This window comes from Scophthalmus maximus, chromosome 15 (genome assembly GCF_022379125.1).
Source record: "Scophthalmus maximus strain ysfricsl-2021 chromosome 15, ASM2237912v1, whole genome shotgun sequence".
NCBI classification, from domain to species: domain Eukaryota; kingdom Metazoa; phylum Chordata; class Actinopteri; order Pleuronectiformes; family Scophthalmidae; genus Scophthalmus; species Scophthalmus maximus.
The window spans coordinates 7,307,501-7,750,000 of NC_061529.1; the positions used below are offsets into that span (position 1 = coordinate 7,307,501).

The 442,500-nt window shown below is 42.4% G+C and overlaps 29 protein-coding genes, 3 long non-coding RNA genes and 1 other non-coding gene across 64 annotated transcripts in view; 11 read left to right on the forward strand and 22 right to left on the reverse strand.

Moving 5' to 3' along the window:
* hs6st1a (heparan sulfate 6-O-sulfotransferase 1a) overlaps positions 1 to 14,338 on the forward strand; it is a 55,363-nt gene extending 41,025 nt beyond the window's left edge. The window contains exons 2-4 of the mRNA XM_035611401.2: positions 6,277 to 6,499; positions 8,369 to 8,617; positions 10,563 to 14,338. Of these exons, the coding sequence (XP_035467294.1) occupies positions 6,277 to 6,499; positions 8,369 to 8,617; positions 10,563 to 10,880 (790 nt within the window). The 3' untranslated portion in view covers positions 10,881 to 14,338. The remainder of the gene's footprint in view (positions 1 to 6,276; positions 6,500 to 8,368; positions 8,618 to 10,562) is intronic.
* A 774-nt stretch (positions 14,339 to 15,112) lies between these two features.
* LOC118286730 lies at positions 15,113 to 19,314 on the reverse strand. The gene is made up of 3 exons (XR_004785456.2): positions 19,235 to 19,314; positions 15,490 to 15,637; positions 15,113 to 15,403 (listed from the first exon to the last, which is right to left on the reverse strand). It is a non-coding gene; the product is annotated as an uncharacterized LOC118286730 (long non-coding RNA).
* uggt1 (UDP-glucose glycoprotein glucosyltransferase 1) lies at positions 18,849 to 45,392 on the forward strand. Of its 2 annotated transcripts, XR_004785454.2 has the most exons (41): positions 18,849 to 18,938; positions 20,138 to 20,276; positions 20,616 to 20,695; positions 20,971 to 21,101; positions 21,220 to 21,332; positions 21,422 to 21,596; positions 22,448 to 22,544; positions 22,658 to 22,736; positions 22,999 to 23,099; positions 26,869 to 26,968; positions 27,080 to 27,140; positions 28,789 to 28,880; positions 29,251 to 29,401; positions 29,568 to 29,687; positions 29,796 to 29,881; positions 30,247 to 30,382; positions 30,536 to 30,667; positions 31,558 to 31,722; positions 32,683 to 32,803; positions 33,358 to 33,456; positions 34,268 to 34,362; positions 34,797 to 35,003; positions 35,093 to 35,224; positions 35,353 to 35,483; positions 35,567 to 35,662; positions 35,975 to 36,077; positions 36,186 to 36,265; positions 36,535 to 36,724; positions 37,776 to 37,934; positions 38,550 to 38,635; positions 38,808 to 38,892; positions 39,246 to 39,334; positions 39,771 to 39,875; positions 40,024 to 40,108; positions 40,613 to 40,795; positions 41,355 to 41,515; positions 41,681 to 41,795; positions 42,831 to 42,947; positions 44,012 to 44,156; positions 44,278 to 45,181; positions 45,215 to 45,392. XR_004785454.2 is itself a non-coding variant. In XM_035611398.2 (40 exons), exons 1-40 carry the CDS (start codon positions 18,908 to 18,910, stop codon positions 44,295 to 44,297), a joined length of 4,593 nt encoding a protein of 1,530 aa, XP_035467291.1. In that variant the 5' UTR covers positions 18,849 to 18,907; the 3' UTR covers positions 44,298 to 45,392. The 2 variants fall into 2 exon arrangements, 1 of the variants encoding a protein (XP_035467291.1); XM_035611398.2 differs by having other exon boundaries at positions 44,278 to 45,392.
* A 296-nt stretch (positions 45,393 to 45,688) lies between these two features.
* LOC118286728 (transcription factor Sp3) lies at positions 45,689 to 53,170 on the reverse strand. Of its 2 annotated transcripts, none has more exons than XM_035611399.2 (8): positions 52,600 to 53,170; positions 51,801 to 52,031; positions 51,128 to 51,712; positions 50,010 to 50,219; positions 49,711 to 49,915; positions 49,432 to 49,621; positions 48,865 to 49,061; positions 45,689 to 47,939 (listed from the first exon to the last, which is right to left on the reverse strand). In XM_035611399.2, exons 1-8 carry the CDS (start codon positions 52,666 to 52,668, stop codon positions 47,692 to 47,694), a joined length of 1,935 nt encoding a protein of 644 aa, XP_035467292.2. In that variant the 5' UTR covers positions 52,669 to 53,170; the 3' UTR covers positions 45,689 to 47,691. The 2 variants fall into 2 exon arrangements, with proteins under 2 accessions (XP_035467292.2, XP_035467293.2); XM_035611400.2 differs by having other exon boundaries at positions 52,987 to 53,169.
* Positions 53,171 to 54,726: 1,556 nt separating this feature from the next.
* Positions 54,727 to 60,187, reverse strand: LOC118286337 (obg-like ATPase 1). Its single transcript, XM_035610703.2, has 11 exons — positions 60,069 to 60,187; positions 59,660 to 59,757; positions 59,405 to 59,548; positions 59,068 to 59,195; positions 58,352 to 58,527; positions 58,169 to 58,249; positions 57,595 to 57,692; positions 57,343 to 57,486; positions 56,940 to 57,036; positions 56,651 to 56,773; positions 54,727 to 56,186 (listed from the first exon to the last, which is right to left on the reverse strand). The coding sequence occupies exons 2-11, from the start codon at positions 59,755 to 59,757 to the stop codon at positions 56,085 to 56,087; spliced, it is 1,191 nt and encodes a 396-aa protein (XP_035466596.1). The 5' UTR covers positions 60,069 to 60,187; the 3' UTR covers positions 54,727 to 56,084.
* Positions 60,188 to 60,941: 754 nt separating this feature from the next.
* LOC118286469 (transformer-2 protein homolog alpha-like) lies at positions 60,942 to 65,498 on the reverse strand. Its single transcript, XM_035610945.2, has 8 exons — positions 65,308 to 65,498; positions 63,679 to 63,812; positions 63,399 to 63,558; positions 62,770 to 62,958; positions 62,390 to 62,505; positions 62,087 to 62,275; positions 61,822 to 61,892; positions 60,942 to 61,664 (listed from the first exon to the last, which is right to left on the reverse strand). Exons 1-8 carry the CDS (start codon positions 65,338 to 65,340, stop codon positions 61,654 to 61,656), a joined length of 903 nt encoding a protein of 300 aa, XP_035466838.1. The 5' UTR covers positions 65,341 to 65,498; the 3' UTR covers positions 60,942 to 61,653.
* A 401-nt stretch (positions 65,499 to 65,899) lies between these two features.
* Positions 65,900 to 72,121, reverse strand: senp2 (SUMO specific peptidase 2). Of its 2 annotated transcripts, none has more exons than XM_035609802.2 (17): positions 71,789 to 72,121; positions 71,108 to 71,169; positions 70,895 to 71,007; positions 70,368 to 70,434; positions 70,175 to 70,256; positions 69,830 to 69,992; positions 69,485 to 69,591; positions 69,297 to 69,373; positions 68,862 to 68,910; positions 68,707 to 68,779; positions 68,466 to 68,603; positions 68,244 to 68,375; positions 67,680 to 67,904; positions 67,403 to 67,482; positions 67,206 to 67,290; positions 67,023 to 67,118; positions 65,900 to 66,933 (listed from the first exon to the last, which is right to left on the reverse strand). In XM_035609802.2, the coding sequence occupies exons 1-17, from the start codon at positions 71,965 to 71,967 to the stop codon at positions 66,871 to 66,873; spliced, it is 1,791 nt and encodes a 596-aa protein (XP_035465695.2). In that variant the 5' UTR covers positions 71,968 to 72,121; the 3' UTR covers positions 65,900 to 66,870. The 2 variants fall into 2 exon arrangements, with proteins under 2 accessions (XP_035465695.2, XP_035465694.2); XM_035609801.2 differs by having other exon boundaries at positions 68,707 to 68,791.
* Positions 72,122 to 72,776: 655 nt separating this feature from the next.
* pcnt (pericentrin) lies at positions 72,777 to 105,833 on the reverse strand. 6 transcript variants are annotated; one of them, XM_047337565.1, is made up of 60 exons: positions 105,643 to 105,833; positions 104,819 to 104,848; positions 102,382 to 102,558; positions 101,870 to 101,977; positions 100,849 to 100,998; positions 99,825 to 100,735; positions 99,338 to 99,691; positions 98,635 to 98,998; positions 97,983 to 98,393; positions 97,646 to 97,864; positions 97,246 to 97,341; positions 96,958 to 97,101; positions 96,475 to 96,730; positions 96,099 to 96,178; positions 95,661 to 95,958; positions 95,251 to 95,351; positions 94,993 to 95,104; positions 94,635 to 94,761; positions 94,303 to 94,422; positions 94,135 to 94,210; positions 93,837 to 93,941; positions 93,606 to 93,717; positions 93,476 to 93,516; positions 93,260 to 93,391; positions 92,877 to 93,130; positions 92,013 to 92,466; positions 91,637 to 91,834; positions 91,456 to 91,527; positions 91,203 to 91,307; positions 90,524 to 90,676; positions 89,672 to 89,818; positions 88,004 to 88,164; positions 87,479 to 87,651; positions 87,105 to 87,283; positions 86,797 to 86,959; positions 86,350 to 86,592; positions 85,595 to 85,827; positions 85,349 to 85,456; positions 84,578 to 84,598; positions 83,955 to 84,191; positions 83,699 to 83,872; positions 83,339 to 83,491; positions 82,893 to 83,072; positions 81,840 to 82,799; positions 80,771 to 80,941; positions 80,473 to 80,653; positions 79,941 to 80,275; positions 79,728 to 79,830; positions 78,924 to 79,096; positions 78,561 to 78,836; positions 78,220 to 78,377; positions 77,820 to 77,949; positions 76,854 to 77,645; positions 76,505 to 76,720; positions 75,974 to 76,177; positions 75,280 to 75,503; positions 75,101 to 75,189; positions 74,895 to 75,015; positions 74,658 to 74,785; positions 72,777 to 73,237 (listed from the first exon to the last, which is right to left on the reverse strand). In XM_047337565.1, exons 1-60 carry the CDS (start codon positions 105,688 to 105,690, stop codon positions 73,206 to 73,208), a joined length of 12,273 nt encoding a protein of 4,090 aa, XP_047193521.1. In that variant the 5' UTR covers positions 105,691 to 105,833; the 3' UTR covers positions 72,777 to 73,205. The 6 variants fall into 6 exon arrangements, with proteins under 6 accessions (XP_047193521.1, XP_035465693.2, XP_047193518.1 ...); XM_035609800.2 differs by having other exon boundaries at positions 75,110 to 75,189; positions 101,870 to 102,013; XM_047337562.1 differs by having other exon boundaries at positions 101,870 to 102,013.
* A 2,735-nt stretch (positions 105,834 to 108,568) lies between these two features.
* On the reverse strand, positions 108,569 to 108,641 carry trnak-uuu. The gene has a single exon. It is a non-coding gene; the product is annotated as a tRNA-Lys (tRNA).
* A 404-nt stretch (positions 108,642 to 109,045) lies between these two features.
* On the reverse strand, positions 109,046 to 118,297 carry atg9a (ATG9 autophagy related 9 homolog A (S. cerevisiae)). 5 transcript variants are annotated; one of them, XM_035610451.2, is made up of 21 exons: positions 118,139 to 118,297; positions 117,781 to 117,836; positions 117,079 to 117,210; positions 116,566 to 116,717; positions 116,398 to 116,441; positions 116,217 to 116,281; positions 115,915 to 116,064; positions 115,617 to 115,761; positions 115,348 to 115,488; positions 115,141 to 115,261; positions 114,793 to 114,968; positions 114,577 to 114,699; positions 114,167 to 114,354; positions 113,250 to 113,403; positions 112,686 to 112,865; positions 112,307 to 112,519; positions 111,880 to 112,103; positions 111,588 to 111,705; positions 111,221 to 111,479; positions 110,690 to 110,835; positions 109,046 to 110,599 (listed from the first exon to the last, which is right to left on the reverse strand). In XM_035610451.2, exons 4-21 carry the CDS (start codon positions 116,666 to 116,668, stop codon positions 110,591 to 110,593), a joined length of 2,559 nt encoding a protein of 852 aa, XP_035466344.2. In that variant the 5' UTR covers positions 116,669 to 116,717; positions 117,079 to 117,210; positions 117,781 to 117,836; positions 118,139 to 118,297; the 3' UTR covers positions 109,046 to 110,590. The 5 variants fall into 5 exon arrangements, with proteins under 5 accessions (XP_035466344.2, XP_035466343.2, XP_035466341.2 ...); XM_035610450.2 differs by having other exon boundaries at positions 117,079 to 117,269; XM_035610448.2 differs by lacking the exon at positions 117,079 to 117,210 and having other exon boundaries at positions 118,139 to 118,296.
* A 9,500-nt stretch (positions 118,298 to 127,797) lies between these two features.
* On the forward strand, positions 127,798 to 167,617 carry myo10l1 (myosin X, like 1). Of its 5 annotated transcripts, none has more exons than XM_035609999.2 (43): positions 127,798 to 128,275; positions 138,507 to 138,605; positions 148,747 to 148,905; positions 150,086 to 150,273; positions 150,596 to 150,730; positions 151,140 to 151,264; positions 151,441 to 151,454; positions 151,590 to 151,674; positions 151,913 to 152,019; positions 152,360 to 152,489; positions 152,579 to 152,697; positions 152,828 to 152,974; positions 153,114 to 153,214; positions 153,378 to 153,444; positions 153,753 to 153,845; positions 153,971 to 154,039; positions 154,123 to 154,205; positions 154,590 to 154,692; positions 154,804 to 154,884; positions 154,984 to 155,108; positions 155,246 to 155,363; positions 155,485 to 155,591; positions 155,676 to 155,961; positions 156,083 to 156,997; positions 157,138 to 157,261; positions 157,349 to 157,490; positions 158,232 to 158,336; positions 158,430 to 158,525; positions 158,634 to 158,727; positions 158,952 to 159,007; positions 159,396 to 159,538; positions 159,681 to 159,875; positions 160,097 to 160,254; positions 160,352 to 160,472; positions 160,742 to 160,890; positions 161,117 to 161,265; positions 161,356 to 161,563; positions 161,876 to 162,012; positions 162,200 to 162,323; positions 162,739 to 163,092; positions 163,243 to 163,419; positions 163,535 to 163,726; positions 164,269 to 167,617. In XM_035609999.2, exons 1-43 carry the CDS (start codon positions 128,255 to 128,257, stop codon positions 164,371 to 164,373), a joined length of 6,306 nt encoding a protein of 2,101 aa, XP_035465892.2. In that variant the 5' UTR covers positions 127,798 to 128,254; the 3' UTR covers positions 164,374 to 167,617. The 5 variants fall into 5 exon arrangements, with proteins under 5 accessions (XP_035465892.2, XP_035465893.2, XP_035465894.2 ...); XM_035610000.2 differs by having other exon boundaries at positions 127,799 to 128,275; positions 157,349 to 157,487; XM_035610001.2 differs by having other exon boundaries at positions 127,800 to 128,275; positions 156,083 to 156,949.
* A 482-nt stretch (positions 167,618 to 168,099) lies between these two features.
* pttg1ipa (PTTG1 interacting protein a) lies at positions 168,100 to 173,666 on the forward strand. The gene is made up of 7 exons (XM_035610007.2): positions 168,100 to 168,328; positions 169,096 to 169,148; positions 169,455 to 169,563; positions 170,583 to 170,685; positions 171,197 to 171,262; positions 171,949 to 171,995; positions 172,806 to 173,666. The coding sequence occupies exons 1-7, from the start codon at positions 168,241 to 168,243 to the stop codon at positions 172,841 to 172,843; spliced, it is 504 nt and encodes a 167-aa protein (XP_035465900.1). The 5' UTR covers positions 168,100 to 168,240; the 3' UTR covers positions 172,844 to 173,666.
* A 721-nt stretch (positions 173,667 to 174,387) lies between these two features.
* sumo3a (small ubiquitin like modifier 3a) lies at positions 174,388 to 178,937 on the forward strand. The gene is made up of 4 exons (XM_035610008.2): positions 174,388 to 174,545; positions 175,678 to 175,806; positions 175,965 to 176,036; positions 176,226 to 178,937. The coding sequence occupies exons 1-4, from the start codon at positions 174,525 to 174,527 to the stop codon at positions 176,286 to 176,288; spliced, it is 285 nt and encodes a 94-aa protein (XP_035465901.1). The 5' UTR covers positions 174,388 to 174,524; the 3' UTR covers positions 176,289 to 178,937.
* A 1,560-nt stretch (positions 178,938 to 180,497) lies between these two features.
* LOC118285975 (thrombospondin-type laminin G domain and EAR repeat-containing protein-like) lies at positions 180,498 to 189,028 on the forward strand. Its single transcript, XM_035610006.2, has 13 exons — positions 180,498 to 180,874; positions 182,231 to 182,454; positions 182,794 to 183,173; positions 183,606 to 183,696; positions 183,822 to 183,978; positions 184,088 to 184,219; positions 184,310 to 184,380; positions 185,122 to 185,283; positions 185,382 to 185,589; positions 185,693 to 185,925; positions 186,962 to 187,140; positions 187,610 to 187,711; positions 187,984 to 189,028. The coding sequence occupies exons 1-13, from the start codon at positions 180,790 to 180,792 to the stop codon at positions 188,135 to 188,137; spliced, it is 2,178 nt and encodes a 725-aa protein (XP_035465899.2). The 5' UTR covers positions 180,498 to 180,789; the 3' UTR covers positions 188,138 to 189,028.
* A 964-nt stretch (positions 189,029 to 189,992) lies between these two features.
* usp40 (ubiquitin specific peptidase 40) lies at positions 189,993 to 201,615 on the forward strand. 3 transcript variants are annotated; one of them, XM_035610200.2, is made up of 31 exons: positions 189,993 to 190,679; positions 190,775 to 190,842; positions 190,933 to 191,046; positions 191,814 to 191,978; positions 192,100 to 192,246; positions 192,473 to 192,616; positions 192,958 to 193,086; positions 193,339 to 193,455; positions 193,592 to 193,699; positions 193,802 to 194,002; positions 194,405 to 194,543; positions 194,733 to 194,814; positions 194,943 to 195,114; positions 195,202 to 195,286; positions 195,376 to 195,446; positions 195,533 to 195,942; positions 196,029 to 196,188; positions 196,313 to 196,373; positions 196,775 to 196,828; positions 197,056 to 197,144; positions 197,330 to 197,416; positions 197,512 to 197,548; positions 197,701 to 197,765; positions 198,004 to 198,078; positions 198,173 to 198,364; positions 198,768 to 198,886; positions 199,018 to 199,083; positions 199,203 to 199,413; positions 199,663 to 199,758; positions 199,844 to 199,938; positions 200,172 to 201,615. In XM_035610200.2, exons 1-31 carry the CDS (start codon positions 190,478 to 190,480, stop codon positions 200,278 to 200,280), a joined length of 3,870 nt encoding a protein of 1,289 aa, XP_035466093.2. In that variant the 5' UTR covers positions 189,993 to 190,477; the 3' UTR covers positions 200,281 to 201,615. The 3 variants fall into 3 exon arrangements, with proteins under 3 accessions (XP_035466093.2, XP_035466095.2, XP_035466096.2); XM_035610202.2 differs by having other exon boundaries at positions 194,408 to 194,543; XM_035610203.2 differs by lacking the exon at positions 197,330 to 197,416.
* Positions 201,616 to 202,477: 862 nt separating this feature from the next.
* On the forward strand, positions 202,478 to 203,811 carry fabp7a (fatty acid binding protein 7, brain, a). The gene is made up of 4 exons (XM_035610205.2): positions 202,478 to 202,635; positions 202,787 to 202,959; positions 203,088 to 203,189; positions 203,533 to 203,811. The coding sequence occupies exons 1-4, from the start codon at positions 202,563 to 202,565 to the stop codon at positions 203,581 to 203,583; spliced, it is 399 nt and encodes a 132-aa protein (XP_035466098.1). The 5' UTR covers positions 202,478 to 202,562; the 3' UTR covers positions 203,584 to 203,811.
* A 1,775-nt stretch (positions 203,812 to 205,586) lies between these two features.
* si:ch211-266g18.10 (titin) lies at positions 205,587 to 229,252 on the reverse strand. Its single transcript, XM_047337811.1, has 45 exons — positions 228,831 to 229,252; positions 227,557 to 227,760; positions 227,388 to 227,471; positions 227,194 to 227,298; positions 226,942 to 227,097; positions 226,621 to 226,764; positions 226,355 to 226,498; positions 225,839 to 225,982; positions 225,590 to 225,709; positions 225,361 to 225,480; positions 225,216 to 225,260; positions 225,033 to 225,080; positions 224,926 to 224,952; positions 220,478 to 220,537; positions 220,160 to 220,309; positions 218,973 to 219,907; positions 217,834 to 218,792; positions 216,672 to 216,679; positions 214,634 to 216,562; positions 214,353 to 214,448; positions 213,977 to 214,072; positions 213,410 to 213,460; positions 213,088 to 213,153; positions 212,777 to 212,824; positions 212,587 to 212,634; positions 212,269 to 212,310; positions 212,090 to 212,137; positions 211,913 to 211,981; positions 211,756 to 211,800; positions 211,628 to 211,672; positions 211,505 to 211,546; positions 211,349 to 211,417; positions 211,166 to 211,213; positions 210,830 to 210,880; positions 210,678 to 210,719; positions 210,176 to 210,214; positions 209,904 to 209,951; positions 209,758 to 209,817; positions 209,552 to 209,596; positions 209,362 to 209,403; positions 208,657 to 208,692; positions 208,466 to 208,507; positions 208,340 to 208,384; positions 208,197 to 208,232; positions 205,587 to 208,072 (listed from the first exon to the last, which is right to left on the reverse strand). The coding sequence occupies exons 1-45, from the start codon at positions 228,838 to 228,840 to the stop codon at positions 207,987 to 207,989; spliced, it is 6,777 nt and encodes a 2,258-aa protein (XP_047193767.1). The 5' UTR covers positions 228,841 to 229,252; the 3' UTR covers positions 205,587 to 207,986.
* Positions 229,253 to 230,134: 882 nt separating this feature from the next.
* Positions 230,135 to 234,925, reverse strand: LOC118286548. 2 transcript variants are annotated; one of them, XM_035611048.2, is made up of 10 exons: positions 234,525 to 234,925; positions 233,792 to 234,267; positions 233,526 to 233,665; positions 232,231 to 232,354; positions 231,881 to 232,083; positions 231,168 to 231,256; positions 230,997 to 231,065; positions 230,742 to 230,846; positions 230,593 to 230,667; positions 230,135 to 230,476 (listed from the first exon to the last, which is right to left on the reverse strand). In XM_035611048.2, exons 2-10 carry the CDS (start codon positions 234,232 to 234,234, stop codon positions 230,306 to 230,308), a joined length of 1,419 nt encoding a protein of 472 aa, XP_035466941.2. In that variant the 5' UTR covers positions 234,235 to 234,267; positions 234,525 to 234,925; the 3' UTR covers positions 230,135 to 230,305. The 2 variants fall into 2 exon arrangements, with proteins under 2 accessions (XP_035466941.2, XP_047183215.1); XM_047327259.1 differs by having other exon boundaries at positions 234,474 to 234,925.
* Positions 234,926 to 235,037: 112 nt separating this feature from the next.
* fyna (FYN proto-oncogene, Src family tyrosine kinase a) lies at positions 235,038 to 251,961 on the reverse strand. Of its 2 annotated transcripts, none has more exons than XM_035611046.2 (12): positions 251,808 to 251,961; positions 243,801 to 244,057; positions 242,204 to 242,300; positions 241,484 to 241,582; positions 241,143 to 241,246; positions 240,627 to 240,776; positions 240,340 to 240,504; positions 239,746 to 239,925; positions 239,209 to 239,285; positions 238,629 to 238,782; positions 237,150 to 237,281; positions 235,038 to 236,679 (listed from the first exon to the last, which is right to left on the reverse strand). In XM_035611046.2, the coding sequence occupies exons 2-12, from the start codon at positions 244,045 to 244,047 to the stop codon at positions 236,471 to 236,473; spliced, it is 1,614 nt and encodes a 537-aa protein (XP_035466939.1). In that variant the 5' UTR covers positions 244,048 to 244,057; positions 251,808 to 251,961; the 3' UTR covers positions 235,038 to 236,470. The 2 variants fall into 2 exon arrangements, with proteins under 2 accessions (XP_035466939.1, XP_035466940.1); XM_035611047.2 differs by lacking the exon at positions 251,808 to 251,961 and adding an exon at positions 247,478 to 247,656.
* Positions 251,962 to 255,837: 3,876 nt separating this feature from the next.
* marcksb (myristoylated alanine-rich protein kinase C substrate b) lies at positions 255,838 to 258,873 on the forward strand. The gene is made up of 2 exons (XM_035611179.2): positions 255,838 to 256,248; positions 257,287 to 258,873. Exons 1-2 carry the CDS (start codon positions 256,153 to 256,155, stop codon positions 257,896 to 257,898), a joined length of 708 nt encoding a protein of 235 aa, XP_035467072.2. The 5' UTR covers positions 255,838 to 256,152; the 3' UTR covers positions 257,899 to 258,873.
* A 2,812-nt stretch (positions 258,874 to 261,685) lies between these two features.
* On the forward strand, positions 261,686 to 315,000 carry LOC118286478. The gene is made up of 3 exons (XR_007032216.1): positions 261,686 to 261,907; positions 294,908 to 294,997; positions 313,438 to 315,000. It is a non-coding gene; the product is annotated as an uncharacterized LOC118286478 (long non-coding RNA).
* On the reverse strand, positions 262,966 to 267,912 carry col10a1a (collagen, type X, alpha 1a). Its single transcript, XM_035610949.2, has 3 exons — positions 267,759 to 267,912; positions 267,237 to 267,381; positions 262,966 to 265,444 (listed from the first exon to the last, which is right to left on the reverse strand). The coding sequence occupies exons 2-3, from the start codon at positions 267,364 to 267,366 to the stop codon at positions 263,610 to 263,612; spliced, it is 1,965 nt and encodes a 654-aa protein (XP_035466842.1). The 5' UTR covers positions 267,367 to 267,381; positions 267,759 to 267,912; the 3' UTR covers positions 262,966 to 263,609.
* On the reverse strand, positions 285,352 to 290,370 carry si:ch211-266g18.9 (transforming growth factor-beta receptor-associated protein 1). Of its 2 annotated transcripts, XM_035610948.1 has the most exons (12): positions 290,300 to 290,370; positions 289,440 to 289,736; positions 289,055 to 289,249; positions 288,710 to 288,864; positions 288,238 to 288,320; positions 287,799 to 288,146; positions 287,546 to 287,603; positions 287,337 to 287,480; positions 287,015 to 287,149; positions 286,784 to 286,928; positions 286,276 to 286,697; positions 285,352 to 286,160 (listed from the first exon to the last, which is right to left on the reverse strand). In XM_035610948.1, the coding sequence occupies exons 2-12, from the start codon at positions 289,714 to 289,716 to the stop codon at positions 286,014 to 286,016; spliced, it is 2,109 nt and encodes a 702-aa protein (XP_035466841.1). In that variant the 5' UTR covers positions 289,717 to 289,736; positions 290,300 to 290,370; the 3' UTR covers positions 285,352 to 286,013. The 2 variants fall into 2 exon arrangements, with proteins under 2 accessions (XP_035466841.1, XP_035466840.1); XM_035610947.2 differs by having other exon boundaries at positions 289,440 to 290,353.
* On the reverse strand, positions 290,953 to 293,936 carry fhl5 (four and a half LIM domains 5). Of its 2 annotated transcripts, none has more exons than XM_035610954.2 (6): positions 293,732 to 293,936; positions 293,453 to 293,633; positions 293,088 to 293,262; positions 292,315 to 292,484; positions 291,985 to 292,171; positions 290,953 to 291,810 (listed from the first exon to the last, which is right to left on the reverse strand). In XM_035610954.2, the coding sequence occupies exons 2-6, from the start codon at positions 293,612 to 293,614 to the stop codon at positions 291,659 to 291,661; spliced, it is 846 nt and encodes a 281-aa protein (XP_035466847.1). In that variant the 5' UTR covers positions 293,615 to 293,633; positions 293,732 to 293,936; the 3' UTR covers positions 290,953 to 291,658. The 2 variants fall into 2 exon arrangements, with proteins under 2 accessions (XP_035466847.1, XP_035466848.1); XM_035610955.2 differs by having other exon boundaries at positions 293,826 to 293,931.
* fut9a (fucosyltransferase 9a) lies at positions 298,424 to 307,338 on the reverse strand. Of its 3 annotated transcripts, XM_035610951.2 has the most exons (5): positions 307,242 to 307,338; positions 306,764 to 306,887; positions 305,763 to 305,954; positions 303,555 to 303,801; positions 298,424 to 302,329 (listed from the first exon to the last, which is right to left on the reverse strand). In XM_035610951.2, exon 5 carries the CDS (start codon positions 302,319 to 302,321, stop codon positions 301,239 to 301,241), a length of 1,083 nt encoding a protein of 360 aa, XP_035466844.1. In that variant the 5' UTR covers positions 302,322 to 302,329; positions 303,555 to 303,801; positions 305,763 to 305,954; positions 306,764 to 306,887; positions 307,242 to 307,338; the 3' UTR covers positions 298,424 to 301,238. The 3 variants fall into 3 exon arrangements, with proteins under 3 accessions (XP_035466844.1, XP_035466846.1, XP_047193757.1); XM_035610953.2 differs by lacking the exons at positions 306,764 to 306,887; positions 307,242 to 307,338 and adding an exon at positions 306,160 to 306,270; XM_047337801.1 differs by lacking the exons at positions 306,764 to 306,887; positions 307,242 to 307,338 and having other exon boundaries at positions 305,763 to 306,150.
* manea (mannosidase, endo-alpha) lies at positions 308,948 to 313,185 on the reverse strand. The gene is made up of 5 exons (XM_035610950.2): positions 312,956 to 313,185; positions 311,492 to 312,113; positions 310,379 to 310,488; positions 310,138 to 310,214; positions 308,948 to 309,973 (listed from the first exon to the last, which is right to left on the reverse strand). The coding sequence occupies exons 2-5, from the start codon at positions 312,006 to 312,008 to the stop codon at positions 309,340 to 309,342; spliced, it is 1,338 nt and encodes a 445-aa protein (XP_035466843.2). The 5' UTR covers positions 312,009 to 312,113; positions 312,956 to 313,185; the 3' UTR covers positions 308,948 to 309,339.
* Positions 313,709 to 327,260, reverse strand: LOC118286475 (serine/threonine-protein phosphatase PP1-beta catalytic subunit-like). Of its 3 annotated transcripts, none has more exons than XM_047337802.1 (8): positions 327,104 to 327,260; positions 322,860 to 322,991; positions 316,862 to 317,092; positions 316,664 to 316,768; positions 316,498 to 316,569; positions 316,057 to 316,208; positions 315,355 to 315,489; positions 313,709 to 315,256 (listed from the first exon to the last, which is right to left on the reverse strand). In XM_047337802.1, the coding sequence occupies exons 1-8, from the start codon at positions 327,153 to 327,155 to the stop codon at positions 315,152 to 315,154; spliced, it is 984 nt and encodes a 327-aa protein (XP_047193758.1). In that variant the 5' UTR covers positions 327,156 to 327,260; the 3' UTR covers positions 313,709 to 315,151. The 3 variants fall into 3 exon arrangements, with proteins under 3 accessions (XP_047193758.1, XP_047193760.1, XP_047193759.1); XM_047337804.1 differs by lacking the exon at positions 327,104 to 327,260 and adding an exon at positions 325,767 to 325,919; XM_047337803.1 differs by lacking the exon at positions 327,104 to 327,260 and adding an exon at positions 323,239 to 323,258.
* Positions 327,261 to 328,295: 1,035 nt separating this feature from the next.
* On the reverse strand, positions 328,296 to 342,917 carry plb1 (phospholipase B1). The gene is made up of 45 exons (XM_035610946.2): positions 342,781 to 342,917; positions 342,227 to 342,337; positions 340,569 to 340,754; positions 339,538 to 339,593; positions 339,375 to 339,432; positions 339,165 to 339,228; positions 339,000 to 339,034; positions 338,351 to 338,417; positions 338,203 to 338,251; positions 337,709 to 337,774; positions 337,484 to 337,549; positions 337,342 to 337,397; positions 337,121 to 337,193; positions 336,922 to 337,032; positions 336,713 to 336,766; positions 336,218 to 336,286; positions 335,907 to 335,993; positions 335,760 to 335,820; positions 335,606 to 335,664; positions 335,250 to 335,323; positions 335,074 to 335,117; positions 334,867 to 334,975; positions 334,730 to 334,781; positions 334,536 to 334,616; positions 334,069 to 334,134; positions 333,843 to 333,943; positions 333,682 to 333,763; positions 333,063 to 333,167; positions 332,870 to 332,965; positions 332,683 to 332,754; positions 332,486 to 332,563; positions 332,339 to 332,399; positions 332,192 to 332,250; positions 332,032 to 332,099; positions 331,902 to 331,945; positions 331,656 to 331,755; positions 331,519 to 331,570; positions 331,294 to 331,374; positions 330,451 to 330,516; positions 330,219 to 330,313; positions 329,878 to 329,959; positions 329,678 to 329,782; positions 329,484 to 329,579; positions 329,269 to 329,343; positions 328,296 to 329,177 (listed from the first exon to the last, which is right to left on the reverse strand). Exons 3-45 carry the CDS (start codon positions 340,630 to 340,632, stop codon positions 328,908 to 328,910), a joined length of 3,309 nt encoding a protein of 1,102 aa, XP_035466839.2. The 5' UTR covers positions 340,633 to 340,754; positions 342,227 to 342,337; positions 342,781 to 342,917; the 3' UTR covers positions 328,296 to 328,907.
* A 118-nt stretch (positions 342,918 to 343,035) lies between these two features.
* On the forward strand, positions 343,036 to 346,934 carry LOC118286477 (protein yippee-like 5). Of its 2 annotated transcripts, none has more exons than XM_035610956.2 (3): positions 343,036 to 343,190; positions 344,429 to 344,605; positions 344,742 to 346,934. In XM_035610956.2, the coding sequence occupies exons 2-3, from the start codon at positions 344,465 to 344,467 to the stop codon at positions 344,964 to 344,966; spliced, it is 366 nt and encodes a 121-aa protein (XP_035466849.1). In that variant the 5' UTR covers positions 343,036 to 343,190; positions 344,429 to 344,464; the 3' UTR covers positions 344,967 to 346,934. The 2 variants fall into 2 exon arrangements, with proteins under 2 accessions (XP_035466849.1, XP_035466850.1); XM_035610957.2 differs by lacking the exon at positions 343,036 to 343,190 and adding an exon at positions 343,392 to 343,530.
* Positions 346,935 to 349,186: 2,252 nt separating this feature from the next.
* lclat1 (lysocardiolipin acyltransferase 1) lies at positions 349,187 to 359,667 on the reverse strand. 3 transcript variants are annotated; one of them, XM_035610485.2, is made up of 6 exons: positions 359,343 to 359,667; positions 355,349 to 355,516; positions 354,751 to 354,949; positions 354,245 to 354,391; positions 352,488 to 352,604; positions 349,187 to 351,589 (listed from the first exon to the last, which is right to left on the reverse strand). In XM_035610485.2, exons 2-6 carry the CDS (start codon positions 355,514 to 355,516, stop codon positions 351,066 to 351,068), a joined length of 1,155 nt encoding a protein of 384 aa, XP_035466378.1. In that variant the 5' UTR covers positions 359,343 to 359,667; the 3' UTR covers positions 349,187 to 351,065. The 3 variants fall into 3 exon arrangements, with proteins under 3 accessions (XP_035466378.1, XP_035466379.1, XP_035466380.1); XM_035610486.2 differs by lacking the exon at positions 359,343 to 359,667 and adding an exon at positions 358,572 to 359,308; XM_035610487.2 differs by lacking the exon at positions 359,343 to 359,667 and having other exon boundaries at positions 354,751 to 355,065; positions 355,349 to 355,490.
* Positions 359,668 to 365,662: 5,995 nt separating this feature from the next.
* On the reverse strand, positions 365,663 to 375,389 carry lbh (LBH regulator of WNT signaling pathway). Of its 3 annotated transcripts, XM_035610501.2 has the most exons (4): positions 375,165 to 375,389; positions 375,013 to 375,064; positions 370,640 to 370,742; positions 365,663 to 367,553 (listed from the first exon to the last, which is right to left on the reverse strand). In XM_035610501.2, exons 3-4 carry the CDS (start codon positions 370,715 to 370,717, stop codon positions 367,308 to 367,310), a joined length of 324 nt encoding a protein of 107 aa, XP_035466394.2. In that variant the 5' UTR covers positions 370,718 to 370,742; positions 375,013 to 375,064; positions 375,165 to 375,389; the 3' UTR covers positions 365,663 to 367,307. The 3 variants fall into 3 exon arrangements, with proteins under 3 accessions (XP_035466394.2, XP_035466393.2, XP_035466395.2); XM_035610500.2 differs by lacking the exon at positions 375,013 to 375,064 and having other exon boundaries at positions 375,127 to 375,388; XM_035610502.2 differs by lacking the exons at positions 375,013 to 375,064; positions 375,165 to 375,389 and adding an exon at positions 373,546 to 373,683.
* A 22,140-nt stretch (positions 375,390 to 397,529) lies between these two features.
* LOC118286766 lies at positions 397,530 to 404,262 on the reverse strand. The gene is made up of 5 exons (XR_007032210.1): positions 404,030 to 404,262; positions 402,407 to 402,656; positions 401,845 to 401,949; positions 399,345 to 399,419; positions 397,530 to 398,415 (listed from the first exon to the last, which is right to left on the reverse strand). It is a non-coding gene; the product is annotated as an uncharacterized LOC118286766 (long non-coding RNA).
* Positions 404,263 to 420,438: 16,176 nt separating this feature from the next.
* bmp4 (bone morphogenetic protein 4) lies at positions 420,439 to 430,055 on the reverse strand. Its single transcript, XM_035611186.2, has 4 exons — positions 429,768 to 430,055; positions 425,249 to 425,371; positions 424,262 to 424,626; positions 420,439 to 422,140 (listed from the first exon to the last, which is right to left on the reverse strand). Exons 3-4 carry the CDS (start codon positions 424,617 to 424,619, stop codon positions 421,287 to 421,289), a joined length of 1,212 nt encoding a protein of 403 aa, XP_035467079.1. The 5' UTR covers positions 424,620 to 424,626; positions 425,249 to 425,371; positions 429,768 to 430,055; the 3' UTR covers positions 420,439 to 421,286.
* Positions 430,056 to 442,500: the final 12,445 nt, after the last annotated feature.

The following is a 442,500-nucleotide window of genomic DNA, read 5'->3' on the forward strand; positions in this document are numbered from 1 at the left end:
GCTTTGATTTACAGTCTGGTCGGGTTGTCTGAAGCCCGAGGCCTGTCAGCGCCCGACCAGGTCTGATTGTTGATTGCCAGATGCATGCGGCAGATACATCTCCAACCTGACGACTAACTGTTCGAGGGCGGAGTGTGTACGGCCATCGAGTGTCCAAACAGTGTTACGGCAAGCAGGGAACAGGAATGACTCTGTGGAAGTCGGTTGAGATTCAAGTCCTGACGTGTTGTACCTCCTCACTCTCCCTTCTATAAACACACACACACTCACTCACTCACTCACTCGCTCGCTGACATGGCTGATATCATCTGCATTTACAGCCAGCGCATTCCTCGGGACCATTCCTCTGAAAGTAAGAGGGGGAGTGGAGGCACACGGGCCAAGGCATCCAGGGCTTTCCCTGCAACAGGCACACACACACACACAAAGATGTTGTGTACACCCAGGACAGGGTTGGGTCTTTGGTTAGAGTTGATCAACTCTCATTGCAGTTCCCTTTATCGATTCTGTTTTTGTGTTAGTTCTTTATTTTCACTTCATGTCACATTATTCGAGAAAAATAGAACTAGATATGAAGAAAACAGCCGCAGGAACTCTGCTCTCAACTTTCTTTTACCTCATCTTACTCACACAAGCACGGGAGGTTCTTCCCCTTTGAGAACTGGACACTCACCCGATACCTGGCATATAGTGATAAATAAAGCAATTTTATGTACCAAGTAGGGATGCCACAGTGTGGAAAACTTTAATAAACTTGTGACAACGCCGGTTTTATCCATAACACGGGATATTTTACTGTGGAGCGCTTACTCTAACATTATATTTAGCTGCCAGCATCTTCACCCTAGAAGTGTTACCGTCTTCATCGGCAAAAAGTTTGCAGTTTGCCTCATTAATGTTCAGCCAAACATTCGCTTTGACACCAAATCCTCAAAAAGTGGCACAAATAGGTTCTATGTCTATATATATATATATATATATATATATATATATATATATATATATATATATATATACATAAATAGATGGTTTGACAGGTGGTCAAGTTATATAATGGGTGTTTGCCCAAACAGTGGTAACCGTGGCAACCGTTGCACCAAGGACTGTTTTACTATGTCATGACCGTGTGAAAGAGACTGATAGAGTGCAGAGCTTTGTAGTTAATCTCGCTTTTATCCCAACTATTGTTGAGTTTAAAATAAATATGTAGAGGGCTGATTCCCGGCTGTGCTGTTTTTTCTATTTTAGCGTGATCTTTTGATTGTAGTTTTGGCAATTGTTTTAGCAAATTTGTAAAGTAAGTATTGTATTTGTAAAGTGAAATGTGAATTGCGAACAACAAGAATAGACATAAACAGCTGCTGGTGTTAATTCAGTTGCAACAAGATGATATAGAATATATATATATATATATATATCTCACAGGTCATGGATTGGTTGGCAAAGCGCAGCGTCCAGCAGTGATTTCTTTTTGTAAACCTGAGCCAAGAAACACACAGATATCCTGCCACTAACCATTAATTGAGGTTTTTTTCTGTCTTTGCTTTGAGTTTGATTCAGTAATCTGTTTTTGCAAAAAAGTGGTTTAATCCTCACACACTTTTCTATCCGTCTGTGAGTTTAAATTCGTGTGAGCAGCCACAAACACCGCGCTTCTTCAGTCACAAACCATGTCTCTTTACTTCCTCCGTGATGTGATCTTTTTTTCTTTTCTTTTAACCCTTAGGTTGTTTGAATTCAGGTCCATTTTTAGAGGTGGGAAAGAGCCGTGTTATTGAGTGGATCTGGTTTCAACAAACATCCGTGGACTATTAATAAATCATGGCGGCTCTGAGCAGTGGGATGCTGTTGGCGTCACTGTGTTTGTGCGTCTGGGTGTTCAGACGTGCGCGCCGCGTTCATTTGTAAATCATTCTGTGAGCCATAACCTCATATTTAAACAGGGCCCCTTAACTTTTTTAACGCTCTCTTGAAAAAAAATAATGACGTTGTTGGTCTCGTGTGTCGAAGCCACAAACCATCCGTGCTCCTTAAAGGGAACAAAGCAATTGTTATGAAACCTTAACTAAAAATGGCCACGGACACACGAGAAATTCAAACCTATCCCTAATTAATAATTCTCTCTTTTTCTAACCTTGCATTGGCTCACAGTTAACTGCTGCACCTCTCGGGACATTGCACAAGGGTCCTGGTTTGAGTGTTTTAACGAAACAAGGACGCACTGTAATCAGGCACAACTGCAGGGGGGGGGAGAATAAGAATAAGAGATGGTCTGAAAGAAGGAGACGGCCGACACAAAGCCAAAGATTTAAACACAAAGGGAGAAGAGGTTAAACGGGGAAGGTGGAAGGTTCTAGAAGTGGAGATTTGTGACCCAGAGGAAACAGGCAAAGGGCTTATTTTCCCTGGGCTCTCGGAGACATAACAGGCCCAGGCGCTGTGTGTTTCCTCTTGATAACGCTCGGCAAGCACACACGTCGTCACGTTGACTCCCTCACACGCTAGATGTTGGACCGGCGTGGCTGCTGTTGGATCCGACTCTGTTGGGTTTATGGCCAGCGTCAACCCCCCCCCCCCGCCCCCCCCCCCCAAAAAAATGGTGAAGCATTTTAGTCAGCGTTTCCTCGGATAATTCCACAGTCTTGGCAACGGTGGAAAAAGTGTCTCACTCTCACGTACCGACTTCTCACGCGCATGTCAATGCACAGCTGTGCGATGGTAGAGATGGTAGAAAAGGACAGGGGAATGGATCTGTGTTTGTCTTCCTTTTTATTTCCTGTTCCCTTTTACTGAGCCAGGCGACCGCTCATACACATCGCCCTGCACCTACAGACTCAGATTTTGGATTGAGTTATAGTGATCAGGACAAAACGCAGAGAGAGAGAGAGAGAGAGAAAAGACAAAACTGTCCCTTGTTCAGTCCGGATCCCACAGTGGTGCCGACAAAAAGCTCCATCACACCTCTCCCTGCCAAGCGATGGCTTTTTTTATCAGCCTTCTCTGCTCTCCGCCCGCCCGATGGGATGAGTCAATAAGACGAACAAGCACTCGCTGATTGGTCAACATGTTTGATACCTGATGAATGTGGTTTCCAGAGTTTTTTGTTTCTGTTTTTTTTTTTTGCGAGGGTGTTGAGGCTGTATCCTTCCATCTGTGGCAGATATTTTGGGGGGGGGGAAATGTATCGCGCCCGCAACGTGGCGGCCCATCAACCTGCCGCTGCCCGACTGCGCTCAGACGGAGGATGCTGAGCTGGAAAATCTCGACTGTGAGAGACTGCGTATTAGCTTTGAAGTCAGTTTGACGACCGTGTTTCAACTATGAGCAATATCACCTGCATAAAACAAAAAAAAAGGAATCTGCTGTAGCGCGCTGACACATCGGAGGTGGCGAGTGTGTACATGTGCACGAGATAGTGTAGTACTGTGTGTGTGTGTGTGTGTGTGTGTGTGTGTGTGTGTGTGTGTGTGTGTGTGTGTGTGTGTGTGTGTGTGTGTGTGTGTGTGTGTGTGTGTGTGTGTGTGTGTGTGTGTGTGTGTGTGTGTGTGTGTGTTGAAACATCATTACCAAGGGATTGGAGAACACGGCCAGACATCATTAGGCTCTGAGGCGAGAAAGTCTCTGCGGCACCAGCCTTTGCAGTCGGCCTGACCCAGCAGACACGACAAGCAGGCAGCGCCGTTTAAGATCATTCGTTTGCGTCTGAAATGTATGCCCGTGTTTGGATTACTGTTTGTGTGTTGCATCCTGTGTGTGTGTGTGTGTTTGCGCGCATGTTATTTATTTATTTTTTGCCTGGTAATATGCCTGAGCCTTCATTATAGCGGGAGCCATAACTTTGATAAATCACTTGGGCTCAGGGCCCTCACTGCTTTCACAGTATTAGAAAACTAATTGAAATTCTCTTCCGCCCCTTCCTCTCTCTCTCTCTCTCTCTCTGTCTGTCTGTCTTTCTTTCCCTCTCTCCGTTTTCCCTCGTTCTCTCTTCCCGTCTCGGTTGCGAGGGCCAAACAGCACCGTGGTCCTTTTCTGTGGAATGGAAGCCAAGAGGGGGAAAATGTCATCACTGATTTAATAGGCGTAGTCTTACTCTGAAGCACACACACAGCCGGCCGACACACACACACACACACACACACACACACACACACAAACACTGTACTCTGGGGAGTGTTAGGAATCCTGATAATGTCATCATAGGAATCTCCATAATGTTACCCCGCTCTCCTGCAGGCTCCAGTGTGACTGTGCCTCTCCGCTCCTCCTGCTTTTGATTAGATCGGCGCGGGGACGCGCTTTCGGTTTATGTTGATGGGATTTAGAGTTTAGATACTTGTTTCTATGGCCCGTGATCCCCCCGCTGTCCTCGGATTGAGGGTCTGTTTGGTCGGTTGCCTGGGATCTCCCAGCTGCCTCTGGGTTTAGTCGTCTCATTGTCCATGATCCCCCTGCTGCTACTAGATTTGTTTCATTTATAGGGATCGCTCTGCGCTGCAGATGAAATTCAGGGTGTGGTTGCATTTAGTTTGTGCAGGGATCTCCCAGGTGAAATTTTGTTTTTGTGTTGTTTCATTCAGTTGCTGCTGGATGTAGGGTTTGGTTTTGTTATGCATCAGCTGTTGCTAGATTTAGCATTTCAGTTGTTTTATTGTGCAGGATCTCCCTGGTGCCACTGGATTTCAGGGGGGGGGGTTAGTCACTTCTTTTTAATATCTAGACACTGCTACTGTTTGTGCGACACTTGAGGCTTTGTGTCCACACAGCAACCCCTCCTCTCTCCTGGGGTGAGCTTTGTAGTGTGAAACCAAAGGTTTAGCAATGGCAGCAGAGAGAGAGAGAGAGAGTGTGTGTGTGTGTGTGTGTGTGTGTGTGTGCTTGTGTGTGTGTGTGTGTGTGTGTGTGTGTGCTTGTGTGTGTGTGTGTGTGTGTGTGTGTGTGTGTGTGTGTGTGTGTGTGTGTGTGTGTGTGTGTGTCTGTGTGTGTGTGTGTGTGTGTGTGTGTGTGTGTGTGTGTGTGTGTGTGTGTGACGCAACTTGCTTGAACCAGGCAATTTCGTGGAGTCCTGTCAGCACACAAAATTTCTCACTGCAAACATTCCTCTGACGTGATGCAAGCCCAAGAGAGGAGCAGCGTTTGTGCCTGTGTGTGTGTTTTTTCGACCGGCGGCATGTCTGTTGACCAGACATATCCATACCGTCGCTCCCAGACACACTGCAGGCACATAGCCACACACGCACACAGGTTACATGTGTCCGTGTGTGTGTGTGTGTGTGTGTGTGGTTAATGAGGATGTGTTGATTGATTAGACTGCAGTAATTAGCTGGAGTGTGAAGGCCTGGAAAGGTTTCTGCTCTGGTGGGAGTGTCCCCTCTGGAGAGACATTGAACTGTGCTATGCACCATTACATTACACACACACACACGCACAGAGAGTGACACACGCACATCACAGAAACAGTCCCATCCAAATCTCAGATGCGGGATGAGTCATCTCTTGGAAGCAGACCTAATACTTTGTGCGAGTGTGAGGAAAGAGGAAGGATGTGACTGTGTGTGTGTGTTTGTGTGTGTGTGTGTGTGTGTGTGTGTGTGTGTGCGCCAGAGTTTGAGACATAAGGATGTTTGCAGCATGGTGTGTTGTGTGTGTGTTGCAGAGTGAGATGTGCTTGTGCCAGCAGTTTCTTTTCCTGCTGAACACTGACCTGATCCCCTGCCTGACAAAATCAGCTCTGTGCCTCGCCACGCTCATTTGTAGTTTCACTTCTTATCTGCTGCCCGGTTCTTCCTTTGTGCATCACGGTGCTGCCTCCAGTTAAATGCAAATAATATGCTATTAGGGATGACAACAACCTCAGTCTGTCACCTTCTTCCTCCGACTGATGATTTAAAAGGACGTAGAGCCAACATCTGCAGAAAAGTGTTGTACACAGTGCCACCACATGGATAATTGGCGAATTACATCTGATGCAGTGCTTTTCGTTTTTAAAGGATGATCTTTTTTTCTGCTTCTCTCCTTTGAATTGTTTCACTTCTGAACAGTGAAGATATTACTCCCAGACGGAAAACAAAGTAGAAAGAAAAAAAGTCAATAAAATTCATTTTTCAGGCGAAACACTAATACATGAACTTGTTTTCATAGGTTTTGTTTTTCTGTCTCCTGAACGCAGTGTTTTCACGCCATCGATCGACCGAGCCTAAATCGAAGACATTTTTTTGGTGGTACCTAAGGGAATCATTTGTTAATAAATCTTTGTCTTCTCTTGCCTTCCTCCAACAGGAAGTTCTACTACATCACCCTGCTGCGCGACCCCGTGTCCCGATATCTCAGCGAGTGGAGGCATGTGCAGCGGGGAGCCACGTGGAAAACCTCCCTCCACATGTGCGATGGACGGACCCCGACGCCCGAGGAGCTGCCCTCCTGCTACGAGGGCTCCGACTGGTCGGGGTGCACCCTGCAGCAGTTCATGGACTGTCCCTACAACCTGGCCAACAACAGACAGGTAGGGAGAAAAGTCTATACAGACTAGAAGCTCCAGAAAGATGGAATATATTTTTACCCTGAGCTGAAGCCGGTGTAAATACGAGTCCAACCAGTGTCAACCATTCATGTTTGCTCAACAGGCATCTTTTGTTCATTTATGCAAAGAGTCATATTTACCGTAAACACGGAAAAGGCAGATGACATCGGTCTTGACACTGCCACTTATCACTCCCACCCAGCAAACCTGCATCTCTGCCCCTGACATGACATGACATGGCGTCTCTCCTGTCTGGCGGACTGCTTAGTTTTGTTCCCCTAATAAGATTATAGTCCTGATTATTGTCTGCCAGTGCCATTAATCCAATTAATCCAGTCTACTGGAAAACACCAATGCAGGGAATTCCTCTCTGCCGAAAAACTAGGCGAGATTGTTTGGTCAATTTTTTTCTCATGAGAAACCAAAAACACAAAAGGTTAGATATGGATTTCTCTAAAAAGAATAATAATAATAAAAATGGGGAAAGCCACACACTCATAACGCATTTATTTCAGATTATAAAGCGGAGGAACAGATATTGATTTTTTCACCCAAAAAAAAAAGGGTCAAAGAAGAAATTTGAATCGTTTTTTATTAGATTTATTCACTTCAGACATTGCAAGATGTGAAAGGTATAAGATGAGTTGCACACACGCACACACACACACACACACGTATACCTACACACACTCTTCTCCTGCTGGCCATAAACACCTCGGATTCACACCTTCTTTTCTCATGCTATCTCCGTCTCCCACCTAAACGTGTTGGCCAGCTTATCTCATATGAGCCCGGGGCTGTTATTACTCAGGGTGCCCTGACTTATTAATATGTGACACACTCGCACAAAAACGCACACACACACACACACACACACACACGAGGCATTCTAGTGGACCAAGAGGCTGAGGCTTCTTCACACAGTGTTCTCTTGTGAGTGTAAATCAGTGTTTGACACCTGTTCCTGTGCTGTAACACACTCAGTTGCGTAGTGATTTCCTCTTTATGCGACCGAATCAAGTTCTGCAACAGGTGATCAAGGAAGTTGGTGGTTACTGAAGTGAAGGGAATTGAGAAATATATTAAGGTTTAAGCACAAAATCACAACTAATGGTTGTTTTTTTAATCAATTAAATCTTTTAACACTTTTTATTTTCCGTTTTTTGAAGAAGTTATTAATCATTTATTCCATAAAATAAGATAAAACAAAAAGGCAAATGTTTTTAATAATTAACAGTCCTTGAACTCAAACCAAAAATTGTCTTCTTTTCTTTCTTTTTCTGTAATTTTTGTCAGTGCTGTTAGTCTGGTTAACTGAGCTATATTCTATAGTCTATTTTCATGTGGCATGATAAAAAGGTTTTATTAGTTAAACCTAAATAAGGTTGTCTTCAGTTCGTTAAAGAAGGGAGAACCAGTATTTTCACATCACATTTTTTGTATTTATTAACTTAGCTGTAGAGCTGTAATGAGAAAATTAATCTGCAACTATTTTGACAAGCCGTCAGCGGCTTCAATCGTATTTCAAACAAAGATGCCAAACATTTCTTGCGTCCATCTTTTGAATGTGATATGAATAAGGTAATATACTTTTGCCATTCATGACAGTAAATAGAAACGCCTTAAAAATGTGCACAGAATTTGATAAAAACGAGCTGGAAATCACTGTGACACCTAAGTATCATGAAGAGTATTTCTTTCCCAGTGTTTTTTTTTTTTTTTTTTTCGCTTTATCATCTGTTTCTGCCACTAGGGTTTAAAAACAGGTTCCTTGATTTGAAGGATGGATTCTTTAACACAAACATCCACTGGTTTCTCTAACCTTCCCCCCTCCTTCTCCCCCGCCTGCAGGTTCGCATGCTGGCAGACCTGAGCCTCGTCGGCTGCTACAACATGTCCACTGTCCCAGAGAAGAAGAGGGCCCAGCTTCTCCTGGAGTCGGCCAAGAAGAACCTGCGAGACATGGCCTTCTTTGGTCTGACAGAGTACCAGAGGAAAACCCAGTTCCTGTTTGAGCGAACCTTCAGGTTGCGCTTCATCAGGCCCTTCATGCAATACAACAGCACCCGGGCGGCTGGGGTGGACCTGGATAATACCACGGTTAGTTCAGCTTGCACAGTGTGTCTGGTCTCGAAAAACAACAAAAACAGATGATTTGCAGATTCCAGTACACATCCGCATATCTCGGTGCACAATTTGCAGTTTCACCCATTCCTGTGCTCTGATTGGCGGTAGTTGTTGCAGATTCAAATGTAGTTGGAGTCTGGAACATGTCGGTGATGTTCTCAAAGTTATTGTATCTATATGTCTCTTTCTTAAGACTTAACAAGTAAATGTATAATTATATTACACTAGTCCTGTTATGATTAAATAATTTGTAGATAAATAAGAATAAAGTTAGAAAAAAAAATCAAAAACAGGTATTAAATAGAAGGAAAAAAAAATAGAAAACATCAAGACTGAAAAAGCGCAGTGGTTTTATACTGCTGTGAAATGAGTTGGGATGACTGTCGCCATAAAAAAAAAAGCATCTTCAAACATTTTCTTCACATTTTAGTCCAATGTGGGAGTTCTTAGGCTCGCTTCCCACCAAAAGAAGAAGAAAAAAAATTCTTCCAGTAAAAAGCAGACGGGTAATTTATACATCAAAAAACCAGAAGGGAGGAGACAAAATAAAGTATGACCAAGCTGACAGAGGCTGTGAGAAGGTGGACCAATGGTTATTATCACAAAAAAGAGAAAGCATCATGTGGTCGACAGGGTGACCTGTGTGTGGCATTTTCAATAAAAATGAGTTTCTTCAATTGACTCTCAAATGACATACCTGTTTGATAAGTTGATTCAATTATTTTTTTTTTTAAAGGCAAATAAATTACATCAGCAGGTGATGGGGAGAATATTCACTGTCAGCTCGGCTCTGTCTTCTTGTCTTTGTGCTGGCGTGTCCCCCCATGCTGCAGATCAAACATCTCTAATTTCCTAACATCAATGCGGCGCTTGGCGTCCCCGTGTCGTCGCACACATTGCTCACAAATGACATTCGGCACTCCGTCGCAGATTTCAAAGGGATTCTGTTAATTAAACATATTTCCCCCCCTCCATGTTGTAGTCACACGCGGCAGATGAGACGGACCGATGAAGCCAGCTGCGTTGCCCGAGCGAACATCAAACACGTTTCATTTGTCTTTCTCCCACATATTGCCAACATCTCTCTTTCACGTCCCTCTCTCTGTAGAAACCCTTTTAAAACATTTGTACAAATGTCATGTAATGGGCTGTCTTCCACAACAGGAACTTATCTAGAAGGACCAAGAACCTTCCGAGGAACTTAACAATAGTTCCTGCTCTGGGAATAACAGTTTCAGATGTTTTAAGAAGGGGTGGATTTTACACTGCCGATTGTCAGTGGTGGATCAAACACAGTTGTGGCAACAACTTATTCAAATGAGCATGACTCTTAATGGGGTTTTTTTCTGTTACCCAGATGTGATGGAAATGCAAACAGAGCAAAAAGGGGCTTTTAGTTCTTTGTTTAGTTTCCTGAATTAAGTTCAGATCCAGGAACGTTTTGGTTAAAAACAGCTTTTAGTCCCTGGTTAGTTCCACATGAGAAAAAAAAAGAGTCCCTGTCCGGTGCTTGATTAACCATCTGGGCTGTTGATTGGTCAGTTTGTCAGTAAAAGCTCTGGTATGACTTTGCTGTGAATGGGTTAGGGGAACTCTCTTTTTGAAAAAGAGATGGATAAAATGGGAGAGCCAGGTAATTTCGATGGGAGAACAAAGCGGATGAACCCAATAATCCATCAACTGTCTAATCTTCAGGGTGATTCAGAATTTGGTGGATTCACGATACACAAACAAGACATGTGGTTCCTTTGGTTCCATTGATCCTGAAATGACTTGGTTGAAAAATACCCCCCCCCCCCCCTCTTCTCTGGTTCACTATTTGTTCCCATCTTCCATCTGGTCTTCTCTATTCTTCTTATCTCTTAATCTTGATTACAAAAACATTTACAATATCACATCTGCTTCTTCTCCTCACTAGGTCCAGCGCATAGAGGAGTTGAACGAGCTGGACATGGAGCTCTACGACTACGCCAGGGACCTGTTCCAGCAGCGCTACCAGTACACCAGGCAGCAGGAGAGGCGGCAGCAGCGCATCAAGCACCACTTGCAGCAGAGCCACCAGGGCCTGGGTCTGGGCGTCAGCCTGTGGCCCTCCCACAGCCGGCAGAGCGCCGTGTCGATGCTGGAGGACGGCGAAGGGGAGCGGGAGGAGGGCGAGGAGGGGGGGAGAACGGAGGAGGCGGGCAGCAGGCTCCCCACTGAGGACTACATGAACCAGATCATCAACCGCTGGTAGCAGCAGAATGAGAACAAACACACAGACACGCATATCTAATGTGAAATGCATACACATATATGTACACAAACACACACTCACTGACAAACACAGAAAGTGGCACCTGCATCAAAGAGCCCAATGAATGACAAAGACTTAACCAGAGAGTTGGGCCGCAGGAATGAGAGTCCAAGCGGTTGCTACGGAGACCAGGGCTTGGTCGATTGCATCAGCTCATGTTAGTGAGGTTTTCCCAGTTGTTATTAGCACCCGCTTACCCTTTACCCCCCCCGTCTGAGTTTCTCTGTCTCGCTCGTCATCATTACTGACTGAGCAGAGGAGAGATATATTCACGAGTTGCTGACAACTGAGTATCTCATCCATCCCTCCTCCTCCTCCCCCTCGTCCAGCTGTGCTCCTCTCGTTCTCTGTGGCCTGATATGGAGCATGAGAAAAATAAAAATCAAGTCTGTGAATTCCCGCTAACCCTCGCTAAGGACCAGTCCACTTCCTGGTTGCTCCGATTTCAAAAGACAGTGGGAGAGAATATGAAAGTGTGCGAAATCAGCTGAGCTGAACAAAGAAAAATGGTGGGAATACGTGAGAGACTGTACCGCAAAGAAAGAAGTTGGACTGAGTTGTGTAATAAAGCTTTCTGCTTAAAAAGAAGAAAAAAATCAGCCATTTCACCCATGAACACACTTTGCTCATGAAATAGTGACTCATTCTCATTTAGGATGATTTCATTTGTATTTTCCTTTTGTGTTTTTTGCTTTTTTTAAAGCAGAATTGTAATAACACTGAGACCAATATTGCTGCCTAAAGAAAAGTGATTCCTTTATTTTTGTTTTTGTTTTGTTTTATATAAGTCAAAGATAGTGGATTGGATTGACGTACAATGGACCATAGCCATTACTGAAGCCTTGTATCTTGGGGGCAAAAAGACAACAAAAGTGTCCTGTTTCTCTGTTTAAAGGCTCCCGAAGCTCCTGTCGCTTAACAAGTTCATTATTTCACCTCTTCTCTCCCTTTTTTTTCCCACCGCGTCTCAGTCCTGTGGAGATTGACAGCCAATTACAGACCCCAATCTCACATATACTGTAGGTGCGAAGGAATCAAAGGGAGCGAGAGGAGGGAGAGGAGACGGTCGGCTGCAGGTTGTTGCCAGGAACCGTGCTGTGTGAGCGGCGAGCGCTTTGGAAGCCTTGACTCAGACAAATGCTCGAGATGGGACTTGTGGAACTACTGGTCACCATGGCAATGTGAGCCCTTAATGTAGTGGGTGGCATTTTCAGTTTCTTTTTTTTTTTTTCTTTCCCTGCGTTGTTAAAGCGGCAGTGTCAAACAAGCCTCCGTCCCACCTGCTGAACGGGCGCACACGGCGCTGGTGACCTGTAGTTCATCAGCGTGTCCGGTATTTCATCTGGCTTTCCCCTGAGGAACAGACGGGGCGAGGTAGCAGTGCCTCTTTGTACTGGGATCATAGTCAACATAATTATTGACAGGTTATTGTATCTGCATTATACTACAGTAAATTCTCTGACTACTTGTGAGTGTGTGTGATCCGCGTGCGTGCGTGCGTGTGTGTGTGTAAATAGTATGTACAGTATGCCTTCGATTGGCGTATGTGTATGCCTTTGTAAATAGTGTGCCTGACTGAGAGAGGATGTCTAATGAGTTTTGTGAATGACTGGATTCATGACCAATTATCTTGCCATTTCATGGTGGTGGAGGCAACAAAGTCCCTCTGGCGGCCAAGCCAGTTATACTCCCCTCTGCCCTTTCCCTAACCATTTTCTCCCCCCTCCCCCTTCTCTTGTCTCCTCCCCATGACTTGGTAACCAATTTAATCTTTTTTTTTACTATTAATACCTAAAATCTTAACCGACATTAAAACAAATTACGTTACACGTCTTTTTACTCTATGCAGCAGAATGTACAAGCAGGGTTGGGTCGCGATATTCCGGTTAGGAAATCAAACTATCCACACACAGATTCTAAAATTAATAATAATTTCGTGAGACAGCGAAAATGAAACTTTGACTGTTTGTCTGCAATCCATTGTCCTCACTTGGCCAAAGATGGTTTGTTAGGGAACAGACACTCTGTGAACACCGCGCCTTATCTGTGAGTGGACTGTGTGGTCATCATCAGCAGGACCAGCAGAGTGGCAACACTTCTCTACAGAAACAAGCTTGTTAACATCTTGTTGCATTCAGGAGGATCTCTGCGGTTTCTCCTTCAGCTGCCGCCGCTAACAAAAGGTGAATACAGATTAATCTCTAACTAAAGCTGCTTGAAAATACTAAAATCCATACCTGGTTAGATTCAATGCTGCTTTCTGATTCCCCCCCCCCCCCCCCCCTATCAACAAACAAATAATCTGAGCAATAAAAGGAGACAAACCAAAGGGGAAGGTGGAGAATAGTTTTTCAAAGTGTGAAAAGGAAAAGGATATGTCACAGAGCAATTGAATCAAACTGAATTGTCCAGATTTATTGTCCTTCATGAGGCAATTGGCGGATGCATGCAGGCAAACTGCTTCCCTTGTATCGCCATAAACAACATGTTGCATCCTGTTGTTAACAAGTTTTTTTTGTTTTGTTTTTTTAAATAAAAAGGGAGGACAGCAGTTTAACAGCCCACCATCGCTCTCGTTTCATTTCAGCTAATCACCCTGGATGCTCTCTTTTTTATCTACTCTTTTAAAAATAGGGATGATTTATGAAGGGAAGAGAAGAATAAAGGAGGGGATGATGAAAGGTATTGGGACACATCCAGAGTCAATATTCTGCTTTTCTTGTGTAACCTTCAAAGCAATGCAATAGGGATGAAGAAAATGGATATGGAGAGAGAGAGAGAGATGCCCCTTTATTTTTTTCACCCAAACTTCCCCTTCATCATAGTCTTGAAACTGGAGACTTGAAAACACCGCAGCTCCGGGCACTTTGCCCAAAAGCTTGTCGGACTTGTATTAGACCACGTTCGAGCTCCAAAGCAATATCTGACTTTTCATTAGTGACTAACCACAGAAAACAAAAACTGATTCTTTATTTTGAGAGTGTTTTTGTTTTCAGCGCTCCAGTTTCGAGTGACCGTCGGCTTTTGAAGCAGTCCTCAAAGATACCTGAACAGTGTGTGAAAGGAAAAAAAACTCATTTTGCTGAGATTATTCCAGAAATTGATGCTGTAAAGCTATACTCAAAATATTTTATGTCTCATCAATATATATATCTGATGTCTTAACAGCGTTTCCTTCGTGACCATGAAGCAACCCAGGTGTCACAAGCATCGTCATCTTTTTATTTTATTTTTTTATAAAGTGTTAAAGAGGGTGTGATAGACTTGTTTTGTTTTGTTTCTTTTGGATTGGTGTGCAGTCTGTCTCTGGCTCTTTCTGTATGCATAATTCTGGGTTTGTTTCTCATGATTGCAAAAATGAATCATCAAGCCACCAATTAAAATATTTCATTTTTACAGCCCTGACTGTGTTGTGGTCGTCACTGGATATCATTTATAATGTTTACCGCTCCGTAACTCTTATTATCTCTTTTTTTAGATCCATATTACATCTAAGGTACTGAACTTGAAATGCAGCCAGTTCATTTAGGACTCGCTCATTTAGTGATATTATTTCTGACAGCTTTGCCCTCCAGGTTTCTACACTTCACCACACTGCACCATCCACAGGCCAATCTATGACTAGAGGACATTTCTACCACTCGCCCACACTAACCGCAGGACTCTGACCCCCATAAAGCAGCCTGTTCCCCCCTTCTAATGATTGCCTCAGCCCTGTCGACGGTGATCTACGGCCTAATTCAATCTGCAAACACCCTGGACCTGTCCAACACACGTATTTGCACACAAAAAAATACGTGTCTTCCTCTGCTGTGGGAGGTGGCCGTTTGGCAAAAATAGGGGGTTGGTATAAATATCATTCCCCCTGTCCTTGGCTGAGCCAGGGAAAGGAGATGGAGCAGAGTGCAGGCCCTCGCCCCGTCCAATCAACAGTCCGTTGAGCTTCAACTATGACACCAGAGCGGAGCAGAAAATAATTTGCCCGGATGGCGACGACCCGAGGCAAATGGCTGGAGGGCGATCAGAGCGCAACAAGAGCAAGAGTGTAAAAGGGAATGGGGAATCAGAGAGGGTGTTTATGTAAGACCGGCGGAAAGAGAGGATGTTTTTTTTGCGTGATATATGAACAGAGAGTGAGTGAGAGGGAATAAAGGGTGGCAGCTGCAATATGGTGCATTTGACTGAACGCTTATAGGGGTTTTTTAATCCTGCCCATAGTTCTGGGTCACTGTCATTTCAAGTGCAGCTGGACAAAACCAACAATAACGTCTGCGCTACTGCAGAGGGCTGGACAGCTTTTGTACGGCTGAACATATGCATGTGAGTGTCTGAGAGAAAGTGCTCGCTTGCTCGCTCCTGCAGAGGCAATCCGGCTCTGAGTGATTGTGCGGGCTCTGGCTACAATCCATTAATAGGAGGTCAGACTGGCTGCGGCTCCTCGTCGCCGGTCCCATGCTTCTTCCCTGCAAACAAAGGAGCTCTGGCATTATTATCGCTTATTTTCAGCATGGCATTCTGCAGATAAGTTCATACTGAGTGCCTCGCTTACATGCATCGGAGCCGGGCTATTGTAGTTCTGGAGGATTGCCCTGTTGGCACTGGCACTGGTCACGCTGGAGTTTGGTCTTTTGTCTGTGGTTGAGAAATTTCCAGCAGTGGCATGGCTTCATCGTCAGATATACAATGTGGATAAATCTCTATACAGAAACAATTTGCAGAGCTTCAATGCCCTGTTTTTTTATCAAAAAAGAAATAAATTCGGAGGGCAGAGAGAGAGTGCAATCCAGCGTGGGAGTGCAATTCTTTTTTCTTTCAGCAATAAAATAAATATGATTAGATTGGACATCTGGGCCATTATCTGACCTTTTGGCTAATCTCTCAGGTCAAGAACAAATCATCCCTCACGATATTAGAGGATTGAACAGAAGAATCCAACCTCCCAGGCAGACGGGACTCTGCTTCTGTGGCGCTCTCACAGACTTAAACCAGTGGGAATCACTCAACAATCCCATTAAGGTCCAAATGTTGTGTTTATTGTGTGTGTGCGTGTATCTGCGGAGCTGTGGCCCAGGAGCTCATAAAAGTGCTGATCCGCTGCAAACTTATTAAGCTCAACATAAAAGTATGATAAATGTTGATGTGGGAGAAATGCAGCAGGGTACAAACGCTGGGTCAGAGCCAAACATGAGATCTGAGGTCGTAATATGTTCCCTTTATACAAATGAACCCATACAAGGTCTTAACCTTACAATGTAAAGTGCCTTGAGATAATGGATGTGGTGATTTGGTGCTACTCACAAAAAATATGTGGGCTTAATGTAAGATTAATGTATTTCAAATTGCATATAAAATGTCGATCCATTTATATTATATTTAACATAAACTAATAAACTTAATTCGATTGCAACTAAATAGGCTTAAAAACATTAACCTGCTTCTTACGAATTTGAAACAAATTAGATTTATTGATCATAAATGCATAAATCTAGTTATTGTGTATTTAAAACACATTGTGATTATTATAACTATTATATAAATGTCAGTCTTATTTGTTTCACTTATGCTTGACTGACAAATATGCATTGCATTAAGTTTATTAGTTTGTTTAGAATGGATCCAAATGGATTACAATTATGTATGGAATTAAAATGAATAAATCTTACGTATGAATTGAATGGATTTGATTTGAAGTGACCCATGCACACACAAGAGAATTTTAAAAAAATCTTGCAGCACAAAACCGTTTCTGAATAAAAATTTCTCCACTTACTGAATAATTGTAAATAATTGTGTTTATGCACAGTATGTGTGTAAATTTTTACAAAGGCCAAGGTAACCACGTCTGCCCTCCTCTCCATCTGTACTTAAGTTTGGAGCTCATTGTTTGGTGGCCGTAATGTGGTGAATTAGCTTCATATAGGGGACCTCAGCTGACCCCCATTATACAGTCAGGGACACATATAATTAGCGGCAGCTCACGTGAAACGACAAAATGTATTAATATTAATGGAGGTTTAATTGAGGTCATTTTGGTCCCCCGCCGAGGCTTTCAACCTCTAAAATGGCTGACGTGTGAGAGTGTGAGGAGACGGAGGCCACAGCCCCGCGCTCACCATTTCTTATGTGACCCCAGAGAAGATGACAAGCATCACCCATAATTCATCTGAAGATGTCACCTCCTTGACAGATGAACAGGTCCAGTGATGGGCAGCCTCTGTGGGGCCGCGTTTAGTTATACTTGTGGGGACTCTAGTAAGGACATTTTGGCATTTCCACATAGGGATGTAACCGATTTTTGTGTTACATTTGTGTGTGTGTGTGTGTGTGTGTGTGTGTGTGTGAGAGTGTGAGAGAGAGAGAGAGAGACAGAGTGTGTTTGTGTGTGCATGTACATGAGGGAGGTGTCCATGCGTGCACATCAAAGTGAAGGTCAAATCCAACAGGATAATTAATGTCGCTGCTTTTTGTACAATGTTAAATCAAATCCTGTGACTGCTCCCTCTGGAGGATCAGCTGTCCAATTTAATTTTAGAACGCAGAGCGAGTAAATGAAAACGCAAGACCCATGTCTCCACACTCTGGCACAGTGACTCTGAACCTTTCATCTTCTTTTAGTCCAGAACACACAACAGGTAGACGGGGAGGAGCCGGGTACATTTTTATCAATCTGCACCAAAGGGAGAGTCAAAAGATAGAGACTATTTTACAAACTTAAGACTTGTGACACATCAAAATTTGACATTTAAGTTTCTCTACTTTTTCATTAACACTTAACAAATACAGTTAACCAAAGGGACAGCGTTGGCTCATTTTAAATACAGGATTCATTTCCCTTGGCAAACAAGCAGCGCAAGCGGCAAACCTCCATTTCCATGACCTGCTAATACATGTAGTTTTTTCACATCAAGTTCCAAATATATATATGGATCACTGTACAGGTTTACAGACACAAACACCTCCTCCTCTTTTTCCTTTTCATAAGATTCTATCTAGAATATAATACAGCTCAGCTTTAGCTTTTTTAAGATTTGTATTTGAATGATTTTACAACATGATAAAATACGAATTAAAAGCTAATTATTAAAAAAAGCACATAGTGTATATAATAATAATAATAATAATAACAATAATAATAATAATAATAATAATAATAAAAAATTGCATTTGAACATACCTGCCTCGAAATTGCATTATTTTTGAAAGGTGCTATACAAACAAACTTTTATTTACCTTTCTTGCATTTACTGTTTTGTCTCTCACACACAAGAGTTTGTATGAAAGAGTAACTTTTCTGTTTCACAGTTTCAATTTTTACGACTTTTATAGCTGCACGCAGTTGTGTATGTTAGTAAACAGTGATTTTACTCTCCAAGATCACTGAAAGAGCACAATGAACATTGTTCATAGTGTGCTTCTTAAATTCGACTGATACGAATAACTGCTGCTAAATGTGAATTTTATATCAGATATATCCTTTACAATAAAAAACTCACTTTACCACCTCTGTACGGTGGAATGATGATGAAAAGGAATGGCATGATGGATCACCTTATCCTTGTTATTCACACATACATTTTCATATAAAGTAGCTGTGATGTCATAGTTTTATCATTTGCATTTGTCTTAACGAGTTTATTAGTAAGTTAACCATTTTGAAATTAAATATTTTATCTATAAATTAAAAATAAATGAATTAGGAACATTTTAATTGAGTAAAAATAACAATCACATTTAATTATGTTTTTAAGTTTGGGAGGCATGGGTTGTTAGGCAGTAAAGCTAATTCATTAACTAGTCAGTTTTGTCCCATTTCAATTTTTTAATTGTTTTTCTGTATAATGTGATGTGTTCAAGTCGCGTCTCACTGTCGGTAGTTTGAATGCTCGGAGACTTTCAGTCATTTTGAACAGGCGACATTCGTGGTCACCTCGTGCGGCTCACAGGACCCACCCACTACCAAGCGGAACATGGATGCAGGAAGCTACGGAGCCGGCTTCGGTGAGAATAAATCATTCATTTTCCATGTGATGAACATATTAACGACTGCATTTAGCGTTAGTATTTTATAGCTTGTTTAGACGCCGCCACTTTGGCCGAGTGACCTGAAGCAAGTCGAACCAGGAAGTGAAGGAAGAGTTAGCTAGCTAATTAGCTGCGGCTTTTCTAGCTAACGTCAGTTTGCATTTATAGCAGCCTTGAGTTTATAAACTGCTGACGAGCTCTCTCTCTCTTTCTCTCTCTTGGGTGTGTGAATATGATGGACATTAAAGATGTTCAGACCAGTGAAACCGTACCATGCTGTTGAAGTTAGCCTTTAGCTCGTGCTTCTGATGAGGCTTGTCAGTGAATCAATCCGGATGTTCCGAGACTGAGGAGACACGCTGAAGTTTCCCATTGGTCAGATTTCATCGAGCGGTTTGTTTACACATGTATAAAAACATCCCGCCCCTTTTGCGAAATAATGAAGCCATCGTCAAGACTGTGATGTCGTGATTGGGCATTTTTCCCTCACTTGCACTTTTGTATATCATATCTAGTTACAGATTTGATCCATATTTATGATCAAATATGAGGAATTCTTGGGGCAGTAGCGGAGGGAAAAACCTCTTTATACGACCTTGGTACCTCGAATTTTCCATCAACTACTTTAACAACTATCTACAGTCGTGGAGGATGTATATAGTATAGTCTGCGGTGGTGTTGACACGTGTTCCTATAAGTGTAGTTTCCCCACATGTTTATTTCCATTTGCTTATGCTATAACATCGCCTGAAGACGTTAGAACATTCAAGATGAGAAATATTTACATTTCACATCCACATACATTCAATTTGCATTTTGCACCAATATCTACTAGTGTGTAAATATAATATTTCCGTATATTGTTTTTAATAAGTGCTGTCAATTTAGTTCACATGTTGGTAAACTATATCAGCCCCCAAAAATCCATACTGGTCGGGCTCTAATTATTAGATCATAATGATATGATACGGCTAAAAAAAAAACAAATAACTGACAACGGTCACTTGTGGACTGACTGTGCACTGTGCTTTGGATACAACAATCACACCTGTATTTTATGTCCAGCATGTCTCATCCAAGATGCTTATGGTGCCATATATAAACATGGCTGAGCTTTTTCTTCACCTCACTTGCTTCTCCCTCCCACCTAATGTTTTCAACCGCTGTTTTCTCAGACACAGGCTTGAGGATGCGGCTTCTGTGGTTCCTGCTGCTGTCACTGCTCTCTGCGGTGTCTGGAGGTACAGACTCCAAAGCTGTCACCACCACCCTTACAACCAAATGGGCTGATACTCCTTTGCTGCTGGAGGCCAGGTACAACGCTGCACCACTCAGCAGTACAGTAGCGGCCACATTACATTATACATTACATCTGACAATAAATTTCGTGAGCAGATAATGGATAAATCAATGTCCTGCATCATAACTGAGACTGTCCTCTTAGTTAGTTTTTACCTCTGTCTTGCTGATGTGTCTTTGAGCAAGATGCTGAAAAGGCGTTAGATACTTTACTGTTGACTGTAGCAATTTCTTTTTTTCAAGTTTATTATTAATCCAAATGTTTAAAATATTTATGTACAGCATGTGCTATGTGTGTTATATTTTACAAGCATGTCTTTATTAAGCTACCACCATCATCATCTTCTTCCTCAGTGAGTTCATGGCGGAGGAGAGCCAGGATAAGTTCTGGGACTTTGTTGAGGCCAATCAAAACATAGAAGGAGAGCATGATGGTAAGATAACACTGCTTCACCCTCTCAAGACCAGTTTTCACTTTTGGTGTCTGTGCTGTGAGCAGCTGAATTTGTGATGTGTATGCAAACATCTTGGCAACAATTGCAGCGTCAGTGTTTTGGCCAAACACTTACACAAGTAATAGCATGATAGAATAGAGCTACAAACTATATTTTTCTTCTGTTCATTTGTGTCTCTGCCTTTGTTAAATAAGTTGTTAAGATACCAGAAATGTTACACATGACATGTGTGTGTACCTGTTGTCCTCACAAAGACACAGATCAGGCCTACTATGACCTGATAGTGAAGAAAGCCAGTGCCTTGCTTAGCTCCGTCCAGGTGAACATGCTGAAGTTTGCCCTCTCCCTGAGAGCCTACTCTGCAACAGTGAACTCCTTCCAACAGGTACCAGGAAGATGACGTAATTTGTTTTTTAATCTGTCACGTGCAATAGAAGGGGGATCATATTCCTGTAAACATGTTTGCATGTGTTGAATGATCCCACTGTTCTTCAAATTTTTAGATCGCGTCCAATGAATCTCCTCCGTCTGGCTGCTCAGCGTTTGTCAGCATCCAAGGAGTGAAGACTTGTGATGACGTAATCTTCGAAGCACTGCTGGAAACTGCACCGGAGCGGTATTTAAATACACTTACATCAGTAAAATAACCACTGATATTATGATTGACTTCACTCTCGTCACTTTTATATATATATTTATTTTCAGGCCGAAGCCGTATCTGTTCAAAGGCGACCACAAATACCCAGGATCAAACCCAGATGGTCCTGTTGTCATCCTTTATGCTGAGTTTGGAAAACCAGATTTCCAGAGGCTTCACCAAGTCGTATCATCCAAAGTCAGAGAAGGGCTGGTGACCTACGTGCTCCGACATTACGTGGCTGTAGGTGATACAAAAACAGTTCACAGTACACAGTGACACTCCTGCATAAGAAAAAAGCAATTTCACAAACCGTGTTGAGATATTAGCATAATTTGACAAAAAGTGTATTGGATCACAATCGCCTTAACCCGTCTTCACTCCAATAGAGAGAGATACACGTTTGTCCACCACAGAAGTTTGTAGTTGCATTGTGCAGCCCCCAGTGACGAATATACCATTATACCTATTTATGTTGAAAAAGCTGCTTTTTATTAGGTTCCTTTTTTACACCTAGGATGAAAGGGGCTACTCAAATTTCTTCGTTTTTTCTGTAATCATGGTAAATTATTCCCATCATCTGTCTGTTAAGCGTGAAGTCCTGGACACTGGGGAAGTTGGAGAGGGTGTAACATTTAACCCATTTTTTCCTACTCCTAAGCTTGGGGGACACAGTCCCCACTCAGTGTCTTTAGCACGTAGCGACCAACTACTGTCTGTCTGTATCTGAAAGCTTAGTCGAGTTTTTGTGTTGTGATTGAGATTCTTACAGTAGAGAACACAGAAGTTAACAGTACAAGTACACTTTTCTTATAACTTGAAACGTTTCTGCTTAGTTGAATGTTGATTGAAAACACTGTTAAATTTGCCATCAGTGCAGATGTAGTGATATTAAGTCGACAGCTTGATTGCTGTCTAAGTGAATTATCTGCTGCCTGTGCCCTTTGAATACATTTAAACATGCGTTTAAGCCCTCGCTGAATACATCCTCGAGTGGCGTGTCAAGACTCATCCAAGGATACAACACACTCATGTTAGGGATGAGGGTTTGGCTTTCCTCTCATCTTTTTACAATGTTTCCCGTTTGCCTCTAGAATCCCAGTGGAAAGAAAGTGTATCTGTCTGGGTATGGAGTGGAGCTGGCAATTAAAAACCAGGAGTACAAGGCAAAGGACGACACACAAGTCCAGGGTGCGCACGCACACAAGAACACACACTGTCGATACATACACCGATGCCTGTGGTTGTGTAATCCCAGAGGAGTCCTGATGTGAATCACGGGTTAATTGATCGTGTTTTTTCAGGAACTGGGCTGAACGCTACAGTGATCGGGGAGAATGATCCAGTGGATGAGGTCCAGGGATTCCTCTTTGGCAAACTCAAGTGAGTAGGTCTTTGTCAGGCCATGATAAAAAATCAAAGCTTGGATTCGCTCCAGGAACTGCACCACGCTCACACTGGCCAAGATTTTTTTTCCTCCTTTTTTCCCCCCTCTCCAGTTTCTTCCCTCAAAGCATTGGCTGTAACATGTTATCTTTCATAAACTAACCTGAAAATAAACTAATCAATCTTTGAAGCCTTAATTAGTTAAATTTGCTATTTGGGCAGAAGGACTTCAACCGTCTGTCTGTTTTTTTCTTAACAGGACGCTCTACCCGGACATAAAAGAACAGCTAAAAGAGTTGAGGAAACATTTAGTCGAAAGCACCAATGAAATGGCACCTCTGAAAGTCTGGCAAATGCAAGGTGAGTGTCGGTCCAGATTCTCCTTTTTTATTTATATATATTTCCTTCTGTACCATGTTTGGATTTGTTGATACTAACAGGCCACACAGGAAGTGTCTTGTTTATTCATATTTGTAGTACACCACATTACATCAAATTACTTAATAGACTGTTGAAAGCATACTAATACAAATATTTAAAAAGGACAGAGCCAAGATCATGACAGGTTAACAAAAATAAACTGTGAGGCCCACAGACCCATGCACCAAAGCTAAAGACTTCCTCAACTCACTTTTAACACCTGCAGGAATTACTCCTGTCACTTCAATGTGGAGGGAATCGATTTTATGATCTTGTAAATATGCCCTCAGGACGCAGGCTGAGCTCTACCCTGCTTCATAGATACAGTGAATAAAAGATAATTATCCAATGGCATAAATCCCAGATCCTCATCACCATTAAAATGTAATCAATTGTTCCTTGGCCCAAAGCTCTTTCTGTCCTTACAATCTCACAGCAGGTTTTATCTGATACCTTGCTTAACTCAACAACAAGGAAACTAATGAAAAAGGAGCAAAAGCATAATCTCCTTCAACCAGATATAAAGACACAATTTAGTCTAAATGCATTTCTGATTCAAATGTAACTACATGCTTCATTCTTTTCTGTTCTTGCGTGTGTCCGTCTACTACGGGTTTTGTGAAAGCTGTCAATCAAACGCTTTCTGAGTTCCAGTTGCAGTCTTTAGTATTCATTTCCTTTTATAAATCATTTTTCTCTCAAAACTTTATATCAAGGAAAAAAATATTCACACACTTTTTCCCCATGTTGGTGATGCAGGATAAGAGTCAGATAACAGATTGTCAATTTGTAAAACTTCATGTCTACAGCTCTTGGTTGGTTTGTCAAAAGTCAGTGTGAATGGGCACCAGACCAGAAGTATAAGGCAAAAATATATAAATGTTTTTATTTGTATTGGTCCTGATCAAATCAACTAAACTAAATGTGTAAAGACACATTTAAACTGCATTTCAGGTCTGTACAGTATGTGTGTAGCTTTGATTTCTCTTTTTGTGTGAAACTGGGATTAAACATTTTTCCTTTTATCGCTCTCTACATCACACTTGAATCATTCACTGACAGCTTGAGCTTTGAACGTTAGATAATTCCAGTGGGAGAATTTGCATCACCATTGATGTTGATTCCATTGTTTTATTCATGTCATAATTTTTTTTCCCAATCCGTTGATGGTGAAAATAAAAGGAAACAACAAAATACACCCAGAGAGATGCTACACCTGCGCTGCGTGCAGTCTTAAATAGTCAGTATGTACTACATTGTTTAGCATCATGTTATTGATTGAAACAATTATGAAATTATTATAACTTTACAATTATAAAAGGTAAGCAGTTCAGCAAAAATAATGATACATTGATAATTGCCACTGTAAAATGCTTCAGATTTTGGCTACAATGTGCCCACCTAATTTTTTTAAAGTGTTGAGGTACTCAGTTGTGGTTCCCCCTATGGGTCAGGCTGAAAATGCTTTCATAGGCTTATTCCCAACTAAGGCCTCAAGAGATCTTCCAAGATTTATGATCTTGGAAGAGATGTAGCCCAAATTCACTAAGCATGAGATCATTTGGTTGAAGCTCATTTTTAATAGAAATGTGTACCTCAGTACCCCAAGGCTGCAAACCAAAATCCAGAAGGTTGTTTTAATTTTACAATTGGCATTAAGCTCAAACTCTGGTCCTGTGTCATAACCTTGACCTTGTGTAAAAAAGACAATCGATAGAGCAGGTCCTGACCCTAACCCCAACCGACTTGCCAAGTTTAGTCCAATTTGGATAAAAACTCTCTGAGTCATTGCTTTGACAGACAGACAACATTTTTTTTACAATACACCCGCCTGCCCGCGCATAGCGCAGATGCATGTAATATCTTCTTCTCCTGCTTTAACAGTGAGATCAGTCCATCAGTGAGCAGATATTTTTTATGTCTAGATCTGCAATCAATGACTGCGATCGATCAGTGTCCTCTTGATACATCGGAGTCATAATATCAGAGCATTCTCTGCCGCGACATAAAAGCTTTATTGATTAGAGTGACATCATCTGATGAATCACAGACTTAATTGTAAATGCTTTTGAACTCAGACCATTTTTCTACCCCCACACATATCTCGAGCTAACTTGTGTTGGAAATTCCTGGTTTATATTTGCTGAACCCTTTCGCCTGTCAGTTAATCTTTTATCTCACAAGGAACGCTATCAACGGTTGCAATGGTGCCTCTGTATAGACCAACAACCAATTGGTGCAAAGAAAGGTGTGATGTAGCACTGAGCAACAGAAAAAAAATCACTTCACCCGCTGTTGGTTGTTCTTCTGTAAGAGAAAGTATGTCCACTTAATTTATTCCTGACGCAATAGCATATTCAAAGGACCTCTCCGAATCAGTGGCAGCCATCTTGGTTGTCATTGAAAACGTCTTAAAGCACTCCTCTGTCAATCAATTTACCAAAGCTGCCAGCCAGTTTTAGATAAATGGCAGTGATTGGCCAGACCTGCTTTGGGATGGACAGACATTTCTCTGAGCTAGAGGGGTCCAGACCCATCTGTGAGACAGACACGAGCTCGCCGATTGGTCTGGAGTCCAGGCCCAGTTTTTTTTTTATGTGCTTTTTGTAAGACATGAACAAAGGGCCTCATTTCTTTCACTGGATGTGGTCTGGATGCGGAGCGCGAGGCTGCTTTGATTGTGTTAAATAAAGGATGCGAGGGGATGAGAGATTGGGCTTAGCTCCACCGTCAGACTGTCATGTGGGCGTCTGTCTTTATCGTCTACCCCACTGGGGCTCATTATCTCAGTCTGTTTATAAAGACAGGGAGACCTCCAGGGGCTAATAATCACACAGGCTACAACACCATTACAAAGATGCTCACTGCATTGAAATAATCCTCACTATACTCTCCGTTTGCTTGCCAAGAAAAGCTCTGTACGATATGCACTTGTACAATCTTTTGTATAATACGTATATATTTTGGTATATACTCTTAATCCTGCCTTAAATGCTTCAGTGCTCTCACATAGACTTAATGAATTCCTTATATGTGAAGACAAGCATGTTGGCATGAATTTATTTCCTAATTAATACATTAATTGGCTTAACTGATGACTCTGTTTTATTGCCATGCTAGCAACATGGCTCAAGGAATGACATGTCTCTGTTGGTCGGTACGGACCATCCAGCATGAAATTTCCCATCAGATGAATTGCCATGAAATGTAGTACATTAATCCACGGTGCCTAGAGGACGGATCCGTAATGACCTTTTTGATCTCTTGACGTTTCCTTGTCAAGTGCCATCAGCAGGTCCACTTTTGTGATTTATTTATTTTTTTGTGAACTGTCTTCACTGTTGGATGGATTGCTTTGGAATTTGGTGAATCCCCTGACTCTTCATCCAGTGCTCATCAGGTCAAAGTTATAATTTGCCCCATATTTAAATTCATGACCAAAGGCAAATTATGCTCCTGTCCGAATTAGCTGTAGTTTGTACTTTGGCAAGTTGGCGATCATGATAACTATATCTGCCAAAATTGCAATTGTGTTTATTGTTTGTTTATTCACAGTACAGACTGACAAATGCTTTTATTTTGTTTCTCTTTTTTTCTTTTTCACTGCACCCTCTTTGTACGTTTCCTCCACTCCTCTCTGCCTTTGCCGGTTCATCTCGTTCCCAAACTTTTCCTCCCTCCCCATCATCCCACCGTTTTCCTCTCACAGATCTGAGTTTCCAGACAGCAGCTCGCATTCTCGCTGCTCCCGCTGTTGAGGCTCTCAGTGTTATGAGAGACCTCAGTCAGAACTTCCCCACCAAAGCCAGGTAAAGAAAGAAATGCATACATTAGATAGTGTAAGAAGTTTTGGGTTTACACAGATGTTTTGCACTAGTTTTGCAGTTTTACAGTTCAAGTCTATCCTTTTCGCTTCACAGGTCCATCACAAAAACAGTGGTCAGCTCTGAGATCCGTAAAGAGATTGGCGAGAATCAGAAGGTATGTGTTCGTTTGTCCATTCGCGGCTCACACTAAATCCATCAATCCTCTTTATCTCCTCTTTGACTCTATTTTTCTTCCACGATGACGCTGGTCTTACTCAATACAATATTGCTGCTTTTTCTTTTAGCTTTTGTTACTATTTAGAAAAACATATGTATGCAGTGAGGATTACTATTGGGATTTAGCCATTGATTTCTTTTTTTGTTGTTACCATCATTTTTATTTTTTTATTTATTTATTTTTGCCTTTATTAGATTCTGATGGTAGAGAGCTGACAGGAAATGAGTGGGAGAGAGTGAGAGAGAAAGTGTGGATAACATGCAGGTGGACCTTTGTTGGGGAAGTTAGAATCTGAAATCCCTTTAATCACCAGGGTGCACGGTTACTGCCTTTTTGTTTTTTGTGTTTTTGTTTTTCTTCTTTGCAAATGTTAGGGATCACTTCCAAAAATAGAGTTATTATGTCATTATGCTTAGGAAACTATTCTGTATATTTAAATATTCCTATCAGTCTCCTAAAAAAAGCACAAATGTTCCCCTCATCACCTCTTCTTCCTCTCTCATTCCCTTCTCTTTTCGTTGTGTTCTTACCTTCCTGACTGTGTTGTTGAGTTGTCGGGGATAATTTAGGTTTAGCTGTTTACCAATCCAATCCAATAAAGTAGAAAAATAAAGAAAAACACATAACATTATTGCATACAGCCACAACCACAGTCCTTCAGCCCCTTCGCCTCCGCCTTTAGGGAAATATCTCAAAATGAGAACTGCCCTTCCTGTTTTTTGTTTCGCTCCTCTCACCTTTTATTATGTGATAAATCGTAAACAACGTCCGACTTGAAAAGCATTTAGTTTCTGACTGTGCTTGGGTTTGCCCTGCTAATGGAATAGGTAATCACCCCTTATTCTTGTCAAATGTTTTTTCACTCCCCCCCCCCCCCCCCCCCCCCCCCCTTTCTTTCTCCTGCCTCCCCTTTCTCCTCCAGCTGTGCTCACATTATCTTGGTGTCCAGACGGGAGTTTGGGTGGGTGGTGGGGGTGGGCAGCAAACGTCCTAATTACTGAATCGGTGATTCATTCAGCAGGCGCACTGAGTCCTGCAGCGAGGAAGGATTATTGATTGAAGCAGTTTGGACACATGCACTTGCGCGCAGACATTTCCCTCTCTTTCCAACACACTCACAAACCAACACACACACACACACACTGTTTAAGTGGTATGAACAATATTTGTATTAATCATGTCTTGTTGTAATTGCAGCGTCTGGACTATGATTAATCATATGTCTTTGTTTCTCTGTAATGAGATTTGACTGCACCAGAACGACTTTGAGATGCTGATGCTGACGCACAAACACAAACACACACACACACACACACACACACACATTCACATGCTCTTTCTTTAACAATTAAATGTGTTCAGTGTGTGAGCTTTAATCGGAGCTGTCAGCTCTTGTTCGTAGATGTCGACTCGTTACAGTTTTTTGCTGACTATTGCCTCAAGTTTTACAATGTAATTGACGACGTCAACTCTGACGTTACGCGCTGCACATCATGGCCATTTGCTCAGCTGGAGTTGAATGGGGGAGTTTTAGTGTTTAATGTATACTGGATTTTCAGTCATGTTGATGTTAATCTCGCCGTAGTTTTTCAAAGGGACCCTGGGCCTGCAGCCCGGGGATTCAGCCCTGTTCATCAATGGGCTGCACATAGATCTGGACACACAGGACATCTTCAGGTACACACACACACACACACACACACACACACACACACACACACACACACACACACACACACACACACACACACACACACACACACACTGTCATATGTTTGCATATAATGTATTATGATTCAGTTACTAAGCTGTGTTAAATATCATTTGATCTTGTTTGTGTTTCATTTATCTTTACTGTAGTGTGTGATCAAGTGTGATCAATACCTTTCAGCATTTTTTGAATCATCTGCAGATGAATTGCTTATGAAAATGATTCATAGGGGTGATAAGTCACACACAAATTCTCTTAAACCCCTAATACATGACAGAAACACACAAACCCATTCTAGAAGATCAATCACTCACCTCTGTCCCCTCTCACCTGCAGTGTGTTTGAGATGCTGCGCAGTGAAGCGAGGGTGATGGAGGGTCTGCGCTCTCTGCACATCGAGACGCCCTACATCCACGACATCCTGAAGCTCAACGTCCAGCCCTCTGACTCGGACTACGCTGTCGACATCCGCAACCCTGCCATCAGTGTAAGAAATCAAGAAATTCTCAGGCCGATGTGAACTTGAAACTTGACATAGCCTTAGATTCCGTCTTACAGCTTTCAAAAGTAAGTCACTGATCTGTTCTTGGGCTCAGGCTGCCATTTCCTCTTCAATTCCCTCCCTAAATACCCTCTTTTTTTCATTTCTTAAGTGGATTAACAACCTGGAGACGGACCACAGGTACAGCTCGTGGCCCTACAACGTTCAGGAGCTGCTCAGACCAACCTTCCCCGGAGTCATCCGACAGATCCGCAAGAACTTTCACAATCTGGTACGTCCACGCCTGATTAATCAGCCCTTTGTGAATTACAACGGGCCTGAATCTCTTTGAAATATACCAGCATGTATGTGTGTGTGTTTTATGTGTGTGTGTGCGCAGGTGATGATTCTGGAGCCAACTCAGGAGAGTGCTGCTGAGCTGCTGGGTGTTGCAGAGATGTTTTATGCTAACAACATCCCACTTAGGTTGGTGTTTGTGCCGAGTGTTAACTTCTTCAAATAGATTGTTTATGTATTGGATATTGTGTCAAGTTTTAATGAATATTTCCATTCAAAGGCAACATAATGTTTTTTTTTATTGCACCACAGTTGATAAAGGAATATAAAATAGAACCTGTGGTAGCAGTCTGTTGGGAGCGGCCAAGTAGTTAAAAGTTAAAATCCATTGTCATTTTGGAGTTCTGTCAGGCAGGTTAAGGAGACCTTTGACACGTCGCTGGTCAGTTTGTTTGAATACTGATGTAGCAGACGGCGCACAGCCTGCATTTTAGCTCTCCAATACATATGAGAGTTTCTTTTAATAACTTATTGGCCGCCTGCTTGTGTTTTAGGATCGGGTTGGTGTTTGTGGTGTCGGATGAAGATGACATAGACGGCATGCAGGATGCAGGTGTGGCGCTGGTGCGCGCCTACAACTACATCAGTGATGAAGTGGACAGTCAGAGCGCTTTCGAAGCAGTCATTTCGGTGAGTTGACATTTTACCATCACAAATAAGAGCATTGCAATCAGGTCGAGGCTTGATTGTTGTCTAATAAAAAACTGTGTACAGAGGCAGAGAAGTTTTGCTTCGCTAATGTTCCCTATTCTTGTCCTTTCCCATCTCTCTCTTTTCTTTCAGATGTTTAACCAGGTGCCTATTGGTGGACAGCTCAGTGTTGGGGACGTGGTGAAGGTGCTGGAGAAGAGGTTCCCCTACGTGGAGGTCAGCAGCGTCCTGGGAGCCGACTCCACCTATGACAGCAACAGAAAGGTGAGTCTGGTTTGATGTGGTGTCACTGTGCTGGATGCTACAATCATTGCATGGATATCATCATTCATAGACAACATTGGTACATTTCCAATGATAAAGGGACAAGAAAGACAAGATAGTGATGAATGAACAGAATAAATTTATTTTCCGAAAGGGTACAAGGAAGTTTTGGATTCAAAGTGGTTTTAAACGGTGTAGGACACATTGTCCATACTTATTCCAAGTATTTGTAATTTCTAAAGCCATCCAATTGATACAATCATCCTTTTACAGACATGTTTGCCGATATGCACTTTTATTTTACTACAGTATAAACATGCAGAAAAGATGTGCATTATGTTGACATTTTACAGAAAAAACATTTCTTAACTCAAGTTCTGTTAGATTATGTTTGTGTTTTATTTTAATTTATAGTTATGGTTAGTTTATGATTAAAGTGTGGAACATCCTTTGTCATCGAGGTTTGATAATGACATGTTAAGAATCATTGACAATTTTTCTTTCTTTTTTATTTATATATATCTCCATATCAGAAATGTTTTTCTCCCTAATATCGGTTTCGGCAACTCCCCCCAAAAATCCATATCTGTTGGCTTAAGTAGTTTCCTAGCAAAATGCAACTTCTCTTATTCTATAACAATCCTATGAACTGTCAGCAGAGCCATTTGAGAAATGTAATCTGTTTCTCGCTCAGTAAGCAATGAAATAGGATTTTAACTCCGGAGAGCTGATGTATTGTGCACATTGTTTTTCTGTGAACTCTGGCAGATGCATTTTAAACCAATGACGCTGATGGAAATATCAAGCCCACATAAGCTTGAATTACCCTATCCAGGGCCTCAGTTATATTTTTGACACAGTCAAAAACTGGTTATGTCTCCTCTTATCAGGAAAGTCGGGCGTACTATCAGCAGACAGGAGTGGGCCCGTTGCCTGTGGTCATGTACAACGGCATACCGTACCCGCGTGAACAGCTGGACCCGGACGAACTGGAGACGGTCACCATGCAAAAAATCCTGGAGACCACCACCTTATATCAGAGAGCTGTTTACCTGGTCAGTCAGCACACACACACTCACACACGCACACATATACACTTTTACACACACACTTTGATACACAGTCACTCTGAGACAGTGAGCTAAAGTGGGATTTTATTATCAGTATTGTCTCATTACAGTTAAATAAAGAATAGTCAGACTTGAATTTGATGGCTGTTCTTTTTTTCTTCAAAGCAAAATCCATATTTTTTTATTGCAGATGAGTCAAGATGAAAAAATAACTGATTGCATGAATGTCTGTGCAGACACGAGTGTGTATTTGATGAGAAGACAATAAAAAATAGTTTCTTCCATCGTCCATCAAGAAACTGATGATATAGTCTGATAGTGCTTATTTTTAACAACAACATTTTGATTTTAATTTGTGACTGCAGACACGAATAATACCAGTCAGGGTATTTATTTCTGTTGTTTGTGATTTGTTTGTAGAGTTAGATTTAAATTTTTTAAAATTGCCAGAAAAAAAACAGGAAAAGAGCAGAAGAGCTCAAGCTATTTTTTTTCTTCTTTTAAATTTGAGCTAACAGTGGGAAAAGAGTGCACTGTCAAGGATTGTTGTGATGAAATGAATTTTCTTTTTGCAGGATCTTTTTGAGCGGCTCCATCTGTCATTCTCTCCTGGTTTAAAGTTGCTCCAGCACTAAAATGAGCCAAACTCCTTCTTTCAAAGGTGTTTTGTGTGCTGTGTTTAATTTGGTTTTAATACCAGTGTTAGTGCTGAACACACAGTTAGTCATCACTCCTGTGTAATCCAAACGATGATGAAAACTTTTGTCGATACGCAAGCATCAGTAACTACTTTGGAAAAAGCTATTAAATCTTGAAAGGGATGTCTTACCTGTGACTGTGGGGATGAAATGCAGGCAAACATTGACCTCCTGCATCAGTGAGGAATGCCGTCCTCTGGGAATTGTTTTCGTTAATCTGCTAAATCTGTCTTCATGTGACTCGCAGGGTGAACTGGCCACAGATCAGGATGTCGTGGACTTCATCATGAATCAGCCCAACGTTGTTCCTCGCATCAACCCACGAGTGCTGTCCACCAGCAGAACATACCTGGACCTGTCTGACTCCAGTGAGTACACAACCGGGATGTAAAGGAAAAAGAAAATGATTATCTGAAAACAGTTCAAAATATCTCAAATCACTATCTGAAATTGAATGAAATTTTTGTTCTTTTTGGTGGTTTGTCCTCAAAGATGTCTCATTTTGCAGTACAGGATGAAGCTTGACTGATGTGTTATTTTTACCAAGCGATCCTGAACATTTAAGCCTGGCACCTTGAAGACTTGACAGTTTTCCAAAAAAAAACTAACAAGCTGTCGTTAAGGGACCATCTCAAAAGTGACTGAAAAAAGTCCACGGAGCTTTTTTAGATTTTTGTCATTATCTCAGGTGTTTATCCACCAACTCTTACGAGAAAACAACTCTGAAACTCCTTCCCCCCTGCCAGTGTATGCTACGAATCCAAATATAGATATTTTAGTGTCATACAGGGATACATATAGTAGCTTTGTTGATATTAGCTTTACATACATGTACATAGACCTATACATCTCTGCAGTCTTAAATATCCTTAACATGATCTCAAATGAATTCCCTTTTTTTCCTCTTTTATTTTACCTACAGATAACTACTTTACAGATGACTATGCTCGTTTCTCCACTCTGGACATCAAAGAGAAGAGCACCGCTGTAGCCAACAGCATGAATTACATGACTAAGAAAGGTACGAGTGTGTGGCATAGTCTTGTTTTGTGTCATAGCTGCTCATAGAAAAACAAACACCGGGATGTTTGTGGAGTTTTTTTTTGTTGTTGTTTCTAGTGAAGCTAATTTAGTCATGTTCCAGCCTAAACTCTCCTCATGTATTCTCCTTCTGTCCTCTCCTTCTCCTTTTTTCCTCTTCTTATTCATGTGTTTAAAAATAATAATTCCCTGCATCAGGGATGACCACCACCAACAGGCATGGTAATCACCCTTCTTCCTCCATTTGTTATTTCCTCTACTCCTCACTTGCTCACTTTTTTTTCTCTGTTTTGTGTGAACACCGTTGCTGGCAGTGTTTAGATGTGTTTGTGAATCCACCACCGTTCCTCCATCTGTTGCATTTCTCAGAAGACATTCATGACTAATTTTACGCATGCGATGAATGTGTATTAAGGTCTGAAGTATAAAATAAGGTAGTATTTGTAAAATGTTTACAAAACTGCTTTGTGAGTTCTAACATTATTTCTTCCATGTTTCTGAAGGAGAGCATGATCGTTCATTTGGCGTCACTTCTTGTAGCTGCATGGAGAATGACACGCTGAAAGTTTGAAGAAGCAAGATTTATAGTAGAATAACAATATAGTTTTTTTTAAGTATTATTTTTATGTCTTACAGCACTGTATGCTACACATGTAGATTTGTGTCTGATTTACCAAACTTATCTTCCCTTAAGACAATTTGCTTCACCTGCAGAGCATCACCTCAGTAACCTTTCCTGACGGCCTCGTTTCTCCTTCTTGTTCTTCTTCTTTTTCTTCTGTGGTATTCAGACGATGGCTACGTCCGTCCTGTGACCTTCTGGGTGGTGGGAGACTTTGACAAGCCCTCGGGACGACAGCTCCTTTACGATGCCATCAGACACATGGTAAGAGAAACCCTCTCACTCTACCATCTCTTTGTTCAATACAATGATACAACCAGCAGCCTCTTAGCTCAGCATAATGGAAACAGGAGGAAACAGCAAGCCAGTTCTGTCCAAAGGCGACGGAATCTCACAACCAGCAACAGTACAGCTCAATAAATAATACATTATATTTTGTTGGACAGTTACTGCACCTGGCCAAGAAATATCTCACTGTTAAACCCCAACTTGTCATTCTTTACGCTTACACAGTTTTCGTGTGCATTATTCATAGAAAACACATCATACACAGCTTTTAGATGCACAGTAGTTATGACCATATAACATCTGAAAGTAAAAGGCAAACGTGTCGTAAAAGGCAAACGTGTCATTTTCCTTTCTTTTTAAATTTAAGATTAGCTGTTGTGTTATTTTACCTTTCACCTGCTCCTCGATAGAAAACCAGCAACAACGTGCGACTGGGGATGATCAGCAACCCCTCGGACGCTTTGTCCGCCGAGACGAGCCGCGTGGCCCGGGCGGTCTGGGCTGCCATGCAGACCCAGTCTGCCAACAACGCCAAAAACTTCATCACGAAGATGGCCAAAGAAGAGACGGCCACGGCCCTGCAGAAGGGCGTCGACATTGGAGAGTTCGCTGTCGGGGTGAGGGGGGAGATGGACAACTTTCTATTTTTTTTTCTCCTATTTTTCCATTTTATCAACTGCCTACAAGTGAACAATTTTTCCTTCAGGGTATGGATGTGTCGTTGTTTAAGAGTGCGTATGACAGTCCCAAATTCGACTTCCTGCTGTCCCACGCTGCCTACTGCCGAGACGTGCTCAAACTGAAGAAAGGACAGAGAGCAGTTATCAGCAACGGAAGAGTGAGTCACAGTCTTGTTCCTGCACCAACATAGGAGGAAATCTTGCACAAATTAATTTCTGAATATATATGTTCATGTTCCTACAATTACTATAGTTGTAAGCAGTACTCCTGTTTTTTTATTTACAGATCATTGGTCCACTTGAGGAGGAGGAGGTGTTTAACCAGGATGACTTCCTGCTGTTGGAGAGCATCATCCTGAAGACTTCTGGAGAGCGAATCAAAAGCAAAGTCCAACAGTTTGGAATTGAGGAGGACAGGTATTTTAAAATGCTCTTGGGATCCTGACAATATAATATTGAGTGTGTTTAGTTTTGCAAGTTAATGCCGGGTTTTCTCTCAGGGCCAGCGACCTTGTGATGAAGGTTGATGCTCTGCTCTCGTCCCAGCCCAAAGGAGATGCCCGGGTCGAGTATGACTTTGCTGACGACCGCTACAGGTAAAGTTGTAAAACTTGCACATAATTTAGATAAAGCTGGTCTCTTTTTATTTCCTGGGAGAGACTGTGCAGTGAATTTTTTTGTAAAAAGTCAGTTTTCCTCTAGGGGGATTTGGCAAGGCTTGCCGCAGTATTTTTTTATTCTTTAAAAGTGATAGTCCGATATTATGGATAAACCTATTTCAGAGAAATATTTAAGTTTTTTCCCATTAAAATTGATAGGAAATACAACATGAACTGCTAAGGTCAGTGTGTCCTCTGCAGGCAGCAGTGTATATTTGACTTTGTCATTAATTCGTTGATTGTTGGCAGTGCTGTGAAGATCCGTCCTAAAGAGGGAGACGTGTACTTTGACGTCGTTGCCGTCGTGGATCCAGTAACGAGGGACGCACAAAAACTCTCTCCTCTCCTCCTGGTAAGCTGAATGTGTCCTGAATGTGTGAAGTATCTGTCTCTTCCTGTCCAGTCCAGGACTCTGACCTCGTCCACGTGTTTCTCTCTAATGTCCTTCCCCCTTCTCCAGGTCCTGAAGCAGCTGGTGAACGTCAACCTGCGGGTTTTCATGAACTGCCAATCCAAACTGTCAGACATGCCTCTCAAGAGGTGGGGACGCTAACTGTTACAGTATTACAGTGACTGCTCAAAAATATACATACATCCTAGTCCACCCATATGTCCAGTCGATTGTTTTTTCTTCTAATTTAAAAGCCTCCCAGTTTGTTACTTTTTATAAATCTAAAACATTGTTACTCATATAAAGTTTTTCAGTAAAAACTATCAGTGGTAATCATTCACTAAATGGTAGTTGAAGGCAATATAAAACTATTTGCTGTTTGTGTAACAGGTGATGATTACTTTGTGTCTTCTTCCAGTATTTACCGTTACGTGTTGGAGCCGGAAGTGACGTTTCGGAGCGACAGCAGTTTCTCTCCTGGCCCCATGGCCAAGTTCCTGGACATGCCTCAGTCGCCACTCTTCACCCTGAACCTCAACACTCCCGAGAGCTGGATGGTCGAGTCGGTGCACACTCGATACGACCTAGACAACATCTACCTGGAGGAGGTACATAAACAAAAATATGTGTCTGGGTTTGATGATATTTTATTGTTTCTCAATTTCCAGCAGTAAACAGAGTCAGTGTTTGAACACTGCATCCAAGTACTGTCTTACTCCGATTTCCGAGTTATTTCATTGGATTTATCTTTTATTTTATTAGTTTAAAAGTCTATAAAAAATACTAATGTGGAGGAGGGTTAGAAAATAGGGAGGGTATTTTCTGAAGGTAAGGTAGTCTGTTTTTTTCTGACTTTCCTTTGCATTTAACAAGATTAAACAAGTTCTACTATTTTAACTTATATTATTGAACCGGTTGAAGAAAGGATGTTGTTGTTTTATACCATTAATCATTAAACCCACTAGAGGAGTTTTTATATGGTGACACATAAGCACCACACAAACAGTTTGTATACATTACCTTATTATAATCCTGATATTTCATCTATATCTTTATTCATTGTAGCAACTTTTTCTTTCGCTTGTCTTCGCCTCCTCCTCTGTTGTCTCAAGAGGTGTGATCACACTTTGAATTTACTCTTTTTCTTTATGTGTATGTGCAAGGTTTTTGTTTTGTTTAAGCCTCATACAGCCTCAGGGCCACATACAGAGACAAACAACCATTCACTCTCACATTCACACCTACGGTCAATTTAGAGTCTTCAATTTACCTAACCCCATTCTGCATGTTTTCGGACTGTGGGAGGAAACCGGAGAACCCGGAGAGAACCCACACATACACGGGGAGAACATGTAAACTCCACACAGAACGTGCCCTGGTTGGTTTGAACCGGGATTCGAACCCAGAAATTTCTTACTGTGAGGCGAAAGTGCTAAACACTGCACCATCGTGCAGCCCTTGTTTTGTCTTCTTTTATGAAATGATATAGCTTAGTCATTGCATGCTGAGTGAAACTGTATCTGCTGAAGTGTTTTTGTCTGTTGTCTTGACAACTGTAAGTTTACTCGGAAACCATCGTTAATGTGTGAAGCCCTTGGAGATTGATATTTGGCTGCACAGAATAAACACCACATGCCGTGACCCCTGTGGTGTTTACAGGTGGAGAACATTGTAGCAGCAGAGTACGAGCTGGAGCATCTTCTGCTGGAAGGCCATTGCTTTGACGTCAGCTCCGGCCAGCCGCCTCGTGGGCTGCAATTTACCCTGGGAACCGCCTCGGAGCCTGTCATCGTGGACACCATCGTCATGGCAAACCTGGTGCGCAATAGGTTCAAACTCTGATCCTTGCTTTTTCCTGTTTTTCAACCTCAGAGCATAGTAATGCATCCACATTACTATGTTTAAGTTTTGAAACGCATGATCACTGCTGCTACTTTTGCGGATGCCGTCCAAACTAATCAAGACGTTTTCGAGCGCCAATAATGGAGAAGTTTGGAAATGCTGTTTGTCCCGTTTTAGATTTAAAAAATCCTCAGAAACCTTTGGAAACAATGTCCGCATTCACTTCAGTCACGACTCGCCCTCCAGCGGTGAAGGAAAAACGATGGAAACGCGTCAGTAACAGTTCCACCTCGTCGTATGTCCAAGAAAATTAATCCCTGCTTGTAGTTTTCGCCATTGTTGTTCCTCCATCGTAGTTTTTTCTTTGATCAAGGACCAACTGCAGTGTAGACAACCTGCTTCCAGTTGACACTTGCTCACGCCCAGAGTTTGTGAACCGTCCCGTGATATGCTTTTTCAGGTGTGTTAGTCTGGAAGATGATTATTACTGACGCGGAGCTAAAACGCTTGTGTTGGACAGAGATCGTTTTATTTTAAAAACAAAAAGGTGTTAGTATGAATGTAGCCTTAATGTTGTGTTCTGCTCTGCAGGGTTACTTCCAGCTCAAGGCCAACCCCGGCGCCTGGATGCTGAAGCTGAGGAAAGGACGCTCTGACGAAATCTACAAGATTTACAGGTGAGAACTTGTAGAATTGAATAAAATGTGCTACAGAGCCTTCGGCAGGTCCTATTCTTCTTTTTTTTTAACATTCAGCCCGTGCTCTCACTCCTTGATTTAAACATTCGCTGTAAACTTTCTGTTATAATCTTATATTTTTTCCTTATCCCTTAAATCTTCTTTGTTGCAGCCACGACGGCACAGACTCTCCAGCCGACTCAGACGACATTATAGTCGTGCTGAACAACTTCAAGAGCAGGATCATCAAAGTGAAGGTCGGTTCACCTCTGATAAAGTGATGCCTGTCTGGCACGGCGATAGGAATGTGCCCTTCAACACATTCGGCTGATTTTATCTTTCTATCCCCGAATAAATAAAAGCAAATCCAGGAAAGTGAGTGAGCGGCGACATTTGAAGTCTCCTCAATTTCTGAGCTCACACATTTTAACGTCTAGAAGAGACTTCAGTCTCTGGTGTATGGGGAGAATATGGACTCAAGATGGTCACAAATGCGAAAAACTACAGTTACAAATGGGTTCAATGGTTTGTGCGTAACTTTGGTAAAGTAAGACAGCTTTACAAATCTATTGGTTCAGTAATTGATTTTTTAAAATTGCATATTGATCAGGTCCAGAAGAAACCAGACAAGTTCAGTGAGGAACTGCTGAGCGACGCCACCGAGGAGAATGACACTGGCTTCTGGAAATCTCTGACCAGGTACAACTTTAGTTTTAATTCTTCGTGCTCCTGAAATTCATTACTTCAGCAGTTAGTTGACTGACAGTGATGAAATTGTTGGACTCATTTTTCAAACAGAAATAAATGTTGAATACTTTCTCGTTCCGCCTGCTCAAATGTGAGAATTTGTAAAATGTAAAATTGGCTTTCCACCCGTTGGTTACACAAAAGAATCTTTGCAGTTTTCCGACAGTTTGACAATCAATTAATTGAAAAAGTGAATAATTCATCGACAATGAGCATAATTATTTGTTGGACCATTTAATAGTTTTGCATCACCCTTACATAGATACAGAGACGAACATTTCTCTCAAGTCAAAAATGTCTTTTGATTCTAAGTTTCAAAGTGTTTTCTTTTATTTTATTTATCAAATCTTTTTATTTCTAAATGTATGACCTGTCTTCTGTCTTTCAGAGGGCTTACAGGCGGAGGAAAGATGGAGGAGCCAAAGCTGGAGAAAGACGACGTGATCAACATCTTCTCCGTGGCCTCGGGGCATCTGTACGAGCGGTTCCTCAGGTCAGTGTCACAGATGTGACCAGGCGAAGAGAAGGGGATTGTCACATCATACCTACTTCTTATTAGAATTCAGACCCAATCGTTTTCAGTACTTTTGTTCTGTCTTCTGTCTTTATATTTTTTTTTTTTATTCCTTGTCACTTTTCAGGATTATGATGTTGTCAGTTCTGAAGAACACCAAAACTCCCGTCAAGTTCTGGTTCCTCAAGAACTACCTGTCCCCGACTTTCAAGGTAGGTATTCTTCTTTCTTTCTTTTTTCCTTCTTCACTGATATTAACTTTAAAAATCAGCAGGCATCGCATCATTGATTTCTTTAGTTTTTTTCTGATTGCGGCAGCTTTCTCTCTTCAAACATGAGTCCTGAAAAACCAGGTGAAACTTGAAGCAGTGTTGAGATTTTTTTTCTGTGTTAAATATTCTGTTAATTAGACTTTAGACCTCATCCTTCATTGATGGGGTTTTTTTTACCATTGTTTTAGTTCATTACCCTTCACATATCAATGCACACTCCCTGCTGGGAAAGTTCAGGAAAATGTCCAGACTTCAGTGCATGTCTGAAAGCAGCTACACAAATGTAGCACAGTTATCATCAGTATCCTTTAAGTCTTTATTATGTGTGACACCATTGCACATTGACGTAAAGGTCATGATGTGTAAACGCTGACAGCTCTAATTGTGTGTCCGTAGTAAACACACTGACAGCCACGTTTGTGTTTGTGTGTGACCCTCTCGCAGGAGTTCATTCCCCACATGGCAAAGCAGTATGGTTTCCAGTACGAGCTGGTGCAGTACAAGTGGCCTCGCTGGCTACACCAGCAGACGGAGAAGCAGAGGATCATCTGGGGCTACAAGATCCTGTTCCTGGACGTCCTGTTTCCTCTCGCCGTCGACAAGATACTGTTTGTAGACGCCGACCAGGTTCGCTCATCATAACCCAAACGCCACCGTTGAAATATCACAATATGAAGAAACTGGGTGATGTTGATGATTCTATAATGAAGAAACTATATAAATTATGAAAAGTCCCCCAAAAAAGAAGGAAATTACACATTTTATGGAAAATGTAGGAAGGAAAATATATATATTGTTATATATAATGTTAAGTGTTATGACAGAAATCTTTTTTAATTACTCTCTGTCATGTCACATGGCTTTTTGCAATGATCTATTTCTGATATGGACTTTCCGACATTCAGAACTGATTAGTATTTTCAAACAATTAATCTACAGAAAAGAAAATAGCAACTATTTTGATTATCCATGAAGCATTTTTTGAATAGAATTGCCACATTGTCTCAAATTTGAATGTGTTGCTGGTTTTCTTCATGTTCTCTAATAGTAAATTTATAACTTTTTGGTTTTGAACTGACAAAACTAGCAAATTGAAGACAATATCTAAACTTAATAGCCAAACAATTTAAAAACAAGGGTATCTTCAGTTGATCCTCATGTGTTCACGCCTGCTCCTCTCCTGCAGATTGTGCGGACGGACCTGAAGGAGCTGCGTGACTTTGACCTGGAAGGAGCTCCGTACGGTTACACCCCATTCTGCGAGAGTCGGAGGGAGATGGACGGCTATCGCTTCTGGAAGTCCGGCTACTGGGCGAGTCACCTGGCCGGACGCAGATATCACATCAGGTACACACACACACACACACTGTGGTCGCTCAAGTCAGCCCCCTCGTTAATGGCACTTTAAAAGCCCGTTACACTCAAACACACACTCACCGTGACCATCTTTTCCAATCCATTTCTCATACTACAATGCATTTTTTGTTTGTTGCCATCTTCTGTCCCGTGCAGCGCCCTGTACGTGGTCGACCTGAAGAAATTCAGGAAAATCGCAGCAGGAGATCGACTCAGAGGACAATATCAGGGTCTCAGCCAGGACCCCAACAGCCTCTCCAATCTGGACCAGGTCTGTCTTTTCATTGGCTGTCCATATTTGTTTTCTTTTCAAGTGAAGCGAGGATCTGATTCTACAAACTGAGGCTGCAGGCGAATTGTCTCATCTGCTTAGGGAAGGTTCTGAAACTGATCGAAAGGACCTGGAAAGGATCTGAAGCTATTTTCAAATCCTCTTTTATACATGAGATTGTCTGTGAGACACGTTCACGGCTACTAAAAATACTCTTGTTGGAAAATGATTGCAACTTCATCAACACACGCACTCGCTGGCTGTGAATTCTCTGGACAATGATCGGCTCAGTTCACTCGGACGTTACTCTAACCCTGTATGACGTTAACGCCCGGTTATAAGAGATGAGTATTCCATCCCCTTTAGCCCAGGGTGAACTGGACCATCCTTTCTGAGAGTTAAGAAAATAATGTTGTCCCACGATTCCTTGCACGAACATACAACAGCAACAACTTTTATTGACCTATATCAGTAACATCTGCCGACACATAATGAAGCAGCCTAGTGAAAGTGTAGTCAGATTGTCTTTTCTTTATGAATTCACATCTTTCCTTGACGTCATGACTGTTTTCCGTCAAGGTCAATGAAGAACGGTAATGAAAATGACTTCATATTTTTTCCACTTTGACTGCAGCCTAAAACACTTTTTGTTCTGGTCCATTTTGATGTAAAACAGTCGACGTAATTGCCAACCGTTTTTATTTAGACTCATTCATTTCCAGCTTCCTGTAGTTTAATGACAATCTTCACTGCAGTGAAAACTTCCCCAGTTGTGTTCAAGGAAGCTTTGTAATCAGAGATTTAAGAGCTGGTTGTGATTTACATAAAACCCCGACTGTAACTTCATTAACACAAAACTGACAACAACATAAAGGGCAGCGGATTGTGTCGACGCCGAGTTGTTCGTGTTAGTGAAGCAGATGCTTCGTCCCATGCTCGTATGCACATTATTGCAAAAACCCTTCGTGTCATAGTTGTAGTGGGGAAAATAAATAATCCACATCTTTGACGTTGTTGTTGTTTTGTTTTTTTCAGGATCTTCCCAACAACATGATCCACCAGGTTCCCATCAAGTCTCTGCCTCAGGAGTGGCTGTGGTGTGAGACCTGGTGCGACGACAGCACCAAGAGGAGCGCCAAGACCATAGACCTGGTAATAACAGTCTGTGTGTGTAGATGTCAGGGATCGTATCAGGACCAAGTGCTCAAAAATAAATAATGATAATAATAACAGAAGTCACAGAGAGGTTCAGGGAGGAGTGAGTGCGATGTCTCTTAGCAGCCACTGGAGGGCAGAGGAGGGCAAAGGGATGACTGACTTCATAGAGAGTAGTTGAGTAGGGTGGTTGGGTTTGAGTTTACTTATGGTAACATGAGATGGTATAGCACTATCACTCCTGTAATTTGTGTCTAACTGTTCTATATAGTTCTATTTAATTTAATTCCATTATTCAGATTTATTCTATTCTTGTCCCGTACTGAACTCTCTCTGTCTCTGGGCTGCTGTAATACCCAAATTTCCCCCATGGGGATCAATAAATATTATCTTATTATCTTATTAAAGATAACTAGAAGGGTTTAACCCCTGCCAAGGCTTAACACCCGCTTACCCACGCCACTCCCAAGATTTAACGGGTACTTCTCTGGGTCATGCCCCTCCACGAGAATTCTTTGAAATCGCTTCTGTAGTTTTTTTGCGGAATCGTGCAAACTAACAAACTGTAATTTACACAAGAAGAAATGGTAGGGTTGTAACTCAGGCAGATTATTTCCTCTCTCTGAACTGAAACACTGAAATCTGCAATGATCTCTTAAGAAAAAAATGATTTGTATAATTCTGTTTTTGCTTATAAAGCGAACAAAGACCGTGTGTTAGTTCACAGGGTTCGTTGGAGCCACGAACTCTCTGAACTGTCGCTGCTGCAGGATTAAGATACAAAACTTAATTCTTCCCTTTTCACCTGGCTAACAAAACACACGCTTGCATGAAGCAAAAAATATATAAAACTATAAAATACAGATTTCTAAACCTGCATGAATTTCCATCGAGATTGGAGCAGCTCACTCTAAAATGACTTGAGCCTTTAAAATCGACTGATGCACTCGTTCTCATCTCTAACAATACGTCGTTGAGAGGAGCACAACGAGCAATAGGATGATGGAATTCTTTTCGAACAGTTTTTATCTGTTCTTCAAAGTTTTGTTCTCTGTTTTCAGTGTAACAACCCCATGACCAAGGAGCCCAAGCTGCAGGCTGCGGTGAGGATCGTGGCCGAGTGGACGGATTACGACCAAGAGATTAAACGTCTGCAGACCAGAGTGCAGGAGGGAGCGAAACACAGAGCAAAGCAGCAGGACACAGGTACTCGACGCTCAACACACACACACACACACACACACATGCACGCACTTGCGCGCGCCGCTTTCATTGTCAGAACAAAATTCAAAGTGCATACATAATTTTGTCTGTCTCTTGTGGTCAGATGTTCACACAGAGTTGTGAGGACGCAGCAGCGGCTGTGAACCGGACTCTGTTTAAAGAGTCTGCTTCATGAAGAGACGCTCCTCTCGCCCGAGGGACTGACGACGACAGACAGACGGTTAAAATAATGTTGGTTTTTTTCTTTTTATAATGCAAGAAGGGGAATTTTAGTGATCAGGTTTAAGAGGTTTTTCTTGTATGCATGTGTACAAGTGGTGAGAATGTGAATCATAAATATGAACTGTATAGTTTTTCGTGACCCTGTGATAGATGTCAGTTTGTACGTTTGCACTGATCGGGATGTGGCCGTGAGGTGGACTGAACTCCAAACGTCACCGCTGGTGAACTCTCCGACACGACAAACCTCTGGTGGTGGGAAGGATTTCTGCCTCGCTCACTGGGATGAAATATACATTTTGAAGTTGTTACACCTTCCTCTGAATTTTTAAATGGTACAGGTGGATTTATAAGTTTATACTTCTACTTACAGAGACGGTCGGGAAAGAAGGTCTGGGCCAAATGTTTGGAGTCAATACAATTGACTTAAATAAGATTTAATTCAATTAGGAAAATAATCAGAATAACATTCACTACAGTGAACTATGATTCCCTCCTATCCATTGTCAAAAGATTTTGTGGTATATTTTACCATAAATTATGAGTTTGGGCACCAGAGGTGGATCCACGCGTCATATTTAAGATAAGCATCAAGTTGGAAGCAGATGTTGGGAGAACATTTAAAACTCAACATCACTTAAATGTCATGTGAAAGGAAATTCAAAAACACTGGTATTTGGAGTGAAAAATGAAGTTATAATTCTGCAGACATGATTAATAGGCAGTTTCCTGTGGAATTTTAAATGTCACTATGACTCTCAGGGAAATGTTTGAAGCCTGTGCGGGTGGTTGTGACATACAGTACACATCAGAAGAAAAAGGTAACGTTTGTTATCGGGTGGAGTTTGTGAAAGTTTGAGGGAAGAGCAGCCACATGACATGACATTTGAGTTTTGGATGAAAATGTTAGATTTTTTTTGGTTTCTTGGTAAAATCTGTGGATTTGTCATGATTATCATTTTACAGTAAACGTCCCAAATAAAGAAGTGGTCCAGTATATTTTCACAGTTTCGTGTTTTTGTGAAAAACTGGATATAAGTAGGATAAGAAGTGTAATTTTTACTATGAATTATAAAATAAAAAAGGTTTTTTTTAAGTCATGTCGGTACTAGGTATCGTCAAGTATCCAAATATAAATATGTAAATAGAAAAGTGGAATCGGTTCCTCCCTGGCTGAAAGTATTAGATAAATGTTTGATATACTTACATGATGGGTTTTGTCGATGGAGCAGCGCCTTAAAAAAAGAAAAAAAAAAAAAAGATGCTTACCCTCAGCACACGACGTCGGTCACTGGTCAAGGTTTCAGACTTTTATTGTGATCCATTTGAAAAAAATGTTTTACAAAAGGTAACATTCAATTTTTACACCAATTCTTTAAAAAAATCACTTAAAATAAGGTTTTTCGATACATCATCAAATTCAGTTAACTAAAGTAATGGCTTCTATAGACAATGTGAAAATAAGATAATATACACGTAAATGAATGCTACAGACATGATGACAAACAGAGGAAGGGATTACATCAAATAAAATTTATGAAAAAATGAAAAAATAAACATAACAATGGCATGATTGTTTTCCTTTTGAGTGACATCTGGCCAGAAAATTAATTCCACATCATCTGGTATCCAACTGGAATGTTCGATGACAAAAAAAATTATAATAACACACCCTCCAGGGCTCATTGATTCGTTTTTTGCATCCGTCTTCTTCACATGGCAACACCAGTACATGTTCTCCTCCCGTCGCCAACGTGCAGGTGACCGTGGCAACGAGAAGCCCTGCAGGATATTCGGAGGCAACCGCTCGACAACTTCATAATCTGTGATCGCCGTCGCGTGGCTTTGATTCAGACGACACCCACATTGGCGAAGCAACACGAAGAAGAAAAAAATAATAATAACTTGACACACAATGCAAAATTTACAACAAAAATATGCAAAAGGAAAAGAAAAGAGAAAACAAAGACATGTTTACGTGTGGACAAGCACAGCGGACGGCGCGCTCGTGAGGACAGATGAGACATTCTGTTTCACACTGACCGGATGCTAGAAGAAGTTGCCCTTTTTTTATTCAGAGCGGCTTGCATCTGCTCAAGGTGGGAAAACCACATCGGATCAGTATCAGTGGCACGGTCGTCCCTCTCCGACTGTCGGCTGCACCTGCTTCTCTGTTTGAACCATCGGTGTCACCGATTGGGCGACTGCTGCCGCAGAGCTGAAGTTTGACATTTTACGAAAATGTGCTCATTTTCTTTCTTGCTGAGAGGCGGACGAGAAACGGGCTGTACGTGAGAATGCAAATGTTGCAGATCGTGTGAGAAGAAAAACGAAGGATCTCTGGATGATTAGCGTCGAACGAGTGGGAGTTCACCCCAGTCATGTTCATGCGCCATGTTCCGCTGCCATTTTTACGGGAGGATTATGTACCTGGCTATTCTCTGCCGGGAGCAGTAACAATCCTCCGCTATAGTCTGGAGCATAACCCTCCGTAAAACTTCCAATTGTTGTTTTATGTACGAGTTAAACACACAAGATGTTGACTAACGAGCTTTAGAGGTAATGAGAGGTTGATTTTGTCGTCTCTGGACAGAACCAGGCACCAGACTGGTATCGCTCCTCTCATCCGACTCTCGGCAAGAAAGCGAAAAAAGCAGATTACCCGACATGTCAAACTATTTTTCTTTAAAAACAAAAGGCAGTTGCTCCCGGCGGCAGCTGCAGCACCGGCTCAGCTGATGTTTTTTTGCGCTGCTTCAAACAGAGAACTCACTTTTGTGAGACGCGATAATCCCAGAGATGTTTCACTAACTTTCAGTTTCTCTCTCTTCCAACAACTCCTGCTCGTCATTATCTTCTCCGTTTCAAAAACAGTTACATCATCTGCAAAGCTTTAAAAAATAAAAAAAAACACATGCACCTCCAGCATTTTATACAAGAGTATGATACAAAATAAGGCATTTCATTGTGTTAAGTATTCATGTTGTGGGTTTTTTTGAGTGTTTTCTGGGTGTGTGTGTTGTGTGCGCGCGCGTGTGTTTTTACGCTAGTACATAGCAACCACATTTTAATGTTTTTTTTTGCCCGCCTATAAAAAGACTGCAAAAAACAAACATAAAGTCATGATAACTCTTACTTAAAATATATATATTTGTCATATATATTTACGTATATATTCATATGTAAAAAAAAAAAAACAAAGAAAAAAAGAAAAGGTAAGAGGGGTAGAGAAGAGCCCATGAGGTCCCTGTGACAGGCCAGTTCTCCAAAAAGCCGCCTCGCCCCCGTTTCCACCCCCTCATTCCAAAACCTCACCCACAGTGACCAGCTGCAAAGGAATCTCCTGATTGGCTACGAGGTCATGGGCTGTGGCGGTCTGCAGGATGAGCGTGGTTCCGTCGGCCGTGATGACGGCGTCGGTGGTGGGCGGGGACGCGGAGGAGGGAACCCCGCCTTTTTTATTCTGGTGAGTCTTTATGTGCTTGGCCAGGTGGTCGCTCCGCATGAACCTCTTGGAGCACTCGGTGCACACGAACTTCTTCTCTCCTGCGAGATCAACGACACAGAGATGGGCTGTCAGACCTTCACGGGCTCACACGCTCCAGGTTCAGACCGACTGATGAACGAGCCCGATTGGGCCACACAGTTGGACTCAAGTTTATTGGATCTGGCCCAGATGTTGGCCAAAAAGTAACGACAACCTGCCGTCAGAGGCCAAAATCTGTTTCACATAATTTACAGTGACGCCATTACAGAGTTTGCCCACTGGGGGGCGCTGATGAATTTGTCTTTTAAATGTTAAGCAACTAAAAACGTACAACAAGGTGCTCGTAGGGTTAACTTTAAGGCTTTGTAACAACCTTTTAAGGAGCACATACTGTAGAATGAAGTTTACACTTTCCAGACATACTAATGAGAGAGATATGAAAAGACAAAAGGCCGACAATTATAAGTAAATGAAATAACTAAGTGAAACTAGATGTGTAGCGTCTCCCAAAGGCCCATCATGACATACAATTTTTTTATCGTTGTTCCGTCTCTAGCAGGCAAAGAAAATATCTAAGACTTTTTTTCTAAATATTCTGCACTCTCTTCATTTACAAAGTTTCAGTCTTTAAACCATAATTTAGTAACGTTATTAGCTTCATGAAACAGCCAGACATGTCATGTTTTGGCAAATACAGCCAAATGTCTACAAGGACAAATTAAAACCTTTTATCCAATATAGTTTTAGCTGCAAAGTCTTACAACAGCTACATGTCCTGAACATGAAACCATTCCTTTAAAGTTTGTATCATTGAAGAGACGGCAGCAATACAACATGTACAAACTTGTTATCACTTCCAGGATTAAATTCATGTCATGTTTGTTTAAAGCTACTTCTAAGCTTCATTTTCAGATCTTCTTTAATAGCACGATGTAGACACAAAAGAAGAAGAAAGACCAGACTCGTGTGAGCCGCTTGTCTCACCCGTGTGTGTCCTCCGGTGTCTCTGCAGCTCGTCGCTCCTGGTGAACCTCTTCCCGCAGAACATCCAGTTGCAGACGAACGGCCTCTCCCCGCTGTGCCAGCGCAGGTGAGCTCGGAGGTGGGACGTCTTGCCGTAAACCTTCCCGCAGCCGACAATGTGGCAGATGTGCTGCTTCTTCTTTCCCATGCCCGACCCCCTGTGACACGGCAGGGGGGGGGGAAATATGTGGAATGAGCAGAAGATACAAACACCGTGCAATAACCGAGTTGACACAAATGGAAAAGTTAGGAATCTTGAATCCCAATGCTGACAAAGGATTATGCAAAACGTTTGCAGGATCTTTTGTGCAAATAGAAAATATGGCTTTGCGTCGACATCAGGTTGAAACACAGAGATGGAAACTCGTTGCAACGGTTGTACCCATAGTAATAAAGATCTCAAGTCTACTTCTTCTGACCTTTTTTAACCCTTGCATGAAATAGCAAGAGTTTCCCATTTTTTCCTAATAAACAGTCAATCTTTCAAACCGACACCTGGGATCTCTGTGTGTGTTTCATCTTTCCCACCTTCCTCCGGACTCTTTGCAGTTGGGGCAGGTGCAGGCCACCCTGCGGAGCCTCTTGCCCTCGCCGCCCGTCGTGTCCATGTCGTCGTCGCCCATCTGCACGCGCAGGTTGTTCAGGTCGCTGGGGTTCAGCGTGGAGTCTCCGCTCAGCTGCCACTCCTCAGAGTCGGGCTCCTCTTTTATCTGGATGCCTTGAAACGGGGGACGAAAGACGCAGACATTAAAAAAATCTGTCATTATGCGTGTGTGAATGTGATATATGTGTGCAGGTGTCCCGTACCAATTGGACTGTTCGCATCCTCTCCGTGTGTGTACTGAATTCCAGCTTGTGTTACCGAGTTGACTGTGACAGTCTGGAGGTTGGGTAGGCTCACTTGACCTGCCTGGCCCAGAGGGAGGGTCTGAACCGGGGCTAGGGTCAACTGCTGGGCCTGACCCTGGCCCTGGGGCAACTGGAGCCCCTGGAGTGACTGGACACCCTGAACCTAGAGAGATGAATCACATATATTTAGTGAAGGGCCGCAATTTACAGCACACAAACACACATTTCTGTGGGCCACTTTGAAGCACAATTCCTACCTGGAAGGTCTGCCACTGAATCTGTCCCGTAGCCGTCACAGTTTGGGCCTGGATGAGGAAGGTGCCCGGGTTGACCAGCTGCACGCTCTGCAGAGTCTGGCCCCCTCCGGTCAGGTCCTGACCCGCAGCCACCTGGGCTACCTGGGCCTGACCGTCCCCGGACAGGTGCAGGATGGGCTGTGACATAGTGGTGGCGTTAGCGGATGACACCTGCAGGATAAAGGAAATAAATAACACGCAAGAGGCTGTGAAAGTGGCCTTCAGCGTCATGATTTCATATAAGAGGTCCTGGTTTTAGAGTCCGCCTTAATCGAAAACAATAAACAGCAAGTTTGAGAATTTCCCACAGGCAGCAAATGTATTTGTTGCACCACTGCATTCACAAGCTAACATCTGTTCACGTGGGGGTTTTTTCTCCAATCTGTAAACAATATATAAAAAAGATTTTAATGAAAACAAAGAAAACATCCTCCTAGTTGGAGACAAATAAACCCAGACTGGTTGGTAGAATTAGTTCTGGGGGAATCTGGGAGATGCGCATGAGACACCGTGAATGATTCAACAAGCAATAAGTGAGAGATTAAATACGACGACAGCGACAACATTAAAGTAAAGTGGTCTATCGTGGCCTCAAAGCAGCGGTCTCCATCTTTTTAGACTCCTGACCCCTTAAAACAATGTTAACGGTGCAGTTCAGGCCCGTCGTGACTACTGCTGGAAATAATTAGTTTGTTTTTTTAGATACAGCAAGTTGAAATGGCACCCGAGTTTTAACATTACTACCATAACAACATTTTTTTGTTTTGTTATAATCACCACTTTTTTTATTTAACTAAAAAAGCACATTCAGTTGAACAAGAACATTTCAAAACTAAAACTGCATAAAATTGGAAAAATCGAATTAACTAATGAATGAAATAAAACTATTCTGAGCACTTTTTGGATTTCAATTCTATCTGAAACCAATACATTTTGGACAGTACCAAAAAGTATACCCCCTCATAACTTGCAAGAGGACAATTTTCTCTGTTACCTCCTGCCTGGGAATCACTGAGTCACAGCATATAGGCTTCGCAGACATAACACATGATGACATTGTGTTTAAGGCGAGCACTCACCTGGATTTGGTGCAGGTGGTTGTGGGAGTTGAAGTTCTCCGAGGACGAGGGGTCGGACACGCCTGCAGACACGGCGGTCGCCTGGGTCAGAACCCCGGTGCCGTCGATGGTCTCAGGGAGATGGGACGAGATGGACGAGGACGTGGTGGTGGAGGTCGACACGTAGAGCTGTTGGTTGGCGCTGCTCACCGTCACCAGCGACTGTTTGCCGCCGGCGTCCTGGCCGTGACTCTCCAGCGCCTGGCTGCTCATGATCAGCTGGCCTTCGGGCGTCACGCTGGTCGCGATGGGGACCGTCTGCGCCCCCGTGAGCCCTAGTGACTCCAGGTCCACACTGTTTATGGGGACGAACGTGATGTTGCCGGGGAGCCCCACGGTGCTGGCGTATGTGCCCCCCCCAGCCAGCGAGACGCCTTGGATGGACTGCACCTGCCCCGCCTGCGTCAGGAGGTCTGAGGTCGCTGATGTCACGATGCTGCCCTGGCTGCCATCTTGGAGGAGATGGATCTGCCCTGTGCCGTCGTCCATGCCCTGTGTCGAGAATCCCGCAAGGGTCCCGTCTGCATTTTGGATTTGGGGGATGACCTGGGCAAAGGAGTGACACGTTTTGAGACAAATCGGCACCCGAACACACAACTACCGTATTTTTACACGCGTGTCCGTCTCCTTTTACCTGATACTGAATGCCTGACACGCCATTGGCTGCACCCTCATTCCCAGACGCCGTAACGTAAATGGGCTGATTGGGAAGACTCCCGATCGGAAGCATGTACTGCCCGTTGGACGTGACGATCCCCGAGTTTTGAATGTGGACAACGCCGTGGTCTTCCTTCCCGGTCGAGACGGGGGTCAGCACCTCCCAGCGGTCGGGGCCCGTCAGCTGGATGGCTGACATATCTGTCGTCTGGGAGTCAAAGAAAATAATAATTAACGGGGACGGGGACAGATCACACTTCCACGGGAGGACAGCGATTCATCTGGGCTTCAGTTTGGATCACAGGGGGGAAACGGTGGCTGGATGCAGACACTACTCTGCTGATACACGAGAGAGAGTCAAATGGACTGTGGATGATAAAAACAAGCGCAAGCTAGATGCAATCAGCAGCACACAGAGCAGATAACAGGCTCAGAGATGGTCGAGAGCTGCGTGTGGGGGAGGGGTGGCTATTACAACACAATTGCACGCTACAGTTTTGATTATGGAGGCTCTGCCCGCGACAGGAGCACACCCCTGCGTCGTCCGGCCCCAAGGTGCACCGGCGATCGTGCAGCGAGCCGACCCAAGTGACTGGCTCCAGTGTCCTACCCACTATGGGCGGGTTTTACAGGGGTAAAGTGGGTGGCCGTTATTGAGGGGATCACAGGAAGTGTACGGCTTTCACCCCATGCCATCAAAATCTTAAAACGTGTGAACTCGCATGCTCTCAAAAACACGGCGAGCGGCCGCGGGCGAGCGACACAATGTCGGATACCTGTGTTTCCGCGGCGCCGCCGGGCTGCAGGAACTCGCTTTGACTGCTGTCCACGTCCGCGGACGCCATTTCTCCTTGTTTCGGCGGCGGCGGCTCTGGCGCTAGCAGGGGGAGAGGGGGGAACTCGGCGAAACTCTGTAATCGTCAACTCCTGGCGGACAGAAAAGCCCGAAAAACATCCCCACGCTCCGCTGCGAGGGGCGCCGGCTGCCAAATGAAACTTTGCAGCGCGGATTCCGGGGCGATGTCGGCCCCGATCGACTGTTTACTTTGTCAACTCCGTGGCTAGCCCGCTAGCTCGGCTAGCTAACCATATCCAGCTAGTTAGCGGCGGAGCAAAAGATAAAAAAGCCGCGGCTCGTTTCGCCGTTTTCCGGACAAACTCACCGAGTAGTCGCGCGCTTCGATGCGCTAAACGTTTGCGTACCAGTCGCAGCGTGAGCGGGAGGGTTATCTGATCTACCAAACTCCGAACATGATTGTTTTATCAAAGGCGGGCTAGTGTTGATCGGTGAATTCGGGTCGATTTTTTTCTATTTTGATTGACGGTGCGGGAAACACAAAAAGGTGGGACCAAGACGCTCGACCGTGCAATTTGCATCACATTACAGGAAGTCCCGCCCTTCTTCTCTGGGGCGATTGGCCGAGCGTGACGTAGGGCGACGCGTCATTGGCCGAGTGGTGCGTCGATCGCCGTTTTCGGAGGACGTGTGTTTCCTGTTTGTTGTCGAGCGAGACGGGAGAAGGAATGCGGTCGTTGGGTGTCGAAGCGGAGACAAATGGGAAAACGACGGCGATTGTGTCGAAATCTGACACTTTGTTTTATCCTCTGATGCCAATTAAAGTTATTTTTTTATGCCTTGTTAGTTTTTGTTGGTTTACAGATGGGTTTCTTGTCGCCATTACACTTTCTTTTTTTTTAAAGTTCTGGTTACTTATGTTCTTCTAATGGTCTCCATTATACTACAATCCAAAAATATTACAGCCCTGCACCAGGTCCAAACTGTAGCATTACCAAAACATGGAATCAAATAAAAATCCTTGCAAGTCTCTCAATTAATTCACAAGCACCAACCTTGTGTGAACAAATGATATTCTCACCCGTTTTTAGCAGGTTTGCTATGCTTACATATTTGTTATTATATAGAAGTATGAAAAAATTGTCCCACAACAAGCTGGGAAACAATATAATTGACTTCCACGTTAAATGTGTTAAATGCAACAATTAAGATTTAAAATAAATGAACACTCACATCCCCACTCAATGGTCCACTCACTATGTTCTATTGATCACTAATTCATACAATCGACAGTGATAAGCCGATGTGCAAAGACGGTGTAAGACAGAGCAAAGCTCCTACAAGTAGCTTAAGTGGACCCGGAGAGAGGATCTGAGTGGATTTATTTGTCAAGCGCTTTTGTACAGTGCTGTTACCAAAATGATTGTTGATCATCAAAGCAGGAGTACCAAAGTTTAATCAGAAGCCGCTTTACCAACTGAAAAGTTCAAAAAAATAAATTGTTAAAAAAATAAGCAGACTTCACTTTCTGTATGGAGCATTGAGTAATTACAGATCAATACTCTTTTAATTGCAGAGTAACTTAATGCCTTAAAAACATTTTTTAATGTTCATTCATAAACTAAAGGAGACTTTCAGTTAAAGCCGTTGTGTTGCGCAACAAGAAACCTGTTAAGAATGAAAGTTAATGATTGACCTCAGAAAACAGTTGGAAAATAAAACGATTCAAATTTGAAACAACTATGGATCCCCATTTTAAATCCAAAACTAGCTCCTTATATTGCACAGGATTGTTTTTCTGATTAAAATGTAATATCTGCAAGACCATGACAACTGGGCAAACTGCATCTGACAAGAAAGATCCTGTGTTGATTGAAAGGCCAGAAATAGCTTTGAAATATTATATTAACAGGCAGACAGGAGAGGACATGACAATGATGCCCTTTAAAGACTGAGAACGATACCATGTTACATTAATTACAAATTCAAGAAACTATTTCAGTGACACACTTAAGGTTTTATATTCCAGGACTTTACCTTATTTATTTATGTTTAATTATTGTTCTTTATACTTTTAGCCTAAGTACAAATTAGAAATACACAGAGATGACAGAGGTTGTCTCCTTTATTGACATGCATATTGATGAGTGACATTTATTAGGCCTTCGCTCCCTTTGAAATAACACCTTTTAGTTTTTTCCCCATGTACCTGTCTTCTTCCTCAGCAGCTCACAACAGTTCACAAAAGTGGTCCAAGTTTCTAACGTCCACAATTTGGCAAGATGTTTGATGAGGCGATGGGAAACACTCTGGAAAAGAAAGAGATTCACACTGTGGAGGCGGTGAGGAGAGGTGAAGCCAGACGCAGCACAGAACACTCCTGAAGCAGTCCACGTTCACAATGAAGCATTGTCTCATCACGCAGGGTGGAGTTCATAAAGTGAAGAGTCTTTGTTTTTAACAAGCCCAAAGTTAAGTCAATAAAAGCAGTGTGTAACAACATCTTCTGTTCAGGAGTCAGATTAGGCATCACAGGAGATGCCTGCTTTACTCTGTCTAAAATAACAATAACCCTCCTGCTCAGAATACTGCACAGCTCTAGCCTGAAGGTAAGCACTGTGTTGGATTTCATTCTCTCTTTTAAAGTGAATACAATGGCTGTCAAATCATTATTTACATGATATATATCCAATATTAGGACTTTGTTAATAACATGAAGTTAAAAAGACATGAAGAAACTGAGAAAAGTTCACATCTTATTAATTTTAAAGCAATGACCACATCAGAATGGTCCAGTTTTTGTTAACTCAGTTGAGGCACCTGCAGCTGCTGTAGAATACACCAACTCATGCCTGCACTTTAATAAAACACTTATCAAGAGACTTGTTAGGATCTGAGAACTCACCAATTAATCAGCAGTCATCATGGAGGTAAATGTCAATAACGACTGCAAATATAAGATCTCATTACTCAAAGGGGAATTAAACATTCTCTTTAAGATAAATTTGGGTAAATAAAACACAAATCTAACCTCTTAAAGTATATTTGAGTTGTGAGACTTCAATTATCAAAACCCAAGGCCTGCTGCATACAGTGCTTTTATCAATTACAACAGAGAATATCTTAAATTCTGTTACAACGTCCTGATTTCCATTAAAATTAAACAAAAAAAATTCCATTAAAGCTACTTGTATTCTTTCTTGTTCTTCTCTTGTTCAACAATGTTTGATGCGTAGTGCAGTTGGTGCCTTTTAAAAATCTGAAAGTATTGAAATGTTATAATGACAATGATTTTTAAATAGATTCTGGTTCAGACCTCGGTGAGTAAATATCTCTGGCCAGTCAGTGCCAGATAATGATCATCTGATTTCAAGAGAGAAGTGTGAAATCCAGCAGACAGTGAAGCTCTCGGGGGCCTGACTGAACAGTATTCTGAGTTCTCCCTCTGGTGATCATGTTGTCTCATTATTTCTTTTTGGGGGCGTTGGGTGTGTTGAATTTGAAAAAGATAATGTCCCCGTCCTCCACGACGTAGTTCCTGCCCTGTTGCCTGTATTTCCCAGCAGCCTGAGAAAGAGAGGGGAGAATATCAGGGCATTAGGTGCATTCAAAGGTTTAAGTATTTAAAGCTGTTTTCAGACATGAACGCGAGACATTATAAATGTCTGTAAAATTGGGTTCGGACATTTTCCGGAGTTTGACGTTCACATATGAAGAGCACAGCAGGAGATTGTGCGTGTCAGACGCGTTCACGACAGCAGGAACATTTCTGGTAGATTCAGGTGAGGGGGCGGCGCCTGAGTAGAGGGCCCACTCGCTCGCTGTGAAATATTCCAGCTGTATTGTCATTTTGACTCAACCGGAAGTTTTCCCGAAAATGTGTGTTGCAACATTTGTATTCTCACATACAGCTCCTCCAGAAAAGTTAAGTAAAATGTCCGGACTTCAGCGCACGTCTGAAAGCAGCTACAGACAGAAGTTAGGCAGTGAGGCAGTTCTAGCTTTTGATTGGGCTCATTACAAATACTCACCTTGACTGCGACTTCATTGCCCTCCTCTTTGAAGTCAATGTACTTCATCACCTCGGCCATGATGAAGCCTTTCTCAAAGTCAGTGTGGATCTTTCCTGCGGCTTGTGGAGCTTTGGAACCTTTCTGTTGAAGCAAATCAGAGCATTGGAAAGTAACTTTCAATGACACTTCTTAAGAGGACTTTGAAATAAATTTGTTAACCTAGAATCGATGTAGAGTTAATCCATGAGAAGCGAAGGCGATTATGAACTGTGAAGAAGTGCTTTTTTTTGAAAATCATAACACTCACCCTGATGGTCCACGCTCGCACCTCATCTGGTCCCGCTGTGAAGAAGTATTCCAGCTGTAGCGCTGCATAGCCGGTCTTTATTATTTTGGTCAGAACACTTCAAAAAAAATGGAAGAACATGATTAATAATTGACACATACCTGGATTAAAGCCAGGGTTCAGTTATTTTAACAGTACAGACGAGTATTTAATCATCTCTTACTGTGCTTGACAGATTTACCAGTTATGCTTTATTTAGTTATTTTTATATCTATTGATAGAAGCATCAGACAAAACAAGCAATGGGAACACATCCATTCAAACCATTTTGTGATATTTATAGTCGTAATAACTATAACTTGCTGCTCCTAGTCTGAACCTGATCAAATAGATTCTTGCCACATGACGTGTGTGTATGTCTCACCTCTGTGTCTTCACTTCCTCACAGTACTTATTCCTCTCCTCCTCGTCCTCCATGTCCAGCAGTTTGGACTCCAGCGCTCCACTCAGGGGAATGACCAGGGCACCGGGGTCGTGAGCATCTACCCACTCCTTGATTTTTGCCAACCTGCGGGGGGGAGCAGCAGGAGAACATTTCTGAATACTCAACAGCTAAATATATGAGCAGAATGTACGGAACATGTCGAAGGATAATAGTAAAGGAAACTAAACCTACCACTTGTTCTTTTTTCTGATGTAATCCTTCTCGGAGAGATTCACCAGGTAGATCATGGGCTTGGATGTCAGAAACAGGTATTTGTTCAACACCTCAATCTGTGGAGAGAAATCAAAAACTACTTTCAGAAAACCTTTTCAGTTCATTTTTTTTCTGGAAATCCTACTGCTCAGACAAATGTGTATCCTGCCAAAGATTTGATTCTGCTGATGCAGTAATGACAAATGAAAGCACAATTACACCAAACAATAAATGTCATGAGAATCAATAGTTTTGTATGATGTCTATACCAAAATATCTAAATTACAGTGTTTTTAACAGGCGCATTTTAAATTCCCAAATTATTCAAAAAATTAAATGAGCAATTTGAATAACAACCAAATTAATATGAAGGAAAAAAGAAAACTATTTTCTAACACACACACACACACACACACACACACACACACACACACACACACACACACACACACACACACACACACACACACACACACACACACACACACACACACACACACACACACACACACACACACACACACACACACACACACACACACACACAGAGTACCTCTTTTTCATTCCAGTCAGCGTAAAATCTGACTGGTTTCTTCTCTTCCGCCACCCAGTTCTTTATCTTCACCATGATGTCCTGAAGCAAGAAGCAACAGGAAAGTTTGATGACAGATCAGATTATGAAATCCTATTCCCCCCAACAGTACAGCAAGTGCTCTCACCAACACACTTTACTTACATATTCAGGTTTTAGTTTTTTGTCGCTTCCCCTGACTGCAGTTTTCTCCAGTTTGTCGAGGATCGGGTCGATCATTTCCTCGTCTTTTAGTCGCAGCTCCTCATGGATGATCTCAATGTCCCTCACGGGGTCAACATTACCTTCGACGTGGATAATATCCTCGTCGTCAAACGCACCTAAAAACACAAGCATTGACAGATGTAGCAAGTCTGTCACTAATATTTACAGTATATGATATTTCTAGCTTCAGGAAAAGTAGGGCTGGATAGCAGTTATGTTTTAAGTTCACACATAAATACAAAAACTTTGCTTATGTAAACATATGTTTTTACAAATCCCTTTTTTCAAAAATTCACATAACAAGCCAAAGTTGTCACTTTAAAAACCATGTCAACAAACAAGCAGCCACACACAAAAATCTCAATCTTAAACATTTAATTTAAATAACAGAATCCATGATTATTTTATGTAAGAATGAGGATTTGACCAGACATTCAATACCAGCTTTTGATACTTGAAAATTGTAATAGCCTGTGCTGTTGACGTATAGCAGTCGGCAAAGTAATCTATATTCACAGGAAACTGGTGAACTAGATATGTCTGGGCCAAAGGCCTGGAAGTGTAGCCTCGACTATAACTCGCCCACTAACACCTGTCCGCTCTGCTCAGTTGCTGCCACACAGCAGCTGCAGTGGGCAGTGATATTGACAACTCACGGGTCATGTGGAAGATGCCGTCGCAGGCACTGATGTGGGAGAGGAAGGCATTTCCAAGTCCCTGTCCTGCGTGAGCTCCCTTCACCAGACCAGCAATGTCCACGACATTTAGGAAGGCGGGGACCTTACTGTGGAGACACAAAAACAAGGCCAGGACAGGAGGGATTGTCAGTGAGAGGCAGTGACGTGACACAGACCAAACCTTACAGAACACCCTCACTCTAGCTTCCTTCCACCGTGTGATTCTCTCCTTCTTCTACGTTTTTTCCAAGAGTCTTAAACAATGCTGCAAATGACTTGGCATTCAATGCTGCTGATGTTGAGTCACTGCAGGCACCTGGCTGGTTTGTGGTACTGGCAGAGGAAATCATAGCGCTCATCTGGGACAGGTACCCGGCTCTCGTTTGGGTCAATCGTGCAGAATGGGAAGTTCTCGGCTGCAGCCTGGCTTTTGGTCAGCACGTTGAAAAAGGTGGATTTCCTGCCGAGGGGGGAATGAGAGGATAGTTAGGGTGAGCTCTGAGAGAGACGAGCCCAGAGTTTTGTCTGTTGTTTCACGATGTCTACACTTCAAGTGGAGTAAGGTACATACCCGACATTAGGTAATCCCACGATTCCAATTTTCAGAGATGTGCCAAATCGTCCAATCAATGGAGGCTGTTTCGGTGCTTCTCCCTTTTTGGGGGGCATCTACAAGAGTCACAACGAGTCGGTTACACCACGAGCCCCATGTCAAAAACAAACTCCCACCAACAGCCCGAGTCCCTCGCTCCAACAGCAGCCTCGGTCTTTAACCGGCGAGTGGCTCCAGTAAAAACGTGTACAGTCGTATGCTCATTGAAACACACAGCATGCTAACGTTAGCTAGTGGCTAACGGGAGCCACGTCTGTTTCTGCCGTTAGCCAGAATATCCCGCCCGACACAGAGTCCAGTCGACACTTCCCGCTCAACACAAACAGCCCGACAGCTTTGGAATCTGGAGTACATCCTCACTCAGTACCTTTCGGTCGGTCCTTGGTCTGTGGGCGACGAGGGCTTCGTGTTCCTGAGTCGAGCACGCACTCGGCCGCTCCACTGGAAAGACAGGCTGCAGAGCAGAGCGGAAGCGTTTTGACGCGAGGGCTCTCTGATTGGTCGGAGAGAGAGCGCTGAAACGTGACGTCAGAGGTGCACAGTTGAACGTTGAATGCAGACTATTTGAGGTTTTTATTCACTTATTCAGCTTTATTTTCTCTTGTAAAAAAAACAATATTTTCATCTTTGACATTTGTGAATCGACCAAAAATATCTCTACATATTTGTCGTTACTTTGCCGTCTGTCTTCCCGCGGTGCGTCGCTAGGTCTGGCCATTTTATGTGATGCGTTCTATAACATGCATACTGCTGCATATGAAATGTTTGTGCAGTTTCAATATATATCTATATGTTTAAAATGTTTAAACAGATAGAATTTTGTTTTTGTATTTCTTCTAACTTAGTACTTAGTAACATGTGTTACCTTGGTAACAAACCCCATTTTGCCAACTGTCAATCATGGAGGATGTGTGGCAACAAGTGGCACAGGAAAAACTACTGAATGAATTTAACGCAGTATCAGCAAATTCTGGGGGTAAATGTCCTCAGTCCAATGACATCACACTCTCTGTGATCTGACATAAGATCTAAAACATGTTGAGTGAGCAAGAAAGGCTAAAATATCTAGTGAGCTTAGTGAGTAATTTGGCACGTTCCACAGTTAATGTTTCATTTTCCCTCATATTGTAAAGTTAATCAAATGAGAAATAACATAATCATCTGACCCTTATATAAGTGATTTATACAGTATTTATTTCCCCAAAATATTCATAAATGGAATGATGGTGCACACGTCAAGTCAAAGCATTAAATGTTTTATTTCTGTCAAGAAAAAAAATACAAACTCCAGAGAGTTTGATAGGACTTCACGGTACAATACCTGGAGCAAAATTGCCTCTTAATCATTGGGACAATGCGACCATTAGATGATACTACAGTGTTATAGACAACAGAGCTACTAACCCAAATACATTTTTTTTTATTGCTTATGTACAACCCCCCCCCCCCCAAAAAAAGAACATTCCACCAAAAAGAAACAAAGAAACCAGCAAAAAACAAACAGCAAAATAAGAAAGTGTATATAACTTTCACAGAAAATCATTCTAATGTAAAATAAAGTCAGTCGAGCATATCAATCATTCACAACAGGCTGTGCTTTGGATTTATGTTAGCAATTTGGTTTTATCCAAAGTATGAGTTCACATTTTTTGATGAAAGTGAGAAGTTATCAACATTTGATGCAGAACTGGAGCCTTGCCCATTTACAAGCTTACTGATTTTTTGCCACATCAATTTTTTGGCAAAACACCTTTTCATGATTCTTTAAAGATAAAATTATCTTTAATGTTTTGGTGGTGACAGACAGCATTTTCAGACAATTTCATTGTCAGTTTCAACCTTTAATACATAATTCCAATAACAAACCTGATCCAAAAAAAAAACTAAACAAAAAGAAACAAGCAATTCAAACATTATCAATGAATGTGTTGTTGACTCTTCTAATGCTGCTCTCAATAGTGACCTGGGGAAAAAAAGGACAAAGAATATGAATATGTGAAATAAATTGCAAACTGTTTCAATGACAATGACAAGATTACACAAAAATCTGAATTTTTAGATGAATTGCAAATCAATAAATAAGTTCTAAGCTGAATGATAGAAACATGGTTTAAACATACGTGGTGAGTAGGACCGGGACCGGGATCGAGAGCGGTAGCCCCTGCTGTAATAAGGAGATGGAGATCTGCGTCTGTAGAGAAAAAGAAAACCACATCTTATCACATTAACCTCAGGCCTTTAATCAGGCATCTGGCTACATTAATATCATCCACTTTCAATCTTAAGACTAATCAGTAAATAACTTTTTTAAAATAGTTAATAGTTGCAGTCCGATCAATAAACATCAAGTGAAATACTTGGTCAAAAAGGCCACAAGGAACTTACCTGTATGATCTGTACTCTCGGTCATCATAACGATCATAGTCACGATCATAACCTCTGTCATAGCCTCTGTCGTAGCCCCTGTCATAGTCCCTTGAGACACGCCTTGATGAACCACCACTGCTGCTACTGCCACCGCCGCCGCCGCCGCCACCACCACCTCCGCTTCCGCTTCCGCTGCCGCCTCCGCCGCTATAAAGCACACAATATAGTTTACTGGCAGCCTGGAAGACATCACACACAGCAGCTTCCAGACATCCAAAAATCAAAATATAAAGAGCTGGTGGTTTAGAAAGAAACACTCACTACGTGGGACGGCCCATGTAGATTCCAGGGGTGGGGGTATGGGCTCGTTTAGTAATGGAGAAATCAACTCGGATCCTGCGTCCGTCAAGCTCCATGCCGTTAGCGCGTTCCTTTGCCTGAAACAAAATCAGAAGTAGACTTTTCATCTAGTAAGAAAATTGAATAGTTTGCACCTCTTTTATACAGGAGACTTATACATTTATTCAACTACCACTAAACTAATTTACATGATGGTTGTCACCATGAGCAGAGACTCTAGTTTGGACTGTAGCTACACAAGTTTCCATATCATTACATGTTTATCAAAGCAAGATACATTTCACTTCATATCACGTCTCTCCTGTGACTAAACAGATATATCCCCATCTTATTCTCCACACCTCCTTGGAGTCCTCGCTGTTTTCAAAGTAGACAAAGGCAAAGCCTCTCGACCGACGAGACTGCTGGTCATACACGATGTTGACGTCACTCAAAGGGCCATATTTAGAGAAAACCTCTCGCAGATCCCTCTCAGTGGTGTAGAGGCTCAGTCCAAACACGCCCAGACAGTTGTTGGGGTCTGGGTTGGCCTGCGAGAGAAAATAGTAAGCAAATGACTTTCCACATCACTGCTACTAAAGTCTGCTCTTCTGGATATAGTAGTAGCACCTGGATATCTGAAAGGAAATATGAAAAAAGATGTTCATACATACATGAGCATTGTGTCTTTCATATTTCATACAAGTGTACAAGTAGCACAATTTATAGGGTGGGGTGCTCTTAAGTGCTATTAAAATGTTACAGGTGATAGTTGAGAAAATTTTACTATTTGGTGATTTGCCAGATTATGTTTGGAATCAATATAGGTGTAACATTTCTGAAATGTTCATTTCTGAACATTTCTGATTTGAGAAGATTTTTACAAATAATCTTCTCAAATCAAGAAACTACAAAATAACTAGTTTGTCCAAGAAGATTTTCTCAGTTCCAGTACATTCTTTACGAACAACAAGGCCCACAGGAACCTTACCCTGTTGCCAATGTGTCTGCGTCGGTTTGACATGGGGGATCGGCTATGACTCCGACGGCGGCGGTACTCCCCACTACGAGATCGGCTCCTTGAACGGCGTCGGTGCGAGCGGGATCGAGAGCGGGAGTAGTGCCTGCGTGAGCTTCTGTGGGACCGGGACCTACAGATGGACATCGACGTCACTTTTACTTTCATTATACACAGGAAAGTAACTGTTTTAGAAATATATTTCAAGAATCCACGAGTCACAACTAACTTTGAAAACTGATGCCCGTCTCACCTAGACTTGGATCTTGATCCTGAATGAGATCTGGACCTGGAATGGCGGGAGCCATCTTTGGAGTGTGCTGGCGAGTGGCTGGTGGATTTTGCAGATCCCCGAGGGGATGCACTCCTCGAGCCGGGACGAGAGTCCTGGACAGACCAGACATCCAAGTCAGAAACACTCTAAAAGCCGAGGGTTCGTCAAAAATCAAGAATTAAGGAGAAAGAAGGCGAGTGTGCGCTCGCCCTCTACATGACTCTTTCAGAAAGGAGTTCACCATATATAGGCATATAACAGATTTGACACTAAATAATTTAGAATTTGATTACGTAGTCAAACATTGCAACAAGTATTCAAAGTTCAAATTTAAAACAATTTAGCTGGAAATTATGATTGCACACAAAATAAACCTTACACATATGGAAGGATTGACGAGTGATATTTGTGATAGAGAAAGGAAATAGTGCATGCTTTAGAGAAAGAAAAGGATGAAATAGAGGAATAATAGAGCAGATTGTTAGGAAGTTACTCATACCCTGGTAAACTTCTGATCTTAACTTCATTACTTCTTTAACTTCATTACTTCAAAACAACCCTTCATTTCTTCTTTCTTCTCTTTGACATTATGACTTCTTTTCTCCTCCTCTTCCCCCATTTACCATCTGCCATTACAACACTAGTAGTGGGGACAGATCTTGATCGCTTCTGCTCAGCATCCAACACATTAGCATGCATCAACACCATCAGCTTCAAACAACAACAACTTCACATCTGACACGTCTTGCGGCTTTTTCTTTCTTCCAACCTCAACCTTAACAAAGAACAAACAAGGGTGATAAGGCATGTTGGCTTCTGTTGAAAACCAAAAAGTACAAAGAAAACAATAGCAAATACGAGGACAACAACATCGATTAGCTGAATACATGTTTGTCTGTTAGCTCGCTATGGCATTAAAGAGCTGCAACATTTAGTCGATTAATCGATTAGTCAATGGACAGAAAAATAACTATGTATATGACTTGATTCAATAAAACCTTCTGTGACTTTAAACTTCTTAATTTAGAATTTTAGCTTTTTGAGCTTTTTTCAAAAAATGATTGAAACCGAAATCACTTTTTTGACCAAACGAATAACCGATTAATCGAAAAATAACACAATTTCATTGATGGTAAAAATAGAAGTTGCAGCCCTGATGGTTTTCGTTCTTCTTAAACAGCCATTCACAAAACACAAAAACTGGACGTTGATCTGCATATTGACTAGTACTTATATTTTGGTTATATTTGGTAATATATTTCAATACTTGATGCTAATAACAATTGAGCAGCTAATACGCGGTATAGTAGTAAGTGGGGTGACGTCTGCTGCGATGCTCTCTAGGCCCCGTAGCTAGTTAGCTTAGCAAACATTACAATAACATTACGGCACCGTTACGCTACTTAGAGTAAACTGTAAATCGTATCAGTTATGATAACTCACACAAAACTCTACTGTTACTCTCACTAAGAACATAAGTCGCTCAGGTCTGAGGTCGCTTTAAAAAAAACAAAAACTACTTCCATTAGCAGAACTGCGGACATAGCCAAGCTAGCTAGGTAACGTTAGCTAACTAGCTTAACGTCTTTTATGAACAGTTTTTCTCACCTGCTCCCTGAACTCTTTCTCGTTGTCACTCATATTTACGTTGTTAAAACAAACAGATGTCTAACAACGTACGTGGTTCCCTAGCTTTAACGATTGATTTCAACGTAATACTACCGAATTTACCGGTAAAGCAAACCGGACAGAAAAGTGAGTTCTGCAACTGACAGCGCTCGTTGTCCTGTTCCGGTTTGATTTTCAGATTAAAAGCGCAAAATGACTAAATATTAAAAGTGAAAATAAAATGATTTAACAATAATTAAGGGCAGTAATTACGATTGAATGTAATAGGTCTCAGTATATTTAAATCTTAGTTTTGGGACTACAGATGTAGCATGTCCTTTTGCTACAATAGTTTAAATGTTAAGAGTAGAGATGTTAACAAAGCCTGTTACCTAGCTCTAGTCACAAGACTTTTGTTTTGATGATGAATATTAATCTTATTCATTAATCAAATCCAAAAAAAAAGCTGTTACACGCTAATTTTCCATTGCCATAATCTCTCCAGCAGACTTCAGAGTCTACATGTGTATTATAATATTGATTCATACCACTTAGCTACAGATGACTGCATAAGTCGCTTCAAACACCCAAGTCCAATTTAAAAAAATACTTTATTACAGGGGAAAAAGAAAAGTCACATTTTCATAGCATGAAGTCAAACATGCATGTGTACAGTAGCTTGTTATGCAGTATACTATACTGTAAGTCAATGAAATAGCCCTAAGTAGCCTATTGCATTATGATCATGATTTACAGATCTAACAGCGCCTTGTGTAAAATATGAGCAACCAACTATTAATGCTCCACTCATCGAGGAAGATCAAACTATATACACACACACTCCATAAAGACTTTCTCATTCAGTCAAGTCATAAATAATAGCAAAACTTACATATTGCAAACACTCAACCATGCATTTTATGTCTGAAAAGGAGGTATTTTATTTTTCTATCTTGTCAGATATTGAATTTCACAACCTCATGTATTCATTTGCCATCCACTGTGTCAATCATAATTGGAAGAGAACAGCCAAATAACACTTAAACATCACTGACTGCAGCAATTTAAATAATGGATTTTGAGACCTGCTCCTCAGAAGTGACTTGGAATCATGTTTGACTCGGTAATTTACAAAAAACAAACAAACAAACAAACAAAAGAAGCATGCTCTGTGTTGAGCTCAGTGTCAGAGGGCTGAAGGCACTTCAGGCAGTACTTCAAAACAATCCAAAAGCCAATAGAAAAAGCCATTCAGTCAGTAGTGCCAAAGCTTGTACAATACATACATTCCTAACATCCTAATACTGCCTCCAATTATAACTCAGAGATTACAAAACATTATCATGTCCCTGACAGGAAAAGGGACATGAGCGAATCTTAAGACTAGCGTTTGATTTCTACAGACCAGAACAGACAAGACTGGGTTAGATTTCTGTCCACTTCTTTGGCCCACTTATTACTTTTTTCCCCCCGTCTCCATGTAGTTACTGTACACAGATGTTACTCCTGCTCTGAAAGTCTCTGTTGTTAGGCGGTTAATGGACAGGTGATTGTTGCGATACTCTATAGCAGCTTCCGATTGAGGATTTCCCAAATCATTAACTTCCTGAAGAGAGGCATGTGGCACTGTAGAGAAAGAGATGGGTGATATTTTCAGATTTAAAAAAATAAAATAAAACAAAAACAATGTTATTAGGTGAATATACAATATATACCTGTTTGAAGGTTAGAGGCCTTCCTTTTGCGATATAGTCAGCATATTTACAAGCAAAAACACCACAGTCACTGCCATTTTTCTGCTGGGGAATATCCTACAAGGCAAACACAAGGTAAACTCATTCATCTCACAGGGAAGGACACATTGTTCAAGTGTCAGGTCATTAATTCTTGTTACTTACAGCGGCCCTCAAGCTTCCAATAGTCCATTTGGCACTGTCGAGGTCTCTGCCTTTCTTTGTTTTATGCTCTTCTCTGAGATAGAGTCTGGAAAATGAGCACAATGATGCTGTTCATTATGTAATAACACAGGGGGAAAACATGGAAAAATCATTTTGCTTTGGCCAGACAACCAAATCTTAAAAGCACGAGGACTCACAGTAATTGACTACAGATGTCATCATGTCTCTGGCCCATCGAGTCATATGACTTCAGTGTCTTCGAATTAAAATCAATGACCTGGAATGAGAGTAAGAGGGGGGAAAAAGATAAAATATAAAGTGAAACTAACCCTGTCCCCTTCTACGACGTTTTGCAGAGGAACATTAAAGCGACCGAATAATTATTTTTTTGCAGCCCTGAAATCAACTTAAATGAGAAATAAGACAGAGGGAAGTGTGATGCATCTACAGTCACTGACTGTCATTCTGACTTACAGCCATCGCCCAGTGGACACCCAGATGGAGTGGGACCAGGATGAGGTCGTAGAGGAAGAGGTCGATAGCTTTGGTCCAGCGCTTAACAGCAGCGTGTCCTCCAGCCTGCCCGCCCGCTCCCCCCCGAAGCTTGGGGAAGAAGAAGGTGCTAAACGAGTAGACTTTTAATCCTGCTGCTTCGCCAGAACATCGCTCCATGACCAGTGACAGGTAGAAGTTCATCACCTTGACCGAGGCAACAGAAGAAGACAAATGCATTTTTTTAAATACATTTTAAAAACAGACATTGGTCACATATCAACACATCCTGCTGCTCTTTAGTATTTCACTAAGAAACCGTTCACACTGTTCTGATCATCACAGTTGCATTAACCAACATCAATTCTTCCTAAAACAGAATTTAGAATGTCCATTGAATCTTTCCTTTCCCCACATGTCTTTATGTCCCCAAAGTTGAGTGTATTGCAAATAAATTATTATTAATAATAATAATAATAAAAAGAAAATCTAAACTGGCATTCCAGACGTACTACTTCTTCCTAAACCTTTCTTACTGCACCTTACCTCGTCGTTAAGCCAGCCTCCTTCCTGCAGTGTGGCCAGGTCTCTTTGTGTAATGCGGAGTTTGAACGCCGCACTGAGAACAAGGTTAGGATCACTCTGAGCCAAAGCGCCGCACACCTCTGCTGCCATTTCCTGCATAAAAACAAGAACCATATGAAGTGACATAAACTGTATGTAAACACAGTGAGACTACATCTAATGCTCTGAAACGTTAAATCTCACTTTTGTCAGCTTAGGTATGTCCTCATCGCTGTGCCTTGTGTGTGCAGAGTGTGCGTCGGGCCGGCTGACAGTCTCTCTGTCCACGAGATTGAGGCGAGTCGCTACTTCTGTCGAGAGGTCCAGCTCTGCAGCATGTTTCTGAAACAAACACGACATGACAAAATTACATTAGTGTTCCCATCCATAATGATAACTTAATGAGACTTCGACATGTTGGTGGAGAGCAAAAAAAAAAGGCTACCTTTGCATTCCGAACAGGCTCGGTGTTCTCGAAGCCGCCACTGAATGACTTGCTGAAAGTCATGCCAGCCCACCTGGAGATCACACTAACGGTAAGAGAAATACAACTTATCAACATGCACAACACAAACACGTATGAAGACACACTACACTGACCTGTCTTTGGTAGCAGATGCATTCCTCCATGTAAACATGCTCGGGGCAGCTGCGCAAGACACAAACGTCAATCCGACAGGGCAGATTTCACTGAAACATTCTTACTGATGAGAACACACACTGAATCAGCTGACTGTAATGTGAAAAGGGATGTTTAGTTATGAACTGGTGGGAATATGAGACTGTACAGCTTTTATGTTTCTTATGTGATATCAAAGTAATATATTCTGATTTTTTTCGACTGCTCTGACAGAAACAGGGATTTATAAAATGTGATAGCATTTTAAATTGACAATGACAGTATAATTCATTTAATGAAAATAATTGTTTGTGTGGCCGTCTTAGACCAAAGCTTCACTGAAAACTACCCACAACAAATTATTTTTAAAAAGCTATAATCTTAAGAGGTGAATAATGTCTGTCGAGGTATTTTACCTGTGTATCCCGTCTTTCTGGGCACTGACTCAAATGTTTTCCCTGAAGCAGCAGGTTTGTGATCACTCTGTGACTCACTGGGAGCAAAAGGAGGAAGGTATAAGAAAGCACGACTCTGTTTATGTCCAAGGGTTTATCTCGGTGAGATTTCCCCAAAAAACTCCACATGACTAACGAGTTATACTCACTCTTGTGGTTTTGTTTGGTTGAAAGGCAGTGGTTGACTTTTGCTGTATTTTTCTGTCACCATTTCCAGTAGGCGTCTGTAGTGCTCCTTATTATTCTGCTTTATGGCCTAGAGGCAAAACACAAACACATAACTAATGCAGCCAAATGGTGAACAGCCTTAAAGCATGATTACTGAAGTGGTTCTCTCGATAAATTTAACTCAAAACTGCACCCTGAAAGCAAGGGTAATTTATTTAATAACAGCAATTTATGAAAGATGAAGGCAGTTTACTATACTCCATAGACCAGAGGCTTAGTATTTTTATACTAAACAAAGCATTAAGCCAATTAATTAATTATTTTACCTCTTCCACGGTGAGATTGGGCTTGTAGCAGCGGTTGTGACCAAAGCCATTGCAGGTTGGGTCAGAGTTAGCGGTTCCAGCCCTCAGAGTTGACCTCGAGGGCAGCAGCTGAAGGGAGCCTCTCCTCTCCCTGTCAGGGAGACCAGCAGAGAGTGCCGTCCCACTGGATTCAAAAATGTTACATATATTAGAAAGGGACCATCTCCAAAAGGTGACATCATTAATCAATAAGACGGCTCAACAAATATGATTAAAAAAAATGAAATGCTGCAACAGCAGCGATGCAACTATACATTGGTGATGTGGAGTAGGAGTGAAGACAATATTAAAAACTGCACCACCTGCCTGTGTTTCCTCATTAAAGGAGGTGAGGAGCTCTGAAAGGGATTCTTGCCACCCCTCTCATTCACTCCACCGACTGGTTTATCTGTGGAATAGAGACAAAATGACGATGGGGATTATAAACAGGAACAAGTACAAATGAGGCAAACTGAGATAAAAACAGCATTTTCCTGCAGTAGAAGCTCCCCACACTTACCCATTCTCCACTCAGTACTGTTCAGCCATGAAGTGTGGAGCTCATCTATCCCCATCAATGTGACAGGCTGAATTCACAGAGGAAATACAGGGACCATAAAGATAGAGAACACAATATAACACCAGCGCATCAAACATAATTTGGCGTTACTTCCTGATATTCAAACTCTACACCCTACTGGGTTTGTCTTGAAATGCAGTTCATCCGTGTTATCAGAATGTCTCTCCAATGCAATATGCTTTGATTAAGCATATTGTGATAGCATTTTTCTTTCCCGTTCACGCTGCTGAACAGAAAAAAGACAACAATGTCTATTTAACATCTTGCCTCTCGTATAATCTTTAATACTAGGTTGTTTGATGTAGGCAAATTAACTATAGTCACGTTTTTGTAGATTTTCTTTTTGAATATGCAAACTACAAAAGGTGAGTAGGTGCATCTTTAAAGTAAACTAGGTAGTACTGAGCTAGACCATTAAACTGTTTGTCATATTTTTTCTGTTCAGTACAGTTCGATTGAGCACAAACCTGTGTCTGTTCATAACGTCTAGGCTTCTCACACCTGGTTGTCAGCGGGCTGCGCAGCCTGAGCAGACCTGCTACCCCGGCCACAGTCTTTTTCACAAAGCTGATGACTACATCTGAAGCAGAGGACAACACAAATGAACAACCTTCTTTCATTTGCCTATTTTTTTTTTTTTTTGCATAAATATCAAGGTGTTGTATTTTTAGTAAACAAACCTCGCCTGCGTCTCTTCACCTCTATAGGGTCACTCTGGCAAACACTGCCTGCAACATCAACACTGTAATGGTAAAATACACAAATTGATATACGTGACTGACAATATCTCAATAATATTGTCTCAGTGTTGTGATCTCAACAATGTGACCACAGATTTATTCAATTCATAATGCAGAGTGTAGTTTTTAATTCAGTTTTACTTGTAGTTTAAGTGATTATTTATATCAATCAGTTGATCGCACATTAACCACAGTTATATATCAGGTACAGTTACTGGTCACTTTTCAGATTAAGATTCAACAGAAAACAAGTGATCCCTCTCCCACACGTGACGCATCGGTGCAGGTTGATAGACTCAAAAGTTTGAAGAAGCACTTCTACATCAATAATATAAAGTACAACATACAGCGCAACTATCAGTGTCTACAAACATCATATGAGCGGACTAATGTTAATTAGAGTTAATATGGACTATTAAGTGAGAGTAAGTTGTTTGATGCTCAGCAGTTTAGCAATCAATGTTAATTAAAACCTGTCGCTATGACGGTATATATTTTTTAAGCTAGCAGTTTGCCAATAGCGCACCGACTTCACCACACTAGCAGTCAATGTTTGCGATAATTCAGCACCACGTTAATTCATAGATAATACAAAAACGATCGTTTTCATCGACAACCGACCTCTGGTAGTTCCGTTTAGCCGGTCTGCCGTGACTCTCCTGTCGCTGTGCTCCAGCTATCACGTCGGGTCGCGTGGACACCGCCGCGCCAACGTTCCCTTTCCCGGGCCACTCGGTGGGGTTTTGCCCCGCAGCGGGCTCAAACAGCGACGAGATTCCGTCAACTATCCATCCATACATCCCAGACAAATACGAGAAAATGGTAACGAGGTCTTCTACGTGGGCCAGGACTATTTCACCGCGGAGAAGAGGCCAAATAGCGATGTGCGACACTCACACACCGCCCGCCGTTACCTTAGCTTAGCGTCGCCGTGCTGATTGCTGGAGCGCGGAGGATGTGCGTCACACGGCATTGATGTTTCACGCGGTGCGAACGTTTTGAGCGTCGACGGAAGGTCGCGTGGGCGGGGTGCGAAAGTACGGCCGGACGGTGACACGAGCGGCTATTGCAGAGCCTGTAAACGAACGAACCCCCTGAGCAAGACGGTAGAGAGCGTCAGTGGCAGATCAGAATATCATTGGCTGCTGCGGAGCTGCTCAGAGTATCAGTAAGTGGTTATGTAACAATGGTCAAGATTTGTCAGAAAAATACTGAGAAAAGAGTGTAGAACCATAGTGGAAATAACTCTTTAAAATCAGTCAATTTGTCATGTATGAAGGCAAAAATTATGTTAAAATACTAAGAAAACAAACAATATTGTGGACTGAAAAAGTAAATGTGAACTGTAATGAGTATCCCACGTTTTGTTGGTCTACTGTTTATGCTATATTATCCAATAGGACGTTTGCATGGTTATTGCATACTACCCGTTTGCAGGATATGATCTTGAAATAAATTGAATGCAGAATCATTAATCCTAAATCAAAGGTTGAATAAATAAAGAGAACATGACAAACTTCCGTCTTGAAATACTTTCAATCGTGCAAAGATGTAAGATACCCCAGGATTTACAGAAATTCTGAGCAAACATGAGATACACTCCAGTCTGTTTGGTTTGTAATCACACATTTAAAATATTTATTAACTTTTTGGTAGAAACATAGGTTATACAAAAACACATATGGTTCACATTTTTGCAATAATGTACTGTACCCTTCCTCTCGAGCTATGTTGATCATGGATTTCCAGTGTAAAACCAGTCTTATTTACATAGCAACAACAATATATAAAACGTTAGTACAAAAATAACTAACAGCAATATTTGAAACAAAAGCCTTTGTTCTTGCAACATCTCAAGAGCTACCTTCAAAATACCCATGTTCGGTGAATACAAAAGTTCCAATAGAAAATGTAAAAAATAATTTATGTAAAAATCACACATTTCATATCCTTTCTACATATTTCTACAGATGTGTAAGGCATGGACAGTTTTGTAACGGCATGTAGATAGGAGACATTCATTCTTTCAGTGGACGGATTACTTTTGGTTGGACTGGAGAACCGATGAACCTAAAAGACACAACACACAAACAAAAAAAATATCAGAAAAGGCAACAAACAACCTTTATTCCAAGATTAAACTTGCATAAATAGCAACCAAGCCATCATACCAATAAAAACAACAACACCCCAGGTGATGTTCTGACTGGCATTCCTTTGAGTAAACATGAATCTTGACTCAAAATGGACGATAACTTAAATTGTTTATCGAGATTATGGATTTTCTTAAAAATAAATTGTTTAACAATTTAATGTCATGAAATAGTGTCATCCCCTGACACACATGGCGCATGTGACTCTCGTTCCAATTGTTGCATCTTTGATGGATGAATTCATAAAAAATACAGTATACATTTAAGAAAAATTACAATGGATACATTTCACAATTTTGAAATAATAAAGTGCACTATACAATACAGTGAATATGGAGTGATGGCAAACACAGAAAACTTTTGTGTTTGGCACATTCATGTGCTGATTGAAAGCTCTAACATTTGATCATCCAACAAACAGCAACAGCTTTTTAATACAAGAAACAACAAAGTTATCATAAATCTTTTGTCATTTGCGTGAATACTTTTTTCTTAATCTAATTTCTGCTTCTGAATACAGCAGCCCAATTAAATCTCAGTTGTTTCCCAACCACGAAGTCAAAGCACAACAACAAAAACCAAGACATTACTAATGATAATTTCATGTCAACCAACCTTGTAAAGAAAAAAAAAGAAAAATTTCAAAATGTAATGACACACTGGTATGAATTATATAAGGGTCAGACACCAGCAGGACAGACCAGAGTGCTATCATCTCTAACATCTAGTGCACTCTGCTGTACCAGTACCAGTACCAGTTCTGAGAGGAGCTTTGTGCCGCTTGATTGTTTGGTGGAGTGAGTACGTTACACTCACACTCACCTGGACCATTCAGGTAAAGTGGCGACAAGCAGCTCAGGTACAGCCACGTCCTGTTCTCCTGCAGCCAGCGCTGCCGATAACCAAGCATATTAGGGGAACAGGCGGACTGTATCCTCCTTTCCTCTTTAGGGGGCACAGCTAAATGAGTCTTGCTTACTAGGGTTGGGAGATGATAGAGCACAGAGGTTTTGTGGGATCCCAGGAAGCGTCAGGTTGCCCATCACAACATCATAATCATCCTAGAATCAATTGTACCGTCTTGTGCTGAACTCGTCCAGGAGAGAGAGTGACCAAAGAAAGAGGCATGCATCTTAAAAGCTATATAATACACCCAGTGTCCTGTGTTCACAACATACTTTCTATTAATCAGGTGCTCTGAACCCAGGAAGTTCTTTTCTTAATAATGTGGGATAAAAGATACTGTGATATTATTAGGAGACCATCACCCGTGATTTTATTTATTTATCTTCCACCTCGGTCCATTCAATTCGCGTGATTCACCCAATGCTTCTCACCTTGCCTGGCTCCCACCAGCCGTTGCTGGACTTTCTCAAGATGGTGGATGTATTCCGTCAGGGATCGCTCTGGATCCTGAGACATTTCCCCCGAATGCCCCGAGGCCAGAGTGGTGCCGGAGTACGACCTGAAGAAAGAAAAGATCACATTAAAAGTGAAAATTACTCTAATTTGACTGACAAGTAACTTGAATATTTCTGTTGGAGTCTCAATCTTTGCTGAAGAGTGGTCCAAACCTGTTGTGCAACCTGAAGGGCGATTTGCTGGGTGGGACGAGAGCTGACACTGTATCTCTGTTCGGGGGCGAGTCATAATTTGATCTTGGCTGTTGCTGCCTTAAAACTTCAGCTTTAGGCCCTGGAATAGATGTTTAGATTTTTTAAAAACCACCCACTCACACTAACACAGTCAAGTGATGCATGTTATGTTGAACTGGGCTCACCGAACTCACCTGGAGCATGCCCATTGACAGTCCCAGATACAGATAATCTTCTAATCGCTCTCTGCCATTTCCTGGTCAGGAACCTCATTCTGAAAAAGACAGTGTGGAGTATGTTTTACCGAAACACAAGGCTCAGACAACTCAAACAACTTTTACATGCTTGTACAAGTAAAACACACCTCAAGACTGCGATGACGACTCGAACAACAGCCCTGAATCTTCCGAGAGGTCTGCGGGAGGAGAGTGGGGGCGAGGGCCGTGCCCCCATATTAGCGATGACACACAGTGTGTACTGCTCACACTGCTGGAAATCCCCCAACAGCAGCAGCAGGTAACGCTTCTGGTACACCAGAGCCTTCCTGAAGCTCTCGGCGCGAAGGTAGCGTTCATACAGACGCTGCACCTGCAAACCAGTGAACAGATGTGGTACAGTACGTCAGTGTGTTAAATAACTAGTTTTTTGGATAGTGACACTGGCCACTGCAGCTTTTCAATACCACTTTCACAGTTAAGCTAACAAAAGTACCGCTTAAGTAAATGCAAAACTGCTTAATTAAAGAACCCACTTTATATTACTACTTAAAGCCAAGCATCACCACTCAAAACAATGAGTTTAAAGTCAGGTTTTCATTAGGACTAATATTACAATAATCAGTATTATATAATTTTAATCTATATTGATTTATAAACAAGACATTAAATCAGGTCAAATCTTTTGATGTAGACTAAAAAAAGCATCTACAGTAAGGAAAACTACTAGAGTAATTCATCTTTCATCTACCAGCCTATCAATCTGAAAGTCTTTCCAAAAATGCCAATGGAATTGTTTATATCATAATAAATTTGTGTGTGTGCGTGCATTTTTCTTCTGACCTTGCTGTTGCTGGTCACATCGTTGATGGGTCTGTTCTCAATTTCTGTCATGACCTTGGCGAGCTCATTCTCTGTCCGGCGCAGCTGTCGCTCCAGGAAGTTGAGTCGGTGTTTGAGAGTGGCTCTCTCCTGACTCAATGATGTCACACGCTCCGTCAGCTCCGAGTTCTCACTCAACAACTTCTCCAGCAGGCCGGACGACATCTACGGTGATAGGAGTACATTTATTTTTGCAACATTTAGCCAGAGCATGAGTGCAAGAGTAAGTTAAGTTTACATTTCAACATTACCAGCATTTTATGCATTTAACAGCAATTAAGTGACAAAGAGGGTGAAGCTCAAAAATGGCGAAGATTAAATTTTATATATATATATATATATATATATATATATATATATATATATATATATATATATATATGTATATATTATATTTACAAAATAGTTTGTAGTATTATTAGGACGCTTGCAATATCATTGTTTGAATATTCTGCTCCTTCAATGTTCATGTAATAATCACCACTTATGTACCTGCTGGTTTTGTTGTGAGCTTCCTGCCTGGACGCCGTCAGTCTGGACGTTACTTTGGAGATGTTGTGTAGATGCAGCCTTGTGCTGCTGCCCTGGGCTCCATCCAGAAAGCCTCTGAGCAGCCATCTCTCTCTCCTCTTTCTCAAGCTCTGCCAGCGTGTGCTGCAGCTCCTGCATGCGCTGCTGATCCTGCTGCCTCAGCAGTTCCAACTCACACTAAAGTGAGAAATGTTCATCAGGTGCATTTCTGTGTCTCCAAAATTATTCTGAATACTGTATATCTGAGCATTTGAATTGTGAAAGAAGTGAGAACAGTAGAGAAAGAGAAAGAACTTTGACGAAATCTTACCAGTTTGTTATTGGTCCTCTCCTGTCGTCTCTCTCGCTCCATCTGCTCTTGCTGCCCCTTCCTTCTCTCCCTCTCCCACTGCTCCTCCCTTTCCCTCTCTTTTTCCTTCAGCAGTCGGAGTTTCTCCTTCAGCTCTGCGAGTTCCGCCCCTTGGCGTCTGGACCTCTCTCGCTCCGCCTCTAACGCGTGGCTGGCTTCCTGTCTCTGTTCCTTCAAGGTCTCCATCGCAACACGATGTCGAGCGGTGGCCTCCTGGTCCCTCTGCAGCTCCTCCCTTCTCGTTCTCTCCTCCTCTTCCCATTTCCTTCTGCTCTGCAGAAACTCAGCCCTCAGTTTGTCCATCGCAGTTGCCAGCTCCTCCCCCTGCCTTCGCTCCTGCTCTAGCTGTGCACGCATGTCAGAGATAAACTTCCTGTCTCTGGCTGCATCAGCCTCGTGTCTGCGGCTGAGCTCATCCACCTGCCTGGAGGATCGGTCTCTCTCTTCATCCAGCTTCCTGTGAGCATCTGCAAGTTTAGAGCGACTCTCATCCAGGCGGGATTCTGCTTCAGTCAGGATCTCCTTGAGACAGGTCTTTTCTTTCAAGTTGAGATCTTGCTGTTGGGCAGAACGCTGACGTTCTTCTTCCAGCTGCTTCTGGGTGTCGTCAACCCGTTTCTCCAGCAGCTCATGGCGAGACTGTTCAATCTGAAGCTCCCGTCGGAGGTTGCTGCAGGTCACATTTTCCTGCTCTACCTGACCCTTCAGGGCCATGACCTCTGACCTCTGCTGCTCAGAAGATACTTGCATAGCCTGGAGAGGGGAGGGGGGGGGGGGGGGGGGGGGGGGGGGGGTTCATATTTCAGAGTTTAAAACAGAAAGTCGAAGCACACTTTGGAGTCTTCACAGTGTGAGCTTGAAAACAAACCCTGCACTGCATAACATGTACATTCAATACAGTATACAATGTTTAAGTCCACATCTTACTTCTCTCCTTTCCTCGTCCTCTCTGTCTTTACGGAAACTCAGAGATCTCTCCTGCTCCAGTTGTTCTTGAAGCTCCTGGATTCTCGTTTGCTCCCCCTTCAAAGCTTCCTCACCTTCTTCTACAGCGAGTCTGGAGAGGCAAAAATTACAAAGTTACTTTTCACCACTTTTCATGAAAGTATTACATGAAAGCATGTTTGTGTGTCTGTGACAGAAATATGGTAAAAATAGCAAAATTTCATCCCAACCCAACCAATGCCTAAAACAAACAACTGAGGAACCAAGATTTACTAAATGGAGTTGTAAGAAAATATAATACAAGATTTATTGATGACTTCAAAATTGAAAAACGCTTGTGTCTGATATATAATGGAGAATATGTGCTTGTGTCGTGTTATACCTGAGTGATTTTATCTTGTTATTTTGCTCTCGCTGAGTGTCGTGAGCACATTTCAATCGTTTCTGAGTCTCCTCCAACTCCGCTTTTAGTTGGGATTGAACCTGTTCATCAATCTGTAACTGATCTCGGTGCCATTCGTGTTCACCTCTGGATTCAGTCTGAGGGGAAGGAAAATGGAAGATCAGCACAGATATCCAAATGAAATTATTTAATGAGGAATGTGAAAGAACATGCAATTTAAGCAACAATAAGAAAAACACCTCAACTTCACTGTAATTTACAACTAACCTTTTCCTCAGTAGATGATTTTAAAGTCTTTATTTAAAACTACAGAAACTCACTTGTGTGCGGCTCTGTGCCATTCGACATAGCAGCTCTCGGAGCGCGACCACAGTCTCCTGCAGTGCCCTCTTCTCCTGCTGCCAGCTCATGGGGGGGTTAGACGATGATTTGTCCTGGTGGTCAATTAAGGTGGAACCATCTCCACAATGATGCTGCATCTGACTCAATGAGAAGGCTTTTAAGTCTGAGGCATGAGGCTGGGTGGAGGAAGTGGCACGTCGTTGGGACAAGGTGAGAATTCTGCAGCTTTCTTGATACACTTTCTTCAACAGACCCTGCAGAAAGATGGGGAAAGAAACTGAGTAAAAATCAAGACTTTTTGTTAAAAAGTAGAATTTCTGCCAAGTGTCAATGAAGCCCACCTGAAGCTCAGGTGACAACAGGTCATCGCTGTAGCTCATACTGCCTGCAGCGCTATCTGTGTTAACTGTCGGGTTCATTCCTCTGTAGCGAAGGTACTCAACAAACTGAGCATCCAGTCTTTCAGTCTGTTCAAGCTCGACTCTCAGCCTCGCACCCAACTCTGAACTCACGTCTGAATCACAAAAGGAGAATGGAGGCGTTTAATATTTTTCTAACCATCAACAAATTTCATAAAAAGACCAGAACGAATAATTGACACTACTAACAAGCATTGTCTGTGTAAAGCAGAAGCACGATAAAGCATGTTTTTTTGTCCCAAAACTAATAAAAACACTGAGTTACCACTGCACGGAATGACATGCTCACTGTAGTTTATTTTGAGCCAATCCCACATACACCATACATTTTCTCGAGTTTGAGTAACGTCAGCTAAAAATGTCTTAGTTGATGTTGAACTGTATATTTATGACCAGTTTTACAGATATATCTTGAGCCACACAGATGGGTTAATGAAGTCAGAAATTATTAGTCAGAGTTAACTATATTCTCTGCTTTACCTTTCTGCAAAACCTTTTACAACAGCAACCGTACAAAACACAACAGACATGCAGATACATCTAGAAGTGCTAAGGGGGAACTGGACTTGCTTTATATTCTTTGGGACATTTCATATCCATTCCAAAAGGCTTTTTTTCATTTCCAAACAAGTCTTGTTACCACCTACATTAACCATGACCGGGATGACTTAAAATCTTCACAGATAACTGTCATACAGGTGTCAGGCTTGCTGTGCAAGTACTCACTGCTTCCATATCCATCACTGGCCCACTCTGGTGCTGATAAGGAGGAAGTCGATCCAAGTGGAGACGGAGGGGCTGTTAGGTCGAGTTCTTCCAGCTCTCGCACCTAAGAACAGAAGGATTACAAATATTCAACTACATCCGAAACAGATTCAAACCAAGAGGCTTCTTACAAAACCTCAAAGTATCATGTATGAAACTTGTCAGACCACATACTCTGTCAGCATCCAGAGAGTCAAGCATGGAGAAGTTGTCAGAGACCGACGCTGAGCCTGGGGAGCGGGTACTCCGCGTGGCTGGATCTGGCGTGATGGTCCGAGATTGGGGAGGCTCCATCACAACCCGGGGAGAGGTCTTGATGCGGGGCAGATCCAGGCCTGTGCTGTTCAGTGTGCTGAGCTCAGACAGACGAGAGCCCAGAACAGAGGCGTGGAAACGTTCTGGGATTCTGTCCTCAGAGCATTCAAGTCTCCTCAACACCTCCGGAGAGCTCAGGGAGACTTCGTCACGAGAGAAAATCACAATGTCCTCAAAAGCTCTCTGAGAAATTTCTGATGAAGAAATAAAAAAGAAAAACAATGTCATTATGAGACCATGTTTTTGTTGCTATTGTCATAGGTAAAAAATAATTTAACCATTTATGTCTCAGCATGATCAAACTTCACCATTATATAATAACAGTGCCAAATTAGCTCATAGGTAAACAGTAGAGTACACAGAATGTTTAAAGACTTTAAAGAAGTTTCACCTTTCTGTTGCTGATGATTTGGCGTGTCCTGCTGTTGAGAGAGCTGTTGGAGTTGCTGTAGTTCTCTCTGCTGATAGGCCAGTTCCTCTTCCTGCACAGCCAGGTCCTCCTGTAAACTTCGGAGCTCTGCCTTCAGCCGCTGGTTATCATTCTCCAGCTCAACAAGGGCTTGGTCTTTCGTCTGACAGACAGAAGGAGACGTTAAAATCCAACTTAGATCATAATGCTCAGTTCAAAAAGAATAACTCAGAAAGGTATGTGATCGGTACTTTGTATTGTTACAGTTATATGTTCCCACCTGCCCTTCCTCGTCTAGTTTCTCAGCCCTCTCTGCACTGGTGCTCAGACCCCGTTTCACTGCGGTCAGCTCCGTCCCCAGGGCCTGATGCTCTGCCCTCAGTCTGACGAGCTCATCCTCTTTCTGTCTCAAGGCAGCGTCTGCTTTAGCCAGGGTCACCTCAGCATTTGTCTGACAAATAGAGAAATGTCCATTTAGTGTCACTTTCCTCAATGGGCATATGCATTCACATGCAATGTTTTTGTATAATCATACTCTTTTTCAGTTAAAAAAAAACAACGTTTTTTTATGAGATCAATGGAATTCAGTGTTTTGCATTGTAACAGCATTTCACTGAGCACTATATGACATATGCATCAACAAATTACACTTTTCCAGTATGCTGCAACCATTATGGCTACATTTGCCAAAAGCAGCTGTGCACCAGTACAAACAAAGCTCGACAGAATGCAAAGACATGCAGCAGCATCACAACTAATGTATTTCATCAGCCTCCACAGTTTCCATTAAAAAGACCACAACTTGTGCTTACCGCACCCTGCTAAGACAGAGCGTAACGGAAGATTGAAAATAAAATCCGCCAGCTTTAAAAACAACAAGCGAAGAAAGATTTTCCTCCTCCTTCCTCATTTTTTAGGTCACTTCCTCCGTGTAAGAGTCTGCCGTCTCTGTGCTGTAACACGTCATTACGCTGTTAACTATAACCAGATGTGGTCTTGCCTGCAGTCGCTAGTACAGCTGTATGCTAGCAAAAAAGAAAAAAAAGAAAAAAAAAAGGCGGTATCAAGATATTTCCTGTCTGGACCTGGAGCCTGTTGAAGCAGGTTTACAGAGCTCTCTGGATGACTCGATAGCACAGACCCATTAAAACATGGAACATGGGTTTCTTCCCAGGCATAATTAAAAATTGAGATAAAAATGTAAAAGCACAAACAGAAAACTACGACCTGCTGCACTGTGTATACAAACCAAATATGAAAAAATAGTAAATAAATCACACATTGGGTTTTAATCATTTTATACTGTTAATACCTTGATTAAAAGACAAATGTGCAATAGCGACACTCACCAGCACCTCCTTTTGAGCCTCTTCTTGACCGGTTTCCTTTTCATTGAGTTGAGCTGTCAGGTCCTGGATGAGGCCTCTCATTGAAGTCACTTCCTGCCTGAGCCTTTCACTTTCCTCCTGGAGTTGCCTCTCCTTCCTCCTGAGAGCTTCACATTCGGCTGAAAGCTCTCCCTTCACAGTCTCAAGCGTTTTAATCTTTGACCTTTCGGCAGCAACCAGTTTCCCCATGTCGACCACCTCGGCTCTTACCTCCTGGATTTGTCTCTCCAGTGTAAGACTGCTTTCTCTGAGGACCTCGTTTTCCATTTTCATCTCCTCCTCTTTAGTCTTTAGAGTCTCAATCTCGCTCGCCCACTCCTGTTCTTTCATTTGGAGTTCAGTAACCAGGGTGTTAAGGTGGGCTTTCTCCTCATGCAGGGAGCCCACCTCTACCTGGGCTTTCACTTCTTCCAATTCAGCTTCCTTGAGGATGAGGAGACCTTGAAGCTCATCTGCCTTTTCTTTCTCAGCTTTCAACCTCTTCCCCAAGTCCTCCCCATGTCCTCTGTACTCTTCCTCCTGGGTGAGCAGTAATCGCTCCAGTCCCTCTCTCTCTGCCACCGCCGTCTCCAGCTGACTCTGAATGGCCTTGAGACGAGATTGAAGGGAACGAGTGGAGGCAGAATGAGTCAGACTGAGCTCCTGCTTCAGGCTGCTCGGCCCTCCCCTCCTCTCCTGCTCCTGGATGGTGTAGTGATGAGGTTCTGGGCTGGGAGCCGGTGAGGGATTGATGCTGTCACCATCCTGAGAGTCACTAACTTCATGCAGGTTGGGGCCCAGTGTCGCCAGTTCCGCCTGCAGCGTGCTGATGACCTCATGAAGGCGCTCCTCTTCTTCCTCTTTGTCCTGACGCACTCTCATGACTTCAGACTGAAGATGTTCCACCTGTGAGCGCAGATCCTCAAGCTCAACCTCCAAATCCTTTTTGTCCGCAAGATAAGAAATAAGAAGGTTAAATTTTTTCATGTATAGTCTCACACTGACCACACATTCTATGTGTGTTCTTATACAGACCTCGTTGTCCCGGGTGTTGTCCAGCTCCTGTTCAAGCCTTTGGATCTCATTGTTGAGGTGGTCGATCTCCTGGTTTTTCTCCTCGAGTAGAGCTGAGGGGAGGGTATCTTCATCTGCTTCCTCCATCTCATCTTGTTCCTCATTCTCCTCCTTAAGTATAGTGAGGGCAGACACAGTCTCCTACAAACAGAGTTTTACATGCCAAAATTATTAAAAATCCCACTTAATTAAGTACACAGTAGGGGTTTAAAGACTGACCAATGCAATTCCGAAAATGAGAGTCAGATTCTATGAGTCAAAAATTCAGCATAAATTATATAAACAGATTTAGGCATCTTAGGTAATATTATTAAAGTTTGATTTTCATCATTAAAAAGTATAAAAATAAAGCTCAGAGATACACACCACTGATAGATTTGGAAAACAATTAACAAAGTATGTCTTACCTTCAATGCACCAATCTGATCTTGGAGTTCGCCAACATGAGCTGCGTTCTGAGTGGCAAGTAGCTCCAGCTGCAGTGTAAGATGTTTCAGTCCGACCTCTTTGATGTTCAACTCTCTCTGCACATTCTCTATTTGGCCAATCATAACTTCCACCTGAAAGACATAGCATTATTTATTCAATTCAAAGTTCTACAATTGCAACATAGTTTTCTGTAGTGGGTTAGAAATACTGAGTCTTCAGAGATATCTCATCCTAGTGGTGGAATTAAAAAAAGGTGGCACTGCAGCGAAAGGTGCTAGTTAAAAATCACAAAATCATCTTGGCTACATTACACCAGCTTTGTGTTAAATCTTACAGACCTCTTGCTCTTTGTTCTGTAGGCTCTGCTGAGCCGTGTCCAGGGCATCCCTAAGGTCCTGGGTGGGGTCACGCGTGTTGTCATGGTAACAGTGTCTCGTCTCATCCAGTTTGGACTGCAGAGCAGAGATCTGAAGCCTGTTGGACAGCTGCTGCTGCTCCAGGGCCTGCTTGTCCTGGCAGGAGGAAGAGGAGAAGATGAGCGAGGGTTCACACTTACAAATTATATTCAAACTGAAAATGTGCATCTGTTCTTACTTGTGTGAGCTCCTGTTCTCTCATCTTTGCTCTGTGAACCTCTTGTTCAAGTTGACTGATAGATCGATTAATCTCGGCGCTATTGAGCAGTGCTTGCTCTAGCTCTCGGATTCGCCCAGCTAGCTTGTCTATCTCCTCGTTGCGTTCAGCAATATCACGCTGGGCCTGCTGATTGGCTGCGTGCAGAGAGGCATGATCCTCCGTCTTATCTTTGATGACAGCTTGTAGACTTTCCACCTGCAAAGACATACAGGGGACCGAATTTTTGATTAAAAGTTTCTAAACGTTTAAGTAGAACACAATCATTTCATGATTTCATTTGCAAATGTAAAACATTTGTTTGATTTGTAGCTAAATAAGCCATTCTGTATCTGCAGCCACTGGTACCAAACATCAAAGTTAAGCCATTCCAGAAAGCAGTGACATGGAGGTGAAGCACAGATGAAGAGCAAAACAGAAGCAAATGGAAAATTAAATGGGAATGATTGACAAACCTAAGTCAAATGCACAAAGCACTAGAATTAACATATGATGATGATTGCGCTGAAATGAAGATGTACAAGACAAACCATGCACAAGAGTCAGAGGAGCTAAGAGAAGTAGGCTACAGTTAGATTTCATACCTGCAGAGTCAAGTCCTCAAACTACAGCAATCCGTTTGGCACAAGGATAAACACAAGGTAAAGTCAGGCTCAGGTTAGCAAACAAACAACACATTCATCACGTCAACCTCGGTAAGTAGTTCTATCAATTCCTCAGTTAGTTCATTTATCATCAAGCCAGCAAAATATTAGACAAATTCATCACATCAAACTCACTCAAAATGCTGCGCTCTTTTACCTAGAGGAGGTAGGTAAGATCCCTTTTTCTTTTGTGATTCAGGCAAGTGAGGAAACTGATTTACTTGGTTTTTGTTTATTATTTTGGCATTTTCTACCCCAATTAATTAACAAATCTTTTCCGTTTGGACTGCAATCTGCTTTTTTATACATATTCACACACAAGCAATAATACCAATGTCAAGGTGACACTCAGCCCTATCTGTGCCTTCCGTACACAATTCTATTACATCGCGGGGTGGCCTTGTTGGAGAGGGTCAAAATCCCACAGATGTCTGCCATCTGCCTGAAAGGATAAACTGCTTGACTCAGGCAAAAACCACCATTTAAATCAAGTAGTCCGTCAGCTACAGCTGCAAACCGCACAGCAGCCCAGCGGAGACGAAGAGAAAGGCAAAGCAGCACAGTCTGGAAATGGATTTCAACATTTGGTTTTGGAATCCATAGTTAATCATTCTGTGCAGATCTACTAGCTCTGTGTAGGAAATACTACGTGACTGAATCACAGAGTTAATGCTGGACATGTAAACTTCATATCATGTTCATGGGCCTCACCCTGTGTCCTTTGTTATCCACACGGACTGTTTGTCTGAGTTGTGCCTCCAGCCTGCGGATCTCCTGTTGGAACTCGTCTCTCTCATGTTCACGCTCCACAGCTTGCTCCTGTATGCATAGGAAGGAATAATATGCAAGACATTGCTTAATGTTGTGGACACTAACAGGAGAAATAGTCTGAAGCACTCTCAAATGACACAAAGAAAATGTTTAATTCCTCAGATAAAGATGAGACGAAAAAGGCACCTCTATAAACTGCCGGTCATGTTTCAGCTGTTTCTCAAGTGCTTTGACCCGCTGGTTGAGGTCTTCAGTGTGGGTCTTGTGGTGCAGCTCTGTCTCCAGACCCTTTGTTTCCTGCTCTTCCAAATCCCTCTCCAGGGCCCTGAGGCGTTGAGACAGAGATCTGTGGTCCCTCTCAGCCTGCCGCTGCAGGTCCAGACGATCCTGGCTCAAACGCTCTGTTTCTGCTAGCAGAGCTTTAAAAACAAGAGAGAAACGTTAGAGAAATTGTTTCGATGCACATACACAAACATGCAAAATAATTTTAGAGGCAGGAATGGCAGTAAAAGAGGAGTTAAATCATAAATACTGTGCATTTCCTCCTGAAAAGGCAAGGAATGCATTCTCCTTAGCAACTTTGATATTTACCCATTATTTACCCCGCATTGTTAAATAGGTCAAAAGACAACAAATAACACAGCACTCATAGAGCCTTTGCTACAAGCTACTGGCGATTGCAGAGTTACAAAACACCACAACCTCACACAGCACTGCAAACATACAGCATATTCAACCCCCAACCCCCCATCACACACATACTCCACTCTGACCCACAAACCTGCGTCAGGATCTAAATTCAGCCCATGGCCTACGGAGAGAGGATTCATCTGAGCACAGACATTACATAAGTGTATGGTCAATCTGACTAAAGAGGTCGTGAAACACTATACAGACACTAGACAGAAGCACACGATTTCATGAGTGCTTCTTCCGCTCACCTTTCTCCGTCTCCCCAAGACCAGCAGAGAGATGCTCCTTTTGCCGGAGGAGAGTTGTGTGCTCCTCACTGAGCTCCTGATGCTTCAGTCGGAGGCTGTCCAGCTCTCGAGTGAGGCTCTCCATCCGGTGCAGCTTCACCTTTTGATCCTCCAACTCCTCCACGAGTCTCTCCTCTTGTGCCTCCCTCTGCTGCAGACACTCCTCTAGGACCACTTTCTCTGCCATGTAGCCCTCTAGGAGCCCTACAAAATATGAAACAGACAGAATGAGGATAGGTGTGAAGGGGAAAAAAATGTATGCTCAACATCATTAATAAAGGAATTATGTTCAAACATCAATCCATCTGATGAAATTGGAGTATAGGAAGGAGAGAGAGGTGTGTTAATGGTGGATTTACTACTGTAACTTGGCAAGTGAAGCAAAACCAATGAGGATGCCGTGCTCACCCTCTGACTTGTGGAGCTCCAGCTGGAGTTGACTCTTCAGCTCCGCCGCCTGGTCAAGCTGCTCCAATAAGAGCTTGTGCTGCTTTAAGAGCTGGGCGGAGTCTTCTCTGCCCTGAGAGAACTTTTCCCCCAGAGAAAGGTGGACATCATGAGTCTGCTCCAGCTGGAGAAAAGCGAGAAACCCACAGTTAATAGACAGCTAATGTTTCTTTCAAACTGAAAAAAAGAAGGATATTTGAAAGAGGGTTTTTGCGTGCATGGTTGAGAAAATCATGAAGTGTTCATCAGTGGATCTACACATGATTTACCTGTGAGTTGGCCTGGTTGAGCAGCTCCAAGAGTGTGCCTATAGTTTGTCGCAGTTTGCTGCAGGCACTCAGAGCAGCTTCTTCTCCTCCAGGACTGATCTGAGTATCTGAAACCAGCAGGCTCTCACAGAGTAGCTGAGTTAGCTCCGCGTCCTCTGCTGACAAGTCTGAAACTGTACCTACAGAGAAAGTTAAAAAAAAGAAAAACAGGACAAAACAGTGTAAATTAATTCTTCTTTTTTAAGTCTTTGAAGAAACTGTTTAATTTGCATCTGTAACTCTAACAAAGCCTGAGCCTAATTAACCATTGTTCACTGTGAGATCAAAGTGTAAGAAGTCCTGTAACTTCAGAGCGGCCCAGACACAAAACGTACCTGACTCGTCTGCATCTTTGACCCCAACTGAGCTCCTCTGATGAGAAGCCTGCTGAGATGTCACGGTTCTGGCACTTATCTTTTGTCCTATCAATTCTTCTGTTGCAACGGTGCTGCGAACCATCTCGATCAGCACCTTGCTCAGCTTTTCATTGGCCTTGTGCAGTTTTCGTCTGAAAGAACAAATGTGACACGTCAGACAAGTACATGACTTTTCTGGAAGATTAGATCTCAAATTTCCCAGGTACATGAAAAGAAATATAAAAAGAAAAAAAACAAAACAATCAACTACCTCTGTTTGTTATGACGGTAAATTTATCTTGGTTGGTTCTTGCTCATTTTCATTTTCATGGAAATTCGATTTTATTACACAAAGTGCACTGACTTCAGGATGATAGAGCTTGTTTAATTCTCTAGTTCAGTGTTACATGCTGGATATATGCCAAAGTCCAGAGCTGTTATTTAAAAGTGCGAACCATGTGACAAATTGAAGTCATGCACACAACATAGACATAGGACCTGTACCTTTCCTCTTTGGCACTCTGCAAGTCATCAGTGAGCATCTTTAGGAGGTTTCCTCCCTCCTGACTTTCTCGCTCCCTTCGTTGGAGGAGGGTGTCCAGGGTCTCCATCTCGGCACGCTTGCCTTCTAACTCTCCCTGCAGACAGCCAACCTCAGCCCGCAGCTGGAAAAAAAATGGAAAGAGTGAGCTTGTTAATTCTACAAACACCAACCTATTGACGGCCCCTCTCCCACCTGTGCCCTGACTTGTTTAGAAACATACAAATCTATGCAACTAAATCCCAGAAGAAAGAGAAGTAAAAGACTAAAATCAGACACGACGACAGGTTCAAATCTGAGTGACAACCCTGAAGAGCCTTAGTGACAATAGAAATAACAAAACCACATGAAGAGCTTGACAAAAGCATCAGGTATGTTCTGGGGGAAACAAAACCAGATGTTAACAGTCAGAGACATCCACTTTACCCAGAGAGGTCAATGAGCACCATCCAGTACCATCATCCAAAATACATTCAATATACTGCAAGAAACCAGTCTAGCTAATACATACACACTTTAACAATACCATCAGGCATCCTAGGCAGATTACTCTGCTTCAACTCCAAGTCAGAGCAGTAGTGATGGTAAAAAGCCAACGTTCAGATTCACCGCTGCACTTTCTGTAGAGTTTTCTTCCACCTCTGCTAATGTTTCTTACCTTTCCTTCCTCAAGCGGCCCATTGTCTCCCTCTCCTTTCACCATGTCTTCCCTCTCTTTTTCCCCCCTCTCCCTCCCTTCAAACACGTCTTATGCAGCCACCTGCCTCAACAAAACAATGTTGTTGCCCTGGCAACAGCCCCCTCCCAGACTCTCTTAAGCTTCTCTTTGCTAACCTCATGGGCTGTGTGTGTGTGTGTGTGTGTGTGTGTGTGTGTGTGTGTTAGCTAATATATCATTATAGAAAGCGAAGCCCGATATGGTGCCATGGAAACAAATACACATAAATCAGACAAAAAAATATTTCAAAGTAAAGGTAGACTTTAAAGAGTAGATCATGTGATTGTTAGTAAACAAGACCAAATAAATGACAAAAAAAAAGTTCTAACATGAATCAAAACTGCACAACAGAATTATCCTAACCTTTTATCTGACCAGCAGTCCAAAATCCAGAAATATTCAGTTTACTTACTCAGATGAAGAAAACCTGCAAATCCCAAATCTTTAGAAGTTAAAAATTTGGGAATCTCATTAATCAACTAACTGTTTAATCTTCATCGTCTGCTTTAACCAAGGGTGTGTGGGTTCACGACACACACATATCTACGACAGATTCGCATGGTTATATTTTGATATCATGATATTGTTAATAAGATGAAATACAATATGACAGAAAGAGATCAGTCTAGCCTATGGGCGCCAAACTTCAGCTCCAATATTGTTCTCTCTCTGTTATCTTCCATTTTCTACTGATGTTTACTTTCCACACGATTGTCCTCTGAACCTGAATATCCATAATACAACACATTTTCTTTCGCAGGCCTGTATAATCTTGCCACAAGCAAAGTGAAGCTGCAGGTGTCATCCTATTTGATATTTTCTTTTGCATTAGGAACATAAAAAAACCAACCTGGAAAATCTGTGAAAATATAATGTTAGGTAGTCATTTTATGTATAAGTGTGTATTAAGTACCTGTGCCACCACAGCATCCAGCTGCTGCAACTGGATGGTAAGTTGGCTCATTTTTCCAGTATAGCTCAGCTCCTTCTTCTCTTGTTCAGATGTGAAGCTCCGCCTCAGGTCTTTAAGCTCCGCCTCCTTCTGCTCCACAAACTCCGTCTTCAAAGAAAGCAACGATGCGGGTTCATGAATTAATAGACGAAAATCTTTTTAAGAAAACTGCAGAATACTGAAGGTGTAGAAGATCTCTGGTCATGTCTCACTGGCTTATATCTGACTACTGGCTCAGATGGTCAAAAGCTAAATGTCTGAAATTGAAAAAAAAAAAAAATACCTTCAGCCTTAAAACCTTCTACATCAGAGGATAAAAAGCTTAGATCCATCCCATTTAACCAGTGTTCAGATGGCAGCAACACAAACACACGCAACACCCAGCAGCACACGGATTCAGAGAACAGAGAGACAGACGGACAAAGACTTCTACATACAGTATATGATGGTGGGATTATGTGGAAACTGGGTTTGAATAAAGCTCCAGTGGGACAGAGTCCAAGAGAAAGATCTATCCTTTGGAGTGAACTGGTGCAGCTGGAGCTTAGAGGGGGCAGAGCCACAACACACACACACACACACACTACAGCTCTCCATAATCCAGAGCTATTATGTAATGATGTTTCAAACAAGCACTCTGAATCAAATAAATACACAACTCCAAATAAATAAATATCGCATTTTGAAAAATTCTGATATTTTTCCACAAATTGATTCACTCCTTATAAAAAGGTGTTTAATTTCAATTATCCTTTTCAAAATGATGCCACAAAACATAATTTGACCGTCTTTCTCGATCATCTACTCTTTTACCTTCAGTTGATTAATCCTGTCCTGCAGCTTCTCCTCTGATTGGACTTTGAGGAGCTCCACCTCTTCTGTGAAGTGCTGACGTTGCCTTGACGACTCTTCTTCAAGCTCCCGGCGGCATGCCTCCAATTCGCGGGCAGAGATGCCCCTCAACTCCTGCAGCACGACACGCATGCGTTTAATACCAGAATAAGCAAATTGGTCACAAGTGCTTCTTAAAAAAAAATCCAGATAAATACTCTGTGCCTCCAAACAAATACGCTATTATAAAGGATGAGCAATGACTCTGTGTTATCCCGCCTCTAATGGGCTGTAAGAGCAACAGAAGCAAGAGACAAGAACTCTAGTGACAACCATTAAAAACAACTAGGCTAGGCAGAGCTTGAGATGTCCATTCACAAGGTAAAAGACACACACGCAAACGCAGGCCTCTCTATAGTTAAGGACACTGATTGACATAATGCATTCCCTAGCTCCTTACCCTTACCTTAACCATCACAACTAAATGCCTAACCCAACCGTAACCCACTTCTAACCCTAAAACCAAGTCTTAACCCTCAAACAGCCATTTGAAATTGTGAGGACCGGCCAAAATTTCCTCACAACGATGGTTTTGAACCAACTTCTCACAACTATAGAAAGACAAGTACACTCATGATACTAAATCATGCATTACACACACCTGTAGCTGGAGTTGGTGCTTTTCGACTAGTTGCCGTTTCTCAGCACTGTAGTTGTGTGAAAGCTCCTGGAGAGCAGTGCTGTGTTGTTGTTCAAGCTCTAAAACCTGAGAAAATCACACAGGATTTTGAGACGCATCATTAAAAAATCTACTCAGGAAATGGGACAAAAAAATTCAATAGAATCTCTCTAGAAGTTTCTTTTGTGTAAATCTTCAACACACTATGATGCAATTTGCAAAATTAGGTAAGTACCTGCTTCTTAAGGGTCTCCAGTGCTTCGCAGTGTTCAGTATCCAAGGCCTCTTTTTGAGCAGCCAGTTCAATCTGTGCGGGGGAAAAAAGACGTTAACAGTTACCTGTATTTTTGTAATCCAGCTGATTAACAGTATACCAGAAGTTAGCCAAACATCCACCACCCATTTTAATCTCTCACCTTGTGAACATGGCTGAGCTCCGCTGCCATGGCACTAAACTTCTCCACGTGCACCTGAGCCAGTTCTTTCCTCACTTCCTCCCGGATGGACAGTTGTTCTGCAGCATGGCGCTCGATTATCTGCCGACTGTCTGACCTGTGGTGATTCAGATCTTGACAGTGCCTCTCGTCAAGCTGTACCATTTCATCACGCAGTGTCTGAGATTAAAAAGACAGAAGCCTTGTTGAGAATCACTCAACAAAGACAGTTAAGGATTTTTATGTTTCATTTGGCTTTTAAAAACTTTTCAATTGCCCTTTTTAAACCTTTCCAGACATTTTCCAGACAGAGTTTGACAGTGACATCAAATGTTACTTTCTATGAGCGCCTCCTTACTTGCACTTCCTTAAGGTATGTGGCCTCCAAAGTGTCCATATTACCCAGCATCCTCTTTTCCAATAAATCCCTTTCTTCCTGGTGGTTACGAGTCAACTCAGCTTCTAAGGCTTCCAGCCGAACCTGATTGGTCTCCTGAAGCATGTCCTCCAAACTTTTAAGGTCTGCCTTTTGTTTTGAATTGAGGGCCGCTTCCAAGGCAACAATCTCTGCACTGTGTTTGGATTCAAGTTCAGCGACCATAGCTGCAAGTTGATCTCTGTGACTGTCACAGAGTGAATCTAGCTGTGCTTTGTGTTTGGCATCGAGTGTGTCCATCTCTTGGGTGTGTTTGTTCACTAGTGCTGCCCTCTCATGTTCCAGCTCAGTTTGATGTTTGTTCTTTAGCTCTGTCAGAGAGATTTCATACTTCTGGATCAAACACTGCTCCAACACTTCTTTTTCCTCCTGGAACCTGAACACAGACAAAAGATTGTTTAAAACAAAGAAAAACCAATGGTCATCAAGATTAAACTAACTGGATGTGTTTTTGTTGTCAGTGTCCAGCGACTTGTGGTACAGCATAGAATTGTGCTTTCAAACCATGACACCAGTACTGTCACTGGAATTTTCGGTTTGTGCAAAACTTAATAAGATTTAAGTCTATTTTGCTATACCTGCTTGTTAGCAGTGATATATCACTGAAGCAATTTGTCAATCAACAGGTTTCTCAAATATGTTATTCACTATTTTTTTTCTTTCTATTGTAAAGTGATGTATTTTAAGTTTTGTAAAACCAAAAGGTGTGAGGCCTAAACCTCGACAAACCCCTCGACCTCCAGCAGTAATCAGGCCTTTAGGGTCTTAGTGTCAGATGGATCTCACCTCTCTTGAGTTTGACGCAGCCGCTCTTCACTCTGCTCCTGGAGACGAGCAGTGAGCTCCTTGATTTCTGCCGCCATGCAGCTCTTTGCCCAAGTCCTTTCCTTCTCAGTTTCCCTGTCGAGATCTGACCTCAGGACTGATAATTCAGCTTCATGATTCTGTTGGAGCTCTTCTCTCAGCCTCTGCATACGCTCCCTTTCTTCTTTAAGAGCTTCCTCAAGACAAATGAGCTCCCCAGCAAACTCCTGTTTCAACTGGAGGAGTTGGAGAGAACATATTGAGTGGCATGGTTTGAGATTTCCATATTGTATCATTTTACAGGTTTTTGTATATCGGTATATTCCGCTCCCTTCTATTATGCAGTCTTCGCTAAGTGTATGCACCTTTTGTGTTTTCCGAGTTTCTGCATCATGCTGTTCACTCAAGGCAGACAGCCGGTTCTCCATGGTGTGAATGAGAGTCATCCTTGTTTGCAGGTCCTCAGTGTGACACCACAGCCTCTGTTCGACCTCCACCTAATCAAAATCCCCATTGCGTTATAAAATCAATAAACTCTGTATATAATTTGTTCTATAGATGATCTGAATTTCTTTTCTCACCTCAACCTGCCTTTCAGCCTCCAAACGCACTCTGGTAAGCTCTGCAACAAAAAGGTTGGTGTTCAGCATCATCTCCCAACAAAACTGCAAATATTTTTATCTAATGAACATGTTTGTTTGTGTGAAGTACCTCGTAAGTGACTGTCAGACAATTTGGCTTTGAGTTGCTCCATCTCAAGGGCGTGCCGAGCCTTCATCTCCTGCAGCTCCTCGTAGTAGTGATCTGTGAGGTCTGAGCGCACCTAACGCACAAGTAATAATATAAAAGCAAGTAAATGAGACAGTAAGGGTTCTGTGTGTCTAATATAGTTTTCATGGAGACAGAGGCATCAAATATTGAAGGACTGAGTTTGTGGCTAACCTGCTGCACCTCTTCATTAAAGGAAAGAGCCAAGGAGGATTGTAGGCTGGCAAGCTCCACTGAGTGTTTCTCCTCCAGCTGAAGGTTCAAACTGTCCAGCAATTCCTGGATGAGACAGAAGGTAATACCTTAAAATACAGAATAATGAAGCTTAAATATGCAGAAACCCTCACTCCAAATGTTGTGAAATGCGAGCTGGAGACATGCAAAAACATTTGGAAAACTGGAAACTGGTGGCAGAAGATCTTTAAAATACCATATACTATTAATTTATTATGAAATATGTTTGCGCTTTTACCTTGTGTTTCTCAACTTTGAAGCTGGTATCAAAAAGAACATCCTTTTCCTCCTCAGCTTCATCTTGAGAAATGGAACTGATGGAGACCAAAGCACCAACATTATTTCCAGAACTTTATGTGAGATTGCAGTACATGTTTCTGGTCTCGATGTAGATCGACCGACATACCTTTCATTTGTGGTTTTAAGCACAGACTCCTCCAAAGCACTTTCTACCAGCCTTAACTGAAGAAGAGCAATTTCTTCTCTGTAGCTCTCTTCTGTTACCCGCAGTCGATGCTCAAAGTACCTAAAGGAAGATGGAGGTAAAGAATGTGCCATTTAATTGGGGTCAAGAAATTAAATTAAATAAATGAAAAAGCTGACATAACTAACAATTTTGTAAATGTGCAAACCACATCTGGGATAAAGGATCTGTTTCTACACATTTTAAACATTAGCCAATGTAGGTGAAGAATTCTGAAAGAATAAAAGCATAGAGTGTGTATGAGTGTCACATACCTCCTTAGACTTTCCAGCTCAGCCTCATTTTGCTCTTTGATTCCTCGTTTTTGTTCATTGAACTCCGTCTTTAAGCGTTCAATGTCTTCAACACGAGACGAGCGAGCGAGCAGCTGCTCCTTCAGCTCTGCAAGACGACAGAACAAATGAGCACAGTATATGGTCGAACAGATGCAACTGATATCTGCGTGTAAAGTTAATCAAGTTTCCTCTTCCTGCAGATCATATCACATCACAGACAACAGCCTTTGTTAATAAATAAGGTTTTCTACACCCTACTCGGGACGTTATGAATATCTTAATTGTCAGTATTCAAGTAACTACAGAAGGTGATGTCATGCCATCTCATGAATCTCACCTCCCAACTCTTGGCGACTAGTCCTCATGCTCTCCAGTTGAGTCCACAGCTGACCTACTTCGCGTTCTGAGTTCTTCTTCAGCAAAGTCTTCTCCTCCTGAAGGCGCAAAACCTGATTGACAGAGTATTTTTTAATTGTTTTATTGTCTGATAATAAAATTAATGAATGTCTATATGATAGAAAAATAAATATTCAAAATAAATGAAGATTGCTTCATAAAAGAGGGAACTAGGGGACAACTTGTTCAGTGCAGTCACCTCATGCTGCAGTTGCTGTTCCTTCTCCTCTAGGTGTAGTACTTGCTGCTCTTTCTCCTGCAGCACTGCCTTATGACTTGAAACCAATTCCTCCAGGGAACCTGATAAACATTCAAAACGCAGAAAGTAGAGTATTGACAACTTTTAGAATAGTTTTTTTCAAAATACATAGAATGTAAAACTTAAAGAGAAATGTTTTAAATTTAAATAACCATAAATTGCAAAGCTACATTTATAGACAGAAATTAGATATTTTTAAAAAAACGAATGGCCCCCATCAGCCAGTCAGCATGATAACATTAACCAATTAATACTTTTGAGGTAGAATATAAAAATGTAAATGTAAATGAAATGTTTCTAAACTGATAGTTCAGAGGATTCCACAGCCTTAATAGATGGTTGCAACTCACTTGCAGCAGCATCTCTGTCAGCCCAGGCTTGTTTCAGCTCCTCCTCTAGTTTTTGGTTCTCCTCCTCACTGGAGAGCTGGAGTTCCTCCAGCCTGGCCTTTGACTCCTGTAGCTCTGACTGGGTCTGCGACAGAGCTAATTGGGCTTCAGATAGGGCTTTGTTGATGTGGGTAAGGGAGGCCTGAGCGCTGGCGAGTTCCGTCTGTGTGGCAGTGAGGCTACTCTCAGTCTCTGAAAGAGATGTCAGGAGGTTTGAGCGGGTGCTCTCAGCCTCTTTCTCCCATTGTAACCTTAGAGCCTAAAAAGGAAAATGGAAGGAAAAGAGAGCATGATGATCTGAAATATATTATTTGAAAAGGAAATAAAAACTTTGTTGATTTTTCAAATCACAAAACTGTTGTGATCAAACAGATGTGAACATTTTTTATAAAGTCTGACCTGTAACTCTGTAGTCTGCTTTTCTTGCACTGAGGTTCTTTCCTGAGCAACACGAGTCTCCCACTGCTTCTTCAACTCATCTGCGCACGGCACACACACACACACACACACACACACACACACACACACACACACACACACACACACACACACACACACACACACACACACACACACACACACACACACACACACACACACACACACACACACACACACACACACACACACACACACACACACACACACACACACGGATTTGAAGGTTACATATGTCATGCATGACATGCATAACGGTGCACATGTTGAGGCAAATATGAAAGAGATGTCTGACTAAAGAAAGAAGAAGAAGAAAAGCACTCTAGTCTGGACTCACCCATGTCTCGTTGGTGCAGCTCGCGCAGTCTCTCCAGCTGCTCCTGGTCCTGCTGTTTGAGTTGATCCAGTTCCAATCGATGCAGGACCTGCAGGGATGCACTCTCCTGAGCAAATGTCTCCCTCAGGGAGGCCTGGACCTTGGTTAGAGTAGACTCTTGCTCCTGCTGCAGGTTCACCTGGGAGCACTCCAGCTGTGACATGTGGACATTGGTCAGGCTCTGACCCAAGGCCTCAAGCTCAATTATCTTTTGGGCCTAAAGGAAATAAAAACAGAAACGGTATGGTTTTTCATGTGTTACACTGACATTTTAAGCATTTAAGCTGACACCATATTCCTCCATAGCTATTTATAACTGGTTGAAAAAAAGAATAAGATCACATTTCAAAAACGTCAAAATGTCAAATGTCAAAATACCGGTAATAGTGTGTGTGTGTGTGTGTGTGTGTGTGTGTGTGTGTGTGTGTGTGTGTGTGTATGTACCTGTGCATGCTGCAGTTCTGCCTGGTGAGCAGCCTCCAAGCTCTCCCTCAGCTCCAGAGACAGCTCTGTATTCAGTTGACTAAGCTCCTCACTGTGTTTGACAGTCAGCTCTGACAACTCCCTCTCATGCTCACGCTCAGTCACCTGGGGGGGGGGGGGGGGCAGAATGGGAAACAAGAAGATGACGAATATATAAAATGGCAGAAAAAAAAACCTCCTGATTTAACAATGATAAACCATTTAATCTCTTTAAAGACACACAACAGCAAAACCTTCAATCTCTGATACCTGTTTGATTAAACCGATCTGTCTCTTTTGTTCTTCCTCCATACTGGCCTGCTGCTTCAACAGCTCTTTCTCCAGGTGAGCGTTCAACTCGGAAATCTATGCAGATAAACAAAGGAAACGACAAGGCTAGAGGGCTGCACATTCCCCATCTTTTATCTAAATGATATATTAGATAAAAGATACTTGGAACTGAATGCGGATCTGCAGTTAGTGTAGCAGCTTACGGGAAAAACAATAAAAAGAATTGACCAAAAACAGACCACTGTGTGTCAGGCTTTGCTAACTAACAAGAAGTCACAAATGTGTCCTGGGAGTTTCAAATAGATATAAATATTTACATTCCCATCACGGATCTGTAAGAGCGATTGCTGTTAGTGTTTGTGCGGTTTGTAAATATCACCTCTTGTTGGTGTTTCTCCACCAGGTCTTTTATCTCCTGTTGGTGAGATGTCTTGAGCTTCTCTCTGACCTCCTCCACAACCTGGACCTGCTTCTCCAGGAACGCCTTGACCTCCTCTTCCCTCTGCCTCCTCTGCTCCTCCATGAGATGTTTCACATCAAGGAGCTTTTTGTTCTTCTCCTGCCTCTCTTCCTCCCATTTCTCCTTCTCTTCAGACAACTGTTATAAAAAATTTTTTTAGATCACATTTAATCAATGGAGAGTAGTATTTCAGATTAACAGATTTGCTTTCATGAAACTGAGCAAAATAAATCAGCTGCACATGAACCTAACTTACCTCGACATCCTTGGCTTTTAGCAGGTTCTCAAACTGTTCGAGTTCCTCCTCTAAGACTTGCTCCATATTTTTAATCCGCTCTTCCATCTCTTCTTCTTTTCTCTTGTGTTCCTCACTCTCGTGCACTGACCGACCTTGGGCCTCCTCAAGGTTGGCCAGGTTTTGTCTCAGACAGAAGATATGAGATTCCAGATCATTCTTCTCTCTCTCAGCACTGTCCAGACTGATGAAGCTCTTGTCCAGATCTTCCTGCAGCCTCTCCACCTCTGCTTGGACATCCAGAAACTGTGCACGTGTCGTTTCAAGCTCCTTTAATGTTTCCTCCAGCTCCAACTTCGCTTGACTTAATAAGGCAGCTTTAAGCTTTGTTTTTGTCTCCTCTAGCTCGGATACGAGACGGTCACAATGTGCCTTGAGGAAGAAAGAGAAATTCCTTTAGCTTTCTGTACATAATATTCATTTAAATTCATTCACTCCTCAATTTGAAGTCATTTTGTACAAACATATTATAGTATAATTTTGGTATACATATAATAAAACTATTTCCACTCATCCAAATCTAGTTAGGTAAAAAAAAAACCTGCACAAAGAGACTGGCATGTTTATATTCTTATTGAGCTGTTAACGCAACCCACTTATTACATTGGAATACCTGTAGTGTTTCCAGCTGGTTGTCATCTCTGAGGTCTAGGCTCTGTTTGGAGTCCGCACTCTGCTTCATCTCCTGCAGAGAGGATACGAGTCCACCCTCCTTCTCAAGCTCCCCAAACAGTTTATCTTCCTCCGCTGACAGAAAGGAATCAGAGATGAGCTGTGGAGTTTCAGCAGCTTCCTTTCCCGGCAACGAGGCTTCATTCGCTTTTTCTCCCCCTTCCCTTAAGGCACAGAGTTTGTTCTTCAGGTTGTCTTGTTCATGGACTTCCAAGTTCATCTCCTCCTCAAATTGTCTCCTCTTCTCCTTTTCCTCGTCAAGTTCCCAGAGAGCCTGTCGGAGCTCGTCTGTTACCTGAGCCCACCTGAACAGACAAGAGTTTTAAAATGTTAAGCTGATTCAACGTAGTTCATTTCGGGTGAAATAAATACATTTTTCAAGACATTTTTAAAAGTATATACATTTAACCATATTAAATAAATCCAAGTGTTTATTTGAATTTGCAAATTTAATGTAGAACCAACATTAGGTATATTATTTGGCTGTGACACCTCAGTCCGATTATGTGAAAGGTGTGGCAGTTCATTTTGAAAAAAAAATGCACACAAAGAGCACATCATATGTATATAATATAGTAAATAAAACATACAAAGAAAAAGAAATGCAAAAGATCTGGAATCTATCAACTAATCAAATTCATTACCTGCTTCTGGCCTCCTCCAGCTCTTCAGCACTCTTGATGACTTCCTCTCTCAGCACATTCAAGTCCCGGTCTTTGAGAGCCAGCTCCTCACGGAGCTCCCCACACTGCTGATTGAGCAGCTCCTTCTCCAGGTCCGTCTCCTGAAGCTGCTGCTCGGACAGTTTACTCATGTCCAGATCTCCAGAACTGGAGTTGTGAAGCCAAGGAGACTGACACTGAGGATTTGAATCATCAGCCGCAGGGACGTAGCACTGCGGGCTGGAGTCGCTATGGAGGTTGTCGTTTTCGTCGAGGGGGCGGTTTGAAATTGACAACAGAGGCTCTTCTCCCAACACTTCACTGTTGAGCTCAAAGCTATGGACAGAGGAAGAGACACATTAGGGTAGTTGACCAACTAAAATATTAGGCATGCAAGATTAAATTAGAAGCCCCCCCCCCCCCCCCCCCCCAACACCCACAGACAAATTACAATATAAAGTCTTCTAACCTGTGGTCTGCAGAGATGTCCAGCTGACTGCAGTGTTCAAAGCTTTCATTGACTAATGACGACTGAGAGTGTTCAAAGGGAACTGAAAACAAGTATCTCTCCATCATAATGTCCCTGTGTATTGATACATTCATACTGTCTTGATTAGGTCCACTTTCCAGATTGGCGTCATCTATGCCAACACTTTCATCACAGCTAAAACTGCACTTTGCTTGGTTCTGTCGATTCTTAGAGGCTTTGAGTCCCATGACCTCCTCTTCTCTAAACTTCAGTTCCTTCTCCCTCTCCTCCAATAGCTGCTTGACTTTCTCCACCTCCTCCCTATGCTCATCTTGGAGCCTCTGCATCTCTTCTTCCTGTGCCCGTCTCTCCTCCTCAAGGCTCTGGAGACGTAAGGCAGAGGTGGCTGCCTCTTCACTTAATCTCCTCTCTGCATCTTCTTCCTCCTGAAGCCTTTTCCTCAGCTCCAGCACTTCTCGGTTTAGTTTCTCCTTCTCCTCTTTGCACTGCTGCATCTCAAGGCACTGGGACTGAACTTGGCTCAACTGGGTCTGGAGATCATGCAGCTGTGCCTCCTTTTCTTTTCTATCCTCTTCCCTGCCTTTCTTCTCCTTCTCTAGTAAAGAGAGCACATGTTGGTGTTTCTCCAGCTCCTCTGCCAGTTCAGCACAAATGCGTTGGGTGTTTTCTCTTTCTTTTTCCAGCTCAACCTTCAGTTTGTGCAGAACAGTGTCCGTTTCAGTGTCACTGAATTGAGAGGCAGGTCCTTCACTTCCTGACCCCTCTGATGGTTCCTCCTTTTGATTGAGGTCTACCTCTTTAGAGCAGTGGCCATGTTGAAGCTGCTGCTGATGAGTGTTAAGGACTTCAGCCTCTGACTGACTTTTGATTCGCAGAAACTCTGCACTGGTCTGTAAGATAATTCAGATAATATTGAAGTTTCAGTTGATGTCCATATGAAGAGTGAAGTGCATATTTTTAGCAAATAATAGTCCTGATATCTTGCCGCAGATTTGGCACTAACCTGTTGGAGCTGTCTCTGTAGTGCCTGAATCTGTCCAGTGAGTGACTGGGCCTCCAGTTGTACCTGGTCTCTGCTGGCCAGGGCCTCCTGCAGGTTGGAGCTGAGCCTGGCAATGATGTCATTACGCTTCTCCACAGCCTCCTGTAATTGCTGCAAGTATAAATCAACATTATATTCGCAGACATACACATAGACATACTTCCCTACGGCAGAGTGTAGGACACTTTAAGAGTATGGAATGAAGTTCTACCTTTAATCAGTCCTAAGATTAATTAATAAAAAATATACTAATTAAAACATTATTTCCTGAGCCAGAGATCAGACTTGAACCACCAACTTCCTCAACATTAATAGATTTTCCAAATGCCTTGTTGAAATAAAACACATAATGATTTGCCTGCAGTATCACAAAGGCACTATATAATTGTTTATGTTTAACCATATTGCTCAACACAGACCTCCATTTTGTAGATGAACTAGGCTGCATTTTCAGATGAGTGCAGACATGCAGCCATGCAGAAGGGGAAACCTTTACATTTGCCAGTGGGTTGGTGGTGACACAGACACAAATTCACAAACCCTCATAACCATACTCGCAGCAATACCATACTAAGACTTCCATTTTCGTCTTGGTGGGTAAACAAAGCATGAAGACAAATCTCCCCGTATGACCAAAAACAGCCAAATGCGCAGCCACATGCTGCAAACAGGAACACTTAATCGTTTACAGGGCTCAGAGTTTCCACTGTGTGAATTTGGAGTCCATGATTTGAATGCCAAGAATGCATTCAAGATCAAACCCATCTTCCCCTTTGCTAGTCCTACTTAGTCTTTAACGGCAACTTCAAAATAAAAACAAAAGCAACTAAAATCCCTTAAAACTTTTGGTCTCAAAGAACTTAAACACTAAATTCTGTTTTAATCATATGTTAAAACATGCACTAAGAAAAAAAAAAGATATATCCTAAAAACACAAGAATTATATCTACAATGTGAATGTTAAATTATTGACTGTATCTACCTTGAGCTGCTCTTTGCCAGTAAGTGCAAGTAGCTCCTCATCTCTCAACTCTTCCACAGGGGACAGGCTTTGCCTCAGGGTGGGGGGCTGATCCATGTGTCGCCGTTTCTGCTGAACCAAAGATTTCTCAAGTTTTTTGGATTCCTAAAGAATTAAAAATAGTTTCAGAATCAAGCATCATTGTACTTTCATTCTATATGTGAGAAATGTCAGGGCAATTCGTGTGCCACAAATATTTATACTTAGATCTAATATTGTGGGTGAACTTTCCCTTTAAAAAGGCAGTAAATAATGCCACAGTTAATCCTGGCCAGGTTGCTATGGCAACACACCCTTCAGGCAACAAGATGGTTAGTGACCCATTTTTCTAATGTATGTTTACGGAGCAGGGAGCATGGACCGCTTGTTTAAATTAAGACAAATTATGGAGGTCGGGTTGTGTGACCCATGAATAAATCCGTGAAGTGAAGCCATGCAGTCGAGCAATTTTGTGTGTGTGATGTGTCTTGTACCTCATGGTTGGTCTTGCTGTTCAGGTCTCTTTCATTGGCCGATGGAGGTGCTGATTCTACGTGGCGGTTTTGCGCTGAGCTGTCATTCGCCGGGACAGTCGAGCCCTTCCTCTTCTGCGTCTTTTTCGCCGCCCCCGAACTGTCGCCTTTCGCCCGCTTCTGTCTGAAGCTAGCAAGCTGCGCAGGAAGGACAGCGAGAGGTAGATGGACACATAGGTCAGGACCACTGAGCACCACCACACTATTAGCATAGTGAAGCTCAGGGGCCAAAGGTGAGAGAGTACTAGAGTCCAGATTTATGTCTTCATTTGAAAAATAAAAAGTAATCAAAACATCATTATGAAATGATTAACTTAAATACAAAAAACGTGCATATAAGCTGTCGATAGTCCCAACTGTAGGAACGACCAAAGATTTGAAGCCCTTATTTTGATGAGTCAGGGTTTTGCAAAAAAAGGACAGTGCCCAGTGAAGCAAGAATAAATCCCACAGTCACACACGAAAATAGACTATCATAACCCGACAAGTTCAGAATGAGGTGATGGAGCTAAGTATTCTTGAATCTCCAGATAGCAATCTGAAGCCCAGGAGAAATACAGGTTTTAGTGACACACATTCACATCTCTGCAGACCAGAAACTGAGGAATGTTAAAGATCTGAATAAATAAATCCAAAGTACATCTCAGTCACTTGGCATTGTTCCGCTTGTAGGAAAGTCAAAATCAGAGAGAAGCAGACTGGTGGACAGGAGCCTTTTGAAACAACACAAAGTCTTCTCCGAAGTAACAAAAGGACAAAAATATCAAGAATCTAAGCCTGAGAAGAATCATTAACAGAGAAAAACATCATCCCCCAATCCAGCCAGGATATCCAGTTTAAATTCCAGAGGGACTGATTTTGGTACAAATCCACATCAGGCCGTCTCTCTCTCTCGCAGCCTGTCACACTCTTCTTTAAGCAGCTTAAAACAGATTAAAGCGTTCACATTGTGACAGAGACCCTCATGAAGTCCTCCATCAAAGACTGACAATCGATCAGCAACTCCCTTTTCTTTGCTGCCGTTCAGACATGTCAATTCTTCCTTATTAGGTCAGCGGCTTTAATGTCCAGTTGCAGGTCTTCCGGTTTGTAGGCCATAGCACATTTGACCCAACCCCTCACCCGAAAACTCACTGCCACAACCAACGTACAGAGCAGAGGGATCCACAAACTCTGGATAGAGGATGGTATGTGTCTAGACCAAGGAGAGAGGGTGGAGACTGGGAGATGTACTCACATGGAGAGGAGGAGACAGAGCTCAGATTGGGGCGAGCAGCATCTGAGTGTGCATGCTCAATTCAATTTGAGATTGCGTGTCCTTGGGAGAGCTACTTGTTGCCTTGTGATGAGTCACATACATGACAACCATTTGGAATGCATGTTTGCACCCATGTTTATTGCATGTCACATGCCAGATTGAAGGTTTTGCTTTAGGGTCATGCAATGCAGCCACCACCCATGCTACCATCTTCTTTATTTGACTACTTTAACCAGGTTAAAAAATTAAACAATCATTCCCTCAGCCCCACCACAATCAAATCTCTTCCAACCTCACCTTATTTATCTGCTTTCTTACTCCCTATTACTAAAACCCAGCCCTTTGTGTCCTTCCATCACTCTTTTCACCGCCTCCGCCTGCCACAACACTCATCACATCTTATAAAGACACATCGGCCAGATGAGCTGTGTTTAGCCCAAGGCCACTTTTGCACTATGGAGAGTCAGACAAAGCAGCTGGCTGCAGCTTACAGCAGCCAAATCAGATGTTACTGGACTGAATGCTGGCATTGTGTTTAACAATGTCGGCACCAAGACAGGGTCAGGAGATGCTACTGTGGACAATGGGAGAGTACATTTCTGCTTTTCTGTAAACAAGTTTCATACATACAGTATGTTCTATGCTTTCAATGTGGAAGAGAAATCAGAGCTTTTTGGTTTCACCCAATACAATGAAGGGCCACTGACAGACAGCACTGCATTACCATAGCAACACCAGTCATGCAGATTCATGTGCAACATCCAATCTAGCCAGATCTCATGGGCTCACTGCACCACCTGATGGCCAACAACCAGCATCACAGTGTGTGTGTGTTTGTGTGTTTGTGTGTGTGTGTGTGTGTGTGTGTGTGTGTGTGTGTGTGTGTGTGTATGTATGTAAGGTGTGCAGCTATCTTAGACATTCAAAATATCAAAAAAGGTATTACAAACTTGCTTTTTCTGGTTTACAAACTCGACAGCAATTTCACCATAGTGCCAAAGAGCAGAAGAAAGCCCTGATTGCCCACTCGAGAGAAACGAAGGAAAAGAAGGGTGAAATCACAAACCCAATAAAGTTCATAAACCAACAATCCCATGACAAAGTCAAATGTCTCTACCAGTCACCAGTTTCTGTACTTACCGACTGGTGTCGTGGCATGTTGGCGGATTTCTGTCATAAGGAACATCAGGGCTTCAGTTGTGTTATTTCCTTCGTGTCATTCATCATAGTTAAACCTCTTACCTCATATTTTTAATGCATTCCTCCATTAGGTGGATTAGAAATACAACATCTTCCAAATGCAATTCAATTAGCTACATATGACCTAGTTTCAAACAGCTGCTTGTTTCGGCAGCACCACAACAATAAATTTCACAGATGTAAGAAAATTAAAAGTTAGTTTTTTTTACTATGCACATTTGATTGCTTGTGGAAGATACGAAAATATGAATATTGTGCTGCACAATATATTCCTGAGATGCAACACTAGAGAGTTACTCCAATCGTGTGCCACATTATAATAAATCATACAGCTCATATAAGCTTTATATTTTTCAAATATTCACATTTATATTTTTACAGGTTAGAAATAATTCCCCCTCGTCTTTGTAGGTGCCCATTTCTTCCCCTGGCGGACGAGTGTATACGAAGTGATTCGTTTCTTTAGCATTTAGTCCATAAATGTTATTGTTGTCGTTACCTACGTGCAACCTCGGCTAATGTTTAAACACGCGGGCATGTGCGCGCCAAACGCATGAAGTTATGATCGCCTGTAATTAAACGGGTAACTGGAATCAGAGCTACGACAGGCAAAACAAACGCACACACAGTTGGAGGGGGTCGTAGTTAGTTGAGTTAGCAGTGGACGAATGCAAAGCTATGACAAAAGAGTTAGCTAACTGCTAGCATTAAGTGTGTGTGTGTGTGTGTGTGTGTGTGTGTTGACTGTTGTGTTGGAGACAAACCTTAGCTCTCCCTGCTTCTAGTTTCCTCTGCCGTTCATCTTCATCCATCTCTTGGTTTAAACAAAACCATCGAGGGTTTGGGACAGACGTCTTCACTCAACTGAGAAGCACAACTTCTAGCATAAGTTAGCTAATACAAAAAAAAAATCTCCGAGATGCCTAGAACACAACTGTCAACAGATAATATTCAATATGGCCGCCAAGACGTTTCGACTCCGCCCTTATCGAGTCTGCTTGAATGAACGGACCAATCCAATCGTAACAGTCCAACGTCTTCAGCCAATAGCGTAGGCGACGGTTAAACATATTCACGCGTCACTAATAAACCGCCTCATATGTTGGACGTCACTCAAAACCAGAACCTAGCTGACCAATGAAATGACTGTATCATGTCGCCAATGTTTGATTTACAGCTCTTGTAGCCAATCAGGGCGGGCCAAAGTAAAAACACACCTCAGTTCACTTCTTGCACTGGAATGCACTGATTCCTTCACTTGCGGAGGAGTTTCTACGGCAACGGAACAACCTACCGTACTGTACAAAAGCGAGGTTGCAAACTAATTCCATGACCATTATTTATCAAATTTCTTTACACAAAGTACACTAAACAGAAAAGAAAAAAACACTTGCTCATATCACTTTTATACAGTTTTTCAGTGTACTTGATAAGTAAGTGGTTCTGAGCATCTTGAAGAATTTAGAAGCTGTTGCATGAGAATCCAAAATTTTTAATATCATAAAATATCTTGATACACTTCTCATTTAAGCAAGGAAAATGAATAATGCTGTACAAAACTGGGTCAACAGATTATTGTCTGTGTTATTTGTAGGTCACGTTTGGTTATCTATATATATCTGAAATAAATTGGCACAGAATATATATATATATACGATGGGCATTTCTATTTGTTTCCAGTGTAAGTGACTGAACCTCCTTACACACTAAGGTATGGCATTTAGGTTCTCGTAGATTTACCATTTCTTAAACAAAAATTCAACTGAAAAATTTGTCAACATAATTTAATTTTGTAAGATTCACACACACTCTCTCTTAGCATAGAAACCAAGCACCAGTGGTAACAGGTGTGTCGCATGGCAACCGCTGTGTGGCTTCAGTCTAACACAAAGACAAACACAAAGTTTGCATGACTCCAAATGCCAGTATTTCAGGTAAAGAATTAAAAGTATGTACTGCCATGTCTGTTTGTTTGTGTCAAATATTTCAACTGTTTATTGTCATAGCAGTAACACATGTTACAATAACAGTTTATTCCTTTTTTGAAATCTTGTAGGATGGCATAGTTGATCAGATGATACAACTCAAACTCAAGCTACTGGAGAAGGTATGTGAGCGAGAAGATTTTATAAAAAGGCTTCCACTCTCTACAAAACTGTCCCACGTTTATTTCCAGGAGAGTTACGGGGGAAATCCCATTTTTGTAAGGCCAGATGTCAGACCAAGGGGAGGTGCTGTCCATCATCGTCATCACTATGGTCCTACCCCTGCAGCAACATAACTGCCTCCTGTCAGCTACCCTGCGTGGTTACCAGGTGTGTCACCTGTCCCAGGAGGACAAGCAGGGGGTACACCATGTGACAGCACCTATTACACTCCCACCACTCAATACGTAAGGTTCCCTCACAGAACTTTAAATGATTTTATACACACTTTGAGAAATGTTTATAATTGTTTGTTTTTTTTACTGAGAAACCCATTTGTCTGTGTCTTTACAGGACTCATGTTTCTCTTTGAAGGTCCCCTGATTATTTTAACTCGTTACGGGTATTGGAGAAGAAAGCCCTGGCTCCAATACACAGGTCAAACATTGGAAAAATAACACAGAAAAGCACTAGAAAAATCAGAAAATTATCCATTGTTTTGAACAGGTACTTGAACCCTTGGCCCTCAGATTGAAAGGCTGAAGCTGTACTGCCTCCACCTGCAAGGGAACATTAGTAGAAAAATTAAGAATAAGAAAGGAAAGAGAGAAATTCCGTGAAAATTAACTATGATCCAAAGGTCGCCAGATCAAACCCCAACTGGAACATGTCTGTGATCTGCCCTGAATTTATTACAAAATATACCCACACATTGTAATTCTCATTCACACACACACACACACACACGTAACAAAGCCAAAAATAAATTAAATAATAATATAAAATTGATGTAATAAGTAAACAATAAATAACAAAACAACAAAAAATATAAAACAAATAGATTTTTTAAAATAAATATACGAAAATTTTAAATAAAACTGGCGCTGAAAAAGACGAACGGTCATAACTCGCTAATGTAACATGCAATGTTAACATACAATACAGCGATGACAGAATGAATGAATTGTGGATTTAAAAACAAAAATAATGTTAACCTCTTTGTTATAGTCATTTGTCTGTGAAATAAACATGTTTTAGCTACAAAACTAAATAAGACTAAATAAAATTACATCAGCAACGTCTTGCCTCTCAGAGTGGCAGAGTACGTCAAAATTACAGTTGCCAACTCGGACTGCTTCTGCGGCTGCACGGAATTTTGGAGATGGGCCATACTGATTGGCTGTCAAAAGATGGAGAATGGACTAGCGGATTGGCTGGTCAAAAGATGGAGAGCGGGCTTACCGATTGGCTGGTCAAAAGATTGGACTGCTCCATAAAATATGGAAACAGACCTTATTTATTGGCTGTCAAAAGATGGAAATGATGAGATGTGATTCGACAACCTTTGACAAAAGGAATAATAACTTAAACAAAAACATGTCGCAGTTAATCTAAAAGAAACAACTTATAGTGATATAAAAACTCTAGTTCATGTGTAGCGTTTACAGTTGCAGGAAAAATAAACGAAGTACAATTTTTTTTTTAAATGTTTCTGAGGAGAAGGAGAAAATGGTGTCCCAAGGAAAAAAGGAAAAAAAAAAATCTCCGCCCGAACAGGGACTTGAACCCTGGACCCTCAGATTAAAAGTCTGATGCTCTACCGACTGAGCTATCCGGGCTCTGAAAGTGTACTACATGCTAGTTTCATTAAAAGGCTGGATTCTGACTGGTTTTGTTTTACTGTACTATACTTCGCAGAACAGTTTTGTGGCTACACGAGGCAGCCGTATGTACACTTGCGAGTTAGCTACTAACAGCATAGCTGCTAACAGCAAACAGGCTAGTTGCTAAGGCTGCTAACAGCTTCAGCATAGCTGCTAACAGCAAACAGGCTAGTTGCTAAGGCTGCTAACAGCTAACGTGTTAGCCTTTAGTCCTTTGTGACGTCCCCGTTACGACCTTACGCAAATGTAAAATTAACCGTTAGGCTAAAGCGACTTTACGGTGCATTAACAGTCATCAGTCGATCCGTCAGTAACTACCTATCATCATTTGGTCTCTGTCGACATTTGGGATTTCAGACTTCACACTTCACTTGTCTTTAATGGATGAAATTACAGCTGTACAAAATGGTATTTTACAGGTTCTATAAAACAAAAACAAAGAAAAGTAAACGTCTTTACGGCATTGGCTCACTACATGAGTCCAGCAGTGTCATAATGCTTCTTTATTCTGATCCAGACATACAACAGAAAAAAACACACCCTCTTCACAGCTGTCAATCATCATGGCACATCCCTTTTGATAAATTAAACGATTAAAAATATATATATATATAGGAAAACGTACAAACGGCCCCAGTTAAGAGACTCCCTCCACATTGACACATTATTAAAGTGCATTATTCTTTTAAAGAACTGCTGCTTGTTGAGGGGAACAGAGGGAAGTCATGCTGTGAGTGAGCAGGATGAGGAGGTTGTCCAGTAATCTTCAGTATTCTGGCTGTGGGGCGATCTAGTCAGAAACTCTCCAGAAGAAGGGTTGATGATAGTCATGCACTTGTGCTTGGGGGCTTCTTGTATGGCACACAAGACAATATTCCATGCTTAAAACACGCCTCGTTTGCCTACCACACCCTTTACCTCGTGTCTTTTGAAAAACAGCACAAATAAACACTAAAACAAGTACACAAACCAGATTAAAATGTGCTCACATACAGCATCTCTGGTTATACATGGCAAAATTCTGGCCTTACAATTATGTTACTGAGATTTAGATAATGAGAGTTCAGTATTCTGTATGGTTGCTGTGAATTTACCTGATAATATTTATTTACACAGTGCAGTGTGAGCACTAAATTTGGGCTTCTTTGTACAATCTACGTTTAAAACGAGCGCCTATCTGTGCAAACAGAGCCAAACTTCAGGAAAGGGGTTTAGAACATTTTTGAAAGATTCACTGAAACTTTGTAATGCAATGAATGCAGAGTTAAATTAAAGAGGCAGCGATGCATGCTGAAATTCAGAGCACAGGGAAGGATGCACAACATCTTTCTGAACACATTCTGAGTACTGTTATTGTTGCAGAGCCCCAAAAAAATCTTCAAAATGTTCATCTGATTTGAAAAAGTGCACAATTTGGATTATTGTGATCACATTTTGGTCAAATTATTTTGTATTTTTCAATGTTGGCAGAATATTTGTTACTTCGCAGCAACACAAGCACTTTCAGTATGTAATCTTTAGACGTTATATAAAAGTGTAGTGTAATCTGACTAGTGGTGAATAGCGGTTGTAAATAACTTGATCCTGTAGGTCCTCTTCTGAAGCACATATGCAGAGATTTACACCATTTGCCTGTTTAAAAGCATGTGGAGAGTCATATTGTAAGTCATGGATGTCATAAGCGCACTGTGTCTTTTAATGGCCCATGGCAGTATCAATCTTAACTTGTCCAGATGGTTTCAATACTCAAGTATTTGTCGAGATCATGGCACATCTTTCAGATTTCCATCTTCATCTTTGTCCAATCAGATGGTCAAACCTGGAGGAAGGTTCGGCCAAGGGAGAGGTTGTGTGTCTGGTTACCTATGGAGGGTGGGGCAATGGTACCTATTCACAAGGCTTTTTTACGTAACCTAAAGTGGGAAAGAGTATAAAAAGATGTTTTACTTGCAGTGTGCATGGGCAGATTGCATCCTAACCAATCACACGCAAAGAGAATTCACCTTTTGTATTTGAGGAGGCATTTCATCCTCTGAGCTCTCTTCCGGTACTGGATCATGGTGTCGCGATGCTGCCTGGCCGTCCTCTGCCCACCCTCCCATAGGGACACGGGCCGACCTCACTACCTTCCCCCCTGCGCCAAAAGAATCTGGAAAAACAGAACGTTTGGTTGTTTAACAAGTTACACTGATCTATATAGCACCTGCAAAGCTGTTTTCTCAGTCGGTCTACAAATAATTTAAGACTCTTATAAGCCCAATTAGTTATTACATTAAGCCAGTGTGAGATAAACTGAGAAAGATGTGAGCAACGCAGCTTGTAATACAATATTTATTATCCTAAACTGATCCTGAATCTATTTTTAAATCATAGAAATGATGGTGCTACAAGAGCAGAACCTGTGACAGTATCAGAAAAGTAAGGCCTTTATGTAATAGTCTTTTAAAGAGATAATATAAGTGCAAAATTAAAATCCAAAGTTTAAATGCTCATTTATTAACTGCCAATTTAAATGCATTTGGAGCAAGAGATACCTGTGGTCGGTCCACTATATCTCTGATGGCTGCTTCCCCCCTCCTGGCCAATGGTTTTACTGCGGCTGGCTGAAGCTGAAGTGGGAATGGCACTAGGACTGGCAACTGTGGTGGGGAAGGTATGTGAGCGGGGGAAGTTTCTAGAATGAGGGTTGGGTTGGCTCCTCACTTCTTCGGGGAGGCTATCGCTGCTTTCATCACTCTCCTGCCTGTGCCAGGTGTGACGAGACAACTCTCCGCGGGACTGCTGTTTATGAAGCTATAAGGACCAAAAAAAGATAAAGATACTGTAGCCAAGACGGAGAAGATCTTTAAGATATTCATGATCAAAAACCCACCACTCGCATGTGAGCATGTACATACTTACCTCATGCATGTAAAGTGCGTGGATGCTCATCTCAGTGGAGGCATATTCTGATAGTATCAAACTGGTGAGTTGACCCTCCCATGCACTGCTGCCTGAGCTCACAGTTCGGGCATCAGTCCTACAGGAGGAGAGAGAGAAAAAGTTAGGATATAAAGAGAAAGATAAGAAGATGATGAAAAATAACGTAAAATGGTAAAGGACGATAGCGTCTCTTTGAATATTCAGTCTTGGACAGAAATATTTCGCCAGAAAACAAAGTAAATCAAGGCATATTTCTGAAGTAGTTTCTTACCCAGAGCCTGCCATTGCCTTGCTCATGGTTGAAGTCTTGTTATGAGCTACACTTAAACTACCTCGCAAGTGCAGACTGCTGCTGATTGGGGAAAGGGAGCGCAAGGCAGACGCTCCATCGCTTACGCCAGCTGCTGCGTGATTGGCCAAATAGCTATCCCTCCCAAAATGAACAGAGGCCAGGGCAGAAGGGCCTGTCAAGAGGTTTGCAACGAGGCTCCTCGGCTATGAGAGAGAGAGAGAGAGAGAGAGAGAGCGGTTGAGACAGAGATGCGCTTCCTCCTAAAATGTAAATTATTCCATTAAAAAAAGGAACATTTTCTTTTAAGCAGCTTGACAGAGGCAGAGAATAAGTGGGAGGGACCAGAGTAAATCCAGTTTAGCCTCTGAAGATACTAGGAAATGTAACTGTAGGCTTATCTCCATACCTCCGACTCTGACAGTGAGAGTTGATGTGCGTCTGCAGGGAACCCGGTGGCCTCTCTGTGAACTCTTTCTTTCAACTGGCTGATGAAGTGAGTTGTTTCTTGAGGAGGCTGCCATTGAGGGTTGGTAATGGCAAAGTGCATCAGCGATAACTCAGTTTTTCCGTCCTCTGCCTGTTGATATATAGATGCCTCTGTCTTCCCCTCCGACATCCACTAGAGAGGGAGAAAAGCGTAAAACCCTTTCTCAGTCACTCATATTTTACTTTTAAATTAATGAATCTAATGCATGACACACACAGTTTATACACAAGCACTTTAAATGTGTCTACAACTGTGTCTTTATGTGTGTATGACTGCACATAATATGGCGGCCCCTCACTGCAGGGTGTCCATGCTGCCTGATGTCCATCTGGGCAAAGGAGCAGGTGTCTCCCACCCCGATCACCTCCACTGTGAAATTCCTGAAGAAATCAATGATCTCCAGAGACTTTCTCCGCAGACAGAAGATAAGAATGATGGGAGTCACCACTGGACTGAGCAACTCCTCTAGAATAAAAACCTGGGCACAAACAGATGGGGGACAGTTAATGTCACAGTCTGCTTTGAGATACTCTATGAATGCAAATAACAGTGTGGAAGTAAAGCTTGAGAGAAATATAAGCTGTGTGTACCCAAGACAATATTCTCTGGGAAAATACCAGTTACATAGGAATTGATGTTCAGAGAGGTTTTGTCAATATAGCTATAGGCTTATAGCACAAGCATGGAAACTGTGCCATGCTGTATAGCATACAGCCATCATTAGTGTAAGTAATTACACCTCATGTTTTCATGTTGTGATATATTAAAATTTCCATCTTGAAAAATGTTGACAATATCAAGTCAATTCAAATGTAATAATTCTGAGTCTTGATCTCTTTCCCAGTTCACTATTTGTACTCACTGCTTTGTACTGGAAGAGCTGTGAGAACTGGTCCCGGGTCTCATATCTATGTGCATTGCCCTGCCAGTGGTCAGGCATGTAGTGGATATGAGCCAGAATGACCCGCAACAGCTGCTCAGGACAAAACACCATGTGCTTATCAGGAATAAATGACCTGAAGAAAGAGAGACAGTGGTGAATTAGAACTTGGCCTTTCAATGTAAGACCTTGAGTTGAAGGACATTGGATAACAGGCTTTCACTGCCCAGACAAAACTCGCTCATAGGCAAAAAATAATTGGGTTGCTTAGTTCAAAATCAAAAATCAAAGCAAAAGATTTTTCTTTCTCTAAAATGAATGAATATATAATATCTGGCGTAGTTACAAAGACTGAAAAAGTCATATTAAAGAACACTTTTCTTAGCTAGAATCTTTAAAAAACTAATAACAAAGTATCCAATATATTTCCCAATCTAAGGAATTCTGTGAGCCTTGAATGGTTATATGTATGAAACAGAATTATAAAGTTACAACTCTGTTGTTGCCCAATATTTAAAAATGTCAATTCAAAGTTAACACAGATTTCAAGAAGTCCAGAGCTACTTAAGGAAGAAAACCCTCTTATACTCATCCGTTGCACAACAGAGTAATCTGCCAAAGAGCATTAAAGAGTCTGAATCTGAGTAGCTTTTAAAGTGCAATAATGGAATGTCTGATATGAAGATTTGTCTTTTATTTATGTTGTATTTTTGTATCTTATGTTAGCAATTTAATATAAGCTTTCATGCACTGATATATTATCCTGACTAATCATTGAAACAATTCATCTGTATATTTCTAAAATGCCTTGTTTGAATCAAATCATTAAAATCGATTAAGTTCATTTAAATATATATAGAGAACCGCAGACAGATTAACCGGATAACACTAATCCCAACCTGCAGACTGTGATACACACTCCCAGCAGGGTGACTGACGAGAGAACATGTTCCACAGCGAGAACATCCTCGTCGTAGATGGTCAGGGCGATGAGAACAGCCAGGAGAGATCCAGCGAAAAAAGCTACATTTTTGGCCACCACAGTCAGCAGTGGTGAAAGGAAACAGTTCATGTACTTGGACGCAGCCTGGATGAAATGGAAAGAGGAAGAGAAAAAGGAGGAAACAGACTCAATTAGCAATACTATTAGCACTGGATAAGAAGCACCAGTATAAGCTTTTAGAAATTATGTCATAAGATTGTCTGCAAGTCAACAAGTCAGCCTCAGTGTCAAATTTAGCACAATAGCTTGTAGAACAAGCAACTTCAGAGAATCGACTGTCCGCGAGAGATGAACTGGTGCACTGACCTTGTAGCCTTTGCTGAGGCGCGACATGAGCTCGTGGTCCAGCTCATTGAAGTGACGCAGGTAACAGCGACCGTAGAGAGACCAGCATCTCGCTCCCAGAGATCCAGGCTCTCGCTTGATCACCTAATACACACACACACACACAAACTATTATCTAGGGCACCAAATACAATAGGAGTTTTTTTAAGGGTATGCATCTTCATCTGGAGCAATTACCTCAGTGTAACTAAAGAAGGCGTAGAGAATCTGCCACACCAGAATGACCGGACACAGCAGCAGATTGGCGATGCCAATCCAAAGGATACGAGAAGCAAGCCTGTCAGCCAGCTCCAGCCTATTGCCTCCTCTCTTATACTCTGGTTTTAGGCTCCACTCGTTCTCAAACAGAGAGCCTACAGAAAAACAACAGCAACAAAAAATATTGTGTGTGTGTACATATATTTATATAATGTATAGCCAAAAAAAGAGAAATATTGCATGAGTGCATGAGTGTAATTTAACTTTGCATAGAAATGTGGACATTTACAGTACAAATATAATGAATCATAGTGAACATACACACACCTGGCCCCCAAAAGAAAATGAGCTCAAAATTGTACTTGAGACCCCGAGTGTAGAAAACACAGTCCCCAAATACAGGAAGTCGAAATCTCACAGGAAGGAGTGACTTATTCACCATGGCAACCTAGAGAGGTGAAGGAAACAGCTTTGGTTTGAGGTCACAATGTTTTCTTATATTTGCAAGTAACCTAATTTCACAACTGAACAAACCATGTAGTTTTTAAAGCGGAGGATGCGGTGGTAAATGTCAAGCTCTGTAAGTTCCTTTTTGTGAATACAGATCTGGTGTTCCTTCTGGATCTCCACTATCCGGGCCTGCACCTCCTGCCATGTTGCGTAGGGGAGCTCTGACTGAGGATAAAAGGCAAAGTGAAGGCTTGAGGCTCCAATAAGTTATTTCTATGAGACTATTATAAATTTTACTAGAAACATTTAATGCCAACAGAACAAATCACACAAAATAATTTGTCTTGTCTCACCATGTTCATCTTGAGGGCGTTGATATAGAAGGATCGGATCTCCCAGTAACAGCAGACGTTGTAGATGAATTTGACCAGCCGATGTAGCCAGAACACCCCAGAGATGATCAGCACAAAGATCACAAATGCATTATTGTCTTGGATACTAGAGGAGAAAATATTTAGTTTTATTAGTAAATGTAAACATACAGGATGTATTCAACAGCGTTGAACCCTGAAAATTACACTTGCCGATTTTCTGCATAAAGGTACAGTACATATACTTAAGTACAATTGTTATGAAGAATGTCACACTCACCGTGCACTGCAGACGTTCACTGGGAGGAAGGCATCCGGCAAGGTAACTTTAGAGGAATCGGTGTGATTTACAAACTTGTTGGCAAAGAGGATGTCATAATCTACACAGTTAGCGAGGAACACTGTGAAGCCGACCACAAACAGCAATTGACTGCAAGGGAAAAGAAAGTGGGAGAGAGGAGAGACAGGAACAAATAGGAAAAATTAAAACATATATTAGGGAATAATAAACTCTGATGATTGATGATCATTGATGTCATATACTAGTCTGTCTAAAATATGTATGATGGACAGGATACATACACCAGTTCGAAAAACTCTCCCAGCAGCATGCAGGTGAATCCATTCTTCTGATGCAGATTATAAACGTAGAGAAAGTTAAGGACAACTATGGTTTGGTTTATTTGTGTTAAGACGTTCACGGAGCCAAATTCCGAAAAGTACAATTCACAGAACAAAGCAAGCAAGGAATGTTAAAGGATATTCTTTGGAAAAACAGGTCCAGGTTTTCTATGTGGTGCCACTGGGCTGCAAAAGATGAATTCATCATTAGTAATGGTGTTCTTGTGAGGCATCACTGTCTGCATAAAGGACTGGTAGTACAGTAGGTCAATGATCGGTTCCGTGATCTGTGTTTGTGTGCGTGACATACATTTGGCTCCTTCAGGCACATGCATCAGCAGGTTCGCCTCTCCCGGGGGAGAGTCGCTGTAGGACGCCTCCAGGCGCTGGTACTCTGTGTCAAAGTGTGCCATAGTGACAGCAGCCTCAGCTTCACAAAGTAGCCGAACCCACTGCTACAGCCTGGAGAACAGAGAAAAGCAGGGGAAGATGAGAGGAAGGTAAGAGTGTTCCAAAGGGAAAGGAAGATAGGAAGTTATGTATGGAGAAAATCAGACAGCTTTACACATGACATGTCGGTGGGAGAGTAGTCAATCGTCAGCTTAATGTCACACTTACACATGCTCAATCATAATAGATGTGTAGTTTAGCATAGAGCCAAAGTTGAGGCCTTACCTTGTCAACATTAGCCTCGATCTTCTACTATTATTTTTACATTGATCTCTCAGGGAAAAATACAGTCTTCCCGAGGAGAGATCAGAGGTCAGGACCAGTGACAAGAGCAATAACCTTATACCTGGACTATTGGTGCTTTCTGGTTTACCTCGGAACTCGGACTCCGGGAGTCGCGTTGGTGATTTTTTCCGACATCCCGAGTCGGAATTCCGACTCGCAGGTGCGTTCCATTTGCAATTTCCGACTCGGAGGTCGCAATTCCCAGGTTCCGAGATCATACCTGAACGACAAAGCCGACTTCTGAGTTCCGAGGTAAACTGGATCGCAGCATAATGTTTACTGAGGAGGTTGGAAAATAGAAGACCTGGTCAAAGGGCACTTTCCTTATCGAATATTGAAGAGCACTTCAACATGCAACACAGGCTCCACACAGGAAGCATAAAGGAAAATGAAATATGTCTATAAACATGTGTCCAAAGAGCATGGTTGATTTCTGCATGGACACATGAAAGTGAAATGTGATGGGTATCTGTAAAATACCATATGACGCATGAGCTGTAGCCCCAATGTGTCAAACAGAAGCTAGCTAATATGATGGAACAGAAACAGTAATTATCATGCTTTGAAGTACTAACACATACAGTACTAAATATTAGCCCATAGCAGCAATGGAATGCAAAGACAAAATCTTCGCAAAGTATTCCTCGTGGAGGCAGGACATTATACTTGGTCGTGTGCAGAGGACGAGCAGCTGAGGGGAGATACGACAGGTGAACAATGCTACGCGCAGGGAGGGACACGTCTCAAAGATATGGATCACAGCTTGTGTCGGCTGAGGAAATGTGCTTACCTCCATTGCAGGGCAACACGTCCTCTCCAGTCCTGCTGTTCACTCAACATTCCCAGCTGGAGAAGAGAAAGAAAGAAAAGAAAGAAAAAAGGAGGGAAGAGAGGTGTCTTCAGTCTGATCTAGGAACCACAGCAGACGAGGCGTCGTGCCACATCTCTGCTCGGTGGCAACGTACAGTACGGCACGAAGGCTAAATCCACGCAATGTTTATTAAAAAAAAAAAAATGGCTGACTTCAGATGGGTAGAACTATCGATTTGCGGTGACAACAAGCGAGGGCCGGTCCACGGTGTTGTTGCCGAGGCTCTGACAGCTCGGGCCTGCCTTCATTATACTGTCCCCTCCCCAAAACTCCTTACCGTCTGGTGTCTCCTCGTCCTCCGGTGTGTCAGATTGTTAACAGTTGGATTCCTTAGGGGGGGTGGGGGGGGGGGTTCTTTCTTTCCTGTTAACCGTTTTGTTTTCGTTTCCTCTCGGCTCACGCTCACGCACAAGCCAGTTTCGTTTTCGAAACCAGCTAGCAGTGCGTCCGTCGTCTTGCCACCAGCTGAGTGACGGGGACGCTTATCCAATCAGGAGACGGGTTCTCCGACAAGCAGGCTCAGCAAGCCAATCACATTCGTTGTGAGAGGCGGGCCCCTAAGGATCGTTCCGCGATGATGTGAGACGTCAAAATAACACGCCCTGTGTGACCCTCCATGACGAGCTCCTCACCGTGGACTCTGTTGTTCTTTTGTTAAATGGGCGTTTACTACCACCGCATGGTCGTTAACAGTAGCACCACAAGCCTCGTCAGATGCTGCTGCATGCACACTTTAAATTCACATTCATTTATTTAATATTTCCTGTTATTACACAGCTGTTATTTTTGTGTGTCATTGTATTTCATGAAACAGAATGGAAAATTAGCCATTATAATACTACTTCTGATCAAGTCTACTATATGATGGTATGTAATCCCCAATATCTAACTTAGTCAATCTCGAAAATAAGTGACGGGGTTGCTGTGCAATATTATCATCATCATCATCTGCATGCAAAGTCAGCAAATTTCACATACGGTATATGAACAATGAAATTTCCAGCAATAAATGAACAAAAATCTAAATATGACACATTCTTTTCTCATTTCTGGAATATTTCCTGAGGACATTTTGAAATTACATGGACATTTTCGACCCTTACAGTATAAGAAAGGTAACTCAAGTATATATAATGTATGTGCAGTTTTATTTGCACGTTAGATTCTGAAATTTGATTTTGATGAGCATTCAGGAGCAGATGATGTGCAGGATCTGACTCCACAGCACAAAAGTGATGCTTTGTAAAGCCAAGCTCACCTTCTGTCACTCGCCACCATGATGAATATTCATATGATTGTTAAACCTCTGGAGTGACAGCTGGGCTTTTGTTCACTGTGTCACTGCATTAGTTACACTGTTAACACCAATCACTGTGTGGAGGCCGTGTGTGTGTGTGTGTGTGTGTGTGTGTGTGTGTGTGTGTGTTTATGTGTGTAGATACATTTGTGTATTCAATTTAATAATGACAATTTCATTAACCAGTCTCCCATGCGAAAATCTAATTATTGGGAATTAGGATTTAATTCAAGTTTTCACAGACAGACACAGGAATAGACAGACACAACAGTAACACCCCCCCCCCCACACACACACACACAGATACACACACTCACAAATAATTGTCATTACTTTTTAACTCATCTTTGTTTTACACATCTGCAATAAACCATTTCTGACAGTATGTTTGTTTGTGTGTGTGTGTGTGTGTGTGTGTGTGTGTGTGTGTGTGTGTGTGTGTGTGTGCGTGCGTGCATGTGTGTGTGTAAAAAAAAGGGCAGGGGTGTATTGAGTCAGTCTGTGTAATCCAGTTATTATAGTGATCTGTGTAATTTAATCTGTTCTGATTAGGATTAGGCTTCATTCAATTTAATCCAGCAGAAAAAGTCTGTCACAACGAAGCTCACTGGTTGATAGTAACAACATACTGTATGATTCAGAGGTTCTGACCATAAAAATTTGTATCTAATGAACATGTTGATGTCACTACTTATTGATAGGCCATAATTTCATTTTAATTCATTTCATAATATTGAATTTTAATGTCAAGAAACATTTGAGGGTATAAATGCCGATGTTGCAGATGGAAGAAGTCATTTTTTTCTGTTAAAACATTTTTGCCCTTTTCCTTGATCCCGATGAATGACATGCAAACAACAAGAGTCTTAACTTGATTATTTTAGCATTAACTTAGGGATTAAGATTCTACATGTAGCACTGGCATAAAGCGTAATCTAAGTGTAAACATGAAATCTAAAATATAGTTGTTTACTTTAACCTATTCTTTTTCACTGCTAAAATGTTTTTTTAGGTGAATTATATTGAGTTTATTTATAAACTCAATTAACACATTTGTATTAAATGCCAATAGTACCACTGTACCTGTAAATTACTACCTGTGTTATTGTAAAATATAATAATCCTGGCTCAATGTAAGTGTGTGTATATCTCTAAGCATGTGTGCTCTGCTGCAGGCTATAGCTGGCTGATTAAATTACCCCACTGTCTGTTGGGAATTAGGGGGCTGCATTGACAGCTAATTTGGTCCAAAGATGTGCTGTCATGCTGCCATACAACCCATGGGTGGTGCTGGGGTGAACAGAGGGGGGTGCTCTGGGTGGTTGACTGGATGGGGGTAGGGAAAAGGGAAACAGGATGAAGTCATCTCCCTAGAGCAACATAATTAGATCAAATCCTTTCCCGTGCTTGCACCCATGTGCACCCAACGCAACAGGAATGATATCTCCATGCACACATACTTGTGTGTACACATTACACTCTGAAACCTCCCTTTAAAATTCCCGCTGGAACCCCTGGGGCAGTTCTCCAACAGCCCTACCTGTCCCAGTTGATGTTACACCTCCTATCCTGAGCAGATACATATGTTTAGTGGATTTTATCCACCGCTATCATTATTAGTTAGCTATTGTGAATTATAGCAAATCCTGATTTAATTATAATATAGTTAAAGAGCCATTGCAAGACATTTAGGAATACTAAGGTCTGAGTGTTCTGTAAATTATAGGTTTTTAAAAAAACTGCTGTTGTGCAGAATAGAGACAGTAATAAACTCCATGGTCTGTTGATAGGAATTATAACTTGAAATTTTGAAGTTTCTTTTTTTCCATTAAAAAAAAGGCATGGTCAGTATTTTTTCCAAAATGACCCTCTTTATTCTATGAAACGTCATTTCATTTTTTAATCCGAGGCCACAAACTGTATGTGGTGCATGAGTCATACAGATCAGGTGACATCATGTATGTCACTCACTGAGATTGTGAGTGTTTGGTGAGTAGTAGGCATGAATGCATGAATCACTGTGTCGGTCTCCCGGGAATGAACTCTGACACCAGACGGTATGGATTGTACACCAGATGCACCAGTGGCTCTTGAGTCTTCGCATTCAAAATTTCTAATTTCCATCTTTGTAACACAGAGATGCCATTTTTGGTTAAATAGTAATGGAATCCAAATATGCTGCGACCATGTTCGCTTTGTCTTTTTGTCCTTCTTCTCTCCTCACTTAGCTTATTAATAATAATGTGCAGCCTTGCCGTCCAGACTTGCAAATGCCCTTCAGACACACTCACCAGACAGAGACTGTATTGGTCAATGTCAGCAAAGTAGATGGTGGCATGTGGGAACACCCAACGATATTTACAGAAGCTCATTTTAAAGTTTGACATTTTGGGAAGTGTGCTTATTTGCTTCCTTACCAGGAGTCTGGTACATCTGAAGTGACAGCCAGACGCCTATTGGTTGGTACAAAGAATGGGAATCAGGGGGAAACAGCTTGTCTGGCTCTGTCCAAGGGTATAAAAAACAGGGGGCAGATTTTGTTACCTTTGGACTTAGATGTTTTCCCCCTGTTTCCAGTATTGAAGCTAAGCTAACAACCTGGTGGCTGTAGCTTTGTATTAAAACTAAAGATGCAAGAGTGGTACAAATCTTCTCATCAAACTCTGGCCAAGAAAGTGAATTAGCATATTTCCAAATATGTGAACCATTCTGTTATGAATACCTGCAATCCTCCTGGAGATTTGATCTGATGGCATTGCTAAATCACCTTATGACCATACCATAAATATATATATATAACACTAGTTCACTGAGAGCCAACATCTGTATTCCGGCTGTACTCACATGTCCATGGTTAGACTATAGGAGAATTTAATATGAAAGCAAAGGAAAATCTAAACCTAGGTTTCATATATAATTTGGGTTTATATCTGGGATTATAGTGGGTGACCGATGGTGCAAATCTACTGCTGTGGACAGGAGTGTTTTCCCTCTACTGGCAGGTAGTTTAATGTGACAAGTAATTCAAAATAAATGTAATTAGAGAGTGGAAGTAACCCTATCTGCCCATTATTAAATCTCGTCAAATGTGTGTGTCTGTAATGCAGGTCACTAATGAAATGGAATGAATGGATCAAAATGTCAACAGTGCCCGTGGTTGAGATCTCGCGGTCAAACTGGTGGTGGCCAATCAGTGGTGGCCAATCAGGGGCAGCTGCGTTAAACGTAGTCGCAGTCAGATGACTCCAGGTAAGTGACAGAGAAGTTTGTTTTTACAGCCACATGTCACCGGAAAACTCCCGAACTTGAGGTGTAATGAACTTGTAGATGTTCACCAAGTCTCTGATAAACTCCAGTTGAATGCCGAATTGGTGAGTCACGGCGGAAGCCACTAAATGTTTGTATGAACTTGATGCTAGTTGCTGCGCCGCGGACTGCTAATGATATCCGGGTAGCATGTGACGTTAGCTGTTGCTATGTTACCCGAGGTCTTCTGTACGTTACCCTCTGTCGTGTTTATTGAGTGAGCTGTTGTTCATCACACGGCCGCAAGGGTCGAGTCATTTCCTGGTGTTTATAGTGTTTGAATATGTGAAGGCTGCTCATGTGTTTGGTGACTTGTTAAGCTAGCAATTTTTTGTAGTTTTTTTTATACAGTTCATATACAGAATATTTGGCATTAAGATCTTCATATCAACCCTTACAAAACACCAAAGGCACATAAGGACACACTAAACAAGAGTGTCATAAAAGAAATAATATGCAAAATAAATAGATGATAAAATAATAACATAAATGATAATGATAAATAGATTTCCCATAAGCACATACACTATCTGCTTACTATGCAAGTGCAGAGCTGAACACAGTACTCCACTTCAATGAAAGTATTACATTTAGTCTCATGGGTAATTTCTGTCACATTTAAAAGGTATGTAATGCTAAACTAACAGTGTTTCATATTAACAATATATAAATTTATCTTTAAAGTTTATTATTGTCTCATACAAGAGAAGTTTATAGTTGTTAAAAGATTGTTCTGGCCTTATTTGCTTAAACAGGCCAGGTTGTTTGTCTAAGACGGAAGTGATTGAAAGAACTGATGGCGAGCTGTTCCCACTGATGAGCGCAGAGGATCTGAAGATCCTACTCCGCAACGATCATCATATCCCTGCTGGTGCGGTAGGAAAAACTGCAGCATACACACACTTTGCCCGGCATATCCCTTCCCTAATGACTTTGACTTGGGCCCACATGGCTTGTTGGACAAATAGACAAATACTAGACTTTCCCTCTGCGGGAAAAAGAAACTAAAGATCAAGAACTGAAGATAAACTGTGTGTAGTGACAGGGTCCGATTGTATAGTTCACATTGCTGTTTTTTGGGGGTTTGCTGCAGGTCTAAATGATGGTTGATTGGTTAATCTGTTAAGGTGATTTTGGTGATTTATTTGTGAAAAAGGTAAATAACTTCATTCAAGAGAATTCATATATCCCGATTCATCTTGGAGATCGATTTACTAAGTAACAAAGTGCACTTGAATCTAGAATATAAATCCTCTGGTTTGAGAATGCCAAATCAAGCATTGTGTGAGGTTGAAATTTAAATGGCCACATTGAATGTTTATTTATTTTGGTTTTCTTTGGTTTATATTTTTCTAATTATCTTTGCTTTACAACCAGTCTCCTGAGTCTTCCTTGAATGTTGTCATTAGGTATCCAGAATCTTCTGAAAAATCTAGTCCACACTTATAACCATCATACTTTCTGCAAATACATATAGTTAGGAGATGTTACATGTCTGTCATTGTAAGCTGTATGAACCATAATTTAGATTGATGAAAATGTGGTTTCAATAAAGCTGTGGCAGTTATTGTAATAACAGCTACTTCTTGTAATCTCAAAAGGGTGAGATTGTGTTGATTTAATGCAGAACACGTACATGCAAAAATGTTTTAATATAACAATGGTGAAGGATATTTGTGCTAAAACAAGGTTTGCTTTGAATAATTCTTGCATTACTACACTTTAAATGTTCATAGATTCCACACTTAACATAGCAGCAAATTGGTTAAACAATGCATCATTGTCTCTCTGTGCCATTTAGAAAAAAAGAGAGCTTGTTCACAACCAAATTTGACCCCCAGGCCTTGTTTTGGATTGTCCCATTTTAACCAGTAAACCAGTACAAAGTAAGGCTGACGATCAATGAGGGCATGTCCCACTGAGTTTCTCTGCACCTCTTTGATTCGCCGAATCCTCTCAGACAGCCATAAACAGATGTGTCTGCAGTGAGAGAGTCAGGTCACAGAAAGAAGAGGAGTGTCTGACACAGAAAGAGGGTAATAAATGAAGAGAGATTTATGGACGGTCCGTTTGTAAAACTGATTGGCTGTGACATTGTGAGTGATGCCAATTAGCCCATGCAACTTATGACATGTGCACCCATACACACTCACACACCAGTTAGACAAAATGATATGCCATGTGATTAACCGCATGTTAGTCATGTATGCACAGACACTAACATGTAACAAGACTTTGCTTCACGGATGGATGAGCTGAGCTCTTCAGTAATCTGTCTGCATTTTCACCCACAGAACCAGAGGACTTATTGATGACCTGTCCACAGCACACACTTCTCTCTGATTTACACACACGCACACACGGTATATGCAGAGTAACAGTAATAGGAGAGGGAGACATCAAGGAGAAACACTGTGATCAGATGAGTAAGCAGAGTTCTGCTCCTGACTTGCAGGGGACAAGACCATCTATCCCACAATTCACCGCTGACGGTCACTTAGTCCTGGTGTTACCATGGTAATGAAAATTTAATGGCCCAGAGACTTTCTAATGCATGTGAATTTCAATGTGTGTGTGGCTTTCCGTGATCGTGTGTGTTCCTGCGCTCATGTGCATGTTAAATGAGATGACTGTTGGGTCGATGGGTTTTAGCCATGTAATAACGAACAGCAGCAGTGCCCCCTCCCCACACCAACCCCCACCGCCCTAGCCCACCTCGTCTCTACACTCCCAGGACATTTCTGTGCAAATCTGTAGCTGTTGCATTTTGGTCTATTGACTTCTGTGCAGACCTAGATCCAAAATACGTTAAGAGCATATTTGTTCTTTGCACACTGGAGTACCAGTCGGGAGGGGTTTAGTGCAGACAGTGTGAGCTATAATAGGATGTTTAGCCAACATTTAATTTTGAAAAACCACTAAAACATTTCTTTGATGTTAGTGTACATTTCAACCAGGGGTTTGATTAAGATTATTTCATTGATTGTTTATTCTATAAAAATTTATTATAGAAAATATTAAAAATAGTATCTTATTTATATATTTAACTTTAAAATCTTCTACAGTCAGAACACCAATGTCAATTTTTTTTCCTCCAAATCAGGGCTTCATTAAACTTTAAAAGAATCACTTCTGAGAAAACAGCAGAGATCATTTGAGAATTCATTATGATTTGTAAGCAGCGCTGCATGCAGATAATCAACTAGAGAAATAACCTCTGTTAGTTCTGTCAACAAACAGGTTGTGGTACCTGACTGCATCGGCACATGATAACATTATCAGGGTTTTTTTCAGGATTTTGGATAAAATAAAGTTTTAAGTGATCTCATTGCATGTGAATATTTATGTCCATGACCCCTCCAGTGTAAGGCCAGACAATATTTCTTACAGTTTAACAGTGAGCGTGGGTGTATGCTGTGGTGTTTGAGCCTCAAGTTCATCACACAAGGTCTCTTTTCCCCTCGAGCCGCTTCATATTAAAGATTATAAAAGATCAGGTCTCATTTCCTGAGTGTTTGTGTATGTGCACGTGTGTGTCCATGCATAACCCCTGCAGACACACACATGCACATCTAACAAAAGGGGGGGCCCGTTGTTGGGTCTAGCCTTTGGAGTGTCTCCCTGATGAAGATGGAGGGCACGGCTAAATAATACTTCCACACATGCATACAGGAGGCCCCCTCTATACCTCCAGGGCTCCAGAGGGAACAGGCTGTGCGTCACAATACTTTACCCCAGAGGGGCCCAGCCTGCTGGGCTGCTGATAGCTGCACCTGGCCCCTGCAGCCTGCTCTTCTGAAGAGGAGAAAAAAAGCCACGCACGGGCCACATCCCATAAACCAGCTGTCTATCCATTTCTTCCTCATTCATAAAAACTGGTGTCACTAGGGACACTGTGTTATCCCTCCTTGGTTTTGGGGTGTTTTTCCCCCCTGTGGTGTTGTTCTGGTCCTGTGTATATGTGGGTGGGAGTGTTGTGAGATATCATTTTTCACACTGCAGAGGCTCTGACTAACCCTGTAAACCAAGCCGCCTCCTCCTAATGCAACGAGGGGGAGGCTTTTTGGGAAAGATCATACAGAAATATTAACTCTCCTCCCTCACTCTTTCTCTTTGTGGTCTGGTTTTGGAGACGCACGAGAGTGAATGGTGCTGACAGCTCTTGCCTCATGGCTAATTTAGACATCATTTCAATGAGTGTTAGGGGATTTCTTCCTCGACTTTTTTACATATTCATAGCAACTCAAGCCAGCCATTATTATTTCATCTTACCAAAAAAATGTCTTCATATGCAAAAGTAGGTAAGTAGGAAAAAAATGTACACGAGAAATAACTACATCTTTTTGATTAGTCAATAGCTTTAATATTCGTTAACAAATCTATGACAAATGCTTTAAAGATCAGTTATAAGTATGAAAATAAAACTTTCAGGTCATTTTCATGAAACATAAAATCATTAATATAGTTTAATATACTTTTTTTTTATTGCTACTGTCACCAAGTGTTAGATCTTGGGGGGATGTTGGGAATCTGCAAATAATACTATGAAGATGAAAACTGCCCTGAGACAGTTTCTGTTATGATTTGGCACTATTTTGATCAAACTGACTTGACTATGGATCAGGTTATGATCCTGATGCTCCGCTACTCAAAGTATCAGTGGTTAGTTAACTAACCCATCACACAAGTGTTTAATTTAAGAACTAAGAGGGAACATTGTGCACCAAGGATTGGGATAAAAAAGTAGAAGTAAATTATTATCCATCCATTAATTACAACGTTGTAGAAAGTGGCACATAAATGCTTCCTTGTGTGAAAATGTTACACTGGCTTGACTTTGAGTTTTTGATTTTAGAGCAGTGGGGATGTTATATATAGAAACCGAAAGATGTAAGTGCCCTTGAGCCAGATGATAAATCCCTCTTAAAGCAGCTGGATTTGCCAAGTGAACTGTCTTACTTTCTTTATTTTTCATTGGTATAAATCCTTTTTGTCCTCTTTTGTTTGACAGAGATCACTGCTGTATAAACACTGACACGATGCTGCTGCTGGACACTGTGGACCATTTCAGGATCAACACCTGTAATTGGGCCAAGTGGGACAGATGGTCATTCATCTCTTCCCCAAAACATGGACTACCTGGTAACACTCCTGACTGCAGGAAGAAAAGAAAAAATCCAGATGTCCATCAGTCCCAGCCACAGCAAACCAACCTTCAAACCGACCATATTTGTGTGTGTGTGTGTGTGTGTGTGTGTGTGTGTTATTAAGGCTGTGTCTGCACCGCCCCGTTGGTATGTGAGGTGGACGGCGTCAAGCTCGTTCTGCCCCCGGACTGGTCCTCTCTCTCAACCCCACGCACTGCACTCGCAGCCCATGCAACGCACGCACGCACGCACGCACACACACACACACACACTTGAACACTGAAACGAGGCAGACCTGGGAAACCGGCGCGCTTCAATTAGCACTCCTCCAGCGGCTCCCCGGCGTGGACACTTTTAATATTTCATCACAGCCCAGCCTGGATTTCCCCCCCCCCCATGTGGCTCCTTTGCGCAAAGAGCCCGAGCGCTGCGGAGGTGCGTGTTCGAGCCGCCGAGCTTCTCCGGGGGACGAACGTGGACGCTTGGTGAATGGGAAGCGCCGACGCGGAGACATCGCCACCTTCCCCCCATCTTGACGGGCACGCTCGCCCTTCCGTCGGCGAGATTTGCGCACACGACACCGGAGCCGGTGTGCGCACTGTGCGGGGCCGGGCGCGCGTCGTCTGGGAGGAGTAGGCGAAGGATGGACGCGTTTTTCACGGAGGTAAGCCACGGGGAATGTGTGTCACTGTTGTTGCGCTAAACATTAATGACAGATTACGCGTTGACAGCCTCGGTTTGCGCCGATGCACGACCTAAACTACGGGGTTTTTATCTCTTTGATCCACATCCTCCGGCTCGGTTGGGGCAGGTGTTGCTCTGCGCCTGTCGACTGGAACCGTGTACCTGGCCGCCCCCTTGCTGCAAAAACCACCAGGAACAGGCCCGTCTCACTACGTGGTCACCCGTGTATCGATTGGAAATAAACGAAGCCCTTGTTATTTTATTATCGCTGCACAGCATCGGGGCCTGTGTTGCCACCGGCTTGGTGAATTCATGCAGAGCAGAATCGAGCGCATAAATTGGCCAAACGAGAGCTGACACGGTCCTTTGCATCCATAAGGCTCGCTCTCGGATTAAAGTCAATCTGTTAACGGAGGCTAGAGACCGTGTTCCCATTCAGCTCTCTGGACTCTGCGGTGTGCTGTGAACGGGATGGAGCGGGGAGGTGTGGGTGGGTATGGGCCGGTACTCGTCTGCGGGAATTGAGGAGGGGGTGGAGGTGCAGGAGGGAGGCTATCTAGAAAGTCCAAGGCGGATCAGAAGCAGGATGAAGGCTATTTGTGCATGTGTGGATGGGGTAGTTGAGACAGGAGGGATTTAAGTGGCTAACAACTGGTATCATGATGGAATATGAATTAAATCAGAGGTTATTAATTCGCCCTTCTGTCCATTCTTCCACTGCCTGCTGGGGAAAGAAACCCATTTAGCATCATTGCACTTATTGGACAAACAATTCTCATTCAAGACAGATGTCAATCTAGATCCAGAGTCACGTCCAAGGCTCTTCTAATATTTCTATATTTCCCTTCCTATACCTTGATTCCTTTGTCACGCACTCCAGCAACACGTGCACACAAACTCAAACAATCTCATGAAACGCCGTCTTGTCCACCGATTTTGATGCCAATATCCGTCCACTACAAGCTGCTTATCCTCCTCCGTCTTTATAGTTAATCTGATATGGGTTTTAATGGCTCTCACCATTGGGAGTGATGTCATGCCATTTTTTGGTGATTGGTTGTGTTGGAGTATGTGAGGGCCACGGTGAGCGCCGGTGTCGATACAAGGCCCTGCTGGGGAATACAGCATTGATAATAACAATTAAAACAGGTAAATGACTGCATGACTTAACTATGACAACCCTTATCATCATACAGCAACAGCGAAATGCTACAACCATATCTCCTGCTCCATTTCCCATCAGTCTGTGTGCAATAAATTGATCATACCATTGATTCTCAGACCACCACATAACCAACCCCGCAGCCCTACACAGCACAGCCTCTGAAAGCTATTGCGAGACTTGAAAATGGAGTGACTTATTGAGTTACATGTTCAGGCTCGCAGTCCTGATGCCCAGAAATATGACTTCATGCAGTATGGGCATTGAGTAATCCATCCTCTAGGGAGATGTCTGTCCAACATCCACTTAGTTTCATTCCTCCGCTGTCCTGATCACTCCATACCCCTCAATCTTACATCCCCGCAGCATTCCTCCATTTGTCGCTCTATCTTTCCTTTAAACCAGAGAGTGAACAGCTGACCCCTCTCCCTGTCTCTCTCTCAACCCAGGCAGAAAACATGATAGCTGGCCGGCCAGCCAAGCATGAAATGTCAGGTGGCATTACACTACTGTGTAATCCCCTCATTTTTGAAAATGGTTGGTTGTAGAATATGGTCGTTGTAGAGACATTGAGTGATCTAAATAAAAACAAAACTCAATCCTTTTCTGGTTATGGTAGTTGAAAAAAAAACAACATTCATTACCAACAACAAAGTGTTTGAATAGGATGCTGAATTATTGTATGACATTTTCTTTTCAAACCTCAAACTTGGCAAAGAAGTGATCCATAAGAAGATTGCAGTATTTAATCTCTTTAATCTCTTTCTGATCAAATGTAATCTATTGGGGGGGGGAACTAAATATAAAGCTTTAGTACCACCATACAGTACGTATACCTTGACTGGGTTGTATCAGTTATTCTTAGGGGCCTACTTCACACTAGTTCACAGTGCCCCAGATCGGAGCCAAATCGCCATTTGATTGGCAGTCGTGAACTCTTCATACACGCGATTCAAGAGGCTCGCCAACACGTCGCCGCCCCAGACTAGATTTCTAGCAGGCTTAATATCTAGACAAGTCAATGACAATTCAGTCTAAATGAGTTATATGTTAACAAACTAATGCTAGCTTTGTCACTTGGTTCAGTTGGCTAAGTACAGTGGTCCAAAAGGCTGAGACCACTTGGGAAAGTGGTCTCCATACTGTAGTCACAACTGGAAGTTACAGTACTGGGTGTAAATATTCAGCAACAAATAATCTCTGCATTAAAAATAGTTCTATGCAATCTGTTTTAATTTTGTGATCTCCACTTGATTAACATTTTCAGCTTGAGAACAGGTGGTGCCACTGACCCATGGCTTAAATCATGACTTAATTTTACTGCTCAAAATGCCCCCCCCCCCCCCCTACATTGTTAGCTGTATTTAGAACCACATTTCGTGAATTATCCAAACACAGTACTGCACTGTAATTACTTTTAAGCACTTCTAGAATTCAATTAAAGTAAACAGAGCAGACAATAAAATGGGTGAGAAGTCCTACACCTGCACAGACAATGTGCAATGTGGATTGTGCGATATGATTGTGAGATCGAAACCACAAGAGCTAATTAATAGACCTTGCATTGATTTGTTTTCTGCATAGAATAGATTGCACAGTGTAGTAGTAGTGTTGTGTCTTTATTCCTTCTTTCTTTTCTTTTTCTCCTCATACCTTAAGGAGGATCTCTTTTAGAAGCTACATGAATCTGGAAACTACTAACCTTCTAGATTCTGTGTTCAGATGACGGCAGCGTAGTGTAATGTCTGTGTGTGTGTGTGTGTGTGTGTTTGTGGGGGGGAAAGTAGATGACATTTGGTCTCAGTGGTGAGATTTTGTGTTTGTTTTGGTGTTGCTGATAAGTTTGGACAGGAGTACAGGTGATAACCAGGAGACAGACAGGTGTGAATTTTAGAGAGAACAGCTTTGACGAAACAGTGACACATTATCTCAAACCTGCTGTCATCGTTGTTGTATCATATCAACCTGTATATATTAGTCCAGTCTTTGCCCAGCTTTCTCCTCTTTTTCCTCTTCTTCGCTCAGACACTCATCGGCTGTAAATTATCATTTACAACTGCATTTTGTTGAGTGGCGACTACACACCATATTAAGAACATAGTTACAGTAAAAAGCAGTGAAGTTGCTTTTTCAAGCAGTGAACTTGAGCTACATTAAAATATTAATCATCTGGATGCATTCTGTATGGCTGCTTGCATATAAGCTGTAAAACATTCATGCAAACACAGCAACGTCAAAGCTTCTTACATGTTTGTAATTTTTGTTTTGCAGCTTAAACAGCAGTAGGAACATGCAGTTGTTTCTTTTGCGCAATGGATGTTGACATATAAAGCTTTGGGGTAAAAATAGCAGAGCCATGTCCATAGATTGTCGTCCAAATTATGCAGGATTTTGTATGAAGTGCATACTGCGGGAAGCTTTTTCAGCAGAGGGAAGGTAACAGTCATTGGAGATGTGTGACCTATATTCCAAACACATTTGTTCTGCTCAGGAGCTGCATCAGCTTTGCTTCTCTCTCTCTCTTCTCTTTTCCCTTCCCTCTGATGCTCTCTCTCCCTGCGGCCACTCTCTTGGTGCTCAGCGCTGTTCTCCACCGATGTCTCTCTCCTCCTCCTGGCATTTTTCCAGCTCTGTCTTTCCTCTACTTCACATCTCCTCCCTTTCCTCCTGTCTCACTCTCCTAGTTGTTCTGCATTCGTAAATTTGAGACTTAAGCTCCGCCTCAGTGAAAATATATTGAAGCTATTCTACTGTGAGTGTGAATGAAACAACATCTCCAGGAATCCTATGCTTCTCTTAGTGCAGCTATGAGGGAGCTGGGAAATATGACCAAACATATTTATTTTGACAACAGTAAACAACAATGAGTGCCAATCAAATCATCCAAGATGAGATGATGTCTTTTTTTCCATCAGCAGTCTAAAACTCCAAAGTATTCAGTCATACAAAGCACAACAAATGAATATTGTAACAACTGAAAAGATTTTTAGGGCATTTTTGCAACGAAATAACTTCAAATATAGTTTTTAATTAATTAAATTTTTTTCAAACATCTAAAACACCCACCTTTTCCCACCTTGTGTGCTGACAAGTAAGTTTTTTTCATATACTCCATATTTCTATAAATACAAATTTACAAATCACAAATGTGGCTCACATCTTGGCTCAAAAATCTACGATATCCAACAACCGACAAAAAACATGTAAAACAAACCAATACATACATACATGAAAATACATGACTGCATATCCCAAAATCCTCAGCACCTGAACACTGTCTCCCAGCATCCACCTCTGCTTCGAGGAGAGAGGCTGTTTCCATGGCGCCCTGTTTCTACACTGTTGCCAGGGTGCCAGGGGGTGGGGGTGTGTGACTGTAGTTTAATCCAAGATGAGAGAGAATTTGATAATTAGCAGACTTCTCAAAACTGGCCTTTAAAAGAGGATTTGCGCTGTAGAAACACTAACTGGCAAACACACATACGCACACATAAAATAACATTAAAAGCTGCTTCGATCTGCTACATTTATCCCTGCTCGTAATGTGGTGGCCGTCTCTGATCTGGTTTACTTTGGATAAATCATTCATGTGTTTGTTTTGGAATTCAGGGCAGGTTAAGAGGTTATCCGTCTAAAGCCTCAGATATTCCAGAACAACGGTGACGCTGCCAAACAGCGAACACGCTACACAGACTCATAGCCCTTCTGTATCTACAGTAACTGTGAGTGTGAGAGCTCTGGCCCGATGGCATCTCTGTGTGTGGGTTTGTGTGCTACATTAGTCAAATGTTCTCGCAAGGATAGAAAGAAGAGGCCATTTTGTTGGTTTTGAAAGGCTTTAAAAAGGAGCCATTTTATTTGTTAATTGTTAGTTTAAGTCATGACACTTCATGAGGTTTAAAATAAAAACATGTAATTCTTTTATAATGTTGCTTGTGGACAGCTAGGGGTGTAATCTATGATCATTTATTTGTTGATAATTGTTGATTGATTATTTTCTCATTTAACAGATTGATGGCTTTGCAAAAAAGACCAATTCCCAGAATCTAAGTTGATGTCTTCAAATGTTTTGTTTTGTCTGACCAACAGTTAAAAACCAAAAGATGTTCAGTTTACCATCATAAAAAAACATAAAATACTCACAATGACAGGGTGAACCTCGAAAATATTTGACAATTTTGCTTGTAAATCTTCTAAAGCTTAGGAATGGTGTTCCATCTTTGATTAAAAGATAATTATACTGAATACTTGAGCTAAAATCCATCTGTTTTTGATTTCAGCTGTAATCTCTTTCACTGACAGATGTGACTCATATTGTCAGGTGATCCCCCCATGTGCGCACACACACACACACACACACACACACACACACACACACACACACACGTCTGTACACAAACATGTGTTGTTGCTCCACTTCCAGCGGCCATAATCTTTTGAAAGCTTTTAATTTTATTATCACCTTTAATGGAATATTACTACAAAGGCAGGGCTGCACTAGAGAATAAAGACCAGAGAGCTAAATCGTAGTAATAAAAATTCCATCGTCTGCCATTTCCACCACGGGGATAGACACTGGGAGAACACTATTTGTTTTGTTGTTTTCACGCAGTTCCTTTTTGGCGTAAATTGAGTTGTAATTTTTCCACTAAAAAACGCGTCCAAGAGTGTAACATGGTCAATGCAAGTCTAATACGTGACCATCAGTCTCATAATAACAAGTTTAAGCCAACGATTTGTCAATTGCCACTTTAGGTATGGTGATGATAGGGCAAATTTTCACACAGAAGACATTTATAGAATTGCACTTTAACACTGTTCGCATGAATTACTTTTGTCTTTGTGTTTTGTGAATCTTAGTTTCAGGTGCTGTTTTAACTTTGGGATTCAGGTAACTGTTATCAATGAGTTTGGTGAATCTCACAGCCAGAGGTGGACAAACAGACACACACACACACACACACACACACACACACACACACACACACACACACACACACACACACACACACACACACACACACACACACATTCAAAGTCATCCCTAAATACACCCTTGACCTTTGGTCTCAAGAGGCCCTACTGTGTCCACCCGCCTCCATGCTGGTCATTAGTTATATTCCATTAGCTGGTGACCAGTCAGCTGTTTTTGTCATCATTTATTTAGCCGTGTCACGTTTGTGTCAGTCTGAGTCTTCCTCAAACTCCTATACTTTTAACTACTGGAACTTTTTTTTTGAGTATTTGTATGGAAATCAGATAACAAAGACTTAAAATATGTATTTTTTTGTAACATGGTGTATTGCTTTCAAATTGTTGTTTTTTTAATCTGCAGTTTGAAGTAACGTGTGTGTATGTGCCCGCAGACACTGACCAAATGTTTGCGACAAGGTTTTCACCAGTGTTAATCCAGGCGTGAGTGTCTCTCAGAGGCAGGGGTCCTTTATCAGAGACTGTCTCCAGGGCGAGGCCTCAATCAAATGGCACGGGCGTCCATGTGATCACCCGAGCATAAACAAAGCCTTTATCAGACTTCTCAGGCGTCCGGGGCCAAATACTCTGGGGATGCTCTTTTGTGTGTTCAGTGATGAAAGATTATTTGATGTTCAGGATTTTCTTAATACTTTTATGATTAACCATTTCCCTGGTATAATCAACCTCACTGCTTTATATGCTGCATAGAGATCTTGAAAGAGAAATATATTTTTGAGTTTATTATTATAAGAGTACACACATCATTTAATCATATGATTAAAATGTGTGCACACACTACCATGTATACTGTGCATTTGGAAAATATTCATACATCACACAATCATTGTCCTCATGTTCTACATCCTGATGCTAAAAATCCTGTTATATTTGAGATAAAATACTGAATTGGTTCTTTCTATTTTGAAATAAATGGTTATGGTAAGCATGATTCTGCAATTGTATCACCTCGCATTTCTCCTGAAACTGATGAATCTGACGTTTCCACAACAGCTGCCAGGTCTTTTCAGTTTAAATGAGTGGTGCTTTCACCCTGTCAGGTGGAGGGTTGACACATGTCTGAGAGAAGTTAAAGCTATAAACCATTTAATGTACTTTAAAACTCACTTGTAATGAAATATACTTAGATTAGACAACTAACAAACGGACAACTGCACTTGAAGCATGAATAAATGACTAATCTCAGCAAATAGCGTTTCTTTACCTGGATGTTTTGGTTTCCTTTTCCTGTTGGTTAGAGAGCGGGGTGTGAGATGGGAGGTCAGAGGTCGTGTTTGAGGGTAAAGTGACAATTGAGGAGAGTTGAGGTTTAATGGAGCTTGACAAAAAGATGATAGACGGAGCTGGAGGTCGGGGGATTGGACTGTCGTCCGGTTTGGATTTCATAGAGAACTGAAAGAGTGAGAGACGATAACTTTTCACACACTTTACAGAAACAGACCCAGAGTTTGTTGTCATGCATGGCCATTGCTGCCTCTCTGGGCCAGTAATAGATGGGGGGGAGGGGAGGAAGACGCCAAGAGGAGGGGAACAAGGGTGTTGGTGGGTGTGGGTTGTAATGCTGGCAGGTAGTTTATCACCTTCTGTCTCCCGTTTGCTGTTTTTGCCCCAGAGATTGCACATTGCTCAGGCAAAGTACATCGATCTGGGACTGGAGACCCATTTATTAAAAGGGGAGACAAGACAGAAACACGCAAGTACATTATACTCTGGTTTATGGAGAGCATATGGAGAAACTGCATAGAGAAAGAAGAGTTTTTATATGTTATGTGTTAAGGTGCCACGAGTGTGCTTCAGGGCCAGAGCTTAAGAACCAGTATTAGAGTTTTAAGTGGGGTCAGAGGTGGCCTTGTCAGTTAAAACAGGATGTAGTGAAGTACTGGTGAACTGTGTGAGCATAGAGACTTAGGCCTAAAGGGAGGTCATCAGGTCAAGTCACACTATCATCACCATTGTTAGGGTTCCGTGTGATGGAATTTGACAGGCCGATGAGTTTGAGTTAAGGAACGAGACAGGCAGAGAGAGAGAGGAGCGATGAGCGGGCTATATATAGAGAGTTGCTGAGGAGAGAACAACAGAGAGAGAGAGCAGAGGAGGCTCTTTAATTTTTCAGTTGACAGAGTGATTCTAGATGTTTGATGCTTGTTCATGCAAAGTAAAGAGGGAATTAGCATTAAATGCAACATGCAGTGAATTGCAGAGCTCAGACTCTGAGACTTTAAGTCTTCAGTAAAACAATGTTATTTGAAGCATTAAAACACAATAACACAATAATAATGTGCTCTAATTTGTTGACACTTTTTTGGGAATGCATATGGAGTGGATATGTCAGTTAATATAACATTACTTAAAATGATGTAAGTGAATGTTAGATTGTCCTTGAGTTTTAGTTATATATTTTTCTGTTTTTTTAATTCTGACAGTTGCTTTGCATTTGTTTATCAGTTATTTCAGCAAGTCTTCTGTTTGCTTATGTGTTAGACAGTTAAGACACTGTTATGTCTTCCTGTTAGGTACTTCCAAAGTCCTCAACAAATCCTTTGAAATATATTTTATCATATGTTTAAAATGGAAAAAGAAAGAAAAAAGAAAATAAGTACTATATTCCAAAGGCATTCAGACATTCCCTCCCCTAAAACTTACCTTGGGATATATCCAACAGATTATGGTATACTGTGTGTGTGTGTGTGTGTGTGTGTGGTTGTGTGTGTGTGTGTGTGTGTGTGTGTGTGTGTGTGTGTGTGTGTGTGTGTGTGTGTGTGTGTGTGTGTGTGTGTGTGTGTGTGTGTGTGTGTGTGTGTGTCTGTGTGTGTGCGCGCGCGCGCGTGCGCGCGTGTTCTGCCTGGTTAACTCCATATCCTGGGGTACAACTCTGGTTTTTCTATTATCATCTTTGTGTTTGTGTCAGTATGAGTGCAAGAAAAAAGGCAGAAAGAGACCAAATAAGAGAGAAAAGGAGTAAAAAAAAGAACAAGATAAAGGTTGTGAGGCGATGCTTGGGGGTGTGGGACCATCTGTTGCTAAAACCAATCATTTCTATCCCTCCCCTGCTGCACAGTTCATTCAGTTGCACACATCTGGTGTCCTTTCAGGCTTCTCCTCAGCCAGCACATTTAAATAGTTATGTCAGGAAACTTTCTTCTTCCAAACAAGATCGTTAACTCATTGTCAATATTTCAGTACTTCTCCAATATACGAGCGCTTGAATTAAAACTTTAACCTGACAGACACAGGTGAATGAAATAGTATTGGAGCTGCAGTTGTATTCTTTATTGTTTAATCAATCATGCTGGACTGTAAAATGTCAGAAAATGGTGAAAGAAGCCCATCAAAGCCCCAGGTGACGTCTTCACACGTCTTGCCCTGTTGACTGCCTCTTATTCTTCTTCTACATTGGTTTCATTCTATGTTCTTTCTTCTCTCCCTTCACGGTTATGCTGTGCCCCTTTTTAGGGGTTGGAGGTCAGAGGTCAGTGTTTGTGTGAAAGAGGGTTTTGTCTGTGTGAAAAGGTCCAGGAAGAGCACACTTCCTCTGACCCTGAAACAACCCGCCAAACCCCACCCCACCTTACTCCCCCCAAAACATATCTTCACCTCTTTACCTTAAAATTCGATGATTTACATAATGGGGACATGCCTTTTAGTCCCCATATGAAACCAAGTCCTTATTATGTGAATGTGTAAGCAGGTTTAGGTCCCCACAACAGGAGTAATATAAACACACACATTTCGAGCACTGTTGCTTCCCCTTGATAGACAATCCAGATGTTACAGTCTTTGACACCCGTTAAACACATCTGTGTCATCTGTCTGTGCACCCATGCACACTCATACAGCAAAGCACTGGAGGAACTGTACAGTAGTTGACTGTTACATGTATTAGGTGATGGTTACTAATGGTACTAATACAAGTATTCTAATACTTAGCAGTACATAAAACTGAGGACCTCCACTTTGGTCACCAGAGGGTTCATGACTTAATGTAACCAGATGCTTTATTTTTGTACACATTGCAATGCATAACTTCACCTAACCTGTTTGTGTCTGTGTGATCCAGGGGGCCCGTGTTTGGGTCCGGGAGAAGGAGCAGTTTGTTCCCGCCACTGTAAACTCCTGTGGGGATGGAACCCTTGTGCTCACAACCGACTATGGAGAGGTAAGGAATGTACACAAACACACTCGCACTGCCAACGTCATCTTTTAATGCAGCACATTTACCAAGTTCTAATACTGCTATTACTGCATGAAGGGAAATGGGGCAACATATATGGTCAGATATCTTAAAAAAAACTTTTTTGAAAAAGTTTTGGTTGCATTTTATTATAGAGTTGACTCTAGAGAGATGGCAGGAAACAGTGGAAGAGGAAGAGATGGAAGGCCCCGCAGCTGGATTTGAAAATTTTGTTGTGTATGGTCTTAAACCCCAAGGCTATAAGGGTGTGCAAACTAAAAATTGAATACAAATTGTTTGTCGCATACAGAGAGGTTTGTGTTTAGTGTGATGAGCCAAACTTTAAAAGTTTGCAGAATGCCATTACTTTTTTTTATTTGAGGTGATGAACTGTTTATTTAGCAAAGTCTAAATGGATCAGACAAATGCAAATGTTCTTCAAACTGAAAACACATTTAATTAGTTTAAACCTGACAAGAGAAGAAAACAGCCAAAGTTGCAGCAGTTTCTTATGGTAGGTCCTCTGGCCTGTGCAGCTGTATACACCTCAAGGTCAGAGTGAAGGTGAAGCAGCTGTGCAGGTTCATCTTCTCTGTGGGAGCCAAGTTACATTTCGACATTTTTAGTTTAAATAAGTGCAGTCTATATCTTGTTTAGTGCTTCATGATGATTTCAGAACAATGTTTGGTAAAGGCAGCAATATTTAAGTTTCTGCTAAAAAGGTGAGCGTGTTACTGTCGCTTTAAGATAAATTGCTCTCAGCATGGCTTTGAAGTTGATTCGTTCAGTTAACGCTCCGGCAGCGGCTGAGCCGCGCGGTTTTCTTACCTTAGTACACTTTTACTGATGACTTGGCTTTGGATACTCCTGTAAGAAGTTTTTCCGATTACAATTCGTGTACGCGAGTTATTTCAAGGCAACTGATGAGACTCAACTCCCAACATGGACACAAAGGATTTGAAAACACAAAGAAGAACGACGTACAACAAACCCAAGGTACCGTGGTTGTGAGTAAAGTTGATCTCAGGTCAGGTGCTAATAAGCTGACAAGGGTCAGATATCTTCGTGTGCAGTTTCTCGCTGCAGCCATGCTACTGCCTGGACAGTAAGTGACAGAGTTATTTTACATGAAGCCAGTTACCTTATCAAAAATGGAGCACGGAAATGAAGATACAGATACAGTTGTGGCAACTAAGGCGATGGGAGTTTCAGTTACAACGCGCCATTAGCTCACGGAAAGCTAAGCTTGCTCAGCTAACAGGCTAAATGAATCAGATACGTCAACTAATGGACGACGGTGGTGATAACAGCCTAACGCTAATTCCGACCAAATCAGTGGAGTTTGAAGAATTCTGTGAATTAAAGACCAGTGTTAAAGGGACATTTCAACAACTTTCTGAGGAAGATATGTTCAAGGATCAAACTAACTGGTTCGAAACCAAGGCTGATTTAAAGCTTTAAAGATTTCGCAAAGAAGGCTATGGTTTGGATAGCTCAGCTAAGCATTGTAGAAGCTACAAAATTCAACGAAGAGGCGAAGCAATCAGACAGTGTTTCCAGTGCCTTCCACCTTAACATGTTGGTCTTGCTTTAACAAAAATTAGGATCTTGGACGAGTTTGAAGGGCTTCGTATCTCATCCAAAGCATGATGGAATGAACTCTTACTTGGGTTCCAAGCATCCCTCACTCACAGACAGGCAAGTGATGCAGAGCAGTCATTGCAACTACTCAGCCACAAGAAGCAATACCAGAGACCAACACTTTACAAGGTGTTGCTGAAATGCTTACGAAGCAGCAGAGACATGCATCTCTGCCTTCTCAGAACATTCCCGTGTTCAAGGGAGACCCACAAGAATATCGGCTGTTCATCAGGGCATTCGAACATGGAGTAGACTGGAACAAGACAGAGAGCAACCAAAGACCGCATCTCACAGCTTTGCCATCAGAGACATTGGGTTGGTCGTCGATGACTCGGCACCACTCAACTCCTGGGTCATATGAAAGTGTGGCTTTGAAGTTAGTTAGTTCAGTTGAGGCTCAAGCAGCGGTTTTCTTACCGTAGTACACTTTTCTGATAAGGAACTCTTGGTTTTGGATACTCATGTAAGAACTCAAGATTTACAAACTGTGGAATAAATATTTTTGTGTCATGTGGAAGTTTTTCCTATTACAATTTGTGCACAAAAGTTAATCCAAGGCAACTAATCATTCTCCATGCATTGATCAATTCAAAAACTGCTGTTCATGATGCTCCACTTCCCTGTGCCCAGTTCCTTCTCCTCCTTGTCCTCCTCATACATATGCAAAATTCATCTCTGACATACATTCAGCCTCCAGAGGAGAGCGGGAATAGATGTAGAGCATTATGGAGAGCACAAACGCACGTGCTTGTTTCAGGATGTCAAATGTCAGCAATGTCGCCTGTAGTTGCTCTAAAATGGCAAAGCCAGACACCCATCCTGACCCCAAACCCTTTAACACCGCACCCCCAGCCAAAATAATGGAATTGAATGTTTAAATCTCATAATGAGTATGTGTGCGCGACTGCGCATGCATGTGCTTATCTAATCTGTATCAGAGCAAGGACACACATTGCTCTTTGGATTAAACATTTTTTTTATGTGTTTCACACAAACACACACACACACACACACACACACATGCGCTCCAGTTGGCAGCATTTAGATGGAGCTAATAATAGACTTGGCTCTTATTGCCCGAATTCAAGAGTCTCCATTTATTCCCCCAAAGAACATCCTCATCTATCCTCCTCTCACAGCTGTACAAAGAAGTCATGTTCCGTGGGCTTTTCGAAACATAAAAGGACAAACGCTGCTCTAAAAGCATTGTCCTGTGATGCAGCTTTAGCTCGGGGTTCCTTTTCGGGGACACGTGCAGCAGGGACAGACAGGCATTTCTCAAAAATAGAGGATTGGTTATGGGAGCAGGCATTCTCTTTGCTATGGATTATGAATGGCCATAACTTTCCCAGCCCCCATCTAGCTCCCCCTACCTCCCTCAGCCCTCCATCTCTGCTAGCTGTTGGTGTTTAAATGTAAGCTTTGCAGGAGGTGGTGAATATTTGAATGGAAAATCAGCAGGATAGGGGGCTTTACCCTGGTCTGACCCTTGCGAACAGACCCAGGACGAGGAACCGCATCTCCCCCTATTGATCTGCCACGTTTCCCCCTGATCTTGGTCAAAACTATTGTTTTTTATTTCAGTGACCACAGCTCAGTGACTCACTGAAGCATTTTGAATAACACAGCTAAAAATGACAAAGTAGGATATATAAAACAAGAATTATTCTTTTCTATCTCAGTTTCTCATTATTGCTTCTCTGTCACTCCGGTTCTTTAATCTACAGACCCTGACCCAGTTGGCCACATTACCAATTCTGTATTACAAACGCTGTTGCTGCAAACTTATCATGTTAAATCAGCACAACTCACAACTACCAAGGGTATATACAACCCAGTCATTCATGCTTGACTTTACCTTGCTTTTTCACAATTGGGTTTTCATTTAACAATATTTGAATACTGAGTAACTGCAGTATTACTAATATAGAACCGATCCTTTAAGTTTAAAATTATAGGCCGTGGCAGTTTAGGGCACTTCTGTTTGATTTAGTGTTCCGATGTGAGTTGTTTGACGTCGTGTTGGTGTGTCCCAACCTTCAAGCCAACAAAACCTCTAAAAGTCACTTTCTACCATTGTCATTCCAGAGATGTCAGATGTGTGTTGCTTACTTGATTGGATGGGAACCTTGAATTGCTTCAAAACAGATCTCCCAACTTTTATGACCCCTCTGGTTCTGCTATTTATGCCAGTTTGGTTGACAGTGGCAGCAGGACAGACACATCTGACACAGTGAAACTGGTAATATTCATTTAATTTTCTTGTATCTGCAGCATTGTTTTTTTAACAGTCACTACCTGGAGCTCACGACCATAAATGAGGGTTGGAGAGTTAAATTGCCTGGTAAATCAAGATCTAAACCAATCCCCTTGGATTGGTAAAATCCCAGATCATGCACAAATATATCATCCATGATCCAAGGTCTTACTTTTCCCCTTATATCTGTATAACTTGCTGTGTAGAAAAATACGATTAGATTAGATCAGATTAGATGAAACTTTAATGAACCTGTGGTGAAACTAGGTCAACAAAGAACTGCTTATAGATAGAAACAGAACAAACAGATTGTATGGAGGATAATACAGTGAAGGAACATGAATGAAAACTAGAAGTAGCCTTGATAAAACAGACCACCTGCTAGCTCATGAGAGGTTTTTGCAATATTCCTAATTTATGGATGTAATTAATTTCGATGATGTTAGATTTAAGCCAGGAATTAATATATGCTTAAAAAAGTGTATGATCTCGTCGGGTTTACTGATAATTTCTCTTGTTGCAGCAGGATTGTGATGTGGCCTGTATGAAATTACAGCTGTAACAATAACTCATATATCACACATAATAGTTCACTGAATATTACATTTTTCTAATCGAGTATTTATATCCAGACATGTTCTGGCTGTTCTATGTCTGACAGAGCTCTTCCTGGTCTGGTTGCTGTGGATTCAGTCACAGCGTCAGTCATTTTTTTTCATAGGTTATACATTTATTGTGATGTTTTAATGTATACCTCCATTGGACACATGTTCATCCACATAGGAACGTAACGGAATATACAGTGTGTAGACAACGCATGAAGTCCACTGCGCGCGCACACACACACACACACACACACACACACACACACACACACACACACACACACACGCTCAAACATGGACGCATACACACTCGGAGGTGACGTTTGCGATGAGTTATGGACAATGTGTGTTACTTGACCTGGATTTCAGTAGCTAGCGTGAAAGCCGCAGTGAGAGCTCACGCGAGCACAGAACATGCTGCAGGGATGCCTCTACCCCTTCTGTGCATGCAAAAAAATGACTACGTACTTGGACACTGACACACACACTCGAATGCGCCTAATGAATTGTGCCGAAATGTTTTGCCGGATTCGACAACGAGACAAGCTTATGTTGCAGTGTGATCTCCTGACCCACATTCCCCTTCACAGTTTCAAATTTCTAACCCTCTGAGGACCTTGTAGTTACTCATCTCCGTATCATATAATGAGATTAACTGGACTCTTTCAAACTGGCACACAAAAACACAGAGACACACAAACATCCACTATACTGTCACACACACAATATCTGTCTCTGTCTGTTGCTTTCTGTCCGTCTCTCATCTTCCCTGTCTCTTTGCTATGTCCCTCGTCGCCAGTGATCCCTCTTGGGGTGGCATGAGTGTGATTTGCAAAGTCCTTCAGGATCATGGCGTATGAAATGTGTTATTCACTCTGGTGCTGAAGGGTGCTGTGGGGCAGAGAAGGTGTAGACAGAGTTAAAGCTTGTTGTTGACCTCTTTTTCTCAACCCAACTCTGTGATAAAAGAAACAGTAGAGCAGGGGCAGGAAAAGAGGTATATGTTGCACAGGTCTGGAGCCAGTTTTAACTGAGCCTAAGCTCAACCCTAACCCTATTTCCACGGATGTTAGTGTGCTGGTTGGTCTCTCCACCATTTTGGAAAGAGTGGATTGGACAGATTGACATAGTCCCAAGATGAGGAATCCTACCGACTTTGTTGATCTGCTGACTTTCAGGTAGCTACATCATCAGGTTGAACATTTAATTTGTAATTTATGACCATAATAGTGAGCATATTAAACTTTTTTTAAATTTTTTTCAAACTTTAGCATTATTGTAGTGAGCATGTCAGCACCTACCTACAGCCTGTACAAACAACGTTTGCCTGTTTAATGGCTTTGCACCAGGCAGATTTTTCCAAAGGATTTTACTCAGCCTCTTAATTGATCGTGGGTATGTTTTGGGTTTAACGTGCAATAAACCAATCAGAGTGCCAACTCCCATTACCTTTAAAAGCCTGGCACGCTTAAACCTTAGCCTTTGCTATTACAAGGGCATTTTTGCCAGGTAGTAAAGGGGACATTTCTTCTCAGGGAAAATTGATATATGCTCGTGCACATAGTTAGTACATGAGCAGACAGTATGCATGTGGCATGTAGAGTGTAGGTTCATATTTCTATGATTTCAATGAATACTCTGTTAAATATTTTGATTTTAGGTTGTCACATGTATTTATGATTTTTATAATACCTCATCTCCTTGTAGAATCTTGCACACAAGTAGATCAATAACTTAGACCCCGTATCCAATCCAGGAGAGCAAATTTTCCCTATATGCATCACAGCACTGTGGTTTTTAGCCCAACACTGTTGGCTGCAGCTGCTCCATTGGCCTCAAATATGCTCTGATCTGAAGGGACACATTGCAAAGGAATACATCCTCATTGTTCCCCAATCCTAATCTTAACCATGGAGGTCTGCAGGATCAAATCCAAGGTCAGGTGCTCAAAGTGCCGTGTGTTACTGTATCTTGTACTAGTGAATATAAGACTGCAGAATATGTAGGTCACTGTGCCCACAGCTCTTTTGCTCTCACTCTCTCTCTCTCTCTCTCTCTCTCTCTCCATCTTTATCTCTCTCGCCTGCTCTCCTCACTCTGCAGCTAATCTGTGAAGTCAGATGAAGAGGCTTTACAGGAAGGCCAGTGCATACACTGTATGTGTCTGTGTGTGTACTATATGTATGTGTGTTGAAATGAGTAAGGCAGGTTAAGAATGCTGTAATTGTGCTGGTGGAGAGAAGCATCAGAAAACGTGATAAGAAGATGAAACAGAAGAAGTGTCTGTCTGAGAGAGTGATTATTGTCAAGACATCCCGTTACTGTAAACGACCAAATCCCAAAAACCCATACCGCAATAAATCTACTTGAAGAGATCTGAGCTAAATTCTATTGTCAGGATGCTAAAATGCTCAAAATGACATTGCTACCATGGATATTAGATATAATGTTTACCATGTCGACCATCTTAATTAAGAATGTAAGCATAAGCTTGAGTGTCAAAGGTATTGAAGTTCATTCTGAAGGGACATGAGGGGGATGTCTGAACCATATTTCATGTCAATCCATCAAATACTCATCGAAACATTTCGAACCACAAATGTGAACCTCATGGTGGCGCTAGAGGAAAAGGTCTTATGGTTACCAAACTCATTAGGAAACACTGGGTTGAATCCACGACTGTCTGTACAGAAATGGTGCGACAAACTACTTTCCCAACTTTTTTAGGAAATGACTTTAAAGCGAACGAAGCTCAATCTGTGACCCACTTTTAAAGATTGACATCCTCTCGCACACTTCATGTCCTGAAGAGAAACACTACTGCAGACAAATCAGAGTTTGTTAACCGTGCTCTACTTCTGTATTATCTCATTCTGTCTCTCTCTCTCACTCTCAGTCCACTGTATGTCAGGCTCTCTCACTTTCTCTCACTAACTCCATGTCGTTCCTCTGTTCTCCGCACTCCAATAATGAATTATTGAATATGAAGAATTCCAGTTTAGATTCTCTTCATAGTCAAATTTATGTGTCATATTTGTGTGTTAATGTGCACTTAGAAGCCGTGCACAAAATATGTGTTATAACTCACCAGAAGCCAATGAAAAGAGAAGACAAAAACCTTTTTTTTCTACCTTTAGCTCCATTTTATTTCACTCACTGACATACTTTCTCTTCTCACAGCGTCTTTTCCTCTGAATTATTTGTTTTTGGGGTTTCCTGAATTATTTTTTGCTTCATCTGCTGTTGAGAAGCCTTTATATTTGAAAGCAGCTTTGGCATTAGAAGCTATTTTAAAACCCAGACAGTAGAACCACACATTTTTATTTGCTTTCATGTTGCAGTGAAAATGTCCAGGCCTTTTTCAGAGAGAACATCTCTGGATGAATAGTATTTAGGAGGGACACTCAACATGTTTTGTGTCATGTATAAATCAGTTTACTTGGCATACATTGTATTCAGCCTCTGCGCTCGTGTGTGTGGGTGTGTGTGTAGGTGTGTGTGTGGGTGTAATTCATCTGAATCTGTGTGAGAGAGCACTCTGGGAACCATGTGCATTAAAAGGATCAGGGGGAAAAAACAGGATGAGGGGATTAATTGGAAATACAGTGTGGAGGTTAAAGCAAATGGCAATGAAAGTAAAGAAAGAAAAAAGAAGAAAAAGAAAGTTGTGGGAGGTTGAAATACAGTGCGGGGAAGGTAGAAGAGAGGGGAGTAAATTAATGAAGAGTTGGATGGAAGGGATCGAGAGAACAGAGAGAAAAGAGAAGCAAATGACAGAGAGGGGGAAGGGATGAAGGACAGCAGTGAACAGAGAGATGAAAGAATGTTTGAGACATGAAGAAAAGCAGAGTTGAAAAAGAAAAATCAAGACAGAGAGCGAGATTGGGAGAGAGAGGGATGTAATAGGGTGAGTTATTAAAAGGGAGAGGGCTGAGAGAAGCTAATGGACTCTGATATGATTTGAGAGACTTGCCGTCGTCTCTCTTTCTCACAGATACTGGAATACACCCAACTGTACTTGTAATAAAGTCAATATCAAATCGCCTCTGCATGTGTAGCCATGAGGTATTAGAGCTTATTTACTAAAAACAGCTGCCTGTGGTAAAAAATGACACCATGAGATTTAATGAAAATGAATCAGAACAGTAACATAGCAGGACAGACAACCCAAAACACTGAACTGAAAGATGCTGAAACACAGAGCTGAAGGGAACATCAGAATTAGTGATATATATCTGTGGTTTTAAGATAAGAGATGAACAGCATATTGGACAAATTATTATCCTGTCCTCATCTTCTCTTGTAAAATCATGGCAAATACTTAATTTAAGAAAGACCTATAGTAAAGGGCGGCTGTGACTCAGGAGGTTGTTCACTTACCCGAAAGTTGGCAGTTCAATCCCAGCTTCCTCTAGTCCGCATGCCTTGGGCAGGACACTTAACCCTAAATTGCCTCTGACGGCTCTTTCTGCTGTGTTTGAATGTGTACGAACGTGACAGAAAAAAGTGCAGTGAATAGCAGTGCTGTATGAATGCGTGTGAAGGTGTGTATGTGACTTGTCTTGTAAAGTGCTTTGAGTGGTCAATAAGATATATAAATACAGTCCATTTAACTATATTATTGTCTGGTCTTATTTTGTCCAGATTTGTTCTGCCACATGTTTTTTTTTCTGTTGGAAATGTAAAAAAAAACCCAGAAATAAATATATCAGTATATTCTGTCAAATATAGCACACGGGTTTCAATGTAGAGTCGATAAACAACATTTTATATGCAGACAGTTGGTAATGATAGAAACGATAATAGCGCTCTAAGTTGTTTTTTTTCGCCCTGGGACCTCTGTCTGCACGCAGCAGCTCTGTGCAGTAGTAGTCAGTGTTACTGGAGTGAAATAGATTTATTAAAGAACCGGATGTGTGAGCGCCCGCAGCGTGCCCCTCTGCCACTCTCAACAGACTTCCAACACATCTGTTACAGCAACACACACACACACGCACACACGCACACACACACACACACACCCACACACACAGGCGCTGAAACTGAGATGACACACTGACAAACCAGTATTGCAAAGGACGTGTTTTTTCGTCTTAGCAAAATAGATTTTGCTTGAATAAATAAACAACTTTTGTGCTGTAACACAATCTCAATTATCTCCTGTCATCTCTTTTCTTCGAAGTCTTTTTTTCTTTTTCTTCTTCTCCTCCGTACCCTCACATCCAGGTTCCCCACCCGTCTTGTCCCAGACTACTCTCTAGTTGCCATGGCGATTTAATGACATAGATGAGTTGGAAGTCTGGGGAGAAGCTCTGTATTCTCATCATGTGGATTTTCTTCATGTTGCAAAACACTGTCGTCCTCCTCACCCCAAATAGTGCTAACATGAGCTAACTGGTTGCAGATCTGCAGCTTAGTATTTACCGGACAGTTTTATCCATCGTTTGACCCAAAATGACAACCTACTCCCTTAGACTAAAGTCGACTAATATTATCCTGTAATATGCTGTCCACTCTTATTGTCTTTGGAGTTTTTTAGAAATAACCACGTATCTGTATATGAAATAATATTTATATAAAGTGTTTGTACGTGACTGTATATGTTTGTCTTGTTGTGTCCCAGGTGTTGTACTTGCAGCAGGCCGAGGTTACCAGGGAGCAGGTGTACGCTATGCACCAGTCCAGCATCGATGGAGTGGAGGACATGTCAGCGCTGGCCGAGCTGCACGAGGCCGCCATCATGCACAACTTGTACCAGCGCTACAAGAAGGATAACATCTATGTAAGTGAACCATATATGTCAGTGTTACAGTTGTGCAGCAGTTTATTGTTAAAATATGCAAACTGAACTACAATTTAAAATTTCATATAAGAGATTATCAAATACTACTTAAATGACTTATCCCAGTTGTTTACAGATGATGACATTTCTGTGAAAAAATCTTTGACTTCATGTTGTTGTGGTTCCCAGTTTTCAATGTACAATTGTACAGTTTTCCATGTAGATTTTAGCAGTGTAGATGAACTGCATGACAACGCACTAAAAAACAGGAATAAGTACATAATTCCTGTTTGTGTACAGGCATACGTACAGTATGCGGTATAAATGTGATATATTATAGCACCAAAATGATCTGCAGTCCCTCTCAGAACCCATAATTGACTCATAATCACTAGAGAAATGAACTGCTGTAGGAATTTGTTCGTGTTTATCTGTCTGCAATGAATGGAAGCATTAGCTGATGCCCACAAAAGTCCTCAACCATGACCACAAATAACTAGAAAAGACAATTATCTTTGCACTTGTAAAAATCAATATTGAGAAGAACAAACAAAACGTGTAGATTTTGATGGCGGTTATGATGGAAGTCAGGCAGTTGAAAAGCCATGGAAACCTGAGGATTACAAGACGACAGACCAATAACAGCCTCCCTGGGCGTGACCCAATCTAGATGATGAAATATTGTTCATAGACTGATTTCCCATAAGCTGATCATGAGAATTTTATCCTTCTGTGTCACAGTGTGTTCATGCATTCATATACTGTATGGTGTCCACAATTATGTGATGCACAGACAGGGTAATATGACACGATGGAGGGGATGCTGACCTCAGCTCTGCAGAGCATTTTTTTTCCCATTTCTAGATAGAAAAAGGTGATTGTTACAGCAAAAATAATTCAAAATGGAAATCTGCTCTTCCTCCCCCATCTTCTTATTCATTTGATCTCCGCTCTCTAATAAATATCTGTCACTCGATTTGTTGTTTTTCTCTTATCCTCCAATCCAGATTAATATAGACACAAGACTGCTTTAATATTTGACACGTGTTTCAGAGTTTGAAACTGGGTACATGTTTTATATCTGAATATTTGAAACTGACATCTGAGAGAAATAATCTGATATACAATTAAAGGCTAAAAAAAGTCAGAATCTGAATTGTCGCATCTTGTCTGGTTTCAGACTAACATCGGCAGCATCCTGGCTGCCGTCAACCCCTACAAGCAGATTCCAGGTCTGTATGACCCAGAGAGGGTGGACCTTTACTCCAAGCACCATATAGGGGAGCTGCCACCACACATCTTTGCCGTGGCCAATGAATGCTACAGCTGCATCTGGAAACGCCACGACAGCCAGTGTGTCCTCATCAGGTGAGGTCATACTGGTAATATAGTATTAAAGCTATTAATTCAATTATAATGCTAACTGATTAGTTCGAGTAGTAGAGTCGGACGGACATCTTATCGTGCTTTCAATTTTCACTCAGTCTTTGTCTCACTTGGTATCCTGATTGAGATAGACTGGGGGAGAATGAACGTATCCAACCTCAATATCAATTACACAGCCGGACCTGATTAGATGAGATATAGAAATGTCAGAGAAGGTCACAGTAAATTTAATTAAAATTGTGTGTGTGTGTGTGTGTGCGTGCGTGCGTGCGTGCGTGCGTGCGTGCGTGCGTGTGTTCTCCAGTGGTGAATCAGGCGCTGGGAAGACGGAGAGCACTAAACTGTTGCTGCAGTTCCTGTCGGTGATGAGCCAGAAATCAGCCGGGACTCCTCAATCAGAGAAAACCACACGTGTGGAGCAGGCCATCGTACAGAGCAGGTACATGAAGTGAAGAAGACACACGTTGGGACAAGACCAGGTCATAGCTTGAGTCTCGAATAAGTTTACTTCAGGTCTCAAGTCAGGTCAAGTCTTTAGGGAGTCAAAGCCCCAAGTCTCAAGTCTGCAGCTCTGAAAACTGCCCCTGCGCAAGCCCACAAACTGTGGCAGAGCTGAGAACGCATTGTTTGTACTGGAATGTGTTTAATAATATTGATATGAAGCAGAGAATTTCCGAAAAAGAGCATGTCACGAGTCAAATTTTTTCTAGATAAGAAATGATAAATGCAGCTGTTGAGGGACCATCCTCTGCTGCACGTGGTTTGTTTCCTATATTCTAAATGTCAAGCACAGATGAATGCAGAAATAACAAATTACACTAACTTCAGGTTTTTTGTTTTCCCTGCAGTCCCATCATGGAAGCGTTCGGTAACGCAAAGACTGTTTACAACAACAACTCCAGTCGCTTTGGGAAGTTCATCCAGCTTCACTTCTCTGAGTGTGGCAACATCCAGGGAGGCTGCGTCATCGACTGTATCCTTCATTTTATTCAAAATAAAATAAGACGTGTTGTATTATCTTTCTTCTTAGATGTTTAGTATATTCTGCTAAATGGACAGAGGCCCCAGTGTATTAGGAGATTATATATAAAGACCAGTGACAAGGTGGTTCAGCTTTCATTATTGTGTCCTTGACTTTCTTCCCTTCAGATTTACTGGAAAAGGTAACTACTTCTGGATCTGTGTCTAAGGCTGCAGCCTTGTCAAGTTTAAACACATAACTACTAACCTGTCTGTCATGCATAGTGAATCATAATGAAATGATAATTAAGGCTTTGCTGCATTGATTTTTGCTGTAGAACCGTGTGGTGCGACAAAACCCTGGAGAACGGAACTACCACATCTTCTACGCTCTGTTGGCGGGAGCTAACAAAGAGCATAAAGGTAGGAACAACGTAGACATTTTTCCAATGAAACCTCAATATGATTTATGAATCAAATTGGCATTTTGAAGATAAACGTAAACTAAAGGAAATGCACTTAGCCAGGATAACACAGATAACAATCTAATCAACGGAGGAGTCTTTGTATAATTTCACTTTTTTTTTAATATAAAAGGAAGTTAAAGATAAAATTGTGCATCTCTCCCACTATCACACTGACACTAAATTTTCTCCACTAGGCCTCTACTTCCTGGAGGACCCTGCGGAATCTTTTCACTACCTCAGCCAATCAGGATGTCTGAAGGACAAGAGCCTGAATGACAAAGAACTGTTTAACAGCGTTATGGTCAGTTTGTCTACATTACTCAAATATTCTTCAAACTGGAGTACCAAAAATAAACATTTGTCACAGAACATTTCTCTGGAGGCAAAAATGGTCTCAAACTCTGCAAGGGAGGTTGTTTTTCCTTTTCTTAGACTTTGTTCTGCAAGCGTTCTTGAAGATATACTGACAATAAAAGTTGGAAGTATTTAGCTTTGGTCCTTGAGGTTTACAGTAAATGTTGACATGTTTTTATCAAACATCTGTACGGTAATACTCCCTGTCATTGAGTATTAATGTTTATAATCCAAGCGCCTCATCTCCTGGCAGTGCCTTATCTCTGTCGTGTGCTTCTCTTGTGTAGGAGGCGCTGAAGGTGTTAGAGTTCACAGAGGAGGAGATCAGAGACATGTTCAAACTGCTGTCAGGAGTCCTACAGCTGGGAAACATAGAGTTCATGACTGCAGGAGGAGCCCAGATCACCACTAAGCAAGGTCAGTGACTGCGTCATGTAAAGTCACTAAACAAAAATAAAACCGAGATGGATAAGACAAGTATAACACAACTTTGTGTATGTTTCCAGTGATCAGTAATGTCAGTGAGCTGCTGGGCCTGGACGCCTTCCAGCTGTCTGAAGTCCTGACTCAGCGATCCATAATACTCAGAGGAGAGGAAATATGCTCCCCACTCACTATAGAGCAGGTATATACTGTATATGCACATATAGTTGCACACACGTGTGCACATTTATCCTCCCTCTATAGATGGATCTCTGCCTCTTCCTGACACCTATCCTAACAATCCCTCGGGGCTTTCCTTCTCATCGTTGCAGGCTGTGGATTCCCGGGACTCTGTTGCCATGGCATTATACTCCCAGTGCTTTTCTTGGATCATCCTCAAAATCAATCAGAAAATCAAAGGGAAGGAAAACTTCAAATCCATCGGCATCCTCGACATCTTCGGCTTTGAGAACTTTGAGGTCAGAACTCTGAGCTTTCATTTGAGATCCAGGCGAATCTTCTGCGTGTTTTACTATGAGTGCAGGGGCCTCACTCATCAACATGGACTTGTTATGCGGACCAGATCTGTATGTAAGATGTTTTCCATCTGTCTTCCAGGTGAATCGGTTTGAGCAGTTTAACATCAACTATGCCAACGAGAAGCTTCAGGAGTACTTCAATAAGCACATCTTCTCTCTGGAGCAGCTAGAGTACAACAGGTGCACTTCTACATCTACTTTTATATAGATATTAAGATTATTCATATAGATCTTGTAGTTGCAGAGATAGGCCTGTACTCTTCTCATTTCGACATGCGATAAAGGGCCTAGGTATGTGCAGCAAATGTTTTCATGCATGATTGTTTGGGTTTGTTCTCCACAGGGAGGGTGTTCAGTGGGATGCCATAGACTGGATGGACAATGCAGAGTGTCTTGACCTTATAGAGAAGGTAAGAAATTGCTTTTGCATATCGTGTACAGTAGTAATGAGAGAAGGTGCCGTGTTTTTTAAAATCTTCCAAATCCCTCCTGGACATGTGACCCAGAATAACATACCATGTTGCAGTGCTCAACTTAACAGGCTTTTCTGATATAGAGCTGGGATGAAGTGGGTTTAAAAAAGTGCTGCCTATAGCTTCCTCAGTTGCATTCAAGAAACTGATCTAAAAATCTAATTGGACTGACGTTTTATCTTTAGTGGTGCTGATTTCATAAAGATGACACAATAACACAGCGCTTTTTCCTCCATCTCTCTTAGAAACTGGGCTTGTTGGCACTAGTGAACGAAGAGAGTCGATTCCCCAAAGGAACAGACTTCACTCTGCTGGAGAAGCTGCACAGCAGACACTCGGTGTGTTACTTTCACATTTGCTCATGCACTTCATATCAACTCACAACAACGTTCAGCTGCAGTGCTCCTGTTAAACGTCACATTATATATATGTATATTTTGTGGTCTTTTCTTGTTTGCTGCAGACAAACCCTTACTATGTCAAGCCCAGACTCGCTGATCATCAGTTTGGTATTAAACATTATGCAGGGGAGGTGAGTTATATGCAAGTATAAGTCGACACATGGAATATGTTGTTGTGTGTCTTTGAAATTTATGCTGAACCTGTTTCTGTCAGGTGTTGTATGATGTCAAAGGAATCCTGGGGAAGAACAGAGACACCTTCAGAGACGACATCCTCAACATGCTCAAGGACAGCAGGTCGGACATTCAGAAACACTAGATGATTAGTAAATCGGGACTGTAAGAGGTCAGAGATTGACTGAACTAATAACTTCATTTAAGTCACTTCATTTAAAAAATGCTTTTGAAAGTTAAATACATTTTAAGATTATCCAGTTTTATCCTTTGAAATTGTGAAAACTAATTCAATATTGTCTTCACCTGATAGTTATATAATGTGATTCATATAAAGAGTATAGGCAAAGAGTAATTACAACTCAAAAAATGTCTTTATTTTTTTTATCCAGGGACAAAAGTCAAGCTATAGTTGATTTCTAGGAGTTTTGAACACCGGTTGTTTTGATCAACATAATTTTCTTGGACATAACTTATCATACGTACAAACTTTCTGTTGCTTAACAGACTGGACTTCATCTACGACCTGTTTGAGAAGGTCGGCAGCAGGAACAACGAGGAGAAGATGGGAACAGCCAGACGCAAACCTACTGTGAGCTCCCAGTTCAGGGTGAGTGATAAATGCAATTTACATACACTGATACTAAAAGACGTGGAAGCACTTGTAAATACTTAATGGAGGAGAGTGCTAACACTTCCTCTCTTCTCTTTCTCTCCTCAGGACTCCCTCCATGCTCTAATGGCAACTCTGAGTGTTTCCAACCCTTTCTTCATTCGTTGCATTAAACCCAACATGGAGAAGGTCATTCTGCTTCTGTCTCACACCGGTTCTTAAGCTCACATTAACTGTCTCAGAGCATGATTGCATCTTAAGCTTCTTTTTTTTTAATTCTACATGCAGAATCCAAATGTGTTTAGCCCGGAGGTCGTCCTGAACCAGCTCAGGTATTCTGGGATGCTGGAGACTGTGAAGATTCGTCGTGCGGGGTTCCCCGTCCGCAGAACTTTCAAAGACTTTTTCTCTCGGTACATATCTTGAAATATGAATTTCATCGTAATCTCACTTTGATATTTGTGACTCATTTAATTTGTTAGCTTTTGAGGAATTGCCTGTTGTTATTTCTCTGCAATCTTTCTTCTCTTTGTCTTTTTCTGCCTGACAGGTATAAGATCATTATGAAAGAAAAAGTACCAGCAGCTGGAGATGATAAAAAAAGGAGTACAGACCTTCTTCTTAAATACGACAAGACCAAGAAAGAGTGGCAGTTAGGCAAGACCAAGGTAACATTTTGGTAGCCTTTGGCAACACCTCTTCCAGACTCCAGGAACCATTGATAGCACACACCAGAAAAGTTTTCTGTACATCTGACCATTATATCTGACACTTTACCTTTACCTGTAGGTGTTTATGAAAGAGGCTCTGGAGCAGCGTTTAGAGAAAGACAGGGATGAAGTCCGCAGCCAAGCTGCTATGCTAATCCGAGCCCACCTTCTCACTTTCTCTGCCAAGTATGTAGCAAATTAAACATTTAAAAAACAAAGTTGATGCTCTTGCGATGCTGCAACTTATTTGTTTGACTATTTTGTCCTCAGGAAGTACTTCAAGCGTGTACGTGCTGGTGTCGTCACCCTCCAGAAACACTTCCGAAAGCACATCCAACGCAGGCGTTACGTGAAGCAGCGTAAGGCAGTTCTGGTGCTGCAGAAGCACAGACGAGGTCAGGTGGCGCGTTCCCGTGTTCGTAAACTCAGAGAGGAGATTGACAAGAAGAGTGAGGTAGAGCAAAGGGATAAAGAGGAAGTAGATAAGAAATCACTTGGTGAAGGGCAGCAGGAGGAAGAGAGCGAAGGAGCTGAGGCGAAAGCAACGTCAGCAGAGGCAAGTGTTAAATCTTCAGCCCAGTGCAGTTTTTTTCATATTCTTTCTTTCTTTTAGGATTCCTCTGATTTTCAGAACATTTGATGCTTAATAACCCTTGCCTCTCTCTTCTCCGCTCCAGGAGGAGGCCCGGCAGATGGAGGAGATCCTGCAGTTGGAGAGGGAGATCGAGCGCTTGCAGAAGAAAAGAGAAGATGAGGTCTCGCAGCTGTGCGAGTCGTCCAAACAGGAGCTGCAGCTGCGCCGGGACGCTGAGCTCAAGCGGATGAAGAAGGAGGCGTCTCGCAAGGCCACAGAGCTTATCGACCTCCTGAGCTTTGGAGGCGTGGATCCTGAGCTGGTAGCAGCGGGAGGTAAGCCTGCTGCCAAGGTGAAATCTCCCAAAGGGGCAAGTGCATCTAGAGGTGCCTCCAAAGAGGAGGAGGTAGATGAGGGCTTCCATGCTGAGGAGGAGTGCATCCCTCTCCCAGACTTTCCTCCTCCTGCTGAGACGGATGCTCCTTTGGATCAGGACATATTTGTTCACCTCCCTCCTCCCCCACCCGCCTTTGCTGAGGGGACAGTGCCTCCCGCACCACCTCCTCCACCTCCTCTGGCCACAGACGGTGTACCTGCCACTGGAATTCCTCCCCCTCCTCCCCTCCCTCCACCTGGAGATGACTCAGGTGTCCTTTCACCTCCTCCACTGCCACCACCCCCACCTCCTTCAGGAGAGGAGGAGAAGAAGGAGGCAGCCAAGGGGGAGCCGGAGAGGAAGGTGAGCATGGTGGAGAGCCTGGGGGACGGCGAGGAGCCGATCTACAGCATGCCGGCCGACACCGAATCAGATTATGACCAGGAGGAGGAGGAAGGCTCCGTCACTGCCGGAGACGACGGCTCCGTGTCCGGGAGCAACCGCGGGAGCGCTGCAGTGGCGGACGAGGAGCACCCGAGGAAGTCGACCTGCACCAACGCCAGCATCGAGTCCTACAGAGGCAGCTCCGACTCTGTGAGGACACACACTCACACGCATCCCCACACGCGTGCACGCAGACATGTATGAGCGGCTCTGCAGAGAAGATTTATGTTTTTTAAACTTTTTACACAGTATTGTGATAAAAAGAAAATGTAACACTATTTTGTCATTATTTATCATATAAAATGATAATGAATCAATATTGTTGTCTGCTGTTCCAGTATGCAGACAGTGACGATGAGCATGATGGGATGATGGACACGGATGAAGAAGTGACAAACGGCAGAGTGACTTTGCTTAACGGAAATGGACCACCATATTTCCATGGCTACCTCTACATGAAAGGTGAGAATGTAACATATGCGGTTTCGGTGCTTTTATTCTGAAATAAAAAACCTTTTAAATTTGACCTTTCGTGTCCTCGTCCCTCAGCTGGGCTGATGATCCCGTGGAGGAGGCGTTGGTGCGTGTTAAAAGACGAAACCTTCATGTGGTTCCGGTCCAAACAAGAGTCTCTGAAGTCCGGCTGGCTCTACAAGAAAGGAGGAGGCCTCTCCACTCTCTCACGGAGGTTGTTGTAGTTGTTACTGAGTGAAGCCTGCATGCTTACAAACATGAAACCTCATCTCTGCTGGAAGTGAAGACCTGACCCTAACCCTAACATGTTGATAAATTTAACAGTTTAAGTAGTGGTTGCATGTTGGAAAGACATTTTCAGTGGCTTAAATTGCATCGGTTTATTAAATGTGAATGAGCAGGTGAATACAGTATATCTTGGATTCACTTTTCAAAGTATTTGGGGTATTTGTCTAACTTGAAGCTTTAAACCCTCTGCAGAACTGGAAAACTACAATGCTCCTCTCAAGCTGATGTACTATGACTTTCTTTATATTTTACTTTGTGTTATTTGATGATCTATTTTTGAGAAGTTGATCTCTTGTCATTTAAAATGTTTTTAGAGTAAAAATTTGTGAGCTACTTATTAGGTAAGAAGACGCTTTTGAATGTAATCTTTTACGAGTTAAAAGAATGAGAGGACGAAACTCAGCAGGGATTGTTTTGAGTGATAGAAAAGAAAAGTGTAACATCAAATAAAAGCTGATTACTATAAGTACAGTATACTGCACTAATATAGATATTGTGAAGAGTTACTATCGCCCTAAGAAACATGTTTCTAATGTCAGGTATCAATTCAAATAGAAACTGAGTTCAACATGGGCACATATCATTTATGGTCCAGTCAAACAAACCTTTCTAATGTCTAGAGTGTGTTATCTTGGCCTTTATTTTTTACTGTGTCTCATTTTTACCTCAGAAACTGGAAGATGCGCTGGTTTGTACTGAGGGACAACAAGCTGATGTACTACGAGAACGACAGCGAGGAGAAGCTGAAGGGAACCATCGACATCCGGGCTGCAAAGTAAGATTCAGAGAAAACATACTCGTCATTTGTGCCACTTCTTTGTTTTCTGCAAAAACAGCTCCATTGTCAATCGTGCTCGTGTGTGCGCAGGGAGATCATGGACAATCACGAAAAGGAGAACGCTCTGAACATCGTGACAGATGAGAGGACCTATCAGGTGTTCGCGGAGTCACCAGAGGATGCAAGGTGCCGCTGAGACTTAAGTCACTTTGTAGAAAACAGCAACACGTTGCTGCTTAGTACTTAGCATATCTGAGTAGACTGATGTATGACAACCTCTGTCTCTCTGTGCAGTGGGTGGTTCAATGTCCTCAGGAAAGTGCGTGTGTGCACTCCTGAGCAGCTGATGGAGATGTCCCATGAACAGGCCAACCCCAAAAATGCTGTGGTCAGTTTCTAAGCATGTGATACTGATAACTTTTTATGTGTTTTTAAGTTATCCCTCCGTTACTCCTCTGTTATTCAATATCCCATGAGGGATTTATTTTATAGCTTTTACTGTAAAGTAACTGTAATGAAAAAGATTGCAAAATGTAATGAGTTTGGTCACTTTGTGATTGCTAACATGAAGTAATAGTGCTGGCGTTAAATTCTTTTTCACTCCACCTTCAGGGGACTCTTGACGTTGGCCTGATTGACTCTGTTTGTGCATCAGACAACCCAGATCGGTGAGTTGGATCGCTAGAGTTAAAGTGAGAGGGCGGCTTACAAATAGTTCTGCTGATGCTTTGATGTTCTCCAAGCAAAAATTTAAAATATGTATTGTAGAAAAGACTGCTTAGTCTGAATACACAGTAATTAAATACAAAATAAAACATTTTAAACTCTGGATTCACTGAGAATCGTCTGCGGAGTGTCATAGAACTAGTTTCTACTCATTGATTACTACTTACTTAAACATACTCCTACTCTTTTTGTTCCTTTTTAATAGATTTGAACACATGAAACGGAACTGTTGCCTTTTAGTTTCTCATAACGGGAAAGTTAATTATGCCAATGCTGTATCCAACTTATTCGTAAACCCAGTAAAAAGTTTATCACCTTGACCTCTTGCAGGCCCAACTCTTTTGTCATCATTACTGCCAATCGCGTGATCCACTGCAACAGTGACACACCAGAGGAGATGCATCACTGGATCAGTCTGCTGCAGAAGCCCAAAGGAGACGCCAGGATCGACGGGCAGGAGTTCCTTGTCAGAGGTGATCCTCTCGTCACCATATGATAAAAATAGAGAGATGATACTGAATTATTGCCTAACCCAGCTGTCACTGTTATAATTATGTGATTTGCAACCTTGCTTGTTTCTCTGCCTCTTCCTTCTCTGCTCTCATCATCGTTCAGGTTGGCTGCAAAAGGAGATGAAGACGAACGCCAAGAGCACCTCGCTGAAGCTGAAGAAGCGCTGGTTCGTTTTGACCCACAACTCGCTGGATTACTACAAGAGCTCAGAGCGAAACTCCTCCAAGATGGGAACTCTGGTCCTGAACTCCCTCTGCTCCATCATTCAGCCGGATGAGCGAGTGCACAGGGAGACAGGTGAGGATTAAGAGAAAAGGAAAAAGAGACAGAGGGGGCATGTTTAATCAGGGATTAGACATAGGAGAAGAGCGAGTTCATGTGAAATTATATTCATGAAAAATGTACCAGTAACTGGATTTCATTCAACTGAATTACAGAGAATGTATCTCATGCCCTCAGTGTACATATTTTAATTGTATCTATATGTAATAAATGCTGATTGAGTCCTGTTTTTGCAGGTTACTGGAACATCATAGTGTACGGGAGGAAGCATTCGTACCGCCTCTACACCAAGATGCTGAACGAGGCCATGAGGTGGACGGCTGCTATACAGGGAGTCGTCGACAGTAAGACCCCCATAGAAACTCCAACTCTGCAGCTCATCAGAGACATCAAGGTAAAACACACAAACACAAAACAGCCACAGCAAGAGAACGTGTAAAGTTCCTTCACAGAAACTGAAAGTTTAATTTCATCTCGTCGTGTCTCCTCAGGAAAACAGTGTGAACCCAGACATAGTCGAGCAGATGTACAGGAGGAACCCCATCCTTAGATACACCCAGCATCCTCTTCACTCCCCTCTGCTGCCGCTCCCTTACGGAGAGGTCACCAGCTGTAAGTAAAAGTCCAACTCTGCAACGCACACCCTGAAAACAACCTTCTTCTTCTTCGCTCTCCTTTTCATCCTGCTTCCCCTCTTCTTATTCTTTCACACATAAGCTGCGTCTCGAATTCAGGGGCCACATCCTCCAAACCTCTAAACCTCTCACGTTGGAACAACAACAACAACAATCTTTTGTGCATGTTTATGTCACTGTTATCGTTGTCATCCTTTAATCAATGACTTTATTCACCTTTCCTCCGGTTCGTGTTTCCCTGTGCAGTACACAGGCAGCAGGGCTATGCCAGTCTGCAGGATGAGGCGGTGCGTGTGTTCAACTCACTGCAGGAGATGGAGACTCTGGCAGACACGGTGCCCATCATTCAGGGCATCCTGCAGACCTGCCAGGACCTGCGCCCTCTCAGGGATGAGGTATGAGCGTCATGAATATACAACGTGTTTTATAAAAAGAAGAGAGCAACAACGAGATTCCATGAATGCTTTTCATGCTGGAAACTATGACATAAGGGTGTACTAAAAGTGGCACATATTCATATAGTATTGCAGAAATATTTTTTTTCCTGGCAGTACCTGCAAATATCTGCTACAAAGGTTGTGTAAAGCTCGAGATTTCATGGATCTCGTCCGTATTTTTTAGGTATATTGTCAGGTGATCAAGCAGACCAATCATGTGCCTCAGCCTAACAGCCCAGCCAATCGGGCACACTGGCACCTGCTCACCTGCATGAGCTGCACCTTCTTACCCAGTCGAGTCATCCTCAGATACCTCCGATTCCACCTCAAGAGGTCAGTGTGTGTCTGCAGTGTGTGCAGTGCTTCTCTGATGTGTCATGGAATAAATTTGTCATAAATGTGTGTGTGTGTGGTCTGATTCAGGGTACGCGAGCGCTACTCTGGCACAGACATCGAGCGCTACGCCAGCTTCATCGGGGAATCCCTGAAGAAGACCAAGACTCGTGAGTTTGTTCCCTCTCAGGAGGAGATCGCCGCCCTGCTGGTGAGACAGGAGATGAGCACCACCGTCTACTGCCATGGAGGAGGCTCCTGCAAGATCTCCATCAATTCTCACACCACAGCTGGAGAGGTGCACATTAAACAACACACACACATATACACTGACATGTCATCTTCTCCAACCTATAAACCCCTTTCAGAGCGCAACTCCTCAGTGTGTAGCGGGTAATATTCTTCTAAAACATTAGCTATACATTCATTTATTCTGAAGGGAACCACCACTACTTGCAGTGTGTCCTAACTTTTAGGTTGTTTTTTCCTTTTGTCCCCTTTTACCATGAAACAATCATATTACAAGTAAAGCGTATGAAGGTTAATGGGGTCAAGAGAGTGTATATAAATTGCATGACAGTCAACGTGCGTTTCAACGTTGCTGCTGCAGGTTGTGGAGAAGCTGATCAGAGGCCTGGCCATGGAGGAGAGCAAGAACCTGTTTTCTCTGTTTGAACACAACGCCTGCACTGACCGGGCTCTGGAGAGCAGAGTGATCGTGGCAGATGTCCTGGCCAAGTTTGAAAGGTATCTCATTTTGTCTCTAGGATCAGCAGTTACCTGTTTTAGTTGTGTGGCAGATCAGCGTACGAAGAGTTCATACAGAAACCATCAGTAATGTAAAAGTAGTTTCAATTATTTTCCATGGCTTTGTGGCCTTATCATTGAACATACCACTCTCGATTTTCTGATTCAACTTTTGATTGTTTTCCAGATTGGCAGGTAGTGAAGAAGAGGAGGAGGAAGGAGAGTGGAAACTCTACTTCAAACTCTACTGCTTCTTGGATGTGGAGAGCATGCCCAAAGAGGGAGTAGAGTTTGCTTTCATGTTTGAACAGGTGAGACTCCAAAAATCGGGGAAATAATAAAAATGAAAGATAATTGCACCAATAATTAACAGTTGAACTACTTTCTAAAATCCATTTAAAGTAATTTTAATCAAATAAGAACATAGTGAGAGGGAAAATAGATTAGAGAACAGATATATAATTGATTAGACTGCATTTCTGACTTTGACAGAACTTTTATCAACTAATAACATTGTTATTTTTTTTTTAAATAAATACAAAAGGATTGTGTTTATCAAAAAGTCTCCCCTGTCAATTACTGTAGGAAATGGCCTCTTTACCTTACTGTAAGTTAATTAAGTTGTACAGAAGACTATATGTAATCACCCTCACCTAAATGAAACATGATTCCACTTATTCCATCTGTTAAAAATCTAATATGTGTTGCCATATCTATCTCTGTCAGGCTCATGAGTCTCTGATAAGCGGTCACTTCCCGGCCTCAGAGGAGACTTTGCAGCACCTGGCGGCTTTACGTCTCCAGTATCTCCATGTCGACGGGGCAGGCCGGGCCGGGTGGAGTCTGGGAAGTGTTTATCCAATTGGACGTCTCCGCAATCGCATCCTCCACTCCACCAAGCCGGGCGTGGGGGCTGGGGGTGGAGCTGGAGGGGGCGGAGGAGGAGGAGCAGGAGACGGTAAGGGCTTGGTGGGTGGACAAGGAGGCGTCGGCACCGGGGCAGAGAAACGAAAGACCCCCAGCTTCCTGGATGGAACCCTGAGGAGGAGCTTCAAGACGGGGTCACTGAAGAAGCAGAAGGTTTGTGACCCCATTACTCAAAAAGACAACTTGCATTCTAATTTTGAGAATCAAACCGACGTATTTTTGTTGAATGAATAGAGTGCAATAACTCTCTGAATGATGATGAACAGAACATTCCTCTTGACCGACTGACCTGTGTCCTTTCAGGTGGAGGAGGAGCAGATGTTGGAGATGTGGGTGAAGGAGGAGACGTCTGCCACTCGGACCAGTGTCCTGGAGAAGTGGACCCGGCTGCAGGGAATGCCCCAGCACCAGGCAATGCTGAAATACATGAGCATCATTAAGGAGTGGCCCGGATACGGGTCGACTCTGTTTGACGTGGAGGTGAGAGAAGAAGAAGAAGATTAAGGGGGGCGATGAAACAACATTTAATATGTTCAAATATACCTTCAAATCTGACAAGCCTTTCTTACCTTTGCCAACTCTCTTGTCTCTACAGTGTAAAGAGGGCGGTTTCCCTCATGACCTGTGGCTCAGCGTGAGCGCTGACAACATGTCCGTTTATAAACGAGGTGAACCCAAACCTCTGGAGACCTTCCAGTACGAGCACATCACCTTCTTCGGGGCTTCTCAGCCCTGCACCTACAAAATTATCGTGGATGAGAGGGAGATGTTCTTCGAGACTCCATTGGTGAGACCTCATTATTATTATTTTTTCTTTCGTTGGTTTTGCAATAGAACGATTATTTTCTCAATTGCCTGATCTATAAAACATTGGCAGCCAGTAAAAATTAGAGATTTTGTAAATATTAAAAAAAGACCAAGTACACTGTGAATCTATAATCAAAGTATTAAACAAAGAATTTTCTGTTGATTGAATAATTGATTGTCTAATCTCTTTAGTTATGTTTATTTTGGCTGCTCTTCTTATTTGTGTTTATTTCATCTTGTGTTCCTGTTTGTAATTGCACCTGATTCAATTTGAAAAGTCTCGAAAATCATGAGGATAAATCCTTTTCACCTTTTCAAATTGAATCAGGTGCAAGTGACCATGGAACTTTCAAGTCAGTCCATCCCACGGTTGTAAAGGGATTTAAGTTTGGACCACAGTGGTTGACTGACCGACAGAATGTTGTTGTCATATTTATATTTCCGCACTTGAATCGCACGTCAATGCAGATGTGTATTAATGTTCAGCACAAACTGAGTCACCTATATACTTTTACTCTTTAGGTCGGAGAGATCACCAAGATCATGAGAGCCTACATTAACATGGTGGTGAAGAAACGTTGCAGCATCATGTCAGTGACCAGCGTCACCAGTTCCTGGGTCAGGTGATCAGCACCAACCAGTCGAGAGCCCTCGGTTTGTCCAGTGGCAAACAGATGCCGTGGCCGCCTGCGGTGGTTGGTTGTTTTTTTTAACAGAGGCAGTCGCACCAGCCACCTAATCCTTGAGGTTGAATCGAGATTGGTGGGTGAGCGTCGGAAGCAACACGGGGGGAAAAGTGGACACGGAGGCCAAGCGCACACTCTCCTGGCCTGGGTTTCACTTGGGATGAGGGATCCATTAGAAAAATGAGCATGACAAATAAAACGACCTGTATTTTGGGTTTCAAATACACAACCCCTTCCACCTGTTTTAGTCCTGCATGTAGGTGTTCAAGCACAGTCCAAACTTCTCTCTGCTCCCCGGACAAACAAAACTCTGTAATTTACAAGCACAACTCCTCCGCCTCAGTCTGTCCCAGGTGGCTCCCTTCCCCCCCCCCCCCCCCAGTGCACTGCCAGACAGAAGGAAGTCACAATTTTCTCAGTTAAACTTCTTTATCACTCCTCCTCCCGACTCTCTCTCTCTCTTTCTCTTCGCGTGTCCTCACTTCCTGTTGCATCCTTATTTGCTATTGGTATTACGTTGCGATGCTGAATTCTCGTTCCTGCTTGCTTTCTCTCTGTTGTTCTCTCTCCTCTGGCTTTTACCTGTGACACCGTCTGGATTACATCCGTTTTGTGACTGAGAAAAAGGACTCTGATGATGATGAAGGGAGAATAAGCTCCATGCCCCGGGGAAAATGTTAACTCGCTGACTCGTTGGTGCCACCATGTGGCCACAAGAAGAAAACACAGCCGAGGCTCTCCGCTCATGTTAAAGTTGACACTAAAGGGTCTGTGCATGGTTCGCTACCTTGTGTGGTCGATAAAGAGAGAACAATATCAACCAAAATACTACGAGACAAAACATTTCCCTATCTATATCTACATATATTACACACTGTGTAAATCGACTGTATATTCACACACATGTAAACATAAGCTGAGTGGACATGTATCGTTTTGTACTGTATATCACACAATATAAGAGTTATTATTGAATTTTCAGTGGCCACGTCACTGTACAGTATATAGATGCCATACTAAATGCAATGTGACACCTCTCGTGCAAATTACATGCAAGTGGACGGTGTTAATGATGAAAAGTGTATGTCTGAATTTGATGCCAATGCTGTACATCATTCACTGGCTGTGCCATTAATGTGACTCACAGAGACGCTATGACGAAAAACACAGACTACGGTGGGACTGGCCATGATGGTGGTCGTGTTTTTACAGTGTTTTGATGAATTTAACCGTGTGTTGTCTGGGCATCAATCCGAGCCATAACGTATTGTATATCTGTGTCTGCTCATTCACACTCTCACCTTTTTCTTTATCTAAAAGATCAGTGACTTAAACAATAACGCATAAAAGGCTCCAGATTGTTTCCAACAATGTGACTTTTGTTACTGATAAATCTCTCATTACTGTACTGTATGCCCCCTGTTATCAAACCACCCTGAAGTGCTGTGTGTGTGTGTGTTGCGCGTGCGTGTGCCTGAGAGAGTGAGTGTATTAATGGTTTTATCCACAAATGGGGTGGGAAAATAAGAAAGTGAGAAATAAGAAAAGAGAAGTCATTTTACTGAGTGTATTTATGGGAAATAAGACGTATTTACATGACCAACCTTTGCAAAGAACGGTGTCGTGGTGTGATTTTAAGGGGGAAAGCATGGGATTTTAAGGGAGGGTTAGGGGTTATTTAATTCTTATTGTACTGTATGTGTTGCAAGGTGTGTTTGGGAGGATATTGTATTAAAAAATATATATATAATGGATTTTTCTTTCAGTCTTGGTAACAAAAAGGAACAGATAGGACACTGTGAGGAAAGGGGCTTGGAAATTGCACTGGGAATTCTGAGAGTCATCACTGTTTTTGTGTGTGTGTGTGTGTGTGTGTGTGTGTGTGTGTGTGTGTGTGTGTGTGTGTGTGTGTGTGTGTGTGTGTGTGTGTGTGTGTGTGTGTGTGTGTGTGTGTGTGTGTGTGTGTGTGTGTGTGTGTTTGGACTGAAAGTGAAGTCACTGCTCTGTCAACATCACCTGACAATGTGGCACTGCAGGTAAACGACAGCGTCCCTCACGTGTGACACCTCCAGAGGCCGGGAGTGTTCCCCCATATCAACAATCCCGTTGGAAAAACATAGATAACACGGAAATAAGTCAAAATGTCTAGACAAAATTGGTTGAGCTAAAGTATGTAAACTATATTTTCTATGTCAATGATTTAAATCATCTCCCTAAGGACTTGAAGTGAAGTTGAACTTCTTAAGTCGTATGTATATCTGCAGTGCCCCACACAGGGCTTTATCTAGGACTTTAGAAATACTGAGGTCATGAGTCTGAGACCTTCCAGCTCTAAAAAAAAAAGTGTATTTTAAGAAAGTCATATTTCTGAGTATTTCTATGCCTTTATAAGACAGAGTTGTTTTGGTCGAGATATGGAAAAGTGCCATCCACTTCCAGGTCATGGCACTCTAAACCCAGAGGCCCTCAAGGCAACTCATGAACTCAGTGTTGTTGGGGAAATACTGAATTATTGGAGAAAGAAAGAAAGAAAATAAGTAACACTACTACATTTGTTAAAATGCCCAAAATAGAAAAAACATACTGGACATGACCTCAGTGTTTTTATTTGTGCCCATGGCCCTGACTATACACACTCAGACAACCCACTGGGATCCTGCCTGTAGCGTTAGAATAAAGCAGAACTCACTCCGAGGTTCCAGTTTGAACTTTGGGTCATTTTTAGTTTCGGCTAAAATGAGTGCCAAACTAGGAGAAAGTGAAGTTTATAAGCCATAATAATTAATGAGGAACCTGGAGCTGACTGTTGTTCTTCTTCTACACCCATGTGGTTCTGTCTGTCACTGATATTACACTGAGCAGGAGAAGTTGCCCTGCAGTTGTGATAAGTGTGTTTGCTAAAGTGATCTGAGGTTGAAATTGAAGTCAAAGTAAGTTTGAAGTATCTGATCACGAATCTGTGTCCAAGGGCAACTTGATCACAAAGGGTCCTGTTATCAGCCGCAGGCGGCCAGAGTGGGGCCCGTTCTTACGTCATAGAATTTATCATCATTACATAGTGAAACATTGTGCTTGTTTAAAAAGAAAAAAAAGAGAAAGAGAGAGATATGTGTTGTTCTTTTTTTTTTATTTGTAACTGGCTTTACAAGATTATGCTTTAATAAATTATTGGAAATTGTCCTCTATTCAATGCTTTTGTGAATTCATTTTTGACACGTGGAAATGTACTATATGTAATAAGTAGTGTAATTGATTGGTGTGCAACTGGCAACATGTACCTTACCTGAGTATTTCAATCTTAAAGCTGCTTGTCCACACACACACACACACACACACAAAATATTTGTAAATAAATGATGTAATTGAAAATTATACACTTATCTCGAGCACAAGATAAAACATGGCTCTGGACTTCAGGGGCTGTTTTGTTGAGGGACAAATTTCAGCTTTTCCCCACAAGGCCTAAAGCTGTTGGATACACGTAGAGGAGAACAAACTACAATATATGAAAGACGTTCTTTTTGGGAGTCAAGCATCTGAACACTTCTTTAACCAGAGGCAACCAGACACACACACACACACACACACGCGCCCTCGTGCGCGCGCCTCCCCCTCCCTGTGTGTCTGGTGCGTAATGGGTGTGCGTCAGGAGCGCTCGTTCCTTGTCGGTAAGGTGACTCCTCCAGTTGCACAGCCGGTGCTGCAGGAACAGTTCCTGCTCCCTTGCGCTCACGGGGCCTCCTAAAGTCTGACGTGACGTGAATTCTGGCATGTCCCATTCGGAATAATCCGTAGTCCAAGGGGTCGGATGATGGATTCGCGGATTGTGCTGCCCGCTCTCCTGCTGGTCTTGGGTTTGGCGACGGGCTTCGCTCAGTCTCCTGCTACTGGCAAAGGTAGGAGTTGAAATCAGTGACTTCGTGGTAAAAAAAAAAAACCCACAAAAAAACCCCTAAACATTTTCTAACATGAATTGTGATCGATTTTTGCTGCGTGCTTTGTTTTTATTAAGTCATGAACAAACAGGCAAACAAGAATCTTCCCACGACTTTCCTTTTGGACAGCATTCATGTTGAGTCATGGGAGCAGAGTGACTCTTCCTTTAATTGTATTTACCGTCTAAAGACCATACATCTCTGAACGATGGAGATCATCTTTGGTAAAGGCTGTTTCTGCTCAGTTAAGTCTCATAATATTTGCGTGTCGTTGAAACCTCTGAGCAGGAACAATGAGTTTCTCTTCAGTCCCCCTCCCTCAGGACCTCAAACTTTCAGTAGCTACAAACAAATTCACCACAAAAGAATGAAGGCCTGTTTGGTTACACCTCCGTGTTACATGTACACACTGAGACCAAAACCCCAGCTGTTGTCCTGTGTAGTCTTCTGACTGCGGTCCGAAGCCTGTGTTGTTGACTGTGTTCTGTCTCCATGGAAAATGTCCCCGGAGGATTAGCAGGAGTTACACAAACCACAGTGGGGAGAAAACCCCCCAAGGCCTCGTTGGTTTTTTTCTTCTTCTGCTAATCTCTCTTCTTATTAATCAAAAGCCATTTGTACTTCGCCTTGTGAAGGATAATGTGTGTACACGTCACGCGGACCGTGTGAACGCCTCTTGGTGGACGATTTTGTGTGTGAACTAAATGACTTTTCATTTTGTCCCACAGCGTGTGAGACAAAGAACGGGACAAGCTGTGAGGAATGTCTGAAAAATGTGACGGTAAGTCGTGAGAGAAGTCCTTTTTGCTTCCGCTGGGCGAGCGAGTGTGTTTGTGTCCCAGGTGGAGAACTCCGACAAGTGGCTCCTCCTCCGCCATTACACTTGTTCGACTGGTTTGAGGAGTTAACTGATCTGTCAACCATCCCCACCCTCTTCTTCTTCCTCCTCCTCCCCCTCCATTTTCTGCTTTGTGTCTGCCCGCCCTCCACTGTGTCCCACAGTTGCCCTGAATACCTCCAGGAATCGTCGTTTGTGTTTAATATGAGGGCTCATTATGTCTTTTGGTCTTTTTGTCCTTCCTCGCAGTGCCTGTGGTGTAGCAAAACCAAGATGTGTATCACGTATCCAGTGAATACCATCCTCCCGCCCCACGCTCTCTGCCCACTGAATGAGGCTCGCTGGGGACTCTGCTGGAGTATGATGGAGCACACGCACTCTTACATACATACACACACACATTTAGAATCATTTCAATTTGATTTGTTTTATTTGTACATGAAAAGGACAAGTATTATAACATACGTACATTAAATTAAGCACAATCTCACGTTTATCAACCTAAAGGCCTACTGAACATTTTAAGTCAACAAATGCGTGCAGGAGACAAAGGAAACCGAAAGTTTTTCTCCTTTAACTTGTCCTTTAACTAGAATAGCACTCAATCGCGCGCATACTTCTGCCAAGGGAAATTGGTGAAAATGTTAAAAAAAAAATCGGGATTGTCCGGATCCAGGGATACATGTAATGGTCCTTTCTTGGCCCTAAAACTAATCAAGTCAATTTGAAGTGATATTAAATTGACAAAACTTTCTTACATCGGTGTGAGGGCTAAAGATGTAGATTACCATTACATCTGAGTTGCTTCTTGTTCTCCATGGAAATATGATGCTCCTGTTTTCCCATTGAAAAATCAAGGCTTGTGTTTTTTTAATCATATTTGCACACCAACAAAAAAATCTGACCCCCTGGAACAAATGTTATTGTGGGGGAATATTTCCTATTTGGTCCCGAAGCATTGGGTGTCTTGCTTAAGATATGAATCTCTATTTAAAAAAAATTAAATATATAAATATATATATATATATATATATATATATATATATATATATATATATTGAAAAAAACTATTTGTGTTATTCCAAAGTAATTGATTTAATCCTCTACTAACTAAACTAATTAACTGGCTCCTCAAATGTATTGATTCACTCTGTGTAAACCTTTGTCAAACCTCACAGTTCCATTAAGAACCAATGAACACAGATTATCTCTAAATCTGTCAAAATAAGACAAAAATAAATCAGTCTCTGAAAGAAGGGAAGGGATTTCAAAATAAGAGCCAAAGAAAAGTACTGCATTGTCATTTTTTTTTTGTTCTATTGTGAAGGCAGCTGCAGGATTCTGAACGTAATCTTGTGTTTCTGTCTCCATCTGTAGTGAACTTCCAGATCCTGATCATCACCTTGTCAGTGTTTGGCGCCATCCTCATCATAGCCTTCATGATCTGCTTGTTCTGCTGCTGCAAGTGTGAGAACTTTGGGTAAGTGTGCAGCGAGCAGCGGTCCAACTTAATCTGGCTGAACAGGAAGGTCATCCTCCACAACTTGATGCCGAGGGAATAATGCTTCTGCACTTCTGGTTTAATTTAACAACCAGAACAAGACACAGCTCCCAGTTACATGGGAAGACAAAAATGGGTATAGTTATAGGTTAGAAATGGTTAAAGGTAGGCTAACAACTTGCTCTATGAAAACTTTGTCATTCAGTCATGCGTCTTTCTTCGTATGTGTCCTTGTGGTCTCTGTCTGGAGCTAAATTCAATACAAGGTGAAGTGATGGGATTATGATCAGTGTGCGTCATGTGGGGAAAAGTTCACGCTAATTGTGAGCAAATAATAAAACCAAAACCAAATCCTGATCCTTTCTTTTGGCTCTGCAGCGGTTACCTTAAGGTGTCAGTGTAATTACAGCAACACACAAACTCGCGCTGTGTATTTTATTCATGACCTGACTAACCATGAGCAAACTCTGAACTTGTGTTTGTGTGTCAGATCCCAAAGGTTTGAGGCCAAAATGCAGAGACAAGGTGATAAGATGAAAACGAAGCAGGAGGAAAGGTGAGGAGCATTGTTCTGTCACACTCACTGTGTAAGACCATGTCAAGGCTTTGTTCCTGTTTTTTTCTTTTGTGAGAGTATTTGATACACACAAGTACCTATGTCTATAGTTTGCCTCTTGTTTTCTTTACTTAAATGTTTTTCTCCATCTCCACAAGTAACGCAGAATGTCTTAAACTTACTTCACAATACATATAGTCCAATATTAATCTTTCCATGCACACAAACCCTTGACTTTGTTTGAATCTTTTCCCAACAGCACAGACGGCTGCTACATTTGTCAACTGTAACTGGCTTCCTGTGAATATTGCTACGTGATAATTAGTTTGCTCAATGGCAAATTGCCCAACAATTACAAATATTGCCTTTTAGGGATTAATGATTATCTTTATCTTAGAGTACATTTATCATTCCCTCCCGGGTAGCCTATTAAAAGTCTTAATAGTTGTGCTGATGGTTTACAATCTACAGTGCAACTGACACGCCAGCTTTCCCTGTTGCATTGTTGGCCCCGATCCATATCAGTTTCCATCATAGCACAACACAAAGGCAACAGGGACGAGGGAAAAATGCACACGTCACACTGTTATCAGCCCAGACTGGAGTGTTTTTAGAGTCTGAAAAAAAACAACAAAACATATCAGTAGTCTGTCCACAGCTCATAAGAGAATGTTTTGTCTTCACAGGAGGACAGAGATGACGCAGAGACACGACGAAATCAGGAAGAAATATGGTGAGCTCTCGCACTTGCACCTGTTCTTTATCTCCTCTCTCTCTCTCTCTTTTTTTAAACACAGATGCAAATACTTACATAGTAGAGATACATGATTATCTGTCCCTTCATGTGAAATGATTTACATTTGATGGGAGAATTAATCAGAATCTACAAAAGAAGATCAAGCTATTTAGTAATTTTTGTCTCGCTACAAGTGAAAGAAATTATTAAAGGAACAATTGAACAATTTGGGAAATGGGTCTTTAGCAGAGACAAGAGATCATTTAACATTTGGTTGAATTTTTAAAAAGAAGTGATGCATCTCACACACAGGGACACTACTCTCTTCAAATTGACTTGTAGACTTTTGTTCCCCTTATATAACATAATTAAAAATGGTTAGAGCCCGACCAATTTATCGGTTAGCAAATAGTATTGGTCGATATGAGCTTTTCACAGGCGTTTATGTTTGCTCATATGCACCAATATGAATAAACAGTGCAGAAAAGATGTGCATTTATGTTTTACATTTCATTTTACATGTATGTTTATTATCTATATTTTTAAGTTCTATATATTTTGTTGTATTTGTGTTTTTGTTTTTCGGCCTATGTATATATATATGTATATATATATATGTATATATATGTATATATATATATATCGTAATTGAAAATGTTTTTCTGCCTAATATTGGTATCGGCATTGGTCCCCAAAAAATTATCATCAAACATCAGTAAAGAAAATGAATATGGAATTAGTAAATCAGAAAAAGAAAAAGTGTATTAGATCAATGAATGACCAAACTGATTATTGATGTTTCTCTAGGTCTAAGTGGACAAAACCCATACTCCAAATTTGCATGAGATTATCAGACGCCGTGAAGCTCCAGTTGTTCCCCGATGGCTCCCATCACAGACTGCAGCAGACTGTCTTGTTGTTGTGAATGAAGAAATGACCCGAGGATTATTGTAAATTATAATTAACTTCATGTCAGAAAAGTGACAGTAGTTGTGTATAGACGGCCTCTGGTGTCATTCGGTCGATGAACATGAATGTTATATTCACTGTGATGATCCGAGAGGCTGTAACCAACAGATGTCGCAGCAGGGTTCTACCGGACTTGTGCAGTGTATCCTGTGGCTCCTATAGCTTCAGTCCACTCATACTATTTATTAGTTTGAGTTTAATTGTACAGTGTGGAAAGAGTCCTGTTTGGTAGCTGAACCATTCTTTCCTTTTGCTTAAGAAAATCTGTTAAATCTGTAAATGTTAAAATATCACGTTGTTTAATGTTGCTCTGAGTTGCTGCTGAGTTTAGAAATATATTTTTTTTTTTTACGTGGTGTAATTTTTTCATTTTCTTCTTTCAAAACGACTCAATACTCTGAAATGTACATGTTGGTGTTACCACTGTATGACCCACTCATAACAATGATTTAAAAAAAAAAGTTAATTCAATGACACCATTAAATCTTCAATTAAATTAATAAAGCAATCATTAACTTAATTTGGATGTGTTTATCCTTACCTGGGGTTGAAATCAGCCTAATTCTACTTTTACCTGTATTTCATGTAAGGACACTGTAAAGACTTAACTAGGCCCAGATAATTAATTCTGCCAGTGACATTTGTCGTTTGTGCTTGGGCTGCATTATGTTTGAATAAAATCATAGATTTTACCTTTTATATTTCGTGTATTGTTCTAGTCAGTTTGGACATATTTCAATATTGTTCAACATATATTCTGATGCAAAACATTATGTTTGTCTTTAGGTTTGGATCATTACATCACTGCAGCTGTCAGAGCTTAACAGTGGTAATGTTTGATTTACCTTTTGTCCCAACCTATTACACAGGGTTGTCTGATTACTCCTTTTGTAAGTAGCACAAATGCAGACTTTATATATTCCAGATGATTTGTTGGGGAGTGTGAGGATATTGGCAGATCATACTGCATTTTTGAGCAATTGCTCACAATTTATAAAAAACAGTCTCATGGTGTTATTGACATGCCTAAAACTCAATTTGAAAAATAGCTTGAAACAAACTTTTTTAGATATTACTATTTCTTTTATCTTACATTTACATCTCCTCGAATCAAACCCCTCTGAAGTATTTGTTTGTGACTATGTTAAAACAATACTCACTTTATGGTATGTGCTATAAACACATTACTAAAACGTTTCTGCTCCAACTGCACTCTTCAGATTCTTGCAGTCATTATACAAGTTAACGTTTCGGACAAATATATGCACAAATTATGTATATGAAGTGATTATTCAGAGGTACTGATACAGTGTGTATTACCTTCGGGTCCCCAGTTCGCGTGATCGAGTATTTTGCAAGGCTGCGCGCTCCCGCGTCCGCGCCCCCGCGATTCACAAGTCACGTGGTCCGCCGGGATCCAATTGTTTATTTGCGACAGCGGTCCCAGGCGCGCACCCGTCAGCGGAGGAGACGAGAGGACAGAGGGCGGCAGAAAGACCAATAAAACCCCCAATTAACCGATTATTCTGGAAAACCGGCGAACGAAATCCAGCCGAGATGTCAGAGGAAAAGCCAAAGGTAAGAGGATCGAGTCTCGACGAGCCGTGGATTCGCGGCGATGGCTCGGGTCGAGCTCCTGCCCGACCGCCTCTCCGATGTGCAATCTAAAAATGGCCTGGTTTGCACGTTTCTCCGAATCGGCGCAGTGTTTGTTTCGCAAATGAATGGGCACATCGACACTGTGCGCGTTGATGCGCTCGCATCGCGCACAGTGTCGATGGAACCCGGGGGACGGTGTTTTGTGCCGCTGACGAGGGTCTCGTCGATCGCAGGTAGAAAATGTCAATTACACCATGATTGCCATTTGCGGATTTTTTTTTTTGTCTCTGTCGAAACGGGACCACGCTATGTCCGCAACGCAGCAAAATGCCGCAAACTGCAGCAGCAGCAGTAGCAGCAGCAGCAGCAGCTACAAAAAGGCGCTAACGGAGGGTGACGCACTGGTTTAAAAAAAACAAAACAAACGCAGCCTGGTTGTTTCTAACGTGTCCGCGGCTCCTTTGGTCGCCGTGCAACAAAAACAAAAAGCAGCTAGCAGCTTTAGCCGGCAGCTACACTCCGGGCTCGGCGCTCGGAAGCATGCTAACGTTAGCATCCGTGTGTGGCCGGCGAGCAGCACGCTGTCGCCCGCCGGCAGCAGTCCGCCGGGCGCCGGGCTCTTTTAGTTAAGAGACGTGTTAGTACGATAGTGCTGCAGGGTCGCTTCCACCACACGGCGTGGTGTCACTTCATTGACATTACTTCTTGCAGAACAGCGGCGGACTGTGCTCGGCGTGCAACGCGCCAGTGACCTCGGTGTACTGCGGTGTGCCTCTCTCTCTCTCTCTCTCTCTCTCTCTCCCCCTCTCTCTCTCTCTCTCTCCCCCTCTCTCTCTCTCTCTCTCTCTCTCTCTCTCCCCCTCTCTCTCTCTCTCTCTCTCTCTCTCTCTCCCCCTCTCTCTCTCTCTCCCTCTCTCCCTCTCTCTCTCTCTCTCTCTCCCCCTCTCTCTCTCTCTCTCTCTCTCTCCCCCTCTCTCTCTCTCTCTCCCTCTCTCTCTCTCTCTCTCTCCCCCTCTCTCTCTCTCTCTCTCTCTCTCTCTCTCTCTCTCTCTCTCTCTCTCTCTCTCTCTCTCTCCGTGACTCCTTGTTGATCATCTTTGTCTTTCTGCAGGAGGGAGTCAAGACCGAGAACGACCACATCAACCTCAAGGTGGCGGGGCAAGATGGGTCGGTGGTCCAGTTCAAAATCAAAAGACACACACCCCTCAGCAAACTAATGAAGGCGTACTGCGAACGACAGGTGAGCGGGGCGGCTTCTCAATGACCCTCCTCTTCAGCAACGTGTCATTATATTGGATTTACAGAAATTGAGCCACGGAGCGTCTCCATCTTGCTGTTCCTGTGTTTAACGTCTGGCCTCCATCTCTGCTGTCTTCCCCCCCCCACACACACACACAGGGTCTCTCAATAAGGCAGATCAGGTTCAGGTTTGATGGCCAGCCCATCAATGAGACGGATACACCTGCACAGGTAAGACACTAGTCTCTGATCAACATTAAATCCTGAGAATCTCACTGGGACCATCTGTTTACATGAGAACTCGGGCATTCTGTGTCTTAATAGCCCTAAATCATTGTCTTATTATTTCAATCTCTGCATCATACCGGTTCTATTTCATATCCACTAACTTGAGCCGCTGTCTCCCTCTGCTCCCCTCAGCTGGAGATGGAAGATGAAGACACCATAGATGTTTTCCAGCAGCAGACGGGCGGGCGCTGCTAAGCCACACCCCATTTCTTTGACGGCCACCCTCAGACCACGCCCTCAGCCACCACCACTGCCCCTCTGCTCCTCATTGCTCCTCTCAGCCTATTATTATTATTATTATTATTATTATTATTATTATTTCTTCAGTTTCAAGATGTCTGTCATGTTTTTTTTGTCAGGTGTGTGTGTGTGTGTGTGTGGGGAGGGGGGGGGGGCGTCGTCAGCTGTTTCTGTACCGTCTCAGCCAGGACTGAACTTTTGTGCGTGTCAACAGTCGCTCTGCTGGCCATTCAGGACAACATTTCCCGTCTGGCACCGCAGGCTGTGATCGGACCCACGGTGTGTCACAGCGGCGCCTGCTTTGTCAGTGCTTCTCGCTCACTCTCCAGTGAAAGCGTAGTATCCAGTAGTTTGTCACGGTTTTCATCCAGCGGGGTCGAATGCGGGGGCTCTGCGAGTTTTGTCCAGGGGTCACATGTCAATGATGGCATGAAAACATTTTTTCGAAGTCTGGAGGCACTATCTGAACTTAATACACACCCGCCTTCCATTTCACTTCGCTCTCTTGTGTTTTTTTTGTCTGAAATGTGACTCCTGCTCATCTCGTCATAAAATGTATTTTAATTCTCTCCGCCTTTTAGGTGCTTTTGCAAAAGTATTCTGCAATGTTTTTTTCTATTTTTGATTTTTTCTTTTAAGAATTTACTAGGGGGCTTGCTGATCATTTTTTTTTCTTTCTGTACATAAGTATCAGAGCGGATGTTAGATTTTTGTGGGGCTTGGACCAATTCTCCAAAGACCGAACTTCTATTTCATATTTGCTGTATACTTGGATCACTATGGAAACAAACTGCAAGGTTAAACTGTCAGATTTTAAGGGAGTTTGTATTTCATCAGTGTAATTTGCTTTTTCTTTGACTGCTACTAATTTAGAAAGATTCCCTGGCCGTATCCGCGGTACAGACTATTACTCAGTCATCCAGAGAAATGTCGGCGTAATGCTTTTGGGGTCAGCTGTCTCATCTCTGTATTGTCCTTGCGAATGTAGGCAGATGGGACAACTGATTCTACATGTGCTTTGAAGAGGATTGGCCTCCAGTTTGAGCAAGAATATCCTGCAAAAGTCAGTATGTCTTCGTCTTGCAATTTGAAGAACCTTTCATCTGCTTTGTCGACTGTTGAGATCTTGTTTTCTGATTTGCACAAGACAGACGTTGCAGGCCAATTGTATTAAACAACTCTGACTGCAGTTTTGAATATTTTGCAGTTAGGAGAAAGATGCATGCTGTTTGTCTCATATCTGGAGGGCAGGGAGGTCAACCTATGGAGTTTGGGAGATAAGTGTTCTGTACCCACAGGGCCCAGTTCTTTGTACATGGATAACTTAAGTTGGTTCGATTTGATTGTTCGTGGTCTGGTATGAGCTTGGAGTCGGGATTAAAAAGGACATTTAGACCGTGAGCTTAGAACCCGCGAAGTGCAAGTTTCCTCAGAGTTGGTTGGATCATTATTACAATCAATTTTATTTTATTATCGATGTTTTTTTTCTTTTTTGACATAAGGCTGCACCTCTCTTTACAGCCACTGAGTGATCAGTATTGTTACGGCTGAAGAGGTTTAAAGTTCCAGTGTATAAGGATTTAGGGGGGCTCTGTTGGCAGAAAGGGAATATAATATCTACAATGTTTTTCGTCAGGGAAAATGGGATTCTCAAAATAAGCCATTTATTTCTGTCAGGTGTGGCTCCTCTTCCATAAGTTTTCACAGGAGCCCAGAAAGGACAAAACCAAACACTGATTCGAGGGAACTTCTCATGTTCTTACATGAAGGACACCTTAGGTTTGCATACATGCTTGGTTAGGGAGGATAAGGGAGGCACATTTTACTCAGTTGAAATCTGCATCGGTAGAAGCCACTAAATCCTACACAGTGAACCTTTACCTATTCACACAATCAAAAGTACAACAAAATAAAACCAGTGCAATCTAGAAAAAACAAAAAATCAAATGTTTGGTGTGGTTTGAACCAGGGCAAAGGACCATTTTAAGTTTGATAATGTTGTGAACCATTGTTCTGTAGAGATTTGCAATATAGATTTAATTCTTGTCTTGAGGCAGAAGTGTTGAAGGTGACTTAACGGGTCTTGGGAATTCCCCATTTGCTGAAGTGTAGTTAGTTGTAGTTCAGCAAAACTAGAAAGGTGCTGTAATTTTAAAAAAAGTAATTAAAACTAGTCTACATAATGTTTTATAACCGTTTTCGAACCTATGTATAGAGTCAAATTGTTGAAACTGTCTGCTGCTTCACTTCGCTCCGCCTCATTTGTCAACACTGCGTGGTACAGAGACCCCTGCAGTGACTCCTGTAGACACGCCTCTGCACAAGCCAATCACAAGTAATGATAATGTTTTTCCGCTTCCCTCACAAAATAAGAGCACAGCTATCAAGACAAACAAATCAGCCTTCCACTTGCATCTGAAGAACCAAGTTAGCTGGACACAAAAAACAGACAAACTCATTTTGAGCCGGTTAACATGAGAGCTAAACTTCAATGTACAAAGAACGGGGTCCAGGCTGTTGTCATGTTATTTGTTTCTCTACTGATTTGTACATTATTTGTGGTCTTTTACTACTGTAAACAATAAATATAGTTTGTTACTCAGATTTGCTGTCACAAGCTTGGTTATTTTGTATCTTATTCTAAAATGTCTTAAATGTTGGGATGTTTTCAGGATGGTAACACAGTGTCAACCAATCCCACATAATCAATGACTTAAGCTTGTAAATATTTTGTCGCCTGTGAAAACACCCACTCACTGCATTACGTGTTGTTGGTGTGTGGCTCATTATGCTGATGATGGTTTCAATTTCCGTTGGGACCATGCTTTCCAAAAATGTATGCACCAGTACTATGGATGGAAACATCACATACTATAACACTATATTAGCATAAAGAACAGCTAGGTGGCGCCACTGAGCCGTGATAATATCAGGTCTCTGATATGGTTTTATTATATCATTACAATTCTACTCATTACGCATATATAACGAAAAGCTTCAAACCCACATGAAGGAAGGATGTGTAGAAACACAAAAATCTGAATGAGACATACTTTGTTGATCCACAGGAGAAATTGGGTTTTGTCACGGCCGCTCCAAAAAATGATAGAAATATATGCAGACCTAAACTTATAATAAATAGAAATATGTACGTAAAAATTGCATAAAACTAAGAATTAGAAACATTTGGAGCATGAATGGGAAAAAACACAACATAACTAATTTATATATTGGCGCTGACACTAAAAAGTGTTTAAACTTCATATAGAGACAAATGATCACTAAATTGTATGGAGCAGGTTCATATTAAAGATGTTGATCTACCAAACATATCAAAGTCTGATAATTATCTTTAAACTGTATTTACATCCAGCGTATCCCGTATCACATGAGGCCCGATGAAGAACTTAGATGTGATCTGAATCGCTGCTGAATAGTTGCATTCAGAGCCTCTGGCACAGCGATGAGATAAGTCGCTGCTGGTGACTCAAACCAGGAATAAGGAAAATCGTGTGCACGAGCGGCTGATTAAATTTTCTGCATTGAAACAGGTCCATCTGAGATTTTAAATCAACACCCACTCACTCTCATGCCTGAAAGGAAGAAAGATTGATGACTGGATAGAGGAAAAATAAGGGCTGGGCAGAATTGGTATCTTATAGCCCGATCTAGGTGCAGTCTATGATGCATTTGCCTTGTAAATGTGCCGGTCGGTGGATGAGAGGATTCCGAGAGATCTGACACCAGCTGATGTGACGGTGTTTCTCAAAACACAGAGCGATTATTTAAGGAGTGCCTAGTAACCACCAAAACAAGGTCAAATATACTTGTTGTTCGAACCATTGAATTGTGTGTGTGTGTGTATGTGTGTAACCATAGACAATTATAACTGTGAGCTAGAGACTATATTTACTGTAAAAAACACAAGTCAATTTTCAAACACGTTCCTGTGACTGACTTACCTAAATCCAAGCAGACTTGAGTAATACTATTATTTGCAAATACTTTTTGGCTGTGGCACTGGGGAAGCTCAACCCTCTGGCAGGTCTGTGACATCAGAGGCGGTTGTGGGAGGATGAGTGACGGGCTGTTTGCAGATTTGCATGGCTCCGGTGTTTAAAAGGAGCTGCAGGTGCAGGATTCTCCACACTGATGAAATGATCTCTCTTCCAGCACTGGAGCTCTATTTCTGCTACTTAGGTGCACGGGAGTCTTAGGTCGCAGGAATAACTTTGATGATTTTGAGCAGCATTTTATCTTCCAGACATTTTTCTTTGGCAAGATCCGACAATACTCGTTGGGATCAATATGGAAAATACACAATTGTCCGGTGTGTATTGTCCCTTTAGATAGATATAAAAAGGGAAGAGAAAAACAAAAACAAAAGAGAAATACCTTTAACATGGAGACAGTCGCACCAACTGGCAATTGAACCAAACAAGTTATTTCTTTTGTGATGTCACCGCTGATATTTCTGCAGCTCCTTCTCCTGGGGTCAAGGGTCATCAACAGCACCACAGACACATGGAGACACTGTACAGGTATGGTACCATTTTATCGTCAATTTCATCTCTTTGCTTTCTATTACCTCAGCACATTTCAAAACATTTGATGCTCAGTTAATGGTTTTTCGGACGAGTGGTTTACGGTTTCATCTACAAACCTGGGAAACCCCTCCAGCTAAAATTCTTTTGGATAATTCCAACTGTCTGTATCTGCTTACAGTACTTTGGGAGTGTTTGTGTGTGCAGTATTGCGTGCAATATTAACTTAAATGAACATCCACAAACAAGTACAGACAGTGGATGTGGTTAGGATTCCACAGCAATTCTATACACATCAGAATATCAGGACGAGCAGTTGGCCTCTTTATCCGATGTCACATCAATGTAGGAGTAATTCTCCTCCATTATTCTTGTTGCCTTTGTCTTTCTTTTAATACCAACCCTTTCCTAAAGCCTGTAAAGCTCCACCGCCTCCCAGGGCTATTTCTATCACGCATGTGTGGAATGAGTATTCAGATTCTTTACTCATGTAAAACTACTTGATACTACAGTGTAAAATATTCCATTAAGATTAAAAACACTTCATTTAAATTCCCTCATTGAAAATATTACTGAAGTAGAAGTATGTAAATGTAAGCAAGAAAATGGACTTCAAGAAGTAAAAGCATGATTTATAAATGTATGAATTATATTGATAAATTCGTATACAAATCAATTTTTAAAATGCTTTCTATTCTGTTTCTATTCATCCAGCCCCCCTAAAAATGAATTAAAATGATAAGGAACAACAGCAAATTTGAAAACCTGAAGGCATGAAATGTTTGGTATATTTGCCAGAAAAATTAGATGCCAGTTAATGTTTGTCTCTCAGTCTACTTCTTGTTGGTTTACTTTATAACAATAGCTTATTACTTTATAACATTTACATATGTTTGGTCAGCAAAAAACTGAATTCATTGAGAAAAAAGTAAACAGTAGGTTATTTTGTTCTGACATGTAATCGAGTTTAAGTTTGAAGTAGCATTCAATGAAAACACTAAAGCTATAGTAACTGAAAATTGTACACTAAATGAGCATTTAGACACATTCCACAACTGCCTAGGAGGGATTTTCCCTTCTGCAGTTATTTAGTATGACTTATTTTAGAAACCTTGATGACTACTACTACTACTTAGTGTTTGTAAAGAGCATTGTACTACTTAAAATATATCTTCTGTGATTCTTTGCTGTCCTATTAATCATCTCAGGACCCTCAAATTTATTTTTGCGACCTCTTTAGGGGGTCCTGACCCCCAGGTTAGGGACCACTGATTTATGGCAGAGCAACCTGCATGAATAGGTTTAAGCAGTAAAACAGTCCTCCTGACCTCTTTATTTTCTTATTGTTTGCAGATTTGCTCCCTCTGGATCTCCTGTCTTTTGTCCTGGAGAGGGACACCTCCAAACTCGTGCCCGGGGTGCACATGAGGCAGGCAGGAGGGGTGAGGGGTGTACATTTCACCAGCCCCCATGCCTCCATGAGCTTTCCCTCCTCCCAGTTGCTGGTGAATTGTGACCTTTTCCCGAAAGAGTTCTCCATTGTTTTGACTCTAAAAGTCTCTCGCATTGCACAAAAGGTGAGCAACCGGCACTAATGCTCAGATCCTTTACTGAAGAAAAAGGACAGATACCACAAGTAAAGGGACTGCATTCAAGAACATTACCTAAAGTACAGGAATAATATGAACTAAATGTACTGAAATGTAGTTAAGTGGATGCTTGAGAAATGCAAGTACGGTACAATTATAGTTTTCAGCTGACAATAATGTTCGTTATTGACTATTACTGTTTTTCGTTTATTGATTTCATCATAAAATTGATAATGTTTTTTGTATTAAAAAATAACCAAAATAATGAATTGATTATCAAATAGTTGAATACAGTATGGCTGAATATCTTTCCTATTTGTCCTATAGAGAAATGAATACATCTTTTCCCTGATGATGCCAAATACAGAAGAGGACAGGGCAGCGGACGAGAAAGAGAATGATAAAGGAGACACTTTGCAAAGTAATAAAAAGAGGAGTATCAGGGAAGAGCGACAAGATGGAGATAATAAGAAGAAGACGAAGAAGGAAAAGCAATTCAAAAGTAATGAGGAACGTGGACGGATCGTCTTGGGACTGAGGTTCTCGAGAAAATGCCTGCACTTCCATTTTAAAGGTCACGGAGGGGTCAACGAGCACTGGGTGTTTCGAGGCACCCGACTGGCTGACAACCAGTGGCACACTCTGGTTTTAACCATTGCTGGTCAACATGTGAGGCTCTCAGTGGACTGCAACTCACCTCTAGAAATGTAAGTCCATCTTTTTTTTGTGTTCCTCCTGAGGGATTCTGTCTGTTTTCTGTTGACTGTGTGGGTATACCGCCTGCCTACCACCGTCCTCTCTTCCTGTTCCCTCTCAATCCCCTTGAGGAATAGTAGATCCTTCACCACAATACAATGGCACCGCTCCAAATCTGCTCACACCCTGCGGCCATATCATATTGGCCTGACAGTGTGTGATGGATGGCTTTAAGTGGAAACTCCCTCTGGCGCACAAAAGGGAGGAATATCAGCACCCATACAGTGCTATCATGATACAGTTCATGCCTCATATTTTCCTGTCTACTCAAAACAGAAAAACAGAGGAGGCTGATTTAACTACACAGACTTTCTGTTCATTTACAAAAGCAAAACAACTTACTTCATCCATTAAGAATAATTATATCCTTTTATGGCAAACAGCGTTCCCACCAGGCCTTTCCCCTCAGACCTCAACATTCAGGGATCCAGATTCCACATTGGCAGTCGGGGAAGATGGAAAGGCCTGTTTTCAGTAAGACTTGTATTTCCTCATTACTGACTTTTGCTGAATTAGTGAATTTGCTTTTAAATACACCTAAGATACATGATTAATACGTTTTCCTAATCCTTTCCTTCCAATCTGCTGCCCATGTACAGGGTTTGCTACGACAGCTGGTTTTGGTACCAGGTTCAGATGCCACCCATCAGATCTGCCCCTCTTCCGACCCCCAACTAGCAACTCTGTCAGTACCACCACTTTTCTCAGACCTGCCTGTCACGGGTCGGGAGCATGATAGCCACCTGACTTCCTATGGTAACTTGCAGTTTAACAAGGCATTTAGAAGATTTATATGCTCAGCCTATCACTTATCTCTCCTCTTTAACTGTCTTCTTGACTTTGTGTTGTGGTCGTGCACGCTCAGAGACAGAGGAGCGAGTGTCGGTGGGGTTGGAGCGTTCATGCTCAGAGCTGCTACAAGGCCAGTTGTGGTTCAATCCACTCAAGAAAGGCCTCTACCTCTGTGACGGTACAGCGTGGGTCACTGTGCTCGAAGGTGAGGATCAGGCATCAACAGTCATGAGCAATTTTCTTCTCGGCTTACATTGAAAACTGATTCAATTCCCACCTCTCTCTGTGTGCACAGATCACAAAAGGCTAGACTATGTACTGGAACACCAGGTTCTAACTACCAGCTCAGAGACGCACGATGTAGAGGTATTTATCAATTTAAATTAAAAAATTAATATTTTCTGCATGTTTGTTGTGTCTATACTATGGCTGGAATCCTTACTGTACTCATCATTAAGGAAACCAATAGCACAAGAGTAGAAAAATGTCTTTCACTTGAGGAGTGTTTTTCAAGACCATAGGTTGGGGTTTTAGGGAATGGTGGAGAATAAGAAAAAACTAAATCAGATGTACGTAGATATTTTTGCCTTTTTGACCTCTCTCAATTTTTTTTCTCGTGAAATATAAGATAGTCATGTATCCTTGTGAAAATAGGTCACAAGCAGAACTTGCTTTGTTTTCAAAGGTCACACTATAACTGTTGTTCTCGCTGCACACCTTTATTTAGGACTTAACATGTATTTTGTTCCTTTGGTTCAATGTGATACAAACATTTCTAAGCCCTTGTACTGAAGCACTGAACATATTTCAGTTATTTGTATTAGAACATATTTGAATGGTGCAAAAAAGGTGTTTGAAAATGGCTTCTCATCCTGCTTGGTCGGACATTTTATTGTGGATTGCTTTGGACAAAATATCTGCCAAATGAATGTAATGCAGTGTAAATGATATGTGAGTTAATAGCTTGTGTAGTTATTCCTGAAATTCACCTGGGCAATCATGGCTTTGGTTGATGCTCTTCTTGCAGTCCCACTATGGGTCTATATCTTAATCTTGTCCAGTCATGATTTTCTCCATCCTTCCATGCAATATTGCCATCAACTTCAGGTTTTCCGGGTACCTGGCATTGGTCTGATGGCTGCCATGGCTCACCGCTCCAAGGCGTCTGGCTCTGCTGTGTATCTGTGGACCCACTCAGGATTCAAACTCTACCAGAATATCTCCACGCATGAAGCCCTAGCTTGGAGACACTTCAACATAGGAAAGAAAGTATGACAAGGAGGAAGTGAAAATTGTTAGGGATTTCACACTTTAGTCTCAATATAAGCTTTGAACCCATATTTCCTCTGTTTTGTTGTTTGATCTAGATATTTCTGGTGGTGTCTAACTCTGGGGGAGGGCCATACAATGGCTTAAACAAAGAGTCGGAGACAGAATTTTCTGTTATTTACAAATGGAGCAAGAAAAGTAAACAGTTTGTGCGGTTCCAGTCTCTGCAGACCTACTGCGCCCGAGACTGGGAGGCATTTACCATTAATCAACAAGTCTATCTAGCTGTGGCTAATCATAGACAAGGTAAAAACTAAAAATTCAATCAAATGACTTCAAGTTAAGGTCCAGAATTCTTGCATTACATCTGTTGAAAATTATGAATTTATCTTTCTGGTTTGTCTTTCAGGTAATAATAATCACACTATAGACAGTGTGATATACAAGTGGAACAGGTTAGCAAAGTCCTTTGAGGTTTACCAGAAGCTGCTGACCTCAGGGGCCTACGACTGGGAGTTCTTCACCGTCGGACCGTACCATTTCCTTGTGGTCGCAAATGCTTTTGATGGAGTGACCACTTCTGTAGACTCTGTCATCTATGTGTGGGTCAATGGACGCTTCCAGGTGTTCCAGATAATTAAGGTACGTTGTGGATGTAACTGAATTTTTCTTATTATTTAAGATACAAGAGTGGATTTAATATTACCACACAATGGTTTGGAACTATATCACAATACAGGGTAAACTTGGAAGATGTCCAAGCATCAGTGTAAATCTAGGTGAATAGCACTTTGATGTAACATTTCTCAGCAGTATCTTTGCGATCAGTTCGAAAAAACATCTCTCTTGTGTGTAAACACCGACGGAAGGGAACACAAACAGGGTGAGATAAATGGGAAAAGAGATAGGGAGCAAGTAATGGGTGTGTGCAAGCATTTAAGGGCCAAAGATAGAGTGTGTGGTTTGCCATGGTTTGCTTCAGCAACAGCAATGCTTTGATATGTACTGTAACTGATTGTGAATCATACATTTAAAACTGGCCACATTTGAGTAGAGAGCGTTGACACATTGATAGTCACACGAGAAACCATAAGGAGATGTATGATTTAGGGGAACTCCACAGCTGCATGTGAGGGTTCACAAGAACGCCCCGGGGCAAGGGAAAATTAATCACCTGAAATCATCAAATGAGAGAGAAAACATAATTTTGACACCTTTTAAACATGTTAACCGCGTGGCTGCATGTATGAAATGGTCGGTTCACCCACCTCTTACATTCAGACAAGACTGGAATATCTCAACACCTATTGAAGGGATTGCCATGATTTTTTTAAAGAGACCAGCATGGACATTTGTGGTTTTGAATGAAACACCTTGAGGACTGTTGGATGGATTGCCATGACTTCTTGTTTAGACATCAATGTTCTCCACAGGTTGAGTAATAATAACTTAAATCCTCTGTTGCCACCAGAAGCCTCACATTTGTGCTTTTGATTCAAATGATTCAACAACTTGTGGGTGGGCTGCCATGATTTGGATTTGGTACAAACATTCCTATCCCCCAACGATAAATTACTCAAGCTACTTACATTATGTCTTCACTTGTCTTCTGCTCTCATGTCACTGTTCAGACCTCCACCACACCAACAGTATGTTTTTTTTCCCACTTCCAAACTAGACATTTTGTGCCACAGACTGGGAAATGTTTCAGATTGGCAGCAGAGTCTTCTTGGTTGTTGCCAATGGACACAGACTGCAGGGTACCGAACCAAGTCGATATGCCATCAACTCCACTATCTACGAACTGGACATGACTGGACAGCTCTTTGTCCGCTTCCAGGATATTGTCACCTATAGGTACTTGCAAGCATTATACATATATACTATAGACTGTAAATAGAGATGCATGACATGTCTCTTCCTCCCACTGTACAAAAATAAAGCCAAAATACCCTGGATAAAGGTGCTGGTGACATAAGTAGTATATTGAGGTCCTGTTGATACACATGCTCGACCAATCGCATATCTGATAATGTTTCACCCCATTTTTTATAACATAACAAATTTGAACCACACTTAACAGAAAAATGGACACTTTCACAGTGCTACCTAAGAGCTACCTAAAACGACAGAAACCATCTTTGGAAAAAATGTGTTTGACGTGTTCTGGGTTTATGACCTATACTGCAACCACCAGGGGGCAATCGAGACGTTTTGGCTTCAATTTTATGAGCTGTCAAGTTTACATTCGGCCTATGATATATACACACATCGACTATAGGGAGACTTCCTGTGTAATAATGCATTGCCTTTTCTGTCACTCCAGTGCAGTGGACTGGGAATTCTTCAGCCTCGGGGAAGAACATTTTCTAATAGTGGCTAACTCCTATAATGGAGAATCCTACTCCCTCAACAGCATTCTCTACAGGTAGTCAACTTGTCAACAATACCCCTCCCACTGTTAAATAATTCACCCGTAATGACTGGCCTCTAACTTTGCACTGGAATCATCTCGAGGACATATGCTGAAGTAATGTAGATTTATTTTCTTCCTGTGAGCCAGACAAGTGAAAGCACACCAGCACTTTTGACATGAGATGATTCACAAGGAACTAGGAAATGGCCCAAGGCATTGAACAATTGTTAAGCAGATGCAAATACACCTTTCGATTTGATTCATCTTCTCTCCTTTGTTTTTAGATGGCAAGGATATGAAGGCTTCATTCCTGTACATTGGCTCCCAACCATTGGATGCAGTGACTGGGAGTTTTTCAGCTCAAAAGGAGAATCTTATCTGATCTACTCTAGTGGCAAAGCACCTCTCTCCAAGGTGTTCAAGCTAAAAACCTATTAGTGTGTGTGTGTGTGTGTGTGTGTACAAATAATTTGCAATAATGTTTGAAATGTGTGTGCATACTGTCCACTATTTCCAGCTCAACCTTGAATACATGCTGTACAATCAGGACGATGACAACAATTAGGTCCTTCAGTAATGTTTCTGAGTGTTTTCTTGTGCGTTTTAACAAGCTGAGGAGGATTTATATTAAACAACTACAGAGTAACTGTATATGGTGGGTTTTGAAGAATGATTCTGATATCTCATAGAATAAATGCCTTTAGATTGTTTTAGGCAAGAATCATTTAAATCAATTTCACATATGATTGAGTATTTTGATATCCTTGCAATGTGGGGAGGGGTCATTTAGACCATCATTTGAGGAGATGACATTTTCAGAAAATAAAGAATTTAGAGAAGAAACGTAGACTAATTAGGAACATTCAGATTTTTTTTCAGCAGTGGCTATACTCAGAAAACTATTTCAGGGATTTTAGGGGAATTTGGTATAATGACCAGTTAATAAATAAATATAATACAGTTACCCTCAACCAGTGCTAGGCTAACAACTAATGTACCTCATTTTAACAAATATAGCGTGCACCAGATTTCTAAGTGAGCATGTCTATTTTGTATGTGTTTTCTAACAGAAACGAATACAACTCAAGAAAATCTTTCATAGCTTTCTGTAAATGCATCTTATGAAAAATAATGTTAAAAATACATGTGTGTGTATGAGTGTGTGTACAAGTAGAATTAAATTATTGAGATGTCAATAAACAAGTTTTAATATGCAAGACAAGAGTTGTTTTTGCAATAGGCTCAGGGTGGAAACAATAATGGGCATCCAACATACCCTGCAGTGCACAAGTTTTCATTCCAAGATATTTCGTGGCTAATCGGATACCTTGTCTGATTGGTATGCAGTGCTACAGTCATGGCTCTGGGCACATAACTGACAACCTCTATTAAAAAACTGGCATCTATAAATCAAGTTTGGTGCAATCAAACTAGCAATCTCCATGATCGTTACGTAATCTGCACCTGGAATTGTGGGAAGTGCAGTTTTTTTTTTACATCTACGATTTAAATAGCTCGCAGAGGGAATTGTAGTTAACATTAAAAAAATGCTGAGTTGTTCAGTAAATTACAAGATGAATTTTGAGCATGTGTGATGCTAATGCACCAAAAAGTTGTTTTTGCCAACTGCCAATAAACATCAGAAGAAGAAGAAGAAGAATTGATATGATTTTACCAAATTGACAAAATTTCAATGTCATGTTTTCATTATGATGAGGTGATGTGACGAGAATGACCTTTATGTTCTCCCATGTGTTAAAGGGATAGTTCAGTGATTTTGAAGTGGGGTTGTATGAGTTACTTATGCATAGTTAATATGTTACCTTAAGGAGATGTTGATCAGCCATGTCATTTAACGGAGGTTGTCAGTCACAGTCCCACTGTTGCAGAGAGGACCACCGAAAAACGTCTTTTTCGGCAAATTTTTCAATGCATACCAAAAAAAAAAATTCCGTTTAATTGTACGTTAAAGGACGTATTTTTCACTGCCTCGGTTTTCCGCCAGGTAGCCGTTTAAGTTTGCACTTTTTGGAACAGCTGATTTTTTTCAGTGGTCCCCTCTGGAGCAGTGGGTCTGTGATTTACGCTACTTCCACTTCTCCTCCAAACTCCGTTAAATGACATCACTGATCACCATCTCCATAAGGTGACATACTAACTATGCACAAGTAACTCATACAACCCCACTTCAAAATCACTGAACTGTCCCTTTAACGTCAATAAGGAAGAAGCGGGGGGGGGGGGGGGGGGGGGGGGGGGAAGAGCTGCGATACTACAAGTACCACAATGCATCGGGGCATTCTCTAGCAGGAAGAAACATGGCTGCCCACTGTTCGCCGACGATATTGTTATTTACGTTTCGTTTCTTACCGGTAACGAGACTGACGGAGGACAAACGAGACGCTCTCACACGCAATGTTGATTTATTATTAATTTGAATCAGTCTTCGGAGTGTCGGTTGGAGGAGTCGCGCAGAAAAAGATCGTAACGTTACCGACAGCCTTCCTTTTTTCTTCTTCTTCTTCTCTCTCCCACATTTTTGGCTGAGCCGTCAAACTGCTCACCCTTGATTCGCCGGTTCGTTAGCTAGTAACCGCGAGTCCAACGTGTTCGACATCCAGTCACAGTCGCTATGTTTGGCCCCGTGAAGTCTTCCTGTTTCAGAGTCAGCCCGGCCATTGTCAACAGAGAGCTCGGCAAGACCAAGATGAGATAGCGAGAGGCCACTTCACGAGTCCCCGGAGACGAACGGGAGTCAAACGCAGCGACTCACGCGGCATGTTCGGGAATCTGTTCGAGGAGGAGGAGGAGGAGGAGGAGGGCTTCGCTTCCACCCCTTCCAAGGGGAACGTTGCGAAAGCGGCAGGCGAGCCGCCTCCGGCCCGAGGGAGAAGCAATCTGTGCGGCATCAGGAACCAGGGGGGGACGTGCTACCTGAACTCTCTGCTCCAGACGCTGCTGTTCACCCCGGAGTTCAGAGGTGAGCGCCGGGGGCCGAGAGACCCGCCCAGTGGGCCGCTTACAATCCTTTATTGTCGTCTGCTGAGGCGCTGTGTGGTGTCTTGCTTTTCGCAGAGGAGCTCTTCGCCTTGGGGCCAGGGGAACTGGGATGCCTGGAAGACAAAGAGGCACCGGGGGCCAAGGTGAGACTTGCGAGAGGTGTTCCTGGAGGTGCGAGCACAGGCGTGATGCGTGTGTTTGTGAGGTTACGTCTGCTCCCTTGTGGCCCCCAGGTCCGGGTGATCCCGCTGGAGCTCCAGAGGCTGTTCGCCCGTCTGCTGTTGGCGGACCAGCAGAGCGCCTCCACCGCCGACCTCACGGAGAGCTTTGGCTGGAACAGCAGCGAGGTCTGTTGTTGTTGTCGTCGTTGTTGTCCGTGAGAAGGAGAAACCAGAGGGCTCAGGTTGCACTTCTCATTTCCGTGCGTTCATTTACCCTCAAGTCCAATCTGGAAGTGACACGCTGCAATTCAGAAATCTGAAATTCCAGACTTACTATTTAGTTGTCAGACATTGTTTTGTCTGGAGGCCTTTCAGCTGCAGGAAGAGGGAGACCGAACCAAAACGTTGAATTGGAAGAGGCATTGACACGTTTGTCTGTACATACAGCGATGTGATTAAACTTGAACCGGGGCCCTGAAACCATCAGAGTAAAAAGTGTAACTTGAGCCCTCAGCGGAGGGAGGCGAGAGTGACTATGCACATAATGGATTAAAATGTTCAAATATTGCTCCATGTTCGTGATGGGCGTAAAAGTAAAGAGTGACGAGTGACGTGTCCCACTACCTTTCTACAAACCAATTCTATAGAGGTTATTGAAATATATATATATAGAAAGTTCATACTGATGGAGTGACATATACTCAATAAAATCCAGTTTTTTTATTTTGGGTGAAAAATTAGCTGCTTACAGATGGAAAAACAACAACCAACTAGTGCTACTATAGAAAACATAAATCTGCAACGTAGGTTTTGTGTTCAGTGGTGCAAGTCTCGCATAATTTCCTGTTGAAAGCAGGTATAATCACCAGAAATTCTGAAAAGTGTTGTTTTGTACTGTATCGTACACAGAAAATGTCTTTCTGTCCCTGATTTGATTATTTATTCTCTTTCAGGGGACAAATCAACATGATGTGCAGGAGCTGAACAGAATTCTGTTCAGTGCTCTGGAGCACTCTCTTGTGGGAACCACTGGTAGTACATTTATTCACCGGCTGTACCATGGGACAATTGTCAACAGCATTGTCTGCAAGGAGTGTGGAAACGTCAGCCAGAGACAGGTTTGTCCATATGTGCAGGGATTCTTACAGGAAATATTGTAGTATAATAAATCTCACCACTAAAACAGAGCTTTCTAACCAACCGAGCTGTGGTGTAAATGTTTGTTTGCGTCTTCTGCAGGAGGACTTTCTGGACCTGACGGTGTGTGTTTGCGGCGTGTCCAGCCTGGAGGAGGGTTTGTGGAACATGTTTGTGGAGGAGGAGTTGTTTGAGGGCAACAACCTGTACTGCTGTGCACAGTGCGACAGGCTGGTCACTGCTGCCAAGGTCAGTTACAGCTTTCAGACTGTTAACACGATAATAAAGGTTATAACACAGCAAATAGATACATATGTATTTCTTAATTTCTGCTTTCGAATAAGCCTTATGCCAATACTGATCAAATAAAACATTAAAAACGGTCATGTAAAGAACTCAAAAATATAGATGCATGAATATTGTTTTTCACGGTTTCTCACCTCCATTTCTTTACTCATATCTTGCTTTTATTCAGTCTGCTAAGATGAAGAAGCTCCCTCCATTCATGACCATGTCTTTGCTGAGATTCAGCTTTGACTTTGCCAAATGTGAGCGGTACAAGGAGACTGGACGGTACGGCTTCCCCTTCACCATCAACCTACGGCCATTTTGTGAGCAGGTACCTGAGAGGGTTTCACACTCTGACCACACTTTTGTTTAGATTAGGCACATTCAAACTTATCGTATCTTAATCACCTCTTGTCAAGGAGGTTATGATTTCACCCATGTCTGGTGAAAGGCGGAGGGATAGGGCATGGGGAAGGACCCTTTTTTGAATATCCTTGCAGGATAAGGCATTATTCCACATTTGTTCACTTTCTCTGGGAATTTTTTATGGGTGTCTGTGTAAAATAAAAAGACATATATTCACATTTTCTCTACGCTGCACAGATGCAGGCAAGCAAATGTGCATTTAAGGCAACACAAAGAAATTAATTATTATCTGTTTTCCTCTTACAGACTAATGGAGAAGACTCTGATTACACCTATGACCTCTTCTCTGTGATCATCCATAAGGGAGGCTGTTACGGTGGCCACTACCACGCTTATATCAGGGACATTGACCAGCTCGGCCAATGGGAGCCGCCGGTGAGAAAAGTAAAAAGAGTAAACAGGAGCATAAAAATAAATCAACAGTCATTAGTTGTACTTGCTTTTCAGAAAGTGAGAGGCCAGTAGTGATCTAATGACTAATTTCTTATTCCCCATGAAATCACCATTAAAATATCTAATTGCCGATGAGGATATTGGCAGATTTTTTGTGGGAGACTTACTATTAAGAACTGCAAGCTTTTGAAGGTGTGCATTAGGAACGGCAGCATCTCTGTGTGACGTTTACAGGAGGATGACTGCAAACCTAAAACTCAGAGAAAGGTCAAGGAGGAGGTCAAGGAAGCGTGTGAGACAAAACTACAAGAAGACAACCCTTTGTCTGTCCTTACTGCTATAATTGCCCAGGTACTGCAACAACAATTCTAAGATGCTCTTATTCTAAATTTTATCTTGTCTTTCACACTTTTTTTTTCTATAGAGTCAGTGATGGAGCAAAGATGAATTTATTATTATTATGTGCTTTTAATTTCCTGTTTACTAGGAGTCATCAAAGAGTGTCTTGATAGATCAGCTGGGCCAGAAACTCATGGATAAGATTGGTTCGTCCTGGAGCAAAAAGTTCAGAAAGCACTATGGTCCCATAGGAAAGGTATTTTTGGTTTCTTTGCTGATGATCATTGGTGTAATATTTGTTCCTTATATCTTCTGAATACAAACCCCTTTTTTCTTTTGTTTTTCTCTCCTGATGTAGTTCCTGCAGTCCCACAACGACGTGTTCATGTTGGTTTCTAATGGTACCAGAGTAGCACTGAAGGCAAACCCGCCCAGCCCAGTGACTGACCTACCTTGTCCAGCAGAACATACCAATAACTCTGATCCGTCAACAACTTCGGGCCCAGGAGCTGCTAAACAACAACCGGGAGCGGACCAGAGGCCAGAACCTGAACCAGAGGTAAAAGAGCAAGTCACACTTTTGCATGAATCTAATGGTCCCGCATTGTAGAAAGATCCATTACCTGAGGTTGGCCTGGCTGTGTGTCACTCAGAAACAGTCAGCCAATAAGAGGAGAGGCTCAGAGACACACACACACACACACAAACACACACACACACACACACACACACACACACACACACACACACACACACACACAAATGCCCTGTTCTCGCTATAGCTTAAGTAGACTACAAATAAATATTTTTATGGTTATTAAAACTAAACTTCAAATAAAACACTGGAAAAGTGAAAAATCCAATTCATCCAGTCTGAGTTGTTTTTTTGTCAAGGTTCCTCGTGGAGATCTTGTGAATCCTCTGATGGCTGTTTCTCACGATGTTTGTTCCTGTCTATCAGCAGGGTAGCCACTGGTTTGACCTCAATGACTCCACAGTGTCCTCCATCAGGGAGTCGGACATAGAGAAGCAGTTCCAGGGCAAAGAGAGCGCATACATGCTGTTCTACAGAAAAACACAGCTGCACAGGCCCAGTGAAGGTAACAGAAACCATGCTTGTCATTTGCAGTGGCCAGATGATATCTGCCCAGTTGGGTTAAGTGGGTTCATGCTGAAGAAAGGGACCATTAATCATTTTGATAACCTATGCAATATCATGGAAATTGAAGATTAAGGACTAAATGTGTAACGTTTACTCACAATATATATATATTTTTTTATGTTTTCAGCTCTGAACAATCCACAATATAAAGTTCCTTCTTACCTCGTCCAGATGGCTCAGGAGGAGAACATCAAAGTGCAAGAGATGCGGTACAGAAACAGCCACAAGTTCACATTTTAGAGTATTATAACAGTACAATGGTGTAAAACTGGTTCTAACAGTTCTATTAATGTAAAGCTATGTGAAAATTGATTTGTTACATGAATCTCTGTTACAGCGAGAAGTTTGAAGCCACCAATAACATGGTGGAACTGCGTCTGCACCTGGCACCCTGTTATAGACTAGAAAATGGAGCCCTGCAACCAGCCAACAGAGAAGACGGCGGACGCACCAGCCTCAGTTTCGACCGTAGAAAGACTGTCGGAGACCTGCGATTAGCTATTTATCAGGTAACTTCATTCCCCAAAATCAAGTTTAGGATCATAAAAAGAACAGCAGAAAGAGGCCGTGTTTGTATATGTGTATTGTCTGTTCAGATGCAGGAACTCTGGGAAGGGGATATGGCTTTGACTGTGGCCAAGAGTCTTCCAGCAGGTCTACACCTCTATAATACTCTTACAGGTGAGACATTTAGCAAAATATGTCAAGAGGACATTGTAATCTCTGTAACATCTCTCTTACACCATTCTGGATGTGTTTTGTCTTTTCAGATGACAATGTCTCCCTGTACAGTGCAGGCATCCACACAAACTATGACTTGTTTGTGTGGAACGGCAGAGAGGTGAAGAAAAACCTAGTCCATCACAAACATGCTCCAATCTCAAGATCCACACTAACTCACGTTTATGCTCGTTTTAATCTCTTCAGGTGTGCGGTGCGACTTTGCTTATTGGAGCCGAGTGGGAGCCGGTGCTGCTGACTGTAGTCCGTCCGTTTTTGGGCGAAGATGTTGAGCAGGAGAAGGGGAATAGGGTAGAATGTGAGGAGACCAGAGGTGGTTTTGAAGACGGAAGACCAGGACTTAAAAGGGAGGCGAGAGGGTTTGCAGGTGGTGCGACACTCGGGGAGGTGAAGGAGGCACTGGGGGAGCCTAAGGAGAGTCTTCTGTGCCAGGAGCATAGGGGAGGACAGAGAGGAGAGCAGGGAGCGGGAGAGGGAGGAGGGGCGAGCGGATGGAGGGTTTTCCCGCCCGATGACATGCAGCGGACGCTCAAGGAGCTGTCGCTGAAAGACGGAGACGCGCTGCTAGTGCTGGAGCCCCAATCGTTCGACAGCAGGTAAAATCATCTGCAATTTGTGTGTGTGTGTGTGCCGTTTCCTTTTATATGTGTATTTTTACAGTCATGTCCTCAACCTTGTGTAGTTTGTTTACCCTAAATGGAGATGTCGTCACCGTGACTACGCCCTCTGACTGCCGCTGGCTCCAGGTGGAGTTTCAACCACATGGAGGAGGAGGAGGAGGAGGTGAAGGGGAGGAAGAGGAGGAAAGGAGGAAAATTAAGGTTCCAGCCACAGGAAATATGGTTAGTAATTTCTGTGCTTTGCTCCGTCGTGTTGCATCTTCTTACTCTTTCTATCTATTCCAGCGTCACATTGTTCTTTCTGAAAAAAAATCCCTGAGTGCTGTTTAATGTGTGTCTAATCCAGCTGCTGTGTGAGGTGAAACAGAGGGCCGTAGACGAGCTGGGGCTACAGGAGAAACCCCCAGGCAAGACGCTCGCTATTAAACATGAACTGCACATGTCTGCAAGGGATTCCCTGACAATTTCCCCCCTCCATTACTAGTCAGAGTCCGGTATTTGTTTACACAATTGAGCAGCGTATGAATGTACGTCAAAGCAGGTTTTACGTCAGGCACATCAAAGGTTCTTAGACTAATCCAATGTATGTACATATTATATAAGATGTGTTTGAATTAATGTATATGCCTGCTGACAACTGAATATCACTGAATTAACTTAACATAAAATAAAATGAGGAAAAACTCTTAAGACATCTTTAAGAGTTTCTGCTCATTCTTTTGTTATATCTTAAACAGATATTTTTAAAAAAAGGGGCTTTGTATGTTTACGTCCTCAATTGCGCTGTTGTTTCTGTCTCACTGACCAGGTGCACAGTTCTGTCTGAGACAGGTGGACTGCACAGGGAAACTCCTTCCTCCAGGTACTCTGTCATTTGTTACCCTGGGGCCGCAGATTTCTATCAGCTGGAAATCCCCTTCATTTTATCACAAATATTAAAGATACACATTTCTTTACTCTGTCCCCCTTGTTAAATTTTTAGAAGGTTCTATCCCCTGCTTGTAATTTTTTTCTTCTCATCATCTGTGTTTGAAGTCGTAGCAAACATTTACTGAATGGCACTTGCCGCACTCTGGTTTTACCTGACAGTGTGTGAGGAGTTGAGTGTTCGAGATGCGGGCGTGCGACTCATGACCACACTGACTCTCTGTCCGGGAAATGCCCCCAAGGCATCACAGGTGTGTCTTTTTATTTTGAGATCCTCAATAAATCCTTTGAGTTCGCGCAGCTGCACAGGCAAAGGTTACAGAGCCTTCAGGTACCAGTGCAGTCTCTTATATTACAGTTTAAAACAAATCAAGAAGAGTTACGAGGTATTTAAGTACCTGGTTGATGTTTGGAGACGTTTCTCTCTCTCTCGCAGCTTTTTTTGCACTTCTCTGTGGGCGCAGCGCCCTCTGCTGGCATGGAGATGGACATAATTGTGGAGGAGACTTGTACAGTCAAAGACGTGAGGGGAAAAAAATCAACTCTGCAACTTTCACACTGTGCTTACATTACCCTTGTGCTATTTGATTAATAATCATTTTATTTTTTTATTGGCAGTGTCTAAAGGCGATGCTCGATGCTGTTGGACTTGATGGTAAACCTACAGTTTTTTTTTCTGTTGACTCAGCTTTTTCTGCATTTAGAATTTCTGCTTTTGTGAGACATTAATCAAACAGGTATTTTACTTGTGCTTTTTGCTGTCTTCATTATCTTGTTGGTTAATGTCAGTTCAATGTGTGCATGAAGGTACCTGTTGGCACTTGAGGAGGCTCGACTGGTGTGAAGAGGTTGGAGAGCCACTTATGGATGAAGTGAGTGGATGACTGTACTTTAAACAATATTTGTATATATAAAAGATATGTATTTTAATAGGAAACATATACATGCATGCATCAGACCTCTTACACAATAAAAGTATATAGGTCTGGAAGTCTAAAATGTTTTGGGTTTAGATGGCATACTGGTATATTTCAAATTTTATTTTAATTCCTCCCTTGTGTTTCCATCAATACTTCAGTCCACGTGTTAACAATGGCAATTTATTCCCAGGATGCTTCTCTGTCAGAGCTGAAGATAAGCAGCGGAGAGACATTAGTCGTCACAGAAGGACAACTTCCTCCAAAGGTACTTACACTTTTTACATTTTTGGCTGGAGATTTTTTTATATGATATAACTGTACCTTGCTCTTCAACCTTTGATGTCTTCTCTTTCTGTCAGGGTTTCCTTATGTTAACCATGTGGCTGTATCCAGACCCCAAATACATGGAAGCTGATTTTAAGGAGGTTTTGACTGCAGGTGAAACGCAGAATCATTGGCCTCCTCTGTGCGCCGGCAACGCGGTGGAGCTGAGAAGTGTAGGACAGGTGGAAATATCAGACGAGGCCACGCTGGAGGAGCTCAAGACTCAGGTGAAATATGAAGATAATGTGCAGACCTGCTTTTCAAAGTGAAACTCCCAAATTAATCCTCTAGGAGTGTAGTTGTTTTTTCAATTTCTTTGGAGCTAGAGAGCTGATGCATTCACCATTGTATCATTTAGGCAAGTTAATTCAACAGCTGCCAATTTGGACGGAGTGGAATAGGAACAAATTTTCCCAAATTTCTACTGCTCATTTTATCAGTGTTTGATAGGACATCCAGAATGTACTGCAGTCTAAGAAGTGCTCTTATTTAAATATAACTATCACCACACAAAGATTTTTATTCTTCTTTTATTTGAGAACATGTGTAATGATGAGGCCTGTGATTTTTGGTGCTTTTTCCTGAAAGATTTTCCTCTAGCTGCACTTCATTGTTTTACCTCTTTATCAGGTATTGGCGCTGCCTGCCCTCCAGAGTGTGTGTGTGCCAACAACTGCGTTCATGCGCCTCTGGCAGCTGGAGGGAGGGAGACTGGCACGAATCCTCAGAGGACAACAACTGACGCTCAGGTATGACCAGTTTTTCTAGTCACATTCACATTCACATTCACTCACATGCTTTTGTTCACACCAGGATAGATACAGAAAGGTTGAGTCAGTACTTGGTCCAGATTTCTCTCTTTTATTTTCCTCCTGATCAGGAAATTGAAGCTAACCTGTGGCACAGACCTTTGTGTGCAACAGCTGCTGAAAGAGGAAGATCTAGGGTAAGGTTCACAGTGTAACTTATTTCTGATAATCCAAAACAGGAAGTAATATCCCACCAGGCTTCCACTTACTTGTGTAATTATATTTGCTTGCCTTATTTCCTCCTCCTCCTCCCAAGGCCCAAGGAGGTGTTACTAAACGTTAAGATGGGAGTACCAGGGGAGAGGAGTTACTACCCTCCAGAGGAGCTGGTTTGGGTTGCATCCCGGGATTCTTCACCTCGCTCTCTACGCACATGTCTGGCTTCGCACTACGGCCTCTCCCCCGACTCTCTGCTGTTGGCCAAGCACCAGCCGGACAAACACATCTGGGAAGAAATATCCAACTGGGTGAGATTAAGGATGGAAGGGAACCAGTTTTAGGTTTATTTGTAGGTGTATATTGCGCTATTTTGCTCAATAGAAAGGTTGTTTGAGGAAATGGTTAAGTATCAGAGAGCTTAGGAAGATCATTAACATAACAATAGATTTGACCTTGATCGTTCAGTTCTTCGTTTCACCAGGATTTTGTGGGGTTCTTATAATTTCATGAGAAAAGAAATTACCGCACGTCTCAGTCCATGTTCATTTGACTTTCAGAACCAGCAGGTTTCCAAAAAGAAAAAGAAGAAGAGAACAGAATCCCTACTGGGAGCACCGTTCCACCTCAAAGATGGCGACACAATCGGCATCAAGGTATTGGTAAAACCCCGTTTTGTTTGTAAAAGAGTTGTTTTTTGCGTTTGACACATCTCAAATTGTTCTTGATATTTCTCTTCAGAATCTTTTGATTGACAACAACAGGGCCTTTTTCACGCTGGAGGATGAGCAGGGCCAGCAGAGGCTCCGAGAGCAGGCAGAGCAACGCAGGAAAGGGTGGGACGTCTTTACTTTGCCAGATGCAGCAGCTGGGAAAATTTTATAATTATATATATTTGTGATTTCTGTCTTTACGGATGTTGTTGCTTGAGCTGTCTGCAGGGAAATGAATTCTCAAGCTCTTCTATGGAATTAATTTTTTGGCAGCCAACTCAGTGATTCCTTCCTGTGAAAACTCTCCTTCTTATTTTTTATGTAACTTGTTATTTTATCCTCTTTCTTATCTTTAGCGAAAAGGCTGCAGGATCTGATGGTGCGGGGCGACAGACGAAGGCTGGACAGAACAAAACTAGGAAACCAGAGGTGGCACTGTCCATTAATGTCGGGGTTTTCAGATAGCACCCTGCTCCCATAGGTGCATGGACAATTCAGGACTACCTGTAGAATGACACTACATGCACACATACACAGATGCCACATTGCATTTAGGACAATCCACTTGACAGAAGTCTTTGCCATTTTTTTTCTTCTTCACAAAATCAAACCCTGAATTCCTTTAGAAATTGACTGTAATTTGCATAATTTCTATGCAATATTATTTTTTCTTTTTTTAAAAATTAGATGCCTTTAGACTTCCTGTCTAAAAGAGTACAACTACCAAACATGCCCTTCGTTTGATTAAAATTTATCTTTATATATACTTCTGAGGGAGATTTGAAGACACCCTGACCTTTAAGATTTTTTGCTGCATTGATAAATATCTAACTTGAAAACTTACACAAATAATAAGCATATGAATATAAGTATATATACAAGAATACATATCAATACATTTAATCATTTTTGTTCCTTTTGCAATTACAAACCTGTAATGAAATATTGTACTAAAGCTCGTGGAAATACTGTTGCGGTTAAACTGCAGCATTCGGGTTCAGTTCATACTTGCAGCCACCAGCCAGGGGCTTTTACATGTGGTCTGTTGTGCAGTACAACAAGTAACTGCAGTAAGAGAATCAACCATCTAAGTTCTGATGTTCTTTACGAAGTTGTACAATACTGTAAGGGACAATTTTTTTTTTATAATAAACGTGAACACCAACATTTTTGTGGATCACAGGCTTATTTTAGGTTGATAAGGGAGAGGAGAGAGGGGCCTTAACATGGAGAAGCATCAGTGCCTCTGTCCTCCCTACCTCACTCTCTGCCTCTCTCACTCTACCTCTGCTGCCCGTTCACTGACTGACCGGCTTCACGTTCACCTCATTGGGTAATTTTACATTCAAAGGAATAAATGGTTGGAGCAAAAACGTTGTTATAAAAAAACCCATTTATGATTCCAGATGAATTTGTTTTTCACTTATGTAAGTAGTTAATTAAAAGTCCCTGGTTTACTTCATGAGTTTTCATTTAGGAAAATGTTAAATGTCTCATTTGCATGCACTATATGTGTTTTTCAGGGAAGTAATTCAAATTCTTCAGAATTTTTATTTGAAGGAAGTGACAAAATAATAGTGTTTTGATTTTGAGCTGCGATGTTTTTTTTTTGAAGTATGTGATTTTGCTCTAAAATTATTTTCTTTGTTCTGCCTTATGTATTAATTTGGCATTGATAAGTGCCAAGAATTTGGAAATAGAAATTGTTTTTTGGTTTTGTTTGAAGGTGTGTAAAATACACAACATACGACACTCAACAACAGTGTATTTTTTCATTTAAATAAAATCATATATCATTTACTAGTGTTATGGATTACATATATGGTGTTATTGATCTGCTGAGATATGACAGTGGACATCTGTTTGTATCTGATGAAAGTATTTTATCAACAATAAAGGTATACAGTAGTAGCTGTCAGTCACTCTAACTTCATTTTCTCAACAACCAAAAACAGCCGTTGTTTCCAGAAGATGAATCCTTCAGATTTCGCTGGTCCCTCTGACTTTTCCTCATTTGCATCACCATGATGTGGACATTGTGATTTTTAATGGAATATCTCAGCAACCGTTGGATGGCTTGACATCAAAGTTAGTTCACACATGAATGTCTTCCTAAGGAAGAATTAAATGTGTAAAAACGGAATTGTACTAATTACTCAGCCAAACTTGTACTGTATCTTTTCATCACAAACCCTTCAGTCTGTGATTGTGATAGCCATGAATCAATGTGATGAATTATAAATATGAACAAATGAAAGAACCAATCGTTTTGTTCTTAAAAAAGGGACAGGAGGTCATAGTTTCTGTTGTGCCATATAGTCTGGTTTATACTTTGCCCCGTTTTTCAGAATTAATGATTGATTGATTGATTTTTTTTAAATAAAAATTCTCTATTTCTCTGATCAACAGCCCGAGTTTATTATCTCGATAAAAGGGTAGTTAAAAAATGTTTTCTTCCTGAAAACCGTTATCATAATTCTTAAACAATAAATTTGTTGATTCAGAAAACAGGGCAATTCTCTCTCTCTCTCTCTCTCTCTCTCTCTCTCTCTCTCTCTCTCTCTCTCTCTAGTAAATGGCTTTACGCTTCCGCCCACCCAGCGATCGCGCCATCCAATCAGCTTCCGCCCTTGCTGCTGACGTCACGGCCCTCTGTCGCCGTATTAAATTTGGCCGCAGGACGCGCTGCGGGTTTTTCCCCGCACTGAGATCCGAGAGACTGAACTGGTCCTGAAACATCTGCAGACATGGTTGATGCTTTCTGCGCAACATGGAAACTGGTCGACAGCCAGAACTTCGATGACTACATGAAGGCGCTGGGTGAGCCAGTTTTAACTGGGCAACTTATTATTTAGTTATGAAATTATAGATAGAAGTTGCTGATTGTTTTTTTTTTGTTTTTTTTGCTCAAGTATCATAATTTTAAATACAGAAAATCAGTTGAATATATACATATATATTTATTTTACAGGTGTTGGTTTTGCCACAAGACAAGTGGGCAATGTCACCAAACCAACAGTGGAGATCAGCCAAGATGGGGACAAAGTAGTGGTGAAAACCCTGAGCACCTTCAGAAACACAGAGATCTCCTCCAAACTGGGAGAGGAGTTCGATGAGACCACACCCGATGACCGCCACGTCAAAGTAAGTGGAGTCACTCTGAACATAAACCCACGGAGTGTAAGACACCTGTGTGTGTAGCCGATAAGACTTTACCCTGAGATGTGATCGCGGATGAAGGCTTCTTCTCCTCGTCTTGTGTCTGATTGCAGTCCACCTTCACCATGGACGGAGACAACCTTGTTCAAGTGCAGAAGTGGGACGGGAAAGAGACCACATTTGTCCGAGAAATCAAGGATGGGAAGATGGTGATGGTGAGTTTCAATGAAAGGCACATAACTTGATAAAGTATGATATGACATTAACAAATGAAGAGAAGTGTTTTGTAACTGTGGCTGCATTTATCAGTTCATGGAGTTTCCAACTGCCTTTATGCAGCTCTATGAATCGCCTTGTCCTGCACTATTGCGCTGCACAAAATAAAGATAAGATAAGATGTACCTCAATTGTCTTTCCTCTGTGGTGGTGCAATTACTGATATATAACTCAAATGGATAGGCAAAAACATGAGCGTGATTTCTAGACATTATATTAAATCTACCACTAACTGTTTTCCTGTCATCAAGTCTTTTGCTTTTTCGCCTCTCTGTCTCACAGACCTTGACCTTCGAGGGAGTCCAGGCCGTCCGCACGTACGAGAAAGCCTAAACTTCAGCATCCACTAGGAAGAGCAAATCATCTCCTTTATTGTTTTGTTTAGTTGTATGCAGTGATTTGCACTTCACTTGTTGTTTTAACATGTGATAGATATTCGGGGGGAATCTTTTATAAGACCTTTTGTAAGAAATTCAGACTGTGAAGGAACTGAACTGTTTTCATTATGTGCATCAAATGTGAAAAATGGAGAAAAAATTTAATAAAAACTGCTTGACTACATCTTTTAAATGTCTCAGACATTTTCAGTTTGGTGTTTTTAAAATCAGACCAGAGCACCATCAGCACCACTTCATCTCAACAGAGAACTCTTTGGCACACAGGGCGTCTTTCTCTCTTGTGACTTTGAATGTCCTGCCTTTCTTTTCAAATATGTCGACCGAAGTTGTGGGAACAGTGCGGCCCCTGTCATGGGCGCAGTTGCAGGTGACAGCTGCAGGGTGATGTTGCTGGGCCAGAGCCGGCCGCGCAGCAGCAGCGGCAGCAAGTGTAACCGTTGAACCCATGGGATCGGGCCTGTCCTGTAGTAACCCCCAGATGGTCAGAGACGGCTGAGAGCTGGAGCGGTGGGGGTGGTGATGTCACTCGCCATCGGGATAATCCGGTTAAAGTTGTGGTGTCATTACGTACAGGCATCATTCGATGCTGTGCACCAACCGTGACTGAGTGATGCCGCTGGCATGGCCGACAGAGAGAGAGGACGCTGTGCAGGACGTGGACAGTTTGTGACAATCCAATATTCAACGGTCAATACAGTTCAAGGATTAAAAATAAAGTCTGCCAGTAAACCTTTGTCCAACCGCCAATCTTTACATCTTCACAGTGCTTTAAAGATCACATTCAATCTAAAGTTTCCTCATCCATCCCATGTTTCCCCACATCTTAAGCAGATAAAGTCTGCGCTGTGAGCCGTCTGCAGCCTAATGAACACAGTCACTACAAATGGCTTTTCTTCCCGTTTCATCTCACAGGCTGCCAGGTTTTTGGCCACCTCTGAATGGCCCGCGGCACAAAGAAACAGTTGTAACTGGAGTGGAACTCATTTAGCGGTTGCCCTCTGAATTGATTTCAATCAAAATCTGTCTTTATGCTCCACGCCAGACGCCACCTCCACTCTCAAATCCTTCGCATAAGTATTTGGGACGTATGAAAACAGTGAAATGACGAGATCAGGTGAGTTATAATGTCACAAAATTCCCAGCAGCACAAGCACAGAAAAAGGGGGAGCTCATCACATTCAATGACACAGTTAAGTGCAGCTTCTTCTGTGCTCAGTGCTCTTCCCAGGGGAGCAGCCGTGCAGGAGTTCCCTCTTTAGTGAGGAATCTGTGTCAGTGGTGTAAGCTGACCTGGAGTAACCCCTCTCAGGCCTCATTAGGGAAATGCAGTGTGAAGACTTGTACCATGTATAGTATATCCTCTCCATTGTCTTACACCTACATGTTTATTGTATTCAAACTCACACCTTACATACACATTTCAGGGCTGTATCTGCCATTGAGGTCAGGGAGGTCATTCATGTGCGAGGTCGAATCTCTGCAAAGCCTTGAGTGTTTAATGTCATGAACAGCAGCGGATAAGTTGTTATAATTACACATGGTACATTTCTAAGGGTGGATCTGGATTATTTTCTTTTTAAGTTGAATTATACTGCAATTTCTTCTGTTTGTAGGCAATTTTAAATAGCGGGCAGTGTAGAGAGGGGAAATTCAGATCTCACATTTTGGGGCAATAACTAGGCCACATCCTCTACCAAGATTGATAAAGCTGGTCATCAAAAGCATCAAAAGACCTGCTCATACAACCATACATACAAAAGGGTATAAAATTGATGGAGCTGAAAATAACATAAATAATATAAATATGATTGTAATTAATCTTAACATCTGAAGTCGGGGAGTACAACTTGCAACACTATTATATTCAGATTAATGGATTTTGGTAAGAGATTAATATATCTCCCTGCAGAGACAAGAAGACGAGATATACAAAAGACAAAAGATTTGCATTGCTATGTTTTAATGTTAAATTGCTATTATTGACAGGCACAATGAGAGTTTAACTGTAAACTGACACATAATACAATTTGAACTGCAGGTAAAGAGCAGTTTCAGTAGCACTAGTTCAGGGATAAAACACAATTCCTCCATTAATTTAGCTATTTACAATGAGATGACTAATTCATTACAGTTATGTAGTTGTAATTATATATATGTGTAATTATATGATGTTTGCAACACTGATACAAATGAACTGGTATCAAATATCCTGATTCACAAGTTCAAGTATGTCATGTTGCCATTCTCAAGGTTCTGGTTGGGGAAAAAATATAACAAGCATTTGAAAGCATAAAATTAAAGATGCACGCACACACACACACACACACACACACACACACACACGCACATTTCATTCAAGGACTATCAGACAAACATACATTTCTTTCATCACTAAGAAAATCCAATATTTATGTATTGCACATGTTCTGTCTTTCGATACAAAACAGTTTTCCCTTGAAATCCAAACGTCTTTTTTGTGATATTAGCAATAACGTCCTCTTTACTAACATCCAATAACTCATGAAGATTTTTCGAGGACAGGACGATGTTTTGTCATTTTGGGAACAAAACAAAACTTACAACAAAAGCCATGGTGGAGCATCACCATAAAACTCCAGCTGTCACATGACAGTTACTGGAGCCTGAGCTCACTGTGAGCTGCACCATCCATGGTCTAATAAAGAGTGTATGGTGGACTCAGATTAGAATAGGACCAACAAGCTTTACTAACTGTCTTCCATGCAGCATATGGAGCAAAATGTAAAGAGCCATATGTACAGTAAACGACTGCTGGTACAAGCTGACTGAGCAGTAATGTACCAGTTGACAACCGCGATCGCCTCTGCAACAACTTAGATTTGGATCACGCGAGGATCAGATACAATCATGTCGGCGTTTCAACATTAGGCTTAACTCCAACATAATCACGTTAACGCCAACGTCATCTCTCAGAGATTTTGAATACATGACTTGGCTTCGAATTCAAGACCAATCATCAGTATTCAAACTCAATCTGACACCTGGTAGCCCTGCCTGTACGTGTCAAGTACAGGATGTCAATATAATATAAATCCTGTTTATATTCTGCATTTAAGCACAGTAAATATGTCATCATCATGAGATATGCATCAATATTATTCTATGTATGCCAGCTTTCAAAAACTTTTGCAAAGTTAACCTGGAAATATTGTCTTTGACTTTTCTGCCACTTTCTCGAAGCTGCACAAAATGTTTCCACAATATGTCAAGTTCCTACGTTGTGCACACTGACCAAGGTCAGTGCGTTTTTGGTCTATCAAGGTCATTCCAGAATGAATCTGATACTTGAACTTCATTCTGAGAGCGCAGGCAATGCAACGCTTCATATGAGGGGCTGGCGCAGACGTCTGGATGGTTCAAGGTTAATAAGACTTTAAATGTCAACATGTCAGGTAGTGTTTCGTCAGTAAGATTGGGAGCTCTCTTATACAGTGCATAGTCATTCCTTTTGACACAAAACAAAACAAAAAAACATTGGAACTGTATCTCTGAAAAGGCAAAGATGATTAATTTCAATTCCAATTTCCTTTCATCAATGATCTTATTCCTTTTTTTGTGCCCAGAAGGGAAGGAAAAGAGGAAAATGTGTGAGTAATAAATCCCTTAAATTAAAGAATGATGGAATCATGTGCAAATGCCCAGTTGTTGATTTAAGGGATTAAAATGCAGGGTTTTTCGAAATCACATGTAATTAAATGAAAAAAGAAACTAAACCTATAACCATGAATGTACTGTACAAACCACTTTTCAAGTAAACACGGGCTGAAAAAGGAACTGAACCCCTGTCAGCCTTGGATTAGTGATTGTGGTCATGTTTGTGCCCTGTTGACAGCACAGTTTAACTCCAAAAAAAATTGCAAAATCGTGCAGGAGTACAGATGTTCTTTTGCACAGACGCATTACAATAAATTAGTGTAAATGTAATAAAGGTATTTGCGTATGTCACTTTGAGGATCCAACTGAGTGATCCACAGAAGCTAATACGTGACATAAAAGATTCCTATGAAATCTGCCTCTCAAAAGAATTAAACACACACCAAAAAAAAAAAAAAAAATCAGAAAGAAATGGAAAAAGGAATGACAGTGGTAGCATGTATTTGGTACGAGAGCTCAACCAAATCTGGAAATAAAATAATAAATAATGGTCCATCACCCGTCATCCTCTGCGGTCCAGGCTTCTCTCCTGAAGACCAACAGTGAACTGCAGCTGCGTCTCGGCAGCACCGGGTGTGATGTGACCTTGTCATTATCGGGGAATTGACCGCGTCGTCACTCAAAAACCACCGACCGGAGTCAGACTCAAATGTGCATCGGCGAGAAGGCGTAGAACGGAAACTGGGCCTCGTCCTCGTCCACAAAGAAACACTGGAAGTAGGGCAGCTCGTCTGTGGAGGGAGTCACGGGACAGGTCAGTGCGTCACGTTCACCGCTTTCCTCTGGCCTCCAGAGACAACACTGAGCAATTTGACACTTGTGTGATATTTTGGATATGAGAGGGGGAATTTGTACCTTCCATTAGAAAGCTGTCTGATACAGCAGGCGCCGCTGTGAAGAGGAGATCATGATGTTAACCAAAACACAATGCAGTGATATATATATATATATATATATATATATATATACTATTAGACAACAACACGTTTATACAGCACCTTTAACTTTCTCTTCTTTGGCTGCTTTCTTCTCAACAGATCTTTCTAGAATAAAAATAAGGATTTTGTGAGTAAACAAAGTAAATAAAAAGATTAATTTTGAAGTCTCAACTAAAAACAAGATACCTTTCTTTGCAGGCGCCTGAATCTCTTTAAGAACTCTGTCCTCTGCAGAGCAACAAAATATTAATAACCATTCAACATTCAGACAATTTCGTCACAGTGTTTAATCACAGGCTGCTGAAGCCATGGTCATGAATTTCACACAGACATCTTTTGATGTGATCTTGACCTTAATATTCAAAGATGATCTGTACCTGTACCTTTAGATGCCTTCTTGTCAACTGTTTTTTCTACAAAAAAGGGAAAGAAAATCAGTACAGTATAAGTATATAAGTAGTAGATGTACCGTAAACTGTTTGTCTGGTCACAGAGTACTGGAGCCTCCCCTAGTACAAATTTCAGATACTTTCACTTTTTACTTTTACATTTGTTTTTTTTTGCTGACGAGGAATACATTGTACTTTTTGATGATTTGAAAATATGATGAGTTGTTATTGATTAAAGAACCCAACAGAAGGTAAAATAGTTGGCTCTAATGTTTCATAATTAATGCCCCATTTCATGCTTATGAGCAGGTAAAACATATACATGTTTAGCCTCAGGATATGTAACATGCATGATGGCGAGTCTCCGCCCTCTGTTGTCGACGCTTCAGAAGGTAAGAAGTGAGTTGTAAAAAAAAAAGAAAAGGTCTAAACAAGCATACAGTCTTCCTAAGGAAAATTGTTCATCTACGAAGCTGCTGCGGAGAAATTCCACTCTTTTTTACTGTGCATTACATTCTCCTCGGGAATTAATTGTTGATCTCACAGGCAAAACGCGTGTTTCCCTGCCGAGCAATCCAATCAGAGCAAGTCGCAAAAATGCAGCGTCCTACATTTTGCGACTAGCTCACTGTAATCACAGTCCAGCGTTAGTGTTATGAATCACTGCTGCTACTGACACGACCACTAATGTACCTTTCTTCACACGGACGGGTTTGACCGTTTCCTTCAACACCGCTGTGCCATCAGGAAGAAAATGCATTTTATAGAAGTTACAATTATACATGGTGTATAATAACAGCATATTAAAAGGACAATGCACCACTAACACAATGTATTTTGTCACTGAATACGACAATGTGAGAAGTGGAGTTTTTTTTTGTACCTTTTTTAACAGCTGGTTTGACTTTCTCCTCTTGTACTTTGGGCTCTGAGTAAATGAGAATATAAATATTATAGCTTGGTCACGGTGGCTTTAGTAATACTTCTGTAACATGTACTTATCATCTAATTATATATCATTAGATGAGATCCATTATCTAAGGCCCAACCCAGACAATCATCAGCAGGCAGAGAGCAGTGGCAGGCTACCTTTCTTCTTTACGAGGGATTCCTCTTGTTCCCTTCCTGCTCCAGCCGCTGTTTTAGCAGCTAATTCAAATACAACAACAATGGCACAATCACAATCCTAAAGTTAGTACAAAAGTTTTCTTTGACTTTTTTGTCATTTGATTTACCTGTCTTCTCGTGAACTGGTTTAGGCTGCTCCTTTATAACTTCTGGTTCTATGAGACAAGATGAAAATTATTTCAGTTATTATGTTATCAGTTTTTATCTACATTATCATTTTGGTAGAAGGGGAAGAATAAATGTCATAATGACGTGACTGTGATGTGTTATTTAGATGACAAACGTGTACAGAAGTCTCATGGGTCTTAAACGTTTTAATTTGAAATATGGAAAATGTATTTTATAATAATAGAGACAGAATATTAGAAATAATTGGCACCTTTCTGGGAGGGTTTTGCCTTTTCTTTCACAACAGCTTCTACATGAAAGGAAAAAAGATGAAATGTCACAATAAATTTCACCTCTCCTTCCAAGTCCTTGGGATTCAGGTCTTTTTTCTTTAAGGTATAGGGTTTTAAATTTTGTCTTAAGCACAAAAGCAAATCAAAAAAGTTTAACAATGATAAATGACAAAACTGAAAATGAGAAAAGGACATTTTCACCTGACACCAGTGAAAAGACAAACTTTGGATATTCACAAAAAAACAACTTTTACTAAATTTAGATGTTTTAAATAAACCAGTTATGATATTTTGGAACCAGTTCTTTTCAGCTGGGTCATTATCATGTGGCAGTGAAGCGTATCATCAGCAGCCACATGTCAGTACAATATTTGACAATCATTTTGATTATAATTGGACACGACTGGATTAACACCGCTACAGTGCTAGTTTCTGTAATACTACAAAAAAGCAACACAAACACACAAATCTGCTGTTTACCTTTTTTCTTCTCAGCAGTTTTTGGTTTTGGCTTGGTAACAGCTGCAACAATAATAAATCATTTATTTAGCTTTAATGTAAATGATCTTGTCAACTCCAATGTATTTAGTGAGGTGATCAACTACTGTACTAACAAGCACACAGAAACAAACCTTTTTTGGGAGTCACTTGTTCGACCTTCTTCTCCTTTAGAACTTCAGCTTCTAAAGTGAATATTAATAATAATAATAATAATAATAATAATAATAATAATAATAATAATAACAAAAGCAAAATGGTAACAGTGTGCATGTTATTCCAGTTGTAATTGATGTGATTTATTCCTACGAAATGGTGCACTGCTTCAATCAAATATCAGGAAATGTAACCTCAGTAAAAGTGTATGATAACATACACTTCAATACATGCAATAAATATATACAGGGAAATGAATTAATAATAATATACTAAACATGAAAGCTGCTATATTGGACAATCACTGTAATTACCTTTTTTTGTTGCTGATGGTTTAACTTTTTCTTTTGGAGTTACAGGCACTAAGACAGAGCGGGAAAAAAAGGTTGTTAATCAGTTTTTATATCATTTCATATTTGAAACTCACACATCTTGGGCATACTGGTGGGAATATAAAAACGATTTCTACTAAAGGTCTTGCAAACAAAAGGATGTACCTTTCCTCAGTGGCACCACCTTGAGCTTGTCCTTTGAAAGAGATATATTTTTGTGTGGCACTTCCGCCTCTGTAAAAATAAATCATCGATTTTTATGAAAATCAATATCTTGATTATGTAATCATGAATATAAAAACTCATAAGTGCAAATTTTACCTTTGACTAAAGGTACTGATTTTGTCTTGAGAGGAACAGCTTCTATTAAAGAGATTTTAGATTTGTTTATTCCAAATTACAAACAAGACACTGAACCTATGAACCTACATCATTCAGTCATACCTCGCTTTGTTACAACTGGTTTGGGCTTCGGTTTTGAAACCTCAGCTGCAAAACAAAAACATATATTGTTCTGTACGCAAACCCGAAAAAAAGTATATTTTGATTTTTAAATATTTGACGTGCTGTACCTGTCTTCGCAGAAACTTTGATGCTCTCCTTTGGTACCTTAACTCCTAAATACAAAAAGAGAACAAAAATTCTTGTATGGTAAGGATCTTCAAGTCATGTAACTTCGATGTGAAAGAATCTGAAACCCCCCGAAAATTTCAAATGTGAGAAATTCACCTTTCTTCATAGGCACTATTTTGACTCTCTCTTTTACCAGGGTTGCATTTCTGGGGGTGTCTTCTTGTTCTATAAATAAAAATTTGGGATTAAAATACAAACAAATACATGTAATTGCTGTTCAAGATGTAATTAGTTTAATATTTTTGTCTATTTTAGGACTTGCATCAGTTTTACCTTTTTTCAAGATGACTGATTTGGCCTTTTCTTTTGGAGCAGCAACCTCTGTGATTCAAAAGCACTATGTTACAATAACATAGTTTTGCTTCTTTTTATAACAATTAATCATTTTACAGTTTGGTGACCAGCATATCACGAAGAAGTTGTAGCTTGACAAATAATAATAAGATTGTTACCTTTCTTCACAGGTGCTGCTTTGGCCTTTTCCTTTGGAACTTCTGTGTCACAAAACAGGACACCAAGTTAGTCCCAGCGTTGCAGTATGATCAGTTACCTCTATAGATTTTACATTAACAATTGGTAACCTGGTCATACTGCTTTTTGATCTAAAATAAATCATCTGTTTTGTGCAAATCAAGTGCCTCGAAGTTCTTTGAGTTAGTGTCTCCATGTTTCAGATTATGATGAATTTATTATGTTATTCCTAAGAAAAGTATTCTCAAACACATTAAATTAAATAGTTTGTATTGTACAGTAAAGACACAACATTTTACCCTTCTTTGAAGGAACCCGTTTAGTCTTTTCTTGGATGATTTCAGCCTCTAAAAACAGAAAAGAAAACAGTGAGTAACATGGACACAGAGATTTGTCCTGTTTAACAAATTTAACATCAGAATTCGTCTAAAGTTTGATTTTCATTTTGCATCATTCATGAAGGTATTTTTGAAAAAGAATCAACCCTACCTTTCTTTGCAGGGGATGTTTTTTCCTTTTCCTTCGCTGCATCAATATCTGTGGATTAACGCACGTCATCTTTATGTTTACAATCACACCTCATCAAGCTACTGTACAATACCTTAATAGTTGTTGATGTTACCTTGAAAAGTTATCATCACTATTAGCAAATCTATATTTTAATATGAGTGTATAATATGAGAGTAATGATTGTGGTATGAGATGTTGATTTAAGGATTCCTTAGTGTCTCAGTCATTCTGTATATCGCTCGCTCAAACCAAATGGGTCTGACTGCAGCACATGTGAATGTTTGAATTACCTGGTTTAACAGGTTTAGTTTTGATTTTTTGCTTTGGTTCCTTCTTGGGCTCCTTGGAAGCTGCCACTGGTGAAAAAAATTATGACACAAACAAACCCTCTTGAATTTCAAGGTGCAAGTAAATCACAAATAATTATGTGACACTTCCTAATGTGTATCACATTTTTCCGTCAGCAGATTACAAATTCTGCATAATATCTAACTAGAATATGACTAAATGTAATACATAAATTAGCTAATTTAAGGCACAGGAGAAATTAGGTTATAGAGCATATGAAAATAATGTATAGAATTGAGATGGAAAATTATGTTTATACAGTACCTTTCCTTGCAGGAACTGCTTTGGCTTTCAGCTTAGGAACTTCAGGAACCTCTGTTATTGGAGACAATTATAGAATTGAAATATGATTCATTACATCCTCTTTGCACATGCATCTATTCTGTAATTGTGACAACACTGCATCCCTGAAGACATCCACAACAAGTTTATATGCTTTCCAAAACAATTGGTTGTGGGGTGGTGCAAATTATTCTGTCACATACAGCATGGAAATAAAGCTATCACACATTGTGCCGCTTAATTGAATGATCTATTCCCCGTCCAAAAATGGCATGCCAGGACCTTGAAATGAGACACCAGCCTTTTGGCTAAGATAACTGTCTGCATTTCATGATAAGCCTTATAACAGCTTTATGATCGCAAGCTGAGGCATGCTCTCTAACCAACACATACTCCAGATGGTGGATATTAGCTCTACATCTACTCAGACTTCAAGCAACAATTTGATGTGTATTTGAGGTCAGAATTGTTGTTTTGTTTATGATCCTACACACAGTAGCTTAAAGGTAATGCACACTATGGTTGCACACTAAGTGGCCTGTTAGTTACCTGTTTGTGTGACATTTATATGTTCCCTTTTCAGGATAGGAACTATCGGCCTTCTAACAGCTCTCAGCACCTTTACAGGCTTTTTGGCTTCTTCAGCTGCAGAGAAGAGCATTAAGAGACAATTTACAGTCACACTTTCATGCTTGGGTGATGATGTGGTCATTTTATTCTCAGAATTTTACCTTGAATATTGCATATTGGAATATTGGATATTGAATCTTGGATGGAATCTTGGCAACCTTCCATTCCTATGAGCTATTGCAGTGGTCAAATATCAAATTACTCCATTCTTTGTCATTTACTAATTTGATGACCAATGCATGACTTCAAAAGGCCATGAATACAAAGTGACTGAAGCTTTTACATATTGTCTCACCTGCTTTTGTTGCATTAAGATGTTCCTTCTTCAGGACAGATGCAACCTCTTTCTTGACCACTTTGATTCTACTCAAAACCATTTTTGGTCCAGCGTCTGAAATAAAAAGGCAAAGGCGATCTATTATATGCTGATGTTCACCATGTGTGCATGAGGGTGTGGGTATTTCACTGTGAAGCCTCTCAGACTCTTACTCTTGTGGATTGTTTGAGTAAGAGTCTGTGAATCGTTACTTTGGGTAATTCCTACACCATTGTATTGCTGGCCTAGACAGTGTGTACCTGTCTCTGTGTCTCTCTTCTTGACAAGTTCTTTGGGAGTCTTCTTGGTTCCTTTCTCTTTAGAAGGCTTTGTTGGTTGAGTTTCTTCCTCTGAGATCTTCTTTGGTTCCTTTACTTTTTCAGTTATCTTCTTGGCTGCTTTCTTTTCTTCAGAAGGCTTCTCCTCTTCTTGTTTCTTCAGGAGCGTCTTATCTTTTGCAGGCTTCTTTGGCTCTTTGTCTTCCTTTCTGGGCAGTTTTGTTGGTTCCGTTTCTCCGTCAGAAGGTTCCTCTGGTTCTTGTTTTTCTTCAGAGGGCTTCTCTGGTTCTGCCTTTTGTTTGGAAGGTCGATCTCGTCTTTCCTCCTCTTTGACCTCTTGAGAAGGTTTGGTTGATAGTTTCACCTCTTTGAGTATCTTTTCTGGTTTTTCTTTAGCAGGCTTTACCACTTCTTCCTCTTCTTTGGGAGGCTGTTGAACTTCTTTGGCCTCTTTAGGTGGCTTTTCTTGTCCCTTCTTTTCTTTCAAAGGCTGCCCTTGTTGTGTTTCTTCTTTTGGCAGTATTTCTTCTTTCTCTTCCTTGAGATGCTTTTTGACCTTGTTTACCACTTTAGGCTTTTTTGGTTCTTTCTCTTCTTTTTCTAGTTCACTCTGTTTTTTGGGAGGTTTTTCCTCTGTAGAAGGTATTTGAGGTTGTTCCTCTTCTTTCAGGGCTTTCTTCACTTCTTTTACCCTCTTGATAGGTTCCTTGAATTCTTTGTCTTCCAAATGAGGTTTCTTCATTTCAATCTCCTTTTTAGAGGGCTTCTTTACTTCTTTGTCCTCAACAAAAGGTATTTGGACTTCTGTCTCTTCCTTGTCTTCCACCTCTTTCTTTAAAGGCCTCTCCACTTCTTTGTCTTCCACTGAAGGTGTCGTCTCTTCTTTCTTTACCTTTGAATGCTTTCCCGATTTCTTCTCCTTAGATGACTTCTTAACCTCTTTTTCTTCTTTCTGTTTTGTAGATGTCTTAATTTGTTTTGCCTCCTTAAATGGTTTCATTTCTTCAGGCATATTTACTTCCTGAAGTTTTTTAGCTTCTATCTCTACTTTGTCTTCTTCAGGTTGCTTTGATTCTTTCTCTTCCTCAGATGGTTTCAAATCTAACTCTTCTTTGGGTGGTTTCTTCTCTGTTTTCAAAGGTTTCTTTACTTTTTTCTCTTCTTTGGTGGGTTTGCTTATCTCTTTTTCATCTTTAAGTGGTTTCTTCACCTCTTTCTCTTCTTTAGATGGTTTCTTGATTTCTTTCTCACTTTGGGGTGTTTTTGTGACGTCCTTTTCTTCTTTAGATTGTTTCTTTCGCTCTTCCTCTTCTTTGTGAGGCTTCTCCAGCTTTCTCTGTTCTTGAGGTGGCTTCTTCACAACTTTTTCTTCTTTAAGTGGCTTTTTCACCACTTTCTCTTCTTTAGGTGGCTTCTTTTCCTCTTTTTCCTCTTTGGGAGAATTATCCATCTCCTTTTCTTCTTCAGATGGCTTCTTTTCCCCCTTTTCCCCTTTGAGAGGCTTCTCAAACTCTTTATCTTCTTTAGGTGGCTTCTTTACCTCTTTCTCTTCTTTGGGCAGCTTCTTCACCTCTTTTTCCTCTTTGAGTGGCTTCTTCACCTCGTGATCTTCTTTGGATGGCTTCTTCACCTCTTTTTCTTCTTTGAGAGGCTTCTTCACCTCTTTATCTTCTTTGGATGGCTTCTTCACCTCTTTTTCCTCTTTGAGTGGCTTCTTCACCTTGTGATCTTCTTTGGATGGCTTCTTCACCTCTTTTTCTTCTTTGAGAGGCTTCTTCACCACTTGATCTTCTTTAGATGGCTTCTTCACCTCTTTATCTTCTTTGGATGGCTTCTTCACCTCTTTTTCTTCTTTGAGAGGCTTCTTCACCTCTTTGTCTTCTTTAGATGGCTTCTTCACCTCTTTATCTTCTTTGGATTGCTTCTTCACCTCTTTTTCTTCTTTGAGAGGCTTCTTCACCTCTTGATCTTCTTTGGATGGCTTCTTCACCTCTTTATCTTCTTTAGATGGCTTCTTCACCTCTTTTTCTTCTTTGAGAGGCTTCTTTACCTCTTTATCTTCTTTGAGAGGCTTCTTCACCTCTTGATCTTCTTTGGATGGCTTCTTCACCTCTTTATCTTCTTTAGATGGCTTCTTCACATCTTTATCTTCTTTGGATGGCTTCTTCACCTCTTTTTCTTCTTTGAGAGGCTTCTTCACCTCTTTTTCTTCTTTGAGAGGCTTCTTCACCTCTTGATCTTCTTTGGATGGCTTCTTCACCTCTTTATCTTCTTTAGATGGCTTCTTCACATCTTTTTCCTCTTTGGGAGGCTTTGTCACCTCTTTCTCCTCTTTAGGAGGCTTCTTCACCTCTTTCTCTTCTTTAGATGGCTTCTTCACCTCTTTTTCTTCTTTGAGAGGCTTCTTCACCTCTTTATCTTCTTTGGATGGCTTCTTCACCTCTTTTTCCTCTTTGGGAGGCTTTGTCACCTCTTTCTCCTCTTTAGGAGGCTTCTTCACCTCTTTCTCTTCTTTGGATGGCTTCTTCACCTCTTTATCTTCTTTAGATGGCTTCTTCACATCTTTTTCCTCTTTGGGAGGCTTTGTCACCTCTTTTTCCTCTTTAGGAGGCTTCTTCACCTCTTTCTCTTCTTTAGATTGCTTCTTCACCTCTTTTTCTTCTTTGAGAGGCTTCTTCACCTCTTTATCTTCTTTGGATGGCTTCTTCACCTCTTTTTCCTCTTTGGGAGGCTTTGTCACCTCTTTCTCCTCTTTAGGAGGCTTCTTCACCTCTTTTTCTTCTTTGAGAGGCTTCTTCACCTCTTTATCTTCTTTGGATGGCTTCTTCACCTCTTTTTCCTCTTTGAGTGGCTTCTTCACCTCTTTTTCCTCTTTGGGAGGATTCTTCACCTCTTTATCTTCTTTGGATGGCTTCTTCACCTCTTTTTCCTCTTTGGGAGGCTTTGTCACCTCTTTCTCCTCTTTAGGAGGCTTCTTCACCTCTTTCTCTTCTTGAGATGGCTTCTTCACCTCTTTTTCCTCTTTGAGTGGCTTCTTCACCTCTTTTTCTTCTTTGAGAGGCTTCTTCACCTCTTTATCTTCTTTGGATGGCTTCTTCACCTCTTTTTCTTCTTTGAGAGGCTTCTTCACCTCTTTATCTTCTTTAGATGGCTTCTTCACCTCTTTTTCTTCTTTGAGAGGCTTCTTCACCTCTTTATCTTCTTTAGATGGCTTCTTCACCTCTTTCTCTTCTTTGGGAGGCTTCTTCACCTCTTTCTCTTCTTTGGGAGAATAAGGCTCTTCTTTCTCTTCTTTAGATGTCTTATTTGCCTCTTTCACTTCTTTGAGAGGCTTCTTTGCCTCTTTCGACTCTTTAGGAGGCTTCTCCAACTCTTTCTCTTTTTTAGGTAGCTTCTTCACCACTTTTTCTTCTGTAGATGGCTCCTTCACCTCTTTTTTTTCTTTAGGTGGCTTCTTCGCCTCTTTCTCTTCTTTGGGAGGCTTCTCCAGCTTTTTATCTTCGTGAGTAGGCTTCTTTACAACTTTTTCTTCTTCATATGGCTTCTTTGCTTCTTTCTCTCCTGTAGGTGGCTTCTTTGCCTCCCTTTCTTCTTTGGGAGGTTTATGCACCTCTTTCTCTTCTTTCGGAGGCTTCTCCAACACCTTTTTATCTTTAGATGTCCTTTTCACCCCTTTCACTTCTTTGAGAGGCTTCTTCACCTCTTTCTCTTCTTTAGGAGGCTTCTCAAACTTCTTTTCTTTTTTGGGTGGCTTCTTTGCCTCTTTCTCTTCTTCAGATGGCTTCTTTTCCCCTTTGAGAGGCTTCTCCAACTCTTTTTCTTCTTTAGATGGCTTCTTTACCTCTTTCTCTTCTTTGGGCAGCTTCTTCAGCTCTTTTTCCTCTTTGAGTGGCTTTTTCACCTCTTTCACTTCTTTAGATGGCTTCTTCACCTCTTTATTATCTTTGGGAGGCTTCTTCACCTCTTTCTCTTCTTTGGGAGGCTTCTTCACCTCTTTCTCTTCTTTAGATGTCTCATTTGCCTCTTTCCCTTCTTTGGGAGGCATCTTCACCTCTTTTTCTTCTTTAGATGGTTTCTTCACCTCTTTCTCTTCTTTAGATGTCTTATTTGCCTCTTTCACTTCTTTGAGAGGCTTCTTCACCTCTTTCTCTTCTTTGGGAGGCTTCTTCACCTCTTTCTCTTCTTCAGATGTCTTATTTGCCTCTTTCTCTTCTTTGGGAGGCATCTTCACCTCTTTTTCTTCTTTAGATGGTTTCTTCACCTCTTTCTCTTCTTTAGATGTCTTATTTGCCTCTTTCACTTCTTTGAGAGGCTTCTTCACCACTTTTTCTTCTGTAGATGGCTCCTTCACCTCTTTTTTTTCTTTAGTTGGTTCCTTTGCATCCCTTTCTTCTTTGAGAGGCTTCTTCACCTGTTTTTCTTCTTTAGATGTCTTCTTCACCTCTTTTTCTTCTTCAGATGGCTTCTTTGCCTCCCTTTCTTCTTTGGGAGGTTTATCCAACTCTTTCTCTTCTTTAGATGTCTTCTTCACCTCTTTCTCTTCTTCAGATGGTTTCTTGATTTTTCTCTGCTCTTTAAGTGGTTTCTTTATTTCTTCATCTTTTGTGGGTGATTCCTTGACTTCTTGTTCTTCCTTAGATGGTTTCTTGAATTTGGTTTCTTCTTTGTGTAGTATCTTGACTTCTTTCTCCATTTTAGGTGGTTGCTCAACTTCTTTCTTTTCTGAGGGCGATATCAACACCTCTATCTCCTCTTTGAGAAGTTTCTTGACTTCTTCCACTTCTTTTGGTAGTTTCTTTACTTCTTTCTCTTCTTTAGATGGTTTCCTTACTACTATGTCTTCTTTAGTGTGTTTTTTAATTTCCTTTTCCTCTTTAGGTGATTTCTTGATTTCCTTTTCTTTTACATGTAATTTATGGGATTCCCTCTCTTCTTGGAGTGGTTTCTTGCTATCTTTCTCTTGTTTAGGTGGTTTCTTTACTTCTCTCTCTTCTTTAGAGGGTTTCTTATCTTCCCTCCCCTCTTTAGATGGTTTCTTCAGTTCCATCTTTTCTTTCAAAGGTTTCTTTGATTCTTTCTCCTCTTTAAGTGGTTTCCTGACTTCTTTCTGTTGAAGGGCTCTTGTCAGCTCTGTCTTTTCTTGTGAAGGTTTCTTCACTTTCTCATCTTTAGATGGTTTCTTAACTTCCTTCTCTTTCTTAGGCAGTTTATTGACTTCCATTTCATCTTTGGGAAGCTTCTTCTCTACATCTTTTTCTAAAAGCAAACAATCAAGTGTCAGTTTTCATGTACTGTAAGTGTCTGAAACAGACTTAAAGGTAGAAAAGTCTTTAAGCTGAAGTTTTTCAGTGACCATTATTAGCACTTTGCACTGCATACAGTACTGTTACACAGTATTGTGTTGCAGGCATATGTCATAGTTTGTACGCTAGTTTGTCAAAAGTTTAAATCATTCATACACACTCATTTATACATACTTTAAATAATTTCATTATCAAGTTTGATTACCTTTGGGCTTTTGTGGTTTCTTCTCAGTGGTTTTTGCCTCAGGTTTAACCTCCTTTGGCTTTTCTTCTTTTAGTTTCATGTGGACGGTTTCCTCAAGTTTGGCTTCCTTCTCTTTTTTCTCCTCCTTCTCAGTTTCTGTGGCTTTGCGGTCTGTAAGCAGCAATGAATCTTTATCAGCAAAACTACCAGGCATGTGCAAAGAACACATTCTTGTTTTAAATATACCATATCCCCACATTTTTTTAAAAAAACATTACAAGAAAATTTTATTTGGGGAGGAAGCAATGTGTACAAAGTGCAACGTTTCAAGAATATTACCTTTAATAATGGCCTCTTTAACCCCTTTTAGTGCATGTCTTTCCTTTGCTTCTTTGAGAACTAAAGTAAACCATTCAGACATGTGTACAAAAAAAACTGTTAATTAATCAGACCTGCAATTTTATCATCATGGCCAACAATCATGCTTGCATAAGCACTAGAAGCACAAACACACCACAAGAAAGACAATGTCAAATTGTTGAAACAATCCAACAAGTTTTTCTCATCTAGACTGCAGGGACGTAACAAAAAAAAAAAAAAAGGTAATATCATGTAGTTATCCAGCAGGGGACATAGGACAGTACATCAGTATGTTGATTAATCTTTTCATCCATAGACTCAACTTTTTTTTCTCTCTCTCAGCCTATTAGCTCCATCTAGCTGCTCTACAGCTGTATGAATAGCTCACTGCATTTAGAAGGCAATGACTATTTGGTTTGAAGGAGGAACACCAAAGTACACATTTCCACTTCAGGAAATAGACATGATAGTCATCAAAAAGAAAAAGTTGAAAAAAGCTGGGACAGTATTTCTGAGCTGCTGTAATGGGATTCTTGCTGTTGCTCCAATTTAGCTAGATTAGCTAATTTCCCCCATGTTTCCAGATTGTGCTAAACTAGTAGTAATAGTCCTGTTGGTTTAAAACGCTGCTTGATGATTAACACAGCTAACAACATTTACAAACACAATGTTAGCAACAACAAAAAAGCAATGAAATGAAAATGTGAAAAAGATTTCATCAATCATTGGAACAATTTATGGAACATCTGTTATAGGCCCAATCACCATTCAGAAACATTTTCATCACCTGATAATGACGACATGATGACATGTATGTGATGATAATGGCAAGAGTACCTTTGTCAAGTTTGTGGAGTGGCTCTTCTTCTTTGCGAGCAGCTCTGGAGCCGACTCTTCTGATCCTCACAAAGGGAACAGGAATTTTCCTCTTTCGCTTAGGTTCAGTGTTCCTGCTCACACTGTTGTTGTTGTTTTCATCATGATCGTCAATGACGTCAGAGTAGTCGTCTTGGTCATAGCCGGGTAGTAAAGTTGTCGTTTCTTCTTCATCTTCATGATCAGTATGAGGTACAACACTGACATTACTGAGCTTTTCAGCCGACAGAGTCTTAGCTTCTTTGTCCACATCTTCATCATCCACCTCAATCCCAGCTTCTATTTCATCATGTTTTTCTCCTTCCTCCTCTGAAGCTTCATCGCCTTTTATTTGTGGCCCTTCGTCGTCAAACAGCTCTTCAACATCGGTGTCAGTTATTTCATCTCTTACTTCATCCAGATGAAGATCTTTATCTTCACTCTGTTGTTCTGTTTTTGCCTCCTCCTCCTCATCCACCAACAAATCATCTTTAGTTTTGGTCGCCTCCTCCCCCTCCTCCCCTACCTTCCCAACTTCTAACAAAACATCAGTTTTTGAAGCCTCCCCCTCTTCTTCCAAATCTTCAGTTTTGGCCTCCTCCTCATTCTCTTCTTCCAAAACTTCAGGTTTGCCATCCTCCTCCTCTTCTTCCAAAACTTCAGTTGTGGCCTCCTCCCCCTCTTCTTCCAAAACTTCCGTTATGGCCTCCTTCTCCTCCTCTTCTTCCAAAACTTCAGTTATGGCCTCCTCCTCCTCCTCATCTTCTTCCAAAACTTCAGATGTTGCCTCCTCCTCATCTTCCTCCTCTTCTTCCAAAACTTCAGTTGTGGCCTCCTCCTCCTCCCCCTCTTCTTCCAAAACTTCCGTTATGGCCTCCTTCTCCTCTTCTTCTTCCAAAACTTCAGATGTTGCCTCCTCCTCATCCTCCTCCTCTTCTTCCAAAACTTCAGTTATGGCCTCCTCCTCCTCCTCTTCTTCTTCCAAAACTTCAGTTGTGGCCTCCTCCTCCTCCTCCTCTTCCAAAACTTCAGTTGTGGCCTCCTCCTCCTCCTCCTCTTCCAAAACTTCAGTTATGGCCTCCTCCTCCTCCTCTTCTTCTTCCAAAACTTCAGTTGTGGCCTCCTCCTCCTCCTCCTCTTCCAAAACTTCAGTTGTGGCCTCCTCCTCCTCCTCTTCTTCTTCCAAAACTTCAGTTGTGGCCTCCTCCTCCTCCTCCTCTTCCAAAACTTCAGTTATGGCCTCCTCATCCTCCTCTTCTTCCAAAACTTCAGTTGTGGCCTCCTCCTCCTCCTCCTCTTCCAAAACTTCAGTTATGGCCTCCTCATCCTCCTCTTCTTCCAAAACTTCAGTTGTGGCCTCCTCCTCCTCTTCTTCTTCCAAAACTTCAGATTCAGCCTCCTCCTCCTCCTCTTCTTCCAAAACTTCAGTTGTGGCCTCCTCCTCCTCCTCTTCTTCCAAAACTTCAGATGCGGCCTCCTCCTCCTCATCTTCTTCCAAAACTTCAGTTGTGGACTCCTCTTCTTTTTCGTCTTCCAAATCTTCAGTTTTGGCCTCCTTCTCCTCCTCCTCTTCCTCCAAATCTTCAGTTTTGGCCTCCTCCTCCATCTCCTCCTCTTCATCCAATTCTACCTCATCTGTTTTTGGTTCCTCCTGCTCCTCCTCCTCTTCTGTGTCATCAATCTCTGTCTCGATGTCTCCCTCCTCTTGTTCTCCTTCATCTTCCTCTGCTTTTAATTCCTCCTCCTCTTCTACACCACCACCCTTCTCCTCTACTTTCTCCTCCTCCTCCTGTGCATCCTTCATCTCCTTTGCCTCTCCCCTTTTCTCTTCCTCCTTGCCATCATAATCAAGGACTGCCGCATCTTCCAGAAGTGGTTCATGTTCTGCTTCTTCAATGCTGACACGTTTTGCTAGTAATGTGACATTGACAAATTTAGTGCTGATGCCTGTTATCGATCTTGAATATGATTAATGAATGTGACTATTAAAGAAAAACCATGGGAAATACCATCATTCTCATCTTCCTCTTGCACTTCTGTTTCACTGGCAGCTTCAGAGGGAGCCTCCTCCTCCTCCTCATCAGACTTTGAGTCTTCACTTAACTCTGCAGCAGGAGCAGCTTCATCTTTGGCAGCGTGCATTATCTCTGCAACTGTATCATCAAACGTGTCATCTCTCTTATCTGAGATTCCTATCTTTGGCATCTCACATTGAGATGCTGATCCAAACTTATTTCAAAGGTACAAAAGGAGTTTGATGGGGTGAAATGGCATCACTGAAAATGACCATTCATACTGTAACATCATACAGTATACGCCACATGCTGAAGTTAATGATTATGCTATTGTTAAAATTAGCTTAAAGGGTTAACCTTTCTATATTTTTCTTACTTTCAACAAATCCATGAAAAGACCAAACAGCAGCGGTGTATTTGTTGACTATTTTGGTATTAATTGTCGCATCAATTTTATTTATATCGGCAAAAATTACAATTTACTTATTGTAATAGATTCTGGAATCGGAAGTGCAAAATTTTTTTTTACTTCAATGTGGAGATACACATTTGGCACTCTAGTTCTATTGGCAGCAGGATGATATATGTGGGATTGGCTTAAAATAAACTAAAGTGCCCATGTTCATAGTGAAGGAAGATTTCACCAAAAGTGTGGCTTTTTGATGTGTTTACTGAAAAGGGAAACCGTATATCAGGCTTTGGCTAAAACAGACAATCATTACATTTTTTGTTTGAGTTCTTTCATGGAATTTCTTGACCTTTACCAAAATACTGAATGTTTTTCTTATCAATTGCCCCAGTGAAAACATTACTATCCAAAATGACGACCGTCAATAATATTCTCATTGCTAACCTCTCAGATGTGACATGATTCCATGCAAAGGTTAAATTTAAATATTCAACACAAAACCACATGTCATCCAGTACAAACAATGTAGATGATCTCGATACATACACATATCACGGATGTTTAAATTGTTACAGATGTCAGTCGTTCAGTTGTACAGAAGATGCATTGGACAATGCAGGGGAAGGCAACAGAGGAATGCAACTCCAAAGACATTAGCAATATTACACATTCTTTCCACTCTTTTTTTAAACAAAGGACACAAAACATGATGATAGGAACAAACACAACTTAATGGCAAAACACATTACTTCAGTTCCATGAATTGACACATCCAACTAATGGTCAGTGAGACAGCAAGATGGAGAGATTCATTCAGACACTGGATTCATAACGACTTGTGGCATACAGACATTTATTGTTATAAAAATGTACAGTGGTTATGATGCGTATTTTCTCATGCCATATTACCATCGGCAAATTGAGTTCAAATGGAGGATGCTGTGTTAAACTGAGCACGTAAAGCAGACTTGAAACCAGGTCATGTAAAGTTGTAAGAAAAAACGAAATCAATGTGAGCATGCATGAAAGACCAAACTTTACGATGGAGCAAAAAAAAAACACTTGACAAGTCTTTGCAAATTATCTGCTGCCAACATACATTCTACTTGTCCAAAAATACTCAACAACACATAGTGATATTTTCTTACCTTTTTCCAATGGTGGCAGAAATTCCCCTAAATTGCAAAAAAGACAATTAGATTTTTTTTTAAAGAACGATGTAATATTTCAATAATTCAATGATGTCAGTACTTACCTTTTTTTCTCACCAATGTTATATCAGCTGGAGAAGCTGCAGTTTTATCTAAGCAAAGAGAATGAGAAACACAGACATGTTGTGCAACCTTGAAGTAAATCTTAACGGTAAATGAGTGTTAATAAGAGTAACATGCTATAATTATGCTTCTAGATTTATTAAAACGGGAATAAAAAGAGACACCTTCTTCAGTTACTACATTTACAACTGGCCTGGCAACAGGTTCACCTAGAACAAAAGAGGAAAATATGTATGAGAGTGTGAATTCTGTAAAATATATATATTTTCCTATTCTATAGTATTGGAGCATTTGAGCCAGAAAGCATACCTTGATCACCAACAAGCATGCTTGACATGTAAGCCAAGAACAAATCTTTCTTGTCTGAGAACTCCAACACAGCATCTTCAACAACTTTCATGGGGTCGATGGACACTTCAGGCATGATCCCTGAAAAATCAACACACTTTGGTATCCGTCCCTTGATTTTATAAAAAATGGTAACCATATCAGATGGAGCTGAAATGTAAATTATATGTCATCACATGCTAAAACAGACCTTGATCACCGACCAGCAATGTGGAGAAGTAGCTCACAAGCATGTTTATCTGTTCTGTGGCGATTTCTGCTGTTCTCTTCAGAGCCGACATGGGACTGAAACCCACAGCATGCTGGACGTCTGACCGACAGAGAGGTCAAAACAGTTAAGCTCGTGGAGTTTGTGAAAACGGCAAACAGCATGCCACAGCAGGGTGAACAGTGTAATGGGTCACAGATGGCAAAGGTTAAAAACCATCTCAGGTACTACCTTTTAATGTGTCCAGTATTACATCCAAGATTGCACAAAGCACATTCTGGATATATGTTGTGACTCCACCCACAAAGTCATTGGTAACACTGAAGACATTTCTGCAGAGGACCACCGGGTCAATAAGGTCAATGTCGGTGGTTCCTGAGAAGAACAGAACACATGCAGGCCAATGTTTCAGTGAGTTACTTGATTCTATAAACATATTATTTTATAGACATATTAGGAAAAAATGAGTAAAGCTTTCGGTCTAACTCATTTTGATAACTCATTTTCACAACCAAAACAAACCTTTTGTGTTGCAGAAAGCTGATTAAATTAGAATTTTAGCAACCAGTTAAGACCAATGTACACTATCATGCACTAATAACAAAAACAAGCTAAGGGTTATTTGGTAATAATGCTGATTTAGTTCTGGATTTCTAATATGGTTTTCAATATATGTAGGCTATTAAATAATACAAATATGATAATATGACATGTAAACAACACAAAGGTTGAAATATGCCTTAGTACCTTTTATCAAATCCAGTGTAGTGTCTAAGATGGCACAGAGCGTGTCCTGGATGTAGCCCGTGATTCCACCCACAGTGTCATTGGCCACGCTGAAGACATTTCTGCCAATTAACACAGGATCCATGAAGCTGATGTCAGTGGTTCCTGAGAAAAACAAATAAAATACAAATAAATACTGAAGACAGATATGTAAAATGAATGCTGTGTTCTGTAAAATGTTACTCTTTGTACAGATTAGACAGATGTTAAATAAGGAGGGTAAATACCTTTCACCACATCCAGAATTGTGTCCAAAATGGCACTGAGCACATTCTGAATGTAGGCCTCCACTCCACACATGAAGTCAATGATACCACCGAAGGCACCTCTGCCTGTGACCACAGGGTCAATGTCGCGAAGGTCAATTTTTCCTGATTAAAACAACAAAGAGAGTTGTTAATGAAAATTGAGAAAAAAAAATTATTAGCACTTCAACTAGGAAGTAAAAGCCAGGAAATATTGTTTTTCTTAAAGATTAGTCTTTTCGCACAAAGGAACATTTTTATGTTATTTAATTTAAATAGGGTTTGAAAGTATTGAATACATACCTTTATTTATATCCAGTAAAGTATCCAATAAGGTGTCCACAACAGCACACAGCGAGCCTCTGAAGGAGCCCACCACTCCACACATGAAGTCATTGGTTGAATGGAAAGCTCGTCTACCAATGACCACGGGGTCAACGTAGCTGAGATAGAAGTTTCCTGTGGTTTGGAGGGAGATGGTTTTATCATATCTATCTGAAAAGGTTCTTTTCCCTAAAGTGTGCATCATTTTTGAGTAAGAGTACGTTGTCATACCTTCATCGTCTGAATAATACCGAACAAATCCATCTTTTGCTTCTGATATTTCCTCTGCTACATACAAGGCAGTAGACATGGGGTCACTTAGATCGGGGGCACATTCTGCAGGCCCAGAAAAGAGAGTTACGTGTTACTGTGTTTGCTTTTATACGTAAAAAAGTTGTGCACTGCGCACTATTTCTCTTCTGTACCTTGAAATTTATTGAGCAGACTGGATACTTCATCGACAGCGTCGTTGACAGCTTGCACAGGGTCCGTAATGATTTGCTGAATGTCTGAGAACACACACAAACTGATAACCCTGCATATCTGATGGAAACTAAAAAAAAGGAGATATTTTTCAGCGTATTTGCGACCTACCTGGGACTGTCTTGTACTCCACAATGTCAAACATCACCACTCCCACAACCACCCAGGACAGCAGAGCAGCCAGTGCAAACAACAGCTCCACAGACACTTTCACCTTCCTGAGGACCCCCAGACCCATCGACTTGAGAAAGCTCGTCTGAGGGGCCGCGGCTCCATTGGAGCCACTGGCTGAAGTGGAGGAGGCAGATTTGCTGCCTGTATGTGAAAAAACAGAGACACACATTGAGCTCTCAATATCATCAAAGCTTTTGTCTTGGTCAAACTATTGTTGATGCACATGATATGTATATTCAGCCCAGTTCTCTATTTTAATTTCATAGTTCAAACTAAAAACAAAACAATAAAGTGAAATAAAGTACAGTAAGTAGCATGTAGGTTGATGCATTGATTATTGCATAAGTTCATTGGAAAATTGCAGCAGGGACAATATATCGCCAGATATTGGCTTATTGCAAATATATCCCAATCAATGTATATGATATCACAGAAATGCCAAGCATATGCGTCAAAATTTCAGTGTATCACTCACAGTGTACTTACAAGTTTTTTCTCTATATCATTCTATATCAGTAATTTATTGACTAGCATCCTATTTTGGTGAATTGAAAATACACGTATGCTCGTTTTCTAATTCTGTTTCCTTTTCTTCAAAGGAATTATGTGGATCAGACAAAATTGATAAAGAGTGTTGCATCCAAATTAATTTATCTGAGATTTCAACATCTTGTAAGACTGCAGATGGATATAAAAAAAATAAACATCAATTAGCTTCAACAGCATAATGTTACCTGTAGTGAAATGTTAATATTGTTGCATCAATATTGACAATCTGATCATGTCATGATAATGATAATTTATCAGTTCACAGGGGACATTGCAGTACTTATACCTAAGATGTATGATTATATTCGTATTCTGTTCTTTCACATAAGTACAATTGTGAATAGAATATTTTTTTAACACTGTTGTACTGGTGCTTTTACTTCAGTAAAGAATCTGAGTAGCTCTTCTACCACAGCTGAAAACCCAGAGGTCAGCCCCAGCAGCAGTCGTGTCTGTCACAAGACAGCAATGCTAATGCTCTGGCTACATGATATCCTGTATTTATAGCAACCAACTTTCAACACATCTTCCTAAGAGGACGCAGCCTATCAAAACATTGCCATTTACTTATTCCAGATCGACCATATATTATTAAGGCTTTCGATGCAATAGCAAGTAAGTGAAGTGAATTTCAATGCTAAAAACAGGTGTAACAGTCTTACCTTCAGCCATGGTGATATGGAGGTTATTTCAGGTATGATACTTTGAGTTGGGGGCAACGCCTCCTCATTCAGAACTGACTGACAAAAATCACCGCTTCAGTATAAATCCGATCAGCATCCACTTGTCCGTAAAATAAACAACAACAAAGAACAAAACAAGAAAATTACTCCATTCCCACTCTGTGATCACAGCCTTGTTTCCTGATCCATGTAAATCCAACAAATTCACAGGTCGACCCTCTCGAAGAAAAACAAATAAATTGAAAAACCAAATATGAAAAATCCAAAGTTTACAGGTGTCGGGGAATTTGGAGCTGCCAGTGTGGCAGCATTGCGGAGGGGGGTCTGGGCATGGTGGGGCAAAGGAAACCAACGCAGGGGAGGAAAGAGCCAAGCCAAGCACAGGGCTGGGTAGGAGGAGGGGGGAGCCCACAGAATATCCCACCCTGTGTTATTTGGGCCTCACATGGGTATAGGTCAGGGAAGAGCACGGGGAGGCTTCAGGGTAACTGTATCCCTTCAGAAGGGAGGTTATTCTTAGCTTGAGCTCTGCGCACACCAGCCGCTCTGGCAGGCCTTTTTTGGCGGTTAGAGGGGTGTGTGCAGGATCAGCTGGCAGAAATGTGCACCCCCTACTGGTGGGGGCAGGCACTTTAATCACGCTCACCAATCTGGAATGACGCAGGTGGCCAAAATGAGGAATGGGGCGACAACACAAATGAAAAAATCGTGCACACATGCTATGATTATAGCAGCGGAGGCCCCATCTTCCTGCAGTTACTAGTGCTTGCGTGGGTGAATTATTTCTGTTCGGTTTGTCGCCACCCATCACCTTAACTGAATGTTCTTATGTTAGATTCGGACATGTTGCAACTTCAAAATAATCTTGTGTCCAAAATTATAAAGTACTTCACCAGTGAACCTAAAGGAAAGGTCCCGCGTGGGGCATGAAAACAGCACCATCTTGTGCTCCTTTGTAACCCTGCAACATCTTCAACTGTCAGGCAGTACTATAGTCCTAGAGTCTAAATATGTATGCAATATACTCCTGAAATAGTTTACAGTGTAAAAAAAGGCCTAAATAAATAACTACAGTGATGTTAGCAGATCTGTCAGTGTGGCGAAATATGAAGAGTGTAGAGGTTACAATTCATCCACGGGGAAACATGAACCATCTTTAATGACAATCCATCCAAGTTGTTGGGACGTGTCAGTTACAAGTGCACAAAGGTTCCCAGACTGATGCTAAAGTCGCAGCCTACTTAAAAATGACTGAAACACTTGTAAAAGAACGATACATAAGATGCAGTATAACCCAAAACACAATCTTTATTGACTTGTACTGGATCAATGTTGAAGATTATAAAAATACACAATCCTAATCATAAATACACAATAACTCAGAACATATTCAGACAGAAGCAGAAACATCAAACACATACAGTATACTGGCGCATAAACACAGGTACAGAACTTCACGGTGTAGCCGCGGCACTTGGGGCCACAGGCCTGATGATGAGGGTGAGCTCCACCGGTACAGGAGGAGGAACATATCTCTCCTCCCTCAGCAGTCGCAGTAACAAATCCTCCGTGTCCTGCGGCCAGCGGTAAGCATGTGTGTTCTGAAGCCAACCTGGGACGTGCTTCTGTAAAAAGTGCATGTATATTCATGAAATATATATAATCATTTCAGAGGAGCAGATGGCGAAAAAAATATTTTTTGAGGGTAAAAATAATTTTATTTATCCAGCAGAAGTCTGACCTGGGAGGCATTGAGGAAGAGGACTGGAATGAATCTGTAATTCAGGCTGCCTTGCTGGATGAATTCATTCTGCATCTGGCAAGATCGGATTTTTAGACGTAAGAAGATAAGCTCTACTCGGAATAGCGGCTAATTTAACACTGTCTCACCATGGAGTGAATATATTTAGTGTGAAGACCATGGCTGTCCACCATGGATCCCTCGATGTCCGCCTTATACTTTGGACTGATGGCGATGATAATCAGGATTGATGGCTGTTAAAAACACACAAGAGATAACTGGATTACGAATGTTCCAACAATTTAAGTAACATTTGTTTGAGTTTGTCTGCGAAAGGTTGTCTGCAAAAGCTATTTTTGCAGACAATTTGACAACAATGGTTCTGCTAAAATCAGTTCACTTACATCTTTTAGGTAACTGTCCTTCCACTTGTTGATGTCCATGCTTCCAATGGGGTTTTCAAATAGGTCAATCTGTGCAATTGAAGTGAAATGTTGATTGTTAAAAAAAGATTCAGACATTTCTGAACTGGACTTTTTTTAATCAGACTTTTGAGTGAAGAGATTTCAGCTTACAGCTGGTCGAAAGCCTTGCTTTGTGAGGAGGTCCACAAAAGGAACCATCTCTGAGCACACGTCCGAAGAATAGGTTATAAAAATGTCTCCTGAGAAGGGAAGAGATCATTGAACAAAAAAATGATGTCAGAATTAAGTAATTTTTAGTTGGTAGCATTAAGTAAATAACAATGATGATTTGATAAAATACAAGAGCCCTGAAATAAGTTGGGTTTCTGTTAAATAAATGGGTTTCTATTTTTCTGGTTAGTATTATTATCATTTTCACTTTTGTATTCTGTCCTGAGGGAATAATGATTAATGACTGCCGTCAGCACATTTTAAATCAATTTGCCAGCAAAAGAAATGTGTAAACAACAGTGTTTATCCTTAAATTAGAATTTATTTTTGTTTATTTTACCAAGCCCCTAAACAGGCCTGGCAGGTTTGCACGGAGACATAAATCAACGACACACCCTTCTTGCCCTACTTAGGATGTTTTTATGAAAACGTACAGACTGAGGCACTGTGCTCATGCCGAATTTCCCCACGTTTCCTTTTTGCTTCCTCTGGTAACCCAATGAAAGAAAAGACTGAATTGCTGTTTTCTACATTGCGCTAACGACATTCATTTTTCACTAATATAGAAAGAAGAAGTCCAAATGGGCCACACATGCAAAAAAAAACTAAACCACGAGCATGGTCAGTTTACGTGATGGAATAAAGTGACTCACGGCACTCATCGGGCAGACTGACGGTTCTTCTTCCCTCATGTGGATGTGACACTGATGCCTCCGCTCCGGCCGAGCTCAGGTTCATCACGGTGACCTGGGACACTCCCTCCACGGGCGGCACGGAGAACTGCGGCACATTAACTGACACTCTTGGCTGTGTCACGCTGCCACTCACACAATTATCATGACGTTGGAGCCTGAAGCTGCAAGACAGATACATCGATTTCTGTTACGTGATGCAGACGCGTGATTGGCCTGTGTTGCAAGCACCTGGCTCAGTGCTTAAACAAAACAAAGAAAACATGTTTTGGTTTCAGCATTTGCAATCCAAAAATTGGTTTTGTTTTTACCACGTTTGAGGGTCACCCCAGGTGTGGTGGCATGGCTGAGGTGGGTATCTGTTGAGTGGGCTGATGTTGGTTTGCCCTTCTCCTGCAGAGGGGTAATATCTGACATCCATAGTATGATGAAGGCCTGTAAATATATTGTTCAAACAAGTTGGTGGTCAGAAATGTGTTTACTCATAAAAAAAAAACCAAAGAGGTTGTTTTGGAGCAAACCAAATGCCCCCAAAACGTTGTGCAAGTTCCCACGTGAGAATGGGATGGTTAAAAACACAGCTGTTTCTATGGCATCTTTTCTTGTTTGCACTGGATCTAACACAAGCTACCAGTATGCCACTAAGAGTGAAATTCACAATACAAAACAAAATCCAGAAAACCTGTTTTTATAAAGACGTTTATTGACCACAGCATCCTGTTGCACAGGCCGAGGACATTAGTTGGGATACCTGGTGCAGTTTAGGATTGGTTTTCATCCTACTTCTTGAAAAGGTTCTGTGTTTCTGTGAACAATTACGTCTCTTAATTTCCCTTTGTTAAGTATGGTGTGCCCCAGGGGCTGGTCCTGGGACCAGTTTTATTCTCATTATACGTGCGATTTAAGTTTTTAGCAGCACATCACAAAGCTTTCATGATGTTGTTTTTATAAATAAAATGTTTAAAATAATTGTCATAATCTTTCTTAACTCCCAAAGACACAACTGTACACATATCTTCATCTCACGTCACCTGGAAAAACGTAACAGCCGTCTGTTGACCGACTACAGACTGCTCAGAACTCAGTTGCGTGGCTTTTAACCGCTAGCCTCTGGCTCCTGGTCTGTTTTAGAGTCGATTCTAAATATTTACTGATTACTGTTAAGGCTCTCCGAGGTCGCTGTTCAAGCTTGCCTCTGACCTTTTAGCAGCATATTATGCACCAACACACCATACTTTCGTCCATTCCAGTGGCCCGGTTGAAAACCAAAGGGGACTGGGATTTCAAGACGTACTTTTATCGGAAAAGCCCTGTGATGATTTTAACTGATGATTTTATGGCCCTTCTGTTTTTTGTGCACGCTACCATTGTAACGCACTTCGTAATGGGGATTTTGAAAAGTGCTCTATAATTAAAGCTTATTACTGTAATTGCAGGCCTGCAGGGAATATCTTTCACCCAACTGCTTTTTCCCTATGAACAATAAATTAAATAAATACAATAAGTGAGTGTGGCTCTTTTTCAAAACGAAAATTAAGTCTACTACTTTTTACTAATAGAAACATGCAAAACATTAAACATACAAACTGAATCTTTTTTTCCTCACCATAGTTGTGCACGTTGTGGTGAGGAGGTGGAAAGGGACTCTGATGTGAGTGTTGCCACTCGTCATCAGATCTCAGTGGCAACGGAAGCTCAAGCTCTTCTTCATCACTCTGCGGCTGAGAACTGTATTCAAACTCCCCTCTGAGTGTCAAAAAGAAAAAAGCCATCTAATATTTAGTTCAATTTTATGCTCGAGGCAAATCCAAATTATGCTCTAATCTTTGAATTTCGTAACACCATTGTTTAAGACAGTTTCTTGTCAGTTACCCGGTTGTGTCTCTGTTTGCAGGCTCCGCTGTCCCACGCTGGTTTGGTCCACAGTCCCAGCAGCTGCACTCTCCTTCCGTGTCACTCCGCCCGGTGTCTGCAGGATACGGGCCAAAGCTTCCACGAGGTTCATGATGGATATTTATCCTGGCAAAGGTTGCTCCTGCTGTATCTTCGGGCTGTTTGTGGTCCATCGGCTCTGGATGCCGCACCGCAGGAGCTGGCCAGCTCCTCGACTCTTGCTTCACTTGTCCACCTCTGTATTGGCTTTGGCAAAAATAATCCGCGTCCATGCAGCAGCTCGGTGTGACTGTTTCACGATGTGGTTCAGCGTAAAGAAATTGGTTTAGGGTGATTTCAGGGCTCGAACGTCGGAGGGAATTTTTGGATTCATCTGCAGCGGAGAACACTTTCATTTCTGATTCCTTTTCAGATTTCTTCATCTTAGCCAGGCAACGTCAGCATACCCTGCAGTCCTGCATGTAACAGACAGAAGCAGGAAGCACTTTTACTTTTACACTCATGCCAGTGAATTACAACAAAACATGCAGTTCTAGGCAGGTTGGCAGTATGATTAAGATATAGTTGGACTAAAACATCTCTCATGTACTATTGTCAAGTAACAATTTCACATGCATGCAGCGATTAATATACAGCACATGAAGCATATTCTTGTACCTACCAGTAGGCCGTGTGGGGTTAGTCTGAAACAGAGCGAGTCACAATGACCTACCTGTTCTCTGCTGGATTCTTTACACTCCTGTCAGTGCAGAGGCGCGTGTGTGTGTGTGTGTGTGTGTGTGTGTGTCTGTTAAAGCCTGCTATATGCAAATTCTCCCATGCGTCAGCTCCATCCAATCAGAGCAAAGAATGTGGTGTTTGTGTTCCTCAGCCAAAGCGGCCAGGAAAGTTGAGCTCAGTCTCAGTATTTATGATTTAGATGATCAGATGCACCGCAGAAATGGCTTCCTAGCCTCTAGGCCTCTAACTGCACGATGGCCACCGACAAAGGGATTTGCATATATTCCGAATTCAGTCATGTTTGTCTTCGTGTCAAGTCCAGACTGAAGGAAAACCAGAAAAACTCAAATCACTCTCACAGACACCACTGTCATTTCAGCCGCATGTATTCACACAGTGCTGGAAAAAGGAAATGTGCCCTATGGTGCAGAATGTTCTGTGGAGAAAGGGAAGCTTTCAAAACCAGCTACTGAAAAGTGTCAATTGTGTCCCAGTCAAAGGCTGATGATGGCAAGATTGTTTATTTCAAAACCAGCTGTGTACAAGTAACAGACAGAGACAATAAATAATGCAGAGACCAAAAACATTTTGTGTTCTACTGAATAAGGGTAAATATGTGATACAAAATCTTGTTGTCGCTCACTTTTCCACTCATGAAAAGCAACAAACATACACAGAAATGGCGTATTGTCCTGGGATGCTCCTTCTCACTCAAGGAGAGAAGTTTGATACTTAAATCTGCAGATTGCTCGATCTACATAATCATGTCTTCTTAAGGACACGGGAGGCTGGCCGAAAATGCTGAGCAAAATAAAACTGTAAAAGTATAATGTTTGGTCTCGTAAACAGCATGGAATTTCCAGGAACACGTTATGTAGGGACAAACACAGGTAACCATCCTTCATTCCCGTCATGTATGTGGCAGTTTGCTTGTTTTGTTTGGCTGCCGAAAGCGAGAAGACAAAGCAGAATTCTTGCACAGCCTGCTGCCATAAAATAAGGAAACATAACTTTTTAAAACATTGTCAGTATAATCAGCAGTCAGCCGAACAATGGTTGCAGTTGGAGAGGAAGTTCGCCCCCGTGGATTAAGCTGAACTAAAAGTTACTTTAAGCCGATCTAAAAAAATCTTCTGGCTGAAGCTGAAAAGCGATGGATGCACTTGGTATCAGTGCAGATGCCGCACAAGTTTGGTTGCAAGAGTCCATGATGCACTAAGTTAGTGTTCAGAAAGCATGAAGGCATTCCCTTACGTTATAAGAGATATTACTAAACATGAAAAGGCAAGAACAGGTGTTATAAGTACATCTAAGTTCCTTGAGAAGAGGAGAGCAGTATCGTCATATTAACCTCGTAAAAAAGGTCAGTGGACTCCCAGAAAAAAATTCTGAGATATCTCGGTCCATGAAGTCTAACTGTTAGCATTCCTACAATTATTATGTCACGATTTGTTAACAACTGTGAGCCTCACGTTTCTCCACGAGCCGTAAATCTGAAATAACTTTAACCTTGGATTAAAAAACAAAACCCACATATTTCCAAAATATCAAAAGTAATATAAAATGAAACCAAAAAAAAAAAAAGATAAGTAAACAAGCATTTTATATTTACACTACATACAACTTCCACAACTTATATGGTTCATCCATGGCAGTCATTTTTAACTCTCCGGTCATCTGAAACGCCCCCTCCCACCCCCCCCAAAAAACATCCACTGAAGTGATAGTCATTTTGCTGACAGAGCAGCAGTCCGTCCCTTTGTATGTGTGTGTGTGTGTGTGTGAGTGTGTGTGTGTATGTGTGTGAAGCTTGGAAGTCAAGAAGTCAGTCGATGAGCTTTTAAGATCATTAGCGCCACAGGATGGGAGAGAATGTGTGGAGTCTGGCTCCCTCTGGTGGAAAGCCAGTACAATGACATGACATGAGGGCGGTGGTGCTCAGAGATTATCCCCTGGCTGGTACTGGGGCTCAGTGGCAGTGAAGTAGTCCTCCAAAAAGGCCTGCAGGTACTCAAAGGTCGGCCTCTCCTCCGGGTCCTTCTTCCAGCACTGCACCATCAGCTCGTGCAGGGACGAGGGACAGTCCTGCGGGCACGGCATCCGATAGCCTCGCTCCACCTGCTCCAGCACCTCGCGGTTGTTCATGCCTGGAGAGAGGAACACAGAAAAAAATGCAGCTGAACTGAAAATTCAGCTTTCCAAACTCAGCCTTGGGCCTTTAAAAGACGCTTGAACCAGCACATGTACACGAATAAGAGGGTCATTTCCCACCCATGCTATGGGTTTCAAATAATCCTAAATTGTCAAAAAATGTAGCTCTTTCGACTCTTCTGCAACTCACGCCCTGACACTTAAATGCCTTGAATACAATTTGGGGAGCAGATGAACACAGCCATCATTTCACGTGTTGACACAGTCAGCTGGGAACAATTCTCTGCATAATGTACAATGTCATATGAATAATGCAACACGCTGCTCTCTGTTTTGTAGCATGCTGAACCACGGCCGTTGTCTCGGAAGACTCGAGCGCTCTCACACACGCTGCATTACTCAAACGCGAGCGATCAACCGGAAACGAGGTTGGGATTATGTAATCCACCGATGTGAACACTCTCACCTGGATAGGGCACTCTGCCCTTGGTCACCAGCTCTGTCAGCAGGATGCCAAACGACCACACGTCTGACTTGATGGTGAATTTCCCGTAAAGAGCAGCCTCGGGCGCAGTCCACTTTATGGGAAACTTGGCACCTGAAAGACATTCCGAGACGACACTTTACATTTTGTGGTTACGTCACTGTTGGGACTTCAGCGGAAAGACAAGAGAGAATGAAAGCAACGACCTTTATCGAAACCTAAGGAGTAAGTAGGTCAGCGTTGTCCGTAAGGATTTATTCCTTCAGCTGTGATTTTATTAGAACATGATAACATCCCACCAGGAGGGAGAAAGGGGAAATATATTACATTATCTCTCTCCGTCTCAGTTTGCATTTGGAACAGGCCAAACAAGTAAACATTTAAAACTCTACAAACAAATGAGTGAGTGAACATGTTGACAGAGTGACTAACGGAGTCTGGAAGTCCTCCTGGCTGCACGTCTGCCAACACAGACTCAGGAGAACAAGTGATTCAGAGTAGGACCACTGCTTTCCAACAAGATACACAGTGACAGATTGATTTTCGGGTTTAACACGGGCTCCGTCTTCGAGCCTCAACTGTGCCCTTATTAAATGTGATATTTTGTTGTTTGTGCCACAGTGAAGCCACATGCACTTCTGTTTTCCACTGGTGTCACCACGACATTTTTCTGTTATTTTACTGTACTTATTCTGACAATTAGTGTGTGTGTGTGGGGGGAGTGTAAAATGTGTCTTGGAATAGACTAAATGGAACAAGTCATCTGCCAGCCCGCCAACTTTTTCCTCTGACGATGAGGGTTTTTAGAAGAGGATGTGGTTGGGGTCCAAGAGAATACTACAGAAAGCTTAGACGACAGATGAAGCACATTCACATTCTCTATTATTCCAACAATATGCTATAAAGGGGAAAAAATGTGGACCAATGTATTAAAAAGTCCTTTCTCTTTAAAGTGTGGCTGCTGGTTTCTGCAGCTTTTTCAAACTTCAACCTGGCTATGCGATTGGTGTTTGGTTTGTTTATTTGTTTGTTGGCAAGATACTCAGAGAGTTATGAATTTTCTTCACCATTGCAAGATAAAGGGTGCAACTTGACATTTTGAGTCATATCTTCACAAATATATAATTATAATTATATTTTGGGTGTGACAGCATACAGGTGGGGGATTGCTCAGCCTTGGCGGACGTCTGCGCTCTCCGTGTGTGTGCGTGTGATGCTACAGTGACTTTCTGTTTACACAGTTGATTGTTTTTCATTGGACTACACCTGTGTGGTGTTTCCTAGCAACCGGTTTTTACACATTAGAGTTCACAAGCTGAAACAGTTTTAATGGTCTGGACTGATTTAGCAAAAATCAATCATTTGAAAACTAAGAAGTATTTGCTAATAACAGGAATTCAAAACAAAATCCTAGTGATGGATTTACAAGAAGCTGGTGCATCCCAAGTAGAACGAGCCTACCTTGTCTCGCTGTGTATTCGTTGTCCTCGATGAGTCTGGCCAAACCAAAGTCAGCGATCTTACACACCAGACTCTCTCCCACTAGGATGTTGGCAGAGCGCAGGTCTCGGTGGATGTAGTTCATCCTCTCAATATATGCCATTCCTGCTGCCACCTGGGAAGCAAAATAGTTTTTTTGTCACTGTGTTTTATGCCGATTAAATCTGTGCTGAGCAAGAAGATTTACTTTAGTTTAAATCCATTGTATCAGCTTTGCTGAAAACCCATAGATTTGCAAAATAAACTCCAGTGTCAGGTACAATTACTTATCGACCAGCAGGAAGTGATGAATCGGCTTTGGAATAAGATACAAACTGCAGCGATCGAGTGCTCCGGTCAAAATTGAGATAACCTGTTGTCCATTTGGTCTTGGTATAAAGCTTTCACAGACCAGCCAGAAAGCAAAACAATAATGTGCTACATGGAGTTTATATTTCTGCCATTTTGGTTTGCTAAGGTGAGAAGTTGCCCTAATGAAACTGTGGACTCACTGGAGACGGCTGGCTAAGATTAAAGAGGATTTCTGATCATTTTCCTGTACCTGAGCGGCCATGTCCACTAGATTTGGCAGCTTGAGCGCTCGTCCTTCTCCGTCTTTAAGGAAATCAAGCAAACTCCCTAAAAAAGAAAAAAAATAAGAAAACAAAAAAAGGGAAACAGATGAAAAGGATAGAAGCAGTTTTTTTCAGCTGCAAGAGCTCGACTCAGATTTGGATCAAAAACTGAAGCAACATGTTGTTGTTTAATGTGACATCAATTCTGGGACTTCTGCCACACGTTACAATTGGCTCAGGTTTGTATTTGTTAGCTATTGCTGTGGTAGCCAAGGACCAGTGTTTTTGAGCTAAATCTCTCCTGTAAAAACCACACCTAGTGTTTGTGATATTGCAATAAATTGTGTTTTCTACAGTAAAGTAATGCGAACAAGGGACTGAGCAGCATGCTACGAAATAGGACACATACTGTACTGTCCATGCAGATGAATCAATTATGTACACACTGTGTAGGTGTGTGCACGTATTCATATGTAATATTCATAGTGTCTTTTTTAAGCGTCACTATAAAAAACATCTTCTACCTTTGCTCATGTACTCGGTGACGATATAGATGGGCTCCTCGGACACCACGGCGTAGAGCTGCACCAGTTTGTCGTGTCGGAGCTTCTTCATGATCTGAGCCTCCTCCAGGAAGGACTCGGGCGACATGGTGCCGGGCTTCAGAGTCTTCACAGCCACCTTGGTGGTGCCGTTCCACGTGCCTGACAAGAAAAAACACACAATGCCATTAAAATTATGAGGGAAATGGACGGACATGAAAGTAAAGTAAAATGAGTCTCTGAATTCTACTGAAGTTATCAGTTACGTTGTTAGTTTAAATAATGACATTACAGTTTCCATATCTACTAAGTTCTAACTGGTCTAAAGGTGGAATTCAAATCATGAATCCAATCAGAAATCATGGAAAGTTCAAAAGTCTCGATTCCAGTCAAAATGATAACTGAGATCACACAGAGTCTTGAATGAAACACTTCTCCCTGCGGGTAACATTAGATGGGTGTTAGTTTTGAATGACCCAACACATGAAGTATGTTTTGCAACACTGCTCACAGCTGTAGAATTCGTCCATTTGTGCCAAAAAACTTGACCCCAAAAATAAATGAGAGGCTACACACCCATCCAGACTTCTCCAAACTGGCCATTTCCGAGACGTTTGATGAGCTGCAGGGACTCTCGCGGGATCTCCCACACGTCTTTGGTTTTGACGGACAGGTCGGTCAAACGAGGCATGCCTTTGTGGCACGGCACGATCAGGCGGCAGCACAGCCCCGCAGCCCTGGCTGGATCAAACATGTAGTTTGAATTTTTAATTATATCAAAAGAATTATTAAACAACATTATTCTTTTAAGAGAGAGGCAGCAGACATACAGTAGGTCTGTCAAGTCACAACTGTGGTCTCACCAGAGTAGTGCTGTACGAGCTGCTGCAGCGTCTCAAACTGGGCCCTGGTGGTGATGTAGTAGCCTCCACTGTCCAGCTTGCGAATCTTGTAGTGTTTGACGTGATCTCCCTTGATGTCGTCCCAGTCCTGGATGGAGAGGGAGTAGGCCCCTGGCACAGAAACGATAAATGAAACATAAGTGACAGAGGAAAATATCTGATAGCACTAAACCCAGTTGGTTTTCATAAGGGATTAGGGAACATGTGATGTGTGTCATAGCTTTTTTTTTCATTGAATATATATAAATATATATAGCACGATGTGCAAAGGATTTAGGGCAACGAATATGGAACATCTGAAAAACTAATGACATGATGCTAAATTGAATTTTAGGTTTGTGATGTCTGAGGATTTCATTGTGAGTTCTTCAATAAATAAACTGCCTCTAATTTGCACTTTCCTAAATCTTTATTTATTCACACGTCTGTCTGTTTAAAAGCATTGGGCGTGTTAGATGGAGCTCGGTCAGAGAGTACCTTTGGTGGTTTCGCTCTCACGGATGAGGAAAGTGCCTCTGGCGTTGCCGTTGGAGAGCAGTTGCCTCTCTGCGTCCTTTCGACCTAATTTACCAAAATACCAGCTGCCGGGAGAAAAAAAGAATATGGGTTCAAACTATGAATCACAATATTTGGTTTGAGCAATTTTCTTTCTTTATTCCAAACTCTTTCTTGCTGTACGTGCCACTATGCCACATTTAACAAAAAAGGCCGTGAGATGAGCTCTCAAATATTTATGATGTGGTTCTCTGCTGTTGAAGCTGCCGCGTCCCTGAGACTGTGTGCGAGCGTGTGCTTATGTTAAACAAAGTTTTACTCACTCCTCAGCTTGGATCGAGTCCACCGGAGCTACGTAATTGCTGGGGATGTAACCAGTTCCACCTGTAGTGAGAGAACGAGCCTCCCACCAGTCTCCCTCGCTGAGGAGGAGGAGGACAGAGAGAGACGCGGAATGGAGGTTGAAGTTGGAATAAACAGAGACAGATTGAGATGAACACTTTGTGCACAAATAAACATTCAAATCTAGTGGATGCACATGTCTATTGGCAGAAAAAACAAATTTTTAAAAATGGCATTTGTTTTTTTATGAAAGCACAGGCATCCCGTCTAAAATTCTGAATTACAATCCTGACATTTAGTTTCTTCATCAAACTGAATACACAGGATTCCACGTTTCAACAGGGTTAGAATGAAGCACTTGTTAACCGACCGTTAACTGTCTTTTTGTGGCCGAAATGTACGTATCCTTTTGTTTTTCTTTGTCTAAATTGTTCTATTTCATCTTGCAAATGGAGCCGCGGACGTGACGCGAGACACATTTCAGACAGCTAACATTAAATCTGTGAGAAATCCATCACATTTTAAACATAACAACCTGCGTAGACCAGGTCAAGTCAATAACACATTACAGAATCAGTTCTCTCCGTCTGTGCCCGTGGAAAACAACGTTTCCTTTCAAACGCAGCATTCAGACATCCACGACAGAGACGAAAAACAGACCGCCACCCTCAATGGTGTCACGCAGATATTTTCACACTTACGTGCTGTTGAGGATCTGGAACCTCTCCCCCTTTCTGAAGCTGAGGTCATCCTCGGTCCGGGCCTCGTAGTCATACAGAGCCACGAACAGAGTCACCCCTTGAAAACAAAACGTTACATGTTGTGGTTAGTGTTCGCAGAGATGAACTGTTTGGATTTGGATTCTCATTGTGGTTTTATAGTTGCTTGTGGTCTGTTCATCTGTCGAGCACATGGGCTGCTCGTTATGTACGTCTTCATCTATTCTTTACGCCCCATCTGCTGCTTTATTTTAGAAGATTCAAAGCCTCACAGTTTATGATATTAATGTTTTCCATATACTGTATGGACTTTCACATACAAGATTAAGTTAAGACGGAGAAATCTGTATTATATATTGCAAGCTTATCATGCAAATAACTAAATCTCCTTGCTTTGTATGCAAAAGCCAGAGAACTGACTACTCTATCAGACAAAGCCTCCTCTCTGAATGGTGAGTGAACAGTTAACGCTGCTATGGTCTAGATTATGGGGCAATCAAATTCATCTGATGTGATCTGGAACAGCCCTGGAGTCTCCCCGTATCTCCTAATAAGCCTGAAACTCTAAAATGATTTCATTTTCTGATTTGATCTGAATCGTCCCTGGACAGTCTTGAGGCCCGGCACATTTGCCCCGTTAACGCACTGACCACAGAAACACACTTCCCAGCGACCGGCAGTGCCCCGTGTCGCTGAGGCAGACGAGCTTCAGTCTTCACAGAGGGGTCGGGTGAGGTCTCTGCTCAACTTCTGTCCCAGTTGACTTTTATTTGAGAGGCATTTTTTAAAATTAGCTCCTCCGTGACTCTTTGTGCTGCCCTCCTGGAGTAATTTCTTATTCATATATACTGGTGATGCTGACTCCGCAGTTGCAGAGTGTTTATCTGTGCTGGGATTAACCTTCGGAAAAAAAAAAAATAGGCCCAAAGTTGTTGACATCAAAGCAGGAGATGCTGTTAATTTATACATCGCACATCGTATGCATCTTTAAAACCTGAGGTGAGAGGCTATAAAGCACATCACTCCAACCCCAGAAGCCTGTTTCACTATTCAGCACAATGTCTGATCTTTCCGGTCGTCAGATGTGCCTCGCAGAGCACCGGAGATAATTTAGGTCACTCCGTTTTCCATTAACTCGCAGCCAGTGGACATTTATCTTGTGCAGAAAGATGAAATTTATCGCAGCGCCACAATGTCCGCACACATCAGAGATGAATCACTTTTTTTTACTTTGGAATACACAAAAAACAAAAACCTACACAAACACGCCGGCAATTTCAGCTTCTATGGGGTTTATTTACGATCATCCAATAAGAATATTTAAAATTTGAAATGAGAACACTCCACTAGAAAAACATACAGGTCGGTTTTGGATAGGAGCCAGTCAGCCTTCAGAAATCTTTACAACTTTGACCTTTCATTCGTCTTTTAATTGCTTCGTTTGTAATTTGACCCCCTACTTAATGACAGCTACATAATTCACAGTTAGTGTCGCCTTGTCTTAAAAGCCCAGCTTGACATTTTAAGGAAATGCACTTCCTTGCCAAGAGTCAGACGAGAAGATGGATTTCAACCTCACCTGTTCCTCCCCGGGAGCGCAGCGTCCCAGACTGCGAGGATGTGTGGACTCCTCCGAACACAGTCACCCCCTGCGGGGCGGCGCTGTGGAAGTTGTTGTAGTTGGGGATGGTGTTGACCCCGAAGCTGGGGTAGTGCTGCGGCGTGGGGTCGGCTCCATAGCGGTATCCCGAGTTGTGCGAGAGGCTGGTCTCCCGGTCGTCAGTGAGTTTTGCTGCTTCTTTATCCTTACATTGGACACAGCCCATCCTCTCCTCTCTGTGGGTGAGGGGAGAACGGAGAGACCGGGAGATGGAATTAGTGCGTGGGCAGAGTAATAGCTCAAAAGCCGTCTCCATTGGGGAAATTATGATTCAATATTCCATTATTACAAAGCTTCCTCTGAGAGCAACTGTGCCTTCAGAAAAATCTTTCAATTAGCCCCGAAATTAAACATGATACTTTAAAGTCCATTACTAATTAACCAGGGGAACAGGATGGGACAGAGCAGCAGAGTAGGGCTAACGTGATCACTGATGTAAATATGTGTACACACTGGTGTTGGCGTGAGATACTCGCTGAGAATAGCCACCCACGAAAGCATTTAACGGCACTAATTATCATAGTTTACTTCTCCCTCTTGCTGCATGACCACACTTTACACCCAGCAATTGCATTTACAAGTTGGCATGCGCTCTATTTTTGTTTGCTTTACCAGGAGCCACACAGCCATCTATACATCCACAGCAGTGGGAGCAAAAAACTAAGAAAAACACATAACTGCGAACTGCCCTTTGGCTTTACAGAGTCTCATGAGGGGAGGGGGGGACTGACAGAGCATCACTAGGGCAAAGCCGAACCAGTTTCTGTTGGGAGTGAGGCCGCCTGTCTTGAGAAGAGCCTTACTCGAAGACATTTCGGCTCACCGCGCCCCCATTTGAGCCCTGGAAGCTCACGAAGCCGGGTACAACTGGGCTGGGAAGAGGCCGCTGACGGCACCGGGGTCTTTCAGCGGCATTACTGGCCAGCTGACTTCTTCGGAAACAGCTAATTGGAAACACACTTGTTTACAGAAGTGGAGCTCGGAGGCAAACGCCGGCGCTGCAGCAGATGGCGGAAGAGAGGGAGAGACTAATGCACCGCTCCTGACCCCAGCTAAAGACCCAGCTACACCCACGATATCGGTACAGTTGGTCGACTCACAGGTGGTGCCTCTTTCCTGCCAAGGGTAATGAATGCAACGGGATGAATTATCGTCCTCTGAGAAATGTGTTTGCCAATGTGACGGACTAAAACATTAGATAAAGTGGAATAACCAATAAATAATTTGCAACATCACACACAGGATAGTTGTAAAGGGAACAGAATCAGCCAGAAGATACGTCTCATTGCATTTAGAGCTCACACATCTAGTCAGTTCATGACATAGTCATTCTGTAGAAAGAATAAAGATTTAATGCCTTCATCATCACTAATAATTTAAGTCACTTTTTAAGCAAAAATAGCGAAAAAATCTGTCTTGTTTTCTAAGCAAACTTAATTTGGTTGAGGTTTTTCTTTTTTGAATGTTTGCCGACATTATAGACCAAAAGATTAATCGAGAAAGTGATTGATGAAATGGCAATAATAGATGAAGCCCTGGCGTGATTCACTTAATACTTGAAAAATAATAATGATCGCGTTTTTGGAAATCTTTTCTCAGGAAACCACAGTTTGCAGCTGGAGTCAGAGGCAGGTCTTGAAGGCCACTGGAGCTTAACGGTTACGAGGAAAGCTCCACACAGTGAATGACTGAATTCCTTCAGGACGCTTTTACATTTACAAGCGAGAAAAATGCTTACATCAAGTGTAAACAGATGTGTCACTTGTTGCACACTGCAAAACGACACGAGCACTGCACCGGGGGCACAGACAAAGTCAAGTACAGCGTGTTGTCGAAGACAAAGATCTTCTATTAAACCAACTACTGCACGACTGCTCCGACACGCATTAATGTTGTGACACCAGCTCTTTGTCTACCCCTTTGCTAATGACAGTTATGACTAAGAATGACAGAAAATATGAGCAGGAAATGTCATAATTCTTCATAACGTCTTCATTTGTGGACTTGATGCAGGGTTTAGACATTTTAAAGTACCTAAAGACAAGTTGTGGAAAAGGAAGACACAAAGCATTAGACTATTCGAGTATCACTTCAAATCTGAACATCTGCGCTATGTCGCCATTATCTTATCCATATTGTCATTGAGATATTTGTAGGTAAAATAAAAGTCACTAATGTGTTAACTGAAGCCAGCACGTACACAGGAGGTGTTATGGAATCTAAAAGATGAAACACAAGCCCATCAAACACAGAGTTAACATCCTGTGCACATGGTTTTCATTTTCACCAGGCCCATATACAGTGTTTACTCCTCACCTACCTAACTGACTGGAAGACGGGAGCCGCCGCAGAGAGAGGGAGACAACTGTAATTCATTTCTGCCAATAAAAGCCCATAAAATACCAGAAGAAGAAGCAAGCGAGCCCAGTGGCAGCATTACAGTATGAGACCCAACCCAAGCTGAGACTGTAACACAAGAAGGAAAGCTTCTCTAAAAACATCTGTGACATCACATCTGTGACATCTCCCATCTGCGAGTATTTACAGCCTCCTCTGTATAACAGGTATATCTACAGGAAAAATCCATGCATGTTTAACCTTCAACAACAAGCCTCTACACACCTGCAGAAATGCCACAGTTATACTCTGATACTGTAAACTCGACGGATGAACCATTTATTGATTAGACAGGAAAACTTTGCTACAACAATTTTGATAAATTTCATTTTTTTCTCTGTCGGTTGGCACTAAAAGGCACCATGCATATTATTCTTATTAAGGATATTGTGACAGGCATTTACACTAGAGTATCTCTAGATTAATAATTTTCAAAAAAATCTATCAATTAATTGATGAGGAGAATGGATTCAACTTTCCAGAGTTACTGACAGCAATTTAAAAAAAAAAAACAGGCAGCATGAGTCTAAAACAAAACACATGCAAATATTAACCAAACTGACGGGGACACCACACTGATTCTGTTTTATGTGTGTGGATTCTCTCTTTCAGTGCAGGGATTGAAATAGCATTGCCTCTGCCTCCTGGAGGGATCAGAATATATGAGGGGATATCTCATGGCATTGTGCTGCCTGTGGGGATTATAAAAATCTTCCTGCTCTTGAAGTTAAAAGTCCAGGGACTACCATAGCTTTAGTATCAGTTATGTACTGCATCTGCAGCACAGAATCAAAAAGGTCGTCTCATTTGTTTAAAAACATCTGTTCCCTTTGTTGTTCCCCGGGTTGTTTTTTGTGTGCAGTGTTTACTAGGCGACGCTGTGACCATAGACTTTATATAAAAATTGCTGCAGTCATTGGGTGCAGAAAGTGAAGCCAATGCAGAGGTGCCTGTATTCGCTCGAATGACCAGCAGGGGGCGACTCACTGGTTGCAAAGGGAAGTCAGTTTCTGTAGCTTTTATGAGAAAATAACTCCACTTCACACGATCTATAACGTCAGTAAACACTTTCCTGAGGAGTTTATGATCTCAATCTCTAGATCCAGGTCTTTTTTTCAATACAGCATTTGTAAATGATGGTCCCACTGACAGTAAAACAGACGATAAAGCACCGTATGTATGTATTGGGGCGTGAATACCGTGTAATTGACAGCTGGTACCGTCCAATAGGTGCAGGTCGCAGGTGGAGATGCACGTGCAGTGGGACAAGCTCTCGGTCAGGCCCATGCTGTTTTCAAAACAGAACACACAGTTCGCAAACCGATGGGTGGTGATTTCACGGTGGGTTTCGACTTGGTTGCGACTGAAGTTCCTGCATAGGTGCAATAAAAAGCATCTTTGCAGATCAAGTGCATTTTGACAGCAACCGGCAGCTTAACCACATTTTGAATATGCACCTGCTCTGTCCCTCCTCCTAACCTGTAGCAGCCCCCCCCCCCCCCCTTTTTTTTTAAAGCAGATGAAGGCATCATTGCTGCGGGGGCTCGTTTCATTCCATGGCACAGCCTGCATATCACATGGCTACATCAGACTGTGACAACGCTCATCACGCTATTTTCAGGCCCAGATGAACAGGCTGCCTCCAAGAGAGCGACGTCCAATGTGGACAGGATCGGAGCGCCGCAATGTGTTGTAACGGTTAATAGCACGAGGCAGAGATGAGGGGAAAGCGAGGGTGGACTCAACTTTCTCACACACACACACACACACACACACACACACACACACACACACACACACACACACACACACACACACACACACACACACACACACACACACACACACACACACACACACACACACACACACACAGATGGGCCAAGCTATCAGCTTGAAACTCCTCATCTGGATTGGCTCAAAATGCAGCCTTGTTATTAGACTTTGATGTCTGGCCAAATCTGTTGAATATGATTTGTCCATGCTGCAGCAGGATTCGTTCACACATCAGGAAGTGAAGGCTGGAGAGAGACTAAGAAGGAGCCAATATCATCTGAACAAACGGCAACAGGACGGGGTTACAGCAACCTCATTAGTCTCAACTGCTGGGCTGAACTGGAAGTTAATTCAGTGAAATGATGCTTCTATCGATGCTGTACGGGCACAAGTGTTAATCATCTATACTAACACACACACACACACAGAGGGAGAGAGAGAGACACGCACACCACACACAGCTCGGAGGCATAATGAGATACTCGTCCATTTGTAGTGAAGCTAACTAACTAAATTGAAAGGACAGACATGTCAGGGTCACACAGCGTAACTGATGGATTATACAGGAGACAGTTAATGAGGCCTGAGAAACACACACACATTTGCTGTCTGGAAAAAAAAACGGGTTGTGTCTATGTCGACGAATCGACACATCTTTGTTTTTGGATTGTTGATTGACAAAATCTGAATACATCACTTGAACCTCTAGGAAATAATGATGGTATATTTATTACATATTTTAAACACTATATACATTATAAACAACTGATTGCTCATTGAAAAAGAAATCACATATTTGTAATCTAAATAATTAACATAATTACTAGCTGTTATGTGTCTAATAAATAGTCATGTATATGTCTTGTATTGGATATAGTGTTTGTTGAAAGTTGTTTCTAAAATTTTATATTAAATTTCTTATTTTTGTTTTTTTTGCCAGATCTCAAGTTTCTTTCATAAATGATGAAGAAAAACAGAAAATCCTCAAATAACTCAAGAAGCTAAAACAGGTTGTTGTTGATCGTATCTGCTCTGACGGAAAACACAACTTTCCTGGTAACCAGCCGACCTGATTTTATTTCTGTTCTTTATTAGTGATGCAAAAATCATAGTTTAAAAAAAAAGGGAAATTGCAGCACTGAGTCTGTGAGAATGTATTCGATATTACAGCTCATCATCATTATTTAACCCCAGTGAACTTAGAGAATACAATCATTTAGCAATACAAGACAATACAGGCCAGTTTAACTTCACACTCAGATCATTGACATGCCACAGTACAAGGTCACACCACCCACGGCCATCCCACTGAAGTCCAACATGTAATGAGCTCATTCAACCACAAAATAAAACCTGTTGTGCATCAAAGAAAAGACCCAGTGAGGAGCGTTTTCGGGTTTCTGTCCCATTCCGATTCATACGAAACTCACTGTTGCGTTCACCAGACAACTCGGACAGTCTCCCTCCTTACGGCTGCCATTCTCTGAATACTTACAATATTTGCTTGTGTCGGACAACTGAGTTCATTCAGTGAATCAACAGCGAGACAATGGCCACATTTCACTCGGCTGCAAGATTATCTGCACAATGAGACGCAGTGTCGAGGCTTTTCAAAGCCAGTTATGAAACCACACAGCTGATCTTCATACAGAATGTATGTGTGGGTTTCAGCCCTGCCTCGGTGTCACAGTATTCACAGTTAAGTCAGTTGAGTCATGTTGTTAAATCACTGAGTCCATTGTAAACGTCCATTCAGTCAGCTAGATTTGTGCCTCGGTCCTGGACATTCTCCAAATGGCACAAAAGGGCAAATTAGAGTAACCTGAACTAACTTTTTCCTTTTTTTCCCCCCGCCCAGAAACAGGAGCAAAACCTCGCTGCTTATGCCGGTCAGTCTGCACTGGGGGATTTTAATTATTCTTTCCAAATCTGGTGCCAATGGAGGGCAATGGTCAGTGCAAGAATCCGCTGGAAATAATGATGCTGCGGTCCTACAGAAATGTAGGTTGGAAGATTTCTGGTAGAAGTGAACAACACTGGGGTTGAGCAAAATGACGCACGAGCCATACATAGAGCCGCAGCACTTAGTTGATTATTGGATTAATTGTCAATTGACAGAAAATCTAATCCAACACCTATTTTATGAATCGTTTTGTGCAAAATGTGAGCATTTGCTGCTTTTCGCTTTTCAATATCATGAACTAATTATGACATCTGAGAAGGTCAACTTACTCTGGAAAGGTTTTATTTTGAGAATATTAGTCAAGTAAACAATAGGCAGACAAATCCATAATGAAAACAGAGATGCAACTAATGACCATTTTCACAGTTGATGAATCTATAAAGGTTTTTCTTTTTTCAATTAATTCTCAAGTTTACAAAACAGCACAAAACAAACCAGATCTTGAAGTGTGTTAGACCAACAGTCCAAAAACCAAAAGATGTTCAAGTTTACAATAATGTGAAAGATGAGGAAAAGCAGCCAATCATCACATTTAAGAAATGAGGCAATGAAATGTGCCTCCGAAATGTCAAAAACAATAATGAATACCAGTAGTTGCCAATTCATTTTGTGTCAGTTGATTATTCTACCAATCTGGGACTCTTCTGGGTGACATTTGTTCAGTGACACACAGAAAGACAAGCAAAACAAAACTCTTACTGAGACGAATATTGCACCTCTGTGATGACACATTTCAATAGAACCTCTGACATGTGGCAGCTTCTGTGCCAGCATGATGACAGGAGAGTATATACTGTGAGACACACACACACACACACACACACACACACACACACACACACACACAGGCCCTGAGGGGGGAAACGTACAATGGGTCCATGAACCATGATATGCGAGGCCTTTCATTCGAATGTTAGACATATCACGCACAGCGATTGTGTAGTAGACATTCATGGAGCAGAGACAAGGGCTGCAGGGCCCTGGTGTGTGTGTGTGTGTGTGTGTGTGTGTGTGTGTGTGTGTGTGTGTGTGTGTGTGTGTGTGTAAACCAACACACAACTGCTGCCTTAACTTACTGCACATGTATACAAACTGAGGTGAGCTGCCAGCCAGCCACACACACACACACACACACACACACACACACACACACACACACACACACACACACACAGTGTACAACAAGATGGATGGCTGCACCTCCAGAGACATCAGATAACCAGATCAGGACACCGCTTTAATTTGATATTTAACAGTGTGGCGATGCGATTTACTCGGACTGTGACAATTATTTTGGAGGGTAAATCAATAGGAGATTGTCTGCAGGCCGTGTATTATTATTAGTGTGTGTGTGTGTGTGTGTGTGTGTGTGTGTGTGTGTGTGTGAGTGTGTGTGTGTGTGTGTGGCCTCAGTGGTCAGCCCCGTTCTGCAGCGGGTCCATCCCTGCTGCTGCTGCCCCTCTATAATCACAGCACCGCACACAATTGCGAGACCATTACCACTCTCTCTGTATCCCCCTCCTCCTCATCCTCCTCTTCCTCCTCTTCCTCTGAGTGGCTCACAGTCAAAACAGAGGCAGCTGCTGCGTGTGCACGAACGTCCACAGTGAGAAGTGGCTTGAACGCAGCGACCCCATCGTGTGTCGTTCATCTGCTCGACTCTCCCGAGAGGAATTCATCTCGCAGCGTAGAACGGGGGACGAGGCGGGTGCACCGATTGAAATTCAACACGGGGGGACCGACACACACACACACACACACACACACACACACACAGAAGCGTTACTCACCGCAGAAAAATCCGATTACTCCATCGGGGTTCGCAGAGAGAGAGACGTGTTTCTACTTTGTGTCAGTGTGTGTTTTCTTCCTCGCGGAGACTCTGCCGCTGAGAGAGCTCCTGTCGCCGCCGCGCGTACAGATGATGACGACGGCGCCTGCTGGCGACCAGCTAGCGATGGCAACGACAACAACACTTCCGGTCAGCCACTTCACAATAAAGGTCTCATTTCTCTCCTTAAAAAGAATTGGTGTATGAAAACAAGGGTTTTAATTTAATAAGTACTTTTAACTTTATTTAAGGTAGTGATTCCAGTAAGCCCAATGTATAATTTGAAAAGATAATAACTATGTGACAATTTTTCATCGTGCACATATTCTTTTATTATTGTAAATAGTGTGAATTTTTTATTTCATTTAATTTAATTTTATCTTATTTTATTCTATTTTATTTTATTTTGTTCTATATTCTTTTTCTAATTCTGTGTATATATGTTGACTGCTACCTGCACCTTAATAACACCCCAAAAAAATCCTTGTATGTGACCTGTTACCTACCTGGCAATAAAACTGATTCTGATTCTGATTCTGATTCTTATATATTTTTAAATTTTTATACATTCAATTTTTTATTGCACAGTTGTTTCACTTATTGGTCTTGAACTTTAAGTTTCTGTCTTTATCTTTTTTGCTTTTTTTATTTGCTTTATCCTTCCCCTTGTTTTTTCTATTTACTATGTTTGTTATGCACCGAAGTTATTTCCTTGTATGTGAGAAGAACCTACTTGGCAATAAACATTCAACAATTCAGATTTTATTTTTGACCTGAGAACCCGTTGACGTTTCCGGTTTACCTCTGGTAGTTTTGACGCAGATGTTGTTGCGTACGGGCTGATGCGGATCCACATCGACCAACGAGGAATGATTGACACCGTTTACCGCCAATCAGAAATTACAATGTATAGTAGGACACCGCCTCCTCTTTGGAGTGACTGAAAAAAACACACACACACACACAAAACACACAAAACAGGACAGGTGGGCAAATTGTCTGTAGAGTTTACTTTCCTTTGTCGTTTTATTCTTTTAAATTGTCGTTTTATTTTTATAAACAGGAGCTTTTAGTCTCTATTTAACATCTGAGCTTTTGTTCCAGCTACAATCAACAGCAGGTGATTCCCCCTTTTTTGCCCAAAGGGCGGATGAGAAGTGGAATCACCTGCTGAGGTTTTATTTGTACAGTTAAACACATCATACTTCATATGAATAATAGCAGAGTCAAGTTGCTCAGTATGGGATGAAATTCTGTTTTTAGGTGTTAACTCTCAGTGGAAGCAACAACAGCATCAGCTAAATTCAACAAGCCGATCATCCAGATTTTACATACGTTATTTTTTGATAATATTTTTTTACAAGCGCTGCTCAGCTTTGTGTTATCGAATCACTATGTTGACCTCTGACCTCCAGTCACGTAATAATCCTCCAGTTTTGTGGATGTTAATGATATTGAAAATCACCGTCAGTCAAATACACTACAATAAGGATAATTTGCTGTATACATTACAATAGTTTGGCAGATGCTTTTGTCCAAAATTATCAACGTATTTCCTGTACACATCCATGGGAGAAAATGTGGAGTCGAGCCCTTTGACATGTGGACAGGGGGGAGTCAGGAATCGATAAACCAACCCCTGTGTTACCTATAAGACAGCCACTCCATGACTTATATCATATCAGACCAGGACACAGTGTTCCATCAATGAAATTTCAGAAAAAACGTTTTTTTTCCCCTCTGACAAACAGGCCAAACCCCCAAGATTTTTAATTTAACATCATGTCAGATGGTAATAAGGGGCAAATTCTCACACTTGAGAAGCTGGAACCATGAACTGCTTGTCATCTTTACCTGACAAAGAACTGTCTAGAATTTTCAACAATAAATCAGTCAGTCGATTAATTGACTAATTCTCTAGATTAGACCCATATGTTTTTTCAACACAGCGTTGTCCTAATGTGAATTTAATGAGGGAACATTTATTGACTTTTGAAATGTTCTAGTCAAATCTGCAAACCTGTTCAAAAACTACATAACATGTTTGTGGCTAGTCTGGAGACCTTCATATTAGTAGATCAACAAAATCAAGACAGGATTTTCAAAGGTAAGTTTCCTTTGTAAAAATCTTATTGTAACTTGTCTTTACATAGTGATTATTTCCTGTGTAAACTCTAAGCTAACATTTTTTACCATGTGGTAGTGATGAACATTTACATAAATTGACATAGCAACTGTTTGGTACAAGCTCATAATAAATACATTTTAAAAAATCCTGTGGGGTCAATTAAAAAAAACTTTCTGGGTGGAGAAGGGGGTTTCTAGCCTTTTTAGAAGTTAAAGCACACACACACACACACACACACACACATACGGACACACACGTAAAGGAGTAGCAGACACAAACACACACGTAAAGGAGTAGCACACACACACGCACGCACACACACACACACGTAAAGGAGTAGCAGACACACACGCACGCACACACACGCACACACATGTAAAGGAGTAGCAGAGACACACACACACACACACACACACACACGTAAAGGAGTAGCAGACACACACACACACACGTAAAGGAGTAGCAGACACACACACACACATGTAAAGGAGTAGCAGAGAAACACACACACACACACACACACACACACGTAAAGGAGTAGCAGACACACACACACACACACGTAAAGGAGTAGCAGACACACACAGCACCTTGCTGACAGGTGAAGTGTTTACATCTAAATGTCTGGGGTGCACCGGGCTCTTTGAAAACATTTCACGCCCTGCTGGCTTTGTCCTCAAGTTTACTTATTCACGGCAGCTCAACACAACAATCGCAGCTTTGCATGTAATCAGAATATCACAACAATGAGCATGGCCTAGTTATGAGGGGGAAGAGAGGGGTGGGTGAAAGAAGCCGCCCTAATCCTCAAACTGCTGTCTGCGCTGCTCAGTTCTGAACGCACTCTCACCCTACTTCTTCACCCGACCAGGAGTCATGATGGCTGAGCCGCCGACTTGCAACCTCCCCTTTCTTGGGGCCATTTTGGACTGGTAACCATGGAGATGTGGGTCATGCAGTGATGTCGGGGAGAGAGCGAGAGAGAGGAGACTTGTGGCTGGTGGTGGAGTCGGAGCACTGCAGGCTGCTGGAGGAGGGAGCAGCAGCAGAGCACCATAAACTCTCATTATATCTGGGTCACCGGGATGCTCCAGCTGCAACAAGCAGACAAGACGCTATTATGCAAGAAGAGGGATGAGGGAAGTTGTGGGCGCATGGGGGCCGATCGTTACAGGGGACGTCTGTTCAGCGAGCGGGGCAGACACATGTCAGGAGGCTGCATGGCGATCCAACATGAGACCAGCTGAGCTCTGCTTTGTAAGCTCAGCTGTCCAAGAACATGGTGTTGTTTTGGTGCTGGCATATACAGTATTAACACCAACACTTTGGTCCATGTTGTATATCATTACATAAACAAAATTAAATTGATTTGTAGGTGGAACTTACTGTATTAAAGGGTGGTGAACATTTTTAACAAAGTTAATTCTAAGACGATAAACAGAACGTCAGCTTCACGTAAAAACAAATAATGGCCATTTTTTTTATTGTAAAAAATAATATATTTTCTAAACTTGATGTCTACCTCAGCACAGGAGGAGCAATTTTTTTTCTGGATTGAATATTTCTGCATTGTTCCCTCTTGAATATTAGGGTCAAATTAAATCTCAATTTTAAAGATCTATTAATTTTCAGCTAAAGACAAAAACATCAACAAGAACTTTCTGTTTCAACGTAGCGCTGATATAAAACAAGTTGTAGGCCATGTTGTGTCTCTCCCATTGTCCATGACCACCACCCACCCATCCGACCCCCCCTCCGCCCCGCCCGCCCCCACTCGTTGGACTGCGGACTTGTGATTGGCGGAGACGCGGTGGCTGTGTCGTCATAGCCCCAGTGCCCATTCATCAGCGGACTTGGGCGTTGTACTCCGCATCTCATTTGCGGCGGGGCCAATTTCTCCATTTACAAACTCCGCTCGGGGGGGAAGAAAAAAAAAAAAAATTTGAGTAGGAATTCGCGTTTTTCCTTTTGCACCTTCGCCACATTTTCGCCGTTTGCACGCGCTCGCACTCTCCCTCTGCGGTCACTGCGCTGGTCCTTTCGTTCTTCCTCTGCGGCAGAAAGGAAGGTGTCGGCGACTGACTTGAACTGCATTTTTCCGGGGGGGAAGAGCGGAAGCTTGCGGTCTTTGTTCATTCATTCGATCGGTTGGGGCTCCCTTTGTTGGACCGAGAGCATGGGAGCACAAATCTCCAAAAGCGCCGGGAAAGAGGAGGCTGCGGTGGAAACGCCCGCAGAAGGCGCGGCGGTTGCAGCCAAGGCGAACGGACAGGTAAGAAGAAAAAGGAGATTTGAATGATCTGAAATCTTCGGGGCCCACGCGGAATTTCAGTGTGGGATGTGTGGAGTCAATGGCGCTGCTCCCCGTTAGCGCATCCCCACGCTCACCGGCGTTCAGGGAAAGTGGCCACATGTAGGATCCATTTTCACCGGCGAGGGCTTTGTCTCAGTTTCGGCTTTTGCGCCACGACACATTTCTTTCTGACACAATTCCCCCCCCCCCCCCCTAGAATAATTAAAATGCGTCTATCTGTTGCATGTAATATTTCATTTTTATTTATCTTTTTTGATCCGCATAACAAATGTGTATGACAAACTGATTCAAATAGATTTATTTTTTTTAAATTTCTTATATATATTCCACTGCTGTTTTCATGAGGCTTTTGCACACGGATGCTTAAATTCGTCTGGTTGAAATCTGTGCAGAGGGGGTTTTGTGGCCGCTCTCACTGAGGCATGGCCATTTTTTTTTTAAACGATACCACGCCTTTGTTGCCGGGTTCAAGAAAGAAGCCACGTTTTTGAACACGCACAACCGTCAAAATCAACCGTTTCTGATCAGAACAAATAACAGGTTACTAGAACAATCTATAATTTAAGATAAAATTCATTGGTTGACTAAATGGGGCATTAAAAGAAGTGTGTTTGTGGGGGGGGGGGGGGGGGGGGGGAAATCCCCAAATTCGCATCTTGTTTCCACCGTCTCCCCATTGAACGCCACCCACTGGATCCAGGCGGTACTGCAGACTCACAGAATAGCCTACTGCTGAAAGCCACAGATCTGTCGTCACACTCCTGGTAACAGATGTTGCTGCAGTTTTAGGGTCATTTTCCTATTGGATGCTGTGAGTCGGTGCATTTAATTAAATACGAGCACGCCAGATGTCGCAGGTGTAAGTCTTGAGTCCACATGTTCATGCACACCAGTGTTTGATCTCAAAATCAAAGCATCCAACTCCCTTTTTTTTTTTACATTAATGGCATGTTGATGTGGTTGTTCAGGAATTAAATGTGTATCGTTCATTTCCAGGAGAATGGCCACGCCAAGACCAATGGGGACGCCTCTCCCGCTGCGGAGGAGGCCAACAAAGCCGATGTTCAGGCCAACGGCAGCACTCCTACCGAGGAGGCGCCAAAAGAAGAAGGCGAGAAAGTAGAGGCTGCGGAGGCCAACGGAGAGAAGGAGCCGGCGGCCACTAATGGAGAAGCTTCTGCCAAGCCGGAGGAAGGCACTCCATCCACCAGCGAGGATGGCAAGCAGAAGAAGAAGCGTTTCTCCTTCAAGAAACCCTCCTTCAAGCTCAGCGGCTTCTCTTTCAAGAAGACCAAGAAGGAGTCCGAGGAGGCAGCCGAGGAAGGAGCAGCCGCAGAAGCAGCAGCAGCAGAAGAACCAGCCGAGGAGGAGAAGGCGGCATCAGAGGAGGCGGCTGCTGCTGAGGAGACCAAGCCAGCTGAGGCTGCTGAGGAGGGAGCCAAGGAGGCTGCAGCTGAGGAGCCAAAGGCCGAGGAGGAAGTGAAGGCAGAAGGAGCTGAAGCACCACCAGCAGCAGCAGCAGCGGGAGGAGAGGAGAAACCAGCTGAAGCTTCACCCACTGAGCCGGAAGCAGCAGCCAGTCCAGAGGCCCCTGCCGCCGCTGAGTAATCCTGCTGAACCAGACACCGGAATGAAGGAGACGACGGAGCCCGTCTGAAGGAATGCGAGGACTTGTCTAAAACCAGGGATTTTTTGTTTCTTTTTTTTTTGTCAGTGTTTTGTTTACTATTCTGCAACCATCCCATCCATAATGACTGCAATGTCCGTGGCAGTGATGGACAGGAGGAGGTGTACTGGCGAGTGTGCTGCTTCTTCACTGCTCATTGGTGCTTGCATTTGTGACGTGGATGTAAGTGTGTGTGTGTGAGTGTGCGAATGTGAGTGTGAATGTTTTTCTACATGAAACCATGACTGTGTTGACACGTTGCTGAATTTGACATATTTAATCTTAAGTATTTGGTGCTGGGCAATTGGATGTAGCAGCTAAAGCTGTGTCTGCAAGATGTGACACGTTGTGATCTTTTAAAAGGGAAAAAAGTCCTAAACCAAGTCTTACATGTTGTCTTTGCAGTGCACAGTTGTTTACAACTCTTTAAGCTCGACGCTCCTGTGGACACAACCATTCCTGAATGAACTAGATTTAGTAAACTGTCAAAAACGATATAGTTGCTCATCACTTTTCCATTAGATTCCACCATTTCAAAACTCTGTAGTAATGCACGTTGTATAGACTTTGATATTACTGGTTTTATGACTGAGATGTACCTAAATGACTGAAGTTTTTAACAGATTACCCCATTGTAAATGAAGTTTTCTTGTTTTTCACCATTTGTAAGATTGAATAAAATTGGGAGATGTTTTAAGCAGATTTTGCATCAAGCTGTGATGACTACAACACCACTTAAAATCTACACAAAAAAAAGAAGCACAAAAACAAAGGGTCAGGGGCGCAATCTTTGAAACGGCATCTTTTTTTGTACATAATGAGGCTTCACTTTATTCAATGTGGAATGTAACATTGCCTCCAAAGTGTTCAGTTTGTTTTTCTGTGAGCACTGAAAGAATAAAGGACTGAAGTGTGAATCTGAGCTCATTTATTTATAGTGTGGCGCAAATCAAACGTTCCTCACCAGAACTCCTGTAGCTTGAGTGGGTGGGAGAATTCAAGCTGGTGCTCTTGTGATTGAGATGAGACATAAGTGCAACCATGCATTCTTTGCTTTCCAGCGCCCCCGTGTGGTGTCCTGCTGCATTGAGTTGGGATCTCCTATTGAGATGCTGAGTTGTCACACTTACTGAGCATGGATTTGATGTGAGACTACCAGGATGTTTAATTAACTGAATTTCCTTAATGATAATGAAACACATGCCAATAGTCTGTATAGAAAATATGTAAGTAGGTATTTTAATAAGTAGTGTGATTACATTGTCACAAAAAATGTCCTTTGAATCAGACCTTAACTGATCAAATCAAAGCAAGGTAGCAAAATAGCATGTGAACTACCCATTTGAGGTCTTCTTCACCACCTCGTAAAATGTCACAAACATATTTTTCCTCTAAACCAGCCTAATTTGCAGTGACGCAAACTGAGATGTTTGCTGCCTTGCAGCATTTTTCTTTTTACCAAATGACTCAGCCAGCAACATAATTATGTGATGAGAATTGGGGTTTGAGTCGTGCTTGATTCAATCACACAGCTGCTGTTTTTTTGCACCGTAAATGATAGTGTTTGAAATGAATGTTTTTTATGGTGTGTTGAGTTGTATCTATGGCAAACAGCCGCAGGTCTGATGAAACTGTTGCCTGCGCCCACCATCGCCATGTTGGGATTCCTTCCATGAAACCACCAGAATCTTTTTAGGTGTAGAAGAGATTGCAGCAAACTTGCTTGAAACCGCTGCAGTATACCCATGCTCATTTTAAACCCATCTATTTCCTCTGCACTCAGTTTAAACCTGTGTACTGCAGCTCTGGCCGCCGCAAGAAGGGTGTGTTTTTGACATAATTTTTTCTATTTGTGACTCATGGTCTTCACAACCATTTTGGTCAGGTTGTTGAGGGCTTCAACTCCCATTGTGGCCCTCAAATGCGGCTCACAGCCGTGACATATCCCATCATGCCACACACTGCTCTGCAGCTTCCTCAGGGTGTCGTCGTCGTACCAGTTTGCTCCTCAATCTCTTTTTGGAAATATGGACACACAAGAGCGCAGGTTTATATATATATATACAGTCAAGTGAGCCTTCTAAATAACAAAAATATATCAAAGTGAAAATTTCTCAAGTGCAGCGGATAGTTTAGGAGTGTGGCTTGTGGAGTTGACCAGAGGCAGCTCTCAGTCTGTGTTCCCATCGTCCCACCTTGTGTGCCAACCACATCTCTGAATGGCAGTCCCCTCAGATGGCAATTCCCAGTGGTTTCCGTCAACCAGTTTCCACTCTGTTTTGTCGCTCTGGCCCCTCACCTAACCACCATCTCCCTCTCTCTCTCAGGGAAGATCAAACAGCTGCCGCCCTGCGAGAGGACCATCCCTGTCCCTCATCCCACATGCTAACTATTTTCAGCGCACCCACACTCAGACTTGCACGGTAGAGTAGCATTTGTAAACTTTGGCTGCTAAGCAGACAACCAGTAGCCATCATGTGGGGGAAATGATTTATATTTCATGATCCTCATCCAACTCAGTTCAATCCTGGAACTGTATTTCCCGAGGTTCTCTTTTTACCAACTGGGCAAACTGGGAAGATCCATGTCAATTGCTCATTAGTTTGTTAAATAATTTAAACCATTTAAGTGTTTTGTCAATTTAGGTTGTTCCTGCATTATGAGCTGATTTTTACATCCTTTAAGTGGTCAGAGCTTTATTCTTTTTGTTAGGTTTTGTTAGGTTCACACGAGCTATGTTTAAAATAAATCTGTCAAATCTGTTGGGCCACTATGTGTCTGCTTCACAGCCTTTCTCAAGTAAATATAATTAATCCATAATTATTTGTCGGTAGTTGCTTTGCAGAATAAGATTGAAAACCTATGAAAACGTGCTATGAAATTCAATAACATAATAATATATTTTCAATCTTCTATAGTGCTTATTCTTTGAGGGTCATGGGTGAGCTTGAACCAATCCCAGCTGACATTGGGTGAGAGGTAGGGTACAGGTTTATACCACAGGGCCAACATACAGAGACAAACAACCATTCTCACTAATGTAATGATATAATCATCTGAAATGCCATTCTGCATGATGAGCAATTTGACTTTTGATGTTTCAGTACATCGAGCTGTCAATATTCACTTTGAATTAATAGAACATCGCAACTTTTTATCTTTACAAATTTATTTAACAGGAACTGAATTCTACCATTTGCACAAACTCATGAGAATATATTATTCATATAATCTTGCCTACCTTTGTGGTTGTAGGGTTATTATGCCTGCATCCATTCATACTGGTTGACAATGATCTTATCTATTTGCTTTTCTTTACCATTTTTGCAGAAACTGTATCAAATTAGTCTGGAGATCATGGGTAATTTCCCTCTTCCTTGGTGGAATCTTGGATCCAGAGCTGTACAGGAAAGCTAACAGGTGTATTAACTATTTTGTGCAGTGTGCAAAATAATGGGCAGCCTGTGAGACCACAATCTTGAAGAATCAAGTATAGATGTTAACCAGTCGGAGTAAATGAAGATGGAACACAACATAAATGAAAGATTTCATGTCCACCTAAAAAAAAATTAATTGCATGTAATAATACACATGAAGCCCATTCCTCTTGAAATCCATAGAACAACATCTGAACATAATCTGTGCCAAATTTCATGCTGATAAGTGAATCAGGGCAAAGTTACAGGCTTTAGTAGGGACACGGTCAGACGGACTCAGCTGTTTTATCTGAGGTTTCTTACTGCAAAACTCATTTAATGTCCCCTCCATGTCTCTGGGGCGAACCCACTGTGAGCCTTTCCCCCCCCGACCCCATTTGACATGCGACTTCCGCATTTGCAGTAGGACGGACCCGGCGGATTAACATCTTGAAACGACGAGCGCTCTTTGTGCTAAGCTAACGGAATCGGATTTATGGATCAAAACACAACTTTTCCTGCAAATGCTTCGACGGTAAGACATCATTTGTGTATGTGGCTGTGTTGATACGAACATTGGTCCGCGGCTGGTGAGCTGAATGTTTGTCTGAGAGTTAAAGAGGAAGGATAGCGTTGGAATCTGCAGAGGCTGGGCGTTAGCATGATATGTAGCTTGTGTTGTTAGCATGTTGGTAGCAGCAGCTATCAAGTCTGACATCGGTGATATGTTATCACGTAAAGTTGTTGTGTTTATGCGATATGCTGACTCGGTTGCTTGGTGCTTTGATTGTGTTTCCTGTCAGTGAAGAGGGTTGACACTGGCGTTTAGTCGCCCTGTTCTGTGCAGATGCTGTGTGGCTTCATAGCTTCCTGTTTAGCATGTAGCATATGTGATTCCAAATATAATTTCTATGTCACTTCTTGATACAAACATTTTTTTGTGCTATTCTTCGGCTGCTTATTGGATGACAGTTGGTTGGAGAGTTATAATAAACAAATAGAACCAGTGAACTCTGAGCTTTGATATGTAGCTTGTGTTGTTAGCTTGGAATATCACGACTGTCCTATGTGGACATATCGGACATGTGCAATATTCGTGGTTCATGCCATATGCTGATTTAGTTGCTTGTTGTTTTAATTCATTTTTTAATTCATTTAATTTCATAAAGGTTTAAATGGTTGATATTGAGGTGTAAGCCGAGTTTCTAACCATTCTGTGAATATGCTGTATGGCTTATTTTGCTTCATGTTGAGAAAAATGATGAGTGATTTGGTCCAACTGTGTCGGAACCAAGGGCCGATCAGGTCCCTATGGAGCAGGTTAAACTAAAAGCAAATTAGGACAATTCAAAACTTTAATTTGAATAACTTAATATTAAAGTTCTTATTTCATTGTATGGACAAAACTGATTAAAGTTGTTGATAGACAGAAACACAAGTGCATCACTTAATACATTTTTTGTATATTTATGTTGTATGTTATGTTAGTAGTATTTATGTTGTATGTTATGTTAGTAGTATTTATGTTGTATGTTATGTTAGTAATTTGTCTTTTCCTGTTTCCCATTTAAAAAGAGCTCTGGAGACAAAAGATTTGTTAAGACATCTTTTATTTTGATCATTATGCTTTACATGACATAATGCATGTTCAGGGATATAACGATGTTGCTGTTAAACAATTGGTGTTTGTATGACAGTATCAGTGACTTAATTCATTATAATGGTCAATTTGACCATTACCATTTCACAATATTCAAGTCACATACGAGGATGACAGTTTCAACATGTTGCACAGAAAGTATTTGTGTACTTTTAATAAGATTATTGGTCTTCCGAACAAAAAACAAGGTTGTACAATAACAAACGGAAAAAACTGACAAACACTAAATTAAGACTCACCAGTTGAATCAATATAAAAGAAACAGAGTGGAAAAGAAAAAGTCAGGAGACAACACAGTTGTAACACCTTAATTTCACATGCTGTCTCCCTTACAAAAGCTCACTGGTAACTTTGTGGATTGCTTCCCCCATCCCTGATCTCCTCTTTTCATAAATTAGTTTTCCTTCTTCTAAGCACCTATTTCTTGCATTTTCAAGTCGTGATGCTACTGTTCCTCAAAGAATTGTGAACTGCCTGTCTGTTTGGCTGAGGAAAAATGAACAGGGAGTTTACTTTAGTTTGAGAAATAGATTGCAAATTTAGTTGGCTGGCTTTTGGGAACTATTGTATCAACCTATCACGTTGAAGCAATGAGGAACCCAGAGAAAGAGCAGTGGACATTTTCGGCAGCAAAGACGCCATTTGCCTCATCATCAGGGATCTGGAGGTAAACTGTGTCCTGCTCATCAAGCAGGAGGACAGCACTACCGGACATCTGGTCCAGGAAGCCTTTGTTGTACTCATCATAAGTGAACATAACAGGCTGGCCATTCTTGTACAGAGCAACCAGGGCATGAGCTCCATTGACATGGATGCTATAGGAAAAATAGTAAACTCCGGGAATCTGGCAAGTGAAAATGCCAGTCTCAGAGTCATAGTGATTCTCAGCATTGTATACTATCTGGTCAAACTTAATGGGTGTGCCAGAAGCAGGGTAGGGGGTGGCCAGAGATGCAGTGAAAGCAGACATGGGAGACTTGACCATGACCTCACCATATCCTTTGCCCTTCTCAAACATAACCTCACCAGGAGGACCTGGGGGACCAGGAGGGCCAGATGGACCCGCTTCTCCATCAGAACCATCAGCACCAGGCAGACCAGGTGGACCCTGAGGTCCGGGGATACCCTTGGCAGACAAACCAGAAGGACCAGGAGCACCAGGGAGACCTGGGTGTCCCTTAAGGCCGGGGGCACCAGCAGGACCTTGAGGACCAGCAGGGCCTGTGGCACCTGAAGCACCATCAGAACCAGAGGCACCTGGCTCACCTGCACGGCCAGGATGACCTTTGGGACCAGCAGGGCCTGGAATACCGGGGGCACCTGGGGTACCTGGGGCACCTAAATCACCTTTGTTACCTGTTGCTCCAGTGGCTCCTCTAGGTCCCGGAGGACCAGCAGCACCTGGGTAACCCTGCTTACCCTGGAAACCCTGTGCTCCCTGATCTCCCTTGTTTCCCTTAGATCCCTGAGCTCCAGTTGCACCTGTGTCACCTTTAGGGCCAACAGCACCAGGTTCACCCTGGAAACCTCTCTCACCCTGAGCTCCAGTAGGACCAGTAGCGCCTGTTGCACCGGTAGCACCAGTGTATCCTGTATGGCCTTGCTCACCCTTTGAACCTGTGGCACCTGTGCTACCTGTAGCTCCCCTCTCTCCCTTCTCTCCATTTGCACCTGGCTTTCCATATCCGGGGACTCCAGGGGCACCAGTGGCACCAGCAGGTCCCTGGTGGCCTTTAGGGCCAATTGGGCCAGGCATACCTGGTGCACCATTCTCACCTGATTTACCTGGCATACCTACACCTGGGGCACCAGTGTGTCCCTTAGGTCCCTGTGGTCCCATGGGACCAGTGGCGCCATCCCTACCTGAGCTACCTGGCTTTCCTGACTCTCCAGGTGCACCTGTCTTTCCTGGCTTTCCAACTCCTGCAGCACCTGGTGAGCCTGGTGAGCCCATAGGTCCTTCAGGTCCTGTCTCACCCTGAGGTCCAGGAGCGCCCACCCCTCTATCACCCTTAGCACCAGGCAGTCCAGGAATACCTGGGTGTCCTTTCAGACCAGGCTCTCCTCTAGGTCCCATTGCTCCAGGAAGACCTGAAGGTCCAGGCTTTCCAGGAGCAGAGAGGCCAGCGGGTCCAGGGCTTCCATGAGAACCTGGAGCTCCCCTGGGTCCCTGAGGGCCAGTGGCTCCAGTGTCTCCCCTCTCACCAGGTTGTCCATGGTTGCCAGGTTTGCCAGGTCCACCAGGGGATCCGGGCTTTCCAGCAATAGAGCGGCCAGGGGCTCCGGGAGGTCCAGCAGGTCCTTGGGGTCCAGGCAGACCTTCGGCACTCTCACCTGGGGGACCAGGAGGGCCAGCTGGTCCCTCAGGGCCGGGCTCACCTGGCTCACCAGGCTCACCAGCCACTGACACAACTGTGAAGAGTGAAAGAGTGAGCAATAAGTACCACCAAAAAACAAAAACAAACAAAAAACAAACAAAGGTACAACAATACAAACAAACAACAAAACCCCTGACACAATGTGAAAGCACTTTTTAGATGTGTTGCATTTTATTGCTTCTGTAAATTACACCTATATGTAGGTAGCATAAACTCTTATATTGTCTATGTTTTTCAGAATCTATTGTTTAGTTTTGTCAGTATTCTTGTGTTGCCTCTTAAAAAATGTTTGCAGTACAATATAATTTAATTATTGGTCCTAATTCAATGACATCTGATGCCTAATTAGAGGCGGGGCAAGTTTTATTCCCACAAACAAATCCTGGACCTGACTACATGGAGCTGACTCACTGGTGCAACTTGTTGAAATACATTTTTGTAATCCTAAACTTCCAAGCTCCTCATATTAGATGTAGAAATTTGTCTCTGTTGCCTCTTTGAGATATTTATATTTGCATTAAATGGTTATTTTACTATTAAGGTATTTATTTAATTGAAAAAAATATATAATTGTTTAGCTTCTGGTCAAATAGCTTCAAGAGGCCATTGGGGCTTGTTTGTGAAACAGTCTGTCTAAATGAGAGGGAGTCTTTTTAGTTTGTTGCCTTAATGTGGTCACATATGTTGGAGTGTAAAAGGCTCACTCCTTGGCTAACTGTGGCTGTGTTTGGGTAAAACCAAACAGATGTTTCTACTTCTGTGTTAAGCAGGCACACCCAAACAAACCACACTGCTGGGTGACTGGACTGTAATTGACAGTGTCAAACTAAAAATAATTCACTGACAGTAACTTTCTCAAATGAAAATAGCAGTTAGTTTTTTTTTACATAAAAAAAGCAACTTTTCATATTCAGTAATGTATTTTAGCCACCACTCAAGACAAAATCACAATTAAAATATTTTAAATATAGTGAATGAATTTTTGCAGGACTCTGCATATACTTGAAATATAGATATTGTTCTTGTTTACATGCAGAATCCTTTTAAAGCAAAGTTAATCTATCTTAGAAATTAGAAAAAGTAAAAGCTAGGTTTGATAAAGAAAGTGCACTAAATACAAATGTAGTCTTTTACATTATGCTCCTTAAACTATTGAGTTACAATCATCTATTCCAGCCCAGCAACATCAATATTTGGTACCAGATTTTGATAAGACGGTTATGAAAAATAAATATCGAAATAGTGTCTATACTGATAACACTTTTGATCGCAAAATAAAAATAGTCTAAAATCATTTCATTAAAATGTTGCTAATGTGCTTGCCCTAGCTGAACAAAGGGACAAAGAAAATCTCTGTCAAAAGAAGTAGTGAGAGAAATGCTATATTATAAATACATATTGTGGGTTTTAAAATCCTAGAATTTCCAACAGAAGATACCTGCAAATGTCTGCAATGAGTAAATATGTTATGTGTTATTCCTTACCCAGATCTAAATGCACTGTGATTGGAGAAGCATGCAAACTGTTACAGCCAATCAGAGCACAAGAAGGTTTCAGAACAAGGGAGAGTTGAATTTTCAAAGTAAAGTGCAACTGGCTGTGGCTTTATCCTTCTGGCTACTTATGCTGGCCACTACAAAGATGTGTATTCCCTCTGTTGAGACTCAGAGGTAAGGTAAGACTGACACGGAATTTTGCCCAAGGAAAAATAAGTCTTTAGAGAGATAAATCTGACTTTGCAGGCTTTGTTTGTGAAGACAACTTGGGTAGAAATGCAAGCATTATAAAAAGGAGACTGTAGAGTGCAGCGAGTTGAGTTTTCTTACCCTGGCTCTTCACAGAGTATGGCTGATATTGAGGGGCGGCCTTCATCACCTTCTTCACAACATACCGCTCCCCATGGGCGGCTGTCAGGGTCACCACGAGGAGGAGGATGCTTGCTACTCGTATGTCCATCTTGTGAGGTCAAACCTGCAGGGGGAAAAAAGAGGGCAGTCAGCACAAGCAGTCTCTAGGTACAAAGTGTCAGCAAGCTTTAGTTCTCTCTCTTTAAAATAAATACGTTACAGGGCTTAAAAAGTTTCTCATCTAACTGTTTGACATTTTTACAGAAATTCAATAAGCAACAAACTAGAGTAACAGGTGTAACAAACTTGTGGATTTAGTTAAAGCACTCTGGATCCTTCAAGACTATCTGAATCAACCCAAGAAGCTCCAAGCACAACAAAATTTGCCTCCATTCCCCAGCCTGCCATAGGAACCACTGTTGGCCTAGACCAAGCTGAGATGTTGACTAGACTCCTCCAGAGATAGTGCTGTGCAGAGAGGAAGAGAAAACACACACATACCAGCGTCCAAAGGCGGGAAAAACAATCTCTTCAGCACCAGTGAGCTGGTACTGCTGTATATCCTTAGGGTAGGAGCACAACTGAGGATATGCTGCCTCCCAGTACAATGATGTGGGTATTTATACCATATCTACCCCTCGCCTCATTGAAAAAAAAAAAGAGCCCCCACCGTGCAAGTACCTCCCTCCTCAGTGCTAGGCTGTAATTAGCAGACAGATCTGCCCAAAGTGGGCATGACACATCAGGATGCCTCCATGTCTTGAATATCCAGACGCATGATTACCACTTATTTCAGTCTTCTTCTGAACTTGAAAATAATAATGTTTCAAGCAAAAATAGATATATAAATGCACAAACTGATGACAAGTTTTCATTTTTCATCCTTGTTCCACTTCTATTTACAGTATTTAACTTTAAACTGTATATGCTCAGAGCATGTTTACATTAGTGGATGTTTATGAGACCTCCTGTATAAATTTAAAAATGTCTGAAAATAGTCAAAGACACATTTAAAGAAAAACAACACCCAATTCGCAGTGGTACCTGTGCTGCTTCACAAAGCTTGCATTGAGGATGAACAGCACCAGTCTCCAAATTTACATCTTGTCCAGCCAGCTGTCCTGACTGTCTGTCCATGCCTGCCATGATAAGGTAATCAGGGGGAAATGGTGGGGAAAGTTTCCCCCAGAGTATCATGAATGCAAAGAAAAATGGAGATTTTAAGATGTCTTAGTTACTTCATTTAAAGGATTGACACATTTTGTTTGTCCATATATTATGTCGTGTACATTTTTGGGTATTATTTGGTCAGATTGTCACTGTGGCAGATATAAAGTGGAGTGATTTCAGTCTCTATTTCAGGATGAATACTTTTTTCAAATCAAATTTGTGTAATTTTATAAGCGTTTCACCCTCAAAACAACTAATAAAACTATATAAGGCTCCACTGGAAAAGACATTGGGGCTTGTTTCTGTGCAGCCTTGTGAATGCAACCTAGTGTGCAACAGCCCTCATGTGCACTACCCATGTTTGGACACCAGAGAGCAGGTTTTACTGTTGTACCGCACCTCTCCATGGAGCAAGTAGGCTGCTGCTGCTGCTGCTGCTGCTGCTGTGCAGAACGGGCTATGCCCCTGTGGTCACTTGATATTTTTGGCCCCCTAAGTGTATATGCATCACCAGAGGTTTCAGGCCTATTTCTACAATTACCTTGGTTTCTGTCGTGGTGTTGTATTCCCTCAATCAGCTCTATCCTCCAGTATTATCCCCCTCATCCTCACCCTCCAACTTGCCCTACTTACTTTGAGATCCCCCAACTGTAATTTCTCAATTTCAGGCCGGCCACATAGGAAATGCATACACCCAAATAATCACATGTTCTCAAACACGCGAGCGGCCATAAACGATGTGTAGGGTACTCTGTGTCCCATCCCACTCCTGAACATGGGACTGTTTATGGCACATGGTCTTCCTGTTATTTTATATATATATATATATATATATATATATATATATATATATATATATATATATATATATATATATATATATATATGTATATACCATGAATCCCACTGACAAACGTGTGTATATTTGCAGAAATGATGGCGATGAGTTGCACAATTGAGGCCTTCATCACGTTTCTATACGAGGCATCTTTTCTACGCCTGACTGTGACAGGCATCTTTCACCAGGGGTATAATTAAAGATTCTACAGCATGGACCTTCTTTGAAACCCCCCCTTTTTTTTCTGTGTAAATTAGATCAAATTATCTGTCATTTTCCAAAGTGCTACCTTCTCTGACTTATACCACTTCATCATGTTTGGCAACCATTGTTTAAGTTGGCTCGTCCTGTCAAATAAATCTAAATGTAATTTGTGATCTTAATTTTCTAAATGTTTTGAATTCTGTTCATAGACAGGAGTGATGGCCCACCTCAGAGGTGAAGAGTGACTACCTGAGGCAGTGCAATGATAGAGGCCTGTCACATTACATGCACATGTGATTTATGTAACTCAGGCAGGGGAAGAATCACGTTCGAGCATTATCATAAGTCATATTTCTTTCATTTTGATTGCACATGTTTGCTCTCGCGTCATCGGCTGAGAGAAATCACGTTTTCCTGAAGTATGCAGCAGCTGAAGCTTCTTGTTTTGATCAATTACTGGTGAACACCACACCACATAATGCTGGTCCCACCAGTTTATATTATTTTAAAATCTCTTTATGCCTGTGCTCCAAGAGGAGGCCCGAGCCATTTCTCTTTTAGTCGGATTTAGATGAAATGACAAAGCAAGAGAGGGTGGAGTTAGGATTTTATATGTTTATAGATTCAGATAATTTCAGTTTATTTATGTTTTTCAAAAATATGGAGAAACCACTGCAAAAGACGGTCTCTATTTTAGTTTTTAGTGATTCATCTCTTTGTGCATAAAAAACTAACAACAACCTGCATCTGTAAAGAGGATTGAAACATCCAAGCATGAGCCTTGGAACCAGAGTGTACTTTGGCTTGAGGAAGACTTGAATTAACAGTGTAATTTGGATGTTGTTTATAACCTTGCAGCATATTTTCTGTTTTCTAAACATGCCGCTGCACTCATTTGAAAAGGACTCTGTCCTTGTGCTCATACTGGCAGAAGTGAAGGCTGTGAAAGTGCATGGCAGGGCCGTCCCTGCTCTGCTCTGCTCATCACAGCACCGCAGATGCTTGATGTGGTCGCCAGGGCTTATTAACCATTAGGAATTAGGTTAACAGCCTTCAAACTGAAGGCGGCGACGTCGCTCTGCTCCTATATTGACGAGAGCGACTCACTGTAAAACTGACACGTGCTTTCAGTTCCATGTCATTTCACATACTCGATACAGTATGTGACATAAAAGGCTCTGGCTGCTTTTAACAAAAGTAAGAAAATGGCTAATTGTGATCGTGACACACCCAAAGTCGCACATGAAAGCTGAGATAAGCCTCTTGTGATCACTTCGATTTGAGATTTTCTTTTGATGCCTGTTGATAATAGTCAATGTGTAGAATAATATTTCAATGTAAATGTGTTGTCCTCCTTAGGAGAACATTGATAAGAAAGACAAAAACAAGCATGCGAATCTATGACGGGGCAAAATTTCTTTGTCTGATCGTCCGGCAGAGGACAAAAGCTGGCACTGTGAGGTCCGGCTTGTTGCTCAGGCCTCCATCCATTTCTAACTACAGCCTGTCGAGTTCACTGAATTCCCCTGAAGGCACTGCTGGACAGTTTTCCTGGCAATGTTGGCGATGTTTGTGCTCGTTTTCTACAATGATAACAGAGTTCGAGGAAAGGTTTTAGCATTTTGTCTGTTTTCGTTCACTCCGCCGGCCAGGAATTGATGTTTCTGGTTTCTTCGCCATGCTGACTGAGGCTCAACCAACACCCAGGAGGAGAACATAATTGGTGGTTGATGTAAGGGGGACTCGACCGAGCACGTGAGTTAAGCAACGGCTAAAGATACACCATCACGGCTGGGATACAAATTTAATGTTTCAATAAACTCCGAGGACCACTAAGAGCTACTTTAAACTTTATGAATGGCTGACTTGACTGGGGCCCGTCTGAGTGATTGGTGGGGAAATTACAGAGTCCTGAAAACAAACACGGACCCGAATGGAGCCGGAAGTGTAAAAGTAACTGTAAAATGGTGGTGCTGGTAGCCTTCTTTGAAACCCCCCAAAAAAGGCAGGAAATTGGGGTTATGGATGAGAAGAGTAAAAATGAGAAAGTTAAAGCTGGCGATCTTTCAAATACTCTCAGGTGTGAATCATATAGCTGTATGAATGTGGAGCGGTGTGTTCACAGGCAATCGTTCCTGAGCTTCGGCAAACAGACAGACCTGAGTGTAATGTCCAGAATTTTACTTTAGGGTGTTTTATTGTGTCAACTCATGAAATGTACTATGTAATTAAGTTGATAAGTTGGAAATAGTTGGACGCTTGCAGCCATGGGCTGCTTGTGATGTTATCACCAGTCTGCAGGAGGAAGCCGCTGTCAGACTCACTCCTGAAAGCGAGAACTTGCTTATTGCCAGTCAACCAGGTCAAGTGCTACTTTATCTGATTTGATTGTTTCTGCCTCCATAGTTCAATCTGCCGTACGTTTATTTCTGGAAAATGTCTGACTCAGCCGCTGCTCTTAGGCGTTTTTCTTCGTCCTTGTTTAACCGAGGAAATCAGAGTTGCAGAGTTGCAGCAGCTAGAAACTAATTAAACGAAAAGACCTCAGCCAGACAGTTTATGAGGTGCGACGAAACAGCACTTGTTTTCGTGCACACAACATACTACAAAGGTAAAAAGGTCAGAATAAAATATAGATTTTTTTCCTGTTTTGTCCTGAAGCAAGGAAACAATCTTTACTTCTTATTCATTATAACTTTCCACTACTCTCTGGTTCATCTTGCTTGGTTCCTCTTCAAAGTTAAGTTCAATTTTAAAAAGAAAATCCCAGTCAAACAGCAGACAGACGTCTTGATGTATCTGCTTATTGTGGGATCATTTAAAGATATCAAAGTCAAATTAAACCACCTGAATGGGATTTGGCAGCTTAAGTGTAGGTGGTGGCGTTCTGTATTTAAGGATAATGACTAATCCGCTACATCAAGCTTGCAAAAATGTTAGGTTTCACTGTCTGTATCAGGCAGCGTCAGCCATTTCACAACAAATGCTGGAATAAAAAAAAAAACAACACTGTCAGCTTGAAGTCTTTGTGAAAGACGGGAGGGTGAAAACGCTCAGCTGCGTTACTGCGGAGTAAAGTGCATCAGTGCAGCGGTGGATTCATATTTGATTTGTCAGTTTATAATTGCATTTGACTTTAATGTGTCAGGGGGAAATAAAACTCTCTGTGCCTGAAAAATACAGAGTGACAGCCCAGAAACAATGTTTGTACGACACCTCACTTGCTGGAGCAGATAGTTAGCACTGCACCATAATGACTTTGCGGACGAGACGAGACAATTGTTGCTGCTGTACACTATATTTGGTCTGTCTCAAAGTAAGTGTTGGAGCTAAACTGTTAGTTAGTGTCCGCACAATTCACATTTTCTCTGCTGGTGCTGTTCATATATAAAGACATGACCACAGGAAGTAAGCTGGAGTTTAACATACAGTATGTCCAAAACAATGCCAGGGTCGAGGCTCAACGCTGTGTGGTTTCGAGGTATGTTTTGCTGGCTGACGGACGCTGTGTGGGCTGTTACTGTGACCAGAGCCAGAAACAGTACCATACCTTAACTGCTCTTAAATGGGAACTTTTCCACATTATATATTATACACAAACAAAATCATCCTGTCCCCCTCTCTAGAAATAATATTTAATAACTTAAAAAAAAGCTTTTCTTCTTGTTGTTTGATTCTGGATGTCTTCACCGTGTGGAGAGAGAGTATGACACTGCATGATGATGTGGACCTCGTCATTCGTCATCTGAAGTGGTAACATTTCAATGTGCTCAGTTAAAACTTTAGTTTTAAGGAGTAAATGTACGTAGTAAGTATGATTTGTGATAAAGTTTGGAGACAATCATGGATCAATATGCAAGTTATTCATGTGCGATGTGGAAGCTTGCAGCCTCCATTGCACAAATACTGAGATTGGACTTTTCTCTGTCATTAGAAAATGCATTCTATTTTTTCTGGATAAATGTTTTTGATGTCTTCAAACATTTGGAGGGGTTATTTAGGTTTAACACTGATATCCTTCTGGGTTGTAAAGTCAACCATCCATCCATTATCTATACTTCTTATTCTGTGAGGGATGCGGAGTGGGTATCGGAGCCAATCCCAGCTGACATTGGACGAGAGACATGGTACACAACTGGACAGGTTGCCATTCTGTGAAAGGGATGATATATATAGAGAGAGATAAACAATCATCCATGCTTACATTTATTCCTACGGGCAATTTAGAATCACCAATCATTGTGCATGTCCTTGGAATGTAGGAGGACTCAGAAACGAGACTCTGGTGTCCTGGCAGGTTGGATCCTTCTTGCTGTGAGGCAACAGTGCTAACCACCACACCACCGTGCAGCCCCTCTGTAAAATCACATTTTCTTAATAGTTTACCTGCATTGTTTATATCCGTATTTACTTGCTTGCAGTCTTCATAGTATTCGTAGTGGTCAAAAACTCCAAACCGGTGTCTTATTAAGCCTTTTGTGGTTATGTTTAGGCTCTTACAGAAAATAGATGTTGGCCTGGTTTCATACAGACAAAGTTCACAGTGACTTCAGATACAACATACATGAGACATGATCTTTTCCTAAACTTAAGCAAAGTTCTATCCAAAGACAGGGTGGACTGCAAAAAACATCATCTACATTAGGAGATACTTTTGAATAAGTTATAGGCATAAACAGACACATGGAACCATATCTCTATGCAAACTTGGTCATGGTATAATCCGTCTGGCAGCTCCGAGTCGGTGCACCTTACCATAGTCTGACCATAAAACCAACACTCCAGGATTCCTTTGGCTTGCTGTCTAAAAGTATTAGGGAAAAAAAGAAGAAAACTCAGTGCAGATGTTTTGGATGTTTGTTATTGGTCATCCACAGACACAAGAACATCCCTGAATAAATCAAGACGAGAACACAAAGTTTCATTCCGTACAGTTTGCAATCTGGTAGCTGGCTCCTCATTGTGTTTGTTTAAAGAAAATACTTCATGTTTGTAGGATATTTTGAAGAGATGGTCTATACTGGATGCCAAAACATTGGTGTTTGTCGACAGTCTTGCATGGCCTGTGATAGTGAAAACGGAAATCTGTCTGACACAGCATTGGTCCGGGGTATTTCTTGGCTTGACTGCATCTTTTGAACACCCGACATAAAGGAAACCATAGAGCATTGGACGTCGAACTTTCAGGTCAGACGATATTGTCTCTGAAAACCAGACAATAAAAAATCTGAAGTCAAAGTATAAAAACAAAAAAAACTTGCACTTGCTAAATTTATCTTTGCCGTGTTTGGTGGACATTTACTCCGAAATGTAACAGCACACAGTTTTGTGTTATTCTTCAAAAGGAAAAGTCATGGCTGAGCAAATCCGTAAAGGAGCTATTAGACCTGCATTTATATGAAATGAGCCATTAACCCCCATCCCTTTTTTAGCTAGTTTCAGTTCAGGATGATGTACTAGAAATGCGCACCCTTGTAATTCTATAGCTTCTTACCTGATAAAAAGCTTTTTGTGGAAAAGTTAAGGCTGGGGCGTTTAATGAGCTAAATCATGGCTGGGTTTTGTTAAATGAGGTATGTGAGGCAGCAGCATTACATAGATTAAAACTATGGAAATGTAATTTTATAAATTAAATTCTGAGCTTGGGGGGGGGGGGGGGGGGGTCTTAGTGATGAATTGCTTTCATACAACTAAATAAAGATACCTGCATAGCCTCTTTCTTCCTTTGTGCAAAATTCAAGGGTTCTCTTAGAGCTGATCAACATAAAATGACAGAAATAATAAATGCTTCCAGGAGGTCCGCGAGGGCCAATGTTGCAGAGCAGAACAAAGAGTTTGTTATTTCGATGAGCCAACAGTTTCTCCGTGGAGCGCCTGTTTTACTGTGAGGGCTTGTCCCGTCCCGAGGCAGAGCCAAGTGGTCTTAAACACAGAAAGCGTGTGAGTCATTGTGCTCTGTAATTTGGGCACACTGCAGCTGTCTTAAGTGACCACGGCTGTAGACCTGTTAACCGGCCCGATCCACATGTAAAACTTTCCCCTCCGTCTAACATAATAATTATAGTGTCACTTCCCAGGGAGCTCTCCCTCAATTGCAGCATGTACAGGTTTAACTGCAATGACAGCTTGCTGGAAGATCTTTCTAGGACAGGCCTGATGACTATTTTGGGTCTCTGACCCTATTTCCCGACAAAGATCCCCTGTTAATCTCTTCTTTAATTCCTGTACCAAGTCTTTTTTTTTCTCTGGATAATGCAGTTACCGTAAATACCATTTTTTGAAGGTTATGGGCTTTGCTTTTAAGGCACATCTAAAGCCTGTAAATACACGTCTTTCTCTCTGGAGCTGGACATTTGCGTCTGGATGGCACAAGGTGAACTGCTGGTTCTGCTGAATGGCACATGCACTGACTTTGAAGGGCTTCCAATTGGTGTTTTTCTCAGATATATAAAGGTCTGTATTTTAAACAAAATCTCCAAATGTGGAAGTTTGAGGTCTTGTGGTAAAGGAAGAGAGAATTACTGTGCTAATACTGGTGCACTTATTCTCCTGCAGTGTTTACATTGGTCTAGTCACATTCTGGTCAGTTTGCGAACATCTCGCGGTTGAATTAAAAACCCGTGGTTGTAGCCGCCGCTTGAATCCCATCTTATGCCAGACAGACAGGTGGACTGAAACCATGTCTGGAAACTTCTGTAGCATATTTAATGGCAGTAGCTGTCTCAAGTGGCCGTCTAATAAAGGGACAGACATTTGATCAAACATGTATCCCGACGATGGAAAAAGGCCTCACTCAGACTGAGCTGCTGTGTGCATCTCAATCACCGAGCCAAACCAGCCTTTTCCAAGAGGCTTCGGTTGTGGCAGGGAATACAAAAATGTTTAAACCCATCTTTTTGTATTTCAGCAAATCTTTGTTAATAGCTGTTGCTACATTGCCAGTGTCAGCATTAACAACTGGCAACTCAACAATACAATAGAAACGTTGCAAGATCTCGCCAATAGCTTTCTCCAGCAGTCGAAAAACAATGCCAACTCTTGCTGCAGCTTCTATTCCTGTCCCTTCTTTGCTGCTACTTGAAGCATGTCAACCAGCTAGCCCCGGCCTGGCTGGCCCATCTCGCCACTTTCCAATAGCGAGTCATTGTAGCGTCCAGTCTGCCCTGAAGAAGAGCTGCTCAGAGGGCGTATTACAACTTCTGATCCGGTAAATACAAAGATGGCTGAAGCTGTTGGCAAGTGAGAGACATCCCCACTGAAGAGACTAGTTAGATATAGCAACTTTAGTCCACAGTTTCAGCAGACATGCGGGGAGGTGTGTAGCGGCTTGCATTGCCTCGGGGCTAACGTGGAGAGTTTTCAAAGTGGCTTAAAACCTGCAAGAATTGAATGTGGGTGGAAGAACAGAAGGGAGCATACATGCCTTAAATTGATATTGTGAACGTGTTCGCGAAAAATGTCAACAATAGCCTTCTTTAGTTTGCATTGAGTTGGGTTTCTGGCCACGATTGATGAAGCTAAGTCCGAAATTCACTTTTCCACTGTGTTCGCCGGCCGGTTGCCAACTGTATCAGTCTAGTTGGTGGTGCAGGTGGCATGCACTGGACTTTAAGAGATTTTTTTTTTCTCTCTTAAAAAGCTTCCTGTCGGGTCCAAAACAGCAATGGTTAGTGGTGGGAATTAACCAGAAACAGAAAAGCTGCCAGCCTTTAAACATCAAGCGCAAATACAGTTAAAATTCTCTGTAGAGGTGATGATCTGGGTCAGGTAAGGGAAGGCTACACTCGAGCACGCACTGGAAAATCAGCCAAACCAGGGTTCAAACCAAGATTGTCTCTGCTGCACCGCGCTGCCGACTTGTCACATTACACATAGCAATTTCAGTGTCAATATAAGAATATATATTATAGAGGCCCTAATTATTCTCCATGAACATTGGTCGTTTGATGTTTGAGTCATAACAACTATCACTCAGAATCCATGAATACATTTCTGGTGTCATTATGCCATTACAGTGATTACTGGCTGAAGAACAAAGGCCAGAGGTCACAGCAGGTTGAGGTGTGTGGAACGGTGCCGAAAATGCACACCACTGTACACCATCTCTGACGTTGATTAAGACAGTATTAAATACCTTTTTTTGCTTCATTCAATACCTTTTAGTTGACCCAAGCTTAAGGTCACACACATGCAAAATGCTTGAAGTATAGTTCATTTCCAATGACAGAGGATTTTCCCTCCTCTCCTCCTGTTGCTCTGTCGTTAAGCCAGTGTAAATTGCATCCATTTGCCGTTCTCTTGACGGATCTGAAATGGGAGATTTAAAACCTAAATGAGATTAGTTTCATGTTTGGACTCTTATTTTAAAGCCCGTCGCTATCACCTCATACACAGAGTGTGAAGCGCCTCAGCTGATTGCAGATCCCATCTATACCTCAAGTGGTTTGCTTCATTGGAATTAAACTAATTATATTCCACGCCTGTACAGCTACTGTGAGCTATACTTTCACCCGCCATTATCTCTGTAAGGTTTCGTGACTGTGAAACACCCTCTCCAAATTAAAGGTCGGAAATGTGCCAAAACCTGACATTATAAGCTGGGGAGCTTTTTTTGGTGGGGGAGCCTGTGCAAGTTTGGCTTAACATAAGCTTCAGCCTGTTTAAAATCAGACTTCTTCTCCGGTTTGCACAGAGAGCCGGAGAGCTGAGGCAAGCTCCTCCAGACGACTTAAACTCTCTGCTCTGTGATGAAATGCAGCAATAAACTGCAAATGTCAGTAATCACCTGGGGATAAGAAAAAAGTCTGGTATGCACAGACGCACTTTGTCAAACTCGTATTCAACAGACAGCTGCGAGATATTTTTCTGACTTTGCAAACCACAAACTTCATGGATAATTAATCATGATATTTATCACGCAATTGAGGCTTTTCACTAAAACGTGGGTCATTTATTCATTTATTCATAATTATAATTGAGAAATGTGTTTTATTTTGATTTGATTCTACTATGGATAAAATCATCGGTGTAAGTGCCCGGTACATAAAGCAGCTCCAAATTACTGTACCCTCCAACAAGTCCGATACACAAAATGATTTGGACACAGTCATCCTGTTGTAATAGAGAATTTTTGCTGACAAAAGACAGACAAATGGAGCTTTTTTTACTTCAGTATTTACTACTTCAGTAGTTCAGTATTTTGTTTGATACTGTAACTTTCACTAAAGTTTAATTGAATATAAGGATTCCAAGGATTTCAGAATATCTACAGCAATTTTAGCATCAAATGTCCTTCCCCCCAGGTTTTTATGGGCCTTAAGAACATGCTCTCTCTGGTTTACTCATAATAGTAGCCATTGCCATGGTTTTTGCTGCAACATTAAGCACCATGGCAAACATACATAATGCTATGTTATAGAGCTCACACTGAGTTGGTTTTGATGTGGAAGACAATTGAAAAGAAAAAGAGCTTTATTTAGGACGCTGTGATTCACTGTGCCGTCACCACAATGATGACTGCTCTTTGATTTATTGTCTGGACCCACATTGTTCGAGCGTGGACTGAAAGCTGACTGAACATACACGTATCAGTCAGCAAGTGATCCAAAAATCAAAGATAGCAAAGACTGGACCAAAGGGAAGAAGTATTCAGATCAGGGTAATCAAGTTAAATCTGGAGAGTCCCCAGATGACGCAGGTATATGTTTATTCATTTATTTTTACTTTTGTCAGATCTTTTGTTTATCTTTGAGCTTCAAAATGAAGCTTTGCGATAGTTCATGCAGGACACGTTAGTCATACGCCCCAGCTGTAATCGTCTGACGGCCCGCTGATTGAACGATTTCCACTAGTCACACACCAACCACAGCCCATCCTCACACAAGGTGGTTCATTTAAATATGACTCCCTGCTTTGGGCCCACTTTGGGATTTCTGCATTACGCTCACTGTCTTGGCCTAGCATTATTAATACAGGAAGCATTATCAGAGCGGAGCCATCAGCGCCAAGTATAACTCTATTTCCATTTGTTGCAATAAATGGTTAAATCTATGACCAGAATGTTCCTGACTGAACTGTGATGAAACCATCTGATAACATTTTAGAGGAAACCTCTGTTTTTTTTATTGCTATTTTTAAAAGATGATCATCTGTTAGTTTTATTTCAATACTTATCAGACTTGGTACTCTTCTTCCTCAAAAGGTTCATACAACGTTTTCACATGTTCAGCACTACTGCCAGAGTCCCGTCTCCTCTTCGAATGTGATACTTAAATGCACGTATAGTCTTTACTGTCCACAGCTGTTGCCAAGGCAACAGATAAAATGAGAAGGGAAAGGTCATTGAAAGTTTTGTCAGAAAAAAAACAAAACGTGAAGATTTTGTTTGAAAAAACATCTTGTACTCTGGTTATTGTTATCTGCACAGATTTTTTTTAGATGTTGATGCTCAGGCACTCCTGAAATACCCTCAAGTATGGGTATGTGTTGGTTCATGAAACCACAAAATGCAGAGATGTCGTGCAGCTACACGTCAGCTGAGCATGCTTCCATTCTTCTGCGCGCCATCGTAGTTATAGTTCACGTGTGACTTAATGAAAGCCTTGGAATATTCTTCGTTCGGTGTTTCCAGAGATGTTCGATCTGTAGAAATAGAATTGTAATTCTATGCTAAAACACAATATACCTCTAATTTGACTGGGTTTATGATAGTTTTTGATAGTTCATGATAGTTCATGGGGACCTTTTCAGCTCTAAGTACACATTACTGGAGATTTCTGCTGCCGTTGCTTGTGCTCAGAGGTTGAGAGAGTTAGAATTTGATTCCATACCCCCGTGGACCTTTATTGTGTGGGTTACAGTTACGTTCAGACCTAGATAGCAGAGGGAGGGCGTTTCAGACTCCAGTGGTTGATATCAGGGGACATATTTAACTCCTGGCCTATCTGTTGTGGTGAAGGGTGTGTTCATCTGTGGGGAGGATTGGCGCTAAATGTCTAATTATGAGTGATCCTACGTTCTCAACTTTCCCAGGGTACAGTAACAGTAACATGCGGCACACGCTCTGTAATCAGTGACGTAAAACACCACATGAGAAAGTCTCCCAGATAGAGCTCAGAAACTAACTGGGACCCTGTGGTGCAGAGCGCTCATCCCTTCGGTCTCTTCAGAGTTTTTATTGTTTGTTTCACACGGGACAGACACAAATATGTTTCGTCACCTGCAGCTTGCTAAAAAGACCCTTCTTTCAATTTGTCAGTAACGCGATGCTGTGAATTAAGATACATTTAAATCGGGCCCACTTTTCAATAAGACATAAATGTTTAGCTGCTTAAAACAAATTCCTAATGAACAGGGATGTTACCAAATTTGTGCGTTTGGATATTGTGCTGCTAAAAACTGATCACCGTGTAGATGATGGAGTTTATTCACACAAAAAGGTGTGTAACAACAAAGGAATTAAACTGCCAGATTGTGGTTGCACTCAACATTTAAATTACTGAGCAGGTCTGTTTCTGTTCCAAGAAACCTTAATGGTCCAGGGATGAAAGCTGCTAGACCCGGAAATGAGACACAGGCCTCCAGATTAGAAGGAAAAAACGAGAAAAAAAAACAGGTGGAAAACCACGGCTAGACCCTTTGGGCTGAATGTTAAACTCTCCACCTGAAATTCATTTCTAACGAGCACCATAAACACGAGGCAGGCCCCAAAAAATCCTTACACTTTCCAAAAAAAAATGAACTCTCATTCTTCATCTAAAATTGAGTCATTAGTCGTATCATTATGCTAATGCCGCTTAAGTTGTTTAGAAATACATCTATTTATGGCGGGGGCTTCTGGTCGGAGAAAGAAGCAAAGTTTCTGTGATTGATAATTCTGTGAGATGTCCGGCAAGTTCGATGAGCATGTTCAGGGTCTGTATGAAAACGATTTGTGGTGTGAAGTCAGGCTGAACATTATGTTACAGTTTTGTTTCTAATTTAACCAGCTTGCACAGCCTAAACCTTCTGTTACACTTTTTGAAAAGAGGACGACTCTCTCGCTTTAAGCATGAAGGAATATATGACAAGTTGACAATTGTAGCCTGCAACTGTAGCTTGGTAAAAATCACGCCCAGCGTCAATTTCTCTGTAAATATTGCCCTTTTTCGCACTTATCCCCTGGAAATCTCACTTTCTGCAACACGGGAGCTTTAAAGCTGCTCATGATTTATATTTTCCATCATAACAATGTATAAATTAACAATGGGTAAGAGCTGTCACTAGTAGTAACGACACTACAGAGAATTATCAAAATCTGCAACTTCCCTCGGCTTTATGGAGCTTTATAGGGAATCCCAGCTCCTTTAGTGCTTTAGTCGGCTCTTGAAGCATTGGTTTCAGCTACAGTGGGGCAACCTTGTTCAGATCAAAAGCTCCAAGAAAAAACAAAATGTAGGCTACCTGACCAACACAAAAGAGCTGACAGAAGCAGTTAGCAACTAGCCGGTGAAACTGAGTTGGTAGAGATCAAAAACAGAGCTAAAGGTGAAAGTGAACATTTGACTTTTATTCATTAGGTGGCATGAAATTTTACTTCAAATGTGTAAATATGTGTAAATAAGTGACTGTTTACAAATGTTTGGTTTAACATATTAAACTAAAAAGTTATTGTCCACATCTTGTTTTCACTGCCCTCAAGTGACAAACTTGCAGTAGCACAAAGCTTTCATATAGATAATGTAAACTGTAAACAACAATATTTAAGAAAAACCCATCTTGTAACCCCACTTTTTACAGTAAGTGTCACAAAGGACTGCTGAATATGGGGAAAGATGGAAAACATCTCCTTCGCGCCTTTGAAAAAGTCAATTTTTACTAACATCAGCAAAAGTAATAGCCTCCCTTTTCTGACCACCTTCTCCCACCTAAGGTCTTTCATACACTCCCTGAGCACTACTTGTAATGATAGAAGTTACTTAAAGGGAAAATTAATTGTCTGGAGGCGAGTAAATTGTTGATATTTATTCTGAAAGTAGCAGTTATGTGCAAAATTAAAACAAAATCTCTTTCAAAATATCCGGTCAAACTGTTTTGAGCACTGAAAGTGGTGAACAGTGGACAATAACTGCGGACGTGATGTGACTCCCTATACCATTCAGTATGACGTATATAACTCATGCTTCCGTGGATCAGGGCAGGGTGGGTGTCTGTGGTCACTGTCTCTGCCCTCTGTGTCTCCTGTGGGCCACCCTATGCATTTTTCCCAGTGGCATTCTGCCAGACCCCAAGGTAGCAAGTCATCAAAATGAGGGTGTTGCTTTGGGAGTTAAAAAAAGATGTGCTTTCATCTTCCTCTTTGGCTATTTACCCCCATACTTGTTCGGCTCTATCTACAGAATTACTATTGCTGGGGGAAAGTGGGAATTAAAGTTCAATCATTTAGGTTTTCTACAAACTTACTATTATTGCTACCAAAAGGGTTGCAAATTAAGATTCTGCTTGTCTTCACCGACCACTAAAAGACTGAAAAATGCGTCATGAGGGACATGATACAGTAATTTGTGGCTTTGACTATAAATATGATGCACGATGCACAGAGAAGCATTGTGTATTCATCGTTCTCACAGGCTTTTTTTAGTGAGGTACCTGCTGCAATTTTCATAATCTACAGGCAGGATTTTCAACTTGGTTCGCATAGAGTTGTCGCCAAAGAGTGGAAAACATATGCTATAAAACTTTAAGATATTAAAAGTAATTGGCATAAAGGTACTAAATATTAAACAATTTTACACTTGTGGTCCAATACTGTCTCTCTCATGCAAAATCAAAAATGTTCCCCTTTTAATATCTCATTGTCGTATTCTCGTTCTCTTTAAACTAATGTAGAATGAATAAAGGTGTTGACCATCTCCTGTGCCATAAAAGGAGCTTTTCCATTTGATGAAGGTGTAAGAAATGACGATTAAGCATGACTATTACACCATACTGTACAGTAAATATTCCATGTTTCATGGTTATATGGGATATTAGTGTACAAATATACAGCATATTCATTTTGTTTGCCGAAAACATTTTTCACAGACAAAGAAATGTACAGTATTCTTAGTTATTGTTCGCAGTGACCTTTTTTAAGGTCAGTTAGAGCCCAGTGATGATAAAACTCACAGATATAGAACATATATAAATCCACAGTATTAAATCATGTTTTACGGCTGTGGTTGCTGAGACTGCAATGAAGTTGTCATAAAATTAAGAAACGTTTTCTATGTTTTTTTTTATATGTAAAGTGATAAAATGTTGAGTGCATTTTTTTGGAGCTGTTCAAGAGGGACCCAAAACAGAAAACTAACTAATTTCTATAACATCCTATAAGCAAAAAGGCCCCATGCATCTCACAACTGCTTCATTCACACCCCACGCAAAAGCTATGCTAACATGTAAACAATTACATCCTACAGTCCAGACAGCCGACATTTTTTCCTCAAATTTAGAGGAGCACAGGAAGAAAATGTTCCTTTTTTCCCCTCCGAGCACTGACTCTGTGGTGACCAGGATATTTATAATGGGAGACCAATGTCTGGATATCCACCATACTTCCCTCCAACTGTTGACTTTTGCATCCAATCCGTTCCCCTCATGTGTAAAATGACCATCTGGTCATCACCCCGGGGCGCCCTGTTGTGATCCACAGTCCAAGCCTATACTCATGCACTAGACTACAGTCTGCAAGAGTGCTTCATTCAACAGCGACTGCTGATTTCAACTCATTATACTAAATGAGAGAAGCATCTTAATGTTTCGGGTGGAAAGAGTAGAAAAAACAACAAATTTAAATGCACCAAATTTATTTTTAATAAGAAGGTGTATTTGCACTTGTGTCTGCTTATTTTTACCTTTTGGTTACTTAAGGCCGTTGGTCAACATCAAAGATGAGAAAAACATTTTTTGAGGCGCAGCACAACCTCAAGTGTTCAAAACAACATTAATGTTCCCCCGAGGATGTCCGAGAGAGGAAAGGAGTGGACATGATCTCGGCCCCCAGGTCCACCCAGTGGTCACCGGTCATCAGGCACGGCCCCCAGCGCTCAGCCAGTCACGGAGCAGCTGCCCCTCACAGTCAGTCCATATAGACTGTGAGAGGCTCCCTTCTTATCTCCCAACATGTAAAAATGAGTTATTACCTCATGCTTTTTGCCTCACACTTGTTTATCCAGGAGTGCTCACGATGAAATTGAATGGGAATGCAGATTGTCAAAAATTACAAGGAGCCAGTATGGAGGAGTGTACATGGCAATTGTCCTCCGACCACATAAAAGAAAAAACGTTGATTTTATGTTTTCTTGCATATGTTTCTGTTTATTTATATGAATCGGCTTAAATTTAAACACTCAAAGCGAGGAAAATCATCAAAATGAGAGTTCAAAAGGCTTCACAACACCCACACTGTGAAACGTTAACACAACTCTCATTTGCCTTTCGACCCTCAGTGAGAACAATGAGAAACTCTTACAAGCTCATTAGGCGGAAAATCTTGGCAAGCACACGTCCTTCCAGCATGTTCATAATTCACTATTTATCTACATTGCAATTAGACTCTCAACCCGGGCCAAAAACCTATAAGCAGTCCAGCCAAGTCACAGTTCCAGCCCCCTTAGGCGTCTCCTCAACCCAAAATGCATCAGTATAAAAAAGTTGGGGTTAGCCTTAGTCTGTTACTTCTGACAGACATAATAAAATATATCTTGACTCCAGTGTCTTCTGACTAATTGATATGTGTTTAAGTTTATTTACTCCACACTGTACATGTAGACACACTGGAGTTTGTGTGTGATTATTTGGAAAACGTCCTAAGCTTCCTAATGATATGAGGATGATCTTGGTAGAAAAAAGAATTGCCTCCGATTTCATGTTCCATACAAAGAAAATGTGATTTATTAATTTAACAGCATTTGTTAAAAACTCTGCACCTCTTTGACCTTTTAAACCTGCTTTTGGTCATAAATGAACATCAATGCACAGGCTGAATATAAAAAGTATCTTACGTGCAGCATGTTGACTTTCTATTTCCAGCTCTATGCAGACAAATATACACAGTCAGTGGAAACCATGATGGTGGGGATGCATATATACAGCAGTGGAGGACAGCCAAAATCCCTCTGGTCATCAGGGTGACCACAGGTGGTTTCCATGTAAAACACCACTGTCTGATCAGTGAATATATGTCCCTGAGTGTCCTCCACTATCCAATTTATAGCTATTGCTGTCCACAGTGTCTCTAGGAAAAGGCTCAGACATGCCGCCCTGAAAATGTGCAATGCTTGCTCTTTCGCGTTTTTGAAACCAGTTATTTACACTATGTTTTTTCTTTTTTTCTAATTAGGGAATGTGTCTGGTCCAAGGTCCGTGAACTGAATCCTTGTAGAGTTTGCCTAGGCGACACAGTCTAATCTAGATAAATCATCGGGTAGGAAGCAGACACTTATCCGGAAATTAATGTGATTCTCAAGGGTGCAGAGGACCACATAATGTGCCTAAACAGGCAACAGACTGGTCAATCAGTGTCTTTATGATGCTAAGAAAAAGCCAGTGCAGCCGGTGTGCATCAGCTCACCGTGCAGGTTGCCGGCAAACTGTGGCTCTGCAAGGACTCTCTGACAAACCTTACACTTCTGCTCCTTGTCCAGTCGGAACTTTGCTTTTGAGGCCTGCATCTGCAGAGGAGAGGGTAAAAGGGCAACAAGGTTGAGAAAGACCAAGACAAGAATACACACAATGTTCGCTACAGTAAAAAATATATATAAAAGCGGAATATGTCATTAAACTCACCCAAGTGACCTTGTGCTGCATGAGCTCCGCCTGGGCCAGCGCCCTCTGCAGCTTCACCATCCGCCTCTGGTGGAGGGTTGACCTGACGGATTTAACTAAGAACTGGGAGATTAGCTGAACAGACCAGGAGTTGGGCAGGAGCTGGAGGACATTCTCCACTGCGAAGAACTGGGAATTGTTGTTGAGCAGATCCACCGCGGTGCTGGTGTGATCCTCGGAGCCCAGGTAGATTTGGAGCAGGGAGAGCAGCAGGGCCTCCCTGAACTGAGTGTCGTGGCCCTGGGCAGCCCTGCAGCAGTAGGCCTCTGCAGCCTGGAGGTCTCGCTCCTGGTGAACCAGCACCTGCAGAGCCTGCGTGTGTTCCCCGCTCTTACCGAGCAGAATGGCTTTCTCCATGTGCAGGGTTGTTGACTTGACGCTCTCTGTTGTGAGAATTATATCATATAATTTTTGGGGAATTTGTGGATGATAGCACACATTTACGTCCTTGTAATTCCTCCACACACACCATACGCAGAGGAGACGTCATAGAATTTGGATTCCCATAACAGATGTTGCAACTTCCCTCTGGTCTGCCTCAAATCTGCTTCCTCTTCCTCTCGCAGCGTCTGAGTAACATATGCCAAGGCCAGACGGTTGTGATGTCTCTCCTCCTGAGGACAGATTACACCAATCACGTCTCCGTGCATTTAATAAAAGAGTAAGGACATTAGAATTGGGTCGCTGCTGCGGTACCCACCTCACTGCTCAAGTCATGGATTAAGAACTCAAGATACAAAATCACTGCCAGTGGATACTTCTCCAAGGGAACAAGGACGTCTTGTGTCTCCAGTCGATCATCTGGTCGACGCATGGTGAAAATCTGTACACCTATCTTTTTCATACAAAAAAAAGCTGTTGGTGATTTGATAATCAATTATTGCACCATAATCAAGGCAGATTGCCTGATATGAGGGAGTGGGTGGCATTTTTCAGTGCATGTGCATTTGTGACACATATTGCATATTGTGCAACTCTGCCCCCTGCAGTCAACATGAGAGCATAAAAAATGCAAAAGCCACCTCTTGGTTTCTTTGCAGAGTCCAATGTGCAAATTTCCACACAGTATCTCTGTGCTCCAGCTGACTGAGAGTCCACACTATGTGTCCATATACATCTGAGCAAGAGGAGTCTTTGTGGAAGCCATCTGCAATCTTCACCCAAGTCTGGAAGAATAGAACACGATAAAACACACATCTTTGACGTTGATTAAAAGTGTAAAGGGAACTACCTCTATTGCATCAATTTGCTTCCCATGGCTTTGGTAGAGGCAACCTAGTGCAAAAAATCTGAAAATACAAAGAGATCAAACAGCAAATGTTCCATCAGAAATTGTACGATCCATGAAAAAAATGTAAACAATGAATTATTTAAGACAATTATGTCAAAACCCTATTCATATGTGTGCACTAAGCACAATACGTCAACTCTAAGTGTGATTACAGGTCATCTACGTACTGTAGCCAGCGATTGTTTGTTTTCACCTGTTGTGTTGCTCCAGAACAGGAACACAGTGATCCAACCTGCACCCATTGGGAAACGTCACAAGCTGCTGCAGATTTTCAGTGTCGCCCAGTTCTGCGTGCAGCCACAGGAGGGCGCAGTCCACCTCCGCGCTGCACTTGCACTCTTGCTCCGTCCCCCTGATTGCTGTGAGAAAATCTCCCAGGAAGGCCAGGTAGTGATGAAATGTGTCTCTGTCCTCCTGCCAGAGCACCTGCAGATCCCTGCCCTTGTTCACTTGATCGAGCTGGGACTGAAAGTCCTCGCTGAGGCACGGCCGCACGTCCGGGTAGAGGAGGAGGATTTCTCTGGGGTCCAGCTCACCTTTACTGTCCAAGTGTTCAAGAGCATGGGTTTGTGTTAGACAAAAAAAAAATATTGGTAATTCGGAGTGCCGTGTTAGGGAGGTTTCACGCTCACATGAATAGATCTCTGGCCTCGGAAAAACCCTCCTGGTAAAAATGAACAAATCCAGCCAGGCAAGTGACGGCCTTCTGCAGCTCCTGTCAGGAGAAAGACACATTCTCTCTCAAAATAACATTGGCACCATATTTAATGCGTTAATATATGAGCTGAAATTATTGAGGCAGAAGTCTAGTGCGTTACTCCAGAAATTGTTAACAGTATAAAACAATGATATTGGCAGAGACAAACTGGCAGACTGCAGGAAATGAGGGAAAAGCTGAATTGAGAGGGGAAAATGGTTTAAAATACTACTTGGTTTTACCAGTGTTACCTGCTAATTAGCAAATGCTAGCATTGGAAATAAATTCATCTATTTCATCTAGCAGTCCCCTGAAATGTAGTTGTGTCCCCTTCAAGAAAAACAGACATGGATTACAAAGCAGGGACATGCTTGCGTCATTCTGTGTGTCTACAAATTGCACTTCACCTTGTATGAGTCAAGTGGACGTTGGCTTTGAACTCCATCCAGCAGCAGTAATGCCTCCTCGACTCTCTCGTGTCCTACAAGTGCCTGGATCTGCTCTTCGACCGGCACCGGACGCAGGCTGAAAATGTCTCTCTCTGTGAACACTAAGGCGCCATCTGAGGAGGAGATTGGTTTCTTCGTTTTCACAAAACACTCAGTGTGTAGGAACAGTACGTGCAACAATGATCGAATGGATCAGTGAAAACTGAGGCACGGCTACATCTTTTAAAGCAAAACCTCAGCTTGACAGGCTCTCGGCCTACAATCTGCCAGGATGAGGTGATGAGTTGACATTGCCTGGTTTACCTGATGCGGAGACCAGACCCGTCGCTCCATGGAGACTCACAGTCTGTTTGCACTGCTGATCCAACATGCTGTAGACAGAGAGCACTTGGGGCTGCAGGGTTAGGATGTAAGGGAAACATACCCTGGCTGCCAGCACCTCCAGAGGCCACTGGAGGGGAGGGCGCTCGCATATCCCTGTCTTCATAACAAACATGCCTGCGGGAGGAGGGCGAGGAAATGAAATCTTGGCAAAACAAATATCCTCTGGCTAAATGAATATATAGGGGACTGATATGAGCGGATTAACTGGCTGCTTTGGAAAGGAAGCATATAATGACACATGGAGATGTTTGTACTCGACAGCCTGGAGGACAACATGTACCATAAACATTTTGGCAGCGCTTACCCAAAGATTCGGGCCCATTCAGGAGGAATTCCCCTGGCCCGGCTGAGGTGACAAAGACACGCTGCCTGTTGTGATTGTGAGGAAAAAGCTCCTCGCTGCTCCCGGTCTCAAGATTGCATAGGAGATACCTGTCACAGGTAGCCACACACAGACTGGTGCCATCCACTGCCAAGGCCACAGGATCCTGAGGTAGAGGGACTTCCTTTACAACCTCCCACCTGTCCACTCCCACCACGTGGATGTGGATCACTCTCCTGCGGCTGGAGGAAGTCACCATCTCCACACATTCGGCCTGAGCTGTGAGCAATGAGTCGCACACCTCAAACAAAGACACATGCTGGATTTTCTTCAAAGCAGGAGTCGGCTCTAAGGAGAACATGTTGAGGGCAGTAACGCTCCGATCCCACAGGACCAGCAGGTGGTTGAAAAGTGGGACTGCCCTCAGTTGGATGACTGGGTTGCTTGAGCCTAGTTTTCTGGATCTACCGTCCTTGGCTCTGCTCTGGCCAGGATTCAGGTCTCCATGTGTGCTGCTTGGTAGGATGAGGTGCTGGACTGTTGCATGTTTGGACCCAATATACACATTTCGATCAAAGCACTCAAGGCACTGGATGGTGGATTTGTCCTTTTCTTTTGGTGCTCCTTGTTTTTCATAGATATGGATTTTTTCGAATGCTTTAAAAGCCATCGCAGAAATGTCTCGGACTTTTCAACTCACGTCAACTTCTGCTCAAGTAATAGCTCACCAGCAAGCAGAGAGGAAGTAATGCTTTTAACTTTGAAAAGTCTGCAGCAGGTATATCTGCCTAAATCAGTGCCGCAGCTCTTCTTCAATGACATATAAAATAAGATTTCCCTACCTCTCTGCTGTCCCCCCTTCCTCTTTGAATCCTCCACACATAAATGAAGTGTAGAGTACTTTCACCTCCCCATGTGACTACATCCTGACTGGAAGTCTATGTCAGCATTTTACGCTGCTCATCCTGCCATGTGAGGACACTTACACAACCCATGCAGCTGCCGCTCCAAGAAAACCAACTTTTACTAGTATCAAAACACAAGGTGCGGCGAAAGGACGGATATTTTGAGGTGCCCACAGTTACGGACTCTTGTGTTCTTGGCTTTTGCGCAGGCCTAAGTGGCGGCTTCGGTCAGTGGATTGTGGACAAGTAGAAGAGCAAGTGATTTGCTGATCAAACCATATATGGTTGCACTCTGTTTGTTTACAATGTGCATGAGCTGGGTGTGATGAGGTCAAGAGGCCACAGAAACACAGCAGGGTTTGTTTTACGGCCGCGATTGTCTAAAAGGGTGGCTGACGTGACAATATGGTCATAAAAAAATCGTGTTTTTAAACCTACCACCACAGCTATAATTGTGATTCTGAACTTTGTGTCTTCTGTCCTCCCTAAGGACTTTAATATAAAGAAACATAATGCACACTCCTCCTCTGGATGGCATCATTGGAGCAAAATTAGGAAAAGCAAGTGCAGACCCCAACATGACGTCCATCTCAGCATGATAGAAAGGTCTTTATTTGAGTGACCTTTAGTATGTTAAGTATTTCACATAAAAGAAGCATAAATCATGCATATTTGACAATTTTTTCCCTCTACACGATCAGAACAAATCATAATAGAAATATATGAATGTATAATGAAAGTCAGAAAATATTTCCATGATGGTTTATTTTCTAAAACCATCTGCTGAATAGTTTCACAGTTAATCTTTTTGTCCATGAAATGTCCGAAAATACTGAAAAACTTATTTTTTTCCCAGAGTGACATCTTCACACAGAAGAGTATCAAATCATATCTCCAGAAAAGCTGGAACTTTTGGCTGGCTTGAAAAGTAATTAATCAATTATCAAAATAGAATTTATTTTATGTCAATCCATTAATTGACTAGTGGCTGACAGCTACTACAGAAAATGTTTCCTTGTCAAAAGTAAAAGTATGAGAGAAAAAAAGAAACAAAGCACACATTCATCAACAATCGCACATATGGCACCATGACCTTACAGATACATGTTTATCAGGTCTGTTGCGTGTGCAGTGTGTGTGAAGCTAATGTTCATTTATAACACCAAACATTTGACATTCAGAGTTTGTTTATGCACCAGACATGCTAAGAAGAAATATTCATGAATCTGCATTATTTGTATCAGAGTATGAAGCCCTGTTGTTATTCAGCTTAAGCTGTGACCCCTCATGGAAAGATCACTTCTCCCTGCCGCAGTCGGTGCACAAGATGTTGTCGCGCTTGGTGAGGAAGCCGCGTCCCACCAGTGACATGGAGCACTGCATGCAGGTGAAACACTCGCTGTGCCACTGGCGCTCCTCAAACGAGATGTACTTGGCCCCTGCCAGACCTGCACACATCAAACACAAGTCGTGTCTTTACATAACGTGCAGCTTGTTGCAAACTTGTGTATCTGACAGTTCCAACACAAATGTAAAACAAAGGCATTGAATATGAGCGGGAGAGCATCATGTAAGGACCGGTGTCAGTGTGAATGAAAACATGAGCACAGTCGGTGACTCACTGGTGATGGGCTTGGTGCAGCCCACACACTTCTTTGCATACAGGTTGCTGAAGCATTCGAGGCAGTAGGGGTAGTTCTCCCTGGAGGTGAAGCGCTGACCCGACAGCTGCTTTCTACAGCCGATGCATAGGAAGCACTCGCGGTGCCAGGGCTTCTCTTGGTAGGTCACTCCACCTGTCGTGATGGCCTAAAACATGCATAAAAACACAAAGAGACGCTACTTTCCTATGCATCCCTGTGCTATGCAGCCACAGTGTGCGTGATGTTAAAATACCAGAGTCAATTGCCTGCAGCAGGCAATACATATGAAAGACTCAGCTGTAACCCTACCTTCTTGCAGGCACAGCACTGGTAGGCAAACTGCTTCTCGAAGCAGGGCACACAGAAGTAGCCGGTGTCTTTGGGGATGAAGGACTTGGTTCCTATTGGCTGCTGGCAGCGGTGGCACAGGAAGCAGGTCTCATGCCAGCTGTTCCCCTTGTATTCCATTTTGCGGGAACCTGGCAAAGGGGACGAGAGCAGCTTAGTCAGCATATGGTACCTCCATAACAGAAAAACATGGAATAAAAATAGTTCCGCTTTATCTGTAGGGAGGGGATGATGAAATCTTAAAAATGTTGGAAAGAATTTTGGGAGTGGATGAAAGTGCATTGCTGTCATATTTTCCATTTTCACATTCACAATAGATATAACATAACTATACCGCAGGTTTTGTAAGGCTGTTCTTATCTTTGAAGAAACAGTCACCACAAGGTCTATTTAATCGCTCTGAGTTTTTCAGTTGTGTCACAACTCTTGGCTTATGAGTTGAGACCCAATGTTAATTAATCTGTTGTGGTTATTCCTTTTACTAAAAGAAACGCTAGAAGTAGAAGCAAATTTTTCCAATTCTGAAAGATTGAAAGGTCAGTTTTGAACAGGAAACAGCAGAGTCAATGACTGGAACCTCCGGAACAGCTACAAAATGGATCTTGTGGTGAGATACTTTTGCGACCAAACATTTCCAAGGTCAAGAATGAACTTTCATTCCTTAATAATGCATTGTTTTTTTAAGATTAAATTTATGGTGAGCAAAATAAGTGTGACAGTGTTTGCCAATGTACCTGGCATGATGGTCTTGCTGCAGGTGGAACACTTGGAGGAATAGTCATTGGCGTAGCATTCGGTGCACAGTAACAAATCATCCTTGGCGGCAAAGGCCTTTTCCACCAGCGAGCGGCTGCACTTGGCACATTTGAAGCACTGATCGTGCCAGTGGCGATCCTTATAGGACAGGTCCTGTAGATATTTAACAAATTAGGTAATGCACTTGTCAATATTCTGCGATGTAAAATGTAAACGCCTGTAGAAATAACAACAGTAGCAACAACTAGTTTTTATGGTGTCTGCATTAATCAAATTGTCATCAAAATGACATTCTGTATTTTACACATTAGTGATGTCAAAGGCAACACTAGTGATTCCTTACCTTGCAGTTACAGCCAATCGCTAAAGAGCATTCCTCACAGCAGTTGGCAAACAGGTTCTCGTAGCACTTTGTGCAGTACTGCGTGTCCTCTTTCATTATGTACTTTTTCCCCAGCAGAGAGTCCTTGCAGTAATGGCAGTCGAAACGCTCGCTGGTGGACATTGTTGCTTGTTCTTCTTAGCTGCAGGTTAAAGAGAGCAGGGTAAGGAAAATTGGACAATAGAGAAGAATAGGAGAGATGGAATAGTCCGGTTCCTAATGGTCCAGGCAATCTCTTACCCTTCTATCCAACAGAGCAAAGAGCCCAAGCAATTGTTCTCTCCTTCTTTCAAGATAATAAGAGAAAAAGCAGTGTTGTATTAAGGGAGTCTACCTCGGTTGATATGGTGCAGGGATAGAGGCTAAAGCTGGGGGGCTTCAGAGGGAAAGAGCAGTCCAGGCACAGGGCAGGGATAACAAGCGGTGAGGCAGGATTAGGGGTATCCACTGTGGAGGATCGTCTATAAATACTGGCCCTCTTATTAGCGATAATCTCTGGGGAGATGGACACGCTCCACTGCATCATTCTGCACCTTTTAAGGGAGCTGATGGTGCACATATCACCAAGCCTTTGAACTGACTTGATCATTGTTGCTTTACCCTAAAAGTTTGGCAATGAGTAATTGGCGTTTGATGACTACAGGAACTACTCCAGGAGCACAAGACGAATTCTATGCCACCAATGTCGATGCCCAACAGTTTGATCGATTTCACATAAATACGCATTAGTTTAAAAAAAGAGAGAGAGAGAGAGATTCAAACATAAGGATGCAAGCTCTTTTCATTTTCACTGACATATCTGTTTGGATATTGGTGCCACAGCAGAGATAGTTGGCCATTTGGATGCCGTGACGTGTCTGGACACACTTGTGGCCTTTGTCCGTGCCTGCTACACACAGGCAGTTGCAGATGGCTTATGAGAGGTAGGCGCCAGCAGCTTTGTGGTTGCCAGGTACTGAACTATATTGCCCGGACCTCTCAGTGGCTATTGAGAGTGCTTTGGCAGCACTTCAGAAGGGGGAAGCTGCAGGCCTGTGGATGTTTAATCCATCCACGGTAAAATGAAAGAGGAGGAGCAGAAATGACAGCTTAACAGTGACTATCTTGTTGATAGCGATACTCTTGTAGCGCCACAAACAAAACTCTTTGTGTGATGCTGCGGAATAAGAGCTCTCTAGCTGTGGTGCAGTGACCAAACAGCAATACAATATATTATTCAAGTGTCTAATGTTTGGCTCACTATTAGCTACATGCAATTAATGCACAGTTGCAGGTGTTGAGAGTACATACGTGAAACAGAGCAAATCCTTGTTTGTTCCACCTGGATGATAAATCAAATTCCTCTGCATCTTTGACTGACAGTCGACTAATCACATTTTAATTCTTGGAACATGTGCTCGTATCGTTTTTCCAAAGGGATCGTGGGCGGACATCTTCATAAAAATAGCCTGGGAAGACCACCAGCCCAGCCCACCGGCCTAATCCCTTGTATACACACACAGGAAGGTCAGTGACAGGGATGAGGCTGAGAGGAATGCAACTTTGTTTGGATGAACTCTCTCTCCACATTTCCTCCAGTACCACTCCTTGTAGAAAAAAAACCCCTGGTAGAATTACTCTCTCGTCGGTCCATTTTGAAATCAGCAGATGATGTTGGAACATGGTTCTGCGGTGTATGTAGGATGTATCGACAAACCTCTGAGGAGCGACTAAAGGCTGTGTTATTTTTGACCTACACAATGCATGTTATGTAAGCCTTTCAGCATATCATATCAGGAACTCTTGTGCAGGACAGGTTTCTGATTTGAAGGCATGTCATCCTTCAGGTTCCTCGTCTTATGTCTAAGTAGGTGGATCCTCAGGATTACACAAAGTCATCTTTTGCTCCAGATTAACTCGCCACTGTATTGTATCCTGGCTCCCTGCTGGTGTCCAGATCAGCGGCCGCACGTCACAAAACAATGCAGACCTTAAATAAACCCAGAACCAACCGCAGGACAAATATAGTCGATGCCTCGCAAAAGCTTCTAATCTTTGTTGCATCGCTACACAGTATGTCTGTCATCGTGTGACATCAAGCCAGGGTGGAGGTGACCCATATTCACCAACAGACAAAAAACTCATCTCTAAGAGTATGCTGGCATGATATGAAAATCATGAAAAATAAATTGCATTTCAACAAACTGCGTTATCCACTGAACAAAGCAGAGATTATTGTATATTGTGTTTTCTACTGTCAGACTTAACCTGCGTTCATGCATGCCTGTTTTTATTTTTATTTTTTACAACTGATCTGACCTGATCTGGTCTGATAGATAGCAGATGCTGGTCTTTGTCTCTTGGAATATTAACTTCTATACCAGACAGTGCCAACGCCGCAGAGCAAAAAGCCCGCTGATCTTGCGTATTCCTTTTACCCGCTTAATCCTCTGAAGTCAACTAGTGAGCAGCTGCCAACGGATTTCCTATGCGGCCTGTCTAGTCCCAATAAATAGGCCTTTATTTGACCAGGACTCGGGTGTCCTCTTATCTTAATGTATTCAGGCTTTACAATAAGGTGTCAGTCGCTGTTTTTCCCGCTTAATCAAATGATCTCAGAGAAGAAGAGAAGCATTTACTTTGGTGGCTCCTTTGAGGTGGTGACTTGTTGAAGACTGAGACAGATCAACACGACACAGTTGCGTTTCTCTGAACCACAAAAGCCTCCCCGCACCGGAGTTGACAGCTGGTTGGCATGGTGATGACAGCATAAGTGGGGTCCATTAGGTTGAGATGAGGGGCGGCTCTAGTAGTTAGTGAGAGGACTCACACAGACCTGGCCCTTTGAGAAGGCCTCTGCTGACTTCTGCGACGTGCAGAGCTCGCTTTCAACGTAGTGTTTTCAACTGAACAGGATAGCCACATAGGGGGTTGCCAGGGACCAGGAGATACAATCTACTAAGTCTACAGTCTCGCAAAACCTTACACCCCTTCAGGGAGGCCCTGTGAGAGCCCGGCTAATGCCACCGCTAACTCCGCACCCCGCCTCCCCCAGTTCTCTCCAAAGTGAGTCATGGCATGCGTGGGTGACAAGACCGAGCGACAGAGCCAGACATATGATCTCCACTGCTAGAGAGTAGAGAAAGTTTTCTGCTCCTAGGAAGGCACAAGCCATTAAAATGTCATTCCTCCTCCCAGCCCACAGATTTTCGTGGCATTTGGATTAACTGTGTAGAGGAAGCTGCTGATTGCCTTTAGGTGCCAGCAGCAGCGAGTCAGAGCAAAAATCCTACTTCAACATACGACCTAATAATGACTGTGAGAGAAAGATCATTTTTTCTAACCTACTTGTGACAGGAAAAATAACAATCTTTTGTGAACCTTGTAGAGCTTCAGAGGCCAAAAAGAAGACCGGGTTTGTGTAGCTCTCAGGAACACTGTCCAGGAGTAATAACTTCATCCTCGGTGTCAGTGCCGAAACACTTTTCGTTTTACCGATAATGCAGCACAAATCAACAGGCTTAACTTTTGTGGAAAATGACCCAGATAGTTGGATGATTCAAAAAGGCCCAGCTGTCATCGGTGTGTGGGTGAATGTATGCAAAAGCAATGTTGTCACATTTTTTAAATGCTAATAAGTTAAAAGGCAAATAAGTGCAACGTCTTTTAGTTCTACAGTCTCTACCAACTCACAACTACTGCACCAACTCCCTGGATCCGTTTGTTAAGCTGCAAAAAACTTTTGCACAGTGAGTTAAGTTGAGCTTGTTTCAGTTTTCACTGTGTCCTGTCTTTTCGATAAGTTAAGGTAAATACTGTTACTGGCTCTAGCTGCCTTTATATCGTAAACACATGAGAATAGTACGATCTTCTTATGTAACTCATGGCAAGAAATAGCCAGACCTTTTCAGATTTGCGAATGGGTCGAACCCCTGAATTTTTTTAATTTGTATAATATGGGAGAGGGACCATAGCAAATAAACAGGAGCTGGTTGGTCTGGTGTCTGGTGGCAAGAACTTGAAAAAGAGCAATTCCCAAAATGTCAGATGAAGAACAGTAGAAGCAATGTAGTAGAGTAATGTAACCTGAACTTTTACATTAATCCCCAACTGACATCAATGGCTTATTTATGCCACTGATCCCAGGCAACACACACATTTGTCACACACTTTGACCCACAGCGTTGAGTGGAGCCGGTTGACAAAGATGTGTCATCTTCACTGCATGGTGGAGGAGATGACTGCAAATATCAGAGTGCCAGCGAGGATATGGGGTATCTAACAACAGTTAGAGGATCGAGGCGTTACCACCACAACACACTCGCTTTGCTCTCATCAATCACTTATCACGGCTTTTGAATCCCTATTTATACCTTACGCCTGCATTACACGACACTGTGGAACAGCGTGGGCATCAGCTGTGGAAATGACATTAGACGTAGATGCAAGAAAACTTTATAAGGTGGCATCATGTAAAAGTTGTCAAGAGTCTAACCTGAAGTGCTCAAACCATATATGTATACATACGGGACCCATGTGAATGAAATGAGTGAAACGCTCCAATTAAAGAAATACTTTGACAATTAGGAAAGAATGCTTATCAGCTCTGTCTCGCCAATACCATATTCACATCTGTACGGTTAATATGTAGTCAAGTCAACAAAATCCACTTAACCAGCAAAAACCTCAAAAGATAATAAAACCTCACATCTCATTTGTTCAACCACCTGTTAAATGCAGCTTTGACGTTTCTTTGTTTTTTGTGTGGTTTAAATAAATGACATAGGCTAACAGAGTGGTGATCCTCATCTGGCTCTGGACAACCAAGTCAATTTAAGTGTAGTCTATTTCACAAAATGTCACACAATTGCATTAAAAAAAAACATTATAAGGGTTATTAGGTCATTTCAAACTACCTGATGTCTCTTCTCAAAAAAAGTACTGCATTTGTCATTCGGGTTTGCTCATTTATCCATATCTTTATTTCTTTGACACTATTAGACAACTACAGTTAAAACACATTTGGCAAATTACATTGATTTGGCAAAAAAAAACAAAAAACAAAAACTTTACTGATTGACTCGCTGACAATTTCAGTGAACTGGCAGAAAATGAGCAGTTCTGGAGAAGTCTTCACATTCAATCACACAAGAAGATTTCATTACACTCAGTACACAAGAGTTTGCCAAGGACTCCCGCAGAATCCTTGCCAGGTCGGACATCCAGAGACATCCCGATTCCCTCTCTGGTGCTGTGACACACTCGCGGACTCAGACACAGGGGACAGAGAAAGCCACAGCGCCTCATGTTTGTCTTTGTGCAACAAAAAAAAAAAGAGAGAGAGAGAGAGAAAGGAAGGGAGGAGGAAAAGGACAGACAACACGAAGAAAAACAAATCTTTTCTTTTCTTGAAGTCACCAACCACATTGGACAAGAAACCTTTGTTTTTTCGAGATTAGACTGTACAATGTGAAACCATGAGTGACAGTTCCACAGAGAATCTGCGGGACAGGCAGAGGTCTTGGTTGACAGTTTCCGATCTCACAATAGCTCCATCTAGCCACCAGCACAGTGAGTCACACGACTCCACATGAAGAAAAGTGCTATATCTCTGCTGCATTTGGGCATGACTTTTTTTCAATTAGGTCATGGCAATGGGATTACTGCCTATAAAAACTTCTCCAGTGTAAAATTGCCTCCCTTGACAAAATTGTCCACCTTACAACATCACCATTGTCTCTGGTGCAGGTGATACTTTTTTAAGTGTTTCTTTCTCTCTCTCATGTTGATTCAGTCTTTGAAGCACCAGCATTGCTTGCAAAGGTACAGAGAGATCACAATCACTGCCTGACGACATTTGCATGTTATCAAGAGATTTGAACATTCAAAATATATACAAACCACTGTTTTTCTTTCCCCCCATGAATGCAGACACTGTAGGAACTACCTCAACCTGGTTCACATACAGGAACGATCTGTTAGTGGGCTGGTTTGACCCAGATGACGATTCAGTTTACAGCAAGGCTTATATACAGGTTTCGTTGTGGCATTTAGAACCATATTCCATAAGAAAAATAATTGAACTCCTCATTATTTACACCAATGGTCCCCTTTTGACAGTGAAGAAATATCAAAATGATAATAACCTGACACGTTTTGTGAGTATTTTGACCAAGAAGCCACGGGCTTAGCTTGCATAAAATGTTGACATGGTTTTGCACAGTACTTCTGTAAAAAACTTCACCATCTTGTCAATAGCTGCTGAGTGCTGTTGAGACACATTGTTCAGTGGAATAGCTGTTTTGATGATGACATTTATGAGTGGTGCGTGTATCTACAGATGATGAGCTGTCCGTTTTCAACGTGATCTTGAGTGGTGTCGTGCGTCAAAAAAGAAAAAAGAAAACGACAACAACAACGACTTTCGCGTGCAACTGCCAACTCCCCGAACAACACTGTGGTGTCACGTTTTTAAAAAACAGAAACATGAGCACAGTAATCTTGAACGTCTCACATTTTTTTTCTTATTATTATTCATCACAGGTCCCAAACACGTGGGCAGATCACAGCTGGTCGATTCTTCACATTGGCTTTAGCCATTATGGTTACTGCTGAAAACAGTTGAGATTATCAGTGTTTTTATTTATGTCTTCAGGGTGAAACCATGGGATGAGAGCACAGTATACACCGAAGAAATCAGCTTAATAAAGGGATCCAGTTATGTTTTAATTTCCTGCTCTTTTTTTTTTGTCACTGAATTCGGTTCTAAATGACAGACTTTTGTAGATCAAATCAGTATGCAACAGAATGGGTTGTGTGGGAGTTTCACATTGCAGTGCAATGTCTCTGTACTGTACTATCATCATCCACATGGGATGCCACTGCACTGTGACACATTATACGTGACAATGAACAATTCACGGGATAATTTAAATAGCAACCTCCCTCTCAGAGCAGAGTGACATCTGCTGTCAGAGACTACGGGGTTAATGATCACCACAGGCCATCAACAACCATATACCATGACGATCTGTGTCACTGTACATATGTTAAGATATTGAATTGAATTAGCAGTGCAAATGCAAACTTACAAAAATATGGAAAGAGATTACAGCTACATAATTTCAAAAATACACAATATGTACATGACACAATTGAACAATTGAGTTCAGTAAACGCTGCATAGGTGACCGCATCACTAGCACAGATGAATTTGTTTATTTTTTATCATATAATGCCTCACTTGAATAAATATTACATAAATATGTTCACTTTTATCAGTCTACAGCTGCAGCCAACACCAATGCAAGGTTCGCTGCTGTGTGCCACTTCATGAGAAGGTGATATTTAAAGAAAAAAAACAAGCTAGTGGTCTGAATATTATCTGTCATACAGGAACATTCACACAAGCAAGTATTCCTACTAATAATAGAACAAAAACATTAAAAAAATAGCAGCAAATGTGATCATGTTAGGCAAAACATGGGTTGAAATAACAATTAAAAAAAAATCTAGTGCATTTGTAATTCATAGAAATAAATCTGAATAATAATGGAGTAATGCAAAAGGCAAAGTAAGGCTTAGAAAAATTGGTTTGCAAATTAAAAGAAAAAAAACAACTCGATGGACATCTCACTGGGCCACTGAACCAATACAAAAGCATCAATCAGGAGCTCTCAACAGAACAGTGAACATGAATCTTCATGTCAACCGAAAGACAAAAATCTTAAAGCACTGCCTTCAACAACAAAACAAGCACTGCCTAGCCCTATCCACCCCAGTACCACTTGTCAAGGTTATTAAATGCCTTATACTCCTTGTGCCTGCGTAGGTAATCACAAGCCAGGCATGTGTGCTCCGCCCAGAAATAGGCCTTTTTTACTTTAAAGTGCCGCCGCCAGTCAAAGTACCTGACGTACATTTCCTCATTCTTGTCCAGGAGCAGCAGGTAATCAGCCAGCTCCTTGGGTGAGGTGAAGTCGTCCACGTGGATGAAGGCGTCTCCCTGGATAAAGTTCTCGTAGTTCTGCCTGGGTGGGCCGAGAACCACTGGCACTGTCCCCACAGAGAGGGGGTTGTACAGTTTCTCAGTAATGTAGTCCTTGTGGATGGAGTTCTCAAAAGACAGGTAGAACTTACAGCTGGCAATGGTGGGGAAATAGTCCTGATCAGCGATGTATTCCCCAAAGGCTTGTCCATATGCATGAACCTCAATGTGTTTGTACAGCTCATTGTAGTACTTCACCCGCACGTGGTCCTGGTTCCAGTTACTCACAATCCAGCAGATCAACTTGTTCTTGCTGGGTGGGACAAAGTCTTCCTCGCCCTCCGCTGCTACGATGGACCCATAAGGCACTTCAATGTCAGCATCCTGACGGTAATTGAGAGTCAGATTGAACAGGTTCTCGACCCCAGGCAACTGTGACGAGTGTGACGGTGACTCCAAGTTCATCCATATCCACTTCTGGAAGGATGGTCGCTGGAGCGGCGGCAGGTTGGAGAGGTCAGTGCAGATGTCTCGATGATGGATGATGACCCCATCTGACTTGTTGAAGAGATTTCTGTCAGCTGTGATGAAACAGCCCTCGATGTTGAAGAGAGAGCTGCAGACGCTCAGGTCATAGGTTTGTCCGAAGGGCCAGAGCCAGATCAGCACAGTGGTCACGTTTTTATCGCTCTTGGTAGAGAAGAGGTTCTTAACTCGTTCTGTGGATGCTGTTGACTCTACTGGACCTGATAACCAGCTGGTGGATGGTTTAAAATACATCAAAAACAGAGTGACAAAGCATCCCAGTATGAACGTGCCGAACAGAAGGGGTCGCAGGATTCTGTGAAAAGGTGCAGATGGCATAATCTGTCCTGAAAAGGGGCAAACCAAAGGGGAAAAAGCAAGAATAGAGTTACGATCAACAGGAAACAATATACAGACTAATCACGTAATTGTGTGGAGCTCTTTTTAATGTCTATTACATCGCATCACTGATGTTTTAAAGTATGTGTTGAGGATCCAAAGGTGTGGGGACAAGGTCATCACATTTTAGGTACAATGGAAGGGAGCCTCAAAGAAGTCTTGAATGAGTCTAAATGAGTCTAAATCTTAGGAGGATTCACCACCTATTATATATGGTGAGATCCTTTGACCAGGACATAAGTAAGACCTCCGCTATGTCTGATGCACTGTCCTGGGGTAGAGTGGGCCATCTGATGAGCCGCACGACAGGGCGAGGGTAGGTTCGTTCGTTCCTTCACAGCGACTGCAGTGGGCGGACTGCAGTCACAGCGACTGCAGTCCGCCCAATGCTCCTCATTTGGGCGGAGCATGGGAAAGAGAGGTGCAATCGGTAAAGACAGCCCTCCACACCACTCTGGGAGACCAGACAGGGACAGAGGAGGTGTTGAGGACCATCCTGGTTGAAGTAGAGAGCATCCTCAACTCCAAGCCTCTGGGCTACGTCTCCTCCGACGTGGTGGACCCCGACCCCATCACACCCAACTCCTTGCTGATGGGGCGGCCGGACTCCTCTCTGCCACAGGTGGTCTACCCAAAATCAGAGCTGCTCGGCCGCAAGAGGTGGAGACCGGCCAAGTCCTGGCCGATGAATTCTGGTGGCACTTCATACAGCATTTCCTGCCTACCTTACAAGTACGACAGAGATGTAATACCGAGAAAGAAGGCAAAATAGTCCTCATTGTAGATCAGCAAACTCCACGATCCCTGTGGCGAGTGGGAACAGTGAAGGACGTCATGCCTGGAGTAGATGGCCGAGTGAGGACTGCTGTCGTTAAAGTGAAGGACCGAACCTACACTCACCCCGAGTGTGGAACAGGAATGAACGCTCATAGAAACATGAATCTGACAAGTGAAATGCATATGGCCGTATTCGGCAGATCACTGTCTCATAACTAAGAATTACTATTATATCTAAAGAACAGAACAGTACATAGTGGCTTGGTCTTTTTTACTACTGACTTTGAATGTCATTTGTGCCTATTCTTGCAATTGATCTATGAGTTGCACCCTGCTATGGGATCAATACTTAAAAGAAAAATTTTGAGGCCTCCTTAGGCACATTTTGATACAAACCTTGTGGATTTGACTGAATTCTGAAATCCAAGCAAGAGTAGATGTCGTGGGAATCGGAGGGAGCAGTTCCTACATTGGGTCGACGGTGGGATCAATCTTCGTTGTGAATCAGTGCTCATAGAAAAATAAAATTGCAGGTCACAGCTAAGGGATGCCTCTTCTCCTCTTACGCAGAATAACAATGATCCTTCATGATCTAATGAGGTGTGTTTAATCTTGAATACAAGGATCTTCTCAGTGACGGCTCCTTTACGTGAGCAGAGGGAGAGATTCAGACAGAATCAGTTAGGTCTAACTGGAGAGGGAAAAGACACAAACCATCACCAAAAAACAATGCATGTATATGTGCGGTTCATATGCTTTCAGTATGCAGGAAAAAGCTTAATCTCCACAAACAACTCTTTCAGATAAGCTGGAAAAGAAAAGAAAAACTCAATGGTTATTGCAATATTTCCAGTTAATCATGGATGTTGTTTCAAATTTGTCAGTTAAGCATGAGTGTAAGCTTCCAGCTGTTTTTGGTATACATTTTGTGTAGTAGGAGAATGCTGCCATCTTAAGGCTGAGGGGAGTAGAAAGGCCCCCCGACTCTTTAGCTGTCTGGAGCACAGCCAATGCAGAAATAAACCTTCAGAAATGATTTGGTTTATACCATGCATCACTGAAACATACTTAAATCAGTAATACCATCTTTAATACTGACATTGGTCACATCATCTGTCCAAGCTTCCATATGGGGAATGAAATTGGCCTCATGTACGACATCTCCACCATCCATACCATCGTCTGTGTGGCTTAGGTGCACAGATCTGCACCCTGGGGCCACATGAACTAGGGCCGGATGAGTGTGACTCCTTTAAAATGCTTACAGTATCAATACATTTTCATGTATGCAAATCCTCTTAAACGGCCAAAACACGCTTTCTGTCAGCAGCTGTTATAAGCTCTTTGCTTTACAGAGGATGCAGGCCGTGCATAGCTACGTCATATGTTGGCGTCAGGGATGTATGACACAGTGTGTACAGTACAGTACTGCAGGGATCAAAATCAGGCCTATCAAATATACAGTGTGTGGTAAAGTTATAGTGTCTCCATGGTGATGGTGCTGAGGTCTGAGTATTTGATATTGGAGGGTAATATGGCTCGCACGGTTGTTATTTGCCTCCCTCCCTTCCATCTATGTACCAGCAAATGAGTCCAGAGTGAGACACATGCTCAGCCCAAGCATTCATTCACATTTTAAACAACATAGCTGGGCGTTTTGTCAAATGTATTGTGATGTATTTGGGACACGGGGAGAGAGCATCGCATGGGTGAGTAGTCTGCAGCGGGGCTACGTTTGAAATATCTGGGGGGAGGCAGAAAGACGCATCCACACAGATCTTGGAAGCATCAGTCACAGTGAGGTATCAAATTCTTGATGTGATTTCAGTAACAGGTATAGGCTAAAGGGCCACAGGGAAATGCTTGCTTCCTGCAAAATTAAATATAGACTATTGGGTTTTTTTTGGGGGGGGGGGGGGGGTACTTTGATTTATGTGTATTCTTGTCAGGGAGGCCACAGCACTGATTGTAAAAAAAAAAAAAAATGGGGACAGTCCATCCCAGGTGAGAATTAATTTCCAGCCACTGAAGGTCATTTTAAAACGTGATGCTACTGTATGGTGGAGCCCCTGTGCAAAATGGTTGTCTTTTCGCCGTGAAACTGCATTGAAGTTGACGAGGACACTGGATATTCACGAGACGATGTCATGTGCTGTCAAACACACCAGCCCCCCGTGCACACCGGAAACGTGCACGAATGAAAGGATAACACAGTGGAGGATGATGCAGGGGGAAAAAAAAGATGTACAGTCTTTATGCTTCAAACACAGAAGAGTGGATCCTGAACAGCCACATTCATGGAAGGGAATTCTACAAACTGTCCATGTGCACCACAAACGTAGACATGCAGCTGGACAAAAATGAAATGAAACACCCAAACGGAAAGAATAGAGATGCACCGGTCAGTGAATTCACTGTGGCGTGTTTCCGTGGAGATCGTTTCTAATTAGCTGGCCGGGATTTGTCGTCAAAAAAAATCAAGGTCCCGCTGCTCAGCCGGGGGGGGGGGGGGGGGGGGGGGGGGTAGCCATGCATTTCACTCACCATCTTGACAGGCGTGAGTCAAAATAGCGCTTTCTCCCCATCTCCTCCAGAGGTCCTTACCCTTTTCAAAGACACCTTGCGACGCGCGGAAGATGCTGATGCGACTGGCAGGAGAGAATCGCGCCCGTCCGCCGGACTCGCAGGGAGAGATCCGGAAGAGCGCGCATCCATCGCGTCGATCCCGGAGCGGGAGACACCTATCGTCGCGATGTGCGCCCGCGTCGTCTCCTCCGCCGACGCACACAATGACGGCTGCAGCAAAAAAAGAAAAAAAAGAAGGGGGTTAAGATAGAAAAAAATGTAAAAAATTAAAAAAACAAAAAACTGGCGGCTATCCCGTCAGCCTGCACACTAAATTCCTGGCTCGGTGTGTGAGGACGCCATGAATTCCCAGGCATGTGATGCGATGTGGAATAATTCCCTGCTGGCTGCCCATGCGATACCTCGCTCTGTTTACCGTCAATGCAGCTGCAGGCTGTGGCGGAGCCTCGCTGCGCGCGTGCGTGTGTGTGCGCGTGCGCGCGCGATGCTGAGGTTCCGCGTTAGTGCACGTTACACTTTAATCATCAGCTCCAGGTTCTCATCGGAATAAACGGGCGGATCATTTCTGCCGCGAGGAAGCGGGGGGGGGGGGGGGCTTGGCTGCAAACGACTGACTATCCAAGTGACAACACATCGGGAGCATTATAGCCGCCAGTGATGTAACGTCAAACCAAAAGGCTGCACTATATGTCCAGTGGTGATAATGTCTGACCGAACCTGACAAGATGAGTGAAGCAGTTTATGCAAAATTGTCATGATATTTTTTCAGTTCATTTTGTACATCAACTGCACTAAAAAGACTAATATCTCTCTCCAAGAGACTGAAAACCTGGCTAACTGCATCGTCAAACCTAAAAAGAAATTGAATATAATAGAAGAAAATTAAAAAAGAGAGGCCATGCCGCCATGTACTGTTCTGTTCTTTAGATGTACGGGTGAACTGTAATGTCGCTACAGAAGCTCCGAATTTACAAACCAAACTCTGGCTGTGAGGCTTTGTTCTCGTTTCTATACATTACCTGAACGACACCGTATAGGTTCTCCAATAATGTTCTTGGTAAGGGAGCGGCGAGGAGAGGTGTATCCAGCTGCTTGCAATCTGCACGGTCACCAATAGATGCCACTAAATCCTACAGACTGGTCCTATAAAAAAAGAAGATTGTTGAAAAACCGAGGCTGCGGTGGCCAAGATATCCCCTCAGCAATGGCTTGTACAATTCCCATACTGCAACTAGTACCTTTTCTTACTTCCCTCTCGGACACCACCTGATTTGTGCTGCGCTCGTCGCTGGCTTCAGCCGTTGACTGTTGATAAAGATCTAACACCGCTACACTTCCTCCAATGGTACAGAAATGGTTGCTGTTATCTTGCACTCTGAGGTCATTTGGAGCCAGAGTCTACACAGTAGTGATAAGTGGTGTAGAGCTGTGGTATCGAGATCCCGCTCATATACATGCAATCACTTTTCTTAGAAAATGTCACTTCTTGTAACTCACAATTTTCACAAGGCTTTCACACAATGTGACCATCAAAGCACAGAACGAGCCTCCGAGCAACAGGAGGATCATTCAGCTGCTCCATTGACTCCACTGCTGAAGAGACTATGAGAATCAAGGGGGAAACAAAATGACATGACATGAAATGACAATGAAATGGTAGTCATCTTCCCGTCTGTTTGTTTACTTTCACTAATCGCACCCTGAACAGCACTATAGTAAATGGAATGAAGACAAATGAATAACTGCAATTATTTTGATCCTGTCATTTCACCCGGCCAACATCCAAATTCACACCCATTCGTCCCTGTTTGAATTAAACTCACATCGTACCGCATATCAAAACAAACAGTGGAAACCGCCAATTTGTACAGTGCTACGTGTCAAACTGCATAGTTACCGGTGGTCAGACCTTTTTGGGGGGTTAAGTCCAGGGCCGTCTTTTTGTCCCAGTCCGTCCCTGGCTGTAAGCAGTTGACATCACTGTGGCAACTATTAACTGCAGAGCTGCCCAGAGTTGGCCAGATACAAACTTGATTCATATCAGTTGATTAGACTGAACAAAGACGACAGACATTCAAATTCACACGCACACACACCAACTTCCTAGCAACTCGGTGGCACGATTAGAGAACAGAACACCTGTCATTGTTCTGTTATCGCTGTTTAGCCCATGACAAATATGAAACTACGCAGTTTAGCTGCCATGACAAGTGACCATGATTGAGCTTGCAAAACGCAGTCTTCTTCAGCCTCTTACCACTCAACTCTACATTCTGGTAGAAACTCAATCCAAACTATGAAAGTTCACTCTCTTATGGGGGGGAAATCATGGAAATAGTAGTTGAAACCTTTGAGTAATAACCTGAAGATTGAATTCTGCCTCCCATGTTAATCTCGGTGGTGAGGCGGCAGTTAGCAGAAATTTGTGGATTCTTAACTGACATGTTTGTGCATTCCCTTACAGTAGGAAATCCCAGTTTAATGTCATGGACCCTTTAAACCATGAAGTAACTCTACAGATTCACACAGTATCTATGCGTGAATCTGTAAAGTTACTTCATTGTAGGAGAAACACAGGTACGCATACATACAGTCACATAACGAAAACATATCCTGGGTATGTTGAACTCGCTTCGTAGTACAGGCGCCAGGCCTCAACCCTGTACATTTTCTTATTGTATTGTTTCTTTTTGGGTGAGACAAATCACTTGGTGTCTTCCCATCCTTTCCAATGTGCACTTTATTTCCTTCTATTGAGGTTTAATATAGTCTCAAAGTCATGCTGCAGTTTCAGGTGTATACATTGGGAGACGGTAACAAAACATGCTGATATTGTTGTTATCCCAAAATGTGCCAAGGCAGTGTCAATGAATACTAAGACATCAGTTAAAGCGACAGTGTGTAATATTTAGAAGAACTTATTCACCCAAATTAAAGATATTGTCCATAACTGTGTTTTCATTCATGTATAATTACCTACAGCAAAGAACCACTGTTTGAATTAGTTAATTATAGTTACATGGTTGACCCGACTTCTGTGTATGTCACCATGGTGAATACAGTTGCCCAATACAGACAAATCACTCCGGCACATGCGTTGAATTCTCCGTTCTGCCTGAAACCCGAAGAGGAATCAGCGGTCACGCGTATTCAGTCTGTTGACACTGCAGGCTAACAAGTTTGAGAAGGCATACTTCGTGAAATGGAGGATCATACTTCTCTTTTATTAGAAAAGAAGGTAGGAGAGCATGAATCCTTGTCACAATAGAAGAGAAAAAACGGGAAGCAGAATGAATTCATGACCGGCAACGGCAGAAAATGACGCAACAGTCGACATACTTGCTCTCGTGCGGCTACCGTCGCTGGTCCTCAGCGCTCGGGAAAGGAGGTGCGGTTTGGGGGTGCTCAGTTGGTTGCGGTAAAAAATTAGGATTATGTTCACATACCTGTGGATTTGCAAATCATTTGCCTTTTTCTCATTATTATTTATCATCTGCATTATGCTGTCCTTGCTGCAACTCAAACTGTATTTAGTTTTTATGTCAATATTTTAATGCCACCGTGAAACAAACTTTACCATGGCTCTTCGCTCATATCAGTCCTGCCACTTCCGTCGCTCGCCGCCAAATATGGCAGCCCATTTGGAAGTAATCTCAAGGTAGATTGCAGGTTTATTGGGCAGGTAGTCCAGATACACAGTCTGGCTTGCTTTTGGAATTGCCATTTCAATCTGGGTCCCTTCATGCCATTCATTAAAAGATGTTATGGATATAAAATCAGGCCTGGCTTGTAATGCAGCACTCAGCGAAGTTTCGTAGTATTTGCCGTTGATGCGGTTTCTTGTGTTTTGGAAGTTCCAGGGTCGAATGCTTGTGTCAATATACCCCGGGCCCACACTTGGGATGAAAATCAGGTTGTTATCTTCGCAGAACGCTTTAATCGAGTCCCACTTCCGCTGAGTGGACCCATAGGAAAACCCATTCGTAGCAAAGTAAGTGTAGATACCATCGAAACCTGCCGTCAGGATATCCCTCTTATGCTTCTCCTCTACCAGGAGGGCAACGAAGATGGCGTCATACGGGGTATCCCTGATGCTGTTACTCTCTGTGTGTTTTAGTAGTTTGGCCCACTGCTCAGAGTTCATCAGATAAGAGTCATACACATAGAAGAGTGGAAGAAGCTTGCCAGTGTTTGTCCGATACTTGAAGAAAGCAGGGTGCTCTCCGTATCTGAGTAGGAGAAGAAAAAAAAACTGAAGAAAGGGAAATGCCATAGGAATCAAATGACTGATGCAAACACAATAGTTATTGACTATTGCAATGACTTGTGAAGGAGTTTTCCTTAAGTGTTAGATCTTGATATTTGAACACTGAATAAACACTTCACTACTCACTTCTCGATGATGTACTTGACATTAGAGAACATATTGACTTCATCTCTCCCTTTGTATGGTTCAATGTGAAACGCTACCTGTAAACACAGAAATCACAGCAACATAACCAATCTGCAGCACAAACATTCTTACCTACATTGATTTTTGTTTTAACATCTAGAATATTACAGATGTGAAATAGTCTGGTAACAGACTAAGAGATGTCACTTATGTTATGTTACCCACTACCATCTTCAATCACCTTAATGTGGTATTTCTGTGCCACTTCCAGCAGCAAAGGCACAATGTCATCTGTCGCTTCACCGTTGTAATCCTTCATATTCGGAGGATACCAGGAAACAGCAATGACGCCTGAGAATAAACACAGTTACAGGTCAAACAGGAATCACAAACCTGAATAAAATAAAAAACACTCAGATGATGAGTATGAATATAAACATTATCCTTATAGTGTAAACGTGCAGCAACATTGAATGGGCAGTGGGAGGTATACATCGACTGTGACACGTAATTGGTGTAGGTGACTTTACTGTTATTGATACCAAACTATGGATTTGGTATCCAAATTTGACTTTAATTCTTAACAAAAAATGGACTTTATATTCAATTTCTTGTATTGTTATTCTTTTGATGAGCATGTTAAGAGAAGTGCTATGCAAATAAAGCTCATTTTCATTATTATAAGTTATTCTAATAAAAATATACCTTTTGTCTAAATATCTAGCTACAATAAAGTGTGATGTTTCAAACCACCATATATAGAAAAAAATAAGTGACATTCAAAGCTTTAAAAATTATTTGGAGATAATGACTGAATTGAAATTGTAATACATGGCATTTTACAGACAATATTTGTATTATGATGCTGATTTCAATTTCCATGTTGTCACTGATGCAAATTCCTCTCCCCAATTCTGATTCTGATACCTGTGCTTTCAAAAATGTGCGTTTATTTTTTTCACATTTTGAAAACCGTAAAACCAGGTGGCGACTAAGTAAATGAGTAAAATTACAGAAAAACTGATTTATCAATTCAGGTTGCATTTTACAAGTGAATGAATGCCTACATTCACTTTTAATATTATCACCATAACAATTTTATATGTTGTTTAATCATCTCTTCATATCTTTTTAGTTTTGGCAGTTTCGGTCCTCCATATCTCAGCAAAAATGCTGAACATTAGTGATGAAGACTGTATTTAATGTAGACTGGTCTAACCGATACCCAGTCCACTTAATCGGGTCAGTATGTGTTAAACCCATAGGGCTAAACCACAACATTCAGCCCTTTCCTGATATCAGAGTGAATTACTGTCCAGCCCTGGAGTAAAGTTGAGGCTAACTCCTCTCTTACCAATAGCTGCTGTACGTAGCTGCTGCATATGAGCCTCTATAATGGAGGGGTCCCTGGAACTGTAAGCACCCAGAGAGGGGTAAAAGTTGGACCCAATGTCATCAGGTGGGCTGTGCCTCCCTTGCGGATACCCATGAGCCACCTTAAAGTCCCAGTGTGGGAGCTGCGGATGGTCCCAGTGGATGTATTTGCCATCAAACTCGGGGGCCCCGAACCACGTGTAGTAGAAGGCATGGAGATAGTAATTTGGAGGAGCAAACTTCCTCAGCGTAGCCTCCAGTTCCTTGTCTTTGTCTGACTTTGGCGCGTCATCCATTTTGATTTGGTGGGGTTTGTTGTCGATTTCTCTCAGGATCTGATTGTCACTATTTCTGTCTGGAAACAGCAGCTCGACGCCCACGGGGCTGCTGAATGGAGCGTCCTCTGGTGTGAGCGCTTTCAAGACCGCTGTGATGACGAGGAGAAGCAACACCAAAGCTATTAATGTGATGCATAATTTGCGCCTAAACCTTGCCATGCTTCAGTCTGTGCTTGAAGCGTTCCACAGTTCATTGCTCAGACCGCAGCGACGGACTGTTGTTGGAGAGGATGCCTGTACTCAGTCACTGAGGTTTTGTCCGGCCTGGAGGTTTGAAGAAACAAAGAATATATGTATCAATTCATCTGCCAGTTACTGTCACGACTGGTCAACTAATTGTTTGGTCCATAAAAGGTCAGACCATAGTGTAAAAGGGCTGTCAAATTTTATTTAAAAACTTTTAAAGGTTAATTTATCCACTGATTATTTTCCTGATTATTGCTTTCATCACTAAACTTTGAAAGATGCCCAAAATGTTTTTAGAAAACAATTTGGTCCAGTAGAAGTCCAATCCCCAAGATGTTGAAAGGACTGCAGCAAAAAAAAGAAGCAAAATGTTGCAGATTATTATTCTATCATAGAGGTATATAATGCGACGACTGACAATTATCTAAATATGAATATTTTTTTCCTTTATTATTCAACAGTTCAACTATTTACTTGAAGCCCCGAAGTTAACATACTCTTACATATTCTGTTTTGTGTGCTAGCTGTCAAAAGTACAAAAATCTTTATCATTATTAGAATAAAAAAAATAAAAAAAATCATCACATTTGAGAGTTGACTTTTAGAATGTTTCCTTTAGAATAAGACCAAACAAACAATGAAGTATCCAAACATATTGTCAATTTTCTGACCCAATCGATAAATCAACAAATACATTATTTTAGGAAGTAGAGAGGGGTGTGTGTGTGTGTGTGGGGGGGGGGGGGGGGGGGGGTCGATGTCAGGTTGACTGACTGCACTGTTTGCAGAAGTCACGTTTAAAACACGTGAACAAGCAGTTACAGTATGTTTCCCTTTGCTTCACCGACACATTGTACAGCAGGTTAGAGATGCGTGAAGAAGACACAGTTCTCAGGAGGACACCATTAGCTGCGCTCTACCTGCACTGATGGACTTTGGACTTGTCAACAGCAGCAGGAATTAAGTTGTATCCTCTCGACGGCCAAACGCGTCCCATGCTTCCGTTTCTAAACAGTGTCTACATGTAAAGAGGACGGGACACGACTATGGTTTTAGAATTCATCCATGGACACAACAGTCTGCACTTCTGGTTGTGCAGCCGTCCTATCAAACATGACAGAGCTGTAAACGCTCCGGCCGACAGTGAGCGGTGACTGCGACCCATCCATGTTGTTTAACAAGCGGAGGTCACGCGTCACGTCCTGCGCAGTCAACAACAGCCACAAGAGCGGCTGAACACAATCACAGCGCCCCCTCTCGTTGTGGATGGTGTACTACACAGAAAAAAAAATTCTGACCAAAATGGTTGTTTTTTTTAAAAGATACATGTCTGGATCTTTTGTCTCATCGTCAACTGACTACACGTTTCCTTCTGCCACTGACCTTTTCTCTTTGTTTTCAGATGCAGAACATTTTGGACCAGGTTGTGATGCATCTACAGGCTTCAGGTCATCTCACTGGGTTGAATTGGCAGATAAGAATGAGTAAGAGACGTTATTTTTTAATAATATGACGCAATGACTGTATATAAATTTCACACTTTATGCCTCTAGAAGAGTAAAAAGTACTGGTTGCATGTTAAGACAAAACAGAGTGTCGAGGGAGAGGCAACTTCGCAATGTTTCCAGTTTCTCTACAGAAAAAGAGACAAACATTAAAAACAAGACAAAGAGTTTAGATTCCATCAATTTTATTTCATTTATAGACTTTCAAACAAACTTGTACAAATTGCAAAACAGCTTTTGGTAACACCTCATTGTTTTCTTATCGTCATTAAGAAATAAATTAAGTGAATAAAAAGTAAACACTGTGAAGAGAGAACACAGAAAGAAGAACACCACAGAGCTAAAAGAAATTAAAAAAAGAGAGAAAAGAAAGAGGCAACTGTTTTCTAAAAAAAAAAAGAAAGTCAACTGCAAATCTCAAGTGCTTAACCGGGCTAATCGCTGGTCGGCTGAGAAGACAACTGAAGTACCTCCAACATTTTGTACTGGCATAGTGATGAAGAACCCATCTTGAGCTGTCGAGTTTGATTCATCAGATTTGTGTGAGTTTGCACTGTAATGCTGTATTTGCACACCAGGTGGGGTCACAATCATACAACCAAATTCCCTGGTCCCGGCAGCCACTTCTAACTCCGCCGGTTTTTCATATTCCGTACCTGGACAAGTTGGGTGATGGGGATAGAGGGTGGCTGGTATTTTTTCGCTATAAATCAATGGGAGAATATGGGGAAAATTATCTTGATGTGAACCAATAATAATGACTGATAAATACACCAAGGAAAATATCTACCAGCTCTGTTTGAGAAGCGGCGTGTCTGTGTGTGGGTGTGGATTTGGGAACCCGTAACAGAGTTGGGGGGGGTGGATGCCCAGAGAGCGTTGTGTTCGTGTAGAGCGCGTCCACTGACAGCAGCATCTGATTCAGCCACTATATTTCATTCAAGCCGGTCCCTTCACATTCTTTGCTACTCATATAGTGTGGTGGACTTTTGCAACGGAGGGTGAAGTATACGAAGTAGGCTTGTGCACAACAACCACAGGCTTTAATGAGTTCGAACGGCTGAACTGGAATTGGAGAGATGTTATTTGTGTCTACAGCTTTAGCACTGCCCGCAAACATCAGTCTCATTAAAATACATTGGAGGGATTCTCTCTGCATTTTGAGAGATCAAGGCAAAACAATATTCATTCTCCATTTTGTTGTTGTCAAACTGAAAATAATTCCGCTGACTTGGTCACGTTGCCCCTCTACACAGAGGAGGCGTTTCCTCCCGTGACACGGAACCTCAGAAAACCTCAAATGGCATCGGAAGTAAAACCACCAAATTGATTATTTGTTAATAATATCAAAAATACCAACAAACAGGCAAAAAAACAACAACCAAAAACAGATTGGTCAGAGCAAATTTATGTACACATACACATTAAGAAAAGAGCTGTCAGTGGAGTTGGGGAGGGGGTGGGTGAGTGGGGAGAAAGAGGAGGAAGATTTGGGCAATTAGATAAGCCCCATATCTTTGCTATACAGGGGAGTTACAGGGGTTGCCATGGTGGCAGACCAAGGACAGACAAGGTAAGAAGGAGGGGAGGAGCCAAGGCGTATATGTACGTTCACCTCTTCTTGGGGGCTTGGGTGGTGCGGGGTGGGGTGACGGGCCGACCAGAATTTACACCACCATACTGGTACTTGGCCTTCTTCTCTGAGGGCTTTAGGATCTTTAAAACACAAAGGCAAAAAAACAGAGTGAGAGAGAAGAAATTATATGTGTGCCTTTTTAAAAGCATATACGTGTCCCTAGAGTATTTTACTCTACCTGGAACGAGCACATGAGGGATTCATCGACGCTCATCATGCCGCCTGCGTTGTCAAACTCCCCGCAGTAGTTTGGAGCAGAGAAAAGTGTAACCAGTTGGCGTTTGGCAAAGAACTCGTAACCATCCTCCACAACCTGTTAGAAGACACGTGATATTATTCCAACGCCTACAGCAATCAATACATAAAAAACAAAAACAAAAAGGACCTTCTGCTACTTGCAGAATCCCACTTAGCTATCGAGGGTGTACAAAACCACCTACACCTGAATCAATATCAAAGACCCAATGCAGAGTAAAAATATCTGCGGCTCTTCTGCTAGCAGTTGACTCGTTTAATCTAAAATCAAATGTATTGTGTTGCAAACCATAGCTTCTCGTTCTCTGAATTACTTTCCATTTTTCATAAGAAAAAAACAATATACTGATAATGACTAAGTACTGGGAGAGAATATATGAAATGGGAGCAGGGAATCAGGGGCTAAACTTTTGCACCAGGTCTGATAATATGTGGTTGAGCTCTGGGGACTGTGTCTTTGTATCAGCAAAGTCCTTATGGGCAAGTCTCGCTGCTCGTCGGCCAGCTTGGCAACGCCCCCAGGCAGTTATTTAGGGACCCTGCAAGAACAGTTGCTTGCAGTGTGAGCTTCTTGCGTATTACACTTCATATCCAGGCTGTCTACCTTAATTCCCTTCACAATTACCTGGTGGGCTCTGCAGATGAGGTCCAGGTCATGGCGGTTGAGGAACTTGCTGACCACGTCGGCCCCGAAGGTGAAGGAGACCCCGCGGTCGTTCTCTCCCCAGCCTTGTACGTCCTTATCTGGGTCTGACCACAAGAGGTCGCACAGCAGGCCTGAGCGACGCACACGGAGAGGGGAGATGGAAAAAAGAAGAAAAAAAAAAGGTCACACGTGTCAGGGAGGAGTTGAAAGAAGAGCACAGACTGACAACAGGGAGGAAGAATGTGCCAAAAAAAACAAAAAAAAAACAGCTGACTTTGCTGATGTGACACAGAAGATCTACTGATGCAATAGTTGTTCGTGTTTCGGGGAAGAGAGAGGCAGGGAGAAATCCAGCAGAGGTAAACTTTCGGTTTCAAGGACGAGCATGCACCAAAGTAAACGCAGACACAAGCACACTACCTGTATCAGGCACATCTGTTGGCCTCATGATCCTGCGAATCTGCTCCATTGACTGCAAGTCAGGAGATAGCCCTGAAACAGAAATTAAAGAGGAGTTAATATACAAACAGCCACTGTTCAGATTTGGGAAGAGGTCAGAGGTCAAGGTCAAAGGCAGCTCTCTCACCGCCATGGCAGCAGAAGATCTTCTCATCAATAATAGCAGCAATGGGGAGGCAGTTGAAGCAATCAGTGAAGGTCTTCCACAACTTGATGTTGAACCTGCGCTTACCTGTTGGAGCACACAAATGCATATTAATTGTACCATGATGACATAGATACTTCAGGGATGTTTGTTGTGCAGGACGAGTGTATTTCTACCCACACTCATCGTAGAAGCCGTAGATGCGGTTGATGGAGGCACACTCGTGGTTGCCCCTGAGCAGAAAAAAGTTCTCGGGGTATTTGATCTTGTAGGCCAACAGGAGGCAGATGGTTTCCAGGGACTGCTTCCCTCTGTCCACGTAGTCGCCCAGGAAAAGATAGTTTGCCTCTGGAGGGAAGCCGCCGTACTCAAACAGCCTCAGCAGATCTGTGTACTGGCCATGGATGTCACCTGAGGGGAGAGGGTGTGAGAGGCCAGAGGGGAGACGAGCTGTTAATTCGACAAGTGACAGTGCTGTAGGTGCAGCGGCCTAGGAACTTAGAGAGGCGAACAATGAGATGGATTTAAGATAGTTGTGCAAAAGGGAAGAGATTATAAAAAATAAAGTGGTGATGCAGTTTTTGGAGACAGAAAGGAAAAATGAACTGCAGGATAATGTTTTTAGTTTGTCCATCTCCAAAACAAACATTAACCCTCATGTATGCATGCACACCAAATCAAAAACCTTGGATATACGACTCTGGCTCTGCTTTACTGTGCCATGGATATACACACTAATTTAGCCATTACAGCCGCTATCAGATCAATGCCGTGGCCCGTGGGACACGAACTAGCAATTGAAAGAACGCTTCCAATCCAGGCTAATCACGAAAATAAAGGACGCACATCCACATATTTTTCAGGAACCAACTTTAATTTTAACAGCTCTCCCAGGATTCAGGGTCGGCCTCTCCTCTCTTTGACATCAGGCAGCAATGAGCCGGCGGCATCTCTCACCGAAGCACAGGATCTCTGCGGGGGGAGCCTCGCTTTTCATCACCTAGCCAAGACCTGCTTCCTTTTATATCCTCTCGCACCGAGAAGAGCTGCTCCAATTTGGGCCGAGTGCTCCAGACACAGATGACTGCAGAGCCTCACCAGGAGCAGCTTGCACAATAATCACAGGCTTCATTGTGACCAAAACGGAAAGTAAATTCATGTGCCACACTCTTTTTATGGCAATGCATCATTACAAGATGGCACCAAATACAAATTAAAATAGGTCTTGTTAAACCGTGCTGCTGTCTGGCCCCTGAGATTAAAAGGTCCAACAGAAATTGCAACTTTATGCTGGAGACATGAGTGGCTGGCATGTTTTTTGTTTTTTTCTTCTTCCACGGTGCCTGTCAGTGATCTAGGCACCAAAACACAAACCACGACTGGCATCGAACCTATATGCTGACAAAGGCCTACATTAAATTTTTCCTGTGTCTATGCACAGCATGTGAAAGCACATCATATATGAACAGTTCTGAATGTTCTGAAAGTATATTTCGGACTTTGACTAATTTATATGTTTCATCATCAACCACAGAGCCCCAGCTTGCCATCTGCAGTTTTGATGCAAGTACTGGTAATGGTAACAACATCACAGTCCTTCACATGAATAATACAATATCAATACTTCAATGAGAGAAAGTCTTAAAGTATTAATGCGGTTTCTACAGTAACATAATCTAGGTCACTAATTTTGGGTTTTACCTTCTCTAAGGAAGAGTAAAAGGGGGGATGGAAGGTGGGATTCACAAAAGGATTCTTAGAAATGTTCCGATATAATTTCTCCCTTCCTGATACCGAGTACCGATCCGATACCAGTGTATTTTCAAAAATAACAACTATATAATGTATTTTAACAGTATTATGCAACTAACCCTGCATGGAAGTGATGATTGTTTGGCCTGACTCAGGTTAAACCCTTTGAACGACAGATACATACAGAGAATGAATGTCATAGAACTTCTTTTATTATCTAGCTTGACAGTCATAACTGAGAAAGAACACAAACAAATAAATCTAGGAATAAACAACAATCGCTTCCCTTGGCCTCGGTGAACTCTGTGTGATGGTTCTTCAAATGCTTTATGTGATTGCTTGCCCTGTAATAAGCAACACAAGTGCCATCCCTTGAAACTGAAGTCTTGCAAACGGCACAAATTGTCATTTTTTCTTGTGGGACTTTCCAGAGTGAAATATTGCCAAATTGCGGACATTTTCTCCAACACTACACTACCAGAAGTCATTCCTTCTGAAGACAGTACTCGCCAGTGGCAGTGCAGTGCACCTGCTGTTTTGGAGCGGCATATAAAAAGTGATTTCCCGGGGACACAAAATAGCAGTTTTATCTGAGTGAAACTCATATACTTTAAATTCATGGTATCGGATCGGTCCATAGATCCGGGCTGATGCCTGACCCGGCATTTTCAGCTGTATCGGAGGAATTTCCAAGTCCGGTATTGATATCGGAACATATCTAATTCTTTTTTAAAGATTTCTGTTTCATAGCAAACGATCACTGCACTTTTTATGTTCCAGTTATTGTTATTTTTTTTTTATGTAATTCTGTGACAATAGCAATGTTGCTAGGCATTTCTTTATAATTCTGTCTTTGGCCTATGTAGTTTGAGTCTTGTGACTAAAGCTGAAAACACAGACTTTTATCATCACAGGTTCCATTTTAGCGTTGGTCAACAGAGTAAACACAGATGACTGAGAAAACACAGAGGACATCACTTAGAAAACAATCATTCCTGCTTACGGCTGCACCAAAACAGGAAAGGTCCTGAGGCAGTAAACCAGTAGAGTTGTTCATTTAAGCTGCAGTTTCCTCGGGAAAAAAAAGGAAAAAGAAAAGTAGGAGTAAAGCCAGATTTGGATCAAATGGTAGACGCAGACACATGGCAGCATAAACTGTAATCTCTGCAGCAGCAGCTGGAGGTGAGTGAACTTTGTAAGAGCAGGGCTAACTTCAGCTGAGCTGGGGCTCTGTAGTAAAACCCTGGATAAACTGGATTATAAAATAATTCTCTTTTATTCATGGGCCATACCAAACCACTTCTTAGCTTAGCTGATATTTTCACTGCAGTGTATTATTTTTGTGTCTCTTTCTGCCTCAGAATGATTCGGCGGCCAGAGCGTGATTGGCTGTCAGTTTGAAAAAGTCCTGAGTTTTAGACCAACTATCGTCAACTCCTCACTGGGAGTTGCGCCATGAACGAGTGCAGTCTGAGTTATTGCTGTGTGCTTGAGTTTGTGAGCTTCGCAAGCCCACAACTTTCTATTCAGTCGCCCCCTGCCTGCCTTCTCACAAGGAAGTGTAGGATGACAGTGAATTATTTACCCAGAACTGCCTCTGCAGTGTCCAAACAGTCCGGGAATAGAAGCGCAGAGATTCAGGGTTTAAAAAGCAAAGGCGAAAGGCAGAAAGCTAAAAGAAAAAGCTGAACTTGAGGCCAGTCTTATAAATGAGCAAGATTTGTCTCAAAAGACAATATAAAAGCACAGGTCAAAAGAAGCTCTAAAATAATAAAAGTGCACAGTAATCTTAGTCAGCACTCGTGTGTGTGGCACACAACTGGATATTTATGGCAGAACGTTCCTCACAACAAGGAAAACAGGTCGATGTTATTTATAAAATATGTGCGAAAATGCTGTATACTATATGAACAAATAACATAAGCAGTATATTATTTCAATCATCAGTTGAAAAAACCAACAACAGTAAAGTAAATAAATGTACAGCTGTACTGATATAACAATGTGGAACATAAAAAATTACCTCGGGGTGAGAAATGAATACAAGTTGTCGACAATACTCATTTACTACATTTATTTCATTATTATCAGCTTTGTTATTATGATTTACAGTTTGAAGCATTTTAGTATTCAAAGTTTCTCTGAGAATAGGATTTAGTTTTCTGTCCGTCAAATTCTGGGATGTATTCATGGAATTTACCTGATTTAAGCTTCTCTGACAGACTCTGACAGGTAATTTTGGTCAAGAAAATAAAAGCCTCACGAATGAAATATTAAAGAACATATTACACGTTTTTTTGCCCAAGCCCATGTGAACAATGAAATCATGTTTTTCTTTCTGTTATTATTCTTCCTGTTCATATTGGCTGTGAGGAGAGCCTGTCTAAAAGTCGAGATCAGCTTTATAGTCAATTTCTTCACATGTACCAGACATACAAAGGAAAAGAGACGTCAGTAGAAGTGACAGGTTGACAAAATCCACAGGCATCGTTCTGTGCAAAAAAAAAAGTATCGAGAAGTTAATGTGAAGCTTATATTGTGCTCAAGCAGTCCGAGTTTGTCAAATCACCTTTTTTTTTTCTTGGAACAGTGGACAGTGTTTTCATACTGATCTGCAGTGACAGGGCAGAAAGAACACGAGGACGTCCCTCATCTATTCCAGAGTACATCTTCAGATTCAAAATACATTTTGTCACGGAAAGTTGACCGGTGGATTTTGTGTCACATCCCTTCGACACTAAACCACAATAAGAAGGGATCTCTTATGCAGAGGAGGAATGATTACAGCAAACAAATCCTGTTTTAATGTCCACATGGACACGTCACACCTGGCAAGTGTTTGAACTTGAGACCAGGCAGCTCTGAGAGTTTGAAAAGGTTTGATAAATATTACCACAAAATCCAAGCAGTAAAAACACAGCCAGCCATGTTTGTGGCCTTTCTTTAGCTAATTCAACAGGCTAACAAATCAATTACATTTAGATTCCCCACGATTGTTGGCCGATAAGTGTAAGGTAACTGTAAGGTCTCTACAGTCTGTACTGGTGCTCCAACATTCTGCCATCATTGTGGGTTAAAAGCAAGTAATCGGCCTGAAGTTGCGAGTGGCAGCAACAGAACAAAGAAAGCAAAGAGAGACAAAGAAAACCCCTCACGGTGACAAATAACCCTGCCTCAAACTCATGCATATTTTAGAGTCATGTGTCAGGGTCACATGTACAAAGACAGAGGCAATCGAGACCATTAAAACCAATTATACAGATCACTGTAGTACCAAACACATAGCAACAAGCAATGAGACATATGAGGTACAATGTGAGGTCTAAATGAAAGAAATCCAACAAAGTAAACGTGCGTTAGGACATATGGTATGTGTAGAGACATGCGTGAGCTGTGTGCACGCCTGGGTGTATAAAGTATTGAAGCCTGTGTACTGTATTTTCAAAGACTGACACATGTATTAGACGGTTCAGAGTTGTTTGCTGTTGCCGCACTACACTGGGGGGAGAGATAAAGCGTGTGGGAGTATGCTGAGATGTGCAAGGAGCCAGCTAGAGATAGTGATGAAGCATTTCAACTGTTTTGAAGAAGCAAACTTGCGAACGCGCGGCTTCTTTGCTCTATACTTTGGTTTGTGTATGTACAGTGACAGTGATACATGTTCTGTGTACATGTTTGCAATTCCACCACATGTATCCGTCTGTAACAAACACAGGGCAGGCGAGTCAAAGAGAATAACAATGGCTTAATATATGGTCCAGGCTGAGGCAGCGTTATCCCGTCTGGTTACATAAGTAAACTCTGCGTCAAAGAAATAGATTGCTGCCGTCGGCTGTGCAGACCAGGCTGCGCTCGGAGGAGTGGGAGTTTGCCACCGGTGCGCCCGACTCCTCAGAGACAGAACGGAGCATTCTGTTTGAGCTGCTCTTTTGGAAATCGAGATGACGACGCTATTTAACATTTGTCGAGGACGAAATATCCGAGCTGCATACAGTACTTGTAACATAAATTAATGGACCGCAGAAAAAAATAAATAAAGTGCTGACATTTTGTCATCTGTATGTGTCATTACCTTTAATATGATTAATTACTCACCTCAAGTGCAGTGTGTCGACTCGAGTCGTGGGGGAAATTGCACAGTGGCACTGCGTTCGTTTTCGAGAATCAAGAGGGTATTTGGCAGACAGCTAATGCTTGTGGCAATGACAATTTTTTTATTTAACTTTTTAAGCTGCTTTTTTCAGTTTATGCCTTTGATTTCCCTGTGCTTGTAAACATCTCACTTTAGAAGTGCTTAAGAGAAAATGCCAACGGGAGAGCATGTTACACAGCACAGAGAGAAGCATAAAGCCAGTAAACAAGCAAAAATAAGCGTAACGTGGTGAGGAAATGAACTTAAACAAGTGTAGACATAGACACCACTGACCACAGATCTTCAGGGGCGCCTCAAGCTCCAGCAGGATGGGCTGGCTGAGGAAGATCTCCCTGGATTTGATGCAGAGGCCGCGCACCTCTGCCTCCGTCATCTGGACTATCTTCCCCGGGCGACATCCCCGCACTGGATGGAGAAGAGAGAAAACGTGTTGTCAGGGCTATCAACTTATATCATCAGTGTTAAATGTTGTGTATCAACTCCGAGACACCCCCACCACCACCACCACCACCATCAAACACCAGAATGAGGCCATGATAGAATAATTTGCACCCAATGGGGAAAGAAAACCAAACCACAAAGCAATCTTAAAATCTGATGAGCTGTGGGCGTAATGATTATGTAGCTCACGGCTGCTCGGTCTCGGTCATACTTTAGAAACCGACTGCTTAGACTTCAAGAGCAGCTTGCATCTTCAGCAGTGGTGTGGGTTTATTGGCTGTGTAGTTGCACTCTTAGCTCAGAAGCCTACTTTCTGGGGTTGTGCCACAGCTCTGGGTGCAGATTTATCTTCGACTGAGGAAAAGAGGAGTGAGAATTGCAAACATTGGCTACAGTCAGCAGTTGGAATTGAAAAGTGGAAATATAAATGTAAATATATGAAAAAAAACAACCTGCTTCCTTTTCATTTTACCTGGAGGCCAGAATATATGAATAAATTTAAGGTTTCATATACAGTAGGTTAAAAAAATCTAGTCTGAAATATTTGATATTTGATTATATATTTCTGTTTATGACAGCCTGGTCAGCGCCATATCTCTTGAAGACAGATTCAAACGAGCGAGAGAACAGACGGGTGCTAATGGTAAACATAAGCTAAAATGCAAATATAAATGAATAGTAGACTGAAGAAGGCTCTTACAATACTGATACAAAATGAGCAATTGTTCCTTCTCAGTTAAACTATACACAAATAGTAAATGATAGTCGGACTGCAGCCCCTTTTAACTTGAGTCCTAGTTTGACATCACATAAAAAGCAAATGAAAGCACTGCCTGAAGACGGACCATTGAAGATGGAAACAAAAGTAATCTACAAATGTTTAACTGAGGAATTATGTCATAATAAGCCCCAAAGCTTGACGCCCACTACAGGATAGAAGAGCCTGGTGAAACAGATGAGTGTTTGTCATTTCCTTGGAGGAAACAAAATGAAAAAGAATGGCCAAACGGAGGGCAGTTTGAAAAAGGTGATTGACTTGTGAGGACTTGCCGACGCTTAGTGAATGTGTTTTTTTGTGTGCATACACTAAAGCACACAGGCAATGCTACTTAAACACTGTACTCAGACTCCCTCACTGTCTCATTAGTCAAGAGAGAAGCGGAAGAACCAGAGCAACATGAATCCTCACAGACAGTGAATCTGTGAGCCAAAAAAAAAGAGGCTATTCTGGGGCTCCAACATCAATTGTATCTGCACTGCTTCACACTCTGAGCACGCTGTGTGAGGCGTAACAGAGGTCGGGCTCTTCAGACTACGGTCGGGCCTCATCAGAGCTCAGCTCGAATTGCTCAGTGTGCTCGGTTTTTAACACTGACTGAACCTCTCACTGTTTGCACTTCTTCTGCAAGCTGGCACTTTTGAAAGAGATTACATCTCTTCATGGGATGGTCGTCCACTAACCAGAAGGTCAGCGGTTCGATCCCCGCTTCCCCCAGACTACATGCACTGCAAGTGTCATCGATCATCAGTGTGAATGTGAAAGAAGAAAAAAAACAAGAGTAGTAAATAGCAGTGCTGTATGAATGTGTGTGTGAATGGGTCATTGTGACTTGTGCTGTTAAGCACTTTGAGTGGTTGATAAGACAAGAAATGCTCTATATAAATAAAGTCCACTTACCATTGGTGCTGAAGATCAGAAAATGCCAATGAATGTGATTCAAACTAAATATCTACATCTATATAATAACCATTGAAAGAGACAGAGCTCCGTGGAAATCCATACAAAGCTAGTAAAATATTTGTTTTATTACATGAAAGGTGTCAGATGTCGATAAAATGTCAGAAGTAGTTTGTTAACATCTTCGAAAAGTAAAATCCAGAAAGGGGAATGGGAGATGGCGTTCTGCTTGGCTTGATGCATGTTACTTCCAAAACACATCCATGATTAATTCAGTAACTTTTTTCACACCGTTAAACTAACAAAAGTTTAGTGGTACACGCCACAAATTCACTTGCACCACAGGCTTTATACCAAAAAACAACAACAACAAAACTTGAAAAGATGGCACAAGGATTAATTGAATATTAAAATAGTTGCCGATTCATTTTCTGTCGACTGAATTAGTCTTTGTAATTATTTCAGCCCCTGACGGTGAAAGAGGGACCTGAGAAACTGGCAGGACACCGACACCATGTTCTGTGCTTTGTGCTTGTTTTATTAAGTCTACATGGAAACTAATAAAACATACGTTTCTTATTTTTGGTCTAATTAACCGTATAAGACCAAAAACCAAAACTTCATTCTGCCTCACATTACAAACAATTATGTAAGAGACCTATGAGAAGCCAAACCAGTAAGTCAAGTACAGTCACTTCTTTTATTTGTCTGAAACAATAGACACCATCATCATTTCGCGGCAACAAGATCAAAGCGAAAACTGACCCCTTGTGAAACACGCCGATGCCAAACCTGACTCGTGAAACAATATGAGCAGCACAGTCAACGAGTCACCACCAAAGTGAAGTGAAGTGGCATGCTGCAAGTCGCAGCTGACAAATACTGACTACTGCAAACCTTCAGATGACCGATGACCATCAATGTGTAACACTTGCAGATCGGGACTTTAGTTTATTTTCCAATCAATTTGTCCACGTTATAACTAAAGTTGACTCCTTTAAAATCGGACGGCGGTGAGACACCGAGCGCAGTTGCAGCGTGACAGCAACAGTTATAAATACCATATCTTAGCCTTTCAGTGCTGGCATCTCCAACAGAGTCACAGATACCGGAGGAAAGTATGCCAAGGACGGCTCAATTGACAGTGGTCTGGTCTGACTCAACGAATATCTCACGGGGGAAGAGAGAGAAAAAAAACATCTCTACTGCTGCCTTCTCTGCAGCAGGTAGACAGGCAACACAAAGGGTCTTGTGCACATCCCCACCTCTGCCAAATCCAAAATCAGGGTCCACAAACACACACCTTAACGAAACTCCTTTGATTCACAGAGCGCAAAGCCTTTAATGTGGTTGTGAACGAAGCAACACATGGCGATCGGTTTAGGTCAGGACAGGTCAGACGCGTTGGTACTAAATGTACTGGCGCGCTTACAGCGAGTGTGTGTGTGTGCACACCACGGGTCCAGTGTGCATGAGTGCACTGAATCACAACAACCCGCCCACCAAAAACACTCCTACAAACCCAGTGACACAAAAAAAGAATCACACTGCGAGTCAACTTCTGTCCAGGATGTAGTGATTCGAAAAGAGAAGACATTTCATCAGATCAGATCAAAATGAGCTACAGTCTTATGTATTTTTGGGGGGTGTTAAATCTCAAATGCAGGGCCTAATTCTACAGCTGGTTCCATCCGTCCAGCTGACTCATCTTCCCCAGTGAATGTGGCAGGAGCCGGGTCACCATTTCAAATTGAAGAGCCCATCACCAGGACACCTTAAAGAGGCGAATGTGAACCGTGTCACGGGCAGGGACCTTGGGGGGGGGGGGGGGAGGGGGCATGAATATCAACAAAACCTATATAATATAACCTATATACCTATATTAAATTAGGAAATACTACATGTATCAAAAGGGGGGGGCGGGGCGTCCCAGCCTCTCGTTCTGGACACATATTTCCAACATAAATTAGCCAGAACACAGCAAAAAAAATTAAAATAAATACATCAGTTTAATTAAAGGAGCTAAACGGCTAAAGGTGAAGACCCACTGAGTTGTCGGGAGCAGCGTGGCGCTTCGACTGCAGGAAACGGAGAAATGTAGGCGTTCACCAGCGCCAGTGTTTATAAACACGGCGGCTAACGGCTCCGTTAGCCGCAGCTAGCCGGGGATGCTCCGTGTAGCCGTTAGCCGCAGCTAGCCGGGGATGCTCCGTGTAGCCGTTAGCCGCAGCTAGCCGGGGATGCTCCGTGTAGCCGTTAGCCGCGCTAGCTTCCGGGCATCCGCTGCGTTCCGTGAGGCGACCGCGGCGTTTACGGAATAGAAGGCGTGGGGGAAAAACCCCGAGCCGCCGACAATGTTACACGTTTTATACAGCGTGAGTGTTGAAAGTGTGTTCACCTTCCAGCAGTCGAGAGATGAGGCTGTCCACGTTCAGTTCGCCCTCCGCCATCTTCGGAGCTTCGGACTGATGTTGCACACTGACTGTTGGCCGGGTCACTGCGCGCCGCCGCCACCAGGGGGCGCCGCGGTGGAGAGAACACTAACCGCAGACTTGACCGCCTTTACTCTACCTTTATGTTATTTATGGCTTTATATTTTCATGAGCACACCCTGTTTTGACTTCTGTCTAGTTTGAACGTTTTTATATTTGAAACGGATCAAAATAGAGGCGCGATTTATGTTCTATCTGCAGTGGTATCCAGGAATATCCAGATCATCAACTTTACAAACAGAAGTCATTATTATGAATTAAAATTAAAATCTTTAATAAGTGAAAGTGAAACATGTTGTCAGCAAAATTAACCTCTATGATTTATTTGGAAATGTGTAACTGCAATAATGTATTTAATACTGAGGTCACACAGTTAAAGGTGGTGTTGCACAGAACTACAATTACAATGTGAGATGTATCTAAGTTTTTGACCTATATAGCAACATGCCAGAATATAAGAACTATTCTTGTAATTCAGTCCAGTACAACCTCATCCCTAACTATGGACTTAATATTAAAGCATACAATTTTATTAACAGTGCCGAATAAAACCCTGAACATTTGGCACCATAAAAGTAATCACAGTTGTATTAGATCACATCAGATTTTACAGGTGTAACAAATGAAGTGCAATGAGTGTATGTTGGGCCATTATATGATTTATATTATCATTATTGATGCATAGATATGAAAAAAATAACGTTTTATAAAGTGATCGTGAAAGTCTGAAAAATGGAAATACTATAGTAAGAACCAAAACTCGGAAACGTAGTACAATACTTGAGAGAATGTACTTTCCAACACTGTATGTGTGTGACATGATTAACAGAAGCAGTCGGTGGCTTTCATCACTGTAAGGAGGTCATAAAACAACTGCTTTTATATTTTATCACTGGGCCATATCACTGATAAAGCTAATAAATGCAGACTGATGTGTGCTACGCTCCAAGTCGAGTAACTTTTGCATTGGTGCTTTGTGTCATTTATGATGGGGAGACATTCTGAATTTCAATATCTGTCTTAAATAAATACCATTAAGTTATAATGGGTGATGGTTTCCCCAGACAGGCAGTCACCAGATTAAAGTCTACATATGAATTATTGGTAATAATTTATTTCAAATAACCATAAGACAAAAGTTACAATCAAAGGCTAAGGTTATTTTTCAAAAAACAAACAAATCATTTGCAAGTATTGTATATGTTACTCATACACATTCATCTGACAACTTGACTTATTTTAATAAAATTAAAAATACATCAGCAGGAATAAGTTAATGTAAAGCCAGAAAAGCTCAGTCTTTATTTTTGCAAATGAAACCTGTGTTTGATTGAGAGTGCATGGTTGTGGGTTGTATTGTTTCATGAAGTCAGTTGTTAGACCAGCTACAACATTTAAATACGCCTTACAGCTTAATACAGCAGTGATATGAAAATGTGAAGGGAACCATCCTTCATGAGGACTAAAAACTCAAAGACACCTTACTAAAATCGTTCCACCTCTTTCACCTCTGCAACCAGTAATATTTGCTGTGTGGACAATAATTTACTTCTCTAGACATAGCAGACAGGGCTATCTTATCATGTTTTATCGTTAAAAACTGCCTTATCATCACATTGTGCTTTCTACAACCATTAAAAATGACATTTTGTCATTTTCCTCATTTTTCTGCAGTTCAGCGCAAAAAAACAAAAAAGAGTAGGCGACACATTAAAACCCTGTGACCCTCATCTCCACTTCAGCCGACCTCATCCTCTTGCTTCTTTTGGCTCTGCACGAGAGGATGAGCCAAGTGACAGCGCAGCCAATCAGAAGACCAATGACCGGCAGAACTGCGGCGAGCCACACTGGCACGCTGTCCGAGCAATCAGGGGTGAGGGGCTGGGCTATGTTGTGCGTCGTGGAGCTGTCGGTTTTGGGTGCTGCAGTGGTCGTTGAAGTTGGCAAGCTGTTCACCTTGGTGAAGATGTATGGATGCTCCTGAAAGAGACACAGGTCATAAACTTCCACCTCCGGGGGGCTGTCAAATTGTACAGACAAATCACAAGATTTGTGTGGCAGCTTTTCTTACCTCAGTGGGGCATCTGATGTTGTTTCTGGCATTTGTGAAATTGTTGTATGTCTGTTTTTTACCCACTGGCTCGAACTAGGGATCAAACCGAAAGAGGTTTTTCAGTTCAGTTCAGGACAGAGATGCAGTGAGAGGTGGTAATTTAGACATCATCCAAAAACCTTCCACTGCCCAACTCGATTAGCCGTCCACTGTCCGCCTTGCCATATACTCACCATGTTATTCCACAGAGCTACAGCCATGTCAGCATGTCCCCGTTCACTGAAGTGGAAACAGTCCTCAGAGAAGTAGGTGTGGTCAGGCCTGCCGTCCTGGAGAAGAAAAATAACACACATCAGTGTTTGCTGGAATTCTGTGCACTGAGAAGAAGAGCTTGTTACAGCCGTGAACTCAAACTAGAGTAACTTACAGCATTCACAGGAACAATAGAGTTTTGAAAAAAGGGCTGCACAACCACAGCAAAGTCCTCTCTGCCCTCATAGCGGCCTCCGTACACCAATTTATCTGTCTCAACCTGAAAGGAAGACCGCGAACGCTGACGTTATTACAGCAAATGTAGCATTCTTGTCTCGTCAACACAGTTTGCTCTCGCTGTTCTCGTCAATTAACCTGCAGTTCCCGATTTAATCGTTTTACTTCAGCCAGCTCTGGGGAATCTGCTCCTGGTAGTAAGAAGCATGGGCAGACGAACCTGAGGATGACAGGTGAAAGTTAACAGCTGATTTTGGAAAATAAAATAAAAAAGAATACATTTTTAGTCATCACTGATTGCTACATAATCCAACTCACTCTGTAGTACAACAAAATGTGAATGAGCTAGCCCTTTATTAAGTATCAGGTTTTTGCATATTTTTGTTTTGATAAGTTATGAGATCAATATCAAGACATCGGCCCTGGATCCAGTGGTTCAATGTACAATTGGTTTGGCATGAGTGGATCGATGAGCGTACGTTTGTAACACGTTGCACCCAAAACTATCCTTTTTGATTGTGCGAAGGCCTTCGATTTCCAAGATTTCCACGACATTGACTATCATCCTGGGAACCTATGGCCAAAAGAGAGGTAATGTGACATTTATGAAGTTTCAGAGAATTCAAAATTGTTCCTTTTGGGCATCAAGAAAAAGTAAAACTGCTTTAAGTTTGTTTTAAGTTGTGGCATTTGTTGAATTATAAACTTTACCTCTTTGTACAAAAGGTCCAAGCTTGTCATCATATGATGGCTGTAGTTCTGAGCTGACAAGGAGGCCTGTTGTTGTGAGACACACAATTTACATGGCTATTTATTAATTCATAGTGAACACATGTACTGTACATATGTTTTGGCCGGTAATAATCTAAAAAACCCATATGATCCAAAAGAGCTGACGTCACACACAACAACTGACCGTAAGCTGTCGCTATCACAATCATAGAGCACATTTCAATTCGATGCTCTGCTCTGATACTCTGCTGCAAAGCTCAAACATAAGAGGGGAGACAAACGCCATCAGTGGAGCGGAGAGTAATGGAGTTCGAGAGAAAGCGGGGGGAAAAACAAGGAAATGGAGGCCAAATGAGAGAGAGAAGGAGGGAGTGAGACCGAGACAGGATGAAGAGAGTCTGGGTTGACTTCTGTGTTGTTTATGCCTCTTAGAGAACAAGGCCTGTCACTGTGCCCCTTGTGCTTGTTCAATTCAGACAGAGGCTGAGATAGAGGAGCTGGGGTGTTTTGTGTTGCGGGGGGGGGGCAAAGTGACAGAATGTGCTCATTGAAAAGGAACCATGTCTGCTCTCATCTCACTCTGACACGATAAAACAATTAGGGGAGGGCGGCTCACAAAGCTTGATTATTCTGCCCCGGTGCTCCGTCCCATTCGGAGAGTGATATCATGAGACAGCTCCACACAGGGCATCGCACAACACTGTGGGGTGTTTAACCACTGTGCTACGGCAGGAGATTAGCTGAGGGGAGAGAGCTTTGAAAATGCCATTCAGCCATCGGATCATCCTGCATTTCCTGTGACGACTTCTTAAAGCAGCTCACCCGGTCGTTGCAGTACTGACACAGGTCATTGCCTCCGATGAAAAGGGTCACCAGCTTCCAGTCATTGAGGAAATCCACTGACTATGTGCATTAAAGGGATGGAGGGAGAATCACAGAGATAGAACAAAGAAACAAATATTACATTGCCTTGTTTATCCTGCACGTTGCTTTAACAATAAAAAATAAACACGTGTAATCTGTTCAATTAGGAAATCTTAAACTCACAGAATCATTTTTCATGGTATCAATCAGCTGTCGGACCTGTCCTGGGATGGCTCTGTGTAAAACCGGAGATAGTCATGAGTGCACAAAATATTTGAAAGGGAACTATTGGAACCTGATAACCAAACCAAAGAACTCACGATATCTTAGCCCCTCGCACTGCCACGTTGAAGCCAGTCTGCTTTTTACCTTGTCCCTTTGACGCTCCTTTGATTGTAGGATTGAACTTCTTCAGGATGTCTGATGTAAACAAAAAGAAGGGATTTCACTGCACAAGAGAGGAAACACTAACTGTGCGACAGTCCAACTCTGTCATCCAGTGGTGCTGATGTGCATTGCACTTGAATAAAGGCAGAGTTTAGAAACCGAGGAGGCTCGTGACTTACTGGGTAAAGTTGTGACCGTTTCAAGAGTTCTGTCTGCCCCGATGCTTGTTAATGAAAAAGAAAACACAAAATGTTCATAAATAAATGCAGATTCATTTGTTGTGTGAAAACCTTGTGTGCAGTCTCTCACCTCCATGACACTCCTCTGTACTCGGTTCTTAGCTGCAGCAGGCTTTTTGCCTTAGCACCAAACCCAGTCTACAAAAAAAGATGGTTTTGTCATTAAATTATATTAACTCATCATTTCATTTATTGACTGGTCATTGCTTTATCCTTGTGTACAAACGTACTGTTAAAGAGTCTCCCAGAGCAGCCACCACCTTGATGTCTGCAGGCCGCACCATGTGAGCTGACAAAGGATCAACATGAGCACAGTTTTACACCCAAGCGTTGTATTTCACTTCAGGTAAAACCAGAGTAACATCGTGAAACTTTACCTGAGGTCGGCACAGAGTTGGACGGAGCTGTGTTTACACAGGAGAAGTCACTTCCCCAGTTCTAAAGAACGACAGTCACATTTTTTTGTCATGCATTTGAAGTTCTATTTCTTGTAATCGCGCATCAATTCTATGACTATTACTTACTGTGACAGGAGCAGGAGTGGGTGGAGGGCCTGGGAAGGTGTAGTTGCTGTTGACGGCAGTCCTGAAGAATGGGCTGGTCTAACAAAGAAATCATCGGAGTAAAAATGTGAATACACAAAGAGGATTAAAATAAACACATAATGTAAAGTTTCTGATAAACTGTTGGACTCAGTGTGTGTTGCTGAATGCCACGTTACCTCAGAGGGGCACTTCAAGTCAATGCCTGCTGTAAAGTCTTGTGTAACAGTCTTGTTTCCCACTGGCTCTAACTAAGAAATCGTAAAAGTCAGTCAATTTATTTTGGGCCATTCTGAGAGAAATTAAAAACCCTCATGTGCCAAAATACAAACGTAGGAAATGGCTTTCCGATAAAGTAGATCTCACCATGTTGTTCCAAAGGGCACGAGCCATGAGAGTGTGAGCTTTCTGGCTGAGATGAAAACAGTCGGGTGAAAAGAACGAGCGATCGGGCCGGCCGTTCTTTGAAAAAGGAGGGATGACATTTAAAAATATATATATATATTGAAAATAAAGGAAACACAATTTTATTTAGGGTTTTAAGTGTGTCGGCGCTTACCTCTAGCTTGGGAAGGACAATGTCTCTCATGAAGGGCTGCAGCACCACGGTGAAGTTGTCGCGTGTGTCATAACGCCCAGAGTCGAGTAGCTCTCTCATTGCGCGCTGGAAGGAAACACAGCCAAAAGATGACGACCAGTGAAATTCTAAAGTGTAAAAAAGTGTTTGAATTTTCAGTTTCGATTATTCTGAGTTGACAATGTCCTGATGCTGCAGTAGCACAACTGATTTATCCTTCAGAGTCCCTGGTTGATTTTTTTTTTTTTTTGTCCCTTTATGTCTTTACACCACTTATGTTGTATCCGCCACTTTTCACAACAATACAAAAAAAATAAAAGCACAAATATTTAGTGATGATAACTCAAAGAACAGTTTGTGGTTGCACAAAATATTGTTTCAACAACACAAATACAGCATTATGCAGTGTATTTTCATGTGAAATCCTTTTATTACTTCAGAATCACAAATCACTGAAGTTTAAAAAAAAAATTCACATTAAGTGTTTTCATGCTGTGTGAATGCACCACATGAACACTTAGAACTTTTTTTTTTCTCTGCTTGCCTCAACATGGTATATATGAACTGTTAGGTTATGTTGTAACATTTCTTTGTTTTGTACCTGATAAGCTCTGTTGAAGTCTTCGACCTTGTGGAGTTCAGAGGATCCCTCTTTAGGTTTCAGTACACAGGGGCAAATTAAGCTGAAACACAAACGTCAAAACCTTTTAGGTGATGACTCAAAGTGATTGTGTTTTTGGAAGAAGAAAAAAATGTACTCACCCCACAAACCAGGTGGGACAGCCCAGAGACTTATCTCTGTGCAGATCACGCAGTGGTACAATGTCTAACAGCTCTATTAGATTGACAATGGCTCGGGGCACCTAGGTGATACAAAACATAAACTGTCTGTATTTTGGATTATGACGTTGAAATTGCTCACATACTGTACAGTGAGCAACAATGTGTATTTGTGTTACTGTACAAGTACAAGATGATGAAAACATACTTCACTGTGGAGTATGTCCAGAGCTTGGCGGATACGACTGGCAACGTTCCTGGGCGAGAAAATAACCTGTGGAGAAAAGCTCAAACAATCAGGGACTAATTTGTTTTCGAACTATTTGAGCTTCTCACAATCTAAGAAAGTGCAGCTTTTTTTGGACTTTGATAGTCCAAACAAGCAATTTGATATTGTAAAGGTCATTTGTCACTATTTTCGGACTTTGTATTGACAAACCATTTAATGATAAATTGAGAAAATAATCTGCAGATTAACTAATAATGACTGTTGTTGGCTGTTCAAAACAAATTGCTTATAATATTTTAAATGATTTCAAAATTTTTGGAAATGTCAGAGATCAGACCCTTAATCTACATTTCTGTCTTCTGTGATGTATTAAATCAATTCAACAATCGCACATAAATGAGATTTATTTTAAATTTAAAGTAATGCAAAAATCTATGAGCACTCACGCTGTCTGTGCAGAAGTCACACAAGTCATTGCCTCCAATAAACATGGTGATAACTTTCCAGTCATTGTGGAAATCAATGCGCTGTAAAGAAGATAAGTGTTTTGTTAATTGAGCAACTATAAAACATAAAACTCAAACAAAGGTTGCACATGAGCATGTCTGCAGCTACAGCGTGAAGTTTCCCACAGCCTTACCACGTCTTCTTTCATTTTGTCCACTAGAACGCGCACCTGTCGCACCATATCACTGAGAGTAGAAAGAGAGGAAGTTATGATGGAAGAATTTCACCAAGTGCACACTCAGTGTTCTGATTCCAAAGAACACGACTGACCCACTCTTAGCTCCGGCCACGGCCTGGTTGAGAAAGGCCTTGGGACTGTCCTCGCTGCCTACTCCCTCTGAGAAGCCAGTCAGGTTCGAGCTAAACTCCCTCAGGATATCTGGATACCACAAGAAAAAAAAAAGGGTAAAGGCCTATTTTAAATTGGTTTTATAGAAATTGAATTTGCTTAAATAATAATACAAAAGTCAAACGTACTTGGCAGAGTGGTTACAGAAGTAATGTTTTCATCACCACCAATGCTGAAAGTAACAGAAACACCTTGTTAGTTTTTCCTTTTTTTAAATGAGGCTCACAGAAATATCCATATTAAATCTTGACGAAATTTCCCACAGTGTCAAAATCTGACCAGGGTGAATTTAAGATGATCTTACCTCCATGACAGTCCCCTGTACTCATTGATCACTAACAGAAGGTTGTCTGCCTTGGCACCCACACCATTGGCTGCCTGCAGAAAACATCATACGTGAGATATTCAGACCACGCAGAAGCAGGTGAAATATTTTCCACCTCTCGGGCCCTGCCTCTGCCTGTTATCTGTTCACCAGTGTGTCATCCCTTGGCTGGTGTGTTTGCATGTAAATGCACACATGTGCTCACATGAGGCACAGCAGGTCAATGTCTTAAAGCCTATGTCCTGTTCTTATACTGTATATGAGTGTCTGTATTTGTATTTATACTGAGATAATGACTGTAAGTGTTGTGCAGAACAGAGAACGGAAATACTCACTGTCAAAGAGTCGCCTACTGCTGCCACCACCTTGATATCTCCAGGTCTGAGTTCATGAACTGCACAGGAAGTAGAATATTGACGATTACAGTGCTTTTCAAATAAGAAATATATACATAGAACACAGAATAAGAGCTGAACGATATTCTTTTACCTGAACCTGGAGTGATGGGAGATGGACTGCGGTCTGTGCAAGGCACCTCAGTACCCATGACCTAGAAGCAGTATAGTGATCTTCTATGAGTTTCACTGTACGTGCTCTCATGCTACTGTAGCTCTGGAGTGGAGTTGAAAGACTTACAAGATCTGCTAGTGTGGAGGCTTCATTGTAAACTGTCTTTTCTCTGTCGGAGGGGGAATTTGTCTGTGTCCGCAGGAAAGGTTGTTCCTGAGACGAGAAGGGAAAAGAAGTGAGTCACAGCAGTGTCGTTGGGAATTAAATATTATATTGAACGTCTGCTTTGTGATTTAGGGTCTTGGATTGAATTGTGACTTCTGCAGCGACACATTTCTTCATTTTAGTAAAACATATCTGTATGACATGTTTTGCACTGAGGCTAGAACATTTCTGGGTGACTTGAAAAGACTGTCTTATGTGATGGCACGCCTCACCTGGGTCGGGCAAGGAATAGCGACGACACTGTTGTCCGTGAGCTCTGTCTGATCTGTCATTGGCTGAAGCTGGACGAGGAAAAGTGATGATTGGTTAAGATTTTTTAGGTCCAGAGGTTCAGGTGGGGCCATTCTGAGCAGCCAATAACCACAGAGTGTCTAGCAGTACAGATTGCACAACTGCTGTGTTCATAATGCAGAGTGAACAATGATGGAGAAGGACATGATGTAGATAATCCCGCCAGGTTAATCGTTACATCTCTTATCTATTATCTTGTCGGAGCAACAGTCGTGAACTGTAGTAATTGTTCCATGTTACACTTGTCGTGACGGATCACTGGGACACTTCTCTGTTGGCTCATTTTACAACTCAGACGCAGGGTCAATTTCAGTGTCATAATAGTATAGATCAATGCTGAAGGTTTTTCTGCATGCTGCTCTGTCACACTGCATGTTTAATTTTGCCATTGGTGACTTTAATTTACAAAAGTTTACCATGTTTGTCCATAGCTGAAGAGCGAGTTGGTTAATTTCAGACCTCGTGTTGTCCTGCAAAGAAACACATGATGTGTGCTGGTTACACATTAGCCACGTCAAGGCTCCTTCATGCTTTGTTACTGGAAGGAAGGCTGTATACCATATGGTTGTAAGTTACACCATTGTTCATCATAAGTCGCCTCAGGAAATTGCTTTTCTTCACTTACGGAATCTGGGCTGGGTTGGAGGATGACTGGAGCAGACTGCAGCATGGCGGTGAAGTCCGCTGCACTCTTGCTGTGCCACCTTGGGTTTTCCAAGACGCGACCTAAAGAGTCCTGGAGACACGACAAGTGGATAATAGTCCAGGAAAGCAACAAGATATGGTTCAGATGAACATGAGCCAGAAGCACTTTTTACATTTACCTGCAGTGTTTTTAGAAGTGTTGCTTTGTGTAATCGTCGGTTTATGCTTTCATCTCTCATACACTCACACCGCCTACAAAATAAAAGGGAGGAATCAAACATCACTGTAATGTGCATTTTACAAAAAAGCAAGATGATAAAGTCACAGTTTCTTTCTGTTTTTTTTAAAATAACAAGCTATATTTTGCTTTTTTTTCTCCAAAAAAAACGAACACACTCACTTGTCTTGCTGATCATATGTGCTCCACACTGTGACATGAACCAAAGCGTGATGCGACTGTAAACGGACAGCAAGCACATTAGTAAATTATCCATTTTATTTGTTCATGGCAAAATTCGAGACAAAAAAAACAACTACCATACAATATTTTGCAGTGTCTGCAGAGATGCTTCCACATCCTGAACAACAGCGTCAACATCTGCAGCAACCTGAAGCACAAGAAACAGTCACACACTTTTATCACCCAGACTTTCACTATAATCCCTGGACATGTGACCAGTCTGTCAAAGGCTTGAACACTCTTATGCTTTACAAAACCTAACATGTTAATGAAGAGTGATGATTTCGAATGAAATGGGGAATCTTACATGTGGTGAACAGGCACACAGGGAATCTGCCGGGACAAACAGAAGCACGAACTTCCAGTCTGAGTCCTACAGCAATATGTAAAGAAAATACAGTGTAAGAAGTACGAAAGAGTTAAAGTGAGCTTCAGCTTATTTTATCAAACTGTGAGAGAATATATAGTTTATAAGAATTACCACATTATTGTTTTTACATCATCATTTCTGGAAACTTGCTTATTTGGGTCCTTGCTGACAGTATGACAGTGAGATATAGCTACAGCCAGGAGATGGTTAGCTTAGCATTCTGAAGAAAGATTCATTTTTTCAAAAATGTGTACAATAATGTGTGGGGAAAAATCTGGCCAAGAAATAGAGATGAGTTTCTCATTCTTTTCAAATGGAGGATATTCTTGTTGTTTCAGTCTAATATTTATAGAGTAACCTGAATGATGTGCACTGAAATAATAAAAGGTTTAAAATACATAAAAGATTCTTATGAGAGGTTTGATGTGCACCTGATGTGACAGGGTCAGAGACAGCTCTTCAGCCTCCTCCAACAAACTCCTGCAACACAAACACTCTCATATAACACACTTCAAATCAAGTAGTAGTATCACGTGTGTGTCATGTGTGTGTGTGTGTGTGTGTGTGTGTGTGTGTTACCTGGGCTGCAATGAGGTTTGGCCCACAGACTGACGTATAATTTCAGGAGTAAACATGGACAGCAACTCTATAAAAGTCACGCAGACACAATTTTATAGACCCAAATAAATGTAAAGTATGTTTTATTCATTACAACACAATCAGACTGTGGATTGTGAACAGTATGAGGTGATTGCTGCTGTGACAAAAAGAAGAAAGACTTGCTGCTTAATATAATTTGAATTAAAGGCCAATAACCTGCGTTTATGGCCCACTGTCTTATCCTGAGAGATAAACTCGACTAAACTGTAGGATTATTGTTCTCTCACAATATTGTCCTCAGTAGCTGGCCTTTCCTGTAACATGCTCTTGACGTTTAGCTTAAATCGACTCAACAGTTAATGAATGACCGAGTGCAGTTATTGTGGGGGAACTAAACCAAAATCAAGGACCTGGGCCTGAGAAAACTAAATAAAAGAAAAATCTAAATTCACCAAAAGTGCTAATTATTTATTATTTTTTTAAGAATCAGCTTAAACAGTGTGAGACTTTTTTTTAAAAATGTTTTGACAGTTATTACCTTTAAGATGGAAAATCAGGAATCCCTCAACAACCATTTGACTGCAGATTACAAATGTAAAAGTTGAATTTCAGTTGATCATAGACTTACCAGTTAGTCTACTGAACACTCTGGACGCCTCGTGCCTAATGATGAATACATACATGTTGTTAGAAACACTCCAGATTTAAAGCAGCTCCGGAAAAAACGACATACTTCGCTTCCAAATAATGCAAATCTTACTGAAGTATATCCATACATTTTCTCAGCTCTTACCTGTGTGACAGCGGCATGCCCAAGGTGTAAACAGCCGAGATATCCGCAGGTCTGAGCGCATCGACTGATCGTGAGGGAACAATTGAAGTAAAGCAAAGTCATGATACAACACTGGACAATATATTTCAGATAATACAAATAAAATAAGTCTGATCATTATGAGTAATCACAGAAGTCATTCAGCTTGAAACAGATCAGTAAAATGCCGACCTGAGGAGGATGGAGCTCCAGGTATTGGTGAGCAAAGTATTGACATGTAACTTTCTGCCTGTAACACAAATACAGTTACTCAGACTTTTATTGTCAATGCATCAATATAGAGAAATTATAGTTTTTAGAGAAGAGTACAACGTAACGCTCACAGTACAGTTACCTTCTCTGAATTTTCTGTTGATTGTTCATTTTCTCTTACATCAGTGTTGACAGTGTCTAAATGTGACAAAAGGAAGATAGAGCTGAGAGTTGAAATTAATGGTAACTATTACATATTATGTGTAAAAACTCAAGAATTCAAGAAAGAATGCAATAAATACACACCAGAATATATTCTATACAAACTTGTGATTGTGTTTCTTTACTTTACCTTAAAGGTTCAAACTGATTCATGAATATCTCCCTGATGTTACAGTTACTTATTGGTCGGCAGCACAGGCCTGTGTAATAAACTGTGGTGTAATAAACTTTCTCATGTGGTTCACTCTTTTTGTATTTGCAGCCCAAAGTCCTTAGTGCACATTTCTATATTACACAGACATTGTAATCTTTCTTTATACTCTGTTCTTTTTAGAAAGAAAACATGTATTTGACACTGGTAATATTTTAAGACCCTGTTTCGTATTAAAAAGCAGCATATAAACACATTATAATGACAGTGTATGCAGATTTAAGTGTTTATTGGTGTATCTGGCAACAACTATAACTCCTCCACCTACATGTGGAGGCTGGTTTATAAACAGATATTGAATGACAATATAGTAAAGCACTGTTGTAATGATAAAACATATGACCTCAAAATAAGTTAGGCTGACAAATACAGTGCATAATGATTTATAAATGTATTTATAGCAAGATCTACATCATACTACATCATAGTATGTTATATACCTTTTATTAAATGATACAATAATGTTTATGAATGCTAAAATCAAGTGTTATCCTAAGATCATATAAGAGCAAAGAAAGCTCAAACTCTGAGATGCAGAGTAAAGCAACAGGTACTGTGCGGATGAGAAAATGTAAACTACTTTTGCCCACATATTGATAAAAGTGCTGAATTGGGTACAATATGCATCGACCAGCAGTATGAAGATGACCACAACAATGCTTCAAAGAGGCAGACCGGCTTTGCATTTCAAGGTCCCGGGCTGCAACATGTGAAATATACTATTATTGCCTGTACTGTACCTGTAAAGTGACCAAAGGATCCAGCAAGGACTGCCAGAATCAGGAGCGCACATCTTGTGGTCATGATGGTACTGTATGAGATACTGAGTGTTGTACACACTGAGGGGTTTGTACAATGCCCTCCTCTTTTCCTCCCTCAGCCTCAGAGAAAGAATGAGTGTAAGCCCTCGCTGACAGTTAAAGTACCTGTAAAGGGCGTGGAGAAGGAGATGAGTTCCAAAGAGGGCAAAGTTATGGAAAGAGGAAAAATAGGAGAGAAAAAACAAGAGGAAACTCTTCATGCACGCTCTTTTATTCTCAGTCATATCTTCCCTTTATCAGTTTATCTGGATAACAACCAGCCACATTACAACCTCCTTCACCATGTCTGTGCATTTGTTTGTCAGTGTGTAGCGGAGGCACATGCAATCTATCCTGTAATTCGAAGGAGTATCCTTGTGTTTTGCAACAAACCAAACTGACCCATTACGGAAGGTCAGTGAAATGTGGATTCACATTTACGGCTATGATGATACATAATACATCGTCAATAACTCTTGATATCTTACGGCTAATGTGTGAATGACCTAAGGACACAATCCTTCGTGATCATATTTTGGTTTATGTCTTTTTACACCAACTCTTTGAATTATCCAAAATATAAAAACAAATGTATCTGTGTAATAATTAACAAATGTGTATTGACAGTGGTTGAACAAAAGCTTTTGAAAAATATACCCAGAAGGAACAAAACTACGTAAATATCACATAAGTATTATTTGATAGAAGGTTTGAAATTGAGACATTTAACATAATCCAGAGAAACATTTTGAATCTGCTCCATCATTTTAAGGAACAGTACAGACTTTATGGCCACAGTGATAGTAGCCAGAGTGATTTTCCAGGGAAATGAATACATTTCTCATAAAACTCATTTGGGCATAAAAGCTCAAACAACCATAAGCACTACATGTCTCGTTTAGAGAGAGAGTGTTTTCCATGGTAAAGTACCTTAATGATAAATATTGACACAACTATGCATTGCATTGATACAAATATATGTGAAAGTATAAAATTTGCTCTAAATCATGTTTGAATATGTTGCTCTTGGAGCCGTGCTCGTGCTTTGCAGAGCACATCCATTCAGCAGACGGTCCCTAACCTGCGATGATAAATTTAAGTACCAGGTTTGATATAAATCAAATAAGGGTTATCTAAGAATCGGTTAACAGCCAGCAATTTAGCATAGCTCTACATGTTCAGTTTTGGAGATGTGATGAGATATGATTAGATTGCTAAATACTTTATGCGCTTGTCCTTAGATTGGCTGTGCAGATAGCCTGACCCTTGGAATCAAGAGAGAGTACAACAACAAGTTATCTTGATGTTGAGGGATTATCAGATTGCATTTACGTCTCTTTTTTTAATGGTTTATAACATTTTGATATGTCGCAACAAAGTTAACACATCTTTCGAAAATGTCCTTCATTTGTCTGTATATTATATGAGCACTGAAACAGTTTGTTAATAATTAATAAATACATTTTTCCTCATGTTCCTGTTCAACTGTGAACCTCCTCTTGAGTGCATCTCTCCCTTTTACTTTAATGTATTTCTGCCGAAACAGATGATGATTGATGCAGGGCTCACTAACGCGACCTGCAGTCAAAGATACTCACAGTTCACTGGTGTTTTTTATTGAATCCATCGTCGTTGATGCAGCAGGGGCTGGCTCATATCGTGCCTGCTGCAGCTCACGGTGGCTTTTCCGGTGGGAGCCACACCAACCACTGACCAGCCAAACACAGGCATTTTGTTAAAAAGGGTCAGCAGTCAAATTCACAATTAAAAAGTATTTACAGGTTAAAATCCAAGTTAATAATCGTGGTCGGTGGCTGCTGTGGCTGGTCATTGCTTAGTCTGACAACTCACCCACTGACCAGACACTCTTAGGCAAGTGGACCTAAAATAGCATCTTAAATTTAACTGCAAATATACAAATAAAATAATGTTCAAAGAACTATAAATACTATAAATGAAAATGAAATAATTATTGTACTTAACAGTAGACTTATTTGTGCAAAACCGTAACGATGCTGGCGAGTTATTGAAATATATAATTCATCTCAAGGTGTACTTTAAAGCTTGATAAGCAATACAAATTAATATAGTAAGCTCAAGCAATAAAACTGCCCCCAAAATAAAATGTGTACAGTAACTACGGATACACTACCTCACTTCACTTCAGGTTTAAAACTTTTCCCAGTATACCACACAAACAGCGGCTGGTCGGTGACTGCTGCCTCAAACAGTGGCACCTGCAGCCGCAGGTAAGTGGCCGCTGTGGCTGCCACTGGAGAAGCCACAGCGAGCTGCCGCAGCCACGTCTCTCCCTCGATGTGGACGCCTCTTGCTGTCGCTCGGCTCTGCTGCCCCCTGGTGGAGCCGCATCGCAGCGCCGTCATGACCGGATGTTGACAGTGGCTCGGACTCAGCGGGGCTGCGGACAGGAAACAGCTGAACGAGAACAACAAAGCCACGACGACGACACAAACAACAGATGTGCGTCTAAAATACACCTCTCATATCGGTGACATCGTCGCTGGTGGGGACTTCTTGTGCCACTGAGTCGAGTCTGACACGGTAAGAAAGCGTCGGGCGGACGTCGGCAGATATGTGCGTTTTGTTGTTGTTCTCTTCTGCCTAGCTTGTTATCGCAGTCGCTGCTAGCCGAGCGGCTAACCCACCGTTAGCTTCGTTTGACTCAAATGACGTAAACCACAGTGGAAACCAACCAGCTCATGTCTTCCATCGTATCACTCACCATCACGGGCCCGTGGACACTTTCGACGGAGTGATCATTTAGCGTGCGTTTGAATCTACCACGTACATGTCGTAGTCGTATTCGTCGTTGTTCAAGGCTGCCATCTTCCGTCAACACTGCTCTAGACGAGACAGTCGGGAACAAGACGTACTTGTTGAGGTCAGAGCTACTGTGGCGACAACAACAACTGAAAACACTAATTCAGCAAATACATATTTGAGCTTTTAATGTTGACACTTTGAATATATATTTGTCTCAAAGTTGCCTCATATATTTCTTGTAAGAATCTTATATTTATCAGAATATGAAATACTTTTGATATACTTCTGATATTGAGCCACATTGGAAAAATGGTTCATGGTAAATGGTATATATATATATATATATACACACACACACACACACACACACACATAGAATAACATTAAAGATGACAAATTGTGCTGATTGTCATTCAGTTTACTGCTGTACTGGTGGCTAACAATTGACTTTGGTTAAAAAAATAAAATAATAATGACATAACAGAATCAGTCATGGGGACACGGTGTCTTTTGAAAATATCATATATAACAGCAAAAGTAAATTTCAAGAGTCAACCTGCATTGAGACAGACTTCAGACGTGTCAAAATCAATTTGAAATCAATGAAAATTTATTGAGCTTCTCCAATGTGGTATTTACAAAATTTTCCATATTTGTATCTGTCCGTACTATAGATATCATCACAGAATATGTAATTTTATATGGCGTTTATCAGTTTTTAATAGTAGTAATGTTTTTTGGGGAAAATCTATTGGGGAAAAAATGTGCATGGATAAAATAACTAGACAGGAAGGTCTGCTTTGACTTATCCCATGAATTAAGCAATCTGACAAGTCAAGCTGCTTCTTCATATTGTAATATAATCACATGTGAAACAGGCTGCGGTATGTACTGGCATGTTGCTCAGCTCTAGGGTGTTGTGTTGCCCATTGCCCAGATTCCATAAATGTTTACGTTCTGTTTTTTACTTTTTTCCCCCCAACAATAAATTGTTTGTTCTTCATGTTTTCTCCTAGATTAGCGGAAGTTCAGTCATTTCCAGAGATCTGACAATGGGACGTATCTTCTTGGACCACATCGGAGGGACACGCCTCTTCTCCTGTGCCAACTGTGACACCATCCTGACTAATCGGTCTGAGCTTATCTCAACACGTTTCACAGGAGCCACGGGCCGAGCTTTCCTCTTCAATAAGGTACAGTTAAAGTCCATGAAGTGAGGAGGATCACGCAACTCCTAAATCAAGACAGGATACACAAGTTCAGTATCTCATTCATAGCTTTAAAAATAAACCCAACCTGTGCATCATGCTTGTGTCTCAACCCCCATAGGTGGTGAACCTGCAGTACAGCGAGGTCCAGGACAGAGTGATGCTCACCGGCAGGCACATGGTGAGAGACGTCAGCTGCAAGAACTGCAACAGCAAGCTGGGCTGGATCTATGAGTTTGCTACTGAGGACAGTCAGCGGTACAAGGAGGGACGTGTCATCCTGGAGAGGGCGCTGGTTCGGGAGAGCGAGGGCTTCGAGGAGCACGTCCCCTCAGACAACTCATGAGCCCCCGATGTTGGATTAACTTGTGTGGGAAGGCTCACTCCTGTGTTACCCCCCCCCCCCCCTCTCCTCTATCCCCTTTGCCTCTGTGCTGCATATCGCCACCTGCAGACTTAATGATTAGTGAAGTTTTGGCTGACCACCTTCCCCGACCCCACCCACCCCGTCCCCTCCCTATTTTTGGCCTATGACCTTAGACCTCTGCTGATTAGAAGATTGGCTTTGCTGGATCTATTCTTGCTGAATAGGCTTTCCCAAAATACTCCCTGACTTATGTGTCACAGAACCGCTTTACGTGTTCACGCACGGTCACACACAATTCTCACCGTCGCTGCACAAGGCATGCTCCACACTTTTTGGTGTAATAGTTAAATACATGCATGATAATAGACATCGTGCGTCACCCACTGGTTGTTTTGTTTATTTAGATTGCTGGACGCATTAGAGATGAGTACGTTCATCATCTACACATCATTGGCAAAGCAACCAGCCCAGTTCAACACCGCAGTGGAGGTGTCACTGCGTATCTCTGTTGTGGAGTTTGTCTCAAGTGTATTTTGTCATCGGTGGTGAGCCCTGAACACAACTAAGACAACAATACTTGTAATTTCAGTTGCCTTTTTATTAGCTGGTTTTGTAATGAATAGAATAGCGTTTCAAATCTCTGTTCTCATCCAAAGGATACTGCACAGATTGATGTCATATTTAAGTATTCATTGTTGTGTTTGATGATGTAGATAAGTTTTATCTAGATTTGGTTCACTTGGTGTGCGGTTGTTTTCGATTCACTTGATAATTTTGGAATGAACACAAAGGGGCTTTTATGTCCCGTTCTTGCAGTTCAAAGTGTGGAGTGAACCCCTGTACGGAAGAAAAAAAATTGGAGAATTAATCCTACTGTTCTGCCAATCAGCATTTGTTACCATGGATTCTGTGCCTGCGTGCGTGTGTACCGTGTGTAGAGCAACGTGTCACTTTGGCGACACGTCAGGAACGTGGACCCTGCAGCCGTGTGTCTTCAGTTTGACGGAGCAGGAATGTGTCTGAGGCACGATCATGGGTGACGAGCTAACAGAGCCTCTGAAGGAAATAACCAGAACCACAAACACAATAGCATTTAGCAAACAGTCCTTTCTGTAACAGCACAGTGTTGGATATGACCACAAACCAAAAAAACACATTTCAGTCGAGATTGAGTGGGATTTTTGAACTGTATTCGTTTACATTCGCGAAGCTGATCCCTGAGGCGAAAATGCTTTTGAGATAGCGACCCCCTTCTCTTTTTTTAATAATCCTGGCACATTGGTTCTACAATGACTTGTTCCTTACAACACAAGAGCCAAACAAGCTTTGATGAAGTGATTAGTCTCTGAATTTTTCTGACCAGGTCAGAGCCCGTATTTTATATCGCTTGTGTACTGTGAGGATTTCACAATGTCACAATTGTTAAAAAATAAATATTCCCAGTTTTCATGACATATGAGGTTATTTTTGGACTGTAGCTGCAGCACAGCACCATGGCCCTTTGTGCCGTGGTGAATGCCTTCAGGTGTTACCAGAACGGTGCAGCCTTCACAAGTGACGCTGTTCGTGTTTCCGCTCGCCTTTGTGGAAACACGCACAAGGTTATACGAGTGCAAGTTGTCATTTCTTCAAAAAAAAAAAAAAACTTGAGTACATAGAGAAAGCTTGACACTTTCCATATCAGCAAGTCAGTGCAGTGTACAGTCAATGGCCATGACACAATATAGATATCATTTATTGTTCACTTTTTTCAGCGTCTTATTGATAGGCCGACTGATTTGATTTGCTTTACTCTATATTATTATTATTACTATTTTATTGACTGATACATTTACCTTATTGTATATTTTCCTGATTGGATTGTTTTCTTGTATGGTTATAGCAAGATTTTTTTTTTCTCTCTTATGTGATTTCTAAATAAAGATACATTCTTGCTGGGTTAAAGTATTCTGTTGTGTCTACTTGTTTTTTTTGTTTTTTTAATCCATAGCATAATTATTATCTATTATGAAATTATATATTTTGATTTGGTGTTTAGTTTTCAACCATGTGCTTCAGCCGGCTGCTTGAGGCAGATTTATAAGCTTGGTATTTGAACACTGCCTATATGTTCATGTCCATAACCTCCTGGCAGAGGGAGGACAAGCAAAAGCGTTGGCCTGTAGGTGGCAGCAGAACACCGAGGAACAGGATGATCTCTGTGGACATTTTCCCCTTGGAAGCGTGATGCTGAGTCCCTCGTCTGCCTCTGACGTTAGCTTGCTTGGCAAGGTCTGTAGAGCTTCACTGCAGGCCAGAAATAGATGATGTTACTCGCTGGAACAGAGAAAAATGAATGGACTCTGCTGGATTATTATTGAAAGTCAAATAAATGCCCTATTAAGGCAAAAAACAGGATGAGTTGTCGGGACAAAACACGAAAGGAAAAGCAAACTTTTGTAAGCACAATCCGGTTTATTCCGACTTATACTGCAGTCGCTGTGAATCACCCACAATGCAGAGGTTTGACTGCATTCTGGTTTCTAAAATAAGGCGATGACGACTCAGCCCGTAATCCACCCACTAATATTGCAGTGCTGCTATTGAGTTATTTATAGCCCTGATCCTGTTGGAAGGCCTCTCTGTTGGTGTGTCTGTGTCACAATGGTGAGATCAACAACAGGTCTACTTCTTCTGCAGTCGCTCCTGGAGGCGCCTGCAGCACTAAACTTAGCTCACACAAATATTAATTAGGGTTGTCGAACACAACAATCTGTCCTGGTCTATTTTTGTATCCACTGCAGTTGCTTTTTTCACTTTCTTTGAGGGATCTAACAGATTAATGGATTGAGGAGACTCATGTTTTTTTATGAACAAACCCAGTGCCATTTAAATGCTGGACATGACTAGAAGCAAAAAAGGAGGCTCCGTCTCCGGAGAACCGACCTTCCTGCTTTATAATTCATAGTAGTCTTGGGCTTCGTCCCTGCACAACCTCAGGATTGTCTGCAGTCTTTATTGAAAAAGCCCATCTGGTCAGATAAGGATAATTACACTACCCTGTTGATCCTGTTAGTCTGCATGCAATTGGAAAGACATGGCCCAAATCTAGATGTGACATAGTCTTTCCAATGTGTGTTTGTGTGTGTGTTTACAAGGAGAGATATTTTTCCATTCCCCTTCAGAGACTTCCACAGTCCTCTGGGGACCTTCAGATTCCCCGAAGACTCAAGCTCCTATAGCCTACACTCATCCAACTAACCCATTACTGAGCGAATCAGTCTTTTTAAGGAGGAAAAATCGAATAACATGAGGGGGGAAAAAAAGTACAAGTGAAGCGATGCTCTCATGGAGTCGGCGTGTATCATCAGTCTTCCTTCCACCCTCTGTCGAACTTATCAGACTAAATTTGAAGTTGCGCATATTCAGATGCGGAAAATTATTTTTTGGTGGGGGTAGGGGGAGGGGGGAGACCAAAAAAGAATTTGGAGCATAATTGGGCGCTTCATTGGCCCACGATTCATCATGGTCGGGCCGCTATTTAGATCATCCTTGCCTTTTTTCTGTCTGTGATTCCATGCGATGTCAGCATCACACCTCTCTATCCCTTCAGGAGCACAGCGATCTATAGAATATAGAAATAAACTCCCTCCCAACTCTCTCCTCACACGCTCACACAAAGGAGTGACATCATCCCGTCAGCAGGAGAAAATAGCACGCTTTCCATTGACATCACTCCACATCCGGTTGCTAGGAGACAGAGGAGTCAACATTAGTTACTATGGCGACTGCGCTTCACCTTCAAAGCTCCTGACCTTTTTTCGTTTGTCTGCGGTGGAGACTAGAATGTGTTTGTACGCGTGTGTGCAAAACGGGCAAGGAAAAACGTGGCCCGAGTGTTGTTGTGTAACACGAGCACTCAAGGTCCCGACTCAGTCACTGCAGCATCGTGGTTGATGTGGTTCATTCTGGATTAAAGTGCAGCCGAGACAATGCACCAATTGTTGGGGGTGCAGCTAGAAGACAAGACACAATTGCTACATTATGCATCATCCCACTATGATGTCTGTAACATTTTTTAACAGATGATACTTGTCCCCATCCAATGACATAAGATATGTGCTATTACATCATTTACCCAAAGATCAAACGGGAACTTTCCAAGTCAGCCATGATGACACGGAAGGATGACGTGAAAGAACAATGTCAGGAAACGCAAATGAGTTGTTAAAGTATATTTATTCATATATATATATATATATATATATATATTTATTTCTTGCTTTCACAGACTGAGTCACAACAGTGTCCACTATGTGTACCTGAGGACAGTGGCTTTAAAAGAGGTCCAGCATCAGCATGTGATTGTAAATTGAGCAACGCAAAACAGCACAAATTAAGGAGGAGAACACACATGTACATTCTAGCTGATTGAGAAGTTTTGAAAGAAGGTAGAAGAGGATATGGAGGGTGAAGGTAACATGTCTGGTAAAGTACAACAACACGCTGCTGATAAAATTGTTAGCAGCTGATCACAGTGACTGGAAACCGCCCCTTCACATTAACTACGGGGGAGCTCCCGTTTCAGATGAACAGGAGAGATGCTGCGGTCGAGCATGGAAGCTAGCTACAGTGTTACTGTAGCTGGTAAAAATCGTCCCAAACACAAATGTTCCCTCACTCCCAGAACTCGCATGCTTTGAAATGACGAAACCTCAGCTGGAAGGAGAGTCGGTGGCTAAACGTGTGGCTGGAGCACCGCTCTCCAATCTTGTTTCAATTTCTGTCCTTTTTTGGCACAATTGGAGAAGCTTTCTCAGCTGTCACTCGCTAATTGAGTTTAGCAGGCGCATCAATGCCAGTCCTCCAGAGAGTGACAAAGGCAGAGGTGGGCATTGCGGGGCTTTTTTGGATTAAGGTCGAGTTCAGCGCCAGTTTTCCACTCCAAGTCTGGGCTTCTGTGCCACCCTGCACATCGAGGGGTAATGTTGTCCCAACAGGGCATTCTTCCACCCCGGCACCACCCACATCCTGCCTCTACGAGGCATCCCTCCATTCCTAGAAAGGGCACAAAGCTCATTTGCTTCCAGTCACCCAGATGTAACATCTCAGTCACATCTTTGATCGTGACGAGCTGCCGATTACAAGCGCGTCGACTCGAGTGCGACTGCAGACAACTTTGGCGGTGAACGAAGTTACCCTCTCTCCTGACGAGACGGACTACATTCGGTTTGGTACTGTTTTACATCACTGCTGCTTTTATCAACCTTTGGCTTTGATGCGCAAAAGATACTTGAGCAAACAAACAAGCAGAATAACATTTATGTTTCAATGCCTCGAGAGTAATAAACATTATCACACAAGTTATCTCTAAGGACTAACTGGGGAAAGTTCAATCCCCACTTTTGTATAAAAGGGCAATTATACCCAATAAAAGGTAAACAATGGTACATATATATATATACCGGTATACACCTTGATAATTCACTGGGAATTATTTCTGTCCTTTTTCTTTTGTTGAAAGAGACTTTTAATGGAAACTGATCCATTTAACTTGTCTCTGTCTAATTCGACTAACTACAGTGCTGATTTGAAAATTGGTTAGAGTCAAGTCATCATATGTACATTTGGTCTGTACTATGGCTCTGCTCCATAATCTATGACACGAATATAAAACCAAGGGCAACATACGATACAGTAAAAAAAGGACATGGCAACAGTATAAAAATACTAAAATTTTCATGACACGTGTGACACTGAGGCTCTAAAACAGCAACAACATAAAACGGATAAAATGTGCCGACGGCAAGCTAATTAACAGTGATTATACAGGAAGGTAAGTACAGGGCAGGTGACACCGTGTATGATGAATTTCTTGAACCCAACACAGATGTACAGAACATTCCTCTTTTTCTCCAGCTCTTTCCACTAAAGCCATGCAAAATGCATTACTCCCTTTCTAAGGCGTGGTGTTCTGGCTCCCTCTGAGGGATCCTCGAGCCCTCTGGACTGAACAGATCGAGACAATGGCGTCCTCGGCATCCTCGCCGAGCACAGGGTTGAAACGTGTCATTGTCCGGTCAATCCCGTCTTCCGTCCTCACTGCACCTTCCCATCCATCACCTTTTTCTTGTCTCCCGCGTCAGCAGCCGTGGACTTCCAGTATCGATGGCAGGCCAACTCCAGCAGCTCCACCCCTCCGACCAGCCTCTGCTGGGCCATAAACACTCCGACCATGACCAGGCAAAAGAGCCTGAACGGAGCCCAGAGCCACAGGCCGGTGAAGCACAGGGCGATGAAGCTGCTCCAGTACAGCAGCGAGGCCGCTTTGATCAGAGACACTCGCAGCTCCGACTTACAAGGTGGCACACGTGCAACACCTTCTCTGTCAAAGCCCCGGGGCTGGCCGGAGTAGAAGTCACGGAGGCGGCACTCCTTCTCAGCCCAGCGCTCCCTACACCACGATTCCAGGTCTGACGAGGAGGGAAGAGAAGCCACTGGGTAACGGCGGACGTGGAAGTGGATCTCACGGGGGAAGAGCCCCAGGATGAGGTGGCGCTCGGTTTGAGGGATGTTCTTGGGATAGGCCACGGTAATGTCATGAACGGCATCCAGGTTGTCTCCTAAGAAAAGGGACACGATTTCTAAATGATCAAAGATAGGATGCTACAACAATTTCATAGAAGACCAGCAAGACATGAGCTAGACTCCAAAACTATCAACTTTCAACAATGCAAAACACCTGAACAGCCCAGACTTACTGTAAACTGTAGTTTCAGACATGAAGACATGACGCTACAAGGAGAGTTAATATTATCCGTCAAAACTACCATGAGCCCTATACCGTCATCGGTGCCCCTTACAACACACAGGGAGAGTTGAATGAACTATTGAGTGTCCAGGACACCTGCCAGTGCCTGCTCCCGTACAGCTCAGGTCTACCCTGGTAAAAATAGAGCTCAGGGTGGACAAAGACGAAATGTACAGCATGTCCGTCAGCGGTGCAGAGGGCGGGAGAGGGGGAATTAGCTCAGTCTGATGAAATCACACTGATCACAGCACCTGCTTGTGAGAGTTAGTGCCATGCTCAGCATCCAGGGCGGGTGGGGTTTGAAACCGGCGGTGCCAGAGGTGGTATTTAAGAAGTCTGGAGGACTGCCATGGTTAGCTCATAGGGAAACATGAGAATCCCAGGGCTGCTGTAATGGCTGGTAATAGGATGAAGTATAGGTCTGACACTTTGAAGAATAACAGGTATGATCCCTCCAAAAAAACAGTCATTATGGCAGCATGTCAATTTCCCTTGGCTATGCTGATAAAGTATTTCCATGCTTTATATCCTACTCATTATCTTGTGCAACAAAACGATCATTATCATAAAATGAAATAACAGAGCACTTAGTCAGCTGTTTGACTCCCACCATCTATAACATTTTCAGCAGATTTTTAACGACCATGTCATGTTTAACGCAAAAAGAATGACATGATTTCAGAAACTGGTGATGTGGATCACACCCTGACCTTTTCGTAGTCTGTCCACGATAAAGGTGAATCCCGTGGTCCGTGGATGGAGCACATACTCAAAGTTCGGCAGGCTGTTCTTGGCGGCGAATGCATCACTTTTTGCTCTTGTATTTTCTGAAAGAGACATAAGACACTAATAAATCACTACTAAAGAGATACATGTTGACTAGTGCATGGTGTTATAAAAGCTGTGTTATTATTTGGCTGCAATTGATATTTGTATATTGTATGTATTATTTTACAGTTAGAACCAATAACAAACCATATATGACATTAAATTTAAATCCAATGTGCCGTAATTTTTATATTTAGTTTTATAAGATTTGCACTTTACAGCTGCTTAACTGCATTGTAGAAATTATGAAAGAATATGTGTATCTCACAAACAAAGGTTAGGAAACATTATTAAGTATAACTTGCAAATAATACTTAAGCATTACAAAATAGCTGAAACCATAGTAAAAAATGTTGGCAACGCAATATGGCTACATTTATGACATTTACATCCTCCAGTGACAAACCAGAGGGGCACATAAACACAGGAAAGATGAGCGTTTATTAACCAGACATTCCCTCTGGAAATAGTTGCAGGAACATGTAAACTATATCATGACTCATTATTCATATTATGTAACATATTACGCAGCTTCTTCAGATGGACTGGTCATACCAGAGATCTATGGACAGACCTCTGCTGATCAGACCCTCTGCTCTCCCATGGGGGACGGTATCTAACTTGTCATTCTTATACAATCTTTTCGGTCAATTTACACAAGCTTCAAGAAGAAATCGATCTGTAGAGGGTCCTAAGTGCATCCGGAACCTGTTCCTGAAGATGGAGCTCTGTATGTGCCTGGAATAAGTATTAGAGAGTAAAACACGTACGCATGAGATGTCAGAAATAGGGTTGCGGCTGTGTCCCGGTTTCACCATCATATGAAAACCAGTGGTTTGTACATGATGTACATTTTTAAGATACTTGTAACAGGGTACTTTTACAGTGTTGTATTAGTACTTTGACTTCTGTAAAGGATGTGAATACTACTATCCTAACATGATTTAGTAATATAACATGTTATAGGTACGTGCTTTATCTAAAATTAAAGACAATCAAGTTAGATCACACGTGAACAAGCTAAAGAATTGATTGTGAAAAACAGGGATTACGTGAAGCCTTGATAAGAGGCGAATATCACCGTGAAAATCTCAAGAGTTACAACCCTCGTCGGAACATACTGTATACGTTGCGTCAGATTAAGCCCTGGGGGTTTAAGGAGACTTTACTGCAGACGCAAGCACATGTGAACGCGCGCGAGTACGAACTAAACATCAAAAGTGAAACAATCTTTAAAGCCCTAAAGCTGCTGGCCAGTTATGATGTAACTGAACTGGAGCCCTCATGACATCATGAGAGGTCATAACATCATGAAATGTAAAGAGAAGTTAAGCTTCCCCTAGAAAAGCTGCTCTGGGCTTTGATTGGCTTAATTGTGATCCAGAAGGGCTTTGGACCCCGAAGATCTGAGCATTCCTGCAGAAATGACTGTGTGGGGTGAGTGTCGGGGGATTTTGCCGTGTCTTATCACTTTGAAATTGTGTTTGCATAACGGTGTCAGCGCTAAGGCGTAAGACAGGTGTAGGGCCACATTGAGCTCTGAATACTGGGTTGGTGGAACACATTCTGAGAATCACAGATGAAATGTGGTGCAAAGTGTTGCACGTATGGATGGAGCCATTCATTCTTCACTCCTCACCAGTGAGGTCTGTGCCCTCCGGGAAGAGCAGCAGCTGCAGCGGCTCTCTGATGTCACAGAAGTAGTCCAGCATGTTCTCTAAGTGTTTCTTGTCGTCCTCCCAGCGACGCTGGATGAAAACGAAGCAGGCCACCTGCATTGCCCAGCCTGGAAAATACATTCAGCACAAAGTCTTGACATGTATAATTGATTACTTCTCATATGCAACTTATTACACAAGACCTTTTTAAAGTGGCTATGAAACAATGATTTTCAATAATTGTCCCCATGAGATCGGAGACTGGGGTCTGGAAATTAGGCTTGTTACACCAGCATTTATAGTTTGTAGTGTATATTGAATTATACTGTTTGTCTATCATATTTCCATTTATCTGCATTTGATTGACTTCTCCTCCTCTGAAAAGTAAACTTTGCAATAATATCTGTGAGGAAATGCTATGCAAAGAATGTATTACATTTTAGTATGTTGACTATCTGTACAGGCGGGGCAACCAGTGTATACGTACCAAAGCCAGGCACAGCCTTGAGAGCAGCCTTGAGGCAGATCTTCTCCAGGCGCAGGTAGCTGTACCTGAGCAGACAACACCAGAGGAACATCCAGTCCAGACGCGTGCGGTGGTTCATGATAATCACGCTGCGCTCCCCCGGGATGAAGCCATCACCTGTTATTACCACCTTCACACCAAATACCAGCTCCAGCAAAGACTATAGAGGGGAGAGCAGTGGGGATAAGAGAGGGTAGGGAAAATGGAATGAACAGCGGGGGTGAGATATTGAGAAGAAGGACAATTTAAAAAAGATGTAGAAGGAGAGAGGAGGGACTGGGAAGAGGAAAGGTGGTAAGATTAATTTAAGACACAGAACAGAGTCAGGCAAAAATAAATACATAATGTCATCAATGGGATCACTGCAAACAACATTTGCATAATTTTTACTCAAGGGCAATCTGAATAACTGAAGTGTACTTCTGACAAAAATACAATCTGGGAGGAATAAGTAAAGATGGGATGACGCAGATTATCGTGACTGTGTCACAAAGGTTTACTTAAGACCATCTGACGCACACAGATTTAGGCTAAGTAAGGGCTAGGCTGGTATACACACCACAGGCAGGGTGAGCCAGGTGGCGACGATGCGATCGGTGATCCAGCGGTACCAGGCGGGAGACACCAGCATGAGGGGCAAAAATGGACCCAGCATGAAGACACTTCCAAAGAAGCTGCCCAAAAACAGGGTCACCACAAAGTACAGGCCCCGCAGCGACACGGCCATCTGTGGAGAGACAAACCAGACAAGATTAGCTGGACTATAAATCACAGCTAAGCAGTCAAAGTGTGAGCCGAAGATGGGGTCTATAAATAATAATGTTTGTGGAATTTATTCCTGACTAGTATCTCGACAGTGGAAAGGAGCTGAAGCGGAGATCATCAATAGCATAGCCTGCTCTTCTGTTGTTCTTCTGACATATTTTCCCACAAACAGTGGAAAATCCAGGGAAGGCATTCCTGCCGTGGAATGTAAATAGGAGAACATTTGTGACTGTGGATAACAAATTGTGGGTGCGTGGTCACTAAATCAAGTGTGGCTGTGTAACAAAATTATTTAATGAATGTAACCGAGGTGTAAACCTCTGAGCCACATTTTCAGAAATTAAAAAAAATAGTAAATAAAACCTTGCAGCTACATCAATCAAAGCTCTAAAATCTTATCAATAACTTCGAATTTTAAAAATGGCTGCCCGGAGCTTTATGGAAGATTAATAACATGTGCAGTTTGATAATTATCCATATGATTCATTACAAGCGCGTCCATCAGTATCATTCCAACTAGTGTAAGCCTGACAAAGGCGAGTTTGAATACAGCTGATGTTACCGATTAGAAATAAACATGTACACAAGTGCATAGACATCAGTGACCTGGATGAATGTAAATGGAAAGCAGACTGAACGCTGGTTAAAAGTGTTCGTTAGAGTAGCTGCTGCAGAAATACATCATGGTCATTAGATCCACAAGGGAAGAGAAATGAACCTGTAATCCTTCTGAAAATCAAAACCAAGTAACAGGACCTTCAATTGTCCATGACATATCTAATATAGGTTTATAGGGGCTCATCTGGACATACCAACGGAGTTCGGTTGTCATTTCAATGACATCAGCAGTGACCAGTTCAGTGTCCAATGGTAATATCACATTGTGGAACGTGTCACCCAGCATTTGAACCGTTTTTCCTGGTAAGGCCTCTACTCAGGACTTTGTGCTTGACTGACCTTTCCCTCACTGCTTATTGGTACAGGAACTTTGTTGAACTCATGAGGTTCCTCGTATGGGATGCATGTTCAGGAACACACTTCAAAAATGCAACGACCGGGACAAACAGTTAAGTTTCCATAAACTGAATCTGAAAACGACAACCACTAAATTACGAGCAAGTCCCCTGTGGTGAAGGTTAAAAGGACAATTACAGTCATGAACTGATTACAGCTTGGCCTTGCTGATGCAGAGCGTCTGAGCTGAAGTTACAAGGAACAGGTGTTTTATTATTTTATGTGAATGCTGATTCACAACTTTCCACTTCAAGTGCCATTATGATTGCACAAGCATTTGGTTCAGACTTCCTGACCCCAACACTCCCATCATCTTGCACTCATCTACATCCTCTGTGGCACCATGACACCGCAAGTCTGACGCCAGCGACCAAAGTAATTGAAGGTCCATTGAAAAAAAGAAAAAATCCAAGTGTGTGTTGCGTGCATAGTCATGCTGGCAATAAGGGTTTAAGGGTTACTGGCTTTAACAACGGAAAATGTGAGGCATAAGACAGGTGAGGAAAAAGGCTTGCTCAGCACAACGGCCACAATTAGACTATGTCCCCATGCACACAAAAAACAAACCCTTGGGTGGCTGCTGGAGTCAATTCAGCAAAAGGACATGTGAGAAGTGAATGGAATTATGAACATTAAAGTGTTAAATAAACATGTTTTTGTTCCGCTTGGCATGGGCACCGGGGACCTAAGACTACTTATGTAAGGCTTCCACGGAAACACTTTTTGTTTTCACATACTCCAAAGCCATTAGGTATTGTGAGTTTGATCTAGCCCCATCCATCTTGGTTGGTTTTGCATTTATTTATTCACCATAGTAATAATCCTGAAAGCACTTCCCCAAGCACACCAGCAGAGGCAATACACAGCATACTCCTCATAGTCCAAGTCTGAATTCCCTGGCAATGATTTTACATTCCTCTCTTAAAGCCAAGACCAGACATCCCAGCAGAGCAAAGCAGAGAGAAGAGGTCAAGCATGTCTAGGTTAAACAATGTGCTTAGTTGGTGTGTGTGTGAGTGTGTGTGTGTGTGTGTGCGCGTAAGAGCGATGAGAGAGAGGAAGGATGATGAAATAGATAATTAAACTGTAAACAGATTTAAGGGCAGGTCTATTGATCTAAAGGGCACTTGAGGAATCCACATCTTTAGAACTAAACAACTCTCCAACTCGCCACCAGACAGCAGCTATCACTCATTTGACAAACTGATTCAATTTCTTCATCTTGAAAATGTACCGAATTTTGGGATATCATATTAACAGGTAAATGGGAAAAAATTAAGTAAATTAAAGAGGAGGGGGATTGAAAAAAAGGAAGACAGTATTGGGATAGACTCTGACCAATCTGAACTTTGGAGAGTGATTGCGATCAGGGAGTAAAATCATTTCTGTCACCAACAAATTGGCCTATACGCATTTATATATATATATATATATATATATATATATATTTTTTAAAAAGTCAATGATTCCAAAGATGTCATTATCAAACCCTTACGACAAAGAGTCGTATAGTTTAGGCATTATATATTTTACAGTTTAACCATACACTTTATTATAAATAATGTAAATAAACAGAAAACAGAAAAACAACCAAACACATTACCTTGAATTCAAAACACAAACAGGAATGCACATATTTTCTGCGTTGTTTAATTTGTAAAATAAAAGTTTTCATATCAGCAAATCACAAACTCCAACCTCGGTCGGGCTCTAGTATGGGACGCATCCAGAGCTGCGACAATAACTCAGGTTGTAGATCAAATGACAACCATTTTGACAATCAACGCGTTGTTTACGTCAAATTTTGACTGGTTAAATATTTGCATTTTTCTTTGACATTTTTGTTTGTGCATTGAATATTGTGGGTCAGTCTAATAAGAAAAAAGGCCATCTGACAACATCATCTTGGAGTGACAGTGTGCACATTTCATTATTTTGACATTAAAAAAAAAAACAAGCAAGAAAACAATCGACCAGTGAATCAATAATCGAAATGAAACGACCTCAGTGGATGACTGGATGTAATGTGGACGTCTTCGCCTGGAGACATGGTGATGTTGCTGGACAGAGTGAAAAGTGAACTGGAGAGAAGAGTGACTGCCCCCTGGTTTAGTGACCTGACACTTCCAAGCTGCGCCAGGGGGGTTGGTGACCTGTGCTGAAGCCCACACCCTGAACACAGGCAGGCACGTCCTGACGATCGTCCCAGTGTCAACAGGCCGGGTTTAACTTGGCCGGCTGCACACACAGGCCTTCAGCCGAACGTTAACAATAAGCCTCCTTCCGGTTAGCATGCATGCTCGGCGAATAAGCCAACCGGCCTTCGAGGGGGTCGCATGTCAATGGGCGACAACCTTAAAGACAGTCGTGAGATGGTGCGTTGAACAGGAAGCTGACGTCGTGTGAGTGATGGGAGTGTGTCGGAGTCCTCCCGGTGTTACGGACACCAGCTGAGAGCAGCAGAAACAAACGTGATCGCCTGAAGAAGCATCACTTGGGAACTTGGCTCAACTCGACCACTAAGTTATGTTGTCAGTGAAATGACGTCAGTGCATGAGCCAACCAGGCTGAGTGCTGTCAGTGTAGTCGTACGTTACATTCGTGCTAATTGCCACCGACGAGCAGCAGCGCACGCGCGACAACGTGAATGCTAACTTAGCATTCCGAGTCTACACGTTAACACAAAACGGAGCCGGAGCGCGTTAGCCCACGCTAACACCCTGGACCGAGTGCTGCAGCAGTCACGTCACGCTGTTGAACGAAAACACACCCACCTCGAATTGTTCTCCCCTGTAGATTCAGAGTGTGTTGGTTGTGAGCTAGCTACGTTAGCTCCTGCAGCTCCGACCGCTCCGTAGCGACATAGCAACTCTGCAAGCTAGCTAGCAGCTCGCTAACTAAGCGAAACTTATTTTGAAGAAAAAAAAAACAAACCACCGCGTTACAAGTCCTCGAAGGAAGACGCACTCCGCCAGATGTCAGCTCACACTTCCACGGACTCAACCTTGCAAATCTGTATGTTCCTTCACTTAACATGCAACTGCAGCCACAGTGTAGCCGCCACGCCGTTTGGCTAACGCGACCCCTCAACTCGCCACCTCTCACCTGTCCTTACAGCCGCACGTCAACAGGGGGCGCTGTTTGTGCAAAGCTGCGGTCACCGAGGAGGTGACGGCAAAACACACAGACATCAGCATTGAGCATCATCACCAGCCTCAATGCTACCTAGATTTCACACACTGATAGTGACTGTGGTTGGCGTGCTTGCTATATTTCGAGCAGCAGTCAAAGGATCTGCACACAGATGCAGAGATGATGGCAGGAGGTGCAAAGGGAAAGAGGTAGACGATGGGAGAAGACGCCATTCATTTACCTTGGGTGGAAGAAGTAGTATATCCAGATATTTTACATATTAAAATAACATAATAATATCATTATTATTGTTATAATCATTATTAGTAGCAGTATTTTATTCATTTTATTTATCCTTTATTTCACCAGGAAGTTCCCATTGAGATACAATATCCCTCTCTTCCAGGGAGTCCTGGTCCAGATGGCAGCAAATGAAAATAAAAACGTTCCATAACACAGATACAAACAAAGACAGATGACATTGACACATAATATAACACTTAAAAACAATTAAAAGCATCAAAAGCAGTTGCATTGATGCCAGAGCAGTAATGCATTTCATTTTATAATTTGATCACAACTTTTTTACTAAATAAATTGTACGTGTAGCTTTCAGATAAATACAATGGTCAATATTTCCCTTCAAAATGTAGTGAAGAAAATAATATGGTAGCATAAAATGGAAACAGTAAAAACCTCTGTAATTTATCCACCAATCAAAACATCAGCTTTCCATAATGTGTTGTCCATAATGTGTCATGTCATATAAATTACTGACAAGCCTTTTTTCACAGGGTACATTTTGACATGACAGTGGCAAAAGCACAGGTGTAAAAATGATAAAAATGAATGACATCGGCTCTTGAACAGAAGAGAGAGACACATCAACGTGATCGGGAACACCTTGGCCTTTCCTGAGTCAAGATGTCTGCTGTGATAAAGGCCTATGCAGGTTAACAATAAACAGCACAACACTAAAACTCAGAGGGAGCTCATCATTCATACACCTTGGTTTAAAGGCTTTGTGAATAAGCAGTGTGCTTCACTGTGTTTTTAACAGACTCTACGTACTTCATTTCAGGATGTTTGACCCCTGCAGTGGCCTACATTTGTGTAAACACTGACAGGTATACCAATAGTAAACCCTTGTCTTTTGTTACTACTTGTGTGCTCGCTATTCCTCTCTTCTGCACATTTTGCTCGTGTTGCAGTGCAAGATCCCAGCGTCAGAACTCATTCAAACGCCAAGGCATTGTATTGATGATATACTTCCTTGACTCAGTCTCCCAACATGGCCTTTTAAAGTAGTGCAAATCCGAGCATGTGTCATTATGTTTCTTTTACCCACCGTTATGAGCTGTTCTACTGTTAAAAATTACCTCAGCATTCAGTGATGTGTGAGATTGGTCAGTGTGTCTGAGTGTGTCCAAGCATGCACATGAACTCTCTTGTGCATGTGTGTGTGTGTCTGTGTGCGTGTGTGTATGCGTGTGCGTGGTGAGTGAGGTAGAGGAGGAATGACAGACAGGGTAAAAGAGAGAGAGCGCACTTAGTCAAACTCAAGACTTTTCCATGACCTGCTCCCTATGGCATGCACTCTATCTGAGAGACTGAGTGAACTGTATAGCTTTATCAGTATAAACTTCTCAAGGGTCAACGCATCACTTCAGAGGGGATCGGAAAAAGTTGCTGCAAAACAAGCTCTGATTTTTTTTTTTTTTTTTACAGTTTGGTGCCAACTCACCTTCAAAAGAGAAGCACATCCACATGATTAATGACGCTTGTCCAAGATAATTTAGCCACGGCAATATGATCAAGTACTCCTAATCATATTCCCTTTAAGAATTCCAAATATCTAAGCCCTCTGGTATGAATCACAGTCATTTCAATCCACGAAAACATAAAACATGTTCACTTAAGTTATATTTGCTGATAGAGACTACATAGGAGGTAAGCCAAGTCAAATGCAACTTTTCAGGGTTTTTTACAGCCAAGGTTCGGATCAAATCAACAGATAAATGAAGGGACCAACAAGGTTAATTCATGTAAGACATGCCGTTCCACTTATGTAAGTCCATGTGAGAGAGACAGTGACTTTTTCGGGCATTGTTTTGGTTTATTTGGGTTTATTTATAGTCATTTAACAGGACTTTATTTGAAAAAGAACTCGTCCAGTTTGTTGTTTTAGACATTCTTGCCTCCAATGACCCTGTGTGCTTTTTTGTTAGTTCAAAGGGGGCATGGACGATTTAACTTGAGTCTTCTCTTTAAGTGAAGTCCCTCTTCACACTGACAGCATGTCTCACCTTCACACTTGACACTTGAAAGCATGTGACATTCTTGTCTTTTTTCTTTTTTAACTGTTACTTCTGTTTTGTATCCTAATTTCTGTGACTTAATCCCCCATCTGTGTGCCTGTGATCTTGTCCCCGCTCCCTTTCTTTCTCCTTTTCCACCCTGGTCTCTTGGCAATGAGGGTTAGAGTGGCAGGGCCATGACATGTCTATTTATATCAACAGCAGAGTACGGAAGAGCAGCAGCCTGTGGCTTATCACATTAACGCACAAATCTACAGTATACAGCAGATGCCAGCACACTGGTATTGATCAAAGCTTTAACAACTTGAGGACGAGATGGAGATGTACCTTCCACCACCCTGTTCAATAGTGAATCAGTCCCAGGGTGATCAGACTCATCCATCGAAATATGTACTGTAGCCGTGAGTCCGGCAGATGCATTATGTCATCGGCGGCTGGTCTGCAGACGTGCAGGTACAAAAGAGCAGTTTGGCAGAGTATTGAGTGTGCTTGACTCTGATTTATTGGGAAGTTGAGGAGACTTTGTTTTGACTAGCGATCATTACTCAATGGTCCTCAGTTCTGGATTTTGTATCACGTTGTAATGTGGGTGCTTTTTTTTTTTACACGTCAAATACGTTCGGGGAGAGGACAGATTACAACAAATGATTTGCATCATTGACTTCTAGAGGTCCTCTGCATCTTTTTCCATCCATGTTGTTTGGAATATCACTTGGAAAGAACAGTTGTGCAAAGTAGTTACATTTTATGAGGGCATGATGACACCAAGCAAGTTCCCAAGTGTCATTTTTGCTATGGCAGCATTTTACCTTATCTCACTAAGTCTTATCTACTGTACATTGGCTACCAAGGAAGACAACCAGTCTGTGATCTGTGATCTACCCGTGTTACACCGTAGGTGTTCTTTATGCTTTACCTCTTCCACATCCTTCTTTTCCCTCTCCTGACTCCTTCACCTTTTAATCCTCCCTGTTGTGTGCCCCTCAGCGTATCTTACTCTCTTCTAGCTCTTCTCCTGTTGACAGTGCCAGATTTGTGTCTACGCTCGGTGGGCCGTCTCCAGACAGGTTATAAATAACTAGCAGAGTTTTTGCTTCATGTCCTGAGAGCTCTGCTTTCTTCTCACACTTGAGGAACCATGGGAAAAGAATCTTTCCCTTACGCAAATGGCACTCATAATAACAGAGACGGTTATACATAAAACCTCGGAGCACATGCGCCCCTTTTGCGCACTTTGCACAAACACACAGACACAGTTATGCATGCACACATGGTAAACCTTGGTGGCTTATACATTGAGGTTGCGCCACTGAAATAGCAGGGTTATAGGAACAAGGGCACCATTTACAATGAAATGTTAACTTAAATTACATAACCTGCACTGTGGGAATGCAGAGTACATTTCTCCTGTTGTGTAAGTATGGGAAACTTGCTGAAACAACAGATTGGGATAGAAGTCTAGGACAGCGAAAAATAGAAAGAACAAGAAAACAACAATACTGGAGAGAAGAGTAAAATATGGCGAGGGAGTGGAAAAAGAGTTCATCGGATAAGCATTATTTTCTCCTGTTGACATACAAGACCGCAGGGGGAGGGGTTATGTTATGGACCAAGAAAAGGTTGGTGTGAGTTTATGTGTAGAGGAGTGACAGTGAAACAGTGTTAATGTGGACTATAGTTGGGAGTGGGGGAGAATTTAGGGGTTGGCAGGTCAGACTCTGCTGACACACTGGGATCAGCGATGGGATTGTTTCCATCGGAAAGAATTCCAAGAATGAGCGAGAAGAGCTATCAGTGACTTGACTCAGAGGACTCTAACAGCAGTTTTAATACATTGCAGGCACACACGCTCTCACACACATTCAAAGATACTGTGCCAACAATAGAGTGCCAGACGCTCTCTGCTTCCCCTAGGTCACAGTGCCTAGAGCTACTCTTCTTGCCAGTTGCAAAATGAATGCTGTCACTTCGGACCACCGGCTGGGTCGTTAATGAGCAGATTTATAGTGTAAAAATTGCTTTAAGGGATTAAGGAGATAAAGGGCTAAAAGTCATTATTGAAGTCAACTAAAATGGACAATGTCCATATAGGGCAATATACGAGTGAATCCTTACACAACTTGATTTCAAATAGAATTTTTTTTTCTTGTATAAGGTCATAGCCCTAACTAAATAAGCAATCACATTTATGTAACTTTTTTTTTTTTTTAATCAAGAAAAAAAAAGGACAACTGCCGTATCGGGAATCTGCGGTTGTGGTTTGATCAGATTAGGTAGACGGTGGAAATAACCTTCTGTAAAGTGTGAAGGTGTACTGTAAAGATAACGAATTAGGGTTTAACGAGTTCATCAGTTGAGAAGTGGCTGAAGAAGAGCAACTAAACATATGAACTATACGTACTATGAATCGCTGCCAAGGAAAGATGCTACAGGGCTTCCTTTGATAACTTCTTACGCCTCCAAACTACAGTTTTTTTTCTTTATTAAAACTAGAATATTGCTTTCTCCAGCAATATCTGAAAGACGACAAAGTTCAGAGGTGTGGGGCTGATGTCGCATGCTTGCGTAGCTGGATGCAAGGTCGCTCAGTCTCTCTGAGGACCGTTCCTAACTTTTTATGACTTCTTCTTTCCGTGACCTCATGACATTTTCCATTGAGATCAAGGAACAGTCATTGAGAGAGAGACAAAGAAGGACATATATATTTTCTTGCCCTTTACTGTAGCCACTTTAGTCAGAGTCACTGCTGCTGACCACCATTGTCAGCTGGGGGGTATTAATTACACTTTATGCTCCAATTTTCCCAGGAAAAAGGAAGCAGGATAGAAAGTCAGTTCATTGTTCTCCTTCCAGGAAGTGAATGTGAGGCCCTCAAAATATCACCTTGGCCAATTTCTTAGGCCCCTGGCCCCTAAAGTCCATGCTGCAGCAATTCTGATCGACTATTCCCAGTACCGGGATTTAAAGTTGACCTAGTGGGCCAAATACAGAACATAGCAGTTTCCATTGAAACTGTGATCAGAAAGCTTTCTGTTTATTCCTGTAAAGTCCCCCCCAGTTCTCCATTAGAGCTGTTCCACTCAACCACATTTTATTAGTCTTGCATCATTGTGGGGAGTGTTTATGGGTAAAGCGTGAGGAGCTGCTTCCACAGTCTTTTATACCCTGCGTACTATCCGTAATACTGTATTTGCAACAACAAACCATATTTAACTGGGTGTTATTGTATAATATTCTAAAGATGCAATGTGTTAAGATAAACTCCTCAATTGTTGTATGAATTATAGAATCAAGGAGAAAGATTTTGTGCGTGAGCTGAAGAGCGGAAGTAGCATGTGGTCTGTTCTCGCTTCTACATATGCACGTACTTGATATGATCTGTATTTGTCGAGAGATTGTGTGTGAGAGATGCCAAGCAGGAAGTAATTCTGCTTTTTTCTCTAACCGCTGCAGGTGAAGTGAGAGGGGGGAAAAGAGACGGGGGTTTCACATGAAGGAAAATGAAAGCAAAAATAAAGTCTCTTGGAAACAATACTTTCAACCGGCTGGAGGATTACCCGTGTTAAACAATCATTTACTTCATCTTGTAACATAAAAAAATTGCAGTTATACTCTTCATAGTAAATCATTCTCACAGCACACAGTTGGATAGCAAATGCAAATGTTTATTTACAGCCTCTGTAACTGTCACAGAGAAAAGTGGTCTAAATACAAAAAACAAAACAAAGGTGGCGGCTAATCTCCCTGAGCTTTACAAAAACAATGTGGGACCTGTGGGCGACCGACAAAGAGAGATGTTTTGTACACAGCCCTAATGCCACTCAAAATGAGAAATTACAAAAAGAGCAGGGACAGAGTATATCAGCCATGCTTGTACAACACTATTTCAGATTGTGTACACCAAAGTTAAATCTTTTCCACAGACTGACGAGACTTGTTCCACAAACAATATATTGCGATTTGAAAAAGAAAAAACCCCCACCAATTTTTGAAAATACAATACAGATGAACAAAATCACATACCCAACTAACAAGAGCAAATAAACAGCTTTTTTTTTTTTTTTCAAACATCAGGACTACATTTTTTTTGAGAGTTAAGTTTAACACTGTTTAAGATACTGTCTGAATCCTTGTTTATGAACTCTGTCCTTCAGTATGAATTCCCTGTGACCTCCACAACATCAAATGTATGGCTGTTTTCAAAAAGAAAAGGAAGACCAGGAAAGACATAGAAAGTTTCAGTTCAGTTGTGTACAGCTCAGAGCGATGCAGAGAGAATTTTTTTTAAACAAGGCCTCGGGTCGGCTGACTGGGAACCAGTATTTACATATCCTTTGTTGCTTTATCAAGTGCTACTACTGTAAAATGACAATTTTTCATCCTTGTTAGCGTTCTCCTTTTGAACAACCCGCTTGCGTCACATTTTTTTCCAATGTTAGAATCTTTGCTTTGTCATCTAACTGCAGTCTGTCACATGGTTTACAGGAGGCCAACGTGAAGCGATCATAGCATGACTAGTGCAATCACTGCCCAACAAGCCTTTGTACAGCGAATCTACCACACAGTATTTTTTTAGCTGTATTTTTGCCCTTTCACCATCTTCTCACTTATGTAAAATTATTTCATGTTGTTTTCGACAACTCCTGTGAGGGGGAGGGAAGAAACCCCAGTAACGTTTTGGACAAAATACCCACTTAAAAAAAATAGAGAAAGACAAATCACCTCTCAGAAACAGACAAATCTGTGGACAGCCATGGCAATCACAATAAACAATCCAGAAACTGAAACAGTGGACAGTGTGCTGTAGACAATAATCCCCACAGGTACCACAGTAGTTCTGTATGCAACTTGAAAGTCTCTGGGGTCATGATGCCAGCTACTTTGGAGCAAGGTACGGAGCAGCCGTAGCCCCCTGCAGTGTAAGACCTGTCCGTGGAGCACTGAGCTGCCACCGTCAAACGGGACCTCCGCTCTGGGCCGAGACACACACAGTGGTAGGTGTGGTAGGAAGTGGATGTATGTTAGGTGTGTGTGTGTTTCAGTCTGTTTGGGTGGTATGGCAGTCCAGGAGGATGAATTATTTTGTGAGAAAGTGTGTGTGCATGTGTGTATTGTTTCTTTTGCGGGAGTGATGCTTTGGTGTCAAGGGCAGCGAGATGGCATCGAAAGACGCTGAATGCGTGTTTCGCCAGTTGAGTCTGCTGAGTGCTGTGGTGAAGTTTAACCAGTGTGTGAAAGGCAGAGTCGATCAGAAAGAAATGGGAGAGTGTGGGTGCTGAAACGCAGCCTCTAGTGCTGAGAATTCTGCATGGGTTGTCCATTTTGGATACTGCCATTAATGTGTTCCTTCTCTCCATCATCCTCGTCGTCATCTTCCTCCTCCTCTTCTTCTTCTTCTTCACTGACCAGGAACTCCTCCGGAGGCCAGCGAAGCTCTCCGCTCTCCACTTCACCCTCTGTCGGCTCAACCACGATCGACGGCAGACGATCTTTGAGCTTACAGCAGCGGTCAAAGTCTGAGGGGTCGGGGAATATCTGAAAGAGACAAAAGGGCGAAAAGCCGTTTAGGAAACCTTTCATCAACCTCAAGAGTTAATACAAACTGACTTGGCTAATCCCCAGTTTTGGGAAAAATTGTTGTGAGCACATTTCTGATCGGTACTAAAGGTGTGGTATGCTCTGGGACACCAGAACTTGTCGAAGTGTTGCAGGCACCACTAACAAGGCTAAACAACTGTGAAGGAAATGATGTGAAGACTAAACATCTGTCATGGGAAGTGGCTGCTTAAAACCCCAGTGGCATACCTGCTCTTGCCCATCCCACATTCCCCCAGCAGCCACGCTAGGTCATTCACACATATAGGAGTCACACAAAAATAAATTGGACGAGGTAGAGTGTGTATGGGTAAGTGAAGCATGTCTTGCGAGACCTATGGTAAATGCTGCATCATGCTAAATACTTTGGGAAGCATTGTGACAAATTGCTCGTAGGTTAGAGTGTAATCGTAACATTTTAAAATCAGAAAAAAAAAGGTTTTGGAAAGAACACGGGGGTAATGGCAAATCCAGACTGCTCTTGTCCGCTTATAAACGCAGCGTGCCACTCTCAAATATTTGTACCTAAGCTGAAGGGCATGAGAGATATTCTGACAAGAGAGATTATATGCATTCCCTTCCCTGGCAACATTGGACATCGAGCTCAGACTTTCTCTGTTCTCAGGAACCGAGAAATGGCCCAAGGGGGAAAAAGCCTGCCACTCCTGGTCCAAGTACAGCATTTTTTTGGGAGGCTGTTGTTTGGATAAAGTGGATGAATATTTTTAGACCTGAATATTTCACTCCAAGACATTGGAGGAAGGGGGCGGGGGGGGGGGGGGGGGGGGGGGGGATGACATACAATGTCACTGTCTAGGCAAAGAGCCAAGTGGAAATAAAACATTAGAAGAGGCAGGAGAGAGACAGGGACAATAAGAGATAGAGGGGATCCAGCTGTGAGGCAGATGAGAAGGGAGGAAAAAAGACAAAAGGCTATAAAAATCACCCTGAAAATTTAGGAATGTTTGAGGTTTCTTAAAGCATTTATGAGTCTATCGCCCGGCTTTTGGTGCTCGAGTGTAATTAGGTGTGTGAACATGCCTGTGTTCATGTCTAATGCCTGCAAGTATCTACATTTCCTGGCTGTCCTGCATCTCCTAACCTCACTGTGCGTCAGCACCAAGGAGAGTTAGGCAGCGAGTGACCTTGCCTTTGGACCCTTTGCTAACACATGTCATAACTTGTTTCACTTCCAGTGGCAGGAAGCAACGACACATCATCAGCCAGGCACAATGCCTGCTATTTTAGGATCTTCTGGGGTGTGTGTTCAGGTTGGCAAGAGAGGGAGGGCAGGGGGGTTTGCGCACACCACACTGTATGCCTGAGTCATGACATTGCTTTTTGAGATGATAATTCAGCAGCTAAGAATTATTTACTCATCCTTTTCCAATCACATTCATTTCAATACCCTTTATAGGTGCAGCTGCAATTTGTGTCAAAGCCCCCCAGCACCCATGATGGAGAAAGTGACTGGTGTAACATCACTGCTTTGTACAGTGCATCTCTGAGCGGTGGCATGGAACCTTGGTCAAATGGCCGGGGTGGAAAAAAACTACAGAGCGGGGATGGACAGAGTGGAGAAGTGGCACATTGGCACCCTCATTTTCTTCCGCCCCCCCCTCACCCCACTTTATCCGCTCCTCTCATCCTCAGACAGACTAGCAGCTGGTGTGTGAACTGAACTGTGGGGAGAGGAAGCCAGCCCTTTCCTTCTGGGTCAGTCTACATCCTCTCAGAATCAATGTCTGCATTCAGGCATGCCATCAGCAGACCATTGTGTCGGTTAATACGTACAGCATGCTCATCTTTCAGACAGATAATTGAGTTGTCTCAGCCTTTTTGTCCTGTGGGTTGTAAAAGCCTCAGCAGGTGGCCCATTTGCCCAAGAATAATTTGGTAACCAAGACCTACCCCGGCGAAATCACTAATCATTTTTTTGACTTAATTTTAAATGTGAACGATGATGAAATTAAGCCCTTTTCCCACTCTATAAAAATGTGACACTAAACAACAAGCAGCTGTGTGTTAAGTGGTTTCATTTTCCAAGATGGCCCTGTTGAACTGACAGTAAAACAAAGCCGCAAGCAACAACTTGTCAAGACCACCTGATGGCTGCTTCTCTCTGAATCTGCAGGGTTTATTTTTGCGACAGGGCAACAGTGAATAACAGACAATTTCCACTACATACATTTCCTCTGTATTTAAAAAAAAGTTATGACCAAATGTGACGGGCAATGTTTTAACAGGTTAAAAATAGGAGGTTGCAGTTTGTGTTAATGTTCTATTTCTACATCTGTTTTTTAAAGTAGGGGGATGGATGTATAACCACTCAGACAGATCAGTAAAATCATCTATCTAATCTAATCATTTATGCTATTACACTAGATTGACAAAAATCATTTTGTTAGCGACTTACAGTAAGATCCTTCAGCCATGAAGATATTACCCATAAAGAGCAAGAGTAGATAACAATTTATCAACTAGGCGAAATGGCTTCAAGTGCTCCATTTTAGTTTTTCTTTCTATATATTGTATATATTATTTCCATTTTTTAAATATATTTCCTTGTTTATAATCCATGTTTACTTATTTTTCACTATTTTACTGATGTGTCTTCTATTTTTAATAAATCATTTGCTGCTGTAACATGGCAAATTTCCCCATTGTGGGACTGACAAAGGATTGTCTATCCAATTTAATAATCAACTCATCGACTTTTCTGAAATTATTTTTTCAGATTTTCCAATACACATAATTCTGCTTGTCCAGGGGCCTTGTAGATTCATCAAAAACATATTTGTGGTACGTTTTATACTCAGGATAATTACATTTACACAATCTCATACCAAATGCAGCTTCTCTTCACAAATCACAAAAGGCAGTGGCGGCACCCTCCTGACCAACACTGACGTCAGGCCAATTCTCCATAGTGAATGGATTAAGACGAATATAAATGTACAAATGTACGGATGGGGAATTGGGGACAGAAGCAGCGTTTTACTGTCGTGCATGTGAATGTGTCCTACCTGGAAGGAGAGTCTGTCCTTGCTGGGACTGAGCCTCATGTCCTCCATGGGGGTGCTGTTGATCATCACCTCAGTCATATCTTGGGTGGGCACAAACACTGGGCTGCAAGAAGAGGAAAAGACTATGTCTATAGATGCAGTAATGATGATCACGGCTCATGTGCAAGTGCATAATTACAACTTTTCCAATTCACACAAATAGAACAAAATGGAACAAAAGCTCATGATGATTAAAAAACGGCCATTGGTCACATGAAAAAAAAATAGAAAACCAGTTGACAACATTTTGTAGTCACCAATCTACTGTACATGCAAGCAGTCTAACAGTCATGGTTGCTTTATTTCCCTGCACATGTGGTAGTTTTGTTTATAAATACCGACACCACATTTGACCACAACACGCCGAGTATACATTCCATGCTCTGCTAATGCACTGCAAAAGCGGCGCGTTTCGAAATACAGGATGATGTGCTCTTGCACTAGCAACCAAAAACCCCCACAGAAAACATCATTGTGAGAGTGCTGTATTTTTTAGACTGAGGTGTAAGTCAGTTCCATCGCAGCCTGGCCAAACTTTCCATTTTAGATCAAAGTGAAAAGAGGCTGTTTGTCCATGTTCAAATCATTCACTATCCAGCTTTTTTATTTTAATTTTTTGAAGAAATGGACTTGAAGTTGGTCCCATGACTGAGATAGACGCCGTCTTGAGTCGAAAAGCTGAGCTGCCTTCTCACGCTTTCTATTTCAAGCCCTCAGCCTTGTGGCCACAGACTTAAGGTTAGCATGGTCACCGACTATGTGGGACAAAGAAAACCGAACACGAGATGAAGCTCACTCACATCTACACATTATCTGATTCAGTAGACTTGGGAGAGCTGTGCTGGCTCTGCTCGTCATGCCAAATTAAATAGTTTTATTTTGGTAACAGTGATGAAAACATTTTAAAATAAGGAGCAATTGTGTAAATACAGGGTGAATAATTTGACCCTTGATCTAACAGACTACCCTAACTTTGTTGATTGCATAACAACAGAAAAAGTGAACACTCTTAATTATTTCAGTGTTTCATAATTCACACAGATAGAAGTCCCTTTAAAAATAAACTGCTAAGCCCACAATACTCTCTTCATCTGCTGCTACAACAAGAACCATTCTGGGGAATTCCTAAATAAAGCGCAGCTCCGTTTTACTGTCTCCATTTATGACTCATACAAAACTCGGTACCGACAATAACTTTATTTTATTTGCCACAGCCTTTTCTTCTGAAGGTCTGAAGAAGCTTATGGTAAATATAGTTGTGTTACCAACATTTTGCTGACTGCGCGGCTCCCCTAATTGTGCCACACTTATGCTACACACTTGCATTAAAACATTCTTCTGTAAATGTCACTTCTGTGGATTCAAGCTCAGATAATTAACATCCACACATCTAATTCCTCCACATTGTAATTTAACAACCTTTTAAACCGTCAGTCAAGTTTCTGAATGTTTTAATTTTAACATTTCTGTTCAAAATACACCCAACTTATAACAGAATGACAGCAGAATTCACCAATGCAGAATTAACAAATGCATCCTCGCTCAGTAGCAGAAGATAATTAACCCCCAGAAGCCATTGACAATTTATACATTTTTCCATCACACACGCAACACTGACGTCAGAGCAGGGTGTAGGTTGACTAATATTTTGAAAAACAAAAAGCTACAGATTTAATCACCATAAATTAACCTTTACTGCACTGGTCAGTCCACACGGCATACTTGGCCAAAACAATAGCCGGATATACCACAATATAGATAAAAAAAAGAAATAGAGGCTTGAACGATATGCAAGGTTTAACTTGGGAAAAAACATAATGTGAGTCAGGCATGCAAAATGCAGCAGAGGAGAGGGACGGAGGGATGAGCGGTGACAGTGAAGACCTGAGCAGAGGAGGAGAGGGAGAAAGAGAGGGAGGAAAGGGAACTAAAGATAAACACTCAGGCCTTGCCAGTCATATTTCTGTTCGGGGATCGTATAAACATCCTGCTCGGCTAAGAATAACAGAACATCGGCCTAATAAAACATAAAGGGGCACAATGAGGAGGAAGTGGGGCTGCACAAGAAACAAGTCAACCTGGGAGGAAACAAACACACGCCGACTACAGTCATATCTGTTACTGCTTCAAGTGTCAAGCAGGGCTGAACATGTCCCGATAAAAGTGGAGTGACAGATGGCATGTTAAGTGTTCTACAAGCAACCAACCTGTTAATGCATGACATACAAATACAGATTGGTCAGATTGCTTGATTCTGTGGGCACGTGAGAGACGGGCATCTTAAAAAAAGAAAGAAGAAAAGAACGAAAAGGGTCAATGGCCCAACGTGAGAGACTGACGTGGCAGATGGCAATAAACCACTTTACCTCTTGACCCAGTCAACATAAGGCAAACCTGGTCCTGCCGGTTTCCTAAAACCACGTCCAGTCAGGACAGATGGTCATGTAACCGCGTGTCCAAAACATATATTGGAAGGATTACGAGAAAGCGGTAACTGTTGGTGGATTAGGTATTCAACGGGACAATAACGAGCAAAAAAATCGTTAAACCATGGAAATGTTTGGCAAATTATTAATACAACAATAATAGTTTGATGTGCGAAAGATGCAAGTTAATCGGCGATGCCCTTTTCAGAGCATTTAAAAAAAGAAAGAAAGAAATGAAAAGACAACACTGATATTTTCTGGATATCGGCCCCATTTACAACAGCCACTGACGTTTCAGACAAATCCACTGACCCAGTGACCGACGGAGGAGTTACACATGCTGTGTTCATCAGTCTCCTCCACCTCCAGGACCATACTCGGAATACTTTTGGTCTATTTAGGAGATACGGTCTGAGAAACCACCTGTCGCACTGTCCTTACCTGACAGTTCTGTCTGTGATGCCCAAAGAATGACAGTCTTAAGGCATCGCTCAAGATTGACACCAGATTCATCCACAATGTCTCTAAGGCCATGCGGTCTTCTTGCGTGTCTGAGCTGTGGAGGTGCTGACAGGAGCCCGAGCGGCCTCTGCAACAATCTCACTGCACGCGAGGAGGAGGAGGAATCTGCACCTTGCCTTATCATCAGTTCCCCCCTCTGCCTCCCCACTGTTCTCACTACTACCATCATAAATCTCAGTTTGTGTGGCGACAGGGCAAAGCTGCTGACGTTCCATGCCAGCACTGAGCTTTCCAGCGGGCAGCTCTGCAGGTATGTGGCAGGTGGTGGTAAGCTGAGCATGACCCCCCTCAGGACTGAGTCGGAATGAATGGGTCGTAGTCCCGAGTTCCTTTGGAATGAGTTGGTCACTGCAGACGCATCATGGAGCAGTTATGCCACTCCTGTGTATTATGCTAATCTCAGTGAAGAACGTAGGAGTGAAAATGACAAAACAAGTTGTCTATACAAGATTTTTATGCACAGGGGAGATCTGCATCCATGTTGGACGAGTTCCATTGAGACAAATGTCTTCCCGTCTCCACAGCCACAACGCAGACGATGAATGGACATTTTTAATGAAAGCACCATCCAACTTATAATCAGGCTCACCGAGTTTTCAATCACGCCTTTGAAATAAAAGTATCACCTTATCTCGGATCTCTCACAGAAGTAGCAGAACGGACAAAAAAGGGCCAATTGTAAGTAAGAAACAGGGGAGAAGGCAACGTGCAGTTTACAGTAAAGAGGTCGATTCTGAACTTCCTGAGACGGCTGAAAGCCTGCAGAGGTTTGAGCAGCGCTCGACAACAACGTTTCAAAGCGACTTGCGTATCCTCTCTGCAGACAGGAAAGCGGCTGACGGGCGAGAGAACACAAAGACACTATTCCTGTGTCAAGAAGAACGGCGGGGAGTCGGAGGTGAGGATGACAAAGTGACACTACGGTAATGGATGGGAGCGGAGCGCGTCCATCCATTTCTCCTACTGACCTGCAGCACCAAAGCAGAGTGTTACTCCATATTCATAAGGACACAGCAAAGTCAGTCTGTGTGCTTCACTGTTTAAAAGGTCCCCAGAATTAGAATAAAGTATCTAATCCATCCCTGAACAGAAAACAGGCTTAAAATGAAGCTGTGTGACCACTGTGACCTTTCTCAACTGGCACGAGGGAGGGGGGGCTGGAGCTTGACTAACAATTAGCTACACATCTAAAAGGGAAAAAAGAAAGAAAAAAAAGGTGACACTCAGAATTTACGTGCTGTGGCATTTTCCAATTTTAGGGGGCAACTCCCCGCAGGAAGTGTCTCGAAGGAAACACGAGTGGGTAGAGCAACAGGGAGGTGTCGCATGATTGGGACTGGAAATCACCCGCACCACCACAACAACCAGGGGCTCCGTCCTTCTCACCTGTCGCACGCAGAGACAGAAGAGCCACTGGTCGATCCTGGTCGCTTCCGTCCTGCGCATCACACAGAGGGACAAGACACGCACAAGTGAAAGTGGGAGAGACGCAGCACTCACCAGGAAATGTGCGGGGAGAACACAGGCATGAATCACACCTGCTGCCAATCACAGCCACGGACTTCTTCTTCTTCTTCTTCTTCTTCTTCCTACTTTCTTTCTTTCTTTCTTTCCCCCTCCCCTCTGAGGCGGCACACAGGACAAGGTGTTTTTTTGTACGCGAACCGTGTGAGCGGTCTGACACGCGGAGAACAACAAGGAAGGAAAACACACAGCGGCACTTTACAAACAAAACGGAATGTGCGCGTCTGATCCGCGGCGCAGTCGCGCGGACTATTTAAGCGAGAGGCGTGAACTCGTGGAGCCTGCGACACGCCCCCTCCCCGAGTGGGCTAGAAATGCTCAATGGCAGCTCATTGTCAGCAGGAGCCAATCAGAGCACAGGTGAGCACCCCCCCCCCCCCCCCCGCACACACCCCGTCCTCGATGACGTCAGCAGCGACCGAGCCATCTCATTGGAAATGGACAAGGAGATGCTGCGTGATGCCATTGATTTTGAGTATCCAAGGCAACAAAATGACAGGCTCACCTCCTCCTGAATGACAAAAACAAAAAACGAAAAAAAACACACACCTCGATTCGTGCGTGCGATTTATCCAAATGAGGAGGAGAGAGAAGAGAGCTCCTCTGCCTGGGCTCATTAACAAAATATATTTGAAGGGCAAGTCAATGTCTGCATATTTCAAAAATGAATGAATGAATGAATGAATGAATGAATAATAATAATGGCCTCCTGCAGGGTTTTTACTTTTAGGTAGTTATGAAACAAATCATGCCCAAGGCATGAGGTGTCCACTACAGAAATGATTGTTTCCTGATTGTGCCTGATTTTTTCCATGACTTGATCGCAGTGATGTTGTGTTCAGGACCTCTGGCACATAGTTGACCTTCACATGTTATACAATTGTCTTTTTCCCTGCGCAGAGAAAGCAGGTGCTCAGGGCTCTCTCTCTCTCTCTCTCTCTCTCTCTCTCTCTCTTTCTCCCCAGTTAGAGGTAAATGGTAAGATGCCAGTAGGCCTCTACTGCCATCTTGTGACATATTAGGGATGTTGTTTAGTTGGACAATGGACAGTGTGTGTATGTGTGTGTTTGTGTTTGTGTTTGTGTGTGTGTGTGTTTGTGTGTGTGTGTGTGTGTCTGTGTGTGTGTGTGTATAATTTTCGAACAAGGTATTTTATTAAGAGTAAATATTGATATTCCCTGCAGTTTTTGGCTTATTTTAATCTGACAGTTGGGAAATGCCCTTTGTCAAATTCTCTGGGGTACATAAACACTTCAGATTTTGAAATGCACCACAAAGAGTTTCCGTAAACCCTCTTAACCACCACCAGCACAACCAGCAGCAGCAGCAACAGCAGTCAGTTAATGAGATGGTGATTAAAAGTATTTTTTGGGTTTTGTTCAAATATTGTTCAAACCCATCTTTTCTAGTGGAGATGCCACACTTGCACAATGATATCTGGTTACAGATGGGTGTAAAATGATGCACAAACATACATAATATTTATATTTGCTGGTGCGATGTGATCATTAACACATGGAGCCAATTGGGTCTAATTGCATTTAATAAAGAATTGGAACAAGCTGATGAAAAATACATGTGAGTCAAAAACCAGAGATAAACCAACAATATTGTAAAAAATGAATCAGTACCGTAACACAAAAACTGGATTCATAAAAGTATTAACTATTTTAGCTTCAGCTGCCAGATTAGTCCCATTGTCAATCATTACAGAAAAAAACGAGGTGTCATCACAGAACGATCGTCATCAAGCACAACACAGTAAAGATTTTTTTTTAAACATGGTAGACATAAAGGTAAAGTATTTGAGTTGACCAAAAATTATAATCAGTTTCTAGATTCTAACACATTAGCCTAAGAAAGATTCATGGCTTGGTTAGCAGTAAACTTATCAGCTGTAATAGAGGAAAACAATCTCTGCAACAAGGGATTGAGGGAGGTAGATACAAGATGCCTGTTCAGTCAAAGATCTGACAAATATAGTTTGTCAGTTAAACTGTAATGATCAAAGAACAGATTTTGCAGTTCAACACAAAACAGCTGCTGCAGTAATTGGCATTGATGTGCAGCTTATCATGTGTAAAGCAGATCTAATGCATATTTTATGTGTCATATGTGTTTAGGCAACAGTGTTGGACGTAACTCAGCCCGTGCATGAACTGCTGTTACAACCTTTGCTAACACACTTATAAACCTCTTTTTTTTGTACTATAACTACTATTTTGGTACTATAACCTCCAAACCTTTTGGATCTGTCTGTTGCAACTGTGTAAGAGTTTGTCTCCCCCAACAGGAAATGAACAAATAACAGGGAAGAGAGCCAGAAACGTTTGCTCTGAAAGATGCATTGACACAAAACGACCACAGGGTGTCACCAGTGTCTATGGAATAGACTGTGTGAGGCCCATGGGACCATTGACATATACTAATTAATAATTGTGCATTGCATGAACTAATTTAAACTACAATTAATTCACATTGTTTTCATAATCACACCTATCATCAAAATGGTATAATGTATCTTGCAAATGTGCATGTACTGTACAGTATAATATGATTGACCTGTTGAACATGATCTGTCTATTTTCCTGATTATATCTAAAACTGCATGTAGTTTAGTCTGTAATGGGATTCTGAATACATAATATTTATCCAGTTTTGTGTTATCCCACCATGTTCTCTGTCAGTCGTGATGCTCGCTCCGGCAGAAGCTCGTCCTGGGAACCAAAATCTCACCAAAAAATGTCCCTATATCACATTCTACGTTACAATTATCATTGCACACAGTGTAACTTTGGCTTTGGCTACTTTACATGGCTAAACAGTCAAGGGTTGTGTAAAATAAACGGAACCTGTTGAGAGTGAAAGATTATCTGAGCGGTAAGTTCCAGGAGTGTGTCTGGAGAACAGCGACCCCCTCTGGTCACGTCGGTGACAGTGCAGGCCAGCTGCTTTTATTGCTGCTCCACATAAACAGCTACACATCTGGGCAGGCAGGGGACGCCCCGGGGGAGCAGAGGGGAGGCTGAGGATTGACTGCACAACGTGTAAATGAACGAGGCCCTGAAGGGGACGGCAGTCGACAAGCACCCGTTGTCCTCTTGGCTGCGTTTCGAAGTAGGCTTAAGTTTCTTTTTGGACTCTGACAGTTGGAAGTAGTGGTTTTTCTTTTATGCAATTCCCCCCCCCCCCCCCCCCCCCCCCCTTCTCTCGCTCTTCTTCTTATTCTTCATTGTGGTTCTCGCTGCTTTTGCTGATTGTTTCAAGAAGGAGTAAAACATGTATTCATTGTTCGTGGGAGCTACAGAGGTGACTTTAAGTTTTCCGGATTCAGCACAGCTTTAAACTGAAAACTATCAGCATCGTGCTTCTTGCGTGACGCTCTGTAGTACAAGCAAGAAAAAGTTTTTGGTTGCATGTGTTTATGTCCAATAGTTGTAAGCATTAGTAGACCTACATGTCTACCCTGCGTGGGGACATTAGGGACATCATTTTTTATCTTTTCATGCATACATACGTGTGTTTGTGCATGTGTGTTGCCGGGGGACATCTGATCTCAGGGCTCACCACACGCCACGCTTGCTTGCAGGTGGTCTGTCTGCACATGGGGGCTGAGCAGATTTAATATTTCATAGGAGCACAGCACATCCCTGGACGCCATCATTGAGTCCACATGGTTGGCCGGAAAGCTGCTCTGTGAACACTGGGCTGAAATATGCAGCTTGCCAGCCCCCTCTCCACCATGCTGCTCGCTTACTTGCTGGGCCTCGCAATTAAAAGCTAACCACAGTTACAGATGTTGGCAGCTGTCTTTAACCCGTTGGATGCCACTCTGCCGCGTCAGTCTGCCAATGTTCCAAGTGCTAAGCCGCTCTTTATGGTCGGACAGTACCTGTGTCGGCCCAGCGAAAGAAGGGGTCACAAGTCAGAAACAAAGGCCGGCGGAAGAATCTGGACAAGAAATAAAGAGAAGAAAGCAACAAGAACTGCCCAAAGCATTTCATTTTGACAGCTTCCAGGTCTAGTATGCCAGCGAAACCCTCCTCTCCTCTCAATGTTTTAGATGCCAGAGAGTTTCAATACACCATATAAACAGGAAACCAAAATCAAAAGTGTTTATGACCAGCTCGCAAAATCCAGTTTCTTTATGAATTCAAGTTCAGGTCACAATTATTCCAGTGAAGTTGAACCCTTGTTCTGTGTTTGCCTGTCATGTATGGTGTGGAGTTGGACGTTAGCCAAAGAGTACAGGGAGAACTTCACCAGCACCATTATTCAGCAAGGTCAAACCCGATTTAGATTTGAAACTAAAGCCAAAACAGGGCATCTTGAAGCTGTTAGGAAACTATTCCAGATCTTAAACAGACCAGGGGGACTGTGTACATCTCCCTAATTGCACATGTCAATTTATGTATAAGCGCTTGGTTTAGTCAAGCTCCATTACTCCCCCGTTTCTTTCTGTCGTGGCTGTTTCACTGTCACCGTCTCGCGCTCTCATTCACGTACACACCCAACTTCCTGGAAATGAAAATTCACAGGTTTAAGTGTCGTAAATGTTGCAACCGGTGTGCTTACACAGAGGCAGAGAAGCACAGATGCACACACACAAACACGCACACACACACACACACACACACACACACATGGACCAGCAAGTCACTGAGAGACAAACCGCGTCAGTGCACAGCTCGACAGCTTGTTAATGTTGTGTGACTTCTCCGGGAACAAAAGATGCATTGCAGAAACTCAAGACCGCATGTAATTAATCCAATCCCAGCAATAACTCTCTCAAATATTTACTGTACTCCACTATCGGTGGTGAGGGAGACAAATGAAGAGCCTGACAGAGACCTCACACGTCCGTGGGAGTCCGCCGCTTCCAAAGGCCGCGGCGAGCAGAGCAGGTGAAAAGAGTTGTTACTCACTTCTCAACCGTCAGGGCCTATATAGTGTTTTAACACACTGACCTTCACCCTACAGGGACCCGACTACAATAATGCTGTCATCACCTGGTTTGAGAGTTGAGGCTTGATGGTGTGATACAACCATCCAGTGTCCATGGGAGAGTGACCAAAGCAAATACAAAGCAGAGAGCACACAGACTTCTTATTTACTGCAACCTCTGTTTTTGGTCAGTTGTTGACAGCAGACCAAACTGAAAACATATCGTCAGACTTATTATCACTTTATGAGGCTGTTACAGTGGAAACTTTAGCAAAGAGTTGCACATGGAGTGAGGTCCAGCGGTCTCAGATTTCTGGATCTCACTGTGCATCACACATGCTACGACAATAGCATCCCTTTGGAATCAAAAACTCTTTTGTTGCACTTCCATACAGACGTCGTCTCGCTGCTGTTTGTTGGTGAAAACAGCTGCCTGCCGCAGCTACAAAACCAAGAGTGTGTTTTGAGATTTTGAAACCAAAGAAGCAAAAAGAGGCAAGCTTTTACTACGAGCAACACCTTTTAAGTCAAATTTAGAGTTTTTCTTATATGCAGAACTGCTGAAATACCTTCATTTATACTGGAAGAGATGGGTATTTTACATTCTGGACTAACAAAACCAAAATTATGTGCATGGCTTGTGAACTCAAATACGCAAGTGTTGCTCCAGAACTCCTTCTGCCAGTCGCCCCATGTAAAACTTCCAGAAAATGCCCCAGTGATCGAACGTGTGAGAATCTCCCGCTGCATCCTTCCTATGTGAACGGCAAACTCAGACTCATGTCTTAAAAAAACTTTATTCACTGGATCAGGTCAGTGCTTAAGAGAGATACCAGCCACACACTTACTTTAATGTATAGTGGTTGTACAGTACATATGATTTTAATGTTCTGTTTGACCTTTACTCCCACAAATTATCGACTGCACCTCATAAATAGCCCAGTCAGCACTCACACTGGGGCAAAGGGGAAAAGCGGTCGTCGCAATTGAAAAAATACAAAATATAATGTAAATATAGCTTCTCAGTCTGTGCAGGCTGGCTATTTTGGATATGAGTAAACAGCCATGTTTTGAAAGCAATCCTGTGGCAAACACTTTTTCACCCAGTTGGAGGATGAAGGAGAAGTGAGGCCTCTATTTCTATTGCATCTGGATCTGAAAGACATAATAAAGGTTTTTTTTTTTTATTGTTATTGTATGTTTAATTAATAACTAAGCTTATTGTTTCTGCAAGTGGGAATGACCTTTTTAAAATATTTTCCCATTTGTGGTTTCCGCCAGGAAGCATCAGGTTGTCACGTTCTGACAGTCGTTTCCGAGTTGCAGCCTCGGCGTGAAAACATGCTACTTACTATAGCTCTGATTAATACTCGAGAGTGTGGAGGGAAGACTTTCAGAGTTTCTCGGAGCCTAAGTGACTTTAAACACTAGAGGGTAGCCTATTCAAGCAGGATTAGCAGTTTTTGACTTCACAGAGATGAAATAACCCTGCCCCACCAAATATTTCTATAGTGCGAAGATAGGGCCATTAAAATACCTTTCAAAGGTCACAGAAAGCCAACTTCAAGGTTTGTTGTCTCACCAGTTCTGAGTTACACTGGGAGGCGGCGGGGATGTCTTATGGGCTTTGCAAAGAGGGGGGTCCTGCCATTCTACAGGTTCACAGGAAAGATGGCCAAACATGTTTGCTCATGCCATGGGACACAATGTTTTCAGAGGAACAGCAGGAGCAGTGGAGGAGGCTAAGGGTGGGCGGCGGGGTTTGGGAAGGCCGGGGGGGGGGGGGGGGGAGAAAAAGGTCTGAAGGGGTCTGGTGGCCACATGTCGCAGTTGCCGCTCAGTGCTTGGATACTGCGAGCTTTCGTGCTAAACATTGGTACAGAGGCCGAGAAAAAAGCCTGTCCAAATACAGGGGCTGGGTGGTGGACTGGTGAAGACAGGCCCCAGACGAAACGTCCACCGACAACCTCCTCCCTCTGAGCCAGCGTTGGTCCCGTCAGGGCCAAACGTTGACCCTGACCTCCGGCCCTGACTCCCAAACTTCTAACGCCAACCAGTGAAGGGACTGTATGACAATCAGTGGTACGGAGAGAGGGATTCGCTCATATATTTAATTTTTTCAAAAAGCAAGATGCTTCATGTTGTTTGAGTGCTATCAGTATTTTCTCTGGACCCTTGACAGCAGTGTGTCAAAATAATATATTTGTGGGAAACACAACGGAATGGTTAATAAAGAGCTGCTAAGTAAACAGTTATTACAGCCAGAAAAAAAGAAGGGACCCTCCCCTTCTTTGACAACCTGTCCTCCCCTAATAATTTTAATACAGTCCCTAAGGCTGTGTGAATTATTTTTCTCTTCTTGTTGTGTTTCTATAGACAATGTTTCTTCAAAGTACTATCGTATACTTTATATTTGAATCAGTATCTGTTTTAAAAAGGCAACAGCAACAATACCCATTCTCTGTTTCCACAGTATGAGCAGACATGTCTATATTAGAGGGGTAAGTCACATTACCACACAGTAAACCAGGTTAAACAGGGCCTTCTTTGCTTTGTTTTGCTGTCCTTTGAGAAGCCCAGTTGTCCTTGGGAGGGAAAACTTTCCAAAAAGCAGACGAGCTGAGGTCAAAGCAGAAGGAGAGAGCCACATCAAAAGAGGAGTGTGCGTGAACCTGTCAGCAGTGAAGGGCTATTACTACAGTAGCAGCACCCTGCCTGAGGGAATACGCTGTCAGCTTACTCATTAAAAGACTGACCTGTGCAGGAGATGGCCTGGGGTTAGCTCACATCGTCAGGTTGAAACTGTTGCTGTTTTTCCAGTCTTTTCTATAAAAAAAAGAAGAAAAAAGAATCTAGTCAATACAACATGGAAAATAGATGTTGGTTGATGTCAATATCATATTTTGTTTAGTTTCAAGCAGAACGTTGCCTGTCTATGCGTGCCTGTGGTAGAGGGAACGAGGCCAAGGGTGTGATAAACAGCGTGTGTGTGTGTGTGTGTGTGTGTGTGTGTTTGCATCCTGTCTGTGGAATTAGAAACACAAACACATTAGATCTTAAACAAGCTTACCACATCCAACTTCTGCGAGCAATTAGAAAAGCATCAGCGCCATTACACAGGGACTCTGACATGCTATGCCCGAAACCCCTTCACCCCTCAAATGAGTAAACACACACACACACACACACACACACACACACGTTTGCGATAAAGCTAATGGGGCTGCTGCAAAACGAGCCAGAGAGAGAGACGGAGAGAGCGATCCATCTCCATAGCGGGTAACCATCACCGGAGTCTGGCCCGGAGACAGAAGAACCGCCACACAAGGTTGTGCAGTAGTTAGTGAACCTGTCTGTCTCCTGTCAGGCCGCTGTCACACACACATCGAGCCAGGCATCAATACACAGTGGCCTTCCCCCTCTGGTTTTCCGGGTCTATATGCACTGAACGCACATGTTTTGATTGCTGACGGCCATGTCAGGAGTCAAGTAGAGCCTCTTAAAATGTGGCCTAGGGGCAAGGGTCACCCACTAATGAGTAAAAGCTTTTTTTCCCCTTTGTTGGCAGGGAGGGAGTAAGGAAATGTGCTCACTAGGTGGTAGGGAGGCGGGGAGGGGGAGGGAGGGGAGGAGAGAATGTGTGAAGGGATGGGTAGTGGCAGGGGAGAGGAAGGGTGAAAGGGCCGACGGGGTGGCGGGAGGGGGTGTCAGGAAGTGGAGCGAGAGGGGAGGCAAGAGGTGAGGTCTCAGGTGAGAGGGGGTGATAATGATAAACGGTGTCTGACAGAGAAAACGGATATGGCAAAAGAGTAAAACCGAAAGAAGAATAGAGGCCGGATTGAGACTTCTGTGGAGAGTCAACTGTAAACGGTGTCGTGATTAAGAAATGACATACGCAGTGATTTTGTTCACATGCACATCACACACCTGACTAAATGAAATGCTACAACATTTAGGGGTTTGGGGAATTAGGAAGAGTCTGATTATTTCATTAAGGTAAATGTTTTATTCACATCATTTGAATATCTGTCTCCTCTTGAAGCCTTTTCAGGCAAAGCTGTGACTTGTGGTTTTTGGTTATGTAAATAAAACTAACTCGAGCTGACCACTTTAATGGCAGTTTACAGGTGAGTGTTTTTCAAAGGAATCTTCACCTTTTTGTTTTCATTTTCAAAGAAGTCTGTCCAATCAGGGAAAATTATTTTGAAAATGTAAAAACAAATTGCCGAAAACAAAAACATTTCAGCTTTATTCTATAAGAATCCGCAATGCAAACAACCTTTATTCACAGTTGCACAGTTGACAAATGAAAACAGAAATGGAAAAATATTTTAAAGGTAACCCCTGTATTGTGTGAGTGCGAGGTACTATTTTTCATATTTATGGAAAGAGGAAATAATGTATTTAGTCCATATTTTTGGAGCATTTATCACACAAGTCCCTTTTTTCAAATTCAAATTCCATCACTTTGAAACAGCTCTTTTGGTTTTCCAAAAAATAGAGATTTTACATTCACCTAGCATGGACATCTTGAGTTGTCATTGATTGATGTTTTGTATTATTATTTTGAAAATATTTTCTTTTCTGTCAGTTGCTTTGTTAGTAGCCATCTTTAAAACAGCCCTGTCATCTCACCTGTAACTCTTTTCTCATCCACATCCACACGCAGTGTATTGGTTTTCTCTCCCCACTGCACTCTGGGTGTTGTAGGAGCTTGTCAGGGGCCAGACAGCCTGACCCTGACATGCTGAAAATGTTTCACGAGAAGCAACTTACGGCCCCCTGGCTCTCTCTGTGTCCTGGTGGGCCTGGGACCCTCGTAGATGAGACATGGGGCAGAGAAGAAAGCGAGCCCTTGTGTTCGGAGAGTTAACCTTAAGTGAGGCAATGCCATCGGGCGCAAAGAGACGCTCTTTGTTCCCTCCGCTCTTCTGATCTGGCCTTTACCTCCGCGGCCAAGAGGTGTGTGTGTGTTTGTGTTAGAAGTGGCGGGCTGTTTGAAGCCGCTCCGATGGTTCTTTTGGTGCTCTCCAGGAAACATTTGTCCGTGCATTGGATGAGCTCCTCCAGATGTTCCCATAATTCCTCTGAATGTGTGAGCACACGCATGTGAGTGTGCAGGTCTATGTGTTTAGATAGAAAGAGGAGGGGAGGGGGCATGTTCCAATTAGAGATGGGTAAACTGTTGATGTAAAAGAAACTAAAGCTAACATTTACAGGCCATGACTCTGTGATGTCTCCCATTGTGACTTTGACGCGCACTGTGGAATTGAGCCTAGATCGCTGTGCAGACGAGAGACTGCCTGAAGGATTGTTTTAAATTCCAAGTTATAGTTCCCAAAGTGCACTCCAGTGCTCTAAACACATTTTAATGTACAATCACTGTAGAAAACACTTAAGAGTAGTATTTTTCCTGTGTGAACTTCCACTGCCCCGCTGAAGTGTCAATGAGCAAGACACAAAATCCCATCCAGCTCCAGGCGCGCTGATCTGTGGCTGACCTGGGACTTTAACCTCCCCGGTGGACAGGGGAGCAAGTTAATATATGATTTTCCTTTGTGAAAACAAGAGTACTGCAAAACAGCCATAAAATCACTCACAGCTTAATGGCCAATGAGAGACGAACCTGGAAGCACAGAAGGTGCATGTAGAGACGGTCTCAGCGGCAAGAGGGACAGCGAGAACAAGTACGATCTCAGTTCCAGAAGAGCACGTAAACGTTTAAAAACACTTGAGATGAAGGTGAAAAAAAATTCTCATGAATGTCACTTTTGTGGAATACTAATTTATCAACATTAAATGCAGAGAGTGTTTTCTTTTTTGAGCTTGAAACCAGATGCTGAAAAACAATCTCCACTCAAGACCCACTTACCCATTTGTTCAGGGGGGATTTGACTAAATCATAAGGTCCTCATCAGTTGCTCAGTTGTCAAGGAATTGCACATTTACATTTAATTTGTCCATTTTAGGACTTGACCAGTTTAGTGTTTTATCATTTTGACTTCTTAGAACAATGAATTAATAATTCAATACATCACTCTAGACCTTGTAACCATTTAATAAGGGAAATCTGCATGATAACTTTGCAAACTTCATCTGTAGATGAAGTCCATGTGATGCATTCGAAAGCTTAAAGTAAGGAATGGGAGACTGTTTTCCATCGAGTAGGTTTCTCTCCACAACTTGTCTGGTCCAATCTGACTGCAGGTCAAAGGTCGTGCACATGAAGAGGTAGCTGAGTGGTTAAAGGGTTGGTTCACGTGAATTTCAAAATAAAACATATTTCTCACTCAGTTCCATTTGTCCAAATTTTGAGATATCTACCTCTGGGTTTTCTGCCGCAGCACCTGAATGCAATGCATAACATATTCATAGTAATGTGAGAACCCTTTCTGCAGATGCTTCCTTGTCTTCGTCAAGCACATGTTTAGATGTAAAAACCCAACAGCAGAATTCAGGTTTAGGCAGCAGTAATCTATTTGTATAAACCAGGTTTCTTTGAGTCCCTGAGCCACATTAAGGACACCAGGTTCCACCTGTGCGTGAAATAAAAAAAAAATCTGGCTTGTTACTAAAATGACACTTTGGCCATCACACCAGCCCATACAGAGTATCAGTATATCATCATGTTAACAAAGTGCTGCATTGCTTCAAGTGCAAGAATTTGAAAGTTCATGTAAATGTCACAATTCAGCTATGTCACATTGTCAAATGTTTTAATGTACTAAGTGGATATTTTTTAGACGTAATCTAGTTAAACATTACTATCCATCATTCATGTGTGCATGGTTTCGTGTGTGTGTGTGTGTGTGTGTGTGTTTGTTTCTCACTTGCCAGTTCTCAGACAAAAAAAGAAAAAAGATTCCAACCTTCCTCCATTTCTGAAGAGCCACACTTGAGCTGTGACCTCATTTGGACGCTGAGCACCTGTGGAGTGCAAACAATTATCCCATTAGTGCTAAGAGGGGCTGCTCCCGCTCACCTTCAGGAGCCCTCATCCCCGCCCACGCCTCCTGCACCACCGCAGCGCCCTCCTCCACAGCCCCTCCATTCTCCAGGCAGCTTTGGTTTCTCGCAGCTCCCACATCTGAAGCTGGGGAGTATCTCGGAGGTGTGGTAGCACTCTAAGGAGAGGGGGGGGGGGGGGGGGTGGTCATGGGGATCAGTGGTGTTCCCCTGGTTGACAAAGCTCAGACAAAAAGGGCCTTCTCTTGCTGAGACAGACGGGGCCAGCCCACACACACCTGGATGGCCAGGGGAATTATAAGAAGGCTCGCAGTGCTTCAAAGGCACTCTGCCACCTGTGCTCGCTGCTGGGACTAAGGATGGGTGTGTATGTGTAAGGATGTGACACACAGACACAGACACACACACACACACACACAAATACGCACACGCACACACACACACACACCCACCAAAGGATTTAAATGTTAAGTCTCAGTGACTGAAGTCCTACTTATCTCAAAGTGATAGATACACAGACACCGATACAAGCAGCCATACATCCACATGTACAGACCAAACAAATACTTATCCACCCCTACACACACACACACACACACACACACACACACACACGTATAACCATCACACAGCTCCATGGTGAGGCTGGGAACCTGGGTGCAGGGCTGCTGTAGGAGCTGTTTGAAGCCAGCTGTCACAACCTGACAGCCTGTTGTTTTAGAGGCCTTTGGTATGGCCGAGGGGCCGAGGGGAGAAAAACAACACCAGGAATGTGTACAAGTCAGGACCCAACAGTAAATCCTTCGTCCGTTTCCTTTCTCCCAATGCAGACAGAGGGGAGCAGGGTCGTCCAAAGGAGAGAGCAGGGGGACGTGGGAGCCACTCGAGTGGTCTGCATCACCCTCGCATGTCCTGCTTTCTCTGCAACATTTGAGTCTCTTTGGTCATCTCTTGCTTTGTCTTTCTTTTTTTTTTGGTACTCCCTCCGTCGGTCTCTTTCTGTTCTCTCCATCTCCATCCCTTGCTTTCCGCCCTATGCATCACATATGTGCTAAACTGTAATTGCTTTATCACGCAGCTGTTTATCCCGTGGCTGTATTCATTAAGAGCAGACACACAAGCAACCGCTTAAAAGAAAGAAAGAAAGAAAGAAAGAAAGTTTGGTGAATTTACAGACACACAAATACATTCAAAACACATTCTCCGAGGAATGGAAGCAAACCCATGAAACTTATCTAAGCCAGCCAAAGTAATACAAACATGGTGGGCACTCACAGATGTGCACAGATAACCTGCCTCTTTCTCATACCGCTGCAATGGCATGCGAATACGTCAATAACACGCGTGGTCACAAAACACAAGAGCAAGCACACACACGACGCAACACAAAATGCTCTCATGAAAGCACCCTGGTAATTGAGAGTGATGTTCTCACGGTTGACGTTTGCTCAAACGGTTGTTTACTTCCAAAGACACGTTTGGAGAAAACTTGAAATGCTGCAGTGGTTTTTGAACCCCACAGAAAAAGCATCTCCATCCCTCTTGTGGTACATCCTCTCCGTGCAAACATCTCATGATGTACTGTGAGACTTATATCTTGGTCAGATTTTACAAGCCAGACCTCACATTCTGATTCTGATCTTTCCTCGCTCAGTGTTGTTGTTCTTTTTCTGAGTTTTCCCAGTTTTTTTCCCAGGACGTTACCGTAGCCTCTTAATGCACCCCCAGTGGTGTATAGTATAAATAAATGAACGAAGCCACAGTGAGTATACACAAAGTTTCACATGACACCCACTGTCTGTTTTGGTCTAGTTGAAGTACGGCTTCCTGAAAGAGGCACTCCACCCGTTTTACACATGAAGTTCAGTTTACTCATTGTGAGTATTACTCAGCCAGTGGAAACAGGTGAATCTTATGGGGGATTTCCAAGTCCGACAAAATTAACCCTGCAGTCTGGTTTACAAACTAGGGGTCGCAAGAAATAGGCATTTAAAATTGAAATATATACCAAGTGGCAACCCACCATGATGTCACCCATTGCATTGGTTTGTGAACTGCCGTTTTGAAACTTTGAGTTTAGCATTTTTGCCAGTGCCATCTTGGGTTTTAAAACCATATTTGCAGGAGGAGGTGGGTTGGGCCTGACTGAGAACTCATCCACGGCATGTACACCCTACACCTATGACCTGCCTCCATTGGACGGTACTGTCAATCCACGCCCCAAAACTGTGCTTCCTCATCTATTTTAATCTAAATGGGACCATAATTTACAAAATGAACATCATGCTGTAATCAAGACGACTTGAAACTAGCAGTTGAGACCATAAACTCTTCAGGAAATATATTTTCTGATGTTATAAATCAAGTGAGAAGTAGAGTCACTTGAGAGATAAATTCTTACCTCCACAAGCAGAACTCATCACTGTTTAAAGTTGCCATGGATGCCATAATTATTGATCATGTTTCAGCATTTTCCTCAGTGTAGTCATCATACTGTTAACCCTGCTTTTTGAAACAGTCCCATGGTGCTGTTCATTATTTATACAGGACAAAATTATGTAATCTTGGATGTCATTATTATTGTTGTAAGATTTGTTTCCTCTAAGCTTTGCTTGTTGTCTATTAATGCTTGTCAGATTATGAATATGTGTAATTAGTTTTTTCCAGCATTAAAGCGCAGGAACAGTACGAAGGTAATGACCAGGTTGTAACAAAAGGCCATTACGCAATACTATTAATTATTGTTTAGTGTCCTGGGAGGATGTGTATTTTCACACACAAACACACATACACAGAGGTTTTTGTGTATTACAAAGACACTAGTCACCAAACCACTTTAGGGGGACACCCACCTTCCACTTGATCTGCAAAGATGCTGCGCACACACACTGAAATTCCGCTTCAGAGAATGAGTACGCAACCTCGAATGTGGGCTTGCATCAGCAGTAGATGGAGGACATATGAAGTTCTATAGTTTAAGAAATATATATATTGTAAAATAAATTATATATTCAAAATTCTAGTGACTCACAGATTTCCAACACAGATCCCCTGGGTCAATCTGAGTAAATTACCTCAAAATGACCTTGGAGATAGTAGTCAATATTGTAAAGTCCACTGTTGGAAACGTAGGAATGTGTGTGTGTGTCAGTTTTGAGGGGCCGGTCCTGAGAGTTAATACTGCTGTTTGTCACACGCACACACACACACGCACACGCACACACACAAACACACACACACACACACACACACACACACATACAGAGAGAGAGAGATGGAAAGAGAAAAGAGGTACACCAAAGCCGTGACCCTGGTGGTCCAGTCTGCTATACATCATCGTCCTCAACACTCCTCGAACTCCTCTCTGTGCTTTGAACTGAACATGGTTCACTGAACAAGCTGCTGCCTCCCTATAGGGATGCACAGAGAGACCCAGAAAAGAACCACTAAACTCTGAGGTGAAATTTTATGGGGCTCTCAGAGGAGAGTCCAACAGATGTTCAAAGAAGCCCCCCCCCCCCCCCCCCCCCGACACCACTGTCCAGGCAGGTCTCCACTTTCTGGTGTACATCTGAACTGGCTTATACAGTCGAATGTTGCATTTTGAAAACAGCCCTGGCTTTGTTTTGCGAAAATGACAGCGGCTGTGATCAGCATTCATTAAGTAAAAGCAGGTTTAGCCTCACGAAGTGGTGAGTCTCATTTTGTAGCTGTGTCCTCTCCAAGTCTCTCAATGACTAATTAAGTGCCTTGGTAATTACATCATCGCCATGAGAGACAGGGGAGTGGAGGCTGGGTGGAAGGTCTGAAAGTAATATTGCTGTTTACACAATTAGAGTGATGCATCTTTGTTATGTGTGTATATGCAGTGTGTGTGTGTGTGTGTGTGTGTGTGTAGGTGTGTGTGTGTGTGTGTGCATGTGTGTGGTCGGTGGACATTTGTTTCCTCCCTACCCTACATGTAAATACAGTGTAAGTGATTGTTCTGACAATCAAGCACCTGAGCCAACATTACTCCCTTTTCTCCTCCTGCACCGACTTGGACAGAATGAGATATTGAGACAAAGACACGAGGAGAGGGAGAGAGAAAGAAAGAAGGAGCAGAAGAAGTGGAGACGCTTTCTTGTAGGTACAACATTTGTTCATAAATCTTCTGAGAAAAGACTTTCTGGGAAATTCATCTCATCGTAGCAGAAATGGTGTGAGGATGCTTTTGTGTGTAACATGTACCTGGTTTATGTTGATATACTGAGTCACACATAATTACCTTCTTTTTGATGCATTGTATTTTTCATGTTGTACAAGTATCGTTGGATTTATCAGGTCAATTATGTCTGGGTAAACATGGCAATGCCTCGTATCTTCAGCGCGTCCATAAAGTGCAACCAAATGGATTAGAATTTAAATTGAGGACCGTGATTTTACATGGCTTTTTTCTTAGACTGTCAGAACAGTCTGACAAAGTCAATGTTCTCCATTTTTAGTCGCCTGTCAGACCAAGAAAACAGAGGCACAGCAAAACTGGACAGTGTTGGCTGCTGCAAATTGTGTTCAAGGTAAAATCAATATCAAAAGAAAAAGTATTTTTCTGCTTCAGAGCCGAGCTGTGTTAAATGAAAACTCTTGCATTTCAGATTACTCCCAATCTGAGCTTTGACGCTCACTAAAAGCACATTATTGGCCTTTTGAGAGAGCTTTTGTGGACACCTGTGTTGGAGCTGACCTAGCGGCTCTGCTACGAGAGGCTGTCTCACGTTTGTGTTTGTCAGCCCTGAATGGAGTCTTGCTTATTTTGTCTTAGTCGGGGGAGGGAGTGTCAGGGTTTGGATGAACCAAACATTCAAATTCTAACAGACAGCGAAGTAATGAATGTGCATACAATATCAATTTAGTTGGAAAAATATACCAACATGCAACATCATATGCGAGCAAAACTGTGTGATTGTGTCTATGAAATTGCTTTTTGTCTGAAAAAGCTGTACCCAAACAGGGGATTTCGCAGAACACTCATGTCATGTAAATCTTTCACTGATGAATATTTGTGAATAAATGTAATTCCCAGCCTCCCTTCAAAATGCCAATGACCTGTCTGCAATCTGACCTACATACAAAATGTATTTATTTATAAAGAGTAGGTAGCCAACTATTTCACAGCCCTGTTCACAACCATGATGTCAATCCCTCCGCAGGGACATCGATAATAAACATGTACCACTAGGACACTGCTGCATACTCGCTTGACAGCTGCTATCGCTTGTTTATGTGCGGCCCGTACATAAATGCTAACATGGGGGTCTCAAAGTTTCCAGTCCCATATCGGAGCCTGACCCTAAATCTGAACCCCCTTCCCAGACCGCTGCACCAGGCTCGGCCCTGTGAGACGACCGCTGGCCTTGGGGGGCTGCCCCCTGGCCCGAGGTGCCTCCGCAGGGCCCCTGCGTTGTCTGGTGCGGCTCCGTTTCCCCGGGGAGCCATGTTCAGCAAACCCCCCCCCCCCCCCCGCCCCTCGTCCGCGGCTCTCTCACCACCAGGAAACAGGGGCCTTCTTCTGCACCTCTTGGCTGCGGCGTTTGACAGCTAATATTTTTCTGCCGAATCCGCGTCTGTAATCCGCACTTCCATGTAGGGATCCCGTTACGACCTGTCTTGAGTGGGCCAGCTGTTCAAACAGGGTGATTAATTCAAGGAATTCTGTTTGTAAAACAATCCCTGACCTTCCTCTCCCTCGCTCCATCTCGTACTCTCTCTTCCTCCACCCTGCGCTCTCTCGCACTCTCCTCATCATCACTCATTCACACTCTCTCTTTCTCTCGCTCTCTCCCTCGCGCTGGTTGTCTCCCCTCAGACTCCCCGATCCGGCTCTGGCCAAGCTTGGCGAGTGGTTAGTCCCTATTAAGAGCGCAGAGCGCAGAGTTTGCGGTCTCCTTGCGTTAAGTCCGATTCTCCCTAAGGTGCTGCACATTAGCAAGACAAACATCTCAAATAAAGCGGGCTGAGCTCGCATGTGTCTGTGTGTGTGATGGTGGGAGCTGGGGTGGCTTTCCCGCGGCAGGCGGGGGTTTAGCAAGGGGGCGTTTTTTTTTTTTACTGCTCCGTGCCTCGTAGCAGGTGAGGTCTCTTGTTGCCAATTTCCGAGCCGCACACTCATTCTCTTTCCTCCTCTCCATCTCTCAATCCCTCCGGTTTCCCGTGAGTTGTGCAGGTGCTTGCTATTCATCACGGCCGAGACAGACGCCTCAACTCCCGCCAGGCGGCAGCGGATGGCGACCTCGCCCGTTCACACCGTGCCGCGGCATCGGGGCAAAGGGTCGCATGGGCCACGAGCAGCACCGACAAGGCAGACGGCTCATACATGTGCACGTTTTTGTAAACGTACACACTTCTGTCAGACAGCTGTCTCACCACAGGGTCCCTGGAGCACATGAACTGAAGAGCTCAGAGGAACTAGAGAGGCTGGAGCGCTCACAGGACCTGTACCACTCTGGTGACAGCGCAGACTGTAAACAGCCTGGGCCGCACCTAACACACGCGAGACATGTATGCACCCAGTGCTCTCGACTGTAGTCCGTGCACAAATGTGCACAGATGTTTCATCACAAGACACAAAAGAGGCCATAAAACCAATGGGACCAAAACCTCGCAGCACACACGACCTTACACATGCCTCACAATCGGTTCTCTCCCTACAAAAGCCAACAGGGAGTTTTTGAAACTATTTCTATGAGGAGTCTGGGTTTTTTCTGTCTAACAACATCTGTGATGAAAAAGGACTTGGTGAAAGAATTAGGGCAAGGCCCCCGCTGACCAGGGCTCCTGAATAATTCTGCTTGCGAGTAGCGACTGCTGCACCTGATTAGCTCAGGTCTCACACACATCGCACACATCCTGAAACTGGGCTTGAGGGCTGAGGCTGTGCACACTGACTGGATCTGTCCCGCAGTTTACAGAAGCAATGTCTTACAAATGAGGATCAGTTGTGGGAAAAGTCAAACGCTCGGGGATTTTGCTGATTTGTAAAACTGGATAACTCACTTGATCTTTCTATTCTTCTCAGTGAAATCTACTGTTGCTCCTTCATCTGAGCTAAGCCGGCAGAGAGAGAGAGAGAGAGCGAGAGAGATGGAGCCTGATGCTAGGCCGACAGAGTTTAATACGGAGTCGAAACTTAAAAGTAGAATTACAGTGCGGCCGTGTGGTTTATACCAGCCCCAGCTCTTCCTCAACTCCGGATTCCAAACCTCTGAGATTCCAAGGAGGTATTAGGTGACTCTAACCGGAAATCCCCTCTCTGTGACCGCTGGCATTTGTTTTCCTTAGCTGAGCTCCGAGATGGGTGGCATTGTGGGCCTCACTCATTCTCTCTCTCCCACTTCCAGATGCCCAGGAGGGAATCGTTATAGCTGCCTTCATGCCCAGCCGGCATCGTGTGGATCGGGTCCAGCTTCTAACATGCTGGGCTGCCTGGTTACAGTTTACACTCCTCCCTCGCTGCCTCCCTTCCTCCGTCCCTCCCTCTCCCTTTTCCATTTGGCCCTGCGGCCAAGGCTGTACCACCAGAAAGGAGGCTCACCACTCTCTGCGGCCGCGTGGCTGAAAGACCTTCCTGCGTAATTACAAGCAGACACATACTCACAGTTTTGGCAAATTGGTGATCTCACACCTTTGCTCTGCTGGCCGCCTGACTGTTCCTCAGGAGTGAGCCAAAGGGCAGGCACCTTCAAGGGGCTATGAGTGATAGTTTGGGCTGAACTCCTAGCTGGATGGGGTAGCTGGAGGGGACAGAGTCGTGTTTTAAACACGGCAAAAGGACAAACCCTTTGTGGTGGCGGGCAAGATTGACTGGATTTTTCCCTTCCTAAAAAAAAAAGGCCTTAATTTGCCAGAGAACAGGAAGCAGTGAGCAGAAGGAAATGGGTCAGTATGGAGTCTACAAATATGAGGAAAACAAGAAATTATAGGATATGAAAAGAAAAGGGAAAACAATAAAGTAGAGGGAACGAGGAAAAAAGAACAGAGAGGGGAAAAACATCTTGAGCTGGAAGCGTTCCTTTATCCTGGCCAATCTCGGCTGCACCTGTGATGACAACCCCTTGTGTGCAGTGCAGTGATTGTGTAACCTGGAATGAAAGGAAGGGGGAGGATGTGGATAGTGTAAGGGGCTACAGAGGGGGAGAAAATGACATACAGTGTTCCCCCGACTTGTAAATCCATGACAAGACCCAGACAGTCACCCTGAAACCCCAACGCAGTGTCCCCCTGCAGGGCATAGATGGGAGAATGAAGGGAGGGTACCGGGGCACAAATCCAACACGCTCCCTCCCTACTCCTGTTACCCATAACCCCCCCCCATTCCAGCCCCTCTCTTACCCTCCAACACACACACCTGCACACACACACACACACACACACACACACACACACACACACACATTCTGTGGGGCAGTGCGTTTCTTCCATTCCGCTCAAGCTGTTGTTTTAAATCATAATAGTAACCAGACTGTAATCACATTATTGCACACATGGTGATTTTGACAAGTGGTGGGAGTCATGTGCTGAGGCTTTGGCAGGGTTAGCACACCATTCTCCCAGCTGTGAGCTCAGCCCCAGCCCACCCCCCTACACACACACACACACACACACACACACACACACACACACACACGCACACCATTACTCTCTACCCCCTCCCAGGCAATATGTTGCTCCGCTCTGTTCCACTGTAACCTGCATGCATTAGTGCGGCCTAATCTAAATCAGATTTCTGTAAATTGTAGTTACACATGTGCCTTGAGACGGTCCTCTCCTGAAAAATGTGAGCATGTTGTTATGCTTGTGCTCATGTTATGCTTGTGTTTTTTTTTCTGCCTATAAGAGCCGTCTTGAAATAAAAACATGCTCTCTCCAGATGCAAAGGAAGAAATCTGTATTATAATGTCATAGCATTGTGGAAAAAAACAGCCTCCAGCAAGAAGGCTGTGTGACTGGTTCAGTTTGTCTGTGTCTTTGTTTGTCAGCTTGCAGGATTACTCGAAAAGTAATGGATTCGGACGAACATTTCATTAAAGATAGGTGTCGGCCATGGTGAGAGCTGATTCAATTTTGGGAGGGATCCACATCTGGATCTGGAAGCAGAAATCTTTTGAGGGAATCTTCCATTGCGAGGTTTGTGAAACAGCATATAGGTGGGGGATTGTTCAAGCTCGGCGGAGGTCTGCAACTTGGGTTTTGTTTTCATGACTAGGACGTCTGGCTAATATTGATAAAGCTGCCCTCACATAAGTTATTGCCGAATGCCGGGGCGCCCCTGTGGCCAAGGTACCGGCCATGACTACTATTTACTTTGGTGAGCACGTATTATCATACCCAACGGCACTAATGGCTGAGGTATGTAAATAAAACCAACACTGTATCATCCACTGTCTCCCGTTAAGTGCTACAGGTGTCCAACGACAGGCGTCTAGTGATACAGTGGAGGCATGTCATTGAACACCTGTCCCGAAACGGACTGGACCGGCCTCACCGGGATGTGAGAATCTGCGGAATTGCTTCTCCTCTGGAGCGCTGAGGGCGGCGCGTTGACACTGTGAAATCGAATGGTGGCCCGTGCTTACACTTAAAGATGCCGGCGTTGCGTGCGGCTTACACGAAAGACTGTGTTTCGACGTGCAAACACATGCGCAACAGTGCGTGATGACACAAAGGGCTAGACTTTGAAACTGAAGAGTGCGGTTCACATCCCACTTTTTCGCCAACGAGAAGTGTTGGTTTTCTTTATAACACGTCCACAATTTTCTCATGGCTAATGAGTAGTCGTAAGTAAGTACTTTCAGTTAAGACTCACAGTTTGTGTATCACTCATACATGGATGGTTTGGGAAAGCGAAGACAAACTATTTAACCACCTATAATAAAGGCTTGTTTTGGGCCTTCTATTAATATTTTTTAGGAAACATCACTCTCACTGTCACGCAAGACGTTAGCAGTTATAATGTCGACTGATTAAGACATCATTTGATCCGGCAGCGACCCTCTGTGTAGATGCATCCGAGTGAACACGCGTTTGTGCCCACACGTGGCAGAATGAGTGACGGCCATGACTGCGTGCGTAGTGGAAGTCACGGCTCGGCATCGGGCAGGCGAAACAACCGCAGAGCCCCCCGAGATAACGTGAGAGAGACTAGGGGTCGATACCCGAGCACTGCTCTCTTTCTGTCCCATCTTTTCTTCTCCTGAGGTGTGGCCGCACTACGCACCGCACCGCTAACAAGATCAGGCTGCGGGGTGGGCCTCATCCAGCTGGCTCTTTATGTGCGTGTGTGTTTGGAATAGACTTGGTTATTGAAAATAGTTGTAAGAGAAACTATACCGAAAACAGCATGGCGTGTGGGGGGGTGGGGGGGGGGGGGGGACTACCAGCGTAATAGCTTACCCAATCTTTCCACAGTTTTAATAGCAATCAGGCAGTGGGAACGCTCTTCAAAGTCAAAGAGGAAGAAAAGCAAAAGAGTAAATTGATGATATCCACCGCAATTTCCCTCAAACATTTAGTTTACAAGGAGGATGAATTTAATCATTTATACTAACAAGGACATGCTATTCCCCTCCATCCGTCCTGTGTGTGTACTTACAAGCATGCCAAGTGTTTTGAAAATAAAAACAAGTCAAATGACGGATAGCGGAGGCCAACAGACAAATGTCGGGACAAACAAATGTATGAAAGCGTAAACACAGACGTTGCTCTCGCTAGATGCGCAACAGAGCTGTGCTGTCCCTGACTTTTTTATTCATCGTGCCATTGCGGTCTCTGATTTACAGCGGAAGAAAAAGATGAGAGAGAACATTTCTCTGTAAGAAAAAAAGAAAAAAAACAAACAACAACAAAGAAAGCAGATGTACTTTACGAACCCACAGCACTTAAAAAAACATGCCGCTCTCTAACGTGTCAAGTGTGGCCGCTTGACACGTCAAAAACATTTTGTGCAGCTCCGAACGCTCAGATGTTCAGACCCCATCTTTAAAAGATTGAAGGTTGCCTCCTATGTGCTCTCATGGACGGTGGTCCAAGCAGCAGAGTCCAAGAATCCCTGGAATGGCTCTGCTTAACTTGGCCTCCAGGGAAGAAAATCCTATTGTGACAATCCTTGGAAATATGATTCCCACATTTGCCCAAAGTGAAACCATCGCTCCATCAAATTTGAAGAAGCACAACGAGATACTAACAGCTCGCGGCTGAGCAGTGGGAACACGAACTCTGGGAGCGTGTTGCTGTAAACATTTCTGAACTTTCGCAGGCTGTTATCCGGTTGCCAACATGCAGGATTGGCACTGTGCGTGTCGCTAATCTCAGACGGTGATGCTGAAAGAAAAAAGAAAAATAAAGCGTGAGGAAAGGAACATCTTCTCATCTGCACATGTGGGTATCTTATCCAAGCACAACATCAACAACTGTGAATGATATATGTGCCAGTGAGCATCTTTTTTTTTTTTTTTCATTATCTGAATTAATACATAAAAGTGTGTACTGGGTTTCTCATTAGAAAAAAAAGTTGTGCATGCTGCAGTCATACCAATAACTCACATTGATTTAAAAAACAAAACAAATACACCCGTCTGTCTCAGATATGAAAAACAATGGCTTCAGACTGTAAGGAAAACATGTGTTTCATTGTTTGTTTTTTCATATTTGCCTGTTTTGTATTTGTGGGCGTATTTATTTCAGATAAAGGAGAACCAAGGAGAGAGCCAAGGAGAGTATGCCAGGCCCCAGTTAGTACGCAGGCTGTAATTTCTGCTTCCTTTGAAGTCTATGTGTGTGTGTGTGTGTGTGTGTGTGTGTGTGTGTGTCCATTGTGGTGTTGGTGTATGTACAGAAGCATGGCTTCTCTAAAATATACTTTTCTTCCATCAGAGTGAGTGTGTTCTTTGTCCACGTGACTTAAAGATTTCGGTGAAGTGTGGGGCGACTTTGTAGCTCATAATGTGAGGGTATGCACATGATAGAATCTGATACAAACGCAGACGGTGGCCTCACAAGTCACCACAGAGACAGAGTACCAACATCACAAGCCTCACAGAGGGGGTTATCGTGGTGTATTGCATTAGATTGTACAGGTGGTCGTGATTTTGTGTCCACCCACTGTGTGCGTATCCGTATTCTGTTCTTTTTATCATGTCAATAAAGAACACACTGAATTCAACTGCACTGAATTGAAAAGCAGTCTGTTGTTGATGCTAAATAACAAAAACAGCCCTCCAAAAAAAGAGAAAAAAAGAAAAAACCCTCACGTCCTCTGTAGTCAGCACCAGCAGCATAACTACATCAGCAGATGGGCCAGTTCTTCCTGTCTGCAGCCACTCTGCCTGTGATGATGGAACCAAAATCTCTGCTCTCAGCACCTCGGAGATAGAGGCGCACAGAGGGGACAGAGAAACGTTTATGACGGCACAAATACGGATGATTCAGGCCATGTCCTCAGTAACCTGACTAAATCTAAAGACCCATGGCTTCCATCCACATTAGGCAACCATCCTTCGCACCCAATAAAAAAGAGTTTGACCCAAACACTAGATTGGATGCAGAGTGGTGATCAAATTACGACTTGTTCAGTCGAAAAACATTGCGTTCCGTGTCAGTCTGCTCCCGTTCAGATGAGGGTACTTTTTCGGTCTGTGAGTAGTTGCCACTGTCACCTCCTTTGTATCAAATAGATCTGATGTCAGGGGCTGCACGGTGGCGTAGTGGTAAGCACTTTCACCTCACAGAAGAAAGGGTTCGAATCCCGGTTCAAACCAACCAGGGGCCTTTCTGTGTGGAGTTTGCATGTTCTCCCCGTGTATGCGTGGGTTCTCACCGGGTTCTCCGGCTTCCTCCCCCAGTCCAAAGACATGCAGAATGGGGTTAGGTTAATTGGAGACTCTAAATTGACCATAGGTGTGAGAGTGAATGGTTGTTCGTCTCTGTATGTGGCCCTGCGATAGGCTGGCGACCTGTCCAGGGTGAACCCCGCCTCTCGCCCAATGTTAGCTGGGATTGGCTCCAGCCCCCCCCCGTGACCCTTAAATGGATAAAGCGGTAGATGATGGATGGAGATCTGATGTCAGATGGTAGTGATGATAATGATGATGCTACTCACAGCTACTTTTAGCCAAAACAACTTGCTCAAACAAACCCTTGCCTTGGTTAAGCCATGCATGGGTTGCAGCGACAGCAATTTCCCCAAGATAGAACCTGGCTCATTTGGTTCGTGCGAGGGGATTAGAGTCGGTGCATGGTAGCAACGTGTATCACATTACATTACATTACATTCATACTATAGGTCAGATCAGATGTAGGTGGCAGCTGGGGAAGATGTGCCACCCATTCATCAAAAAGAACACGTCTGTGTTGCCATGTCTCAGTCAAAATGTTTACCTCTTGCTGTCTTGAAGAACCTTAATGGCTACAATACTTTCTCACTTAAAAGATTATTTAGAAAGACAGATTTCAGTCATTTGAGTGTTGTTCTGGGGTTTAAATGTGGGGAGGGAGCGAAAACAACAACAACTTGTTGAAAACACTGGGGTGGGATGGAAATAATTTTCTCTCGGAAACAAGGGGTCCCAGATTTATCCGACTTGGTGTGGATGTGGCCTTAGTGACTGTTTTCTTCCTCACTTGGCTTACTAACTTACAGGCCATGGAGTACTCATCCAATTAATGTTGTGACTTTGTGCCTGTGGCTTTAGGATCCCATAAGATTTAAAAATAAAGAAGTGAGGGTGGCACTTGTACTGGGTAAAACACCACCCCCATCAGGAGTGAGAGAGAGAAAGAGAGAGGGAGAGATTGTCATTAGTTCATGTTGCCTGCTGGGTGACGCTACACAGACAAAACTTAAACTGCAAACACCAACCAGAGGTCAATTAGGGGAGTTATTCTGTCCAAACCATGGGTACGAGAAAGTGGCTTTGCGGGAAATGTAATGGCTGCTCTATAGGTGACTCACGGAGAACAAGGACCAACAATGTGACTCACAAACACTTATGAACTCAAAAATTGTAATTGACTCACCCTGTAAGAACCCTGAGAGGGAAACTCGTGCTGCAGGCCAATGCAGTAAAGTGTTTCAGTAGAAAGCGGTTTTTAAATGAAGACAGGTTTCCGTAAATATCGTACCGCGTCCATGACACATTTATTGCATGAAACAGATAGCGGTACGACAGGTCCTTCTTTTGGACCACAATTGCTAACACAGGCCAGGAGTCAGGAAGAAAAAATTTACGCAATTCATTGCACGAGATTTGCAGATGGGTTTGGTGGCTCCGCTGGCCGATTTGGTTGAGGGACCGTAGTGGGGGAGCAGAGCGGTGGGTCGGAGCAACCGCCCGTCGGGACTGGAGGGAAAGCGTACTGGGGAAAAACAGGCCTTTTTTAGATGCAGACAGGGATGGATGTGGCAGGTATACGGAGGCAGGCAGGTGTCATGATCATGAGGCACAGGCAGAACACGGGATTAGCAAAGCGCCGGTGAGCACAAAACAAACTTGCAAAGAGCGGAGAACTTGACCTTGACGTCTCTATGGCAATGGTAACAATATCTGGCGAGTGAGCAGGCGTTTTGTATCGCACGAGCTTGTTGAGTTGACTGGAAGATCTCTCTCTCACACACACACACACACACACACACAAATAGACATGAAACACGAGGAAAGCAGGGAAGAGGGGGAGGCAGTGTCAGAAGCCATTCTTTTATAAAAAACTGGCGGGGGGGGGGGGGGGGGGGAATCTCATTAAAGGACCACATACTTTGTTCTTTTTAAGCTTTCGGCCATATCTCACGGTGTTCCTCATCATGTGACTGCGATTTCCTGTTAAGGCGGAATGATCACTGACCACCTACGAGCAAAATCGCTGGGGAAGGAAGTGGATCTCAAATTGTTATTGAAATCTTAGAAAAGAAAATAGTGCAACAAGTGGACCAAGTTCTGGCTTTTCTAATTTTGACAATGAACCCTCAAGCTCAATTTCTCCGGTTATTCTTGCATGCAACGACTATCCTGACTGAACAAAACCACGAGACCACACATTATGATCATATGGTTGGACATTTATGCTGATTTATGATGCACCCCAACTTTCCTTGTAAGAATGATTCTCTAAACATGTCATAAGTTCAATGATTTTATCTGCATATGTTTGATCTTCATAGTATTTTTTTTTTTTAATTCAAAGTCTAGAGTTTTAAACAGGGCATTAAGTAAAAGCATCTTTTCCCAGTTAGGTGCTAGAAACCCAAATATGTTCTGCTTGGAAGCAGAACGTCTCATTTTCATTTTGCCTCCCTCCCTTGCCCCAGAGTAACGCCTACCTGCTTCATCGCATGTTTGACATCTCCAATCTGCTCATCTGTAATCTTCCCGAGGTTTGCAACATCATCTTAGACGAGGGGTATCATGGCACGGCTCGGTGCCGTGTCTGATCTTGTGAGCTGTGGACATGTCCGCCCTCCGGCCCACATGTGAAGATAGGTGCTAAGCTCGAGTCCAGATAGTGGCCCCTGAGCTGTGAAACCCCACGCTTGGCAGGATGCACGGCTGCTGCGATAACTCACCTGGGTACTGATAGAAGGGGAGACAATGTCCCAAACAGATTAAAGGCAGGATGATTGCAAAACAAGATGCATAGTTTCGCTCGAGGGATAAACACGAGATGGAAAAATTCTAAACAAACCAGATGAAAGAGGCAGTTGGAAGTTTTTATCTCACTGTCTTTGATTCATTTCAGGATTTGTGTGCGATCCGTGAGCGCATGCACATGCTTGTCATTTATACGGAATATCAGGGACCATTCATGTTTGGCTTGGAAATGTTGAACAGCCGAAAAAACACAAGATTCATTCAGGTCTGTTTTCCACAGCTCAGTCTCAGAGCCGCCATGTCAGTGGCAGATTTTCAAAACCGCATTCTGACATGATATAAAACACTGAATGAAATGTCAACACTGATACAAGATGGGAGCAGGGCGGCCGCACGTCTGATCTCAATCTTCTCTCCCCTCTTGCACCGAAACGTCAGGGGAGATGCTCTGTTGTCACGTAAAGGTCTTTACAGTCTGCTGGCAAAAATGTCATTTCCAAAGACCTATCTCCCTCATCGTGTCAGAGCAGGCAGGAGATAGTCCGGCTAATCTCCGACAACCGGGAGTGTGTGACGTGTTTACGAGTTTTGCCCAGAATGATGTGTGAATATTTGTGTTTATCTCGTTGGCAGATAAATGCCAGGTGTTGCGATACAGATGGTGTCGCTCGTCTTGGACGTGATATTTCTCTGTCACGATCGAGCCCGACTTGCCGTAAAGGTGATGGATCACAATAGGAGATTTTACTCTGCTGCAGTGGTAGAAGGGGACATCTGGTGATATTCTATATATTTGTCAGTGTGAATAAATGCAGACGCAAAACTAAACCCAGAGCAAAGTGATTCCACCAACAAATATTTCAGTGTAAAATCAAAACATCTACTGTCTGTCTGTCTGTAGTTGTAAATGCATGCGGTGCCTTAACATGTACATATCATCATGACCACAACTGTCAAATGTAAATGTAGCCAGGCTGTATATATTGTATACAGACACACACACACACATGGATACTGTATTTCACCAACTAATTCATTTATACTGTGCACCACGATCTGCTTCCTCAGTTCCTCTCTTTGGTCCAAATACTGTCGCCACAAACTAATTAAATCCAACAGAGGGCTATTGGCCATGACACCATCAACATTTCAATTTCAAAGTGATGAAAACTATCACAATATATTAGTCACAACAAATATTCAATGCCTCTGTTTTACATTCTGTACATATCATACCATACTATACCACACAATTGGCATCAACTGTCTGAGCTCGAACATGTCGTATGCGACAGAAAATGCGTCATTTTATAAAAGTCCTAGTAACATTTGATCACTTTATGGCAGCAACTTACGGCTTGTTTTGATGGGAAGCTAACACTTGTGCCGTTCCAGGCAGGGCTTCCTTGTGATCGTGGCCCTTTCAGAAGATTTGTAGTGCGGCCTGGAACTTCAGTGTCTTTTCTGGGACGTTGTACAACACGTCCGTGACGATAGATCCAACATTGAATGACTTCGATGATCATTTTTATCCCGTTTTTCAACACGTAAAAGGCTCCTGTTGTTGGTAGCTGACTTCTAGCCATCCATTTTAGATCCACTTGACCAATCAGAGGCTTCTGTTACAGACGCTGTGTTGTCTTTGTTAAAAACAAAGATTTTACAGGGAAAACAGGACCTCTCACTCCTCATTGCAGACAGGAACTGATTTGCAGAATGGCACAAGTGAGTCTTTGGGTTGAAAAATCAAAGTACTTATCTGTAGAAAAATGTGGTTAACTTTTGATTTGCATTAGTGAGGAAGTTTTGAATTGTTTTCCCTTATAGCCAAGACTTCAAAAAAAAAAGCTTTCAAGAGGGAAAATCTTCATCATTGTTGTTTGGTGTGTCATGATAATGAATGTCTGTCGGATTCAATTTCTGTTTTGTTTTTTCTTTTGTCTTTAGTGTCATATAACTATTTACACATGCATGTGATGCCACTGAAGCATACATAATTTTCCAATTCATATTTATAAAATGTAACTACCCTAAATGTTTTTAAAAACCCTGATATGACTGCCTGTGTTTCTTATCCTATCCAACCACTTTGAGCACAAGTTATTGCATTCCCAGATCTCTGCAATTGACTGTGAGTCCAACCTTATTTTTAGCCGTAGAACTCTTGCAAAACTACAAAAGTAAGATCCAAGAAGTTGAATTATCCTTCAAGTGCTGGTAACATAATGGCACAACTGTCAGACTGTGTTTGTCGTTTTATTATGCACTCTTCAGTTTAATGTTCGCTCACATTAAAAGTGACATCAGTGAGAACACAAACAAATAACACATAACACGCTGACATTTGTGATCACACGGCATCCTCGTCAGAGTCGCACTAAACCAATCACCGTGTTGCGCTGCAGTTAAATTAGCTTGAGGTCATTCAGTGAGTTAAAGGAATATGTCAGCCCCACCCTTGCAGTGTACATGACTTTTATGGTATTTAACATAACACAAAACATGATTACGCAAGATTGTGTGACATCATTGTGCACAGGCGTGGGACTCGCAGCTTTGGAGATCGTACAAGCTCCGTGAAGCCGCTCTGACGGGCAAGTCTTCATGGAGGTAGCCGCACCGCAGGTCTGACCACTGCCGGAAAACTCGAGGAGTTACAGTAAAGAGCTTCGAGTTTAATACGTGAATGTTGCCACACACACATGGGGTTAGCGCAGCTCCTAGGGTGGCTCGAAAGACTTTTGCTAAATCTCATAAAACGGGCAGCCAAATAAACAGCACTGAACCAATGCATAAACAAACAAACAGATTCCTATTAAGAAAGGAATTAAGGAAACTAGCTAAGTGACTGCAGCCTCTGTGGAGGAGAAAGCATGCAGCCGACCAGCCCGAGCTCTGAGAGTGTGTCTCTGTGCATCTGAGAGTGTTTATGGACTGGCTCTAAGTGGAAGTCATTATGGGACGTTTGAGTACACTTGTGCTGATAGCAATGGTTCTGGGTCCACCCAAGGCTTCTAACGTAGGTGGTCCGGGCCTGGGTGGAAGATGAGCGACAGAAGGCAAGAGGGGAAGAGAGGGAGAGAGAGAGAGAGAGAGAGAGAGAGAGAGAGAGAGCAGATGCAAAGAGAAAGGGAGTGATCCAGAGAGAGGAGAAAGAGAGAGAACCAGAGAGTTTGGCCTCCACCCTTCCGCGACTATTTGCCTCTGCTGCAGATGTGGTTGTAAGGAAGGGAGGGGAAAAAAAAATCTCCATAAAGTTATAATTATCCACATGAATGCAGACCAAATTCTGGAAAACTGCAAACACACACACACACACACACACACACACACACATGCGGGTCACACACTCATTATCCACGTTCGTCACACGCTGTTTTGCAAAGAATGGTTTTACCTTTGCACATTTTACCTTTCGTTTAGGAGTACGGGGGAATTGTGCAACATAGTATATATGAAGCCCTGTCATAAAAGTACAATGAGGCTGGGAGAATGCTAACACGCACACAAAGAGCAGAGAACCTGTAAGTTCAGTCCCCACATTGCCTTGAGGCAAAAGCAAATCTAAGGTTCTTTGTGCATTATGAGAAAAACCTGCTGTTTCCGAAGTTGCACGGCGGAGACAGTGTGCAGCACACTGCCCCGATACAAGCGGCAACCATTTCACGAGCGGTCACAATATGTTTACTGTTGCATGCCTGCAACTGGTTTGCATCAGCTAAGTTTACTCAACAGTATATTTCACCTCGGGACATTTGTAGAGATAACCAAATAAACCTTTCAAGGCAGGAATATTCCCTAGAGCTGGCAGGTTCAAAGCGAAGCCCCTGACGGCCCCTGAGCAGCGCGCGGTGGGTGCCTGCACTCAGGCTGGACATGTTTTACTGAGGTCTCACTGGTCACTGAGTCACGGCGGTGTAATGGGGAACAGGAAGTACATTTACCATCGAAAAAAAAGAAGTACATGAGGGTGGTGGGATGGAGGGCAGTTTTCCTTGTGGGGCGGCGGCGGCGGCGGCGGCGGTGGAGAGAGGGGGAAGCGTCAGCCAGCCGCAGCAGCAGCAGCAGCAGCCACCCCAGCTTTGACACTTCGCCCAGAAGAGCACACTGAGAATTCAAACATCGTCTCTCAGATGTTCCACTTCCTCTTGTAAATTGCAGGAATTCTTTCATGTTACAAGTGCTTTTGTTTTTTACGGCCTCGGCCCTGGAGAGTGGCTCTGCAGAGCCCCACAGCTCGCAAATGTCTCCACCCGGATGGCCGCCACAGGATTTGAGACCAGTGTGTGTGTATCCATGTACGTATGTGCAAACAGACTGAGGGCATGAAGGGAAAGAGAGAGAGGGAGGGAGGAGGTGAGTGTGTGGGCATATCCCTTCCTCCCTAGCCACTGCATTCATCACTTTGTTATCCCAGCTGCAGACTAAACCACAGTGTGGTGCATCCCTTTTGAAAGGTCAACATGATAAGAATTCCAGGATTGAAGTGGCACAGCCCACGTTTCCTTGGCACATGGTCTACTTCCTCCTGAGGCCGGCCTGCGTGGTGGACTGTGACAGGACTCTTGTGGTCGGCTCAGTCACTCCCCAAACACATCAGCTCCCGCGCGATCGTGTCAGCGATAGGGTGCCCTGGCACCCAGACTGTGATGTCATCCTGTGACACACAGGAGAGGGAAGAGCCCTGTCTGGCCTTGGCAAATGGTCGTCTGGGTCCCCAAAACATCTAATTAGGATAGCGTATACATGCGTCAACGTGACGACAGCCGTGAACCGCCAGAACGGGCGGAGATGATACCAGCTGGCCGAGCTGCAATCAACAGAGGCGAAAAATACACAAACCTCTTCAAAAATAAGTGAATGTCAAAAATGAAATACCAACTTGAACGGCATCCAAATCCACATCAGGGGAACGTACACTAACATTTAAACAACGAGATTCTGCAGCCTTCTCCCACTTTTGGGATTTCCTAAACTTACTGACCTAAGCCATTTTGTGTTTTGGCATCTTCTCCCCAACAGAATCCATCATATGTCCCACAGACAGCTATGGCCAGACAACTGCCAGATGGCATATCTATTTGCTCCTCTTTAACTCTCGTCCATACACCAGATAGATAGATGCAGGCCGGCAGAGAGAGGAGCTTTGGCACAGCACTAAAACGGCTGTGCGGTGAATTTGCTCTCTGGATTTTATGCACTTGAGTTCAGAGAAACGACGGCTTGATTCAGTTCCAGGCAAACAGGTGGGACCGTGTCAAAGGTGATCTGAGGGCAGACTGACGTATGGCTCTCTCTCTCTCTCGCTCTTGCTCTCCGCTATTCTCTTCTTTGTTGGACTTTGCCGTTCTCTCTAGTTTCTTCTCCTGTGTGCCAGTGCACCTGTGCTCAGCGGGGGTTCAGAAACGAAAGGCATTAACACAGACTTCCAGAAACTCTGCTTTCATGATTGATCTTTCAACCAAGTCATTTGTAAAACTTGTAAGGAGTACAGTGCATGCGTGCGTGCGTGTGTGTGTGCGTGCGTGTGTGCGTGTGTGTGTGTGTGTGTGTGTTGTGGACATGTGTGTCTTCTTGGCAGTGCATGTGAAAAAGCTGGGTGCTGGAATCCATCCACTGCCAACTACCCAAACACAATAAATCAAAACAGGTGTTTCAATATGTCGACTGCTGTAACATGAAGGCCAGACGCTTGCCAGGCCATTCCTTTCCCCTCCGCTCTCTAAATCAAAAAACAGAAGACCGAGATGAAGTAAAGGTTTCAAAGACGATGCCTTAAATGGCAGCCTCCAGGTCTGATTCTCTCGTAAGTTTTAACTACAGAGCAGAAATGCAAAAGCTGAACAGATAAATCGATAGAAGCCTTTGAAACGAAGAAGCTACAGCAAAAGTTTGACAGCTGGCGACCCCTCTGAAGAGACATGAAATATACTCACCAACTCAGCAACAAAATCTGTTTGTATTTTTGTGGTTGAAGGAAGTAAAGCGATGAGTCATATGATTTTTTTCAGACCCAGTAAGCAACGCTTTTTTTTTTTTCACTGTGGACAGAGACCAACGAATGGAGGACACAAATGTAGGCTTGACAGAGTTTGCCGAGAGGGGAAAGCCATGGGTGTGAACTGTGACCTCCCAGCTGTGTTGTTTGGAAGTTTACTTCTTCTTGTTGGATGAATGAGCATGACACAATCTTTTATATGGATTCACTCTGGAGTTTGAAACAAGTCTGCAGTGGTGCGTATCAATGGTGCCTCCTCTGAATTCAACTCTGAATCTGGGAAAAAAAAACGGCACCTCCCCGACTAGCTCCTTTGCCTCTTCACTTACATACAGTATAGCAAGTGATCACGACAAAGGTATCATGATGTTGAATCTTTGTAAGAAAAGAACTGTATACATATGTATTTGAGTCACAGTTACAGTGTAACAGTACAGTTACTTTGAGCAATGTCCTTATTGGGGATGTTTTGAGGCTTCCCATACTTAATGAACGTGTGCACCTGTAGACCAAAAGAATTCCGCTCTGTTTGGTGGTGGAGCTGAATGCTGGAGATGCTGTTCCATTAGGTCTCCATGGGTCTTCACAGGAATTGCAAAATGAAAATAATGTAAAGTGTGTTAAAGGTGTCTGAACTTGCAGAGAATACCCACCTGAATTTTGAGCTCCTCTTGGCTTTATGGAACTCTAAAGCGAGTTTCAGCTCATCGTTTGACCCGCAAACTCTCGTGGTTCGTTCTGGCAATAGTGTCGTTTCTGGCGAGCAGCTGCTCTCAGCGAAAAAGCAATAAAAAAAATCCAAAGCACACCAACTGCTCAGCACCAAACGGCAGACAGGTACAGTTAGTGACCAGCTGGCAAACATAGTGGAGTATTTAGATGCTAGATATTTTCGCTCGGGAGTTGGTGGAGACCAAAAATAGAGCTAAAAGAGAGTGGATTTTGGATTTACATTCACCAGGTGATCAGACACAAGTCCAAATGAAATATGATATTGTTCTGTAACTGCTGGATGTGTAAATAAGCAGCTGATTAAATTATCAACCAATGTCAATGTTGCATCCACAACTTGTTCCTCCGCCCCCCCAAAATTGTTTCTGCTGCCCCAAGTAACCAAGTCTATTTGCACTAAGTCCACCCACCAGCCATCTGTCTGAAGATTTCTCACCACATTTGCAGAAAAGGAATCTTCAGCAATAAATCTGGGAGGGTCAATCGGCGCTATATAACGTCTTATTCTGGTGAAGACATGACATGCTGTGATTTAGAAATTGCTGCCAAACAGCTATTTGGCGCAAGTGTGGCAATGGCAGACAAAGAGAAGGCAGCACTATGATCATGCATTACAGCGTGTCTGCCCGCAGCCCTGGAAAAAGAAAATCCCGCTGCCAGCATGTACTGCAGGTCAGTCCTCTGCGGATATTTACTGCCCGTCTTTTCACAACAGTTTATCAGCCAAGCCACTGAGACATTAAACAAGACCTCCTGTTAAATCTAATTTCGAGGTGCTCAGCAGGTACCTTTCAACAGAGCCTACAATATTTACTTTTGTTTATGTCAGCTAAACCCACGTCTTCCTTCCACGTGTCTTTCCTTCCCTGTACTTCATCTCATCATGTTTGCCTTTCCCCGAAGGCTACAGCACGCATCTCCTTCTTTTCTTTTCTTTTCGTTTCCTTCTAGTTTGACTTTCTTTGTATGATCTGGACTGAATAATGTCCAACTGATGAAAGCTTCACAAAATGTTAACAAGCACTAATTTGACGTAAAGTACCAGATCCTGTCAAACTGTTGAGCAAACTGTTGAGCGCTGCAGTCAAAACTTCAGCTGCGGCTTACATCCTGGATACACGATCCTTTTGCCCAAGCCCCATGATCCGTCCACCCATCTATTCATACATCCCTCTATTCATCCATGTGCCATCCATTCATTTCCTTTCCTCCCATTTTTCTCGCTGCCACATGCAAAGTCTTGAAATGTGTCTCTCTCTGGTTTGAGGCCGAGCAGCAGGACAGGTTTCCCAACCTAAAAACACAAATTGTTCTTCTGCGTATTGCAGGCTGTTATGAAGCTGTTACAATTACTTCTATCGATTGTTTTACACAGGTATGATGATTTTCACTTCCCGTCTTGCTCTCTTAGTCTCTCACTCCCTCCTTCTTCCACTCATCCTTGATTTGATAGCAGCCTTTGCTTGTAAGAGTTACAGTACCCAGCCCATAATGCACTCCAGACGGCCTGACTTCCTAATGACTGGTTGTGCTCCAAGCCTTTCCGGGCACGGCTGTGGCCGCGAGCCCCATACAAACACACACAAACGCACGCACACACATGTACACATACACACACACTCCCCACGTGTTGACCAGTCAAACGGAGGGCCTTAGTCATGTGTCTGTCTTTACACTGTTGTCATCCTGTCCCCATGCATGTTCTGTACCTGTCCCCTTCAGAACAAACTCACCACATCACCCAGAAACCTCCATCTGTCTTCTCCGCCTTCTCTTGTTATTGAAATATCTTGAATGGAAGGCTGGTAACATGGAGGCCAACATGTGGTAGGAGCTAGTGTGAACCCCAGGCAACATGTGCCGTGTGTACCCAGACATAAAGGACAAATTAATGCGAGTGCTTTGGAAAAGTTGTATCCGATAGAGCATTTCATGTCTTCATAAGGATGCTATTCTTCTTCTACCTTTCCCTCAGATTTTTGCAGGACACAAGAACCAAAACAGAAACAAAATAACAGTCCACTGCAGCTCATTCCGCTAGTGGTCTTCTCTTTTCTAGATATAGCACCAGCTCACCAGGGGTTTAGTGCATTACCAAGGCAACGGGTCTATTTCTTTGGTGTGACTCTTCCTCTCCTCTTGAGCAGTTTCATGGTTTTTTCCTCTCCCTTCCATGTCTTCACAGGGTCCAGTCATGGAGTGACAAAATGCCACAAAAGAGGAGCTGTGGAAGATCACAGAGGGCAGACTTGCGAAGTTTCATCATAGTGCGAAAATAAGAGACATACGTTTATAATCAAATGTTGGATAAAAGTCATTATTGTCAAAGTCCTACATATCAGCAATGAAATCCAATCATTAAAGCAACAATCAAACGTGTTGGTCCTCGGGATGGAGCCTGAGGTCCTCTTATTCTCAGGAAAAACTCCTAATAAAACAAATGCGTGTTGCCAGATTTGTTTGCTTGTCTATCACCGGCCTAGTTTCTGGTTTGAATACATAGTGAACGGGATTTTTCCGCACAGGGAGAGGTAATAATATCTGGAGTACATAATCAGTATTCACTTACACAGCCAGGCTGTCCCCCAGGGCTCATGGCTGCAGGCTTTGCTGCCATATGTTAATGATCTCACTCTTGAATGCCCCAACGTCCACAGCTAAATGTATACAGTTGTGTATGTTCATGCCAAGAGCAACAAACAGCCTCTTGACAATCACTCGCAAAGGAGGGAGTGTCAGAGTTTATTCATGCTCAGACCTAAATCTGGGGGAAAGAGCTGGCTTATTTTCTTTCGTCACTGGCTTGGGTGTGCAAATACACACCGATACACTGGTGGTTGAAACAATGCTGCTCCGTTATTTGAAAATCCGCCCAGGATTTGGAAATGTCAGGCTGCATATGCGGTGATATTAACAGCCTTACCGTCGCAAGTTGATGAATCTGTTCTTACGGTGATACTTCTGTGCTGACATTAATGGTGTTATTCATCTCTCTACTCTGCCCTCCACCCTCCTTCATCTCCAGGTGGCTCGGGACCGGCTGAGGGCCCTGCTCGTCCACTGAAATGAACAATGTTGCTTTTGGCTGAAGCAAAAAACCCGAATTGTAAACCAGGTCTCCTGTCTTAGATATGGAAGTGATGCTGGGTGGCCTCAACACACCAGAACACAGTATACTGTTCACGCACCTGAGGAAGCATGCTGTTTTACCGTCTCCAGATTAACACATGGACACACACACACACACACACACACACGCACACACGGATACACACACAAAGGGCAGGTTGTGCTGTTGCATCCGGCCACCAGAGGGTGCAGACAATGTGCCCCCATCACTCCCGGCTTCAACCCGAGATTCCTTCAGGGACGAATGAAAGAGCCTCCGGAGGTTGGATCGGCAAAATGAGCCAACCAGACAACAATGAGCTGTGTCAGGATACACACACACACATCACATGTTCAAAGATATGACACACTCTATATCTGTTTGAAGATGCGCTGGAAGATATGAGCCTTTTCAAACAAGCTCGACCTGCTTTTTTTTATTTCCCCTTTCTCAAATCTTTTTTTTTTTTTTTTGTCTTCACACACAAATGGCACGCACACACCACTCCACTGGAGATCTGGGAAAGCAGCAGCTTCACATTTGTAACCATTCTGGTGAAGCCACCCTCCCGTCAACCCAAGTGAAACACAAAAGGCCTGCGATTATTTCTTTCCTCTCTTGTCTTTTACTCTATATATTGCTCTATTGCAGTGTATAGTTACAAAACAAAGGCTCGTTTCTTCTTCTTCTTATTATTATTATTATGAAGCCCTAAAAAAAAGGGGCTAAACTGGGTAGAGATATGTAGATCACGTCCATGAGACGTAAATTATCTGTGACAGACACTTCCCAAATTTCCCAGACTCAGTTGGACAAACTGGTACCAAGGGGCTCTTTTGATTCGCTCCGTGTTCCTGTTTTGATGTTTTGCAAACCTTGAACACTCTTTCTGTGATATTTCCAACATTTGTTTCACATTTGACTGTCTGCGAACCATGCGAACATCTGCTCGTGCCCTGAGAGAAAGTTTTGCGAGCACTGATGTGTCAGCAGCTCTGAATTTTACCCCGAGTAGAGTCATGCAAACACACACACACACACACACACACACACACGTATAATTACGCACACAGGAACACAATACTGTTGCACATTACTCCTGCCCTCCGGCACATACACGGGAGCGCTAGCACATACGCATCATGCGGCAGCACACACCATCTCTCTGCATCCAACTTCGCAAAAAGCCACAAGAGACACAGAGCACCAGTGTAAGACAACAACGCCAACCCGCTCCAGTGGTCTCCTCCACCATCGGATCTTGATAACCTCTGAGGCCCTTGTTAGCTCAGAGCAGAACCAGACAGCCACTTTAAAATACACGCACGCACACACACACACACACACACACACACATCACAAATATCCCACCCCCAGCGTCCCTAACTGTGGCTGACACATCAAAGGGCCGTGTCCGAGGAGGGAAGTCAGGGAGGGTCTGGGGAATCATGGGAGACAAAGGAAGCGATTAAGAGATAAGGATCAGTCTAAGATATGACATTTCATCCTGGGCAGATCCGGTAGACACACTCGATTCAGGGAAGGGTATGTGGCAGCAGAAGGGAGGAGGGAGACACGGAGGAGGGTCGGAGCGGCAGGGTCTCTCGCTGTTCCGGCCCTTCTTTGCACATTTCCCACTTCCGTATGTACGAAATCGCCTGCTTTTCTACAAAACTCCTCAAAATGGAGTCCGTTAACTTCTAATTCCGGGGTCCAGCTCACCCAAGTCCCCCACCGCCTGCTTATACACACACTTCAAATAAGAAAAAGAAAAAAGCCAGACAACAAGGTAGAGCAACTTCAAAGGAGAGCCGTGCGTTAGAGCCGCTCCCTCAACGTATATGTACAACGCGCAGCCATCACTCCGGCACAAGAACCTGCACTGTTGCGTATTTGCTGCCGGGTTGCACATTTTCCTTGACCTCTCTGCCAAAAACACCCAAAGTTTCCTCATTTTATTCCAGCATTCAGCGACACAAAAGGAGCGAATGCGAAAAAACGTCCTCATTGTGGGCCTAATTGCCCCGGGGTCGCGTTACATCTCCGGTTTCGCCTTGTTGCTTTCAAACTGTAGGCCGCAGGCCTGAGGCACAATCCACCTGCCTCTCACATGAGCCACACAAAGGGTCAGCGTATGAACACAGAGGGAGTCTGTTGGCAAATAAACACTGAGATCTAACTGCGGCCGCTCACCGACCAAACACCGGTTCTCTTCTCAGACATTCATGCACCTGAATGGGCGACGCAGCCAGGAGCTGAAATAGGCTTCTGTAACTAACCGGAGCAAAACAATGAGCTGTCACCAGATGACACCCTACTGTATATCAAGCATTTATCGTGCTGAAAGATAAATGAGTGTTTCATAGGGAAGGGAATGGGGGAACGAGATTGAGCAGTTGTACATAAACAGCTTTGTCTAATTACAGGAGGCCTTTTTACAATGTCTCAGTTTGCCAGAAGCTTCAGGGCGGTGGAGATTGTTAAATGAACTGAGTGATACTCACTTTACTCACTGTCTTTAATTTCCTGCCATATGCGCAAATAAAGACAAGGATGTAAAAAGAATGTGTGACCCCTTCATGTTGCCACTTTTTTACCACAGGCCAGAAAACAAACTGCCTGCGGGGCAATAAACATTTATATGAAAAACGATATTATCGAATTGCTGCTTCCATATGTTTCCATAAACCCTCATATTTGTATATTTGAGTAGATGGATTTTTGTTTAACTCTGCCTCATGAAAAGTGCTTATATTTTTGATGGAAAAAAGAAGTTCCTGCACAATAATTCCAAAAACCAGAAATTTATTTAAATAGATTCTAATCCTAAAATGTTTGAAAGGTCGGTAAAAGTGTTTAAGAGAAGTTACAGTACTCCCATTTTTTAATACAATAGGATTATTAATGTGTAATAATCCAGTTAGTAAACTTGATAGATCAGAATTGTTAACAATTCAGGTGGTATAAAATGAAAACTCATTTAAATTGGGGCAAAGACAATATATATATATATATATATATATATATATATATATATATATATATATATATATATATATATATATATTTCAAAAATAGCATTATCTCATATTTTTTTCAGACCTTGTGGTATCAATATGAAGAGTAAATAAGTAGCGTTACTCTCAAATAAAATAGAAGGAGGCCCCTGCACAGCAGTAGAGAAGTTGCCTTATAATGAAAATGATGTTGTAAAATTAACTTTTAAAAAAGAAATGCTCTGCAGCCCATTGAAGGGAAGATGAATTGCTGTCAGTGAGTTGGCGTGGTGCTGGAGAGCCAGCCAGCACACCTGTTCAGTGGGAGATGTGAGGCAGGGGGCTCTAAATACAGGCCAGAGGAGCGTCGGGGGGCCGGGCCGTCCAGCAGCCATCTTTTCATTAGCCGTATCTAATGAAACTGCACAGGGCCCGAGGAAGAAAGGCCTACTGCAGGGACACCCTGCCCTGCCCGAAATTACTCCAGAGACTCGCCCACAAAAGAAGCATTCCGTCCACACAGCGACAGTGGCACTTGACACCAAATTTTAAACCCGCAGGTTGTTTTCTCCGACAAGTGGAAATTTCCACTGCGATCCCTTTCCCAGTCGGAGAGAGGCCCGGTGAGAGAAACGACTGCGGAGGGGGGTTTAATCACACAGTCGGCGAGTAACCCCGACTACACACGGACTCACACACCCCATGCCCCCGACCCTCCATTCCGGTGAGCTTTGTTTGGGAACAGTTGTCAAGATGGAAATATCCGATACTCTTTCTAATCACTCAGGCAGCAATTACTGTTATTAAGCTTTCTTTGAGAGGCCGTCATTGTTTTTCTTCCAACACCACTGACAGACACCAGGGGTGTTAACAGCCTGAAACGGAGCGAGCAACTGCAAGTTTGTGACTCTGCACATGCACTTAAATGTGCACATGAATGCAAGCACACACACACACACACACACACACACACACACACACACACACACACTTTAGGTTAAAAAAGGCTGACATAGGGGTGAGAATGACCAAATCCCTAACAACTGTCACTCAAAATCACTGTTGACTTGTTTGAGCAACGGACGTGCGTTTTTGTCCTTATAGCTACCAGTTACCAAACCAGTGCAAAAAAAATAATCAATTGAATATGGTTCGAAGCCAGGTCCAGACTAGCCAGGGCCTTTCTGTGTGGGTTTTGCTCCGAGTTGTCCGGCTTCCTCCCACAGTCCCAAGACTGGGTTGTTCTAGGGTAAGGTGGATGGGTGTGAATGTGAGTGTGGATGGTTGTTTGTCATCGTATGTTGGCCCTGCGACACGCTGGTGACCTGCCTCGCGCCCAATATCAGCTGGGATTGGCTCCAGCCCCCCCGCGACCCTTAATGATGAAGATAATGGAAGGATTATCTTTGAAAATTTTCAAAATTTTCAAAAAATGTTGATTATAATTCAAAATTCAGGATCAACTTAGCAACTGTTGCTTGCTTTTATGTTGAGTTCACCTGTGCCTGAACCCTCAGAACGAACACTGTTACCTATGACTACCTGTACTGTAAACAGTGTGTGTGTGTGTGTGTGTGTGTGTGTGTGTGCCAGTGACCCGAGGTCAAAGTATTCCATCGATGACAGCCTTATCCCCCTAAACGCATGGCGGAGCGGCCCGGCTGCCATGTGCCAGTGCAGAGGTGTGTGTGATGAGTGGAGATGAGTCACAGACTGGGTTGAGAGGAGGTGTCACACAGATAACCCTTACAGATGGACAGCGGGAAGGGTCTAAGGTTTCAGACCTGTGTGTGTGCGTCAGTGTAAAAATGATATACCCTGGGAAAAAAAAAAAAAAAAGACTTTAAGGAAGAATGTGCGTGTGTGTGTGTGTGGAAGTATGAGTGGGAGAGTGAAACGAGAGGCCCTGACCTCGAGCAGCACTGACATGAGCTATCATCGCGATAGCCCCGACTGATTCCCCACAAAAGAGGGGGAACACACATTCTCTCCTCCAGAATCACTGACGTTTTGTTTTTTCTCTTCAGTGTCAAGTCACCCAAACCACAAACGACTTTCTTACCTCACCATGCACATAGTTTTGGTCTCATCTGTGGAAGTTCGCAGACCTCAGCCATCACCACGAATTAAGAGGAGGTGAATGGACTTTAATTTGTGCCGTTCGAGACATTTAAAAGTGACATTTGAAAAGTCTTTGTTTGCAGAGACGATACCTGAGCCACCCAGGATGATTCCAACACCTTGCTTTGGACTTGTGAACTTCTTTTTATGTGTAGCTCCAAACTTTGACAAACAACAAAGTTTTTTTCATCGCTCCCGTTGTCTGCTAATGATCTCTGTTCTGTTGTGTCTGATCACTTAACTTTGGTTTTAATTCAACTGAGCGCACATCATTTAGACATGTTCTGGTTTGTGCTGTCCGTCGGCTGGACAAGTGGTGATTTAATTCATGAGCTGCTGCTCAAATAACAAAACATTTGCCCGTGATAACAGCAGTACAGTAGGTGAGAGCATGGTTGGAATGTTCAAACAGAAAGCGAGTTTTTAAAAACAACAATTTTTTTGTAAACTTGGTAGTTGAGACAAGAGTTTTCCAGCTCCATTTTGAAGAATGAAAAAATTATGGATAAGTGTGAAGGAGAACTAAAGAGAAAAGAAGCATTTCATACACATGTGTGTGTGTGTGTGTGTGTGCACATTAGTGGAATTGGTTGAGTAACGGATTTGCGGCACAACAGAAAAGTAGTAGGCAACAATTATGATTATCGTTTGTTTTAAGCAAGAAAATAAGACAGATTTTTGCTCTTTCCAGCTTCTCATATTGTTTTGCTTGTTTTGGTTTTATGTGACTTTATAATTAATGTCTTTGAGTGTTGGACTGTTGGTCTCTCAAAAAAAACAAATTTCACCATCGGTTTTACAACTTGCTGAAGCATTTTTCTCTATTTTATTTAATTTGTTTATGTTTCATTGACTGACGTGGTATATTCAGGCACAGACAGGCTCCAAAAACTGTGAACTATCCCTTTACTTTTACTGAACTTTCTGGGACTTTCATGTATATATGAAGTTTCTACGGTGTTTTTGTGACACGTGACTCACCTGAAAACCTGAAACACGAAAACACTGAGATAAATTTAGATCTCTTACATCTGAGGTTTAAAAAAAAAAAAGAAAAAAAAAAAAGAAAGGATGATTTCAGTAACTCGAGGTGTAAGTGCATCCACTCACAAATGGCAAAGCCAGCGAGGATCATCTTTCTTTGTTCCTGCGGAGAGGTTTACTGTCTATAAACACTCGGCTTTTACGGCGGAACGTCCAAATAAAAAGCCTTTTGAAGACTTCACCCAGTCAATTAGTCAAGCAGTGTCAATAGACCCGCTGCATAATGACTCACCTGTAATTGCGTGAGAACGAGCACTTACAGGAGACCGAGTGGCACGTCACATAGGCATGACAAAGCCCTCAATCTGTTTTTTCAGGACTCATTCTGTAATTGACCCCCCCCCCCCCCCCCCCCCCCCCCCCCCCCCCCCCCCCCCCCCCCCACACACACACACACACACCTTCCCTCCCCCACACTGACATTTAAGTTCTTGAGTTGCCAACAATCACGTGGCCGATGACGCCGGGTGGAGAGCTCGAGCACAGACCTTCAAGGGCTCGACTCGGAGCAGGTTGGTGGTGAGCGTAAATGACAGGCTCACTGGGCGTGCTGAGCTTATATAAACGTCCTTCCCCGGGCCTTTTAATAAACATGCAGCCTCTCTTTGTGTAGGGTAGTGGGATAATGAACGGACAATTACCACAACTGGCTGATGTTATCTCAACTCGGTTCAGAGGGGAGGAACAGTTGAAATGTTGTAACTGCTCTGTCAAGCTGCTGAAAAGTCACCCCCCCCCCCCCCCAAATATGTCTTTGTGGACACACACACACATACGTTTACCTCCAACCTCACTGCAGCCCCTTCGCCTCCGCCTTCAGCCACTTCAAAATGAAATTCTTCTCTGTCTTCTCCTTACGAAGCACTCTCCCTAATTCTTCACGCTGATATGTGGCACATCAAAGAGAAGCCCGGCGGCCATCGGACGGCCTGAGGGGGGCCGCACATGCTCCGCTCCGAGAGAGAACTACCTGACTTGTCATTAGAGGAAATCGACTTGTCATCCATAATTTATTCCACTCAACCTACTACTTAAATATCTTTCTAGTTAAATTAGTTTTTGGGTTTTTTTGCGAGACAGACCGTTCGGTAGTTCAAAAGTTGGCTTTGTGCCTAAAACCAAAAGAGGGATTAAATCACCACGCGTCCAATGGTTCACCTCTGAGACACGATGATGTACAGGGCACCGTCTGCAAAACAATTCACAGCAAATGCCCCCCCCCCCCCCTCAGCAGTTCAAAGGAGACGCTCTCTCCAAACATTATCATATAATTTGGGCCAGCCGTCAGCTTGTAAATAAGTGATGTAGAAGCCTATTGTGTGATGGGGCACAGGTTGGAGACAGGCGTCTTTGCTCTGCCGGCATGAGCCGCTGAAGACAAAGGCAGGAGACAGAGCGTCTAACCTTTGATTCTTCTGAGGACTCAGCCGTCTTGTGTCAGGGCAGGACGCATCGGCCACAATCATGCCCCCAATGTGGGGACGTCAGGAACAATAGAATCACCCTCCCACAGTCGGGCCCAACAACCCGCCCCGACTGCAATTGGATTAGCGAGTGTCCAACCACCACATGTTAGTCAGATTGACATAAAAGTGAAATATGAGAACAATAAGGCCTTCGGTCAAAGGGGGAACAAGCTTTGAAATGGCGTAGCGTTTCGGCAGCAGCTCCTGTTCCTGAAAAACCGAGAGAAATCTAATCACAGGACGATCATTTCTTCACTTTGGTGAAATGTGAATCATTCAAAGCTGGTGAGATGCCAAATAATAAACCAAACATTCTTTTATTTGGGAAAGACAGAGCATCCGGAAGATCTCTCTGCTGTTATCTTTCATCATTCTTTTTAGCTAAATGTTGACTTGAACACATTAAAAGGCCACCAGAATAAACAGGTTTATAAATTTAAATCCAGATTCATCCAAAACAGAAATGTACTTTTCTGTTACAATCCCCCTTATAGTAGATAGTTATGACATATATTTTACAAAATGATAAAATTTATGTGGTTTTGAGGGACTAATTAAAACCATCAGCCTGATTCATCTAGTAACTTCAGTTCACATATGTGATTATTTCAACTCATTACATTGAGAGAAAAAAATGGCGTTTCATGCAGTGCTCTAATTTAGGCAAATGCACCAAGTGTGTGTCTTGTCATCCGGTTGAACGTATTATTGGAAGCAATTCATGTTTTTTATTTTTTTACTCCAAAATGTATATATATATGAAAGCAATAAATATTACAAGTAAATAAACTTTACTTTTTAGATTGTTTTTACTATTTTCTCAATAAAAAACTTATACAATCTAATGTACATTATGAAAAGTTGTACAGCTTTTTATGTTTAAAATAAGGACTCAATTTATTTTTAATATGTAGATATAAATATATATATATAGATATATATATATATATTTTGTCAAAATATATGATCATATTGTCAAAGAAACAAAGAAAGTGAGACAAACATACACCTCAACATAAAAGTTATAAATAAGGGTCCAAGTGAACATTTTTGGGAGTAAAGACCTTCTGATTTTTTTTTTTAGCGTCTATGTTGCTTTTTTTTTCAAGTCACTAGTCCAAGTCCAAGTTGTGGTTAGTTTGTGTGTTAGCGGCAGCCGCAGCCCTCCACTACCATTTCCTGATAGTTCTTTAGGACCACCTTGTCATGTTCGTCCAGGTAGAGCATGGAGATGGCGCTGAGCTCTGTTGGCACGCAGCAGGCCTTGGGAATGTTGTTGTTCACGGAGTTCACCAGTGTCTGAACAATGGCGTGGTTGGTCGAGTTCAGATGATCTGCCAGGGGAAAGGGGCATTCCCCGTGGCAGTAATAAGCCTGGTAACCAGGGGGCGCCACTATCCAGTCATTCCAGCCTACATCGCTGAAGTCAACGTACAGCGCGTGGCGCCGGCAGTTGCGGTTGCGCTTGCGGCCCCGTTGCTTGGGACTGCGCTTGGTCCGGCGGGTCAGCGGGTGACCCTTCCCGTCGTGGCCAAAGGTAACCAGGAGGGGGCGTAGCTGCTCCCAGTCCTCACCGGGCTCCTGGTGTAGTGAGCGGCTGGTGCGGACGTGTCGGCCCTGGTGACGCGGCGTTTGGTTGAGGTGCAGGACCTCCACGGCCAGCCCGTAGTTTGGGAGGCGCTCCCGAGTCCAGCGCAGCACGGCAGGGCTGACGTCGAAGCTCTCCCACTGTGACGCGTTGTGGCGCACAATCCGCGTGTCCAGGAGCTGCGTGATCAGCTGCCCTGGCCGCGGGGGCTTCAGCACCTCGTACACGTTTATCCGGTGGAGCCCCTGCTCACCTGAGAGCGCGTCGGCGACGGCCTCGTCAATCTGATGACGGTAGAGCCTCAGTTCGGCCGAGGAGAGCAGCTCCTCGTCCGGGACGCTGCTGAGGTTGAAGAGGAAGCGGAGGGGCGTGGTCTCTCCGTCGTCCAGCTCGTGCACCTTTTCCATGTGCTCTGTATAATGAGCAAGAGGAGAAATGTGGGATGTTTGCTTAAGCACATAATTCCAATACATTGTGCAGAAAATGTCTGTATGTGTCTTAAATGTGTCTTGACAGTAACCACAGGTAAAACTGTTAATCTCCTTGAGCCGTGCTAACCTCACGTTTCCACACTCGAACATGCTTCTACCCAGCGGAGTCACACTCTCCGAGGCTTCTGCACAGCCCGACAATGTACATATACATCGTCCACGCTCCCTTATCTGTCTATAAGGATTATCCAGCGCTTCTCTCATTGCCTTTCTCTGAGCACTTTGCTGCAACATGCATTACGAGGAGGGTGGTGATTAACGTACCGCGGCTACAGTATAAACACAGTGCAGGCTCGCCGTTCCGCGCTCAGTCTGCAGATTTCTGGCAAGATCACCATTGTTGGGGAAAGGAATGTTGTGTCTACTACTTTCCTGCTCAATCCACCCCTGTTATTTCACACCCAGGCCCTAATCTCGCGCAGGTGGTTCTCATTATTAGGAGCTGCTGTGTTTTTGATTAGCTCCGCAGTTTGTTCACTTAAGACATTTATCATTTTCAATGTGAATAATCATTAAGGAGCCAGACGACACAGTCGAATCTCGTCAAACCGAGGGGCCACGGGGGGGGGGGGGGGGGGGGTCTTATGAGGGAATGCGGCGGGATCAAAAATGTCGAATGCCAACGCGTTCGCCTCCTCGTGTGCTGCCTGCCCTGTGTGTTAATTCACAAAGTCGTTTTGATAAAAACAAGGTCACATGGTGTGCGTACCTTCCCACGTCTCCTCACCTCGCTGTCCGCCCGCCGCAGACTGTAATGCCTCACCGTGTTTTGGACGGAGCAGTCAACTGAATCACCCTATCGCACAATGGTGCTTCCATGAAAGCAGGCACTCCTACTCGAAAGACCTCAAAGCGTATTATTAACATAGTTTAGCGGAGGAGAAGGAGGGTAAATGCCTTTGGAGAGCAGTCGAAACACGCGCGCGCGCACGCACGCACTCACATACACATTGCATCACAGGCAGAGGTTCCTCCTCCAGCGGCCGAGCGGCCCTTTCTTCCTCGCTCGCCCCGGTGCGTTACCGTGTTGGTGTGTGTTGGCGTGTGTTACCACGAGCAGTGTGTTTGACAAGCCCCATTACGGCTGACTCATCCCTCCTTCCTCACTCCTCCCCCTCAGGGTGGACATGTTCCGTAGCCCTAAAGCTCCCCGGGTTTCTCAGTTCACTACGCTACAAGGTCACTCGAGACGGCGGGGGTTTTTTGGGGTTTTTTTGAAGCATTTACCCGACGTGTCTCAGTCTGGCTTTCCAACCTCAACGTGCATTTTACAGATCGGTCAACCTGGAGTTTCTCCTGGTCTAATTGAAACGTCTGCAGCTGTCGCTTAAACTAAGCAGATCCAAGTCACAATAAACAGAAACCCTTCTAACATTCCAGTCTTTCTATCACGCCGGCTTCTGAGACTGTTTTTTCCATCCCTCCGGAGAGCTGCAGCGTCTGCTCCCAGCACCCACATTGTTGGCAGTAGGGGCTTTATTTAGAAGGCTGCAGAGTAGCATTAAAGATAATTGCACGTTGAGGAAGGTCCTTCTAAAAGAGCCCTCCATATAAACTGGAGACATGAGAGAGGAGCACACTTCAATTCCAGGCCAAGACGGAGCTTTTTTAAGCCGTGTTCGGCTGGGTGGGGTGAGAAGTGCAAGTCAGTAATATGGAGGTATGCTTTTCTTTCAGCTGCTAACCAAACACGCAGAGTTTTGTCAAATGAGGCTCCTGAGAGCTTGTCTGGCCGATTTTTTTTTTTTGCCCCTCTTCAGACAGTGTTTGGTGACCACATCCTTAGATTCCTTGGTTATGGTGAGATGGGTGGAGGTGCCATAGAATTACGTTTGAAGGGATGTAGGAAATGTTTTTTTGTTGTTGTTTTTTTATAATTCTAAAAAACTTTGCAGTCATCAACTATGCTAATGAAATAAAATACTACTAAAAGAAGGCCTGGCAACAGTGACCTTGATAGTCTAATGCTTCTTTGCTGACATGATGCATCTGTCTTCCGACTAATAAAATATTTTCTCCCCTTTTTTTTTTTACCCCCTTACCTTCATGGTGGAAGCCCCTCACAGTGTTGGCCCGGCTGGCTGACCTCTCTGGGTACTCAAAAGCAATGTCATGCCCTCCAGCCTCCTCGGCCTCCCCCGACTGTAGCCGGTAGAGGTCCAGCAGGTAGCGAGGCACGGTGGTGGAGCGGCTGGGCCGCGGCCGCCGCTTGAGGCCGAACATGTGCAGCAGCGTGGCCTCGAAGTCCCGCAGCAGTTCATGGCTCTGAGCGGCCGAACGACCCTGCAGGCCTGGCACTTTCTTTTTCCCTTCTTCAGGTATCAGACTAGCATGGTTGCTCTCTCCCAGCAGGACTTGGCATATTAAAATGACCATCAGCATTCGATTACCAGGAATCATGATGTCTCTGGGGGGAGCAGCAGATGGCACAAGGGGAAATATTAAGAGAGAGCTGGACAGAGCAAAGAGGGAGAAAACACACAAAAGGAAAACAAGGATGGGAGAGACAGGCCTTCTTTGTAACTGGCAGAAAAAAATTGTTTTGTGGTTTTCTTAACACCCTTTCACCCTGTCCCCACTAAAGGCGACTCAAATTGATTTTTATAGTCCAGTTTGTCGCTGATCAGAACGACCACTTGGAGTTTACCTTTGGCGACATCCTCCATAGGTAAACAACTGCTCCAAGAAGGCATTATTGAATCTTAGAGCCATTCCTATTGACTGCCTCCCTTCCCCCAGTCATCTCCTCCCTTCCCCACTATGATTAGACAAATAAAAGAGGCGGCCCTGGGGTCACAGCAAATTCTTAACTCGATAAGGGGCCACGGTCCTGAGTTTGCTCCAAGTGGCCATGGGGCAAACCCAAGGCTACGTGCCACATATTTAACTTCCTCAAGCACATACATCGTCCATGTTCCGTTCACGGCTCGCTGAACGCCACGTCAATCAGTGACTCGTTGGACGGAGAGGGACCGGGAACAAAATGTGTCACGTGGCCCAAATTGAAATGAAAAGGTCCACTTACTTACCGACAGAAAATAAAGCATGGGAAAACAGTCCATGTTTGTTGGGAGCAGGCAATGGACACGTTTTTCCAGGAAATGTTAGGTGGCGTTGGGCGGCTGCAGGAGAACGTTGGAGTGACCCTGTTCCTGAAAGAGACAGGAGAAAGAAAAATCACACAGGGAAATCATGAGGTGAATGCAATTACAAACACATCAGTCAAAACATCTGTGTAAGTGGGTAAGAGGGAGACCCGGTGTCTCTTTAAGGCTTATCATTTTGGCTCACGGGCTGAGCTAGCTATTTACTGTAACTGGAATGTAAGGAGGTATGTGCCACAACACAAAGAGCAGATCCCTAATGCCTCACACACACAAACACACACACACACACACACACACACACACCTACAGTAAGACAGAGAACACACCTCAACCACTTCAGAAATCGAGCAGAAACCTTCAACGAGAAAAAAAGAAAACATCAGATAACTGCCAGATTCAGCTGGGGGGGGGGGGGAGTCTGAAGCTACCCTCTCATGTTCACACACACACACACACACACACACACACAGACACACACACATACACACACACACACACACACACACACACATACACACACACACACACACACACACACACACACACACACACACACACACACACAGACCAAAGAGCTGATAACACCACTTTGATCAGGAGTGGTAAAATCTATATCCAAAACAAGAGGGCAGTAAGCTCTTAGAAACCATGTCCAAGTGAACTCACTCAACCTTTTCCCTTCCCAAACAAATGAGATCAGCTATTTCAGACAGGGAGTTTGAATAGGTCCATCTCAGAAGGGCCCCATCTCTTAGTAACGCTGCCCCACTTGAGGGATCAAACAGGTTGCAGTGACGCTGATGACAGGCCTTCTGCTCTTTGACATCACTGTCATCAGTCGGAGAGTTGAACCTCCAGCACTGGAGCGTGTTTTTTTTTTTGTTTTGTTCTTTCTTGCAGGGTTAGATTGGGCTCTTAAACTTGATGTAACCACAGCATCGAGGATATGTCCCGGGTATTCGCGCCAGAAGAAAATACGTTTTTATAATTTTGAGAGCAGCATCTGCAAACAGAAACCATGAAAATAAATTGCGTAATAACACAAAAAGATTATTCACAACACTTAACAGTCCTCCTCTTTCTCTGTCAGATTTAACAAGCGCAGCAGTGTGGCTCTAATGACTCAATTCTTTTATACGTCATTTAAATGTGTTAAATGCTGCTGACTCACACTAATAAAATTACCGAGTTTCTGACACAGGGACCACAACAACATCGGCACCATGGAGCAGACATTTTAGCTCCGGAGCGATGTGGGGCTTTGGTCATCGTTTGGAGCCTGTTCTGCTGGAGAGCGCCCAAGCATTACTACACAGTGATGATGCACGGTGTGTGTGTGCGTGTGTGTGTGTGCAATATACATTGTGTATTTGAGTGTGTGTGTGTGTGTGTGAGCATGTCTGGCTTCGTATCTTTGCGATTATCTCGGCCCCTGCATGGCTCACTGTACATGCAATCAAGGACCTTTTCCCTAACTGCATTAGACTTTGACCTCCGATTGACCCCCACCCCCCTACCTCCCAACCCCTTTTGCGGTCATGACACTAGATCCAGTGTGTGCTGAGAAAAGGTGATGTGCAGTGTGTGTGTGTGTGTGTGTGCATGAGCTCAACTGTGTGCAACGCGAGAGTGTCTGTATGCATGGACGGGTGTGTGCCACCACCGCTTGCATGTTTGTGAGAACTGTGGCAAAGAGAGAGGAGGGCTCAGAACATGATCAGCTCTATTACCCAAGGGGTGGGGGGATAATGTGTGTGTGTGTGTGTGTGTGTCTGAGGGAGAGGGAGCGAGCGAGCGAGCGAGTGAGTGTGTGCACATCTCTGACAACAAATGTTCATTGTCCAGAGAGGGCCTCTCCCATGATTACAGGGATTCATAGTACTCAAAAACACTGACCATACAGAACATCTTGTAACTGTAACCAGCCACTGACAAAGCTGCGGGCTAAAACAGACAGACACTCAGAGTGGTACGATGATGATGAAAGAAAATGTGAGGCGGGCGGGCGGCGACTTTCAACTCTGGAAAAAGTTATTGCGTTCATGTACATGTGGCCTGTTTTCACCCGTGGTGATTTTTTTTTTTTTTAAAAGAAGAAGAAAAGTTTTTACACCAAACTCTGTCCAGTTTTTTTTTTCATCAGACAGCCCTCATATTATCTCTCCTCTCGATCAAACAGTTATATAAATTATAGGGTTTACAGTGTTTCACACAATGAAGAGATTTGGACCGTGCGACAGACAGACAGAAACATTTTCCGACCACAAATGCAGACCAGGGAGCAATTAGGCCGGAGCAGTCAACTGCCCTTGGCTTTGCTCGGTCCCCCTTGGCCTCTTCTCCCTCCCAGACCAGAGATAATGTGATCAGACTCTGCACATGGCTCTTCAGATGTGTTTCATGAGGAATTTGACAGTGATGGTGGGAGGGAGGATGAGAGGGAGGGAGGGAGGGAGGAGGGCAACAGGTTACCACGGGAACAGACAAATCTGTGGCCTGATTTTGATCATCTCGGATGCCAGTCATCAGCCTGCCAACCCGTTCAAGTCGTGAATTTTTGTTTTGTAATCAGCTGCTATATTTCATGTGATGTATCTCTTTTTTTTCTGGTTGCTGCTAATGTGGCTTTAGATTTTATACAGTTCATTATGCTACATTGCTTTCATGTTTCTGATGGGTACTCCAAATAAAGTGAAAAATAATAACTATCCTATAAAAAAAGGACATTTTAAATGTTTGCTGAACTCCCTGACAACAACTCTGTCGTAACTATAAAGCTTGGAGGAGTTTAAATCATAAGCAAGGCTCTCACTAGGATTCAATTTGTCCAACAAAGTACAATATCCTCATATCTGTTGAAAGAAATAAAACAGAGACCTGCAGAAGTCTGTTGTTGTCGAATAGTGGTTTGGGATTTTTATTAGCTCCCAGTGAGCACTTCAACAGCAAGAACATTCACAGTCAGTGAGATCACTGAAGTCAGGTTAATGGTTTTGTTAAGCTGCAGAAGAAAACATCTCCCGATATGAATGGCGAATGTCATGACTTGGCTGGTTCCATTCCCTCCAAGACGAAATTTTAAAATCACCTCCGAGCTAATTTGCACAACAGGTTGAAGAGTGTTGAATTAACCAAAAAAATTAAAACCAGAAAAGTCAAAATATCAAGTATAGTATCATCAGCAAAAAGTCAACACCTTGACCTGGGCCAATATATTTTTTTTTTTTACCGAAACAGCAAAAAAAATTAAAAACAATATTGGCCCAGCTAGACTGCTATTTGCCACACACATTTTAAAAAAAAGAGAATTATTTTATTATAGAAAATTATGTACGTAAAAAAGTGCATTTGCATGCAACGTGTATTGCGTCTGTTTCCCTGCACGATGGAGGAGAAATGTGGGATGAAGAGTAAAGGTGTGTGTGCCAAAGACGCCATGCGCCCGCAGGCCGCAGAACGTTTTCTCTGCTGCTGCATGACGAGATGAAAATGGCACAATTTCACTTTATAATCGCTCGTTGCCTGCAGGTGTAAACCTGTGAAACGTGTGAGCCCTTGTTCCTCCACTGTCCTTCTACAATTATCAACCGGTTCCAGTTGACTACTGTAACGTTGCAGGCGAAGCGATGTAATGTGTTGGCACCGAGTATTTCACTTGTTGTTTTTTCTGCAGACTTTTGTCACACACTTGGAGAGAACTGTGCCGCTTTAAAACTGACTCAATGACGCACACGGGTTGTAATTGACCTGTGACGCGGAATTAAATAGACATTTTTAAATAAACATTAAGAAATACGTACTTTTTTTCCATCCATGGCAAAAATGAAAAAGAAAAAAAGAAGGTCTGAGCTGTGTCATCAGCACCTTTCACTTTACGCACACTGGGATGACGCGCGGCAGATACAGGTGTAAAACCACCCAAACACTCTGCCCGAACTGACGAAGCCAATTTAAACTGTGCACAGTGTAAATATTGAAAACGCTTCTCGGGGGTGGATAGAGAGACGCGCGGAGGAATCGAACGCTGTTGGTAAATGATCTGGTTTGTCACTGCGCAACTCTGCGGCACGAACGACGAGCGCCAGCGGGATCGCCGCGCGACTCGCTCCCGAAATACACCTCTTCTCTCGGCTGGTCCCCGCTCCTCTGTGACCGAGGAGGACCGGCAGGTTACTGGGGGAGTGTGTGATTCTACATTAGTCTGAAGGGAATGCTGCACGGCCCACGGCGGAGTCGCTTGGACGCGCGCGCAAAAAAAAACCCACCACCCAAAGTCCAAAACCCAAAGTCACCACGGAGGGATGTCAGCGAGAATTCAACCGGCTCGGTTCCTAAAAGCTCCGGTTACGACTCGCTGGTTGCGTGTGTGTGTGTGTGTGTGTGTCTGTCTGTGAGTGTGTGTGTGTGTGTGTGTGAATGTGTCAGTGAGATGAGCGCTTACCATCAGTAGAGGTCCAGGTATCCTCGAACGAAGTGAATGTGAAAGGCAGTCCCAGGCGTAAAAGCCGAAAAATGAGCCTCAAAGGAGAAGTTCTGTGCCTTTTTGGCTCATTAATCCGTTTCTTCCCTCGACACCTCTGCACGGACCAGGGCGGGACAGGGGTCGGAGCGAAGGCCGGCGCGCTCGGGCTCTGCTGCGGGGTTTTTTCCGATCCGTCTCCAGTACAGTTCGTGAGGGCAGGCGGCGCGCAGAAGGGGGGGAAACTTTTCAAATGATCCAGCATCTATGGCTCCTTGCAGTTTTTATCCCTCCCTGCCTCCTCCTCCCTCTCTGCCTCCCTCCCCGACCCCCACCTCCCTCATCTGTCTCAAACACCTTGGATAACCCCCCTTCTCTCCTCCTCCTCCTCCTCCTCCTCCACTCAAAATAAAGGGCTCGTTGCGCGCTGCATTTTTTCTTCTTCGTCTTTTTAATTACGTGAAACTTTGCCACTTTGCATTTAAATTGCCGGGATCGAGACAGAAAACTTGTTGCAAGCCAACATCGTGACCCTCTAAAAAACACAACAAACCAAAAAAAAAAAAAACAGTTTAAAGAGAACTTGGCCACAGATTTATCAAAATGTTGGGAAAATTAACTTTAAAATTTCATTTTTTTAGACGAAAAATCAAATCAGACAAATAAGGCCTATATCAAAGTGATGTCTCTCTTTCTTTTTGACCTGTCACTCATCTTCCCAACATCAATTTCATTTTTTCATTTGTCTATTTCTTTTTCTCCTTAAGCAGTGAGATTTAGATCTGGCCCCTAAAGGCCTCCAATAGAGTTAATAGGGCCCTTAATAGTTTGTCATTTGTTGTCAATGACATAAAGAAAGATACTTTAACTCAACAGCTACTTTTTTTAAACAATTTGTTTTAGGGTTAACATATTTTACGGGGCATATTGTAGATGTACATATGCATATCAGTTAAAAGAGCTTTAAATGAGAAACTCATTTAAGAATGATTTTTTTTTTTTTTAAATATCATGACATGATGGTAAATCTATAGACTCTTCATCTAACAAGTTGTGCGCAACAAAGCTTTCCATTGTGCTCATTAGTGTGTAAAATAGAGGGATCCCTCGTCGGGGAACCGTGGAGGTCCACGACCCCAATTGTGAATCTTTGTCCTGAAATAAAAGATTTCCCCAAAGAGCAACAAGATCATCTGAGGAATCCCGTGATCAATCGGATCAGATGCGGCACTAAAATGCTCATGTGCAGCTGTAATAAAGTCATTGTTTTACGATGACCTTCACAATTCATTCCTTTATGTCATTCAATATAATCCCACAGATGTTTACTCGCCGCATTTGCCAATAATTCACCCGGAGCAGGCAACAAGTAACAGACTTGTTGCCTGCTATTGTTTGAAGGAAGCAGCTTTTTGTTAATTGTAGGAGCCGTTCGGGGCAAACTCTGTCAAGCTTCCAGAGTCTTGGTAATTTCCGTACAATGACCAATACTAAGGTGGATTAACTATCTGATAGATTGCATATCTCGGTAATGTGTCATTGTCATAGCCCAGGGATTTACCCCCAGGTAATGATTGAAAAGTCCACAGATTCTGGCCCCACACTTGGCTGCCACGCATGCCATTTGCTGCAGTGTGAGAGTGCATCCAAAAAGTGGTAAAACACGCAGACATCCTGGACTGAAACGTGTCCATAAAGTTTAATTTCCAAAGTGAAGCAAGTTTAATCCAAAACTCTCCAGCCAAAAATAAGGGTCGTTTCTGAGACTCTGCTTTAACACAGTGATTAAAAAAGAAAGAAAAAGAAGGCCAGAGGGATTCTTTTATGTTTTAAGTCTGCTCTGGGGAGAATCAGAGAATTTATTTAGTTAATCATTATTGATCTCCTCAGTCAACCTGACAGGCTTTGGTTGGAATGTCTTGTGTCCCATTGAGCTCTTGACTGCTGGGCCTTAAAATACATCCACATGCAAAAGATGCAGATCATCGGCATGTTGTGTGTGTGTGTGTGTGTGTGTGTGTGTGTGTGTCTGAGTGCATCGGTGCATTCATGTCCGTGTGGGTGTCCGTGTCCATGCACACGTGTGTGACTCAGGCCACTAAGTGTTCCTCACCTCCGAGCACATACCATCTGCATGACTCTCGATGCCGGAGCTCAAGCTGTGATTGTCTCATTTCAACTCCGTTACTAAAACCATTTGTGTTTCGGGCGACCTTGTCATGCACAATTTATTTTTGGTGAGACCTGAGGCCTTTCTTTTCATATTTCATGTTTTCACTTTAGACTTCTAATGACTGGGACTAATCACGACGATGACCTAATACTGCAGCAGAATATTAAAAATGGATCAAATACTGCTTCTTCTTTTTTGGTCAGCCTCACTGCATGATTTCATATCATAACATGATCGGAAATACATTTATATTAAATACAGCTGATGGTTCTTCAACAGCTCTTATATGATCTTTCATATATGATCTGTCTGTAATGTGTGTTTCCATTTTTTTTTTTTTTTTTTACAGTTTTACAGCTATGAATTACTAAATGATATTGCTGAACTACTATGAAAACGATAAGGTTTTTAAGGTTATGTTTTTAACTTTAAGTCGCTGATTTGCAACTATCTTTAATATCATCACATATCATGTATCTTGATCGGAACATTGCTGCACCTTAAAAAAAAATGTTTTTCTTAGTGGTTAGACATATGATGTCATATTACTTCCCTTCATTTTATTACCCTTTTCTGCACTGTATCATGTGTGACAAGAAAATCGGTGCAGTGTTACAGAGGCATCACAATAACTCTCTGTTTTAGGTGAATTACCAATGGGCAAATTACTTTACAACAAGATGTTTCTGTGACATTACAGGATATGAGATACTGATGTGTCAAGGACAACCAGACAAGACCACACAAGCAACACCTTAGACCACAAGATGCAAACTGCAGATTAGCCTCAAAAACAGACGGAATGAAAAAATGAAAAAAGGAACACAACAAATAGACAACGGTGTTGTGCAGCTATTTGTTATGCTCAGATAAGATAAAGAACAACCTGTACAGTACGTGGACCAGTGATGGAAAATGAAAACTTGGTCTCTCATCAAACACCATGGAGGACGCGAGGCTTGGAACGAATGGGATTAAATACTGTACTACATTAGTGTATCTTGTTTGAAAATGATTGGAAAGGAGTCATGACAAGCGAGGCTAAATACACCAACACATTTGATTAATATTATTTTTCATGTACACATTAATGAACGTAATTATATGTTTTACCAAAGAAAGGTTTTAGGATTATAGCAGATGTGCTTCAATGACATTGTTTTTTGGGTGGACCTGCGTCTCTTGTTGACGGCAGCAGGATCACGTTGTGTGGTTGATGTGGGTTTGGCAGAAAAAAGGGAGAAATTACTCACACAAGAAATAAATCTTATGATTATTATTCCAGTACTGCTTTGATGAATATTGAACGTGTCATGCAGGATGTGATGCACATCGCAGGCGCTTGACGGAAAGGAACAACAAGATTTACGTTTTAGCGGTAAATGATTACTCTTATTTCACAACAAAACTGTTTTTCAAGTTCAGGCATATGGTTTTCAGATAACTGCATAGCAGCATGTTCACTTAATGTAGATGGTTTTCATAGTCATTTTTCCAAGTTGCACTCTCTTAATTAATTAATCTCACTGCTGACGGCATTAAGGCGAAACAACGATGCCCTGCCATTGCACGCTCTTAGCTTTTATACAGAATCAAAATAAAGGTGCAACACTCACATTCGAAAGGTTTTTACAAGCCAGGCTTCTGCCGGAGCACTTCAAGATAGGATGTCCCCTTCCGAGGTGTTGACCAGGCTTAGCCCCTTTGAGCCCCTCCAGTTCCGAAGGAGATTACCAGCTGCGGGTGGCTCGGACCAACAGGCAGCGTCTCACTGACTTATTTCACTACTTACGATATGAACCTCTGATCTCACAGTCTGAGTCCGTGTGTGTGTGTAGACAGGGATATCATCTAAAAAGTGCCCGATTTGAACTCGTAGTATGTCATGCCTCTAACCATTAAGCCATTTCGCCCTTTTTCTTTTTTTTGCACATAATAGATTTGTAAAAGTGACCGTTCAAACCTGGGGAGAGTTCACCTGCCGTCACTTCTCTTGGAGCGAGCGGAGCACAGTCGCAGAGCTCACTTATCTTCTGACATTTGCCTTTGGCCATTTAGGGGAGAGGTCAGCGGCGCTTTGCTGCTTTCACGTCAGTTGGGAGAGTGGGGTCGTTGCACCTCTGTGTGCCCGTGTCACTAAATCCTGCTTGGAGCCGCTCACCTGTGAACGCCAGCCCTTCATCAGCAGTAGCTCAAAGGTGACCTGGCCACATAGACCCCGAGCCCAATGTCATAACACACCTCCATTTTCTCTTTCTTCTCTTCCAGACGCTCCGTGAAGTGTTCACTAGTGCCGACACGCGCCGCAGCCATTGATCAGACCTCAGCTTTCACTAATGCTCGGACTTCTCATTGGAACATTCTTCAACACAGCCGCCTCGTGTTTCTTTGGGTGCTTGGGCCGCTTGTCCTGTAATCCCCTAAACCAGCCCAGGAACCTGAAAGCCTGTAAGTGGTGTGAGGGGTTAAGGGAGGGAGAAGGACAAGGGAAAAAGAGTACGAGGATGATTAGACAAACTATTTTAATCCCCGTAATGGAATTGGCATGTAAACTTATGAACCTAGAAGTAAACAGAAAGAAAATGGAGAGGGATGGATGTTGAATTGGTCTGAGCCTTTCCGGGGGAACAGTGTTGAAACTCACATCTCGCCCCCTCCAAACTGCTCGCGACCCCCCCTTCACCAGAACAAAGATAGGTCGAAGTCTTTCCGGCCCATCTCCTTCAGCAGACATCCCTGTTTAGATAAACACAAGTTTCCTTCTACAAAGAATGCTTAGGTTTAAAGTCATCGATTTTTCTTTAGGTTTTCCTTCTTGTGCTGTCGTCAAATTTGTCGAAAACATTTTTGGGCCTGAATAGTTAAGAGGCTATCAGCAGCCTGAGTTATTTCAATGATAAGATAAAAAGGATCTGGGATCAGAATAAAGAGTGTCCATGCCCAGCCATCATCTCATACGACACTCTTGCTGGAGAATATCATCAGACCCATTAGAGAGAGAGATCACCAGTGACACTCCAGCGTATGCGATTAAGGTTTGGTCCGCGGAGGCTGTGGAGCTGCCGGCTGCCATCCTGCCAAGTGAGTGGCAGGACTTTAATGTCCCTCCATCTCCTGCTGTCGCTGCTGCAAACCTTCCCCTGCCAGATGTTATCAAAGGGAGCTGGTCAAGTGAGTGGTGGAGGGGGCCTTTTTTAGGCCTTTCTTTCCCTCTGTCAGGGTGCAAGGAGACACACTCGGGCTTCAACACTGTCCAGACGCAGGCTGAGTGTGGCAACGCCTGATGCCGGGACTCTGGGGGGTTGCACTGGGAAAGTTTCTCAATGGATTAAAAAGCTTTTTTATCACCATTTGGACCGGCACTTGAAGATACTCCTTTAATCTGAGAGGGGAATTGACTTTGCCCACACCATAGTCCCTAAGAGGCCAAGCTAAGAGGGAGTCGAATAAATTCCCCAGCAGTGGCGCTGGCTTAGTTTAAGAGTAGCTCTACTCAAGGGCTATGTTCTGGAGCTCAGCAGAACAATAGCTTGCACGTGAATAAAGGGAAATTGACCAAAATAGAACGTTATACAATAACTTTACAAGAAAATATTGTGATGTGGTGTCCTTGGGTGTAATGTGACCATTCTCAAATTTGAAGATCTAGAAATCTTGGCAGGCCAAACTGTAATATCCTCACATTTGGGTCATCCATTTACTTCAAATGTTTTCCAATTTGACTTTCACCAGTCACAATAAAAGAAGGGTAGACATTTCCCTATGTTTTCCTGAACTGATTTCCATACAGTCACCTTAACTGACCTTAACTTCAGAAAATGCAGAAGTCTCAAAATCATTGAGACACATCAAACTCTATGTCAAGTACAGCTTCAGTGGTAAAAAGCTCTAACCTCATAAATCAGAAATGGACCAGAGACCAGCCACAGCCATCCCAATAAAACGTTGTGAAGTAAGACATCAACACAAGAAAACTAAAAGAGGTGGAGCCCAGTCAAAGCCTTCTGCCATCATTTCCAAAATTACCAGCCCTCTGTATTATAGTTTCACCACATCTCCGGTGCCCAAAGCTGTCGTAGCATTTAAGGCCATGAAGAAGCTCTTAAAGGGGGCGAGTGTCAACATCGTCTTTTCGAACCGTGACATTTAATACAGCATGTAAATCACTCCTGGGACCTGTTACTGCTTCAAGAATGCAATTGCATACTTTCAAATAAAACATGAAAGGGCCCAACAAGTTTTAAAACGCAGTGTGTGCTCTCAAGACGGCAGGAAGGAATTCCAAGCAGTTGGAAAATGCTAACATCCAAGAGGAGGGGAGAGTGTTGAAACAGGAAAAAGAAAAGAAAAAATAATACAGTTCTCATTTTGATAATATTGTTTTCGACCTGAGCTCTATTTTACTGATTGTTGCAGTTAAAGCTGAGCCTTCGCAGAGCGCTTGCACCAGTTCCTGTTGCCACAGCTGTCGGGCCCTGTCCTCTCACATTACCCACAGTTTACAGTGATAACATTGGCTGATCCACCACTTGAAAATTCATAGTCATTTTTACTTAAACAATGGGTCTTCAGTTTCAGACAAAGATAAGAGAAAAAGCGCCCTCCCCATCTCTGGCAAAATAAATGTCACCCGGCCAATTTCATCAGCTGTAGCTAGCTAGCGGATTAAGCTAACGGTAGCTTAGCGTATTGATTAAAACATTTTTTGGTGTCTCCAGGTGACTTGTTTTAAAACGAGACTCTTGTAAAGAAAAAAAAAGAAAAGAGGGGGATTTAATTTGCACTCGCTCAGAATATACAGGTGCTAAAACACCGAAGCTAAAGCTGCATGTCCCGGGAAAAGGGTCAGCACCCCCCACGAAAGATAGAAAATAAGGTCTTCTTCTTGCATGGCAGCTTTTGATACTAATATTTAAAGGACATTTGTTTATGTATTCAGTCTGTTTCCCGATCGGAAAAAGCAGCAGGATTAGGAATAAGTGATGTGCTAGGATAGGCGTACGGTATCTCAGGTAGTGACAGCACGGGATTGTGTGAGCAAAAACTTTTTCCATGAACACTGATTAAAGAGAAGACAGAACAACAAAAGGTGAGCCTAAACTTTGTGAAAGGTCACGTGGTTTTCATCTCAGTTACTGATCTATACTATATCAGGACTGTAGGCCAATAGCCATGGTCTCTGAGTAATCTACACATGCTGTGCAATCGCCTCCCTGACGGATGATGTGCTCGACTCACATGTCAAAACACTAATAAAGGCAACATGAATTGATTTATTAGGAGAGACGGATTTGTTTATCAAACTCGGGGTCTCCAGCTTGGATATTTGTCAAAGTGAATTTTTTGGCAATGTCAACGCTGCACAACAGCTGGACGCCGAAACATAGAGAAGGAGACCTTTGTCATAGGGAAGCTAGTCGAAGAAATCTAGGTTACACTTGACGGATTTGAGAGTATCACTATACGTGTTAGTCACTTCATACAGGGACATTAATTCCGAATTTCTCTCAGTGAAGTGACATTTTGTTACATTCAACACCAGTCAATGATTATTTCTTATGGCGCAGGCTATAAACTTATGTATCTCAGCTTTTGTGTGGTACACATTTTTCCGTATGTGAGAAATAACATCTCCATGGTAACTTTTCAGGATTTCAGTGTCCATAAAATGTACTGTAACAGTGTAAACTGAATTATACGGCTGCCAGAAATGACAAGTTTCCTCTCGGTGATACGGTTTGTTCGCCAGCCTAATCCAGTCTGAGCAAAGCTCCTGTGTTTGTAAAGCACTTCAAACCACGGCCCAGTATCCAGTGACTCACTCCTGACGTAATATTTCACGGTGCAGTCGGATGTTACTCTCGGGGGTGTCTGGCCTGCTGCTTGGGATTTGGCACGGAGCAGTAGGTGGTCAGGCGATTAGGTCACCACACAGCCCAGAGATCCAAGAATGCTGTATCCCAGGTTTTGTGATCTGCCATGCTTCCGATCTCTCTGTGGGAACCAATATGTTGCATGCCTGTTCCATGGAAAATGCGCTTAGGCTGGAGCAGAGTGGAGCGAGTAGCCTCCAGGTTCCACCCAGCACCACATAATTAAACTAGGAGGGAATTTTACACACTTTAAAGAGAGAACCTCTCCACTTTGCTTTTAGGGGAAGCAGCATGTAATTGCTTTTGCTGGAACGGTCGACGTTTAAGGAGTGGTCGGAATATCTTGGCGACCTTGGTAGCAACAAAGCTCTCGTGCTTGGAAGTATGAACCTTTTGTGGTTGTTTTGGGAGGAAATTCTTCAAAAATGACCATGACGTGACATATACACTCTCAACCACTATTTGTCAGTGTGCTGCCTTGGAAGCTACGTTAACCCTTTAACGAAAAACTGAGGGACATATTCAAAAAGCAGGTCACTTCAACAGCCATGAGCAGATATGGTGTTGTAGGAAAAAAAGGTACAGGGAGAAGGGCTGCACTACTGAAGAATTCCCTTTTGCAGGATATCCTATGATCTTTTTCTGGATGGCTGACTGAAAACTTAATTTCTAGCTGGGCTTGTAATTGTAGGTCATTTTGCTCTATGAGTGCAATTGCAGATTTGATAAACAAGGTCCTCTGGCAGTGCACTGTTTACTTTCAGGGCCTTGATTTGAGAGCTGCAGCTCAGGGGTGGGATACAGTTTACCCCACATACACTCACACAGACAGGCTAACACAACATGCTGTATGTGTGCGGGCACGGTCACGGACAAATGCACACCTTGGACCAGGGCTGCTGTACCATTTTGTCCAGACAAAAGTTTTTGGTGTTAAGGTTGGTGTAATTCATATTTTTTGTATCGTATCCCATAAAAATAACAATTTTCTGACTTCCCTAGCCTGTCCGTGTCTCATCCCCAAACCAATGTGTTCCTACTGAAGATGGAAATCTTCAACAACAGGTCACAAATAAAGAAAAAAAAAATGCATTTCCTAAAACAGCCTGGCATGGTAGGTTTTAGCAAACATTACACAAACGGGAGTAAATATGGCATTTGTTGGGGATTTTTCTTTCAGCCACAGCCAGTTTATCAAGTCAAGTGCAGATCGCAAGTCAGATAATTACGAGGCCGGATGTAACTCAAGTCGTTGACTGCTGGGAAGCTCTTAAAAGCATGCTTAGTCATATTATCTGTAATTCTACGTCAAATCAAGCGTCTTGGTGAAAGAATGCTTCGCAGGCGAGGGGGTTGGATTGCCAGCGTGATGGAATACGAGAGGCAGCTCGGTTCTGTCGTAAAAGATGCTTTAGACTCCACAAACAAACACAGGCTCAGCACAAATAAAGCTAAAACAAGGGGGAGGGGAAGGCAGTCGGATTCATCCGTTTCTGAGACATGCTAATGGACGGAGCTAACTGAAGCCACATTTTTCTGCTCCACCACTGGTCCCTGGGGGCCGGGGTTGAGATGACACAAATTTTCCGCTGACAATAAAATAAATAAATAAGCAAACAAAGGGCGGGTGATTCTGAAATGAGTCAGGAGCATTAAGACTAATTGTGCTTTTTTTTAAAATTTTACTGCAGGAGCATAGTTGAGGGCTGCAGCTGATCACACACAGAGACTTAAGCGAAGATGGAGCCAGGGCCTCAGAGCGCCCGCTGCACCAAACCATACTGAAAAATGAGCATTCACTTTTTTTCCCCCCAGAGGAGTAAAAACCCATAAAGTCTCCACAATGCTAAAATTTAATTTATAATGATTGTATGTTTATATGTGCATCAGTATCCCAATATCATTGAGGAAATACAAATACGCCATTTCTGTGTCCACGCATGCAAACACGGTATCCTTTTCACAGAAAACCCAAATATGCTCCCACCAAAAGACATTGAATGAAAGCTTACCGGAAAAAAACCCAAAAACAGTTCAATGCAAATACCGCAGTTTTAGTGATATTAGCCAGGATAATGATGCATGTGTTGTTATGAAATCGTATTCCACTTTTGTGGTTTGGCTCACTTTAAATTGTGTCGGAGGGCTCATTTGAAATGTTTTGTTTATTTATATGAGCGGGGATATCCGGGAGCAGGATCTAAAAAAGATATGTATAAACATGTAATCCAAAATTTGATTTTAACCAGAACACAACCAAAAAATCGGAAAAAGAAAGAAACAGCGCATGTGACTAAACCTCCTTCCCGCACTCCATCCGACGCCAACACCTCCCAGCCCATGCAGCGTCGCTCTCCTCAGGAGCCGAAGGTGCGAAAAAAACGGGAAGCCCAATCCCTGCTGCGGGAGCGTGCAGGTCCCCATGGCAGCTGCTCAAACACGGCAGCGCTTGGTGTTGGGTTTACTGCCAAATTTGTTGCGTTGCTCCACCGGTTTCCCTTCCAGTGCTTTACCCCACCCACGGGGAGTCCTGGTCGCAGCAGGGGAGTGGAGGTGAGAACACAGGATGAGGGAGGACAGGAAAAGAAGAAGAGGGGGGGGGAAGAAGGGCAACTCAGTGGCCCCCCATCGCTCCTTCAAATCACAGTTGTCCAAGGTTTTCCTGTCCACTCCTCCTATCACGGAACCGCTACAGTTATGTATTTACATGATACACAAGTATTTAAGTTTTTCCCCCCCAAAAAACCTTTAAGGTTCATGGTCAGACCCGACACAGCCTCCTCATTAATTTCAATGAGAGAAGAAAAAATAGTTGAACCTGGAAGACGGTACAACCTCATTTATAGCGGCCAATCAAATTCACGCACATGATCCTGGCATAGCCAGGATTTTTTGGAAATACTGACGTAGGGGTCCAAATTCCTCCAGCAGGCCGGCCTCTGTCCTGAAAAAATCTTTGACAGACCACCAACCAAAATACTCACCAAAACATTGGGGGGGGGGGGGGTAGTTGGAAAGAATGTTGTGTTTTATTTTCTACATAAAGCTCTATGCTATATTTTCTTGTTGTTTCAAGCCTTCTCCACACTTCAAGCGGAGAATTCCAAAATCGCTTTTTGCTCTTGGCCACCAAAACAGTCAAGTTTGTAGGATATTTGATATAAAGCATATCAGTATCTTAACAAAACAGTATTTTTATAGGTTTGTAACTGAAGAATTTAAACTCATTTCATTAAAGCCCCCAAAGTTCCCAGAACCATTCCCCAGAACACTACCTCAGTGTCCTGAGCTTTGTAATGTTAAAAACAATATTCGACTCCATGAACATGGTAACCCCTGCCAGTGATCCTTTTCCCAGAGTTATTAAATCTTGTCACAGTATTGTAAACCACTGTGATGTGTTTTGGCAACCGATTAGTCTCTAAAATTGTGTATTGATCAAACAAGACTTTGTGGATCTTACAAGAATTTGAAAATCTTATCTTACCTTTGCCTGCTTACATTCAGCTGGAGGTTGTACCAGTCGGTGCCATGCTCGAAGGCACTTCAGCCGCATTTGCCTGTGAGGAATGGAGGAACTACAAATTTGCCGTGTTTTTTCCTGGTAAGTTTAACACGCTTCCATGCAATCCGTATTGCAAACACCGAGGTGACTCCGACTTAACTCATCCACCTTTTCGTCATTTCGCCGCGATACCAAAATTAGCAAACGTGTTCTGAATGAAGGCTCCTCAAGAGGGGTTGTTGACAAAAGGACAACAAACATTTACAGAAGCTGCTGCACCCTCCTTGGCATGGACGAGCGGGAGATGACATCAGAGGAAATCTCAATAATTCACTGTTTACGTGGTTTATTTTGGGTCTCGAGTCTGTGTAACTCCGCAGTGTTTCAGAGGCTTTAAGGACACGTCCAACCACCGGGGCCTCAGCCGTTGTTATTATTGCCTGCATCTGTCGAAAGCCAAATAATGGCGGGTGGTCACCTTTCATCAGGGAATGATGGGAATGGGTTCTGTAAGGTGAAACCGTACGACGCAGGCATGGCTATGACATCATTGCGTTTAAGAAAAAAAAATATTCTGTCCATTTGCTTGCAGTGACAGGAACCATCTGGGCCGGGTTTGGAGAAGGCGGGATGATCAAGGGAGAAGCAGTGTGTGTGTGTGTGTGTGTGTGTGTGTGTGTGTACTTGTGATAGCCTACGTACATGGTAGAGAATGTGTGAATTTGTTAAGCCCACTTTTACTAAACATTTGTATTTTGGGGTTCACTGTCGGTTTTTAAAGATAATCGCCACAAAGCTGTTAAACCCACTTTGGACTTTGAGCTTCAAGGTGCTTGCAGGAGAACGATGTGCGAGATCGGAAAAAGGAATGTGAGGTTTCTGGCTAAATGTCGAGTTCACCCATAAACACGGAGATAATATTGGTCCAGAGTCGCTGAGCACCGATGCCCCTTAAAACTCTGTAACACTCTTCCGGGCTCTTCCACTAAGCTTATGCTATTTGTCTAACCCTGTCTGCACACACACACACACACACACACACACACACACACACACACACACACACACACACACACACACACACACACACACACACACACACACACACACACACACACACACACACACACACACACACACACACACACACACACACACAGCTAC

Excerpts from the sequence above, each read along its gene's own strand:
- uggt1 (XM_035611398.2), top strand. The coding sequence starts at position 18,908 with ATGGATGCAGGAAGCTACGGAGCCGGCTTCG. Across the intron at positions 18,939-20,137 it reads AAGCTACGGAGCCGGCTTCG|ACACAGGCTTGAGGATGCGG; the intron begins GTGAGAATAAAT and ends CTGTTTTCTCAG. Across the intron at positions 22,545-22,657 it reads GGACGACACACAAGTCCAGG|GAACTGGGCTGAACGCTACA; the intron begins GTGCGCACGCAC and ends GTGTTTTTTCAG.
- LOC118286728 (XM_035611399.2), bottom strand. The coding sequence starts at position 52,668 with ATGGCGTCCGCGGACGTGGACAGCAGTCAAAGCGAGTTCCTGCAGCCC. Across the intron at positions 51,713-51,800 it reads TGTCAGGCATTCAGTATCAG|GTCATCCCCCAAATCCAAAA; the intron begins GTAAAAGGAGAC and ends TCCTTTGCCCAG. Across the intron at positions 50,220-51,127 it reads ACCACCTGCACCAAATCCAG|GTGTCATCCGCTAACGCCAC; the intron begins GTGAGTGCTCGC and ends TTTATCCTGCAG.
- LOC118286337 (XM_035610703.2), bottom strand. The coding sequence starts at position 59,757 with ATGCCCCCCAAAAAGGGAGAAGCACCGAAACAGCCTCCATTGATTGGA. Across the intron at positions 57,487-57,594 it reads ATCAGAAAAAAGAACAAGTG|GTTGGCAAAAATCAAGGAGT; the intron begins GTAGGTTTAGTT and ends TCCCCCCCGCAG. Across the intron at positions 56,774-56,939 it reads TGCGAGCGTGGACCATCAGG|AAAGGTTCCAAAGCTCCACA; the intron begins GTGAGTGTTATG and ends TTGCTTCAACAG.
- LOC118286469 (XM_035610945.2), bottom strand. The coding sequence starts at position 65,340 with ATGAGTGACAACGAGAAAGAGTTCAGGGAGCAG. Across the intron at positions 63,813-65,307 it reads AGAAAGAGTTCAGGGAGCAG|GACTCTCGTCCCGGCTCGAG; the intron begins GTGAGAAAAACT and ends TGGTCTGTCCAG. Across the intron at positions 62,959-63,398 it reads GCAGACACATTGGCAACAGG|GCCAACCCAGACCCCAACAA; the intron begins GTAAGGTTCCTG and ends TTTCTCTCGCAG.
- senp2 (XM_035609801.2), bottom strand. The coding sequence starts at position 71,967 with ATGTATGGATGGATAGTTGACGGAATCTCGTCGCTGTTTGAGCCCGCT. Across the intron at positions 70,257-70,367 it reads CAGTACTGAGTGGAGAATGG|ATAAACCAGTCGGTGGAGTG; the intron begins GTAAGTGTGGGG and ends TCTATTCCACAG. Across the intron at positions 67,905-68,243 it reads GAGGCTGGCTTAACGACGAG|GTGATGAACTTCTACCTGTC; the intron begins GTAAGGTGCAGT and ends GCCTCGGTCAAG.
- pcnt (XM_047337562.1), bottom strand. The coding sequence starts at position 105,690 with ATGGATGAAGATGAACGGCAGAGGAAACTAGAAGCAGGGAGAGCTAAG. Across the intron at positions 95,959-96,098 it reads AGCAGACTACAGAGTTACAG|GCTCTAAGGTTACAATGGGA; the intron begins GTCAGACTTTAT and ends TTTCCTTTTTAG. Across the intron at positions 75,190-75,279 it reads GTCGTCATCGCAGTCTTGAG|AATGAGGTTCCTGACCAGGA; the intron begins GTGTGTTTTACT and ends TGTCTTTTTCAG.
- atg9a (XM_035610451.2), bottom strand. The coding sequence starts at position 116,668 with ATGGCACACTTTGACACAGAGTACCAGCGCCTGGAGGCGTCCTACAGC. Across the intron at positions 114,969-115,140 it reads CATTTTCTTTTGGGGGCCAG|GCTCTCTGTTTGAGAACGAG; the intron begins GTGTGTGTATGT and ends GTTTTTCTGTAG. Across the intron at positions 111,706-111,879 it reads AAGGCAATGGCAGGCTCTGG|GACTGATGCCCGAACTGTGA; the intron begins GTAAGAAACTAC and ends CTCCTCCTGTAG.
- myo10l1 (XM_035609999.2), top strand. The coding sequence starts at position 128,255 with ATGGACGCGTTTTTCACGGAG. Across the intron at positions 128,276-138,506 it reads TGGACGCGTTTTTCACGGAG|GGGGCCCGTGTTTGGGTCCG; the intron begins GTAAGCCACGGG and ends TGTGTGATCCAG. Across the intron at positions 158,526-158,633 it reads GAGTCACCAGAGGATGCAAG|TGGGTGGTTCAATGTCCTCA; the intron begins GTGCCGCTGAGA and ends CTCTCTGTGCAG.
- pttg1ipa (XM_035610007.2), top strand. The coding sequence starts at position 168,241 with ATGATGGATTCGCGGATTGTGCTGCCCGCTCTCCTGCTGGTCTTGGGT. Across the intron at positions 169,149-169,454 it reads AATGTCTGAAAAATGTGACG|TGCCTGTGGTGTAGCAAAAC; the intron begins GTAAGTCGTGAG and ends CCTTCCTCGCAG. Across the intron at positions 170,686-171,196 it reads TGCAAGTGTGAGAACTTTGG|ATCCCAAAGGTTTGAGGCCA; the intron begins GTAAGTGTGCAG and ends TTTGTGTGTCAG.
- sumo3a (XM_035610008.2), top strand. The coding sequence starts at position 174,525 with ATGTCAGAGGAAAAGCCAAAG. Across the intron at positions 174,546-175,677 it reads TGTCAGAGGAAAAGCCAAAG|GAGGGAGTCAAGACCGAGAA; the intron begins GTAAGAGGATCG and ends GTCTTTCTGCAG. Across the intron at positions 175,807-175,964 it reads AGGCGTACTGCGAACGACAG|GGTCTCTCAATAAGGCAGAT; the intron begins GTGAGCGGGGCG and ends ACACACACACAG.
- LOC118285975 (XM_035610006.2), top strand. The coding sequence starts at position 180,790 with ATGTCACCGCTGATATTTCTGCAGCTCCTTCTCCTGGGGTCAAGGGTC. Across the intron at positions 185,926-186,961 it reads AGGTGTTCCAGATAATTAAG|ACATTTTGTGCCACAGACTG; the intron begins GTACGTTGTGGA and ends CTTCCAAACTAG. Across the intron at positions 187,141-187,609 it reads CAGGATATTGTCACCTATAG|TGCAGTGGACTGGGAATTCT; the intron begins GTACTTGCAAGC and ends CTGTCACTCCAG.
- usp40 (XM_035610200.2), top strand. The coding sequence starts at position 190,478 with ATGTTCGGGAATCTGTTCGAGGAGGAGGAGGAGGAGGAGGAGGGCTTC. Across the intron at positions 191,047-191,813 it reads TTGGCTGGAACAGCAGCGAG|GGGACAAATCAACATGATGT; the intron begins GTCTGTTGTTGT and ends ATTCTCTTTCAG. Across the intron at positions 198,887-199,017 it reads GGACAACAACTGACGCTCAG|GAAATTGAAGCTAACCTGTG; the intron begins GTATGACCAGTT and ends CCTCCTGATCAG.
- fabp7a (XM_035610205.2), top strand. The coding sequence starts at position 202,563 with ATGGTTGATGCTTTCTGCGCAACATGGAAACTGGTCGACAGCCAGAAC. Across the intron at positions 202,636-202,786 it reads TGACTACATGAAGGCGCTGG|GTGTTGGTTTTGCCACAAGA; the intron begins GTGAGCCAGTTT and ends TTTATTTTACAG. Across the intron at positions 202,960-203,087 it reads CCGATGACCGCCACGTCAAA|TCCACCTTCACCATGGACGG; the intron begins GTAAGTGGAGTC and ends GTCTGATTGCAG.
- si:ch211-266g18.10 (XM_047337811.1), bottom strand. Across the intron at positions 220,310-220,477 it reads TAAAGAGGCCATTATTAAAG|ACCGCAAAGCCACAGAAACT; the intron begins GTAATATTCTTG and ends TGCTGCTTACAG. Across the intron at positions 209,952-210,175 it reads GGCAAAACCCTCCCAGAAAG|AACCAGAAGTTATAAAGGAG; the intron begins GTGCCAATTATT and ends CTTGTCTCATAG.
- LOC118286548 (XM_035611048.2), bottom strand. The coding sequence starts at position 234,234 with ATGAAGAAATCTGAAAAGGAATCAGAAATGAAAGTGTTCTCCGCTGCA. Across the intron at positions 233,666-233,791 it reads GCAAACAGAGACACAACCGG|AGGGGAGTTTGAATACAGTT; the intron begins GTAACTGACAAG and ends TTTGACACTCAG. Across the intron at positions 232,084-232,230 it reads TGGGGTGACCCTCAAACGTG|CTTCAGGCTCCAACGTCATG; the intron begins GTAAAAACAAAA and ends TCTGTCTTGCAG.
- fyna (XM_035611046.2), bottom strand. The coding sequence starts at position 244,047 with ATGGGCTGTGTCCAATGTAAGGATAAAGAAGCAGCAAAACTCACTGAC. Across the intron at positions 242,301-243,800 it reads GCGCTCCCGGGGAGGAACAG|GGGTGACTCTGTTCGTGGCT; the intron begins GTGAGGTTGAAA and ends TTTGTTTTCAAG. Across the intron at positions 237,282-238,628 it reads CGAATACACAGCGAGACAAG|GTGCCAAGTTTCCCATAAAG; the intron begins GTAGGCTCGTTC and ends AATGTCTTTCAG.
- marcksb (XM_035611179.2), top strand. The coding sequence starts at position 256,153 with ATGGGAGCACAAATCTCCAAAAGCGCCGGGAAAGAGGAGGCTGCGGTG. Across the intron at positions 256,249-257,286 it reads CAGCCAAGGCGAACGGACAG|GAGAATGGCCACGCCAAGAC; the intron begins GTAAGAAGAAAA and ends GTTCATTTCCAG.
- col10a1a (XM_035610949.2), bottom strand. The coding sequence starts at position 267,366 with ATGGACATACGAGTAGCAAGCATCCTCCTCCTCGTGGTGACCCTGACA. Across the intron at positions 265,445-267,236 it reads ATACTCTGTGAAGAGCCAGG|TTGTGTCAGTGGCTGGTGAG; the intron begins GTAAGAAAACTC and ends CACTCTTCACAG.
- si:ch211-266g18.9 (XM_035610947.2), bottom strand. The coding sequence starts at position 290,127 with ATGGCTTTTAAAGCATTCGAAAAAATCCATATCTATGAAAAACAAGGA. Across the intron at positions 289,250-289,439 it reads GAATGGGCCCGAATCTTTGG|GCATGTTTGTTATGAAGACA; the intron begins GTAAGCGCTGCC and ends CTCCTCCCGCAG. Across the intron at positions 288,321-288,709 it reads GTCCACTTGACTCATACAAG|GAGCTGCAGAAGGCCGTCAC; the intron begins GTGAAGTGCAAT and ends TTCTCCTGACAG.
- fhl5 (XM_035610954.2), bottom strand. The coding sequence starts at position 293,614 with ATGTCCACCAGCGAGCGTTTCGACTGCCATTACTGCAAGGACTCTCTG. Across the intron at positions 293,263-293,452 it reads CGATTGGCTGTAACTGCAAG|GACCTGTCCTATAAGGATCG; the intron begins GTAAGGAATCAC and ends AAATATCTACAG. Across the intron at positions 292,172-292,314 it reads AGTGCTGTGCCTGCAAGAAG|GCCATCACGACAGGTGGAGT; the intron begins GTAGGGTTACAG and ends TGCATGTTTTAG.
- fut9a (XM_035610951.2), bottom strand. The coding sequence starts at position 302,321 with ATGCCATCTGCACCTTTTCACAGAATCCTGCGACCCCTTCTGTTCGGC.
- manea (XM_035610950.2), bottom strand. The coding sequence starts at position 312,008 with ATGGCAAGGTTTAGGCGCAAATTATGCATCACATTAATAGCTTTGGTG. Across the intron at positions 310,489-311,491 it reads GCTACGTACAGCAGCTATTG|GCGTCATTGCTGTTTCCTGG; the intron begins GTAAGAGAGGAG and ends GTTTATTCTCAG. Across the intron at positions 310,215-310,378 it reads CACAGAAATACCACATTAAG|GTAGCGTTTCACATTGAACC; the intron begins GTGATTGAAGAT and ends CTGTGTTTACAG.
- LOC118286475 (XM_047337802.1), bottom strand. The coding sequence starts at position 327,155 with ATGGCGGAGGGCGAACTGAACGTGGACAGCCTCATCTCTCGACTGCTG. Across the intron at positions 316,769-316,861 it reads CTACGGCTTCTACGATGAGT|GTAAGCGCAGGTTCAACATC; the intron begins GTGGGTAGAAAT and ends GTGCTCCAACAG. Across the intron at positions 316,570-316,663 it reads GATCTTCTGCTGCCATGGCG|GGCTATCTCCTGACTTGCAG; the intron begins GTGAGAGAGCTG and ends TTTCTGTTTCAG.
- plb1 (XM_035610946.2), bottom strand. The coding sequence starts at position 340,632 with ATGACCACAAGATGTGCGCTCCTGATTCTGGCAGTCCTTGCTGGATCC. Across the intron at positions 337,194-337,341 it reads ACATATGATCAGCAAGACAA|GCGGTGTGAGTGTATGAGAG; the intron begins GTGAGTGTGTTC and ends TTTATTTTGTAG. Across the intron at positions 331,571-331,655 it reads GTGCGAGGGGCTAAGATATC|AGCCATCCCAGGACAGGTCC; the intron begins GTGAGTTCTTTG and ends GGTTTTACACAG.
- LOC118286477 (XM_035610956.2), top strand. The coding sequence starts at position 344,465 with ATGGGACGTATCTTCTTGGACCACATCGGAGGGACACGCCTCTTCTCC. Across the intron at positions 344,606-344,741 it reads GAGCTTTCCTCTTCAATAAG|GTGGTGAACCTGCAGTACAG; the intron begins GTACAGTTAAAG and ends CAACCCCCATAG.
- lclat1 (XM_035610485.2), bottom strand. The coding sequence starts at position 355,516 with ATGGCCGTGTCGCTGCGGGGCCTGTACTTTGTGGTGACCCTGTTTTTG. Across the intron at positions 354,392-354,750 it reads CAAGGCTGTGCCTGGCTTTG|GCTGGGCAATGCAGGTGGCC; the intron begins GTACGTATACAC and ends TGTATTTTCCAG. Across the intron at positions 352,605-354,244 it reads GGAGGGCACAGACCTCACTG|AAAATACAAGAGCAAAAAGT; the intron begins GTGAGGAGTGAA and ends TGTCTCTTTCAG.
- lbh (XM_035610500.2), bottom strand. The coding sequence starts at position 375,155 with ATGCCTGTGTTCTCCCCGCACATTTCCTG. Across the intron at positions 370,743-375,126 it reads TTCTCCCCGCACATTTCCTG|CCCAGTGTTTGTGCCCACCC; the intron begins GTGAGTGCTGCG and ends CTCTTCTTGCAG. Across the intron at positions 367,554-370,639 it reads AGGACAGACTCTCCTTCCAG|ATATTCCCCGACCCCTCAGA; the intron begins GTAGGACACATT and ends TGTCTCTTTCAG.
- bmp4 (XM_035611186.2), bottom strand. The coding sequence starts at position 424,619 with ATGATTCCTGGTAATCGAATGCTGATGGTCATTTTAATATGCCAAGTC. Across the intron at positions 422,141-424,261 it reads GAGGGGCTTCCACCATGAAG|AGCACATGGAAAAGGTGCAC; the intron begins GTAAGGGGGTAA and ends CTCATTATACAG.